Source organism: Drosophila tropicalis, unplaced genomic scaffold, assembly GCF_018151085.1.
Source record: "Drosophila tropicalis isolate 14030-0801.00 unplaced genomic scaffold, ASM1815108v1 contig_859, whole genome shotgun sequence".
In the NCBI taxonomy this organism is placed as follows: Eukaryota; Metazoa; Arthropoda; class Insecta; order Diptera; family Drosophilidae; genus Drosophila; species Drosophila tropicalis.
The window spans coordinates 2,964,721-3,532,257 of NW_027173353.1; the positions used below are offsets into that span (position 1 = coordinate 2,964,721).

Genomic DNA, 567,537 nt, shown 5'->3' on the forward strand with positions numbered 1-567,537 from the left:
CAATAAAAATCATCGTAGATATCAGGCATGTCCGAAAAATATAGCCAAGATTAATAGTTTGCCAATTGTCATGGTCCATTTGTATGCTGGCCAGGATTCGGTCCCCCTCCAGGAATTGGTCCTCTTGTTCTTTGAGCAAATTGCGCTTAAAAAATTTGCGGTCCATTGTCAGATTGATGCAATTTTAAAACCTCCACGCCCACTCGCCCTTTGCGGGAGACATCTGTTCAAATATTAGCTTATGAAATTGTTTAAAATGCTACGAAGCATTGACAACCCGTTGGTCACGCTCGACCAACAAGAGGCAAATGGGTGAAACATCATCACCGCCATTTGACAGTTGCCACAATTTATCATAATTCAATGCATGCCATGTCCATGTCAATCATTGGCAACGACATCGAAAGGGTGAACACACATTAGCCCCCTAAGGGCATTTTGCTGAAGAAAGGACCAAGGACTCACGACATTTTTACAAGTGACTTATGAATTATTCTTTGTACTTTGTTCGTGTCCGTGTCCATCTGTGGTCTCCACCTCTCAATACGTTCAATACCCAATCCCAATCCCGATTCCTTCATTCGTTTCGCCTCGTCGCACAGTCATCACCCTCATCCATTTCTTATGGTTTGGTTTTTGTGTGTGTGTGTGTGTGTTTTCCAATCAGATTAGCCCACTGCTTGAACTATGTACATGAAAGGGTCAATAAGCAGACCAACTGGGGACGTTTATCAAAAGGAATTTACAATGTAGAGAACAAACCATTAGGCAGCTCTCCCTCTTGATGGACAGCCAGAACGTGATCGTCGACAGAGAGGCTATATCTCAAGGGTCTAGTAAACGGGTTAATCGGCTATAGAATTTCACTAAATTAGCCGTACATTAAGCTAAAAGATGGATAGCAAAAGATTATAATCTCAACTTCTTTTGATATTTGCTTTTAGTAAGTCTCTTCAAGATAATTCTCTTCAACTCCTTAAAATGAAGTGAAACAAGTCAAGGTATTGACTATTGGTATTATTAGTAGATAGTCTTAGATTTCTTAGACCTGAAGGTCTTTGTTACATCGACTAGCACTCGTAATTGATTGATAAGATAAGAAAACAATTACATTCGGTTAACACACAAAATATTATTTCATATATAAGTTATTTATTCAAGTTTTGCAAGTTCTAATTGACAGAAAAATAGATATATATATATGTATATGTATGTCTTTATTTTATATTTAAGATGTTTATGATGAGGAGGAGTTTGTTTCTTTGTGTGTGTGTAGGTGTTTTGATGCGTATGCCCTCCTATAACTAAACGAAATCTCGAAATATTATATAATGTGCTCACGTCGGACAACATGCGATAACAAAACTTAACATATTGTAAATAAATCACATCGAATACAGTTTGTTTTCTAAATGTCATTTTTCTATATACACCACTGATAACTGATATTTGAAGCTACTTTGTATGAGATAAGAAACACCCGCAGCAAAACTCGGGAAGTTTGATAAGAAACAAAAACTCAAGGGTTTAACTGTGCTTCACAAATTTCCGAATCACAAAAATTTTGAATTATTTATTTTTTAAAGAGAGAAAGAGAGAGAAGTGGAGATTGACTGAAATTATTTTCCATTTTATATAGTTTAATGAACGGACTAAAGTGTAAAGGGGGGCGGATCTTAGCTAATAGATGACAGAAATACTAGATGAATTTTGGAATATGTTTGTTCAGTTAGTGTTTTTTTTTTTGTTTCGAAGAGCACAGATTAAAAGCTACAAATGAATGGCTGCTGGCTGAAGGGTTGTGGTGGGTGAGTTAGGACCACCTTACAAGTTCTTGTCGAACAGGAATTCGCCCAATTCGCCGTGAGTGGACATCATCTTCTTGAGAGTGGTCAACTTGCCGGCCAACTCGCGTTGTCCGTGCAATTGCTCCTCCAGATAAACACCAGTGAGATAGTCCACAAGATGGTAATGGTTGTAGGGCTTGCCCTCGCAGGTCTGGATCAGTTTGCGAATGGAGCGAGTAACCTTGGTCTCCAATTCAAGAGCATCTTCCAGAGCACTGGCGCCATCCTTCCATTCCTGCTTGGCCACAGTCTAAAAAAAGTAACCATAAATTATGTTAGTCATAAGTACGATAGAATTCTATGGAGCTCATGTGGATACTAACCGGCACGGTGATAAGGTTGCTGACATTATCGGTCAACTGACCACGCATGGACAGATATTCGACCAGTTTGGAGCCATGCTCACGCTCCTCCTTGGCTGACTTGAAGAAGTGTTCGGCAAAGCCACCACGGTTAACGGTATCGCGGGCGAAATAGGCACCCATGGCCAGGTATTGGTAGGAAGCATTGATCTCCTCCTGAATCTGATGGCGTACGCCAGCAATGCAGGCATCCTTCATGTCAATCCAGTTCTTGGGAATCTCAGGAACCTCCAGGGAGCCTGCCACACAAATATGGAAATGTTACATACAAATGTAATGCAATTTCTAATCTATTAAATCTTTTGGGGGGACCTACACCGACTTTGATTACGGTCTTGATATTCATCATCTTTTGATTTGCTCTCTTCTATATTCGTTCGCTTTTGCTTGCCCAGCTCATTTACAATGCTCAAACTTGATTCTTGATCTCCCTGTTTAACTATGGTAACGAGGAGTGGGGGAAGGGAAGGGGTTAAGCTTCGTTATATGCAAATTTCAAAGCCGTGTGCAAAATGCAGTTACAACATTATGAATTCTCTTTTCTATTACTCTCAATCTCTCTCTATTCTTGTGGTAACGTGCGCATACGAAGAGAGCGCTCATCAAGCGCCATAGCAACGGTTTTTGTTTTGATTTGGGGCCGTGTGCAAAAACATAATCGGACTCTCTCACTCTAGCACTACTCAAGCCGTGTGCAAAAAAATATGCGTAATGCTGGCTTAGGGTGGCGGAAGGGGGACCGTTATATGATCACAATGAAAGTAAAATTTTTACACAAACTGGTTTTCTATAACCGTAACGGAAGTGTGTATATAAAACATAATATTAATTTTAAAATTTCTGGTTTTTGTTTCTTTTTGGGTAAACCAAAGAGAGAGAGAGAAGAAATTTCTCTTAAGCCAGCGCATACTCATTTCAACGCTCTCCCTCGCTAACTCTCTCTGTCTTTGTGTTTTGCTCTCTGCTCTCATTTCAAATATTGCGTCGGAATTTATTTATTTAAACAATTTTTCCATTATTTTGAACAACATTGTGAAAATACTTACATTTAAAATCTCCATAGGCTTGTTGGGCCACAACGGCCAGAACCAGGAAACTTGCTAAGAATTTCATCATCGTTTCTCTTGTAAGTCTTTATACACAAAAATCACAGAAATTGAGAATTTGTCACAAATCAATGGTTATTATTGTTATTATTATTTTGCGATGCGCTTTTACGAAATGCACAAATGAGAATGAGGCACCTCGTTGAAGTTAGTCAAAGTTAAATAGGCAGACCGAAATCAAATTGTTTTTTTTTTTTTCGTTTTTGTATTTTATCAAATCTTTTGTTGCCTTTACACACACTGGCATAGAAGGCAAACGATTGCTTTAATTTCAATTGCTTTGATTTCACCGATTATGCCTTTTGATGGCTTCTAGTACCTTCTTGACAGAGTAAATCTACTCAAATAAAGCGCTTTTGTTAGTTAGTCGACGTCTCGTACGTTGTTGATTTGGAACGTGAATGTGTGCCCATGGTGAACAATTTCGTTTTAAATGCTCTCGCTCACCATCAGCCAGAAAGAGTATCAGTGAGTGTGTGCGTGAGAGAGTGTGTGTGTGTATTTGTGTGGTGGCTTATCAGCGTATTCAATATGTCGGAATTGCCATTGCTTTGTGCTTATGTATGAAGTTAGTTTAGTTAGTCTTTGTGATAATTGACCATACTCTAGTTGATAGGTCGTATTTAATTTAAATCACACGTCCTCTACACTAAATTACTCAGTAAATATGGCCGCTTCGATGGCCGCCCTGTTGCCGCCGCTCTTTTGAGTCAGCGTCAGCTGTTCTTTGTTTTTGTTTTGCTTTCTGAACTGAGAATGCACTGCGTCAGAGTTTGAAGAAATGGGTTGTCAAGACATTTCGGGGGGAATTCAATCAACGATGACCTGAAGTTGATAACTTAATGCCAAGAGATAGCAAAATGATAACAGAATAGTGATGGGGATCAATCAGTATTAACTAACTAGACCTAGCAACTATTGGCAGGTTGAAGGCTCTGGAATTTCCCAAAAGAAATGTTGAGATAAAAACCAATTGGTGGTCAGTGGAACAATGGAAAATAATTTCATACTTTGTGGTCACTTTTCTTTGTCCGTATGCTGGCAACCCTGTTCAGAGAGCTGAGTGCATAAACAAGATGGCATTTACATGTGTGAGTCACATAATTGCAGCCATGTTGACCAGAGCCATGTTTTTTGCATACCCTGTAGCCCCAAAAAGTTGATTTGGGTATATTGGAAGCTATAAAAAGTATGATTTAAAAGTAGTTTACAGTCTTTGTTGAGACGCTTTTACAATAATCTTACACAAATGGCTTTATTTTATGGCAAATAGTTAAAAAGAGAGGAGATCCATGCAGCTTAATCTATAAAAAACTCATTCTTTGTATATAACAGGGTATTTTGTAGTCTATTCTATGTTCGCGTGGAATATTTTTTGTTTTTAACTGACAACGAAATCCCCTCCACAAAAGAGAGGCACCGACGAGTGCAAAATCCACACTCTTCCCCACACACACACACACAGGCACACACAATCTCGGCCGCTCACTCACTCACACTCTCACACTTTACTCTCAAGCAAGGCGTTTATCGATCGCATAGAAACGAGGCAAACGCAACGGTATAAACAGCAGTTCACGAATCGCATTTGAACAAGCAACACACACGAAAAAGACACAGTTAAAAATTGAAATTAAAACCACTTAAAAAGTAAGTTTAATTCAATTATTTAGTTAGTTTAGTTTAGTGTGTATTATTAAAGAAAGTGAGTGAAATTCCTAACAAAAATTATGTTGAAATTGTTCTACCTGCTGCTGCTGGTGTTGTGAAAAACAAATGTTTCTGTGTTTCTTTATTGGTGGTGGAAAGAGAGGAAAACTCAAAGAGAGAGAGAGAATGAGAATATTGATGAAAAACTCTACGACGCAAAAAGGGAAATTCTCGAAACAAACTGTCGCCTTAGCCTTTTGTTTGAAAATATTGTGAAATTCGATTACTAAACAAATTCGTATTATTTTTGCTTTGCTTTCCAGTTAATCAAAGATGAAATCCTTCATTGCATTGGCGTTGATTGCCACCAGTCTCTTTGCTGGGGCTCTGGCTGATGAGGAATACTGCCAGAACAGTGTGATTACAGCGTGCTCTTCGTCGACCTTCTCTGGTAAGTAAGAGCAACAGAAATTAACTTAAAAGAGAGAGCGTTAAAGAGAGTTTAACTTATATTGAAATTGTATTTATATATATATTTTAAAAATAAACAAGCGCTCACGGGCTTTTTCACAGGCGAAAGTAAGCCCCCTCCTCTCTGCCCCCCTCTTATAACGAAATAACTTCTCCTAACTTTTCCTTCAAACTTCTTCGCCTCCCTCTCTGTTTAGCCAACTCAATTTGTAATGCTCGTTTCGCTGGCATTGACCAGATCGAACCCGAAGTTCAGGCCTACATCAACTCCCAGCTGACCAAATCATACGAATACCTGCTCTTGGCCACCCACTTCAACTCGTACCAGAAGAATCGTCCCGGTTTCCAGAAGCTCTACCAGGGTCTCTCCGATCGCTCGTTCGATGACACCATTGCCCTGATCAAACAGATCACCCGTCGTGGTGGCATTGTGGACTTCAACACGCGCCACGAATCCGCTGCCTCCGTCAGCACCCAGCGTCAAACCCTCGAAGTCGATGAACTGCAATCCTTGGCTCTGGCTTTGGACAATGAGAAGCAATTGGCCACCGGTGCCACTCATGTGCACACTCGCGCCTCTCACTCTCAGCAACACGACCCCGAGTTGGCCCACTACATCGAGGAGAACTTCTTGGGCAAACAGGCCGATACTGTGCGCAAGCTATCTGGCTATGCCAACGATCTGGCCAAGTTGATGAAGGTCCCAGATCCATCTCTGTCTGTCTATCTCTTTGACGAATATCTGCAGAAGCAGTAAGCAGTTTGTTAATCTAAAAACAACTACAAAATTTAACTCATTTATCTTCAGCAACCCTTAAAATTTAACGCAATGCGAAAGTATTTCATTCGATCTTTCTCTTTGGTTTGAATTTCAGTTTATTTCCCCTAAATGATTTGTTCAGTTAAAATAATAAATTTCGCATTGCAACAGCATTAATTTGATTTACAATCAATTATTTTTTTTTTTTTGTTTAAATTTGATTTATTTGCCACCCCCCGCCCGCCCCCTTTTCCATACACATATGATTGTGATAATGTTATCTATCATTCAAAATAAGTTAGCAGAATTCGCTTGCACACACACACAAACACATTGTATCTGTAAATTATGTATGTTAATCAAGTGAATTAATAAATAAAAATTAAAATTATATCTACATACTAGTAAAACAAAGATAACTTATTTATTTGCCATTCCAAAAAGTCCAGATAAACTGTCACTTACTTCCCCAATAGCTTTTGAGTTCGCTTTGTGGACCTCTGATAGCAGATTTGTACTTTGGCTATGGCTTTGTTTCCCACTTTGCGGGCGTATCACATGGCGAACAATGGAAAAACTTAAACAGAAATGTGTTTAGACATTTCGACGACAATTTCATGGAAAATGAGATAAGAAATTAAACTACATACTATATTACATATGAAGTATGTATTTTATTGCCCACCAACTAGCAATCTTTTTATAAAACAAGTCATTACCTTAAGGTAATGTGATAAGAATATACGAATGGGTTTGCAGGTTTGGCCAAAAGTGGAAAGTTAAAGCGTTAGCAAGGCTATTTACTGTTTGTTTATACCAAAAATAACACGGACTATATTAAATATATGTACTTTTAACAGGAATTATATATGTCTTTCTATTACAAGAATGTAAATTTAGTTTCCAGAAGTAGTCCGGCAATATCAAAGGCCCACAAAAAGCCCAGAGAATCTTGAATCATAGAATATATATTCAAGTGTTCTCCAGAAATTGTCGGCTGACATGGAAAAAGGCTTGAAATAATAAGCTAAATATTGCCTTTAATTCAAAACTAATGCAGTTGTACTCAATCTTACGCCATATAATATACAATATATAGATTAAAACTAAATAAAAAACTACTAAAGAACGATTAAACGATCAGGAGGACAACAAATATTTGTTAATAGATCTGTGCTCTATTCTACGACTACATATTAGAAGTATCCGCTGACAATCAACTTAAAATATCATTGAACTTTTAGAATTACTATTAATAAACACCTGAAATTGTTTGCTGTGAAAAAACTATGAAATTCGATAAACAAAAAGTTTTCATTTGCCTCCTTGTAGGTCTTGAAACGTAATCCCTGAGCTCATTTCTTGTTTAACACGGATCGTAGCACCTTTTTAAGCAAGGACCAGATGTACTTATACATATCTCCATTATCCTTATACAAGCAAATATAATATAAAACAAATCGAGGACTTATATGAAAGAGAAAAGTGAGGTCTGGACCTCAATGGAAGTTGGTTACTCTTAGGAAGTGTATAGTAAGTCTATCTTTCTATTAAGTAAGGCTCAAGTATGGATCATATGTCAATACTTAGTCTTAAGGACAAAAAACTATGAGAGGAAGAGAGAAAGGAAGCAATTTATTACTCCTTGTGCCAGTCTCTCGATAAATTTTCCCCATTTCAGTGACAGTTATGAGCCTTTAAAATACGCTCTTTACTTGTATCTTGACGTCAAAAGCCAATGTGGCTTAAACTAGATTGTCGATAAGTGAAATAGTTAAGAACAAATATTGCATATATTGATCGAGGCATATTTATGGATATGCTAACTCAAAGGGCAACTCTTTGAGTGCATTCCTTTGAATCCAGACCAAAGGACACTCAACTGAAGGCAGATTTCGACGTGATGAAAAAATAGCTCAACTCTTTAGTGGAAATATTTCTTGCCTTGCCAATGAAAACATAGTGCAAACAATGGGACTTTTCATTAAATATTTCACATGGCCAGAAAGGATAGTGAATGAATGTGGTGTGTGAGGGGTATTTCTCTTCGTTGGGAAGGGAGCTGGAATGAGTGAAAGTAGAGATTATTTATGGGAGAAAAGCCGGAACTGTCGGCGCAGCTGCCTTTTCAGTGGCTGCAAATGGCATTGCAATAAAACGAAATTAAATTGCTATTTTGCATACATATTATGGCATATCCTGGACACGCACACACACACACACACAAACACACACTCTCACACTCACACGATGGGTTATAAATTCATATGGAGCCATGCTTTGTCTGCATGCCAAACAACAACTGACGCTGGAGAAGGAACAGCAGGATGAGGCTGGAGCTGGAGCTGTAGCTGAAGCAATAACAGGGCAAAATCCTTTGACAACAGATGGCCGCCAAAAAAAAGTAGTTTCGGTCGCAACCTTTTTGGCAAAAGAATGTTTGTGTTGTAATTGCTTGGCGCGTTTATTAAAATGCATAAATTAATAGACCAAAAAATGCTTTTTTGGGGTTAAATACGCCGCACACCTTTACGATGTACCATGTGTGGCATTTATCCTTCCATCCCAAAAAGGATATGCCCATGCAATTAGAAAATACTCACATATACATATGTAGTTTGTGTGGAGTTTCAACCCTGACAAATTGTCTCGCAATGACCGCAATTATAATAAAGCCCCTGATTGTCCCTTGAACTTGAGGTTGGGTTGAGTTAGTTTTTGTATGTTTCTACCGCAAATCAGAGCAATTAATATTAAGTGGATTATTATTTAATGACCAGTGCACGCACCCAAAGACAATGATTCACATCTCCATAGATCCCATTCTCCCACTTACTCGGAACAGAGAGAGAGAGTTTCATATCATAATCGCACTTTCTTAACTGTTATGATGCCATTTTACTTTTATGGTTACAGTTTTTTTCTCTCTCTCTCTCTCTCTCTCTCTCGCCTTGTCATATTCTAATTACCATGGAGCACGCAGTTATTACATGGATTCACATTTGGATTCGGATTTGATGACCCAGCCATACTCACACTCACACTCATTAAAATTGCCAAATTGACGTGCATTTTACGTGCACATGGACCATATCAGTTACAACATGGACTGGAAACTTCTCCTCATTGAATGGGCGTCACTAATTGATAAATTGCTCTAATGCGTGGTTATGGTCCATACTATAAATCTATATATATATATGTTAGAACATCAAAAAGAACGTAGAACAACAACAATATTTTGATGTTAGAGTTACATATTTACAAGGCAATTGTATTTGTCATAGATTTCTCTTCCCTCTCCCTCTCCCACTATCATTTGGAAAGCCTACCCTTACCCCTTCTTAGGTGATAAGGAAACTGCGCTGTAGAGTGCACATCTTGCAATTGCAAACACGTCACATTTTAATTACTAAATGCAAATACACATGTTGCATAACAAATGACACATTTCCTTCTCAGAAAGTTAAGGGAGACGAGTAAGTTTCCCAATTCAAAATGGCTAGAATCGAAACATAACAACAAAATGGATACCACTCAACCGGAAAAGGCCGTGTGCAATTGACGATAATTCAGATTCAGAGAGCATTGTTCACTTCCATCTATCCAATGACGTGGCCTTCACACAGACAAGTGCAAAAAACGTGGCTGCAGTTATCATCAAAGTGTCTGATTGATTAGATAGTAAAAGTGGTCAACGAAATGCCAAAAATATACACGAGCTTAACATAATACTTATTGGTAAGGGGCAAAACTACAAAAAGTAGTAAGTAACTTTGAAATTTATAGTAAATAGACAAGGAAATACTTTCATTCAAATCTTATTTCAATCCGAAAGTGATTCAAAAATTAAGTATATCTTTCTATGTTAAGTTAAGATGTTTAGCTTATCTTGTTCCTTATTTAAGTATATGGCAAAAGTTACACAAAACTTAACTCAAAGGTCGAAGAGATTCATCTTAGAGTAAAATTTGTAAGTCCCCCTTGAGCAAAGTGTTTTACCTTGGGGACTTTTTTCTTTTTTTCCATATTTAGCTTGAGTTAAGTTTTAGCATTTATTATTCTTTCATCATCGTCGTCTTAATGGACTAATAGAGGCAATTGATTGAGAGTATAAGGGAATGCATATGCCCATAATAAAGACATTTGCATATTCTTTGTTTGTGAAATCGATAGCTTGGCCAAACAATGGTTAGAAATATACAAAACAATCCTCTGGGATTGAACGATTAGCAAAGGCAATCGAATCATCGAGCAGAATCCAAATGGATTTTCAACAAATTTTGCAAAACATTTCGCTGAGGTTTCGAGGGAAAGGTAATGGAGTGATTTGCTTTTGTGAAATGGCAACCTGATCCACCCCGTTGCTTTATCCTTGCATCTGCTCTATGCCAGTAGTCAATTTGGAATTTGAATTTACTTTTTCAAGGTCAGTGGGTAAAACAAGTTGCAAAAAAAAAAAAAAAAAACGATGCTAAAAAATTATTTGCCAACGCACCCCGAAAAACCAAAATATCTCTATCTAATGGAAAAACAACCCTAAGGATCATACTTGAAACGGGGGGTTGCTATTGTTTATTCATATTCTTGTTGTTGTTGTTGTTTAGCTTTAGAGAGTCCTGAAACGGAAATGGTCAAAAATGACATGTGGCCAGCAATTTGCATACGCATATTTGCGAAAAAGAAGCACACGCATATTTTGCCAAAATCCGGCTGCAACAAACCGTTGTTCAAATACCCTTTCTTGAAATATAAATGGATTCTTTTTGGAGCATAGAATAGGACTGAAGCTTTAAGATGTGGATTAGCTTTGGATAATATGATAATAAAGTGAATTATGAAAGATCATTAAGCTTCTAAACAAGTGTATTAGAATCACATGAGAAGATACATGATTTTTTGGCTGAATTTAAGGTAAAAGAGCCTAAAAACAGCTCCAAACTGTAAAATTTTCAACTATGTTTCAGTAAATCTGTTTAATACACATTTTTAGTAATTATTCTAAAGGAAAGAATGAAAAAAATTATTCACTTTTGATATCATATCTTGAAATTTACCGCCCCCCAACAGGCATTTGCTCAAACTGTTCCCCATTATGTAAGCCCTAGGATATAGATGTTTGATCTTAATAAAATTGAAGATATTAACAAGACTATGGGATGATTTGTTAGGGTTTTGAGTTATCTTTTAGATGATTATGACATAAAAGTTATTAAAGGAAATACCTTCCTAAGCGAAATCCTTTAATAATTATTAATATTACTTTGATTTTGTTTATGATCCTTTAATATTTATCTAAAAGTCGATAGTTTTTTGAAGAACTTTTTGACTGATTTGAAATTTTTTGTTTGCTGGGTCAAAGGAAAATGTATTCCTCAGAGAACGATATCCGAAGGACAAAAAAATCGTTATAAATAATTCTATTTTTATTCAATTTTGAGCCGACAAACAAAATGTTTAATAAATATATAATTTATATCACTTTGAAGCTGATTAGAAATATGTATTAACTTTTCATTGCTCGTCTAATCGATTAACCCCATTTTAGAGTAATTTTTGATAGAGCATTTTAAGTGAATCAAAATCATTTTTATTGCAATACGAGTCCTGGCAGCAGCTGCTGGTCATGCGTAAGCTTAGCACGCGTCGAGCTAAAAAGTTGAAAGGCAACTGTACCTACACATTCTTGTCCTTTGAGGGTTGCACACACAAAGACACACACACACATAGAGACACGCATACAATGTTGCAAATAACTTGCAATAAGCATAACTTCTGCTTCCTCTCGACTCGCTCAAATATTTATGGGAAATTTTTGGCTCTGGTAGTAAATTAAAATTCAATAAATCATAATTTGTTTTGATTTGTCTGCAAAAATTGCACTTGACTTGAACTGGCCCTCAACCCCCCTCAATATCTCCGTGTCTCTGTCTAGGTCTCGCATTACTATAACGTCGTCCATTGTTGCAGTTGACTGGATGGGCAAAAAAGTTTATCGAAATTTCATTAACGTCTGCGTTTTTGTTTAAGTTTTGGCTTTTTCAGTTTTTCGCAATTATCCCAGGCATCATCCAGGCACACACACACCCACACACACACCTACACACTTGCAACAACTCAGACACAGTCGAAAGTTTGTCTAACAAAGTTTTCCAATGTGCACAATTTTCCGGTGGAAAGTTTTCACTTCTTACCGTATGATTAGATTTCCCCCCGTTATCGGTGTGTGTAATTTGTAATGTTGCTTTAATTTAATGAAATTGTTTTTAGCAATTTTCTATGATTTCTATCATAATATTATATATCCCGTTGTTCGTTGTTGCATTTTATGGCTGCGCCTTTCATTCTAACCTCCAAAATTATCCTAACCTTAAAAATCTATTGGGAGTGCTAATTAATTTTTGCGTGTTGCCAACGACTTGACTTTTGCAGCTAATTGTTATTGTTTTAACTACCTCGAACGACGTTTCAGTCCCCTCCCCCCTACACCACCCAATCAATTTGGCCGGGGCATTTTGCGGTTTCAAAATTCAGTTTGCAACTGAATGTGTAGACGTGTGTGCAGCAAGGCGAAAATTTGCGCTATAAACATAAAAATTAACGACTGACAAAAGGTTATAAAAGACAAAGACGAAACTTAGCATGGGCCAGGAGCTTGGGTCCTGCACTCGAGCGTCGGCGGTCAACATTAAAATCAGTTTTTATGACCTGGCCACACCTACTCAAAATGGATGAACGTGCCGCCGTTGCTGCCGCTGCCGCCCTCTCAAACAGCTTCGAGCAGTTGATTAAAACTCTAACTGAAACTCAATGGAAAATCGCCTTAAGAAGCTGCCACTAAAATTCCATCTAAACATGTGGAAAAAGAAAGTTATTTTGACAAATTTTCCTATTTAGTTTATAAAACTTTAATATTTTGTCTAATTTTTTAAGCCATTCATTACTTTTAGAAAGATTGCTAGACTTAAAATTTGTTAGCCAAATCTTTGGACTTTCTTATTTCACTTCTAACTCTGACTTTACTATATACCAAAACTCTGAAAGGAGTGGAAAAGGATTAAAAAAAGAGATCATTTATAGATGCAGCTAGAAAATAGTTTTAGGATGGGTTCGATCAAAGAATCCAGATTTTCGGCTCAGTATTATTTCAAATTCCATGGAAGACTCTCATTTTGGGGATAAAAATAGTCAAAAATTAGTTGAAAAATTGAAATTTCAGGGGCTATCCAGACCCAAAAGCTCTTTTACGATTATCTTTATCAGAAAATTGAAAATATTTTAAAATGTTATGTTTGACTTCACTTTGATTTTTCTCTCTTGTCATGTCACAAATTCTAATGCCAATCCAGCCCAGTACAACTTTTCATTTTCATTTCTTCATTTAATAGCTAATACGATATTATAAATTCCACAAAATGATATCAATTTGGCGTTTTTTTATGGTAAACAAATGTACGTAATTATTTTGCTCAGTGGAAACAATTTTAATAATAAAATAAAAAAGCAAACTCTTTGCGAAACCCCAATAAATGTCTGTGAATAAATCCTTATGTACTTGGAGTATCTGTTGCCAATTGCAATTGCAATTGGTGAAAGCTTAAATGCTTTCTCCCCGCTTAAGCCGCTTACCCCAGAAAAGTATGCTTCAAAATTTATATGTACCTACACTTTTTTTTCCTCTTACAGAGGCACCAGCCACCATAAACTTGTCGTTGTCCTTGCCATTGCCGCCGGCAAAAGTAAACTTAAACTCCTAGAATGCCTCAAGAGAGAGAGAGGAAGGAAGGCAGAGAGCCAACAATGACAGTGCGATTAACTCGCTGTAAGCCATAAACGATTTTGTGAATGAAGAAGGCACACAGAGGCACAGAGAAGCGACTCCCGTCTGCACTAATTTCGTATGCATGAGTTGAAATGAAAAGCGATGCAGAAAAAATAAAAACCCAGTACTGGGACAGAGTAGACCGAAAAAAAATGAACCACACACACATACATATACATATATTGTAATCGTTTGGGCGTTGGAGTGAGGGGAACATGAGCAAACGCCTTAACGTTCATAATGCGACGAAGAGGCACTTAAAAAATCAAGTTAACGCAACAGCCACAGCCACATAGAGCCACACAGAGGATGCTTGGGCAACATTTTAATCCATATTTCCTGCAGCCGGTCGACAGCGATGCCTGGCAGACAATTTCAAAGATAATAGCAAATTTTTCTCTACTTTTTTTTGTTGTACTCTTGCCCAGGATGGCATTAATGGGCAACAACGAGACGCAACGCAATTGCAACATGGATTATCGCGAGCCACAAAGTTGACGCCCCCTGTCAGACCTCTCCAACATGCAAGGCAACCCCTTCCAGACACACACACACACAGACAAACTGTAGACGGGAAGGCATCTGGCATCTGGATGCAGCCATATCAGGAGGCCAGAGACCGTAACATCATGATGGTAATGGAGATGGGATCTCGAGAATTATTGCAACCAGAGACCCGACAACAGGAGTAACCGAGAAATCGAGCAATTCTCGCGCTCTGTGCGACGACATGGCCAAACGAAAAAATTAGCATTTGACCATAAATTGGCACATGCCACTTGGCCAGTAAAACCAACCAACTGACAACATGAACAGAAGCAGAAACAGAAACAGGAACAGGAAAAACAACTGAACACCAGATGCACTCAAAGGAAAATGAGAAACTTAATAGCAGATGCACTTAAAGTGGCAATTTAAGAGTTTTCTTTTTTTAAATTTCCGGCAGAAGATCTGCTCAATAGAAATAGAAATGAGACGAAGTAATGCTCTTGGCTAATAAGGGTAAATTGAATGAGGTTTTAGCCCAATCCATTTAGATATTTCACATAATCTTGTGAGTTATGTATTAGAGACAAAAAATACTTAAGAGATTCGTTCTTAAAGTTTTCCTTAACTATAAAATTTGGCGCCTACTAAGTCTGAGAAACTTTTCCATGAAAAACAAAGAAAAGCCTACATCAGTAACGGAAACAGGGAAAAGAAACTTAGGAATAGGTCCTCATCCAAAAGATTTGAAAATAAAGATAATGAAACAAACACTATATTGTTCTCTAAAAGATCTATTAAAATCCGTCCCTGGCATTAGTTTTATATCTATTATTCTTTTAATTGTAAGTTAAGGACTGAAACACAAAAGATCATAATGTTAGTCTCTGTTAAGTTATGATTAACGTGATAAGATTGTACGAACGTCTTGAACTAAGCCTATCATTAACTTGACTTGTAAACTTAAAAGGCTTGCCAAAAATTGTTCAATTGATTTCCATTCGATGGACAGAGTTTCCCCTGACTCGATTGGTTCACCTGGCAACTATTCGGACAGTTGAAATCAAAGTAAACAGAAATCTATTTGATTGACAAAATGAAAACCAACAAAAAAATAAAATGCGGACTCGTAGCTAATGCCAACTTTGACAAAATAGAAAAAAAAAAAACAGAAAACTTTGTCAACTTTATGATATCTGTACATTCAACTCAACTCGGTTCAACTTGACTTGAGTTATGGAAAAGGGTAAGGGGGGCGGGGCATGGGCTGGTAGCTAGTGATAGGAAGGAAGGGAGGCTAGTCACTGCCTGTTTGTGGGAGAGGCCTGGCAACAAAAGACCCGCAACGAAAACGCGACCATGACCAACGTCGAGACGGCGGCACGTAGCGAAACTTTTGCGAACAAGATAAGCAGATTTACTTAAAGTTTTTTCTTTTTCTTTTCAGCCAAAGTCAAGAATTCCCGACGTGAGACATTGTCCCTTTCTATTTGTATCCGACTGTCGCTTCTGACTGTGTCTGCTTCTAGCTAGGGGTATGGACTTGGTGGCGCTATCTTCAGATTTCAGTCAGAGATACCGAAACGTATATGACAATGGTCTATTGACTAGCTAGCTGAAAACTACAGTATGTGTAGCATTAGTTTGGCCAATAGTGGGGAATTAGCTTTGGAACTTATATAGATTCGTATATGCACTTTCTAACTTTCAAGATCAACCTTATAGAAGAAATTGATAGGAACCTTTATTTTGGGTATTATCATATCATCTTTACTCTAAATTTCTCTCTCTCAAAGGTATTTTCACCTTTCCTTTATCTAATCTTCTCAACCAATTTAATCTTCGATACCTAATACCTATTCATTGCATCTCTAATTGGAGTTTCCCTGACTCTAATGTATGACTATGTGGTTTTTAATTAGCGCAAACTTCAATTTCCCTTGCCAGTTGGAGGGTCGATGAGGTCGTTGGGGGTTCTGGGAGGCAAGTGAACCTTGAGCTGATTATCAATACTTGCGTGTGGTTGCCCTTGTCTGACATGCATTAATTTTGCATTAGTCGCTGTCGGCTGCATCAATGAGTGTGTGTAGGTGTCTACCTATGTACCTAGTCCCAATGTAGTCCCGTGTATCGTGATGCAATGTGTAAATGTAGCAAGTAAGGGATCTCCGAGAAACGACACGTAAATGCAATCAACGTGTGCTCACGTACCGATATCGTAGCCATTGCCATCCCCCACCTCCCTAAACAAAGAACACCTTTATCCAACTCATTGTCACAGTTTGAAAAACTTTGCCCACCGGGTGCCGGGTGCCTAGAGTCCAAACGGGAGACGGGATCGGGGGTGAGTAAGCATGAGGAGCTTGTGGCGTGGAGAGTGAAAGGTTGCCGAGCGAATGCCAACTTGGTGTGTTTGAAGTGGATTAATCAGGGCGTTTTACAATTGACATAGAGTGGCAGTCGGTAAGTGACGTTGTCCCCCATTTGTTCGTCTATTTGGCACGTATCTATCAGTTGAGGGAAATAGCATTCCTCGTGGTTTTTATAAGCAGTAATCGTAAATCAAATGAATGCACTTTTTTTTTTGTTAGTGTGAAATGCATTTCAAGAAATTTAATTTACAATTACTTTGAGTAAATAGTTTAAACATTTGAAGTTAAAAGAAAATTGTGACAAAAAAGAGACTTAAAATGGAACTTCGACTTGAATATTGAATCCAAAGTAAATTGAAGCTTTTAAGTTTCATCTTAGCATTTTCTTTTAGCCTTTGGGCTCTAAGGACACTAATTTAAATTTGATTATAAGCATGAAAAATCCCTCACACACACACACACATGCACACATGATGTGTGAGTCTTTGCCTTTGATGTGTGTGTAGTATAAGATTTCCTTTTCAAGCCATATCAAATGTGAAATAACTATCGATAAGTGATGTTAGTACATTTCCCACGAGCCAAAGCAATTAAAATCCCAACTTAATTAAAGAAGCTTTCCACCTTTCGAATTTGTCAATGGCAACGAAGCAGCAGCCGCAAAAGGCAAACAATCCATACTCATCCAACATCTTCGACTTCATCATCATCTTCTCATCCTCATCCTCATCCACATCCACATCGTCAACCCTTTTGTGATACCCTCAAGCTTAGGCCTGTTGCTGGTGACGTGGAACTATTTTAATGGGTTTTGGTGTTGCAATTAAATTAACATAAACTTCGAGACCAGCCGCAACCATTTTGAAGCCATAGACAATTTCCCTTGTTTTTAACCCAAAAAAAATAAGAAAAGTGAACTGAATTTGGCTGGCAGAGGGGTTTTCGGCATGCAAATCGCGCCCAAAATGCCCCAAAAGTTGATTGACACCCTCAACACGAAGCGTTAATAACTTTAGCAACGCCCTTGTCCTGCGGCGGCGTTCCACTTTGATGTGATGTGAATGACGCACTATCATCAGCAATCACTATGATTATATAGTTGGCATGTGTGTGTGTTTGCTTAAAATACTTTGCCTCTATTTGTTTAATATTTAGCCTAGCTCTATTTCTGGTTTTGGCCCTGAATCCTTATCCTTCTGTCACGCAACCCAATTATTTTCGTATAAACATGTAACTGTTAATTGGCAGAATGTCTCCTGGGTGTGCCACATAATAGTCGGGCCGATAGCGGGAGGGGGGGCCGATGTTCACGTGGAATCAGTCGACGACTGTCAAAATAGTTTTAACCCTGCAGCTCATTCAAACTGAGATTGGTTTTTCTTTCCAAAAGGATTATGGTTCTATTTGAATTGAACAACTGAAATAATAAAGACAAAGTTTAATAACAATAATAATCAAAATATTTCAATCCATCATAATTTTTGTGCCTTGATTGATCTACTAGGAGTTAACTGATTTTTCCTCTTTAAGACTTATTTTATTCTTATTATTTATTGTTTAATTATCTGAATTGATTTGGTATCTATCATCGCTTTCGTTTTCAATTAACTAGTTTTCAAAGCCTTCAATTACTCTTTTCCATTATTAAGTTTTCAAGGGATGTCTGTTAAAAAATTATTCAAAAATGACAAAAGCATTTGGACCAGGCTTTCTTTAAGTGTGGCAAGAAACGTGGCCATTATCCGAATATAGAGTAAGCCTATAAAAGCCATATACTTAGCAGCCAGCGTCTATAACATAAGTAACGATTAATTTTAGTTATCCCTTTCTTTAATTTAAATAAATAAATCATTTGACTTAATTTTTTGAATAGATTTTTATACAAATTTCTAATTAAAATGGCAAATAAAGCTTGATCTTTAACTGAATTGAAACAAATGAGTTATTAGAAAGTAAAATGTCTCCACATTTCATCGTACATGTAATGGACTCCTAAGAAGGTTGTCTGGAAGGGCAGAGGCACTCTTATGCCCATACTTAAGTCCTTAGTAGTATAGGCAGGAGTGTGGTATAGACATTTTCTCTTCATTATTATTATCATCAGTATATGATATAGTTGTGAGCAATCAACTAGACGAGAACTACATCCATACATTAGCCTAGGACTCGAACCCGGATCATTCTTGTTCATCTGTTCAATATAATAGACAGTTTATGCATCGAATTGCTTTTTTTTGAAATAGATTGGATTTGATCGTGTCACTAAATGTTGCCTATATGCAACACTAGTCCTCAAATGGCTAAGTCTGCTGCTTAAACATGAATTTTGGAGGCTAACTTGAAAATAACTAGGCAATTGCATTGAGACAAACAACTCTTTGGATGTAGTTTTGGTCTAAGCCGAAAGCCTTTCTTGCATGTAAAAAATAGTTAGATTGATAGTTGATAATTATAGTTGGGATAATAATAATAACGTGGCCTAGAAGCCAAATCAAAGTAAATGAAAGTCTATTACACTTATATTCACACAGTGTCTGAGTTAAATATATAAAATTGAACAAAAAAATCAATTTAATGCAATATTTTGTATTATTATTATTATAGCAAACTAAATTTAAGGGCTACCAATGCCTTCAAGTAGGATATATTAGGTTTATGAAGTTTGAAGTTTTCTTTTGCTGCAATTGCAATAAAGTTCATTCTTGCACCCAAGGAGCAGATAATATTATTAGACTTAAGTTCATTTTGCACTTTGATATATTTCACATTACACATGCAACAACAAATGCTCCCAACAGAGACGACAACGACACCGAGAACGAACCGTCAAAGCGTGAAAATGCTTAAATTTGCTTTGCTTTTTACTTATTTCTTGGTTATGCACAAACATCCAGTGAAGATACTTTGGCTGCATATGATTTATGATGCAGACAGTTGGGGGGAATGGGAATGGGGAAAGATTTACGACTCGTTTCACACATACCCAGAGAGAGAGAGAGAGACACTGAAGCAGCCAGGATACGTTCTAGCGAATGAGTATGCAAAACGCTTAAGCAAAAAAAAGGAGCCTGATAAAGTCCCTGTAAATAAGGCGGAAATAAGACTTTCACCACATTCTTCTGGGGGCTTCAACTTTAAAGCCAATTATTTACAAGGCATTTGTTCTTCTTGTTTTTGTTTAATCCTCCAGAGATTATCAGAGCAATTTGCAGAGCATTTAAGCTAGAACTGATAAGGCAAACACTCACATATCAATTTGGGACGGAATGGGCAGTCTAATTGCCATTTTATTTCGAACTTCACATTTAATTTTCGGCCATTAGCCTATCGGGGAAAGCTCAAATCATTGTAGATATCCTTTAAGCTGATGGCCATATCCTGACATGCCATCCTGTTGTCACAAGCCATAAAAATCATAAAACTATTCAACAAAACAGAGAAGCAGAATAGAAAAAGGCAAAGGCAAAGCGAAGCGAAGTAGATGGGTGGGGGATGGGATGGGGATGTTGAGATCCTTTGTCTGGCCCACTAATAGACTTTCGTTTGCGCGTTTTTGCCAATTTTGTTTTTCCTTTAGACGGAAATCATTTTTATTATATCGTTGCTTTGGCTGTTTCCGTTTTTCTGTGTGTTTGTGTGTGTGTGTCTGTCTTGAGTGTATCCTTAAGTGCAAAGAAAGCGACTTGTAGATACATTGTCAGGACATGGGTTGGAGAGACACTAACAGATTAGTATTCAATGAGTTTTTGATGGCTTGATTGTAAATGAAATCAACTTGAAAAGCATCAAGCTAAAATAATAATCAAATGACATGACCCTTGCCATTTTACCCCTCACTTTCTCTCTACCCCCGTTACCCTTAAAAAAGATGTCACAACAACAAACACAATATTATTGCCTCCTCCTCATCCTCCTCCTTCTCTAAAGTCCTTGTAATGAGAGAGCTCACTAATAACTCAAACCATAATAAATAGGAAAATCAAATAAAAACAAGTTGAAAAACTTCCGTAAAGGGAACCAAAAAAAAAAAAACAACAATGTTGCCAGCAACAACAACAAATTAAATAAGAAAAAACTCAAAAGACCCCCACAGAATTGCTGACCCTCGTCTCGTTTCATTCGGAAGGAATACTTAAGTAGAGGAGTAATTACACGTTTAATTGCACTGGGCCAAGCATCGACGACGCCAAAAAATATGCTACAAAAAAAAAAAACGGAAAAACGAACCCAACAGAGAAAAAAAATTACTTAAAATGCAGACATAATGAAAACTGTTGAGGAAATTATGCTAATTCTATAAAGAAACGACGCCAAAAGCAAAGTGCAAAGGGGTGCCCCTGCTCCTGCCTCGCCTCCCTTCCACACGTTACTTAATTCTTGGTCCAGGCTTCTCATTACGTGTGCTGCCTGGCAAGTGGCAGATGAATGGCAGTCGACAAAAAACCTGAAAAATAATAAAAATACAAAAAAGTTCTAAAGAAAAGTGAAAGTTCGATTTACACACACACACACACAATTCACTTAGCTATGCAGAGTGTCCTGCCAATACACCTTTTACTTTTCCTTTTTCTCCTTCCTTCTGTTTTGCCACGTTGATGTACGCACATTTTTGGTTCCATTTATTAGATTCTCTTCAATTTCCTCCCCTTTGGACATTTAGCTAAAATTATTCTATTATTTCTTATTTTTTTTGTTTTTCATTGTTGCCTGAATCTGTAATTAGCCAAGGGGGAGTTGTTGTCGTTGTTGTTGTTGATTTTAGGCTTAAATTCTGTAGGTTTTATGCATTTTGATGGACTTTACTTTAGGATATCAGATATATTCAATACTTTCAATACCCTATAAAAGAAGTTATTTATTTGGAACAAACACTGAACAATAACAATTTGTATAAGCTCACCATCGCCTGAACAAGAAGAAGAGATCCTGCACATTAAAGAGCAAGCAAGAGTCTGATTTAAGTAGTTAACTCCATTACACATTCTTTGGATTCGTATCTCATTCCTCTTCTATTGACTAATTAACAAAAACTTTTTCATACGCTCACTGCACTTGCTTCCTCCCTCTCGAAATGGAGGTTTTCTTTTCTCCTTCTCAAGGACTTGAGTTGATTTTTGTAAATATTTTTAATTATGAATGCGCTGCGTTGTAATGACTTTGTATCTTTTGGGCTAAGCCCTTAGGCTGCTGCTGCTTCTGCTCCTGTTCATTGAATTCTCTCGGACAGTCGTCGTCATCTTTTGAGAGGCAACATTTGGGCAGTTCCCACGTTTTGTTTTGGCTTATCCCGCAAGCAAGTCTTAAATGATTAATAAAAACGAAATTCTTATCATTGAATGCAGAAGCGAATCAAATTTGTTTGCGAAATAAAGTAACTCATTGTGAAAGCATTTTAATTTAAGTGACAAAGACGACGACGCATAGTCACGCCCCGAAATGGGCATCATTTTTGGGAATAGCCACTAAAAATTCAAATTGTGGCATAAAAGTGCAGTTGCCACATGACATTTTATGGCAAACCGAACGAACGCGTGTCTAAAAACATCAAATTGTATAATATTAATTTCTAATTGCATAAATTTTTGCCTTGTTATGCCAGAAGCCAGAGCGTGTCCTTTGCTTTACGATGCGTCTTTGTGTGTGTGTGGCTCAATCATAAAAATTAAAGCGCTTCAAGGTGTTTGCCCCAGGACTGGTGGGTCGGCTGGCTTACCTCTGGAGCCAGAGGTTGTCTCCTTTGGTTTTTGTTTTTATTTGTCGGTCGCAATGCCACAGATATAAAAACAACCATCAAATGTCGAGTTAAAATGTTTTATTATTTGACTTTATGCCCATCAAACGACGTGAGTTCTAACCAGAGAGAGAGACAATTGCCAAATGGCTGCTTTATTGTTTTTGTTTCTTCTCTGCATCTCTGACAATCCCTGATAACTTCCTGTTACATCGGCTTTAGATATGTTTGATGTCTTTGGCAATATAAACAACAACAACAACAACAGCGCAATATCTTTATTTATTTTCTCTTCGTTTTTGTTTTCTTTTTATTTTTTTGTGGTACACTTTCATCCCTTTGTGGAAATTTTTATTAAAATTGCAATGCCATCCAAAAAAACATATATTTGCTGCGTTTTTTTTTTTACTAACCATTTGTAATTATTTTTATTTGCTATGGCCGACTGGTATTGGGGAACGCAAAATAATTATTAACTTACCTAGTAGTCAGATAAATCAGCCACAGATATATTTAAAAGGGCCCCCGCAACTTAAAACGCCGACAAACGAAGGGGGCGGAGCAGCCCCTCAAATGATGCGCTCCGATCAGCTGCAGATTCTTTTATAGGCGCAGCGGCAGCGACACGCTCAACGCTCTAACTAGCTGCGCTCTCTGTAAGAAGAAGCATATGCGTGGGAGTGTGGGAGTTACAGCGGCAGAATGAGAGGTGATTGAATGAGTGACATTTAAGCAGTGGGAGATCATTTGTGTGTGTGTGTGTGTGTGTGTGCGTAATGCCGCGCTTTCTGATCGAACGAATGAGAGGTGGGCAGTGGGAGAACGTGTGCGTATGTGGGAGTGAGAGTGAGAGGGTTGCAGCGCTTCCATGTATGCAAGTAGCTTTTTTCATAAGCGCAGCGGCAGCGACGCGCTGCAGCAGTGAGAGCAGAAAGCATGAACTACGCTCAGCCGCTCAGTCGCTGCCGCTGCTCTCATGAAAAAGCTACATACATAGAAAGCTGTAACTCTCTCACTCCCACGCAGATGCTTCATCTCACATGCTAACTTTTAAGTGTCACTGAGCGGCTGAGCGAGAGAAAAAGTTCTTACCTTCTGCACTCACTGCTGCAGCGCGTCGCTGCCGCTGCCCTTATGATAAAAGCTACTTGCATACATGGAAGCTCTGCAACCCTCTCACTCTCACTCCCACACACGCACACGTTCTCATATTGATCAGAAAGCGCGGCATAACGCACACACACACACACACGATCTCCCACTGCTTACGTGTCACTCATTCACTCACCTCTCATTCTGCCGCTGTAACTCCCTCACTCCCACGCATATGCTTCTTCTTACAGAAAGCGCAGCTTTCGTGAGCGCGTCGCTGCCCCTGCGCCTATAAAAGAATCTGCAGCTGATCAGAGCGCATCAGTTGAGGGGCTGCTTCGCCCCCTTCGTCTGTCTTGAGTTGCGGGGCCCTAATATTAAATCTTTGACTGATTACTCTGACTACTGGGTAAGTTAATAATTATTATTTCATTATCATCATTATTATACATTTATTATTATTATTTATTTATTATTATTTTATCATTAATATTTTATTAATATTATTTTATTATTATTATTTATTTATTATTATTATATCATTATTATTTTATTATTGTTATTATTTTATCATTAATATTTTATTAATATTATTTTATTATTTTTTTATTTATTATTAATTATTTATTATTATTATTTTATCATTATTATTATTATTAATTTATTATTTTATTATTATAATTTATTCATTATTTTTATTTATTATTATTATTTTATCATTATTATTTTATTATTATTATTTCTTTATTAGTTTTTTGTTATTAATTAATTATTATTTTATTATTATTGCAGAATATTCTAGCGATGACTCCACTTCCGCAATAAGAGGAAAGGAAATAGAGTGGACCATAGCCCAATCTGTAATTGGTATTGGATCATTAACATTCAGATATGTCAATACATAAGTTTATTTTCACTTATTCCTAGATTAAGGAATACTTTGGGTAAGTAAGGAGATTAATCATTTTTGTTCTTTATTTTTATTTATTTCAGTTTTCGCTCATCTTTACGCTCTGATCTTCAGTGCTAAAATGTGAAACAGTGAAAATATATTAATTTTTTTAAACAAGTGCAAAATATTTAACATAATTACGAACAAAAGGTTTCCAGTGAATGTTGTTTTCATATCAAATACAAATCTTACGAGTTAAAGTGAATTTAATTAAATATATTGGTTAACTTAAAGAATTTATTTTGCAAGTATTTACTTTCAGTGTCAGTGTTCTTAGTATCTTTGTAATATCGTTTAATTTCTTTGGTAAATCAATTCCCTCTATCTGTCTTTGTTCAAATATTTGTACAATTTGTTTGGTCTCCCCCCTCTTCTGGTGGTCTCCTGTTGTCCTCCAAGTTTTGGAAGTATAATAACTGCACTTTCTTTTGGGCAAATGTTTATTTATGGGCGCGCAGTTTGTATTTATGGTCGAATCATGATGACAAATGTCAGATGTGGCAAACACTTGAAATATACACCCAAAAACCATATCCAACCCCCAACCCCTCCAGATTCTCTGCTGGACTCAACCCCTAGATAGATATATGTATTTGTTCTACCCTCATAGGAAAATGCTGGCCCAGTGTAGTGGAAACATTTTGCAAATATTTTGCCAAATATAAGAAATATTTATAGCCAGCTCAGCACATTACACACCTAATTTCTATATTAGTTTTTGTTTCTCTCCAGTCTCTAGATGATGACCAATGTGATGGGTGACAATGGAATACATATATGTATTTATACAACTTGATTGGTTTTTCGTCACGCCCGAAAAAAAAAGAATATAGAGAAACTCTGGCTCATCTTGATTCTTTTATTTTGTTTGCTGTTTGGTCATTTATCAAGAGATGAAAAATGCATACGATTTTTATGGTTAGTTTCTCCTTTTATAGCTGCCTCATTAGACCACAGTCAGTCTCAGTCTGAATTTTAGTCTGTCCAAAGGGTTTAAGCTTAACAAATGATGGCCATTTAGTAGCAACTAGAAAAGATGACGCAAAAAGCACAAAAACATCTTTGTTCTCTTTGTTCGAGAGGGTTGTGTGGCCAAACGATTTGGTGGAAAGGAGAATTATTTAATCGTGTGTAAGTAATAGTTATAAATTTTCCATCTATCCATTCATGATGGTCGATCTCTCTCTCTCTAATAAATATCTTTTCACAGTCTTTCATTAAAAAGTAATAATTTTGATTTACGCACATTTTTTATATTCAACGCTTAGGCAGGCAGCTGTTGAAATTTTTTTTTGTAAGCAACGCCTGAAAGTAGGCTAATAAATTCTCCTCGTAAACGGAAACAAGACACATTAACACCTCATTTTAAAGAATTAGAGGAGAAACCCGTGAAATAATATGTCCGTGTGTTGGAGTGGACACGGTTTTTAAAGTCCTTTTTGTTGCCTATTGTAAGAGGATATCCTTGAAGAAAGTTGAGCGTAGGAAAAGTCATATTGTTATTTCTTTGGGGTCGGCCTGTTAACATTTTTGATTTGCATTTTACAACTGTCAAAAAAATACTTGATTTATGTGCTTTGTCTTGCCTTGTGCCGTATTTGTGTTCCTCTAGGACCATTCTGACTTAAGTGTTCATGATCTAACGCATAATTTATGCCAATTTAATTGAATGCCCCGGCCTCTCGCGCTCACTCTCTGGCTGCTGTCTTTAACTTTACCTCCATGGAGTCCCCTGAGAGAGTGAAACTAAACAAACGCAATTGAAAACCATGAATTGCAAATGAATTAATTTCGGTCGTGGAACACACAAAACGAGTCAAAAGTTCAAATTGAATTTGCTGCTCATTAAAATGTGGAGCCACTTCAAAGTGGTTGCATATCATCAATTGTGGTGGCAAAATTTTGTGAACGTGAACCTGGAAAACCACTTAACCACATACGTTAACACATGGCCGTCAAGCTGCCGAGAATAACCACACTCACACATGTGTGTGCAATTTATGGTAGTTAAACGTCGCTCATGGTTAAAATTGGTTTTTAGGTGGGGGAATTATGAGCCATAATTAAGCAGAGGCGTTGTTCAAAAAAGGGGAAAGTTTTTATTGAAATGTTATGCAAAATGCTGTGAATAAGTCTTTGGGAAACCCAATATTTCTTTCAAATTGAGAGTTGAGTCCAACAATTCCACTCTTAATAGAAGCAAGTGGTAATAAATATTGAGTTTATGCTCTTCCTGCTGAAGACGTCTATGCAAATGGTTGTTAAACCCTTTGACTTTCCCCCCTCTAATATATTATAAGTATGTTCTTTCTGGGCCAGATGCCAAGGTTGGAACATTTTAATGGCCTTATTGCTTGCCATGTTCTCAAAACCGAAACTGAAAACTGCGTGATCATCTAATCTTTGGCAATGCCCCCATCACTCTCCCACCCCCACGACAACATGAATTTTAATTACTTTCAATGGCTGATATTTTAATTTCATACTGAACTGCTAGCAGTTAATTTCATTAATAAATATTTATGGTTGTGGGCGTATTTTAATGTTATTTATAGAGGGGGCTTAACCCCTTTTTTTCTACCACTTTTTATGTACTCGTTGCAGCATTTCAAGTTTGATGAGCGACACGTTTTTACCTTTTGCCTAGAGGCCATCGGTCATGGTCAACTGTCAATTCATTTGAGGATGCGAGAGCCAAAGAACCCAAAGGAGATCTAAGCGTAAATACATATAAAAAAAGGACATGTGGCTCGTTAGCTTGGCAATTGATTGATGGCTGAATTATGTGGAATGCCCGAATCCTCGACTCGTCTCCTAGGCAGACAGTGGCCAACAAAAGCCTTTATCGCACCTCCTTGAACTCTCAATGCACTTTCTCCAGCGTTCTCTTTTCGTTAGCTGACAGTTTAAATTAAATCAACTCCAAATGGGTTTCTATAGTCAACTTCAAGTGCGTGTGTGTGTGTACTTGGGTACAGTCTCGTTTACCGCCGCGAAAACTTTACATGGCATTTCATTGTCAGGTTTTCTCTTTCAAGTCCTTAAGCCCTGTGGAAACTTTCACAGATTAACTCAAATTTGTGGCTGCACAATAAATTTCACAAGGTGGCATTAAAAATTAAGCGCCACGACGACAAAAAAAAAGAAAGAAAAGGACGAACATGCAGTTGACTTTCTCACTGCCAGAGACACCCTGCCGCAACTAATTACACTGAACAACATGGTTTTTGGTATTTTAGATGACTTTTGTTGTAACATTGAGATGCTTTTTATCCTTTTTGAATCCTTTTGAAACTCTCTTCCAAGTCAAACATAACTCGTCTACAATTCTGCATAGTTTTCGAACTTGTTGCTGAAATTTTAAAACTTTTCTTTTTTTCCATTTAGATTTTTTATATTTTGTGTTCAAATTGTAATTAAAATAATTTCAAATTCGTAATGGGTAATGTTTTTGATTCCTGTTTTAACTCATGAAAAGTGTTCTACACTCTTTTGAACAAACATTTGACAATCAAATACTTCTTAAGCACTCTAATTTTCTGATTTCTTTAACAATATTATAAACAACAAAGTTACATATTTGGAATGGACATTGAGAATATTCCTGTAAGTGTCTAAAAAAAAACATATCCAAAAGTTATATTATATATATGTGTATTAACATTATAAATCGCTGATATTTAGCTAATCCTTAAGGATTATTGTTCATTTTTGAAGTTACTTAAAAAATCAAAGAATATTTTTAAAAATTGTAACGAAATTTCACAATTTGTTTTGATTTCATTCAAATAAGATGTATATCCCTGACATCCCTGAATATCCTTATAAATATAGACATATCTTAAAAAGGGGATGACATTTTCATAAATTTTTTCATACAGCCAAAAAAAACCTTGGAATTTTAATTATTTGTTTAACTTTCTTAACTTTAATGATATTTTATCAAACTATGTCATATAGACGACCCTTTCCCAGTGTGTATTATCCTTTTTGTCCTTTTTCTTTGATTTCTTCTATTCCTAATAATGTGGCTAAACTTTATCTCACAAGGGAAAATATGTTTTCTATAAAGAAAATATGGAATTTCCTACAAATAAATCGCCTAAAGGATAGTGTAACTATTTTTTAAGGGGTTTAACATTTTTTTTTTTGGCGTTTGCCTTTTTTACTTTGGAAGACAATAAATTTCACCTGAGTCTGTTCCTTGTCACGCCTTTGCATATGTCTCTGATTTTAGTTTTGCTTAATTTATAGATTAACTGCGTCGTAGCTAAAACTACGTGTAAATAGAAAGGAACTTCCTTCCTTAGTGTACAGTTGGAACCTTTTGTTTTCCATTCCCACGGCTCAATCAACCCCCTGAGCAAGAATGGTCGAAAATCTAATAAAAAATCCATTTTTAAACAAAAATGTGGCAATTTTTTCTCATATTTCACGTTTTTTTTTTTTGTATGGGATGAAAACAAATTACAAACACGTAATAAAAGACATATTTTCTCACTTTTATGTTAGAGATGGCCACGCCTACTAGAAGCAAATGTAATGGACAACCCGCTGATAAGTGTGACCTCCCCTTCACCCCTATTAGTAAAACATTTTGCTTCTGTTTTTCCACCGCCTTTTTTTCTATATATACATATATTTTTTTTTAAATTTTGTTGGTATAAATTTACATAATTTATGGGCAGCAACAAAAGTCACATACAGCAAGTGAAAACGAAAATTTTCCGTGTTTTTTTCATTAAAAATTTTGTTGATAATTTACGATTTTTTAAACTGCTCCCCCCATCTCTGACCTCTGCCCTCTTTGGACTCTGAGTCAGCTAACAACCAAGAAATGAGACGCAAATACTTTTTTGACTTTTGGTGACGCTTCATTAGGACCTCATTAAAAATCTTGCAGGATAACAAGTTTATTTTTATTTATATTCCATTTGAGCATTTTAACACGTTTTTAATTTTAATGCATTTTATGACTTCTTTAACGATGTCGCGCTTCGGTTTGCTTGTCAAGCCATCATCAACCGCAGGCTGACTGACATTTTACTTTCACTTGTTGAGTGAGTGAAACTACCTCGTTTCGACGCATCCTTCACCCATCCCCCACTCCTTTTACTGTCTCGTCGTCATCGTCATTGTCAACATCAATGTCAGACTTCATTAAGGGCAAAACCGGGCTGGAAGGGTGTGCATTGGATGGGTGGTAGGGAGGGTGAAAGGGCGCTTTCTCTCGCTGCGGTCTCAACGCTTATTGTTTTTATGACTTTCGCTAATTAGTTACGAAGTCATAGAATTTTACAGGAATTACTTTCAAGCACTTGCCAGCTTCAAGAAGTCAGAGTACTTTTGGGTGTTGAATACTATTGAGAGTGAGTACATTCTGAATAAATCAACTGGACCATTGACCACACTGATAATCTTACGGAAAATCAAGCTAATTTCCAAAATGGAAACTCATTAAGTTGTGGGTGTCTTGGGTCTATAAATTATTCAACTGGGTGGGGACGACAGCCCTAAGACTTGAGCATAATTATGCAGACTAGCAGAGGCAAAAAAGGGTTGAGACTTGAGCCTAGTCTTGCTGTGAGCCTCAGTAAATTAAAAAATCCTACGGTCCTGTCTTGGTTATAAATCAAAGTCACTGGAATTTGTAAAGATTTCATTCCATTTCCATACAGATCTCAGATCTTAGGTGGAGTTTGTGGCACTTTCTGTTGCTTCTTGGGACTTAAACTTGGTCCTTGTTTGCTGACATGTTTAAGACTTGTTGCGAGATTTATTGGCTAACCAACCAGGAGATGAACCAACCCCGAAAGCCAATTCAAAAATTGAATTTCTTCTTGAAAAGCTTTGCTCGTTAGTCCTAGGCTAATCATATCAGAGAGATTGTCTCCCGAATATAACAGGACCAATCCACACATGTGCTTTTATCTTTTCTTTTGCAAAACATTTTCACACATGTTGCCAAAGAATGCCCTAATACGATTATTTGTTTGGTTTTTTACCCCAAAAAAAAAAAAAGAAAAACTTTCAATGAAATTGAAAAATTCTCATAAATGTCGTGTTGACACCCCACAAAAACAAAAAAAACGTCCGATAGATAGACAAAAAATCAACTCATCAAAAGGTACAGCCAAAGCCGAAGGCTCTTTGTGCAAACTCAATTTGATTTATGGTCCAAATTGACAAACAAAAAAAAAAAAAAAAGAAGGAAGACAGATTCTTGCATGGTCACTTTAATTTTAGAATTATGGAACTTTAAACTAGGGGATGGACCGACCCACACACGCTTTGGCCGGAAGTGAATTATGTCATCATGTGAGGTTATGTAATGATGTGTTGTGGTACAGTTGTGTGTTAACATTCCATTCCATTTGATGGCGTTGCGTTGACTGTACCTTTTGACCGCGTGTGAAAACAGGAAACGGCACGCGTCGCTTGTTAGTCGCTGGGCGAAAGTTAAAGAGCAATTGAAATTGGTGAAAGAGCACAACCTATATACACCCCACGCCATCTCGACTAGATCGAAGCAAGCAACCCTCTTTGTCTCTTGGTCTAGTCCTTTTTTTGGGGGGTTGGCGTTTTGTGTTTGTTGTTTACCATTGAAGTGCCTCAATGGTTTTAGTGTCAGCTTATAGTTTTGACATTTGTCTCTCATCAGGCTGGATGAGGATGCTGTTGATTGTAGATGACTATCCCTATGCCATTTGGATGATGAATCGTTCGCTGAAGTGTAAAATATGCTGTGAACTATTTCATTAAACCCCAAAACAGATCAGATCTGGGCTCAAAAAATGTTTAAAATAACTTGAATTCCTTTTGTTCCTTCTACAATTTGATAATTTTGTTCATTTTTTTTTTCAAATGGCAAATTGGTTTTTAATTACACAAAAAAAAAAAAAAGGAGCAAAATCCCATCTGCCCGTGGCCACTTTCATGCTTAACTGCACCTGCTCTAGGACGAACAGGACAACAGAGTGTTGGGGACAAATTTTTCGTGTCCTATGAGAGAAAACGAGTTATATGTTTCATGGCTTTTCAATTGTAATTGAAATTTATGCGCATATTTCCTCCCCCTCCCACTCTCGATCGAAAGGATTCCAGAGCAGAGCAGAGCTCAGTTCTGGTGGTGGTCACGTGTTTGGCAAAAAAAAAAAAACAAGAATAAAGTGTTGCAAATTGTTGAAAATTTGAAAATTTACATGCACATTTGTCTGATGGCAGCAGCTATCAGGAGGAGGCGGAACATTGTCCATGTCCTTGTGATTTACAGACCCTCACTTTTTGGTTATTTATGAGCAGGGAAAAGTGCATGCGGAACAACATTTTATTGTAATTTCGGTTTGTTCATGTGTAAAATTTGGAAATTGTTGTAAATAATTACCCTAATGGCATAACATTTTCTTCTATCCGTCAGGGCCGCATTAGCCATACAGCAGGATGATCATCAAAAGTTTCATGATTCATGTTTCATTCATTTATTTATTAATGTGAAAACACTTTTCAAAGGTTTACAAATTCAGTTTTTAAAGTAATGTAAAATAACAGCAAATCGATTTAAAGGTTTAAGTCAATTCCTAGAGTATTTGAAAAATATATGTCCTTATTTTCAACTTATCAACTTATTATTCTAAATATAACTTATAGAAATCGGTAGATTGAACGTTGTTTAACAATTTCTCAAAAATCATTATCTTTGGAAATCTGTAACTTTGCCTGTTTTTGACCGACTTTCATTAATGTTCCAACTTTTAGATTAAAAAGTCAACTTTGAATTAGCATATTGGTGGTTCTTTTTTTAACCGGGCACTGGCCCAATCCGGCACTGCTTTTCGGTACAGTTTCGCATACGCTAGAGTTAATTTTTGTGAGACGGTGAGACGGCAAACGACGCCATTTGTAATTAAGCTTAAACCGTTAATATTTCAGCAAAGATAAGAGCGAAAGGGCCAATAAGAATTGGGGGTATGGGCAAGGAGCGAACAATAAATTGTGGAGCCAAAAAAGTTGGTCCTTTCGTTTGTCGAAGGGGGGGAGGGGAAGACAACTTACCACCACCCAACAACAATTTACGGCCCAATGAAAGCAACAAAAAAGAATTTCCACGTTTAGAGTGTTAATTTTCCAGCCAGATTTTCTTATTACATCTCCTTTCTTTTTCACTTCCAAGCGATAAAAGTGAAAATTCGCCTTTTCGGGGTTTTTGGTTACTGTTTTTGTTTTGTTTGTTTATTTGTAAATGGCTGGAATTTAATTAGCATACCAAATCGTTAACAAGATTTCAAAGGCCAATAAGTTATGCGGATTGCGAGTTGGTCAACTGAAATCAACATCTCGATGGCACAAGGTAATTACTTTTGGCCCAGACAGAAATCTTCGGCTATAAACAGAATTATTCGATTTCTCTCATTTTCAAATATTTATATGTAGGTACCTATTTGTATTTGTAGTCGTTTTATCGATTTAAAATCTTGTACTAAGTTTAAAAATCTATTTTTGGCGGAAAATCTCTTGCCAAAAGGATTAATATTTATAGCCAAATAAGCGTTTTGTATTGCCATTTTCCAAATGGTTCTAAATATTTTAGTTTCAGTCTGAAATCTTCACTTAATCTTACTTTTATCTGTATTAAAGAAGGAACTCGTTTTCTTAGTTTCTTATTTATTTTCACATTTACAATGTTAAATATAGTATTTATACTAGACCTAAACAAAAGTACTAGCAATAAATCAGTTTTCTTTTCATTCTTTAAAAATGTTTTAGAATTCTGAGTTCCAATTTCAGACAAAAGTTCATTGAATATCAAGATCTCTTGTCCATGTAGTTAACTTTTAAAAAGAAATCAAAACATCTTAAAGATCTTGTAAACTTATTTTCAGCGGCAATCCAAAAACATTTTAAAACTAACGCCCTTTTGTTAAAAATAATAAAAACAAAAGAATTTACCGATTTCGAAATAAATGCTTGTTTTAAGAAAACCTTTAGGACTGGCTCTACAATAGGGATTTGGTATTCGTTTCAATAAGACTCCATTTGTATTTTGAAATCGCAATTAATAGACTTTAGAGATTAGAGCTTTGCATATCCATTTAAGAAACTACAAAAAATTGAATCCTTTTGAAAACTTTCAGTCAAAATTTGAACGGAATACAGTTCAAATGCAGGGGAATCTAAAAATGAGCCAATATATAAACAATTTTCAACAAAATTTCCAAGTTTTTCCAATATCTATAAGATTGCTTTTAGTCTCAAAAACCAGTTTATAGAATAGAAACGACTTTTAATTATGTTTTGAGTGTGTTTTAAGTATATTAACTAACAATTGAAGATGTCAGAATCACAAGTATTAGTCCAAGTGTTGAGAATTTAGGTCTAAGTTTATTTTGTTTATAAATTCTTTTGGTTTTACCTACTTAATAATAAAGAATTCTTATTATCTAGTCATAAATAAATATAAGTAACTCTAACTCTAAGATAAAAGCAGTTAGCCAATATGAATATCTGCGAAATAGAAAATTCTTCTATTAATCAACAATTCATTTTTAATATTAGTAAGACTTACTATTATGGTGTATGTTAATTTTGATATTGGGTAATTTTGGCAATCGAAATCCTTTTGATTTCCGTTTGGGTGCTGCTTGAACATTGCCCAGGGATAATAAGAGGACAATCACAAGAAGCCACTCAATTTTAAGGAATTTCATTTTGGTTTGCTTGAAGAACGGCAGAGAACTAAGTAAAAGATTCAGCAAATAGCGAAAATTTATATTAAATACTAGTAAACAATGATGATCTCACAATCAGTGGGCTAGCCCAGCTGGTTATCTGCTGTGATGAGCTCTGCTGACAATGAGACGACTGAAAAGTGAATCCCCTGCTCCTCTCCGTTGAGATGTGAAATGCACAGAAACACACACACACACTCACACACACACACACACACAACCAGCCAGCTGTTTGGGAGATAAGAAAGTACATACACTTAACCCATTGTTGGCCCGCTGAGAGGAAAAAACATTCATAAATTGCATTATAAGCGACCTAAACAAAACATTTATAACTCTGCTCGACTCTCTTGTTCCCTTACCCTGTCTTTGCCCTTCCCTTGTCTTAAATAACCATAACTATTCATTATCGACACATAAACGAGCCTTTCGCACACACTCGCACACACACACACACACACACCCCAAAAAAACACTCATAACTTGAAATTTTTATTAAATAAACAGAACAAAGCAATGTGAATGTCACAGAGGACGAGGAGGGCACCGGGACATCCTTTTGACCCACAAAAATTGGATATGCGAAATGCATATGGAAGGGACTCAAAACCCTTTCGCTTCCCCTCCTCTTCCTACCCGCTGGTACATCCTGCGTAATTCAATATTTGACTATATGAGATTTATGGCCAACGGGGTCTAGCGACTTCCGCGCTGATGCCAACCAAGACTGAGAGAAGACACGTCCTCGTTTTCTATTTGTATAAAGTATAATTTTTGATTTAGTGCGATTTTGTGTCAACGGGTTAAGCAACAGGGAGCAACAGGGGGTGGTGGTGGCGAAGGCGGCTGAGGAGGCAGGGGTGGCAACTTGGTGGGGGGTTGACTAAGCGCAATAGTTTTGCAATATCCTCCTCAAAGTGAAAGTTTTCGATACTTATTCACTTTCCTAATATACTCTTGACTAAAGAGGAGTCTGTTCATTTGCATAAGAACTTTGGAAAAGTGAATTTTAATATACATATTTAAATAAGTAGTTAATAGTGTGAGGAAGTTCGTCCTCAGGGTTCAGAGCTTTCAATTTTGAGGACTTCGAGGAGTTTGGCCAACATTTTCCTTCTATATTATATTTGTAGAAAGATTATGGAAAGATTTCTATTCTTTTTTAAGTTATCACTTAAGTTAAGTTGGTCTATCTATTGTGGGTTTGGTTCTAAGAATACTTCTAGGAATAATTTCAAAAGTTCGATTGTGATGTGGGCTAATTCTTATTGTCTTTCAGCAAGGATACGATGGTTTCCTAAGACCTATATAGTTCTGTTTCATCTTCCCCTTCCCCAAATGCTATCCTATGTATTCTACACACTTCTTCTTTGCAATTCAAAGGGTATAAAAACGTCGGCATCAACAAGATTTGACCTATTCGATTGGTTTTTTCCCCTCTCTTTTTGTTTGCTTTGGTTGAATGGTTGGCGGATATGAGACCACATGCTGATTGTCATTTTGTTGGTTCAAGTGCCAGGGAATTCTTTGAAAATAAACTTTAATAAACCCCTTTCTATGTGCAGCTCCCACCCCCCCACCACACTTTCCCACTCTCTATTATGCAGTACGTCCTAGTATATTCCTGCAACTCGGTGAACGGAAACGGATGTCTTGCCAACGGAATTCGCATAAAACTTTATTTTTATTCTAATGCAAAGAATTCTGAAAAAAAAATAGCGAAAAGACTTTCCAAAAAACGCGCCTGGTTACAAATTGGATTGTTTGCACATATTCACGCGGGAATTAACAACGGGGGAGGGGGCGATGACTAGGTTTGGGTTGTCAGGTACAGGATGCAAAATGGCAATTCTACTGATAAGCCGCCAAAAAATCCAATTTGCCGTGCACCCAACACAAAGCTTAAAAACCAAAAAATTTACATAACTTATGTCTTTTTTTTTTGTTGTTGTGTTTTGTATGTGAAATCAGGAATCAAAGGGTTGGTTGATGGTGCCGCACGGCCGGAAGTTTCAGCCATGAAAATTTATTACAGGTTGCATAAAATTTAATTTTCAAAACTGAAACGTGCCCCGCGAAAATTTCCATTGAAAAAGGATGCTGCTTCTCATCAAAGTTTTTTTTAGAGTCTGAGAAAGGTGCAAAGAAATGGAACATTTTAGTGTCAAATATACTTGAAACTTTCGATTCCCTTACCTGATAATAGATGCTGCTTGGGATGGTCTAGTATGTCTTTGGATGGTCTACTTGGGTTTAGATTGGGATTGGATTTGGCGATAAGTTGAATTCTGTTGACTTGTGTCTTGCAGTTTGTGATCTGTATTTAGAAATATCGTTAAAAAGAAGCAGTTAATTTGAATTTGAGATGGTTTTGGGTCCCTGTTTCGAAAAGCGGTTTCCCCATCATTAATTTTAAGGATGAAAAAGAAAAATTTGTACCGATATTTAAAGAATGGAATGTAGTGGAGTTTGCCTTGACTTTGTACTTGGATTTTCTGCGGAATTAGTAGAAAACCAAACAAATTCTTCATTAGGCAAAGCTTATTAATGCTAATCATTCCTTTCCTGGACTCCATCAGAGTCAATCGGATGAGGTGCTGAGTGGCTTAATGAATGGAGAATGTTTGCCAGGTTCCATGGTAATGCCCAGCGGATTACCTGACTACCTGTGCAGTATCGCTATCCTCATGGAACTGGCAAGCGATTCCTTTTTCAAATTCAAAATAGTCACGCAAAAAGATTGCATTAGTTACATTATGTTCGATGCCTCCTTCTTAAGTACAAAGAAAAGATACTGAATGTCGTACAGGAGAATGGATGGGATAAAATCCTTCTTTCCATCGTCCGTATCATCAAATTCACTCGCAGATTATGAGCATTTGTTTGGTGGGCTTGAACACGATCGGAGGCTTTCCATTCAGGCAATTCTTTAAGTAAATCAAGATATCTTCATATAGCTTGCTCATATTGGATTCACCCTCGGCATTAGGTGTCAAAGGCATTCGGTGGGTGTTAGTCGCATGATGCATGGCCTTAAATGCGTGACCCAAACTAAAATCTTTCGGATTGATCAATGAGGTGAAGTGTATTTTATACCCGAATATAGGGCGAATTCACATTCCGAGGGGCTGACTGAATTTTCGCATTGCTTTGATTCAAAAAGTGGCTAAACGAAGCGTATACAAAATTGGTCCTCTGCAATTCCTGATTGTGACGAGCTACAAGCACCATTCGTTTAATTTGTGTCTCCGCAATAAGATTTTTCTTTTTCCTGTTTGCAGTTGCCTCCTCCAGCTTGGCAAGAGTGTCTTGACATTTGTGATGCTGCTCCATACTAAGGTGTGTGGTTTCCAGGACTTCAATTCTTGGCGATAATTAGGACTTTCCAAATCTGTACGATGTCTTGATTTTAGGAGTTTCTTCAATTAATTCTGAGTAAAGTGGTGAAAATTTAATGTATACATAAGTACTAAGATCTTTTAAATGGAGACTTGGTTTACTTTTTTTTACAATAAATAGAAAATATTAGCTTAAACGCTAAGCTATACAACTTATTGTTAGTCTTGTGTTAAAGTTAATTACAAAGTTTAGGCTACTGTCTATATTTGATCTAATTATCCTTCATTTAACGTCCCTTCATTTCTTCAATTTGTTTCAGGAGCAACTGCATGCGATCCTTCATCAGTGGCTGACCCTTTTGGGTGCGTTTGCTGATGGCTTTGGTTTTTTCCAAACGTTGCTTCTTGTACTCCTTTATGCGTGCATCCTTTTCTGCTTTTATTCTCTGACGTTCAGCTTCGGCTTTGGCCGCATTTTGTTGACGTATCATTTGACGAATTTGAGGTTTATTGGGTTTATCCTGCTGATGGAGTGTCACTTTCGATTAGTTGAAAACTCCACAAAACATTATAAACTCACCGATTTCTGCTGGTTTTGTTTGGGCTTGAATTTTTGCTTGAAATTCTGTTTATCGTTTTGTGTCCTATTTACATTCTTTTGTGGCGGTTTTCGAGGGGCATTTCCCTTTTGCGTATTTGGCTTCATTTTGTTGAAAATGTAAAGCGTAAACAAATAAAAATAATCTGCACGTGCGGTATCAGCTGTTTATATTAAAGTGACCGTACAATATATCGATAACATTTGGTGGTGGAACTGGTTCATTACATTTATTGGTTAGCGCATCACTAACAAGAAATTGTTATTGAATAAATTTTGTATAAAAATGTTGAAAATAAGCAAGTTGATAACACAAAACGGTAATCAGATGCAAATATAAATAAAGGAAACGCTTTATGACATATTTTCGAACAGTTACAGTTGCCAATTTGACCGGCAAGAGACATCTGCTCACCTCCACCCGCCGTTTGGCCGAAGTCGATTCCAGCTCAGTCCACAGCAATCCGGATGAACCAATTGACATAACAAATCCCTTTCAAAAGGATCCCCAACAGTGTATACTGTGCAAGCACAACATCCATCCTCATTACAAGAATGTGAAATTGCTATCACAGTTCCAATCGCCGTATACTGGACGCATTTATGGTCGCCACATTACCGGATTATGCAAGCAAAAGCAGGAGGATGTGGAGAAGGCGATTTTGCGTGCCCAACAGTTTCTACTTATGCCTGGTTACCACAAGGACTTGGACTTTTTGCAGGATCCCAAACTCTTTGACCCCGAGAAGCCTGTGCGGCCCCATAAATACTAGGAATATTCTTTTTCAATTGTTTTGTTTTATCGTTCAAGTGGTGTAAAATACATATTTGCCTACTTATATATAATTACGGTCAATCCTCCTCCAGGTATGAAAGCATGTCCAGAGAGATTCCTAGTTGGATCAGTAGAGATTTTTTGCTTTGTCGTGGCTCAATTGAAGCTTGTAGATCGTCCATAGCAGCCGCGAATCCAGTACGCCAAATCTCAATGTCTTTTTCCAGTTCAATTGTACGACTGTTCTTTGACGTGGATGGCGGCTCTGCATCTTTTTGTGTCTCCTGTGCAATGTTCTGTTCTGTTTTAACAAATTCCAATCGTTTTTTGGTCAACTCCTTGCGTGGAAGTCCCAAACCTGGACGCTTACAGCTGTTTGATTTGGTTTTTAGCGGCAGTGTCTTTGTGGCGCGAGGTGTTTCGGTTTCCTCTTTATTTTCTTTTCGATGCCTACGCAAGCCTGGCGTGGACAAACCTAAGCGGAGTCTTGGCCTTGTTGCGGGCTTTGGTGTTCCACCCGAGTTTTGCTCCATTTAAGTGAAAACAGTTGAATTCAGAGAAACTTTATTTTCAACAAAAATTTAAAGGCTGTCAAGGAGTTGCCATATTGCTTACAACAGTAAGCAGCTGGCGGGGTTGCCAGATAGCTCAAATAACTATTGAAAATAACCGCACAATTCAAAATAATTTACTTTATTTTGTATTTTTGCATTTGTTTTATTGATCTTTATTCTATATAATATACCATATGAATATATATATTATGTATATGTATAAATTTTGCGCTTAATATACTCTTGTCTTTTTTTTTCCAAGGGGATTGTATGTATATAAAGTTTCTACAAAATCTATGCGCGTTCCTCTATATGCTAATGCTAAGTTCTGTTCTATGACTAAGTGTTGTGACCTGATACTGATACATACTTAAATCGGTAGCGCCTGATGATGATCAAACCAACGAATTTACCAATCTGAGTGTATATGTATATATATATATATTTTGGCTTTAAATATTGACAATCAAAAATATCTCTGCACATCCCTAACATCGACTTTTTCACTGATATGAGCGGGGAGAACGAACTATAACATAGTGTTAGATTTTTGTGTTTAAGTAAAGCTTACGAAACAAAGAGACAAACATAATCGTATTGCAAAAATGGCGAAAAAAGACACAATGTATAAGAAGGGATGAGGTGGGGGCGATAATTGGCAACAAAATAATCCTTAGAATAAAGCACTAACTCAACGTACTAAAAATATACTTAGGGGCGATAGGATCCACGCAAACGAGGGCATTACGGCAGCTTGTGATAGCGCTCAATATCAGCGCCACGGAAACTAACCTTGCAGACGCACTGCTGACTGGATGTTAGCAGGACAAGGCACTCGCGACAGACCAGATGCCGACAGGTGCGTATCTCGTATGCATACTGACCACTTCGGCAATTAATGCAACAAGGTGGTGATGTCGGTGCGGATACGGCAACCTGTGTAAAACGTGTAATCTTCTGCAACGCTTGCTGGATATCCTGGTCAATGGAAGAAGACGACGTCGAGGTAGATGGCGGCGACTGACGATGAATACTGCTGGCCGTGACTGTGGCACAGGCCGTAGGGTGACTGCTGCTGCTGTGCCGGGCACGCTTGGCGGCCGGCGGTGAGGATGATCCTGAGAAGGCCACCGATGTCGATGACAATGTGGCCGTGGCAGTTACTGTGGATTTGGTCTTGCGTTGCTGATGCAGCTGCTGTTGTTTGTAGACAACTCCGCAGAGTGTCGAGTATGTCCCTGCGGCAGAGGATGACGGCAGCTGTCCAGGATGGCACATGCTGCTGGCAAACTGGGAAGCATGACGACGACGCATTCGCGAACTGCCCAACGAACGGGGTACCGACTTAAAGTGCTCCGAGTGCTCCATCAGGAACTTTTCAATGCGCGCTTTAAGCGCTAGATTCAATATTGCTTTGCGTTGTGAGGTATATTCGAGTCCAGTAAAAGGATCCGATGGCTGGCGTCCCCATTTGGCCTCCTCTTCAGAGTGCTTATCTATGGTGGACTGATCGACCACCTTTCCCGAAGGCAATACAGTGGGAAATATCTAAAAAGATAAAGAAAAAATGTTTTATTAATAATTTAAATGAGTTATTCCCCGAGGTGGGGTCTGGAGGGGATCACGAATGGTTAAGTATATCAATTAGTGATTTAATGTAAAATTTTTTTCTTCTTGGATAGCATTAAGGAACGGCTCAAAATGGATTACAATATTCACTCATTTATCGCCACCTCACGTAATCGTTGAGCACTTTGCAAATAGAGAAAATCAAACACAAAAGATAGAGAAGGAAAACAAGATTATTGCAGGTGTCATCCTTCGTCTTTCCTCCATTTTTCTACTTATTTGCAGTCGGTAGAAAACGAAGATAAAGGAAAGAAAGAGGGCAAAGGGGATTATGTATGCTCTATAGATAGATACACATTTTCTTATTTTCTTTTGTCAAGGTATTTGTGTGTACACATGGTGAATCATCCTAATCGCTTCCCCTACAGTAATCCGCACATAGTATCCCATAGCTCACCATTAATTCCCATGTGATGGAGTCTAGAAACTCCTCTGGTAATTCCAGTGATGACTGTTCCCGCAGTTCGGGTATATGACGTGAGGGTGAACGTTGTCCCTGCGGTTGTTGGGCCTGGTCCCTTTGACCATATGGATCGCTTATCTCACTCCAAATGGTCTTCATCAGTTCGCGATCGGCTTTGTCCAGCGAACGAGCCGGCAGACCCCATATCTGCACTTTACGCAACACTGGCGGACAACGCTCCGTTGCCCGAATCACAATTTTCACACTATTCGTTGTGGCCAATATCTTGTGGGCCGTCTTGAAGAAGAACACCTTCTCGCTCTGTTGCTGGGCAGCCGAGGTACTGCTACGTGAATTGTAGTCACTCTGATAGCAAAATGTTACCGAATCGACGCCCTTGGCCAAGTCACGTACATAAGCGACACGTTCCCAAATGCCATCATATTTTCCGTGCACCTCGAAGCCTGTCGAACGCAGAGATCCCGACGAGTGCCACAGCTTGATAACCTTCATGTCAATTGCCTTTGGGAAATCGAACACTATCTCCACGGGGGGCTTGCATACAGCGAAACACATGAACCCACGCTCCAGCTGCTCCGCATTATCTGCTATGAGATTGGCAGCTGTGTAGCCATCCTCGCAAACTGCATCGCATTCGACAGAAGGCTTTAGTTTTGGATTCAAAAAATTGATTAGGCTGCTCATTGCTTGGTCACGAGCCCCAACAGCCTTTATTATATTCGCACAGAAAATGGCGTCACTGTTGCTTGCTGCTGCTGCCTCCTTCCTGTATCTTACTCACACTCTCAAGCACCAGTGTTGCCAACTTGCAGCCGTGAAACTAGCTAAAAATAAAACAAAATGAAAACGCATTAATTCAAGAATTGCAGATGAAGTTTAATGAACATTAATATTTTCATTTGTCAAATATATATTTGCCTTTAATATATATACCAATTAACTGGAACATGCACTTTAATTACCAATTAATTTGCATATCTTATAAATGGCTAAATGACCAACACTCTTACGCACCACTCGTAATTGTTTTTGCCTATTGTGAATCGCACACAGAAGGTCTCCGTCTTTGTTTACTGCCCAAGGCAAAGCAAAATATTCGTCACTGATTATTGGCTGTTGGTATTGATCAATTGCATTTATTATTCATATTATTTCAACACCAACTTGTTTATTTAGCAGCCAATTTTGATTTTATATACTGCTCCTGCTTTGATTGCTTCACAATTAGAGGTGGAAGGTCTGAACAGTGTTGACAAATGGCTACACTCAAAATTGGCCAACACTGTATAAAATATTTATATCGGAAATAATCGATAGTTTTAGTTTGAAATAATCCGCCCAAGCCACAATAGTGCTGAGTGGGAAAGATTTACAAGTATTTTTTGATTGGGACCATTAATAACATTTTGATTCTGAATTATTTTTCAACCAATTGGTGTTACGAATTATTTCATAAATAATGAGTAACAATGAGTATTACACCTTCATTTTGACTATCTATGATTGAATTCCTGCATTTATAGCCAACTAGTTTTACGATCGTTAATAGCACTTTTATATTATGAAGCATAAAAATAGATTATAGATTAGCATTAATCAAAAACAAAAGCAGCGTGCGAACAGTATGCGATTTGCAGGTGTTAGTATTTAGTCCTTATCGCCAACTTTAGAATGGGCACTTGTCAATGAATGTTGCGGTTTAGTGAGCAGGTGATAAAGCCATTCGGAAGCTATAAAGTGGACCTCCAGCGGGTGCGGCCACTTTAGTTGCGTAGCAAGTGCTTCTAGGCATAGCCATGAGGATTCAGTGCTTTCTCTTCCTGCTTGGCGGGATTTTGGTCACTTCGGCAGTTCATCTGCCAGGAGTCCCAGTCGATTTTAATCTGAGCGACAGTGTATTATCAGCAATAGCCGACGATGTGGCCAAGCAGTTGGAGGAAGGATACATAACCTTGATTAAGACGGGCGTTGAGACTCCCGAATTCAAAAGGATCACCGCTCAATTGGCCCAGTCGCACAGCAAAAAGGATATATTCACCAAGAATATGGTTGATCTAGAGCCTCGTGACAATTTCCTCATGTGCACCGCCTGTCGTTCAACTATGCGTGTCTTCATCCGCACCATCCGTGAAGAGGATGGAGAACTGCATGGCGATGATGCTGGCGATTTGATGAAGTGGTTTGCCCTGGATGTGTGCGATCGCCTCAATCTCCAGACCAAGGAAGTGTGCGAGGGACTGCTTGAGTTCTTCATGCCCACTGTTGAGTATATAATGCGTAACTCGGAAATGGATTCGCAAAGTTTCTGCTCACTCTTTATGGAGTATAGCTTCTGCAATACGGTTAGCAATCCGGACTACAACTGGACCTTGCCTGTGGATACGAGTGGTGGAGCCACTGGACCCAAGTCGAACACACCACTTGAGAGTGCAACTGATTTTAAGATCTGCCAGCTGACTGATATCCATCACGATCCACTTTATGAGGCCGGAAGTCTGGCCTCCTGCGAAGAGCCAATGTGCTGCCAACGCAACAAGGAAACGGTTGAAGGCACCAGTGAGGCAGCTGGCGTTTGGGGTGATTATCGTGACTGCGATTTGCCCTGGAATGTCTTGGAGTCGGCTCTGAGTCATGTAGCTGAAACTCAAAAATGTGATTTTATCTATCAGACGGGCGATGTTGTGGATCATATGGTTTGGGCCACATCTGAGGAGAAGAACAAGGAGGTCCTGACGAAGGTCAGCAATCGCATCACTGAAGTATTCCCCGATGTCCCGGTCTATCCCTGCATTGGTAACCACGAGCCCCATCCACTTAATCTGTAAGTATATTACTTTCTTTGGATATCTTTTCATTTCCTGATCCTTGTTGTTTCTTATTTTATTCACCCAACAGCTTCAGTCCCGAAGGTGTGCCTACTGATGTGAGCACGACTTGGTTGTATGAACATCTCTATGGCATTTGGTCAAAGTGGTTGCCAGAAGAGACCAAAGAGACTATCCTGAAGGGCGGCTATTACACGGTGTCACCACGCAGTGGTTTCCGTATCATTGCTCTCAACAGCAATGACTGCTACACGGATAACTTCTGGCTGTATCACAGTGGAACGGATAAGATTCCCCAATTGCAATGGTTGCACGACACTTTACTAGCTGCCGAGGCAGCCGGCGAGAAGGTGCACATTCTCACCCATATTCCCGCTGGTGATGGCACCTGTTGGTCTGTGTGGGCCAGAGAATACAATCGCTGCATTACCCGTTTCCGTGACACCATCAGTGGCATTTTCAATGGCCATTCCCACAAGGACGAGTTCCTGGTACACTATTCCGACGATGGTTATCCTGTGGGCATTGCCTGGAATGGCGGAGCTTTGACGACATACAGTTACAAGAATCCCAACTATCGCGTTTATGCCGTCAACGAAGAAACCTATGATGTGACCAATCATTACACTTACATCTACAATCTCACTGAGGCCAATTTAAATCCTGATAGGGATCCAGAATGGTTTTTGGAATACGATTTCGTCAGTGCTTTCACCGATGATCTAAGCCCTGCTGGCATTGACAAATTGCTCGAAAACTTTGCCGATAATCCGGAATTAATGCGAAAGGTGAGTTGCCAAATTCCACAATTTCCAAGATTAGATACTTATATGTACATATTTCCGCTTTGGATTAGTATTGGCGCTATCGGGTGACATCGGCTGATCCTCAAGTGAATGGTGGCTGTGATCGCAATTGCCTAGCTGGTTCCCTCTGCCGTGCTGCTGTCAATATTAATGATCGTACTGAACGTTGCGTCGAGCTAAGGGAGCGGCTCTTTATAGCTGTAAGTGCATGAAATTCTTCTTAAATGGATTCGATTTTTTCAGTTTTGGCAAATTTATTTATTCAACAGCTGGACAATGAAGGCTCCGACACTCCAAGTCCCAGCACTCCTAGTCCCTCAACACCAGGTGACGATGATGATGATGACAATGATGGCGGTGGCTCTGCCTCCCTTACCGCTTTAAGCCTTACATCAATCATTGCTTTGGTACTGACCATGCGATTCAGTTTCTAAAAAAATCCAAAAAAAAGAAATGCTCATTACTTTTAAGTATTGTATAATCCATTTTTATGAAAGGGAAAAAGTTCAAAATAAAATATTTTCGCTTATCCCTATCGCCTGACGATAATCTAAATATGCATACATGTTTTGACCACTTATCATTTTAGTCATAGACTTTGCTACACCGACTATTTCAAATTGTTATCAGCTAAATGCCTTGATAGGCCAATATTAGTACAAATTAGTCAATTGGGGATCATAAATGGTAGCAGCTGTCATATATTTTCCTAATTTTCAATATCAATGTTTATGATCAAAGAAATGTTTATGGAATTCTTTTGCACGTGAATCTAAAGGTAAACTAAACGTGCTTGAAATAATCGATTAGATAACATCTGTTGATCCCCCTTTTGCATTTGGTTTTCTTCTTAATTGAGATTAAAATTTCTAATCTTCGAAAATGTAGTCGTAAATCTTTTGCGGTGTTCAGAAGTCCTTCCCACCCACTTTCACCTCTCAATGTCGGTTGTTAATAAAAATCTCTAAACTAATTGTATTAATTATAGGTATCGTAATAGCGCATAATAATAGGTACATATCGCAAAACGATAATGTTTTTTTTTTTTGTTTCTTGCCCAGATAAGCGGAATTTTGGTCTGATATCCCTCTATAAATATGACCCAGATGAACGTGCAACCTTTCAGTATCAGTTCAAGTGCGATTCCGTGATGAAGGTGTTCTGGAACCTCACTCTGGTGGCAGCCAGTTTCCTTGTCTTGAGCAGCGCTCTCATTATACCAGGCATACCGACCAGTCTAACCACCGATGAACGTCTTAATGCCATCATTTCAGGTTAGTTGGTATTATCACACCTCACTCGTTTTGGTGACAGGCTCAAGTGGAGAGCTCTTGAACTTGGGATTTCATTTAATGGTTTTCCTTTGTGTGCTCTCTTGAATAGCTGCCGTGGCCGAGGAGATAAGCCATGAGTACCTTAAGTACCTGAAGACTGGTGTCGAAACGCCGAGATTGCGTGAATTGGCTGACGAATTGGGGAGCACCAAAGATCGTAAGGATATATTCACTGAGTCTCTGGGTGATCTGAGTCGTGCCAATCAATTTCTTACCTGCACCATGTGCAGATCCGTGGTCAATGTAATAGCACGCACTTTTACCTCCCCCGATGGCGAACTGAATGGGCCCAATCGGGATGAGGAAGCCAAGAATGTCATACTGAGTATGGCTGCATATTTTAATATAATGACTGACGATGTTGTCGGTGGCCTATTTGACCTTAATTGGCCCATTTGGGATTACATTTTGAATGAGACCATAGCCGAATCGCGTTCATTTTGCGGCATGTTGCCCTATGAAATCTGTCAGATAGAACAGGGACAATACAATCTCAGTGTGACAATTGTGGGCGATACACCAGCAGAGTCCAACACAGAATTGGCCGAGCGTAGCGACAATGATGTGCTCATTCTTCAATTGACGGACATTCACTACGATCCGGATTACAAGGTTGGAGGTCAAGCCGTTTGCGAAGAACCCATGTGTTGTCGGAATGATCTGCCAGCGGGTGCCAACACAACTGGAGCTGGTGCCTGGGGTGATTATCGCAATTGTGATACACCCAGTTGGCTTATTAGGAATGCCTTTGGGCATATAAGTAGGACTCATAAGTTGGATTGGATCTATCACACGGGCGATGTGCCACCGCATAATATTTGGTCCACCACCAAGCAAGGAAACTTGGACATGCTAACAGAGATTGATGGACTGCTAACAGAAAACTTTCCAAATATCCCTGTCTACTCCTGCCTGGGTAACCATGAACCTCATCCCACAAATGTGTAGGTATATCTCTCTAGATAATAGAAATTGTTAAAGTCTTATGTTTTATTTGTATGCAGTTTCGTTAATGAGAATGATATACCAGCTGAATTGAATGTGGATTGGCTTTACTCACATGTCTGGAGTCTGTGGTCCAAGTGGCTGCCGGCTTCCGCAGAAGAAACTGTTCTCCGTGGCGGGTACTATACAGTCTTGCCTGCTACTGGTCCTCGTATTATTGCTCTAAATAGTATGGATTGCTATCTATTCAACTGGTGGCTCTACTACAATGGTTCACTGGTGCTGGAGCAATTGAATTGGTTCCACGACACATTGCTGGAGGCTGAAAGAAATGGTGAAAAGGTTCATGTCTTGACGCACATTCCCTCAGGCGACGGCGATTGCTGGAAGGTGTGGGCACGGGAATACAATCGCATTGTGGCTCGTTTCTGTAAGACCATAACAGGCATCTTTAACGGCCATACCCACAAGGATGAGATGAATGTCCATTATACGAGTGATAATCATGCTTTTGCTGTATCCTGGAATGGTGGCAGTTTGACCACTTACTCGTATATGAATCCCAATTACCGTCTCTACGAGCTGAGTGCCCAGACCTGGCAAGTGCTGGACCATCATACGTATATTGTTAATCTTACCGAGGCCAATCTCAATCCGGACTCGGATCCCGAATGGCTGGAAGAGTATTCATTCACTAAGGAATTCACCTCAGATACCAGCCCAGCGGGCATTGACAAATTACTAGTAGAGATGGCAGAGAAACCATCCCTCCTGCGGACATTCTGGAAACTCAAGGTGACCAGTGCTGATCCGAAATTGGAGGCTGGTTGTGATAATGCCTGCTTGAGTACAACTCTCTGCCGCATTGCCACAACTAACTATGGGGAGAAGACACGTTGTCGTGAACTGCAGGCCATTCTAGAGGAAAGTGTAAGTGAACCCCCCACCAATTCTCTCCGACAAACAGAACTCTGACAAGAAGTTTTCCATTTCTGTTACAGCTGGCCAATGAAGAAGACGATGATGATGACAATGGCAATGATGATGACAATGGCGGTGGAGCCTCGGCCATTATGGCTTATAGTTTCACCTGTCTTCTGACCATCTGGCTGTCTCTTAGTTTACTCATTTAAGTTTTTCTTCAACTCCTTGCATAACATTTCTAACTTATCGATGGAAATTTATTTATAGCCTTGTGTAGATGTTGTTTTTTCTTTTAATGCTTGTGTGTGCCACTTAATTAGTTCGATTAGCCGCTATCCCATAAAAAAAAATAATGCCATAATACACACATACATACTTATATATATATATATATCTCGACCCATAAAGATTCAACGGAAGGCCAAAAAAAATTCCCATGGCCATAAATATTAGCCCCCAACCAACCAGAGACCAACCATAGACCAACCGAAATAATAAATTCATAATTCTTATTTTCAACACACAGAAGTTTCGATATACATATAATTTCTTAAAATGGTTTATCATTTTCTTTTTTGTTTTCAAAGGGAGGGGGCATTTTTTGGTGAATACTTTTTATGGTTTATTTTGCATCGATTAAGATTAGAATTATGTTGATTTTTTTTTTGTTTTTTGTTTTAAGCGCTACCAATAATAGAGTGCAAGTTGTTAGTTTTATCCTTTTTTTTTTATGATTTTTTTGTTCTTTTGTTTGTTGCTGTGGGGGAAATACCGTTATTTGCTGCTTTTGTACATACATATACACACACATTTACAAGGGGATTGTAAATTTGTCCAATTTTTATTAGTTTTTTTTTTTTTTTGGTTGTTTTAGGTGTCCATCATTCCATCATGGAGTTTCCACACTTTAGAGTGCACACATGAGAGTGGCCACATCGATATCATGCTCATCGGCCTTCCGTATGACGACAGCGGCCTGATTCTGATAACGACCCGTGGACACAAGACGCACACTGGTTACACCACAAAAGATGGCCTGTTCGGGTCCCGGTTCATTGGTGGAGCCACAAACCGAACTGGATTGTTCCATGCCAAAGGCATCTAGGCCAGCAGAGCCACCGATTTCCAAACGATCGGGAAACATATTACACTAAATTGTGGGAAAAGAGTTGGACAATGAGGGTAAATCGCTTTCGGGGTTTCTTTTCACTTACATCATAGTTAACCTTCTGCTGGGCACGCACACTTTTGCCGCCAATTCGCAAATTGGCCAGAGAGACTACAGCCGGAAACAGGGCGGATAGGGTGCAATTGCGGGCTTGTCCGAAATTGGCCATCTTATAGACGGCAGCGGTGTCTTGTACGAGGATATTGCAGGCTAGCGATTAGATAATAGATTCAATATATCAATTAAGCGTGTTTCTCGGTTTAGTTATGGTAAATTTAATTGTTTTGTGGTTTTTCCCATTAGTTTTGGTAAGATAATTCGTTTCAAGTGCTTGGCAACTTCCTGATATTAGCCATAATGGTAATACCAATTGACGTGAGTAAGTTAGTCTTATCAACATAGAAAGTCAAAGACATCTAATTCATTGAGTATTTAAAACTTAGATAACTGAGACTATCGAAAACTACTGGAAATCCTGGCTAGAAAGAGTTGAGTGAGTTCCACTTACGTTGAGTAATCTTATGAAATCGCACATTGGCCACAAAGGAGCCGCGGGCGGGAATGCGATATTGCAATAGAGCTGCATTCTGGCTTGAACGAAAGAATTTCTTATTGCTGATCCGTGGCCTAAAAGTAGGCAATGAAAAAAGAAAATTTTATATTAAATAGTTAGGGAATAGAATTGCTTCTGTTCTACTTATATACCCACCATTGTTTGTAGTTATTGCAAAATTCATAGACACGCTCATCCAGGGCACGATGATGATCCTTAATGCCCGGAAAGTATTCACCATTCAGCTCCCAGCCATCAACAAACTAAGAGAAACCAGTCACCGGAAACACCGTTGTAGTAATGTCATTTAGGTTGAGTTTAATGCAATTAAAGGTCATCTCTTACTCACCGCCATTAGACCACCCGTTTCGCAATTAACATCATAGTGCTTCATTGTAATTTCCACAATTGTGTCTGGCTCACCAATCACATAGAGGCCACAGACTTCGGCGGATGTAGGAGCGACGACGCCGCCAGCAACTCCTGCTACCGCCTCCAATTCACCTGCCACAACTGCAGCTGCCTCAAGCTCGAGTAGTGCTGCCTCTCGATTCAGTGCCGTGCCCAATGGAGATGATGCAGCCGCTGGTGGTGGTGTTAGTTTCTTGAAGATGTAGTCGCCTGCCTCGGAGGCAACATGCATGCAATCTGCATAGATGATATACATAGAGAGAGAGAGAGAGAGAGAGAGAGAGAGGTGTAGTTAATGACCCCGGACCTTCAATACCCGCTGGTCATGCGAAACTGTAACGCAAAACCAATTTGTCTTGGGCAAATTTCAATAAATTGCACGTAGTCCAAGCCAATTGTAACTTGGTTATTGACTGGAGCCATTGTTGTTTGCTCTAACTGTTGGCTTGGGTTTTTCGGGTGGGCGTTAGTATAATAATTGAAAATCCATCCATTCACCATACACTCACTCACACACACACACAACCCACACTCACACACACATCTATCCCCTATATATATGTATGCTTGAACACGCGTTTATGGAGGGATTCATCTCGAGTTTGGAACAATTAATTTATCATGCGCATATTCACTTAATGCTTGACCATCGTTTGGCTGATTTATGGCTACCATTATTAGCTGGATTTCCCTTTCATGACCTTCCCTCCCCCCACCAGTCTGGACCGTTTGGCCACATTGGCATTTTATGAGCATTCCCTGATCCCCTGACCCAAAACAATTATACTAAAGTTTGACTTTTTTTGCTCTCTTTTGTTTTTGGGGTTTGCCTTTACGTTTTTTTTACGTATTCATGTCACATATTCATCATGAGTAGGAGGCTGTTCAGGTGGGAGGTGAGAGGGCAACAAAATGACCACATAAATCCCTTAAATATGGACCACAAGTCCCTCAATTGGATGGGCAAAAACTGTTAACAATTGGCGCCTAATTGTTTATTATGCTGACTAATTGCATTGAATTGCCATTTTTTTTTTGTAATATTAAAAATTAATTTCTATTTATGGAAATTGCTCTCCATAAATGAGGGCAACCAGAAATAACATTTGACCATTAAATGTCAACATTCAATTTTTCTATTTACTTGCCCAAAGGTTTTTACCTATTCTTTACACTTTACTTTTTTCCCCCTACTCTTTGTTCTATTTTTAACTCTATTATTGTGTGGTAACTAATATTACATTTCATTTCACAATGGAAACCATATTTGAGTTGCGTTTTCATGGCCAAGGGCAATAAAATGGCGAGAAAATAACAAAGCAAATAAAAAAAACTATAGCAACATTAATTGTAATTGAGTTTTATTATGAAATTTAAACTTAAAATCGAATGGAATAATTCTCTTTTGCAAAGCTCATAAACTAATTTGTGCAACCTTTTGAAAAAGTAAGTCATAATAGTCCATCTATCAAGGATTTGATTATGCCAATCGATGATGCTGGCCAGGGCTTCCTGACCCTTGATAACCACAATTGACCCCCCCTCCTAACAATCGCCTCTTTCTCCTACCAATTATATAATTGCCTAAAGTTTGCCTCTGTCAACTTTTTACTTTCCGTTGCTTTGGGCTATAAATAAAAGTAATTATAAATAAGCGCAGCTCACAGATCATCTTGTGTAACTTTTCGAATGGCCATGGTTCATCTCAAGTCGTGCGGTTACTCTTGGCAATAAATATTTCTTGTATATTTATCTTCAAGAGGGTCATAACTATGGTTAAATTTAATTTGAAAATCGAAAAGAAAAATATTTTACCAATTTTTCTTATGAATTTTTAATAAAGTTTCTATTCATTGGAATTTCAACATGAATACATTTATTTACTACTGTGTAGCCAAAATAACAAAAAAATACAAAAATACTTTATGCTTGTTGTTTTGGCTTGGCTTTTTGCTCAGTTGGCCAAGAGTCAAGTGCACTTTGCGTTTTACGATTGAATAATTTTGCAAAATCGTATTTGGCTAATAAATTTTACTGCTCCAATGAATCTTGGATTGATAGATAATAAGTAGTAAGTATTATCCTTTTTTTTGCTAAAAAGAACTTGAGAACTTTGAGAAGCAATCTCAAATACAATTTACTTTGACTAAGAGCGAGAGAGTGAGAGTCTGAGAAACGTTTTAAACTCTGTCACGAGGTCGCTAAAGTGCATCCGCATCCTCTGTCAACCAAAGAGCCAAAGGCACTTGACTCAAAACTTTTCGTTGCAGCTCAACGGAAACTTTGCGGTCATATGTAGAATGTGTGAGTGTGTGTATGCTGTGTGTGTGTGTGTACGAACTTACCTGAGATTGTGTGCACATTGTAGGGCATTGCCGGATTGTTTGGATACAGCTCAAAAGAACGCTTCACTGTGGGCCAGGCCTGCGAGAGAAATCCAAGAAGTGCAAACAAAAAGGTTATCGGCTTAGCATCAAGCAAACTCAATTCAATGACTTTTCGATCAATATTTAACCATTTTTTGATACTCAATCACTGAGATAGAGAACAAGAATAAAATATATATTTTTTTGATTTAGTTTATTCAAGACCCCGTAATAAACACATCTCGGAGTATTTTCGTCTAATAAAAACAGAAAAATCTCATCAGCCACAGGCCTATTCACTTTTTTGAATGGCATTTTAAGCGTTCAGCCACCATGTCCCAGTATTCAAGCCATACAAAAGATAAACATTTTGTAAAAAAAAAAAACAAAAATAAACAGAAGAGAACAAAAAACACACAGGCAACGCCAAACGACTGAGCGATAAAATCAGTGGGTTGTCCGTGGGGCTAATAACAGCTTTTTCTAACCGCAATGGTCAACACTTGTTTACAGCGGGCTATGGCGAGTATAGAATTCCATTTCATTCACTATATGTCTGGTTGTTTTTTTTTTCTTCTCTTCTTTTTTTTTTTTTAATTTGGGGTCAATGTATAGCATATACAATAGTTAATGTAGCACTTAAACGGACCACCATTGCAGAATAATTCTAGTTTTAATTAAACGACCCACACACAGAGAGACACACACACACGATTGGCCAATAATCCAAATGGTGGCAGATGACGCTTTGCTGTCGAACGCTATTGGAATTTTAAGTATGACAAATTGATTGTTCAAAAGTGCCCCTTAAAAGTTATCAAAAGAAAAGGCAAGAAAGAAAGAAGAAAGTGGAAAAAACCCCGAAAAAAACGAACTTTTTAAATCATCTCAAAAAGGGTTACATTTTTGTGTGAAGTTAACTTTTGACAGTCCCTTGTCCGAAATGGGGGGAGGAGATGTACCGTATAATCTATAAATAAATATATTCGAAATAGGCATCAAAATTAAAATTGATTTGGCATTTAGGCCATTTTAAATTTCACAATGTTTTATATTTAGTATTCCAGTCAATAGTCAATGGCTAAGTCAGTTGGTCAGTCAAAAATGAAAATTTTTAAAATTAATTAACTACTAAAAATAACTGTTGCAAAATATTTCATTTAAATTTAACATTAGCAAAACAATTTAATTGAAATTCATTTGCCTAAAAGTATTTTTAGGCTCTGGAAAGTATGCTACATTTTTTGCTTCTTAATTTTTTTTATTTGATGGACAGAATCTGAAAGGAAATTACATGACATTTAAAAGCAAGTGAATTAATTAGCACAACTTTGGAATTACATTTTTGTTTTTAAATGTTTCTCATTTAATTCATTTGATTGGAAAGTTAGGAACAGATTTTTCCTTTTACCCAAGCAGCAGACTTTTGCTTGGAAAGGGAAAGGAAGGTCTGTTTTGCCTCGAAAATACATTTGGAAAACTTACTAAATGGAAGGTTCTCAATACAATGACCAACTCAAAACTTAAAAAAACATATTAGAACTAGTCGTTAACATTCTGAACATCTCCTTAAGTCAGATTTAAAGTAAATGTTACGACTGAATATGACTCTAACATGATTCTTTTTATAGATCCCAATAAATGTTTTTTCAATAAAATCATAAAATACTTTAGGAATCAAAAGAGTCATTCACTTGTCTTTTAACATTTGTCAAGTAAACTTTAAATATTGTTTCATATAAAAAGGGTATCTTTAAAAACGACTTCCGTATTAGACTTAGCAATTTCTATGATTGATTAGAGGTAACTTTTCCCAGAATACGTTTCTCTGCCTGTCTCTCTCTCTTGTTTTCCTCGCCTGCTTTCAACATGTTAATTGAAATCGCCAGGGTGGAAAGCCGAGCCGCTTCTTACCGCATTCTATTAGAGATTGATAAATGGTGACACTGTTGGCCGTCAGCCAAAATAATTGTATTTGCGTATAAAATTTTTTGTTTTGCTTTGTGTTTTTCTTACTAACTTTTGGTCAATTGTTTACGCAACACTCTAAAAAAGCCCATCAAAGGCGATTTAGGTTCGGTTTTAACGAGCTGGAACCGGGGATACTAGCATTATGAAACTGTCAATTAGAGCCAGCTTTACTTACATGCTATACATATACTCAATACGGGCATAACTTTAAGGCCACAAAAAAAAAAAAAAAAAAAGGACTCATCCAGCCTTCAATATCCCCAAGTGACGTCATAAATCTTCAGTCAAACGCCTCCGCATTTTGAGGCATTGAGAAGTCGCAATGTTATCGGCGGCATTCGTCAAAAGTTTCATCGTCTTTGGGTAACTGTCAACAGCCAGTAAATAAATAATAAACATGATCCCTTTGAACACACTTGAGCCAAAGTTCATTTGCATAATAACATGGCCGATTCTTTGGTTTGGTTTGGTGTCGTTTGGTTTGGTTTCGGGATCTCGCAGCTGGCAATGGGCATTCAATGCTTTTGCTTTGTTAAACCAAATGAATTAGAAAGTTTTTCCTTAGCCCCAGCTGTGGCAGCTGGCTGCTTCATGGAGATTTATTGATAGAGATATAACTGCTAGCCCAAACAACAACATTTAAAATACTTTTACAAGGGTTTTTCTGACAACAATTTACATTTTTCTCATAAAAGTTGTCAAGGTAATCAGGGATAAACAGCAAGATGTATCCTTAGATAGAGTTTGTTTACAATATTCTCAAAATAATATAATTAAGAGAATTCTTGAGATTATTTTTCTATATTTCCTACACACGAGTGTAGAAATTTTCATGATGTTTCTTTAACTTTTTATTGTTTTGAGTAATTTTATTCACACTTTGTTGAATCGTTTGCATTGATTGATGAATTCTGTTGTAAATAAACAATTTTTAAATTGAATTTTTTGCTTTGTTTGGCTCCTGTGAAAATTATGAGTTTTCAAGGTCACATTGTAGGCGTGAAAGGTGGGGCTGCTTCTGGGTATTCTTTCAGTTCCTTGGATTGGCGATAATTAGCCAAAATATATGCATAACATGTCCCCCACATTCTGCCGGAGAGGTGCTTTAAATATTTTGTGACTTAATTAAAACGACACCGGGACATACAAAACACCTACACGGCGAAGGAAGCCCCTTCAAATATTGACTTTGGCTCAAGTCAAAAGATTTCTTGGCGTTAATCTGTGAGATTGGAGCAAATATTTGCCTGCTGGCATCCTCATCATCAAACAATGTGGATGAGTTATCTAACAATTGTGATTAAGAACTTAATCATTTAGTTATGTAAGAAGCAGGAAATGTGCTCTTAAAGTTTCATCATGAATAAATGATGGGTCATGCAATAAGCTGGCAGGCTGGCCAACGAAAAGTGACCATCAAAGCAACCAACAAACATTGTAAGAGCAACAGGCTGCAATCGAATTCGTATACAAATACAAATACAATTCTTGGCCATTTTGTGAAGGACCATTAAATATTTAGAAGCATTTATTGCCAGCGAAAATTGTTTGCTTTACTGCATAAATTTCTGGTTTGGTATTGAAAGGCTAAACCAATCTTTTTGAAAATATGCAGATATGAAATACTCATCGTTTGGCAAAAGGATTCCAGGCTAATGCCTCACAAAACTGATTGGCTTAAATATGCGCATAATGCCGTATATACTGATGGAATATTATGGCATAAGTATGTATGTATGTATGTATATAAAGTGCTGCTTGTCCCTATGTGGAGGGGAGATGAAAAAAGCTCTTAAGTAAGTCAAAATGAAAGACATTGAATTATACTGACATTGAGATTGAAAGGTTGAGTCTCAACTTGGTTTGTAAATTAAATACATCATTAATTATTTTTCAACAATTATTATTATGTCTGAAAAACCTTGCTTTAAAACCAAATCTGTTTGAATTCCTAAAATCAAAGCTCTGTTGTTCTAATTGAATCCATTTAATGTACAATTATCTAAATTTACACTTGCAATTTGTGTGCTCATTCTGCAGCTGTCAGCATGAATTCCCAATTGTAATTGAAAAAGTTTGAAATTTGTTTTAAGCGCATTATCTGAAATATTCAATTGTTGGCATTAATCTCGCCAAAATAATTTGATTATGCATACGCCTCATTGGTCTCATTGGGGTGGGGTAAGGGGTTTCCAGATATAGCTTTTATCCTTGCTTCAGGCTAAATAATATAACACATACATTTATATACAAAGTATTTAATTAATTTTGCCGAAAAGTTAAATGAACTGTAAAATGCAATTCAATTCATACATATACATACATACATATAAATCCAAAGCAGCCTCAAAGTAGGCAACAAAATTGCAACCGTGAAGAGACCACAAATTACAGTGAGAGTTCCCAATTTGAATGAGAATCTAAATGAAAAGCTAATTAACACTCCCACACACACACACACATACACACACACTTGTACTTGTATTTAAGATAGTTTGCGGAAATTTGTGGTTCATTTATTTTATGTCACGTTAACTTGAACAACCAATTGCAATTTGTTGAATGTTCATTTTCAATGCGAAACTTTATTACTAGATTGGAAATTACTCCCACCAACAACTGAGATTTTCTTAGCCATATACAAGAGGCATTTACATGCAAAGTAAAGTGCACACTCGTGACAGTGACACAAGGACATATTCACATATCCATCCTTATCTATCCCTTTTTTATATTGAATAAAATTTCAAGTAAAAGTATTGAACTTTCTACACATAAATTTGCATGCAAAATGATTGCAGCGTCTGCGATAACATGACACACGAGAAATATTTATTTTAGGAACACAGCTGATAAATTTAAAGGTAGATTAAAAGTTTTCTAATAAATAATTAACCCTTTTTTGTGTCATTAGTCTTAATTTGCCAAGTCAAGGGGGGAGATAATTAAAAAGAACTGAAAAGTTCAAACTTGAAGAACAAGTAGCAAAAACTGAACTTCAATTTCTCTTTTTTGGGTGTTTGACATCTTAAAATTTGTCAACTTTGGGCCGCAGTAATAAGACCAAGCTGTGGTCCGATAAGGAAAAGGTCATGTTCTTAAATTCTTATCCATAATCAAAGTGTTAGAGATCAAATGCTTAACTGTTATCTGCTATAAACAAAGACCTACTAAAATTTAACAAAACATCCCATCGTTTAACTATTTTTGACTGAAAATGTCAAACTCCTTCGTTAAGGTGTTGTGTCCTTGCTTTAAATGCGGGTGTCTTTGCTCCTTTTTTTTTTTTTTGTTACAAACTCTTTTCTTGTCTGACATCAGGTGAATTTATTGTCTAATGTTTAATTTATAAATTCTATATTTGTCCAATTAGAGTGTTGACATTTATCTTTTAATTGGATACTACATATAAATCTATGTATGTATGTGTATGGGAGAGAAGAACAAAGCTGTCACTGGCAGAGTCAAAGACTTATGGGTTGCGGGTTGGTTGGTTACTTTTAAGAAAAACGATGTGTCCCAGTGTCGTGGCTTAAATGGCTGCAAAGTGCCAAAGTGTTGATGTTAACATGCCGCATTAAGCACGCATCAAGTGCAGTGTGGGCGTAAGAGTGGGTGGGAGAGGTGGAGGGGTGACAGGCGGGCGGGTACAATCTTCTTTGAGTGAATGACTGACGAGAAAACTGGGACCAAACACAATGAATGGCCGTCATTTGCAGAGTGCAGCAGTTGCAGTTGCGGCTCTATTGGTGAGAAATTTTCCAGGTTTTCCTTCTCACACACACACACAGCCCGACACACAGCCTGCCAGGAATGAAAGGATACTCGGCCTGTTTGCTTTACACTTGAAATAGCTTTAGCTTTGTAAAATGGCAAGTGGGAAATTAGCATTTATCCTTGGCTCTCCCAAGTAGCAATAACAAGACAATATTTCACCTGAGCAAACACTTGGAGAATGTGATTGATAGTTTGTTGTGGATTGCAGTTAAGTTTCCATTGCAAAACTGACTTTAATTTGATAGTTATATTAATTCCGAGAAGACCCCCTTGGGCTATAAGTATAGTCCCTTAAATGATTATCAAATTATATGAAAGGATCTTCAAAAATATTCATATTCAATTACAATTAAATATTAAACATGTGTGTAGAAGGGGAGGGGAAATATAAAAAGGGGTGGTAGTTATAGTGTATATATATATATCAAACCAACTTTTCAAATTCAATTTATATTCTATTTTTAAACTGTTTCAGACCGCAATAAATTCCTCTTTATTTATTTATAAGTATATTTATTATCTATAGGTAATTAATTCAAGTAATTCTATTTCAGTCTGAGCTTAATCTGTAGATTTATCTATACTAAAAATATCATCCATAATCCACTTTTAATAGGAATCAAATTTCTCTTGTAGTTGGCCTTTGAAATGTTAACTGAATGACTAAAACTCATTACCTGATTGACATTTGAAATGTCGAAACTTTGAACCCACGTCTACAACTTGTACTCATTCCGGAAAACTAAAGTAAACAGACACATACACTACACACAGGAAGAAAGAAGAAGAAGAAGAAGAGGAGAAAAAAAACATAAATTGATTTCCAAACAAATTATAATCACTGTCCGAGTCCGATGCCATGTTCCCTGTAATCTCGTCCAGCATATGTAATTTGAGCCTAATGAATGCAATCTGTTCTCACACACACACACACACACAGACAGGCCCAAAAACTGGGTAAAATCCAAAGCCAAATAAAAATAACCCAACAAAAAAAGGAGAGAAAAACAAATTGCAAGAGAAATTTCTTCCCAAAAAACTTTGCTAATAAAAGCGACACACATTGGCCTCATCAATCGTTTGGAATCAGGCCAGAAGAGCCAGTATGGCTCGAAATTAAATCAAGCCATTAAAACATAAGTCGAAACAAAAGTTAACCCAACTTGTTGATCGAATTACAAGCGCGTGTCCCATAGACTCCAGGTCCCCCCATTCCCCGTCCGCAGTTACTCACCTGAACACCCAGCACAATCATGGACAAGTAGAGATAAACGACAAGCTTCATGCCGGCGGCTTCCGTGTAACTTTCGGGCGTGAAATTGCCAATTGCCAGTTAGAATAGAATTTGGGATTTAGGGTTTTTCAATTAGCCGACGGTCGGGCGAAAACTGTTTTTGTTCTTGTTGTTCTTTATTTTGCTGTTATGTGTGAGGGTCGCGTGTGGGTGGGCAGGCAAACCTTTTAAGAGTTCTGAACAGTGTCCGGTTTTTGCCTTTGGTTTTTTCGTCGATGGTTCTAATCTGATTTTCGAGATTAGCGTGGATATCACGCAGGCAATATTTCTATTAAAGCCCGAGAATTGACGACAAAGGCACGCGACTAGAGCGCACCACTTCTTCTACTTCTTCTGCTTCTTCTTCGGGCAAATCAAAACCGGAGGAAACAAAAAACCGTTACACCATCAACCACTAACGGAAAGGAAACAAACGAATCAACGACCACGGAGAAAGTCTAATGAAATGATGTGAACTTGGAATGCAATTGCGCGATATCCGTTTCGAAAAAGAGAACGAGACGTCAACTCTGCCGCACAACGACAGAATGTTGGCCCTTATCAGCGGCGCATTTCCTTTTATAGCCAGAACTCGGTCGGAGGGGGAGGACATTGAGTCCTCCACATTCGCTTTCAATTCTCCCTCGTACATACAGTGGGTTCGGTTGCATACAACTGAGCATAACTCTATTGTTTTGTGCTGTGAATTGGCCACAAAGTTGAAATGTGACTAAATGAGAGACTGAAATTTTTAAATTATTTCTCTAGCATCTGTGTGTTTTTTTTATTAGAATTTGAGTTAAACAGTTTAAAACAGTGCAAAACTCAACACGCTAAGCTTTCGGATTCGATTTGGGCGGGGGAAAAGTTCAGCTATAGCATTGCCAACATGGCGTATGAGAAATAGCTTTTCCTTAAAGCTTTTCACAACAACGTATTTTTCAAATCGCTTCCTATTTCAAGCCTATATCTAGAGATGGAGCCACTGCCACGGGTATTGGCACATTTCGTGGATGATTCATATCGTTGCGATCATAATAACCGGCCAGATGTTCACCAGGCACATGATATAGACCATAATGTAGGCCACTATTGGCCACCTGCAGGAAAAAAAAACAGAAGAGAGTTAAATTAAGTCCCTTTCGGCTCCAATTTCCAACTCACCCGCTTCAGACCATTGATGGAGGCCAAGAGCAAGGCCATTTTGGCCAACAACAAGGCCTTGCCACTCACAATGGATAGCATTTGAAAACCCATGGGCACCAGCACAGCACCCAAAGCAGTCACCCCGAACATCATGGTGATGATCATATTGAAACGATGTCGTCGTAGCCTTGCACTGCCCACCACATTGCTTGTGGGTGAATCGTTTTCTATTAATGAAACAATTTTGAATGGCGAAAGTCATTTGTCAATTGCGGGTGAGTGAAAGTAAGTATCTCCCCTCTTCTTACCACTTCTCAAGTAACGTTCAGTTAACTTGGCTAGATTGATTTGCAGCGTGTGAGTGGTTAGACCTTTGGCCAAACTCTTTGCCAATTGATCAAACCAAGTAAGATGTTTAAGTGATCTACTCGAATTCTCATCCTCAGGCACTTGCATCTTGAGGGCATTTGGCAGGGCTTTCAGCATTACTCCCTCATAGAGGGGTATCACATCGGCAGACATCACTTTGTCAAAGGTGCTCAAGGAACGCGTTCGAAAACAAGACCACAAACTAGAGGATGTTCGATAGCACTGGCCCATATCATGTCGCAGCTGCTTCAACTGGGCTATCCAAGAGATTTGAGTATCCGTTTCAGGTTGTGTAGAATTGCCTAGAGCCACATGCAATAGAAGGCTTACAAGCACTAGAAATAAACTCGTATTCACTTGCATTCTGAACGCTCCAAGGTCTAAAATGAAACTGCCTGGGCTCCGGCATTGAACTATAGCTTTTTATGCCCTAGCTCTGATCATTGAATGGTAACCGATATTGTCCAATGCATCTAGTTATTAGTGCGACTGGCGGGCAAACACCGCAGTGACTTGGTTTTCTGAGGGTCATGGTCAGTTGGCCCCTCGTCCTAGATAGCCAACTAGGCTGGCCGGGCCATAAAATTAACTTGTCAACATCGATTTGCAAATGGCAGAGAAGATTCTAATCAAATCTTGAATTTGCCTGTGTTAACAGTTTCTGTTGGGCATGCATTAGGCGCTTGATTGAGTTGGCTTTAACTTTCAACAATGATTCCAAAAGCAAACGAGGTGAGTGAAATGTTTTGGGGGCGGTTAGTCAGAGACTTGATAAACTAGTTTAGCTTTATATGGGAAAAGTATTTCATTGAGCTCGTGTAATCAATGAAACTTAAGATGCTATACCAAAATTAGGCACAAACTTTAACTAATTATTCTAAAATGAACAGATTAAACTGAAGATTTCAATTCAAAAGATTTGTTGTCTGAAAGATTGATCCATTTTTCATTAGTATATTGAATCTTGGACTTGGTCTTTTAAATAATTGTAGATAAATTTATAAAAATTGTTTAATTTAAATATATATATATATAGACTTTTATTCATTTATTTATTATAGCTAAGAGGTCATTCATTGCATATGTTTCTCCCATTTTATGTAATTGTTTTAAACAAATTCGTACTAATTATATTTTTGTGTGTTTTTAAATAGTTGATTGAGTGCAAAAAGTTGACATTCAGTGACTTGTTTCGCCTATTGGTTGATTACCTTTAACGTTTTTTGTTTTCTTGTTTTAACTAGTTAACAAAGTTTAAAAAAAAAAACCACTACAGTTTCTTCTTAATAGATTTCATTCTAGACTTGGTGGAAAATAAGGTTTACAAAAATTAATATGCCATCTAAAATGGTTTGTCAGTTACTTTGAAAAATGTTCACATTCTGGATGAATTCGCTTTTAGATCGGCCGCAGTGCAGTTATCTGTGTGTAAAATCCTTTCTAGCAAAAAAATATACATGCTCTGCTCTCAATTATCCTGTCCATCCTGTCCCCCTGTCTTCGGTACTGTACAACTTTAACACCTAGATGGCGCTGCAGTGCAGGCGATGGCGCCAATATAATCAGGAGCCAGTGGTTGTGCCTGGCGTTGCAGCGGCGGTGGCACCGCGTCCGAATCTCGGCAGATATAGACCAAACTTGGACTCCACACCAGCTAGCAGAGGAACAGCTGCCTTATAGCCGCCAATGTGATCGTCTGTCCCGCTCAATTTGCTATCCAACGGTGTGGCAAGCTTGTGAGCCTCCGAACCCTTGGGCTGAGAGCCACCAAAGTCCACATAGAACATACGTTGCAGCAGCTCATAGGTCACCAAAGTGACACCAAACTGTGGCGATGATCGGAAGACACGAGCTTAGGAAAAGGAATATAAACACAGATTAGAGATAAAACGCTGTGAATTAGCCCATTCATACTCACCAGCTGTGCCCTTCCAGAAGGCACGTGGCCCCTCTTCGGCCATAATCTTTTTGGTGGCATCCCAAACGCCCGTGTAAGTGGTCTGGCCAGAGCGTGCCACCACCTGCAGACGCGTCTTGATCACATCGGCGGGTGTTACAAGAGAAGCAGCCGGTACACCAGCAATGGCACCAGCGGCCAACAACGTCAATGGATGATTGTAGCCATCCTTGTCGGCCATCAGGGCCTTGGTATGGGCATAAGTCGGGAAGTAGATGGCCGAGAAGGGAACATCACGCAGAAGACACGCTCTTGCTCCCTTATACAGACCAAAGAGACCCAACTCTCTAACCACCGACAGGGCACTAATCTTAGATCCAGTGGCAATTTCACCGGCCACCTGCAAACGAATCTTAACAATCTCCAATGGATTGGTGAAGACCACCTGGGAAGCACCGGCACAGCCACCGGCCAGAACCTCGGCCCACGTGGGAATATTGCCGCGCTTGTCGGTAAATTTGTCGCGCACCAGATCATTGACAGTCAACTTGATGGCCTTTTCTGGTGCCACGCCCATCAATTGAGGCAGAAGACCACGGTACAGACCCAGGAAGCCTTCGTGACGAACAACCTGAAATTAAGATATAGAAAAGAATTAAAATTGAATATCAATCAATTAATTAGATTAGATACACTAACCTTCTTGAAACAATCCCAGGAATTTCTATATGCCACTTCACCAATGTAGGAGCCAGCTCTTTGATTTTGCATTCGCGTCTTGACCAGATCAATGGGATAGACCACCGTGGCGCCCACAGCTATGTGGCGAAAAGCGGTTATTAGCTTAGCGTTGAACGTTGAACCAGGACAGTTTACAGTTTCACTCACCGCCCGCAAAGGAACCCAGGGTAAAGCGATATGTGCTCTCTAGCACTTGAATAAAGGCTGATCGATCGGCAGGACTCGCCACTGCTTTAATCTCGGCCAATCGATGTGTGATATGCTTGGTATAATGCTCGGGAGCAATGTTACTCAGGTCACTGTAGTCGATGCGGCTATTTGTTAAAGAAAACACAATGAGAATCAAAACATAAACATAATTTCATATGGTTGGGGGGAACACTTATAGACACCGACAGGGTTATGCTTGGTTGGTTGGTTGTTTGGAGGGGATATATGCCATTTTGATGGTTTGTTTTTGTGAATATAGAGCAGTGTAAAAAACAACGATTGAGAACAATTCAAAAGGACAACAACACTTGCCTACTTGGAGCAATCTTTTTTTGCGTTTCCACCAGCTTTTGTGTAGAAATTAATGTATTTGAAATTGTTTTGTGCAATGCAGACAAAAGAAGAGAAGACACAAATGGGAAATTACAAATTAATTACGGAACAAACACAAAGTTAAATGTTTAAAACAGCAACAAATGTATTAACAAATCAACTATGTTGAACGATGTATATCTCATTAACTAAAGCCCAACCCGGCAGTGTCCGAAAACGCAATTCTTACCCAGTCTGTTGTACAGCTCCGGTTAATTGGAAGAGTATATCAATCTCCAATGGAGTGATTTGGCTCATTGTTTGTGCTGCATAAAGCAATTGATCCTTGGTGACCATCTCAGTGCGATTGCCCTGAGTGGCTTGCAAATAGATTTGCTTAATCAACTCCATGTTGTTAAGCAGCGAGGTAAATGCTATGAAATAGGGGAAGCTCACTTTGTGACCCTCAGTGACCTAGAAAAATGACCCAAAAAGTCGATTAGTAAATTGTAGATCAATGATTAAGCTATTGAGACTTACCGCTACCAAGTTATCCTTGACATCGGGCGTTAGTAAATGCCGTTTAACCTTAACGATAATATCCTGAAAATCTAATGGGGATATATATCCAGTACCAGCTGGATCTTTGCTACGGAATGCCTCCATGGCATGCTCCTCATGGAAATCATGCAAAAGTTGCGTAAATTCAGCATAGTTGATAAGGCGTTGTTTCTTCTGCAAATCAAAAATTGTAGAGTATTAATACAAATTCTACTTAATGTACTGTTAAGTAATTAACTTTCATATCTTGATTTAGGCCCAATTTTCTTGCTGTTTTGCCTTAGCCTACTGAGATTTTCATTTAACTTACATCGCCAAAGTAGCGTTTTATAAATGGACCATCTAAGCTAAAAGGTATCTTTGAGTGCAGTTCAGTTTTTTGTACGACATCAGCAAAATCAGCTAGAAATAATAGAATATAGGTTATTTAAGAGGTTTTTTAATAGTTTATAGTGAGATTACTTACCATATGATACAGTGCCATTACCCTGACGATCGAACAGCTGAAATGCTGTTCTGTATAGGGCATCTGGTGTGCAGAGCAAACCCTCAAAGGCTTGAAATTCCGAAAACGATATAAGTCCATCCTTACTAGTATCGGCTATGCCAGCCAATAGACGTACCGATTCCTATAAAACAAATGATAAACATTAGACTTTCTCACACTAGACCTTTTGCCAGGGTGTATTGCCGGTAGCAATGTTCATTGATTAATTATATAGACTTCGCCCAAAATAACACAAAGCACCTGAAAATCAGTTTCCACTTATGGCGGGGGCCATTAAAACAGCCAAACAATTGATAAGAGCGACTTGAGGCTGTGACGTAGCCAACTGGTTGAGCACGAGGCTTCTGAATGATTGTGTTTCATTATATTTTTGGCGGGGGGTTGTGTCAAGGGCGTAAGTTGAACCAGTTTTTAGATCAGATCTCTGAATTTCTCATAGCATTCGCGAACATCCATAGGGTATCCAGTGACGCGTTTGATAATGCTTGATTGATAAGATATTCACCGTCTGACACTGCCCACACGGTGGCTCTTATCAGCTGACGGGGCGCATTTATATATAACCTTGCAATGACCCGCATAAGAATACGGAAAACTGCACACACATACACTTACATCATTAAATGCGGTCTCTGTGAACAAGCCAAGAAACTTGCGGACAAAATCCTCACTGGTCATGTACTCCTCCCCATCCTTGTGAATCGAGGCATACTTGACGAAGACTTCACGCAGTTTATCGGTACCGGCGCGCTTCAAAAAAGACGGAGTCTGTGGAAAGAGACAAAAAAAACAAAAACAAATGTTTGTAAACGCGGATGATGAAATACACAATCTCTCTCTTTCTCTCTGTCTGCCTCGCGTGAAACAAACGCAACACGTGTCAGTGCAAAATATTGCAGAATGAACCTGATGACTTTCACTTTACTTACAGCCACTGGATTCTTGGTTAAAGGCATTTTCAAAAATGTTCTATTTGGTTGATTGTAAATTAATAATTTTTTTTTTGTTTTGTCGCCACTATATTTTAATTAGCTGATGGGAACCAAATAAAACCAGCTGCTTGGAGCTCCCCAAGAGAGTGAGTGAGTCGAGAACCACCACCGCAAATTACTTGAATCGAGAGAGCGGAGCTGAGCGCAACGGTTCTTGTGTTTTGTGTTTTATCTTTCTGTTCGTGTCCACAATAGATCGCTCACTCGTTCGCTCTCTCTCTTAGTTGGTAATCTTCTATCGCTTGCTCTCTCTCTCTCTATCTCTTATTTAATTCTCTTTTATTTGCTGTGTGTGAGTGCTCTTTCGTTTGATTATGTTTTTCTTTAACTTGCGAATTGGAAATTGCATTGTTCTAAATTTATATATAAAAAAAACACTTCCATTGACGTAATGCTCGATGATTATCATGCAATAAATTGTAATCAACCCTCCCCCCACTCCACAGTCCATTACCAATCCCCATGAAGCTGCAGATGAGCTGAAGATGAGCAGTTGCTGGGGGCATGGATTGCAAATGGGAATAAAAGTCAGTGGCATTTTTTGTTGTTTTCCTTTTTTGCGGTTTAACAAAACAGAAAAACAATAACATCAACAACAACAACAGCAACAAAATGCAATAATGAAATCAACAAATTGCGAAAAGAGAATATGACAAAATAATAATGGAAAAATATAATTGACTTTGAGTCCTGCTCGGGGCATCATTTGCTCTTGATTGAAATGAAATAAAATATTATACCCATTGATTTTCGTAAGGGAAAGTTGATTACGCTTATATTTAGTTAATGAATTGAACTTTTGTTGAATGAAATTTAGATTAAGCTTTTCACCAAAGACAATCCAATTATGTACTTATTATTTGGACCTAACTACTATTATGGGAACTATGTATATCATTTACATATGTAAATAGTTCTTGGGGAATCCCCCTAATAGGTTTATGGCTCTCCTCAGTATAGAACACTAAAATTTGTAATATAAATGTGTGTATCTATTGTGAAGAAATATTTATTATAAAAAATATAAAATAGATATAGATCTGCCTTTGAAATCAATTTATGATTCAAAGATTGTTATTATATAAAAGATCACTATAAGGATGAATGACTGATACATATATGTATGTACATATGTAGGTCCTTAAAATAACACTGTGTGGCAGCATTTTTCGAAAGTCGAAACATATATTTCCAAAACTACCGATTCGATTACTTTCCGACATTTTGAAGATAATTTCATATTTTATAACAGGGCATCATGAAAATCAATTTGAATGCCTTTGTTTTAATAACTACAATTAAAAATATATATTAATATTCCCCAATTTGTATAAATATAACTAGAGTATAGAACAATTCGATGTCTTTGTTTGCCTTTATTCTCATTATTTATTAACGAGTTTGCTGACTTAATTTATGGATGGGTAATAAAGTTCGATTTGTTTTTGGAATCATTTCATATAACTATTTGATTGATTTTTACCCTGCAAAGAGGAGAAAAAATTGATTGATTGAACAAAAACGCAAAGTTGATGCGGCTTAAAATAATATTTTTAGGGCCACGCGTGTCGCTTTCACTAAATATTTAATATTTACAGCTATGCCAAGGTCAAGGTCCTTGAAGTTCAACAGAATTGGCTGATAAATAGATTTAGTGCACACATGTATATAAAATATTTAAAATGTGGCTTAGAGAAAGGGTTGTGAGGTAACATATGTAACATATTTAATCCTGATCCCCCTGTGTCATCTATAATGCAAGCAATTTGAAACCATTTTACAAACCGTATTCACACAGCGTGTAATAATCCAATTTGCCGGAGTTTGTTGCCAAAAAGGACTCACTTCAATTTGTTGCGCTCAAGCACAGAAGTCCCCATTGAACTTGAAATTCGAGACAGAAATATTTCTCTGCTATTGCCAACAGGCGGAAAATGTTGCACATACGCCCCCCTGTACCGTCTGCTTGTTATGTATGTTTGAGTAACTTTGGTTGGATGCCTTTCAAGTTGGGTTCTCTTTTTCGTTTTTGTTGGATTTCATAATGAGGTGGGCCAAGTCAAAGGTCGTTTCGGGACAGGTCGCCTGTCAGTTGTTAGCCGAGTTGCCCGTTGCCTGTAGCAAGCGGCATGTGCTTGTCATTGTGACTGCAACTGCAATTGGAACTGAAAGTGATTTTGAGTCAGCCATGCAAATGTGTGGCACGACATACATAGTTCTCCAATGCCCTTACAAAAGAGGTTCCATGGAATTCTACTAAAAATAATGATGGAAGATTAACTCTAATGGAAAACTGAATAAGAATAAAGAACTATAAAATTTGATTGTGCTTTTTAAGATATTTACTTATTGCTGACTAAATTTGTGCCCAACATGTAAGGGTATACAAACTTTCGCCCACATGAACTTGACTCTAAAGGAAGGGTGGTTTTTTTTGTGTTTTCTGTTTATTTTGCCTTGCCCGACTCAAGGTCAGTCTGGGCTGTTCATTATCGGCCGGGAAAGTTCGTGCCGCCACCGACTAAAGTCACGAGAGGGAAACGAAAGTAAGAGAGACAAAAAAGAGAGAGAGAGATGGAAACTTGAAATCAAATCAAAGCAAATTTTCCGCAAATCAATCGTTAAACGAAATCGTATAAATTATGCTGACAATATCCTGAGGCTATATTAAAGATAAACTTTCTATAGACACTTTAATAATGTATATATGTTTGGCATATTACGTATACGCAGTGTTTGTCCAACAATTGTTTGCCAAATTGAAATACTCCTAGATGATAATTAAGAAATTAAGAGAGAGAGTGAAAAATGCCGTTAGACAGCCGCTTATGACTTTGAGCCTCAACAATAATCACGAGAATACAAAAACAAATGTAATTAGCATTAGAATTGCAAACAACAGTAAACATATATGTAGCTGACTGAGTCAGAGAGTTTCAGATAGCGTTGACTTTTCCAAAGTCATGAGAAACGCAAAAACAAAAACCAAAGAGAAAACAACATCAACATTCTACCTACTACGTATATATGTACATATATATATATATGATAGGTTCATATGTATGTTTGCATGTATGTAGAAGTATCTCATTTTTAGTTTTGAAGGTGATTATTTTGTTGCTTGACATTAAAACTGGAGAGAGCAGCAACAAATTGTAAAGCTTTTTTTCACTATTTTTTTGCAATTTTTATTTGAAAATTACTTTAATTAACATTATTTTTTTATATAACACTTAAATATCAAATGTCTTTGGTCTTTTTTTTATCAGTGAATATATTTAATTTATTTAGATAAAATGTTAAGAAAACTTATTTCCGCATTCTTTTATCTCCCCATGCTTTTTAATTATTTGATAATATTCAAATCAAAAAATATATTTTGAGTTACCTCTTCCTTATCTGGCATTTCGTATTTATATAATTTCTCGTTTTAAAATTTAATGAACACAATTAAAATTAAAGCTAATCTCTGAACACTTTTAACTTGAGAGCTAATTTATTTCAAAAAACCATTCAAAATCCACAAATGACTAATGTGAGAACTGAAGTCTTTTTGAACTGACAGCTGAGACTTCCAGCTCTCTGCCTCTATAGATAGATAGATATATCCTCTATAGTATATATGTATTTATTTTTCGAGAGTATTTTTCACTTTCCGCTTTTATAAAATAATTTTGTCGTTTTGTTTTTCTTTCGTTTTCTATGAAATAATTTTCTTCTTAATTATTTTGTTTGTATTTGTTTTTTGTTTTTGTGTAACGCGCGCGCTTTGTTTTTATTCACGGTCTTGGCATCCGTTTGCAACGCGTTGCTTTTCCGTTCTGAATGCTGATTCGGAATTGCTCAGCTCTGCTCAGCCCGACTGGGTAACATTGAAAAAAGCTTTTCCTCCCAGTAATAATATTTGTAGGCAGCAGCAGAAGCAACAGCAGCAGCTTCTCTATCGGCGGACGACTGGCTAATTGTATCGGGTGCGGGGGGGCGTCAAGAGCACTGGAGCACTGGATGCATTGTAATATTGCAATGGCAATTAGTTGGTTACGTATGAGACAAATAAGGATTGCATATGGTGTGATGTGGGTGAGAGATTCAATCAAATTGCAAGAGTTCAACTAGATTAAAGTTTTAGCATAAGAAAATTCATTTCCGCTATTGAAAATTTCATATCCGGTTGGCTTGCCATTCTTTGTAGTGTCTTAAAATTGGTTTACAAGTGTTTTAGTTGTTAAATTTCAAAAAAATTAAGAATATTTCAAGATTTTCATTCATTTTTGAAAACGTTTTTGTCCTTAGAGCTTAGATAAATGTTGACGAGACATTGTTTTCAATTCTAAAAGGTTTTATTTTCTATATTAAATTTGTTGTTTTCTTTTACTGCAATTAATCAATTTGTTTTGCTATTTTTAGCACAATATCAAAATGTTTTCTAGCGTAAACAAAATAATTGCTGATTTAAAAATTTTACTACAAAGTGTTTAGTGTAATTAACACAAGGCGCGGAAAAACCACCTGTTGAAAATTTCCTGTAGATATTGGCATTGACATTGCAACTTTTTTTACATTTACATCTCTGATCTAGAGGAAATATGAGCATGCGTATTTCTTGATGCTATAGTATACAGACATTATTATTAAATAGTTATGTATTTCAGGGTGTCAGGCGTTGTAGGCGTTGCCGCAAGGTTGACACATCATTTTTCTGCATGCCAAGTGGTTGAATGTTGGATGATATCCTGTAATCATTTGCTACTCGGGTAGACTAAGCAACAGACAAAGGTTGACAGGGCCAAGGGCCAGGCAAACCATTTGATAAGAAATACATACATATATGTATATCTCAACTGGATTATTTTGCCTTATCATAGACTAGATACCAATAGAGTTCAAAGAAAAAGTAGATAGTCTAGTCTATCATTAGATAGTTGGGTCTCGTGATTATGTCAATAATTTCATAACTTTGAACAGCCTTTTACAGGGTATTCCGCCAACGGTGTCATAGTTCTAACAAATGTAAATTCTCACAATGAATGGCAAACAGAGAGTGTATCAAATGAATATACATACATACATATGTATGTATGTATTCAATTTTAAGCTGTGGGGCCATGTTTATCATGTAAACACGTGCAAGTGCAAATGCGAAAAGAAAAATTGATCAAATGTATGTAGAGGTATGAGAGGAAGAAAGAGAGAGAGAGAGAGTAGGAAACACAAAGTGTTTCATAAATGTTCTATACACAATACGTCACACTGTCCGCTGGGGTGAAGCAGTGGGCGAGCAGATAGCACGTGAATAAAGCATGTTTTCATATACAAAAATAGAAGCAAATGGCAAAAGAAAATGCTCAGACGCAAATGCTCTCCCACATTTCTTTCTCTCTCTCTCTCTCTGAGACTAGATGAAATTTTGGGCTAACAAGGCTAAAAGAGAAAGCAATTTATTAAATTAAAAGAACAGAAATTGCGACAAATAAAAAGCCAAAAATCTGCACGAAATAGACATTCCTTATGAAGGTTAGCGAAATGTCAGCTTTCAGGCGATTGTCGTAAGGTGGTTGAGTTATCCTTGCAAGGCGCCAGGCACGAAACAGAACTAAATGGTGAGCAACCACTTGCCAGACATTTCCGTTTCCGTGTTTGGTGCTTCTTACAAAAAAAAGCTGGTAAGACAATAAAAAGCTTCCGTGGTAGGCTCCACGGCACGTACCATAAACACTTAAATGCAGCATATGTATTCGAAATGTATGTTGTTGTTGTTGATATTCTTGTTGCCTTGGCTGTTAACCAACACTGGGCAGCGATTAAATGGCGTGTTAAAAGGACATGAATATTGAAGCGTCCCCAATGGTTGATATAACAGAAAAAAGCGAAGGTATAATTATACAATGAAATACTTCGCACATTTAAAAATTTTTAGTACAGTAGAACAAATTTTCTTTCTTATAAAAGATTTATTTACTGTTAAGCTGCTTATCGAATTTTCTTCCTTAACTGGGATTAAAGTAAAGTGTAAATGATTTTCACTCTAAATTCCATTTCCCCCCTAAAAGCAGACAACACATTTTATAGCAGACATCAGGCATAATTTGCTAACAGCAATTGTTTTTAAATATCTTAAAATTTATATAAATATTGTGAAAACAACAAATCTATTACATTTTCCAATAAATATCAAATATAATAATTTAAAGGGAAAAACAGGGCAAAAAACCTTTCTCAGGTGAATCGCAAATACATTTGAGTCCTCATCACCCCATTCAATGACATGATAAATGAATGGATTTTCACTGTACTCTTATCAGTTGTTGTTATTGTTGTTCTGACCATTATGTTTTGCTCATTCATTTATATTGTTTGCCCCCTTTTGATTATTATCTACCACTTACTATTTACATTTGTGTCGACTAGTTTTTCTTTCGCACTATTTTTAGATGTGCCAAGTTCGTACATATAATTTTACCCCTTCCGCCACCGCCCCACCACATCCACAACTCACATCAAAGGTGGGTGGGTTCGAGTACCTAATCCGCTTTATGTTTGAGCGTTAGCTTTTTCGTTTGTGTACAAAGGAGCTGAAAGGGGTTTAGTTAGTGGGTGGGTGGGTGTTTGGTGTAAAGTGGGTTAGTGGTATGGGCTAATTAAAAACATCAACGGGCAAACAATTGAGGCACTTGCTGCAATTCACTTACTTCTTGACATTGAACGGTTTGCAGTGTTGGTATCCAATTAACTGGATACTGGTTAGGCATTATCTCTGAAAGTCGGACGAGGGTGGAACCGTTGCAAGAGCAAAGTCAACAAAGCAACAACAAGAATGTCCACAAGACTGTTTTTTTTTTTTGCTGTTGTTTTATTTTGGCAGCACTTTCTGTTTAATTGTGAATTTAATCAGCCTCAACACAGGAGCAGACCCAAAACAGTTTCCCCCGCCTTTTTCCCAGGACTGCTTTGCCTTTTGACTGCTTTATCGATTTTTAACGCACAATTATATATTCGTTACGCCGATATTTTTATATGTTAATTGTATTCTGAAATATTTTCAATTGCTTGATATTCTTATTTTATTTTCCAAATTTTTTCCGTATTTTGCAAAAACGCATGCGGCTGGAGGATTTCTGTTCTGTAATGGAGCGACCGTGCAGGACAAGAAATCGGGCAAAACTGAAGGGCAATCGGAGCCGTTTGTCACTAAGGGCGGGAAATGCGAAAAACAGGGAAATGCTTGTAGGGGAAAATGGAAAAGTGTAACAGCTGTCCCGTTAGTCGTTATTTAGCAATTTGAATTAAACGTATAACAAAAAGAGTTATCAGCTACGATTAATTACACATGCCGACATTTTTGAGGTCATGAAAAAGTGTTTGAAGTTCAATAGGTCTCCTATAGTAATTGGGGGCTGCTAATCACGGCCCTGTACTTAGTTTTTCTCCATCACGTCAGGATTTCGAAAAAAATGCGTTCAAATTATTCAAAATGACCTAATTTGCAATATATTATTCCATGATATAAGCATAATATTGTACTAAAAACATTATTATTTTATCTTATTAATATATTAGGCTTGATTGAAAATGAATTTACAAAATATCAAAGAGTTATTTCTTTGTTATAATGGATAATATCTTACACTCCGGATATAGTTCTATAATGAATAAAATTTGAACCAAGAAGTATGCTATAGGGATTCCAAGAATTGTCTGCTTTTAAATTTTAAACAATTGTGGGAATTTGCTGCGTCTTACAAATTGTATATTTGTTATATGTGCAAACAAGAACTAATTTCCTTACACAAAATATTCTAAAATCCGTAAAAAAAGTTGAAAATTTTTGTTTAAACTTTCTATAGTATACTTTTGGGTGCCTATTTTCCAACCCCAGATCTCCAGATTTCACAAAATCTAGACGTGATGGACAAAAACCAAGTATGCAGTTAGAATCAGCGTACCCGAATTAGTTAAGAACACCTCTCAAGTTAACGTCAGCAAAAATCATCTCGGCCTGTGTTATATTGTTGCTAACAAGTATTAAGTGCAATCTCCTTTATTTAACCATCATCTATGTAGATCTTTTCTTTCAAATTCTATATTTCACAAATGATTGGAAATAAATAAATCATAAATAGTTTATTCGCTTTAGTTGTTAAGCATATACATACATACATCATTTAAATTGCATTCTTTTAAAAGTTTCTTTGTTTTTTGTTTTCGTAATTCAACAACATATTATTGCAAATAGTTAGCAATAGTACATACATACATAGATAATAAATAGTATACTTTAGCTGTAAGTTTAGGTATGTGGATGGTGTATGTCTATGTGTGTGTGTGTGTGTTGGTGTTAAATGCTAAAAATATATTATTAAATACAAATAGTTTTTAACGAAATTCTAAGCCACAATTGTAAATCACATAAAGTCATCGAAATCAATGAAAATTGAAAGCCAAAATATCTCTGCGATAGGTGCTCTAAGATCCATGTATTGATAATTACCCTGCCTTGGGGGTGGAGTCAGGAAACTACGGTATGCAAAAATATATCTTGGTATATACGCAAAATATATATCTGTATATCTATATGTATATATTTATATATATGTGTGTATATGTATAGCAATTCTCAATTTCTGTATATAGACTCTGGTTGAACAGGTTTTGGTTTTTGTTGGAACACACAAGTCCTACTTCTTGGTTAATGGGTAATCAATTCATTTAATAAATTTGGTTAACGAAAAATTTGTTGGCTTCATTGCTTATTGTGTTATTGTATATATGAGTTTCCATGCTGCATCAGTTAAATTCGCATTCTTCGGTGTTAAATTAGCAATTCAGCATACTATCTGCGTAAATCGATCACTTTGATTTTGGTTTGGATATCCATTTTCATATGCTGAGCCTCCATAAACAATGGCGGATCGTTTGGATGAGGATGAAAGCCTGATTGCCGACATTGGGCTATATAATCCAGTCCATAGTGTGGTGTAAGTAAGAAGAAACCAGTGCTAAAAGGAACGCAAAATTGATTACTCATCAGTTAGATTGTAAACATGTGTTTAGGTGTATATGTTGTATGGCGATGACTCACGTATTGTACTTGGGTGCACACACGATGGCTAGAGCTTCGGGCATCATCATCTGATAGGAACAGTGTGTGTGCAGGTCAACAGATGATAGAAAAGCCGTCTGACTGGGATGCGTCTGAAAGAAGAGTAACAATAAATAGTGGTCCAATATATATTCTTAATATATATATATATTTTATATACATGTATCCAGCCCAACGTGATGAGTTGCATCTGATCCTGCACATCAAAGATCTGCTCCTCGTGCATGGTATTACAGCTATCTGGAGTACCCTGCTGCTGGGGTGTGATGATATGCGTAATGTAGAGCTCGTTCTGGGCCAGATGACCGGCTAGAACGCCACAAGTCTCGATGTTATTTGTTGTATTGGCTCGTGCTAATTGTAGGAACACATCCATGGTATCGCCAGGTACATGCACAATGCGCAAGGAGCCCGCCAGCAGTGAATCAGTTCGATTATATTGTGGCTTCTGATTTCTATCGAAGGCGGGCTTCGGATGCAAGCTGGCGAAGACGACAGATGAGCAATGTGTTTAGTTAATTTGCGATTAAGACTTACCTTGTGGACTTGTCGCTTGCAGGTGGATCCGCTGCCGCTGGCAAGAGGAGGCCAGAGTTGGGCAAGTTGGTGCTACGATTGGCTCCCGTGGGAAAGTCATTTGGATACACCACATGATCCAGCAATGAGAGATCCGGAGCTGTGGGCTGTAGTTTATCATCCATCTGGACATGGAGATTGGCGGGAATAATGGATGGAATGCCGCCAGAGCCACCCGCCTGCCGACTGGCCAGCTCTTTAAGTCTCTGGCGCTCCCGCTCCAATTCTCGAACTCTTTCCGCCTCCTTGCTGGCCAGGAATTGCTCGTATTCCCTCTGGTAATGGGATAGCAACTTTGCCCTTAACTTTTCCGTTGTAGGCATAATCTCATCTTTAATCTTTTTGTTGATGGCCTTCACTTCCGACTTGACACTGGCATAATCTGGATGCTGGCGTATCTTCTCAATGAACAGAGTCATGTACCGTAAATACAGGATGAAGGCGTTCTCATGGTTACCCTCGTTGAGGTATACATTGGCCATGCGCAGCATCTCGGTGCCAGAACGGTAGTAGCTATAATTGGCAAGGACACTCGGTAAGTTGGGTGGTGCCAAAGGGGTTGGACAGAGGGGGTGCAAAGACGTGTAATTTTGGATTTTGGCAAGGGCATAGTGCGGAGACTATCCTTGAACTCAAGGACTCGCCTAAGCCACAATTTTCCAGTTCGAGGACATTGACATAATCTTCGGCGACTTGTTGTATCGCATCTCAAATAGACTCACCGTGTCACTGGCAGGTTTTTGTCCACCTCGATGAGGTTTCCGTAATGCGAGAGATGCTTCATCCTTTCCTGTGGCTCCACAATGCCCATGTTCATATTATTCACCGCCTTTGACATTGTTTTGCTATGCGCCCCGCGTCCTTGGTAGTTACTTTTCTGATGCCCACTTGGTTTGTACTTGTCTTATTGTCTTCTTTCTTATTGGAGTCCAGTTGTGTTACTGGGCTGTGCGGCCAGTGTTGCCAGTTAATATATCAGATGCACTATGGCAACGCTACTCAATATTGTTGACATAGAGATGACACTTTAACAGTTACACAATCTATCTATCTCCAATAATAATAATATCGATTGTGCTAAGTATCGTCACTAATAACTTACAGAGCTGCCAACTTGGCCAAAAAACTATAAGAAGTCAACTTGGCGCGCGAATTCGAAATTGATGAGTGGTTTGGGAGGTTTGAAATTTCATTCATAAAGTTTTATTTATTCAGGCTCAATGCCCTAAAATTGACACTAATTTGCCTTAAACATTATAATTTTGGTTAGTTAATTTGGTTATTTTTCATGGTTAGCAGGTGGAAATTCCTTTAACTTTGACTATTTTATCAATTCGTTTTACAATTCTAATCCTTATCGTTGCAAATAAAACCTAAGCTAATCTACTCAAGAAACACTATTGGCATTATGACTAGCTATCAGTTTAGTTAATATTATTTTTAAAGAACCCCCACTTGGTGTTAATTCGAACATTTTAATAATCATTTCATTTAGTAAACGCATGTGCCTGAAGCCCAAAGGGTGTTTGGCTAGAGGTTTTTGTCGTTTTGGAGGCGGAAAATCAGCATAACTATTCAGTGGGTAAGTTTTGCCCAGTTAGCAAATAGAAAATACAATTTGTAGTTTAAATATTTATTCGGCATTTTTGCCGTTTTGCTTGTTTTTTTTCTCTCGTTCTCTGTGGGTCTAAATTTCAAGTGCAGACCAAAAAAATAACTTAGATCAATGGGAACTAGTAGAAGCGATATGATAAGCTATCACAGGGTATATTTATTTAAACCATGACAAGTGGATTAAATAGTATTGATAACACTTGATCTGGGAGTATTAGGCAAAGTTGTTTTTCGGGTACAATGGACCCGCAGCTAACGCATTGAATGAATGAATGACCAACTGAGCCATTGATAGCTTGAGGCACGTACGCCCACAAGAGCGTCGAACACCAGAGAGAGAGAGCGGAGCAATTGAGACCAAACCAGAGATTTGGGTTTGAGCTTCGAAATGGTCAGTCAGAGGTGGAATCGAAGAGTCAGTCGAGTGCCAGCTTGGGCGCATAGCGGGCGTCATTTAAACCACACACAAAACACAAATCACTAGCTCGATTCGGTCTCATCGTCGTCGTCGTCGTCGTAGTCGTGTTTGCCCATGGAACAATGTAAAGATAAATAAATCAAATAAAAAAGACCATCCGGGCACTATGCGGCATGTTTTGAAATCGCATCCCAAAAAACAACACAACATTTTGTGACACAACTGCACATGTTTCACCTCACGAAATCTTTTAAATAATAATAATTACCTGTGTCATGCAATGTGATAAATCTAATTCCAAATTAATAGTAACTATAAAGATAGAAAATAAAAAAAGAAAACACCTCATTCAGTGCTCGATTGTTGATTTGGCAAGGATTTCGTTGCATAATTTTCCAAAATAAAATTGAAACGACCCCAAAAATCAAGTGCAAGTAACCTCAAAAATATCCAGTAAAGTGTAGATACAAAAAAAAAAAAAAAAAAACCCTCATCATAAACGAAATCTTCTGTAATTTGCTCAATTGGATCAGCAGCGTTTTAGCATCAGTGTGCTGTGATTTTTTTTTTGTATCCAAGAGATACTTTTTTATCTGGCTTTTTTCTTTTGTAAGTGTATAACAAAGGAAATGAAATTCAATAGGGTTCCCTTTTTGCCCAGATAAATTTACCAATTAAAAATGAAATCATTTGCAAAAAACCCACAAAAAAAAGAAAGAGATTATCTTTTAGATAGCCAAAGCCAAAGGCCATGCAGCAGATTTTATATACATATGTTTAATTTTTTTTTTTTCAACTTTTTTCAATGTCAGACTTGGTGTGTAAATTATGCAAAGCATGTATGTATGTATGTAGATATGGTGGTGCGAGAGGGAAGTGCAGGTGGTTTTGACTCCAAACAATTACTCAGACAATTTTCCATTTAAAGCCCGATTTCATACAAAAGATAATGAAGTTCTAGGAGAAACGCCGCCCGCATAAGTAAATAGTTGCCACAGAATCGAATCAAATAAGTCGGCAAGAAAATTTATGAGACACTTTTTGGTAGGAACGTCAAGTTGTGAAGGGAAGACGTAAAAACCCCAATTTATAATAACTTTTGATTTCAAAAGTAATATTGGCCACTTGCCCAAACTGCAAAGACGGCTGAAGACGAAGAGGTTGAAGTAGTAGAAGAAGGCTGCGTATTTCGCAAGCTGATAAAAACCGGTTCAACTGATACTCGTGTAACTTCATACATAGATATGTATATATGTTTGTGGGTATATAGCATAAGGCCCGACTTGAAGCCGACTTACAGCGCTGATAACACAAGAGAGAGACATACAGACAAACAGAGGCAGAGATCAAGAGAAACAGAGAGAAACATGGAACTCAACTTGTTATTTGTTATTGTTATTGTTAGTGATTATTGTTGCTATTGTTATACGGTTAATACGCATTTCTTTCATATGCATTTACATATATACATATATAGATGTGTCGAGGTCGATTTCCAACACCTTTACGTTTGCCATATCTTTTGATTGATATTGATGTTGGCTGAACAGCTTTGGACGTCTTTTATTTTTGCCTTCGATTTCAATTGATTATACGATTTTGTAATATGTTTTTGCAAAATACTTACTAATGGATAGACATTGTATTTATATATTTGCCAATCTCGTTTTGGTATTAAGTAAGTGATAAGATAATGTCCGTAAGGCTTGAGAATGCAACCAATCAGTCTATATTAGAATATATACCTAAGGCTATATCGATTCTGTATTAAAGGATAACTTTGGCTATCAGTTATATATCTTCTTTAGAGAACAAACAAATTGAGGTTTTACTTGAGACCTGACAAAAAGGTTTCCTTATTTTGTTTCAAATAAAGTTGAGCATTCTATTTTGTTTCTGCAGATCAAAGTCCAGCCTGACCATGGCCAATGCAAATATCATCTTCCTCTCTTTGGTCATCCTCTGCAGTCTTTGTAGTCTGGCCAATGCCGTCTATAAAGTGGGCGTGGGGCGTGCCGATATAACCGGGCCACCAGTGGAAATCAATTTTGTAAGTCTTCAGACAATGATTTCAGAGTCCAATATTTCACAATTGTCCATCGATTCGATTTGACAGATGGGCTATGCTAATATCAAACAAGTGGGAGAGGGACTACATACTCGAGTGTTTGCCCGCGCTTTTGTGGTGGAGGATGAGAAGGGCAATCGTGTGGCATTTGTCAGTGCCGATTGCGGCATGATGGGCTATGGCCTGAAACGGGAGGTGATTAAGCGTCTACAGGCACGTTATGGCAACATTTATCACACGGACAATGTGGCCATTAGTGGCACACATACGCACGGAGCACCTGGAGGATTCCTGATGCATCTGCTTTACGATATTTCCATATTGGGATTCGTGCCACAAACCTTTGAGGTGATGGCCCAGGGCTTGTACTTGGTGAGTTCCAAAGGACATTAAAAACTTATGTTGAATACATTAAGACGTGTTTATTTTGACAGAGTATTAAACGTGCCACGGATAACATGGTGGATGGACGCATCTTCTTGGCCACGACCACAGTGCTGAATGCCAATATCAATCGTTCGCCCACATCGTATCTCCGCAATCCCGAGGAGGAACGTGCTCAGTATGAGCACGATGTGGACAAGACTCTGACCCAGCTTCGTTTCGTCGATACGCAGAATAATTTGCTGGGTGCCTTCAATTGGTTTGCCGTGCATGCCACATCCATGAATAACACCAATAAACTGGTGACCAGCGACAATGTGGGCTATGCTGCTCTTCTTCTGGAGAAGGAGTATAACCCAAATAAGATGCCTGGCAAGGGTAAATTCGTAGGTTCATTCTGCTCTTCCAATTTGGGTGATGTCTCGCCCAATATTATGGGCCCCAAGTGTTCCATTTCGGGCAATGAATGTGATTTACTGAGCTCAACTTGTCCCTCTGGCGAGGGTGAGTGCTTTGCCTCTGGTCCCGGTCGTGATATGGTAGAGAGCACCCAGATTATTGGTCAGCGTCTGGCCGAGGCAGCTCTCAATCTGCTGAATGAACAAAGTCAGGAAACGACGGCACGCGAAGTTACTGGTGATGTGCGATTCATACATCAGTTTGTGGATATGCCCAACTATAATGGCAGTGCCTATAATCCATTGAGTCGCAAACTGGACAAGATTCGTGGCTGTCAACCAGCTATGGGTTATAGTTTCGCTGCTGGCACTACAGACGGACCCGGTGCCTTTAGTTTTGAGCAGGGCACAACGACGGATAATGCCATGTGGAATTTCGTTAGGGACTTCATAGTTCCACCCACACAGGAGGATGTTAAATGCCATGAACCCAAGCCCATATTGCTGGCCACTGGACGGGTAGGAATCAATTGGCTTGAGATGAACTCAGAATTAACTCCATCTTCTTTTTATTACAGGCAACCTTCCCCTATGAATGGCAACCCAAAATTGTATCTGATCAACTGCTGAAGATTGGCGATGTTATCATAGCTGCGGTGCCCTGTGAATTCACCACCATGGCAGGACGACGACTGCGTAATCAGATTCGAGCAGCTGCCTCAGCTTCTGGTGGCATCGAACCAACAGTCATCATTGCCGGATTGACAAACATCTACACCAGCTACACAGTCACACCCGAGGAGTATCAGGCCCAGAGATACGAGGCTGCCTCTACCATCTTTGGCCCACATACTCACTCCATCTACATGGACGTTTTCGAGCGTTTAACCAAAGCCATGATGAGGAATGAAACTGTCGATGCTGGTCCCAGTCCGCCCTATATGAACGATGTGATGTTGTCTTTGAACACAGGCGTCCTTTTCGATGGCCATCCCATTGGCACAGATTTCGGTTATGTGAAGACACAGCCAAATAAGGAATATGGCATCAATGAGACTGTCCATGTCTCCTACATTTCGGGCAATCCACGCAACAATCTGTTCACAGAGAAAACTTACTTTACCATTGAACGCAAGATCAATGAAGATCGCTGGAAGGTCACCTACACAGATGCCAGCTGGGAGACAAAGTGAGTGGATCTGTGGTAAAAACTATATCGTCAATCTTTCAATTGTTTTTCTTTTCACAGAATGATCTGGCATCGTACAAATATTATCCTTGGATTCAGTGAGGTGTCAATCTATTGGAACATTAGTCCGCAGACCTTACCCGGAGAGTATCGCATACGACACTCAGGGGAATATAAATATATACTGGGTGGCAAATATCCCTATGAGGGGCTAACACAGTCGTTCATTGTCAAGGAGGACTAGGAGACGTATATAAAAGATTCCTAAACTAAATCATGAAAGAGACACCAAATTCATGTATTTATTTACCATTTATGAAGATGAAAAGCTTTATTTTTGCAAATACAAATTAAACTGATGCCAAATTTTGTTAAAATTAAATTAAATAATTATGAATTTTATTTTAAATTGGTTTTGAATTGATAAAACGGTTTGTATAATAGAAGATTGTTAAAACTTAAGGAACACGGTAATATTAGTCTGTCACAAATTTCAAAAAAACTTCCAAAAATATATTCTCAGAGGCCTAAAATCTTGCTTTGGCCAGGTTCATGTAAAGAAATACTAATAAGATTTACTATATTTAAAATTTGATATCCATTTATTTCTAGACTTAAACTTCCCACCTTAATATTGAACCCATTGTCAGATTAATCTTGATTTAATTGTTTTTTTTTATTGTAATTTTAATACTTTTAAAACATTTCTAAAACTTCTTTAAATGAATAACCAACTCATGTATCTGAATTCGTTCCAGGCATTTGAATTTTAAATTTTGGCGCTCAGTTGAAATCAGCTGATTGCTTCCATAAACGAGGGCGGATTGTCTGTGTGTTTCTCTCTGTCCCACTCTCTCTTTCTCTCTCTCTCTCTCCCTCTCTATCTACGATTTCCAGGCCCAAAATGAAATAAAATTCAAAACAAAAACCAGAAAAGATACTCTGCCTCTCTCAAGTACTCCCGCCGTCTACTCTCTCACTCTCTCTCTCTCTTTTTATACCATACACTCATAGAGTGAAATGGTATATTAAGTCGCCAAAATGTATGTAACAGGCAGAAGGAAGCTGCTCCGACCCCATAAAGTATATATATTCTTGATCAGGATCAACAGCCGAGTCGATCTAGCCTCGTCCGTCTTTCAGTCCGTCTGTCTGTCTGTCTGTATGAACCAGCAGATCTCGAAGACTATAAAAGCTAGAGCCACAAAATTTGGTATGTAGACTCGTGTAGTGTGTAAATAGGTCAAGTTTATTTCAAATTTTTGCCACGCCCATTTTCGCCCCAGTAATTTGAAAAAACTTGTAAAAAACATGTGAAAATGCATTTGTTTAATAAAATTGAAATACTTACTCTACTGGTGCATGGTATACCTAAGTCGGCGAGACGACTTACTTACTTCATTCTCACATGAGGTTACTGAACAAAAAGTATCTTTATCTACGCTTAGCTAAGGCGGCAACAACATCAGTTCCATTTGACGGTGCTCAGTGCGCGGACGCAGAAATCAAAGAAGCAATAATTAAGGATTGATTGAAAATAAAAATAACATAAACGCAACGATACGAAACGGCAAGAAAAGTGCAAGAAACTAAAGTGAACAAGAAAACACATCGTGTTTAGGTTAAGTGCAAATGAGGAATCCCAGGAATCTCATTTAATGTGGGTGGCGTGGGTGCAATGCAAATCGCAAGAGTCAGTGGCATCGGCAGGCGGTCTCTAGGTATCTGAATGAAACGGCATTACAAGTGTGTGTGAGAAAGAAACAGTAAACAAAAGGGAAGGCAAAAGGCAGACGTGACAAAAGTGCATCTTACATTCGATCGGAAAGAAGCCAAAGCAACAAGTTCCAAGGAATCATTTAAATCCTAAATAAACGGGTAAGATTTTTCAAACATTTTTGAATGACGTGTTCTGCATCTGCAGCGGCATCCGTTTGATAAGACCGCCGGGGGGGAAGTCTTGAATCTTGAAGTAAATATGGGTCACTTCATATGGAATTTGATGGTGATTAGGGGAAAATGTGATTGCGATTGTTGTCAGCCAGGCGAGATTCAAACATTTGTTTTACATATGTATGTGCATGAGGCGAAATGTTCAATTAAAATCATGCTTCCCCATTAAATTCTATATACTATATGCACATCTATCAAATATGTACATACATTCATACATAGTTCATTATTGTCGCCTCTGTCGGGGAGATAAGCAGCAAAAATAAATTATAAAAAAAAAACTATCGGCAATTGTACAAAAAAAATTATATATAGACATTTTTTTTTAGAGGAAGTTCGTCTTGGTCAGTCACGTAGTCAATTTTTTTGTGTTGCGTCTTTGTTTTGCTTTCGAATTTCTTCTCCACATGTTTGCTGGAAAACTGTTTTGGAAATTTCAACCCCTAAATACATACATATCTGGAAAGGAACTGGTTCTATAAGCTGAATCATTCCACATGAGTTTATATACTGAGCGCTCTCGTTTGAATGAGATTCTTATTGGTTTTATTTTAGCTCATTAGAAGACTTGTCTGAATTTGTTTAATTTATGAATTTCTTAATATTTTTTGAAAACTCAAAACAGCCTTCATATGGGTTACTTTTTTTCCCTCTCCTCCTCGAAATATATATAAATTTATTGAGTTTTCAAAAGTTCATTGTTCTTTAGAACACATTACTACAAATGTTCTAAGTAGGAATCATAAGAAATTAAAGTATTTAATTGAATAACAGGACTAATTACAGGACTTACTATCATGTCTTCCTATTAGAGTTGAGTTCTTTGCTTGATAAAACGTTTTAGAAAGATAATTTGAAAATTTTGTCAAGACTTACTGAATATTAGATAAACTAAGCACGAGGCAAAACCTTGTTGGAACGTGTAATTATTATGGGACTTCTACAATTATTTTTGTTTGATTTTTCAATATTTTTGTGCAAATTAAAAATGCGTGGAAGACCGGTTTGTTTGTAAATTGATTGTTAAGTACATAAATTGCTATTTCTGTTTGTTTGAAAATGAAAGTCACTTGGCCCCGAGAGAGTGTTGAGTAGATTAATATGGCACTGGAGTGATCCACATCCATTTCCGAACCTGTGGAGCATCTCTCTTCCTCCTCATGATTGTCTCATCCTCATGTGTGTGTGTGTGTGTGTGTCTGTATGTTTTATATCTGATGATTATTTTTGTGCAAAACCATTTTCAACCGGTTTTTTATGAGCTTTTCAACTAGTTACATGGGCTGTATGTTTACACTTTTCAAGGTGAATTGTTAAATTTATGTGTGCACACGCTTTCAAATGATGAGATCTGCCAATTGGAAGCCATTTTCATAACTAATTAACAAACTTGTTGGTTGCACTTCAGCAATTGTTGTAAACATTTTTTCCTTGGGCATCCTTCTCATACATTTTTCATAGATTCCAGTTAAAAAAGGGTTCAAGTGGGCAAAGGGCTTAAACAATTTAAAAGACTTGACCCATAAAAAGTTTTCGGGCATTTTTTGGGTGAAAAGTTTTTACATCCCATATGAATTTAATTGACATTTTCTTTAAGACTTTACTCAAGAAATTCTCTTTTTTCTTTTGGAATAAACTTGAAACTTGGTTTGCATAATTTACAGAAAAACTTGTCTCAAGTGCAAATAGCGAATGAAATACATTTTTTAGTATATAAGTAAATTTGTTGAAAATGAAATGCAAATTCATACCGTTTGAAAAAGGACAATGGTTGAAGGCTCAAAGGAATAGACATTTGGTCAAAAATATTTCAAAATATTATGAAATGCTAAAACTACACTGTACAAAGGTAAACAGAAACAATACTAAATGCATTACCCAATGCATATTTAACTACCTACGTAAGTGTCAATTAAGTACTTTTTGTGTGTGAATAATTTCGTAATGTATCTATTCGTTAAACTTCTGTTTTCAAGCCAATGCTAAATGAGCCATGGAAACATCTTAAATGTGTACCTAAAACGACTCAAATGCAAATGTCGAGGCGGGTCTAACAAGCCCATTAAATCAGCCGAAATGTTAAGGAAAAACTTGAAATCAAATTACAGCCTTAGCATCAGACGCAACAAGAAATCAGCGAAACTGCCGTCAATTTGCTTTTAATTATGCATACGATTTTGCCGAAACCATGCAAATTGGCCAGCCAAAGAAAACGGCAAACAAATGTAGAGACGAAACACGAATGAAACTTTTCGATTTTGCCAAATGGCTGTCGATACTACTACTGGCATCCCCATCGACAATGGCATCAGCATTCATTGCTGTAGGTCATTCGGATGGTGAGGTTGACATTTAATGCCCAACAGATGGCAGACAGTATCGTGCGACATTAGCGGTAAGCCGCTGGAAAAACAAAAGAACCCCCCAACAAAAAGCAAACAGTTTTCATTTCTGGCCAAAATGGCAAACCAGCGGGCCAAAAGCAACAAGCCCTGCCAGCTCGAAGTGTCAAATTGGATGCGGACGCATAGTTTTATGCTTACTGAGCTGTTTTTATGCGGTTTCTTTTTTGTTTTTGGCAGCTCATAAATGTCAGCTATTGACTTGGCTGAATTATAATTATGCCCCAGATGGCTTATAAAACTGATAGATGAGTTTGGTAGGTAGCCTTGCTATTTATTCAGTTACCTTTGTCTGTGCGGGGTTTCCATTTTCACCCACTGCTTAGAAGCGATATTTGCCACCTGCTGCAATCAGCAATAGCCACAGCAATAGTATGTAGTTTGTCCCTGTGACATTTGCACCTGAATAATGATGTCAGCCTTCATTTAAAATGTTATGTTTGCCATTTTGCTGACACTTTCATTTGAATTGGTTGCAACTGCCACAGATCAACAGGAGAATAAGAGAGAAGCTGCCAAGGACAAACAAAACAGACACACACACACACACACAGGGCAAAACCTAAATACAAACAGGACAAACAGGCTGGCAGACAGGAAATGGGGGAAATATACTGTTCACCATAAGTTTTCAGGCCATTGTCGTATCGTTTCAGTATCTCTGACTGTTTTCTGTGGGCGTTGGGTCTAAACGACTGGAACCCAATACAGTAAGAGGTCCTAGCAAGCAGGAAACCACGCAAACGAATTTTCCAGCAAAAATTTTAGTTTTTTACACTCTCTCTTTTACTCTTTCTTCTTACTACATCTTGTATTATGTAAAGTTCCAGCATTGTTCTTACTAACAAGTCTTCACTGTACATTGACAATTCAACTAGGATTCTCCAGGTATCCGGGTGTGACACTTTGAAACCAACGGCTCAACTGCAGAAACTAGTTGGTTACTAAGCAAAGGGGCAGGAATACATATATGGCATTTCAATCTTCAACCCAAAAAAAAAGGCAAGAAAATTGTTGCTGACTTTGCACAGAATATTTAACCCAAAGAGAAGTCTATACATACATATATGAAGGTAGTTTTTGTGTCAGTCAGTCGGGGAGTCAGTCATCCAGTCAGTCATTCACTTTCTGTGTTCGCTTTAGCTAATGAGCTTAGTCAGCATTTCACACAAAACATTTCATAATTTACTTAATTGCAAATTTTCATTGCATTTTCTTACCTTTCGGTGGATTGCAAGTGGTAAATGCCAAAGAAGGAAGAAAAAAAAAATGGGAGAAGCTACCGCAAATAAGTGAGCAAGATATAAGAAATTGCTTATTGCATAAACTAAAAAAAAGCAACAACAACAACAACAAAAAAAGTAATAAAGTGGCACGCAAGATACATTAAAGGCGTGGCAATAAATACATACATAAGAGGAAAATTTAATCAAACTTAATAATCAACATGGAAAATCAATAAAATTTAATGTTTACATGAAATAGTTTGCGTTACATTAAATTACTAATTGAATATTAGTTAATTAATAACTCACAAGCCAATGGAATTTGTGTAGTAACTAAAAATGCGATTAAGTTGCAATCAGTTTTTAACAATTTGATACGATTAGTTTAACTAATAATACTAAATGCGAGTTAAATGATTTTCATGGCAAGTTGATTAGGTATTAAGGCCATTAAAATTCATATTTAAATCAAAAACGAGAGCCGGCATTATAGTGGATGATCTTAATTTATTTTAGTCATTGAATTTAAATAAACATTCATTTATGTTTAAAGGATTAGACGTTTAAGTTTCCGGCAGCTTAAAGATTTCAAATTGATAGTTAAAGTCAGTAAACGATTTCAATGAACTGAAATTTTCACTTTTCATTACTAAAACTTAATAGATTCAACTATTTGTGAAATGAATCTGCCTTTTGGAATGCATTTCCTTTGGCAATTTTTCATCAATTATTCGTTGTGTCCATTTGTTGATTGATAAATTCTTCATGGACTGCATTTGCCACCCTTCAATTAGGCCTTGGCAATTTGCAATGCCCGGCAGTAATTAGTTACTGAACTGAATTGAGACTGAATTGTATTTCAATTTACTACTCGAACATTTTGGACATTTTGTTGTCAAACAAAAACCGAAATGTCTATATGATAATTCGTATTGGTTTTTGACATTTTAACTGCACAAAGCGATTGTGTGTGTGTGTGTGTGTATGAAAGAAGTGGCTAACAGACTGAACTGAATTTATTTGAATTTAATTTTTGATAATTTTTTTTTTTGCATATAAAAGGCGTTTAAATTTAATTGGTCAATTAATTTGATCGACCAGAAAGGCGAGTAATTGAAAAGAAACGAAAAGTGTTCCATATATAGACATTTTTGTGGTGTAAAATAGTAAAAAATAAAAGTGCCAACTAAACAACATTATTTAAAATGGACCAACTTTTAAGTTAACTACTTAACAGTTCGCTGAACTCATTAAATAAAAATGTTTTCATTGTTGACTCAGGCGAATTTTAGTGTTTTTTTGTTGATTCCCTCATATATTTGCAGATGTTGCAGAATAAAAAGTATTTATTTGCATTTCAATAAGTTTGATTGTGTAACGTGACTGGAGGAATGGTCAGAATACCGTTAAATGATCAATGTTTGACCGCGTCGAACAATGCGAGGTTTGTCTTTCGAGAGCTGCTACGTCAGCAGTCACGCGTATCTGTGAGATACATTTGCATATTTTACAGATACACAAGTTCTTTGAACTCCAATTAAAATGCTACAGAATTAGTAGATCATTGGAGGATTTAGTAGAAATTTTGAAAACCGTTGACCATCTATCTCATCAAAGTTTAAGTAATGTCTTGGTCCCCTTTCTAATCAGCTTCCAAAAGAGTTAACTAGAAATAGAACCAAGCCCAAACAGAACCGGTTTTTGTGGGCTATGAATTGTGAGTTTGCATTTTCATTGTTGATTTCGAAGTGGATTGAGTATCGAGGGGGACTGGGGGAGAGGGAGGAGCCAGAGGAAGCTATGGGGCAGTTTGTTTTTTCTTTAATATTTTGCTGACAGGTTGTGTCCCCGACCCATCCCCCTGAGAAACATATGTTAGCTGACATAAATTTCGAAGCATTTGGAACATTTCATGAGCAATAAAAAATAAAAAGCTACAAAAACCAAAAAAAAAAAAAAAAAACTTGGTCAAGTTTTTGCTGTTTACTGCATACTAATTATAGATTCATATCAGCAGTTATATAATATATATATATTTTCATATTCTTAACAGCTTTTTCTAATGTACTCAGCATGGGAGCGATTAAGATCTCGTCTAGTTCATTTTTTGTCTCATCCTTTGGCTGGCGAAAAATTCATTTGCCAACCAAAGTCAGAAAATTTGATTAATGTGAGCAATTACCATTCCAAGCATGAGTTTGAGTGTCAGTGTCTGTGTGTGAGTGTAACTTTGATGTGGTATACAGGTAAATTAATTATCGCTGATTAATTATACATTTCGCTTGACAAATATGCATCCAACCAACCAAGCCATCCTCTGTATATGCCTCTTTTGTCTGGAAGTAGGGGGGGGGGGACCACCCACCCGAAGACATGAAATCATCGATTTGGTTTTTTCTTCAATAAAATATGTTTAAAAGCGCATCTATCTTAAATATGCGAATTAACAACGAGTCACTAATTAATATCAATTAAAATTTATTTGCACGTTAACTAAGCCACAAGCTATGTATAAGATCCAAAGAAGAAGAAAAAGACTTGCATTGTTTATAAATAAATCAAATAAAAACCTGGTCAACAAACGGATATTATATACAAGTGTGAATTGACCACGATTGTTAGGGTACATTAGTGATAATGTTTTAATTGGTTAATATAAAAACAATTAACAAAAGGTGTTGCTCCGATTAACGCAAATTTGCAAGTGGTTTTTAACGCTCACTTAATGGCGGATTAAGAAATAAATTATAACAATTTAAAATACATTAAACTTGAGCAAATTCTTCGCAACTTTCTAATCAAATTAGGTAGAGTATTTCACAGTCTGGCAAACATTTCTTTTAATTCATTAATTTCTCTTACCCGTTTATACACATTATCAACGCCATAAAACAAACTTCACTCACATGGCAAATAAAATAAAATTAAAGACGTTCATTTAAATTAATTACCTAAAACTTCAAAACTGCTCCCAGTCGCTCACTTGGCCCCAAAATGAATCCCGGTTTCATTTGATCAGTGCGCTTTAAGAGATAAGCTGCTGTTGGTATGAAAATGACAATTAAATGGTAATTAATTCATTTGTTTTTTACAGGCTAAGCAAATAATTGGTCAAAATGTTGCCAATTTGGACAAATGTGGGACTTGTTGGCCTTTTGCTGTTATGCATTTCGGGCGTTCGGGGTGAGCTGTATACGGCTCTGGCGGAAATGGAGGAACTACTTGAGACTGAATCCGTATTAATAAATAATCTAGAAGGCTATATACGCGTCCAGGAAGACAAGCTGAGCTATTTGAAGAAGTGAGTATTTGAAAGATACATATGTCAAATCATAAGATAAGCGAATCGCATTTAATCAAACCGCAAAAACAAAACAAAAAAAGGCATGAGCTTAAATTATTTTAGCATAAATCCATATTCAAATGAGTAAATGGCATAAATAGCCAGAGAGGGGGCATATAAATTAGATTGAATGGCTTGGAAGTGTCTCAGGTAGCTCAGCTGCATGTTAATAATTATGTTCTTGCCACGTGCGAGTCTTGATGATGGTGCAACTAAACAGAGGGAGCAGCTGTTGCACGTAGCTAGATGTTACATGTGTGAGGCGGCGGCGCTTGCATCTATCATTATCTTTAGCTATATAAATGTATGGATTGTATATATAAGGACATATTTATATATAAGAAGAATTGATGTATTTAAACGAAAGGAAGTTCGTTTTGTTAGTGCGGATGTGGTGAGGCAACTCCTCTCTGCTTTTAATCAAAAACACACAAATGAGGATCTATGTATGTATCTTACCTACTACTCCCTTGTCACCGACAAGATCCTTGCAACAACAACAACAACACCAACAATGGCCTAACAGCTGACAGCTGTTTGGTCCTGTCTTTGCCTTATCCTTGTGAGCTGTCATTGCCCCCTTGCGGGAGACTCGTTCTCTGTTTTTTGATCTCTCGTTGTCTGTCTTCTGCCTCCTGCCTCTGTCTGTGGCTCGTGCCTGTCTTTTGTAAATGCGACTTTAATTTTCCAACTGACAGAAGGACCTTCTGCAGCTGTCCTATATGGCAGAGCAAATATTGTCGATATGCAAGTGAGTATGGACGGGCTAAGTCTATGATTTCTCTTTTGCTGTGTCTCTCTGTTGACCAAATGGTGGCCCAAATCCAATTAAATTGCTTTGCATGGACCACAGTGGCTCGAATAAATGCAATTCAAACAACCAACACAAACTGCGGGTGGTTCTCCCCCATTTATTTTCTTTTGGCTTACCAAATGTAACGGTCGCTGCTGCCTTAGGAACCTTCCTTCCCTCTACATACATACATATACTTTGAGCTCTATATAGTTATGAGTTGGTAAATACAATATTAAAACTGCTGATAAAGCAAACGCTGTTTGCGCCGGCTGCTCCTTTTTACGTGGTCGCAGCGCAATAACATTTCAACCCCTGAGTTGTTTCGGTTGTTGCAGGAGCAGATGTTTCTCTAGCGAAATGGAACGCGCCAAACATTTGCCCTATAACCATTGTACGGGTGTCTTGAGCACAATTATTATGTGTGTGTATATACATAGATATAAATATATACAGTTTGGTATATAGAGAATGTTGGTGGAGGGGAAGATTGCTTGGGCCGATCCACTCGACTGCGCGCCGGCGCAGGAAGTTGCAAGTCGAGGAGCGGTCGCTGGTGGAAGTTCAACATCAGTTGAGTCGCAGTTGTCGTGGAGAAAGGTTGTCTCGGTAGTCAGCCAAGTCTCAAGACTCTAGAATATTTCGCTATCAATTGTGATCTGAAGTACAGTGCGGCATAATGTCACAGCATAATTATACCAATCCGGCTTTCTGCCAGAACAGTGAGTTCTATCCAGTGCCAAGTGGCATCAGCAGTGGCAGTGGCAATGCCAGTCGTGTCGAGTCCATTTACAATCGCAGCCTGCAAGTGAATTTTAATGCGGTGGCTCGCTCACCCTGTCGTGATCCACGCGAGGGTCCGCTTCGTATGCAGCGTAGCATGTCAACGCGTTCGGTGACGCGGAAACAGCAGCAACACCAGCAGCAGCAGCAGCTGCACCCCCAATACCAGCAGCAGCAGGCTGCAGCGGCCTCTAGTGGTCGGTATGCCTTGGTTCCTCTAGAGGAATTGGCTGCAGCAAACGGATCCTTGGCAGCAAGTCGGTATGCCATTGTGCCAGGACAGGCTGCCCAACGTTTGGCTAAATCGCAAGATAATCTAGATAGATATGGCTCCCGGCATGGCCTGCAATCGGATGAGGAACCGCATTCATTCCACGAGGAACCGCATCAGGAGACACAATTTGCCAGCTTGCCGCCCATGTTGAATGCTGCTCCGTTGCCACCGAAACCCAAGATCAAGCATGCTTTCTCCAGTGACTTTGGCAGCAAAACATTTCTTATTGTGGATAAGAATAGCAATCAACGATATCAAATGGTGCCCACGGCCGAGGATGAGGAACTAGTTGATGAGAATCAGGAAATAATACAAATGCATAATGGTCGGGCACATAGATACGCGGTGATACCAACCGAGGCGGATGATGATGATATGGCGGAAGATTTGTCAATGCAGCAACAGGAAACTTGCCTGAGTACCACAGAGTTGAGTGTTTTCCAGCAGCAGCAGCAACAACAACAACAACAGCAGCATCAGCACCAACACTTTGCTATGAGGACATCGACGCCACAGCAGAGAAACGCAGCAGCTGCCACAAGAGCCTTGCACGAATTACTCTCGACGCCAAGAAAAATGCAACCACCCCCACGTCTGGCACATTCCACGCCACGTAATGCGGCCCATCAGGAGCAGCTGCAGCAAGAGCGTCGCCTTCAGCTGTATCAGAGTCAGCAACACATTAATCAAGCGGTGGCTCTGCCCACGCTACCCTCGCGGCAGGCACGACTTTCGCCCCAGCGTTTGCACTACGAGACGGTTAAGCCCGTGGTGCCAGTGCCGATGTCATCCCAACAGAGCACGGACCGCTCCATGGCAGTGATAAGTCCACGTGTCCAACAGCAGCAGCAACAACAACAGCAGCAAGAGCAGGATCTAAGCAGCATCCAGGGGAAATCACAGTTGAACAATAATTCGTATCCGCAAAAGTTGGCCAATGCCACCATCACTTTGGCCGTCGTATCGCTGATGTTGGTCCTGGGCAGCACCATGAATGCTGGCCTCATCATTTACATGATAGCCCATGTAAGTGCACTTTCTGCTTGCGTTGAATTATTCACCTGCAACTCTTAATTAATTACTTTCTCCTTCTCATTCTTCCTCCCACCAACAGTTTGGTAAATCATTCTACCTGCAGTTCGGTTTGATGGCATCCTTTTGTGGAATGGGATTGGGATTCCTCGGTTTTCGTTCACGCCAGTGTGAATGGCTGCCCAATCGAAGTTACACCTCGGGGTATATTCTGGTCACTGTATTTTGTTTAATCAAATGCTGCGGCCTCCTCGTGATTCTTGTGCTGGACCCCTTTCCGGGTCTGCCCTTGCATGACGTTACCACCGGAGTCATTCTGGGTCTCTCCACATTCACAATGTTCTTCATTGGACTCGGTGTGGTTGGTAGTCTGTGGTGCTATCGCCCGCCCCCGGATAACCGCGTAAATGTGGTCTAAGACTAACTTTTTAGTTTTACTTTTAATTTAGCAATTAGTTTAAGTAAAAATTTCCATCAAGCGGTACACCGAACGGCTAAAAGACCAAAAAGCAAATAAGAATACAAAATTCCATATACAGAATTTTTGTTTACAAACACAAGACTGTAAATACAATAAACGCATTAGTTAGTTAAGGTTACTAGTTAAGTGTATGGTAACCTTTTATCGATTGTAATTAGCCTAGTATTTAGTATTTAGTATAAATCTAAGTTATTTTTATTTATTTAACATTTAAGTTAACATAAGCATTGAATAAAGACGAATCTTAATCAAGTACTGATAACAGATTAAAATTAGATTAAAGTCTGAGTTAGCATGAGTTGATGATGTTGATTTTGGGTAACCAAACTAAACTAGTAAATTCTCTTAAAGTTGGAGCAACTTTTATTGAACACATTAAGGACATTAGGGAGGGAACTTTAAATTTCCATTATAATGAGTACAAGTGTAAGCTGAAAAGTTTATTATTCCGCTTGGAAAATAGTTTTTACTGGTAATGAAAAGCGTGTTCGTCTTGCTCTTGGGCAATAAGTCAATTTGCAGAAGCCATAAACAAAAGCACTTAGTCAACTGTCGTATAGGACTTATTAACTTGTTTTTAATACTTGCAGTAAGATGGATGAATACCAAAGGGAACACGCGGATGCGTCTAGTGATATAACAGCTTATGTATCTAATCCAATAAATGCATATTTGCTAACCAAACGTCTGACCACCGACTGGCGGCAAGTTGAGAATCTCATGGAGCACGATGTGGGCGGTGGTAAGTGACTTTCTTTTTTTTACATGGCAACTCAAGGTGATACCCCTTCACTTTAGCTTTTCTGCAAAATCTCACACAATACCGCAATGTGTTGAAATTTCCCTCGGACGAGGATCTTAATGGGGCAGCGGTGGCCTTGTTACGTCTACAGGATACCTACCAATTGGACACATCGAGTGTGGCACGTGGCAAGCTGAATGGCATCCAGTATAGGTGAGTGGCAACATGCTTCTGGCATGATTTGCGTTCGTTCACAAAACTGACAAAAGAATGTTCTTTGAAGTACGGCAATGTCTTCGGATGACTGCTTCGAGTTGGGCCGTCAGTCCTATGTGAACCATGACTATTATCACACAGTGCTCTGGATGAACGAGGCGATGTCCCGCATGCTGGAGGAGACGCACAACCAGACTCAAACCTTCACCCGGGCTGACATTCTAGAATATTTGGCCTTCTCCACCTACAAACAGGGTAAGTAAGTGCCTTCGAGTTGTGCGTTTGCTTTGCTAGCTGCGTTTTGCATGGCAGCTAAAGTCCATTTACGTCCAGCAGGAAATTGCATTTTGTTGGTCCATTAACCACCATCCATAGCCAGGTGTTGCAGGACATTTAAGTAGTAAGTGCAAAAATTCCTGGCTCATTCACAGGCTGAGACAATTCTACTCTGAGCTCTAAACTCTCTGCTCTGAGTGTGTTTTTAAGTGCAATAATGTAGCCAAAGAGGACTTTATTAACATGTTTCTTTGCTACCGTTGTCCTTACAACGTGAGTCACACAATTGCACGTATTCGCACATATATTTATGAACCATGTATTGTCTGCTCCCTTATGTTTAATATTCTGTAAGGGAGTGTGTGTGTGATGTGGGTGGTGTGGCTGGGGGCCATAGAATTTATGGTCGAAAGTGTTGCCATATTGTATTAAAGCTGCCAGAGGCACACAATGCGGCGGGCCTTAAGGCAGGTAACGTACATTTTGACATAATATAGCCCTTTTTTTGTAGCTTTTTACCTTTACACCTGCCTAGGCATACACACACACCTACATGAAACACAGAGAGCGGTTGGAGGAGATGTCACGCTGAAATTGCTGTGACATAAAATCCAAGAAAAAAAAACAGAAGAATTTAAATTCCTGTCGCTGGCAAGGTTTCTGCCTATAGAGTGACAGAAATTCCAACTCTCTGTTACACGTTTAAATCTAGGTCTTCCTGGCCCCTACAAGAGCTTGAAAATTCAATCAAATGAAATGTGGCTTCAACGTGGCAGGCAAACTAATTAGAGCAAAAAGTCACCTCCAGAATGTCCTGGCCACAATAAATAACCGTCTGGACACATAAATGAATAAATAAACAAATGCAAGACCAAGACCAAACTTTTTGCCATCAAACTAGGTAAAAACAAGACAAGTTTGTGGTGTTCTGTGTGATGGTGGGTGGGGATGAAAAAGTTCTTTTGAGGAAATTTTTACCACACTTTGTGTATGTGTGTGTGTGTGTGCTTTTGGGGGATGTCAGAAAAAAGTGTAGTCTACTTTTAGGCAGTCGAGAATATATATATTTTTGCATTCTAAAATGTAGAGGAAGAGAAAAATAACTTTTTGTTTTGGCAATTAATTTATGGCCTCCACTTGGAAACTCTAAACCAATTTGCTATTCTTCACTCTCATATATATTTGATTGGTATAATTGATTATTTTACTCCGATGTGCTTTTAGGCAATGTGGAGAGCGCCTTGCTCATGACAAACGAACTGCTTCAATTGCTGCCCTATCATGAACGAGCCAATGGCAATAAGAAATTCTACGAAAAGGAGATAGCCCACCTCAAGGAGATGAAACGCATGAAAGGTGATGATGGCTCTGATGAAATGCCGGTCTCCGATTTGGTAAGTGAAATTAGAGTTCTCTTGTCAAGTTGCTCCCATTTGAAGCAATTCTTAACCCTTTAGCCCGTGGCAAAAAGTGATCCTGGAGTTTACGATATAACCGAACGCAAGGCCTATGAAATGCTATGTCGGGGTGAACTGAAACCTTCTCCAGCCGATCTGCGTCCTCTGCGCTGTCGTTATGTAACCAACCATGTGCCCTTCTTGCGATTGGGTCCATTGAAACTGGAGGAGGCACACATGGATCCGTATATAGTGATTTATCACGATGCCATGTATGACAGTGAGATGGATTTAATAAAACGCATGGCTCGTCCACGTTTTCGTCGAGCCACTGTCCAGAATTCAGTTACTGGAGCCCTGGAAACGGCCAACTATCGTATTAGTAAGTCAGCCTGGCTAAAGACCGAAGAAGATCAAGTGATTGGCACAGTGGTTCAGCGTACAGCTGATATGACTGGCTTGGATATGGACTCGGCTGAGGAGCTGCAAGTGGTTAACTATGGCATAGGAGGACACTATGAGCCTCATTTCGATTTTGCCAGGGTAAGTGAAACCAAGCAAGTTCATGGCGTTTACCTAATTTTTGGTTATCTGTATTTCAGCGAGAGGAGAAACGAGCCTTTGAGGGCCTAAATTTAGGCAATCGCATTGCCACTGTATTGTTTTATGTAAGTGAAACAAAAATTTCATTGAATACAACAGAAATTAATGGTTACTTCTTTTAGATGAGCGACGTAGAGCAGGGTGGAGCAACAGTTTTCACCTCCCTTCATGCTGCCTTGTGGCCAAAGAAGGGAACAGCTGCTTTTTGGATGAATCTCCATCGCGATGGCGAGGGTGATGTGAGAACGCGACATGCGGCTTGCCCCGTACTTACAGGCACCAAATGGGGTAAGTTGCCCTAACGAATTCGAAATGAGAATTCCATTCATTTTGTCTTTGTTTTCTTTAGTGTCTAACAAATGGATACATGAACGAGGACAAGAGTTCCGCAGGTCCTGCGATTTGACTGAGGATCATGGCGATTTCGCCATTTAGTTCTAGTGGGACACTAGTTAGTTTAATACAACGAATCTATGAATCAAATCTATCAAGATGCTCATACAAGATGCTTCCACTTACGCATTTGTTACTCTACTTTTCGTGTTTAAGATGAATGAATTCCTATTGTAAATACCATGAAAATAATTCTCAAAAATTACTCAAACAATTATAATTCTTTTTTTCCCTCTCATTAGGTTATATATATAGCAATTTTTTATTGAATTTATCTACTTTTGTACATTGTCTAGTTTAAATAGTAGAACAAATTGCAATAAAATCAACTAAAATATGAACAAATGCATTAGTATGTAAGCCGTGCTGATATCTGATGCAGGACAAATCGGTTTATCGTTGTTGGTAAATCAATTTACGCATCAAAGTGCACATCTCTAGCTCTCCCCCTTGTTGTGGGAATACTGAATATTCTAGTGAAATACTATTCTCGATGGAATAATATGAGAGAATGCGTATGAGAATGGAGTGGAGTGGAGTGAAAGCGAAAGAGTGAACCACAGAATTGTTGTTGATTTAGCCGCACACTTGTCACTGCCCGGAGTTGTTTGCTCAGCGTTTTTTATTCAACTCTCTGGATACGTGACAATTTTTTGTTCTTCTTGTTTTTGGAAATGGAATATTTGGTAAACTGGCAACAGATGCTATGATACAATTACGAGGCATACGAAGTTAGAGTCAGTTGCTCCTCTCATTTCAAAATGTCACATCGTAGTCGTTGCATGTTTTCGTTTTGGCAGCTAGTCCTGCTATTTTTACGTGTTCTCCATTTACCCGGCGGTAGTAATGGTGAGTTCTACTCATCTGTGGACACCATGCAGGGTTTGGCATATGTCGAGAAGGAGATACTCGATGCCACACATGTCTATGTGAAGGCCCAGGAGGAGCAACTCAACTTATATCGCAAGTAATTGAATGTTGATTGATAACCCGTAACGAAAGCTGATTGATGTCCCTTCACGTTGTTGCTTTTTTTTCTGTTCCTTTTTGGCAGTTTTGTTGAGCAAGTGAAACGGGAACATGCCATGGCCATAGATGGAATGCAACTCGATGAATATGTGGGTCATCCGTTGCATGCATTTAGATTGCTAAAGCGTATGGTCACCGATTGGAATGGTCTGCATGAATTGATGGTTAACAATAAGGTCAGAGAAGGTGTGTGTCCATAGAATTGCAAATATGTATATAAGTATTCCTGACACTGTTTTTTCCATTAGACTATCGGCAAAAGATAGATCAGGTTGCCAAGGACTTCGGTTATCCAGACCAAACGGATATTCAGGGAGCTGTGAAGGCTTTCAATCGCTTGCAAGAGGTTTACAATTTAACTGCAAATCATTTGGCAGATGGTATAATTAATGGCAAATTAACTGAAACCGAATTGGAGTGGCGGGAATGCTTTGAAATTGGAGTTCAGCTGTTTGATCTAAAGCAATACGAGCGCTCTTTGGAATGGTTTAAAGTGGCTTTTAGAATATTGATTATCTCCTCGCGGAAGATTCTAAATAGGCGAAAGTTCGAGTTCGAGTTAATGGAATACATGGCTATTGCCAATTTTCAGTTGGGTAATGCCAAATCGGCTGGCATATTGTTAGATCAAATATTGAAAGAAGAGCCCACTCATTCGGCGCAACAGACGCGCAAATATTTGCTTCATCGCGAAATGCTGTCAACAGAAAAGGTGGAGGTGGCATCGGATCCCACGTGGCATGCTAACTATACGCGTTTGTGTCAGGGTCACAGATTGCCAGAGCCATTCACTGGCAAATCACTTCGCTGCTATTTAGATGCCAAACGCCACTTCTCATTCATATTGGCCCCACTTAAGGTGGAGCAAGTGCATCTGGATCCCGATATCAATGTCTATCATGGTGTTCTTAACGATGCTCAAATCGATAAAATCCTTCAGGAATCCGACGAAATGGAAATGAGGCGTTCGGCAGTTTCTGGAGATGATGGCGGAAGTACAATTGCTGATCTCAGAGTCAGTCAACAGACTTGGCTCAACTACAGTAGTCCCGTAATGAGATCGTTGAGTAATCTGATATCTGATATCTCTGGTTTCGACATGGGCGGAGCCGAGCATATGCAGGTGGCCAACTATGGAGTGGGTGGCCAGTATGAACCGCATCCAGATTATTTTGAAGTAAATCTGCCGAATGATTTCAAAGGCGATCGCATCTCAACGACCATGTTCTATGTGAGTTAGAGTCGAGAACGAAAGTCACAATTTTCCAATTGACTGTATACTTTTTCTAGTTGTCGGATGTGGAGCTGGGTGGCAATACGGTCTTTGTAAAACTGAATGTCTTTCTGCCGCCCATTAAAGGAGCTATGGTTATGTGGCATAATCTTCATTATTCCCTGGATGTTGATAGGCGCACCATCCACGCCGGTTGTCCCGTTCTCATTGGTTCTAAGCGAAGTTAGTTTTGATTTATTTATCTCAATTTTTGATCATTTATTTTAATTATTTTTCTCCTTCAGTTGGCAACGTTTGGATCCATTCGGGATATCAGGAATTCCGCAGACCCTGTCTTCTTACCTACGATGAGGAGAAGTCTTTGGGATACAGGGATTAAGGCCTGGCTATGTATAAATAGGTACATAAATGAGTTCAAAGGCAAGGTCTTTATCCCTGGACCTGATGAGACTTTGTGTTGTGCTTCCTTCTGAATTAGGACTAATATGAAATTAATTAAAAGGCTTGAATTATACCAAATTAGTTAATCATAAATAAGGAAGTAAATCCTCTATGAAAATAAAATAGTAATTTTTATGTGTTTTACTTACTAACTTATGAGAAAATAAAAGCTAGACATAAGAATAATGTTTGCTTAAAACATTTTTTGCTAATTTGAATTAATTTATTTAAATTTTCTAGCAATTATCAAATGGACAAGAGTTAAGAAGTCCTCGCCTTACAATATAAACTTATAAATAATTAAATGCTTTACCATATGAAGATAATACTATAGAGTTCATTGAAATTCCTTGAACGGCAAAGAGATTTCATTATCCCGCTGAAGACCGCAAGGACGTATTTGGTCCTGATTGCTTTGTCGTATCCAAACATTGGCAACTGTAAATGCAGTGAGTAAGTCTTTTAATGAAATTAATGAAACAGAGCTACTTACTCCATTTGCTCCCTTGAAGGACGGGACAGGCAGCATGCTTTGTCCGATAGTCTTGATCACCAGACCTATGCAGATTGTACCAAAAGAGAAGACTTCCCCGTTCGGGAGTGACTAGTAGGGGAAGGAATGGAAATGCTGTACCTCCGCCAGCTTCAACATCTGATAACTGAGAATAAGTCGGGTTAAAATATAATAAACTTGTTTATAGTGAACTGAACTTACATAGTAAATTCCAGTGGCTATGCGATTGCCATCTCGATCGTCGGGAAGGTATACATGATTGTCAGGAAAGCAATCCCAATGCGGTTCATAATGTCCGCCAATGCCATAGTTGGCTATCTGCAGCATCTCAGCAGAGTCCATGTCAAGTCCTGAAAGGTCTGCCACATGCCGACTCAGAAGCTCCATGGATCGGTGTATGCTGTACTCAAAGGTGGCTCCCTTACTGGTGCGATAGGCGGCAGCAACAGTCTCCTTGGCGTTGTGGTCCTGTGCATAGACCTGTGAACGTTGTATGTTTGGACGTGCAGTTTCCTGCAGATAATCCATATCCTTTTGACTGACTATATTATGAACTTGCACTACAAAAGGATCCCGATGCAGTTCTTCCAACTCCAGAACTTCATAGCTTAAACGACTTCTCTGCAGACGACAGCGCAGTTCTCGCTGAGATTTGGCAGATGGGCGGGTCTCTCCGCGACAGACCTGCTCGTATAGACGAAACTCATGTGAACTATGATAGTCGCCTGGAGCCCGCAAGGTCTCGTGGAGCAATCCCTGCTTAACGCCATCGGTTATGAGTTTTTCCAATTCAAAACGCATCTCCATTAGATGCAAACGCTCTGGCTGTACGGCGAGCACATAGTTGACCAAACTAAGGGCATTCTCATAATCGCCCATTTCCCGGTAATAGCTCATAACGGCTTCCATGAAATCGAGAGAGGCCGACTCCTCGGCATAGCTTTGTCGCACCAGAAGTTGCATAGACTGCTCCAGCCAAGGTACTGTGTGATTGTAGTCCCGTAAGGCATAAAGATGTTGTCCCAGCACAAAACAATCCTGCCACGACATGGCAGCTCTAAGAAATCAAAGTGTCGAATAGTTTTCAGTTTTAGCCATCACAATTATTTACCCATATTTAATGCCATTCAGCATGCCGCTGGCCAATTCTCCTGCATCCAATTGATAGGTTTTCTGCAAGCGCGTCAATGCAATCGCCGTGCCCACAAAATCATCTTGCGTGGGGAAACTCAGGTTCTGTCTGTGCCCGGCCATGGCCTCTAAATAGTCTATGTCACAAATGTCAAAAATGAGGATTAGATATCAGCAACTGTCACGTGATTAGACTGATACCAACTTGTGCGACTTGTATCGCCCTCAACGGTGCTCTCAAAGGTCTCCCAATCGCTGTGCAGACGCTTTATCAGACGGAAGGCGTTCACCGGATTGGTCAGATAGCTCTCGATGCCTTCGCCGGCACTAAGATGCTCCATTCGAATGGCATCGATTTCGCTGCAACAGAAATCCCATCATCAATCAGATTTATTAGGAAGCTTTGCTTGTTAAATATTTTATTTTTCATTTCAATTTCTTGTTAATTTTTGTTGGTTTCTTTATACTTTGCATAATCGCTTATAAAAGAGATTTGCATAATTTCAGTTCACTGGTCTTAAATATCAGACTAAAAAACCATTATGGCCATAGCTTTTCCGTTGTTTGGTCATCTTTTGTTTTACCCCGCCCTCATCATGAGGGCATCACAATGAACCAGTAATATATAAAAATGTTGATAATTAATTGGAACAGTGATTCGATTATTATGCAAAATCTACAACAAGTATGTATGTATAGTGGATTTTTAGTGTGTTTTAAATAATAAACAAATTTGTTTTCACGCTTGTCGCTTGCATTGTTTATCATTTGGTAGTGGCCCATTAAGATGGCTTCCAAGTCGAGCGGCCAGCTGCCACTTTTCTGTGAGATCGTTTTTGTTGGCAATTAAGTGGTAACACTTGTTTCATTTAAAACGCACCGCGGCTAATAAAAATATCTCTTTGTTCTTGTCTGTATTGTCTGTCAATGCATAGAAATACATTTTTCACTTTCTGTTCCATCACCTGACTAACAAAAAAAAAAAACCAAAGATGCCAATATTTAGAATGTTTTTAAATAATTCAATGTGTTTGTATGTATATGTACTCCATATTGATATGATTAAAAGGGGAAAGACTTGTTTTTATGGATACTTAGGTCATATAAATTATATACTTTACAATTTGTTAACGGTTTTTGCTAATATTCAATCCGGTTTGCAAAATGCGCACAAACATCTGAGTATATAGAATAATTTGTAAGCTATTCGCCGACTGTCTCCTATATATATGTATATTTCGAACTGCTGCCAAGTCGTTGACACTTATTGGCTGAACAACAAACTAAACTTTCAATTGATTGGAAGATTAAGAGCAGCTGCTGCTGGTAGCCATCGATTTGCCATAGATAATCGAATGCAAATTTCTATTTCATTTTTTATTTGCTGGAAACAAGTGCTGCCGAAAAGTCAAAGATAACTCCCGACACGTTTGTCTTCTCTTTTGTTTTTATATGAAATAAAAAGCTAGAAGAAATTAGCAGTTAATAAAACAAATATATAAATTTAAACATTTCGCTTTCATGACAAATCTCTGAAAGCCATAAAATTTATGAAGATCTTTCGTTAAACACCATTAAGATAACGCACTGCCCATCAACCGGTTGGATGAGAATGCAAATGCATTTCAAGTCCCACAAAGATTTAAACGGAATTACAGAAAGTTCTTACTTTCTTACATCTTCGTTTAGACGATGACGACTGTTTTGCCCACGACCAAAAGCCAAATTAAAACCCATTCAGCCCACATGCTGAGTTGACTAAAAATATGCAATTAATTTATAATCAATGTGGGCGCCAGAAACCAAAAATTATTGATTAACTTTGAAGCAAAAATATGGTTTTATAATCCAATGCAACCGACAGTCGACAGTAGCTAAATTTGTTAATAAACAGCAAGTTGAAAGATTGAATTTATATTTTCCATTTCACATCTCTTCTTTTTTTTTTTTTTCATTTGAATAAAATTAAATAGGCTCAGCAGAAAACCAGCTTGATTAAAAAACATTCCATCTAATGGAATAGAACTTTCAATTTTTAATTAATTCTTTAGATTGTTATAATAAATTGAATTTACTCAATGAGAACTTGATCTGAACTAGAGATCTTTTCATTATCTCAAAAGAACTTTAAGGAATTTACAAGTTTTTTTATCCCAAGTACATATATTTTTCAGTTCTTTGTAGAGTCTTCAACACTTTTTGTTACCTCTGCAAAGCCTCAACATGTTGGGTAATTTCATTTACATAGACTTGGAGCTCGTCCAGAAGAATCACTTCGGTTTTATATAGTTGCTCTAGGCCAGCAGTTGAACTATAGAACTCAGCCGAACTGGCCGCAATAAGTTGCCAGATAAATATGATAAATACTTTACAACATTTCACAAAACACTTCATTTCGATAAATGTAGGTATGTATATTTCTTTTCGAATTCAAAACCGGCGTTTAAAGCGCCAAACTCGATGTGTGTTGAGCTGCGATTCGTTGGGAACTGTTCGGCAGCATTTGAGAGATGGAGATGCGATCATTTTGCTGACTGAATTAAGCTCACAGTTCGGGGTTTATGGCTGCGGGTGCTGATCCAACTGTTTTGAGCATTGGCAAGCTTTCTAACTTTGGTCAAAGAACTGCCCTCGAGGTTTGATGAAACGCTTCAATAGAGCACAAAGTGCGTGTAATAATAAAGAATGGTCCTGGGGTCAATAGACCCATAAGAGAGTGGAACATGTTGGCGTGGCATACATTACTGCCATTACTTTGCATATTTGAAAAAGTTTCTGCCAATTATTCTGGTTGATGATAGCCTAAATAATTGATTTGCCAAGTTACCTTAGACTTATTGCCGAGTTTTATTTTGCTAATTACTTTCACTTGATAGACTGCCAGTTGTTGTTGTTGTTGTTGCTGCTGCTGCTCCTCTTAGCCTCTGTCACTTCACACAGCAAAATAATATTCAAATGAGCCTCTAAAACTTTGCCCGTGAACTTGTTTATGCAAATTAGCCGGCATTTGTCGTTTCTTGAATTGCTTTCTGAGCATTGAGTGAGTGAATGAAATGACATAAGATACACACTCAAAAGTTTGAGTGAGAAATCGTTAACCCATGTTGAGCAAAAGACTTGAATATTTCCGTAAAACATAAAAATATATTGTATAACAATTATTTATTTTATTATCTCGTATTCTAATGAAACTTCATGGTCCCGGAAAACATCACAGGGTCGGGCAAAGGTCTGTGTAACTTCGTGTATCCAAACGTTGCCAACTGAAAATAAACAAATCCATTTAGGTTAATGCCAAAAGGGTTAACAATAGTCATATAAAAATCTGTTTAAAATAAGTTTTCTCAAACATGCAAAATATTCTTAAGTTTATTTGTTTAATGGATTCAATTTGTACCTTTTAACAGCATCTAAGAAACTTAAAAACAATGTCTTTAAAAAATATATATATATATATTTCAATCTTATTGTCCGAAAACTTCATCCAGAATAGTAAGTTAATAACTTTTATTTTTATATACCTTATCTCAACTGAGTTGTCCTGCTTCTTAATAAAAACAAGTTCAAAAATAAATATGTAAATAGCTTAAAACGTGACAAATTGAAAATTACATTAACCATTTAAATGTAATTTCACGGGTTTTGGATCTTTGTATTCTTGCAGAATGGGCATATTATTTTTGTGTAGAATCAGATAAAAAACGAAAAAATTAGATAAAAGTAAGGAAGAGATTTCAATATATTTCTGGCTTATAAAACTCCATTTCAAATTTACAGGGTATTTATCTTTCGGTGTGCCGAAAAGTTTTTAATGGACCAAACCATAATAATTTACAGCCGATGTTTTCTTTAGTTTTAAATTATTCCAAAATGAAAACGGTTTGCGGTGTTCTCTTTATAATTTGCTTCATTTTCCCTATTGAAGGACAACAAAATGATCATATACAGGACAGTCGACCTCATTATTCCAGATCAGTCAGCGCAATGATTAACTTACTGGATTTGAGCGATACTTTGGCAGCTAATCTCGATCTATTTAGAAAGACTTTGGCCAACAAAATCGCTGTTATAAAACTGTATAAACAGATATCTTACAAGATCTTCAAAGTGTGAGTGTAATTATTATTACCTTTTAGGGGAATCGAGAACATGAAAGCTAGACATAAGAAGGCAGCCCAGAATACGAGTGATTACCTGGAAAATTCTTTGAATAGTTTCTCTCTTTTGCGTCATATGCAATCTGATTGGCTGTATTGGCAGCTTTATATGGAAAACGCTACTTCGTGTAAGTATGAATGGGATACTGTTGACGTTGGCTTGACTTTTGCTGCTTTTACACATAGTTCAACTGAGTTATATGGACGAGGTTAAGTCATATTTGCCCCAATCAAACGACTTCATCGATGCAGCGGAAGGCTTAAGACGCCTTCAAAAGGTCTACCAGATGTCATCCGTAGATATGGCGAATGGACTTCTTGATGGTGTGCAGTACAAGTAAGTTTGATTTGATCAGGACATCAAATTGGGAACATTTACCAACACATTGACATATGTGTTCAGTTCCACTTTCACTCCTTTAGACTGCTTCGCCTTGGCCAAGTATAATTCTAACCACAGCTATTGGCAAGCCGCTGAACAGTGGTTGAGTGCCACAATCTCGAGATTCGGTCAACCAAACCAGCGACCAGAACTTAGCAAACTTCACGGTCTCCGCTTGGATGCGGTCTATGACGAATTGGCTAAAGTGCTCCTTAATCAAAGTAAGTTGTGTTTAATCTTTAACCGAAACTGACTAATACTCTCTTCATAGATAAGTATGCGGAGGCTTTGCAGGCCCAAAGAAAAGCTCTCGATTTGGCTCCCAGAGATGCTAATTTATTGCATAAATTTCACTTACTGCAAACGCATATCCTTACGTTTCCCTCTTTTCTTGACACTTCCATTGAGAATACGGATAATACATTTGTGAAAAATGTCCTTCCACTGTGTTGTAACGGCAGATGCCAAATATCAAGGGAGTTTCAACTCTATTGCCTTTATAATACGAAAGATTCATACTTTCTTCGCATTGCACCGGTCAAGATGGAGGTTTTATCTCTCAATCCGCATATAGTGCTTTACCATGATTTTATATTACCTAAAGAACAGAGATCTCTTAAAACGCAAAGTATCAAATATTTATCGGCAGCTGAAACTATTTATCCAGATACAGGAGAATGGCAGGCCGACTTCTCCCGCACTGCAAAGGCAATGTGGTTCGAAGATTCCCCGTCTGAGGTTATCAGTCGGATTAGTCGGCGGATTGAAGACATTACAAATTTGGACCCAGAGAAGGGAGAACTCTATCAGATTATTAACTATGGTGTAGGCGGTCTATATGAGACCCATTATGATTATCTATACGAGAATGAGGTGAGCTAACAGAAATTGGATTTGAGTTCTATTGAATTTGGTATTTCTCCCTCTTCATAGGAGCGACACAAAATAATCTCTGATCGAATGGCAACATTCGTTTTCTATGTGAGTAAGCTTTCTATATAAATCGACGACTGTGGAATAATTTGACCTTCTTAGCTTCAAGATGTGCCTCAGGGTGGAGCTACACTTTTCAAAAATATTAGCCTCAGTGTATTTCCAAAAGCAGGTGCTGCTCTGTTTTGGTATAACATAAATAATGCAGGGGACACAGAGTGGAATGTTGCACATACTGCTTGCCCGGTTATAGTCGGCTCCAAGTGGAGTAAGTATACTCAAAATATATTCAATATGCATAGTTAATATTTAATTTTTCTAGTAATAACCAAATGGATACATGATATGGGACAAGAGCTCAGAAAGCCATGCCTTACAATCTAAAAGACCTTTTTGGGTTCTTATTTCATTCCTTTTATATATAAGATGAATTCAGCCACTCAGAAGTATTTTGGAAATAAAATATGAAGCTTTTTTGGCCATACCAACTTAGTTTTATGAAAAAGATGTCCTTCTTTCACATCCTTAACGAAGAATCCAAATATAAACCTTATATTCCTAGATTCGTCATGTCTTATCGTAACTGAGCTGTCCTTCTTCCTAATGTGGAAAGGTGGAAATAAATTCATAGCTTAAAACGTGACAAATTGAAAATTACATTAAGAATTTCACAGGTGTTTGACTTTTGTTCTCTCAGAGCATATTAGTTTTTTGAAAACTCTGTGACAAAAGTAATGCAAAAATTACAATTAGCTTGTCTTATTACAGAAAGTTAGAAAGGGTATGTATGTTTCGGTTTGTCAAAAAGTTTTTTATAAAAAAACCATAATGATGTTAAATTTCAGTTTAAGGTTTCAAATTATACAGTAAATGAGTTTCTTAGTTTAATTTTGAAACAGAATGAAAGCGGTTTGTTGTGTTCTCTTAATAATTTGCCCCTTTTTTGCCCTTCAAGCAGAACCGAATGATGAAAACCAGATCAGTCGACCTCATTATTCTAGATCAGTCAGCGCAATGATTAACTTACTGGATTTGAGTGATAGTTTGGCTTTCAATCTCGATCTATTCAAGCTGAACTTGGCTAATAAAATCGCTGTTATAAAAATGTATAAACAATTATTTAACAAGATCTTTGAAGTGTGAGTGTAATTATTATTATATTATACCTTATTTTTAGGGGAATCGAGAATATGAAAGCTAGACATAAGAAGGCAGCACAGAATACGAGTGACTACCTGGAAAATTCTTTGAATAGTTTCTCTCTTTTGCGTCATATGCAATCTGATTGGCTGTATTGGCAGCTTTATATGGAAAACGCTACTTCGTGTAAGTATGAATGGGATACTGTTGACGTTGGCTTGACTTTTGCTGCACTTACACATAGTTCAACTGAGTTATATGGAAGAAGTGAAGTCATATTTGCCCCAATCAAACGACTTCATCGATGCAGCGGAAGGCTTAAGACGCCTTCAAAAGGTCTACCAGATGTCATCCGTAGATATGGCGAATGGACTTCTTGATGGTGTGCAGTACAAGTAAGTTTGATTTTCTCAACAGGACAGCAAATTGGAAATATTTACCAATACCTTGACATATGTGTTCAGTTCCACTTTCACTCCTTTAGACTGTTTCGCTTTGGCCAAATATAATTCCGGCAATAGCTTTTGGCACACCGCTGAACAGTGGTTGAAAGCCACAATCTCGAGATTTGGTCAACCAAACCAGCGACCAGAACTTCACAAACTTCACGGTCTCCGATTGGATGCGGTCTATGATGAATTGGCTAGGGTGCTTCTTAATCAAAGTAAGTCGACTTTAATCTTTAACCGAAACTGACTAATACTCTCTTCATAGATAAGTATGCGGAGGCTTTGCAGGCCCAAAGAAAAGCTCTCGATTTGGCTCCTAGAGATGCTAATTTATTGCAAAAATTTCACTTACTGCAAACGCATATCCTTACGTTTCCTTCATTTCTTGACACTTCCATTGAGAATATGGTTAACGCATTTGATGCTGACTTCCTTCCGTTTTGTTGTAACGGCAAATGCCCAATATCAAGGGAGTTTCAACTCTATTGCTTCTATAATACGAAAGATTCCTACTTTCTTCGCATTGCCCCAGTCAAGATGGAGGTTTTATCTCTCAATCCGCATATAGTGCTTTACCATGATCTTATTTTACCTAGCGAGCAAGAATTTCTTAAGGCAGAAAGTATTGAAAGCTTATCAGTAGCGGAAACCATCGATACAGACACAGGTGAATGGTACACCGATTCGTCCCGTACTGCAAAAGCGATGTGGTATTATGATACCTCGTCAGTTGTAATCCGTCGGATTAATCAGCGGATTGAAGACATTACAAATTTGGATCCAGAGAGGGGAGAACTCTATCAGATCATTAACTATGGCGTAGGCGGTCTATTTCAGACACATTATGATTATCTCTACGAGAATGAGGTGAGCTAACAGAAATTGGATTTGAGTTCGGATAATTTTTTGGAATTTTTCTCCATAGGATCGACACAAAAAAATCCCTGATCGAATGGCAACATTCGTTTTCTATGTGAGTAAACTTTCTATATCTGATATCGACAGTTGTGGATTAATATTATCTTCTTAGCTTCAAGAAGTGCCTCAGGGTGGAGCTACACTTTTCAATAATATTAGCCTCAGTGTATTTCCAAAAGCAGGTGCTGGTCTGTTTTGGTATAACATAAATAATGCAGGCGACACAGAGTGGAATGTTGCACACACTGGTTGTCCGGTTATGGTCGGCTCAAAGTGGAGTAAGTATGCTCAAGATAATTTGAAATGCGTGCTAAATTTGATGAAATTTTCCTAGTAATGACCAAATGGATACATGATATGGGACAAGAGCTTAGAAAGCCCTGCCTTACAATCTAAATAATCTTTTTGGGTTCTTATTTCATTCCTTTTATATATAAGATGAATTCAGCCACTCAGAAGTATTTTGGAAATAAAATATTAAGCTTTTTTGGCCATACCGACTTAGTTTTATGAAAAACATGTCCTTTTTTCACATCCTTAACGAAGAATCCAAATATATACCTTATATTCCTTTATTGGTCATGTCTTATCGTAACTTAGCTGACCTTCTTCTTAATGTGGAAAGGTGGAAATAAATACATACCTTAAAACGTGACAAATTGTAAATTACATTAACAATTTAAATGCGTTTTCACAGGTGTTTGACTTTTGTTCTCTCAGTGATAGAGCATATTAGTTTTTTGAAAACTCTGTGACAAAAGTGTCAATGTTCAGTACTTCATTTACAGCATTACAGAAAGTTAGAAAGGGTATGTATATTTCGGTTTGTCAAAAAGTTTTTTATGAAAAAAAAAACATAATAATGCTAAATTTCAAGTGAATTTTTCAAATTATACAGTAAATAAGTTCCTTAGTTTAATTTTGAAACAGAATGAGAGCGGTTTGTTGTGTTCTCTTAATAATTTGCCTCAATTTTGCCCTTCAAGCAGAACCGAATGATGAAAACCAGATCAGTCGACCTTATTATTCTAGATCAATCAGCGCAATGATTAACTTACTGGATTTGAGCGATACTTTGGCAGCTAATCTCGATCTATTTAGAAAGACTTTGGCCAACAAAATCGCTGTTATAAAACTGTATAAACAGATATCTTACAAGATCTTCAAAGTGTGAGTGTAATTATTATTACCTTTTAGGGGAATCGAGAACATGAAAGCTAGACATAAGAAGGCAGCCCAGAATACGAGTGATTACCTGGAAAATTCTTTGAATAGTTTCTCTCTTTTGCGTCATATGCAATCTGATTGGCTGTATTGGCAGCTTTATATGGAAAACGCTACTTCGTGTAAGTATGAATGGGATACTGTTGACGTTGGCTTGACTTTTGCTGCTTTTACACATAGTTCAACTGAGTTATATGGACGAGGTTAAGTCATATTTGCCCCAATCAAACGACTTCATCGATGCAGCGGAAGGCTTAAGACGCCTCCAGAAAGTCTACCAGATGTCATCCTTAGATATGGCGAATGGAGTTCTTGATGGTGTGCAGTACAAGTAAGTTTGATTTGATCAGGACATCAAATTGGGAACATTTACCAACACATTGACATATGTGTTCAGTTCCACTTTCACTCCTTTAGACTGCTTTGCCTTGGCCAAGTATAATTCTAACCACAGCTATTGGCAAGCCGCTGAACAGTGGTTGAGTGCCACAATCTCGAGATTCGGTCAACCAAACCAGCGACCAGAACTTAGCAAACTTCACGGTCTCCGCTTGGATGCGGTCTATGATGAATTGGTTAGAGTGCTTCTTAATCAAAGTAAGTTGTTCTAAATTTTTAACTGAAACTGACTAATACTCTCTTTATAGATAAGTATGCGGAGGCTTTGCAGGCCCAAAGAAAAGCTCTCGATTTGGCTCCCAGAGATGCTAATTTATTGCATAAATTTCACTTACTGCAAACGCATATCCTTACGTTTCCCTCTTTTCTTGATACTTCCATTGAGAATATGGTTAATGCAGTTGATGCTGACTTCCTTCCGTTTTGTTGTAACGGCAAATGCCCAATATCAAGGGAGTTTCAACTCTATTGCCTCTATAATACGAAAGATTCATACTTTCTTCGCATTGCACCAGTCAAGATGGAGGTTTTATCCCTCAATCCGCATATAGTTCTTTACCATGATTTTATTTTACCTAGCGAGCAAGAATTTCTTAAGGCAGAAAGTATTGAAAGCTTATCAGTAGCGGAAACCATCGATTCAGACACAGGTGAATGGTACGCCGACTCGTTCCGTACTGCAAAAGTGATGTCGTTTTATAAAACCTCGTCAGTTGTAATCCGTCGGATTAATCAGCGGATTGAAGACATTACAAATTTGGATCCAGAGAGGGGAGAACTCTATCAGATCATTAACTATGGCGTAGGCGGTCTATTTCAGACACATTATGATTATGTATACGAGAATGAGGTGAGCTAATAGAATTTTGATTTGAGTTCGGTTGAATTCGGTATTTCTCCCTCTTCATAGGATCGACACACAAAAATCCCTGATCGAAAGGCAACATTCGTTTTCTATGTAAGTAAACTTTCTATATAAATCGACAATTGAATAATATTACCTTCTTAGCTTCAAGATGTGCCTCAGGGTGGAGCTACACTTTTCAATAATATTAGTCTCAGTGTATTTCCAAAAGCAGGTGCTGGTCTGTTTTGGTATAACATAAATAATGCAGGGAATACAGAGTGGAATGTTGCACACACTGGTTGTCCGGTTATGGTCGGCTCCAAGTGGAGTAAGTATGCTCAAGATAATTTGAAATGCGTGCTAAATTTGATGAAATTTTCCTAGTAATGACCAAATGGATACAGGACAAGGGACAAGAGTTTAGAAAGTCATGTGTTGCCAAATAAATGAACTTGTTGGCGTCTTATTTCTTTCGTTTGAAATTTGGAAAAGAAAATTTGCATGAACATAACTTTGGCCGTACCAAGTTCTATGTGAGAAATAATTTTGTAAACAAAATAATAACAAGAACATTCAATTTATATCCCAATGAGAAGAATTATAAGTAAAAACTTATGAATTTGTAACTATATCTGAGCAAGTAATTGACTTTGCTCAATAGAAACTGTTTTGTCATTTTATCTTGGGCAAAATGAAACCTCTTTCCTAGTAATTATTTCACAATTAAGTTAAAGAAAATGTTTTTCACATGAAATACTTACTCCACTTACTACCCTTCAGGACTGGACAGCCAGCATGCTTGGTGCGATAGTCCATGTCCGAAGAGCGATGCAAATTGTACCAAAACAATACGTTGCCTAGCTGCGGTCGAACGGCAAAGTTGAGAAATGGAAAGGCTGTGGCTCCTCCTTGCTCCACTTCGGAAAGCTAGTTAATGGAGAAAATCAACATCACCGGCCGAAAAGAATGATTAACTTCAAGAATGGACTTACATAATATATGGCGGTGGCAATCCGATTACCCTCCTCGACAGGATAATGGTCAGGATTACGGAAAAAGTCCCAATGCGGTTCGTAGTGGCCACCAACGCCATAATTGGCCACCTGTAATTGCTCACAGTAGGTCATATCCAAGCCGGTGGTGTCGCTCAGGTCACGCAACATTTTGCCCATGGTGGGATGCGTTTCGTAGGCCAACCAGGCGTTCTTGCTGACGCGAAACGATGACTTTTTCTTTTGGCCACCGGGCAGAGGATTTACAGTCGAACGCCTCATATGAGGGACAGCCATTTTCCGAATTTGTGCGATTTTATTCGGACTTAGCATGTCATGGTAGGTAACCACAAATGGATCCAGGCTGTGCTCCTCCATTTTGAGTGGAGCCAATTGCCGATATGGATGATTTCCCCCTGAGTAACGACAACGCAGGGGTCGCTGCTGTGCCGGGGGAGGGTCCAACCTCTCCCCGACACACTTTCTCATAGTGGGCAAACTCCTGCGTGAGCTAAGAACTAAATTTAGTTATAAATTGTGGGAGACACCCTGAAATTCAAACTTACACTATATGAATCCGAATGCTTTGGCAGCAAGGCATCCCCCTGTGGCTCCTCCTCAGTCACTGTGGCCCCCTTGTCACCCAAATGCCAATTCCGTATGCGACGCGGATCGAACTCCAGCACACGCTGACTCAACTCGTATGCCGTGTCAAAGTCGCCTGAAGAACAAACATGAAACAAACAGAAAAGAGAGAAAAACCGAGAGCGATGGCTTAGTGAATTTGTTTGCATGAAGTTTGGCCAATACTTTGCTCACCCATTTGGAACAAACTCTTTGCCACGAGCTCCATGCTGTTAAGCGTTTCCATCTGAGGCAGGGGCTTGGGCTTATTTTGTCGTCGCAAACGCTCCATGGACTCGCGTATCCACACTTTGGTGTTGTTGTAGTCCTCCATTTCAAAGAGTTGTTGACCCAGCACAAAGCAGTCCTGCCAGCTCATGTCGGTGCTAAAAATGAATATGATTAGTAACCATTTTTTTTATTTTACTTTCTCTCTTTTCAACGAACGAAATGTTTAAGGGGGAAAATATATATTTTAAGCCTGGCTGATTCTTGCTTACCCCTAGTTACCCATACTTACCCATACTTAATGCCATTCAGTATACCAGCGGCCACTTGTGCCACATCCAATTTATAGGTGCTTTGCAGGCGCACCAATGCCAAAGCTGCTCCCTCGACATCCTCCTGGCTGGGGAAACTTAAGCCATCATCATAACGTTGGCTAAGGTTAAAGGCTGTCACAACGAAATGGTGCAAATTTTATACATTATCATCCACACAGTTTGTTCGACATACCCAATTGATGGCTCATATCGACTATACGGCCCTCCACCTGCATCCAGTCGGTGTTGAGACGTTTCATCAATCGATAAACATTCACTGGATTGGTTAAATAGTTCTCTGTGTCCTTTAAAGCCAATTCCTGTTCAAACTCAATGGCCGATAATTCGCTGTTGAACAGGTTTTTTTTATCAAACTTTAATTACCAGTTTAGCCGATTTATGACTAGTCGCTTTTTATCTCTTGTCGTCATACACAGACAGACTTTAGCCTTAATTAATTCTAATTTATTTCTCTGACTCTACAAACATAAATATCTACACACATACCTACATACAAATATGTATATTTGGATCTATATGCATATAATAGTTGCAAAAAGATCTTCATGATAACGAAAGCGAAATGCGAAATATAAAAACCAGTGGAGAAACATGAAACTTTTAAAACAATAAGAACAACAATATGATATAAAAGTTGATCAGAAAAACTATCTCTACCCACTGAAGCGAAAAGGTGTTTATCACCAATAACTATTCCACATAAACAGAAACCAGTCCCATCAAATGTTTCCCAATTGATTCTGGCGTGAACCGCGAAAGATAACAAAAATCGAAAATAAAACTTTAATGTCTCGGTAATATTATTGACACTTAAAACAAAATGCATATAATCGATGGCAAATGTAGTTTGCATCTCTCAAACATTTGCCCTTCGTGCATTCCGTCAAAGTTTTATCTAAATTCGCTATAATAAATCTTTGAATGACAAAATAATAGCTAATCAATTTAATCGTTTAAATGTGTTGATATAAAAGTAGTTTTTTGATTGATCAATTCTCAACTTAAATAGATGATATTTCAAAGAGTTCATACTTAATTCTTAAATCGGCCAATTTAATTGTGGGATTATATATTTTATGCTAATTGAGTAAATCAAAAGAAACGATATCTAGTTTTGGTTTAGACTGTCTCTAAATCGAGTTAAGATTATGAAAACAAGAAACTTTCTTTGAATTTACTCTTAAACTTTGCACTTTTAGGCCATAACCAGTTTAAAGGTTTGATGTGCACTGCTTTAAAGGTTCTTCTTTTTTTAGATATTGAATTAGTAATTAACTAATTGCATAATCCGGATATTAAAATGCTGTTCAAGTACTTACCTCTCCAGCTGTTGCAATTGCACTTTAGTTGATTGCAATTTAGCATTTAAGTCCCGCATTAAAATGTTTTCCGTTTGCAATAATTGCTCCAATCCTGTGATGGATGAAAAGTAATCCGAGGCATGGCAACCATTGCACAGACTGACAATGGTCAGGAAGAGTAAAACCTTTTGCATTTTAACGAGTTATTTATTTCTTTTCTGGCGTTTTCCTTCTCTACCCTCGGTGATATCAAAGAAGAATAAAAACTTATCCTCGATATAATGTTCGAGCTGGTCACCATTAGTGTGGTCTGTAGCCCGACGCTTCTCACAGCGAACTAATCGCTTTGACAACGTGCTAAGTCCGAACATCCCCATGGAGATGATCAGATCATAAAACCAGAGATGACAAGTCGTTTTTTGCTTTTCGGACACACGCGTTTCGAGAGTTTTGAAGCGGGTACTTTGATTATGGGCAGAAGCAAACTAGTTGCCATTTCGACTTCAGACGGACTATAGAGAAAATTCAGTTTATTGTCTAGTTTAATGAAGAGCATACGGGTTTCGGGCATCAATTGTTAGTGGTTTATAGCCTGCTTTGAACTGATTTACTGATGTTTATCATGAGCTCGTTTTGGGTTCTTCTGGTCTTCTCTGTTCTGATGTTTGGCTCCCTGCATCGCCAAAATGTGGTTGATGGCTTATTAATTCAGGCTAATTAGCCTGGCCTGTTGTCTTATACTTTTTATAATGCAGTTTTCAGTCAGCCTTTTTCGCTCAGTGTTGCAAAGTGCTAACAAATAATAACTGCTTTGACTGCTTCGTTTTTGTTTTTATTCTGATTCTTTTGGCTTATTAACATTTTGAATATGGATGAATCAAATACATACATATATTCCATGTAGATATCCACTTGAGTTTGGTTTTATTTATGCGATCCCGACTTTTCATTGACTTGGCTCACTGTTCACCATGTTGCTAGTTAAACCTGCCAATTTAGAGCAATGAATTTATAATTAAGTACCAAGTAAAATTCATTAAAGCCGCTATTGTTTGTTTTGATTCTCATTCGCATTTTGATTTAAGGTTTGTTATGTTCAACATTTGTTTTATGACCACCTGGAAATGTTTGGTCTCACCACTAGAAAACATATAAAAAATCCTCCTCAGGCCCCTCCCCAACCATTCACCGTTCAACCACAAACGCGTTGAAAAGGCCAGCGAAAAAATAAAATTGACATCTCTGTGTTAATGACTATCGGCTCGGTGCAGAAATGTTAACGAAAAAATATCAAAGAAGTTAAATTCGGCTATGCCGAAGTTTATATACCCTTGCAGTCCTTGACAATAATAATTTCACATGTTCAAAATTTGTTTTCTGCAACTCAATTCATTAATATACAAACAAAACAATTTTACTCTTCATACTATGTACAATTTGTTCTTCTTCTTCCCTCATTCCCTAAGCAAAGCAACGCACGCATACACATACAGTTTATGTAGCGTTGCGTCTGTGTGTGTATGCATGTGCTCTGTTGATTTGATGATGACGTAGTAGGCAGCAAGCAGAGCTGCCGGCAGCGATTGAACCGATTTATATAGACTGTAACTTGTGTTCTATTTATCCGATCAGGGTCAAATTTTGGGATCTGAGATTTTATATCAAATTCTATTATATTGGTAAATTTCATGGGGATACTCCAATTTTTGCAAAAATTTTTGTTCCAGAGCTATATGATATAGTAGTCCGATCCCAAAGATTTTCATACTTTATCTCACCCGGGTAAAAAAAAAGCTCCCAAAAAAAATTTCATCCCGATAGCTCTTAAGATGGCTGAGTAAAACGCGTACGCACCGACGGACAGACGGACAGACGGACAGACGGACAGACGGACATGGCTATATCGACTTAGCTTCTCATGCTGATCAAGAATATATATACTTTATGGGGTCGGAAACGTCTCCTTCTGTGCGTTACAAACATCTGACCAATTTTATAATACCCTCTGCAAGGGTATAAAAAGACAAAAATTGTTTGCCCGACCATATTTACCCACCACAGATGCTTTTAATTGAAGACCAACCACTCCCCAGTTGTGGCAAACAATGAAGAAAAAAAATCGAACTAAAGGCAAATAAAATTTAATAAAATGTGGCAATGCAATCAACTGAAAACGTTGACTATTTTATTTACAATTTGAAAGTGACGCTGACATCTTTCTATCATGGGAAAATGATTCACATAACGATTTACTTTAATTTATCTCTATCCAGGCAGCTGTAAATATAGTAAAATATATATGTAAATAAGTGTGTTAATAGATTAACATTAATTTTGAGTTAAGAATTGTTTTGAAACTGTTTTCAGTACTCTTAAATCTCAATCTTAAACAATAGCTAATAAATAACCACTTTTTGCTAGATTTAGAGCCATCAAAGTTTTCCACACTGAATATTCTAGGGACTTAATTAGAGTTAACTGATTGTGAGCCTAAATCGTTGTATTAAATTATCACCAGTTTTTGCACTTTCGTTTACTCACACAATTGCTCGCCGAGCACAACGGGGCAGACAGCATGACGACTACGATAATCCGACGCGGAGTCCATTGAAAACTCGTTTCCATTGCACGTTCGCCAATAAAGCAGCGATCCATGTGGAACATTAATGCCGAGCTGTAGCTGGGGAAAGACCATAGCCCCACCCATTTGGGCCGGCTGTAGCTGTGGGGCCCAGAACGAGAATACCCAATTAGTGACATATTACTCAGTTAATTAGCATGGGCTATAGCATCATACGCACATTGAGCATCACACGTGCCGTCGAATGTGTGGAGCCTGTTGAAGATGGGCTCAGAGGTCTCACGGTCTCCATCACGTTGTGGTGACTATGGCGACGAGGCCGCCAGCGCATATTAACTGCGGCATCCTGACCAAGTTGTGGGTGAAGACTACGGCTCAGTTTCCTTTGTGCCAACATGGAGAACTGAAGTGACTTAAAAGCAGATTCATCTGAATTATTGTCCATTTCATCTTCGTCAATTAGCTCGATGAGCTGTTGAGTTTGCTTAATGGTCAGAACATCATGATGCAATGCTATATAGGGATCTGCTCTGAGAATCTCTAAGCGTAGAGGTGACAGAAAATATTGAGGTTTGCTCCTATCCAGTCGACAGTGACTCGATGTCACTCCTACGGTGGTGGGATGTATGACTTCCCGGCAAAGTTCCGCGATGAGTTGCTGCTCTGAAAACGTTTCTCTCTAAAATTATAAAACAATTCATTATTCTCCTTTTTCGTACCCTTCTAACAGATGTTTAAGTAGCAATGTTTTAATTTATACTTTCAAAAGTTGCTCATCTTACTTACTTTCGCGTTTCCATTTCGCTGCTTGCCTTGAGGCAGCTTCGACATAGCCCGCTCTATTTTTGTTTTGGCCTTTTGCACACTGCGACTGGTGGGAAGGAGCAAAAGCAACTCCTCCGCCATTGCCAATGCACGGGGAAATTTTCCTGTTCAGGTTGAGAATATTTTACGCAGAAATAGGTGAAATTGTTTCCACTGCATTGGAGATGAAACACAAACCCGCACGGTATTCCAGGTTCAGAGAGGCTTCTAAAATTTGAATTTTGCCTCGTCCCTGCTCGCCATTCAAGTGGTTGTAGGTGGTGTTGGGGGTGGTGGTGGCGTTGTTAAAGGAAGTTATCTTCTCCATTGCCGTCTCCAGCCAGTATTTGGCCACTGCATAGTTGGCATTATCCTGTTGGCCGGACTTGATTGCCATTTCAAGGCAATCGCTCCAGGACATGGCTGAGCTGTAAAAGAATATGCAACGTATTTTCTGATTGTTTTTTGTTTACTCATGCAAATTATTATCCTTGAGCAAGTTACCCAAACTTTTGGCCATTCACCAAGCCCACAGAGAGAGCGGCGGGTTGAAGGTCATACACCGACTGAAGATGTAGAAGATTGCCCAAGGCATCTTCATAGTCACTTTCGGTTGGCAGCTCTAGCTCCTCTGCATGGTATTTATCACTCCAGGTGATGTTGCCCATATCATTTGCTTGTTCTTCCAATCTGGGCCATAAACTCTCGAAACGCTTGAGTACGGTTAGGACATTAAGGGGATTGCCCATATGCTCTTCCACCTGCTCGCCCACCTGTCCGTGTATCTCCTCTATAACGGCAACATCTCTCTTTAAGTCAACGAGCTGTTGGTCCAGTCTATCTATATAATTGCGTAACTCATCAATGAGGAAATTTTCAGTGGCCAGCAAAGACTCTAAATGCTCTAAGCTGTGGATGGCTTTAATGGCTGTAGGCCAAAACAGCATCAACTGAAGAAAACATAGCCAAGACCGAGCTCTTGGCATTTGCATAATGAGTTGGCTTTGTTGTTCTCCTCTACGTTGCTTTGCTAGGGTCAATGGCTGTTCGTTTCGTTCTTTTGAGTTGTTTCTCCGACTGTTCGTTTTGAATGCTGTAGCTAAACTAAACTTAGGCCTAGAAGCGAAAGGTTCAACAAGTTATAGGTGTCATCATCATCTTCAGAAAGCAGTACAACAACTTTTTAAAGGCATTTCTTTTTGAGTTAGATAAATTCTAATACAAAGCTTTTATCTTTGCTTAAAGAGATGCAGAAAAACAGATGTTCAACCTTTTAACATAAAAACTTTAATTCCATGGTTGTAAAAAAGAAAACTTTAATGGCTTGAGTTTTATTTATATACTACATCAATTGGCTTGAAAGAAATCGACTTTTTACTGTCATTCATAAGGCCACAAGGTCGCCTGAATTCCTGGGCACCCTCATGAAACCATTCATTGCAAACTGTCAAAGAGCGAGAAAAAGAGAGACAGAGATGAAGATGGAGCAAGTTAGCCATATCAAACAATTGGCAAACAAAAACTTACCCCACTTTGAACCCATGAGAACTGGACAGCCAGCATGCTTAGTGCGAAAATCTGGGTCCAGAGAACGATGGAGATTATACCAAACTAGCAGGCTACCCTTGACGGGTGGCACTGCCAATTTCAGATACGGAAATGCGGTTGCTCCGCCTAGTGGCACCTCATTTAGCTGAAAGAAAATGATATTACCTTCCATTCGCCCATCCATGCGGTCAACTTACGTAGAGAAGAGCTGTCAGTAAACGATTACCCTTCCAGCCAAATGTCGTTTCCTTTTCCTACAATTATGACAAAAATGGAGAATAACCTTTATCAAGCGGTCAAGAGTAATAACTACCTTCACAAAGTCGTAATGGGGCTCATAGTGTCCACCTATGCCATAGTTAACCAACTGCAGAGGCTCTGCGCTTTCCATGCCGAGTCCTGTATTATCCTCCAAACGCAATTTAAGGTTCTTTAACCAAGGTTGTTGCTCGTACCACAACCAGGTGTTCTGACTGGTGCGAATTTCAGAAACAGTGGTATTGCCCAAACTTCCCACTGTCGAACGTTTGACTTGGCCCATGCCATGCTCAATGAGATCATCCGTTTCATCATCGGACATTACATTGTGGAAATAGGCTACATAGGGATCTAAATTAAGTTGTTCTATTTGGAAAGGACCCAGACGATAGAAGGCTACACCCCGATCACTGTAAAAGCAACGTAATTTCCGTTGCTGACGCGGACTTTGCCTCAATTCACCTCGACAGACGCGCTGATAGAGATCTTCACTTTTGGTTGACTAGAGAAATAAAGTTGTTAGTTGTTGACTGTATCTAAGCAGTTGCAAATTACTTTAATACCTCATCAACTTTTGCTGCCGCCACATTAAGCCGAGGATCTCGTTGCCATGCTAATTGCGTCTCATATATGGGTTTGTCCTTCAGAGCCATTTGGTGATTTGGATCTTTCTCCAGAATTTCGGCATTTAGCCTGTGGGCCAATTTGTTATTACCCATCTGATTCAGTGTTGGAGCCAATTGTTCGAGAATGCTGAGTTCGCTTACAAAGGGAAATGCTGAAGCTTCCCTAATTGACTTCGCTTTGGCCTCCAAGAGCCAATCCACAGCATAGGAATGTTGTTGGAGCTCATTAAGATAACAGCCAATGGCATAGCAATCACTAGCACTGAGAGTAACATTCAATTCATTCTTGTCGCCTGGCGTTAAAATTCCATTAGCCAGCTGAGATGTGGGCAACTTGTAGGTCTCCTGTAGGCGCCACAATCCTCGAGTAGCCCCCAACAAGTCGTCTTTTGTTGGGTTCTTAAAGTCGGCAGACTCCAGCCGCTTAGCTAGATTTTCTTTGTAGGCCACGAAGTCACCTAGATCGAAAACTGGCTCAAATACATTGTATCTCCAGTCGTGGACTAAGCGTTTAATTGTTATAAATGCGTTAATTGGATTTCCAAAATAATCCTCCAAATATTCAAGATCATCTGGTACTTTTTCTATATTTTCAAGAAATCTAAAGAGAAAATTTAGGTCAACTGGATTCGTTAAAAGAATATATAGTTTTATTTTACCTTTTGATATTTTCTTGCTGCTTTTCTGCTTTTTGCAGATATAATTCGATTTGTTGTACCAACAGGACTTCTACATCAACCAAGGCCTCCAGTTCACTGGTGGCCGAGTAATAATCACCCCTGACACTGGCCAGACAAAGGCTTACCCAAAATATGACGAAACCCGGCATGGAGATGGCTACTGACATTCACACTACACCTTCTCTAGTTGGTAACTGAAAGATAGGTACTCCAAGTGACAACCTGGAATAATGTGGAAGTAAAATTCGGAGCAGAACCCAAAACAGATACAGAAGGAGCACGCGAGACAAACATTGACACAGCTGGACCAATTTTTGAGTAAATGAAGTGAAGCAAAGACTCTAGACTTACTTTGGCTGTGCTGAAGTTGAAATACTCTTTAATCTTTAATTCTCAACTTCTATACCTTTTAAATTGAAAAAGATAAAAGAGGATATCGAGGTATGTAAATAAGGCTGATTCTTTCTAGTCAACCTAATCCTTAGCGTCCAACCAATCTTTATGCTTTCAACTTATACAATGAGTACTATGAAAAATAGTAGAGTATAGAAATGATAGCAATGTATTTGGCAAGTTGTCCGTGTGCTTGCCCCCTGAACGTGTGCGGGTGAATACATGCTCTAAATTCCGAGACAGGAATGAAAAGGGAATGTCTATTGATTGCGGTTTGATTGACGATTCGTTTGACAAACATATTTCAAATAGCACTTGTGCGTAACATTGTTAAATTGATGGCATTGATGGCAGCTAGATGCAAATACATATAATGGCAATATTAATCACGCATTGTTCGAAAAGAACAAAATTTATGCAAATTTCACATTCGATATATATTCTCAAAGATTTCACATTTTTTTTCATTGTAATTTGAAGCGTAGCTATTTTGTCCCATTAGAGAATCGACATCATTTAACGTATCGAATTTGCCATCACATTCATAACGTTAACTTTGATTTCACGGTTGGATTTGTTTTGCCTCTCAGAAATAGTATATTAACTTTGCTAAGAACAATAGCAAGCACTTATTTAAAAAAGAAATTAAATTTTAAGTAAATTCTCACTTTAGTTTTAATTTAATACAAAATGAAAGCGGTTTGTTGTTTTCCCTTAATAGTTTTCCTTATTTTTGCTTTTCAAGCCCTAGCAAATAAGGAAAAGGAAGACAATCGACCTTATTATTCTAGATCAATCAGCTCAATGATTAACTTACTGAACTTGAGTGATAGTTTGGCAGCTAATCTCGATCTATTTAGGCAGACTTTGGCCAATAAAATCGCTGTTATAAAACTGTATAAACAGATATCTTACAAGATCTTCAAAGTGTGAGTGTAATTATTATTACCTTTTAGGGGAATCGAGAACACGAAAGCTAGACATAAGAAGGCAGCACAGAATACGAGTGACTACTTGGAAAATTCTTTGAATAGTTTCTCTCTTTTGCGTCATATGCAATCTGATTGGCTGTATTGGCAGCTTTATATGGAAAACGCTACTTCGTGTAAGTATGAATGGGATACTGTTGACGTTGGCTTGACTTTTGCTGCACTTACACATAGTTCAACTGAGTTATATGGAAGAAGTGAAGTCATTTTTGCCACAATCAAACGACTTCATCGATGCAGCGGAAGGCTTAAGACGCCTCCAGAAAGTGTACCAGATGTCATCCGTAGATATGGCGAATGGACTTCTTGATGGCGTGCAGTACAAGTAAGTTTGCTTTGAACAGGACATCAAATTGGGAACATTTACCAACACATTGACATATGTGTTCAGTTCCACTTTCACCCCTTTAGACTGCTTCGCCTTGGCCAAGTATAACTCCAACCACAGCTATTGGCAAGCCGCTGAACAGTGGTTGAGTGCCACAATCTCGAGATTCGGTCAACCAAACCACCGACCAGAACTTCACAAACTTCACGGTCTCCGCTTGGATGCGGTCTATGACGAATTGGCTAGGGTGCTCCTTAATCAAAGTAAGTCGACTTTAATCTTTAATAGAAACTGCCTAATTCTCTCTTTATAGATAAGTATGCGGAGGCTTTGCAGGCCCAAAGAAAAGCTCTTGATTTGGCTCCCAGAGATGCAAATTTATTGCATAAATTTCACTCATTGCAAATGCATATCCTTACTTTTCCGTTCATTTCTAACACTTCCTTTGAGACTGAGAATCATGCTGCTGTTATTGATGCTCTTCCATTTTGTTGTAGTGGCAAGTGTGAAGTAGATAGGGAGTTTCAGCTCTTTTGTCTTTACAACACGAAAGATTCATACTTTCTTCGAATTGCACCAATCAAAATGGAGATTTTATCTCTCGATCCGTATATAGTGCTTTGCCATGATGTTCTCTTACCTAGCGAACAAGAATTCCTTAAAACACAAGCTAGTAAAAAATTAGAGGCAGCCAAAGCGGTTGATCAAGTCAAAAATGAAATAGTCTTGAACTTTATCCGTACTTCAAAGGCGACGTGGCTCGGGAAAAATTCGGATAACGTCACTCGTCGGATGAGTCTGTGGATTGAAGATGTATCGAATTTGGATTCCAATATTGGAGATCTCTATCAGGTTATGAATTATGGTGTAGGCGGACTTTTTGAAGCCCATTCGGATACTATGCGTAAAAATGAGGTGGGCTAATAAGAATTTTAGTTGAGTCTAAGTCTAAACTGTGCTATTTTTCATAGGATCGATGGAAAGGACTCTACGATCGAATCGCAACTTTTATTTTCTACGTAAGTTATTCTAGTTTATTTGAGTCAAATAATTTTAACCTTTTCGTTGTCCTTTTAGCTTCAAGATGTACCACAGGGTGGGGCTACCCTATTTAACAACTTAAATCTGACTGTTTTCCCAAAAGCAGGTGCTGCTTTATTCTGGTTTAATCAGGATAACTCAGGAGATATAGATTTGTATACTGTACACACTGGTTGTCCAGTTATAGTCGGCTCCAAGTGGAGTAAGTATGCCTAAATACATCTTTAGCTTATGTATATTGATTTACTTAACTTTTTCTAGTAATGACTAAATGGGTCTACGATCTGGGACAAGAGTTGAGAGTACCTTGCCTTCGAATATGATTTTTTTTGTGTCAAAAATACTTAAATGGCAATGATCCTAAGAAAGTTTGATTCAATTTTCTGAGTTGGACACCAATGGAATCTGTAAAAATTTTAGCTAAAACGAGAACTTGAGAAGGGTTTATCTAAATCAAAAGAAGCAAAATACATACAATACAATTGGTTTGGCTCCCCTTTCTCTATCAATCCGAATACACCGAATCCGTAAAATTAAGAGTTAGGAAATATAAATAATCCCTAATAAGCAAATCGGTTTATAATTAAGTTATCTAAGAAAACCAGTTACTATGGTTGCCAATGAACCCCAAAGCTTTCTACCTTTACTTTGACCCGAGAGAACAGGTTTCTGCTTAGAACTTCTTGAGTGTTACGTAAAGGCCAGCTTTTTATTGTTATATCGAAGAGCAGATTCAGTTTGAAATTTGCCGCTATCGCGATCGGAGATCCATAAAAAATGTTGCTCGCCGGTTTGTGGCTTCTTCTACCTGTGACTCTGGTGCTCTTCTTCTTCATGGGCATAAGTGCCGAGTTTTATTCTTCCATACATGAGATGACACGGGTCTATAGGTATGAGGAGCAAATGCTGCTGCACATGCAAAAATTCATAGCCGACAATCAGAGTAAATTGGATTTTCTGAAAGCGTGAGTTGGCCCACGGGTGGGCAGTTACATTGGGTCTAATCAAATTTGTCACAACTGAAATTAACTTTGGACTGACAGGCGGCTGAGCGAATTCGAGAGTGAACGCAACGAGGCACAGCAATGGGGCGTGACTTACTTCGATAGTCCGTTGAATAAATATTTGCTAACCAAACGCTTGACATTGGACTGGGAGCGAGTGGAAAATCTGGTGGCTACCGCAACGGGGGGAAAGTGAGTCGATCCCATCGATTTAATTTTGAAATTGCATTACTCATGGAAAGTTTATTGCAGAACCACTGAACCGCCTGCGGAAACTGCGAGGTCGAAAGTGTATGCCAGATGAAAAGGAACTGGAAGGGGCCCTAGATGGTCTGCTGAGATTGCAGTACGTCTACAGATTGGAGGCAAGACACATAGCAGCCGGTGTGCTAGATGGGGTCGACCATGGGATACAATTAAATTCACAGCATTGCTTTGATATAGCTCGCTTAGCTTTGAGGGATAAGCATCCACGTTTGGCACATTCTTGGCTTTTGGAGGCACAGAAACGAATTGATCATCACAAAGATCAGAATCAGGAACTCAGAGCACAAATATTGGCCTTACTGGTTAAGGCCAAAGTAGAGTTAAATGATTTTAGAGGTGTTAATAGCACTTACCAGCAACTCTTAAGCATTCAACCAGCCAGTGCGGAGTATGAACAGAATTATAACGATTTTATTTTGAAGCATTTAGATGAGAAAGAGTCCCAAGTAACACTGGAAGAATATGCGGTAAGTGAGATTTACTTTCTAATACGAATTTATTGAGAATTCACTTTCTTTTAGCCCATTCCTAGTGATCCATCTGCCATGAGTGATTTCGATTTATATCGTTTCACCTGCAGTGGCCATATCAAGAAAACGGCTAGGCAAGAGCGACATCTGCGTTGCGGTTATTTGACAGAAACTCATCCCTTTCTCAATTTGGCACCTCTAAAAGTGGAGGAATTAAATCACAATCCTTTGCTGGTTCTCTACCATGATGTTATCTACCAAAGCGAAATTGATACAATTAGAAATTTAACCAAGAATGAAATTTCCAGAGCCACAGTCATTGGCGCAGCAGGATCTGAGGTGTCGAATGCGCGTACTAGTCAGTTCACCTTTATACCTCGAACCCGTCACAAGATTCTGCAAACCATAGATCAGAGGGTGGCGGATATGACCAATTTGAACATGGACTATGCAGAATTTCATCAGTTTGCCAACTACGGCATAGGTGGACACTATGCACAGCACAATGATTGGTTTAGTCAAGAAGCAGTAAGTTAAAATATGCCCAGTTCATGAACCTGACAAACCATTCACTCTTCACAGTTTGATAAAAAGCTGGTATCATCACCCGAAATGGGCAATCGTATTGCCACAGTTCTTTTCTATGTAAGTGGGTGTAATTCTGCCTTAAATATGTTCTCATATATAATCGCTACCCTCTCGACAGCTCTCGGATGTGGCTCAAGGCGGCGGCACAGCCTTTCCCCATCTGAAACAATTACTGCAGCCAAAGAAATATGCGGGTATATGTCTTAACCATCCCCTTGCCAAAGCCCCCAACCACCAAACATCTTGCAAATCCACTCCAATTTACATTTACACTGTCGTAATATATAATTTATGATGTTTCCTATGTACTTATTTCACAGCCGCCTTTTGGCATAATTTGCATGCCTCGGGCGCGGGAGATTTGCGCACCTTGCACGGCGCCTGCCCCATCATTGCCGGCTCCAAGTGGGGTAAGAATGAAACATCTCCATGCCAGCAAAACTCATTGTGCTTAACTTATGTTCTCCTCACATCTCACCACCAGTTCAAAATCGTTGGATACGTGAATTCATCCAAGCAGATCGGCGTCCCTGTGAGTTGTGGGATGATGGGCGAATCGCTCTCAGGGATATCTTGGCTAAAATGCAGTGAAAGTTGCTTAAATAATTGATTCATGTAAATAAAAGACAAGTTAATATTTCAGTATAGGGATACCCCATCAAATAGTTTGATTTATTAATCAACATTTAGATTCATTCATATGTATATGTATGTTTGTTTGTTTGTTGGTTTGTGTAAGTAATTTCCATCATTTATTCAATTCAAATTGGCAAGAAAGTTTTGCCCTTGGCTTTCAGATACAATCCACATTTGTGTGTGTGTACTAATGTGTGTGTTTATATATATGTGTGAGTTGACTTCATCTTTTTGTCTTTTCAATCAGCTTTTTCAACCATAATAACTAGAATAATATGTGTGTATTTGCATAAATTCATTATTATGTCTTAAAACAAAGTGTATAAATATGTTTAATGTAATCTATGCCCATAGTTAATTGGTTTCACGTATATTTCAATAATAATGTACTATAATTATGTATGCATGGATTGCATTATAATGGATTCTTATTTGATCGCTCTTTGGCGTTAAAAACATCAATGCATCAAAACATTTATATGTAATTTTAAATCTCTTTTTTTTTTTTTACTTTGTTGTAAATATTTTTAAAACATTTTTGCGTATATTTTGCTTAGTTTTTTGTAAATAAAATAGTTTAGTGAATAGGTTTTGCATTGAAAAGGACACCAAGTGAGAGTTTAGTTTGGGTTTTGTTCGCTTTTTTGACTATGCAAGTTTCGCCTGTGTATAAAGTTGTTTTAAATTCGCTTCTTGGTTTTTTTTTCTTTTGATAGGATCTTTTGATTTTCATTTGATTAACCATTTTTTAGTTATTTTTGCTTTGTTCTTTCTTGTTTTTCGGTTTGTTTCCTACCTTTCTGGGTGGGTGTTGGTCTGATACGTAGATTCAGTTTCTTGTTTCAGGATGCGTTTTGTTTTTAGTGCACAGCTAAACACTTCCGAAGGGATTGTCTTATAGGGTCACACAGTACATTGATATACAGATACAAATACATGGTTTTACATAAATATATATATATATTTTCATTTGTCTATATGCTTTCTGACAACAAACAGGATAACATTGATATAGACACTCAGCATTAACTCGCCCGAAAGTGGGCAGACAATTTGACTAAATTTTTTCTTAAACTTTCTTAATTGCTCTTAATTATTATGCCGCTTACGCTAGTTTATTGAAATTACAGTTTCTTCTTTGACTTATAACCAGTTTTTTATGATTTTTTTTCTTTGTATACACACTTAAAAACATTTATATAATTCGCAACGCTTTATATAAGTTCACATCAATAATATATGTATGTATATATATAATATTTGTTTGGAATACTTTGATATAATTGTTGTTGTTGTTTTGTATGAGTAATGGTTTTAATTTGAAATTTCACATCAATATATTGATAAATATGCTTCTTTAATTTGGGGATAAAATCTCGTTTTCAATTTTCGCATACATCGATAGACATCATGTTCCGCCACACTTCATCCCCTTTCGGCCAATCGATCAATTTAGATCTCATAGTTACGGAATTTATTGGCCACATCGGTGTTGTCGGTACCCCATTCGGCCTTGCGGCTGCCATAATAGAGAGCTGCTCCTCCCTCCGAAGCACGACGATGGGCCGGATTGGGCGAGGCAGCGGTTAGGCCACCACCGCCAGTGCTGCAGCCAGCTCCGGCCGGACCAGTGGGCCCTGCCTCGGGCAACATGCGGTCCTTGGTCTTGGGCGTGGCCCAATGCATGGACTTTGATTGAATGGAAAATAATTGTGGTCATTAATATGGAAGAAATGGTTTGTTGATTTGCATCTGCTGGATGCGTGCTCAGGGAGCCAATGCATTTGATTTGTTTTGGTTGTGTAAGCTTAAAACATGCAATCCAATTTTCAGTTTTAGTTTTTGCTACAGATGCATTAGCTCTTAGGCCTATCACATGCACACATCGAATCCTTGGATGAAGAGGTACAAACATTGAAAAGAAATACAAGGTAAGTCAACTTTGGGTACTTTCTTTTATAGGTTTTTGGGCGATCAGGACCAGGACTAAATTGGTGCAGGTTTCACATAAGAGAAAAGAACTAATTATAATTTTTAAAAAAATGTATAAAGATTATATTTATTTGTTTAAATAATGGTGTTCGTGTCGATAAAATTATTAGTGGAATACTCAAAAAGATTTAGTTTCAGATTAATCCTCTTTTAATTACAGATAAATATGTTGAATTAGGCATAGTGCATATTTCTAATTAACGAAGGGAAATATTGAAAAAGAAAAACATAAATTCATAATTTTCCTAATTTTTTTAATATAAAAGGTATTCCTGAAACTCGGAAAGTTGTTGCCCATCCAAGTAAAAACTTGAAAAAAAAACAAATCTCTGATTATTGTCTTAACAATTCTTATCGTTTAGTCACTGGCAAATTCCTAGCTGGTCTGCCTCTCAGCCAACTGAGCATTGGGCGGAAACGCTGAGGTTCTGCTATCTGAGAGAGTCTGCTCAGTCATTTATGGCCGTCGTGGCCAATGTCATTTTCATATTGCACATTTGCGCCCAACATTGTGATGGATGCGCCACAATTTCCGCTTGGGTCAGCAGCGGAAATTAGCATAAACCACACAGCGCGATTTTGGGGCTCGGGGGAGTGGTGGAATTGGCTAGAATAATCTCATTAATTGTGCAACAATATAAACTGACTGGGGGAATGGATTACAAATTCCATTAGTTAAAGCATTTGCCAAAGTTTTCCCCATTTAATTAATTCGTTTTTGTGTTACTTTGTGCAAATTATACAAAAGTGGAGGAAATTTTCAGTTGGAGCTTAAAAACAAAATGGAACTACACGAACACCGGCTTTTGTATGTGTAGAAAATAAAGTGAAAGAGTGAGACAGAGAGATAGATAATAATTTAGTGGTACATTGAGCTACATTTTTGGAGTGGGTCATTTTTTACTTCTCTGCTTATATTTGTTTGTTTTACTGTTCCTGGCCCATAACGCATACCTCTTTATCCACTTTCTCGGCAATTGTGTATCTTCTCACCTGACCGACATGCTCCTTCATGCCCAGCCACTGCTTGTAGCTCATCGAGATGCCGCTATTGCGCCATTTGTCATATACGGCCCTCTTCTCTGGATCGCAAAGGGTCTCCTTGGCCTCCTGCAATCAAAATATATGTGTGTGTGTATGTTGGTTATATGTTGTTGTTTTCACTTTGCATATGGGGAGAGAGAGGGAAAAATACCATATAAGTCAAATTTGCTCAAGTGCAAAATCAACATCTGGCGAGGATACAGTTCAACCTTTTGCATGTTAATCGATTTCATAGATTTCGTAGCATACTTATTGGCATGCATGTGATTTACACAAGCCCACAAACACACTAATACAACCGCACACATGCTTACATTTTTACACGCTCAAGTGGCTCTGATAGTCATGTCCGGGCCATGAAATTATGCATGTAAATATATATATATTAACTTGCTTTACGGTTAGTCCTCAGACTAACTTATAGACACATGCCTACGGCTTGCCTTGCTCAACACACTCACACACACACACACTTCTATACAATTGAGCCGCTGAGATTTTATTGCTTGTCTTTCTCGGCGATTGTGCTTATTATTTGGGTAGATGTAAACAGGGCAACATGATAATCAATTATTTTACTACTCATTGATTATGTGGGTCAGCAAACATGCCTATCTAGCATCTAGCAGCTTACCTGTCCCCTTGTCCCCCAACCTCCTTTTGTCTGTGTACTTGCCTGCCTTTGGGTCTATTTATCTTTAATTAAAGAAAGCCGATATTTTCGTTTACAAAGTCGCATAAACATATAGAAATTGTATAGAGTAAAGACTTCATTAGAGCAAAAACTCAAATTTTCAACACTGATTGTGGCCTTTGGGGTAATAGGCCACAATGTCACTTTTTGCCACAACTAATATGTAGTTTTCCCAAGTTAAATTTCATATTCGAAACTTTTAACATTGTTGTCCCACATTCATTGCATATATATGAATAATGTGTGTGTGTGAGTGTGTGTCAGTATGTCCTTGTCTGGGTCTGTCAAGTCTCGAGGGAAACTCTTAGTTTATTTCATGTCTCTGAGGCGACATTTGACAATTGCAAATTGAGTTGAAAGTTGCTACATAATAAAAATGGTCCCAAGCATGTTTAACTTATCTTTGAATTGATACCTCTCACAAAATGTAAGCAAATTCAAGAGCATTTCGAATTCTTGAAGAATGATGAGCTTCATACTGAGTTGAATATTTCATGAAAAGCATTTCAAATTTCCTGCCCATTGTAAGTGCTTAAAAAAAATCTCTGAATTTCAATTTAAAGCGTTTTATGGCTGCCAGCTGGATTTATTTTATGTAATGTAATGGACTTTCTCGTCCTTTGCATTGCGTGTATACATCATCTATGTATATATGTATCTATATACCTACATAAATATACGGCGAATATGTGTATAGCCAGCCATAAAAACGAAGCTCTTCATCCTGGTCACGCGCATATGCAAACACATATTTCTACGCCTCCCGACATGCAGGCACGTACAATAAGTTTTACAAGCTGCAAATTGTAATGGAAAGCCCCATTCCCCGCCCACCTTTTTACCAATCCCCTATATGCCACACACCCACGCGGGATGCCCATAACTTGTGAGTTGGATATAAACCTAATCAGTTAGTAAGGGGGCCTAAGGCTTAGGGCCCCACTAACATCCCCAGGGCAAGAGGCGAGATATATGCTTTGATATATTCCTAATTTGATTGGACATAAAATCTGTTGTATTGGAAAATCAATAAAAACGTTTTCCAAAAATAAATATAAATAAACTGTTATACCAACAACTAAGTACGTATGTATATAGTAGATATAAGGATGTATCTGGTATATAGTGGTAATTTATTTTATCTCGTTCTGTTGCCTTGTTTTTCTTTTGTCGTTTCGAAAATTTAATTTGAGGCTGACGTTGTGTGCGTGTTTGTGAGCTGCCTCTGTGTGTGGGTGTGTGAGTTATTGAATGGCTTGTATGTAAGTGGGTTAAGTGGATGTATGTCTGAGTGTGTGTGTTCGTTTGTATAAAGCATTGTTTAATGCAGCTTCAAAAAGTTTTGGGGAAAAAACAAACTGTCAGGCGCCATTTTGTATACGCCACTCAGTTTAACTTTGTTTCGCTGTTAATTACTCTACACGAAGGCACAGTTAGGTAGATGTAGATGTAGGTTTGTCTGTATGTGTAAGTGTTTTCATTTTTCAACTTTGTTTTGTACCCAACACGGTCCCCCCCCTCTGGCTTGTTGTTTTCATTATATAAACTTCACACAGGTCGGCAGGGTGTACCTCTCCTTATAAACATCATTTAATTTCAGTGTTCATAGACGTCTTTCATCTCGAACATATTGCCCCACAGGCTGTCAAATTGTACAATATCTTTCCATCCGCTCTCCCCTCGTCTCTTGCCGCTCTGTGCCTGGTAATTCATTAAATATGCAAAATGCTCAGCGATTGCCATTTTTCTTTTTACATCGCCGCCATCTCCCATCTCTCAATTTTGTCTTGTTTATGCTTACCTTCAGTTGTTGAAATTTGGCCTCTGCATCTTTGTCTCCGCTGTTCTTATCGGGATGATATTGAAGGGCCAGCACCTTATATTCGGCCTGTATCTGCTCGAGCTGCACAGAAAGAGAGAAAAAAGAGAACAAACAAAGGAAAATTCCTCAACTTAAGTGAATTGAAATGTGAAATTCTCGTTTACTTTAAATTAACTAAGCACTTTTTTGCGGCATAAATTTTTAAAATGGTTTCAAGGCAAACACATAATATGTACACAGGTATAAATGCAAGTATATCGTGACTTATACACACACATACATACACATATGTTGGTATACAGATTCCTATCCGCGGCATGGGAATAAACTAAAACTGTCAAGAGAAAATGCAGAGAACGCTCGAATTTCGATTGAAGCATTGAGAAGGAAGAAAAAAAAAACCACAAAACAAAAACATAAAAGAAACATAAGACCGTTTTTTTTTTTTTGTTTTTCTCAAATAATGGTATAAAGGTAAGCTGAGGTAGATATGGGTTTTGGGTAATGGAAAACTTTGACATCATCTCCAGGGCAACATTTTCAAGGTGAAACGAAAAACACTTTGGAAAATAGAAATTTACTAATGTGTTATATGCATATGGCGTTAGATGATAATTATTGATAACTTAAAAGAGGATTTTACAAGTTGAAAACTAAAAGATTTAGTTCAATGAACTTCCAACTTTAAGTTATATTTGTATACTTATCAATAGTTAGTTGACTAAAACTTATCAAGCTTCTTTTATATCAATCTAGTCTCTTGTGATGACTTTTAAACTATTTCAATTCTTTTGAAAGTTATTTAATTGTTTTTCATTTAAGGATTTTAACAACGAACAAGTTTTTATAACAAAATCTCAAGAATGTCAAATCTTATTTATTAATCCAATTGGTTAATATTAAGGGAGAAAAAACTTTTACTTTAGTGAAAAGTTTTTAACAAATTTTAGCAGATTTAAATCCAAAGTTGGCTGATTTGGTTCAAATTCAAAATGTCATAAATTCATCATGGCAAACTATTCATTTGTAATTTCATCTATTTGAGCTGCCAAACTAAGGAAAAAGCACGAAAAACTTTTGCCAAGGCCAAAGGACTTAATAAAAAAGAAAGAAAACAGAAATAAAGTTTCACTTGGCGACATGCTGCAAATTAATTTCCACCCACTCTAAGCCCTGTCGCTGACACTAAACACGAAACTTTAAGGAACAATTGAAATTAATTAAGCGTCTTTAGCACAAAAGTGAAAAATGTGTGTGTGTGTGTGTGTGCAACAAGTTGCAAACTGCCAACTGGGAGCTGACAACTGACAGTTGGTATCACAGTTGATGGCTGATGCCTGACCAAGCCAACTCTCAACTGCCACAGCTATAGATACTGCTCTGGCATTATCCTTTGACGTACCAAGTTGCGGCACTTTCGACATCACAAAAGTCCCTTGTTTATTGTGTGTATGTGTGTGTGTGTGTCTTGTAAATGAAAATAGCTTTTCGCGCACAATATAAATGTACGTATACAGGGAATGGTGAATGGGTAAATACGAGGGGTGGGACTGATGGCAACTACGCCAGCTGGCCACACACAAAAGCCCAGCTTGTGAGCTTCGGTTTTCTTGTTTCCCGACCACGTATTCCATTTGCATTAGAATTTTTCCTTTCTTTTTTGTTTTCGCCTTTGTGTGTGTGTGTGTGTCGCTATTGTTCGCTCTAAAGTGAAATGTCAAATAGCGGGGAACTGGACAGACAGACGAAAAATTATATAGGTCAAATATGTAACTTGACTCGACACAATTTCAATTAACTGGACGCCAAATTCTCAAAGAGAAATATTCAATTTAAAAGCAAAGCAAAAGACCTTGCAGGAAATTTCAAGATGTTCAAAGGAGTTTGAATACTTAAATGGCAAATAACGAAGTCAGATTTGGCTCAAAAGCTCAACACTAAAACCAAACACTAAACTAATTGATGCTCGGGAAAATTGATACTGCTTAAGAAGATTGGTCTATAAATTAAACTCTGTTAATATTGGCTTTCGATATTCATTTGCATTTAATATGTAAAGCTTTTACGTATGCCTAATTTATTGCGTTCTGTTGACCAAATTGCAACGGGGCGTATAATTAATTTCAAAGCAATTAATATTGCTCATACGAACAGCTCTGATGACGACTCGGGTAACTAATGGTGTTGACATGAGATACCAGCCCGCAGACAAGGACCCACCTGAAGTACTCATGTTCGACACTTACAAACCCACACGCACATCCACACACACCCACACACACACACAAATATTCACATCTATAATTAGCCCAAGAAGACTTTGGCTTCTGTTTGCATTGTGGCTTTGTGTCTATATACTATTTAAGCTCCTTACATTTCCTTTCAGTATTCCTATTCGCATGTGTAGTTAATTAGGAAAACATTCTGCATTCATTTAATTCAAGTCTATTTGCTGCAGCTAATTCGTTATCTACAACATGAAATTCAAATACGCTTGAGAAATTGCATTAATTAAAATCTCGTCAGCTCATAAATTGGTATCTAAGTGAATATGCATTTGATTATTGCAAGTTTGATTCATGTCACAGATAGATTTTCAACTGAAAATCCTACAATTCTCATGTCTATCTGTCTGTCTGATGCTAAACATCTCCACTCGTATGCTAAATTCTGGCATTTGTTTGGCCGAACAATGGAAATCTAATCTGCATAAGAATGAACTTGTGAAGTGTGGATTCGGACGGGCATTTTCGGAAAGGAAATGAGAAATCAGATTATCTGAAAGCACAGTTAAAGCCGAGATAATTAATATTGTTGACCAGAAAGTGAGACAATTTCCATGTTTTGGTGAAAATTCCTAATTTTACTTTGTCTGTGTTTGTCAGGATGCGATGCAAAACAAACTGTTCCTTTGGTTTGGGATAGCTACGTGCTGATAGCCTTGTGAAAATGCTTACACATCGAAAGGTAAAAATGTTTTTTTTTTCTCCAAAGTAGACGCTTTTCATTTTTAGTGGATAAAAGTAAGATGAATTAATTAAGAAATTCAACTTTTTTGGGTCTTAAAATTAATGAATTTTTATATACAAATGCTTTGTTTAATCAACGATGAATTACTTGTAAAAGTTGTAACGAGTAAAGTGAATTTTGTTTTAATTGGAATTAAATTTTGACTGCCAAAGGGCTACAACCACACACTCCCCCTCTCTGTCTCTCTATGGCTCTCGATATATCTACTTTAAGCCCTTAAAAACCAACATTAGAGCCCTCTAGCTGGTTTCTGGCATAATTCAATTGAATTTTTAACATGATGCAATCGACAGCTTTGAAAATTGCCAACATCCACAGCACAAAATATTTGCAGGTGGAAAATTGCCAGAGCCTCAAAACATTTTCCATGTCAATAAATTTGATTATATTGCAGAAGGATTCTCACTCCAGACGTGTGTGTGTGTATCTGAGTGTGTGTATGTGATGTAGCTATTGAAATTTACTCAACTTGAAAATGAATGATAACCCTGTTGCTGGTTGTCGATCAAAGGACTTAGAGTTCTCCTTCAGAAATTTTCACAAATCTCAGCTGGATGAGGGTCATTAATTCTATTCAAACTGCTTTGACTTGGCTCTCTAATACCAAAATCCAAATCAAACGAACTTGGCTAGTTAGTTAGGGCCATCTTGAGTAAAGTTAAAGTAATAAATAATTGCCCAGCTTTTCTCGCAAGTCACCTCGTTAGAAGAGCAAAAAGTTCTTGGACAAAAGTTACGAGTTAATTAATGGGCTTTCTGCTGCAAAGAGAAAATAAAAGTCTGTCTTACTTTTCCACATGTTGATGACAACATTTTATTTCTTCTCAGGCATTTTTGCAGCTCAATTGATACAGTACTTGTCAACGTACATACATACATATACATTGATGATGAGATACAATCAACTGCAACTTGACTGATGCAGATCAACACGACAATTTTGCCAGTCGACTCTGACTTGTAATTGAAACTAATTCTCAAAGCAAACGCCTCGATTCAAAGCCAAAGCCAACACTCAGGGCGGCAGCCAAACGAGCATACAACCGACTTGTGTTTGATTTCATTTGCTATTTTTTGTACCCTGTATCCATTTACCAAAGAGGTATACCCAGTTTAACGAAATGGATGATGTATGGCAAATATAATGTTTACTTTCCGAACTTTATTTACTTAAGACCTATTATTGGCTTAATCAACAAAAAGAGAGTATATTATGGGTGTCATAAAGAAATCCCACAAGGCTTTAAAAGTCACAGTAAGGCGAAAGCAATTTAATTGATACAGTAAATCCAAATCGACATCTCGTTTTCATTCTTGAGTGCGTTTCTTTTTTCTTCATGTCAAGTTTGAGCAATCTTTTCTTTGCTTAAATTCTATCATCAAAGATTATCTTGTATCGAAGGCATTGTCTTGACTTTTGCTTTTTATTCCTTATTTGTTTGGAAAGTTGTTAACTGCTGGGCCTAAAATCGATTAGACCGAAATTAAATTTTAAAACAAAACGGGCAGCAAGCTGTAAAATTAGCTAAATGCTCGTTTTATGGCGTCAAATACAATAAAAGCAATTTGTTGGTAGGAAACCAATTAAATCCATAAGCTTTAATAGCAAATTCTATTTAAACTCTTATATAAGATACCTTTTTTCTTCCTTTAGAAAAGTTTCTTTAACTCAAAACGAACATTATTGACACATTAAGATAAGTTTACTCGTTTTAAATGCAAAACTTAAAAGAAACTTTTATATGTATGTACCATTTTGATAAGGGTTCAAATTTTATGATTAAACAAAACTTTTTCATCCCAAAAAACTCGAATTACCACTTTTAATCAAGTGAGCCCTTTTGGTAAAACCAATTTAAATGCTTTCATTTAAAAGTGAAGCTAAAAGTTGACATGCAAAGGGTCAGCCTTTTATTAACCTTTTTGATGGTAACCAAAAAATGACATAAAATTGAATATCTGCAAAAGGAAAGGGATTCGACGAGTTCTGGTTCTATATTAATTTTTATATTAAAATATTAAATATTATAATTAAACTTACCGATGAGTTTTCATCGCAATGGAGCAAACCATAAAAATCCTCGTTGGGATTGCGTTTATAATTAATTATGGCATCGACAGCGCTCATGTTTTTTTGTCTTTTTGTGAATAGTTTATCAAATTAGTTTTTATACTTTTAATTTTTCTATAACGAAACCCTTGAATATAACTAAAAATGAATGAAATTCAATGAAATTTTTGATTTATTTGTTTTCTTTTCATTTGGAAAATCAAATTACATTTGCATGTAGTTAAATTTGAATAAATAAGTAATAGGCAAAAGTTAATCAAGCAAAATAAAAGAGAACAACCAAAATAATGAAATGAAATGTTTATTGTATTGAAAAAACTATTTATTTATTTATTTAGATGTTCAGTTGAATATGGATAATAAAAGCAGTTCTGGTTTATCTTTAATTCACATATTATATAAAGAATTAATCTCGCATTAAATTACTTTATAACATTAAAATCTAATTGTCACTAAACTATTTAGAATGTTAACAAATATTGAAGAAATAAAATCACATTAATTGATATTAATTGTTAAAATTCATAGCACAATTCTTGACTAGTTATCAAAAAGTACTTTAGATATAGTTTGTATGAAGTAATGATCATTATTCTAAAGATTATTCTTCTGAGTGTTCAAAAATTATGTATATTCTTAACCAAAGTCGGATAGAATTTGATTAAAATGTCGTATTTAATCATCAAAAATGAAATAAAATAAAATTAACTCAAACAGAGAGCATTGCAGCAAACATTTAAATATAAATTTGGTACAGTAGAGTAATTGGTCAATATTTATTGGTAATGATAAACGGTTCTTTGACTAAACGTTTTTATTTATATGGATTTGGCTAATTGCGAGATGAAAGGCTAATACTATAGGTAAATAATATTCTTTTAGAGGCTCAAACAACCATGAAAGCAATTAAAAAAGCGAAAGTCATAATATTGACCTTCTCTGTTGGAAAAATATTAGAAACAATTACAAATACAACACATAAATGTATAGGTATTAATGTGGTTTGTTTGTATAAATGTATATATACATAGTATATATGTTAAGTAGAAGTGATTCAGTAATCAAATGAAAAGATCTGGTTTATTTCGAATCCGCGTTTTGGGGTTTTTTTTTGTTTCTCTGTGATTCACTTGTATGTTTCTCTTTCATTCTGGTTGTGGCACTTTCACTGAACTTTGTTAATGCAACAAACTCAACACTCCACAGAGAAACACTTGTTAGTTCACACTTGAAATATAAACAACATTGAACACAACACAAAACATTCGTTTCACTGATAAAGCCAGAGTTTTATACTCTTTCACTCAGGTTCTCCGTTTCTCTCTTTTAAATCTAGACTCTAGAGATATGTGTGAGAGTGTGTGTGTGTGAGTGTGAATATGTGTTTCTATATAGAAGTAATTCTTATTACTTTGGAGCCAAAAACGAGCGTTTCACGATGTTACTGGCAACACGTCAAAATTTAAACTGCCAACGAGACTCTTTCGATTCGATTGGTTTTGGGGGGAACTTACGCTCTGCTGGAGCTTACCTCTGATTGACTGAGAGACTGACTGACGCACATGGAAACTTGCGCTCCCAAAAAGCCGTTAATGCAGCTTCCAAGACTTGGCCGAAGCATTGGAGCTTTCAATGAAAAGAACTTTCGAGGCATTTTTTGAACATTTCTATTTTGGACACACAATTCTTTTAGAGCGCGAAAATTTAAATTTGACTCATTTTAGTCATTTGAATGACCAGCCACCAATTCGAATTAAGTACCTTAACAGCTAAATACAAGTTTAAGGAAAATCTTGGGCAGAAAATGAATAATTATTCATATAAATTCAAAGAAAGAATCATTTGGTAGAGTGCTTAAACTTAAAGGATTTCATTTGCTGCAATTTATTAAATATTTCTAGGTTTTCCCCATTTTCCAAATTAATTTGCCATTTTGCAGAAGTTTTGATAACATTTGGACTTCAGAAATAAGTATTACCAGTAATTGTTGTTGATTTATAAATACTTCTACTGAAAGCAATAACCGAAAAGTACTTTATTAAGTGCCTTATAGTTGAAAACAGTCATCAAATTGAAAACATTTGTAAAGAATACTTGTAATTGTGTTACAAACTTAGACAGATGTTCGTATAAGATAATTATCTTGTACTGCCAATATTGCATTTGGTAATTGCATTTAAAAAGCTTTTATTTTGCCTTAATTCAGTTTGGAGTTTAATAGCTTTTATGCGGCAAGCTTTTGCTATAAACCTGTCTATATTACAGAGCTTACTCAATGCTTTTATGAAGCTTTTTATGGCACAATTCAGAGGTAGTTCACCTTCCATTTCAATCACTTGTTGCTTTAATGAATGAAAATTGTGCATAGTAAATAGGCAAAATATAGTCGAATTTGTGTTTTTTTTTTGAAGTTGCCACCCCCGTGGAGGAAAAGTTTTCAAATTCATCCGGGATGCCCATCTACCCACTTCTCCTGTGTCTTGCTTACAGATAGCACAAGATTATCAGTTTTCAAATTAAAATAGTCAGTCAACTGTGAAAGCATAAGTTGGCTCTGCCAACTGCCGAATGGAAGCGAAATTGTAAACTGTTGCATACTACTGGCCAGACCACAAGATGGCCGAAAAATGATTTCCAGCTATAAATCATCATAATGGGCACATGGCCAAGGCCAACCCAAAAAACGAAGCGAGAGAAGAACACAGAAAACTAAAATGAAGACGAAACAGTTTGACCACAAACAGGAAGACCGGGCATGGCCAATCGCAAATGAAGCTGCCTAAAGTTGGTCAGCAGTGAGTCCTGTTTGAAAGGACTCTTGGCGTGCGCCCGTGCGTTTCTCTGTCACGCACACACGCCAGCCTAAGAATGTGATGGGGAGGGGCGGAGTGGTGGAGTGGTGGTGTTTTCTGCTGGTTGTGCGTGTGACGTCAACAAATTGAGCTGCTCCAGTGTAACGAAACGAAATGAAACGTTTTAATTAGACAAAAGAGCAGAGCAACTATTTATTTCCATTTCTATTTGTTGGCCAGTGGGCAATAGCCAACAAAACACACAGCGCTATCGGGCACAGAACAGCAGCAAAGCAGATACTAAAAACGAAAACATACGCCGGACTACAAACTAAACTAAAGTACAGAAATACAGTAAGAGAGACTGGCCAAATCAATTCCATCCTATGGCACATGGGTTTGTCCTGTGTACTGTGATAAAACCAATTGAAAACCACATTGCTTATTTTGTGCGTCGTTAGTGTGTGTGTGTGTATGGGTGTGGGTGTGTCAGTGATGCGGCATCTAGTTTCGATTAAGTTGAGTATTTCTCATTGAAAAGTGTTGCGTTTCCATCCAACTACTGCCAAAGTCTTCCCACAAACCCCATCACAGAAATGCTCCCTTTTTTCTTCTTGGCATCGTAATATAGCTTTTCCACATCACTGTCACAGTATGTTTTCCATCTCTGGGTATTTGAGTGTGCTTGCATTGCTGCCTTACTGTTGCATTTCCCTTCAGTTAAAAGGAAAATCGCAAGTCAAACAAATTGAGTGACCAGTTGCAAAAAAAAGAAACGACCAAACAACTCAATTTTTCCAAGGACTAGCAGTCTGAACTTGTGAATGTAGTAGGTAGTGACCACACCCCCTCCTACGCTGCCGCCCACAGTCGTCTCTGTTATAGACATCAATTCAATGTGATAAATTTTCCATAAGTCGACAGAAATATGTTTTGCTTCTGTTTTCCATCGCCTTGTCAATTGATGGCAAAAAGAAAACTTTTTCTTTTCTGCGAATTATCTTTGCATATGAAAAGTCCTCTTACTTTTCCTCCTCCTCCTTTACATCCCGCCCTCTATCACTGCCTCTCGCTTTCAGCGTTCCCCTAGGTCAGCTCGAGTCAACGACACTTGGCCAACGACGCATTCAGCTGCTAGCCGTGGGGCAAGCGAATCGCAAGCTGCTACTGCTGGTTTATAATAAAAAGCACTTAATTTACTTTGTGCAATTTACAACTGTGAAATAAATAGAAGATGCCAAGGCCAGGACCAGGCTAGGCAGCTAGCCAAAAGGAAGTGCGTTCATGCCTCGCTGAATCTCCCCCACCATATGGAAAGTGTAATACATGCACATATATGGTGGTGGCTGTCGTCGCTTTGTTTTATTACCCGTTCATTTCCATTCCGAAATTCGTCCACCCTCTCTCCCACTCCCACTGTCTGCCATTCCTTTGGAAAAGTCACTTTCTTCTCGCTTTTCTTTCCTATAATTTATTTATGCCTGTGTATTTTTATTAAAGATTTTCCTCTACGTTCTCGTTGTCGTTGTCGTTGTCGCTGACGTTGGCTTTCTTGTTGCGGCTTTCTTTGCTGGCGTCATGCCGAACCAGTTTGTTGACAAAGAAATTACTTATTAATCATATTTGAGCGTTGATTTTTCGATGTCACAAGGATACACACACACACAGTGTATACATATACATACATACATATTTGCATTAAATGGGCGTGTGCTTTTATCACATTTTATCCTTTGACGCTTGCGGCTGCTTGCCTGTAATTTGTTTGCCATTACATGGTAAGCCAAATCTTATTGGGGCAGGACAGACATGTCAGAACTTTAATAGAATTTAACTACGACAAGTAAATATAATTTCAAGAGTGAGTGTAATACCAAAGTTTTCTGTTAATCCTGGCCATCAGTAGCTTCAATTTCAAGCATACGAATGAATATCGTTTGTAGGTTGAAGATTGAATATAATAGCAAAAACAAGGATGCATAAAGGAAGAAAATAATTACTATAAATATTAACAGCCAACAAATAAAACACATCTCATAATTTGCAGTGTATTTGCTTTATCCATTTGGCTGGCTAAATTTCCTAATTGCATCTGTTCATCTGCTGCAACATATCCATTCATCCATCCATCCATCCATCTGTCCATCTTCTATCTACTTTTCTATCTACATACACACATACATATGTATAGAGGCATTTTGTCCCATCCCATGTGTCGTCTCTTGCCCTACCGAAAGACATTTTCGAAAATTAATTTTAGATCATTTTGTCTTGCGTAGTATATCTTGGCGTTTTGTTTACAAAGAGGAGCGGACAAGACTCGCACTTGTCTCTCACATCTGCACGTATACAGGAAGTCCGCCCATGAAAGTCCATGATGAAGCTATAGCTTTTGAATGAAAGCAATCAAATGCATCAAGTCAATAAAGAAAATTTGACTATATATAAGCACAAACATTGACTTCCATCGATGGTGAAGGTACTAAAAGGCACCCTGTATGTAGCTGGGACAAATGTTGCCCGGCCAATATAACTTAGAGTGCCACGGGTATATGTATTTTGTGCACATGTCAAAAGAGTAAATCCATTTTAGGGTATTTTCTCAGTCGAATAGATTCTGGTTTGTTCTCTTGTTCTCACACACACTCGAAGTAGCCCCACGCACTGGCTTGAGACGTATCTGTTTCTCATTTCAATCTCTGGCAAGTGGAATGGGGGATAGGAAATATTTCAAATTTGACATGCATCCGACTGCAAACAGGCGGCAGATTTACTAATTGCAAGCAGTTGGTTATACCAGAGCAGCTAGCAGCTAGCAGCTAACAGCATTCAGCTTTTAGCCAATGTACAAATAGGCTATACTGGCCAACATCAACATCCATACGGACTGAACAATTAGCGAGCGAGCCAAGCCAAAATATTGAAATGAAAGAAACAACATTTTGAATAAAAACTGAGCAAAGCAGAGCACATTGCAGACGTCATCAGGCGAGCGTGGAGAGCAGAAGAAAAATTAAAAAAATAGAAATATATATATATATATTTGTATATGTATTGCGGGTATATGCACATATATATATGCCTAACTATGCCTGACTCGCTTGCTCTTTCTATCTAAGCTATTTATGGCTATATAGGCCATCTTGCTCACCAACAAGCAACTATTCCTATGGCTCTCCGGCGGAGATGGCAACCAGCAACAGAATCAGAAGCAGAAACAGCAACAGCAACAGAGACAGAGACTTCTTTATGTACATATGTATGTATGTAGATTCGGTTCCGGTGGCAGAGGCTAGAGCCTTACGCAGACGACGTTGATCGCCTCAGACAGAAGAAGACTCGAGATCGTGTAATTTGCCTCGTGCGTTCTTTTTTGTCTCTAGCTAATTAATTATTAATAATAATAATAATTATTGTATCTGTTTTTGTCGAAATTCATTTATTGAAACAAACTGAAATTATGCAAACATTGTTATTGTGAGATTTCATTTTGTTTCATTTTTATGAACGCGTTTTGTCCGTTGTGTTCCCTTGTTTCGCCTGTCGTTCGTTGTTCGCGGTTGTCATTGTTTTTCGTTGTTCGTTGTTCGTTGTTGTAGGCACTTTCGTTGTCGCTGATCAATCCATACGTTCTCACAGTGTCAAACACAACCAGTTGCAGTGCGATCACATCATAAGAAATATCTCAAAATACCCATAAAGTTATTCAAAAGGAAAATCTTGAAAGAAAATAAAACAACAACAAGTCAATTAGTGTGCTTAATCGTAATCGCTAGTGAGCAAAAAAAATTTTTCCATTCAAAACGAGAAACGCACGCACGGAAAACAAAATTTTTTGTAGTTGTTGTTTATATAATAATCATACACATACAACATACATAGAGCGCCAGAAAAGCAGCAAGAAAAATAAAAAATATATATTCAAATTTGGTTTAATTTTTTTCGCAGGCAAAATATAGAGAAATATCAAACAAGCATATTTGAAAATAAAAGAAAAGAAAAGAAAATTCTCAGCCATTGTGTGTTTCATAGCCAAATTTGTAGTGAGCAAAGTGAAAGTGTCTTGAAAATACAGGACGAGAAGCAATCAAAAATCAATCGAATTCAGTTAAATCAAAGTTAAAGGAAAGAGCAATAACCATGTCGGACATTGAGGATGTTTTCGGTGGCGGTGAAGAGGAGCAGGAGCAGGAGCAGACCAAAGTCGAAAAAGAACCCGAACCAGATGCTGAGAGCAAGAGCAGCGTGGTAACTGAACGCATGGAGGAGGTAATACCCGGCGAAACGGAAAAAATGGTTACCGAAACCATCGATGAAGATGGCGACGTTGTCGAGGAGACCACGGAAGTAACTCGCAAGACTGTCAAAAGAACCATGAAAATTACTGAGGTGAGTGAAGAAATCAGCTTACATCAAGTTGCAATATTTAATGGTCCATCGACTGCAATTGAACTTAAAGTTGAACAGTTTATAGAAACAAGTTCATATTAACTTAAAGCTAACAGTTTCGGTTGAAACTTCTTTGGCCAATGAGACCAAATATCTCATCATTAAATAGATTCAGGCACGTTTTCTCTTAAAGTAAATACAAAATTTGTAGATTCTATTTACCAAGTACAAGTTTCTAGTAGCAATCAATTATTTGAAATAAATATTTAAAACCATTTCATGTTAATTGATTTAATTTTCGTCTCGATTGAACACAAATTATCAGCTAAGCGTAACATTTTTGCTTTCTTTCACTTGTGAAATTGACCAAAAAAGAAAACATAGAAAATAAAACCACAGAAATTTGTATATAGGTTTTTTCTTTTCTTTTCAAAATGCCATTTCATTGTGTGCGTCTTAACAAATTGTTTATATACGAGTAGTCACAAAAATATTATAAATTTCGGCATACATTATACATCAGAGATATGTATGAAGGAACGTACATAATACATCTCTTGTCTATATGTGTTTGGGTTTATTGTACATATACATATAGAATCTCGTTCAGCCACACTTTCTATAGGCGATGTCAAATAACAAATTTTGCAGCTGTTTGATTTCGGCGCAAATTATCATCAAAAAAAATAGAATAAAAAAAAAAGGATTGTTAAAGCTTAATTCACTTAAATACGTTGAGCAAATGCTGCCAAGTTTTTTCTTCTTGTTTTTTGATTTTTTTGCTGAAATAAAAAATTGCAAAAATTAAATGCAATAAATTCTGTGCCGCCAACGATGAAAAACTGCGAGAAAGGCATATGAGGAGAGTGAAGGGGGAAGGAGGGGCAATGTTGGTGGAAAAATAAGCGGCAACCTATTGGGGTTTCCGTGTCTTGCGGTCTGGCGCGCACAGACGAGGAAGAAACAGGAGTCGGAGACGCAGCCAGGCGCATTGCAATTAATTGCCACAAATCGTAGCACAAATTGCAAATTGCATTTCCGGCTTGGCGGGACCAGCAGCCACCCCAAAAGCAAAATTATGACAACTGGCAGAGCGAATTCTATCCACATCTTCGATTTTAGCCTATTTGTTTTTCCCCTTCCTCTCCGTGTCTCCCTCCCTGTCTGTCTCTCGTGTCTTTCGTCTGTCTCTCATTGATCATCACGTTGTTGCTCTTTTTGCTCTGTTTTATGGCCGTCTGCGTATATTTCGTGAAATTTTATGACTCCCAAATTAAATTTGCATTGCAATTTACTTGGGGTCGGCCCCCATTTTTTCTGGGTTGTTTTTTTCTTTTGCTTTTGTGGGCCAATTTTATGTGCCCAAAATGAAAATGAAAATGAAATGAAAATGTATGTGAGCCAATGCTTAGCACTGGCAAAGGTCCTGGATATGAATGGGAATATGTTTTAATAGAGATGACAACGTGAAACTGTATAATTCAATTCGAATAATTCTTGATCTACTTTACGCAAGCATTTTTCAAGGATATATGTATATTCATTACCTGTTGATTAGAGATTCCTTTTAATTGTTAGTTTTTTGAGCTCCTCGCTAATGATATATATATATTGGTACGTTTATTTTTATATTCGCCTGAGGCTTAACGTACTAATTACATTGTCCATTTTGACTTTGCCCCATCATACGAATTACACACCAAACTCATCCTTCCTGCGACTTCAATTTCCATGCCAATCCCCCAGAATCTTAAATGATTCAACTTTTGCCCTGACTCCGTAAATGAGTCACGTAGCATTTTTGTCATTTTTATGCGTTTAACAGGTCGAAAGTTTTACTTTTCCTTTAACCAAACCCTAAACCACCCTCAAACCACAATGCTACGTGACTATTGCAGAGTTCAAATTGAAAATGCAAAAATTAGTGATATACATGTACAATGGAGAGAGGGCGGGGTGGAAAGATGGAGGATACGTTTCACTTCCCATTCCAACATCTCCATTTACATCCAGTCATAAATTTCACAGTTGATTTAGCACAATGAAATCCGTTTGTTGATTCTTCTAATTTCCTAATGTATTTATGCAGTTAGAAAATAGATTAGGAAGTGTTGGTCGGGTTAATGAGGCCGGCTAATATGTGCAACAAGGCGTTAAAAGCAACCCATAACCAGACACAGAAACATACACAGACCCGCATACAGGGCGAAAGGTTGGACACAACACCAACCACATTAATGGAATTCCGGTGGTCAACACATGGACACACGATGTGACCACAGAAACAATTTGTGTTTACGGTCAAGCTTTGGTGGGAAGGGCAAAGGAATCAGTAAAGGGAAATCATTGTTCTGGTTCATGTTCTTGTTATCCCGTTGCTGTCATGATTAGGCGTCATATTATTGAGCCTGGGATTAATTAGTAACATATATGCACACACACACACACACACACAGAGAGAACACACACACACACACATTTATAGTAAATATTTATTCCTTTGGGAGTCATGATATTCAATTAAAACTTGCAATTTTATATGCCCATGCCAAAATGAAATATTCGTATTCAATTTCGAAGCTGATTACATTTTTAATATGTATTTCTATTTAAAATTCAGGTAGTTTCTGGTAATGGAAATATTTTCTATACATATATACTCGTAAATACATATGTATATATATTGTATTTCGTGATTAAGTTTACCTAATAGAATTCATGTGGGCTTCATTAATTGCAGAAATGTAAATCTCATTATTTCGATTTTTGCAAATTTATAATGGTATTGACTGTGATTATAAATTATTTACAATTTCGCAGTTAATAGTTTAAAGAGATTTACTTTAGGGGGTTTCAAAATCGATTCTCGATTATTTTTTCTTGTTTAAACAAATGGAAATAACTGCAAATTGATTTTACACCTAGCTGGAGGTCGATCATTAGTTGAGTCCAAATTATTTTAGCCCTGACCCAGCTCTTGCTTTGAATCACATTGACAGCTGTCAGCGGTTGCCCCCCGGCCCACCCTCTTTTCGTTAGAACTGATGTGGAGAAGACAAAATATTTAATTTTTCTATATGCTTCGGTTGTGACAAAATAAGACAATTCAATGTCATATATTTTACCTTTACCGCCCGCTTGGTTTTCATTCATTTGTTGCATTTGTTGTCCTCAGTCTTGGCCGCTAGGATCCTCCACCCCTCTGCGCCCTCGTCGGCCCCTTTCTATTAAGAATTCCAAATTTATCTTGATTTCTCGATGTTTTATTTACAAACATTTTTATATATGTATCTCTTCAACATTTTAATGCACACAATCGAAATACTTATGTTTATATAATTGAGAAAGCAGAGAAACATAAGAATCGAAAGTATGCCAGAACAAGGGAGAGAGATCTCTGGCTATATAGTATAGTATTTTGTATATATCTGATATGAGAATATGTCTATGTATGCGTGTGACTATACTATATAGACATGTGGATATATACTAGCTCATACTTGTGTGTACAATGTGTGTGATGCGGCGGTATATAAATAAAGCTGCCAAATTGTGCGGCGCACTGGGCGTATGATAAACGTGCCATTTATTTTGCCTGATTTCTGAGCTGAGCGATTTGTTCGGCTCTTTCTTATTCGCTTGTTGTTGTTCTTGCTGATGGGATTGTTGTTTTGTCGGTCTTTTTGGCAATACCCAACGAACGTGAGCATAATTTTGGGATAAATCAGCTTTATGACTGGCATATTTCATGTAATTTACAAAATAAACTCCTGATACATATTTATGTAGATGGATATTTATTTGTTTAAATGTGCTTTTATAGATCCGACTTTGACCTGCCACAATAAGGGGCTCTTCAAAGAGTTTACTCATCTTTTTACAATAATAACAAATGGATAATAATAATTTTTGTAACGTCCTTAGTGTAATATTTTGTTTTTCTTTGTTTTTTGGTGGTTTTGCCTGCCATAAACTTCCGCTCTTTGTTGCCTAGGCCGGATATTCAATTGAAAATTTATTTCAATTACATTTGTGCGAACCACAAAAATCTTGAGAATAAATTCAATTTACAAAATGTTTTGCGTAGTTTTGCGTACAACAAGGGGTTGCCAACAACAACAACAAGGAATAAACCCAACAACAATGTTGTAAACGTCGACGTCGTTATTTTCCCTTGTCTGTTGGCAAATCAATGAGGAAATTTGCAAATTCAGTTAATTCAACGCTTTGTGGGGCCACTTTTTCAGCTGAGAATGTTGGAATGTTTTTGTCTAAGGGCTGCAAATCGGCCAAGTTGACCCAGGAGATAACTAAATGCAAATGAAATGAAAGTTAACTTGGCATGGGTTAGCCTAAAGTCAAAGCAATTAAAGGCATTGCAAAGGGGAAGAAGTTCTTAAAAAGTTAAAGTTCTACGACCTAGACCTAAGATTTAAGATAACAAAAGATTCATAAATTTTGAGCTCTTTAAGATTTTCCTTCTTACAATTAGTTGTAAAAGTAACTCATACGACATGTTGGCCACAAAAGTGATGAGAAACCATCATCTGCCTTTAAAACTTAAGAACTCTTAAGTGGAGAAAAACTTTCCTCAGTCAACTTGTTCTGTTCGTTCTCTCAAAGAAACTCTTAATGAATTTTAATTTAATAAGAGCAGTCTTCATTTTAAACAAGGTTAACAAGAGATTTTTCTTACTTTTTGCTTTGATTGGGTTATAGAGCACTTCTTTTTCATAACCCAATTTTAAATTTAATTGACGTCTGTTTATTTACTTAAAAAGAATCATTTGTGGCTATTGCAAAAGTAAAATAAATAAATCAACATTTTTGTTTAATATTCATTTCGGTTTCGTTAAGCCAACAAGGACAACATTTTTGTGTGTTATTCTTGTTACTGTTTGGGCTTACAGCTGTACAATTGGCAGTTTGGTTTTTGGCAGTTGACAGTTGACAAAAACAACAAGAACAAGAACAAGAACGAAAAAACCGTGTCGATGTTTCATATATTTATTTATGAATATTTAACAATTGTTTAATTACAATCACACAACTGTTTCACGATGATTCGTTGTATTTTTGTATCGGTTTTCTTTTTCTCCCACTTTTTTTGTTTTGTTTTTTTGTAATGAATGTAATTATTTACCCTCTGTTGCCTATTCTTTTTTTTTTTTTTGTTTTTTGTTCAGTTAATTTCGTTATTAATATTCCAATTAATGGAGATTTAATTAATGTGTTGGTGGTCATAAATATTTATTATCTTTAAATTAAATGACATAAATAGATAGATAGGGCAAACGAAGAGTGACAGATTTTGTCATCTTTTCAGATTTGTGGCAATTTCTGTATTCATTCTGTCCCTTTTTGTCGTGAAAATATTAGCAAATATGCCAACAATTTGTCAACATAGAAAAACAAAGGCGAAGAAATCGAAAGTTAATCCCTGGCCCCCCACCACCAATCTTCTCTCCTTCCCACCTTATACTCTTGTATAGAATATATACATTATTTGATTTTGGCTACATTCGAGCAAAATAAAAGCCACTTGACTGAGACAAGCATCAATTGCATTGCTTTGCCACATTGATTGCTGCCTTCTGCTTCGATTTCAGTTGCATTGCACAAGTCAAAAACAATAGAACAAATATTGTTCGAGTAATCGAAATTTAGAGCGCGCGCGGAGGCATCAAAAACTATTGATTTATTGCTGGAATGGCAAATGGAGCAAAACGTCGGGCCAAGTCAGCTAAATAAATAGATTAGTTTTTATGCGATTATTTCAATTTTTTTCCCGTTTTCGTTTCTCATCTGCCTCTGGTCTCGTTTATGGTGTTGGCCTGTTTTCCCATTTCGATTCGGTTTTTGCGTAGTTTGTGACGTGCGGCAGTCAGTGTGACTGTGTGTGTGTGTGCGTGTGTGTGCATAGTGTGTGGGTGTATCTATAATTTTGTAAAAATTACAATTTACATATAAAATTGTTATTTGGAAATCCTGCGCAATATTGCCAAAGTGCGCAACTCAACGGATCAACGTAGACCAACATAAGAAAAAAAACCTGCTAGCATTCAAATTATCTTTAGCAAAGCGGATTAAATAGACCAACTTCCTCAAGGCAAGCCGTAGCCATGGCCATAGATCAGGTAAGTCTCAATACATGACCAGGGTCGGAATATGCTGTCAGCTGAAAAAGAAAAATTAATTTGAATTCCATACAATAAGGTGTATCTAAAGGAGTTATATTTGGTTTGATATTATCCAAATAAAAGTATAAACTAGTTCGAAGGTTGCAATTCAACTTTCTTTGGTAATACTTTTGTTAATACCTTGATTAACGATCGTGGCAAAAGCTTAGATAAGGTCAAAGTAATCTTTATGTGGCGCCTTTTAGGCATTATTCCTCTCCTGTAGTAAAGAACCCTTTTTTTTCTTCCTTTAAGCCAGTTAGCAATCTTATTAACAAATTAAACTGCTGATATAAGGAGCTGGGAGGGGCAGCCAGTGGGGGAAACAGAGAACGTAAAGGATTGAGAGCCATGTACCAAGAACTAAGCTGCTTCAATAGCCCATCAGAATGTTCCCCTCAAGCAAAACACTTTTTTTGTGCCTTCACTTCCATAGGAGCAAGAAAAGAGAAAAAAAAACACGAAAAACCGAAACACCTGAAAAGTTTACCTTGCTGTTGTTGTTGTTGTTGTTGCTTTTTGTTTGCTGCTGCTGTTGTGTTTTCCTGCGCTTGCCACTTAGGTGTGAAAATCACTTGTCAATCTTTTATGTAAAGAAGTGTTGCCTCGCCTCGATGCCATCGTCGTCGTCTCTGTCGTTGTTGTTGCTGTTGCTGTTGTTGTCGCCGCCGTTGCCATCGTCATCAACATCGTCACCTGGTCGTAAAATTTTGTCGTCTGCTTCCGTTTTTTCTTTGGACTTAATTGTGTCTGCCTTTGCAGGTGAGACGCCGAGTTGAGTTGAGTTAAATTGGGTTGGGGTGGGTTGGGTTGGTCGGTCGCTCGGTCGATCTGAACGGGTTGCTTGTGGTTCAAGGTGAGTCGACTTCGACTTCGGTTTGACGCATCTTTCAATCAGTTGGGCATCCCCCCAAAGATTCGTTCCCCTGTCAAATCTACTATACTACCCGGGCAACCCGTTGAGAGCAGCAGCAGCAGCAACAGCAACAACTTTTGCCACTGCCAAGGACTTTCGTGTTGCCTTTGCCTTTACTTTTGGCTTCGGTCTTGTTTATTTTGGCTGTGGGTTATTTTCTGCTCTCGTATTTTTCACTTAATAAAATTGTTTTCATTCGCTGCGCTTGCTTTTTAGCTGCTTTTCTGCTTTTCAATATGTTTAAAAATAAATGTTGACTGCTCCTCACCTCAGTCTGCCTCTAGAATCCATTGGCAGTTCCCTCGTCTCTGATGGGTTTCTTCTTTATTATAGTATGCTGCTATCGACACACTTTTCATTCTTCATTCTTCATTTTCTTTATTCTTATCATCGCTGGCTATTGTTGTTACATTATTGCGAACATTGTTTGTGGGTTATTAACAGTTTTTAGACTGCCATTACATATACACACACACATACACATACATATACATATATAAATATCCTTTGTATATACATAAACTATATCTTTTAAGGAGCTCAACCTCGTCCTTAGACTTCCGCTGCTCCTTCAATTTGCTGATGGAGCAATTTCCATCTTCTGGCATCTGCAAATTTTGCTTGCCAACACACAAAATGGTTTTCTAGTTAAGCATCTTTTGGCCCATACTTAGTTTAGCTGCGGTTGTTCAATTAATTCTCCAGGATGATGCTTCCACTACCTATTACTCATACTTTGAAGAAATTATTACTTATTTATGACTGAGTGAGACAAAAAGTGAGATTTAATTGTCAAGATGTGTAAGAGTTATAATCGTTTATTATTTTCTCAGCTTTAATATCAATTCACAATGGATGGATTAATATTTTTATGTTTTTCTCAAATGCACGTCTGGTCGCTGTAAGCTTTTCAGATAGGAAGAACGTATCAGCGTTGTCTTCTTTTAAGGTCATCGATATCACAACATTGATATCGATATAACTTAATCGCTACATAATACAGGTTATCGCTTATACAATAGGGTTCTTTTATATATGTATTGGATTAGCGTTATTATTGAAGTAAGTAAATAAGTATTATATACATACTTAGACCAGGGGATTTATATGTAGCCTACTACAACTCGGCCATTCTGACATTTGGATCTCCTGATCACGTAATCTTAAGTTATTTCTATACATTGATACATATGGATATTTTCTTATTATAAAGTAACATAGTAATACATTTAATATTTTTATATTTTTCTTCACATCTTAAATTTGATCTTTATTTTTTGATCCAGTGTCTTATATTCTGAATGCTCCACACGCCCTGATATGGGTTACGAGATACTTGAAAACCTTCCACATCTTTAAGTAAAAATCTATCATTTTTTAAAACTTTTTCTATTCGGTAAGGTCCTTTATTCTTTGGAATTAGTTTCTTTGACGTACCAACTGTGCTATCAAAATTTTTTACCATAACATAGTCTCCTTGCTTAAATTCTTTTGGCTTTTGTTTGCTTTTATCATAATAAGTTTTGTTGTAGGACTGAGCATTATTTTGAGCCTCAATTGCCTCATTCCTGATTTCTGTTAAACTCTTCTGCTTGGTGTCTTGATTTATCATTTCTAGTTTCTCTTTTAATTCATCTACTATTCGCCCCCTTTGTGACGTTCCAAACAACATAACACTTGGCAATTGTTTTACACTTCGATGCTGTGTATTGTTCATTGCATACTCCACCTGTTCTACCACTAAATCCCAATGCAATCCTTTCTCAGGTTCAACTAATTTTGCAATCATCGGGCCTAGACTTCTGTTAATTCTTTCTACCTGTCCGTTTGCTTGGGGAGATCCGGTCGCGATTTTAATATGTTTAATGTTATAGTTTTCTATAAACTCCTCGAACTCACTTGAAGTAAAACAACTACCTCTATCAGAAATAATACACTTTGGTTTACTGTATGTTCTAAAATAATCTTTAAGACTTGACAAAACTTCTTTAGTACTGGTTGTTTTCGTCGTATATAATCGTACGAATTTCGTAAACCCATCTACAACCACGAATATATGCTTTTTTGCTCTACCAGCACTCACTGGCCCATAATGATCAATGTGAATCAATTCAAATGGTCCATTGCCTTTAGGTATACAATGCAAGAAACCTTGTTCTTTTCCAGATCTTGGAGAATAGGCAACACATTTAAGACAGTTTTCAATATGACTAGTACATTTGTCTTTGAGGTTTGCGAACCAGTAACTTTTATTAATTAAATTAATCATTTTGTCTCTCCCTATATGTCCTATTTCATTGTGATACCTATACAACACATGATCTTCCATATTTTCTGGAACATAAAAGAGAAGTCTACCATCATTTGCTTTTCTATAAATCACTCCATTTCTCATCTCATACAATTTGTGTTCAGCCTTCTCTAATAATTTCCTTAAGTTTTGAATTTTAGGATCCTTTGATTGGCAAATTATTAGATTATCTTCAAAACTTGTTGTTTCAACTACCATAACATTTGTACATCTGCTCAAAGCATCTACATGCTGCATTTTGTTTCCGGGCCTATAAATCAATTCATAATCATAGTTTTGAAGCTCTAACGCCCATCTAGCAATTCTAGGGTTAAGTTCAACTTTGTTTAATGTCAGTGTTAAAGAATTACAATCTGTCATAATCTTAAAGCGTTTACCTTGAAGGTAAATACGAAATCTGCGTAAAGCATAAATGATTGCAAGAGTTTCTAACTCAAAGCTATGATACTTTTCTTCTGCTCCGGTTGTTCGTTTTGAAAAATAGGATATAGGATGCAACAATTTGTCTGATTTTTTCTGAAGTAACACTGCTCCGAATCCTAAAGCACTGGCATCGCAATGCAATTCAACCTCATCCTTGTAATCGTAAATTGCTAACACCGGTGCATTTATAAGTTTTTCTTTGAGCAGTAAAAAACAATTTAATTCTTTTTCTTGAAACACAAATTCATTTTCTTTTTTCAAAAGATCATATAACGGTTTCGCTAAAATAGAAAAATCTTTAATAAATCTACGAAAGTACGAGCATAACCCAAGAAAACTTTGAACAGCCTGTGCCTTTTCAGGTATTGGAAAATTTTTTATCGCTTCCATTCCTTTATCATCTGTTTTTATACCTTCACCTGATATTTGATAACCTAAATATTTGACACAGGACTTCATAAATTCACATTTGTCCAAACGTAGCTCTAATTTATTCTTAGCTAATCTTATAAAAACATCCTTTAGAGTTTCTAAGTGTTCATTTATATCCTTGCTGGCGACCATGATATCGTCCATATACACAACTAACTTGTTGTCTTTAATCATATCACAAAATATCTTATTTATAAAGCGTTGAAACACAGCTGGCGAATTTTTTTAATCCCATGGGCATTCTTAAAAATTCGTATTGCCCTAATGGAGTGACAAACGAGGTGTACTTAATAGATTCCTCATTTACATGCACATGAAAGTATCCATTTTTAAGATCCAATTTTGTGAACACCGTTTTATTTACTAATTTGTCAAGTAGGTCATCTATCAGTGGTAATGGATAATTATCTTTAATTAAAACTTTATTTAGTTTTCTAAAGTCGATACACAAACGAATATCTCCTGTTTTCTTTTTTACTAACACGATTGGTGACGCGTACTCCGACTCACTCGGCTGTATAATTCCTTTTTTTAAATAATCATCTAATAATATTTGCAATTGATCTTTTTCTGTATATGAAAGGCGTCTGGGAGAACAACTAAAGGGTTTCGATTTTTCTAAATTTAATTTGATTTCACATCTAGTCATTGGCTCTTCTGGGATTGTCGCATTTAAAGAATAAATTTTAATTATTTGTCTTAGTTTACATTTGGTATCATAATTCAGTTTTTCGTCCCAATTAAAATCTTCAATTGTGTCTTCAGTGTAATTAATATTTGATAAGTCATTGACGACTTTTTCTAATTCTTCCTCAATAAATTTGTTATTTGATTGAATAGTAAGTATTTCGTGTCTCTGTTCATTTAACGTCCTATCAGACTGTATCCTATCTTTTTCCTTTAACTCTGTGTTATCTGTTTTATTTAATTCTATACTAACTGTTTCATCTAACTGTTTACTTACTATTTTATCTACTTGTTTACTAACTGTTTCATCTAACTGTTTACTTACTATTTTATCTACTTGTTTACTAACTGTTTCATCTAACTGTTTACTATATTTTAAGTTAGAATTATTTGTATCTTCTCTGTTTTCAATCTCCATTTTTTGTACTGTAACCAATTTCAGTGCGCTTAGATTAAATTTCAAATTACATGCCGCTAAAAAGTCTCTTCCAAGAACTACATCGTGACTCATAGACTCATTCGGTACTACATTTAAATAAAAATAACATTTTATTGATCCTTTCAATACATAACATAAGGTTTTTCCAAATATGTTTAATTGGCTTTGATTTAAACCGAAATATTCTTTCAATACTGGCTCCAGTGTTAGGTGATTTGATATATGACGTTTTTTAACAAAAGAAATAGAGCTTCCAGAGTCTAGGAGGCACGCTGCAATTAATGGAGATCTAGATTTTTGACAAAAATATATATTGAATATTCTTACATATTGGTTGCCAGTCGCACTCTTCCTCTCCGGACATTGGGCAACAAAATGGCCAAAAACACCACAAGCGTAGCAAGATCCTCGCTCCCTTTTCGGTTTATGACAATCAATTGCTAGATGACCCTTGGAATTGCAATTCACGCAACGCACATCCTTATAGACGCTGTTATAAGACTCTCTGCCCGATTGTGTTGGAATAGGATGTTTCTTTAACTCCGGTAGACGCACTGATGAAAACGCCTGAAGGATTTGCCTTGGATCCGAAAAACACTGGATACGTGCTTGATCGCGCAAACTTTTTGATGATATCCCGTCAATGATGCACTCCAACAGCTCCTCCATATCTATGTTGATGTCATCAGCCAGCCTCATCTTTTCATCGAAATAGGAACCAAAATTCTCGCTGGCTAGCCACTTGCGATTCTGAAATTTGCTTCTAGCCTCAGCTTTCGATGTTTTATTTCCAAATGCCAAGTAAAGTTGATCAAACAGCTGATCGACCGGCTCGAGAATACGTGTCGCACTGTTGTGCAGCCACTGTTGTGCTTTACCCTTTAGCTTAGCGATAAACAGCATCCGCATGCATACAACATCCAAGTTATATATTTGCGAAATATTTTGCATCTGAGAAATCCAAGCGCGAGCACAAGTGTCCCCATTATAATCCATAGCAACTTCCTTTGCTAGCGACAGAGCTGCTGCTGGTGAATCCAATAACTTGTTTATCATTTGGTTGGATCGCTGTTCAACACTACCATATTTGGCGGTGCCAATGTGGTCGTTGATATTTCCAGCGTTGCCACTGCAGTTGGTGTCTTTTAGAGCGTTGCCACTGTGGATGTTGACGTCATTAATGCTGTCAAGGCAATCGACTGTAAGATTGCCATGTGCTCGATCTGAAACCTCGAGACACAACTTCTGTAGCATGGCTCTGGTAGCATTGAGTTCTCCACGTAACTGTATCAATGTTACAGCTTCATCGTTTAATGCTTCCATTTGCTCTGGCTGAGCGCTGATTTGTTGTTCGACAGCTTCAATCTCCTCATCATGCGGTAGCTCAGCATCCACATGTTGAGCTAGGGGCTGATCACGGTTTCCTTGCTGCTCAATGTTTTCAGCTTGCTGAGACTCCGGTGGACTTCCACGCTGCTCTGGTGGAATTTCAAGCAGACGGGCCATAATTTCGGCTCTAGAGCCCGTTGTAGGCAGACCGAGACTCTGTAACCACTGTTTTAAAAACACTACGGAACACAAATTAAAGTTAACTTCGTTCATGGCGAGTAAGAACCACTTCTGAGATTGTAAGAGTTATAATCGTTTATTATTTTCTCAGCTTTAATATCAATTCACAATGGATGGATTAATATTTTTATGTTTTTCTCAAATGCACGTCTGGTCGCTGTAAGCTTTTCAGATAGGAAGAACGTATCAGCGTTGTCTTCTTTTAAGGTCATCGATATCACAACATTGATATCGATATAACTTAATCGCTACATAATACAGGTTATCGCTTATACAATAGGGTTCTTTTATATATGTATTGGATTAGCGTTATTATTGAAGTAAGTAAATAAGTATTATATACATACTTAGACCAGGGGATTTATATGTAGCCTACTACAGATGTAAGAGCATTTGATTGAATTGCGTTTGGCACTTGAGCGATTAGTTGAGGTGTTAATTGAAATTGGATGACAGTCAGCTAAAACCAGAATGCATTAGATTGATTGAAAATGTAGTCAGTGGTCAAATGAGAGATTTCCCCCTGGCCATTGGCCGTCTGTATGCTTGTCAAGGGATGGGGTGCGCGGCAATGATTGCGGCAACAATGTGGCAAACAACCGCCCGACCGCCTGCCCGCCCACTCGCACCACCCGAACAGCTGCCTGTGCAGCTGTCATGCATATTCTTTTAGCATTATTTTGAGTTTATTTCGAAAAGCAATCGAAAGAAGGCAAAAGAAAACGATAGGAAAAGAAAACATACATACACACATACACACACACAGAGACTTTCCTGCGCCATTTCCCCATTGTCTTGCACTCGCGTAATCAATCAAAATGGGAAAACCCACACCAAAAGGTATAAGAATTACAAATACTACCAGAAACTAAATTTTTGCATACTCTTCTCGTGATATTTATCAGTTTTCTCCTTAATAAATAATTCCTTTGGCTTTTTAATAAGTTATAAAGGGAAAGTTAGCCTCTATATACAATCACGAGCTTTTGGTAAACAAAATAAATTATTCCTCTATGGCAAATCTATTGTGAAAGCTTGATCTAAAAGTGATTAGGGTCAATGATTGTAGAGTATAACTCAGAACGACGTCAACAAATGCTGCAGATATGCATAGAAATCAGAGCAAATGGCAACAGGCAAATCCAAACACACACACACACAGATACATAAGCACCAGCACAAGTACAAACACAAATACCATTTCAGACACAGACTTGACTTTACACAGACATCCCACATGCACAGACAAACACACTAACACACACACACACGCTTGAATTTTGTTGCTTGCAATACATCAAAACATGTTCCAAAAGATTTTCAATTTATTTTCACTAAAACGTTTCTCGCCCCCTCTGTCCCAACAAACATAAATAGATGCTGGGATTGTTCAGTCAGAATAGTCAGTCGGTCCATGGATCTGCAGTTGGTTGGTTAGTTGGCTGGTTGGTTAGTTTGGTTGATTGGTTGGTTGCTTCCTCCTGATTGTTTCGTTTTGCAACATTTAACAGAAAGAAAGATGTTCTCTGGCGACATGGCGTATGGGTAACATAAAATCAATGAAATGCTTGACCAACTGCAAGACAAAACAAACACAAAAAAAAGCAACCAAAGAGAAATCAAAAAAATTGATCACCACATGCGCGCCTCTCTAATTAGTTTTTTTTGGCCTGTCGCTGGGATTAGCCGAAGAAGCAACAGACAGGCCAGATACATAGAAATATGCCGGCGATGTCGTCGTCGTTTTGAACACAAAACCAACAACGCAACGCATTAACTTTAACAAACTGATCCCGGAAGTGGGCGCCGACATTTAAAACGAAATGAAATGCGTACGCCTGCAGCTTGATAGCTAAAACGGTTTGTCTGTATCTATTCTCGGGTCACCTCGAAGCATTTAACAGTGCGTATGATTAATATATGAAACTGAGGATAGCAGCCCACCTCCATTACCAAGCATCTACCAACACCTTCGGCCTAATCAAAAATGCATATAAATTGAGAGACATTCATAAAAATGTCAAGTGGGCAAGTAAGGGGCCGTAAATCAACTGGCCATTAGCAAGAACTGAATGTTGAATGTGATATTTATTTATTTATCTCAATGGGTGATGCAGCAGCACAAAACAACATGAAACAACAACTATAACAGCTCGTTAAATACAAATTGATTCTCTACATAAATACTTAAGTCAAGAATGGGATAATGTTATCCAAGTAACAAGTGCGTCGGGTCAGTCGGGAAGTTTTATATGTTTCTCCTTATAGAATCAACAAAATTATATATTAATGAATAGAGTGTTGAATTGACCCCTTGTCTTAGCCTCTCCCTCTCCATCTCTCTGCTGCTAGCCTATGCCAAAAGTTAATAGTTTATGTATTTCATGCAGAAAGAAAACAACATATTCTATTTACATTTCGGAGAATAAATGAAATAAACTATCTATTTCTGATTGAATCGAATTCGATTTCATTGAATTTGTGAGTTCATAAGCACTAACTAGCCTACCATACGATTGCCCTTAACTCATTTGCTTGTTTGTTTGGTTGTTTTTCCCACCCCTCTTCCTACCCCCTCTACACATATTCTATAAATATTTTATATATTTTCATCTTTATACATATTTTGTGTGATGTACGTACACACACACATACATACATTCATACGGCGACCCCAGGCAAGGCGAAATTCTTTAGAAACATTTCTTTTTGAGTGTTTTTCGGTTATTTAAATTATAACCTACATAATTTCAATGGCTTAGAAAAATAAAAAAAAGAAATAAATAAGAGATACAAAAAATTAAATAATATTTATGGGGCGTAGACAGGCACATGGTCAGGCGAGACACATAGAATAGAGAAATACCATTCTTTAGTTTAATTAGCATGATGAATTTCAGATACCTTGCAGTCAATCAAAGTCTCTTCATTTTATAATAAGGACATGAATTGTTAAGTTAATTCTATAACATAAATATATTTTATGGTGTTTTGATTCGGAGCATTGACTCTTTCCAATGTATCCTCTCACTTTATCTATCAAAGGGTATTTAATCAGGCATTCCTTTTGTAAACCACAAAATGTAGATTCTAGAGAGAAAAAAGTCAAAGAATTAAAATTTATAGTTTACTAGTCTGCAGCACACGTGAAAAAGGGAAAAGGGAAAATCTTTGTAACTTGAATGCCAAATGCAGCCATTCAACCAAAAAGCAAAACCAAAACTGTATGTAAGAACCATCCGAAATTTCAAATGCCAAATTGCAGGCCACAGATAAAGGGAGAGAAACAGAGAGAGAGAGAGACAGACACGTACATAACTAGAGAGAGAGCGAGGGAGAGAAAGGAAAAGCGCTAAATGAAAACAACAAAATGACCAAGAGTTTGCCATTTTCACGGAGCAGCAGGTGTGTTCTGTCTCTGTGTGTGTGTGTGTGAGTGTGGCCAAAGAGCTAATTAGCGCAATTTGAAGAGCAAAATTGCTCTTAGTTGTCCCACCTGTCTGAGTAAGAGCATGTGTATGTGTGTGTGTGTGTGTGTGTGCAAAACACCTTCAGCACGACAATGTCAATGATCATTTCAGACATAAATGCGTGGGTGTGGCACACCCACAGTCTCTGTCACCGTCTGTGTGTGTGTGACAATGTGGGACTGCTCGAAAACTAAGAAGAAAATACTTGGATAGAAAAGTAATTCACCTCACTATCTACCATCAGGCAATGACTCTCAAACTGTGACGTACGAGCCATATAAAAAATAAACATTCCGCTTTACTCTAAATCTGTTTATACTGAAAACAGTGGGAATAAGGAGTAAGAGGGCGGTGGGTGTTAAAGATTAAAACCCTCTCATATTGATAAACAAAGGTATTAACATTTCATTTTGCACTTTGCTTTCAACACTTGTGCATTTTAACAATTCAATTTTTGCATCGAAAATCGGGTTTTCGCCATTTATCTAGCCTGGTTTTCTTCTTTTTTTGTGGAGTTTTTGCCTATGCACATTTCGATACAAATGCAAATTCTGTTACAGATACAAAAAAACCAAAAACAACTACAGATTCATTTCAATGCATATTGATTTTGTGTTTGTGTATTTTGTAGTGTCTGTGTGTGTGTGTGTGTTTGGCCTGGCCTGCCTTGGAGCCTATAAATAATATTTTTATTTTCTCGCCAGCCCCAGCTGGAGCAACGTGCACACCCAGAGGGGCGGTGGTTTGGAGGGGGGTGGCATGTCGCATCACAACTTTGTTGCCCGAACTGAACAAACTTTTTGTTTTCTCCTCTCCCTCGATGTCTGAGTGGGAGGTCGAAAAGTATAAAAGAATAACACAAAGGGAAGAAACGATTAATTATATGCCCAAAAAGGACAACTGAGACTTGGGATAAAGCCTTTGGAATGAGCTTAGCCCCCCAACGCCAAAAAGAAACAATGAAACTAACCCATAACGGGCAATGTCAATGCAATTTAAATTTAATTTTCTTTTTATCTAATTAAAAATAAACAACTCATTAGAAAAGATTTTGGGACAAAAGTCAGTAAAGCAATCAATAATTTATCCAAAGTCAAAGCTTGTAAAGGGCTTAGTCGCCAAATTGTTTCAACTCAAAATTATCCTTCGAGCTCTCTTGCCATGCATATAAACACAAGTTAGCACTTAGAGAAACAAAGAAAGACCATTCTGATTCGCATATGGTTCATTTACAAGAGAATCCACACGTAACTAATTGGACACAAGTTCGAGAAATGCGATTAGACATTTGTGCAGAAAGTGCAACGCAATTTGTCAGCCATTTATGAAGAATTTAAAATGAAAGACGCAACAAGCGAACGATTTACAGCTTCAGCAAATTGGCAATAAATGATTATAATGACAGTCAAGTTGCTTATATTTCCCTGCCGTGTCTCCTTCTTGCTCTCCTCTGTTGTTTGGCTACGTCTCTCAAATGATTTGTCTAAAAATAAGTTTTTCTTTTGAGTGACACATAACAGAGCAAAGCTCAAAACGCAATAAAAACGAACACGCGACAAGGTTGATTGGAGCGGAATGGTTCAGTAGATTGGCCGATGGGGCTGGCTGGTGGGGTGGCTGGGGATTTCGGGTGAGCTGACTAATTTACATTTAACACATATCTCAGAACAAAAGGTGAGAGAAAAATCACTCACACACAAAGGCCAAAAGCAACAAAGAAAGCGGAACCACGACCAATACTCAGGAGCTTCTCCATCTCTCTTTTTGGATTGGATTCAATTCGATTCGGTTCAGATCAGTTTAAAGATACACGCAGAACGGACTAGACAAATAAAACAAAAAATATTTTTATTGTTATTATAATAAAAATGAAACTTTCTTAATTTGTTTTTCATGTTTCTTGTGTGTGGAATTCTTTAAGAATTTTCTACAGTGATACATATTTGTTAGTTTTTTCGTTCATTCGTCGGTTTGGTGGGTTGGTTTGCTTTGCTTTGGTCACCTGTTTTGTTGAAAGCTGAATACAAAATGCTCACATTACGCATACGACGCGTTGACGGGCCGCAAAACTGAAAAAAAAATATGTAAAACAACCAACAACAAAAAAAATAAAATATTTGCACAGACATTTTCACACAAAAAAAAAATAAAATAAAAATTGAATATATGTTTATGCAAATGCGTGTGTGTGTGTGTCTGAAGAAGCATTTCATTTTTAAGATTATGAGCAAATTTTCGCGCTGTTCCCCGCGGCAACATTAAGTGTTGATTGTGTGTGCCGCTCTATTAGCCAACGTCTCTCCTCTATCAACCACTCTCTCTCTCTCTTTCTCTTACTCACTCTCTATCAAGTGCCTAGTTGCCTGATGCCTTGGCCTGGCCAACAAAATTCAGGCAAACTCAGTTCGTTGCGAGCGCGAGCGCGTCTGAGGCTGAGGCTGAAAAACCCCCAAAGAAAAATGTTGCTGAATATTTTTCTGCGTTTGAAAATTTGCATGCAAATTTACACTCATCACACAACAAAGAAACGAAAAAGAACAACAACAAAACACAAATATTATACCAACAATAATAATACTATAGTACTCTATAAAAAAAGAACAACAACAAAAAAACCTACACCCACGACATATCACACACCCAATCAAAAACAAAAAAAAAAAGTGCAACAAACCTAAAGCAAATACACATACAAGCAAACGATAGAATAAACAATACTTCAACAGTGCCACAAAAACAACAACAACAACAACTACAACAACAACACAAATTCAAACACAAAATTAAATTGACATAAATGTTCTCTGGAAAATTCATTTAAATGCATTTAATTTAATGAAAAAACTGACAAAATTGTTGGCTAAATTTAGGAAACTTTCATATTATATAGAAATATAGTTCCATTTTTTTTTTTTTTTTTTGTCATTTGGTTTTGGTTAGTTTCTATTTTGGCAAAGTCTTTGCCATCAAACAAAAATAAGTTTTTATTTTCAATTTTCTTTCTATGGCAATAAACTTGCGTGAGTCACATTCAATAACTAGAAAAGAAAATGTGCAAATTTTACACACTTTGACTTTTATTTTGGCCATCCAAAAAACAAGGAAAGAAATCTAATTTGCGGTGGCTTTGATTTGGTCAGCAAAGAACCAGAAACCAGAAACCACACACTTTCAACTAGAAAACTTAAATTTTATGTCAAATTGAGGAAACCGCTGTCCAAATATATATTCTAAATGAAAAAGTAAATTAAAATTTACAGTATTTTTTTGTAAATCGATATTTAAAAGTTCAATTTTTAGTTTGGAGTTTAATTTGCAGCAATTTTGTTTAACTTTTCGACTCGTTGAGAAGAAATGATTTATATGTGTGAATCTTGGCCAACTTTAGCCAACTTTTTATCCTTCGCCTCACTAATTCTCGACTGTAGAACCTTTTAAAATTAGAGTCTATATTGAAAATTGAAATTCTATTTGTAATAATTGTTTTTCATAAACTCTTTTGATTAATCTATCAATCGACATTTATGAATATGTACTCTTAGAGTTTTAAGACCAAGTCGAGATCCCAAAGCTATTGCTGGAAGGGGATATAAGGGAGAAATGATTGTGGTTTAAGGAATAATTTGTTTCATAGAGATTAAAGACCATTTGAAGCCCTCTTTATTTCAATCTTTGCTGCTTTTCATAGCTCCAAGTTATAAGATTAGACCCACTTACCTAAAAGAAGTGTTTGCAGACCTTTTTGAGAGATTTTCTTATTCCTGGGAAAAGCCATTATTGAATTTTCCAACCTCCATTTGGAAGAGAAAGTGTCAGAAATGATTTTGTTTTGAATTTGTTGAAGCAAAAGAAATGGGCGCTTTTAATTTACAATTAATTTACAACAACCATTCATTTGCTGCTCGCCCACGATGGCAGCGGCTTTAATTCGCCTTTAATTTTTCTTTCAATTCTTTGCTAATTAATTGTATACAACGAAATTTGCCGCTTTTTCACTTTCAACACACAAAAACGCAAAGTGGCGCGGCGTGGCATTAATTTTTGTTCTTTTGGCCAAAATACGTTTTCAAGGCAGCTGCAATAATAAATTTGAAGAGTTTTAAAAACAAGCTATATTTTATTTATACCTATGTGTGTATATGTATATAAATATATATCTATGGATATGTGTTTATATATAATTCAGTGTCTGTGGAAGTTGTGTGCAAAAATAATATCGCATCTAATAAAAATCATAATGCGTTTCCAGTTAAATCAAAATGAGTGAAAGAGCAATTTAAAATTTATTTATGTTAAAAAAACGAAGAAGAAGAAGAAGAAAAGAAAAAGTGTAAAAAAAAAAAGAGAAAATTTCACATACATGCGAATGCCATGATATAGAAAGTCAAACGTAAAAAATAAATTACAAGTTCAGAAAAAGTTCTCGTATTAAGAATTCAAGCGTCGAGTACTTGATAAAATGGCAGACACTGCTGCTGCTGCTGCTGCTGCTGCTGCCAATGACAAGGACAATGACGTCATCGAGGAAGAGGAGGAGACAACAACAACAACGACTACAACAACCAAAAAAACCTCAGAATGGCGCAAGACGCGTTCTACCAAGGTGCGTAAATGATGTAGGACCCTAATCTAGGGGAAGTCGACTCATTCCAAGTAGTCGCATGACCAAACGAACGCCCACTCGCCAAATTCTTTCCATCATCGTTTCTTTATTGTTTTTTTTTTTTTTTTTCTTGGGTAATTTGACAAATGTTCATGGATTTAAAGTTGCCAAAATGCCATCTCTGTGATTTCAACCTTGGCCAAGACGGGTAAACAAAAGATACACAAACAAAAAAAAAGAAAAAAAAAAACAACAGACATGTCAACATTTTTCAAGAATCGAATTGGTGAAAATCTATATAAACATATATATAAAAGAATCTGTTTTTTTTTTATTCGTGTTCCCACGATGAGTTGTCAACTATAGAAAATATCGAGTCGAAAAGGTTCATTGAATTGCTAGAACAATTGAATTCAGAGTTGAGTCAACATTTTGAGGATCTTTTCATCTATTTTTACCTTGACATGGAAATTAGAGAATCTTTTTCATTATCTATTCAAACTATTTCAAGTCTCCCTTACCTGTTAGAAAACTGTCTCTCTCTTTCTCGTCCTCTTTCATTTTGCTAATTAACGGAACCTTTTAGTTGAGCTTTGCACTTGATTAACCTTTTAATATGGGCAAAAAATACATACAATGAATGGTGTTGGAGCTGGAACGTTTTACAGACATTAATCAAATCGCTATCCCTAATAAATGAATGTAGCTACGTATGTCCATATACATTGATGGCCAACACCAGCCGATACGCGGATAGCTGACGCTAAAGAAAAGGGTTCTCTACATTAAAGTTTCAACCTACAAAAGGGCTGACACACCCTTCAAGTGAAAACCAACGATGAGAAATGGGCGGATGGGATGTAAGGTAAGAGTTGAGATGCCTTGGCCGGCACAGAATGTTTCCAGGTCAGTGAGTTTTGCACTGCAAATAGAGGAGTATAAGAGTATAGAGTGTATAGAGGAACTCAGAGGGATAAACATAAGCACAATGGACGTTGGTTGGGCGCAAAATGCTACCGCCCACAATTGCCACTTTGATTATATATTTTTTGCCACATGGGACCCAATCTGTGGCTTGTGGTTTTAGCCCTGCCGGGGTCTGGGCCAGAGCACTTCCTTGAGCGCATAAATTATATTGGTTGCTTTAACAAAAAGCAGCAGCAGCATTAAAACCAGAAGGAGCAGGAGCAACAGCATCACATCACCATCAGCTACTTAAAGATGGTTAAGCCGCACTCACCTGTCGCTCGCAAGCGGGTCGGCAATCAATCAAGCTGTAAAGTATTTATTAAACGATATTATGAGGTTTACCCACCTGCATACAGACAGTTCTCCTGCCACTCCAGGGTGCCCAAATAACAACATCATACATATTTTTTTTAATAGCTTCATTGTTTTCCTTAACAGGATTTCATTTCACTTAATACACCAACATATACATAGCTCCCACTCCATACATAAACACATATACATTAGTGTGAGGGAGTGCGAGAGAGTGGGTGGTTGGGTGGTCGAGTGGTTAGGGGCAGCCATTAGACATTATCGCACCGCAGTGGCTTAGTTCAAAATACAATGGAAAGTTTCTTGTTAGCTAAATGAAAATGTAAGATATGAAGACTTGATAGGATATCTAAAGCAAAGTTACTAGTTTATTCTATTATCTTATTAAAATAAGGCACAAGTGTTACTTTGTCTCCTTGTCAACGCAATCAATCAATAATCTAATCGATCATCTTGTAATTTTCTTAGTTGATCCCTTTCTGGTGGCTTCTCTCTACGTCCCTGTTCTTTTTGTTATGTCTCTCCATTATACTCCCTTTCACCCACTAACCTTTTATTGTTTTGCTTGGGTGCTTGTTAACCCTGCGCATTTTGCTTTTGGCCCACGGCATTTTGTCGCTGCCGTTCTCAAATCAACCCAAAACAAAAACAAAAATGAAGCTAAGAAAATAATAATATAAAAAATAAAAATGAAAACGTTTGCTGGCTGAGTTCCTGACTGCCTCAACTGTTGGCACAATAGTTGACTTTCCACAGGATTTTCAAAGCAGCAATCAAGGTGCTTCCCCAAAGCATTTTTCTGTACCCTGTAAAAGGGAATATTAGTTTTTACACAAAGCCTGAGAAGAAGTTGCAACTGTAAACCTTATGTTTCCTTCTTTTTGTCTTAGATAATTTAATTTTCAATGAATTTTTTGCGAATCTTTTGAAGACATTTCTCAACTGAAATCATTTGTCATTATGCGAATTCTTTCTAAGTTGAAGTATGCTTTAGAGGCTCTTCTTCTTCACTTGGATTTTTTATTGCATTTACATATATATTTTATTATGTTGTTATTACATTTATAATGTTTGTTGTTGTGTTTTTTTTTATTTTTGCGTGAGTTTGCGTTTTATGCGTTTTGACGCGTCTGACATCCTTACGACTCGCTGCCTTCCTCTCTCTCTCTTTTTCTCTAGAGGAATGGGCAATTTTATCATTTAATTAAAACTGATGCCCGTGCTCCAGTTCTTCTCTTGGTTCTTCTTTCATAGGTGCATTAATTAAGAATTTTATTATATCACATGTGCCAGGGCCAGCAAAAAAATATAAAAGTTAAGGTCTCAGCATTTGTTTTATTTGTTTTGACTAACTAAAAAAACAACAAAACCTACAAAATAAGGAAGAGGAGAACAGAAACAAAATAAAATAAAATACTTTTATATATATAAATTTCATTCTTTTTTTTTTTGGCTTTATTCGGTTTTTCCTTTTTGCGGGCATTTCAAGTGGCTGAAGTGTTGCGGGCATTGTGGCAGCTGCTTTTCAGTAATTTTGCGCAATTAAGTTGAGTGGTAAATGAGAGGAGGGCGGGTTAGCTGTTTTATGGGGGTGTGTGTGTGTGTTGAGGGGGGAGACAGGAAGATTAAGGTTCAGCAAAATGGCTAATTGACTTTAAGCTTGTTGGCTCTGATGTGAAACAGAATGAATTTATACAAAAAAAAAAAAAAATATTGCTGAATCGATGGGAATAATGCCTGATTAGCCATAACAATTTATTTGCCTCTCTTTACCCAATTAATACACAAATACATATTAAATATAACTTTCTTTCTTTTGTCTTTGTAGGTAAGCATAAAATGGCTAATGACTTGTACGAGATATAAGTGAAATTTCCTCAAAATATTCAAAGAGAAATATTTGGTAAGCAAGTGAAATGAAAATAAAAACAAAACCCAAAAGCTTATACATTCATATATGTACATACATATGTATGTAGGTACTTATATCTATATTCCTATGGATGTATGTATGTTTGTATGTGTGGTCTATATGTACGCTTATATATACATACATATATGAACAAGCAGTTATAAATAATTTCTGGCAAAAAATCAGCAAAGTTTTTCCGTTGATCTCCAAGTATAGAGCGTTGGCTGTATGCCAAAGGCGTATTGCGCATACGCCATGGGGTACAATTGGACATATGTTTATGTGTATGATTAGATGGGTATTCATCTCTCTCGATCGGGTCTGTTTCTCTGGAGTCGAGAACATATCTCTTAAGAAATCTCTTTATTTATTTTTGAGTTGGTTCTCTTTTTTTTGCTTCTCGACCTGACCAAATCATATGGGCGATCAATTGTTGTTGTTGTGTTGGTGTTGCTACTGCTGTCCAAGATGCCAAATTGTTTGTCAGTTTCGTTTCTTTGCACAATTTGCACATCACATTTTCATCACATTTGTGGCTGGTTGCCTATTCTCATGTCTCCTGCTGGTAGCTTTTGCTACCATATTGCTTTTGTTGTTGCTTTCGGTATGGCTCATTAATTCATGTCTAATTAGTTTTGATTTTTTTTTTTGGTCTTTTTGTTCTTTTTGTTGTTTCAATTGTGCGCAAAATATTGTCGCTTTGTGGCAAGGACATGACTTTGGCAAAGAACTTGCCTTTGCTGCTGTTCCTCACTCTCCTCTCTCTCCAAGAGATCAAAGTGGGCAAGAAATGTCACCATAGAAATAATATTAAATAAATATTGAAAATTAGTTTCAGCTGTCTTGGCCACTGAATAATTGTCTGTCAGGCATTTTAAGCGTTTTTCAATTCTCTCGTCTTCCTTCCTCTTCTTTTCTCCATTCTCCCGCCCGCCGGCCGCCATAGTCAGCCTGAAAGTATTTCTTGACCATATTTGGCAAAAAGTTCATCTTAATGCAATCAACAAGAGCACAAGCACAATAACAAAAAGCCATTTTTAGAACATTTTCCCTTCTTACAACAACGATTGTCGTCGTTGTTGTTGTTCTTGGTGTTGCTTGGGTGATTGTTGATGTTATTTTTCTTGTTGTTTATGTTGTTGTTATTTTTGCTCTTGTCAAGTCGTTGTACTTTTTAAAGCTCAGACATTTGGCTGGCATGCAATAAAAACAAAACCCCAAACGAGATGCAGTCCTTCCCGTCGTTCAGAGAAGCAAGGGAAAAGTAATATAAATCAGAGAGAAGAGTAAAGTGGTCTGGGGCAAAGAGAGGAAGGAAGAGACTCTGGGCCAGCTTGTTGCATTGGCCTGAGAATTTTGGCCCATTGCCAAAAGTTTTTTCTTTGCTGAGGACAACCGACTGAATGGTGCTGACATGACAGTCTGCCCCCTGCTCCTCCTCCAACAAGAGCATCAACGAGAACTGCAACAGTCATGAAAGAATTTCAAGATACTTACGTTAAATGGAAAATTTATTCAACTCTTGTTAATGGTTAAGCATCGCTTGTCCAAGCATTTAACACTTTCCATATTTCATTATTTAATATGCAATCGAATTGACCGACAAATATGATTGGCAAGGTGAAATGAAACCGCAATTCCAATTCGCATGGAATGTTGCCCTAAAAATTCCATTTAAAGGTTGAATGCCACAGGGGATTTTCTTTTCTGCAAAGCCGTTTCAATCACATAACTGGCCTAAAGGCATTTTTTTTAAGGGAATATGACTTTGGAGTAAAAAATGTATAAAAATTCTGTTAATCCTTTTTAAAATCGGTAACGAGTTAATAAATAAATGTAAAATAGATTAAATTTCATTATTTTGATTGTTTTAAAACATTCAATTTTATTCGTTTGATATCAATTTCGTTTATTTGATTTCATTTTCATTTCATTGTTGAGATCTAACTACACGTACAATAATTTTCCATTGCCTTTCTCTCCTAAAATCTTAAGTAGCATATTAGATAGAGTTAATCTCTATTTTATTTTTCTTGTTTGTTTGTTTAGATGCTAAGCATTAAATGTATTTCATTCAATTGATAACTAAAACTATTATTGTTCGAATGTATTCATACAAATATTTATGTAAGTTCGTTTATATGTATGTATATATATCAATATAGAATCCGTAAAATGTTCCTTTATCTTTTTCTTGGTTAATACATTTTGATTTTGTCGATTAGTTGCAATGCGATATGAGTGTGCATGTGTGTGTTTGTGTGTGTGTGTGTACATATGTGTCTCACATCAGTAAGAATAAGTGAATTGTGAACAACTTTGAAAACTTTTGTCTAAAACAATTTGCAATTCCAGCAAACTTTGCCCAGATGTCAAAACAATGTTATTTGTTAACTCGTTAAATGGAATTTTGCTACATTTACCAAGCTCTGTTCACACAAAAAAATTCTTAAATACTTGCCCGGCCCATTCCCAGTCGAGCCAGCCTATTGTAAAGTTTCAATGCTCAACGCTCTCTCAACGAATGGGGTCAAGTGTGTATACAAATACATACATATATATATAATACTGCTGCTCAAGTGTTCGGCAGACTCGGCTCAGTCGAAGGAAAACAATAAACTGTGAGGCGTGCCCAACAAAAAAAAACAACAAAAAATACACAAAAAAACTCAACACAACACAAACCAAAAATGTGGAATGTGAAAATTTTAAAAGCGGTTAAAACACTGCCTCAAGTGCGGCTAGAAATCAATAAAAACTAAAACCATTTGCCACGCCCCAACGCCCACATAACACTAGGCTCTTTGTGCTGGCCCATTGCCACTGCACTTAAAAGTATGGCGTGGAGAACAAAGTGCCGCACAGCATCTTTTTTATGTATGTCCCAAAAGTGCCGCCCCCAAAAAGTAGGCAATGATTTTTTTTCAACCAGCCTTTCCTGCTCATTGAGGCCTGAACAAAAGATTGTCCGCTTGCTCCATTATTAAATTAATTACAGAGTTATCCTACATGTATGTGTGTGTGTTTTTTTTACTCGTTTCCTTTTTTTAATCCACCGCAAAGTGCCCTCTGTGTAATTGAACTCTTTTATGTTTAAATGTGCGAAAAGTGCAGCCGCGAAATTGTTTAATACTCATGAAATTAAAAACCAACTGAACAGAACTCAGAGATGGCAAATTAAGAAAGTCGCTCGGAGCAAATATATTCAAAGAATTGAAATAATCTATTCTAATTGTTTTGTGTCTTAAATTGACATGGAATCAACAGGATTTAAGTAAATAATATTAAAATGTTAACACTTAAGATATTTATAAATCTTAAGGAAGTTGTCACTTTTCTGTCTGTCATCCCTTGTCTGTGGTGTTTTATGTTTTAATGCGAACATTGTATTAAGTTACTTTACATGGAATTTATTTCGTTAGTCATTGCTCGTACCGTGTCACGTCTTGCACCTTTAAGCATAACTTTCGAGTTGCAACTTTTTGTGGCTCTTTCAAGTCGATTTTTTGCGCTCGTAATTTTTACTGCGGCTGAGCTCAAATGAACTTTTTCCATGGCGGTTTATTGTTCAACCAACTTTTATTGTAAGAGGATGAGACCAAATGAATGTGAGTGTGAATGGGTGTGTGAGTGTATGCGTGTGTGTGTGTGTGTGCATTCGCAACAGCACTCCCAAGACTACCGTAACTAATTAGTGCGCAACCTAGTTTACCAGTTCTTAGCGGGTTTATCTCGACTCGCCAGTCAACATTTCATTTATGTGTGAGTTTCGTTTTTTGCCGCGTTTTTTCTCGACTTTTTCCTGGGATTTCTTTGATTTTTCGTTTCAAGTTAAAGAGAAACCACCAGAGCGGCTTGACTTTTTGCCCTGGGCCGCTGTATTTGCCTTTGTTCGGCCACAGCCACAACTGCCGCACCACTGCCGCCAACCCGCCCGCCCCACCGACGGCGCCTAGACAAATATAATTTCATTGCGTTCTGCCTTCTGGGCGGCAGTCGGTTGGCGTTGGAAAGCGTAAACGTTGACGATTAACTGTGCCATGAAAATAAAGCAAAATAAAACGATTAGAACTAAATATAGAAAGATATCGCGCAACATGACGGGCCCTGAAGCTCAAAGCTTGCTTGGCCTTTGGTATCCTCCTTGTTGATTTTGTCTCTCTTTCTCTGTGTGTATGTGTGTCACTCTACTTCTCTGACGTTTTCCTTCTCGCTGGTCTTCGCCCTTTCTCTGTATTTGTGTGTCTTTCAGTCTGGCTGTCTGATTGCCAAGAGTTCCTTATGCGACTATATGGCACATGGGCCAAGACTGTAGCACTTGAGATTGCATGCCACCGCTGCTTTGCGGTCTTGGTTAGTCTTCAGTGTGGTAGTTGTTGTCTCGTAGCTCATGGGTCCTTGTCTCATTGCCCCATCACAGCCGTGCGCTGTGGTCGATGTCGTCTTTGACTTGGCAGCAGCTGCAACAAAAAGCAGAAGGGAAAATATGTAAGAAGTGCTTCAAATAAGTCAGAGTTTATTCTACTTCTAAGTAGTACAACAATGTGGAACCTGCATTGTGAGAATTCCAAACGAACTTTGCCCAACATTGCAGAATAGCTGGAATAACCTAATTACTCGTAGAGATGCGGGCGTTTCTATGACAATGAAATAATTTTATAACAAGTGAATAATACATTGGCAGTAAGAGTATATAATTTCTTTCTATTCAGCAATTTTCATACTTGGCATTAGAATTATGACTCTCATATGCCAAGAGTTTGTCACGCAATCATCTCTTGGTTTTTTATCGCATCCGATTGCCTCATGTAGCAAGATGAAAAGTTTTGCTTGGATTCCCCAGACAAGGGAAGCAAAAGTACTACGCATACGCCGCGTTATCTCTCAACATGGAATTTTGTTCGCTCTACTGAGAATGGCATGAACAGGGAAGAACCGCCAACAGCAAGCAACCAAGAGATTCATCATCAGTATCATCATCATCATCAGCATGCTCATCTTCGTGGTCTTCCATATGATGATGATGATGAAACAGATTCCGATTCCCATTCAGAGCAAAAGTCTGAACACATGTTGCATAATTGCGTTGCGTTGCGTTTTATGTTTTCAGCTGCTTTGGCATTTCACTTGCATTCCGTAGACATGCTTGCATGTTGCTCCATATGTTTCTCCATTTCATTCCCTGGCACCAAAAGGAAACAACATAAAAATAATAAAATTTGTGCATAACAAAGGATATACGAAAGAAAAAGAAACTGAGTGTGGGAGTCGCAGGCAGATACAGAGGGATAGAGGTAAATGGCTCGAAACATGTGCCCAGAGATGAAAACTGGCAAAGGAAATTAAACAAATGAAATTTTAAATGCTTTTATCATGTAAGAGAGGGGCGAGAAAAACAATAACAACATAAAAATGTGCCACAACAAAAGAAATGCACATGAAGGGTATGAAAACAAATACGTTAGCAAATTAAAAAACAAAAACTGGAATGAAAATGTGTAGATAACAATCTAAGTACGCACAGGACAGACAACTCTTGAAGGGGAAATTGAGAACAAAATGGGAATTTGCTATTAAATGCTGAAGGACTTTAAATTATTTATATAGCAACTAGGGAGAAAGCGAGAGAAAACTTAATTTGAAAAGCACAAAAAAGATGAATAAAAACTGCAAATTTTCAACAGGAGATTAATCCAAAATGATAAGAAAAGAAACATGAAATAAGTTTAAGATAAAGAAACTTAATTGCAATTCAAAAAACTATTCTAAGACTAAGTCAAAGTAGTCAGTCTTTTAGACATTAAATTAATGGTCGTGTATATAAAATGCTTTAATTAGGACTTTAATATGTGCAATCCTTTTACTCCCTCTCTATTTCTTTCGACAACAATAAATGGCTTGGTCATATTTAATTTCAATTAAAATTGAAATTTAATTCGTTTTCATTAGTCGACTAACCAAATTAAGCCATTAACTTTGACGCAATCAGTCTGGGAGTCTCTCGAACTACTTAATCAAATGCAAACCTACAATACTCACAAGTGTTCCTCTTCACCAAGAGAAGGACCCTTCAGTACGGCATCCGGTCCAGTTGGTATTCAAATATGCCTCAATTACTGGATCGTATGCATAGTTTAAAGTAAATTCAACAGCAAAATTCAATTTCAAGGTACTCGTAATTAAGAGTGAGAGACAGAGATGGGGGGAACAGAGTGGGGTAAAAGCAGTCAGGTGTGGGTTAAACTGTTTGCAATCAAATGGCAAAGGTAAGTCCTTCAACAACCCCTTTAGCAAACATATACGTTCAGGTCAGAGAACTGCATGGAGGACCAGGTCACCATTCATAAATTCACAAAAACTAAATGGTGAATGCGAATAAAGTCAACGTCATGCATGAACATTTGGTTTGAAGGGCTCGAAAGGCATTCGGCTTACAGGCCTGCACACATGCATATCTGCGATTGGAGACCACAGACCTAAAACCCCACAACCTAACACATACACACACACATACTGCCAATCGCCACACACACTCGAGAGATTTGTGTCAGCGGTTATTTGTATAGAAATTCAATCATAGGCTCGACTGAGCAGCTTTCAATTAAACGCTTATCGCGCGCACTGCATTCGCATTCGCTTTGAGTTTGACTTTGAATAAAATTCCCAGAATCTTACCCTTTCCTCTGTCCTCTGCCAAGGAGTTGAGGGACCTCTGGCATCTGCAACAATTTAGAAAGGCCAGCAATCGACATTCCTTTGCAGAGGCCAACCAGCTAGCTAGCTAGCTGCCAGCCAGTTTGCACATCATTAGACCAAAATGGGCGATGGTCGAGAATGTGGAATATAATTCTAAAGCCAAGGCGCATCAAAGATTATGAAACTCATTAAAAAAGTTTGGCTAACAAATTTTACAAGTTTGGTGGAATGCTGAACGTTTCTAGGCCGATGTGGGGAAAGGGAATGCCGAGCCTGTAACAAACTTTGCCGCTCAAGCGTTCAAATTGCAATGGAAAACAAGCACAGTCAGAGGCAAAGGGCAAGACAAACAATGCGTAGAGCCCAAAAACATATTCCTGCAGCCGATGGCTAGCGAATTATGCGTAGATGTTTGGGGTTTGGGTTCCTCTTGCTGGTGGCGATGTTCGTGGTGGTGGTGGTGTGAGAGTGTCGGGATTTGTGAGGGTAACATACACGCACAGCCTTCCCTTCTGGCATTTTTGACAGTGACTGTATTAGTTGCCACATGCTGTAAAAAAAAATGCTTTATTAAAATGGTTACCACATGAGCGGGCCAAAACATGTTGCTTAACAAAGGACAACACGGACGAGTCAAATGGAGCGAGAAACCACCAAGAGAAGAGATTCGAACTGTTAATACTTGGTAGATTTACTCAATAAACACATATTTGATTTAGAAAGTTAATGAATTCAACACAAATTAATATAACTTCATTCCAGTTTCCATTTTCTAAAGATAGTATCAAACATTGGAAAAGTTTTTGGAAAAATGATGACTTTTGCCAAATTAATTTTCAAAATCGGTCAAATTAAAACATTCTAGATCCAAAAACTTCTAATTGAAATGAGAAGAGTTTGAAAATATTCTTGTTGTCCTAGTCAAAGGGGAATCATGAAAAGATTTTTGGCACAAAGTTGCTCCCGGTTGACTGACATTTCTTTTGAGCCTTTTGTAGGATTACAGTTGCGCTTATTCGTTTTTTATGGCTAAAGAGTAAAATTTAGCTCCCAAATTAAGTGCTCACACTTTGTGAGATACATTTTTACTATGCCTGTTGCATAGTTGGCCACATTCGTAGCATGCCCTTTGTTTGCTCGCAACAAAAATAAAATAATAATAAAAAAAAGAATCAACAGTAAGACTTGTGTCTGGGTCAGCTCAAAACACATTCATAAATTAGACGTCAAAGCCCCCAAGCTTTGACAGCAAAACAACAAAGCCGCCGTACACACACACACTGACATACACACACCCACACCTACACCCGGACACACATGCTCTGGGAAAAAAAGGGTCAAAAAACACTAAAGGATTGCAGCTTGGCTTTGGTAAAACAAGGAAAAAAATAAGCAAAACTTTCACCCGCTCAGCAAAACTTATTAAAGTGAGTTCAGTTCGAAGTAAAACAAATTGCCATGTGGCATAAAACGAACCAAAAAAAAAAAAAAAGAAGGCAGAAAAACAACATTTTTGGAAACCTCAGGAAGAAACTTGTCGAAGGAATTGTGGCCATTAGTTGCGAAAATGCAAATGAAACTTTAGTTTTTTAGGGCAAGGGATAAAGGAATTCCATTTCTCAACAAAAGTCAATGAAGTGTTAAATATCCTGTGGCTAGACAAAAGAGGTATACGATATTATCCTTTCATGTCCGTTGCGGGCATTTCATTTGCATTTTCTGCGTGCTTTGTTTGCATAATGCGCCACACACACACGCACACTGGCACTGTGTGAGCACACACATAAACATAAAATAAAATAAACAATGTGAAATGGTTTTTGGAGCTATATAATTAAAGCAACAATGCCAAACAAAACTCGCGGCATAAATCACTGACAGCAACAAACGGTGGCGGCACCACCCCTTTAGACATATTCCCTCTACCCCTTCTCCCCTCTCTCCCCATTTGCCATTTCTATCCCCCCCTCCGTGATAGCGATTTGACTTGGGGCAAAGCTACTTCATTCATGGCAAGAATTTCATTCATTTCATTCATACGCACCATTGTACAAAGTCGACACATGTTGGACGCTGGATGCCTCTATGTTTGATGGTTAACGCTTGATGCTTTTGGGCCAAATAACCTAAAGGCAGGCACTTTTATAGCATATGCGTGTCCTTATCCTCCTTTGTCGGTGTCCTGGTGTGTGCGTGTGTGTGGGTTATCTTTTCGCAGTCCAAATATTCAGATGAAACTCGTAAAAACTGGCCAAAGCAACAGGAAAGAGAGAGGCACAGAAATTCCACTAACAAGCCGCACAGAGAAACGCGAAAACTCTTTATTTTCCTTGTCCTTTTGCTAGGATTTTTCTTGCCATACGTTGAATTTTTCGTTTCGTTTCGAACTTTTTGCGGCACAACACCAAAAACCGAAAATATTTTCCTATCTTTGGATTCCGTGTTGCGTTTGCTTCGACGCTGCTGACGCGACTCCGCTCGTGCGATGAATGTTGCCGCATCTTATAGTCCTGCCACCGGCTCAGTCGGCTATCCTTCGGCTCTCCATTGGTATTACAGTTCGTTTCGCTTTCCATGCGTTTCGTGCAGGAAATTGTTGTTCAGACCGAAATGCAAAAGAGTTTTCAAGCTGCCAAACTGGCAACAGGCAACCAGAACGAACAACAAGCAAAAAAAAAAGGATGACTTGGAAATGTAATGAAGCGACTTATATACCAACTAATTTAGTTAAATCTATGGAGATAGTAATTAAATGCTTAAAGGAGAATTTGTTTCCATTCGAAATCTGTTAATTTACAAAAGACACAGATTTTCAAGCTCAAAACTAATGTAATTGAAAAATGTCGGAAAAGCCTCTAAATTGAAATTACAAAACAAGAAATAGGAATGAAAATAAGGAAACAATTATATGAAAATAACTTTCTAATAGACAGTCAGAAGATTTAAATTCCAAATGGCTTTGTAATTAACTAATTCACATAGTTATAGAGTCTCTAAGATCTGTTGTCATTCATACTCCTTTGGTAATCTATTTCGATCAGTTCTCGACAATCATAAAATAATTTAAATTTTATTCAATTATTTAAACTACATAATTTCCCCATTTTATGCTTTAACTTTTGCATATGTATTTCTGTCTTCAAATTCGGTTTCAGTTGAATTTCAACTTTTATTCTATTTTAGGTTTCTTGTCTTGTCCTTAAATTGCTCTTGGCTAAAATAAGAACTCTCCAACATTTCAATGACAAATTGTTTTGCAATCTTAAAGCATCTCAGCCCAACAAACAAAAGAATACAATGCGACAAGGAAAGAGATTTTTGAAGTCTTACCAATCATTTATATACAATGGTATTATCTGTCAGTTGAAAAGAAAACATTTGTTTTTTTCTTTCTTTCATTTTACTTGCAACAGTTTGCTAGGATTGTCTGGTGTCCTGCTACTGTTCTTGGCCACATCATAAGGCAAACATTTTAATTTGTCCAGTCAGGCGCAAAAAAATTGACACTCAACTAAGCCGCTAGACAAACGCGTTAACATTTTTCCACCCGTTGAAGATTTCCCTCCCGCCAAAAGATGACCAAAAATCATCGTCTTTGACACTTTTTCTCGTTTTCATTCCATCCAACGGAAAAGGGGGGGGAAGTGGGCGGCGATTTGATGATGCCAATCGAGTGTCGAGTATGCCCTGGATCCAATCAAGATGGCGTCATCTGTGGTTGTTGCGTGGGTTGTGGGTGATGTGGGTGACATGGGTGGCAGTTCGAATTGGAGGTGCCATTGGGACGGAACTCGAAAGGACGTCAGTTGGTGTGACAAGCAAGACTTTAGATTTTGCAAGCAGGCAGCAGAAGCAGCAGCAGGCTGGCAGTTAGGCAGTCTGGCAGGCTGTTTGTTATTATTTAAATCAGGAAGTTGAAGAAATTTCCGCTCTGTACGGGCAACAAATTGGCAGCTGACTTCCGTTTCGTGTTGCGATGCCGTTTCCTACCTGCACTGCCTACTACTATGGCGGCAGTTGGAAGAGTCGTCGCCCAAGTCAATTAAATTTTCTCTTTAAGTGATTTCTGTCGCCATAAAAATATCTAAAGCAAAGCTATCGTCATAGGCATAGGCATGGGCATAGTCACAGGGAGCCAAGTCGCGACGAGTCCTGTCGTAATGAGAAATCGATGTGTTGTAATTTGTTCAAATCCAATTTGTAGTACGATGAGTCCAAGGAGATGGCACCTGCTACCTGGCCACCTGGCCACCACTCCAACAATCGGCATCCCGTTGTTGCTTCTGGACGTGCGCTTTTTAATGAGTTTTTATTGCGCTTCAGGTGTTTTGATTGCTGCGATTTTTAACTTGATTTACGCGAGAATTTAGCCCACTATTGATTTTTCAATTAAGCCACCCCACCATCCAACCATCCATCCATCCATCCACCGGCTGGTGAGTCTGTGGGCGAGAGGCTCTGGCAAAGGGGAAAAACGAGAAAAGATGGGTAAGAGGAAAGACACTTACACAATGCATTTTGCATGTATTCGCGCATTTGTTTGTAAACTGATGTTGTTCCTTTTTTCACGAGTCGACTCTGAGTGTGTCTTTGCTGGCTCATATCCTGTGTACAAGGATAACAGTGGCGATGTATTTTTGTGTGTGTAGTTTGAAAGAAACCAGCTCGGGCTGTAGCGCAATTTATGCGGTAATTGCTTTTTTAAGCGCTTCGCATTTATCTTTTCGACACAAAGTGAAATGAGTTTTTTGCGCCTGCCTGCCTGGTATCCTTTGCGTGTCTTTGGCGAATAAAAAGAGTGGCAACAGCAGCAACAACAGCAACAGGATAACAACCGTGGCAGAAGTCGCTCTAACAATGACTACAAAAAGCCAAACTCAACTACTTACAATGGCATTTTTATGACATCTTCTATTTGTTTGTTGCTCCTTTCCCTCCCCTCTCTCCCTCTCTCTCTCTTTCTGACTTTCAGGCATTTTCATGTTTATGGAAATGCCAAGCGATTTTCCGACATTTTCTTCCAGATGTCTGATTGTCTGACTCTCTCACTCGCTGTCGTTTGGTCTGGTTCTACCCTAATTAATTTTCTTGCAAAAAAAAACCAAAAAATTATACAATTACTTACGTCTGATAACAAATTATGGAAAATAATGAAAATTTCTTTTCTTGATTTATTTGAGAAGAATACGTGTGTGTGTGTGTGTGTGTCATAGGCATAATTTGAATTTTATGTGGTCATAAAAATTTTCTAAAAAAATGGCAACAAAACATTTTATTAATTGCATTGAGAACAATTTAAGTATCATTACAGGTACTTACCTTTAATATGTAAATAATAATTTCATATGCAGGGAGCAGAAGTATTTAGATAGATTTCTAGACTTCTAAATCATGAAAGATTAGTTTTTAAAATTATCAAAAAATTAAAAACTAAAAACAAAATTTACTTCAATTTTTATAAATTTAAAAGAAAATGCATTCTTTGATTTACAAATATTTAAAAATTTCCAATTGTTTGCAAATGTAATAAGCAATTCAGTGCTTCACAAACTGTACCTGTAACTGAGCGAATGTGCAATGACCGTCAAACTATAAATTTTCACTCAACCTTCTCCGTTTAACTCATAATAAAAGAAACAATAACAAAGCCCGCACTCGATGTACCATGGGTCAAATCATAAAATTATCAAACACTTACCAACAATTTTGTATGCATTTATTTATGTTGGTAGGATGAATAGATAATTTTTGTAATTTCTACCAAATAAAATCGAAATATAAACATTATATTTGTTATGTTTATTAAAGACCAAAGCCACTAATGAAAATTATTATTATGACCGCAAAAATTGTTATTTTAACCATGGTCGAAAGAAATATACCAAAAAAATACCAAAACTTGTTGGCAATCATCAAATGTTAATATATCAAAGTAAAGACAAATAATAAAGTTAAATTGTACGTTATTGTTAAATTATTAAAGTTACATTATTAATAATAAATGATTTTTCATTCATGCAAAGAAATTTTTACTAATTCCGGTTTACTATCGAACTATCGATAACATGGAACAATAACAAATTTTGAGCGATAATTTGAGTAGCTGCTCAGTTGCTCTCTGAGCTTGGTTTGAGTCAGTTGTGTTTTCGTGTGTGTGAATATACATATATATATCTCCGAAGAAAGAAAAAAAACATATAGTTCATTAATAAATTAATATAAATTAAACAATTGCTCTGGCAGCATATTGTCACTTGATTTCGATTAATTAAACTAAGTAACGTGTTGACTTTTGGGTCAACAATAGAACAAAATAAAAAGAGTCGGAGATTTTTATGATTTAGTTTTTAATGTGTCACGCCCAAACATAAAACCAGAAAAAAATAACAACAACGGTAAAAAACTAAACGATTCGTGCGTGTCAAAAAACAATTGTTTGCATTAAAAGTTGTAATAAAAGTAATAAAAAAGAAAAACAACAGCTATAAACTACAAGCAACAATAACAACAAGCGAATCTGAGAAGGCCATGGAGGTTAGTAGAGTCGACGATTGTAGTTGTGTTTTTTGTTGCTGTTTTGTGAATGGCATTCAATTCAAGGCTCAAAAGTATCTTGGAGATTGTTTTTTTCATTGCTTTATATCACTTTTTCCTTGAATGATTTCATTTCATTTCATTTGATTTAGTTCAATTGATGTTTGAGTTTTTCTCCCTCTTTCTTCCCCATCTTCCACCCTTTTCCCCATGAATGAGTGAGTGAGTGCGATTACGTCAGTTTTGTTTGCACTCTCCCATAGTCACTGACTCGCTCTCGCTATCTCTCTCTCTCTGTGGCTGGTACTCTCAATTTTGAGTTCTGGAGTTTGCGCTCTACTCAACCGGCGCGTCATCCAACAATAACAAAAACAATTTTGAATTTCAAAATACCCTGTAATTGAGGATTAAATGATTATATCTAGACGGGAAGAAGCTACGGGAAGAAGCTACGTCATCAACAGATTTGGCATTATCAGAAAGGTCATGGGGTCATATAGATATGGTATTAGCATACAATGTTTTTAACTTTTGTCTAGTTACACTTGGTCTAATGGAAATTCTCATATCCCTATCTATTGTCTCTCTTTCTCTCTCTTTGACATTCAACTTCAACCCTATTAATTATTGATTTCGACTATAAATTAAGTCATGTTTATTATATCATCAAGTCGCTTTCTTTTTGCCTTTTGTTTTGCCCATTTTGCATATTTTTATATAACTCAAAAGCCAAACCCCTTGATCTTCATTGCCGCTAGCTTTAACATATTTCCGTTTACATATTTATTTATTTATGTCAATTTTATCGACCCAGAAACAGCTGTTTAAGTATTTTTGCGTTATCAATTGATATCAGTTGGCCGTATTGCTCACCCTAATGACGTTCATTCGAACCATTTAGCCTGTTAATCTATAAATAACTTTGCTCAATTAAATTTGATCAGACCTCTTTGTTTAATTTTTGAGGTTCTTAGCCTTAAGTACATCTTTGTCCAGCAATTAGACCCTCTGCCTGTTGATCATCGGACCACAATAAGCGTCAAAAGCGCAATTTAGCATTGTTGTCTGTGAACTGAGTAATTAATCGCATTTGCTTTAACCACTCGATGTTGGTGATGATGATGATGATAATGATGATGATGATGATGATGGCCATCAAAGCAAAGACACGAAAAGTGTTTCTGAATGAAATTGTTGTGGCATGAATCGAACTACCTCAAAACTAAAACAACCAACAAGCGAATGGAAGAACGACCAACATGAAAATTGGTCATTTCCGTCATTTAATTGATGACTCGGAATAGAGATGAAAATTGTCGACAAAAACAAAAATGTCAAACTGTTCAGACTAGTTTTTTGTTGTTGAGTTCTATTTATCTAAATTCCTCGACTAGACTATATAATACTACATAGACATTTGGTTGTATAGAATGGGCTTTATTTTGAAAGGTTTATCTTTTCTGTAGAGTATTTTTTATAATCTTTTTAGATTTAACGACTTAAAAACTCGATACCAAAGAGGCTGAATGTATTACCAAGAACCAACAAAAAACTATTAAACTATTGATTTTCAGTTTAATATAATCTATAAACATAGAAGGTCTAATACCTAAATTAATAGACTAAAAAGCTTTCTCTCTCCCTGACAAACCCGAAATTAAATCAGGTTTTCTATATAATTCATATAATATTGATACCTATCTATGCATATCGCTTTCGTAGCTGCCCATTTTTCGTTTTCTTTTCTATTTATATTTCGTTTCTGTAATTATTATAAATTAATTCATGTGTAAAAATCCTCCTTAATTCACATTTGGCCGACTTTGTGGCCTCGTATACTACCGTTAGCAACAGAAATGTGTTAAACGAATCCAGTAAGAGCTGAAACTCGAAGTAAAACTGCCAAATCACCGCCTAATGTAATGTCGACACGATTTAAGCTTTTAAAATTCTGTTTCACTTGCCTTAAACTGTCAGAGAGCTCACCGAATGAAATGAAAAAAAGTTGCCAAAAACAAAACAACAAAAAGTTGTTGGCCACTTTAGATTTAGCTGTTAACAACATTTACACAAGAAAAAATAAGAAGAAAATGAGCACTTGCAATGGATTCTCGTTGATGGCAGGCTTAAGACTTCTTTAGGGAGTTATTGGTGTGAGCTTTTTGGGGCCTGGAGGAGGCGACGGCGGAAGAGGAGGAAATGCACGGAAGTAAAAGCTGGCAGCTGGTTAGTCCACCGCCTTTTCCCCATATTTATTACTTACTTTTCATAAATTTCCACTCACTCATTTTCATCTCTTTCGGGAGATCTGTGGGGAAACTGTGTTCTGTGTGTGTGCACTGGGATTTCGGTGTCTTATAACACGCTCCGTTAACCGTTTTCTGCCTTGGATGCGTATATTACTTCATCATTTGGCTCAAAACTTTGCATAATTTTCATTTATTACCGCAACCATTTTAACAATTTTTTTGTTGTCGTTGCTTTTGCTGTTTTTTTTTGTTTCTTTATTTTATGTATATCTCCCAGACATCAAAATCTGCCCCAACAGACAACTCTGTGATGTTGTTGTTGTCTTGTAGATTTTGTTTTCTTTCCTCTTTTTTTTTTTTTTTTGTTTTTTTATTTGTTGCCATTTATGATTCCTGGGAAAGACTTGTGGTCCCTGCTGGTTCCGGCCACCTCGACATGCTCCACTCCAATTTATCTTACAAATTTAATCTTTTCACATAATTTTGCTCTGTGGCTTTCATGTAATTACCTGCCCCATCCCTCCACACCGACCCCCTAGCCTTTCTTTCCTTCTTTCTCCTTGCCACACGGTTGAGAAAGTATTCAGATCTCTGCTGTAATCGTTGCGTCCTGTCCTGCCATTAATTTATATTGAACAATAGGTATTACATATAAGTACATAAAATTTTTTACTCATTATTTTAATTTTATATTCGTCTTTTCTCTTTTTTATTTTCAGGTGAGTTATCGTTCTTCACGTGGAGCAATCGGAGAAAAAATACCATCTGAAGAAGAAGGAAAAAGGTTTTACGTTAAATAGTGAAAAATATAATTGATTTAAAAGAATTTCCATATACAATTATTGGCAAAGATTCCACATATCTTTTCAACTAAGACAGATTTCTTAACTAGATAGGACTAGGCTTAACTATTCACTCATTCTAACTAGCTAAGGCAACGCCGTGTGCATTAAGTTGGCTTTTTTAGGTGTTGAAAATTGCATGTTTTGGGCAAATTGAATCATGAGAACTGATTTGAGTTGCATGCAACTGTTGCAATTATATGCTTAGCTGCTTACATATATATAAATATGTATAGGTACAGCTTATTGCACAACATTTGCGGCTTTAACATCAGCTTCTGCGTCTCTTGCCACAGTTTTGCGGTCAAATCTATGTGGGTTGTCATCAGGTGGGTCTCGAAATGCATTCTAATTGCCTGCTGCCAGATGCCAAAGACTGTTGGCTCTGAGTTAGTTGTTAGTTCATTGGCCCCACTCGGCCCACCACTCAAATGTTTAAACTACAATATTCCCGTGCAGTAGTCAGACGTTGGCTGATTGTGAGTGTAAACAAAAACGCATAATTATGGCCTTTTGCGTAAACAACGTTCAAGTCAAAGACCCCAACAGGAAAAAAAGAGGCAACTGAAAAAAACCAAATGCATTTTCAGAAAAAAGAAAATTAACATATTTCTCTTTATTCAATTAATTTTCCTCAAGACAACAATTTGTCTAACGATGAACTTTCACTTGATGTTTAGGCTAGGGCGCTGCTCTGACGAGTGGTGCTGGGTGGTGCTCTAGACCAACTACCTTTCCCACTATTGTTTAAGGCTGTCGCCTCGTTTGGCATTCCTGCTGCCGTCTGTGTGCGACGTGACCTAAAGCAAAAATGAATGCAAGACTCAAAATTAAACTACATAAATTTGCGTACACTCATGACGTATGAACATGGCAGAGAAGATGGTGCAAGGGGAGTGGGTCTGCGGGGTAACATTATTTATTTTTGTTAGCTTATTTGACATTTCATTGATGATGATGGTGTTGCTGGCCAAAAAAAGTAGATGAAAAATTCCCAGCACGTTTCTCATTTTAAACTAAATCGAGAGCAATGCAAAGAAAATATCTCCAAAGATGTCTCTTCTCAAATTTCACTCTTTTCTTTCCATTTGTCGTTTGGTTTTGCTTTGTGACAGCTGTGCAAATGTTAAATGTTTTTATTTTTTTTCTGTTTCTAACCATTTTCTTGTATATATCGAGGAAAGTTAAAGCTGCTCTGCAACTCTCTAATGTGTGAGTTTATTTTCCTTTCCTTTTCTTTTCTCTTCTGTTTTGGCCTTTATTTTCTACACTTTTTTTGTTTTCGTTTTTCTTTTAATTTGTCATCATTTTCCTAACGCGCTCTCGTTTTGGCCATTTTGCTAGCCAAGATTTGTCGATCTGCAGTGAAGCGGCAAACCAATTGCAACCGAAATGCATTGAAACGAAACAAACGAAGTGACGCCTCTCGAACGAACCAACGAACGACCTAAGGAAGGGATTCAATTACTTTAGTCGACTGACTGACCCAACTTAGGTTGGGTCTCAGTTTCCCCAGCATATCTTTAGCACATGGAGGCAAAGTTTTTTACGTTCTCTATTCTCTACTTCTTCTATTCTACTGCTGTCTTTGTCAGTTTATTGCATAAAATATTGCTTTATAAAAAGCATATTGGTGTTCACTGAATATGCAATTGATTGAGTGACAAAGTGCGGTGGAGTGCAATGTTTGCAGAGGGCGGGGCAAGGCGGGGCGTTACGGCATTTGGTTTAGAAAATCTCGTTGAGAATTTCTTTACAAGCTTCGTTTTTTCCCCTTTCTTTCTTTCATTCTTTTGCTCCTTTCTCCTATCCAAAGTCTCAAAAGTGCCTTTGCATATTTCAAATTTATGCACTAAATGGATTTCATGTCGGTTTAGTTGCAGAGAGAACGAAGTTTTATCTAGCAAAATGTGTGCAGATTGAGTGCATAACATAAATTTAGTTCTTGTCCAGGCCATACAAAGAAAAAAAAGGTTAACAAAAGGAGAGGGAAAAGGAGTTGAAGTAAATATCTAATACACTTTAAAAGACTTTATGGAAACTGTCTACTTTACTTCCTATAAACTCGTTCATTGAAATGTTTTTAAAGATTTACGTAAATGTCTAAGAATTCAACATAAATACAAATTTCTTAACTAATTAACATATCATTTGACGGATTTCCGCAAATGCTGAGCAAAGTCTTTGAAAAAAATAAGAAGCACAAAATGATTTATAATTTCTCTCATTATTTGGCTCAACTTTTCACCTTCAATGCAATTTTCCTGCTTTTGTTTGTCGGCTAATTGTGAGATCTTTCAAATCTCATTCCGACCATAAAAGTAAACTTGACCAAAACCCACACCGAGGCAGGCACAGAGACATAATTCATATACAGCGTTGTTGTTGTTGCTTTTTCGAAATTTCCTGCCGTGATTTCCTTAAGTGTTACAATTTCCTGGTAACCGGTAGTAGCATCTGCCACAGCGACATGAGTCTCGGTTCCTACTTTGGGTCGCGCACATTTCCACTCATTAGTCATTAGGAGAAGGCGAGAGTTGAAAACTCAAATTTTTTTTCTACCTGTGACGACGTGCCTGTCCAACTTTTCATGACCAGGTGTAAGTGTGTGTGTGTTGTGGGGTGTATCTGTGATTTTCCACCAGTTATTCCGCTTCGGTGTGCAACATGAAATTTTTTTCGCAAAATACGTGACCGCTGCTGCGATTGCTACTAACTACAACTGGCTAAGACGTCAGAAAAATTGTTGTGCCGCTTAATTAAATCGCCTAAGCACCTTGACCGATTTACTACAAGCTACAAGCGACTGGTTGGTCACTATTCCACAATCTGCTAGCCCATGGCCCGCCCATATATATCAAGAGATACTTATATTTTGTGCAAATCACCCGAAACACTTGTTTTTTGGGTCAACAAACAGACAGCAGCGGCAGCAACAGCATGACACCAGAATGTCTGGTTTTTTGGTTATTTCATTTACTTTTTTTTTGCCTTTTCTTCTTCTATCTAAATGGAATCTATCGATGTTGTCGTTGTCTGCTCCCGTTCTAAATGCTCTCTATGTACATGGTGGAAAGCCAAACCGTTGCAATTAATGAGCCCAACCACACATATTCCCCTTCATCCCCCTCCCCCTTCATCTTCCCTCTAGTTTTATGATCAGCGCACAACATTTCTGGCGCAAATTGGTACAACTTAGCGGTTTCAAAGTGTTGACAACACTTGACTCGTATCTGGTGGATACATTTCGTACATTTCGGTTTCTGTGGCACCTTGTTTACGGTGCATTTGCATGGTGGGCTGACTCTGAAGTCCGTTTTATGCCGAAACTAGTTGGAGTTCATTAAACGATACATGTATGATAGTCTTTTTGGAATACTAAATATATGTATTTATAATGAAAGTTAGAATGAGCGAAGATAGAAAGGTTTTTATAACCATCATGAACAATCAGATCAGGTTCGAGGGGCTTTGAAATATGACATAAGCTTGGACATAAACTTGAAGTACAATAGGCCCGAAATGCACAAAATGTTCCCAATTTTTATCAATTCTTTTTAACTACTTAATTGAAAATTATTATGATTATTCAAGTAGACAACAAAAAAACAATATGTTTACACCCTGGCTTAAGTTAGTTGTTTTTATTCCTATTGGTTAAGAGTATTTACATGTTTACTTTGACTTTCTGGCACTTTTGCCTACTTTGTTGGCCATGTTATTATTATTTCGCATTCTACCTCATGTTGGTTTTCAATTTATTTGCACATCTCTCAAAGACTGTTTCTCTCTGGAGTGCCATGAACTCAATTATTTTTGCAATTACTTTTTACGATCTTACGGTTTTGTGTGTGGTTTGGTTTGGTTTCAGTTTTCTTTTTTGTTTTGTCAGGCTTTGCCGAATGCTTTTTAACTTCAATTGTGTTTTAAACTTGAAGCTAGAATCATAGGCATACGAGTTGGCCTTGTTATTAAGTCTTGGCCTGGCTTCGATTGGATTACAACAATGCAAATGTCAATAGTTAGATGTTGACATAATCTTTTCCGGGCCCCTCCTGTTGCTGCTGCTGCTGCTGTTGGTTTTGGTTTTGCTTTTGCTCAGTGTTCTACTGTTTAAAGTGGGTCAATTGTTAGCATTTAGCTGTATCTTTAAGGCATCTGCCAACTCGATTTGGCATTTCAGTTGTTTGCCATTTGTGGGTTTTATTTATATGATTTATACATATGATTCTTGCACTATGTGCCCCGATGATTGTGTGTGGTAGTAGTACTTCAGGTCTTTGTTAGCTGTACTTTTTGTGGCCAACTAACCGGTTTGCCTGCCAGGAGCTGCTGAAACTAAAGTCTTTTATATATATTATGTCCAAGTCTTTTGTCTGTCGGCTGGGGAGTGGAGAGAGGGGAGAGCGGAGGGGTCCCTCCAGAAGAAACCTGTTTTCTGTGTTCCCCTCTTTCAATCGTCTTTTGATTTGCGCTCTCTGCATTAATTTAGTAGCCCAAGTATGGAACTTAAATGGATAGATTGAACGGAGGGGGCGCCTTTGCTATAAGACCTTTCGTTTTGGTTCGTTTTGGTTTTGGTTTCAGTTGAGTTGGTTTTTGTTTGCTTAGGTCACGCTTTGATAGAACTTTGAGAGGGTTCCCAACAAAACAACTCGCCTACAATTATCTTATGTAAATTGTATGCTTTCTTTTTAACGTGTTGGATTTTTATTTTCTGTTGGATATTATTGTCTTTGGCTTTCCTGACTTCCTGTTTGGAATTCAATTTACATAATTGTTCGGAATTGGTTGTAGCTCTTGTTGGCCCTCATAAAATGTTATAGGACAAAAATAAATCTTGTCTTTTCTGAGGTTGCACAATTCTTCTTCGTCTTTTCCCATTGTCGTGGAATCAATTGTTGACTTTTGCTCAACATTTTTCCCCATCCATCCACCCTCACAGTTACAAACAGCCAACCCACAATGATTTGATGGCTCCCTTTACAATAAAATGGAAGTCATTTAAGTGCAGACACCATCAAAGAGTCATGCCATAGTCCCCACCTCCTCCCCCTTAACCCATGTTTGCCACAAATTTTAATGTATGCTCGCCTAATTTACATTGCCAACTCTGTAGCGCAACTGGCTGACTCACTGACTGACTGACTTGACTTGGCTTACTGTCTGACTGTCTGCGGCTTGAGCGATTGCAGCAGAAACGGCAACAGAAAGAGCTTTAGCACGTCAAGCAAATGTTGCACGACTGTCGCTCTGCTGCTGCTGATGCCGCTCTGCCTCTGCCTGGTGTGTCTCTGGCTTAATTTGGTGGTCTTGGCTTTTGGTGTGTGCCTCTTTGAAATCAGTTGCCATTCGGGCCCAGTCGCAGACACAGTCACAGTTGGCTACCACCGTTTGAGCCGCCACAAGTTGCCATCAACTAACCAACCGTGTTTACCGCGCAGCGCGTTGCATTCATAATTGGATTTGGCGAAAATATTGTTATTGTTGTTATTGATTTGGTGTAGTGTTCATAATAAGCTCACACACAACACCTTTAGCCGGCATGGAAAGTGTTGTGCCAGTGGCCGAGTTCCAACAGATCAAGCTGAGACCGGTGCCAAAGGTTAAAAGGCGTGCCCCACAGCCGCCAATCAGTCTCAGGCTGAAGCATAAAAATGTATGGAAAGTGAATTTTAACTTTCATTAATGATAAGTGAAATGATTGTGACCAAGTCGAATCCTGTTGCAAGTTGTGTTTACATCTTTCTCAAGCATGAAACTCATCTAATTTGATGCTTCATCTTTAATTTTTTTTATAGACTTCTGCCACCACAAAGACAACAACGCTTACCACACCTGCCAAATTATATGGCAAGGATCTAAGCGAATACGATGATGTGGATGTGGAGAGCTTGTTGGCTCAACTCTCGCCCGAAGAGATAACGATTTTGGCCAAAGAAGTGGATCCTGATGTAAGTTAAAGTCATTCGAAAAAGTAGGTTGAAATGTGTTTCATAATAAATTTTCTATTTATAGGACAACTTTCTGCCGCCAGATCAGCGTTGCAGCTATGAGTGCACCAAAGATGCCACTGGGCCGCTGAACCGCAAGCAATTGATTGAGCACATTAATAAGCAGGCAATTGAGACACCCGACCAGCCAGAATTTGAGCCATATGTTCAGGGCAAAGTGCGCGGCAAGAAGTGGGTGCCTCCACCCAGAGATGCTCGCGAAATTGAAGCCGAGGAACAGATTGCCATCGATATGGGCGAGGAGTATGAGCATGCATTGAATGATGCCACACAGGAGGAGATTATCGATTTGGCTGCCATTCTTGGTTTCCATTCGATGATGAATCAGGATCAATATCATGCCTCACTCCTTAACAAAGGTCAACCAGTGGGTTTGGGTTGGGATGGTGTCACCAAATCGACGCAGCAGAAACTCTTCCCCATGGATCCGCCCAATGCCACAGATGTGGAGGAATCAATCAAACGCGTCAAGGACGATGACTCCAAGCTGATTGATCTGAACTTAAATAACATTAAGGTAAGTCTCTTGGAAAAATTCGAAAAGTCCTTTATAAAAATACTGTTTCTTTGTACTTCCATAGAATATCTCTGATGAGAAACTCGAACAACTCTTTGCCGCACTGCCTCAGAACGAACATCTGGAAGTTCTATCGCTGACAAATGTCGGCCTGACCGATAAGACAGCTCTCCTGCTCGCCGAGGCGATCGAGAAAAGCAAAACCCTGAGAGTATTAAATGTTGAGACCAACTTCATCAGTCCACCCGTGATTGTTAAGCTGGTGCAAGCCCTGCTCAAGTGTCACACCATTGAAGAGTTCCGGGCCACCAACCAGGTAAGCGAAATGAAAATTCATCCTAATTGATGGCTTAATTAAAGTTTTTCCATTCCATTCCACAGCGATCAGGGGTGCTGGGCAACAAGATTGAAATGGAGATTACCGATTTAGTGGAGAAGAACTCTTCGCTGCTGAGACTTGGCTTGCATCTGGAATTCAATGATGCCCGTCATCGTGTGGCCGCCCATCTGCAGCGCAACATCGACAGAAGTAAGTTGTGGACGTTCGAATATGGCAGGGACCCATTTCCTTCTACTTTGACAGGTGGTTATCCATCGTTGGTTCTCTTCACTCTTTCTCTCTTGCGTATCAGGATAGATTCCTTAAGGTGATCTGTGTTTTTTTTAGTTGATATTGATCCATTGTTGCCTCACTCGCGTTTAGGTGAATTGCAACAAGGTACGTTAGATTCTCAAGCCGCTGCCGCTGTCACTATCCCAACATCGTCATGGTCATCGTCATCATCATCATCAGCATCATTGCAATCTTCATTAGCTGACATTTCACCCAGAAGGGCCAAAAGCTTGGCTGCCTTTGAGCAGTTTATCAAAGCACGCACAGCCACTGATCATGTTTCGCCATCAGGTCGTCGGACGCGCAATCTGCAAGCATCTACATCGGCAGCAGCAACCAGATCTGGAGTTGGAGCTGCCACCTCGACATCGTTGGGCCTCTTGCGTGCTGATAATGAAAAGGAAATCTGATTTCAGATGATGAGATTCAGAGATTTCCTTTTTGGTAAACTTGTTGAGTTCTCGTTTCACGTTCTTGTTTTACTACTCCCCTCCAAGTTTTCTCTTTCTATTCTATATACATATATTTCTTGTGGTAAGATCAGGTAAAATTGTTCTTGCGTTTCCCCTGCGTCTGTTGGCCATTATAATCACAAATTCATTCCAGTTCGTTGCGTTTAACCTCATTACAACATCATTGCCCACGTTGCGTTCTCGTTATCGTTCATCATTCGTTCTCGTTCACGTTCTCGTTCTCGTTCTCGTTACTCTTTGCAGCAGTCTAGTGAATTTCTTTTAGAAGGCTTATTAGCTGTTAGATCTCATCAACATTATCTAAACTATAATTTAGTTAAACATTAAGTTCAGTTTATGGAAAAAAAAAAAGAAAACGAATATCATTCTTTCAGCTAACAGTCTCACTTGTCTCACCTTTTTTCTAGTCTCCTTTGTAATTTTCTCGTCCTATTGTTTACCCCATACTCTCCTCCCCCCTTTAGTTGTTTATTGTCTCTTGTAATTATCATAGATATTTTGTCTCTGGATAAAGCCAAGCATTAACCAATTATCTGTTATATTTATATAAAAAAAAAAAAAAACAATACTCAACCACAATTTGAACCAAACTTCAAAAAAATGCAATTCGATAACACCACACACCACCAAATTGAACTTCAGTCTTCCGTGTGCAAAAACTTAAGCCCAATTTACCCAAATTGATACTACCTGGCAATATGGAGATTGAACGCGAGCTAAACTATAATCGATCGGCCACGCCCACACCTTCACCGTCGCCCTCGCCATCACCACAACCGCCGGCTGACTATGATGTGGAAGTTGATCCCGATAACATGGTCATACGTGGTGGTGGCGATGCCTTTGATCCCGAAATCGATCCCGATAACATGGTAGTGCCGGGCAGTCGCTCGGTAACGCCCAACTATGACGATGAGGGTGTCTATCAAGCGCACACGTGAGTGAAGACCATCAAAACCGAAACGAAACACCAAACCAAAACCAACCAAGTCAACCAGCCAACCGTCCATGCCAAGAACGGGGAGCCACCACAAGAATAAACCACAAACCACCAAATGTACAGACAGTCACTTGATCAGTTCTCTCGCCTCATTGGTTGTTGTCGTTGCCTGTAGCCCAACATAATTTTACTTTTGATTTTTGTCCATGGTGTAAATTAAAACTTTGTCCCAACCAATTGATCCCCGTCCACAAGAACACCAACAACAACATCAACAACAACTTGCCGACCAAGATTGTGTGTACATATAAAAAATATCCGAATACTGATACTGAATCCCCTTACATGTCGTCGTTGTCAATCAGCTTTGCCACCTTCATATTCATTTTGTATATAATACCGAGAAACAAGTCCATTCACAATCTGTGCTAACCAAATCGCAGCCGCCCCGTTTCTCTCAGCGGTCAAATCCACTCGCTCACCCCACACACACACACACACACACATGCATACATGCACCACAGAAAAAGAAGAGTACCCAAACCACACTCTATATACACCACCAGTCAACGGATTTTTCCTCTCAGTCTTATATTTTTTGTTGTTTTGCACAGAGACAGACAGTTCCACAGATTGTTGATATTAGATATTGAATTGTCAATGCGATATATCCAAGATATGTTACCAAGGATTGGTTCCTCTTAACTAGAAATTGAATCCTTTTGTTTTGTAAATATTAAAAAAAGGAAAGAAATTAGAGTAGAGTAAACTATTCCTATCTAACTTCTTCTATATAGATATCTCAATATTTTCCAATGATAACTTCAAAAACCAATTGAAATTATTAAAAACTTTTCTTTTCGGGATGTTTTCCTTCTTTGCCATCTCAAAAATATCGTATGTCTGTGATATATCGTATTATAATATCAACAATCCAAATTCAAAAATATTCTATTTTGTGTTATCCTCATATTATTTTGTTTTATGTGTACTATTCTCTCTCTCTCTCTCTCTCTCTCTTTCCGTTTTTGTTTCTCATTTGCAGTAAGAAAAGATCTTGAGTTACGCCTGCAGTTCAGATTTTTCAATAATCTGCATAGAAAATCAACAAGAATTCAATAAACAAGAAATCGAATAATCAAAAACCAAAAAAACAAAAAACTAAGAAAAACAATTTAATATAATTTTATAAAGAAAAGAAAATTTTGTAATCCACCTAAAAAAACAAACAAACCAAAAACAAAAAAGAAATGAACAAAATTAAGAGAAAATGTGTATAATTTATAACAAAACTAAGAAAATGAAGCAGCAGCAGACAAAAAAGCAAAGAAATAATCAAATGTTATATAAACGAAACACTGATATATAAATATATATATATATATAGAGATATATTTAAAACTGATTTACAACACAAAAACACAGAGAAAGAAACAAAAGGCAAGGCATCTAACACCAGCAGAAAATCGTTTTTAGGCCTCATTTTTCTCTTAATACTTAACACAGGTATCTATGAACAATTAGTTGCACCTTAAACGACGATTTTGCCTAACCCAAAGACAAGCAACTAGCTTATTTTGCAGATTAGTGAAAGTATTTAAAGAAAACTGCATTTTACGGAATGAGCAATTAAAAAAAAAAACAGAAAAACAAACAGAATTCGGAATTGATCTTTCGGCATGCCGAAATTGTTATACCCTTGCAGTCGGATTCGAATACTTAAATATGTTTGATCTGATTAAAAAAGGAATATATGTATATTATATTCTAATGGTAATACAATTAACTCTGCAAGGGTTTAAAATGAATAAATCAATTAGCTGCCTTTAAACAAAATACTGTATACTTAACTCTGCGATCTTTTTTCGTGCTAGGAACCTTTTTAATTCGGATTTTGAATGTGCATGAAGCTTCTTTGATCATTTATTGTTTTGCATGTTTGTATCCTTAATCCTTTGAAGCATCAAAATTCATTTGCCTGCCGATACCAACCACTACTACACACCCACACACACACACACACAGACATCAACACCGACTTTTTTAATGTTATTTTCTTCGTATAGGAATTAAACTGCGATGTAAAATTTTAAGTAAAACTCTACAAGAAACATAATACTCAATAACAACAGCAACATAATTAATCAAACCTTCAACTACAACGAAAACAACTTTAATTGAAATGTTTAGCAAATTCTTTTATAATTCAATAAGCGAGGAAGAGTATTTACATGTATTCTTCGAACACAGAACCAGAACAGCAGTACAACAGCAACAGTACCCCCAAGCAAAACGAATAGTGTGTACCCTTTCTTTCTTAGATCATAAGCTAATAGTTTTTGTTGTCACCGACTAACTAACCAAGAAATATGACCAAAAATCAACTAATCGCCTTCTACTAAACACTTTGAAAAGCAACCAATGAAAGTTGCAAAGAGATTCTTAGTTACCCACAGCCTATTGCCGCCTATATTAAATGTTATACCTTTCTTTTGATTGAATTGACTGACTGATTAATTGATTGAATGTTGTGTCAATTGTCAGTGATTAACCATTAAACATAAATCCCACATATAATGTTGCTACACAAAAACTTGACTAATGCCTGTTTATATTTATATCTTTTTCTTCCCCGAAACCCTTTCTCTTCTCTCTCTTTTTCTTTGTGTTTTTGCAGTACGTGTGAAACGCCTAAATCAGCGTAAATAAACAAACAAAAAAGACAAAGCAAAACCAACAACAACAACAACAACTAGAACAGCATACAACCATTTTATGTTTGTGTGTGTGTATGAGTGTGTTTTGTTTTTTGGTTGTTCAATCTTTATATTTTTCATTACTAATTCAACAATCTACAACACCATCAACAAAAACCAACAACTACACCACCAGCAACAAGAACCACCTGAACAACTACAACAACAACAACAAATGCCCCAGCAGATCAACAACTACAGCAAGAGCAATATGATTGTCTATCTGAATGTTAAAACACAATCTATATCCCCGTGTATATCCCCAAATATTTGTTTGCCCTCCTGAACCAACCACAACCAACCAAACAACCAGCTGCAAAACTAACAACGAAGAATGATGTTAACATCCAGTACGTAAATGTTTTCAATATATTTATTTGAAATATTAGAATAGAATTTAAGTTGAAACTAGATAAGATTTATGTAAAGTTTAACTATTAAGATTAAATCTTTTTGGAGCTGATTACAAGAGTGTTTCCCAATTCACGATCAAGTTCAAGCCGAGAATTCAAGCACTTGTTGTATATTCTCTTAATAATCTTTTGCCTTTAAGTTTACTTAAAAAATATTTAAAAAGAAGAAAAATTGTAGCCTAAGTATTTACGTCAAACCAAGCAAAAAGTGCCATCACTTTTAACGCTCTTTAGAAACATGCGCCGAAAATAATTCCTAACTGGGTTAGCAAATATTTATAGAAGTGATAATCGACCAGATTGTATATTTAGTATATATATTAAGCTAACAGATTGTCTAGAACAGATTGTCCAAATTCTGACACTTGGAATCTTCTCCAAGAGTTTGTTGTTTATGCTAGGAATTGTAACCACATTATTTGGCTCTGTTATTTGTACTCACCTTGAATGAATGAATTAATATAATTTCAAAAACATAAACTATTTCAGTTGGACGTCAACGTCGCATGGGTCATCTGAGCAGGAATTACACCATTGGCGTTTGGCAGTAAAGAGGGGATTGAGGAGGGATCAGCAATGGATGTTTGGAGAGAGAGAGGATGGAATAGAAATACTACTACCTACTGGCCTTCATGTGCTAACTGCTATCTTTAAACAATATATGCATATATATATATTGTTGTAAATGATGTTGTTGTTGTTAGTTTAAAAGAATTGTTTCTGGTTATGCAAAATGTTTTTGCTTCAATGTTTGTTGCGTTCATCAAATAATTTTGATTTTGTGTTCGGTTGATCCAAAATTTGTTTTGTTCAGATTTAAATATTATCATTTTTTTTTTCGAGTGAGTTATACAAATGTTTATTGTCACACACACAGACACTGAAACACTCAACCACACACACACACATCTACACCAATTGTTTTCAATTTGTCAATATTGGCAGCTTTTAAATGTATCTTGTATGAAAAAATTCTTTCCTTAAGTAATTGTCAATTGTTCGCGAGTTTTTATGCTGCGGCCGAATTCACACGCACTTTTATATTATTTTTACTTATTATACATATTTGTTTCTCTCTATTGGTTAATTTCATGGAAATTTTATGTTAATTTTCTTTTAGTTTTTAACAAGCACTTTTATATACATACATATATACAAATGTACGAAATAATTTCAAGTGCTACACACATACATACATAAAATATATACACATATATGATACATATATATATGATAAATATATAGCCATGGTCTCTGAAAAAACAATTTACTGCTATTGAATTATATAAAATTGCTTAAACATAATATTAAACTTATGGTTAAACTACAAAGAAAACAAAAAAAACAAAAACAAATCAACAATTGTATAATGTAAAATGATATATCTTACTTTATATGATATAATGCAATGCTTTTAAAATACAATTTTTAAAAATCATGTAAAAAAAAAACATTAAAATTAAATAAAAATCTAAAAAATAAATCTCATTGTTTTTTGGTTGGGAAACAACGCAAAACTCGTGTCTAAATGCATTTGATAATCTTATCTTAGCTAATTATTCTTCAGAACATGATAAGAAAAGACTTTGAGCTCTTCCTCCCACAGACGACAGCTTCCTTGTGGCTTTTAATAGAATATTCTGTTTGTTATGATAGACACTAAATAAACCGGAAACCAATGTAAAATGTTATATATAAAATTGAGTTTGAATTTCTACATTTTGAGTGAGTGTTTTACTAGAATGGCTTTAACTTAAATCTTTGAAAAACATAAACTCTAAAACTAATTTCTCTTTCACATTTGATAGTTACGAATAGTTTTTGTAGTCTTCATTTATTTCAAAGCCTCGGAAAAGCATATTTTTCCAGTTTTTCTGATCTTTTCCCCAACACTTTCGATTTTTTTGTTTGTAACTATTTCAACAAAGATGTTTAAACAGCAGTCAGCCAGTGGCCAGTGGCCAGATGGATGGAGGGATGAATGAATGAATGAATGTGAATAATTGTTAACATCAATATTTATCCCTTCCATTATGTGTGTGTGTGTATAATCAACACGTTCGATTGATTGATGGAAAATTTGGATCATTGGTGACAGTTGTGCCAGTTGTTGAGAATGACAAGTCAAGTTAAACAAGTTTACCTGTTGCTGGTTGGTCATTGTCAAGTGCGCTACTGTGGCGCTACTGGCTTGTTTATGGCCATCTCTGTGAAGATAACTGAAACATACAACCTTTATCCCGTTCCCACACACAAACGGCGATGTTGGCAAACAGACTCCGGCACAGAGATAAGAGCTCGTGACGCAGCTTCCCATCATCAGGTTGAGTTCGCATGTCCGACCGCATCCATCGCATAGCCCAGTGTGTATTATCAGTCGGCCCGTGGCGCACCTAGACGAGGAAAAACGAGACCAAGATGTCCACTCTGGAGAACGAGGTGACCTTCCGTAAGCAAACGGAGGTGAGTCAGAACTTGGAGGCGCAATTCCATAGTTCCTCTACGGATTTCATTCTGATGACCGATCATCGGACGTCGAAGTACAAGAGTATGGAACAGCTGGAGGCCATCAAGCAGGAGAAAGAGGCTTCTTCATCGTCCTGTTGTACGCGCTATGTCAAGAGTATCTGCCGCAAGAAGACGCTAAAGAAACGTTTGCCATTTTTGACCTGGTTGCCGCATTACAATAGAAAAGATTGTATTGGCGATATAATGGCAGGATTCACTGTAGGTCTCACAGTTATACCCCAGGGTTTGGCTTATTCCGGTGTAGTGGGGCTGCCGCCGGAGGTAAGTAAAGAACGATCTGGAAATGGCAATCCCTCTCTACATCTTCCCCTTCTTCAGTATGGTCTCTATGGCGCCTTTATGGGCTGCTTTGTCTATGTCCTCCTCGGAACCTGCAAGGATAGCACAATTGGCAGCACTGCTGTCGCCTCGCTGATGACCTTTCAATTTGCTCAGGGCTCGTGGCAGCGTTCTGTTCTGCTGACTTTCCTAACGGGCATCATCGAGATCATTATGGCCATCTTCAAGTTGGGTTGTCTGGTGGAATTTGTGTCCGGTCCCGTGAGTGCTGGATTCACCAGTGCTGTGGCCTTAATTGTGTCCACATCTCAGATGCGCTCAATGCTGGGAGTGAAGAGTGAGGGTGACTCATTTCTACAGACTTGGATTAGCATGTTCCGCGATATAGAGAATGTACGAGTGGCCGACACTTGCTTGGGATTCGGCTGCGTGTTCCTCCTCCTGTCTATGCGCAGCCTTAGCAGAATAAAGATCGGACCCGAAGACAATGCCCGACGTAGCCGCTGCCAGAGGATAGTAAATGCTTTCATCAAGTTTCTGGGCACTTCCCGGAATGCTTCTGTAGTGATTATCTTCACATTGATTACCATGTACTTGGATGCCAATGGAATGAATCCATTCCGTCTGACTGGACACATACCCAAGGGTATGCCATCACCTTCCCTGCCACCGTTTTCAATTGAGCCCCAGCCTGGCAACATCACGGCGGGAATACCGCCAGTGGAGGGTCAAAACTTCCTGGAGATGGTCCAGAGCATGGGCTATGGACTCATTATCATACCCATTATGGCGCTGCTGGAGACAATGTCGGTGTGCAAAGCCTTCTCCAAGGGCAAACAAATCGATATTACCCAAGAGATGATTGCCTGCGGGGTTGGCAACATTGCCACATCCTTATTCTCCGGTTATCGCTGCAACGGTGGACTGGCTCGTTCAGCTGTTAACAATGCCAGCGGATGTCGCACAAATATGTCCAATTTCTACATTGGCATCATTGTGGTGCTGGCCCTGAATTTCCTCACCGAATACTTTGCCTTTATACCCAAGGCTGTGCTGGCTGCTATTATCATATCGGCAGTCATTTTCCAAGTTCAGTATCAGATCGTCACGCCCATGTGGCGTAGTAAACGTAAGTTCCGTACTCCAAAGAACTGAATTCGAGTGAGTTGACCTTTGACCTTTATTTTTAGGATCCGATTTAGTGCCTGGCATATTTGCTTTCATCTGCTGTCTGGTAATGCCCTTGGAAATTGGCATCACTGTGGCCATTGGAGTCAACCTGCTCTTCATACTATATCACTCGGCAAGGCCAAAGATCACCTTGGAACAACTGGAGACAGTGCAGGGCATCAAATTCGTCAAAATCACACCCGATCGCTGTTTAATCTTCCCCTCCGTTGAGTTTGTCCGCAACATGATCCTGAAATCGGGCAGCAAGTCAACTCTTCCAGTTGTAATTGATTGCACCTACATCTATGCCGCTGACTTTACGGCTGCCAAGGTAATTTCATCGATTGTCGATGACTTCCGCCGACGGAATCAGAAGATCATATTCTTCAATCTGAAGCCAAGTGTGGTCAGCATTTTCGAGGGTCTGAATACCAGGCTTGTTCTCTGCTACAACACACACGCTCTGAATCAAGAGCTCCAGGATGAGAGTATCACATGTTCGGTGGACTCTCTGAATCGAGCTGAAGGAGGCACCAGCGAGTGTGTCAGCATGGCCAGCACACTCTCATTGGCCAAGAGTTGAACGTAATCTATAATATTTACCTATATTTATTCAATAAAGTAAAGTGAGCAAATTTTAATATAAATTACAAGAGGAATCTGTATCTTTAGCTTGTATATCGAAAAGGACTATCACATTTTAAATATTTCCATCATGAAATGTTAATAAATTTTCTCTTTAATATTTAGCACTGATTTGTGCTGTTCAATATAGAATACAGTTTCAATATAATAATTAAGAAAGGTTAACGAAATTGGTTAGTTACAAGCGAAATTTCCTTTCCTTTTCCATTTTCAGGAAAAATGATTATTTGCTCGATAGATTTTAAACCGAAAGTCTACCGATTTTCTTAACCCAAACTCTAAAGTCTAGACTGTTATATAATTTGTTAAATTTTAAACCTGCTGAAGATTCAAAGTTTCCGCTTATTTCCTTAATTAAAATATTAAACTTATCTCACTCAAATTTATGGACTTAATGTTAGACATTGCTCTTAATATGCCAAAATGCTTATGAGAAGGTTAAATCGACTTAACTTCTTTCCCAACCAATTAAAACTGATTTGAAAGCTTGCAGAGCTTTTATTTGGCCAATTTGAAGCTTGAGTGCGTGTGAAACGGTTGTTGCCAATTAACGGTAAAAAAAACGTTGAATGACATTTGTGTTGCCAGATTGATCGAGTAAGGTGAATTAAGATATTTGAATTTGTCGATTGGCCAAATGCTTACCGTTAATAAAAGGCAGTTCTAAAACTCTTAACTTTGTAAAGTTACTTAGCCATACTTTAACCGATTTTCGACGGTGAAATACCTTTTAAATGTTTTTAAATTCAAATTTTAACTTATTTTTTCAAGCAAGAACAAGAAATGCCAAAGGATAGCAAAGGAAGTATTCCAATAAACCTTAACTTCAAAAGGCTCTAATTTAATTTATATTTAATTTTTTAAGTATTTGAAAAATTATCTTCATATTTAAGGTAGAATAATATCGAGAACTCAATTGTTTGCCAATTTTCGCCAAAATTTTATGTTTTTTATGAAAAATTGTTAGGAAATTTTCTAGCATTTAATTGTTTGATGTCATTATTAAATTAAAATTTAAACTTAATTGGTTTATAATATTATTAAATTGGTTAAAATATAGTCTAAAAGAAAAATTTAAATTAAATTTGTATTCAATTCCTAAAGTTATATTTTAGTTTTTTGATTGCTTCGCCCCTTTTAACTTATCACTGCCAACTTTATAAGGAAATCATGCAAATTTAGCATATTAGTTTAGTTAGTTAGTTAGTTTAATGGTTTATTTGTTTCATGGAAATATGTTTTAATACTCATGACACATCATCAAGAGAAATGGTTCATCAAGAAAAGAATCAGATCATCAGTTGTAAGAGTTGAAAGTAAAGCCCTTTGACTTGGCCAATTCTTCCTTATTATATACATAAGCAAAGAATGGATCCTTCTTGTCTAGAAAATTTCTCTCCGTGTCTGTTTCTTTTTCAAAATAAATCATTTTCATTTGCGTCGGCCATCTAATCATATTGATATTGATTTGATCCAGTTTGGGTCATAAATTTCCATCAGAAACCAAAAGCAAATTGGCAATCTCGTGCTAGTAGCTGGAAAAGCATTAAATCTCAGCCAAATTGATTAGATATTGCTGCAATTGAGTGTCCCAATGAATGATTGGGCGAAAGTTGCCAAAAATAACACTTGGTAACTCATGGTTAGATTAACCTTGAAGCAAAATATATATATATTACATCATTCGTTGGCTGGATGAAGCTCTTCTTGGAATTACTTAATTCGTGTCTTTATTTATATTTAAGTACCTATAACTAATACTCAATTGTTGTCTGGTTTTTGGATTTGTTTAATACAATACTAATACTATGCACAGCAGATACAACAAATAAAAAAAAAAAAAATGAAAAAAATCCATGAGTCGCAACAAAAAAGAAGTGAATTTCGTTCAACAAAATTCACAACATTTTGCCAAAAATCAAATTCACAAAACAAATAAATATAGTATATATAATAGTAAAAGATTGCTTAAAGTTAAATGCTAATTAAGATAATCAAATAATTTTGGACTATTTTGCGTGGGTTGCCGTCTCTGGCCATCTACAAAACTACCACAAGCCGCTGGCCTCGCCCAAAAGGCATTGGAAGATTGAGTCTAGAGAAAACTAACAATAAGACTACTTTATATCGTATAACGAGGTTGCATTGGTTGACCATCATCTTCAGCTGGCGTCTAAAGCGCCGTCTTCTCGGCCAGTTTGGCATGCAGAGTGTTAATATCATAGATCACAACCAGATCCTTGTTGAGTCCTTCGAATACCTGAGCCACTCGCGGCTGCAGGTTGTAGAAGAAGAGCGGCTGCTCCCGCAGGGCAAAGTCTGTGACCATGGTGGAAATAACCTTAGCCGCCGTGAAATCGGCTCCATAAATGTGGGTGCAGTCGATGACCACGGGCAGAGTAGACTTGACACCCTGTTTGTTGATCACTTTACGTACAAACTCCATGGATGGAAAGATAAGGCACCGATCCGGTGTTAGCATAAGATATCTCAGCCCACTTGTAGTCTGTGAAGAGCAAAATATGATGACTTCACGAGAAAGTCCAGAAGAGAATGAGAGAGAGAGAACTCACCGCCAGCGTCTCAATGCGCAGCTTGGGTCGAGCTGCCTGATATAGAATGAAGACCACATTGATGCCAATGCCCACCAGAATGCCCAATTGCAAGGGTAGAACCAGACAGGCAAAGAATGCCCCCAGTCCGGGTATGAGATCAGTTTCTGAATGCACAATTTTAATGTCATCAATGTCATTTATGATTTCCAGATTTACTCACTTTTACTATGCCACATGGGCTTAATGACCCGGAATTGGACCATAAAGATTACAGCGGCAATGATAATGGCCGCCAGTGCGGCTTTGGGTATATAATAAAAGCATGGAGTAAGGTAGAGCAGAGCAATGATGACAATCACACTGGTATACAGATTAGACAGCTGAGTGCGCACTCCACTGGCATTTAAGATGGCTCCACGAGCCACTCCACCATTGCTGCGCAGGCCTTGGACAAAAGAGTTGGCCACATTGCAAACTCCAGAGGCAATTAGCTCCTGGGTGGCATCTGTGGGTTTGCCATCAGCTGCAAACGACAGAAGAATAAGTATCTCTAAGCTAGAATTTAAGCTTTTCGGGGCTCACCAAAAGCCTGGACGACCGCCATTGTCTCAAGCAGAGCAATTAGAGGCACCACAATGAGACCAGAACCCAGAGTGCTGACCATATCCCAAAAGCTTTGAGCGTCCTGCAATATCTCGCCCGTTGTTTCATTCACCACAGCGTCCATGTGGAATGGTGGTGGCTGGAATGTGGGCATTCCTTTGGGCACAAAGCCCACAGTACGTACGAGATCCTCTTTGCCACTAATCGACAGCCAGTAACCCAAACCGGCTGTGCTACAGACTAACAGAGCATTTCTGGCAGTTCCAATGGTCCACATGATGCCCGTTAGAAGTTGCTGACCCGATGACTTGCCCTCCTTGGGTCCGACACTGCAACTGGCCAGAGCACGCAAACTGAGGAGCACTGTGATGCATATGAGCCCCAGGACGAAATCGGGCCAACTGATGTTGTGAATGTCATTGATAATGCTGATCCACACTTGGAGAAACGTATTGCCACTCGTTTGTATGCCCAGGAAATCCTTCATTTGTGAACTGAAGATGATCAGGGAGACGGCACTGGTGAAGCCCGCTCCCACAGGCCCGGAGACGAAATCTATGAGGAAGCCAAGTCGAAATACGCCCATCAAGATCTCAATTATGCCAGTGAGAAAGGTCAGCAATGTGGCCATTTGCCAACTGCCGCCGGCGATTTGAAACGAGAGCAAAGCCGAAATAGCAGTCGGTCCAATGGGCACATCCTTGCTGGATCCAATGAAGATGTAGATGAAACAACCCAGAAAACAGGCATACAATCCATATTGCAAATCCAAGCCAGCAATTCCAGCATACGCCAGAGCTTGTGGTATAACAGTCAGGGCCACCGAGATGCCCGCCACAATGTCGCCAAAGATGTAATCCTTTTTGTACTGCGGCAGCCAGACCAGAATAGGGAAGCGCTTGTAGAGCGTCTTCTTGCGGAAAATATTGGAGCAAGTGCTCCTTAGGCAGTCGAGGCAACCACCACTTGACTTGGCTGGCTCCTCCTCGCCCTCGATTATGCAGTCGCGGGATGTGTGATACAATGTATTAGTGGGTATATCCAATGACACCTCCGAGCCTGTGTAGGCGCCATTGCTGTGACCTGTGTCCTTGTTGCTCATTGTTTTCCAATATGGATTCACTTTTGTCTATTTTTATATTATCCTTTTTTGTATTTTTGGCCTCTTCTAAGGCTTCATCACTTTGCACTATTCTCACTTGTTGCACTTGTTAAGGGACACTTGGTTTTTCCCGCCGATGCGAACTATTCGCGACCGCCTCAATCGAGGGAATGAAATGAAATTGAAATTCGAATCGAGATCGAGTCAAAAGACGCTAAAGCAGCAACAGGCAAAGCCACCAGCAGCAGCAGCAGTCTCTGTCGTTTGCTACGCCGAGCGTTTGGGAACTGATTATAAATAGGCCCGAGAGACGCGAGCAGCTGCCAGACAGCTCGTTCGAGACTATCCGCCGGCTTTCGTTAGGTGGACAAGAGCCCCCTCTTCCCATTCCCCGTCATCCATGCCACCTCTCGATGGGCCATCAAACCGGCTCTCAGTCTCGGGACTTTTCATCTTGCGTTGGCGTTGAGCATCGTGTAACCGCCCAAAGAATTATAGATGACAGATGAGCAGTAAACTATAACTTCTACCAAGTGGCGGGGGTGGAGGGCACTACCGATGTCTCTGGCAGACACCGTGACTTTGGTATACCCTGTGGATAACTACGCATATATAACTAAGAAGCAAAATGCATACCGGAAATTCATTCATTGAAACCTATAAAAAATTTAATTGTTATCTCTCTGGGAAGTTTATAGTGCATAATAAAATGATTCAATAAATAAATTTAGCAAATATTTCTCGTATGATTAAGTGAATAATATTAAAATGATGAAAAAGATTTTGAAACTTCCATAGAGATCCTATTAATCATGTCCCAGTTGGGCTTACTTATCAAGTTAGTTTTGCTGGATATTCCCACGTCGACTTGTTTATCTAATCAAAGTTTTCACTTTTTACTGCTTGTAAGGAAAACAATAAAATAAAAATGGCTTGATTCTATATAATATTTATTTCGATGATAATTATAAAGAATTTCACACTGATGATTTCTCGTTTTCTCGATTTTTAATGAGCTCAAGCCCTTCAATTATTGCCAAGCAATTCTCATACTTAAAAATGCAGTATTCTTTTTATGGTTTTCGCACTTTTAATGAAAAAAAGAAACAAACAATAGATCCAAAGTACTTGTTTGTTGAGGCTGGTTTGACAAGTGCCTGAATATGTTATACTTTATTTACTCGTTTCTCTACAAATCTTTACAACTTTGGCCAATTAATCGCGTGCTTGGTAGCCGTTTTCCCTATCGGCCAGCCAAATCAATCAACAGTCATAGCCGATTCTCGAACAATGCGAAATCGCATATAAATCAGTTTGAAGTGCGCCATCTATAAATCAAGTAAATACTTATTATATAGCATGTGCTTGGTCGGTCTACAGGGCAGATAAACCTCTATACTTTTTGGGCTAATTGTTAACTAGATGAATTGTATAAGAATTGAAACAAAAACTAATAATTTAATCTCACTACAACTTGTTATAATATACAATTACAACTATTAATTATAAAACAATTGAATGCTGACATAACAAGACTACAACAAAAAATTAAGTTAGTTATTTTAATAAGGTTTATCTTTTGCATCAGAAATTGTCATTCGAACAAAAATTCTGCAGAACTGGCTTCAATGCGGGGATTTTTTCTTTTTCTTGAAGTTTGGCTTTTTCCTCTTGGGTTTTTCTCAATCGAACAGCACGTGTATAATGCATGATCTTGTCTCTCTCTCTCTCTGTCTTGTGGTCTGCCTTTGTGTCTCTTGAACATGAAATATCGTTCAGGTTTACAGAGGTAAAGTCTGAGCTCGGACAGATGCCGCTGCCACTGCTGGACATGATGAACAGGCTTTAATCATGCCATTTCCTAATTTCAACTCATTAAGCTGTCTTTAAAGTTAATCATATACTTATACATAAGCAGGGAGTGGAAAATATTATACGTTGAAAATTGTAACCCACATGACACAGCCCCGAGCTAGTAATTAATCATAAAATATACAAAAATGGGAGAAAAAAAAATTGATTCCATTTGATTGAGAGATGCCAGTGAAGTGGCAAAGTCTTCTTGAAACTTTCAAAACACGCTACAGGTCGCTGATCAAGCGAATTTGTTGTATTAATAGAGTTGAATAATAAACGAATTGTGAAAACAATTAAAAAAAAAGAAGATCTAATGGAAGGGAGAATAAACTACTTAATGAATATAATTTGGGGAACTTAGAAAAGTGCAAAATATTTAACTTTAACTACTAAACTATTCTTATTTGTTTCTATAGACTCTTAAGCCTCTATCTAGATAGATATCTTATGCATTGCTGTGATTCAATTCGAGTTTTAAGTGTGATTCCAATTTAAAACAAATGACCCCATTTCGGGGGGTTTTTCATTACTAATTTTTCTATTTCGTGACTAGAGTAAGCTAGTTTTAAGATACCCTAAAGAATCTAAATATAAGATGGGATAATTGTTACGACTTTCTCAGTTTACTTTCAAGTATCCTAAAATTGTTATAATTTAATTCAGGCATTCACAATTTCATTTAGTTAATGGACAATCACACAAGTAATTGTAGATAAATAAGTACTTTTTATAAATATTTATGATATCCACTTATGTGCATTCAATTAAATATGTAACACTCTCTCGTTGGTTAATTTGCATTACTCATACGCAGCGTAAACCCCCCCCAATTACATATATGTATGTATGCAGTAATTAAATGTGCATAATTGCGCTGAGAGACTTGTTAATTATATTTTTTGTTGTATAAAGTAAATGTGATTTTAATTTGTTTGGCGTGTTGTTAATTTTGTTTGCGGTTGTCGGTCATAATGCAGTGACAGACATAGGAAGATGCAAACCTGTTACGGATTTTCTCACATTTCATATTCATTCTGATTTACGACAAAACGGAAAGGGGCACAAAAACTACAAAACATTTTGCGTAGGTGGCCTAATTTTTAGTTTGTTTTGACTGTCTCCCGGCATTGAGGTTGATTTGTGGTCTCTGGCAGGGTGTTCGCCCTTGAATTTCAGCAGATTTGGGCGGTTGAAACAGATAAGAGTGTGATGAATGAGTAACTTGTGATAAGGTAGTATGTAACTAAGTCAGTCACATGAGAGCAAAAGGCTTGCCACTTTGTATGCAAACCCATTTTGGGGACATGCCAGGCACGTAGTGTGCCCACTGGACAAAGTAACTGTAAACAATCCCTTCTTTCGAATAACATGAACAGCGTAAATATGCGGCAATTGTTTAAACAGAAGGCGAACATTATACGATGCGATAAATGATAAACTACAACAATTGTCAGTCAAATAAAACTGTTAATTGTGCAGTCGATTAATTTTACAACAATAGCAACAACAACAATATGAATTCGAATTACCTAAGACCCCAGAGGAGCGTGTTTAGTGGAATGCATTGAGGCATGTAAATAACACCACAAAAAACCTGAATGTAAGGCTTCACGTGACTCACTGGCCCACAGAATATCACTGCCAGACAAATGAATGCGTATACTCGATATGCTCGATACTCGTAATACTTCTTATAATACATATATACCTATATATATAAAATCTGTATATAAAATCAATATTTTAGTGGCATATACGACACTCGGAGGTCAGGCTTGAGGAAGTTTTGCTGTTTTCTTTTTTGCATTTTACATTATTTAAGACCCATGGAAAGCATGTCAGGGCCTACATGATATTCGGGGTCCAACAACCAACCAAGTTCAATGTCAATTTCTGAATATCAACGGGTCATATTGATTGCATTACTCTTAGAGAGTTATGTGTATATATACATATATACCTTTTTCCGGGGTTTTTGGAAACTTGTCCAGAAACTGAATCAATAATGAGGCTAACGATGACGATGATGATGATGATGATCTTTCACGTGATCTGCTACGCTTTGTTTATATCACCGGCAATAACCGCAACAACAAAATGGCAACAAAAACAAAAGAGAAAAAATACTGATTTCATTTGGTCACATGACTGGACTTCATTCCACACATCTCCAGCTACATATATAAACAAGCACCTGGCACCATTTACCATTAAACATTAGGGGCAGTCAAGAGAGAAGGGGCATCAATTTAATAATCAAACTATAAACAGAATTCTGTCCAACTTTCACCCATTATAGACTCAAGTCCTAAGCTTCCTATATAACTTCTGAATGTTAAAATAATTCATTGAATGGAATATTTTCTCAAACTCACTTTGAAATACATATTTATACTTCTGAATACCCTCGATGAGCTTATTTAAAATGTAAAACAAATTCAACATATTCAAAAAGAAAAAACAACTAAATTATAGCAAATGACAATCGTCTATGATCATGATGATAAAGATGATGATCAAAATAATGATGGGGTGTCGGTTTTTTCAAACCTTTGATGGCTATGATTAAACAAATTAGTTGATGGCACTTCTCTAATTATGATCGAGAAATTCGCCAAATTCTAATTGGCCAACTCGAGCTGCTAACTGATGCTAAAATGCCTCTCATTCATACAATTTATGGCCGTGCTAATGAATTGTTAACAAGCAACGTGAATTAACAAATCAATTTTCGAATGATAACAAAAAGAATGTTGTCCAAAAATTTATAAAAAGTGATAAATGATAATTTACCGTTTTTGAAATGATTGAAATGTGTGTGGACCACTTGACGGAAGTCCCAATTGAAATTCAAAGCAAGTTCAATGCACGAGGCGGCAAATGCTTTGATTACATGTTGTAGCTCTATCAAAGTTTAATATATGTTTGTAGGTATGTACGATATGCAATATATATCATTATCATGGTGTCTGACGCCTCTGTCACTTCACGTGACTGCACTACTACGACATGGCTTTGAATAGCTGCGGGTTTTTTTTTTTTTTGCTATTTCATCTATGAAATTTATGCATCATGTTTGCATTTGCACTTGACAAATGGCACTCGACACTCGTTGCGGTCAGCCCCCCACCCAGAGGGGCTGGAGGGTGGAAGTCCCCTCCACCTGCAATTAGCATTAAGCCAGCGCGTGCCACAGGTTTTGCTGTGGCTTTAGCCAAGCAAATATTTAGAAATCCCTGCAAAGAGAATAGAAGGAATGAGATTTTACAATGTTTTTCTTTTTTACCACTTGACTGTTTGTCTCAACAAAGACCAGATGGCCTAAACTCGAGCAGTCAAGTAGTTCTTTCTATACACTTGCAAATGGGGAATTTGTAGGTTCTTAGTAGACTAGAAAGACACGTATACAAGCTCTATTTCTGTAAGGGTGTATATAATCTTTAATGTGGAGTAGGAGGAAGCAGAGTAAATGACATATTAATGGAGCTTCTCTCGTTTGTAGATTTGGTTTTGTTTATGTTTGTCATATCGCGGACAGAAAGTAAACTTTGGCTAGAGTTTATCGCACTTGGCCTAGGCTGCGGCATTTGACTGTTTAAATATTTTGCATTTGATGGCCATGATAAATTTTTATACAAGAAGCAAACTCGTTATACAATATTGAAATACTAAAGAGCCTTAAGTCAATTGTAATTGTATTTAATAAAACATTCTCCAAAGCAAACTAAGACGTATTAACCATCTTAATCTAAGTCTAACATCCAAGACAACTCTTTGTATTTTTCCCAGAATACATTTCTTTAGATTTTCCATATCAATTGGCATTTCCAATTGGCAGATAAATGAATCCAACAGTTTAGCATTTCTCGTTTTTGTTTTATGCAAAATAAGTTCAATATTATAATGAACTTAAGCGGTAATAAACCATTTGCTAAAATCTATCCATTGGAAATTAAATTGATGTTTAATTTATGAACAATTTGATTTATAATTCACACAAGATTTATAATGCATTCCCAACTGATCTTTGTCTGATACAAGTTAGACATTGGCTTGCATCATCTTTATGCAGTTGCATTCTTTTGCCAAGAGATTTGTTTTTTAGCCAGTTGGAAGTTTGCTATCTTATCTCTCGTATGCATGGACCCGTTTTCACAACAACAACAACAGAAAAACTGAAAATATTTACTTGAACATCTGTCACAGTGTAAATTTGCTTATATGGTAATAAGAATGATATAAAATTTACGATAGCCTCACAAAATTATGCCACATTAATAATTTATAATAATAAAATTAAACAATTAAATAGAAAATAATATGTGTGTACATATGTATTTATGGGCAATAAAAGGTATTAACAAGTGACCAGCCATAAATTGAGACGATTAGAAATCTTGCACGTTTTGTGGTTGTTCATAAATAATGTAGAATTGCTTTTTGATAACTAATCGAATGCAATGGCATACCAAAAAACTAATCTATGGAAATGAATAGAATTTTTATTTAATGAGCGGAAATTGTCGCTTATATATTAATTCTTGCTCTGTTAATAATTTCTATTTGGTTTTTTCATAATTTTTTTCTTTTCTTTATTTGAGCATAAGCACGCTAGGCGCACATTAAAATATTTATGAATTATTAAATTAATAGAGAAAATAAAACAAACAAAATAAAGCGCAACTTGAGATCCAGTTGCCATGAAACTTTTTCTTCATAGTTCTCTTCGGTTTTCTTTCTTTTGTGACTTCATACAATAAACTAAACATGTAATGTGTACGAGTGTGTGTGTGTGTGTGTTTGTATATCCATCTTGGATATATGGATAACATATTATTTCCCTAATCCTCCAGAGTAACATTGCGGAATAAATATGACATGGACTCCTTGTTGTGTATGCGACGTATGGCTTCAGCAATCAGAATGGATATATCAATTGTTTTAATCTTATGACACTGCAACTTCTGTATCTCATGTGGAATGGTATTGGTGACAACAATCTGCATAATAACATACACAAGAATTCAAATCAATAGAGTAATTTAACATATGTATGTACGTATAGAATTCTCTAGTACCTCATCAATCAGGGATTCATCAAGCTGGTGTGGAGCATCCGAACTGAGGAGACCATGTGTGGCTAAAACATAAACTTTGCATGCTCCATTATCCTTAAGCATCTCTGCAGCAGCCACAAATGCTTGAACATCATCAATTAGATCGTCCTAAAGCAAAGACAATACATTATTAGGCACAGATATTGGAAAATAATTGAATTTAGGCTCAGCACTTACCACCATGATGGCAATCTTTCCACTAACATCACCCACAATGGTGAGTGGCGGCTTCACCTTGATGGGATGCTCCGGCACACCCACCGATACCGAGGTAGTGCGCGTACGGCTACTGCTAGGGGCATGTTGTGGAGTAGAGTTTCTTGTGGTTAGTGTGGACAAAGTATGATAAGTTTATTTGTTTTGATTTTTATTATTTAATATTTTGTTTTTGCATAGTGCACGGTGCAGACGTTATCGATGGCAAAGTGTAGAGTGCAGTGGTGTAGTTGAGTGGTTGTTGTGGTTGAGTGGTTTGTTGTCGCATTCGTAACCAAAAAAAGATAAACGAATATTGGTTTTTTTTTGGTTGGGGGATAAAGGGAAAGAAAATGAAAATAGATAAATGCATTTAATTAAATATAAAGAAAATATAAATACCAATTGAGAAGTACTCTTAATATATATGTATATATATTAATACAAACCTAGGTGTCGTTGGTAAGCACATTTCAACAGAATTTCCTAATAAATTGCTATACGCACTGAATAACACGAAATAAAGAAAGAATATTTGGAATATTTTTTTTGGAATTTTTCTTCTCGTTGTTGCAAATTTTGCTGCAAATCGTATCGAGATTTTTGCATGGCAATTTCGAAATAAAAAACAAAACGTTTCAAGCATGAATAATCAAAGAATGTGAAACAAAAACGGAAATCGAAGCCAACAAGACACAAGATAGATATAAACTGGCCATTTGTCGGTTGCCGTAGGAAGTAGGAAACAACAACAACAACAGTAGATGGTTTAGGTTTAGAGGAGCAACAGCACATACAGACAGCAATCGATTCTATCGACACAGATTCTGTAGAACAAATCTATTAAAAGTAGAAAAACAATAAAAGCTTGGCTACTTTGTGCTTAGAGTAGCTAATTGTGGTCTAAACTAGTGCAAAAGAGGTTCTTGTAGTCGTTTTAGGCATTGGGCGAGATGAGTACTTAATTAAATCATATTTATAGTCTGTACAAGATTTTTGGTAATAAATATGATTGCTACATGCTTAAGTGCTTCTGATAATTTAATAGAACTAAAGTGTGAGTATAATAAATGATACAAAACGAAAGGCGATCTAACGAGCAACGACCACAGATGCTTTTGGCTTACTAAGGACACAAACCAATCGATAATTCACAGGTCAGCAACTCACCTGGTTGGTGGTGGCGAATATCTGCCATCGACTTCATCGCTTTCCGCTTCCTTCTGTTCGCCATGAATGACAGCCAGACCGAGACGTAAACGTTCTGCATATGAATTAGCCTTCTTGGCCACACCCGGATTACGGGCCACAATGACGGAATTTCTATAATCAGGTATCTATCGACAAAGAAGAGGAAATAGCTAATGAAATTTCGCAGTGGAATTCATATGATTTCACTCACGCTCTCCTGAATGTACTGCAACAGGAAGGGAGATGCCCTCAAATTATCAACTGGTATGTCGAAGAAGCCTTGTATCTCCTTCTGGTGCAGATCCATTGTGATTATATGTGTTAGTCCCGAAGTGCACATCATTTTGGCCAACAGTTTGGAGACAATGCAGCCACGCTTGCGCATTTTACATTGCTTGGAGTAAGGCAAATAGGGTATGACTCCAACAATGGAGCGAGCCGAAGATGTCTTACAGGCATAGGCCATAATTAGTAGTTCCATAATGTTGTTATTGGCATCCCTGGAACAAAGAAGACGTTAGAAGATCCTTTATAAAGAGAAACATTCACTTACTTGGTGCCAGTTTGTATGATGTAGATATCCTTGCCTCTGACCGAATCGCTTATCTCGACAATTGTCTCACGATTCGATTTATGGAACACCGAACAGCCGCCATTTTTTAGGCCCATACGTTCAGCCACCATATTGGCCAAATCAGGATGCGAATTGCCATTAATAATGACAATATCCGATGTGGAGGTAGTGTCCATGTCGCTTCTGCAACGTTTCGGTGGGCGCACACTGCCTAATCTGCAAAATTACATAATGCTGGATTAGTTGGGTTTAATGTCCAGAAAGGTTACACTTTCAAACACTTAAAAGCAATAATCTGCAGCAGGAAGGACTAAGAGGACTTGGAAGCTAGGTGGTGATGGGCTTAGATGGCTACCTGCGTTTCAACATGCTAATATTTGGGAAAGATAGGATTTCGGTTTCGGTTCATTCACTTTCCGTTGTGACCTCCTGTTAACTGCTGGCATGTCCATTAACATTAAACCATTAAAATCACGCATACGCGGCGTTGCCGTTGTCGTTACCGTTCCCACGTTACAAGCGCCAGGTAGTTTGTAAATTTTTTATTGATTAGCCCCGGTGAACTACTTTAAGCGCGAATGGAAGCGATGGCGGAGTGAGAGAGCTTAACGCAACCTGGAGGCAATAAGGTCTACGAGTATGTTGCCCAGTTTTCGAAAAAACAGAAAAGACAGCGCGTGCCGCAATTGTCGAGGAAACTGAGACGAAAACCGCAATGCTAAAACTGCTGCGCGTTTCATTATCGACCAAACAATGGTTTCTTACACATGTGAGTCCGCCGCTTCCATCTGAGACCTTCCGGGAGCCGTTGGCAACGCGTCAAAAGTGCCAACATGCGAAACTTTAGTCGGCTTCGCCAGTCAGACAGTCAGTTGGTTAGTTAGTTAGTCAGTCAGTCACTCAATCACCAGTAAGGTGGTGTACCGCGGCAATCCCGAGATTTGCGCAGCCAGATAAACTGTGGGCGACGAAGACGCATAGTCTGCTCCTGCTGCTGATTGAAATCTATAATCGTAAGTAAATTCCTGCCAAGACTTTCACACGCGACTTTAGCCACTTGAGAAAGTGAAAGGATTTTGGACCTAATTCTAGCCAAGAAATTTGCAGTGTTTGTTAATTGAATTTCTATTTTTAAAGAGGTCAATGTGCCTGTGAGAGGATACGCCTTGTCAGTTGGCAGTGCATGGTCTAAGGCATGGGCGATTCAGGTGAGTGCAAATAATCATAAATGTGAAGAAGGCAGCAATAAAAATCACAGAAAAAGAAAGAGTATCTCCGCAAGCCGAAGTTTCTACATCCTATAAAGCAGTAGATTCACTTGTTAGAAGGCAAAGCCTTTGATTGTCATTGATTTACAAGCTCATTCTTTATAATTTTAGTCATATCTTATGAGAATAAATCTCACATAAGAGCGAATACAGAAATATTTTAGACTCAAAAACCTATTGTTGCATATTAAGTGATTCTTACAGTTTATTCAATTCCAAGATATGTGAGTTTTAAATGGGCTTTTAGTTAGCTGGTTCGCTGTCGCTTTAGGGTATAAATAAAGGCAATTGCCAAGACTTTTCGCCTCTTAGTCAAGGAGAAACGCAACCGCGACTATTCAATTTCACACTTTGACGTTTCGCGAGTTAGAGGCGGGTAACAATGGCAAGTTGCAATGAGGTGCAACGAAAGTTATCCACACGCATACGTGTGGCTGAGAGATGGGGGGTCTAGATTGTTAGACGTTGAGGGTTTAAAGATAGCTAACGGCTTGGCTTGGGCCAGGATTAAGAAGGCGGCGTCAAATTGGCGTTTAACCTTTTCAATGGGTTTCGGAGCTAAAGAAAAGTTATGACAGCCAAGCTGAGAATAGGCGGTTTTGGAGCCAATATATTGCATTAGATGCATATTCAACGTTGCCTGAACTAGACGCATAGCGGAAACAAGTTAATCAAAATGCTTGGAATAGCCTGTGATCCTCTACAGCATACGAGCATGTACGAGAGAGGATCGGATGGTATTGCTACGCGATCTCTCTAAGGCGATCTCATCTCATTTCATCTCTTTGCTTTGCTTTTCTTTGTGCATTTCCAGACAGCGAAGATAGCGATGGTGAGGGAGGATTGGGAAATGTCTCAAGGGTTATTATACGACCGCCTGGACAGAGTGGCAAAGCGAAACGTGGACATTTGTGCTTCGATGCGGCCTTTGAGACGGGTAATTTGGGCAAGGCGGAACTGGTGGGGGAATTTGAATATGACTTATTCCTGCGACCAGACACCTGCAATCCGCGTTTTCGTTTCTGGTTCAATTTTACGGTGGATAATGTGAAACAGGATCAGCGGGTGCTCTTTAACATTGTCAACATAAGCAAAAGTCGCAATCTGTTCAATGCTGGACTGACGCCCTTGGTGAAATCCTCCAGTCGCCCCAAATGGCAGCGTCTGCCCAAGCGTCAGGTTTTCTTCTATCGATCGGCCATGCACCAGGGTCACTATGTGCTGAGCTTTGCCTTTATCTTTGACAAAGAGGACGATGTCTATCAGTTTTGCCTGGCCTGGCCATACAGTTACTCCAGACTGCAGTCCTATCTCAACGTGATAGACGCCAGGCAAGGAGCAGAGAAACGATTCACACGTTGCGTATTGGTTAAGACATTGGTAAATCGTATTCATGAGAGTTCTATGCCCGTTCATAATGCAGTTCTTTTCTCATTTCCAGCAAAATCGCAATGTAGATCTGCTAACCATCGATCATGTGACACAAAAGCAACGTACTACAAATCGCTTGGAGCGAAGTTTTATCCGTGTCATTGTGATCCTCTGCAGAACGCATTCAAGTGAGGCTCCTGCCTCACATGTGTGTCAGGGTCTCATTGAGTTTCTGGTGGGCAATCATCCCATTGCCCATGTTCTGCGGGAGAATTTTGTCTTTAAAATTGTGCCAATGGTGAATCCGGATGGAGTTTTCCTCGGCAATAATCGTTGCAATCTTATGGGCCAGGATATGAATCGTAATTGGCATCTGGGCTCAGAGTTCACTCAACCGGAATTGCATGCCGTCAAGAATATGCTGAAAGAGTTGGATAATTCGGATGTAAGTAAAATGAACCTCTTGGAGTGTTCGGTGTTTTCGAAAACTTACCCTGGATCTCTACTTGCAGACATATCAGATAGACTTTGTGATCGATTTGCATGCCAACAATAGCATGCACGGGTGCTTCATTTACGGCAATACATACGAGGATGTCTATCGATATGAGCGTCATTTGGTCTTCCCGCGTCTCTTTGCCAACAATGCTCCAGACTATGTGGCGGAGCATACCATGTTTAATGCAGACGAACGTAAAATTGGCAGCATTAGAAGATTCAGTTGTGAGCGACTCAGTGATACAGTGAACGCCTATACTCTGGAGGTTTCCATGGCTGGTCATTACTTGCGGGATGGCAAAACGATTGCCCTCTATAACGAAGATGGTTGTAAGTAGAGTATGTCACTTCCCACGCTGATTTTAGAAGTTTTTTCTTTGACAGACTATCGTGTTGGTCGAAATCTGGCTCGCACATTGCTGCAATATTATCGTTTCATCAATGTCCTGCCCCTGCCCATTGTACCCGAGATGCGTGGCAATCGACGAGGACGACCGCGTACTCATCATTCCCGTTCCCGCTCCAAGACTCGCTATGAGGTCAAACCTCGTCCCAAGACTACGCGTTGCCATGCTCCCATTTCATATACAAATCTTAGCATATGCTATGATTCTGGGGGTGGTGGTGGCGGTGGTTCCTCTGACGAAGGTGGCTTCTCTCCATCGCGACCCATTGCTCCGGGCAGCAGTACGTTCAGTGGTTATCGTAATTATAGGCGTGCAGCCACTGCCACTTGTGTGAATCCTGCCCATGATCAGTATTCATTGAGTGCGCTGAAAACATCCAGTGAATATGGTCCGAGCGGTGGTGGAGCAGGTGCTAGGAGCAAGAAGCAAGCAACTATTACCATAGAAGTGCCCTTGACTGTGAATGTCCCGCCCAAGCCATATCTATCGATCATCGATTTGAATCAATTGACCAGGGGCAGCTTAAAACTCAAATCAAATAGTTTTGATGCAGCAGATAGGCGATAGAGGAAGAGACTTTTATCCCAACAAAGGATCCCCTATGCTTGATTTTTTTTTATAAGAAACCCATGTATGTATATAAATATTTCAGTACTGTAACTTTTTTAAGCTTCTAATGCTTCTTTTGGTAATAAACAATCAATTTTAGTTAAAATAACTCAAGAAAGAAGTTTCTAAATACGGATGTACATAAATCAAGCAGTTATCATTTGATAAAGTGTTCCGAACCTAAATTTTGACAATACAGCCAAATCAGCCGATCTTGCTTTATATAGAAACGAGCAGATATCAGTGTTTCGAATTTGAGTTCAAAATTGATTTACACATGATTAATTTCACTCAAAAAGACAACAAGTCGTTGAGTTAAAATTTTCAACGTGAGTTTATTTTGTTGGTTGACACTTGCTGGGGCTGGCTTATCTGGCTTTGGGGCACATTCATTGAAAGACCATTGTTGCGCATTATTTGGTTTGGCTCCATGCCAGGCCCGGCCATGCCGCTAGCCACCCAGCCTCTGATCCAAATCCGGCCGCACCCGATTCCTATCACACCTTCTTTTCCACCACCACCACATGTGGAGCGGTATAGTAATTTGAGTGACAAAGCGTAGTTACAGATATATACATATATCAGTAGATGGAGAGGGAGAAGAACTGATACTGACACTCACTAATTAATTGCCCGCCCCCTCGCTACGCACACACATCTCTCACTGTTCTGCTCCCACAGGTTTAGCACGTGAGTCTGATTGGGAACTGCTTGTATATGTGTCATGTAATTAATCCATTTCTATTGGGCATTATTATCTTATCAGACAGATATATAATATAATGCAAATTGTCAACCGTTTTATCTATTTTTTTACCTGACAGAAGCCTGTTTCACTCAAAAAATATAAGCGAGAAGAAAAAAACGAACAAAAACAAAATACGCGCGAAATCCCAATGATAAGAGCGCCAGTGAAGGAGCGACAGAGACAGCTACAGCGAACGGTGAACCGACTGTCTGACAGAATGCGAGCTTGTTGACTGATTAGCGTTTTCAATTAACGGATTCGTAGACACGATATTTCTCTGTTGGAATATATATACACGTATATACATATCACATTCATACACAGATACATATGTATGCATATAAATAAAAACGAATGGTAATAACAAAATGTGGAGCGCAAAACTGAGTGGGAGCGCCAAGGAGTTGCCAGACTGTTAAGATGGGGAAAAAGCTAAATACAGAGTGCTTTTAGAGTTATAAATTTAAATTAACTACAATACACAAAATAAAAACAAACGAACTTTACATCCACATTCATAAAAGGAAAATATACTGGATCTTTTCAATCCAACAAGTATAAACTAGCATTTTGTTTTATAGTGACTTAGGGGAAAAAATTATAACTAAATCACGAAATTCGAGGTTCTATCTGGTTAGGTACAAGTTTGTATTTTCAAAATTCTACAACAGGTTAGTAGCACACAATTTCGAAGGCCAAAATTTAGCTTTTTTCTTCTTATCTTATGACAACACTGATGCGGTAAAAGTGGGCGGGGGATGTTAGGAGAGGGCAAGGTAGAATAAACATACAAAGGTGGAGAAGGAGAACTAGTTAGATATACAAGCAACACACACAGACACAAAAACAAGACACTAATTAAATTGTACAAAAGCCGCTTTTACTTGTTCCTTTGCAGTAGCATTTTGCAGATGAATTGTTCCCTTTGTTGTTTCTATGTATCGATTCTGAAGAAATCACAATAAGGAAAGTGCCCAGATGCGAGATGCTTATATCTTACTTATTGGCAGATACTTTAACAAACACCGAGGGAATCTATTATTATGAATATTATTTAATAAATGAATAATAAATAATACACAATTTAAAAATAGTTCCGTCTTTTCTTTTCAGCAATTTCCCATTCGTGATAGAGATGGCACTGGGGCTGCAAAACAATCGATGGTCCGCCCAAATTGATATCATATCAAAAAGACATCGTTCGATGCAACTTGCGCGGCAAAAAGAAAATCGATATACTATCGATATAAGTCAGAATACGATGATATACTAAACAAAATCGATGTTTGTGTCATCGATGGGCGGACTATCGATTGTTTGGTAGCCCCATCTCTATATTTAAAAAAAATGCTAAGGGTGCGAGTAAAAGTCCTAAGGGTGCGAGTAATAGTGCTAAGGGTGCGAGTAATAAAATATTTCTTGTTGGAAGGTGGAAAAATTGGCTAACGCTATTTTTAATGAATTATAGCGTTGCCAGGCGCTTGGTTTTTTGTGCGTTGTTTGAACTGTGTTTGTTTTGCCGTTTAAGTTTAAAGAAATTGAAGTTAAATATTTACTAAAGTTGAGATGAAAATCTTTAAAATACATTTAAAAAATTTATTAAATCTAGTGAACGCACACATTTGCATAAAAATGAATGTTTTAAATCTATAATCAACTTCGTTAAAGTTTAAAGAAATTGAAGTTAAAAATTTACTAAAGTTGAGATGAAAATCTTTAAAATACCTTTAACAAATTTGTTAAATCTAGTGCATAAATATGAATGTTTTAAATCTATAACAAACTTCAAATCAAATTAAAAAAGCGAGTTGAATGGAATTTGTCATGCCTTAAATTAAAATGTTCAAGCTCTCAGTCCGGTGCAGTCGATTTCTAAACAGTTTTACCGTTGCTTTAAGTTGCCTTCCACGTCATGTTCTGCCCGTTTTATTTGATACTGGGTGCCATCTCCATCCAAGCAGCCAGCTTAAAGAATTTAAAGAATCTGATTGGAATAGAGAATGAGCTGTTGCAAAACTTTCGGGGTTATGCCAAAGAGTTGGAAGAGAAAATTAATAATATCGATGCGTAAGTTAACTAATTAAAAGTATGTACATATAATTTACATTAGAATCTTTTACTTAGAGCTCTTGTGGACTATAAAAAAGATATGGTGGAAGCTACGAGTGATCCCGAATTGTTTTTATCAAATCCATTAAATGCCTTTAGACTAATGCGTCATATGCATCACGATTGGACCAATTGGCAAATATATCTGAAAGAACAAGTGGGCACCGAACAAGTGAGGAATATACAAAGACTACTCTCAAAGGCTCCTGCTGGCAAAGCTTTTAATAAGGCAGTGAAAACCCTACAAAACATAACAAAGTATTACGATTATGAGCCAAGTTTCTTGGTCAACCAGAAAGAATTTCACAGGTTAACTTGATTTATGTTTAATTGAAATTTAAAGTAATCCTTTTATTATGAATCTAGTGAATTGTATCTTTCTCCCTTGGACTGCTATCACATTGGAATTGAATTGTACCAGCAACATAAGTACTTTGAGGCAGCCAAATGGTTAACGGCTGCAGCGGATAACTACACGTCATCCGAATATAGTGATCTATATAGTACGATAGGAGTTCCTCGTTGGAAGGTTTACCAAATGCAGTCAAAAGTATTTCAGAACTTATGTGGGTATTCCTTTAAAATATTGTCACCTGTGAGAAGCAAATAATAGATAATTGTTCTAGATTGGCATGAGAAGGCATTAGAGGCATTGAATTCAGCTATTAATTTGGATCCATACAATGTGGACTTGCTACAGCAACAAAGAGAACTGGAACTACATGGACTGTACGATCCACAGAAGCCTCTGCCAGTACCTAAGGCAAAGGTCAGCCCATTTCAGAGGCAATGTCGAGAAAATTTTCCTCTCAGCAGCGACCTATCCTGTCAATATACAACCATGGTATCTCCCTTTCTGGAATTGGCTCCCCTGAAGCTTGAAGAAGTTATTGAAGAGCCCTATACAATGCTGTACCACGATATCATCTCCTCCCACGAGATTCTTCACATCAAAGCTGCCTTCAACAAGTGTCCCTCGAATGCTAAATTTAAAATGAATAATGGTCTCCTTAAAGGATGTTCCATTTCAGATCGTTTTAGTATGGTGACAAAACGCATTAATGAGCTTACCAAGGATATGACAGGGCTAACTAAGGATATGAAGAATCTACATGTTTTAAGATATGATCAGCTTTATAATGCAGTCAGGCTTTTTGAGTTATTTAAGACATCTCCAAAGGTTTGTGTTTTTTTTTTTTTTAATTTTTTGTTTATATACCACATAATTTTATTTATTTTGCAGTTTGCCAAACTAGATTTTGAAGATATTGAGGCCACTGTGATTATTTTCGTAAGTAGTCAAATAAATGAATATTTCTTTGATGAAGTTTCTTCGGTTTCTAGCTCAATGATGTCAAAGTGGGTGGAGCTCTTACCATACCCAATGAAGATATAACGATCTATCCGCGTTCAAGAGATGCGTTGGTAATCTTTAATGAGGGATATTTCGAACACATTATCTGTCCAAATGTAGTTGGCTCGGGACTAGGTGATTATCTCATTATTCGCTTTACTAAAAAGATTTTCATAAATTTCTCATATCTCTTGCCCGCAGTGATCGTAAAGTTTTTCCACATTGAGGAAGACGAGTATTGAATTCAAATTGTTGAATTGATATCTGAGTGCGTTTAAATTTAAACACATAAATTTAATAAATACACTTACTTTTCTATAGCAAACATTTTCCTATCGCATTACCCATTCTATAATGGATTCCTTCCGTAAATAATTGACTTTTTCACACTCCAATTAGTTTTAAAAACTCCATAGTTTTTTGAAAATTTGCATCAGTTAAGATTCGGTTCTCCTACCACGATGTTGCCACTTAAGAGTTTTCTAATAATCCTCATTATCTTTAAAACGAGTCTAAGTCATTCGGAAATAAATTATATGACTTTGCCAATACACAAACAAAAACTGCTGGAAATTGATTTAGAACTAATTGGGAATCTCGAACGATATGCAAACAAATTACAGGAGAAAATTGATACGCTACAAAGGTATATTAAGGAGAATTCGATTCAAAATTTTGAAATAATTATTGTTCTGATTACAAAAGGTTAGCCGATGAGATACGCCAACCACTGATTGAAGCCGAGGGCAGGCAGGAGGAGTATCTTGGCAATCCTTTGAATAGTTTCCCACTTGTACGTCATCTTTACTCAGACTGGGATCTCGTGGAGGAGTTTATGGCAAATCGAGTTGGTCAAGGTTTGTTTTATGGTTGTATTTTTAGATCCATTAACTATACTGTTGAAATTTCCAGAACAAATTGATTTTCTGAAAGAGAAGCTATCGGAATTACCACTACCAAAGGATCTGTCAGCTGCTACAGAAGCTATCTACCGCATTGAACTTGCTTATGGAGTAAAACCATCTGATTTGGCCAAGGGTCTGATAGATGGCGTACATTATGAGTGAGTTTTTATCACAGAAAACAATTGAAAATGTCTCTTATAAACTGGCATCATTGACTAGTTCAAAGCTCTCATCATTAGACTGTTATGTCATGGCCACACATCATTTTGGTCTTGGAGATTACTCAAAAGCCAGCCAATGGCTGACTGTGGCCTTGGCCTTGATGAATTCCTCCGATATGAAGATAAACAGTGTATTTAAATACAAGCGATCTGATGTTAGTTTAATGCTTGCCCGATGCTTTCTAGAAATGAGTTAGTACAAGTATCTGATCATTATTCCATTGTCTAAAGATTAATATTTAATTTCCAGGTAGTGAAACGGAAGCTCGCTACGTTTTAAGCAAAGAGGTTAATATGACTACTAAAGAAATAGATATTAAAATTAAGCAACTCCAACTGGTAGGTGACAATAGTTATCTTCAACAAAAATATGGCCCAGACCATTTATTACCAGAAGGATTTAACGCGATTTGTCAATCTTCACACAAACCAAAACCAACAAGACTTCATTGTCGATATAATACCACAACGACGCCATTTTTACGTCTGGCTCCTTTCCGTATGGAAGAATTATCCCTAGATCCTTACATAGTGGCATATCATAATGTTCTGTCCGATGAGACACTTGCACAAGTGGACCGCTTGAGTGCCCCTTTGCTTAAAAAGACAGTCCGCCTGCTTCCTGACGATATCGATTACGATGTCCGAACTGTCGATAGTGCGTGGTTTCCGAATGATGAGACTCCGCCCACCAAAGAAAATGATGCACTTATCAAACGCATCATTAACTTTGTGTCTGATTTGACAGGTCTCAATGCGGATTTGTCTTCTAGCTTTCAGGCCGTAAGATATGGCTTTGGCGGACACTACTCACCACATCATGATTATTTCAATGAGTCCATACATCAAACACAAGTTAATGGTGATCGTCTTGCCACAGTATTGTTCTATGTAAGTTCTGCAAATTACGATATTTTCTCTTGTAGGCAATTCCTAATCAATTATTTGCAGCTCAACACTGTAAAACATGGCGGAGCCACTGTATTTCCTTCACTCAATTTAAAAGTTCCAGCCGAAAAGGGCAAGGTACTCTTTTGGTACAATCTCGATGGAGAGTCATTTGATTTCGATGAAAACACTGAGCATGGAGTGTGCCCGGTGGTAGATGGCATAAAACTAAGTTCGTAATTAACATAGTCTTCAATTTGTTTACTATACTTGATCTTTTTTTTAGTTCTCGCATCTTGGATAAACGAGTGGGACCAAATGTTCATTAAGCCCAACTATCGTCAAAGAAAACAAATTTACTAAAAAAAACTATTGTTTACCTTAATCAAACCAAGCCTAATGTAGAAAGACGTGCTATTTGAAATAATTTGAATAATTCAGCAACTGTATAACTATTTGGACTATGGACTGCTCTTCATTAAATGGAAGAAGTAGTAATAGAAAGAGTTACTTTTCTACAGGAAAGATTTTGTTTTCGCATTACATATTAAATAATTGATTCTCTTCGTAAACGATTATTATTTTCACACTGTAATTAGTTTAAAATATTCCATGTTTGTTGGAAAATTGCATCAGTTAAGATTACATTCTCCTACGACGATGTTGCAATTTAGAACGTTTCTGATAATCCTAATTATCATTAAAATAACTTCAAGTCAATGGGAAATAAACTATATGAGTGTGACAACCCACAAAGAAAAATTGCTGGAGATTGATTTAGAACTAATTGGGAATCTCGAACGATATGCAAACAAATTACAGGAGAAAATTGATACGCTACAAAGGTATATTAAGGGGTGTTTGATTCAAAATTTTGAAATAATTATTGTTCTGATTACAAAAGGTTAGCCGATGAGATGCGCCAACCACTGATAGAAGCCGAGGGCAGGCAGGAGGAGTATCTTGGCAATCCTTTGAATAGTTTCCCACTTGTACGTCATCTTTACTCAGACTGGGGTCTCGTGGAGGAGTTTATGGCAAATCGAGTTGGTCAAGGTTTGTTTTATGGTTGTATTTTTTAGTTCCATTAACTATACTTTTGAAATTTCCAGAACAAATTGATTTTCTGAAAGAGAAGTTATCGGAATTACCTCTACCAAAGGATCTGTCAGCTGCTACAGAAGCTATCTACCGCATTGAACTTGCTTACGGAGTAAAACCTTCCGATTTGGCGAAGGGTCTGGTAGATGGCGTACAGTATGAGTGAGTTTCTATCACAGAAAACAATTAAGAAGGTCTCTTATAAACTGGCATCATTGACTAGTGCAAAGCTCTCATCATTGGACTGTTATGTCATGGCCACGCATCATTTTGGTCTGGGAGATTACTCAAAAGCCAGCCAATGGCTGACTGTGGCCTTGGCCTTGATGAATTCCTCCGATATGAAGATAAACAGTGTATTTAAATACAAGCGATCTGATGTTAGTTTAATGCTTGCCCGATGCTTTCTAGAAATGGGTTAGTACAAGTATCTGATCATTATTCCATTGTCTGAAGATTAATATTTAATTTCCAGGTAGTGAAACGGAAGCTCGCTACGTTTTAAGCAAAGAGGTTAATATGACTACTAAAGAAATAGATATTAAAATTGAGCAACTCCAACTGGTGGGTGACGATAGTTATCAGCAACAAACGTTTGGTCCAGAGATTTTATTACCAGAAGAATTCAACGCGATTTGTCAATCTTCACACAAACCAAAACCAACGAGACTTCATTGTCGATATAATACCACAACGACGCCATTTTTACGTTTGGCTCCTTTCCGTATGGAAGAATTATCCCTAGATCCTTATATAGTGGCATTTCACAATGTTTTGTCCGATGAGGAGATTGCGCAGTTGGATCGCCTGATTGCGCCTTTGCTTAAGAAGACATTCGCCATAGGCCCTGACGATGATTATGACGACACTGCCCGTACTGCCGATGGTGCCTGGTTCCCTAATAATGCGTCTCCGCCCACCAAAGAAAACATTCAACTTATCGATCGCATCATTAACCTTGTATCTGATCTAACAGGTCTCAAAGGAGATGAAGCTGATAGCTTTCAGGCGGTCAGATATGGCTTTGGTGGGCACTACACACCACATTATGACTATTTAAATATGTCAATAGATCAAACGGCATTATATGGTGATCGCCTTGCCTCGGTTTTCTTCTATGTGAGTTCTGCAAACGATGAAATTCCCTTTTCTAATCAATTATTTGCAGCTCAACACTGTAAAGCATGGCGGAGCCACTGTATTTCCTTCGCTCAATTTAAAAGTTCCAGCCGAAAAGGGCAAGGTACTCTTTTGGTACAATCTCGATGGAGAGTCACTTGATTTCGATGAAAACACTGAGCATGGAGCATGCCCGGTGGTAGATGGCATAAAACTGGGTTCGTAATGAACATAATATTCAAGTGTATTCTATTTTGCTTGATTAAATTATTGGCTTGTTTTTTAAGGTCTGGCATCTTGGATAAACGAGTACGATCAAATGTTCATCAAGCCCAATTATCGTCCCAGAAAGTAAACTTACAATTAGTGGAAGACTGTTGTTTCCTTTAATCAAACCGGTAAGTGTTATGTTATCTTTGTTTTACTCTAAAGGATAAATAAGCTAAATTTTGAGAAATAGTATCCATCAATCCATCAATGAGGGATACAAATCTTATATCGACTTTTTGAATTAAGTGTAAACTTTGATTTTTAATTCTCTTTATCTATCACCAATTACAAATTGGCTCTGTTTTATTAAAACAGAATTATTTAATTCTTTGCATTCCATTGTCTGTGATTGCTTTTTCATGTTACCAAATTTATCTCCTAAATAAGCCCTTCTCGAGTTATCTATGGACTTAAAATTTCATTTTCACTTTGATTGTGCAATTTTCTTCTAAGATTGATTGCTGTCGGGCAATTTGTCTTGATTTCACCTATTCAAATGAAGTGCCCGCCGAAGAAAGGTAACAGCGGTAATATATCAAAATGTATAAACAAAATGAAGATAAGTGAGCGGATGGAGATAGAATTCTGCGAATGAGGAGCAATTCGCATACGTGTGCCTCTGCCTGATTGCATGTCCTTTGCCTATATGTGAGTAGGTGTGAGTGTGTGTTTGAGTGTCTTTGTGGGTGTACGTTGCGTGTCCTTCTGTACTTGACTTAAATTGCTTTTTTCAATGCCAACGGCTGCTGTTGCCCTGTCACATGCGGAGCCAAATGTCATTTCTGCAAAATCCCTCAAGTCGTTCGTCTCCTGCTATTGTTGTTGTTGTTGTTGTCTGTCTGTCTGTGTCTTTTCGTGTTTGGGAAAGAAAACATTGTGCAAAATATACACATATACATAGATGTATGATTATATATTGTATAGATCTACATACATAGTTATATGTTCTTGTTGTTGTCGTTGGGCAACATTTTTTAGCGGCTCCTTAAATTGCATTGGGAAATATGGTTGGGCGATTTTGCAGACTGCCTTGGCAAGACAATGAACAATGATTCCTGCTCCCACAGGAAGAACGGTAGCTTCCGAATGAGTTTTGGGCTAAATGAACATTTTCCTTGCACCTTTCAACTTGTGCATTTCGAAAAGGGGTTAAAAGAAGCTCAGATTTTAGGCCCAATAAATAAATTTACAAATTCTATTATATGATTCGATCTTTTCACCGTTTAAGAACATTTAAGACGAATGTAAGCCAGGCAGATATCGAATTAGCTGAAGTATAAACCAAATTCCTATATTGTAGAGTAATACCATCATTTTCTCTGCTTTCCACATTCATCTCGGAATTAGTCAATCGTTTCATTCACCATTTGGCCATCCTACGGAAATCAAATTTATTATTAAGTATCTGTAGGTATATTCCGTTTCATGTTCACATTCCGTATTTGCGGAGATTTCAACATTTTTCTAATAAAATTAAAATGCCAACCATTTTCACTTAAGTCGCTGTGAAATGCGATATAGCCTGGGATGAATCTGGTAAAAAATTAGCAACAATTTTTCAGCATCGCATCAAAACGCGCAAAACGAAGACTGTCAACTGTCAACCGCATCGTAAGCGTAAGCGTCCCGCATCCTACGCAGCCCAATCCCATTCATCCTTAATGTTCCATCATCCCACATACCACTGAGCCCCCTTGAAAAGGCAGGCACTTATCAACAAGCTGACTTACTTTGCCGCTGCTTATGCTACACCTTGTTACACTCCACCTACCACCGCCCACCCCTGCCATCGGCCTGCCTGCACCACACGGCACTTTGTCATCTCGACGTGCCCCGCCTGGATGTGGATGTGAATGTGGGAGTGGATGCGTGTGCGGGCGCTGAGCCCTAGTCTGGCCTCACTTGGCTTGGGTAATTTGATATGCTGTTGGCTTACATTTTTTATTCACCACAAACGATTTACTTCCGCGCAGCAATTTGCTTTAAATTTTTATTTAAACAACAATATGCAGAAGCAGATTGAGATTGAGATTGAGATTTCCGCAGATTTCGGTAAACAAATGGTTTGTTTGCTCGATTCGGAGTGGTAATATGAACACTTGAGCATAATCAGCATCTATCTCTCTTCACTCTGTGGTTGTCAACAGCCACAACTTGAGTTTCACCTTCATCCAGGATGTGCGTAGCAGCACTGCAGCATTCCTTGAGTCTCAAGGACTTGGCCATGTCCGCGGGCTGTTGCAGAAGACACTCGAGAAATTAATTTGCCGCAGTTTCCAAGAACAAGCTAAAGCAGATGGGTGTGGCTGTTTTCTTTGCCTTGGACTTTTCAGACATGGCTACCTTTTTTTTTTTTTTTCTACTATTTTTTATTTCCAGTTTAAATTGGTTTCGTGTTCGCTATCTACTCATCTCTCCCACTTGCAGATGGACAGGAACAGACTAAGAATGAATCAGTTGCCAAATCTTTAACTTGAAATTAAATGCGGTTAATATTATTATCATTCCACTCCTGATTTGAGTTTTTAGTTAATTATTAACAATTTTTTTTTTTGTTTTTGTTCATTTATATAGCAATTAGTTAGATATTCTTAAATCTGAAATCGATTAATAAAGATCTGTAGCTTTGCTCTTAATCATATACTTATTATAGTTAATACAGTTCTATTTTAAATTAAAAATCGAATACTATTCAGTGAATGTCAACTACAACTCGCTTTTTTAGAATCCTATGTCCTTTAAGTTGTAAGACGCCATTTAATCACAATTCACAGAATCCAAAAACGTTCGATTTTCGAATAGTTTTCTAAGAACTCAAAGCATTCGAAACCCGAATGACTTTTGAATCTAATCTAATAATTCATGTCATGGGAATTATTAAAAACATAAAAACTGAAAAGCAAACATTTTGAGTAACTTGCCACAATCTATTAAAAATTATTGTTTTATTTAATAATCTCATTAAGAATCATATTTTGCTCTAAGAAATCGAATACAACTTTCTTCTAAGGAATCTCAAAAAAGACCAAATTAGTGTTAAGGATTTTAGCAAGCCTTCATTTCCTTTTGCCATCGACTTCATTTGAATCCTTGTACCTTGACAAATTGCCACTGAATCTGTCAACTAAAGAATTTGTCTTTTCGAATTTAAACACTTTAAAAATTGTTTTTAGAAACAAAAAAGAATGTAAGCTTAAAAACCAGTTTCGACTCCTGGCGTTAATGGCTGTTTTATGGCCACTGGCTGTGGTCCCTTTTTGGTGTGGCAGCTGCTGTTGCCGTTGCCAGAGCAAATATTTTGCCCATGCAATCGAGTCGCGGTCATGGCAGGAAGACGGGGGCTACGACTAAAAATCTAATCTATGCAAGCAGCAGGACACACACACACACACGTTCACGCACTCTGAAAGAACTATATTTTTGTTTTGTTTTTCTCCCCGTTGGCCACATTTTTTATTGTTTTTTGTTTTTCTCTTACTTGTTGTTGTTGTTTTGCATTGGAAGCTTAGCAGTTAATTGCCCCTTGAAGAATACCTATATGGACACAAAAGCACTTTCAGCGGGTCAGGACAATTAAGCTGGCATCCATAGAGTGTGAATGTGTGTGAGTGTGCGTGCGTGTGCGTGTGTGTGTGTGAATGTTTGCGTTTTAATCGGTTTGACTTTGCTTCTGACCTGCGGGGCAGGCAATAACAACAACACCAAGAACAGCATCAGCAGCATCAGAAGCAGGAACAAGGACAAACAACGTTGCGAGTAGCCCCGCAGCAGATTGAATCCTAATCGAGGTTTTGACTTTGGTTACGTTGCGTAAACACGCAACAACCGTAGTACATGGACAGAAACTCACATTCTCACCCACACTCACCCCTCTTCTACAGTAAAACCTAGCTATGTGCAGTTTACTGTCTCTTTTCATCTTTTGAAATGTTAGAGCTAAGATATACAACTACTTTTTAAGTGAATATTTTTATTTTAATTCAGATTATTTAAAAAGAGTTGTTACTTTTTCAAAGAGGACCATTTTCCTTTGCATAGTTAACACTGTACACACAGGCTGCAGTTTATTGTAGCATACTTGCAGGGGCATCTGTTGTTTGCTTGTCATTTCGACATTTCGGGGAGGCAATTTGTGACCGAACTGCCTACACACACACACACACACACGCATGGACTGAACACATAGGTAGACCTCTACAAAATGGGGCAACTGTGTATTGTCTGCTGCAACTGCAACTGCAGCTTGCGGTTTTTGCCCCTTTTCGGGATATCATTGAGCTGCAATTCCCTTACAACTCGACATCATGGCTCTTTTGACTCATTTCCGGGCATACATATGTTGTCTTGGCTTTAAATGGCGCTTTTAATCATCAAGTTGTTGGTGGCAAGACGGAGATTGACTAAAAAGTTGTTTCAATATTGAACTAAGGCGTGTGCCACAAGGCAGACCAAGCTGGTGGCAGCATCAGCAGCAGCAGCTGTTGACTTGACGACAACTGTGTTCAGCTCACGTAGATTGGGCGCAGACAAGATACTGCAGAAACAAGAAACGAGTGAGGGGGAAAGGTTGGCAACTTTTGACAGTTTAAAGTTTGACACTCCGATTGCGGTTGTTGGCAACTCCTGTCTGTGTGTGTGTGTGACTGTGACACAAAAGGCGCCATGTCTTCAGTTCAGTTTCTCCCTTCTTTGCGTATGCAACAATGCGCTGACTTGACTTGACTTGTCTGTGTTTCTACCCCCCACCCGCCCCATCACCCCATCGACCTTCACATGTCTTGGCAAAAAACTTGAACATCACGTAAGCATTTCACTTTGGGTTCGTTTGGTCATCATCCCTTTTACAGACTGACTTCCTATGCAATGTTCTTACTCTTGCCACCTCCTTCTCCTCCTCCACCCACCACTCTATTGGGCACATTTGTATTTGCTACATACTCACACACACACATATGTACATACATACATCAATTTTAGTTATTTCTTCTATATATTGTTTAAATTTGCTTTTACTTTTCGTTGCCCGTTGCCCGTTGCGTTGTTCTTGGTTTGCTGAAAAGGTCAGACATTGTCAGTTAAGTGTCCATGTTCATGTCCAAAATGTGCTTCTTTTTCTTCTTCATTTTTTTTTTTTTTTTTTTGTCTTGTGTTTCGAGTGCTTTTTATAATTTTTCTTTTTACTGTTACTCAGCTCTTTGGAACCCAAACCAATTTGTTCTTCTTTTTTTTCTTAGCACTTGTCTTTGAACTTCTTATTGAACGACTTTTGGTTAGGTGTCAATGTGCAAAGTAGAATTATGGTAAATGGTATTGGAAAAGTTTCAATCAGTTTTTCCTCTTCTTCTTGTTGTTAGCACTAAATGGATATTACAATTTTAACTTGGACAGCTTAGAGTAGGCAATCAGAGGATTGTAAGAGAAAATGTATATCAAAACATTGGAATATCATTCCAAGTGAACTTCAAAAGAGTTAAATCACAAAAAAAGAGGAGATTACTTAAAAATCTCGCATCGCATTTCGATAAATACCAAAATAGATCCAATTTTGATGATATTTCCTCTATAAATCTTTGATTGGCAAATTACCTTCTAATAAATGGAAATTAAGAATTAATACCAGCAAAACACAATCGTAAGTAGAATAATAATTTGTTCACTTAAATGTACATTAGAATTCAACATATATCTATGTATGTATGTATTTTTTGTTTCCGTTTAGCATCTTCTTCCCTCTTTGCCCATCTTTGCTTGTATATTTACTGCTCTATCTCTCTGTGTAGCACACCGTGACATAAATTACAAAATCAACAACTAACACAAAAATGGGATAAAAATCAAGTTTTGATTTATTGGCAAAATGCTTCTTTTTCTCCAAGTCCTCCCCCCTCGTGGCTTCTAGACCCAGACTCCTAAGTAGACAGCTCAAAGGCCTAAATGTAGGAAAAACAACAGGAACAAGTAAACCAAACAATGACAGGCATTTTGATTTGTGACTTGCGACTTTTCACGTAGCAAGGGGCACGCCCTCACACGCACATACAAAAATCAACATAAACAAAAACACAAGAAAAAGCAAAAATATGAAAATAAAAATCACGCAACAGGATATTGAAACGTCACACATATGCCACAAGTGCGAGAAGCACAGGAGCGAAACAGGACTTCATTCGGCATTAAAACTGTCAGTGGCGCAGATTGCCTGCGGTGGCTAAGGACACCTTCACACATGATTTATTTGCAATTGCAATGCAATGGTATGGTTTGTGCCATGGCTTGGAATGGCAATGCAGGGGAAAGTGAACCATTTGTATTTTTTTTGTGTATGTTGTTGGTGGCAAAAAACTGCGTCAAAAAATTTGTAAACAGTTGCAGTTGGAGCACGTCGCGCTTGCCGTTTGCCTGCGGGGTTGCGAGAGTCGCGTCATGGCCAATTGTCAGCCCAGACACAGAGCAGAGGTCGACTGATTGGAACCGGGTTTTCCTTTTTCTTCATGGCATTTCGGTGGCTGCAGCTTCTGTGCTGGCGAACGTGCAGCGAAAGTTTAAATAAACACAAGTCTCTCTTTGGGTTTTCTTGTTTTCTTTTTTTTCGGTAGGAAAAAGTTTATGGAGGCGGGAGACATGCGGATGTCTTCACATCAAGCTAAAGTTAAAGTTCTCATCAGAAAAAATTCTAGCGAAATTGAAGAGTAACCAGAATAGGCCAAGACTATGTATGTATGTTTGTGTGTGTGTGTGCGTAGCCTGAAAGCATATCCATTTCACGCACAAGTGCCATAGAGAAGCAACTACATAGATGGAGGAGGAGGCATGAGGAGGCTGTGCCTGAACCGTGTGTCAAATCCATTAACCTTCTGTTTACTTTTCTACGTCCGAGACCAAGTCGAAGTGAAAGTGAGAGTAAAAGTGTGTGTTCTCTGTGCGTGTGTGTGAAGAAATTTGATATTTTCTCTAAATTGCGTTGCACACTTGAGGCCCTTACTTGACCATTTCAACGAAATAGTAGATGGCAAACTCCTTGCTCACTCCCTCCAGCCATGTTAACCTCCACAGCCCATTCACATAAATCTTACCTAGGCAGCTCCATTTGCGGGAAGGCATTGAGCTGGACGGGGTAAGAAATGGAGCAGCAAATGAACAGAACACAATCAAGTAACCTCCAAAAACAAAATGAACATTAAGTTGACGTAAATTGTGTTCCATTATATTAACACATAAGCTAGGAACGAAGGGGACCCTGATATGTAGCTGTTAGGTTTGGGTGAAAAGCTCTACCCAATTAACCTTCAGTTAGTACTAATTACTTTGTTATTGGTTGTGTTTTTTCCCTGTTTAGCCAAAACAAAGCATTCTTTTTAATTGACGAATAGAAATATATATATGAAATCTTGCAAGAAGGGAACTAAACAATTAAAACTATTGCTTAATATTTTTACTTTAGAAGCTTAACTTTCATGGACTTCATGAGTCTTAAATGAAATTAAAATCATAAATCTTTAGATAAACCGAATCTGAGCGCCAGCAATAAGTAAATTAAAAGTTTGATGAATAACAATAAAAAATAAAAGAACAGAAAAAGTGAGAAAAAACCTTAAATGATTTAAGCACTTTATCAGACATCAAGACGACAAAAACCATGAATTAAAAAAAAAGAAACAAAAACAAGGTGCCAAGAAGACACTGGCCAGGAGCTTAACTGTAACGCTTCTTGGTGATTATGCAGCATAATTTATGCAAGTAGCAGCAACAACAACAAACCAAGGGGGGAAAAAATTCAACCAGCAAGAAGCAGCACAATGGCTTTTGGCCAAAATAGAATGGGTCAGAGTCCAGCAGGACAGGTCTAGGCAACGGCGACTGGCGCGAAACTGAAACTGATTTAATTAAGCAGGTGATTAAAGTTGATGCCGGTTATTTGTAGCAACAAGGATTCCACTTCCTGTTGCTCGTCCAGTTCGTGAGCATGAAAAAGTGAACGAAAAGTTTTGGCGCCAGGGTAAGCTGCAAACATTTTCCCCCATTGGCAATGCAAATTTGCTGGTTTTAGTGTGTAACAACGTGGCGTATGCGCAACTTTTTGTTTCCTTTCAGCTGTTAATTGAATATTGTTGTTGCTATTGCTGTTTTTTTTTTTTTTTTTTTTTGTTGGTTTTTGCTGTTGTTTGTTTATTTTAGAGCCAAAGGTCGAAAAGTAAAATCAACGATAATTAAAATTCAATTAGAAGAAAAGGCCAATGGCAAAAGATTTCACAATTATAAAAGAATGAAAAACAAAAACCAAAGAAAAAAACACTTTAATCAAACATAAATTAATATTTCGGTTATTACATCAATTTGATTTTGATCTAATTCGTTTTTGGAGATAAAAAGTGAGACAAATTCACTAATTAGTCAGCTTCTTTTTCCTTTTGATTTGTAAGATTGATTATTGAGAGTTGTCCTTTTTCAGGTGGTTAACTTTAAAATCAATAAACTGCAAGAAACTTTTTTAGAATATAATCATTAAATACCACGAACTAAATTCAACAATTTGCTATTAACGAGTCCTTAGTCTACTTTATAATAAGGCTCAAGGACTTCATTAGATCTTCTAGAAAAACTTTATAAAGCTCACGTACATAATATTTAAGTGTATTTAAATACTTATGTGTGCAAACAAAAGGTATATAACATATTCATAAAACAATCTATTGTTAAAAACAATCTAAATTTTTAAAATATATATTTTATCGGTGGGTCCTTGAATTCCCTTCCTTTTAGTGGCGTTGAACAGCCCCTAAAGACCAAAAAATGTTATACAAAATCTGAATTTCAATTAGCCCAATCGAAAGTTGGGTAGTTTTTGGTATCTTAGCTAGATCTACAGCCTTTTCAAAGAATTTATACTTCCATCTGCATTATCAAAGGCAATAATTTGCGGTATTTAGTTGCTGAGATGATAAAATTTAGGGTTCATATTTCGAATACTTATCATATTCAACAAATTTGAAACAAACGTTATTTCTTTAAATTGCTTATTGTGAATTCTTTGACTTTCAATGCCTCAACCTTGAACAAAATTAAAATTTACGATTGTTTTTAACAGCTTTTTTATCTTTTCAATAATCTAATGTTTATTATGGTCTTCATTTGAGGTTAATCCTTAAGAAACGATCACTTTCACATATATTTTTGGCCTTCATCATGATTATTGAACAAATTAACCTTAGTGTTAACGTTTAAGGAACCTGCTTTTAAAGTTTAAAAACCTTTTAGAGTCTTGACCTAACTAGTTTTTAGCAAGTTCTGCACAAAAACAAAATTAATTTCTTCGACTGCTTTGTCATCGCTTTTTACTTTTTGCTAAAATCGATTCTGACGCCCAGCCACAAAACAAGTGAGAGAGGGGAACTGAAGGCAAACACAAAACGCATTCAACAATAAAACGCAAGAATCAACAATTATGTTAATTCATTTTATAGGTCAATGTCTCGCATATACCATACATTCATTCAGACATATACGAACCTATTATATGGCTAGAGCCAGAGCGACCAACACTTAAATACATGTTAGTCCTCCTCTTATTTTATGACTACATCTTTGTGGGTCTGTCATCACTTGGCTTTAGACTACTACTACTAATCTTTTGTGTGTGTGTGTGTGTGTGTCTATTTGTGTATGTAGACGGCAGCTGCATTTTCTAAATAAATTAACATTATTTATGAATTTTGTTTTCGACTCTTCAGTCGGGCAGATGAGCCAACAAATATATTTTGGCTTAACAGATAAATTTCCCCTACTGCAGATTAACAGATGAAGGGGAGCTGACGGATGTTAAATAACAGTTTTGGCTCTTTCTGTTACCACGGAAAGAAAATCTCACTCTCTGTTAGGATCTAGTGCGCATGTGCTGGTCCCACACCTCCATCTCTGTCAATGTGTTCCACGTGTCTGTGTATATAATATACCTTACGCATCCACCAATCTACCTGCGCCACCCACCCCACAACCAGGAACCCCCAAAATACAGAGCAGAGCATATACATTTCGTCTTGCCATCTGAGTCTCTGTATCTGTGTATATGTGTGTATGTGAGTACCTGCTCTAGGTGTTGGGTCTGAGAGGGGGGGGTCTACGTCTTCGTCCAATGTCGTTAGAAGCATCGTACCGAGAGATAGAGAGAGAGCATTATGGTCTTGTAGGTGCCATTCTCTCGTTTTATCTCACTCTCTTCTCTCTCTTTCTGTCACTCACTCTCTCTCTCTCTCTCGCTTTCTTTCATTCGCACTGCAAGTACCTGTGGTGCAAAGGTAGCCATGCTCCTCCTGAAAGTCTGCTTCAAATCCGTCAGCCTTGGTTTCCGTCTCCTAGAAAGCTGTTTCCCCCATACATATACATGGTATATACTATACACGGTATATATACAAGTCCCTAATGGTACCTACTACCTAATTCCTAACCACAAGTAGCAGTTGTTTTGTATTTATTTTGCACCCGTTGGTCTTGGGGTCGTGGGTCTTGGGGGCTTTGAGTCTCCTCCACCGTTTCATTCGTCGTGCGTTTTTCGTTGGCACTCGGTTTTGCTCTCACCGCACACACACACACGCACACACTGGGGCACACAGATAGCTTCACACACAGGTTGTTGCTTGCTGGCTCACTCACTCGCACGTTCTACCTATGGTTTGTTAAGGTGTGCAGAGAAATTGTTGGCAGCCAACCAAAGCAAAGCACCTTCTTTCACTTGTGCTCACGGATATAGCAGGAGCAGAAGCAGCAGCAGAAGGAGGAGGAAACTGGAGTGAGAGACCTGAGAAGTGATAGGGGCGTTTGAGTTCTTAGGTATGCCAAGTCCTTTTTTTTTACCGACGGCAAAATGTTGGAATATAAAAAACATCATGATTTATAGTAAGCCATTAAAAACGAAGAAATAATATGAAAAACCTCATGACATTTGGACACTGGATGACGTCCCATCTGGCAATAGTTTGCGCAGTTGCTCTCCTCCCTGCAGTTGATATGGACTTGGAATTGGGATTTCGTCAACGTCACCAGGCAAAAAGGCGAAAAATCATCGTATGCGCGTCAATGTCTCGTCGTTGGCAGTTTTTGGTTCGGCATACACCTTAATGTGGCTCTATGTGAGGAACTCTCATCGTCTCGACTTTTTGGAGCGCAGCTTTCGTTTCGCTCGTTAGTTTTTGTATGTATATATTCCATATGTACATACCTATGTACGTTCCACGTTTCTTTCTTTCTTTTATTCCCCTTTTTTACAGCTCTGCCTGCTGCTGCTGCTGCTGGTGCTGCTGCATGTCTTAGGTAAATACAAATGAGATCCGTGCTACCAAGTGGCTCCACCTCAGTGCTTTGAGCAGAGAAGCAGCAAGTAAAGCTGCAGAGAGCTTCGGAGAGCAGCTGTGTCAGGTGCGCGCCTCACATAGCAAACTAAACCAGCCATTGGATGGCATGGAAGGTGTGGATCTGTATGTATTCCTTTACTCTCAGCGTTTCGGTAGGTGCGTGATTTATGCCAGCCAATGGTGGCGTCTCTTCTAACGGCGCCCCACCGGTAGGTAGGTGTGACATTACGTTAGTTGTTGGCTCTCTGGTTAACGCTTTTGCTGCGCACTCCACCTTCAGGCCACGTGCGCTAAAAAATGGCGTTCTTGACGACGAACAGGACGACGAGGACGAGACTAAGGACGAGGACGACAGCACAGTGAAGGGTGCGCGCACCTATGAGCGTTCAGCTTCTGGTACATAGAGGCAGGGGGTAAACTTTTCTAATTAGCCATTGCAACAAAGCCAAGCCCAGCGCATAAAAATATAAAAAATAAAAAGGAAACCAAGAAAAATGATCAAAATGACAAAGTTGAATGTAGCAGAGGGAACAGAAACTTTTTCAGGCCGCTCAGGCCGCCTCTTTATGGATTTTCTGAATGCCGTCCATTTTTTTTTGTTTCTTTCTCTTCCTTTGGTCTCCTCGCTGCTCCTCGGGTCGCCTCCTTTGTTTATGCTCATGTCTCTTATGTTATTGTTGTTTTTGTTGTGTTGGTGTGGTGTCAGTGTCCTCGTTAGGACTTGGTTGAATTTCTTGCTTGTGCGCAGCGATTTTCTTGCTTCTTTTGTTGCAAATAAAATCGATAAAATTTTATAGCAATTTAATATGACCTTCGTGGCTTACATATTTCAGCATTTTTCTTACTAGGCGGTTTTATCTTGGTCCTTATTTTCATCTTTGCCAAGTCCTTTTGCCAGCCGGCTGCAAATTTCGCATTGTCGTTTGTTGTTGTTCTTTTTATTTCGCTCAGTCTGTTGATTTCTTCAACTTTTTTTTTTTGTATTTTACTTTTCCCCGCTTCTTTGTAGGCGTTTTTTGTTGATTTTTTTGTGTATAATTTTGTTTGGCTGCGCTTTTTGTTTCTAGTTGCATTCGATTCGACGACTTTGCGGTAGCAGAAAATAAAGAAGAAAAAAGAACTTGGAAAATTTTCAACAGGTCACACAACAGATGGCCCCATTTTTGCAATAATTGTGTGCTATCCGAAAGTAAAAGGTCAGCCATTTGACATTGAACTTGACATTGAATGCCATTGAACTTTGATTATACAAGCTAGTCAACTTTTTTTCGAGCTGCAAAAAGTTCAATAAATTAAAAACCAACTTGGAGAATAATTGATTTATGAATTACAAAATGAACAAGCATTAATACAGTGACATTGAAAATCAATTTGAAATGTATAAAATGATTTATGTTAATTCAATCTAAACTAAATTTCGTCTACTTGTTGATTACAATCTGGTTTTCAGTTTTATTTTTTTAATTTCTTCTTGTCTAGTATTTTGAAATTGAATATAACTCGATTAATATTACAATTTTGAAGCCTTTTGGCTTTGCTATTGTCTTGAAGTTAATCAGAGGACATGGGAAAATTTATATATTTTTTGGAGGACGATGGGAATAAAGATGCTTGAGTTGAGATTACCTAATTTTATTACGATTTTGATGAAAATATATTATTCGACGGGAAATTCAATTCGATTAGTTCAAGAGAATTAACACATCAGAACGCTTAGTTAACAAATCGGCCTCAAATTGTCTTTTGACTTTAATTTTTTTAGTTTACCACTTTTAGACATTTCTTTTCAAATTTTGAATCAAAATCACCCAAACTTACTGCAAATAATCTCAATAGAATGACCAATTGAAATATAAATCTATTAACTAAAAGTTAACACATTTAAACTGTTCACAAAAATTAGAATTAAGTAACGCAAAATTGCCTCTAATTTTTAGACGTCCCTTTAACACTAGAACAAGATGATACATTTTCTTCAAAATGATGTTTATTTTGTTTGAAAGGATATTTAGTTTAAAAGACAGAAATCTTACTTAAGTAGGCTTAAGCTGAATTTTCTTAACTGTCTTTAAAAAGCAGCAAATTTTTATTAAGAATTGTAATTAACTAAAGATTTATTTTGGTTGCATGTAAATCTACCTTACTTCTGTATAAGAAGTAAATACATACTATAACCGAATAGTATAAACTTCTAAAGTTTATTTTAAAGTAAAGGATTTTAGCCAGTTACTTCGTTCGTTTAGCAAGTGTAGTAGGTAGATACTTATGTAACCCATTGTACCTCTTTCTTTGCAAACATTTTCAACAATAACTCAGAGCATTAGTCGCTTGAGAAATTGTCTGTTTACCTTGTTGGGCAGCCGCAGTTGCCGTTTGCCAAATGGCACTCAACACGCTTCAAAATATGAAAAATGAGAAGCAGGATGCGAAATTACAAACTCACTGACCGAAGCGGAACATCCTGGAATATCCTGCCTGGTGCACCTCCAGACAGAGCACAGCACAGAAAAACCAAAATGAAAAGTTGAAGTAATAATTGTACTGGCGACGCGACGCGAGGCTCCGGGGCAGCTTTACACATTTTCATTTGGTCATGTCCGGTCGACGGTTATGTTTGTCCAGACGACCCCAAGTAGCACAACACACACACACACACACAACCAACACACAAGCTGGTGGGGTCTTATCTTTTATTCTTCTTTTTTTTGTATACTACATCTTCTTCATCATAATCATGATTATCATCATCATCTTCGTCGTTTTCTTTGCCTTGCACTCTGTCAACGACAAATGTTGCCAAAGCTTGGCTGACCGCTGTCCAGGGGACCAGGGACACCTCGTCGTGGTCATTGTCGTTGTTGTCGTCTAAGTGAGCTTCATCAGTTGCGCTTCGCTGGACTGGACTGGACTGCCAACGGGCAGCAGTTTCATAATAATCTTCTTCGTTGTGCTACTATTTCTGCTTTTGCCATTTGCGGTTTACCCGTTTTTGGGTTCAAAGTTCAGGCATTCCCGCTATTCCATTTCCACTTTGAATGATTTTTCCCTCTTCTATTCTTTTTTTTTTATTTATCTTTAAGATTTTCAGCTCACTGCACAGGTTTTTCCCCTAGCAAGGCTATTCAGCACTCGCTGAGTTATGGCCACAACAATGCGTCAGTCTGACTTCTTGGCTGCTAAGAGAGAGAAAAACACACTGAAAGAAACTAACAATTAAATTGGATGAAAACAAATCGCAAGCTAAATTCAAACAGTTGTCTCTATTATTCAGATATAGTTTTATTTTTGTTAGTTAATTAAATAGAAATTACCCAGACTTATTTACAAATTTTTCTCAGTGTTTGGTAGCTTTGTATGTCCCTGATCCATTTTGGTTTTTTGCTTTATTCCGCTCTTTTTTTTTGTTTTGTCACTGTCCACTCGTTGTTGCCATTTGCAGAGAGGCAAAGTGCCTTCTGCCCGCATGTGTGCGCACGGTGCGTATGTGTTATGTGGTGGTCGTTCGGTTGGTCGCTTCACTTGACTTTCCTTTGCCTTAAGTGGAAACTGTAGTTTTTCTTACTTAGCCAGTTGTGGCAATGCTGGCACCAACACGCAGACAGATCATAAAGATTTGTGTCTGCGTTTTAATGTCATAAGTCAAGTGTTCAGTTCGCAGTTCAAGAACTCACGTGGCCAGTGAAATTCTGAGTGGGTCAAACATATTTTTGGTCTAATCAAGAAACAGAGAGAAACAGGGAGAGAGTAAATGCTGAGAGGGTATTAAACAATTAGTAACAACTCTACCTCAGAGTGGTTGACTACTTTTATCATTAATTTAATTTGTCACACTTTACGAGTCCAGACAACTTTACACTTTTAGCCACAAAAAGTAGCACAGCTGTTCTCCTCATGTCCTGTTTCCATCCCAAAGGCAAGTGCCATCTATGCCATTTTCAATTTGACTATGCCGGAAGTTACCTGCTGGCGCCAACATCTTACACACATACACACACACACACACACCCCTACTTAGAGAGAGTGAGAGAGAAAGAGAGCCAGTGGCACTGAAGTCATTTCCTGTGGCACAGTCTGCTGCTGTTGCTACTGCTCGCCAGTGGTAAGTGTCCCATGTGGCCAACAGGGACTAGATTAAATTGGCATCTTTTGTTGTGGAGTGCCCATAGTGACTTTGTTTTCACAAATGAGAGTGCCAGCAAATTAAAACTTGCTCCATGTGTGAGTGTCTATGACTGTATACATATGTGAGTCTCACTGGGCCCTCAGTTTTGCTTTCTGTGAACTTTGATAAACACACAAGCTGACCAGAATCAGGACCAAGACCAGCAAAGCTAGGTAATGTTTTGATCATAGTTCTAATTGTTCTCAACTTACATTACATTGCTCTATTATGCTATAAAGTACTTTAAACTCAAATGAAAATGTTCATTTTGACTTAAAAGAGAAACTTTAACTAGAAAGGCAAAGTAGAGAGTAATAAGATTACTTGTCTTCTTCGAGGTCAATTCTAATAACTCATTTTACTTTCGTTTCCAAAATTTTACTTCTTTAAGCTGCTTTGATTTATATATGCTTTAAGATTAAAGCCATTTCAGTGTGGCAGTTCTTTAAGAAGTTGAGTTACTCCAACCCAAGTTTTCGCTGAAAATCCATGCCATCCATCAAAAAAGCTGTTATTGATTGCCTTCGTTTGGATTGGAATTGTTCTTACACGAACCTTGCACAAATCGTCGATTAATTAAATATTTACAAGCTCAATTGAGCGGACAATGAATGCTAATTAATTTGTTGATACTTTAAGTTAGACCATCCGAATGCCTGTCTTATCTTTACGCTTGAAGTGAATTGAGTAACAAATTGATTAGAAGATGAACAATTTTTGAAATGAAACCAACCCTTTTTGGTGTGTATTTTGTTTTTGTATTGCTTTGAAGCAGCTTCCGCCTTCATCTTCTACATCTTCGACTTGGACTTGGTCTTGCTATTGCTCTTGGTCCTTGGTATGTCTAATTGAAAAACTTTGTTGGCAAAAATGTTTGAGCGACAAGCACACAAAGTGTAGAACTAAGCAAAAGTGCAAATTGCCAAAACTCAAACAGATTCACAGCAGAGCACAGTATAGAGAAAACAACACAAATAGTTATCAAACACACATGAAACAATACAATAAATGTAACCAGATATCTCCGAACATAAAAGATACTTTCGGTTGTTGCATTCGAAATGCGGTTAATTTGTAACATAAAGTTTTCTACCAAGCAAAACTTGTAAGAAACATTTTGCCTCAATCCATTGTTAATGCAATTTTGCTCAATCTTTTAGTTTCAATAAACATATCTGTGACAAGTTTTGCATACATACAACACCAATTAACCGAAAGAGCAGTTCTCTCTCTGCTCTTTGTGAGGAAAAGAGCAAAACACTTTCAATTTCCTTTGCCCATTTTTAATTGCTCGCCACGTTACGCATATGAATTGTGCCCAAAAAAAAAGGAAACAAAAAAAAAATGTCAGACGAAACAAAAACAAGTTAATTAAACATTTCCGCTAGGCCAAAAAGCAAAAGTTTTTGCATCTTATCATGGCCCTGGCATCGGTCAAGGCATTTAATTACGGAGATTTGTATGCCGTTACGAACTTTCACTTTGCGGCAAGCCATTTGACTTGTATTACATGCTTCCAGCTCGATTTTATATATGTAAATTTATTATTTATTAACATTAATTATGGGTGTGTGTGGTCAGTATGCGTGTGTGTGTGTCTCTCTCTCTTTATATGTTGTAATTGAAGAAACTGGAGTTGGGTTTGTCATCAAATTTCATGTGCCGTTTGCTTCTTGCTGATGTCAGCGGCCTAATTAACTGCCTATTTGTTTGCCGCAATGCCAAAGATACTTTGTATCTAATAGAAGGATACAAATACATACATACATATATATAAATTGAATGGGTGCTTCCCTCTTGGATATTTCTTCTAATAATTTATAAATTTTAATCAAGCTAGGTCTAAAAACTGATTTTAGGATATCAGGTGTCATTAATTTAATAAATTTCACAGATTAAAGTTATCAATGGACACGTTCTGAAGCTCCTGCAAAAATAGTAAGCAAATAAAAGTTTCTACTGGGTTTATTTCTCTAACTGGGTTCATTTATAGCCATTTTTCAGTTTTTCATCAAAAAGGCGCCAAAAAGTAGGCAACTATTTGCGCTTAAGTTAATCATTTAATAGTTTTACATTCAATTAACACTTAAAGCTCACACACAGAGTTCTCCCTGTGTGTGTGTGTGAGTGTATTTACTTCACACTTGTTGTCAATGTCGTGGTTGTCGTACGTGTTAATAAAACTAATTTTATTAGCTAACTAGTGTAAGTAGCGGTTTCCACATGTTGTTTGTCTACACAGTTCACTCTTTCCCTCTCTGTCTGTCTCTTTGTCTCCTCTGTGTGTTTGGTGATACCTAAAACAACAACACGTCCTATGGCAGGAGCAGAAGCTACACACGTTTGGCATTAATTTAATCCTTTCCCAAAAATAAAGTGATATCGCTCTCAAAAGGCAGCCACTAACAAGGCAAACACATTAAATATTTATGCATACATCAGAGCGCCGCACTCCCACACACAAACACACAACGAGTCCTTTTTTAAAGGGAGATTTCCATTCAAGTCTCTGTATATGTGTGTGTGTGAGTGTGTCTATTGCTTTTAATTGCTGTCGTCGAAAGCTGAGGTAAGAATAATTACAAGATTGGGAATAATGTGTCAAGCTGAAGCTGAGAGAGCTTCTGTCGAGCTGATTACATCAAAAGATATAAAAGACGCGCTCACACATATATAGAAAAAGATATACCACACACATAGGCACAGACATACATATACATTCGCACTTTGAAGTGTCGGCAGACGGCAAACGAAGGATGTTGAAATAAAACAACGTTATCCATCATGGCATCTTTCACTTTTGTCAGCGATATAACAATGGCCTCTTAATTACACATGTGTGTGTGTGTTTGTCTCTGTGTGTGTCACTATGATGTCTGTATCTGCATGCGTTTGTGTGTGTGTGTGTGTTTGTGAGTGTTTGCTTGACACTTTTGCCCAACATGCCACTTGTTGGCAAGTTTTTCGTAAAAAAAAATATCCTTTAAATTTTTTCTTTTTCTTGCCTTTGACTTGACTCTTGGCAAAAGGATAATTAGTATACAGTATTGCAGCAGTTTGCTCCTTTAGGCCATGCCATATGAGTATGGTCGAGAACAGGATGTTAATTTCAATTTAAATGCTCAACATCTTTGTGCAGTTTTGCCTTTTACTTTTTGCTTCTTCATTTTGCTACTCAATTGTCACACACGACAACATCCTTAGCTCTAAGCGTTTCTTTCCTTTGTGTCTTGCTGACTTTGCCTTCATCTTTGAGATGAAAATGAGTTTCAGTATGAAGATGAGGACAATAATGTTGCAGACACACATACACACACACACAGAGAGAGAGAGAGAGAAGAAAACTCTATGAACTTCCTTAGGTCACTTTTGGCCATTTTATTTTGACCTTTGCAAGTGAGTTTTGATGCCTCTGGCAGGGACTTTAATTAGATTCTTTGGAAAAAGTTTATTATGACCATTTTGCCAAAAGATGGCCCCAGAATGAATTCAATTACTATATGGCATATAGTTTCAATTGCTTGTACCCCACGAATAAGGCTAACACCTCACTTACTCACCCATATTCAAAGCAAAATGAGTTTCAAATCTATATGCTTAGTTTTTACTTCTAATCTCATGTTTTTTCACTTGGCTAATCACATAAGAAACTTTTGCCAAAACGCTCAAAAAGAAAATAATTTCTCGCATGAGTTTATTAAATGAAGTGCACATGAAAATGGGCATTCGAATTTTCATGACTAGAATAAACATAATCAAAGTAATAACTTGAGCAGTCCTCCCCTCCCTTCCAAATCCACCAATTCTTCTCCCCTCTCACCATATAGACTGGTTTCTCCTTTTGAAAACATGTGAAATTAATCTTGTTTATGTTTGTGGGTAGAGCTGCTGCCGCTGCTGCTGCTCGTGTCGAAAGTTTTGCTCTAACTTTTCAGTTGCCTTTTTGTGCCACAAGTTTCTTGGATGAAAAGTTTTTGCCCAAGTAAAAATAAATAAAATCGAATGATTTCACTTTTTGGTTAGGTACACACACCCACACACACACTCATTTACACACAACCCGAGTACAAATAGTTTGCCATTGAACTGGAAATCTAGAATTTAATTAAAAAATTTTTTGAAGGAATTTAAGCAGCGCCTCATGCAAATTCTCTTATCTAAAACGTATGCAAATGTAAGGAATAGGGGGTAACTTCTCGTGGGGATTAACTAGATTTTAGATGGAGGGTATCATGTATGGTGTAGGTGTTCCAATTGACAACCCTTGGAGGGCTTATCCTATGCATAATCTGCTTATTTCGCAACATAAGTGAAAAGTTCTGTCAACAAAATCAAATTCTGCATCGTCGGGTGGGGAAGAAAATAAAAAATGTTCAAATTTGTTTGCCGTTTAAATTCGATTTTGATCCTATTTATCCTGCAAATTGCAGCAATTGAAAGGATTTGCTGAAAGAAAATATTCTGGCTCAATTTTTTGTTTGCTTTTCTGTTTTTCGTTTCGGTGAGTGTTTGATTTTTAAATTACCTTTTATTGAGCGCACACAGGCACAGGGAATGGCACTTGGAAGTGGGGAGATGTGTGACTGATGTGTGTGCCTGGGTGTGTGTGTGTGTGTTCTTGGGGTTAGGTGTAAACATTTGTTAAAGTCTTATGCCAGGCTTTAAGTCCTGGTACTGGCCCTGGCCCCAAGGACAAGATATTGAATTTCAATAGCTGCAGCTGCAAAAAATCACTTCCTGCCAAATCGTAGACGAAGACGCCAACGACAAAGTAGCAAAAAAAAAAAAACTGAGACAGAAAGCAAAGGAGGTGGAGAGGGAAGGGAAGACTGAGGCAAGGAATGGCTGTGGAATAGAAATGGAAATCAGCATTCGGACGACAAAGAAATCCCCAAGTGCGGGTCAAAGAAAATAAAACTTTATGCAAATGCGCCACTTTGGCCGTAAAATGAAATAGTCTCCGGCCAAATTATACCTTGATGCCTGATGAGCTCCACTCCACTCCGCTCCACTCAGAAGTCCAAGGGCAATTGCCGTGAATTGAAACAATTGAAAGGGACTCTACCTCTTGATTGGTAGTGCGGGAACCAAAACAGGTGACTTTAACTGTTCAAAAAAAAAAAAAAAAAATCTATAAAGAGGAAAAAACTTTTCGCATTTTACCTAAAAACCAGGGCAAGTTTTATTTTCAACATAGCGCACCAATGTGTCCATCCACTTGATGGCGGAAGTTGTTACGGACATGTTTTTGCCGTTGCGGATGTTGCAGACTTTTTGCATATTTTTGGCCACTCGCTTATTATTATTATTATTTCTCATAATTTGCATGACGGTGCTCACTGTGTGTATGTATGAGTGAGAGCATTTTCGGAAACGGAAGATGTTATTAATTTGCGAGTCCGGCGTGGATTTCGTTTGGATAATATGCCATGTCAGGTATCATGCTCTTTGAGTTCTTGGTTAAAATTTTCTTTTGCTTATTTCTAATTAAATTTGCCACTTTATTTACTTCTCTTTTCTTCGCTTCTCATTCTCAGCTAACCGCCATCCTGTCTCATTCCTTATGCTCTTTCTGTGTTGTCTTAATTGTGTTTGTGCTACTCTATTTCACCCAGGCACCAAGAGTGGAGTAGAGCAAAGCCATTTTTCCTTTACTCAAGTCTTGAAATAATACCAACTCATTTATGCCCCAGACTTTCTCTGTCTCAATGACTCTATGTGTGTGTATGTGTGTGTGTGTGTGTGTGTGTGTGGGAGTGTGTATGTCTTCTTAGGTGCCTCTGCTTCTGTTTGCGCTAAAATAATTGAATTAATAATTGCTGCGTGTGGTTTTCATGCTTTTCCAGCTAAGAAAAACCTCGAGTGCTTAAGCCTTAGCCTGAAGCAGCAATCCAGCCAACTCAACTCAACTGAGTCAGTCGTCTTGGTGCCAGTGTGTGCAACTTTTATCTTTGCTAAAAGTTGCTGGCATGCCTTTACTTACACACTGATTTAATAAATTAACGTTAATTAGCTGTTGTGGTCTTTCGCAGGGCGGTGTGTGGCATAGAAACCAGAAGGAGGAAGAGGATGGGGACGAACGATGTCTTAGCTTAAAAGACAATAAGGCTAAAATCCAACACGCAACGTGGCAACTTTTGCTCTCGTACGTGATTTCCGTAGCTCCTTCAAGATTTAACCCAGTAGAATGTTCGATTTATGAATTATGAGCTATCAGTGGGTAGAAGCTGCAAGGGAGAACCACTCAAAAGGATGCCATCCGGATGACGGTGTGGTATTCCAATTTTTTTTCCTCTCAAAACAATAATTTATAAATGGAAAAATGGATATCTATATATATTTCCTGTTGTTTGTTTATACCATATTAATTAGCCAAATGAGTAGACTAAATTTAAGGATTTATTTTGCAAAGAAAATGAAAGAAATGAAGCAAAAGGAAAAAGCTCAGTTGCGTTGCGAGATTAGATTAGATTTATCACTTTACCTATTCTGTTTTCTTAAATGGCTTACGTACTAAATTCTTTTAGTTCCCAACACTAATTCCAAATAATTAGACGAATAAAGTCATGCAGAACAGAGTATTTTGAATTTAGCGATTCTATCTGCCAATTGCAGCATGAAAATTGGCAATGATCCAATATGACATATAGCTGGTGGATCAACTCCTTCACCCAGACTCCACCAATGTATCTTTTCGATCTATCTCTCTGTGCCGGTCTTAAGTGCATTTAATTATGTCCACTTAAAACTCAATATCGCAAGTTTTCGAAGTACGCAAATCACACAAGAGTCGCAATGGCAATGGCAGGGAAAGCCACACGCATCGTTTCTGCAATTAACGGTATATCGCACAGAGATCTAAATAAAGCATAACAATTTATGAAATTTTAATTTTTTACACTTAATAACACGCCAAGTTATGGGCGCGACAAGTGAAACGGACCCAAGCCAAAATGTACAGTGAAATAGAGAGAGAGAAAGAAAAATCAGAAGATAGAGATGTGCCACAAATGTTTGTGAGACGCCAGGGCAGGTGGTGGTGGTGGAGCAGCAAAAGAGATGACAACTTGTGTGGCAATGGCAGAAGACATAACGTTGGGCATAATTAGAGTTGCTTGGCTATATTTGGCGACACAGTGAGACATTTTCGATTACACGGCCAGAGCAACAAGTTTATGGCACAAGCTGAGTTGATCTTTATTTAAGTTTTGTAAGCAGGTAAGGACAGGACAAGTGTTTGTCAGTGCTTATTTTCGGAACCTTCTTCCCCCTCAGTCGTTTCTTCGTTTGGCATGCCTAATGAGTTGAAATCATTCAGAATTCGATCCCTTAGTGCCTGCTGTTGCATCTCAAATTCGTCCTGCAGGCGCTTCTGTTCATTAGCCTGTTTGGCAACTAATGATTGAAAACGTTGACGTTGTTGGCGCTCCATTTCGAGGAGCTTATCCTTAACTTCGTCTGCTTTAATTTCATTTAGTGGTAGAGAGAGTTCTAACTTAGGTCCAGTATTTGCATCATTCTCAGAGGACTTTTCCGCTCTCTTTAACGGAGCACTGCGCTTGAGTGAGGCACGTGGATCATAATTGAAGCGCCTCTGAACACTGGTCATGGGTCCATGGTTATTCTGCTGGGCATGAGAGCATTGGTGAGCCGCCTGGAATTGGGAAGCCGCTACCCTCTGAGAGTTGGAATTTGAGTTTGAATTTGAATTCAAAATCAAATTCTTACTTGCAGAAGGTTTCGGCTTCCTAAACCTCTGTGGTTGTTCCTTGGTCATGCGTTGTTTCACCATGATTTTCCTCGCTTGCATAGAGTCCTGATCGTGCTCCTGTTCCTGTATTGTCAAATCGTTATTACTAGTTGAAGCAACAGAAGAAGGCAAGGAAGTCTCTATGGCACTAGCGATCGAAGGCGATATGGGAATTGGACAATTTTTAGTTGATTCACGCTGCCAGAGTCGAGGATGAAGTTTGTCAACGCGATCCGTTGATTTGGTGCGGTTGACAGAGTGAATTCTATTTAAATTCGACGCAATTTTAAGTATTGGACTTGTATTGGAACGGTGCAGAAATTCATTGTTTAGTATATTCAAAGGAATATGCAAAGGCATTTCCTTGGCCACATTAAGCAAATCCAAAATGCTGCCACCTTTCTGTCCTTTGTCAGCTTTAGATCCCTGCTCTGAATTGACTTTCTGACATGATAGTCTTGGATTTTTCAAAGATTTGGGTGAGACTCTCTGAGTGTTCGGAGGCGGCGGCAGGCACAACGTTTTCATTATGGAAAATTGTGGTGGATAATATTGTACGGTAGCCATTTGAGCTAAAGCCATCGGTTGCTCTTCCATAACTAGCTGTGAGGGGATTGTCCTATTTGCAGAAGATTTCACCTCACGCCTCACTTTCAATGGCTTGACAATGGCATTGCATCTGTTGTCGTAGATCAAAGTTTCAGACTGTTGCAGTTTTTGACGGAAACGACCCATAACCACAAGAGGTTGAAGATCTGTATTTGTGCTAACATCCCTAGATCCTTTTTTTAGACCATCATCTGAATTCGGCATGGAAAGCGGCAGACTTGATGTCTCACCCAATAGATAGTTCTCAATGCCCAAAGCCGCAAGGCGGTGATGATTCATCTCCATCCGTCTATCTGGTGTCATCTAAAACGGCAAATGTTAATTACACTTTTCAAGGATCAATTTCACACTCACCAGAGGAGGCAATATGGGTAGACCTTCGACTTTATAAATGGATGTATAAGTGCTCAATTTCTTAGGGGCTGCTAGTTCTGGTTTCGCACTTGCTTCTTCGGCTAATTTAATTAACAATTCCATTTTGAGATCAAATTTAACTTAACCAAAAAAAAAAAACAATAAATAACTATTTTTTTCTTTTTTTTTGGTTTAGAAAAGTTTTATTTTTCTCGATATCGGAATATGTAAGACTAAATTTTAATTTTTCTTTTGAGTTTTTTAGTTGTCAAATGTAAAATGACTTTGAATTGTCACAACAGGGTTGATTTTGTTTCACCTTTTTTTAGTATGCTGGGCACACACAAACGTCATGACACGACAGGGAAGGGAAGGGAAGGAAAGAGAGGAATCAGCCAAGCATTGCAATTGAAACAACATGAACTTCATATATATACAGAGTCCACTCCATTACCGGCATTTCGAGTGTCCCAGCCGGACAAGGAGTTTTGTGTGCACTTCCGACCCGTCTGCAAAACAATGCCGGAAATTTGTCTTGCGGGTTACGTGTATAAAGGAGGATGATGGGGTGTTGGAGGGGGCTAACATACGACTTGTAGTCGTGTGTAGGTGTGATTTGTTTTTTAAAATTTCCTCAAGAAAAACATTTTTTGCTGGTTACTGCTGTTGTTGTTGTTAAAGGAGGCAAACAAATGTTGTAAGACGGCCAATTTGTCGCCGTGTCCGCCCTTTAGGACTTTTGACTTTTTATTTGCAATGAAGTCACGTATTATTTTTGCTTGCATATTTGTCCAATGAAATGCGACAATTTTCCACTAAATTTGGCTTGTCAAACATATTTTCTCAACCGAATTTTACTCCATCTCTCTCTCCCTCTCTTTCTCTCTGTCTGGATTGACAGAGAACTAACCTTCTTGGCTCATAAAAAATTCAAATTAATACATTAACAACTTGAAAGATAAGCGAAAGCAATGATTATATGATGAAATGGTGAGGGAGAAGAGGGAGAAATGTTTCAGGTAATAAACGTAGATAACAGCCCATTGTCGTTAAGTCTGACGGTGCGGCGTGCCAAAGTCGCCAAAGTTTTGCCCTCCACAGCAATTTGCTTCAAGTGGCAATTGGGGAGCGTGCCAAGTGCCATGGTAAACGCTAACTGAACTTGGGATTACAGGAAACGGGCATTAAAGTCTCAGTCTCAGTCAGTTCGACAGAAAGTAAGACAGGTGGGGTTGCCACAAAAGGTATTTATCTCATTGTACGTAGATTAAGTGTTGCTCTCAAATTAGGTGAGTGGCATTGCGTGATACATACAAGAAGAAGATGTTAATAATAATGAAGACGATGTTAATCATGAGGAGATGGGAGAATCTATGTAACTTAAAAGTGTTTCCTTTAGTTGTAACTTCACTGAATTATCTTTAAGTAATCCACGGCTAACCCGTTTATTTTGCACTGGATTCGTTTTTTCTGAGTTGGCAGTGAGTAAACGGAAACATCTGCCAAAGTGCCCACACCTCCCAAAAACATTTCCATGACAAAACTAACAAGGAAAAGGAGAGAAGTTTACAGTTAAGCAAACTTGAAAACAGAAACTCAATTTTTCGCACAACAATGCGCTCATAATTACTCCAGACGGTAGCAAAAAGTGACAGAGAGTTAGAGAGAGTTCCACATCAAATCAAATCACAAAGTTTAAATCTTAGGGCTAAGCTCTGAGAGCAAGGACAGCAGCAGCTGCAACTAAGGACACTTGAAATGACCTCCAACCAGTTACAAATACAAAAACAGATACAAATACAATTGGAGATGGAGATACAGATACATAGATTGTACACGGGCTCATTCAATCGTCAGCTCCAGCAATTACACGCATTTTGCGCAATTTAAACCAAATGCTAACGACAGCCAACAAGCAGCCGGCAACCGACAACCGACAACCGAGAACCAACAAACGACAACCTTTACTGCACCTTCAAACAAAACGAGGGGCAGTGAGGATGGAGAAGGATGGCGGACGACAGATAGGGCGGACGGGCAGGCAGGCAGGGGGCTGGGGTCAGAAGCTAGTCATCCAGGCGTTTGATGAACAAAAAGTAGCATACTGTAAATCAAAAAGTAACTTGCTTGCCATACGGATGTCATTCGTTGCAGATCGTTCGAGCGCAAAATTTAACAATGACACAAACACAAACTTTGGCCAAAGCTGCGTAGGACATTGGACATTGGATGACGCACACAGGACACAGAATGAGGACAACGCGACACACACACACATACACACACAGGCATACAAGATAATACCTTACACACCTAAAAACCTACAGCCAAGTTCGAGTTTGGATTGAGCTTAGAGCTCTTTGGCTTTATGGCAACATGTTTCGGGCATAGGGGCAGCAAAAGTTGCTCATGCAGAAGCTGTCATGTCCAGCACTCAGAAAATATCTAATGCAGGCTGTGCGGGTGTGTGTGTATGTGTGTGTATGTTTGTTGTGCGTATGTCCTTGTGATAGGGGGAGGCAACACTTAAAAGTCACACGGGCGTGGCAAGTTAAATGAAATGCACAATTGATGTGGCCATTGTGTAGGTGATGTGGATGACCCTTTTGCTGAACAGAATGTGCGTGTATTTAGTTTTTAGATAGAATAGAGTGGAGTGGAGTGAAGTGAAGAAGACAAGAGAGTTTACAAAAGAAGAAACACTCACTCTAATATCCTAATGGCAGGTAGCTCTAAAGTGAGATAAATGCAAGTCAAACAATTCGACAACAAATGGCAGCAGCTGTCGCCCTAACTCCACCCTCTCAGACACAAATTCGCAGTGGCAAACAAGCTACCGTAAAAATTTCAATCAATAACCGTAACGATAACATTGTCAGTAAGTGAAATACAAGAAGTGAAAAGTGCAGACCTATATCGAAAACCTTTATTTGTATACTCTTTACTTTTATTTGACTCTTGGAAAGATGAAATTAAAAAGTTTATACTAGTAAATATGGGTGTCTGACAGTTCAATTAGGTATTTGATTAACAAAGTGCTTTAAAAAGTGCTTAAAAAGATAGTTTATAATTGCAGCAAGCATCAGCAAAAGATTTATCCAAATATCCACTGAACCATTAGTGATGAACTTTCATCAACAATCAAGTAACAAGTAAATAAAATCTGTAAATAAAATAAGTAAACCATAATTAATATAAAGAAGTTATAATAAATATTTAAAAACAATTTAATATCGTAGGATTACCAACAAAAATATATGGTAAATGGAAATAAAAATATAATATAAATAAAATAATAAATATTTACTCGCCCAAAATCTCCATGATCAGCGATTGAATAATTTTACATCCCTTCTACTAGACACCACGAGATTCGAACGGGAGGAAGTAGTTTCGACAACTGAAGCGATCCCCTCAACTGCAGCTTCTTTTATACTCTCATCTCGGCTGCAGCTGAGCGGGAGACGCCCCTCTCTTTCACTCATTTTAACTCTGGCCTTTTCTCTCTCTTTCTCCCACTCACAGTTTCATCTGCTGAGGTTATAAACAAAGCTGCAACTGCGGGGGAGGATCGCATCAGGTTCTCGGCTTACCTAGTGAGAGTCGCGGATAATAATTAATTAATTATATTTAATATTAACTTTATGAAATCGATTATACTTGGTGAATAAACAGTTTACTGTTTTAGATTTACTTTTTATTTTTATTAGGTTGGTGTCATTTATTATTTAAATCTTTGGGAATACTTTGAAAAAGTAAAAGTCTGTTTGCACGTACTACTATCACTCTCAAAATTTTTATTAGTTCATTCAGTATTCTAAATATATTTTAGATTCCCAGCTGATAACAAGTTAACACAGAAAGCTTAAAAAGCAGATAAACATGGCCAACTGGGCTTTCAAAATCTGAATAAATACATTCTTTACATATAGAAATCCTTATTCGTATATACTCTTATTCCATCAGATAGCCAACTAACCCGTTCTATTACACTTTTATGAATTTAACCCTAAGAAGTGTCTGCAACTCTTTGGCGTACATTTTCAATAAATTTCGTTGCCTGTTGACAAGCCGCAAAGTATGCTTTAAAATAGCTAAGCTTCTGTCTCTTCTGTGTGTGTGAATGCCTTTCTCGCTCTCTCTGCCATATTTTTCATATGGTTGTGTGCTTCAGCATGTCTTTGTGTGTGTGTGGCAGACCAAGGACAATGGAAACGCAGGCAAACGCGATTTTTATCGCAATTCAATAGAGTTTCCGTTACATTACGCCAAGGTTTCTCTTTATTTTTTTTTTTTTTTTGTCTAGCTGCGGAACTAACAGCGCCACATTTGTATCCGTTCGACGTGTCAACTTGTATTGCTTCCGTTTTGCTCTGTGTTTTGTTATTGCTTTTTATCCTGTACGCGCACCTTGTGGCCTCAATAACCAGAAAAAAAGGAATACAAATAAAAACCACGAGAAGGAGAAGATGTAGAAGGAGAAGGAGAAGAAACAAAAAATGAGACAAGAAATGTTATTGAAATTTTATGTTGTCTGCGATTTGGGAAGCTCAGGATATATGTGTATTTATCCAACTGATTTATGGCCGTTAGATTTGTCTTTAAGAAATAGACTTTAAGCATTTTTGAGCAGAGTTAATTACCAACCACAAATGTTGGTGAGGTACACACATACATCCATACATATTTCTTTAACTGTTTGTTTTTTTTTTGCTGCCTCAGAAATCAACCCTCAAAGGATTGGACTTATCTGTACTTGGCCTGGCATTAAGAAACTTTTTCTTTCCTTGCTTTTATTTTTCTTTGAGCTTTGACTGTGGAAATTGAATTAACGTACTTTTCTGTTTTTTTTTTTTGTTTTATCCACCGTATACTCTTAAGACTTAGTCGGTGAAATGTCAATTTACTGGGAAGTCACCTTGAGTCGTTTGCTCATTAGAATTCTGTTTTTGGCTGGCAAGTTGTTCGTGGCGTTTGTTTACCTACAAATTAAAAATGCAAAAATTTTACTTAAACTCAGCTAGAGATGGCAACTGAAAGAAGAGGTAGTAGATTCTGTGAAGCAGATGCTTCTCAAAAATGCAACATAGCTGAATTATTTATGGCTCGGCGAAAACAGATTACAAGATTAAATTATTGTAACCAGAGCATTACGTAACTACTTTGCATAATTTACCACAAATTTCAAAGTAGGAGAAAAGGGCACAAAGGAGAAGACCAAAAAAAAAAAAAAAAAAAAAAAAATGTACAAAATAAAAACATTCATCTTACTTCTAAGACCCAAGACTTGTGAAAGACTACTTTTGGGAAAAGTCAAGAGGGAAACTACCCGAAGGTAAGGACTTTTCCTCTATGTAGGTGACAGTCAAGAACCTGAACCATCTTCCCTCCCAAGAGGCGGTGGCGTATACGCAATGTAACTTGCAGTGTTTACAACAATTTGTCACTTTTCTCGCTTGACAAGGAGTAGAGCAGTGTAGACACACATACCTACATAGATGGGGCAGATGGGCCCGATTGGGGCATAGAGTAGAGGTGGCAGACTTGCAGTCAGACAACCACCGCTACCTAATTTGCATTTTAATTTAATTTTTTCCATGCCGCAAAATGTCAACAGACAACACCAAGCAGCAGGCAGAAGTAGTCGAGTCACTTGCAGACATTTTCCTTAAGTTTACTTCCAGTTTCCTTCAAGAATCAAATAAAAAAAGGGCTGAAAATACCTCGCGACTTGTGCTCCTGTCATTTGTTGGTTTGTTTGTTTGTTCTTGTGTTCCTTCGTTTGTTTGTTTGTTTGTTTGTCTCTTGCCTCGTTTTTCTTGGCGCACTTTTAATTGAGTCTTGCATATGCATGAAGTTCAGGCAACTCAATTAAAGCGATTGCCTGTTTGAACTTCAACTTCAATGCCAGTAGCCAGCCAAGTCAGCCAAGAGTTTGAACTTCCGCCAATTGCAGAATCGTAAAACTTACCATCATCGATTGTTTTTCAGTCATAAAACCTCTGATATTGTATGGGGTATAAAATTTCGATTTTGTCATAAAATATTAAACCGAATACATAACATTTAAGCAAATACCAAGGCAATATTTATGACGGCAACTTGTTGTGGTACCGCACATTGCCCTCAGGCTGTAATAATATTGCAAGGAAAATCGGTCTCTTAGTCTTCTTCAACTGTGAATTTAAAGCATAGGAAAAAAAACGAACGAACAAGTGGAATACAGAAAAATGTCAGAGCAACCAATCGTGCAACCATTATTACCTGTTGGCTGAAAATCGACAATGGCCATGGCCACTTGGGTTTGTGGTTGCATTTCGCTCTCGTCTACGTCACGGCTCATAATTCTTTAAATTTATGAAGTGTAACTGGGACGGACGCGTCTCGTCTGGCCTGACAATGTGCGGGAACAAGCAGACAAGTTAATAATGGTTTTTCACTTGGCAAAAAAAAAAAACATGGCAAGAAATGATTTTAAAGCAAAATATTTCAACCAACGGAAACAATGCATCTGAAACTCTTAGTCAAAGCTAAGAAAGAATATTTAAAATGTTCTTAAAGCCAACAATCGAAAATATTTATCTCACCTCGTTGGCTTAACCTTGCATTGTCACACATCTTTTTGTGGCATTTCGTTTCACGCTCAAGTAGAGCCAATTAAATATATTCTCACTCTTGCTCGTTTTGGTACATTTCCATTTTACATTGCACAATGTCTGTTATTGTTGCTGTTGATAAAAGATTGCACACACATATGGACACCCACACAATGGTGGCCACATCTCACAATTCCACATTTATGCAGGCGTTCCCCATCGACACATTGCAACATTTTTCGCAGTGTGTAATGCAAATTGCGGCCAATGCGGTAATTGCCGCTCATTATGGTCAGGCAAATGTGGCCGCCCATTTGCAGCAGGGCCATAGACCCAATTCAGACACGGAGCAGGGACCAAACTGATAAGACAAATGCACGGCAAAGTTGCCACCTGCCACGCCCTTGCGCCCTAACGCCCCCGAAACGCAATGCTTTTAATGCAATTTTTACATTTTGCCCCTCTTCCGAGTCCAATATTCAGTTGCAATTGCAATTGCCATTCCAATCGCAGTCCAAGCAAGTACCCGACCCCAGAACGAACAGGATCGTAGCCAGAAATCGGGATGCATAAGTCACTTTAATGGGCTTTCAATGAGGTGCGGTGTGGCGTGGTGCGGTGGGTGGGTCAAAAAATATTACACACAACATTACGTAAATGCATTAATGGCATTTTAATGTTAAGGTACAACAACATCCCAGCCAGCCAGGACCCCATCAGATAGCTTCGTTTCAGGTACAATGGGTTAAAGGTTCGGTTGCTGGGTGCGTGTCCTTTGGCATTTAAACTATGCAAATTAAAAAAAGGAACCCCAAAGTGATAAAAAACTTTAAATTACTATAAAACAGTTGACAAAACTTTAAACCACAGGCGCCAGTAAAAAGGTATAGCAAATGTGATGAAAACCCCCCCCGCCTCTGAAACGAAGGCAACAAAGGGAACTAACTGAGTTTACACCCACACAGACACACACACACACACACACACACATATACATGCTTTGGGAAATTCAAAAGTGAAAATGATAAATTATTTTTGGGAAAATGCCGCAAGTATTTGGTGCTTCATGCCAAGGATGTCTCTCTGTCTCCCTCACATGGACTTTTTCTTCTAAGATGGCTGGCAGATGTGTGAGTTTTTTTTGGAAAAATTTTAAATCGTTTTTCGTGAGATTTATTGTGGCTCTGGTTAACCGCTCTGTTGGGATAGAAGAGAATTATGCGACTGCGTTTGTCATCTCAGCCAAAGGCATTTCAACAATTTACACCTTAAAGTCCTTTACACACACACACACACGAACACAACACATCAAACTTAATTTGCTGGAAAATTTTAAACAATTAAAACTGGTCAGGACATTTGGAATTAATTTCAAGCCACGAAATGAACTTTGACACCTCATGCAACAATTTTGCGGTTGACAATGACCAAGTGAGGAAGAGAAAGGAAGAGACCCAGGGCCCAATCCTTTTTTTTTTTTTTGGAAGATTTTCATTTGTGTGTGTGCGTTTTTTTTTTTTAATGAGCCCAGACCGATGTCGGCAGCAACATTATTATTTCAAATAAAAGCGCATTATGCTGGATTATCAACTGGAGAAGCAAGAAGAGTTCACCAGAAAATAATGAAAAAACGCAGAGAAAAAAGGTAGGAAATTGCGAAAACTTAATTTCCAGCTGGTATGCCATGTATGTATGAATGTTCCCCCCTCAAAAATCCCACATACCACACACACACAAACACACACAGACAGTGGACAAGGGACGGAAGACTTGGGGCACTGGACACGGGACACTTGACCATTCCTCACCCCCAAAAAATGAACAGTTGTCCAACCTCATCCAACCATGAGTTTTTGGGCTTAATGAATGAACATTGGTTGAGGGGAATATATTTCGTATGGTTTCGTCCTCTCTCTTTGCAATTAAATGTGAAATGTTGAAAATAATTTACATTACGTATGCGCCCCGTCTAACGGCTTATCTCAAGCAATTAAGGTAGTTTTTCCTACCCATCAGAAGCAAGAGAAAAAGGATTTTATTTACCAGCAGCATTTGCATAGATCCTTGTTTTTTTTGTTTTTGGAAATTTAATTAGTGCAAGGATTTAATTATGTCATCGTCAAGTTGGTCACCAAAAAAGGGTGCTCAATGGATGGACTGCTTTTGGTGTGAGCCAAAAAGCATTCACAGATTTTGCTGATGGAGGTGGCCCGTAAAGGTTGACTCCATGGCCAAATTGCTCAATGGAACATACAATTTTTATTTGCATTGGCCATCAATTTGTTGGATTTGCAGTAGCTCAACAAAAGGATCTGTGGACTATAGTCTGCAGCAGTCAATTTACCTGCATTGTCCTGAGTGCATTACCAAATTTTTTTTTGAATGTTTGCATTTTCTCTCTTCTCATTGTTGTTGCATTGTCAGTGGCGTCAGTTACTTTTGTTTTTATTTCATACATATTTTTCACACTTGAGATTCTTTTGGGGGTTTTTGTGTTATTTTAAATGCACAAAAAGCGGCGCTGACAATGAGCGGAAATGAATTATGTTTGGTGGGTTTTTGAGCTCCACAGCTCCAGTTCCAGCTGCAGCTCCGGCTTCAGTTTCAGCTCCATCTCACTCACTGGCTGACTTGGGCCTGGCATCAGGAGCCTGGGCCCACCGCTGAGGTGGCCATTGTGCATTGTGCGAGTGCATTTCGTTCTTGCACAGTTTATTGTTGCTACGCAGCAGACAGATAAATCAATGACAGCGCGACTTTATTGTTTTGGTCACAAAAATATTGCTTTTATATTATAAAATAGCACACAGCCACCCATCCGAACCCCTCCACACAGCATTTCCCATGCTCTGCATTTACAGTGCGTTGCACTTTTCGGGCCTATTGGGCCCCCGATCGCGTGCGGTTGATAAATAATAAAAATACCTATAGGGAATGGTTGTCAGTTAATACACAGCAAAGACCAAGGAGATGCCGCACCGAAGGGATGTCGGTTCAATGCTGTGTTGATAGGAGACGAAAGCCACATCGAATGGGGCTTTTATATTTTACAATATTAAATGTGCTGCGGTCTGGTCAATCTATTGACAAATTTTTGAATGATGATTGCCGCTTGCCAGTTGCGGTGCGAAATGTAATAAAAATCCATAAATAATCCAATTTAACAACTGAAATTGCTCTTCATGGGCATAGAGGTTTGACTTAAAACTAAAATAGAAACTGTCTCAAAGCTCTACTATGAAAATTTCATCAGTATTATTCTAATATCTATTTCATATTTTACTTTTTCAATGAGAAAAGTCCTCAGACTCATATATACACAATTCAGTTTCATTTCCATTTTTGTATTTTCCTCAACCATCTTCTAAGAATTCAAACCACAAGTAGCTTTGCCTTAATCCAGTTAAAACGCTTCAATTTAAATACCGCTAAATCAACAACTGCCACTTTCCATTTGAGCAAAAAAAAAAAAAGAAAGAAAAAAGCACAAAATTAAATAAACTGTGAGTAAAATTAAAAGTAGCAAATGGATGAGGAAACAGGAATACACCTACAGGATACCAGTCTTCCACATCGCATTCATCTTCCATTTGAGCGAGTTTCGGCAACACATTTTTACGCTTCTTTTACTTCATTTTCAATGCATTTAACTTGAGTGACTCTTTAATCCTTGTAAGTATCTTAGCCAGAAGTGTGCGTGTGGTAGTTGAATCAGGCAGGGGAAGGGAATGGTAGACTCTCTCAAGTTGCTCGGGCATCTTTGTCGTCGTCTTCGTGTCGTCTTCTTGTGCTACAGTATTTATTTACCTTGCGCCTTTTGTGCCCACGTGCAGTTGCCATCGTCTAGAAGGACTTTGTACTTCAACTTCCACTACCAATTCCTTGGCTGTCGTCGCCGGAGCTACGTGTTCTGGCCCACTCCCTCGAGCTGACTCGAAAATGTCTGCCACTTGGCATATTTTAAATACATTTCATGCGCTCCTGAATTTGGTTTCTTGCTGCTCAAGGATATTTGCTTCTTGAAAATATGTTTACTCGTGTTGTGCATATTTTAATCGTTTACTTTACCAAAAAGACTTTCCGGGGATTTCTTTTACTCTCCCCTCTGACAGTCGTTCTCTCTTTATATATATGTATATAGAGGTCTGTGTATGTGTATGTTTGAATGCCTATGTGTGAGTCTATCTGTGGCCCTGTTTGAGTTACGTTTAAGTTTAATAAGCCATGCAAGTCCTTGCTTCCTGTTTGGGAATTTAAGTCACTCGACCAGACCATAATATCCAAGCCACTAATTGCAAACCAAGCTGCGACATAAATTAGCCATTGCAGAACATGGAAGCATAAATAATAAAAGCGAACAAGCTAATAGAAATATACGCGGCAATTATCTCACGTAGCCAGCATCCTGGACATTAATACACTGCACCAAATTTGGCTTGTAATTGAATGCTATGGAAGATTCTCAATCGATTCAAGACTTTACTTACTTATAATAAGGGTTCATGTTTTGTGTACAGATCAAGCTGATTTCACTTAAACTCAGAGAAAGAATTGGTTCCAGTTTCATATATTTTCAAAACTAAAATCAAGTTAAATTTTGCCAAGTGTGTATTCTCTTTGGATAGAAGAAACATAACCAAGCGACATTGAACAGGTGTTGATTATTTATCTGTCTGTTCCCTAGACTAGTCGTCTGGTTGTTTGGGATTCTTTTTAATGAATTCTAATGAGCTGCAGATACTCGAATACTTTGAAAAGAGCCCGCGGTTATTCGTTAGCTCACACGATTCGCCTCAACGCGCTGCTGTGGCGGGTAAGCTTCAAAATGTGAATGAAAGTGGTTGGAGGAGTCAAATGAGTGTGTGTATGAGTGTGAGAGTGTTTGGCGGTGGTGGGTGGCGAAGTTTAGCTCTCCAAATAGCCAACGGGCACAAAAAGTTTTCAATGAAATGTTTTGCTATACTCAGCATATATGGATGGGAGGTAAATGGGTGGGGTAAGCTTTACTTACGTTTGCTTTAAGATGCCGAAACTCTTTTTATTCGTCATTAATTTACATATGAATATGAGCAGACGAAAGGTAGATTGTTTTCTCATAAACAACTCCAACCCTACTCAATCCTGGAAGCCAGAAGCCCCCTCCCCCACAGTTCTTAGTCGTCTAAGCCTAATTTCACTCTTTGATTGCGCAGTTCGTAGTCAAAGTTTTTTGGACCACCCTTCCACCCATGGCGAACGAACGACGTCCAAAATTATTTCAATTAAGTTTTCTTACAAACAGCTTGAACTTCCTGCTACTCCACCCCATTGCCCCCCATGCCCACTTGTCTCTTGGCCATGCTCTTCTGCCTGCGGCTGGGACTTACTTTCATTAGTTGCGCTTGTTTTTGTGTTGCCGGCGTTGGAAAATTTATTGTCAGGTTCGATGGCTGGCAAAGTTTTTATTGCACGCGGACTGGTGTATTTGGCTCTTTTGTTTTTTGGCTGTTTGTTGGCTTTTGATTATTCAAATTAAGCTTAATTGTTAAGGTGGCCATAACGGTCGTAAAACATTTCGAAGTTTAAGTTGAAGTTTTTTCGTTAAAGGGTTTTGAGAGTTAAATTCCAAGTTAAAAGATAGTGTTAATTTATTGTATTACAATATTATAGATTTGCGGCGAATCATCATTTGAGTGGACTTGATGGTTTTAAATTTCCGCCATGTATGCCAAGTGAGACCAAAGTCTTCTACATAGGGACCGTTCAGGTTGCTGAAAGTGATGAAAAGATTGAAAATCAGTCACCTATGTAAGTCTTGAGAACAATATGATTGAAAGTGCGTCACCTCTTGCCACAATTCGAGTACCACCAGCCACCTCCCATTTCTCGAGCACAGTTATAGCCCAGCCAATTGTCATTATCACGATCCCATGTGGTAAACATATGACCCACATTTTCCGACATAGAATCACCAGCTAATCCCGAATAGGCACCCAAAGATTTCAGCACATAGCCCGTCTCCTCGCCACCAATGGCAAAGTTATCGTATCGGACGTATGCCGTCTCATCGTCATGATCTTCCAAATGTATATAGAGTTCATGCGGCTCAGATGTTGTTATTTTGTGTATGGCTTCCAATCCAAGAAAAAATTCATCAGACAGATAACCAAAACCATCCCTATATAAAGACCAAGTGACATTGAAATCAACTTGTCCATTGAAACGTTTCTGGATAAGAGTCCAGCCTTCAGGAAGGCAAACAAGCTGAGTCGGTCTCCAATTGGGTACCCTTATGGTTTGAACTGCATATGAATTGGCGTAGACTGAACACGAGGTGGGTACTTGTTTTAATTCAGATTGAAGCGATTCTATCTTAGCATACAATACATCAATCTCTTGTTGCTTGCTTGGAGTCCTTCGTCTAAAGTCTTCGTAGGAATTGGCACATTGCAAGAGTAGAAAACCGATCAAAATTGGAAACAATCTATTTGCCATATTTGCAGCAGCTTTTCTCAACGACTTGAACACAACTAACTAGAGAGAAATATAATTTTAAAACTCGGAATTTTAATCTTCATACTCTTAGGAATAACAGTTCTTTAATTTGTTTAGACAGTTTAATAAGAAAAAAAAAGAAAGTATCTTCAGATTATTAGTGTTATTTCATTAATTTATATTTCTAGCGTTTTTGACATTAACATATTAAAATAATCGTTCAATTGTGAAAAAGTCATATGTGGTTAATGTGAGATAGTGTATTGAAACATCAATATAATAAATATTATTAAAATATGTATGACTCAGAATGTTTATCAGCAGAAGCTGTGCTCTCTACAAAAACAGGGGATAGAAATTTTCTTATCAGTTATACTTTTGACTTACGTGATTCTTCTGAAACCATTTCACTATCTGTTAACAGAAATAAATCTAGGACGTAGCTAACTAACAATTGCTCTATTTTAAAGTTAATTCATATATTTTATCTAACCTCTGTAAGCAGTTTACATGCTCCTTCAAAACGGAAACGTTTCTACAGCCAAATTTTGTTTTTCTATAAAACCATTTTGCGGTGTATTTTTTTTTTTTTTTTTTTTTGAATTCACTGCCCCATCATGGTCACTACAAAAGGCTTTTCCACTTCAAAACAGTGAAAAGCCTCAAAAAAAAAATAATAGAGAGAGAGGCAAATTTTCCTTCCCTTCTCGTAGATAAAGTTGTTGACCAACGAAAATGGCGCGAAATTCGTACATTAAATGGACTGAACTTCCGGTTTGTTGAAAGCGGCCAGTAACATTCACATCGAGTGGCCAAATGGCAACCAAAAACAAAAAAATGGTGAGGGGGAAAAAAGGCGACAACAACTGCAAAATTTATGCCCATCGGAATAATCCATTTTTAGCGCCATCAACCAAAAATATTGGGGTCGTCCATTGTTTCCGTGCTAATTGTTTGAATTTGATTTTGTTCTCAATTTTTTTTTTGTTTTTTGATTTTACGCTCAACCTATTTGGGATTGTGCAAAAGTGAAGAGCAAAATCTACTATGCTCAGAGGGAGAGAGATATTTCAACTAATACTCAATGGAATATTTACTCCACACACACCTTAAGCCACAAAATATTCTACCCCCGAAAAAAAAGAACGAGAAGAAAAATGTTAAAATGGGACACAGCTGTTGGAAAGGTTTGCAATTATTTTGCAAACAATGAAATTGTTGCTGCGTGTGCAAACATAAAATCAAATTGTATGTACATACATACATTCGTACATATATCTCTATGTAGGTAGATATGCAGCAGCAGCAACAGATACAGATACAAATACATTTGCCATTCACAGTCTCACTGAGGTAGGACGCAGATGGCTAGCGAGCATTTGCCTTGATTTGATTTCATTCGGTTTTACCTATTGAACCCAGAAGAGAGAGAAAGATAGACCAAGTGGAACGTGTCTATGGATATGCAATTGAAGGGGAGTGAAGCCCATCCAGACAACAGGTGATGGGCACATAAAAACATTTGTCAAAATTGAAAATCAATATACTATATACGAAATAATAAAAAGATACTGTAAGAGAGAGAGAGAGAACGAAGAGGTAATCCTGTATTTTTATATTTAAACAGTGCCTCATGCCAGCTAAATAATAAAGTGCAAATTGACAAAAATAAATCAAAGCACTTGCTCCACGAAAAACTAAATAAATTAATCACTTGGCCGTTTATCAAAGTAAACAGATCATGACAAATGCTTCATGTAAATCGTGCAAAACTTACCAACTCCTCGAGTTCAGATGCAACAAAACATTACAACACACACCTCTTTTACATTGTTTCTCTTATCTAAACACTTGCTATGGCATTTAAATACTCTTTAAAATAATGTATAAGTATGTATTTAACTTTCTTCTATTTGAATTGAAATCTAAAAAGAAAATGTACGACCAGAACTTAAAGAGTTTAAAGAAGACCAGAAAACATTTCTGGAAAAGCTTCGTCAAAATATGTATCTTTACCACTTAATTTGCAAGTGTATTTAAAGATTCGCCTAAAAATATGAAAAGCTTGTTGCTTTTTATGCCGTTTTCCATGGCATGGCTCTGCTTTATTTTAATTAAAATAAAATCTTTGCCTCGTTTGTCGGCTGCACTTTTTCCACGTGAAATTCCGCAAAAGTTGGCCAGACGACGAACGACAAAAACATAGCCGCTGTCATGTTCGCTTGTCTAGCAATGTGTAGCCAAAGTCCGTTGGCCAGGTTCGCGCATCTGTATCTCCATCTCTGAAATCTTCTTCACTGAATTCGATCCCAGTACGTCTGGGCTAAGGCATAAATTATGCTTCGTTGTTGTCGCAGAGTTTGAGGTGCCAAAGGTATGCACTTACACACACAGAAAGACACTTGCATACATTTGTAAATTTGTAAGAGAGAAGATCTCAGGAAGACAATTTCTTGGCAAACAAATGCTTTTCTTTGCCTGCTTGACTTCATTGTCAGCCCAATGGACTTTTAATTGTCCAACATGGCATATATAAATTTTATTTTTTTGTGTAGACTTGCGCGATTTAAGATTTTCTAAAGCATTAGATGTTAATTTTCCGCAGACTCTTAATGGTCAGCCCAGCATCGAGAGAGAGATACAGGTGGCTAGACAAATTGTATTACGTATAACCACAAATGTCTAATGTTTTGTCGTCCCTTATGGACGTTTATCCATTTAACCAAAAGACAAAAACCAAAAACCAAAAATTGTTTAAAACTCGGCAAAAAGTTGCTGCCTCTTCTTGTTGTTGTTGTTATTTTTGGCATGCAGCCAGGCTAGACACTGTCTCCTCTCGTTCCTTTTAAAATACAGTCCAAAAAGTTTCTCCTACTCCATCGATGCCAAAACTCACTCATACACACTCACACAGAAATGTTTTGCATTTGAAATTGCATTTTAATCGCATTTCAACCTGAAATGCCATTAGACATAATTCGTTTAGCTGCATTTGTTGTCTGTCGTCGTCATTGTTGGCTGCAAATCATTTCGATATGATTCCGACATTGAGAGATGGAGTCCGAGTCAGAGTGTTTCATGTCCAACTTCATGTTACATTTACATTTTGGGGGCCTTCGCATGAATACAATTGCCAGCCGCACGTAAATCAACTTTGTCATTGATTTCCACTGACTGGCAAATGTTGATTTCGATTTTCTATGCAACTGCGACGAACTGTCCAGATTATGCACCCCCCACACTCCCCTTTTCCCATCATTTCACTCATTCAACTCCTTTCCAGTGGATAAATAGATATGCATATGTAGGTATGTATGTCCTGACATTACGATGCCAGAGCCAAACTCACATGTCAAATTTGTCATTTTGTAATTGATTGTGAGCCAATGGCTCATCAAGTTGACATTTAATCAATTTACACTCAAAGAAACTGTATTTTGCAAGCAGAGATAACATATTTCTTTATTCTTAATGCTCCCAGTGTATCTGTTCGTTTATTTCCTAGCCAAGCAAATCTAAAAGTGAACATTTTGCACCTTTTAACGCTTCTCTCTGTTTCACATTTTCTTAATTTGAAAAAAAAGAATACTTTGTTGCATTCACTACAATGGATTATAATTAGAACACAAGGTAAGTGGAATGACAAAGCTGTTGAAAGGCGGGTCGGTCATTCGCACATTTCACGAAAATTTAAATTGCTTAAATTCGTCACATTATCGATTTTCTCAAGAAAAGAGAAGAATCAAAGGAGAGAAAACCAAATTACAAATTGACCCTGAGAGCCTAAAAGAATAAAAAAAAAACACGAAACTTTTCCCCAATTCGCTTGACTGCTTACGTTTTACGTTGAGCTATTATTTAGATTCATATATATCTAGATATTTTTTGTAGAAACATTTGAACAGCTGCTTGAAAAACTCAATTTCCTGAGCATAGACATGCCCATCAAATGCTTTATGATATTCCACCAAAAGACCACAAGTTGAAATTTAACACACGTTGGACTTACACACACACTCAGTTGACCCCTTTGGTCTGTCTGTCTGGGGCTGGCTGCTACTTTTTCATTTTTCGCATGTAATGTGTGTAATCAAAGTAACAAAATCCAAATCATATTTCCTTCATTGACCACAAAATGTGGGCGGTTGCTTCCACCACCACCACAGCCACCAAGCATCCAGGCCATAAGAGCGACCAAGCGACCACGTGCAACCCTTTTTTTTCATCCTCCCTCCATTTCCATGGCGCATATAAAACATTTTACTAGATTTATACAATCAATGTTGCCTTACAACCGTTTCTTAACCTTGTTAGATACTTTTTCTTCTCCTTTTCTGCCGAGCAAAATTATTGGTCTGCGCATATGTAATCATCTCTGCGGTGGCTGAGATATAGAACTGGGGGGACTAGCCCAGCTACTGCAGGACACACCATAAAGTGCACACAATCAAAATGAAATACGTTTTAGTTAGGTATATATTGTAAGTATATAAATCGTTTTTCTGATCTGGCATTGTCGACTTGTCAGATGTGATTAAACTACATAAAAAAGATTTAAATTTAAGAGCTTGCCATAAACAAATGTAAGGGGTGAGAGAATATTTGTATTGTTACCCTTTTATAGTCACAAATTAACTCTTACTTGTAGTGTATTCAAAAGTTGTTCATGGCCCAAACACAAACTCAGTCGCTCATCCGTAGTCTGTGGAAATATTTTTTTCGCATATGTTGGCAATTTTTTATTTATTGACATTTTGCTATATTAAGAGGTGTTGGATGTCTGGGGACAAACCCTTGAAAATGATTTCTCAAGCATTTTCTTTGTTTTACTTTAATATCAACTTTTGTATGCTTAATTTATGCGATGAACTTAATTAAATGTACGGTGATCAGGTTTAGGGATAACTTTTAACATAATGAATAGTAAAATTCACACAAAAGGTGCGTCGAGTGGATGATAAACAAATTAAGAGAAAGTGCCGACTCATAGAATTTGTCTATCATGCTCACACGGACACGAACACGAACACGAACAAATATATAGATATGTATGTCTATTGCTATGGATGAAGAAGACACGTTCTCGAGCGGTTAACAGGAGTTCATTATTAAAAGTTTTTAAAAGCAGATAAGTGCACAGACTGATATGGAGATGGCCAACTCCCGTCCAAACGGCAAGCGATAACGATAAACCTAAGCCCCATGCACACAGTCCCAGTCACCGTGGGCGCCAGCCACTTCACCTCTAATTGAAACATTAAGTTGCACATCACGTACCCGGTGTCAGACACTAGACGCCAGCAGGAGGATGCCCTAGGAGTATGCTAAAATGTGGCTGCGGTTGCTCGCTTGGGTTTACCTAGTCCTCAAGCATCAACTCGCATCTCTGTGCCACTCAGCACTTAATTTTTTTCGTGTTGGCATTTTAAAAGGGCATTTAATTTGCGTATAGAGTTAGTGCACGAAATGTTTACAGGGGGCACTGTATTGGTATTTGTTTGTCCATGAATGTTCCAAACACACATTTCCACAAAATAGGGGATCAAAAAATATTGGAATGAAATCGAATTATAAACTTTAAGCCCAATTAATTGGTATTAACAATAAGCCAAAACAAGTATTTGTCTATGTATTTTAGAAGTAAACATTTTCATTTGATGAATTATAATAAATTATTTTCTGAACAGGCAAGGCCGTTTGAAGATCTGCTCACGTTCCCGTATCCATTTGTTGCAAACTATAAACCGTGTTAAAATTGTCAGTTATAGATGGAAATGTGATTTGAAACTTACCCCATTTCGAGCCAACTATCACGGGGCAAGCTGCATGCAATGTGGCTCGGTTGCCTTCGCCATCGTCTTTTAGATTATACCACATAATGGCGGTTCCTTGTTTGGGGAAAACTGCCTTTTTGATTTCTGGAAAGACTGTGGCACCACCCTGTTCCACGTCATTTAACTAAGCGAAGATAATAGTTAATTCCTTAGTCTATATACATATTTTTCAATAATATAAAATCCACTCACATAAAAGAGAACCGTTGCAATTCTATCACCATTTATTTGGCCTGTTTGCGGATTCTGGAATCGATAGTTCATTAGGGGTTTTAGTTTGTCTTCTGGAAAGTTAAAAACATACCGTCGTCGTATTGAAGTAATCAAAATGCTTAATATAGAATCCACCCAGTCCATAGTTCATAACCTGCAGCATTTCCGAGCCATTTAATACGAAATTAGTCATATCCTTAATACGTTGATTTAGACGTTCTGTCAGTTGATTAAAGGTATCCAGGAACCAAGCCACCTTCGCTGTCCGCGTCTTAACAAATTGATTAGTGTTTCCGGTTGCATTATAGACTGTTGCTCTCTTTAGTTGCGGTTTGGCCATTTCTTGCAGTTGAGCTATCTCATTGGGCGATATAACGTCGTGATAGAGTACCATGTAGGGATCCAGGCCAATTAGCTCCATTTTTAATGGCGCCAGTCGTAGGAATGGAGAGTTTGTCGCATTATAGATACAATACAATCTCGAATCGGTTAAGGCAGGAAACTGACCACGACATCCTCGTTCGTAGTCGCCCACAATTCTGTTGAACTGGTTAAAAATTGTTAAAATCTAATTGGAAACATTTTGCATGATATTTCTTACTGGCTTCGGTATAATGTTGGGTTCAGTTCTTATCAGTGTTTCGATTTCCGAACGCCTACGTATGAGTTTAGCATCAAATTTTTTATCTTTAAGTGCTATATTTATAACTTGTACAGCATCTTTATAGCGATCTGTTAGTGAATAATGAAAATTGCTTAAAGTATTAAATTATACTTCAGAATGTGGGAGACTTACTCAATTTAACAAGGACCTCAGCATAGAGTAGCAAGACGTCCGAAAAATCAATCTGCAATGGAATACCCACAGGACTTTCTTTATGATTTTCAATAGTCAGATACAGCCAAGCACTAGCTGCTCCATAATTCTGTTGATCGTAGTGATATTGGCCAAGTGCATACATATCCAGAACACTTAATCTTGCACTGAAGATTACAATATTTTTTGAGTTTATAGTATCCATTATAATTTTGTATTTACTCACTCATATTGTCTGCCATTGAGCAGACCTTTGCTCATATCTGTTGAATTCAGTCCATAAGTACTTTGTATACGATCAAACCCGGCAGATGCCTCTTCAAGATCTGTTGAGGTTGGTAAAAATTCTTTGTGTTCTTGTATAAAATCAATTTCCCTTATGCCAATCGGTTCGTCCATGTACAATTCCCAGTTAATCCAGTCGCGATTCATGCGACGAATTAAGGAAAATGAAATTAATGGATTGCTTAAATACTCTTCTATTGAAAGTGCTGCTTTAGCGTTTTCCAAACTCATTTTAGCTATTCCACTGAGTTTTAAAGGAAATTAATTTGATTATTTTAATCACAAAGTCTTTGAAAGTCTTTTGCGTTTACCTGCGCACTATTTTTAGTTTTGATTCCAGTTTGTCAGCATATCTATTTAGATTGTCAATCAATTGCGTTTCCAGCTCTATAAGTTCGACCATTCCAGCCACCGATGTGGAATGACTTTTCTCAACGGCATCTTGTGCTTGAACAAGAGCAAGAAAATATAGGAAGAGCCAGGTGAAAATGAATTTTCGCGAATAGTTCTTCATAATTTCTTCTGTTTCTTGCGGTCTTGTTAATGCGTCTACGTGACGACTAGAACTGCCAACCAACTGTGTGGCCAATTTACGAAAAGAAGGTTGAAAAATCGTCAAGATAAATTATTATTAAAATAACCATGCCGTGATTCTTGATGGTTTTTTATACCCTTTCAAAAAAGTATATTAATTTTGGTCAGAAGTGTGCAACGCATAGAAGCAAGCATAAAGTATAGATATTCTTGATCAGCACGACCAGATGAGTTCATATAGCCAGTTACGTGCTGCCGTCTGGATAAACGTAAACTCCTCCTAGAGGAGTGCACGGGTTTTATATCTCGGATTCAGCCGTATCAGAATACTATATCATTTGTCAATAACTTCGTTATTTTAAAAGCTTTTGTTTGTTTAATACATCTCTTAGTGACTGTGCCAAATTTGATCAAAATTGGAACATTTTATTATGTAGCTGTCATATAAAATGTCAATAAAATGGCATTCTATATGCGCCAGACTAAAATTGCAGGCCGCTCTTTTGCGGACATAAGAATTTTAATATAAAACGTTTTTCCATTTTGACAGAACAGTAGAAAAAACTTTGCAAGGGTGTACAATCTTCGGCGCGGTCTAAGTAAGCCCTGGATCTCTGCTTTTTGCTTTCGTTCTCACCTACCCGAGAATTGATAAGCTCTACACTTTCGATAGCAAGTGCCACAATTTTAATTAAAACAAAGAGCATTGCCCAATTGCACTATTCAAAAAGATTGCTACTCACCTACAGAGAAATGTAACCAAATAGATAAAAGAACTTTTGATCCACAAAAAGGAAAAAAACCCAATCTGTGTCTAGTATCTGATACAAAAATGATTGTTGTTCTTTGCATGGCTAACCTAATTTGGAATACATTTTAATCTTTTTTTCTTTGAGTGTAGCTGCCAAACATTCTGTTCGCTACGTAGTGTGATTCAGCGCCTAAAGTGAAGCTCAATGAACGTGCTGCAGACGAACAGTTTAGTTGACCATGATCGTGACATCTTATCAACAAAAAATTGTTGGTTTTTCTATTTTGTTTATACTTATAAATATATGTATATACATATTTATATAGTATTCTCAATTGGCGTGTGAATTTTTCGTTTAGTTATGGAAATACCTATCACTAGCTGTCACTGTTAAAATGATGATTATTGATGAGCCTTTTTGAAGTATTTGAATAGTTCAAAGTAGGCCTGTTGGCTTGAGTAGATTAGTAGATTAGTTGATTCTCGTTTGATCTATTCGGTTTAGTCTATTATTTGTAAATATCCAAAATCATGAAGTATCCGCCACCAACACCACCAATTGTTCAGGAATCTGAACCAGAACGTATTCCAGAAGGAACTGGTGCAATGCGTCCATTTCTCTTTGTGTTTTATACCCTGGAGACAATATTTAATATGTTCTGCATGGCATTTCATATAACTGGATTCCATTCGGTGGACCTAAGCATGTTGGGATGGGAAAAACAAGCCATTCACTATTTCTATTTGGTTGCATTTTATGTCTTCATGGTGCTGACTCTCTTCCAAAGTATTAACATTTGTACGGGTCACACGCCCACCATTCTCATGGAGATCATAAAAGCTTCCGCCGCATCATGTGCGTTCACAGTGATCTCACTAATGACCATGTATGATGCCGAAAAGGATTTTCATTTATTGTACTTGGGCGATGAGGAATCGGATGATGTTTACATTAAAGATGAACCAGTTCATCCATTTTTCCAATTCATGCGTAATCAATCGATATCATCGTTGACCTGTGGAGTTCTTTACATGCTACATGCTACCATTCTGATCGATGTGAAGATCACTTCCATCACGGAGGGGAAGATTTATCGTGATGAAGAGAGCGACTATATGCCTATACCGCTATATGTCTTTGGACAATATGTGCAGGCCAAGTTGGATTCCTATGAATGGTTTCAGGAATTTCGTGACAATGATCGTGTCAATTTATAAGTTGGGATATAGTATATTCAAATAAAGAAGAAAAACAATATTCGGTCATCGTTTTCAGCTTTAAAATAAACAATTACCAAACTGTTTCAGCTCTGCGTTGGCCATTTCAACAATTTTGTTATCTACTTTAACCATGAATGATTTCATTGAAATGAATTTTGTGCAAAACCTAAAAACCATTCTGTACTATATACATATACATACATATAGACGCTCACACCCAGCCACTTGTTGTACAAAGGTAGGAAAAAAAGGGCTTTAAATTTTACACTTTTATGGAGACGCAGTCTGTGTATACATATGTATGTATGTGTATAGGGTCATGTGTCCTGCCGTTGATATCGGCTTAACTTTGCCATAAAACTGTCAGCGTCATGCGTATAGTGGCTAAGGGGGCGAGAACAAATGAAATAAATTTTACAGCCAAATGGACAAAAAGTCCGAAAAGCACACATACAGAATGAGAGATTTCTATATACATATGTATATGTATATGTATGTGTGAGTCTAATGCGGACAACAAAAGCACCTGTGACCTGGAAAATCAAACCGAAACCGGGAACGAGACCCAAGACTCTGCCACTTGCCTTTAAGCTTCCTCAGTTGACCACTTTAAGCCAGACATAAGCAAATATTAAACAAGAAACGCATTTTGTTAAGCATTATAGTCTGTTGGGTCCTTTACCCCGCCGCTTCCACACTACCCCAAATGATGTTCATCAATTAAGTGTCATCAATCATCTCTGAGCAAAAAATAATAAAATAGAATGGATCAAAATCATCGACAACGACGACAAGCAAACATGTCACGGTACAAAATATCGTTTAACCTAAAATGCCAAAACCACAAAAACCTATTTACTTTATAGCCAACAGTATGCGATTGGAAAGTAACTAACAGAAAATGTTCCCAAAATGAAAAACATTTACCAATTCTTTGGAGAATAGAAATTCTTTTGACAAAAGAGAGAGAAAATCTTTTCAAATTTCTGTGATATGGTTTCGCAGAACAACCCCCTAAAATCGAAATCATGATACCGGAGAACATGTCAACCTAAATCTCTACAAAAACTGTACCACCTAAATACACAAAAAAATATTGTTTGGTGCACAGCACTTAATGCTTCTCCACATGCGAGAATATCAGCCGATTTAATAGCACCTCTGGATGGCATATCAATTTCAATTCCAAGTTAGATGACCCACTGAGACCGAGCATTGTCGTCAATTTCCATAAAACTTAAAGCATCAAACTTTCAGTTGGCACTTTGAAAAGTTTTTGATGCTTTATGTGGGCATCGATTCTGAAAGTCAAATCAAGCGGAAACTTGACTAGGACACAGGATTCGGACTAGCATTTGATAACGACTTGTAAAACAATGCCACATTAATGGCTTGGAGACGGCGGTGCGGTGTTTGTGTCCATAGAAATCTTTCCCTTCAAATCAATGTCATGGCGTTGCAGTTATGATTATTGCAGTTGAGGAAAGTTTTCACTTGGATTTAGATGGAGGTGGAGTTAGAAAATGATTTGCTCACCATAATGGGGTAAAACACACAGAGAGGGGAGAGGGGGTATTGTCGTGCTATGTCGTGGTTGCCAAAGGTTTATGCAAATGCCAAAGCTTTTATACACTGGCAAACATGGACATTGAGGACAAGAGATGGCTCGCTAAAAAATGCTTATGACTTGTGTAAACATTCTACTCCTTCTCCTTGGCCCTGCTGGCTGGCTGGCTAGCTCCTTGGTCCATTTACGTGTAGGTATGCCATGCCTCCACACAATGCTCAAGTATGTATCTCGGATCAGGGGTATATAAAAACGAAATATTTTATAGTCTTTCCGGGCGAAAAGGAGAAAAAAAAGTAACTTTTCTGCTTGCCACGAACGATAAGCATAGCGAAGTTTGCGTATGTGACTTCCGTTTGTCCTTGCATGTCCTTTTCTCACACATACAAACATGTATGTTTGCCCAAGCTCACAATTTTTTATGCATTTTCTTAGCGGCCATTTTTATGCCGGCACACGTTTTCCATTAGACATCAAAAACGTTTTGCCGTCATTTCCTCTCGATGCCAGTTTGATTTTGAAGTCCAAGCGATTGAAAAAGGACGACTAACAGTAAGCGACAACGCAGACAAAACGGACAGACGAATAGAGAATTAACTGAAATTGTGAAACCTGCCTAACAATTCTGTAATTGAAAACTGGGTCAGCTTAGAGCCTTTAGGGCATTAATCAACATTGACAGTTTTTGCATTCGTCATTAAAACAATTATCATGTTCAGACAATTATTCTTTGTTAGATAACTTTTTCAGGGCACTGTGCGGGTGGCCCTTTAATTGAAACTGCTAACTAGGAGAGGCAAACTGCTAGCTGCGAACTTGTGAAAGGTGGCATTAATCTTCATAAGAATGACAAGTTCATTAGAAAAGCAAACACGGCATTGATTTCGATTTCCATAAAGCAGCTCGGTATCCCGGGACCACCCATCCACCATTATGTCCTTACACCCTCGCAACCTTCACGACGAGCGGCTAATTAAAAATGTATCACGCATCTTAAACCGCTTGCTATGTTTGGTTGCAATTTATCAAAGGCTCACAGAAACCTACGCGTTCTGCCATTAAAAATTTAATTTTTTTTTGCTCCAAAAAAATTCTTAATAGAGAGTATGTAGCCATTTGTAAACAGTTTGTAAGCCTTAACTTTTGATTTGAAAGCTGTGCTTGTTCTTGAATGTAAAATGGATAAATATAATGATTACGATCCAAATATAGAGATATAAATGGAGAGTGGTAAACAAATACTAAATGATTTCAGTGAGATCTCAGAGCTCTTTAGTTAATGTTTCTTAATTGAAGGATATCCACTAGTCGTTGATATTAAGATGAAAGGAAATCCCTTTGGCTGATATTATAATGTCCGCGGATATAATTTTTTAGCGAGGCGCTGAAGCGCAACGCGTATAATGCGCATAATTTCTATGCCACGTTGGTCACCCGAAAAGTAAATGTAGACACACTGTGTAGTCAGACACTAGCCCAGCCCAGCTCAGGCCAGGCCATGCCAAGGCCTTACACAGAGGACGACCTTTGTGCCGTCAGTGGAAACGAACAACCAACAAGAGAAACAACAGGAACAAATATGGCGTCAGTTTTTGGCAATGGTTTGTGTGGGGTTTTGGTTCCGCGAACAAAAGAGGTATACTACGCGAAAATAAAACCTATTACCGGAATCATAATTATCTTTTATGGCCGCGTCTGTCATGACGACATTATGGCCACCATAGAGCGTGGTCTGGTGTCTCTTTACTCTTGCTACTGCCACTGGTACTGCTCCTGGACCAGGGACAAGCCAACACGTAGCAATAAAAAACCACGAAATGCGGCCAAGTAGGAAAAAACATAAATTATACAAACACAAAGTGTGGTGAAAAGGATCCTTAGTGCGGGGGGAATAGTGGAGAAAGAAGCCGACATAAAATTATGTAGTCGGCATAATATTTTCATTACGAATCGGTGGAGCATTTCAATACCAGGCAGCTGCCGTCGTCGTTTCGTCGCCAAAACAGGTGTTTCCTAATTTATTGGTATAACCCCGGACAAATCCCCATTTCCCTTTCTTTTGTTAAATATATGTATATGCTCCCCTGTCATTTTGTTTGAGTTATTAAAAGTAGGAAGTACGAAGGACAATGTCTGCGCCTGGCAGACAAATCAAAGTTTCAGGCGGTTTTTTTTTTGTTGTTGCTTGTCATATGCTTTTTAATTTCTAATATTTCACGCGTATTTCCGTATTTTCCCTTGCCAACTAATGCCTAATGCTTGCCAGTGACAGGCAGGCGACAAAGGGCGTTGCCATTGTTGTGCACTTTACTGCAAATTATGCAAGACACGTCGACGCTCCACAATTCTCTTCTGCAGATTGTCTCATCTTCTCATTGAGCACGCGAGGTGTGCGCCTGAGGTGCATTTGACTGCGACGTACTGTAATTCTGTTCTCAATCTTGGAATGGTGGCAAAAGACAAGGCAAAGGCCAGCAGCATATGGCTTAGTCTTGCTAAATAAGACACTGGACTACGTGTGAAATACTCTGAAGGGCCACAAAAGTTTCTTTAACAACTGCCAAGGACATATTGAATAGTTAATTCGACTAGGAGATACCCAATGGACAAAGAATTTTATAATTTTGAATCGGTCTATCAATCAAAGACGATGAAGATAAAGATTTTATATATTTACATATATCCATTAACTTATTTCAACTCTCTAGTCATTCTATTACTTTACTTTCAAGTACAGGTCCTATATACCTCTTTCTTACCTCTCACAATTGGCGTGTCAGGATACTTTGCCCAAGGCCAACTGTGTGGCATTCTCTCCCTTGTTTAAAAAGCGCAATGCACGTGCTGCCTTTTGTGGAATTGTTGTTGCCGTGTTGTTGTAATTGCTAGCCGACGCCTGTTGACAGGATACTTCAACTATTGTTGTTTAACTCCACCTCCTACAACACTCATACTCTTACTCAAACTCTGCTTAATTCAGCATGAAATTGGTTTGTATTATATATATTTTGCAATCGTTGGTCTCGCGTCTCAATGCGCCTTTGGCGTTTTGGAGCAACACCTTATTGAAAGTGGCCCTAGTCAGCTTAAAGTGCTTTAAATCGTGGCATACAACACACGAAAATATAAAATAAAAACCCTAAAAGGGAAAACCAATGGGAAAGCGAAAAAGAAAAATGTACCACAAAGTTTGCTTTGAAGCTTGGCTTTAATTAAAAACTGCGAGTTTCGCGTAACTAGCACTTGATTAATTTTTTGGTTCTCCGCAAAAGTAACGCGAAAAAACACGGAGAGAGAAAGGGAAGAGAGGCAGACCAGTGGGAGTAATGTGTGGAATAGCAGCAGGAAAAAATGGCATTCAAATTAATTATGTCCATGCTGTGCTCGCACTGCTCTCCGATGACTCGGACTTGGTATCTGGCCCTGGCCTTGTACTTTACGTTATCAGTGCGTGCTTTAGATACGTGGGTAACACAAAAATGTATGTACGACTAGTGCTACATGCATGTCGTTGAGGAGGCGGTCAATTCATGCTGAGAGATCGGGTGTAGTTTGTGCGCTTATGGGCGGCAAACGCTTTGATATTGAATTTTTCGCGAAATGATATATGAGAACTTGCCATACACACATTTTGTTGCAGTTGAATTGGGTTTATGGGCGGGTTAGATGACTCAAAAGCGATATATGAATGTTGATAGAGATTCATATATTAAGAAAAATATTTAATTTCTTTCAGGAGTTAAAGCTCTTTGAGCTAGACTTGCAATTTGCGTTTAATGATTGTTATTAGACTCAAGGCAAAAACCTTTTACAAGATTCTTTGCCACATTGTGGTAATGCCTAGTGTCACTTTGAATAAATGCTCATATTTCTCAATGATTCTAGCCCCCACCTCTGCGGCACAATAGTCATTAAACCTGCGCATACAGACTGAACAACAGACAGAGAGACAGACAGAAAGAAAATAGAAATAGACATTGGTAGACGACGCACTCTTCATTTGGCATCAGAAACAAAAGCAAATGTTGGATATTAAATACAATATTAATAATCTCGCATGGCATTGTCGTATACATATAAAAGTGTGGATGTGTGTGTAAGTGCGTGTGTGTAGGCGAAAGGCGAAATCATGCTGAAGTCGACAGCAGCCGCCAAGAGTCATCACTCATTCACTAGCAGACACACAGATACAAAAGACACACGCACACGCATACATATCATAGATTTTTACCTAGCATACTTTGCGGCGTTGAGCGCCAGACTGGCGCCAGGCCAAACAGAATACCAAACAAAAGCAAGACACACACTCCACACTCGTACTCAATCACATCACATTACAGTTCAACTTTAAGTACAGTAGCTAACCCAATCTCTCTCTAACTCTCATTCTCTTTCATCGAAAACTCACCGCCAATCGCTAATGTAAATGTTTGTCTGCTATTTGAATTTTAATTACTTTTTGCATGTTTGCTGAAAAAAACTATTTTGGCCCACCTAAAGTTTTTAATAGAATCATGCCAAACCATAAAAGTTTTCACCACCACCAACAAGGTAGAAATCTGGAGGGAGGAGAGAATACTGTAATGCTCCTTAATTGAAATAAGTCCCAGAACCAATTGTTAACCAAGGAGCCACTTAAGCTTGTCCATAAGGTAGAAGAGCAAGACTCCCAATTGCACAATCAAAAATCAGCAGCCATTCCTTCTGACGTTGGGTGGCATAAATTTTCGAATTCTCAGAGCCGGGGACCACTTGTAAGGGAAATGGCTAATTCCAAACTGCTATTGCTCTATGGTTCTGCTCCCTGCTTCTCTCTTCTAACCATTGTCGTCTGGCATCTGTTTCACAGAGGCGCAGACAAGACGCTGCCTCTTTGGCCGTACCAAAAATTTATTTTGGCCTCCACCTTTTATGCCCCACCCACAGCATTGCAATGCTTTTTATCGGATTCAGACTCAAGTCGTCGGCCACAGCCGCCCAACTGTGGTGAAAACTTCGCGCTGGAGTAGAAAGAAATTCAATCAAAGGTACAAGTTAATCCCGCGTGAGTTCATAAAGTTCACAAGGCAATTTATTTTCCCCAAAAAACGTAAAGTTTAGTTTGTTGAGTTGAGTATAAAAAGAAAACAAAATAAATGCTAAAATAGAGTGGATGTCAATTTGTATTAAAGGTGAGATTCTTATTTAAAATGTCAAGAGACTCTGGCTCCAAGGGATGTTAACTTTAGCTTATCTCTACTAGATAGTTTAACTTTGTAAGCCAAAGAGGCCAATGGATCTAAAAGTCGTTGATTAAAACGTAGTCAAGCTCTTAATACTTATAGAACATTTGCTATTTTTCAATCGAATATATTCAAAGTACAACTGCAGCCAACTAAATGTAACGTTAACTTCCTGTATGTATTTTACGAAAATTGTTTGATTTCTCAATGGTATGGCATATTAAACTGATTTATCAAAAAGCACGCAAACAAGATATTTCAGCATAAATCACGCTCCTTTGAAGTCAAAGTCAAAATCGTTGTTATCTGGCTACAAAAGAGTTGGCTGCAGCGATTGTGTCTTCAATTAGTGTTGAGAGCTTGTCAAACAAGCAGCGAGATTAAAGCAAAAGTCAATTTTCTTTGCACTCCCTTGGCCAACCGCCCCTGGCTCCTTTGGCTCACTAACATGCAACTAACCATGGCAAACACGTTTCGATGGAGGGCGTAACGGGCACGAGAATCGATTACCAATATCAAGTCAACTAGCTGGCTGTGAGCTCATTTTACCTCGATAAACGAAGCAGACAGAGGCAAACATCTAATTGCCTGGACTGAGCAAATAGACCAAGACACTGGGGACTACTTAGAATGGATGGTCCTGCTTGGCCATGTTACAACAATAAAAAGGTGAAGGATTAATAGCAAATAAATTGATGTTGAAAAGGCGATTAGACTGAGTGAGTGAGTGAGTGGGTGAATGAATAAATACAGAAGCTTGTGGCAAACTTTTCTTCTGCATCATTTTGTTAACCACTTAAAGCCACTAAAAGCATTGCTGGCATCTCCATTCGATTCGCCTCATAAATCACCAAAGAGAATTTACCTATGAAAGGGAAATGTCAACGCTTTGACAGGGGCAAAACAGAAAAAATAAGAAAAGAAATAGAGAAAACAAAATCTGAATGTCGCATTATCATATGAATTTCCCGTCCACAAAAAGCAAAAAACAACAAAAAGTCAAATGTTGTATAAATTTCAAGCGGTCACTTCATATGTTCTGATTCACCCTGGTTTGTTTCTGCTTCAACAAAAGGTAAGGTCCAATCCGAGAGGGTGACCACCAGAGGCCAGGTCCGAGCATGTTGTGGGCGGAGCATAACGAATGGCAATGCTTGCATAAATTTGTGAATATTTTTTTTTTTTTTGTCCTTTTTTGTTTTGCCAGAAACTTTGATTTATATCATATTTGGTTTTGTATTAGTTTTTTACTTTTTCTCTTTGAGGTTGATGGGGTATCGATCCAATATTTAACAAAGTTCAACTTAAAGCTAGGAGCAATTCTTTTGCTTTTCAGAATTGTGGAATTGCACATTGGAAATCGAAGAGCAACAATTTGTTTGCATGTTCCAACAGAAACAATCAAATCGCAATTTACTGGCTCATGGAAAACCGATTTATCGTTGGGGAAGTTAGTCGGTCATAAAACATCCATTAACTTCATGTCAATGTTGCATATATGTGTGTATGTTCGTACAGGCGCCAATACCCCCTGACTTTTCCACCTCGATTTCGGTCCAGTCCAGTTCAGCTCAGTCTGACGAATGGACGAACATTCGTTCATTTGCGGTATTTTGGTTTAAGGAAGCCAGAGTCAGAGATGGCTTCTGGTATTGGGTATTCCATCATGTGGCCATGTGAGCACGAGGGCGATGCAAGCCGCCGTGTTGTGTTCAGTGTAAATTGCTCGACTTTTGGTCTATGCAACATGTCAGCATTTTGTTATAGACGTTTCTCAATGGGCCAAATGAGGCATATTCGGCGTATGAGCGAAGTGAAAAAGACTTCTTAAATTATGTTTCCCTTGCGAAAAGTGATCTTATTTAAAGAGTTTTATGTATTAAAAGTTATCAATTGTAACTTTAGTTTCTTAATAAATATATTAATGGGCTTTCAACTAGTCGAACCCTTCTGGAATTAGCTGTCATGTACCACTGCCCAATGACACGTGTTAAAAAATGGCAGGCATAAAAAAATTCTTGTTAGAAAAAAAAAAATAAAGAAACTAAACAATTGCACACATAGGCAAAAGCAATTTTCCAATTGCCGCAAAAAGAAAATGTCGCAAATTTTCTTGCATTTCTATGTGCTTCGTTTTTTTCACCCAAGAAATGGAATTTTGGCACCCACTTTTCATTCCACCAACGATAATAACAGAAACAGGAACCGCAGTCAGTTAATTGTTGGAGTCTGAAGTGAATACTTCTTGCTGTCATTCGCAAGGTCCTGGGGTCTGGAGAGATACCTCTGTGGTTAAAGGGGAAGGAGAACAAGAAGCAGAGGCACTTAATGTGAGCCGCCTTGGCAAAACTTTTGAATTACCTCAGTTACGTATCAGGCTGAGGATGAGGGGACTTGTGTACTGGGAATTGCTACCGTTACATTCTCAAGGCTCGACGCCAACGCCATTTTCATTTATGCCGTTTCAAGTTGCTCAACGAAGCAGTCAACGAAGTTCTTCCTCTTATCCCCCATTCCATTTGCTCCATCTGGTTGCTCTGGCAATGTTTGTCTTTCATTTATGTACATCCCCCCGTTTGGTGTCGTGCCTTATACAAATTCTCTACGATTATTACCTGCTGTTAAAAATTTCATAATCTTTACAGATAATAATTTAATGTTCCCTTTTAGTGGTTCACATTAAAAAGTTTTGCCAAGAATTTTTTTTTTTGGCTACACAAATTGTATGAGTAAGAGAAATTGAGAGATTGGGAGATTGAGAGTGTGAAAAGGTTTTGTCTGTCTGGCTTTTAATATTGTTGTAAACAGGTAATTTCTTTGCCGATTCATTGTGGTTTGAGTGATATGCCATCTGGCTTGGATCCAACAAAATAAGAACACTCTCCTAAATCATAACCCAGTCCAATACTTGTTAACCTGTCATAAGTTGTTGCTTCCCATTCCCGTCCCCGTCTATTTTGCCCATCGTTTGGGTATTTTGCAAAATGTGCGAACATCGACTAAGCAGCTGGCTTATCTATGACTCCGAAAGGAAGTCACAGATATACACTCTCTCCAGCTGTGAAAGTATCGGTGTCCTTAGTCCTGTCCCTGTTCGTGTCTATGCCCAGCATGTGAACTTTTCAAAGTTATGCGAAATTCTGCTGACCATTGGCATTTTGCAGCTTTTGTTTTTGCCCACGGCACAGGCTGAGAGCTATGGGCACGGTAAAATCGCAGGCATTGGCACTCTGGCTGGCACACGGGCAGACAAAGGTCGAGGGCGACAGCTGTTGCCCAATCGTTTTGTCTGCCCAGCGCATCCCTGTGTCTACTACAACACTCCTGGCAAACGATTTTGGGATTAATACTTTGGTTGCGTTTCTACTCCTTTTTCTTTTCCTTCTCTTTTTTTTTTTGTTATTGGTTCGTTTGGCGCAGTTTATTGAAAAGGTGACGTTGACACTGCAGCCATGGTCGAAGTTTTGTAAAAGTTTTTCATATTCTTTTTCTGCTCTCTTTTCCTTTTTTTTTTTTTGTTGGTGCCTGTCGATATTATCGATGGGAAACATATGTGAACATGTCGTTTGACACATTTGTCAGTTGGCTTAAAGTTTACGCAGGAGTATGAGAAATTACACACATTGTTATAGATGGCAACGGCATGATATAAAGATGGGAAAAAAACGAAAGAAATTAGACAAATTAGGTACAATCATTACTACAAGATGAGTAGAATACATTGTTTTAGTTTCAGATTATTTTATAGATTTGGCCAGTCTATTGAATATAAGGTTAATTCTTAAATACTTTTATATTGATTTGAAATTGAATTTGAGTCCCTTATGCACATTCTTAAGCTTCAAACAATTCTCAATGTGTTTGAAACGAGTACAAGTAAAATAGGCTGCTTGGTTTAATTTCAATTTAAGCTTATGCACAGGCATGTCAAGGGCAAATTGTAAGCCACTTCACAGCCAATTAGATGCTTTCAACAGTCTCACACTTTCACACACTCGCACACTCGCTCACACTCACACACATACACACACATGAATTTCACATCTGTTGACAAATGACTGGCTCTGTTCAACGGTGTTTGGCAGCACTTGTGCGCCTCATTATGTGGCATTTTGGGCTAACCGCTTTAATTAGCTTTGCTCACACACATACACAGACATACACGAGCTAAAAGTGCAGGCTGCAATGTAGATTTTGGCCTGGTCCAAGCCCACAAAAGCCACTTGAGTGTTGAGTGCAGTGACAAAATGTTGCTAATACAGTGAGGGCAGACTACCGTTGACTTTAATTGAGTCACAAATCAACCAAAATATATTTTACACCGCAAATTGTGCGGTAATTACAGTCACACACATACACACACACACACGTTCCGGGGGGAGAGTGAGAGAGAGAGAGAGAGAGAGAGACATTAAGAGAGTTGGAGGTAGTCTGGTGCTGTCTCGCTAATTTATGACACAAACTGTAGCATACTTTCCAGCACCTGCACAAGACAACGACAAAATGGGCGTCGGCATTGGCGTTAATTTGCCTGCTAATGAGTCTTAAAAACTAGTCAAGCTCCTGCTGCTGAGGGAGAAACTCTTTGCCTTAATTATATCAATATTTGTCCAGAATGATGCAAGCATTTTGCTTGCATTTTTAAGCAAACAAATTTTACTGCTCATTTCTTAGAAATTTTTATCAACTCAACAAAATTGTTGGCGCCAGTCGAACCACAGGGAAAAAAAAAAAAAAAAAATGAAAATCAAATGGCTAAAAAAGAACAAAAAAATGTATTTGCAACCGCACAAAAGAATGAAAACAACCAGCTCCATGGTGGTTGGTTAGGGGGAAAGCCATGTAAACTACGCTTTTGCTTTCATATTTTGAATACAAATTGCTTTATTTGCTTTCGCTGCAGCATCAATTTCATCTTCAACAAAATTTTTTCACATAGATATAAACAAGTGACTTTGCCCATTCATACCTTATTTCTTTTTTTTTTCCGTTTTGTCCTTCTCTTTACACAGTTATTCCCCTCTTGCGAGGGTTGTTACGCCGGTGAGTTTTGAATTTTGTTTAAAAAAAAAAAGAGGACAACAACAACAAATTGCTCCCCAATGTACGTTTGACAAAGTTATTTGCATTTTGCTGTCTCCTTGCGTTGTTTTCCCTTTATTTTTTGCCATACATAATAATTTAATAATATCTCAGCTGAAGTTAATATGACAATGAGTGACAGGAGCAAAACAGTGAAAAGCAAACCAAAAAACGAAAAGAAATATATGTACATAAATAACTGAATGAATCAAGGTAATATGACTACATTGTTGACGAATGACAAATTTAAAACTTGCCCAGTTTTATATGCGGATTAATGTCATCTCATTTTATGAGTCATGTACATGGCAACATACATTTCTTAATTGCAGGAGAGGATTTTCAATTAAAGTGCATGGGCTTTAGTAAAAGCTTTAGAAGCTTTAATAACTTGAAACTTGATAAATGCTAGAAGTAAATAAGTGAGATATTTGCAAAACATCTGAAATGAATTTCAAATAAGTTTACTATTTGTTAGATCTATAATTTGGCTATAAGACTTGCTACAATCAAATACAAAGTGCAATTCTTAAAATAGATTATTAGCTAGTGGCACATCGCTTTTCATATTGCTATAGTCCGCTCCTGATTAATCGAATGCATGTGGCAACTTTGTTGTTGGTCCAAGACCATAAAAGATGAGAACCAGAGTCAAATTAGCCCGAGCAGCAGCTAAGCAAAGCAGTGCAAGACTATTACTACTTTTTTATGACTCCTGTATATGCAATAGCAACTAGAACTAGTGGAAGCATCATCAGCGAATTCGTTGCCGTGGAAGTTATGCCTAGAAAATATGAAATTTGTTTTAATTAGCTGCTGACAACAAAAACAACGACTACTCGATGTGGGTTAGCATTCAACTTTGTAGCGTCAAAACATCCGCTAGCCTATCTATATTTAGAACTCAATGATGAGTCCGAAGATTGAAAATGCGCAAAAAATACGCAATATGCATATGTCTCCCGACCTTTGGGGCACGTCTCGTGTGTGAACGTGCTGCATTATGTTTTGATTTGCCTGGCATCTTGTTTATACAAATATTTACAATAGTGAGTCCAAGACAAGAAGAGGTGCCCGTCGCCGTTGCCGTTGCCAGCAGGTGCAGACGACAATAACCGACTAACTCACGATTCGATCAGACAGTTTTATGTCAAGTTGCCTTTACGGTCTATTTTTTTGTGTTTTGTTTTGTTTGCTTGCCACAAAAGAGGACAAAACATTTTTATGGCCTACCACAGTTCTAGGCCGTATAATTTTATGACAAATTAATACAATTGCCAGTACTCTGAGCCACCTCCACCGCCCTCCCCCACAACAAACCACCGCCCCATTAGTGTTCAGCGCCTCCTTTTGAGCGTCGACGAACGTATGGCGATTTAGGCAATTTATTCAAACATTTATCATTTTTTTTCGCTCATAGCTAATATTGAAATGAAACATATTAGTATTATTATTATATTTTTGCACATTGCGCCTCATAAATGTATATAAAAATGTTTACGCTAAAACCAATGAAAATGATTCATACAATTACCAAAAATATCATTGTTCTTCTATGGGCTCTTTGTTTATAATCTAATAGAAAGCGACATAAATATTGAAAGAGAATGAAAAACAGACAAAGGTTAACAACATTAAATGGGCAAAACCATAAATAAATAAATAATTTAGTGTCAATAATTCATTATTTTCGAGGAAAAAAAAAAACTGTAACAAAAACAAAAGCTTTTACAATAAATCCCATTTAACATATGAAAGGGAATCGCTATATCAGCCAGACTTCTATGATGACTTTCCTTCTACATGGTAAATATTATATCATAACGTGAAGTTAAAGTTTTAAATCCTTATAAAATTAGATTCATAAAATCAAGAAGTCCATTCCAATTTGTTTGTTTTCTTGTTATGTGATTATCTTATTGTTAATAGATAATAAACAATATCAACCAACATTTCCTTATCAAATTCTTGCTTATCAATTTGCCAAATTTTCAAGTCAACTTTAAGTAAATTAAAAAGTCAGTTCAACTTTTCTTGTTTTTCAACTCTTTTTGAACTCAAAATTATGCTGAAAAACTTCTAAGTTCAATTGTTTCGTTACGTGTTTTTTGGTTAAATATTCGCAAATATCGTAAGGGGAAATGCTGTGTCACAATCTGGCAATTTTCCCCAATGTTAGAGCTCTGTTAAAGCGATGAGAGCTCCCCCATTTGGGGCCAAAATGAAACAAAACTGTAGGCCTTCAGTCGCCAGGCGGCCGTTGGGCTGGCAGCAGCACACGCCAAAAAAATAAAACTAGAAAACAAATATAAAACATAACCCAAACCTCTCACAAACGACGGTGAAATAGCGCAAAATTTGAGGCAATTGAATGGAAGTGCATGCGAAGGCAATCATTCAATACATGTCTTGGCATTTATCGTTGTCCTGGAGGGACAGGAGACAGCGGGCCCAACTCGCTCATTTGTCGCTACACATCACATTCAAGTATATGGCAAAAGTTTTGCTATTAAACAGCAACCAATTGTTGTGATTCATATGCTGTCAGAAGCTGACAAGTTTTTTTTTTTTTTTATGACAAACGGAAGACACTTGAGCAAAAGTTCGAGAAGTTCTTCGCTCGAGATGGCGCAATAAAAATTGCTTTTCAAGAACCTGGATGAAATCATTTTCGGCGACTGAAAATGGCATCTGGGGCCCCCTATTAATGTGGACAGCCTTTGAACTATTGATGAGCCATTTGAGGGACAATTAAGCCCTGACGAGTGCTTTCTATGGATCTTTAATGTCCAAGTGTTGTACTTTCTTTTGGTCCAGAACCCTTAACCCACTCTCTCACTCTTTATGCTCCACTCTTGGTCATTATTAATGTTCTTCGGTCCATGGAAGGGGTCTTTTTCATTTCGTTTTGCTAATATTTGAAAAATTGCCACTTTTCGCGCACCTTTGGTCCCTTTTTTATTTTAGACTGTAATGAGTTTGTTCCCTCAGCTGTTTTTTTTTTCCCCCCTTTTTTTGGTCGCATTTCAAAATGCTAGGCACGTTGCGGGGTTGGAAGTTGCAGCAGCAACTTGACAGCAATGTGGATGATTGAACGCGTGTCCATCAAAAAGTGCGTCTAATTGCTTTTTGCCGCTTTGCAGCAACAGCAAAAGCAACAACAACAACAGAAAAAGGGGTAAAAAGAATGAGGTAAAAGGTACTTTTTTTTTGTACTCTTCTAATTTTTGTAATTTTGTTGGTTGTATTTTTAGCCATTCCATACCCTTGAAAATGGATGGAGTTCACTGGTTTGTTAGTCCAAATATTTTTTGTGTTGACAGCTTTAAGAGCCACCGTCTTTAAGCCAGATTTAGATGGCCAATTCTATGAATATGCCTCGAATGTAATAAACCAACCAGAAAATGGTCTAAGGCTATCAACAGCTGCGTTTCATTGGCTCCGATTCCCTAGGTCCTGGTCTCGTGTTAATGTAATGTAAGTAATTTACCTCAGAAACAAGGGGAAAATCTTAATTTACTGCTACTCCTGCTCCTTGGCATTTGCTTGCTTTTTGCCCGTTTCGTTTATCTGCTCTCTGGAAAACACATTTACGTGTTATTCAATTTTGCAAACTAAACGTAAAAATATCATGTTTCCTGCGGCTCCACAAAACCAAAAACAACAACCGGAAATGTATCAAGGAAGTGGGGATGGCTATTCCTTTCAGCAACAAAAACAACAACAACAGGAAAAACCAATTCAGCCAGGCATTTCTCGTTAACAGCAAAAACACTTTCACTTTTCCTTGGCAAATAAGTTTATGTGTATATGTATGTCGTGCACATACATACATATATGTATATGTGTGTGTAGAAAAGTAAATATCAGGTTAATGGTTTTTGACGCCGCGGCATGGAAAAGTGTTCACTTTCACTTTGCCCTTATGCAACATTTTCCACTCAATAAACTTATTTTCTTAGCTGCTGCAAGTATTTTCCCACCGATAAGCAATTTCCACACCGATTTTCTCAGTTTGCTTCATTTGCTCGACTTATTTTTTCTTATTTTCCCCTGGTTCACTTGTTTTTGCCTATTTCAGCTAAATGGCATACACACCTTACAACCTTACAAGGGCATCTTTGGTGACAATCTTGAAAATTGTCTAATGAACCACAAGCAATTGGTTTGCCCAAAGCAGATGGATAAAAAATGGTTTTAAATTTAAAGTGTTAGGCCTGAAAAAATATTTCACTTAATGTGATTTTAGAAGTTTGTATAACGTTTATTTGTATTCTAATGTTAAATCTAAGAAATCACTGATCACATTCAATTGAGTTTAATGAACATTTTTTGATATTTTGAAGATAGAATTAGAATTAACGTTAGTAAAATATTGGCTTGTTTTGAATTGATTGAACAAATGCTTAAAGGAACTTTAAATTATTGCCGATTACTAGTTTACTATTTCAACATTAAGTACTATGAAGTTTAATAAAACTGATTTGCCTCTTATTTCATTCTTGTGGATAGAACTTGTAAGTTATTGTTACAAATAATATAATCACAGACCATATACTACTGATTGAATTGGATTTGAACGTGTGAGTTTTAGCATGGCAATCAAACACACAAAAGTGAAATAGAATTTTTGGGGTTTATATCAATAGATTTTTATATATATTTATGGGCATCGAAAAACTCTTTGCCTGCTTCTTATCTAATGCGAATTGGTAACACATACCAAAGAGGCCTTGCCCTAACATCGCCCTCTGCCATCTTAATCCAATCGTAAACACTGCTTATATGTCCAAACAAACACACACACACACACACACACACATGCACACCATAAATTCGCACACTTTGATTCTCATATGCAAAATTGTTGTAGCAAGGTATATACAAATCACACACGATCTCATCATTTGGAGTCCGCCAAGTCGCTAAGTCGTTTTAATGGCCAATAAAAGCAAAGCTGGAAGCCAAAGGGTTGCTTCTGCTTCTCCTTCTCTTATTGTTGTTGTTTACGATGTAAAAAGTAATTCTATCTTCGTTTTTTTCACAACTTATCGCGTGCAGCAACAACAGCTTTCTCTCACTCACTGTATATGTTGACTTTTCTTTGCATTTGTCGCTGTTTTTTTTATAAGCTTTGGCCTGCCTTGGTTGCCTTTGGCTTTGCCTGACTTTGATTTAGTTCACAACAGAATCAATTTGTGTGCTCGAAAATAAATAAAAATAAAACGCAAATCGGCATCAGAAGCCAATTTGATCGGTTTAGCAAATTTTTACGACTCGCTTGTGGTGAGATTTGTTTGCATTATGCCCATTTGATTATAATTTATTATTATCATCATCAATACTTAAATATTTTGCTTTCGCGGGGGATTGTGTAAAACCCCACCAAACTAAACCGCTAAACGATGGTTAAAGCTTTACATTTGCAATTAATTGAAGCGTTCATACAAATATGTATGCAATTTACCTTTAAATACTTTTTATGAAAAACCAATGTCTAAATTACACATAAAACTCTCCTGCCGTAAAAGAAACAACCAATTTTACCTTGTAATGAAAACCGGCTGCCTTATACCGGTAAAATCTAATCAAATTTTGCATAATTTTCATATTATTTCACCTTAGGGCTAAATCTTTTGCGCCAAAGACAAAGTTTATTGATGTAATAAATTTATATTTGACTTTGTTGCTCTGGGTTTTCTTTTCCTTTGTTCTTCCACATGGCCTGAGCACGACTTTTCCTACATCCTTGTGTGTATATAAAATAATGCATATGATTTTATGCTGATTTAATAGATAGATCAAACATGGGCCAAGGTTCTTTTGTGGAGGAGGTATATAAGCAAAACCAAGAAATTGAAGCTACATTAAATGAGCTAAACATTTTTTGCTGAAAAATTGCTTGGCCTCGATCCAATACGAAAAAAAAAAGACCACATATCATGAAGCAAGGCTAGGCAACGCCTTTAAGATATTCTGTAGTCTAAAGCTTCTTATGTGAAACGATAGAAGAAAGATGCAGGATAAATATTGCATATCTATAGCATACATTTTGGCGTTTTCTTTCATTGCTGTTTAAAGGGTATACATGAATTCTAGTCCTGCTCTAAACTCATTATGCCATATCAGACATGAATGCATTTTTGAGTATATAGATTTATAAATTTTGCCAAACGTTCAATGTGTTTGGGCATTTTTTTAAATTGATTTAATAGGCACTGTTCGGCATATGTTGTTCATTTCTTTTATCAATTAATGCGTTGCATTTTATTGTTAAGCACATTAACGCAGTCACGCGCGTAGATCCTCTCGTTGTTGTCCCCACCTCCCAAATATTACCCACTCCTATCTCACATCCTCTGCATTTGAGCCCTTTTCTGATGATGCTGCTGCTGCTGCTCTTTGGGCCATAACGCGGCCAACACAGATAATTGCGTGTGGTCGGTCTTCTCTCAGGCAGGATTGTGTGTAAATTTTAATCCAATTGTGTGCAGCTTGCCACGCCCACAAATGCGAGTATGTGTATTTATTTTTTGTTACCAGCTTTTCCAGTTGAATGCATTTGATTGTATTTTTCCGCCCACACATCCAATCATACACACACACACGCACACATTTGTATATGGATGCCTGCACCTCTTTCAACGTGTCGCTGTTCATTTCATTTGCCACCGAAAATGTTGTTTTTTTTCGGGGGTTTCCCAACGAGTTGTGCATTTTATGCTCAAAGGTAAAACACACAAAACATCAACAACATTGGTCGAGTAATGTAAATTTACCAAAATGCCCATGGGGTTTTCCCCATTTCAATGAAGGAAATGCAAGTGAAGTGATGCAAGAGAAGGAAACGCGATATGTGCTTTAATTTAATAAACTAATTTTCTAAAAAAAAGTAATCAAAATGTTTCACAAAACCTCGTTATTTAACTACCAAAAAGAAAAAGCATACACATTTATCATTTAGTCTTCAAATAGTTTAGTCCATTTGATTGTTTTTATGGCTTTAATTGTTATTGAATCAGATTAATTCAGTTCGTTTACTATGATTAATCAAGTTACGTATATGCTTAACCTATTTTATGTTTGTACTTAAGTTAGGTTTCCCTTACCTTGACAATCTAGTTATTTTTTAACTTTCTGAGATAAATCTATTATTACTTCACAGTTGAAAGCTAAATACTAATTTTTCTATCTCAATTATATACAGTTAGAAGTTATTTTTTGTTTTATTTTGGTTAAGTAAAAGCAGAAGAGGTATAGAAGAAGATTCATTAATCTTTAATATAGTAGAATATTTCTGACAGCTTCACCATACAATTATATGTCTTTTTTATAGTCTTCATGTTAGCTTTTCTTTCTAAATAACTTCCACCCACCACTCATTCACATAATAAGACAAAGTTAACTAAACTCCTCCTTAATCACAAACACACTGAAGCCTTAACACCTCAACTGCATGCTGTTAGTATGTGTGTTGGCAGCGTCACACAGTTTCCTCATTTTCTCATTAATAATTCCGCTTAAATGCTTTCTAATAATTTCCGCATAATTCATAACGTTGAACGTTTTATGCGTCACTCACGATAAGGGCAATGCCGTTGTTTGTCCTTTGTCGACCTGCGGCGTCGTCGTCGTCGTTGTGTTTGCTAGCCAAACAAACAACACGTATGCGGGGCACACACACATACATACGTATATACCTCTATATACCTATTCATAGTCGATTGATAACCTTAATAAAATGCTTCACATTATGCCAATCGATTGCACACCATGAATGTGTTTATCCTTTTCGTCGTTGCTTCGTTTAAGTCTACATCCACCTCTTGGCCTAATACAGCAGCCCATCTCTGGGTTCTCCACCAAAAAGTGGGGGCGTGGCACACATCAAAACCGGCTGTTGCCAAAGCGCAACAATGGGAACAACGACGACGACGTCGACGATGCTGATGATGATGATGACTATGATGATGAGAAGGAGGAGCCGCAGGAGCAACAGAAGAAACTCCTTGTGTATACCTTGTTGGCCTACCGAGGCAAGCTTTGCCACGCTCATTTACTGCTGCTGGAGATGGAGATGGAGGTTGAGGTGGGATGTGGCTGATGTGGAGGTGGGCTTCAATTGTGCAAAAAGTGCCAATAAAGCACATTCTTTGTTCGGCTCGCAAAGTGCTCAACAAAGCGGACAGGACAGCGGCCGGATAACGTGTTACGCAAGCTTATGTCTGTGTCTGTGTGTGTGTGTGTGTGTGCCTGAGTGTGCAAGGATAATAATAATAACGTATGAATAGGTAACAAGTAAAAATACTAAAAGGTTAAAGAGACGAAGCTAAAGTTACTCAGTAGTTACACTGAAAGAAAAGGCCAAAGGAACAGATTAAGCGAGGAAATAGCTTTACAGGACCCTTAGGAGACAATTTTGTTTATATAAATCACAAATATCTGTATTTTATAATTGCCCCCTATCGGTAACTCCATCGAGTCGAACTCCATATATTAATTAATTACAGGGTAGCCTAAACTGTGGCAACGAGATTCTAACGCTCTGCAGTGAATGGGCACCAAGCCTAACCCCCGAGAACGGATGAAATGGAAGGAATGGTAGAGATAGAGGTCGCTTGGCGTCTCAGTCTCATCGTTGATTGCATTGTAGGTGGCTGCTGCTGCGCTTGATTGTTTAGCTGTTGTCTGTCGGATTGTCTGTTTGACTGGATGTGGATGTGGATGACGATGTGAATGAGGATGAGGATGTGGATGGGTGTATCCATCAGATACCCGATTGTTTGCCTCCGGTTGTGGACTGTGATGAGGTGCAGCTAGAAAGGGGAGCAGAAGCGAGCGAAGCGCTCGTCAGATACAGACACACCTCATTGATTTTATTGTGTTTTTTGCCTTCTCACATAGCATAGAAAATGCTCATAAAAATGCCCACACAATAAAAATGTGATGATGTGGCCGTTGTAAGGTGGAGGACCTGGCTTAGCTCTTTGACCGGACAATGGACATAATGTGAGTGTGTGTGTGTGTGTGTGAGAGAAAAGAATAACGAGTAAAAGAGATTTTTAGCCACAACCTGATAATGTCTATTTTTGGTTGCCTTTTGCAATGAAAATAGTTGCCATGCGCTGCTTGAATTTCACGTTTCACACACATCCGTCAGTCAGTCAGTCAGCCGTTGCTTCATTTTCGGTTTCTCCTTGTTTCGTTTTTTGGTTTTTTTTTTGTTTTTTTGGAGAGACTGTCTAATGAGCTGGCATAGCAAATGACTTTTTGTAACTCATACGTTTTGGCATAAAATGAAAAATGCATTTTCAAAATATCGCAATTGCATTTTACAATTTTCTTGGGTTTTGTTGTTTCTCTTGTTGCTGTTCTTGTTGTTGTTGTTGTTGTTGTTGTTATTGCATGAATGCTTCTTTCCTGGTAGAAATGAGTTTTGAAGTCATCTAGAGTCTGGTGGTACAATGTTGCCGTGTTTTGTTGCATACGCAAACCCCACCCCGCCCACTTCTGGCCAAACCCCTCCACCTCAGTAGTGTTAATTTGTTAGCACGTTGCACTCGAAGGCAGACAGTGATTAATTACAAAAGGCCAAATGCCAAAAATAGTCAGGCTAAAGGAATTCTTTGGCTTCTATTGCTTTAAAGTTAATTAGTGGCCATGTTTAAAATATATCCTAAAAAAAACCAAAAAACAAGAAAACAAAACATGTGTGGCATATTTTCCCAAATAAATGACAGATATTTGTGTGATATTCTCTCTCTTCTGTTCGATTTCAGTCTCTTACACCTGGCATATAAATTTAAATTCTGTCCTGACCACAATTTCCGCCTTAAATCATTTCCAGGCCATTTCACAGCATTTGGCGCCGGCTACCGCAATACATTCGCATATTCATTCATTCATTCATTCAGTCAGCCATTCCATTCGTTTCGATTTGCAGGTGAGAGCAGTCACGTGGAATGTTGGCTGCGCCATGGTTGTTGGCTTTCGAAATATGCAAAAATTACACAGGCGAATGCATCAAGAAGCAAATGCAGAGAGACGAAAAAAGGTGGAGCAGGCAGATGGACCATTGCCTATAGTCTATACATCCCCATCTCCATTTGCTGTGCCCCTTTTCGAGGCCACTTCAAATATATCACGCATGCAGTGGTCTCCTGTCTGCCGCTTGATTGACAAACGTTCCAAGGCTGGAGGTGCATCGCGTCGCGGCATCGTTTTAGAAAAGATAAATTTAAGTAATTGTCAATATTTCAAGCGGCGTAATTGCTATAGAGTTGAGGGACGATGCAAAAAAATGCTGAAATAAAATAAATCCTGTGCCCGAAGTACACACACACACGCACACACACTTAACAGAGTCCTGCTGCTCCTCCATTTGTTTCCTTTCCATCAACATTGTTTCACCAGCTGCGGCTTTATGCAGTTCTATGCCATTTTGCACTTGACGTTTCACCAATTCCTGTATTTTGTCTATGAGTTTTTTGTTTCATACTCTTCTAACAACGGGCATATGGGTACTTTGATAAGATACAATGCAATATTGGCAAGGAAATAGTTCTAAAAATGAATAATCCTAGATTCGAACTCATTTATTAGCAAACAGCTTACAACCTTAACAACTAACAAAAGCAGATTTCTTTTAAATTTTCTTTTACTTTAACTATTTTACTTTTTAAAATAAATATCGAAGCTGTAAACCTAATGTTGAATAAAAGGTATTCCTTTTGTCGTTAAGCAATTGCATTGATTTATCACTTGCTATTTATTTCTTGTTCTTTTTTTTGAGACAATTTTTGGATTGTTGTTTTTGAAGTTTTTTGTTTTTTGATTTTTTAGCTGCAGTGCAGCAGACAATTTTGTTGCGTGTTAACAACTGCAACAATTTAGGTTTAATTGATGCGAACTGCAGCGGCGAGTTGAAGTGCCCAGGACCCTCAGTTCTTCATGGCTTTTGTGCAACTTTTCGAGGTTTTTGCCACTAGTGTTTCTGTGGTGTGTGTGTGTGTGTGTGTGTGTATGGCGCTTCCGCTGTGACGAGTTGTTAGATAAAAGCTATTTACATGATGTTATTTATGATTTTGCAGTTAAAATGCTGCTTGACAAAAAAACACAAGTACCTCTATACGAGACGAGTAGTTTATTGTAACTAAAATGGTTGTAATTTTATTTGATAGTTTTTTTTCTGCGCACCTTCGAAATAGGCAACAGCTGGTTGAGTGGTCAGGCAGAAAGCAAAAGGAAAAGAAGGCAAAAACAACAGCTTAGAAGGCAAACAAGAAATTTTGCCCTAAGCATTATCGAACACTAATCCATGCATGTATGAGCATATTATGTACATTCAAGGATAATAGCTACTCCACCTTCTCCATAGTTGCCCAGTTTGTATGCCATGACAGGCCGCGCCAACTTTATTACTTTCCGCTGACTCATGTGAGACAAGAAGAACAAGAAGAAGATGATGGGAAAGGGGAAGGGCAACGGAAAATAGAAAAGAAAGTGAAACTCATGCAAAAGGTTGACTTGATTTATAGCCAACACAGGACGCGCTCTTCACATGTGCTCTCACTCGACTCGCCTCGGCTCGACTGGATTCTCTACTTGTTTCCCTCTTTTATGGCATGCTGGGCGTATGATGAATATGTAATGCCAATGTTATCCACTGGGTTGAAACTTTGATTTACTAACTGCGAAATAAATATTAAATTTTCAATTACCCCACACACACATAAACACGGGCATACACATGCAGAGCCACACATCTACACACACTTTCTCACATCGACAAGCTGCATTACAACTTTGACTTTTTCCATGCAATTACCTTCGCCCGAATGTCCTTGCACGTGGCCAAAGCAGGACTTCGACAGCAGTAGTCAGGTTCCTTCTAGTTTCGCCTTTACCCATGACCATTAAAGGAAATTGTCTGTAAAAATGTGGCCGTATTTCTTTTTGCAAGGTACTTAAAATTAAATTATTGGACACATTAACGTCTTGACTTCGACTTTGACTCTGGTCTTTGACTACGACATTGACTTTGACTGCAGACAGCAAATAATATGTATTTAGAGAGCGAGAGAGAGAGAGAGAGAGACAAGGCAGACAACACAAGGCAAGTAAATGCCACGTAATGACGTCATTAAAACAAGTGAAATGTGCTTTTATTGTAACGTTTGTCGTTGTCTGGACGACATAGCAGGGAACTTTTCAATTTTCTATATACCCCAGCCAAATAGAAAGAAATCTCATGCACCATTTTCTCATTAATCTTCATAAAGTTAGCAATGCGACAAGTTTATTAAAGGAATTTTTGACGTCAAGGTGTTTGATTTGCCCCGAAAATCTGGCGCCAGAACTTAAATTGGCCCAGTCACCATGAGTTTGTAGTTTAAAATAAGTCATGTAGAAAGAAACGACCAAGTATTATCGAGAACAAGAAATGCTCATTAGCATAAGTCAGCTAAATGGATAAGAAATTTCATTAGCACTTCCCAATCGCATGTCACGAAATCGAAACGTCAACAGGTTTTTATTCCCCAATGCAAAAAAAAAAGACACAAAAAGGTGGAGGCAGGGATTGGCGTCAATTGTGTGAATCAATTGGAAATTCGCAAAATACCAAAACGAATAAAGCAATTGAAAGAAGCAGCAGCAGGATCTAACTGAGCGCACGGCTGACAGGCAACAAATGAGGCGTAAATGAAATTAAACGCAAGCGCGAAAATTTCTGCGCTTTTATTGGATTATTGCCACGTTACGTGTGATGGGTTTTAGTAGTGGGCGGTGGGTTATATAGAAAGCTGGGCGTGGCATTACATATATGTACATACAATGTGCAAAATTATTAGCTGATTTACTGAATTAGCCCTAATCGAATTAAGTCACACAAAAAAAGGGCATAAAAACTTGTTCCATTTATGGAGAAAAGAATCAATTGATGGGCAAATTGATCAACGAATTGTTTAGAAAGAATTTAAACTAAATTGATGTGAATATTCTAAAGGAATTCGCTTGGAAAATGAAAAGAAATTTAGCTAGAAGTTTTCTAGAAAATATTACCTAAAAGTATGCAATAAACTTACATGAAATGTTGAAAATTTTTAAACTGCTTTTGCCCGCAGCAGCGTATTAACTTTTTCATACATTCCTGTTTGGGACAGTGCATGTCACTTGCACACACACACACCCGTACACACACATGCACAGGACCAGAAACTAAGCAAAAATGTCTGCAACTGTTTATTGTTGATAAATTGCTGCTAAGGAATTAGTGCGAGGACTACAACTACGACGAGGACGACGACGACGATGATGGAAGACCATGCGCCGGAGCTCAACTATTGCTTCAACTCCATCTCCAACTACACCTCAGGCTCAGCATACGCCTCCACCTACGACTCGGACTCAATCTCACTTCCATCCCAACTCTCAGACTTGGCCGCAAAACGTTTTTTGGAAAATGCTAATTTTTGACTGCCCCTCCATGTCCGGTCCAGCTTGGACCGGCTTGGATCAGGATCATGAGTATGGAGGCCCGCAAATCTTTATGCCTGCTGGACTGCAGAGTGACACATGTCGGCAGCATAGAATCAGAATCAGTGCGCTTTAGTTTTTCTGAGCGATGGCCGACCACAGATAGCCACTTCACACTAGCCGACCCCCCAAAAAAAAACCAGCAAGCAGCAAAAGTCCAGCTTCATTCTACTTCCTCACACACACCAACTCTCATCGCCAGTCAGTAGTGAATCTCATAATAAAGTTAGGGCCCGGCTTGGGGGTAAGTTTTCAGCTTGTTTGGCATTTATTTAGTTTTAGTTTTTCGGACACAAACAGAAATGATATGCAAATTTAAATAACTGCAAAATGCAATTGAGGTGGAGCGCCTGCATGATAATTAAGTTTCCAACTATTTGTTGATACTCCAAACGGACTTCTTAAAGCCAGCAACCAGGCCTTTAACAACTGGCCAAACAAACTGGCAGCCACTTAACCTTAAACGACCAGGTATTAACCAAGTGACTTTTACTATTATCGTGTCGCAAGCTCAAACAATTGCCTTGCCCCATAAATTTCCGGCAAAGTCGTTGTGCGAGCATCACATCCAATAAATCTTTCTATGTCCATTTTTGTCAAACCCGGAAATGTCCAATAAATTGTAATTTTTCCTAAGCTTTTCTCTTACTCTCACCCTGGCTCAATCATCGTTTAATATTTATGTGCTAGTCGATTGTGAAGTTTATTGGATTTTCTCAAAGAAGGACTTTGGACTTTTCCGTGGCTCGTTGATAATTGCAGCTCTTTGACTTGGCTAGTTGCAGGTGTGTGCCTGGAATTCTAGAATTGTGTTCGGACATGGACAAAATTGAGTAGAGAAAAATGAGTCGATTTCTGTTCAATTGGCTTGTTTAGTGGTTATTTATGACCTTCACTTATGGAAAGGCACATACCAGACCGTGAAGGGAATTACACAGATAATTGCTTGACAACTTAAGGGTTGCAAAGTTTTAGTTAAGAAAATGTTGTATACGATAAAGTTTGAGCTTTGTTAAATTGAAAAGGTAATAAAGAGTTGCTATTTCTAGCATCGTTTATAAAATATCTAATGATTGGTTATGGATTACTAGATGGAGACCTCTTTTTTTGATAGTCTTGAACTTTTGATCGTTGGAAATCTAAACAAATAGCTGCATGAAATCCTTAATATATATAACTTCGTTTATTTTTGCTTTAATGGATGAAAATATCTGCACATTCTAGGCAAATAGGAGTTTTAAGAGGTCTATATTATTGGAAATATACTAAGATATTCAAGTGGAATACAAAATCATATTCTTTAGCAAATTTCATCACTTTTACTTAGTTTGCGAACCTTTCTAAGATTTCCTTTTATTTCATATCAATAGCATCCATCGTTCAATATGCAAAGTAATCAAATTTTATTGTAATTTTATATAATTTTGATTAAAATCACAGAAATTGATTTTCTTAAAGTCACACAAAAGAAAATCTACTTGTGAGTTTTCCACAAAAGAAACACATACATTGAAAAAAATACTCTCAATTAGACAATTGTTCAAACGTCAATGTAAACTAGGTCAAAGTGAAACATCCTCACAGGATTCAGCATCCCTGACAAAGAATATCAAGTCAAGTCAATAATGGCATACCCCCCATAATGCACTGAAATTTCAATTGCCTTTTGACGAAAATGGCAAAAAAGAACATATGCCAAATAAATGAAATTTGAGAAAATTATGAACAATAATGCGTATAATGAAGCACTCGTTAGCCATATACTCGTAATAAGTCTTACAGCTTAGGTTCAATGGTTGTTTGGCTGTATGCCATTGTACCTTCATTAAAAGCGGCAAGTGCCGCATTCTCTGCATATGTTGCAGATCCTTTTTTCAATTCGAATTTTTCTTTTTCCTTTTTTGTTTTGGTTTGTTTGTATGTTGGATGGATGGCACATAAAAACGTGTCACATCAAAAGAAATTGATTAAAATCTAAAATGAAATAGTGGCTGCTTGGCCACAAGGCGTTGTTATTGTCGCCTGGCCACGGCACGTACACCACATTGATTGGCCCTAAAATATATGCAACACACAAACACACACACACACACACATACAGACAGACAAGTGTGAGAATCCTTTTTCGGTTGCAATTCAAATTTCAATCAAACAAGACTACCAAAGCCAATACCTTTTGGGCACACATGCTGACCACAAAAGTATTGTATCATTTGTGCTTTAGCTTCGCAGAGATATCCTTAAGGGGTGTATGTATGTGTGTGTGTGTGTATGAAATCAAATCAAAGGCTACCAACAAAACCAAAAATAAAAAAAGGGTGTGTGCAACTATGGGCAAAAAAAAAGTAGAAGAATCGAGAGACAGAGTGGACCATAAAATCAGATAAAATTTTCATTACCTTATGGCCGCACATTATCGGCATACGGCCATCGTCTTCAGCTTAAACACAATGTGCTGCTGATGACATTGAGTGTTCACTGTAGTTGCTACAGTTGCCGAGGCTACTTGCTGCTGCTACTGTTGTTGTTGTTGTTGATGATGATGCTTATTGTGCGAGCCATAAAAAAAGAAAGGAGTAACAACAGCAGAAAGACAGAGACAGCGAGCAGAGTATAGAGATAGAGAAAGAAATCAGCCAACAAGCAACAACGGCGACTTTTTATACAACATACAACAAACGACAAACGGAAAAGTGTCCAACAGGAAATAAGCAGCGACAGAAGACTCGAATGGGGACTTGAAATTGGACTACGGACTGTGTGTGTGTATTTGTGTGTGTGGACAGGACAAATCCCAGCAAGAAGCAGCAGAAACGAGAATAAAAAGGGTAATAATTTTATCTAGCATTCAGATCAGACACACGTCTATCCATTCATTCACCCGTTCTTGGATTTTACGGTATTTTTTATCCTTTTTTCTTGTTTTTTTTTTTTTTTTTTTGCCAGTTTGTTGCAAAACTTTTGCCAAACATTCACTTGAAATTTGCATGACCAACGCTTATGAATGTATTCAGTCTCTTGCTCTCTGTCTCTCCCTCCACTTTTCTATGCCTTTCCCGATTGTCCTGACAAATGTTGGGATTCAATTACAACAAGTACCTTAAAAGTCCAAGAGTAGCGGTAAGCTTCCAACTGCCAACTGTGACAAAGTGGCCAAAGCCCGACTAAATGTGACCAAAAACATCGAAACCTTCCCCCAGTTGAACTACTTCCGCCTTTTGGCTGTACGTGGCTGGCGTGCTTTTGCCTTTTGGTCGATCTATCAACATAATTGATGACTTCGATTAGTTACGAATTTTGTCGCTTTTGAAACAAAAGCTCAGTGCACAAATCGCCGATTAATTAAATATCTACTTCAAAAGAACAGCTCCTTCTGTTTGGCAATTAATCCGATGCCAAGGAGTTGGTCGGTATTAGTTCTAGATCTTTGTGTTCGACTAATGAACTGAAGCGGTCGCGATAAATGGTAACTTTAAAAAAGGATTCCTCCTTGCGCTTCTTACATAAATCATATTTGTCATGCAATTCGTGTTTAACTGCACGGAAAAAACGTAAGACCAAGAAACAATGGGAAACAGAAAAAAACGTCCAACTTCAAGTTGAGGGCTCTCAACAGCGTTCACATTATAAATTATAATTTACGTGCTCTCTATTATTATTAGGAATGGGTTATACTACGTATTACGGCCAGGCCAGAAAGTGCGTTTTGTCGCCAGGGCAGACCGTAAGTTAGTCCTAGACCCCCCCAGTCCCAGACTGCTCATCATCAACGCCCCGTGAGGTTGGTAAAGCTATAAACACACCAGGGGCACTGTCGCCGCATAATTTTGCAATAACATTTTGGCTTGAACTCCGACACCGACTCCGAGCTCCGGCTCCAACTGGCTCTACCTTGGAGATTGAAGGAAATAGCTGCTGCTGCATTGCTGCCGTCATTGTCCGACCGTCTCGACCGTGAGTACCTTGGTGTCATAAAAAAAGGAAAACAGGGCCAAACAACTGCATTGGGTTTTGTGTCTGAGTTAGTTTTCATGTTCATGTATTGTCATTGCCATTTTATCCTGTTGGCTGCCTGACAAAATGTACAAAATTGTATAAAAAAAATATCCTGCTGCTTGCATTACCGAGAGTTCAAAGTCAATTGTAATTTTTATGACAAACTGCTACGCAATATAAATTGTCATTTTTCTAATACTCTACCCTGTAGTTGAGACTTAATGCGCATTTCTACAAATTGTCTGTCATTCTGAGAAATGAATTGGTAATTATGTTAACTTTAGTAACTATTTAACCAATTTTAATGACACTCCTTATCACAAAGCTCTTTTCGTTTAAGACCTTTTATTCTATATCTATTCAAAATATTGCCTAGAAAAGAAGATCCGTATTTCTATTAATAATCAGCGACGTTTTAATAACCAAATGAATTTACAATATAGATTAGGTTTCTTAAAAACCCTTGACTATTCTGTATTGAGTTTATTTTCATTAGAGATAAAAATTAAAATAGTTTTTCTATGAGATAATGTCATCTAAAAGCTTTTCATGATTTATTATAAGTTTCTAAACATGGCTTTTAAACACTTTAGTTTAAGCTATTAAATAAAATGGGAAACTAGGTATTGCATAATCAATCTAAGGAAGAGTATTTAAAGTTCAAGTTATTGCAAGAATATTCCAAATTTTTCGATTCTTTCCTCTTTTTTTTTTTGCGTCTCATAAAAATTACAATTGCAGTGTATGTGAATTTATTGTTAGTACATGCAACTTAGAGGTCCAGGCTAAAAAATTAAAAGAAATGAGAATAAATGCCGTAATTCTATCTACGGTATTTCTTACTTTAGATTTGCTTAAAAATGCCATAAAGTTCGTTAGTTAGAGAAGAAGAAAAAAATCAAAATTTCTTATCTATCATTGTCAATTAAAAACCCTTTGACACACACTTTTGAATGGCAGCTCAGGCCCCCTTTTTTTCTACTCTCCTTTGTCCTTGTGCTTATCAGTCAAAACAGTCAGCGAATGAAATTAAAAAATCCTTTTAGAGAGAGAAAAGAATCATTAAAAACTAAACAGCCAAGGTAAACCACCCTGGAATGGAATTCACTTAAAATCCTTTAAAAAAATCATGACTTACGCCACGCCCCCCACAACCAGAGCAAGCAATGCGTTGCTCAGTCCGTTTTAATCCTTTTAAACGGCTTAAGCAGAAAAATGCCCGAAAAATTGTTGAAAAGAATTTAAAAAGAAATCTGTACCTTCATTATGTTGATGGTTGATTTAACCTGATGAAGCAGTCGGTCTGGGCCCTTTATCAGGCCATTGCGAACTCGAAAAAGGATTTCTTCAAAAATGGAACACGTTGTTTTCATTGCTCATTAGCGGAAGACAGCGCGAGTTTAATTAGCATTGACATGGACTCAGTTCTCCAAATGGGGCACAAAACCCATTTTCAGCTGGATCAGGCCAGATTGCTGTTGGCAGTTGCAAAAAAAAAAGTCTAAAATTCTGAATTGAGGGCGGATTCCGGTAACAACACCTTGGCCACAACTGGCCAAGAGAAATTGAACAACACTTTGATTCAATGAGTGAGCAGCAGCAGCAAAAAGTTCAAGCAATTCTCAAAAAGGGGCTAAATTGGGTTGCTTGGTGGTTGGACGAGCAGAAACTAATTGCCTTTTCGACATGCATTTAATCTCTATTAGAGTAGACGAAATTGATAGAAAACTTTTTGCAAAGGACACCACATGTGTGTGTTTGTGTGTGAGTGTGTGGGTGAATGTGTATGTGGGTTTGTACTCCCTGGAGTAACATGTCCTGGCACCTTTTGCTCTTTGCCGTTTCATAAATTATTAAGGGGTTTGATTTCCACACAACTTCTCGGACACAATACAAATTGTTGTTATACGTTAGTTCGATTATTTGCCAGAAGGTCGTCGGTGTAGAGAGCAAACTTTTTGAAGGGCGGGGGGCCCACTGATAATGACGGAAGTCATCACGTGTGAGTGGACCTTGTCCGTCCAACTGATAGATTGTGGAAGGTGTGAGCATGCCTCTTACATATCAATAACGTTTTAGGTATCCCTATCTCCTTTCTCTCCTCAAACTCACTTGTGCAGCAGCTGTGACGACTGCTGATGACCTTTTAATTGAAGTGCCAGAAATCGAAGTTTTGTTTCTGTAGATTCCCTTGAACGTTTACAGAGACGGGAAATGCCAGGCTATTAATAGCCATCAGGGAAATGAAGTTTTACAGCTTCAGGAATTCCATTTGATGGCAAAAATCTCTACTGGCAAGAAAATTCAACCATGCACACAGAAATTTAAATAAACGCGTGCGGCATTCAATAAAACAATTTACAATTTTGAAATATAAAATTTTATGATAAAGCAAAAAGCCACGAGGAATGCTTTAATAAACAAAATACAGCGAATCTTAAGCCAAGTAAAAAATTCCAGCAAAAAACCAAACCAAAAACCTAGCAGAGTCGCGTCGCTAATGAAACTCCCTCTCTTTCTATGAAAGGGCGGGGGGCAGTTGGAAGGTTTGATGGTGGCCTGAAAATCCTTTTGGCCAACCATGAGCAAAGTTTTTCCATTAAAGAGAAACTCACTGGCCGCAGGCAAACGAAATCAAAAAGTAAAAATTTATGAAGCGTTTAATTGAATTAATTAAAAGCAATAATACCTTGAAATAATTGCGCCTAATAGAAAAACTTTTCACTCTTGCCCAGAGATATCCATTGAGGGTGAGAAATTTGAGAGAGTGAGAGATGGGCCCTTATCTAAGGGGGAAACGTTTTTTCTTGTGCAGAAGAAAAGAATCCTAGCATGCATGGCTCCTCCTTTGACAGGACAAGACCAACGAGTTATGTGACAAATCCTGTGCACGCAAACTCAAGCCATAAGTCAAAATTATCAACAACAACACCAACACCAACATGACGACCGTGTTTGGTGGGCTCGGCGACTCGACTTTACTCCGTAGCTGGTCCTGATACTGAGTCCTGGTGCTGTTGCTGGTGCTGGTCCTGGTCCTGGTCTCAGTCTGGGCAACTGTCACGCACGTAGGCCACGCAACATTGCGAAAAATATGTCTTTGATGTCATAAATCAATTAGGATTGCCTCCTGCAAACGGGAACAAGTGCCCCAAGCTGGATCTGCGCCTTAACAGCAAACAACTTGTTAGGCCAACCTCTTTCTCCCCCACTCAATGCGTTTTTTCTTTTTACTTTGCTACTCTGCACTCTTTATTTTTCAAATTTCAAGTTTAAAACGTGACCAAAACTGGAAGTGGCATAAAAGTTGCAAATGTTTGATTTGAGTAAGTGAAGTAAATGAAGCGCATGAAGAGAAAGAGACTCCTTTTGTGCCCCTTTGCTCAGGATTTCGCAAAACTCCTTTGGGCCTTTTGTTTCCCTCTGAGTATGTGTGTGTAATTATGTCACACACATGGCTTTCGTTTGGGGACAAACTCGGAAATTCATCAACAGAAAAGCCGTGTGTGTCCCTGTGACATGTGCTCGTACGTTTTGTGTTAGTTTATCAAATATAATTACGAACTTTTCCCCTCATATTTCTCTGACTTTCTTTCATTCGCTGACTTCTTGAGTATAAACAGAAGTTTAATTATATTTTGTGAGGCAAGTGATTAAGCCCAGGGCTCACCTTTTGACTTATGATGTATTGCCAAATTTATGACAGCTGACAGTCAACCAGTCAGCTAGTCAGCCAGTCTGACATTTACCAGAAAAGGATGAACAATGAAACTTTAAGGAGCTAAATAAATTCTCTTAAAGCATCAGTCAAGTGCACAATATACGAGTATGTGTATAAAAGTAGTCAAATGTTTTTCACACATTTGCATAAATCAAACAATTAGTCATGCCGTCTGTGTTATTAGACCCAACCTTATACCTCAGGCCCATGTTCACGCCCAGAAACTATGCTCAAACTTTGCAGCATCATTCCTTTCTGGCCAACCCCCTGGATAAACTACTCGTATTGTCCACTTTTGGGGCAACAAGATTTTCTTTTGACTTTCGTTTGGTTGTTAATGTCTCCCCGCGGTGTTGTTTGTGCCTCTTCTTACACAGTCTAAAGAAGGTGTCCTGCTGGATTCTTAATTTATGCGACAATTTTCTTAGTTTGCCATTTGGCCATAATAACTTCTAATTCACCTAACCGAAAAGGCGACCCTTTTTATATGGGAGGGTTGCGTCTACAACTTGCCACTCGGCGCCTTAATTTATTAGTTTGGGCACTAAAATTTATGTACTATACAAAAATAATACAAAGTATTTGCTTTAAAATAAAACACAAAAGGTGCAGATGAGATGAGTAATAAAGAATTTATTTTAAAACGAATTGGTATACTCTCAAAAACTATAAGCATATTTGATATAAAAATTATTTTAACTGTGTTAATTTTTAGACAATGTTACAAGTCATTCAAAAACCGCGTCTGCCTTGTGGCCAAATGCGGAACTTGTCAAATAAATTACATAACAAAAATCTTGTCTTGTCGTCTTTCCTGAATCTCTTTGTTGGAGTTCTCTGTAAAGTTCGCTGCACTGTCTGAGCCTCTCCCCCAATTACCTTGATTTCCTCCTCTTTGTCTCTCTCTCTCTCTCTTGTTGGCCAAAAGTGCAACAATTGTGCAACTTTTATTCTAAATGAGAGGGGAAAAACTTGTTTTGTAAGCCAACAAACAAATGAAAAACTCTGAAGTAAGCGGTATCTAAATTTAGCATTTTATTAGCAGTATTCAAACAGTGGCTCACACCTGGTACTCATCGGCGATTGTCGGGCTCTGGCTGCTTGTTGCTTATGGCTGGTTCTGGTTGCGGCCGCTTTCGCCCGCTAAACCGTATTTGGTAATCACGACGGCCAAGTTCAGTGGCCTCGAATTGTGTTGCGATGGATTTGGTTGTTTCGGCTACTGGATTGGTTTTTTTTCTTTCTTGGTTTTGTTCTTTCCACTCCATTTGCATAGAAACTGGGTTAAGCGTGGCCAGGTAAGGCACTAAGAACATCTAGTTGCGAAATCAATGCCAGTGAGGCAATTACACTAGTTTGCTCAATCCAAAAATTTGTAGGCTTTGTTTAACTTAAATGATTGCCCCACTAAATCCACCAAACATTGACAAGAAAATGCAATTAACGCGACACGAAAATCACTGAAAAATCAAATGTCAATCACGTAGCCCATTTGTGGAAACCTGTTGGCTCTCTAACATTTCAATGACTTTGAACTCTGGCAATGTTTGGTGTGTGTGTGTGTGTGTGTGTATTTACATATTGATTATTGGCTTGACCCATTTTCGTTGGTTGTTGTTTTGATTTGAATATTTGAGGTGCTCGAGAGCAACCCACGCCACTTCCACTTTCATTGAAGCGCAACTTTCTTTGGCAATTGATTGACAAACACCGCAGATCGAGCTACAAAACTTGGCTTAAGGCTTCCCTTGCCTCTTCCTCTGCCTCACCCACACTCCACTCTAAGCACCGCTGGAGATTTGTAACCAGTTTAACATTGACGTCGCTGTTGCCGCTGCTTAATTCTCGTCTCTGATTCTTGTTTGGCTTTCATCATAAAAGTCTTTGGTCAACTTTCTTGAGCTTCATTCGCGTTTCAAACGCGATCGTAAACGTCTCGCTGCTTCAGTTCTAGCAAAATGAAAGTCGTTGTGTGCCTTTTGCCGCTCCTGCTCTTACTTTCCAGTTGGGTATCTTCATTGCCCACTGCGGAAAAGGAAGCTCTTCCGAATACGTTTACCAGTGATGCCTCGCAGCTGTTAAGCATTCAATTGCTAAAACACAACAAAGATATCGATGCAAATCAGGTGCATTCTCCACTGGGAGTGGCCACCATCTTAGCTGTTCTAGCGGAAGCCTCAGAAGGATCCACCTATGATGAGTTTAATTCTGTTTTTGGCTTCCCCAAGGATCGCAGTGCTTTGCGTGAGACTTACAAGCGTATTTTGGGCAATTATCGGAATCGTGATGCGGCAGTGGCTTTGCCTTCCTTCCAGACCTGGCTCTATATCTATCGCAATAACAGTGCTCGCGAAGAGTATAAGCAGCTGCTCGAACAGAACTACTATGTCGAGGTCAAGGACATCAACAGGCAGGACTATGACTGGAGTGAGCCAAACACTTCACTTCAGCTAGAGGAAGCTGGAGCCGATACTGACATTAGAACCGAGCCCAGCAATAGCAAAGATGTCATCGGTTTTGAGACCCTCAAACGCATCAACGTGGATGATGATGTTCCCCTGGTAACCACCGATACATATGGCGTGGAAATTGTGAACAAGGAAGCTTCCAAATTTGATCGTGAAGTGGATGATAAGCAGTATGTGGAAAAACCAGTTGCCCTGGCTGAGGCTGTCCAGATGCTCAAGGAGCAAACGTTCACCACAGAATCCGCTGAAGCTGCCGCTACCACCGATGCCGCCGCTGACATGGAAAAACTTGAAAAACCTGCTGAACCCGCCATGGCTGGTGAGGAAAATCTAGCCGATAAGCAGCAGAACAAACGTGAAGAGAACCTTCAGGCCAATGTGGAGGAGAACGAGACGGTGCAAGAGGATGAGAAGCTAAACAAGCAACCGATGGCCAATGAACAGGTTACCGCTGGTGAACCCGAAAAGGTGCGTCTGCCGTTGCAGAAACTGGAAAATGCCGTCAAGACAGCCGTTAAAGACAGTGCCGATGAGATAATGCTGGCTCTCGAATCACATCTAAGTGCAGTTAGTCGGGTAAGCCAAGACAGCAATTCCTAAAAATTCTCACTAAGCTCTTGTCTACTCTTATCTAGGTTTATGGTGCCCGTAGCCTATTCCGTCGCGATGATATTGCCTCGGCACTGAGTGCAAACTCCATTACCGGGCGCTCGGCTGGCTCCAAGTCCAAGATGTTGCTCTTCAATGGTCTTTACTACCGCGGCAGCTGGGCTCAACCCTTCTATCAGCTGCGCGATGGCAGCGATGAGTTCTTCTTTATGACTAACGAAGATGCCATGCAAGCTCCGATGATGCACACCAAGGGAAAATTCTATGTGGCCGATTTGCCACAGTTGAAGGCTCGCGTTCTATCCCTGCCCTACGAGAATGAAAAGTACGGTCTAAGCATCGTTCTACCCAACGAGACTGAAGGACTGAGTGAGGTCATTGCCCAGATGCAGCCAAGCGACTTCAAATATGCTCGTGATCATAGTGAACTGAAGCAGATGCATGTATCGCTACCCAAATTCCAGGTAGAGGAAACTTCACGCTCCGAATCGGTGCTGAAGCAACTGGGTCTCCAGCGTCTTTTCTCCCGCACCGAAGCCGAGTTGAGCCTTCTGTCCGATGACAAGGATGTCCACGTGGACGAGATTGTCCAGTTTGTTAATGTGCGCGTGGATGAGGGCGGCAGCAGTGCGAATGCCTTATCTGCCGCCAATATGCAGGCACGTTCACCTCTCGCCAGTGCCACCGAATTACCTGTACCGGAACCAGAACCCGAGCCAGGTGTTGAGCGATTCGAGGTGAACCGTCCATTTGCCTATTTCATCATGGACTGCGAGAATCAGTTGGTGCTGGCCTCTGGCAAGGTGTACACCCCAGAATTTAAAGATGATCTGCCACCCGTCTCCGTTGAAATTGAGTTAGAGCAATCATAAGTCGCATAAGTCTCTCCTACTCCTTCTTCCTCTCTCATATGTAGTTAGTGCGTAAGTTTCGTAACGAATTTTCACCGATCCATAAGCAATAAACGTAAACGTAAACTTCATTTTCCCAACCCGCTGGCCGATTGTGATTTTCCCAGCCCACTTGAGCCAGCAAACGTTCATTTGCTGTGCAATCAAAACAACAATTAATTCGCTTACTTCCAACCCTTGGGATTCAATTGTCTGTCCAGTAATCGTAATGTGAAATGTATCTGGCGGCGGGCATCGCTAATTTCCGTGCTGCAAATTTGTCATTTATGCATTTATATGATCGGAGGGTTGTCATTGCCGTGTGTCTGTTTCATCATTTCTCAGACAACTGAAGCGTAAGGCACATCCGCCACGTGCCCCCCGGTTTTCTTTCAGCCGGAACCAAAGCTGGCGGAACTTTTTCGAGTGGTCAATGGGCTACAATTAAAAATCTCATTAGAATGCATGATGTCTTAGTCAACTAACTGTATAAATGTCTGTATGGCCAGCACTCAGAGGTGAGCCAAGGTCTGGGTCTTGAACAGGAAGCACAAACTCCTCTATACTTTTACTGTACAGTCCCATCCTGTCCAATTCGCACAAGAAGGCGAATGCGAAAAGTAAAACAACACACACACATACACACACACACTAGACTGAGAAAATGTGTCTGGAGACGAAGATGCGTGGCCCGGCGCCGGCCTGGCGGGCGCCAAAAAGCAGAGGTAAAAACAGGAGTAAATGCGTGCCATGATTATAGTGATGACGACTTCCAACCCCGGGGAACTAGAGGCGACGCCAGCAACGTAGACGGCCACGCAGACGATGATGTTTCATCTTTTCCACATGAAAACTCACGTAACAAAAATTATGATAATCATAACTTTTTTCTCGGGCTTTTTTTTTTTATTTGCTACTTCTCCCACTCGTTTTTGGTGCTCCCAAGTCTTTGTTTTGTTAGCCACTGGACAAAGGAGTCATCGTGGTTGTTGTTGTTGGCTGCTGGATAAGGTAGACATTTCGGACCAGAATGGCGTCTAGTTTCGTCTTTTTTGTTATTCTTTCTTGCATATAAATCAATGTTGCCCGATATGCAGAAGAGCAGAAAAAGGTATAAAAGATTTATGGCATTTATCTCCCACACTCTTCCTTTGTATCTTGGTACGCTTAAATTGTGTTTAACATAATTTCGCAAAAGAAAACTCTTTCGAGAGCAACTACCAACACACAGACTCTCACACATACACATACAGGGAGGACGCCCACTTTCTAGATAGATATAATGAAATAAATAAACAAAGTGGCCATAAATCCATCCAATTGCATCAAAGACAAACATGAATCTCCTCCTTGTGTTGATTTCGACAAGAGACATTGCTACACGAAGTTGTCTAGATTTATGGCATGATTTCAAGTATAATTACTAGTTAAGTTCATCGAATTAAATTTCGAGGCTAGGCAAAAGCAACAAGTGTAAGAAATATTTCACATACAATTCAATTGTATGCAGCAAAACAGAAGACGCATCAGTGGCAACATCAGCAGCTGTTTTCCCAAGAAAATCGAGAAAACCGAAACAAGAAAATGCTTCCTCCACCCTCTCTCTCTCACGCTCCTTGTTGTTCTTCTCCCCACGGTGACGTTGACATTTGGGGCATGAAATGTAAAGCGGGGATATCACATATGTATATGTACATACATCGGATGGGGCACAGATGGATGTTGCGTGTTGTTGAAATCAAAGCAAAGCGACAACCAGCCGTCGCCCATCCAGATTCACAACGATTCAAGTGCGATTAGAAATCATCAGTTTATGCCACCGAAATCAAGTACCCAGCACCATGAAAGACAACAAAAAAATAAATATAACGACTCTTTAAAAATCCGCAAAAATCTCCTCATGCCGCATGGTCTTGGCCTTGGTTTTCTGTTTGCCTTCGGAGATCTTATCGAAGTGTGAAATGTCCTCGGGATTGGTAATGTTTGGTATATAGGGAGGACTAATACTTTGATTCAGCAGCGGTATCCAATCAACTTCCTTAAACCACTCATGATCTTTGATATCCTTATTACCATTAATCAAATTGCCATATCTAAAGAATAGAAAGTCAATGTCACCAAGAATTCTTGTTAATCTAAATCTAATTTTAGCCTTGCCGTTTAGAAAGATCCACCTGTAACAAATGATCGACCAGATGACGCAACGAACCACTGAAATAGGAAGGCATCTTATAATCACATTCGCATATCTTATTATACATGCTCATCATATCCCGATTGTGCGAGGAAAAAGGCGAGTGTCCGGCCACAAATTCAAAGACCAATACACCAAAAGCCCACCAATCCACGCTAGTGCCATAAGGTTTCGATTGAATAATCTCGGGTGGCAAATATTCTGGTGTACCACACAAAGTCATGGTACGCGTTTCCACTTTCTTGGCAAAACCAAAATCGGTAACCTTTAAATAACCATTCTTGTCGATCATAATGTTCTCTGGTTTCAAATCACGATAAAGTAAACTACAATGATGCAGATACTCCAAGGCCAGAAATACTTGAGCCGCATAGAAACGTGCTTGTTTCTCACTAAATTTACGAACTCTGTAAAATAAATCAACTATATTCATATTTATATCTACACCATTTGCTTTAGACCTACTTGCGGTGATAGGTAAATAGTTCACCTCCCGGCACAATAGGCAAAATTAGATAGAGACTGTCATTATCCTTGAACGAAGCCACCAAATAGACAGTGAATGGAAAAAGTATTGAGCGTAATACACGCTTTTCGCTCATCACATGTGCCACTTGCTTGGTCTTCATTATCTGATCCTTGCTAAGTTGCTTAGAGGCATAATAAATGCCCGAGGACTTCTCCTTAACCATCTGCACTTTCCCAAATGAACCAGCTCCCAGCGTGGCCTTGATTTCATAGTTATCAAGACCAATGGCCATGGATGGGGTATTTTGGCTAAATTTCTTATTAAACTCCTCTCTCAGCTTATCTAATATCAATTTATATTCAACTTTCGAACTGAAAGTCTGCTGCTCATAGTGACCCATTGCGGATTCAATGGTTTGGCAAAGATATACAAAAAATTTGGAATTTTCTTAGAAAATTTTGTTGGCTTAGCACATTATTAAAAAAAAATTACAGAAATTTGTAGTTTGATTGTTTAAGCCACAGCTACACGATGGAAAACAAAAAATAACAACTAAATTAAATTGGGGGATTAACATTTAAAAATTATTAAACAACTCGGGGTGACGATTTATTTTGGATTTCACTTTTGATTTGGATTCGTAATGATCAAAGTTCGATAAATCTTCAGTATTCGATACAATTGGTATATAGGGCGGATTGACTTCCTGATTGAGCACAGCAAACCAATCGACACCCTGGAACCAAGGATGATTCTTAATTTCAATTGCACCTTCATTTGAATTGCCTAAACTGAAGATGAATTTGGGGGAGATGGCTTAGGAGAAAAACATAAAATCTAATACTATTTACCGCTTTGAGGTATCAACCTGCATAAGACCCTCGATTAAATTCTTCATTTGGGGCGTAAAATAGGTCGGCACCCTGTACTCTCCCAAACAGATCTTCGAATACATTAGAATAACATCACGATTATGGGCTGCAAATGGCGAACGTCCGGCCACAAACTCAAATAGCAATATGCCAAAAGCCCACCAATCTACCGATTTGTTATACGGCTTCAATTGTATGATTTCCGGAGCCAAATATTCAGGAGTGCCACATAGAGTAGAGGTACGGCTATCAACTCGCTTGAGAGACAACAGATTAGATAGACAACTATGAGTAAAGAGAGACTCTCGACTCACCTTGGTGAAACCAAAATCTGTAAGCTTTAAATAACCTTTGCAATCGATCAGGATATTCTCGGGTTTAAGGTCTCGGTACATTAGGTTCATGCGGTGCATATATTCCAAAGCTAGTAGCACTTGGGTGCCATAGAAACGCGACTGCTTCTCATTGAATTTGCGCACTCTTGGGCATAAAAGAATATGATGATATGTACGATATTTGTCACTCAATTATTGATCATGCTAAGGTTTTAGATTTCACTACTCACTTTCGATGGTAACTAAAAAGTTCGCCGCCATTGATGAACGGCAGAATGAGATATAAATAATCAAAATCCTTTGACGAGTCTACCAGATATACAAGGAATGGAAAACGTGCCGCACTTAGCACAGTCTTCTCGTTATGCACATGCGCCACCTGTTTAAGACGCACCAAATCCTCTTTGCTCATCATTTTGGCAGCATAATAATTCTTGCCACTCTTTTCTTTGACCAACATCTAATCAACAGTGAAAAATATATGAGTGTTCACTAAAGGGTGGACTGTCAAAACTTACCACAGTACCAAAACTGCCATAGCCAAGGACTGCACGTTGTATATAGTTTTCCAAATTGTTATATGGGGATGGTGCTTGATGAGTCCAACGCTCATCGAATTCTTTGCTTAGGCCGTCGAGTATGGCGCCGTAATCGTCCTTCGAGTTGAAATAGTGCTGCGACTGCAGTTGGCTCATAATCAGCAGAGAGACAATTCTTTCATTTTCTTTCCACAGTTTACAATTCACCTAGACGAATCACAGATACAGCACAATAACAACAACAAGAATATGGAATTGGTAACGCAAAAAAAGTTTGATTATAACTCAATTGAATTGAAAATTTTGAATTTCATAATTTATTGTGTGATTGAGCGAAGGAATGCTAACAAGAAAATCAAAACCTACAAGATTTGAAGCATTCTGCAGCATTCAATTAGCTGGGCGCGGTCGAAAGGTATGATGACAAATTTCCTTAGGCCAAATGAAATGGCAATTTCCTGTGGCACACACACACACTACCCTTAATACACACACAAACAGAACATGTAGACTTCTTGACATGTCCCGGGCCTGGCCGCAAAAGTAAGAAAAATTACAAAACGTCCACTTGATAAATGATGCTAACCAAGATTACATAAGTTGGTAATTTTCTAGTACATTTATTTCTACATGTCAGCTAGTCAGTTGGAGCCAAACCACACAGACTTGACTTGGCTCTCATGTTGATGGACAAGTGTTCTGCGATAGTCAGTCTATCCTCTCTCTCTCTTTCTCTCTTTGTTTGTGTGTCCTTAAATGCTTATAGTTTTGAATGAGAGGGAGTAAGAGAGAGATACAGAGAGAGAGATATCCCAATTTCTGGATCTGGATGCTCCAGTTGTTGCATGCTTTTAAGGTAACTGTCGACCGAAACGTTTATTGGCCATTTTCGGTCATATGTCCAGGCTGTTGTTGTACGTAAATTGACAATTAATCATTATCTTTCAACATTTGCACAGGCATTTACCACCCAGCATTTCATCTGGCTCTGTGGAAATGTCATTCTAAATATGTTTAAGGGTTTTTGTGGGCCCTAATGTGATGGCATTTATTTCTGTGAGAGAACTTCATTATTGATTAGGCCAACTTGAGAGTAGAAAATGAAGGGGTTTAACACTTTAGCAAGCAATTCAATTTAAGAAGAGTGGAAGAATCGATTTTAATCAAAATTTATGTGCCAAATTCATTTGTTATGCATGCAGGAAGAATAAGTAGTAACTCGGTTGACTCTGGCCACATTTCAATTAAGTTAAAACAATGCAAATTGTCACGTACTTAGCATAAGACATGTGTCCTTCTTGGAGGATATTACAAAATTTTAGTTTTCACTCTCGGTTTCTATTCAGTCATCTCATCAGTAAATTAGAAATCGTGCAAAAACTAAACAATTTCATTGAGAACTTAAGTATCCACCCAGACCCCAAAAGAAGCAGGACAAAGCTTGGCTCATTTAACTTATAGAAGAAGACTCAGCCTGCTCAGAATCCTGTCTGTCTGTCTCTTTTAGCATTGCCACAAACGAAAGATAAACTCCAGTTGGCTAAGATATGTTAACGACTGCAATAAATAAGCGGATAATATCTAAAGCAAGCCACCATATATGTTCATACGAACATATATGTATGTATAGGCCCACCATAAAAAGCCTCTTCACATAGAGATGCGTTTGCGCTAAGCGGGCCAAGAGCAGATTAAGTCATACGCACACGTTTCTTGGCCGTTTCTTTTGGCAACACTTAAAATTCATTTGTTGTGTTGGAAGATTCTGTCCTCCCCCACCGTCTCTCTCTCTCTCTTCCTCTCCCCACATTGTGAAACTTATGCAAAGTAATTGACGCCTAGATGAACTGTTGACACACATGGCATTTGTCTTGGCCAATATTTGGTTTAGTTATCAAAGCAATTTCTTCTTTTTTTGCTTCTGTTTCTCTCGGTTTCTCGGTTTTTGTTGATGGTAGGCTTAAGTAGGTGAAAGCCCTCTCACAATTTTTGGCCAACAACAAATTCAATTATGCTGAAAGGTTTTCCCAGTTTCGCCATCGTGCCATTAGCACTAATCTCTGCACAATCGCGTGAATAAATCATGGCACGCTTTGGCCTTTGCACACTGACCGGAAAATGCATTCAATGTGCACAGTTCAATGGTTGGCAACAATGTCGCCGCCGTGTTGTGTGCAAAAGGTGTAACTAATCCGCTGCCGGGCCATGTGACTTTTGTCATGCGCCGATGTCAGACTCTACCTACCCAACCCCTCTACCCCGCGGCCAATCTACGAAAGAAACCCTTTGCAAATGCCAACGGTTTTTCACTCAATTCCACCCCAAAAAAGGGAATAAAATCAAAAGGGGGAAATGTTGCTAGATTGGAAGTTTTCCACCTTCAATCAACGACCAACCGACCAAAGAGCCGAACAACTGACAGACCGAACACCCGATCGCCCGCCTGCCGCCCGTCATTGTTGTATATTGTCGTTTGTAATCCGTTGATTTGGCCATAGTCGTCATCGTCATCATCATTATCATCATCTCCGCGGGAGGCTATGCTGACATTTCGCAGTTGGTTGCCTTCACCAAGGCTATTCTCTTTTAGTTGATTGTCCAACTAAATTGAAATGTATCTAAGAATTTACATTTCTTTTTTGTTATCAACAAATATATAATTTCCATGTGTAATGGAAAATTTTCATCTATTTCTGTTATTTTCACGTGGTTTCCAATACCTTTTGGATTTTAGATGTGCATAAATCAGTCTAATACTTTCGGCATATAGCAATTTGGTTATAAATCAAATGACATCAGATGCCATCAGGTTACATGTTACAATCACGTTCTATAGCGCCAAACAGTATGCAACGGATTTTTGTCTATAGTCTATGGCAGGAAAATGCTTGGGCAAATAATACATACAAAATATAACAATGGATATAGAGACAGCAGAGATGGAGATACGACGGTGTGTGTGTGTGCGTGTGTGTAGGAAAAACAATTGCCACAAATTTTAAACATTCCGCTCATAAATAAACATGAACCGGTCCGCTCTTATTCGATCCGCTCTACTCCGGTTACCAGTTTTTGGATAGGAAATGCAAAATGCTAAACATTTTTATTGAAATTCAATTAAAGTCGTATTTCAATAATTGGTCACGCATGGTGCGCATTTCCGTGCTCCGGACGATCTCTCTAAATGCTTCACTTCGAAATATTTATTTATGTGTTTTCCAATTTTCCTCCTTTTTTTTTTTTTTCATTTTATTTGGTTCGAATTGAAAATGTTGCCACTTGGCCGCTTGGTCGATTGTTCAATTGGAAATTTGGTGCAGAAAATTCAGTAAGAGCATGCATTAAGTTTGCAAAATTCTTATCAGTTTAGTTTGGTTATCGTTTTTGGCTCACCCTTACCCCCTGGACAACCCCTGTGTTACCCTCTATGAAGATTCAACTGGCAGCAGCACCCTTAACGAGTGTGTGCCTCACGTTAAGTGTGCAAAATTTTTGCGTGATTTGTGCGAAAAATTTCTCTTCGTTGATGCTGATAAAAACTTGCCTAGGGTTGGGTTGGGTGAACGGAAGAAGGAAAACAAGATGTAACAGAAGCGAGAGGAGGGTGGTTAGTTTTTGGGTAGCTAATGCCAATGTTGTTGTCATTGTTATTTTTGTGTTGTTTAGTGCCATAAATTCTTTTTTGTACTTGTCATATCTCTAGGCAGAGAGTCTCTTTGCCTTGCTTTCACTCTATTTAGACACAGATCATTAAGTTTTGCACTGCTCGTCGGCCCGGCATCTGATTTAAAGACTTAAAGTGAGGATGTGAGAATGGAGGAGGGAGTATGAGAATGGGGAGAGAGCATGTGTAGCCAGCAAGCAATATTTATCAAAATGTCAATTGCTGTTGCAGGCGACTGTCATGGATCTTTAATTTTAGTTGGCAAATGCATCCTCTTCAATTAACGAGGCGTTGATGGAATATAAGCAAAAATTAACAAAAAAAAAACCCAAAATCTTAATTGGTAGTGCGAAATGAAAATTCTTAATTCCTTAGGTTAAGAATACCTAAGTGTTAATCTTCATTGTTTAGTGGTTAAAAATTCTTTCATATTCCCATGCGAAAAATGATCTTTGTGTAAAACAAATAATTAACCTGACGTCCAATGATCAAAGCAGAAAGAAAAGATGAACAAGATGATCATCATGTTTTAGATAATGATTATGATCCAAATGGCGAGAATGCGACAACTGTTGGTCCTCAGATCTTCGCTAGATGCCAGCATATTTTTACATCCCCAAGCATTCTATTTTGACAGGCATGCGATTTGCACGCTTAATTGAGACAGGTGCAATGAGAGAGGGAACCAGGAGGAAAAGAAAGTGGGAGAAGGAGATGTACACTTGCACGGGAAGTGCGGCCAAAGTGCTACACATGTTTGCTGCTGTTGCACAAACCGAGAGATTTATCATCATGCCACGTGTGTCTGCAAGCTATGTGTGTCGCCCTCGGTTGCATTTTTTTCACGGGAAAAGCCCGCGACGCACGCCAAATGCAAAATTAACAACCTAATTAATACCTAGGCGGATCCACACCACCCACCCATCTACCTTTCAAAACGTTTTATGGCCCAGGCAGCTGTTCCACAAAAACCAAAAGGAAACTTTCCTTTAAGAGCTAAAGATACTTTTAAATCATGCCAATACGAGGGCTCTAAGATCAGCAAGAGAACAGGAATACATACATATTTGCTTAATCATGTTTAATATACATAAAACTGTTTCGGTTACCCTCGCACCTCGCCATAGCTATTGGGCAACTATCTATTTTGGCCTTCTCCTCTTGAAATTGCTGTAAAGTGAGTGCAGCTAGCTGGCTGGCGATTGTGTGTTTTGTTTTAATTGGGATCCTATGAATGCTTCTTTCTTTTGTTTTTTTGTCTAACGAAAATATGCGAGAAAACTGGGGAACCGCAAACTAGGAGTAACTAACGACCAGCGGGCGGCCGCTGTCAAAGTCAGCTGCTGCTGCTGCTGCTGCTTTTGCTGTTGCTGCTCTTGGCTAAAAATGCCAAATTGACTGCCAATCCCCCCAATAGATTCGAAACTCGAATATTGAAGGCGCTTGCGGTTGGGGCAGCACTTCAATTTTAGCATTTTCACTGGACGTTTATTGAACATTTTTACTTGTGGTTAGCAAACTGGCTGGTTGTCTGGCTAGATGAGTAGAGAGAAAATGATGGTGGCTAGCAGCCACTTTTTATTAATTTTTTTTTGGTCTTTACATTGTGTCAGTCAAGGCGAGGCGAGCTCATCTCAATTTCACGGATGGCATTAAATGCAAATCGCTGCAAATGGGATTTATTCAAGGAGGCCAAAGAAATTGGCCAAAAATGCGTTAAATGCAAATTGGATAAGATGTCGTGTCGTTGGTTGAATGTTGCATGTGGTTGCCAAAAGAACCAAAAACAAAAACCGAAAAAAAACCAACGAATGGAATAGAAAGAAAAAAGAAGAAAGGACACAGATATCCTTGAGGATATCCTTTGCCTCGCCTATCACATGGCTGCGTTTCGTGTTCATTTCGAAATGAAAGCAGCGGCGGCGTCGGCGACAAACTTTAAAGTGGATTACGTTTGCCAAGCATATCAAGCAGGAGAATGCCGCCTTTCCATCTCAGCCCAGGCCAGCCCAGTTCAAGCTCAGAGTCAGTTTCAGTTTGCTGTACTTCTGCTATCTCCTGCCTTATGTCCTTCACGTCGTGCGTTTTCAGCCAACATAAATCCGTGAGTTTTTGCTAGCAAAATTTATGGCGCTCGCGACACTCTGGCAACTTTGGTGGCAAAGCATGAGGCATCAGAGGCATTGTTGTATTTATGACCGCGACATGACCTGCTCACATAAATGGCCAAATCCTCCACTTGGTTCTGATCCCTGTCCCTGGTTCTTCGGTTACATGAGTGGGAGCCGCATGTAGATAGCTAAAAGTGTTGCCCGTACGTGAGCCGCAAACCTCAAAAGAAAGTCTGCTGCGGAAATTGGATTTACTTGGGAAAATGTTGAAATCAGAATCAAGTCTTAAATCTGCACGCCCGTCAATTTGTTTTTAATCGAAATTTATGTGACCTCTTCTAATGAGGGAAACGCGAGCTAAGAAAAAAACAAGACAAACAGAAGCCTGTGATCTCTCCATTGGCAGTTTGCCCCAAATTTCAATGGAAATTAATTAGGCGTAACGGTTACAGTTGCGATTTACGAATCCAAAAAAAAAGTAAAGAAGGAAAACTACTCTTTGGCCTCTTTTGAGGAAAATGAATTCAACCGGATGCATAACGTCTCTTCTCTGTCCAGGATGTCAATTGTGAGTGGGTTTCGGCATTCTGCTTATGACTGCAGAATCTTCCATGAGCCATTGTTTGCCCAATATCTTAAATGGCCAAATAAGCGGACAACGTAGCCATAATTGTTATGTTAATAGAGAGTATACAGAGGGAGATATGAATTCTATTTTTGGGGGTTGATTGCCTCTTGACCATAAAGCCATCGGCCATGTAGTTTAGCCATTGATTTTTTCATATGTTCTGCCATTCATTGTATATATGTTTGCTCTGCGACTTTGCATAAAAATGGATAAGTGTACCAATGAGATGGGTATATATTGGCCAAGCACATTTCTTAGACACTGTTCCGGCCTACAAATACGCCATAGAATCTTTTAGCTAAGAAGTCAATTTCTAGGCCTGTCAAAAATTATATGATTTCCATATGCAAATGATAAGCAGAACAACCCAAATGTAGTGTCTTATATAAACGTGTATGACTTTCAGCTTAATGCCCGCAAGTATGCTACAGATTTCAATGGCCAGCCATTAACCACACACCCCACACACACACACAAATAAACCAAAACAGTGAAGACAAGGAGAGGCGTGGCAATCGCACTCCTTTTTTAACAATTTGCCACACTTTTAGATTTTTTTTATTTGGCTTTCTAACTATCTGCATTCGAGCCAAGCGTCAACGCCCACTGATAGGTGTGACATATCGTGTGATTGATGAAATGTTTGAAAAAACCCCTCCCTTCACACCATCTTCAAACCCCAGCAACGGAAAGAAGGAGGAGTTTGGGTTGGTTTGCTGAATGGTTGGTTGGTTGGAGGACCGCCAACTAATTTCCACATTTTTCACATTTACGAAGACAAATTGAGGTGCGAACTTGGGTCGAGGCAATAAAATTGTCGAATATCAAAACAACAAAATCTTTGCAGCAAACCGGCCGGCCATAAAAAAAAAACTAGAAAGAACACCAGTGTGGAAGAGTTAAGAGGAAGGGTAAGGCTAAGGCTCACAATGTGAGGGTGAGAGGTTGGAGGAGAGAGAGAGTAAGGGTTGACATGGAAGCTTCAACTCAACTCTGACAGTGGCAGGCATGCCAATTGTTTTTCGATTTCGATGCTTAAAAATTTCACAACAAATCCGTGAGTGGCCAAAAATAAAAAAAAGGAAGGAAAGGCGTCACATTATGCGCAGGAGGCGGCTGCGGGAGATTGGAGGTAGAATGGCTTGAAGACCCCCCTTACTATAAAACTCAATATCTACAACAATAAATTTCCAGCACACACACACTCACACAAGGCGGCTTTCGATACAGTTAAAGAATGTGGCGAATTGGTTTCTTTTTAGTTTAGTTTTCCATTTCATTTCGTTTTATGCGAGGCTCGCCAAAAGTTGTCAACGACAAAAACGCCAGCTATAAACTCTACCCCCCAAAAAACACAACAAACACTTCCATGCAACGACTTTTCAATAAAAAGCAACAACAATGGGAACCCAAAGGGGTTGGGGGTTGGGGGGGATAGACTCTAAACACCAGCCGCAGACATCTCGTTTCTATTAGCATAATGTTTCCCGGCGACTGATCTGATTTTTGCAGGCCCAACAAGCCATTTCAACTTACTTTCGATTTGCCATGATTTTATTTATTATCAACGATTTCGTGTTACTGGACACAAAGGAAAAGTTTAACATTTTGCCAGAGACGCTCGTAAAAAATCGTAAAATCGAAATTACATTTTAAAAAGTTTTGTTTTATTTGTTTATATATTATATATATGTATCGTTTGCAACAATTTTTATTGCTAATTTATGCGCATGGTATATTGAATGGCATTGTTTGAATGGCATGTGGAGGAGCTGGTGACCACAATAACTCATTAATCAGATTCGATGATGCCTGACCTTGAGATTGAGTTGCTTTTCATTTTAAAGGACACTTCAATGAACCTTGAGGCGAAATAAATTAATTGATTCTCATAATTAAGTTGCAATAATGCTTCATCACTTACCAATACCATACATATATTCCAAAAAATCTACTTTCTCTCTCTCCTTATTAATTGACCTTGAGGCAATGTGCGAAAAGTATCTAAACGAATCCATTATTAATTTTGTTACTTTTGGTGCACAAAAGAAGAAAATGAATGTGGTTCAAGTGCAAATATGGAACAGTCCATGAATATCCAAAAAGTATGAGAGCCAGCTGAGAAGAATCAGTCTATATATGTTAATATGCTCGTCGTCCCTTTGCAAAATTTGTTCGAAACTTCTGCATAAAAATAGATTTTCTCAACGATCAGACATCTGTTTCATATGAAAATAATGAAAAAAGCTATGGCGAAGGCAAGACTGAAAATTGTTAAATGGAAATCAAAATCACTCGAAAGACACTTATAGACATAGCTCAAGGTCGTCGGCTTATTTAACGAAATTTACTGAACAAGTCACGAAGGGCACAGTGATCATTGGGGTCCACATCGTTAACGCTCACCTCGTATATTAAGGCCTGCATAATGAAGGGCATTCGCTGGCATCTCTTCATGCAGGCCCATTGTCGTCGTATTTCTGCTCGCAATGTATGCTTGCTACTACATGGAGTGCTTTGAATGAAATCCTTTTTGTAGCTTTGACTGAAATTCTCGAATGGAGTCGGTTGCAATTCCTCGCCGGTATAGGCAGACCAATAGAAACGCAATTGATGGGCGGGCGACAATGATTCCCAAAAAATTCCCGAAGTAACCTGTTGTTGTGCCTGGTTGCAGCGAACCCAATTTTGATATAACACTTTGGCCTGTTGCTGCAGCTTAAGGAAAAAATTTTCATTTGGAGGAGCGTCATCGCTACAATCTTGACCCGCAGATTTTCGGTCACTTGATGACTTTGGTTTGGTAAGATTGTTGATAAAATTTATCAAATCAAACTTGACTTCAGCTTGGGACTGCTCCTTTTGGCATTCAACTTCTTCCTCTTCTTCTTCTTCTTCATCGCATTCATCATCTTCTTCATTATCTTCGTCATTTTCATCCTGTTCATCTTCATCTTCACATTCATCTACATCAGCGTCATCTTGCTTTGTGTCCATTTTTCCAGAATGTCCACACCGATAAGAACACTTTTTGTTCTCTTTTTTTCCCCTGACTACGTTCTCTTTTGCACTGACCTTTGAAAGCAGCTATATCACTTTTGGTCAGATCTGAAAAACGTATCAGACGCCGTTCACAATTCGCTTCCCCATCGTAGGTGACCAGACGTTTTGGATACTTATGTCTTATGGTATAACTGGGATGTTTGACTCTTATAGACCCACCTTTGCATGTTGCCTTTTTCTTGCCCAAACGTTCGTAACAAATTTTGATCAAGGAATTGATTAAGTCTATGAAAAAACGCCCGATATCGTAACTAAGGATTTGACACAAACGTTCCATAATAGCACAAGGAAAAAAATAATATATATAATTTAGAGAGCACGAATTTGTGTTACTGCTAGTGTACGTATATATTTCTTTATGATTGTCTTTGTCAAATATTTGTATTAGAGTAGAACGAAATGTCGGGCGCCTACTCCACCTCCATTTTTATCTCCACCTCACACACAAACACACACACACACGCATAGCATAATTTAGTGTTCATGAAAATATATGGTCCCTTATATTATAAATGCGAAAAATACTTGCTCGCAGTACCAATAAAAATCCGTTGGTTTTTGGTTGAAATATGACAGCAAACTTTGCTATATTAAAAATGCTGCTGCTCGTGCAAAAAAAAAAAAAACGAGAAAAGAAGAAAAGACACAAACATTTAGATTTGCACATTTATTTTTTTGGCTTTGGTTGGTTTTTGCCTGCTCAGCCCATCAAGCAACACACACCCAATCCACCCAATCTATCCATCGTTTCCCGTATGTATTTATGTTTTCTGCTTATTATCTAGCTATAGCATTCTTATATTCATATTCTCATATTCATTTTCATTCTTCCGATTAAGCAGTTTTCATGGTCATCATTAAATATTTTCATTCATGTTGCCATCCATGCCAGTGCAAAAACGCAAAAAGGAAAAAGAATGGAAAAGAAAAACAGGGCAAATAAAATAAGTGGCCTAAATAAAAATTGAGTTTTCCTTTCATTCCCGTTTCATTTTTACGAGTAATGAGACTCGTCGTAGCAATGAAAATCGCAGCAATTATTGAAATTAATTTCATTTATTACATCATGAAAATATATGTATGTATATTTTCAACATACCGCAGAGAATCGAAAACGTAGACCAAAAATATATGTACATACATTTCGACACTGTCTGTCGCAGCAATTAAGAAGGCCAAAAGAGCCAACTGGAACTGGAAGAAGGTCATATATGTATGACTCTGTATGTGGTTGCTGCCTTTGTGCTTCTGTATGTGTGTGTGTGTGTGTGTGTGTGTGTGTATTGGTAATTTGAAGTTAATAACGTAGAAATATGGTACTATAATGCTCATTCGATTCATATCGCACACATTCATGGCTAGCAATTGTGAATTTGTTAGCCATTTAGGAATATTTGCCAATTGTCTAAAAATGGTCAGCTACAAGGGAATCGAAATGGAATTTGTCAGACTGTGATTACCTCTATAAAATCTCCGTTTAATTGCAGCCAAAATGACTACGATCTAAACATATATTCAAGTTACTTGGAAACAGAAAATTTGCCACAGGCAGGCAAAGAGAAGAGCTAAAAGAACAAACAGATCTAATGGCCAGAACCAAAAACAGAGATGAAAAAGTTACTCAATAGATTGAACCGATTACATTAGGATAAATTGTGAAAATAAAGTGAAAGTTTACCTATAATACCAGTCTATCATTCATATTTATCTTTATAGAGGTAAGTTCATCGATATCTTATGATATATACGCCTATCTAGTAGCAGAGCAAAATGATTGCCCCAAATTCCCTGGACAAAATCAAGGCAGATGATGAAAAACAAAAATCGTTTTTGCGTCTTTTACGATGGGCTGCATCTTTTACCTAGGAGAGACGAATTTCGTGTTATGGCTAATGGCTGTGTGTCGGCCACATCTCCCAGAACAATAAAATTCCCATTTAGATATGGCGCGAATCATCTACTTTATCCAACCCAGGAGCCCACCAGCCCACCAGCCCACCTCTGCCCACCGTTGTATTCCCTTTCTCTCTCAGAAGCAAATGTGTGGCAGCAGCAGTTTTCGATGTCTGTGTGTTTACGTGAAAACAATTTTTATGGCATGTCAAAAACCTATTTTAATGCTTTTAATGAAAGCGAATTTTATTGCATTACTTTTCGATTTTACTGCCCCCAGCCGCCAGGGGGCGCCCTCTTGTATATACCAAGGCGTAAAAATGCACTCAACTCAAAATGTTGACAAGCTCGTAAAAAGTATTTTCTTTTTCGTTTTTGGCTTAATGCGGAAGCAATGGAGAAGCCAAAAACAGGTGACAAAGCAAAAAGTAAAGAAATCAACAACAACAACAAGAGCCTGAGAGATGGCGGTGAAGATTTTCCATAACAAAAGCCACTTAAACTGCCAATTTGTGGTATGTGGCGGCATCTTGGCCTTAACGCTTTTGCCCACAAAAACAAGATTTCCGTTAGTGGAAATTTTGCATAAATTCTGTTGGCTTGCGACTCCCAAATGTATGCTACCTTTGCCAAATTCATTTGACCAGAAACTTAAGTTATATTTTGGATTAGAGCCAAAATAGCGAGCGACAGCGCGAGTCTTCGACAGAGACATGTTTAGTGGCACGGCAGCGACAAAAGCTTTCAGCCATAAAAGAGCCAAAAACCCAAACGATTCGAGGACGACAACCAAGATCCTTACGACACAGACACACACACACATATGGACCACTCAATGTCAGTTGGAGGGGTTTGTGAATGTGAATGTGAATGCAGGTCCCCAAGTTTTGCAGTTTTGTTGCTGCGTCCGCTGCTGCTGCTGCTGACATGGCCTGACATTACATTTTGGACGCACTTTTGCGTGTGCCAGCAGTAGTACTGCCTAGTGGCTAGGACCTTTTCCTCCTTTTGTCCCCACAGCCCCCATCAATGCATATTCCATGCATTAAATATTGCATATGAACTAAATGGATTTCGGTTTGAGAATATTGACAGGGTCAGTCATGCATTGTTGGCTAGCCAAAAACTGTCGAAATGCCCACAAGACAATAGAGAAAGAGAGGCGCAACATTTGCTTCTACTTAAACTTTAAATCTGGGTAGAGAGAGCAAATTTTGCAAAGCAATTTGGCCAAATTTAAATTACAGTTATTAAACGTGCAAACTTTAGGGGTAAGTCTGCCTTGAGGGTGAATTTCTCTATCTCTCTCTTAAACAAAGGCAACTTCTTTTCTTCTCGACGAAACTGTGACGAATTTTTTTTGTTTTTTTTTTTTTTTTTGGCCTGACAATAAAGTGTCATTAGGCAATATTCCATCGTAAAAACCAATGGCAATGCCGCAAGTGGCAAAGTTACAACAAATTCGTTTCATTAGAACATAAAAAAAGGAGACAAGAAGAAAAAAAAAACACACAACAAAATGCAAATTAGCCGCAACGATATGATATGCCCCACGGATGTAACAAAAAGGTGGAGCAGGCCAAACAAATTTTGCAAGGCAAAAGGACTCACCCTATGCTTATCACTAGCTCCTTTTTTCCCTCACACTCCATCACTTTCTGGCATATAATTACAGTTATTTGTGTAGCTAATTAATTGCTAATCAATCATAGCACCCAACAAAAAAACCAACGAAAGGAACCCAGAGATGTACAGTGGCAAAAAAGGACTCCAGCATGTTGTTTGCCTGTCACTCGTGAATGTATCTCAATCTCCTCATTGAGCTGGGGGCCCAGACATTTCCACTTCTAAGGCATCTCATTGTCGAGTTCGGGTTTGGACCCACCGACCGGCGGACCAACCGCCTTGCCTTTTTGTCCATAAACAAAAACCCAGTGAAAACAAAAGCTTAGCAAAGATTGATCACAAAACGACGACACTGGACTCTGCACCTGTTCGCTTACTCACGGTTATTAGCTAGAAACTTGGGTGGCTCTGTCTTAGCGCTATTTGGGAACTGGTTGATGGGTGATGGGTTCGCCATGCAAATGGCCAAAAAGTGTCAAATGAAAGCTTTTTTACACCTTGCCGCCAAGGATTGTCAAGTGCTTGAGGGAGTCCTTAGCCGGGCCGGTTCTGATGTCGTCTTTATGTCCAGGGGACAAGCGTTTCACTTGTCACTGCTGTCAGTCAGGGCTGACGTCATTGTCCTTTTGCGTTTATCCTTTTCTTGTCGAGTTGTCTTTTTTGTTTGGCGCTCTTTTTCTCTTTCTGTGTGTTGGGCTCACATTTTATTTTACATAATTTGAACATTTAAGTCGTGCCTGAGCATAGCCATGAGGCTTTAGTTTTAGTTTATGCAGCCAGGGCGTAGTTTGCTTCGTTCCTCGGTTCTTTTTTTTTTTTTTGTGTCTTTTATTAAAAGGCATTTCGCATCCTTTACGCCCGAGTGAATTTTATGGTCTATATATACCCCACCTCCCTTTTATCCATAACTGTCAATCTGCGAATGGGAGTATGTCTTCATTCACATTTGTATTTGCTAAAACTTGCACGTTTGCCTCTTTGCTTGGAAATTTACAGTTAACCCAAATTGTCGGCAATTTGGTCAAGATGCTGTTTCTTGGCCCAAAATACGCATTTTACGATCATCATCTTTTCAATTCAATTGTTTTCAATTGGAATGTTTGGCGTCGCCAAGTGTAAGTGAAAGTAAAAGACGATTATCAACGAAAGTTTCTTTCAAACATTTTGTTTTATATCCATAATACATATGACATATTTGAAAAACAAATGAAACATTTCGATTTAATGTTTACATAAGGTTCCCCATCTTAGAAAGTCATCTGTTAGTTTGTACACTAAAGATAGATATATTCTGATATACAACTCTTACTTGAATGGTTGAGAATTGAAATTCCTTATAGGAGAATATTGGCGACGTTAGTTACACCCGAGAAGAGAAAGTCAAATTGTGTCTAAAGTCTAAATTATTTAAGCACCTTCACATTTAATTACCTGATTAGGAATAGAATCGGGAATATCTCATAGCCTCGGTGGCGCAGTTGGCAGCGCGTAAGTCTCATAATCTTAAGGTCGTGAGTTCGAGCCTCACCCGGGGCATGTACTTTTTTTCACATTTTTATTTCTATAATTTTTTTTTTCGTTGCAGTTGATAGACGAGGGAAAAAGCTGCGATTGCTAAGCCAATATCAAAATTGTTAGAATGTCTTATTGCTATTACTAAAGAAGGCATGTTAATTTAACTCAGCTCTGCATTTTGAGACTAAAGAAATCAATCAATCAATTAATCAGTAATTTGGCTTGAAAAATATTTAACATAGTCTTAGCTCCAAGTTTAAGTTACTTGATTTTGACTAAACGCGTTAATAGAGAGTTCATTGTATGTCATTTCATGGATTTTTTTATGTCTGGCTTTATTTATATATGTATGTATATGGTGAACTATGGCTTCGCTAGTATCAGTTGGCAAAAAGTTACGAGGTCACGTGACCCCGTCACAACTTGTCTGCGCCATGTTTTGTTTTCGCACTTTCTCTCGGGGTTGGGAACTGGGAACTTGTTGGGTGAAGGGAGAGTATTCCTCCTCCATCTCTAGACCTGAATTTCCATTGTATTGAATGATTGGTAATTCGATACAGTTGTTCGATTGTTGTGCGCTTTGTTTTGGCTCATTTGAAGCGCATCGCCAATTGTCAATAGTTCTCCCTCATCCCAAGGATTGGCTCTTGCCCTTGTGCATGGACCATGCCCATACCATCCCTTGCCTCTCTCTGTGTGCGTGTGTGTGTCTTCGTTTCGCACTAATTTTCCTGCTTGTCGCGCCGTGCGAAACGTATAAATAATTTTATTTTATTTTTATTTTCATTCCATATCCATACTATTTATGGACTAATGGATTTATGGCCGCTCATTCGCCTTCATCCGGCCACGTTCGATGGTATATCAATATCTATTTTCATATCAACATTGTCATCGGCACGTGTGATGTCCTAGTTTCCGCCAAGTCTTCTGGGAGAAACGACAACTTCAGATCAGCTAACCCCTCCCCTTTATCTCTATCTGTTTTCACCATAATGTCCATGCAATTATGAATTTTTGTGAATTTTGTGTGGGAATGGGAACTATGATTTCTTTTTATATTCTAGAATTTTTTTTTCTATTGCAAAAGTCTATGGTGGTTTTCTTAATATTATTCTTTCATTTTGCCAAATTGTTTTCATTTTATTAAATTTCTTTTCACTTGAAATTTGTGTTGCTTTTTTTTTGTTTTGTCTCTTCCTTTTGTTTTTGTTGTTGGTGTGTTATTATTTCTACGATTGGCCAAAACAACAACGAGCAAAAGGTTTCCATTTCCCTGGACAGGCGCTCTTCGCCGCTTCTCCGTTTGCCTTTTAATAAATGTCCAAAAAAGCAGAAGCTACAACAAGAGCAGCTCCAGAGATTCGTATTTCGTCTGGTGGCCATGCTCCAAGCTCTAAGAAATATGCACAAATTAATTTTGTTTTATTCGAGCAAAGGCAAAATTTAAATCAGCCAACTTTCGCATAGGAAAGGGAGGCTGGCCAAAAGGAATACGTCATGTCCAACTGAGTCAGAGCCAAAAAGGGAAAAGGAAAAGAAAAAAAAAACAACAACATGCAGGAAAAGGGTTTTTCAACATCCTTCGCTGCCAGCTGCCTCCTGTTGTTGTTGTTTGGTCTGCAGCCTCGTCATCGTTTTCATCGTCTTGGTCTTAGCCTTAGTCTTTGTTTTCCCCTCATTCCCCCCTTCACTTGAGTGAAAGACTCTGGCCTGTTATGAATGCAAATTAAAAGTATACAAATCTAATAAGTTCCATTTAAGTCGCTTTAATTTCACTCATTTCAGCATTTCCATTTGCATTTCAAAAATTGTTGCTAATTGTTCAGCTTTTAGACAGCGAATTTTTAATGCAAAGTGCACAATTTTTTTCTACTCCTTTTCGGTTCCCCCTCTCCAACAAGCCGAGGCTTGTTATAAATGCATTTTTATTAAAATGCACTTTGATTTGTTTGCCCTGATGTTCATGATGATGATGATGATATATTTTTTCTCTTTAAAATGTAATAGCATTAGATTTGCCAGAAACAACTCAGAACAAATGCTGAAAACATTCATCTTATGAGATAATTAAAAGTGGCTGCATCTATCTCAGTGAGTTTTAGTAATCAAGTTAGTTAGTATTCATTTAAAGAATTACAGCAGGCATTGAGTTTTAAATTCGTTGTAAAGAAAATTATCAAAATTTTGTGCCTATTTTTTCTAATTTTGCTCATCATCGTAACTTTAACATATCTCTTGGCGGAATTTAGCGATCAAATTATTTCCTATATCAAAGTGTGAAACATTTCTTTTTACTGTTTTGACATTCAATACTTTCTTTTGAATTAATTTCTTCATTGAAGTTGTTCTCGCATTTGTGTCTGTCTGCCACATTTGAGGGGTTTATAATAAGATGCGATCCCCCCCAAAGTATTCTTTGATTGACTAATAAAATGCTACGTGAGTTGATTTGAAAAGGTTGGCAATTTAACACGTCGCTAGGTAATTTTGTATCTCGCTCTTATTTAGCCACTTTCTCTTTTTTTTTTGTCTCTAAAGGTAATTTTGCTTGGACTTGGTTAGCAGCTCTCAGGCCGAGCAAGGGAAGCGTATGTGACGCACATATTTAAGCAACACTTGGACGCCCTGGGGTATGCAACGCAACGGCAGATGTCACTCGAGAATTTGCTCGGCCAGGAACGATGATGTTGATGATGATGATGAGAAGGAGGAGAATGATGTTGGATAAAGAGTAGAAGTTGGACAGGAGTCAAACCGAAAACGAATGTGAAATAAAGTTTGAAAAACGTTGCGAATAGCATAAACAAAGTGAAGATGGACGGACAGACGGGGCATGGTGTGTCCAACCCTCAGCAAATGCTTTTCTTATTCTTCTTCTACTTCGTTCTCGTCGTCGTCTACTTTTGACCATATGTTGCCGCCTTGGGCTTTGCGTAGGTGTAACTATATGCCATAAAGTGTAGTAATAGACTGGCTATCCCAAAAAGGGACAACGATACACACACACATACACACACACACACTGAGTCTGAAGTCCGAAACACCTTAAAGGCTCTCGTAGAACACCTCAGGGCACATTTTGCTGAAATGTGCACAAATTTTCATCGCAGACCCCAAAAACCAAATCACCGTCAATGTCGTCACATTGTCCTCTATGATTGTATATGTGAGTGTGTATCCGAAGGAGGAGGGTGTGAGAGTGTTGTACAGGGCGGTTGGGTGTCCTTTATAGTTTTGTTCATTTCATAAATATGCGTTTTGTCCTTTTTACGGGCTGAAGGCAGCCTGCGGCTTTCATAACTTGAAGATGGAGATGCCCGGGCACACCTTTTTGTATATGTATATTGTCCGTATGTATGTCCTTGTCGTGGCTGTTGTTGTTATTGTTGTTGGTCCCTTTCCCTTTTAGCCATAAGCAGATTCATAATTTGATCCTGGGGTAAATACATTTTATTATGATTTTTATGCGTATGTGGAAGTCTGCAGTTTATACCAAACAAGCCGCCTGTCCAATCCTTGGCACAGGTTGTCCTTGTCCTTTAAGTGTAGAATTATGAATTGCCCAGAGTCATGTGTGTCTGTGTGTTAGGTGGGTTCATATCATAGTCTGCACGACCTTCTTCTTCATGTTTGTCTTTAATATTTTTGCCTATAAACATATTTTTATTTATTTAGGTCGAGCCAGAAAACTGTTTGTTAGGCAAGAAATTTATTAAAATATTGACTTTTACTTTCAATACACAGATGTCTGTTATGGGTTAAAGTTGGCAATACTTTTCCACCTTCTAAGTAGAGTGTATATATACATATACACATACATACATATGTACATACGAAACGAATCACATAACACTTTCTTTTCAACGCTAAATTAATTAAAATTTATAATACAATGCCTTGGCATAGTACAGCAACAAATAAATTAAGTAGGCGTTAAAACAGTTCATATTTCATTTCATTTCGTTGCCTTGCCTTTTTGCCGTTTTTATGTGGAAAAGTCCAAAAGGCCCAGACCGAACAATTGGCATAGTGTTGACAGCTAAGCGACCTCGCCTTCGGCACACGCACACACAATGTATCCACAAAGTCGCCAAAGTGAGCAGAATAGAATAGAATAGAATAGAAAAGAGTTCTTCTACAAATACCTAGAAGAACTTTTGTTTACGCCTCGACTGATGCATTTCCTCAGTATATGGCAACCAAATTTGTCGTTTTCATCTCTTTCTTTCTTTTGGTTTTGTGATTAATTTCTGGCAGACAGCGACAATAAGCGAAATGAGGTAGAAGGGAATGATCATCAATTAGGAGTAAGTCGCAGGCAAATCTTGGCTAACTAATTGGCTAGTGGCAACACCTACTGCAAGTGAGCCATAAACATAAGGAAGTCAATTCAGTTTTCAGTTTCCACTTTCACTCCTCACGGCATCTCACGTATGTATTGGACTCAAATATATTTTGCACTTATTATTCAGTTTCAGTTTCGTGGGTATTTATTCGATTTTCCTGCCTTTCATGCTTTTTATGTCACTCCTGGGAGCTTGTTAGCTCCAAAAAAAAAAAAACGTGAGACGACCCGCAATCCAATGAGTTGAGAACTCTCAAAAGAAATGATGTGTGTTTGCATTTTAAATTGCTTCGAGTTTTGTATCGTGTTGCGTAAATCTATAAAAATTTCATATTTATTGACCATTAGCACCTACAGTGCAGCTGCGATTGCCATTTGCCACTGTTGCCACCCCATCATCAGCAAATCTACGCCCCAAAGTCGCAAGCAACCAACGAAAAAAATAAAACACAATCCCCTTTCGTTGGGGGATTTCGAAGACATTTTCTGTTTAGTTGGGCGCCCGCGACAATGCAAACAATTCGCGTCGACATGTTGTCTGCATAATTGCAACACATAGTCGACTCTCGGACTCGGACTCACATGCCAAAATAGACACGAGACTGACGCAGACGCCAGCATGTCGGACCCAAATCCCTCTGGCCCTGTCCCTCATCAAGTGGCGAGGTGTTAAAACTCCTCCGAATAGGTAACCTTTGTGAAACGAAATACTTAGGTGGCGTCAACCTATTTGAGGCTTGAGGCATACAGGGAAAAGCCCCTAAAAATGAACAAGAGACCACCAAAACAAAACCTATTTAAGCAGAGGTTAACAGGAACTAATGATTCTACAAAGCTTTCTCAGGTATTTTATCATGAATTAAAAGTCTCTCTATACACAGAAACAAGCCACTATTAACATAAATAGATTCTATAACATTCAAAGATGATAAAATCTTTTAAAATGAAACTTTTGAGAAGCAAAAACTCTCAAAGTGATCCCTGATCGGCAATTATTACTGTACCTAAGAATGCCCAATGCCTTTCATCGAAAATAGATGGCAACACGACCTACAAATTATTGTCACTATGCGTGACCGGCATTGTTGCACCTTTTGGGCGGCGCTGGCGCTGAAATTCAGACATTATATATGCAGATAAAGTCCCTACTATGGGGCAGAGAGAAAAAGGTGCAACCACTTAATGTAAGATGTATTTGGCACATTTCTTAAACTGCACAGGCATTTTTTTTCTTTTTGGCTTCTTAGGTGCAAAATATCGAAGGCATTTGTTTTGGTCGTGTTGTTGTTGTTGTTGTTTTTGTTGCTGTTGACGTTGATGATGTTTCTTGTTGGGGTTTTTTTGGCGTCGCAACGTCGGCCAAATAAATGAAAAATCATTTCGTTTCAATTCAATTTTCACTTAAAAATACGCCACACCGTTTTTCGTATTTCGAATGGCAGGCAGGCAATAAATTAAATTTTTTTTTCTACTTATTCTCTCTCTCTCTGTGAAAAACTAATTTCAAATTGAACGCACATTTCCTGAGAAAACGTGAAAATGCAGGCATACATTTAATCGAAGGCGATACATTGACTGGCTGGCTGGTGCTTATGGGTGGAGATCCCTCCCCCCGTTGCCTCGAACCGATCATCGTTTACAAATCAAGCGCGCCGTGTGCCACACTTTTCTGCCACAAAACACACACACTGGCACACACACACACAGAGACCAGAACGCTACAACGCCAATGCGTTTCCAGTTTATTTTCAAATTCAATTTCAATAATTTTTTTAATGGCCAAAAACGCACGCGCTTCTGTCTCGATGTTTGGGCCCAGAGAGACAGAAAAAGAGAGCAAGAGGGCCTACATGTCTACGGCTACGGTGCGATACTAGGTCTCCGGTCTCCGGTCCTATGTCTAGATCTATGGTGTCTATATAGAGCAAACGAATCGTTTGGCTAATTAGTCGAAATACTTGCACAAATGGCAAATGAGTGAAGTCCGGCGGGCATATAAAATTTCAAGCTCATCGTCGGATGATGGGCGCCATTATAAAAAAACAATTAGACTATGTCTATATCTATGTATGTATGTATGTATGTATGTACTTACCATACATACTATGTATACATATATATGTATGAACGATCAGAAAGCGTATGCTTGTTGCCATTATACTGTTTGTTTACAGAGTTGTGAGGCATCAAAGAGACGTAACAACATTTATATTGGGCTTTTTGATTTTTCATCGTTTGCTTTGACAAAAAATTGTTCAAAGCAACAACATACTATAAAATAGATGAGAAAACATTTTTGAATGAAAACACCTTTGTCTTGCTCTGTTGCCTGACTTCCACCTATAAAAGTCTGTACTGGGCCACATTTACGATCGATGAGACAGAGAATTGCATCTTGTGAGAGCAAAAGAGAAATGCCAACACAATTTTTATGCTTCAGCGTCTACTTCCACGAATTCCACGCCGGAAATTATGACCGCCGACCTCCAATGCATCTTCGGTGGGGGCATTTTACAGTGCTTTGCTTTGGTTTGCTTTACTTTTGAGGCGACAACAATGTTGCCAAACATTAAAATATGAAAATTCACTTAAAAACGTAAACAAGCAAAACGAATGCTTGAATGCTCCCATTCCCCAATCCCCAATGCTGATGCTGCAATCCCCCATACACACCCCTACCCCGCTCCCCACCCATCCCATACCACATTCTCCACAGTCCCCCCACAGTCACTTGTTTGTATATTTCGTAAAAACACTCGCATGCATGTAAAAACAGAGACAAAACCCAAATTGAAAAGCAAGAGTCCAAGACGACCATGGAAATGAAGGCGACGCAGCGCACTTTACGATCGATCGTTAAATAAATTGGCAAATAAATGTAAATGAGGCATGGTCAAAACTAAACAACTTGCCCCCAGCCAGCCCAAAGAGACAGCCAACCAGCCAACAATTGCACTGCATTTTCATTCATACTCATCCCGCCATAGCCACATGGACAAAGTTTGGGGCGGGTCTAGAGATATTCAAATGCATATGCAATATTTCTGCGCATTAAAAATATATATCAATTGTTTTTTTTTTCTTCCATATTCTCAAGAATTTCAAACCTGATAATTTATTTCAACAAATTCACATTATTCTTGGAAATTGTTTAACTCAGCTTAAGATTAGCCACTTCGTGGAAAAATATATTTATTCTATTGAACACTCGTATCATAATATGAAGATCGTTTTAATTATGGCAATAATGTAAACTCCCCAAGTAGGCAAATTTCTCTAGATTAATTCAGAATTCTCTCTTTTCTCATGACTGAAAATGAATCATAAGTTATAAGCCTCTGATTGTATTCAGTAAAAACTTTGAAACAATGAAATCAAACAAAATCGTTATCTATTTCCTATCATCCTGGAAACCTATTCTAGATTAACATAACAATAAACTGGAGGTTAATATATGGCAAACAGTTGGACATAAATAGTTTTTCTTCGAGTGCACATCACTTCGATGCGTATATTTCGTTTTATAGAGTTGAATAAATATTCGTATTTTATTGAAAATCATTCGAATGCAATATACATATGAGTGTATGGGGGATATCTGTATGTAGTTGAATATTAATGAACATGATTTTTACTAGGCACTTTGGCATGCTTTTATCACTCAACAAAAACACGGCGCTAAATCTAAGACAGGCGCCTTGATACTAAAAATCTCTCTGGAGGAAGGAGAAACGAAAAATCCAACCGAAAATCACTGCAGCAATTAAAATGAATTTATGAATCCTCCGAATGACAGATAACTAGAAGAGGGCCATCTTACCCCCCTCCCTCTACCAGTCAATGTGATAGCATTGCGGCAGCAATAAGGGCCAAAAGCGAACCGCCAATATTGTATTGAAGAAACCTCCATACAATTTTCCTTCTTTTTGCCATCATAAAGATTATTATTTTATGGCATGCCCCAGAGTAGCCCCCCAACCCCTCGTTCCTTACGTATGTATGTGTGTACTTACATATGGCCACGCGTCGCAGGCAAATTCTAATAAATTTTTAATGCACTCGTTGGACTGCGAAACAACAAGGAAAATGATTCCTTTACAGCTTACTTTTATTATTGATATTTACAGCTCCTCACATATCGATGATATATAATTCAATAGAGAACGAAAGACAGAGAGAGAGAGAGAGAGAGAGACAGTGAAGGAGATGCTGTGACATGTGGCCAGAAAGGCTGACGTCAAGGATTGAGTGGCTAGCGTGCTAGTGCTTAGTGCTTTGCTCTGTTTGGTAATTAATGAAGCCATAAAAACTACAGTCAATTAATTAAAAATGCACATACAGCACTCCACAGAAAGAGACAGGACGATTAAGTGTGTGTGAGAGAGGGAGAAATACATATATAGAGAAAGCAAACCAATCGCACGTTGTGTTGTGCCTGTAACTGTAAAATGTCTTTTTACGACCGATCTGCACTTGATGGCCATTTACCCATTACCCATTCATTAACCCCCTACCAAAGTTCCCACTTTCCCTTCCATCTAACTATAACCCCTCCTACATCGCGCCATTTCGCTCTTTACTCTTTCACTCCGCCTAGTTCTCTTCTTTTTTTTTGGGTTGTAAAGTACTACTCTTGTAAAATGGCGTCGGTCATTGTAAAAATTTTTATTAGATACTCGTAAATGTCACATGTAATTTAAGTCCATACACATGTGTAAATGGCTATACGTATATATGTATATACATATATATCTGTATCACAAACAATTCTCAAGTCTGTCCATAGTTAGCTAAATTTTGATTGAGTTGTTGCCACATTGCCAGCCCCTCTCCTTTCCGCCCGCACAACAACCAATGCGCCGCAACTTTAGGCCATAATCAGCAGTTTGTCAGCCAAATGCAACATGTTTCAAATGACAGACCGTAGAAATTACAAATTAAGTGAAATTAAGCAAACACATGCAACAAACTACCATATGATGATGATGATGATGCTGCAAAAACAATTTACAAGAAGAACTAATCAAAATATTTAGAGACGCTGCCGCCGCCGCTGCTGCTGCCGTTTGCACTGAAAGGTGCCAGAAGACTTTCACATTTTGCACATGAAACTTGGCAGCTGTCGGCGAGTAGATTTAAAACAAAACAGAAAACAATAAAGACCGACACACGCATACACTGAGAAACATATCATTTAATAGAGTTACCTTTGGTTACTCCTTTTAAAAACTAATCAAAGATAGAAGAAAACGTGAAAGTAACAAAATTCATTCTAGTTTGAAAACGCAAAGTAATAAATAGATTAAGAGAAAGAAAGAAGATTGTCCATTGAACTATCACAAAATAATTAAACAGTAATACCTATATTGATATTAGCCAAAACATTTTCAATTAAAGATAGTTCTGATATAATTGTAATCCAATTTTTAATAACGAGTTTCGGGTTCCAAGAAGTTCACAGGACAGTATTTTAACAAATTTCTTTCAGTGTCTGATGCAAAAATATATACTCCCATAGCATGTCCATTTATATAGTAGCAGGTTAGATCCAATTCATAAACAAAGATATATACATGTATACATGTACGATATTTCCATATGTAAAGTTAATAGAAAGAGTTCAACCATTTGTTTTCTCACGCTCAATGGTTTGTCGATTGTTGGCCTGCATATTTAAACATTAATTAAATTAAACTACTAACAACAAAAACATGTAAACATCATGCCCGAGGGACCAAAGAAAATGGAACTGACGACACCTTTTGAGAAATAAATGTGTAGTAAGTACCAAGAGGGATGTGAATGCTGCTCATGTGGCACGTGTCCTAGGCCAAGCGAGATGCCCAAATTAAGCAGATCTCTCAGCATGTTAGGCCAAAGTCGCGTGTTGATGAGCAAAGCAAACTGTAAATTGTCACAATCACACTCCACCTACAAAAACAAAATCAACCCCCAACCCTTAATAATCGAATAGTGGTGAGCAAGAAATATAAATGGTACGACTAAAAGGTACCTTTTAAAGTCCATTCAAGATGAGATTAGCATTACATTCTTAGCAAACTAAACGGTTGCTTATCACTTGGACTAACTTACTCATATTTGTTTTTTAAAAAATATCAACAAACAACTTTTTACGCAATTCATGCGTCATGCGTTTCAAATTGGATGACAAATTATATGATAATGTACAGATATACCATCCAGTATACCCATTGTTTTTTTTTTTTTTTTGTTTTGTTTAGAACAAATATACAAAAACATGGCATAGATTTCAGTGAACGTGTGACACTTGGCATGTGACTTGAGGCAAGACCCAAGGATCCACTCAGCAGGAGTTCACTCAAGTCTCTGGAGAGATCTCTGGACCACTGATGACAACTATCATCCACTTCCCATACATATCTGCACCTGCAGCAATTACTTTGCCATAATCAACCAACCCAAAACAAAATAGGAAAATAATATTTTTGGGGAAATTTATCAACTTTTTTGCACGTGTTCTCCGAAAAGAGTGAGTGAGAGAGAGAGAAAGCAACTTTTTCACCCTTCATGAGTTTTTGGGAATGGAAATTTTCAAGTGCCTGGCAAATGGTAATGAGACCTATGAAAAATAACCACTCTTTTTCGGCTGGCCAACTGTCGCTATGACGGATATACATTGACATAGCAAATTAATATTAATTTCTGACACACGCGCCAGTGACACTTTCGGTTACATTCGTAGGTCGCTCCCGTTCTTTTGGACGTTCTCAAGGCTTAGGAAAAAATAACACGAAATTATTTTCAAAACATTTATTTTTGTCTGCGTTTCTCAGACTCAGAGTCAGTCACTCAGTCGATGATGATGCTGATGAGTTTGTCTCTCCGTCTGTCTGTCTGTCTGTCTTTTTGGATTCTGGGTTTGGGTTTGGTTTGGTTTGGGACTGGGTACCAGCATCCTGTGACAGGATATCAAGTGAAATGATGCGCGCGTCCGACGGGCGAGCGGCTTGAGTAATTAGTTTGGATTTTGTGGCATTATAAAATCTCTCATTTTTCGGTAGCTGCTGCTCTGATACTCGACGGACGCACACAAATATTTATTCAAGTGTTAAAGTGTCTGCAGCGCAAAAAGTGTTTTCTTTTGCCCAAACCCAATTCATTTTTTTTTTTTTTTTTGTGTTTTTTGTTATTTTTTTTTTTTTTTCTGTTTTCTCCCATCGTTTTATATTTAAAAATTTCATTGCCCTCGACAAAAAGCCGTCAATCTTTGCCTCTGTCTGTGCCAGCCTCAGAGACATGAAAAATTAGACACCTTATGCATTGAGAGAAAGACAGAGAGAGAGAGAGAGAGAGAGAGAGATAGAGAGAATAAGAACCAACTTTTGCATTGAAAACTTTGGAAACTTTTCCCCGAAAAACATTTTCATACACAATCAATCCTTGTAATTGGCCGTTACGCGATTTTTTCTAGTTTTTCCCATGAAAAACGTAGCGCTAAATGAAAAGCACATAGAAGCATAAGAAGACGCTGACTTGAGAGGTGAGGTGGGTCGAGTTGAAGCAAACGGATGGCAAAAGAAGTGCCGCCATTTTTTGTTTCGCCAGCCGCGCACAGAAATCAAAAGGCAAAAAGCAAAACTCACGCATAGCAAAAGGAAATGCAAAAGAAAAGTTTAATTTTACTAATCACAGCAGAGTAATTACGTGGAAAATGAATTTTTTTCTTTCCTTTTTTCCTTTTTCTTACTCCATTTTGCTTGGCTTTTGCCATTGACTTGGACTTTGAGTGCAAAGAAGTCGTCTCCGCCCTCAGCCAATGCTTGGCTTTGGGTATTGGGTTTGGGTTTTCCTTCGGTTCGGGTTTGATGAAAAGGTGCCTTTTGGTGGCGCCGCTGCCTTGAGTCTTGAGGAAACAAATAACTGGCAATTTGTACAATTTAATTTTTGTGTATTTCTTCTTTAGTTCGACAAAAAAATAAGGGGGGGGAGGGAAAGAGAATGAAACAAAAAATTTCTCAATTTCACTTTGGTTATTAATCAAATGCGCCCAGTGAACAGGCAAAAGTTAAATAAAGCAGCTAGGGGGTCAAAGATATAACCCATAGAATGCTAGGTCAAAGGAAATAGATATAAAGATAGACTCAAGTGCAACAGGAATTGCAATTGGTATTCGTTATCCTACAAAATCATATTTGTTTGTTTTGTTCATAGCATTGTTTTATGTGTGTGTACGAAGACTACCCACTCATCTGTTAAGGATCACAAATCATTCAACAATAAACAAACATATAATAAACAGAGACAAAGAATTTAAAGACATTTTAACTTGACATTATGGCCAGACCCTGCGTAATGCAAGGGAAGTTCCTACCAGGAGTGCAGGCAGCCGCGATCAGATGAGGATCACAATGGGGATATGTGTCTGTGTGCGTGTGTGTGGATGAGAATGGGGATAATGATGATGATGATGTCACCTTATGTGCCAGTGGCAAAAGACTTTCGGAGGGCATAGTAAACACAAGCATAATAAAAACCATTAACATCTGGTGCGATTAACTCTTAAAACGACAAGTCGGAGGTCTGTTGCTGGGCTCTAAGCAGTTCCCCAGTTTCCCCTCATTCACACGGCAGTTGCCACAGGGCCGCAGTGCCACGAAATGAGAGAGACAAAGATATAAAGTCGCCATCCAAATTGGAGTTGGAGAGTCATCAGAGTTGCATTGTCAGCTTCTCGTTTTGTCGCCATCGTTGTTCGACGTCGCCGTACGCTTTTGAAAATTTATGAGTTTCGCTTGAAAAGTATTTTATTGCATTTATAATTGTGTGAGTGCCAGTGCCGAGGCATGGGAAATGAGCAGCCTTCCTATCTGCACCCCTACCCCCCTAACACCCATCTGGCTACCTCGACACTCTGTAAATGCTGCACATAAACTCTTTAACACTTTGCCTCTCGTTGCAATTAAAACAAGGGAAAAAAATGAAGAGAAATGAAAGAAAAAGTCTACTTATTGGTTGGAAAATGTTGCCATTGCATTTGTATCTGTATCTGTTGTACACATAAGGCAAGCGGTGAAGAGGGGTTAGGGAAGTAGGAGTGGGAACCACTCCCTCTCTCTCTTCCTATCCATTCCGTTTGCTCCACTTCGGTGTTTTGGGGCACCGCATCATTTGTTTGCGTAACTTTATTAGGCACTTGAATTGCGTGTTTAGTTTTTGAACAATTTTATGTTTTTGGATGTAACATCTCCGGGATTGTGACGAAAATGTGGGAAACTTGTTGGTTTCAAAGCCATGTGTGCCAGATATTCACAGAAGAAACTCACATGAGCCCACTAACAAGTGTGCTACGATATGATATCACAAGAGAGGGGAAAACCCTAACAAAATTGTAAAGATCATTATAAAGAATTGAGAATTGAGCAAAAGTTTTTAAGATTTCCGTATTATTCTTTTAAGAGTTGGAATTGGAATTGAAGTCCATGAGATCTAGCTTCTTAGGGTTTGTCTCTTTAAAGGTAAAGAGCAGGTCCTTGAAGTGATCAAAAGTTATATCTTATCTGAAGATGGTCCAAAAACTTCATAGCTTACCTAATTTATTTTACTTCTCTAACTAATCTTGCCATCTAAAGTGATTACCTCTCATATATAGTCATAGCCTTACTAATTCAATTTGTAAGTAGAGCCATTAATTATTGCCCACAATTATGTACCATATAAGTATGTCTGTATGTATGTATGTATGTACTTGCAGATTGCAGATGATGCCTGAGAATGCCTTGCCACCATCATTATGTTATGTGCCTAAAAATAAACAAATGCCAAGCGAGGCAAGATGAAAGCGGAACTGTCCATACCATAACCGAAACAGATCATTTTTGGGGACTCTGCTGACTGCTGGCTGCTTCTGGCTGTTGTCTGACTGTCGCCTTACATATGGGAAATGAATTGCCAAACAAATATCAACATGACAAATTGATTAATTCATGTTATTATTCGGCGTAGTTTTTAGTTTTTGTCTGCCCAGCCGTTTCACACATTAACCAAATGAAAATTCGGTGTTGACGCATTTGTTATACTCATTTTCCTGTTTGCTCCCCCGCCCAACCACTTATTTCCAACAGAGTCCCGTCTCTGCCATTGCGACAAATGAGCCAGACAGACGTTTGAGCAGCTGACGACCAAAACTAAACTAAAAAGAGTATATATTCCAAGCAATCACAGAGCAATAGATAGATGGAATGGAATTGAAACGAAGACATTGAGCACGTTGCGGCATTTGTCAACGATTTCCATATGGCCTAGCCCGCAGTATTCCCTCTAACGTCTATATATTCATCTTACTGTTGGAATTTTAATGATGCGCGAAATGTTAATTTTTCATCTTGATCGCCAACTGAATGGTTCAGAATGGGACAAACCTACAGACGGCAGCTGAGTCAACTCGGTTGGCTTTTAATTAACGTTGATCACCTCAATTGAAGCACGTCGTCGTCGTCGGCATAGTCATCATCATCATCAAGGCAGACCCTCGCTTCTTTGCCAATTAAGGAGCTGTAGCTCCTACCCTCCAAGCAGTTGGCATTACATGTGGGCACATTCCTCATTCTGCTGCTGATGGTGCTGGTGCATTATGCCCCGACTTGGCCATATAATTCCTATTAATTGAGCTAAATGTATAGAGTAAATATTAAGTTACAGCCGCATCAAATGATGAGGTGGTAGTGGAGAGCAATTCAACCTCCTACCGCCTTCCGCCCCCTCCATTTGAAGTGTCGCGTGTTTAATAATAATAATTTCTTTTGGAATATGCTTACCAAGGTCTAATTAAAATCAATTGACTTAATTGAAAGTACAACACAAAAACTGAAAGACAACAACAACAACAACATCAGCAATAACAAAGGCAAAGAAAGAGTCGAACATGAAGGTAGCAATTTGATCATACGCATATAATTTATAGCCTCATCTTTGGAATAGAAGAGTTTTGCCAAGCGTGGACAAGCCATAAATCAGCATCAGCATCGGCATGAGTATAGCGGCATTTGGGCTCTTTAAATCGGCATAAATCTTTGATTTCTATATATGCCATATACCACATATCTTCCTCTATGTACTTGTACTGTGTTTGCTGGCTGCTTGCAATATTAATTTTTCAAAATCTCGCGACAGTTTTTCAGTTTTGTAATTGCAAAACTTGGCCTGGACCCTTAACAAGTGCCATATATTATATTATTTGCTTGCCTGACTGCCTGACTGCCCGCCTGCCACTTGCCTGCCTGATATATGGCTTTGAAAATGATAAATCTTAGACATAAGTCTAATTTGGCCAATACACAATAGAATTGCCTGAGTCTCTCTCTCTTTATCTATTGTTTGAGTGTGGGCACTCTCTGTTTCTGTCGCCAAGTTCTGTTTTGGCTTATCGCCTGCCATTGCAGGGCACAAATCATAAAGAACCGAAACAACAACAAAATATCATTCCATTTTGTATGCAATTTTTGTTTATTGGCCAAACCAAAAAGGGCATTTTAAGCGTGGGCCATCTCAAGATTGTGCATCGTAAATTATGTAAATTGTTCATAAAATGCGTTTTGCTGGCAGTTTAATTATGTACGAAGCCAAAAATGACAGCAATTGGCGGGAATGTGCCAAATTTATAGTAATACATTTCCTTCAAATGACATTCAAGATGCAAAATTTATAATTAAGTTGTAGTTTCTTTGTATATTACTCATTGTTTGCTTTAACTTTAGCCATTATTTAAATTCATAAGTACTTCAACATTTTTTCAGAATGTTATAATAGAAAAAGTGTTTACAATTATGAGTTCGTATTCCTACTAACTCTCTTTAACTCACTCATAACTCTCCAAGTAAAAATGTGTTAAAAGAACATGCATTTGATTAAATTTAAAATATTTAAATCATTAAATCACCAAAAGATCTAAAAAAAATATAAAAAAAACCTCCCCCAGTTTTTTTTGCAAACTGTAAACGTAGGCAATTTCATTTTTGCTTTTTTTTTTTGGTTTCATTCTGGTAAGCGTTAAGGAACATAGTACATACCTCAATGTTTTTAGGTCTGGTTGTTGTTTTTTAATGGTTCAACGCACTTACGGGTATGAATAACGAAATGTGCACATAACATTAAATGGGTTCATACACAAAAACCCGCATCATATGTGAAAAATGTATGACAACCGACATGAACAACAACAAGAACAACTAACAACCAACAATGGCAGCAGAAACAGAAGCCAAACTAAAGGCCAAAGAGATGGAAACGAAGACACAAGGCCGGAGCCGGGGCCAATGGCAAACAAAACAAATTTGAATTTAGCTTAAAGATTTTGCACATAAAATTTGTAACACTCAATTAGTTTAAACGACAACGAAAAATGTTGCCAGCTCAACAAGACCAACAACAACAACAACTACCCTCAATGTTTAGAGTAAAATCGCATAAATGCGGCGACGTATGAATTTCATTTAATATGATTAGTGTGGACTTGCTTTCACTTTCTTTCTCTGTCTCTCTCCCTATCTCTCTCTCTATTTCACCCATTTCTCCAAGTACTTGGAGGTATAAACTGTTGAAAGACAAGTGCAATAGGTTAAGGGATGTGAGAGTGGTTAGGGGGGTTCATCATATATTGGATCATAAAAATATTTACGTTGCATACTTGCGGGCGCATTGCAGCATAAATCAAGACAAAATAGACATCATTATGATTCGAGTAAATGGAGTCGAGTAGGTGGTGTATAGTTCTTGTATTGGTGGTGAAAAAAATCAAGCACAGGGTTGAAAGAAGTGCACAAACTGTTGGAAAAGAAAAAAATATTGGGAAATCTAATTTAATTTCGCTAATGTAGTGTAATGCACGGGCAGTTTACGGTTTTGTTGTACATACATACATACAAACATCCTTCAAGTGGCATAACCCAGCACCCTCACTTTCTCTGCCACACAAGGCGATTAGCAACAAATGTTCGAGTTGTACATTTGAATCTGCTTAGGGGGCGAGTCTAAAACAAAATCTTCATTAATTCTGATCGATGAGCATAAATCCTTTTCGGTGTTTCAGATGTCTTTATTCGCTTTAGTTTTATTTTTTGCTGTTTGAATATTTTGCATTGTTGCAGTCATCAAATGATTGAGCACTTACAACAAAAGTTCACTCACGAGATGGCAAGACAGGAGCTTGTATGCTCATACAAATTCGACAGCTGAAAGCGTTTCCGTTTCCGTTTTCTTGGCCTTTGTTTGCCCACACTTCTTGTTGTCTCTCTCTCTATCTCTATCGACTTTATCCATGGCTGCCCATGGAGACCCGTTTATTTGTTGCTCGTAATTTATTTACTGCTCGCTTTCGAATCCTTTCTGCATTCGGCAGCTGGTCATTCAAATGTTCTTCCATGTTCCACTTACTTCTCAATGCTCAACTTGTTTGTTAAATATTGCCAGTAGCCAAGCAAACTCCCCCTCACTCTCCTTTCCATCTCGGCTCCAATTTGCCCTTATTCCACTTCATTCTGCCATCGAGCGAGTGATAAATTAATCGCTACATCAGTTTTTAATTCCGTGTTGCTGACGATTTATCTTTGGTCCATGCGTTGGCGTGTGCCGAATCCCACCGAATCCAAACAAAAATCTTCAAATACTACTTTCAATGTGAAATTGCAGCCTGTGGGGCGAAATTTCACAATGATAGTTGAGCTAATATTAAATAAATACCTAAACAAAGACACTTTTCGATAGGAGTATGGCATGATAGAAATCTATTTAGATGTTGAAACTAAAGACTTTTTAAGCCTATTTTTAAAAAACAAGTTCTCAATTGAAATTACATACATATATAGTCTTATAATGCATCTAAGGCTTTCAGTAACTGTTCTAATCAATCAGACAGTTATGGTTAAGAGAACTTTCAGCTACTAAGATCTAGTATAGATTTTTCTACACAATCTTTTAGAGTGGTAGAAAACAAAGCTGAAAAATAAACAAGGGAATCTAGAATAGATTTTTTAACAAAATTTAGGCAAATAAAAACAAATTCGTTAAATGAAAACGTTCCTTTTGCAATAGAAAAGTTTCTGCTCATTTCCTGTTCAAGTCTTACGATCTGTTAACGAAATGTACTCAAACCACTGTGCGTTTGCAGTTTTAAGTTCTTAATTCTGTGACTGGCATCAGTGTATATACATATGTATGTATACATAGTGTATCTTCTGTCCTCAACCTTTGCTCTAAACTTCTTTCATTCACTCCCTTCATTCTGCCCAGTCCTGTGATGCCTTCAGTCGTGTGTTCACTGTTTAAAATGATGTATGGCAACAATTTTGACAAATGTACAAAAATGAGTCATGAGTTCGTAGTCGTTCAAACAAAACGCGGTAGTCGTTCTCGTTCTCGTTGATGCTTTTGCTTCTGGTCGTAGTTGTATTTGCTGTTGACTTTAACATGTACTCGCCTTTTATTTTTGAGGGCGGGGGGGGAAATTCATCCTTAATACAAATAAGCAAGAGAAGCGAAGATGAAGCTGTTTACACATGTTTCGTCAAATCGAGGGGAAAGACATTACAGTCATTTATCTTATGTCAAATGACTTACCTTAGCTTTGGTTAGGTTTAATCAAAACTATAGAATTCATCGATACAAAATGTGGAAAAAAATCTAGTAGTTATTTGGCTTGTGTCAGGAAAATATCACTAAATTTTCTATTTATTCCTAGGTCTCACGTAGGCCTGTTTAAAGCGTCTGGAATAACGAGAACCAGACTTTCTCTCACAAAAAAATAAACAAAAAAAAAAAAAAAAAAAAAGGTTTGAGGATAAACGTAACGTGAAGAGTTCAGTTGATAGTGGTAGGGCGGTGCTAACAAAATTATGGCAAGTCGCTTTAACTTTGATGACGGCAAAAACCAGCAACGAGATCGCAATTATACCCATGATAATGGACGTGATGGACGAGATGGCCGGGATAACTATCGTGATAGCCGTGATAATAACAGAGAGAGCCGAGACAATCGGGATCGTGGCAATTGCGATCAGCGAGACCAACGAGAGTTCAGGGACTTTCGTAATCGCGATTGCCAGCGCCAGGTGCCCACTGATCCTCCCTTTATTGCCTATGTCGGCAATCTCCCCAAGGGCCTTGTCCAGGGCGATGTAATGAAAATCTTCTCGGACTTTGAAGTCAAGAATGTCCGTTTGATCAAAGATCGGGAGACAGATGAGTTTAAGGGTTATGGTTATGTAGAATTTGAGACTTTGGCCCAGCTAAAGCGGGCCCTGTCGTGCAATGGTCGCATTAAGTTGGACAATTATTCGGCGCCATTGCGCATTGATATAGCCGATCATCGTCGGCAGACGGGTGCAGGACCAAATGGGGCAGGTGCATCTGGCGGTGGCTCAACTAATGGTGCCAGTGGTTATTACCAGAGACGTAATTATCGTCGCGATGATAGTGTCGGCTCGCATCAGTATCGTCGCAGAGACAATGAGCCCATACGCAATTCGAATGGTCAGCCATTGTCGAATAGTAGCCCCACCCATAGCAGCATGTCCCTGGGCAGTACTGGACATTCTCGTGGCAATTACAATGGCAATCGTAGAGATGGCAGTCAAAATCGCAATTACAACAATGGCGATGGTTATCAACCCAATGGAGGTCACCGCATGCGCAACCAGAGCGTCAACGGCTCAGGGACGTCACTGGAGCCTGCATCCAATCACGGCCTGGTGGGTAGCTCTTCCAATAGCAACTTTCAACGTCATCGCAATTTCAATTTCAATTGGTAAGAGTAAAATTCATTAGTGATTTCCTCTACAATCTATTAACTTTGTAGGTACAATAACAACCACAACAACAACTCTGGATCCGATGGCCGACGTAATTACAATCAGAACAATAATAATAATGCCAACTATTCAAATTTCGTACAAAATCGCAATCGTGATCGTCGCGGACATTACAATCCCAACTCGGGCTATGGCAGCGGCAGTTGCGAAAAGAGCGCCAATCCATCATCAAAACACAAGTTGGGTCAACCTGATGATGATGATCGACCCAAACTAGTCCTAAAGCCACGTACAGTAACCGATCCCATCAATGCCATAGCCGATACCAAGCAAGCAGCCAGCATTTTTGGCAAGGCCAAGCCTCGCGATGAACGCGAAATATCGCCCCTATCCTCGCCCCACGGGGAAAAGGAACAAATTGCTGTAGCTCAGGTACCAGATGTCAAAAGCAGTGATTAAAGCTACCGCCACCGAAACCATCGTTTAACCATGCCGTTATGACAGCACGCCGTTTTAGAAGAATATTATTACAAAGAGAACACAGAGAGAGAGACGCGAATTCTTTTCCAAAAAACACATACATCAAAAATGCGAAAGTTACTTAGGCGTCATTACCATTCGATCATACAGGGGGGGGACACTCAACGACCAAACAAAAGGAAAAGGCTTTTCATTTATTATAAAGAAATTTCGGCATGAATTATTGACAAAAAAAAACTTGGGGAAACTCTAATTTCAATTGTGTGAGCTATTTCAGAAAATAGTGAATTTACTTAATAAATACAAAAACAAGCGTACAACTATTTGGATTTTTGTGAAAAAAGGAATTGGAACAAATAATCATTGCAGAAACGAGTTAGATTTGTCTATTTCCCTAACAATCCGCATCTTTTACAAAGTATCCTCTACATATCCTTACAAAGTTTCTACATATCTGAGTTTTCTTGAAAAAGTTTTTGGATCGTCCACCTGATCCTATTTTAGACTAAAATGAATAATCTATAATTTATTGGCCACCAGATCCTATCCTTATTAAAACATTATGCGTAAAAAATACATTTCATTTCGCTAATGAATTCCTTCAAGCTCTTCCTTTTCCTTTAAATGAATTATTAAGTTCCTGACTATTAACCTAATATTAAAAACATTTCGAACTTGCTATAACTAATTTATGGTTAACATTACTTATACCCGAGCCATCTGGTAAATTAGAAGTTAATAAATTTTTATTGAGCAACAAAGAAGAATAAAGGAATTTATTTATAAGCAATTTCGTTGATGTCCTTAGAATAGGTACATAATTTTTTCAACTTCTCTGGCTAATTAGCCAGACTTTGTTCCCAGGCACAACCTATTTCAAAATTCGGTTTAAAGTCTTTGGTCTTTTGGTCATAAATCTGCAAAAGTTAATGCGCAGTGACAAGAGAGAGAGAAAGAGAAAAAACAAAAATTGATCTCACAACAGACGCAAGGATGATGATGGCACACCTCTGAAAGGACATTCGCGGCATTAACTAGTCAACTCGAACTAATTGAATTGAATGCGATTAAAGAATTTCACGCCGAAATAAAGATGTTGCTAGCCAACATCTAGGCGGTAGGACACGACAAGGCACTTGTCCTGCTATTTATGGGCCAAAGATTTACGAGCCACAACAAGGCACTTGGCGTTGGCGTTGGGTTCGTTTCTGGTTTGGGTTTTGCTTCTTCACCAAATTGGCTTAATTTCTTTTTAATTTGCTTCCGCTGTTTTGGGTACCAACACAGGAAAAAAAAAAAAGAAAAAGTGGAAGAAAAATTCAATTTGAAAAAGTGGCCACCCCGCGACTCTGACCCGGACATGGACACGTATACATGAGGTGGGCATGGGGATTCTCTTTCCATAAATGGGAAATCTCTATGCCCATACTCTGTTCGGCAGAGCCAATTTACGCACGAACATTTTTTCAATTTACGTCGCACAAACCGCAGTTGACCCCCACCACCTTTTGTCCCCTCCCCACTCACTCTCGCTCGTTGGGCAGTTGCACTTTATAGAAATCCCGCGTAAAATTCACGGCATTAAAGGACTTTTCTTTGCCTTTTCTTTCATTTTCTTTTTATTTCTTTTGAAGTTCGCCCACTGATGCTAAGTTTTATTTGCCTTTTTTTTTTGCCTTTCCTCGTCTTTTTTTTTTTTTTGTTGTCCTTCTTCTCTATTTTTCCCGTTAATGTGTCACACGCACTTTATAAGCAATTGTTGTTGGCGGATGGCGTCTGGAAAAGTTGACGGCAATGTCGACGCCCATGGCGCAATTATTATGATTATTAGGTACAGCTGCACTTTGGCCAGAAAACCGGACTCAGATCCGGATCCGTACCCTCCTGGAGGGCGGTTACCACTTCTAAGCAAAATTGTAATTTACCTCAGACGCGGAGGAAACTCGACAAAGTCTCGGCATCTCAAGTGTTTGTTGTTGTTCATTAGGGTGGACTCTCTCTCGCTCTCTCTTGTCCTGGACGCTGTGCAGCGCCTTGGGGGTCACGCGTTAATAATCGCGCTGAATGACTTCATAATGAAAATATTAAAGGTGTTTTTTGTTGTGCGGCACTTAGCCGGCGGCCAGGATACATTACTTTGGCCGGCAGGAGTCGACAATGTTGTTGGCACAAAAGCGCAAAGTTTATGTTTATGTCATGGCTAAAAGGAGTGGAATGGGTGATGGCAAGTGGGCGAAGTTCGACGAGGTTGGAGAAAGCTCGAGGTAAAATATAATTTAATAATAATGCTCGTTTTTTTCATTTTTTCCTTCTTGTGTTCATTTTTTCATTAAATATAAGTGCAAGGGCAAATGACGAGGCCAGTGGCAAGTTGAAATGAGCTAAGTGAAGTATTGGAAATAGAAGAAGAAAGAGCAGAAAGAGAATGGCAAAATCAAAATATACAATATGTGGGTCAAAAATATTAACTCAAGGGTTTACAATGTTAATTGAGTTAATTTAAAATGGTATCAAAATACAAAACAATTGCAATTTATTTAAACAAGGACTAACTGTTGACTTAGAAACGAGCTGTGTAAGATCCCAAATATACATATACCCATCTTGAGAGCACCTGCCATTTTGTCTTAATATCTTCATAATGTGAGTAAAAAGTCTTAAAAAAGTTACATTGAATTTGATATCAAAAACAATAAGCAATGCATTTAAAGCTGAATCTGTCTGTAAAGGACTTATTCTTGGAAGAAAGCTAGGAAACCATTTTCTAGGAGGAGATAGAAATTTACCCAAGGGGATAGAGAAGTCCATAACGATACAAACAACCAAAATAAGCAATTAAACATATTTTTTCTTTTCTAAAACAATAATACTAATCAATAGCGAATAGGTTTTGATGTAGTTTGTTCAATAAATGTCTTAAACGACTTATTTCTATCCTGTTTCCTTTGGAAGGAGGAACGTATCAAGAGGTGCAAGTGTATGTGAATCGCATTCAAAGGCATTACAAATACTTTAATTAAATGCACCTATTCATATTCCACATTTAATAATAATTCCCCATTTGCCTTGCTTATTGGAAAGAAGGAAAGTAAGCTAAGGATCGATTCCACGTTAATCGGAATTCCTATTATGACTATAGTAGAGTTTAGTATAGTAAGTACATACTAAACTATTAAGTATTTTGTTACCTACTTTCATTTATTGGTATGTTGAATATAACTTATATATTTAGTTATCGTTCAGACCCATCCAAACCATTATCTCCATTTTCTTTTCGCATATCAATAATATCTTTAGTTATTGTTGTTGTTTTTAATAAGTTCACCCTATGCTCGATTCAGTTAAAGTCTTCGACGGGCGTACTCAACATATGCGGCAACAATTTTATGTCAAGCTCATAAATAAAATCGTTTGCCTCTTCATGTACATATATTTGTTAGTCAAAACGTTCTGGTGCGGTGACATTATTAAGAGTCCGTTTCTTTATGAGTTGTTGGTACGACATACATACACTCAGGCACTGGCACTCGAGTTATTGACAAGTTTATGTGCTTAATCCTTCCATAAAGCGAACCATTAAAATGCCAACAAAAGGTACTTTATATGAAAATTGTTTCCCGGCTCTGCTCTATGCCATGGAGCAGAGTTTTATCGCCAAACTCATCGTTCATATTTCAATGAACGCACCGAAATTTGAATTCTCCTCTTAAACTCATTTCACGATGAGTGTGAGTAAATGAGTACGGGTATGAGTGTTTAAGACAATCAAGCATTGTGGGCGTGTCGAATGGCACACGATACACCACGAAAGGCAGCTGCCAGTCTCCGGCTCCATCTTATTGTCAGGAAATCATTTGAACATCTTTCATGTTTCGTGTGAGGGGCCAGTTTTTGGTATGCTCGGGTATTTTTATTACCATTACCCCTCGTGTGCCATTTCATGCATAATATTGAAAAACTAGTCTCTATCTCTCTCGCTTTCTCACTTTGTCCTATTTAGCTCCCTCATCTGGATACTTATGGCCATCAAAACAAGAGTTAGCGAGTCGTGGAGCTGTTATTTACAGCAAAACTCACGAATTTGTAATAAAAATGTTTTGCACTGCCAAACGTGTGGCAAGTGCAAATAAGTGTGAGAGAGAGAAGAAGACAAAGCCATTGAATTGAAATGATGGGCATTCATTTATTTTTAAGAATTTTTTTTTATACCTTGCAACCGATGAAATGGTGGCAAGGGTGCATAGCTTCATTTTAATATTTGAAGCTTGGTAAAAATAGGTAAATTGAAATTTAGAGAACACAATCAGGCAAGAGCAGGGGAAAGGAACAACAAATTTGCTCAAGTTAAGCTGGAAACGGCAGCAGAATCAATCCCATATCTTCTTTATATAATCAATTGAGACTTAGAGTGACTACTTACAAACCAGAGGACAAATATGAGCTATTAGAATAACATTCACAAGGTATTCCACAGTCGAGTAGATAAGTTCAAGTTAATAATCAGAGAACTTCAACAAATATTACTTGATTTTTGCCATGTGACTTGGCCCCCATCTGAAGTTTTCACATGTGTTTTCAACTCTTCGGCGCCGAAACAAAAGCTAAGTTTACACAGAATTGCCCCTTTTTTTGTTTTTGAAACCCCAAAATCTTTAAAGATTCGGCAACGGCCATATTTAAGCGATTTCACATTTCTTAATGATTTTGACAGCTGAATGATGTTGCATTTTGGTTTTGAGCGGGGGCTGTATTCGGTTGTGGCACATTTTTGGGGAAATAATTTTTACACAATTTGCGTCAAGTGGCGGTCTTTAGTTAATGTCAGTCAACAGACAGGCCGAGAAAATGTACAACCAGCAGATGTTGCCAAGCCAAGCCATCGTCTGATGCGTTCTCTTTCTGGCTCGATGGGATTAATTAGGTCTGGAATGGCAAACTATGTATAACAAAGACTTCATTAATGGCAACCTGATCTCAGGGTTGACGAGAGCAAAAGCAAGAGCAAGAGGGGGAGAGCAGTGCTTTTAATTTTCATCCTAATACATCATAATGCGTCAGAGCTGAGACTGAAGTCAACACCCTGTAGTAGCCAAAAGGTGATGCGGTCGTGCGTGTGTGTGATAAGTCCTGGAAAACACAAAAATACACGTACTAAATTTTCACAACAGTTGGCTTGGTGTACCTTCAGTCCACCACCCTCTCTAGTGCTAAAATCAAGCCGACTGAATGTCGGATGGTGGTGGTGGTGGCGGTGGTGCGTCAAGGTGAAAGCCGCTTAAGGTACACCAATGCAACCCCGTCCTATCGAGAGGAAGAAGGCATTGTTAGAGCTCAACATGTGCGCGATTGGATTAAGTGGCGAACGTCGACAATTCAAGGACAATCAATGGCACAGCATGCAGAAGCATGGACACGACGTCACCTTCTGTCCAATTTGAAGTTAGACCGCGTAAGAGAAATCCATTAAGGTGACCGTTTTATTTGCCACATTAGCAACAATGAGGGTTAAATGCCAGTATTTAGACATCTGCCTGAATTTTCCTCTACACTTTCATTCATTCATTCGATGATAGTTTAGAATGTTGCATTTTTATGGCTTACTTAACAGAAGTGTTAATTGATTTGGCCAAATGGGGTTTTAAATTTATAAATCCTAACCAGTGAAGCGTAAACTTCAAATGGCCATTTACATACGTTACAATATCTACTTGTATACATAGATACTCGTGTGTATGCTAATCTTGGCAAAGGATATTAACATCTGCCATACGACAACAAGCAAACGCCCACGTGCTGCCAGGAATTTCAGGAATTTTCCAATCAATTTTAATTGGCACGCTGAACATCAATAAGACGCCAAGACACAAGAACCAAAAAGGAAAGGAAACGAACAAGAAAAAGAAAAAATCAAACATTCCAAAATATTTGTGCATAATTTTAATTAGAACATTTTTCTATTTTGCGCAATTTATCTTGTGTGTTAGGCTAAGTGTGCCAAGTGTGTGTGTGCGAGTGTGTGTGGATATTTATTTTTAAATGCGTGTGGCAAGTGTCACACATCCTAACTCTAACTGGCAATGAGTGTCAAGTCATTGCAATAAATTATTTTCAACGAGCATATCGAAGACGCTCTTGTCTTCTCTTACCCCTCCTAACCTTCCCTCACTCTTGCTCAATCTCATTGCTGGGTGCGGGTGTTTTTGTTGCATTTCTGGTATTTGAAACATTTTTACGAGCATCATTCGGGGATTTGCCCTATCTCGTTGAGCTATGACTCCTATGTATGTATGTAGGTATTGGGATTTATGTTCAGCTGTCAGATAAATCTTTTGCCTAGCCAGTGAAGCGGCTAGCCAATCAAACTTGCTGCAGCAGCAGCTCATTTAAATGGCTCTCAGGACTTTGAGTCCGCAGACAACAAACTCATTTAAGTTTTTCGTTAGCCTAGCGAGCGCAAGAGATAGGTAAAAAGGATAAGGTCGAAAGTTCTAACAAAAATTTGCGCTAAGGGATTCTGTGTGCGGACAGTGCCAACTTTCTGTGGGCTTAATTGCCAAGTGTCCTTGGACAAAAGTGCAAAGGGAGCCTTAATTGCTGCCCACCACACGGACACGGACACAAGGACGTACAGTGGGATGGAAATAGACGCCCCCTTCCTATCTACCTACCACGTTGTGCCATTCTACTTGTGTCTTCTACTGCCCAAGCTCAAATGTTTAATTGCCATTTAGTCCTTTTTAATGGACTCCAACTGTAAGGTCCTGGACATTGTCAATTGGTATGGTTGGAACTAGGGAGGCAAAAATGGACAGTAGTGACATTGGTCCCGTTCATTAATGGCCATGTCTAGATTTCCGTTTACCTCCTTTTCGCTCTCTGCCTGTCAATACATTATCTCTCCGGACTCTCCAACTATGTACATCCGAGTCTCAAAATAAACTTGCAAATGCTAGCATTTTAATAGTCCAAGAGTGTGTAAGTCTGTATGTGTGTGTGTGTGTGTGTGTGTGTGATTGTGTGGCAACAACATTTTTGACTTAATATGCTCTGGCTTGGACTACGTTATCTGGCCATCGTGTGTACGGCCTTTGGGGGCATTCTCAGCTCGTTTATGTGTTGCATAAATTTTTGGGCCAAATTGTTTTGTTGTTGTTTCATCCGATAAGACGTTGTCGATAGCATGACAATTAGCCAGAACTACATTTAATAAATTACTTTTCCATCTGCCAGGGGTAACATTAATTGTTTCTTTTTGGGTTTTGTGTTGAAAATCAAAAGTACACTATTCGATTGCAGATATGAGACAATCTTTCTTCATTATAGTTTCATTTATATGAAAAAGAAAAACCTTTTCGATTCATAACCAACAAGTTTAGAAAGACATACATATAGAGGGGTGTGTGGAAGGGAGGGAGGGAAGCGGGGAAATTGTAAGCAGTAGGAAATGGAAATTGCATGCTCCCCAAAGAAGATTACATGCCCCGCGGCAATTATTTTACGATGCACAAAGGTATTGTTAAAAGGCACCAACGAAGAGAGGAAGCAAAAGAAAAGGCAAAACATGAGCCAGAGATGGAGATGGAGATGGAGCTGAAGCTGGCACTGTACAAACATCGCCAGAGACCCAGCAAACTGAGTCGATCCGTCGAGATGTAGCCAAAACAGAGGCAAAGCCAAATATGTTGAAATGCGGCCAGGATAGGGCGAAGGATGCTTGCCACAGTTCAATATGCAGCGGCAGGCAATATTAAAATATCTTAAGGATATTATGTTATTACGCACACATTACACAGACACACAGCAACCAGGAGAGCAGAGGAGGCGAAGGGGAAGGGCAACTTCACTCAAATGAGATAATTCCCTGTAAAATAATAATAAAATAAGCAACCTTCCCTTTTCTCCTTCTCATCCACCTTCTCCTCTTCAGAGTAAACGTTCGGTTTTTATGATTTTCATATTTTTGCAACCCCGCCATACACCCCTCGCAGACTCCTTCCTCCATCCATGTTTCGTGCCCATTTAAGTGCTTTTCAATATGAGTAAAATGCATTAAAGGTATCTTTCCCTATCTTTTCGACTTTCGTCCACATTGTTTTGCCCGCTGGCTAGGACACACACAGCTAAACAGTGGAGAATTGGTAACCACCTCCCCCACACACCACACCACACCGCACCACCAAACATGGTCTTCTCAGCACACAATTTAAGGGATTTTCATCTTAAAAAACGAAAGCAACAAAACACAATCAGCTTCGGGTATAGCAAGTAACAAATTTGTTGAATCAGCAAAGCACAAAAAAGGCAAAGGCAAAGAATATCTTAAACAGAAATTTGCCGCGCAAATGGAAGACAATTTTTAGTTTTGATCTAAATGCGTCAATAAATTTTAACACTTTCAGTCGACCAAAGTAGCAGGACAGGCGACAGAAACAAAAGTCATTTGGGATTTGTAATAAAATAAAACAAAGAACAAGGCAAACGTTCTCAAATACCCATTCAATTGAGTATCAATTGGGTATATTAGCACTACACTTGATTAGTTTACTGAACTATTAGATTACTAATTATTAGATATTTATATAAATAAATGAGATATATCTGTTTAGATTTCGACCTTTATATGAGAAATTTATTATTTGGATACCTAAAGAAACTAATTTTTAAGTTTTTCTGGACTTAAAACAGAAGAATATATATCTACTTATATTTAAATATTTAACATATCTAATTTAAGTTTAAATAAATGTATTAACTTTAAAAAAGGATATACTAAGCACTGTATTTCATTGCTCGACAAACTAATGGGTAACTGCAAGTCGTTTTCTGTTTCTTTTTACTTGATTTTGCCACCTCAGCGTTTTTTTTTTCTTCTATGATTTTTTGTGTGTTCTTTGCTTTTCTTAGCCTTATCAATGGGTTCATTTTAAAATCAACGCCTAGTCCTAGTCAATGACTTGGTTTTGCCTTGGTTCCCTTAACCAAAGTTTTTCATTTCATTTATGGCTGAGAATGAGGGCCGAAAACTTATCGCCTGATGTGCATCTGAAAGGCCATTTCCACAAAACAAAGCAAAAAAAAAACGACAGAGAAAATCCAACACTCGATGTGGTGAGGGTTTCTGTTTTTTTTTTTGGATGTTTCATATGTACTTTCTGCTAAGTAAAGCATCAGTGAAGAGTTCACAGATTGCCATAGGCAAACACATTTTGCACTGTCCTTCTTGCTCCTGAAACTCGAACTCTCCCTCAGTTGCTTTCGGTCGGCAGCACAAAATTTATCGCTCCTGATAAAGGTTAATAAATTAATTAGAATTATTGAAATGCGTTATTCGAGTTGCATCCGGCTCACTCGATGTGTGGTGTCTGTTACGTCGTCCAAAATGCAAACACAGTCCATGGACATGTGGACCATGGGCCATGGACTATGGCCATTGTGCGCTGATTTGTGTTGCATACTTTGTGGCATGCACAGGACCGCACAGGACACGAACGACAACCAACAATAGGACAGTAGTCAGGACACTCTGGTCACTTTTGAATTAGTTTGTTTGAACCTCTCTCTCTCTCTCTCTCTCTCTCTCTCTCTCGCTCTCAACTCGCTCTTTCCCTATATCTCTGTTATCTCAAGTTGTAGATTTTCGAAATTTTGTAGTCATTTTTGGGGCACGCCTCGCAATTTGCATTTGCATTTTGTGCGACACTTTTATCAATTAAATTTACGTACGCACCACGCATAAACTGACGCAGTAAAAATATTGTGAAAATTGATTTATGAACGCTGTCTACAAATTTTGCTTTAAACTTACATTACTAGGTCCTTTTTTTTAAGAATTGAATTTTCCTTTGAAGCTTTTCTTTTCCACCTTTTTTTCTAGACACGAAAACTTTTAGCGTCTTTCGTTTTTTTTAATTTTTTTCTTCTTTTTAATGGTATTAAAAAGTTTTTGCTCGCTTTTAGCACAAAAAAAAAAAACGGACAAAGTTCTCATACTCTAAATGGCGGTAAGGTGCCTTTTTTATTGGCCGCCAGTGTCCAGACGTGTTTGGCCCGCAGGAATTTTTGGCTCAAGGTGCCATGAAAGAAGCAGAATACAAGAGACAGAGAAGAAAAAAAAAAAATTAAATAAAACTTTTTTTTAGCACACAAATGTTTTGCTGCTAATTGAAAATATCTGTTGGGTTCAATTAGACGACGGCGACTCTTTGTTGCACCGGGCGGCGGCTTAAGCGGCTGACTGACCACGCCTCCAAATCAATTTGGCCAACTTTTGGTTGAAAACTTTGCAAGACGGCTACATAAAAAAAAATCGCTGATTTTAGCACGTTTTTTTCGCTGTGTGTGTGTGAAGGACTTTTCAGCTTGTTGAGGTTTTTGGCTCGAGGAAGAGAACTTGTAAATCCAATAGCTGAGATCGATGTCGATTGTTAGCGAAAATTAAAAGTTTTCACTGCATATAAATGAAGTTAAACTTCACCTGCAGCTACAAAAACGCATCTCAATCGAATTGTGGGTAAGACAGATAAAGTCGATAAGAAGAAGAAAAAAATCACAAGTTTTAAATTGAAGAACTTTCAGTGAACTAATTTCAACAATAATACGAAAATAAGTTTAACATTCTTTAATGCATAAAATTAAACTTTGTTGTCTATTTTAAGTCAACAGGTGAGAAAGAAAAAGAAAAATAAAAAATAATATTGAATAAATATATATTTAATATATCAAAAAGTAGTCAAAACATAAAGTCAGGGATCAAAGCCTAGTTAAGACTTAGCCGTGTTAATAAGCTGATAATTATCAGTTATATTGCGATCTGTGATTTATATCCTTAAGGGGCTAAACCATCGGCGGGTACACGAGGCGTATGGATAATCGCAGAGTGGGAGCCTCGAAATATCCAAATTTTCTTAGACACAAGCCCCCAACGAAAATTCTTAACTTTTCTAAACTGATATCGAAACTTTTATTGATCGAAAACCTTTCGAAAAAAAGTGTCTGGAGGGGGAAATGAGGGATTAATGAGGGATATTCAAAAAGGATTTCATTCTAACTTTCTTAAGGTTTTAAGATGAAGAAGATTGGTTTTATAAGCTTTTAAAATCTTTCTTAAGAGTGCAGGATTAAACTTTGTGCCTATTAAACTTTATTTTATACCTATACTAATTAGGCAAATTAACCTTTTCTTAAAGAATACTAACGAATTTGCTACAATTAAAGAGATTTTGTCTCAAATAATGTTGAAATGAATTAATATTGTTTATTGTTTCGCTTTGCCAAGCGAGAGACTCTAAATTCCTGCATCCAAAATCATTAAGAATCGGAGGACCACACACACACAAGTCTGAACAAATTTGATCTCAATTAAAGTTGAATGAGTTGCCAAATAACAAATTGGCGAAGCCCACAATATCCTGATAGTAAGTCCATGTGTACAATAAATAAACAATATCAGGCATCAAATGCCAAACACAAATTGTCAATTAAAAGGTATTTAAACTTAATACCCAGGTCACATGGGCCATGGGCTAAAGCGCTTAATCCACGTAAATTAGTGCAAAAATCAAGTGGATACCTTTTTCCATGGCATGGCATGTTTCGATGGGGGGTGGTGGAGGACAAATACACGCATGGCTATAACCTGTGGACACCCTCTACGCCTCACACACGCACACACACACAGAGAGAGAGCAAACACGGCGGCAACCGACACCAATAAAGCCAACAAAGCGTTTTTAGGGTTAAGACCATGTCAAAGTGTCAGTTTAGTATCGGTATCATGTCATGTTGCTGCTGTTCTGTGTGGCAGAGGAAAGAGATGGCTCATGATGACGACGACGACGGTGATGATGATGATGGTGGTGGGGTCATGTTGTTTGGCATGGGGTTTTAATTTCGTGTGCTGTGGCAACATCAGGGCAAACAGACATGTGCCTATTTACCCCACCATGACCTCCATTCTCATTCCCCGTTTTTGCCATTTCGCTGAAGGTGCAACAACAAATTTACTAATGAATTTAACAAGGATATACAGATAGGAGCCTTGCCAGATGTGAGGGACAGGGAAAAGTATTTTCCAGGTTTTGCACGCTTGCATGCTCATTAAAATGTCAGAGCAACTGAAGTTGAGTGTCTGGAATTCACAAGTCCTGCAGTCCTCTTCGAGTCTTTATGCAGTCCTGGCCATCGTTTGGGGCATCAGCTGCACTTTGTTGCCATTCTGTTTATCCTGCCAACATATTTTTTCAAATGTTCCGTTTGCATAAGTGAAAAGGCCAAAAAAGGAAAGATAACGATGCTGCCCAACACATGTAGAAACGGGGGGGAACAGTGGATTGGGGATTGGTCCAGCTTGCAACATTGGCGTCAACAACACACATAGACAGACACAACCTCACAGACAATGGCGCGTAAATTTACGGCTCACCTACGCGACTAGACACTGCTGGCTGGAACTGGAAGATCGGAGTCGACACATATGTGTGCGGCATATTTAAATTTGTTTGCCTTCCCCCACACCAGCCACACCAGCTACCTACCCATTTGGCTCGTCCATTGACCAGGTTGTGCATGTTAATCCAATAAAATTGCGTAATTAAATTTGTGCTTCATTTGGCGTTTGTCATGTGTTGTTTTCCTCCTGTTTGGCTTTTTTTTTTCTCTGTTGCGTGGTGACAAATTTTTAAGCCCCTCAACAAATCGCAGTCATTCGAAAAAAACGTAACAAAATCAAAGGGTGAACTGGTAGAAAAGTGGAAAAAATTGTTGTACACGTAGTAATTTTTCAATTGCTGCATAATTGTAGGCACAAACAAAAAACAAACGAGAGCAGAAAAAATTGACAAAAAATATTGGCAGGCAAAAATGGCAAATTGTCGGCATTCAGAATTCGTTGAGGTGTGGATGCCACCTCATTCTGCTTGTTGGTTGTTGATTTGTGGTTGCGTATATTGTTTCCCCATTTTCCTATCACTTTACTCCAAAATGACTGTTGATAAAAACAGGGTTTTTAATTGTTGATTGTTTTGTGGTTTCTCATTGTTCATTTACTGATAAACTCTTTGCAATTGTGAAATTGATAACAATTTGGATTCTCAACACGTAAGTATACGTTTCATTTCATGTTACTTGCTTACTTCCGCCCTCACATAACGGAAATGCAACAAGATAAGCGGCATACTACATACAAGAACTTTGTGATAAACCAAAAACGACCACTAAGGGTCGTCCAGCTAATGTAAGTACATACATATGTAAGTCAGACGATCTTTGTAACTGCCTCGTCGCCACGCTGACTGCAAGTAACACAGACTGTACTGCCGGGGCGATAGCAAAAGAGATGATGAGTCGGTAAACTTTAAAGAGCACAATTGAAGTGCGCAATATGCATAGACCAATCTCGGCTAGATGCCAAACGGAATAGCAGCCTACAAGTCACTGGATGGATGAGCGGTGCCATGCACTGCCCGTTACTTTACACAAATTTCACTTATCGAAATAAGCTCCAGCTCGGCGGAGACATGCCCCCTTAAAAATCCAAACTCAAGCAAAGTACCTATTGGGGTATATATGACGAAATTCTTAGACATACATAAATGGGAGGTCTTATTTAATCTGGCTATAAAAAGTGTTTTCGTTCTAGAGAAATAACTAAATTTTGAAGTCTTACATAATTCTGAGTACATATTTCTTTGCACGGCAAAGCTTACAACATTAATTAGTTCCTGAAATTTACAGGTTTTCTTTATACAGGGTATATTTTAATAACCTTTTAAACTTTTAAAGTAACTACTCCTTAAACATTAAATTAATGAAAAAACTGACTTGAATTTGACATGGAAAGGTTCATTGTAATGCAAGTTATAAAGAAAACTTAATAGAAACTTAAATTTCTTTTAAAAATTTCACTCTGAAATTGAACAAATTTCAATTGCCTTTAACTAACAGTATTCTAAATTTAGTAAAGAAAAACTTTGGAGAAAATTAAAGTCCATTTATTCAATTAGTTGAAAATATCAAACCATTTAAAAACACTATTCGACCTTTTCAACAATAAGTTTTTCATGTTTTAATATAAATGCTATATTATATTTGATGAAATTTCTATCAATTAGAAATTCACTTATGGTTAGTTTGATTTCTTAAGTTTTAAAACAAAATCCCATTAATATATAAATCAACAATTTTTATAGCCCAATTCAAAATAAGTAAGTAAAGATGCAAAGAAACGATGAAAATTGTGAAAACCTTTAAAGAGGTAACTTCAATTCTAGGCTCAAGGCTTCTTTAAGTTATAGCACTAACCATAGAACACATAGATGGGACAAACTCATGTTTTTTTGATTGCAAACGCTAGCCTAGTCATGGAACCCCAGAGAACTTCGGGAAAACCCGAACGCTCGTACTCTCAATGAGAGCGTAAAATGGGGAGAGGGCCAAGCAGCTACGAAAATAATTTAGTGTAGCACAGACTACAGAATGATGAAGGCAGGCCTATGTCGCTTGTGATTTCGTTCTGTCTATGTATGTGTACACTCGTCGGTACATGCTCAGGCTTCGTAGTGTGTGTGTGACGTGAAGTTGTACAACATCGCATTTCAATAGCTTGCTCGACCAAAATTTTTAATTTTCGACAAAACAGCGACAATGCGAATAGGATATGCCCCTGTCGAAAGAATATCAAGAAATATTGGCCTCAGCTTCGTATGTATCCCGGTGGCTGTGCCGATAAAGTGCTCGCTTGGCGATCGGAATGTCCCTGGTTCGAATCCCAACTCGTACTCGTTAAAAAGGTTTTTCTTTGCCTATTTTTTTATTTATATAAAAATAAAAAAATAAAAATAAACAAAAGGGAAAAAACAAAATAGAAATAAACTCTCGATTATCGTTGACGAAGGTTTTTTTGTCTATTTTTTTTTTTATTTTGTTTTTTTTTTTTTTTTTTAAATATTTTTATATAAATAAAAAAATAGGCAAAGAAAAACCTTTTTAATGAGTACGAGTTGGGATTCGAACCAGGGACATTCCGATCGCCAAGCGAGCACTTTATCGGCACAGCCACCGGGATACATACGAAGCTGAGGCCAATATTTCTTGATATTCTTTCGACAGGGGCATATCCTATTCGCATTGTCGCTGTTTTGTCGAAAATTAAAAATTTTGGTCGAGCAAGCTATTGAAATGCGATGTTGTACAACTTCACGTCACACACACACTACGAAGCCTGAGCATGTACCGACGAGTGTACACATACATAGACAGAACGAAATCACAAGCGACATAGGCCTGCCTTCATCGTTCTGTAGTCTGTGCTACACTAAATTATTTTCGTAGCTGCTTGGCCCTCTCCCCCATTTTACGCTCTCATTGAGAGTACGAGCGTTCGGGTTTTCCCGAAGTTCTCTGGGGTTCCATGACTAGGCTAGCGTTTGCAATCAAAAAAACATGAGTTTGTCCCATCTATGTGTTCTATGGTTAGTGGTTATAGTTTCATATAATTTCTTGTAATTTTTTTATATAATTAGCCTGAGTATCTTCTAGTCTATGCAGAAATTTTCTTCTTCTAGTTGAAGCTGCTAAAGCTGAATGAAACGGTCGCTCTTCTCCTATCATGTGAATATGTGTGCTCGTTTTCTCCTCATCGCTGTTGCTCACTCAATCAGCGCCTCTGTTTGCCTGTCCATCAGTCGCGTAGTTTTTCACAGAGTAACAGAGAAAAACCGCAAAAGCTCAAAATGTTTTCGTTGTTGTTGTTGTTTTTTGCCTCGTTTTTTTCTTGTGATAAGCAGGAAAAAAAAGAACCCGCGAGGAAGAGGGAAAACTGCGTCAGACTTTGGTGGCGTTGATGGCATGTGCCACATTTTTGGCGATTAAAGAAAAAAAAATTTGAAAAAAATATGTATGAAACGAAATCAAAAAAAAAAAAAAGGATTCGTATGTGAATACTGTGTTGACCATAAAGATGAAATGTAATTTAGCATATTTCTGTAGAAGTCTGAGGAGAAACAACAAGATGATGGGCTGCCTGCCGGCTGATGTCGTTTCGCTTTTGCCATTGCTTTGACTTTAATTAAAAAAGTTACGCTTTGTGGCCAAAGAAAAAAGTACAGAGAGAAAAGTCCACAGCCAAAAGCATTCACATTCATCCAACCACATATACTCCACAATTCCAATTTATGTTATCGAAAGGAAAAAAAATGAAAGAACCCAGAGTGTCCAGTTTTAAAGATGGTTTGAAGAGAACAGCGGCAGCTGTACGACCTCACTAAACCCAAATGCAAATGCACTAAGCAATATTAGTATGGGCAAGATATTAACAGCATATTTGACATAACAATATGCGGCAAAGTCTTTGGCAAGTAACAACACACAGCACAGCACAGCACAGCAACAGGAAACAATTTTTCATATTATGTTAGTTTTTATTAGCCACCCACCCAAGGAACAGCCAAGAGCCACTAGCAATAAGTATACATGGCCAAGTCAAGGCATTTCTCCTTACCCGCCCACTCAGCTCGTGAAACATTGCTTGCATTTTTGCTTAAGTCAGTTCAGACCCAAACCCAAACCCAAAACCCCTTGGCCAATGAAAGGCAAGACAAGACAAGGCAAGGCAAAACAGCTCATAAGACAATATAAAGTATGACAGCCATTTGGCAACACTTTGCAGGCCGTTAGCAATAGTGCCCCATGATCCCCTACCCCTTTTCCATTGCCCCTTTCCTTAGCTAAGCAAGTTTTTGGTTTTTTCTTCTTCCTATTTTACTTTGAAATTCAGATGCTAAGACAAAAGAGCTGTCATAATTCGCTGCAAAATATTGTCACCCAAAAATTGCACTCATATGAGGCCAATTTGCCTTGGCCAAAACGAACCATTATGGCCCTCTTTCTCTCTCTCTCTCTCTTAGTTAGCCATTGGCAAATGCTTTAGCTTTAGCTCCGGATGTATGCGCCATTTTCTAATATTGTAACGGAAGTAATTAATATGCGCAATAAATGTGAATCTTCCGACAAAAAGAATTGCTCTAATGGTAATGCTTTTCCTTGTAAATAAAATCTTCAAGCAACTCAAACAAAAGTGCCGAAAATAAGTTGCCATAAAATATATCACAGGAGGACAGGAGGGAGACCAAAAACTTTTCACTTTATGCATAGGAAAACATCGACTTAGCAATACCCTAAATCAAAAGTTAATCCAGTGCACAATAATTCATAAATTTTTTAACTGAAAAATCTTCCTCATTGGATATACTTTTTATATTTCATTTAATTCTATTTGCTTACAATTTCAAAATTCATCAAAAATCCTAGCTATAGCTTTCAAATACGTATTCAATAGTATCTGAAAAATACTTATATATTTTGTATACATTTGTTCAATCAATTGGCTATAAGAAGTGTTAAATTCATCAGCCATTATGTCCTTTTCAACCAAATTCGACAAGTTGCCATTGGTGCAATTTGGCGCTGCATTTATGTTCTACGTGGAAAAGCACAAATTGATGGAGTTGATGAGTCGCTTGCTGGCTGAGATCTCTATCGAACCAGTAGATGATATACGACGCTGGTTGGGTGAGAATGTGCGACGCATAAGCCATGATATCTATACCAAATCATTGGATGCTTTTCATCGTGGTGTATCGGGTGATTTCTATCAGTTGCCCAGGAGTTTCTTTCATCGCATAGTTTTGCATGGACGTCCAGGTTCAGGTCGTCGTTCACTTGCCCATGTTCTGGGCCGTCGTTGGGATTTACTTATTATCGATGCTGATGCATTAGCCTATCACTCTATCAATGGAGAGGATCAGGAGAATGAACATGTCAAGCAATTGCAAAGGGCAATCGAAATGGATTGCGTCTATGGCCGGTCGCAGGCCATTGGAAATCTTATACAGCGTAGATTGCTTCAAGAAGATGCATTACACAGGGGCTGGATACTCTACAATTATCCAAATAATAGTTGTGAGGCTCGCGAACTCTTCGATGGCTTCAGTGTGCCACCTAATCGATTGATTTACCTGCAAATCGATGAACGCATGGCCAGAATGCGCATTATATCCAATTCCTATACACCAAGTCCTCAGTCTGATATAACCTATATCGATCATCAGATGGAACAGTATTGCAAAAGTGAGCCAGCCCTGGATTCCTATCTCAGCCATCGTCGTGAAGTGATCTACATTGATGCCAAACGTTGTTTCGAGGAGGTCAAGTGTGAAATAATGTCCGAATTGAATAAAACTCCGTATGTATTGGGTTACAAGTATGGCCAGCCCCCAGCTCAAATCTAATAAATTGATGGACTTGGAAAAATATGTTCAATAATTCTTTTTGTTTATTGTTATTTACTCAAGTGGGTTCTTTTTTCTCTTCCATCGGTTTCGTTTTGGTTTGGGTTGGGCTTATCAGCTTTCAGGCCCCAGAAAAGGGAACCGTAAACATTTTTTCGTTTAGGTAAACAGAAAAAGAAAAAGTGATTTAAAATTATTGCTATTTGAATTTTCCACCACCGAGAAAAAAAACAATAAAAAGAATGAAAAGAGAGAAAAAAAACAAATGATTTTATGACCACAAACTTAAGTGCTCAATTTTTAATTGTTTGACGACGCTGATAAGTACGACGGAAAAAAGCGGAGGAGGTGGTTGGAGAATGGAGAGGAGCGACATTTTTAATGGCACCCAAAAGTTCAATCAAAGTTTAGTTTTTTTTTTTTATTATTATTTTCTGTTTTTCACCCTGAGGCGGTCTTTGGGCCAATACAAATTAGCCAAATACACAAAAAATACGAGGAAAAACAAAGCAGGTTGATGACTATTTGGTCTTCTCTCTTTCCATTTCCCCAGTGGGCCATAAGTTTAATTTAGAATAATGAAGAAAACCACGCACAATATTGTTAACAGAAATATAATTTTATTGCTTGATTCGCATAGAGGGACATCGACACTCGTCGCCATAAGTTAGCGTACCACCTTGATGTCAATGGTAAAGCAGCAGCGCTTCTGGCTCACTGGATCCTTGAGAGCCCAACGAATGGTATACGAGCTGAGAGGAAATTTAGCCTCGATTGGTACATCAATTGTATAGGTATTCTTTACACCATTCCTCACTGGACAGGTGGCAGATTTGCAGCCATCTCGTTCCAAGGTGACTAGAGGCAGTTCAATTGTCTCGCTCTTAACCCATCCCAAAGTGGCTACCAAATTGTCGGCATCGAATTTGGGTGTGAAATCGAAACTCATCTGGGCCGGACGACGACGATGTATGTGACATGCAGCCCTTTGAGCTGCCTCTGGACAAGGAGTCACACGCACTTCATCAATACTACAGACATCAGCACTATCCGCACAAACATGGTAATTAATCACCTCCGATGAGACGGTGGCCACCACAATCGAGAGAACTAATAGCGAGCCACAGAAACGAAACATGATGATGAGTTGAGCTCTTTAGGCGGAATACTAAGATGCTGATGAAAAAATGTTCAACCAAGTTGGGATTAAATTTGAAAAGCGATTCTTATCACACTGTTGGTCGCTTAGGTGAACCATTGTGAACTGTGATCACTGATAGGCAAACGAAATACACGACACGTTGAAGCGATAAGACAGACATAAGACAATCGTGTGATTAGACAGACATTTGACTCTTGTCATAGGCTCGGTTTTATGTGAAATCTGACGACTACACATTATCACCAAGGTAAGGAACTAATTGCCACCAACTGGAGCTATTAATTAGAAAACTAGACCAAACTGAAAATTTGTTGACAGGCAAAACTGGCATTTGGGTAGGACATAACACTATCTAACATAATTTTAAAATCAGAGCGCGAGGTTAGAGTTTCTACTCCCCAACCTAGATGAATAGTGTAATTTGCCATATGCCATATAGTTCGACACACTTATCAGCAAATAGAGTCAAGAGAATGACATACGAAAAAGGCACACAAAGACAGAATAGGACACACACAGGGACAGACACGACAGTTGTCAGTCAGTCACAGGCTATGAGAGCGCGCACGTTCGAAATTTGAGACGATTCCCGCGACAAGTTCTCCATTTGGCCGTGTGGATGTGTCTCTAGCATTCCGTATGCTGCACTTCTTGACTATTGACTTGCTGTCAATACCGACAATTGCATGGCTCATTTGTGGGCATGCATGTCAACAATCAACAAAATAAGAAAAAAAAACAACATCTACATACAATAAATTTGACAAAACAGAGTCAACCAAGTACAACAACAAACAGAATATACTCTTGATTTAAAAGGACTCACCATTTGATACCCTACAATAAGTAAAAAATGATCAATAAGTAGCTATTATTCATCCCAAGTACAGCTTGACGACTAACAAGTCAAGCCTTTATTTCAATCAAAACTAAAGTTCTGATTTTCATTCCAGATCTCCTGCTTTTGTATCTGTTCAGACTAAAATGGAAAAACTATAAGATTTAGCTTAGAAAAATATTAATTAATATATACAAAGTCGAGCAAACTCTTACAAATATTTCCCTATATCCAATATATACTGTTATTCTGACAATACACGGTATAAAAACCTCTGTTCTTCCTGTATCGTTCCCTCCTTGTCTTTCTGCCTTTTCCAATCGCGACACTTTAGACTTGCTGCTATTTGATGCTGAGTTTTCCTTTCCTTTTTTTTATCATACCCAAAGGACGCAATTAAAAATTTGTGAAAAATAATATAGAATTTTCATATGCAAAACATGTTTTCCAGCTTTTTTCGTACAACAACAAAAAGAAACCACAACTGATTAGCTGCAACTGAAAACCGCTTCATAAAAATTTTCTCGAAATTGATAGAAAAGTTTTGCAGCTAGCGCATAATTAACATTCGCTCAATAATAACATTGATAGACGGTCGGGTGAGAGGTAGAGAAGGGCCACGTTTGCTGCTTTCCACACAAATGTTTTCATAATGTTTTTCGCATAAATTATAATTAATATACACATACATATATATGTATATATTTGCCTCTTTTTTTCCATCATCGTCAACGACTTTGTGTCTTTATGAAAGTCCAGTGAACGGTGAATCAACAGAAAAGAACCAAAACAGAATTAATTCATTAAAGAAATATGCAAAGTACAAAAAAATGAAAAGAACTTGATGATGATGGGGTGATGGTGGCCCAAAGATACAAAAAAAAAAGAATGAAATTTATGTTTTATTACTTAATGAACTTACCGCAAATTAAACCAAGGCAAGGGTGCCGGAACTGGATGAGGACAAGGAAAAGCCGAAAAAAAAAAAAACAAAGCACTGAACCAACCAAAAAGGACAAGGCCTTGTCTTCAATTAATATGCAAAAAATGTCAACGGCTGTTGGCTAGCCAGCTGGCTGGCATATCAGAAATACAAGGAAATGACCATCCATGAGTTGGGTTGGGCGTTGGATGCAAATTGGTTAGCAATTAATGACAAGTTTTTAAAATTCGTTTTAATTGAACATCCTGTTAAAAAGAAGTGCTGGCAATTGGAGACAAAGAAGCCAAGTTAAAGGTAGAATTTGGCAAGAATTTGATGGCTTAAATAGAACTTGGTCGATCATTATTAAATTTCTATCCTAATCAGCCACACCAAAGTTTACCTCAAAGATCAAAAAATGTTTACCAGTGATCACGGATAGAGTGAGATTTCTCCATATTCAATCTCTCTTTCAACTTAAGTACAAAAATTCCAAAACGCAAATGATAAGCAGCTCTAAAAATAAACCTTTATTTCAACCGAAACGTACAACAATATTTCATTAAATGTCGCACCCTGAGATAGATAGAGGCAATTGTTCAAATTCTTATTCAAAATTTCAGTCTTATATTAGAGGGCCATGGTAATGGAATTCTATAACGCTTTAGTTCTTATCGGTTTTGTTCCATTGCTGGGAATTGTGCGGGCTCAGGGTATGTTGGAATCAAAGTCTACGTCATACATGATAAGCCACAGATTGTTCTTTAGAATCATATGAGTTGCCCACTTGGCCAACATGTGGACAACTAAATGAAGACAACTTTTTGAATTCAACTCATATATCTGGAATCAATGAGCATCCCTGGATGGGACGTTTGGGCTATGAGAGTAAGAAAAAAGGCGAAAACCCCTAAAAGCCAATGAAGATAAAAAAGCAAAATCATTGTTTTAGCCTATCATGGTTTAAGCTACAAGTGTCTTGCTGTATTGATAACTAATCAGCACTTGTTAGCTCCTGCCCACTGTTTTGATGACAACGAAAAGATGCCAGCGAGCTATGTACTACTTGGTGATTGGAATCCAACTAATTCGTATATTGACACGGACTGCGATGATCAGCATGTGTGTAATCGTTTGCCCAAACTATTGGAAATCGATGAAATAATCATAAATCCAGACTACAACTCTGAGGATTTGACTAACGACATCAGTGTCTTGAAACTAAGTCAACCAATTTTGCACTTTTCTTCAACCATTCGACCCATTTGCATGCCTAGCATTAATAGTCAGAGTAATCAGCATATAGGTGAGATTTTTTACTCTTCTGGATTTGCTCTTGTTGCCAGTTTGCCCTACAAGCTCAAGGACTTGGTGCAAATTGTTGGTGCCAGGCAATGTCGTCGAACACTTGCCAATTTGAAGCATCTCTCTGCAGCCATTCCCTATGAAATGAATCATATATGCGGTGTTAGTAGTAACTCGCGTTTGCCATTGCTAAAAGGATCAGCCTTGATGGCAGTTCATACCGAGGGCCAGGAACTGCAGAATTACTATCTCACTGGCTTGCTGGTGGATGGTGAAGGAACTATGAAAGTTCCTTCCATATTCATAAGAGTAGATTTATATGGCCGATGGATAAGACGCACAATACAAAGTACTGTAAGTTTTTCCTCCACAACAACAACAACAACAACCACAGCAAGATCTACCACAATACCGCCAACAAGAACTACAATAACAACAACAACTGCTAAAATAACTAGATCCACAGCAACAACTAAAGCTACAACAACAACAGCGAAAACTACAACGGCAACAGAGAAACCTAAAACAATTCGTCCTTCCTTTGAGATATTCCCAGCCATTGATATGAATGATGATGAGCCCAGGTGGCAATAATTCAAATATAATTAATATTTGGCATAAGCAAAGATCAATTAAAATCAAATTTAAGACATTTTATTTTCCATTCTCCCCCCTGATGATGTTTATAAATATATTTAAGTGGGTCGAATAAATTTTTATATGTTTGCAGTTAAAAATTTATCAGTAAAAAGTAAATCTTTGCAGGATATAAAAAAGCATTGCCTAATTTTACTCTTTTCCCCAATGAACTTTTATAAATTTTCTAGTAATTACAAAGAAAATAACATGGATCGAGGACTTACCAAATTTCATTGTATCATTATTAGTTATGACATTCAACCTAAGACAAAAAAGAAATATATAGTTAATGATAATAATAATTATTAACAATTTATGATGAAAAGTTTAATTTTTCTTAGATTTAACTTTGTTTTATGATCGATTTATGATTGATTTTAAAGTAAAAATAAAAAGAGAGTGAGTTACTTTTGTATTTTTGGATTATTAAGTAATTAAATGGTCTATCAGAAACCATTAAAGTGAATGCTTACTTGATTACACCGCTCCAAGTAAAGATGATAGAGAAATTTGTTAATTTTCAGGTTTATACCTTGATCTACAGATATATCTGAAAAGATTGCATAAAGTAATTAACTTTATTTAATCATAGACTGCAAGAGTGTTGAACTTTTGTATGGCTTTTGAGTCTTTGTTAAAAGTTGATTCATATCTTAAGAAGGAGACAGACAGAGCATTAAGAACTAATGAATGAAATCGTGTAGACAGAGATAGATAGTGAGCACTTATTCGTAAAGATATAAACATATATATATTTGGTATAGTAGGTATAAAAGTTTAGATATTCGTATGAATGTAGTAGTATAAGTGTGAATACTTAATCAGCTTTCAACCACATTAGCCAGAACGAGAGAGAATTAGTAAGATAGTGCGAGGGAGATGGAAAATACGCTCATAAATTAGCTAGAGCTCAAATGTTTAGCCCCAGATGCCTATAAAACTAAATCAGCTAGAATTTTTTTGTCTTGCAACTTGTTTCTTTGTTGTTTTTGTTGCCATCTCAGCTTATGTTTTTTTTTTCCACATATGCTCGGCTGGTGGCGCCAATTAATTTGTGTTCTTAATTCGCCTAATTATTCCAAGCAATAAAATTTTCAATAGATTCGTAACTGCAGAGGGGGTAAGAGATATAACCCATACTGTTTGCCACCTACCAAAGAGCATGGACACGTTTAATTCAATTCTTCATCTCCATCCAACAGGGCCGTCGCCTTTTTTGCTGCTTATTCCTTTTTTTTTTTTACTCAGCTTAAAAGACCAAATAAAAATGAAGGAATAAAAGAAGGAGAAGGAAAAAAAAACACGCAAGACGACATTTAAATTCAAATTGTTGAAGACGCTGACAAAGATGCCGGCGCCACACGTCGGATTAATTTTATATACCAGCACCCCAGCACAACCACTCGGAGACAAAGACACTGGAACCAGGACCATTGCTTGCCCCCTTGGTTCAATTAGAGGGCAGATAGTATGTGTTTTGCGGGGCGGGGCGGGGTGGGCTGGTGGATGGGTGGCTCTCTGCCATTTGCCATTGGTTGAGTGGGTCTTGTGCCATGCAATTGTTAAAATCGAATTAAGCCACGGTGTCGCATACTTTTGATCTCCTTGACGCCAGCGTCAGAGCCAATGAAACGTTGCAATGTCTGGTAAAATGTCCTTACATTGTCCTTGCCAGTCCATTGCCTTATGGCCCTCAGTTAACAGCAGCAGCATGAGCATCAGCATGAGCATCAGCATCAGAACAAGCGGTAGCGGTGGCAAAAGGACCCACTCTGATTTCAATGAGATTTCGGTTTCAATTTCAGTTTCAGTTTGGCTGCTTGGCGCAAATGAAATTAAATGAAGATTAGTCGTGTGCTCGCTAGATTATTCCAAGAAATAAAAATCTTCAAGATACTTCGCATAGCTCCATCTCACTCTATCGCACAATTTATCTAGCTCGCTCATTATTTTTTCGCTTTTCTCTCTGTCTGTGGCGGCTTTTGCTTTTATTTTTATTTGCCTTTTTTATGGAGCTTGAAGGTGATTTGAACCAAATTCGCTGCTGCTGCTGCTGCTTTGCCCCGCCTTCATTTAGGTTTCTTTTGGCATTAGTCGGCAAAAGAAACAGAAAAAGAAATGAAGATATAGATTGAGATACAGATAGCAATGAAGAGGTAGGAGAGGGAACAAATCTCTGCAAATCACAAGCTACATTTAACCTACAAATGATGGCCAGCTTTGAAATTGCTTTGAAATTTATGAAAGAGTTCTTTCCTTCTCTTCAAATTAAAACAAAGTATTTACTCAAATAGGTGGTTTAAGCATAGCTTATTTAGTTATCCATCAATGGTGACTAATTCTGTTTTATTTGCAATGAAATGTATTAAAAATATATTGCAAAATAGTTAATTTCAAGACTTTTTGTGCTCGTTAGACTCGTTATTAGTTTTTTTCCTTTACTTCCATTAGTCTTTTAAAAAATATACTTCGAAACTTTCAGCAATTGAAGAAGTAGACACTTTTTGTTAAGCCAATCAATTCTATGTTATTGTAATGGAATTGAAATTGGAAAGATGATCCTTTGACTTTGGTTTGGACTAAAGTGAAACAAGAATACATTAAGTACAGGTATTAGATATAGGAATTGACTAGACGAGACTACATACCAAATCTATTAGTAACAATATTTCACATAAATCTAGAAAAAATTTAATCCTATGTCTAATCTATTGATAATTTCATTTAAGAACTTTAAGGATATCAAATGATGTCTTCTACATGCTACACATATGAAGCCTTATGGATTACAGGAACGGGAATGCATTAATTTTCCACTTACATATAATGTTTTACCTTTAAGCAAATATCAACCTGCAACTGCAATTACCTAAATGTGCCCTGATTATGTTGCATAGGGGTTTCAATTATAGATACATATATTTTCAATAGTTTAACTTTCGAATAAAGGTATATTCCTATAATAGAAAGATTTTACCCACATGTACATAAGTCCCTTAATGATGTCAAATCACTTTTCTTTACATAGAATTTCTATAGCTCAACCCCTGGAAACAAAAAAAAATACAAAATAACATATGCATCATGCTGCAAAAGTAACAAAAACATTTCATGCAAAAAAGGTTTTTAATTTAAATTTCTTGGCTTGACGTGTGGCATGTGCCGACATTGTCGTTGTAGTCGACGTCTTTGTCCCTTGACGTCGCAACGTCGGCGTTTGCAACAAATGTGGGCTATGTGGCCATGTACTGCACGAGTCTCCTCATAGGATGGAGCAGGGCCCAAAGAAACTACCCATATATGTATGTATGTATGTAAGTACCCACACTCAAAACTCATTGGCCATGCACAATTGACGCTTACATTGTTCTCAAGAATTATTATGTGGTTTCCACAAGAAGCACATGTGTGTGTGTGTGAGTGTGTATGAGTGAGTTTACCTCCCTCAATCTTACCCAAAACCACATCCCTTTTTGCGCTTATCAGTGTAGGTACAGGAGGAATGCCCGAACAACAATTTAAGTTACAATCTCTCCCAAAACGAAAGGGAAAAAAAAAACGGAAAACAGGAAAATTTTATCTAGCTTGAGGAAAATGGCACACACATGTGTTTTCAGCCGCCAACCTTTCGCCTTGCCTTGCCTTGCCTTGCCTTGTGGTCGTCTTATTTTGTGGAGTAAGACAAATCTATGGCCAAAAGCCTTCAAAGACGACCACAAGAACTGCTGCCTTGGGTAATTAATAAACCTTGAAGTTAGCTCTATATATAGGCCATGTGCGTGTGTGTGTGTGTGGAGGCGCCATAAATTTCAATTTTATTGTTCAAAGGTATATTACGTCTTTCTTGGCTTAATTGTTATTAATTTGGAATATTTTTCAAGACACACGGCGGGTGGTCTGTGCCCTCCATATTGTGGACTTAGAAGGGGCAGAGGGGGCGGAGGCCAGCATATTTCAAGTGCTGCCAAAGTAAACACCGCATACGGTGGCTATTTTTGCCAGCATATCGGTGAGAGACAGAGCAGAAAAAAAATACATTGAATTGCAGTGGCAGCATTTTGTGGCATAGTTCCGATCTGCCTAAACCAAACTGCGAACGCGTTTCTTTTTCTTTATTTTTTGTTTCTTGCTTTATTTTTTTGTTTTTTTGACTGACGTTCTGTTTGTTTTGCAAAAAGCCAGGCGCAATGGGTGGCCATTTAGTAGAGATCGCTACTGAGACCGATTCGCTTGGTGTCTGTGTTTGGTCATGGCTTGTCTAAGTTCTCATTTGGCCGTGAGGCTTGTGCCAGGTGCAAATATTCGTTGTTGATTTTGGCACTGCCAAACCATGAACTTGAGGCAAGAATTTTCTGCTTACAATGTAGTTACAATGTACTCAAAGACGACATCTAAACATTAACATGAGGGACATGACAAAAATCCATAAACTATTGAAAATAAATTCTTAGACTCAATGAAGAGGATCTGTATGAGAAAGATGTTGTCAAGGTCAAAGCAGGAATAAATTTCTCAGAAATAGAATAAACCATTTTGAATGTAGAAATGATATTTGAATACATCAGAATTTTCCGAATTATTCCCAAATCAATTTAAGATAATCGTAAATACCTTAACACAATCAAATCCATCTCTTAGTAGGGAGTATATTGAAAGTTTGGTCATAAAGTAGTAACTGAGACTTGATTGTTGCCTCTTTATACCTACTTTCGAAGAGTTTCCCTTCAATTCTTAACCCTCTTTAACCAACTATCTTTCATTTTCCATAATGTATGTGTATATGTAAATGACTTGCACGAAAATGTTTTTGCTGTCTCTGGGCATCTTTATCATGTGAAACAACTCTCAACAAAAGTTGTCTAATAAGTTTGCATATCCCGCAGGATATAAAAGAAACAACTCACAAGCAAATAACCAAGGATTATGTCTTTCTGCGTGTGTGTGTGTGTGTGTGTCTGTGTGCGTGCCGTGTGTTGGGCTTTAAGACTTGTCCAAAAATCTAACATTCAGCTGGGGACAAGCACGACTAAAGGGAGCAAAAGACAAATATCTTGGGCTTAAAGGTGACCCCTTAGATGGGGTAACTAATTTATAAAATTTAACTGGCCGACTTTCAAGCTCATTTAGAGGCACACTGACACACGTTAAGGCAAATCGCCTATGTAGTTTCAGTCGTTAAACTATTAAAACTAATGAGGGTTGAGTCTCTATCTCTATGAGTTGCCCATTCCTGGGTAGTTTCTGTTCCCTTTTCGAGTTATTTCAATGCAAATTTATTAGCAACCAAGTGAATGATTTCATTGCCAAGCAGCAGCTGAGACGGTGACGTTGGTGCTGACTTTGACTTTGGCACAAGTCACGTAAGAAATGTCTCCATGTGGGCGGGTTCTGTCATCACAAGGTACCGCCAAGCCATTTGGCCATTTGTCCACTTGGTTGTCCCTGAAGTTGACGATTCTGGAAGTTGGAAGCTGAAAGCTGAATACTTAAGCTCATGTGCAGAGCTGGCAAATTTTAGCACGTTTCACATTTCGAACGAGTGGATGAGTGAGAGAGAGAGAGAGAGAGAGAGAGAGAGAGAGAGAGAGTGAGAGACCTCTGTGTGTTTGTCTTGTGCTTTCCGCGAAATACTTTTTGGGTGGTCGAAATCTGAAAGAGAACAACTTCAAAATACTTCCACGAAAACAAAACAAATGTGAAAAGAATAAACGAATTTATTTAGGGTATCGTCGCAAATGAAAGGCAAGCTCAAAATATTTACCAGAAATCACTTCCATCAAAGGCATTTTTATCGATTTATATACACATGTAGGTATATATACAATTTCTCTGTTTATTTGATCTTTTGTTATTATCAATATCCTTGTTGGAAATCACCTTATGTAAGCCATCTACCTCTTAACCGCAAAGTGTTAAACTTTCTATATGAATACACCTTAAACTAACTCCCCCTCACACTCTCATATACAGAATCCCTAGTCGAGAACTCACTTCGAAAAGACCCAAAAGCAATTTGCGGACGTGCATGAAAACTTTTACTGGCAGCAAATTGAAATTAATGTGAAGTTTCAGTAAAAGTGGCTTAAATGCACACACGGGCCGCATTTTGGGAATTGCACGACGACGGAAAACTTTCTCCTTCGCCATCATCTTGGGCAAAAAGATACTTATGTTATTTTGAAATACTTAACCACACACACACAAGCACACACAAAGACCTTTTCATATATGGGGAATAGTTTTTGCCTTTTGCCGATTTGCTGAGAGTTTTAAGCCTCCAAAAGCTGTTGATTATAAGTTTTCTTACTCTATAGATGATTGTGGGCGGTTGTAGTAAGGACACCTTATCCTTATTGAGGCACGCGACTGGTAAGCGATACCATTCGCCCTCCTCCACAACAGAAACTCTTCGTGGCTTTTCCTATCGTCTTCGATTTACGTCTTGGTTTTTAGAGCTAACGATTTGTGAATTGCACTTCCTGTCGGTAAATAAGAGAAAACTATAAATTCTTAAAATGTTTTTTCTTTACTCGTTCTTGACTTGAGAGCAATTTGCATGCGTGCTGCCTGTCTTGAAGGAAGGTGGTCCCTGGGATACATAACAAAATCGGAATGTGAATCCGTAGATGCTTGGCGTCGACTTGGAGTGTGTGTCTCTTCTGTGAATATTTGTCTTGACTTTTTGTTTGCTTAACAGCAAAAGTTTGCCATTCAAATCGAAAAACTAGAAAAACGTTGCATTTTATAATGTTCACTTGTGAAAGTTTTTACTCGTTGCAGCAACAGGAAGAGTTGAAATATCTTGAAGGACTTTAAAGGCAATTTTCCCATGACTTGTCTTCAAGTATTTAATGGTTAATAAGAACCCAAAGACATACACAATTAGAATATGATCTTTTTAGAGAGGCAAACAAAACAAACATTCAATATTCGACACTTGGCTAAAGATGAAATTCGATCAGTTATGAATTTACTTTCTCATAAATTAGTCAAAAGGTTGAGCATTTATCCTAAGATGTTGCGCGGCACAGTCCTTCTGTCGACCTAAAATATACCTCTCTACTTGTATTAAAATATGAAAGAGTGTTTGTTTCCTGAATCGCAAGGGAACCATCTTATTTCATGGCATTTTGTAACATTTTAAATATGCTGGTGGATCAAATGCCTCAGTCATAGATCAATCAACATCAATCTATTGAATGTTCTTTCAAAGTTTCATGGCTTTAATTTGTTATACCAGCGTATCAAAATGACAAATTAGGCTGATCGATTCACTTCTGGCCATCAAGCTTGAATGGAAACTGTTGGCCAATAATTTTCTGGAAATATTTAGGACTTTCAGTTTATAATTTTGTACATTCCTTAACCAAACGAAACGAATGGCACTTTGATTTAAGGTGCCATCCTTTTAGCCTGTTGGTTGGCTGTTTGCTCACAGTCGAAGGCTCCTGTAAATATTACTCGCTATTTGCCATCGATGCAAGCTGATTCGCCTGATCCTGCTCAATACTGGCAATTTTCTTACGCATTTATTTGCATTAAATATTTGTTTGTTTGTTTGTTTAAGAGCAAGAAAGAAAAAACTGTGGAAAAAGTAAAGAAACGAAAAGCAGTTTTTGCACAGGAAAAGGCAAAAGGACCTCCGATTTTGTTGGAGCATCGTGCGTGTTTGTTTTAAGTGAATAATGCAAATTTTATGCTCTTATATAAGCGCAAAACTTTTGCACATGAACATCAACTGATATATATGTGTAGAGATATATAAAAAGACAGAGACAGAAAGAGAGAGAGTAGATATATATTTTGTAGCATCGCACACGCCATTGAAGAATGCAAACTTTTATTGTGGGTTAAAATGAACTTCCGCTGCTTCGAAGCTCTGCAGCGAAACGGAAGTTCATAATTTCAGCTGATTTGGAAAAGTTTTTGGCCATTCTTCTCCCCCTCAATAAGGTTTTTTGTTTTTTTGTTTTTGGCAATTTGCTTGGCGCTTGCTAGACATTGACAAAGACATTTGCTTGGCCAATTTTTGTGAGCACCAAATACCAAGTCCTTGCTACTCGAAAGAACAAACAAATATGAACATTTCATTTGTTTACACAAAAGGACAGAGAGCACCATGAACAGCAGTGACCAAAAGGCGTAGGTACACACACACACACACACATTCGGACAAACACACACACAATCAAACGCATCTTTTAGATACACAAAACCCAAAAACCCGAATATCAGTGTTAATAGTCCATACATACATAGGTCTGGTTCAGGGGGCACCTCCTGTGTACAGTCAGTTCTCGTTCTGTTTTCTTTTTGCTGCACATGTGTTTGCCAAATGTTTGCCACGGCATGTGAAAAATCTACGGATGCTTCGGTTTGTTCTCTGAGGTGTGAATGGTTGGCTTATTTGGGTGAGGCGAAGGCACGGAAATCAAATGCAGACATTCTGCCCTCATGTCTGTATATCCTTTTTTTTCAACATTTTTATTTTAGGTACAAATTTCACACTTTGTTTATGCTGAGACCTTAGAGACCGCCCGCTTGCCATACGGCGTTTAGAGGCGCACCGGCGCTATGATATGGAAACAAAGAACCAGAGAGGCGTACCAGTCTCTGAGTTATGAATGAATTAAGAACCTTTTGCAAAAAGGTAAGCACTTTAAAACAAATATTCAAAAGCATTTTCCAGCAGCAGCAATCATATAAGTTAAGAACTTTCTATTAAAGAAAGATTAGATTCAAAGACTCACAGCCTAGAATCATAGCCACTTTCCCCTCTCATTAGAGTACTAAAACCATTAAATAAGAATAGTTTAAAATGTTCAAAGATCTTTTATTTTGATTTTCTAAATCATTCCATCATCTTTCTATTGATAAGCATTGCTTGTTACTGTTCAACTGAACCATTCGACATTTAAGTGTCTGCAAGTAAAACTTTGATGAGTCAACGATCTTTGTCATCAGTCCAGAGAATCGCTATGACCCGGTCTGAGCAGCATTTTGTACGTTCACTTCCCCATTTGGAGTCCAAAGTCTAAGCGTAGCTTTGGTATTTTTCCTCATTAATTAGATATGTATGAATTTAACCAAGCCAATCATTTGTCTTCATCAAAGATGTGTTTGATAATGTCATTTGGAAGTTGCATTTCACTCGCTGGCTGTCATTCCGTTTCGGTTTTTTGGCGCCAACAAATGCATTAAGCAAAATGTGCAACTAAACTGGCGCCTATTTAGATATATATATAAAAGTTAAACAATTAAAATTATGGCAAATGTGACAAGTGGTTGTCGCATACCTCAATTAACATCTGACGCTCCTTCTAATTATAAGAGTAGAGCAAAAAAAAAAAAAATAATAATACAAAACAAAACCCAAGCCAAATGCAACTACAAAGTCTAACCAGAGTTATGTTCTTGTCTATTTTTAGAAGCAAAATGACGTCGTCGGACAGCCCAAAGTGTCAAAGTGGTGTGCGAGTTGTATGTTTAATTAAAGCCAATCCGCCATTGTCGCCGGGAACGGCAGGACATTGACTTCTGCCACGGTGGGGCATATGAGTGTGAAGTGCAACATCCATACTTAAAACCCGGACGCTGTCGAAGTGTTGCCTTTGCCGTTGAATGCTCGAATGCTGGATGGTGGAATGTGTCCGAAGAGCGACAACATTACACAACAGTCAATTAAAATTAATAACTTTTGCAAATACAACACACAAAAATAAAAAAAATTAAAAAAAAAACAGTTGCCAACCGTTTCACATGTGTCACACACCGCCGAGTTGGCGAGACCAACAAAAATGCATCCGACAGATCCGACATTCTATAAGTATTGCCTGAGCCGCGCTTGAGGCACGCACACGCGCTTTTCGTTTAAAAGATATTTTTTGAGTTTTATTTTTATTAATTTTGACGGGTTCTTTTCTCTTTTCCTTTTTCCGCCCCACCAGCCATTTATTTGTCTTATTTTTCGGCAAAAAAAAATACCAAGTATGAGTCAAAGGCAAACAGCATGTGGCAGCTTATTGACTTTGAGAACTTTATTAAGTTCATGTTGAAATGAATAATAAATCAAATTGTATAATATAAACAATTCAATGAATTTAAGGTAAAACAGAAATTAATGTTTTGTGTTAAAAAGAAACGTTTGCACCACTTTATAAAGTTTAAGCCATTTATAAACTAATCTAAGGTACACATTTATGATCCTACAGAAGAATTCAACGTATATATATGTAGTATAAATATTATGCTAATCAACAAATTTCTTATTATTTTTGACCTATCAAAGCAATTACAATGCCTTTGTCTCTTGCATTTCAATAATCCAAACAAATCCATTTAGTAACAATTCTTTTTATTTTTCTTTTTAGCATCCTAAGGATGACTTTCGCTTCATTAAACCCAAGCCGTATTATTTACACCTCTGACAACATAGACACGAGCTATAAGACCATTATGTCAGCCAGGCTTGAAAAAAAGAAGGCAAAAACACGTTTAGAACATGGCAGACAAGCAACAACTGTGACAAAATTCAACCCACTGCAGGACACTCTTCATCCTGTCGCGCATTTCAATCAATTAATCTAATTTAAATTTTTCTTTTGTGGTGCTTCTGCTTTAGCTTTAGCCACCACCATATTAAACAAGTTTGGCATTCACTTTTTTCGTTTCTCCTTTTTGCATTATCATGCACTGTTGCGATTTGAATCGGTTTGGAGTGTCATTAGCAAAGCTAAAGTTAGAGGGTTGCAGTTGGTTTACCTTGCCAGAAGGACAACCCCTTGGGTGAAGAAAACCAAACCAAAATAAATACAGAATCCAGACCAAAAATTTCAATTGTATTATGCGGCTCATCGCTAAAAACAAAATCTCTTCAACGGTAGCTAACAAAAAACACACACACATCAGGCAAAAGCCTCAAAGGCAAAGCGGAAATGCGCTTTAAATGCCTTTCAGTGTAGCCAAAGTGCAATGAGCCATTTCCTTAGTACCAACAGCAACAGACAAAAACAAAAATGCAAAAAAAAGATACCAAAACTATAGCATAAATGTTGAGCAAAACCACAGACATACCATACTACTATAAAAAAGTGCAGACAAAACCAATCTGCTAGCCGCCCCCTCAACTGACAAGAGACACGCCCCATCTACCTAAAACGAAAACTGCAAAAAAGCAACAAATTTCAGCCAACAGAAAAAAGGTGAACAAAAAGTGTAACGTGTGCCAAGAGCAGAGGAGCAAAGGATGCAGCCAGTCGATGCGTATCCACACACATATCCATGACCAGGCTGCGGGATATGCCATCTGCCATCTCATCGCACTCTGGTGATGTGTCGGGGGCCAGTAGATCCAGACGAAGGGTTACCCAGAGAGCAATATGATATGAGATTTTGAATATCACAAGTTATCCTTTAAAAGGAGACAATGCATTTTGTTTCTCTTTTGAAAAGTATCGAGTTCAGCAATTGAGACTGTCAACCCGGCATAGTGTTTCGCTCACTTGGACAGCAGATTTGCTCTATATTTTGTACATATTTATAAGTTTTGTAAGGACCAGGTGTTAATAAAGGAAGAGCTGATCAGAACGCGCTTTAAATAGTTGAAATTTACAAAGAACTTGCCATTTTACAACATTTTTAAAATAAGTAGTTCAAATATACGTTTTGTTATGTTCCATTTTTTTTTATCTGTTTGCTAAATACTTGACTTCTGTCGGCTTATAAATCCTACCCACACACGCACACAAACACACCTTAAAGCAAGTTAAACTCATAATTCATAAGCAAAACATATTCGTACATCTATTTCGCATCCGGCCCAGGGCAATCAAAATCAATCAAAATTGGAAAATCTGGTAGCAAAATATATGTATGTACATATGTATAGATACATATGTATATGTGTGTGCATTAATGGACGACTGCCTACCTTGATCGTTGTCGATATGCACAACACTGGATTCACAACCCCTGAACAGAAATTTGTTGAGTTCTCAAAGGCATGAACAATTGAACAATTGCGAAAAACCGAGAGTAACAGAAGGATTAATGCTGGTCCATTGCATGCGCCAGGCATGTGGCCTGGCTTGTGCCCCTGTATACACCGTTTCCCTTACCCTCCTCCCCAATCCACGGCTCTGTTCCCAAATACCCTCTAGACGAAAGGTGTCGCGGATAAAACCCCCGTGTCACTAGCTATCGTATCGCTTTGCAACCCTAAATTGCATTTTATGCCCATGGCCCAGATGCGGCGGCCTTAACAGTCATCAGCAACTTTTCATTATGCTAAACCGTAAATGAAGAGGGTTGCTGGCACATAGCTCCCTGCTTGGGCAGGACAGGGCTGAACAGAGGGCAGGGAGCGGGGGGTTAGGTGTGTGAGCGCAGGTAAAGTCGTATCAAAATCCAAGGTGGAACAAAAGGCAACAGCAGCAGGAGCTATACAGGCGCAGTCCTGGGCCAGGGAGTGGGATGGACAGGGAGAGTCGAAACACTGAGCGTGACAGATTAGCGCATTGCAAAATGCTGACATACGGGCTGCAAGCCGAAGAGAAGAAGCATTAGCTCAAGCACACAAAAACACACAGAGACACACACACACAAGCTGAATAAATGCGGGGCGCATTTTTGGCAATCGAATTTCATATAGGCAAACTAGTATCATTAACCGTTCCCCGATATTCTCAGTTCCCATTTCCCAGTTCTCACATCCATCTACCCACTGACACAATGGGCAATTCTCGACAAGCAAAAAGTCATTGCATACTTTGCGGCAACTTCCGGCACTTTGGTTGGCATCCGTCGCTGTCAATGTTTTGTGTGTGTTGCTTCAGCTGGCCCTCTTCTTCTTCTTTTGGCTCGTGTTGCATACTACAACAATGCGAACACACACTCACACACATACACCAACACGCACACATGCATACAAATGAGATAGCCAACGTCCAGTCGAATCTGGCTATTTATTTACCTTTTGATATCTGTCAGTCTGCAAAAGGCCCTTTATATGAAAATTATGTTTATTCCATTTGGATGCCTTTTTCACAGGGGATTAATTTGACTTTAAGCGGGGAATGCAAACGTTTGAGATCTAGATAAGTATAATATCCAAGATCCTTGTAGCTTGTTGATTTACTCCTTTGAGAGTAAACTGCCTAGAACTTTGTCTGTTCTCGTTTTGTAATTGAAAATTAATTATTTCTAACTAAATTTTAAACGATTTAAAAAACGCATTCTACGTTTTATCGACAAAATATTTAATTTGCTGGCAAAGAACCAATTCTGAGTAAAGATTGATAGTTATAAGATGATTGGAAATGGATTTTAGAGTCTATTCTTGTTTAAATGTCATGAGCATAGACCGAGATAGAAGATTATGATTATGAGAAAGGTTTTACTTGACCATTGGCTGCTGTTTAGTATCTTTAAACCCTTAAGAGAATGGCAAACTGGACAAAGGGAAGATGACCAAAAATCGTATCAAGCAGGAGCATTCGCAAGCAGCGTTAATCATTAAATCTCAGCACGCACACACAGACCATAAAGGTACACAAAGTCATTCAAATATTTTGTGGCTGACTCAACTAACGCTATCAACATCCACAGACAGACACACACACAGCTCACACACGCACTGCCATTATATTATATGGCCATCAACTGGGAAGGTGTAACGTTAAAAGCTACCCCCGATTATTTCGGTATATATACTTGGCTGATTCCACACCGACTTCCCACGCAACATCCAAGCAAATATTTCGCAAAATGTGAAGAAAAACCTAATGAGTAAACGTGGCGGCTGCAATGACGCACATGTTGTCGCCAGTTGTCCTTGACGCTGTATTGCCCCCGTTGATGATATTGTGCCACTCCACCTATTTCTGTTGCTGATGATGATGATGACGGTGATTACTTACAACAAACTGAGGTAGCTGAGCAGCCGTCAGTAGCTGCTGCAGGCGTTTGTTAGTATTCGGGCTATATCCAAGCCAGAAATGAGGGCTGTTGCCTCGTTTTTGGGCATAAAACTACCCCACTGATGATGTCAACAATGCGATCTCGATTCCAGATTTGCCAGCCTCTTTCTCCCCCTCGCTCTCTCAGTTTTTCTTTTCGACTGCAATTGAGGTGAAAAAAATCTCCGATGAGCAATTGCCAAAGGTGCCTCATGTGGCTCATGTGCGCACATGTGACTGACTTTTCTCTGACTGTCGAAACCAACCACCAACGACAACAAAAACAACAAAAAAAAAAACGTAATAATAACAAAAAAGGTGAATGAAACTTGATTTTTTTCGCTTGGCAAGGCACATTGGCTAAAAAACAAATTGTAAATTGTTTTTAATCAATTTGAAAGATTTGTAATAGAGTTACTAATATATTGCTTAAGGATCTTGAATTTAATCTTTTAAAAATTAAGAATTTTGAATTAAAATTTCCATTTTTATACAATTTTAATTTTGTATTTAAAAAAATAGGAGAAAATCTGATAATGTCTATAAAAAAGTATGTGTAAATTATCAAAGCAGCTTAATTTTAATCAAACGATAAACAATAGATTGAAAAAATTCATTAAAAATAAATCTGACCAAATATTTCGTTAAAAAATTGTACAATTTATTTGTAAATCTTGCAACAAAAAGTTTCTTAACTGACATCTGTTAATAGTTTGCCTCTTTTGCCCCACTGTACTGTGTATTGTGCTGTGTGCATTTGCTTTGATTTTGCTGCTCGATTGCTTGGTTTGCGTCCTGAGCCAGAGCCGGTTTTCGTCCTGTCGGGTAGGTCGGGTGACGCGTGCCGCAATCTCGTTTTTTATTTTTATTGTGCTTTTTCGGCGCGCGTTCATTTGCTTATTTGTTTGTTCACTTTGTCCTCTGATGCGGCCGCATCAAGGTAAACTTACTGGACCCCTGCCCTGGACTCCTGTTCCAGCTACAGCATGCTACATCCTTGGCTCCTGCCGTTGCTGCTGGTTCTGTGCATGTTTTTGTTTTCGTTGTGCATGCCGCCGGCGAAATGGGATTTATTATTATTTTTATACTTTAAATATTGTTTCAATAACAGTACACAATCTCATCGCTTCTTTGGTCGTCTCGTTCTCTACTCCTTTATTTTTTATCTGCTCCTTTTTGGTATTGCTCTGCTATCATTAAATTCAAGGCGTGTCTGCAATTGGCTTTGATTTGCCCCTTTTTTACCGCTTAATTCGTTGCACAACCTTTTAGCAGCTAATGTTACACACAGAAAACAAGAACTCTGAAGGACTAAAGTCTATATCACTCAAGTATTTGCACAGCTGCCACCGGGCAGTTTCCCTGTTGAAGTGACGTGTGCTCTTCATTTTTAGTATCTGTTTCAATTTCGATATAATTTCCTTCGAATGCTAAGTAAACATTTTTGCGTAAAACAAACAAAGGCAATAAAATATTAAATTACTACGCCTACAAAATATATTTTCTTGTGGGAGAGAGGTGAGTGGGGCCCAATATAAGCAGAAGCATTTGAAATGCATTAGAAAATCGAAAAGTACAAATTCTGAATGAAAGACACAGAGAGAGAAAGAGAAAGCAAGCATGTAAGGGTAGCGAGAGAGAGTCCTTACGGTCGATCAGGTAGACCGTTATTTAGAAAGAACAATGGAAACCACCAAATCAACTCGACATAATGCACACGTGCCTTTTATTTCCTTTTCTACCTCTCTTTCTCTCTGCTGGTCCTTTTTCCAGCTGGTTTTTGTGAATGGAAAATCAAAGAGGCTGCTGCAAAAGGATAAACCGGTTGGCCTTGTCTTCTGTCAAATTTTTTTTTAGAATCGATAACCCAAGAGTCAACAATTGACAGTTATAAAAACAGATAATAATGATCATAATGATGAGGATGAGGATAACGAATAACCCTGTTGTCCTTTATGGCACACTTTAGGATCATTGACATTACAACTATATGAAAATTTGTAACACATTTCAGGGTAGAACTTGTGCTTTGTTGTAATTACTATTAAGATAAACTAACGAGTAAGTTTTGCTCCTTTGAAGTGAGTTTTTGAGTTTTGAAAAACTTCTCATGACTTTAAGAGCATCTGTTTTGGTTTTGGGGTCACTTGTCACATTCTTTTCGGTTGCCGTAACTAAGTGAGACTTTGAAGACCATAAATTAATTGATTTGAGTTAAAAAAATATCTCTTATTATGAAAAAGATCAAACATTTATACACAAATTGAAGTTTAGATGGAGATATCATTTTGTCTAGCCAAAATCAATCAACGTCAGCATTACATTTGTAATACCATTTTAAGCAGCTGAAAGTAAGTCTTAAATACACTTATTAGTTATGAAACTAATTTTCCATATGTAGAAAGAGTGCTCCGATTCACACCACAGAAAGTTGAAATTGAAAATCTTCCCACACTTTGCTAGGCTATAAAACACTTGACTAGGCCCACCCTTTAAGTCAACCCATTCTCAACCTCAATCGAAATGCCACCCCAACCTCAGATGGTAGGGTAGGGTCTATCCCCCATTCCCCCCCACCAATTTCTCTGCTCCTTCGTATAGAAAACCGCTCTACATGCATTTAGAAACGAAAAATTTGACATTTTCGTGCACTTAACTGTCACATAAAGTGTTAAATGAAATGAGCAGAAGCAGCCACAAAAACGAGCCGCGACGACGATGATGACGACGCCGACGACTGTGCAGCATACTTGAGATTGAATCGAATCGACCCCAATGTGCATCAATCCACACCATCACACCACAATACTGTGTGTGTACCACACTCCAGACCATTTAGAATGGACAAGTATTTATGCTGTCATTACTTTTGGTTCGGTTCGGTTTCGGGTTTTTAGGGGGAAAAAAACAAAATGTAGCGCAAAGTTTACTGCTAATTAAAAATTGTGGAAAACGAGAAACATGCATGCAATATAATACCCAAAGATACCCAAAACGATCTTAGTCAAAGATGGAGTCCGGCTGCAGGACAGGACAGGACCCGCTGGTTCGAGAGATTGTTGTGTGAAAAACTCTTTACTATGTTTATTTGTGTATGGGCCCTTATGCTGGACTGTGTGTGATCCTTCTCCCTTACGAAAAGGATTGCTCGTGTGTTTTTCCCACCAAAATCGTGGAAAAGTGGGGTCTATACTTGCTCACTTTTAGGTTATCCGTAATTATAAAGTGAAATAAATTGATTTCTTAACGGCAAAGTTAATGACAGCCCGTTGTTGTCGGCTTTCTTTTTCATTCCATTCCTTTCCTTTCCTTTCCGTTTCGATGACGTCAATGCCGATAACCATATATAAATGGAAGTACAAGTCTGTTCACCCGATGTATGTAGTTATCAGAGTTTTATGTGGGTACCCGCAGCAGACTCACAAGCAGGAGCAAAGTCGAAACAGACGGAGAGAGAGAGAGAGTCAGGGTCACAGGGTAAATGCAACTGAATTGCCAAACATGATCGACAAATCCAATTTAAATTAAGAATACGAATGCTTTATTTCGTGGGATGTATGTAGGTACTCTTGAAGTACTTTTGCAAATGAAGTCATATTCTCACGCATGAATGGCCTAGCGGTGTATCGACTCCCATCAGTGGGTGAGCTCTCAGAGCCTGGGAAGCAATATTATTGAAAGGCAAATGCGGGATTGGGTAAAGAAGGAAATTCTACATTAAGTAAGAAAGACTTTAATTAATTTCTATATTTTTATGGATTGGAAAATTTATATGAAAATAATAAAGTGTTTTGGGAGAACTTCTGATATGAAAGTAGATAAACTAGAGTTAAATCGACTTAAATTAAATATTAATTTCATAAATATAAAAGACCTCTCTTTATGTTCTTAGCATTCATACAAAGAAAAAAATGCAAAAGTTCTTTGAAAATCAAGCAAATGTTAGCAGATTTAGCAGAATTTTGGAAATGCCAGAATAAATTCAGTTAGCCAAGTTTATTACCTTTATTGTGTATTTTGTTCATAAACAATTAAATCAAATAATGTTTGTTTATGAGATTTATTTCATCTCTAACTTCTTTTTGAGCCATTATATGTAAATAGAACTAACTGAAACTATAAATTCTGAATACATTCGATCCCTAAAGAAACCCAAAAAAGTTCAATTTCTTAGCCTCACTTGCATTTGTAAGACCAGACGAAAGAAAGAGTGTTAGTCAACTGAGAATCTTAATGTTTTTATCTGTAAGTAGTTTGAATACATTCCTTCTCAGTTTTGTTAGCAATATTTTTTAATGGCTGCCTGCGTATCACCGCTCTTCCGTCTCTCTCGCTCACCATGTTTCTTTTTATGCGGTTAAAGTCGTATCAACCAATGGGGGAAAAGCAACAGGTGCAAACGACAGCCAATGCGCATCAATGTTCACACCTATGAGTCGTCAGGCCTCGTCATACATGGCACCTCGCTCATTAGTACTCACCCACGCAAATGGGCGCACACACATGCTCGCACTCACACTCATATCTTACACTCACTCTCTCACACACACACAGTCGCAACTAATTAACATACAAAATGAATGCGACAGCAAAAATAAAACAAACAACAACCAAAAATTTAACATTCGCTTGCCGCTTTATGTTCTCTCTTTCGCTCTGCTGCTGGCTAGTGAGAAAATTTTTTGAAGCTCCACCTTTTTCCACACACACATGCACACAAAGCTGAGTGTATGAGTATGTGTGTATGGGGGAACACATGTTAACCGCATTAAAAATTAATGTACAAATTGTTTATTATGTTGTTGAGTTGGTTTTTTCTTTATGCCGTCGGCCCTCACACTTAAACACACACACACACACAACTACAACTAACTATATGCGTGCGTGTGAGTTTTGCAAGAGTTTCAGGATTGTTTTTTTGTTTCTCCCCATTTGATTTGCCCCTTTTTTCTTTGGGCCCCACCAACTTGTTGATTGAGAACTGCCCAAGCAGCAAGTGATTCGCTTTTTATTTTTCAAAATTTCATTTGAATTTTGTGGTTTGTTTTTATCGCCAACGACGTGTATATGATTGACATTCTCAAGAACTTTTGCCACATACCGAATCCCCCAGTGAAATGCAATTATTTTGCCAAAATGCCGAAGTTTCTACACCCTTAACAATAGAATACGCTAATCTGTCTAATTTAACTAAATCATTGGAAAATACATTACAGAGAAGCTTAAATATAAAGGAGAAAGGAGCCACACCTCCTTTATATGGACAAATGAATACATAATTACGGTTTTCCATCTAAAGGTTATTAGGACATGAATTGGCATCACTTCAGACAATTTATCCTTAAACTCTTTTTAAAATAACCATACCCTATAAGAGAGGGCATAAAATAAGCTCATTTCTGATGCAATTTCACTTGAAAATCTTCTTTGAAAATTGCTGAATACTCAAACTTTGAAATACACAAAAAATTATTGTTCAGAGATAGAGAGAATAAAAAAGCCCACCCATTTGATTATTTCTGCCAAAGTGAGAAATTAATAATTTCCAAACATTTACAATTAAAGTTTCCCAGGAATAATATTATCAAAATTCAGAGAATTATAAATGCAGATAAGCAAAAATGCTTTTAATTGTTTGTTAACTATTGTTTATATTGATTGGGAATAGAAAACCGTGTGAAATGTTAAAGGGGACTTCCACGAAATGTTTTAGTCTAAAATTTAAAGTTTTTTTTTTATATATTTTTAATTCCACAACAACCGAATTTATATATTAATCTGATTTATGGTAGATTTTCAGGTTTAAAGCCAATTTTTGTTAACCAAAATAAACTTATGGAAGAAAAGGTGTCGATTCTACATCAAGGATTATAGTTTGAGGGTTTCTTAGATCGTATGGCATTCATTTTACTACTATGAAAGATCTTCCCTCTAACAGGGACTTAAAACTAATTTTAAACAGACGTTTTATTCTATCCTAATTTGAGTTTTTAGACTAAAAGTCGTTTCCTAGCTAAAGTCGCTTCAAAGAACTTCCCCTTCGTTCAACCCTTACGTCATTTGGTCGCATTTGAACGTAAGAGAAGCAATAACAGTGGGTTAACATTTTACGATATTCATTTAACAGAGTTCTGCATGGGGAGGCAGCGACAGAGCGAACAGTGGACGCTCTCTCCAATCACACCTCGGCAGCGGCGGTCTCTCACACATACTCACACCCCCATCTTCATTTACTTGCAGGCGGCAGGCAGTCAACAAACGGTGAACCGTTACACCGTTATATTTTGATGGTGGTGGCAAAGTCACACACATACAGAGAAACAAGCTCTCATAGGCAGCAGCATACACTCTCACATAACAGCAGCACCCTCGCATAGATACAAAAATTGCTCTCAGTGGTGCTGCTCGCTCTTACTTTTACTCTAACTCGGCAAATACGACGAGAACGACAACCACGACGGCAGACGAGGGCAGCGTCAGATTGAGATTCAGATGCTGCCTGAGCCTTCTGCCCTCTGCCGCCTGCTAGCCATCCCAACATCATCATCATCGAGAACACAAGGAAAGCCAAAAAATTTAGTTTAGTTGCATTCTAGACGTCGCGTCGTCAGCACACGCGTTGCTCCTCCACATAGGAAGAAACAATAGGAACAATAATAATAAGAACAACGCAAAGAAATCAGAAAAGAAAAACCGCGACACTTGAATCAAAAAATAAAGCAATTTTTAATAATTTATATCTGTAAGATATTCATTTAGTATCTACAAGATAGAATTCTGTGTATATGCGTAGTGCAAAGAAATCGAGTGAACTCAAAACAAATGGCCGACTCAAAAGGCCATCGTCAACACGTGTGTGATTACTTAAAACTCCTTTCAACATAAAACTTTCTAAAAAAAAACAACTCAAAACAATAAAATCAAAGAAAAATCCCACAAAAAAAACATTGTGAAATCAAAAAAAAACGATCATCAGCAACAACAACAAGCAACTAAAAAGCATTCCAATGTTGTCCTGTTTGGCGCCGTCGTCTTCACGTTTTGGCCAAGAGGATAACATTATACAGCAAAGCATGCCATCATCCACAGCCTTCACCATGCAGTGTAAGTGAGATGGAGATGATGACAAAGATGAGTCACATCACATCGGAAAAAAAACAAATGAAAAAAATTATTGTCTAGAGCATCAGCAACATTTTCATTATCAGCATTGTCAAATGCAATTGAACTTTGTGTGTGTATGCGTGTGTGTGTGTGTGTGTCAATTCATTCAACTTTTGCGCGCCAAAGCCATAAACTGATCTCAAGACCCAAGCTCCAATTCTCTCTCTTGCTCATTCTCTGTCTCACACACTTTCAATCTCTGTCTTTCTCTATCCATCTTCCTCCATCTATATACATATATCTCTCTGTATATGCAAAGCATTTAAGTGGAAAAGCCGCCATTTTCAAGATTCTTCTGTGTGGTCTGAAATTCACCTTAAGCCCATATGCTGATGTTGTTGCTTATAAACGCAACACACAGCAAAAAGGAACTTCAGCAAAATATAAATAATAATAATAATAACAATAAAAGCGAAACGAAAATAAGCAGAAAACAAGAATGAAATATGAACAAAACACGAAGGATCGTTGGATCCGCCTCGGGCATCGGATTACCCATTCAACTCCTACGCCCAGCCCAAACTTCAACCAGTTGAGCCAGTTTGTATTCTCTTATTTCCCTTTGAATTGTGCGCCCACGATCAAAATCATCATCAGCATCAGCAACAGCAGCAATACCAATAATAACAACAACAACAACAACCACAACTAAGACAACAACCATTTGCTCTACCCTGAGCAAGTTTAATCACCTCAGTGGCTTGAAAGTAAACACCTCACACATCAAGGGATCTTGTATATAGCAGAAGAATAAAGAAAAATATTCTTATAAAGATTCAAATTGCTAGTGGTAGTTAGTTAGTTACTAAAAGAAAAGAATAAAGCTCAAGCCTGAGGATAATTATCACTTGAAATACTTAAGAGAAGTTATTTATTTAGAAACCGAAATAGAAGACATTAATATCATAAAAGTTTAAAAGGATTCAAGAGATCAGTAGAAAAAGTTTGGAATAATAAGTAAAGTGCTTTAAAAATGCATTTTAAGTATATTTTAGCCACAGACAGAAAAGCAATTTATTTGCCACAAAGTAATGGCAAATTTATATGTATTTAAGGCACATTTTTTCTTCTTTTCGTTTTTTTGAATTGAATTGAATTGAATATCAGCCAATTGCAAAAGCATGTGAATTTGATTTGTTGGCTCCGAGAGATGGTCGGTCTGACGGTCGTCATGAATGAGCCGTTTTTGTTTTGATTTTGGCAATCTCCACCCACATACAGGTAGCTGCTACCCCTAAGAAAATAAACCCGAAAATGTCAAAGTGAAAGTCCGCCCCTGACGGCCGCCACCGTTTATTTATTCACTCCCTCTGACTGTCTTTCTCTCTTACTCTCACTTACCCACTCTCTGACTATCCCTACACAAATAAGACAAGTCATCAGAATGTAACCACCATGATAAATATGCGCATGCGAACAGGTAGTAAGCAGTAGTAGTAGTAGTAGAAAGACAGGTAAGAAATCCAAATACCCGATTCACTCGCACTCGAGGATTACTCGTTCTCTGTCTCACTCACTGCCATTCACCATTACTGTGTTTTGTGTGTGGTTTCTTGCCACTTGTGCCACAATCTATAAAATCAGAAAGTATAAACAAAACATTAAACTGTCAGTGGGCAGAGCTCATCAACGAAAGCCTCTAAAGTGAAGGTGTGAACAAATGAAGCCTAATACACAGAGAAAAATAAATGAAAATAAGAAAATGCGGCAAGCAGCAGCAAATTAATTGAAAAATGTTGAGAAAATCTCAACAAAAAGAAAAAAAGAGATTGAAAATTGTAAACGAGGCAGAAATTTATGGCGCAACATTCAGACATTGTCAACGCCCACACTTTCATTCACCGAAACCGAAACGAACTGAACAAAATCACCTCATAGCTTTTGACAACTGATAAGCATGCTAAACAGACGGATTAATTGCACATGTTCGAGACGCCACCAAACGAGCAGCAAGAACAAGAACCGCATAGAGTGGCTTTGCAGCATTTCTGAAATATGTACATATATACATATACACAGATACTTATAGAGCCTAAGACAACGATAAATTATAATTTATGGGTATTTAAGTAGCCCCATGTCGTAGCAGCAGTAGCCAAACGCATTGTAAAGTGGGTGGATCTTGGCTAAAAGCTCTAGGGCTGCTAATCGATCAGACCAGGCTATGCACTATACAGGTTGCCCCACCAAAATACATCTACATTTCAAATCGAGAACAGATATGTATATGTATCTATAATATACATATGTATTTGCTATAACAACGTGTGCTCTGCCTTTTGCTCTTCTTTCCGGTTGTACGTTTATTTTCTGGTTGATGTCACTGGGCAGCTGCTCAAGCGATGTGTATTAATCGTTTTGGATGGGAAAAACTTACTTGTACTAATTTTCCTCAGCGACTACCTCTAGCAGCAGCAGCATCAGCAGCAGCAGCGCTTTCTCGGACTTGTGTGTTGTGTCGCATTTCGAAATTGCTCCAAAATTTCATAAATCAAAATTTGTTCAGTCTAGTCTCGAAAATAAAACCTGTCGCTATATTATCACCTAGACAAACGCATACAGACAAAGCGACAGACAGATAGACAAACAGACACAGAGACAATTTGGTAACCGCCCACTTTGGCAAGAGAACAAAAATTAAGACTGAAAGCTGTGCTAATTTTCTTTTAGTTTTTTTGTTCATATCAAAAACCATTTACCTTAACTAAAAATCAGTTTAAACATTTAATTTATAGCCCAAATGATTATAAATCAATTTTGAAGTAAGCCAAATATTCACTTTTAATTTGAAATCTAAAAAAATTTACTTAGATACCTATTGTATTTGTTTAGTCTTTGTTTAAGAAGAATCTTAAATAGTTTTGGGCTTCAATTTGCTTGGCTTTTTGTATTTTCGTTTTTGATTAACCCAACAAATCCTTAGAGCATTCTACCATACTCTATCATCTATTATCTGTGAGACCAGCTCAAGTATATAGATTTCTACCCCTAACTAATTAATCATTTTGTATGCCATGTCAGTGAATGTCAGTTTTATATGCTGGTGCTGTCGGTGCTGCCATTTATATCTCATCCTGCTGATAGTCCTGCCTCTGCTCCTTAAGTTGACACACACACACACACACAAAATGTAAAAGACAGGAGTGTTAGCCCATCGAAATTAAGCAAACTTTCCGTTTAACTATTTGGCAACTGGCAAGCAAAAATGATTAATTTTTCTTAGACTAAGTAAACTGAGAGAGAAAGAGCGAGGGGGAGAGAGTGAGGTAGAAAAAATGGTTTCACCTTTTTTGGGGTAGAAAGATTTTTCCTTTTAAATGCTTATTTTCAATTGCAAAAAGGCATCTTCTGGCCCCACGACGAACAGAAACGGCCAGAGACAATAAATCAATGGCAACTCCAATGGCAAGAGGACAGAATCTCTTTGATATTCACGTTTCAACCTGACGCAGTAGAAGCAACCGTAGGAATCAGCATCAGCTTTGGGCAAATAATTTTTTGTTCTCTTCTTTTTTTTTTGCCGCATTTTTACTTTTACTTCGCGTTTTGCTTAAAAAGTAAATTGTTTGCCAATATTTTTTGCTGCTCTCTTTTGGCCATACACACACACTCACACACAATTGTAACAAAGATAACTTTGAAACAGTTGTAAAGTGAAAATTGCATGGAATGTGGCGCAATCCTCCACTCCTGGAGGCCGCCAAAAACAACAACAACAACAAAAAAGATGGCTTCTGTTATACAATTTTTTGCATGGTTTTTATTTGTTCTTATTTATTTAATGCCGGCCACACAACAAGACAACCAAAAAAATAAAACAAAAAAAAAAGTGCCAAAAAATCGGCACAAACAAAGGAGAGGACCCAGCTACCTCCCAATTTACTCCACATACCAAAAACAAGGTGTAGCCAAAGGGCAGACGAAATTGCAACTGGCACATAGAATGGGCAACGCTACCTCCCCAAACACCCCTCCACCATCTTGCCACACCTTTAACACACAGGGTGGAGCACACAATTTAACATGTAAACGATTTTTTGTTAACTGGTTTGGGATGGTAGTGGAAAGAGGGGAAACAGGGGGGGGAACTTCCCTTCTGATTGCCGTTCAATTGCAATAAATTTCGCACAATTGCACAATAATTGTTAAAAGTTTTAAATAAACAAAAATAGGCAAGTGCAGATAGATAGAGAAGGAGAGAGAGAGAGAGAGAGGAGGAGGAGGAGAAACCATTGTATTCGCAATGTTGCAGAAAAAGTTTCGATTGAGTTCGTGTTGAGTTTTATTTTTTAAAGTCTCTTTCTGGAATATTTATGCTGGTGAATATCAATTAGCCCGGTTAAGCTGAACTTTGGTTATATTTCGTTTTAAATGAAGGGTTAAAAACCATTTTTTTTTTTTTGTTTTTTTTGGAACAGGAATGATAGGGAGTCTCTATGGGTTAAAGTGCTTTACGCATTTCTTTATTTAAACATATAACAAATGACTCAACTAATTGTAAGATATAATATGAATCACATTTGACATATTTTATGGAGATTATTTGGTTTCTGGACAATGTCCATAGTTAGTCAAAAATGACTCAAACAAAGCGAAAATTTAGTTTAGAGTAGTCATCAGAAAAGGAAGTACAAACCAGAATATTGATAAAGAAATGACATCTTTCATCTGCAAGTTCTCCTACTAAGCGGTAAAATTTGACTAATTGCTGCATTTGTCCCTAGAAAACGCCCACGATAAAAAGATATATGCCTGCAATCTGCTCAATTTAAAAACTGCAGTTTGCTTTTTCAAGGTAAATCACAAAAATAGTTGAACAACAATTCACATATGCTTTACACTCTGAGGACACAACAGACACCAACAATATGCCTAGGTTAGACGCGGCAGGAGACGACTTCGACGACTACATCGAAGACAACGATGATGACGACGGACATGGGACTACGGTGTGGCGGGCGGGCGAACTGGCATGCATATATGGTGCACGGCTCGGTGGGCTATTAAAATTTCACACTCAGCAAAGCAAAATGCTACAAATAAAATAAACGTGTGGAACATAGGCCACAGCCTTTGGTTTAGCACAGCGCTTCTACATACATACGTTTGCCTGTACAAATAAATAAAACTAAAGGGCAAAAGCAGAAAGCAAAGAATGAAGAAAACCGATGCTCAACGAAAGAGAGCTCCCTTTTCTTGAATTTTTACTTCTTTTTTGCCTGCTTGGCTGCCTGGCTGCCTGGCTGACTGTTTGCCTGGCCTCGACAGCCTTTTCAGTGTATTTATAGATTGAGTCTGGCTGCACCTTTGGCATCGACATAGCCACTTGAGAGGGCAGCATCGGGAAAAAAAGGCACCTTGGCGTCCATTTACTTAAGTTTCATCCTCTGCCAATGCCACATCAAGGTGCAATGTGTAGGGTAGAGATCCCTTTTAAGTATAGCAGGGACAGATATATGCATATAGAGAGCAGAAGAGAGCATTTTTAACCATCTAGAGATGATTGCGTGAGTCAAGACAATATATACCTAATAAATTTTAACCAACTTTGCCATGAATTGTAAACAGTTTTTCCAAAATGTTTATTGAAAGATGAAGTATTGATTTTAAGATGGATTTCCATTATCTTAAAGAACCTCACGCACGATTTTCCCATAGAAGAGACTATAATTTGGCCATCCCAAAGACAAAAATTTTCGAGCGATGAACGATTATTATTAACATTCCATATGTTTTTCACATGCTTCTCTCTATCTCTCTCCTCCTTCTGGTATGCCTCCCCCGCTAAGTGCCACTTGAGATGGTCTCAGAATCACGGACAACAAAACAAAAAAACGCATAGGGAATGGTAATCAGAGAGAACATAAAAACAAAGAATAATACCAATTGCGTTCAATATAAACTTTCGCACGTACGAAATTCGAGGCGATTTGTTCAGATATATACATACATATATATTAAATATTTCACACCTAAACACCAAATGATTGGCCTTCCCACAGGTTTTCATTTACATGCATAGACACTGAAATATTCTGCATTTATGTATACATATATACAAATAATATTATTCAAGCGCACATATTGAGAGTGTCATTTTTCATGGCAATTAGCTAACATTGTACGTACTCGATTCATTTGCAGCTAATTTTATGAAAATTTATTTAATAAATATGCTAAAAACGCGTCACTAACTGCACAGCAAGTTGACTCGTCTGTTTATAATTAAGTGCTAAAAATTTATGTTCATTCGCACACACACACACACACACACACACTTGCAAAAGCCTCCCACAGCTGAAGTTGAGGCGCCGCCACCTGTCCGCCATTTGTCTGCCTCAGCATCAAGTTTGACTACGTCAGCAATTTTGAAACAATTAGACTTGAAAATATTCAATATATCTTTAACGATTTTCACCTGTCCCAATCTCAGGCACCGCAAAAACAAGAAAAATCTTAAGGAAAAAATTGTCAGGGGTTTACATTTCGTTTCGTTTTTCTTATTCTGTTTTGTTTGACAAGCTGCTGTCATTGAAATATTAAAAACACTTTAAAATTTGACATTTAAATGAGATGAAAAATGTAGCAGAAAAGTTTCGCTCTCTCTTTATTTGTTTTTCCCAGGTAAAATTTAAAATATAAACTGCCACTAGGCCTCATAAATTAAGCCAAAGAAAATTATTTTTAAAAAATAAAGGAAAAACAAAAACAGAAAAGAAAATCAAATGAAAGAAAATAAATAAATTTGCATTAACCGAGCTTAGCTAAAAAATGTCTGGCAATAAAAAGGCACATAAAATTAGTGGGCGCAGAAGCCAACACACACACACACACAAGTATTTTCTTTATTGATTCCCTCTATGATATTATTTATAATAAGTAAATATATATATATATCTATATAGCTGCCTGCCCCTCCCCTCAGTTGGCTATTTTTGGCTGCGCGTGTTGCACAGGTGAACCAAAGCATTGACATCAATTCGCCTGCTCCAAGAAAGTTGGGAAATAAACTCATTGTTAATTTTATTGTTTTTAATTTCATGGCATTTTGGCAAACGTGTGGCTAGCCATAAATTGTCCAAGATGGCACAGATATACATATACATATGTTATATAGATATACAGATTTGTCTTTAGTGATATTTGGTATATATAAAAAAGTATTTTCATTTTTTGTTGCCGCCCTTAAATTTTAGTCAAATTTTTTACTGTGGTTTTTTATAAGCCAATTAGAAATGACATTTTTATGGGATATTGAAATTATTTCCATAGATTTACATATTAGACTTAAAGATGTGGTCAAGTTCTTTGCTAAATTTCTATTTTCTATACTATCAATCAACTTCAATTGGTCGGCGTTAAGCGCCAAATAGTTGAACAACATTTATCAGTAGACTATCAAAAACCAAAAAGAAGAAAAACAAAAACATCAAACAAAAAATTCCTTTCCATTTTGTTGGCTACGCATAAATTGATATTAATTTGCGGTACACTTTCAATATTTCAATACCCTTTAGCTTACGTTTAAAAGTGTTAAAAAAAAATATGCTGAATGAAATATCAAGCATATTGTAGTATACCCAAATGATTCGGTTGCTATATTATTTCTTTGGCCCACCGATTGCGTTAATAATTTCTGTTATGAAAAATTGATTGAACTAAATGAGCTGGTGACACACTTGTTGAGTGTCGAGTGTCTGAAATACTCACTCAGTCAGTCAGTCAGTTAGTCAGTCATTCACTCATTCACCACGGGACAATCGGCCATTGGATCCAACGTTGGCCATTATGCTACACGATGACATTATGCTGATGAAAAAACCCATAAAAAAATGGTGTTGTTTTTTTTTGGATCTGTTTTTACAACTTGCATATATTTTATTAAGAGATGATTAAGATGAGCCAATGGTGGCCAAGAGATTCGTTTAATAAAAAATGTCATTAAAAAGCCAACAAGATATAAATTTATACGAAATGAGATATGAAGTGAGAATTGTATATGGAAAGTTTGATAGGTTTGTCAGCTGTTCAGTTTTTATGATTAATTTTAATGGGTTTTTAAATGAAGCGAAAGAAAGTATCTAATTGGAACTATTAGCCAGTGGGTGGAATCTATCTTTAACCTAACCATATGTGTGTACATATGTACATATCTATGACCCGCATCCTAGAGGCAAGCAAATCAAAATGTATCAAAATCAATTAACAATTGTCGTATCAATAAAAATCGAAAGTGAAAAGAAAAAACAATATCAAATTGCAAATGAAACGTGCAACGAACTTTGTGTAAATTGTGCTTGATTGCCAGCACTGGCACACCTCATCTCCTCAGTCCTCCCCGTAGCATTCCCTAGATACTTCTTCTTCTTCTTTTTGTGGCAAAAAATAATAAAGTAGAAGGTACATTAATTGAGGAGTCGTCATTGTCTGCCCGTAATGCCCGCTGCCCGTATATGTGCGTCTGTTGCTCCCGCGGCGGTTAATTGGCTTAAATTAAGGTAGCGATCAAATAGCCCAGACCAACAGCAGCAACAGCAACAACAACAAAGACTGTGCATTGTACTGCGTTACGAGTGGAGAACTCCATTTTGTAAAGACAAGAAAACTTGTCTACCTTACAGGCAAGCCTATTCCCACTTCCATTCCAATTCCAATTCCCATTGCCATTGCCCCTTTGCCCATTACCGTTGATACAAAGTTGTCTTGCTTATTTATTTACCAAGTGACTCTGCCACACACTCATCGAGTTATTTACTTATAACTGAGACACTGTATCTGTGTGTGTGTGTGTGTGTGTATATAAGCAATTGGCTGACCCTCGGCATCGCCATCATTGAACAAAGCAATCTTCAAGATACTTTTTTTCGTGGTTCGCTCACTCACATGTTCTCCCTTTTGGCATGCTTGAACGCTTTTTAAAACTGATTAAGTCCCGACCGACTCTTCAACCGTTCGGTCGCTGCCTTCTACTCTTGAGTATGTTCCTCATACTGGGTGTGTGTGTGTGAAAACCAGTTCTTCACTCTTTTAGGTTTTTTTTTTTTGTTCTCTGTTTCTGTTTTTGATTGGCGCATGAGATCATCGTCTTTTACGTGGAACTGTTGCGTGAAGGCCTGCAGAAGTTGATTTGCCACGAAATTAAGTTGATCTTCCAGTTCCTTCATCTTCGTCTTCCTATTGTGTGTGTGTTTCTTATCGACTTTGACGATCTGGCAGTTAATTTTACCAATTTCCTCTCTCTCTCTTTCTCATTTTCAGTTCCCTCTCTGGCCTCCAGTTTGCATCATCACCAGACACACAATAAATCCAATAATGCCGTCAGCAACACAGAGCATGTCCAGCATGGAGCAGGAGCTGTTGATGACTATTTGGTCAACTGTACACAGTGCCATAAGCGTTTCAGAGAGTTTCAGGTGAGTTGACAAGGCATTTCCATGTTAAGTATTCTTTCGGTACATACGTATTCTCCACATGTTTTTGTTGAATGTCTGTTTGTTTTTCCATCTTATTAAAATAATATGTTTCTTAATTGCACTGACATCATTCATCGTTTCGTTGCTACTTTCAGTCACTCAGTGAACACATTGCCAGTGAGCATCCCCATGACAAGCTTAATTTTGAGCCAAATCGTGGCACTGGCGCCGCTCAACCCGAAAGCGATGCTGAAGATGAGCAGAGTAGCAATTTAAGTAGCAGCAGTCGTCGCTATGCCAAATCCCCGGTTGCCACTACAAACAATAATAACAACAACAACAACAATAGCGAGTTGATTAAGAATCATAATAATAACAACAACAACAATAGTGAGAAACACTCGCCCATGTGCTCACCAGGATCGGCTTCAGGTCCACCAAGTGATCTATTTGCCCATCTGACACATGCTTCGCCACAATTGCCACCAAATCTGCATGCACGTTTCATGGCAGCGGCTGCATTGGCCATGCAATCGGCCCAATCGGCCAGCACTTCAAGCTCACCAAATCTACACCATCATCAGCAGCAACATCTACACCAGCAACAGCAACAGCAGCACCAACAACAACAACAACAACAGTTGCTGCCACCACAATTGCCTGGCAGTAATAGCAGTGTTGGCAGCAATTCGGCCTACGATTTGGATCTAAGTGCACCAAGATCAACATCCAGTCCGGGATCAACCACAGGCGATTTGAATGCTGCTTATCCTTGCATGCAATGCACTGCTGCATTTCCCACACGCGAACAATTGGAGCAACACGAATTGATGCATTCGCCAAGTGGTCAGCCAGTTACACAAAATGTGACTCAGGTGAGTTGAATTTCTATTTGAATTCCAAAGGGCTCCTCTACATTATCTCAACAAGTTGTTCACCCTGAGTGTGTGTGTGTGTGTGTGTGTGTGTGAGTGGTTATTAATAACCATTCCATTACAGTCCATTCCTGTAGTAGCTGATAAAATACCACAAAATATATGTAAATACATACATTATCCTCCCCTCCTACCGCCCCCTTGGTCGTTTCGTGTTAAAGTTCAAGCCACGCATTACTCATACGCATAGGCAATCAAAGAACAACTCTAAAAACTCCGTGGCAATAAACGATCAAGAAACAAAGTGAGAATAAAAACTTTTTGATCTTTGAACACTCACTCACAAATGCATACAATGGTGAGGCTTTGTTTTCTGGATTTAGCGGGAAGCGAGCAACGATAATGGGATAAGACCCAAGATGCCAAAGTGCCAAGAGCACAAATCTTCCATACATACATACATACATACATTCTTATGTGTAAATACATTCTCATATGTACATACTAATATGGACACGTTTCCTGTTGACAAATCGTGAAACAAAACCTTATAAACAATATTTAAACAAAAAATAATAATAATAAATGAGAAAATAATTGAGGCAAACGATAACGAAATATATGAAAAATTTACCCCATTCCGCCTACCTCATGCCCACACGAACATAAAGAATATAAATACATACTTGAAAAAGGTCTCAAAGGCTTTGATTTCTAAGTAGTACAAATATTATCTGAAAACTCTTGAGGTTTCTGTTTTTACTTCGTTAGATACCCTGCATAGCCAGAGGGTTTAATTATAGTATATTAGCTCTGAGGTCAATGTAGTTTTTGGTCTTTTATCACAAGTATTTCCAAAGAATATTTCCCATTAAAGGGAATTCCATTTGATTTTTCTTAACTAAAACTGGGTATTTCAAATTTACATCAGCAATTTAGTACACAAAAATGTTTCTTCTTCTCTTTTTTAGAAAAATAACTTAAAGACTTAGTTGCTGTTGTTATTTACTTTTGTTTATCAGCAACAACAACAACAACAAAAGGCAATATACATTGATAAGCAACACCGTCATAATAAAACAAAACAGAGGAAAAAAAAAACCCCGAAACAAAGAAATAAGAAATGGGCATAAAATAAAATGTAGGCGTTTACCCAAAACTAAGAAAAATAGTAAAAAAAAATAATAATACATAGAAAAATATTCCCGCATGGCCTCTGATGACGCGACACACACAAATACACACACACACTTATGTATGTATATACTGTATATTATCTGGGGAGAACGAGGTCTAACCAACGACGACCTATCATAAAATATGAGAGTCCGGGTATATAGAAGACCAAAGTGCCTGTGTGTGTGTGTGTGTGTGCGTCTGTCAGTCACACACTCATAACTCCCAATTGTGCAGTTGTTGTTGTTGTTGCTCTTGTTCTTCGTCTTCATCTTAACGACTATGTGTAGGCCTAGTACTAGACCAGGCATGCCAATGTGATAAGGCATTAAAATAAATGTTGCTACAGGCGGAGCGAACTGATAAGACTTCTGTACCCTCTCCACTACATTCCCTTTTCCCCCTCTATTCCACACTTTGTTTCTGCCTTTCATTGGGCAAAAGTTTTTTCCTTGAACAATCCATAAAAAAAAGAACAAGAAACAAGTGAAAAAAGAAAACTGGTCTGCCTTCAGACTCTAGGCGATAAGCACAACACAACCATACACCTATGTTGTGTATGTGTGTGTGTGTGGCACCCAACGGCTATTAAAGCCACATAAATTATAATTTTGTTGCATTTTTGGGGGTGGGCGGCGGCCCCCCCTTTTCCTTCAAACATTGGTCATAAATTCATATGGCTAGTTTTTTTTTTCATGATATGGGCATTTTCTTACTTTTTTTTTACCTTTATATGAGCACACGCACACACACACACACATGCATACCCATAAACATGTATGTAAAGCCTAAGCAGAGTCAGACGAAATGAAAATGCTGCAAAAAACTCATAAAGTTACAGTGAATGCTGACTAAATGTGACAACATGAGCATGAGGGATGCTAGTATGAAAACACGTTTTACTTTCCTTTAGTAGAGTTTAGAGTCTGCACCAATTAAGTTAGATATCAACTAATATAAAAATACATATTTTCTTTGATATTTTGACTTTAGTAGGAACTAAAAGTTCTTTCTTAAGTTTTTTATTCATTCTTCCGAGTTCAAAGAGTTCGCTCCATTTGTTATTCACTGTACTAAGTTTGCCTCTTTTTTTGGTCTTTGCTTTTTTCTGGCATTTTCACGTTATTAATATTTACCTAAGCTGTCATGAAGGGGCCCAAAATGCTTGGCAAAAGTTAATAAAGTTGGTCCAACTCTGTTTTGGCAGGTTTTGTGACTGACCTCATTGCATCTGCACCCACAACATTTCGTTGCCATTGCCGTTGCCATTGCTGCTGCAGCTCTGATTCATTGCAACTTTTGTTGCAATGGTCCCATTTGGTGGGCAAAATGCACGGACATATAATTTACGGCTTTGTTAATGACATTTAAACAAAATGGCAACTGCCACCCAAACATACATACATACATACATGCATATGAGATCGGTGCTCCCTTTCTCTCTCTTTCTCTCTGAGCCGTGTGGCACTACCAATTATAATTGATGTGGCACATTGCATTTATTTAATATTGTTGGCCATTGGGTTTACACGTGTACACGGGGCCATATTAAATTATTATGTGTGAAAACAATTAATTATGCTACAAACAACAACAACAAGAAGAAGAACAACAATAATAACAAAATATGCGAACAAATTGCTCATTATGGAAATCAAGAGAAGCCAAAACGCATAAAAGTAGGCAATACTTTTTTTTGTTGCTGTTGTTGCATGCTCTTGTGATATTATTATTGAAATGGCATTAAAATTGGCCGCAGGACGTTGACAGGATTCGGAATTGAAAATCAACATTGGTTGATTTAACATTTAACATTTTTTGTCGTTAAGGTCAACATCATTAACAGACAGCAGCACGGCCCAAAGGGAGGGAAAAGAGGGAGAGAGAGAGCGAGCAAGTTGGACTGTAATTGCTGGGCAAATGGCTGGACATAAATTATTGGTCAAACTCAAATGTTGAGCCGAGGCCAGGATATGGGGTCGAATGGTTTGAGCCCGAAGGAGGGGCATAAAAACCCTGGCAAACTTTCAACAATAACAACAGAGTGCCAGAAAAAGTGCAGCAATTAAATATTTGCTTAACTGCACACACACACACACGTACACACTCACACATGCTCGCAACTTTTGCGGCCACAATTCATTTGGGGAATGGCTGAAAGAACCGTGGTACGGGCAGCGGTCAACATCAAAAAGTTGCCACCTTTTTCGGGCCACCACAAAATGTTACCATGTCTGGGGCGTGGACAATTCAAATTGAAAAATTATATGCACTTTAGGTGTACTATACTCTCTCGGCCAGTCCAATACGTGGTTCTCCTGTCTACCCTCCCTCCTCGTCCCACCAATTGTCGCCGTCATCTCGTCTCGGCGCCACTTGACGAGCTTGCAGTGAAAAATTAATAGCAATTTATTTACTCCACTCGCTGCCATTGCTCCTGCCGTTGAGTCCTTTTTTTCGTGTTTTTTTTTGTTCTTTTTGTCTTTCCCATTCTCCGTGTCTCTGCTCTGACTCACACTCCTTTACCACTTTTAAATGTATTTTTATGTATTTCTGCGGACATTCGGTTGTAAGGTCAAACCCTTTTGCTGCTGACCCCGGCTCATACAAAAGTTTCAAAATTATATGCAATTAAAGCAAACAAATTAAATAAACGGAAACTTTATTTCACATAAATTATTAAAGGGTAAAAATATATTGAAATTGTTTTGTACTTTTTCCCATGAACAATGCATATTTATTAGATTAAGTTTTGAGACAAACAAAAGTTATGATAAATAGAGTTAATTGTTTAAACATATATCCCTGACTATCTGGCTTATATGCATAAATCTTTGTTTTGTCACATTTATAGCCTTTGCATTTTATTATTAACATCATTAGCAGTTCCTGTTGCTGCAACACATCCTCTTCTAACATCCTAGAATTCTAAAAAAAGGACACACCTGCAGGAAAACACACATGTCAAGAGAGGCTAGTGCCTCCTAGATATTTCCTCTTTAATTTAAACGTATATTCTTTATTTTTTTTCTTGCCGTTTTTTGAATAATTTTAAGTTACTCCTGAGATTTATATCAACTTTCACCGTGCCACCATAAATTATGTGTGTGTGCTCTCTCTCTCTTTCAAACCTTAGACAGTTTTTCACATGGAAATTCCACAAGATATTTCCCTAGACTCTGGGGGCATCTCTCTGTGTGTGTGTGACTTGAGCTGAGCTGCAAGTCCCGTGGGTTTTTTTACTTTTGACGTTTATTGTGCGGTTGTTACATGATATGTTTAATGAGAAATTTGGATACTTTCTTTCTTTTATATATGTATATGGTTAAATCTCAATATACAAGTATATATACTTTAGTTCTGTATATATATCTGACAAAAATCTTTGCCACAGCTGTTATTCTAAATTGAGAGCATATCATAATTTTGTTCACCGTCCGGCGACACGTTTCGTTTATTTCCCCAAAATTTTGCTTTTATCAAAAGTGATAAATTTAATTTATTTTGCGGCAGCGTCTTTTCTTATTTATGTTTTCCTAATACGCAACTAATTTTGCATGGCAGAAAAAAAAAAAGAAAAACCAAATGAAAATGAAAGAAAAACGTTTCAGCGCCCCCCCCACCACCCTGCTTCACACCTCACATGGCATGGGCATGATTGGGCAAAACGTTTTATTTATAAACAATTAAGTTTGATTTGTCGTACGTTGGCAGGCTGGGAGGCAGGAAAATGAATTTCCCATTTTCATTTTGGTTTTTGTATGTGAAAATCTTTGGAAATAAAATATTGAAAAATGCCGGCAGTCATAAATGCCGAGAAACCGCACAAGACTTAAAAGTATTTCCCTGTTTTAAAATGTTAATCAATTCCTTTTTGAATGTTAAGAAATCTCTTGTTATATATGTCCAATACACATACACATACATATATATATTATACTATATAGACAAGTGCGCAAATGTCTTGGGGCCCTGGAGACTTGTCATAAATAATAGAGACACTTCATTTCGAATGTTATTGAACTTTTTAATAGCGCAAAAAGCAAATCGTTTCGAATAATCAAAGTTCAAGTGAATTTCTCACTAAAATTTAGTTTTCCTTTTATTTTTTATAGTCTTTACACAATAAAAAATAAAGAACTATTTCATTTTTAATAGTTTGAAGTTTATAGAAAGATAAAATAACTCAAATTTAATTGAAAACTCTTTAGTCTAACTTTATTTATTCGCGTTTCCAACGAAAGTGTGGAAAACCTTATCAGCTTCAGGGGGTTCAGAAACCCTGGATTCCATGAACAACTTTCTATGTTGACTTACTTTAACTATATTAGAGATAACCCCAACTGATCTCAGTCCAAACGTGTGCTGATTTCGTAGGTAGTACAATTAGTTTTTTCTTCTTTTCGCTAGTAGGTAGTCAGTCACTACGTCAATTCATTCATTGCTTTTAGATTGGAAATATATATACTAGATTTGTGTTTGTATATATATAGAATATAGATGTGAGATAAGCTAGAAATTGGGTCGCAGTTGCTATAAAGCAGTTAGACATTATTTTATTTAATTTTTTCATATTTTTTTTCTCTCAACGTTTTTCTTGCATTGGTTTTTTTTGCTTGAATCTTTGTTGTTGCTTTTAAACATTTCTTTGTGGCGTCGTTAATAATTTTTTTTTTTTTTTTTGTGTTTAGCTGACCTCAAAAAAGTAGGTGAGAGAATGGAAGGGGGGTGGGTGGTGTGGAACGGCAAAAGCATGTCGTTTGTTGTTATTTCTGTTTACGCATTTCATAAGGCGACAGGTGCGTTTTTTATATGTATGTAGCAAAAATATATACCCTATAGATAGTAGCTGGCAGTCGACATCGGTATTTTGTCACAATAACAACAATGTCAAACTTAAAAGCCCAAATCTCCCTTTACAGCCAATTATGTGAGAGCTATTATGGCCAAATTCCCATGTCAGTCAATGCATAAAGCAAATGTGAAAATGAACAAACAAAAACAAAATAGAGAGGGAGAGAAACGAAAAAAACATAAAATAATAATGAAATACGTTCACAAATTAGCCAGACTCTATGTCAAGATGCTTATATGTGTGTGTGTGTGTGTGTGTGAATGCATGTTTTGTGCTTTTTCATTTGATTTGTCTATTAGTGGGCCTTGTCGAGTCTTTGCCTAGTGGCGCCCACCTACGTTGCGTTATAATTATAGCCAAAAAGGCTTGTCGCCTGCAATTAACTACGGACGGACTTGTCTTTTGGCTGGACCACAATGTTCCGCCCCTCCTTCCCTTTCTCTCTCACTCTCTCTCTGGGTGTCAGCAACATTTAGCTTGATTTACGCTTTGAAGAAGAACCTGTCCCACATGATGATGATGATGTTTGTAGAATATAGAACTTTTTTTGCATTTATCTGTGTGGTCTAGTGCATCTTAACACTATCATCCGATTCGAATTTCCGGCTTAATTTGTGGCTTTTTTTGTTTTGTGTTTTGTTTGTGTTCGTTTTTGTTTTTACACGGTACAAGATAAGAATACTAGTTGATAAGGTACGCCCCGCTGGGCACTTTCACCTCAGTCAGGGGCGGATTTGGTCCATGGGGAAACTAAAAATGTGCTCTTTAACCATATTGAGCTTATCATTGTTAGTTTTTGTTTATGCTAAAATTGAAAATTATTTACTTATGTTGTTTAGGAAACAAATTTTGATTTCTAAGCGAGTCTTAAAGGTTTTTTGTTTATGAATTTCGCTCCTGTTCTGGCAAATAAATTCCCATTTTGTTTACTAGCCCACACGCGCTACCTCTATTATGGATTAAAACAATGTCCATCTTATCAGTGACATCATTGTAAATATTCCAAAATTTATTCCACTTAGAATGCGATGATGATGATGATGATGACCTGAAGGGGTAGGAGGAGGGAACGAGGAAGACGAGCACACGTGTTTCGATTCAACCTAAGAGATTTTCAACTGTACCTTGTGCAGAAAATGAACTTTAATCAGTTCCACTTTAATTTAGACATATGTCTGGGGATTTAATGAAATTTCATTTTGTGAAATCAATCAATGTGGCATGAGTATATGAGTTTCTCTCTCTCTCTCTCTCTCTAGCTGTGTGTGTTTTTGTGTGCATTCAGGTTTTAGTCAAGTGCCAGTGCCCCCACTTGAGTCATGGCCCCCGCTACCGTTTGGCAGTAGTCTGTCATTCAGTCCATCAGTCCATGTCAGTGCCAACCCCTGGATCTCTCTCACTCTCCTTCTCTGTGTGCGTGTGTGTGTGTGTGTATAAAAAGCATCTTCATGGCGCACATTATTATTAAAGGTAGCTTCAATTGGCATTTCCGTTCACTCGCTCAACGCAGCAACAACAAAAAAAAAAAAAAAAAACATAATAATAAAATAATCATAAAAACGCATAAGAATCCACAAAGCTGACGCATCAAAATTTATTTATAACCGACAATATTTCGACTTGAAGGTACCCAGTAACGAATAGGCCTGAAATCGAAGCTGACAAATACATATCTCTAAATTGCCTTTTTGACTACCTTTAAATACCCTTAGGCCATGCGATTACAGGGTATAGAAGTGCCACGTCAGAGGAGAGGTCTGGATTACCTTTGTGTAAGCGGCTGCCATTTTTGCTTTTTACATTTAATTGATAACGAGACGTCGACGACGACGGCGATGACAACAGGGGACAACAAAGCATTTTCATTGTATTACTTGTTGTATTTGCTGCGTTTACTTAGCGCTTGGAGGTAGGCGTATCACTTGCGGTTTACAAACGACCCAGCAAACGTCCAACAACCTTATTAAGCAGAACGGAGCTATCTAGAGTGAACGAGAAGGGTGAAGCAAGTGCGATAAGCACTGAATGACTGCGCGTGCGAGCGAATACGCAATAGTCATGGCGATAACCAGTTTAACAATATGGCAAAGCAACAGGTAGCCATGTTGTTTTTGTTTCATTTCTCTTGACAAGACCAAACTCGTTTTGTCAGGTGCTAATGGCCATTCGGCCATGACATCAGATTTAGACATTTTCATTTTCCTTCAAACAGGTAAAATAACAACCAAACGGAAACCGGAAATACGTCAAAATGTCTGCAGGCGGCGGCTGCGGCGCTCTCTCACTCATTTCCACTCTAATAAAAATTCAAATAAGAAGAAAACCAAGCAAACAAAATGTGAAAAACCAATTGTATTTGGAAAAACAACATTTTCCCGTTGTAGTATGCCTAAATTTGCTACAAAATAAACAAATTAAGGGAGCTTCCCGTGTCCCAATCGTATTAAAAAGATGGGGGCGGTTTTGGTTTTTTCTGTTTCTACACTTGCTAAATAAATAAACACAATGTCACGTTAATGTTGTACAAGCTAATTAGATGGAATTGAAGGCAATAGTTTTTCAAAATTTTTTAGGCTTTTTGTCGAGAGCTCTCTGGCCATGATCAAGATGAAGATGATGATGATGATTCGACATTCGTCAACTGATTGTGATCTCATAGAGTGTAAATTGGTTTCGGTGTTGAAATAAATGACTAATAACTGAAACATTAATTGAAATTCATGCAAAGTAAATGAGTAAGCTCAGCTCGAATACAAATTCGAGTCCAAAAGTTCAATTTGTTATTGCAAGCACACTCACAGGGGGAGTAAATAATAGAATGTTGGTGACAAGAACACTTAAAGAAGAAAGAGTATAGATAGTTCGTTGCTGGGATATTAACTTTAGCTATTTACCTGCTCCCTAAGAATATCATCATTCATTCACAATGTCATGAACTTTTTATTACAATTGAAATAAACAAAAATCGTTGCGGATCTTAAAAATGTCTTACAAAAAGCTTGAGGTAAGCGATGGGAAGAAAGACCGAGAACAGGGGAAAGTAAAAGTTCAACGTCTGCAAGTAAACAATTACTATGGTGGGTGGGGGGGAAAGTGGGGCTGCAGATGAGACGAACACGTGTTGCCATATGTCCGCCAAAGTGCCGCAAATCTTTCAACGTACCGGCTAAGTGGAGAAGCAGATCTCCTCCATTCCATGTCCCCCTGCTTTCCTTATACTAGCTGGCGTCAGACAGCTTTTCCTTTCATTTCAAAGTTCACCTTTCTTTCCAGTTGCATTCTTATTTCTCTTTGCCCCGCATCTTCTCTTCTTTTTTTTTTTTTTTGATGCGTTCAATTTTGTGGGCAAACACAAACAACAATTTTGTGATTAGCATCAGCTGTTGAAACATTTTGATTTGATTTGATTTCAGTTTTTGTATTTGTTTATTTCTTTAGTCTTGACGGTGAGCGTTAGCAAGGGAAAGGTCTTATGGGGGTAGGGGGCAAGTAGGAAGGGCGGCCCATATTTGTTGATATTTTCATTTGATTTTTATAGGCGCTTTGTCGCAATTTTCCCAATTGAAGTTAAAAATTCGTAATTTATTTACAGCTGAGCGCAGCTTGCATTTCCCTCCCATTTATACCCTCTACAAATAGATTATTGAAAGGTATATGCTAGCTAATAAAATGTTTAACATTCCTTAAGAATTCTTTTCACTACTTACGGTAACATGAAGTCGGTGTCTCACTTTTAATTTCACTATCTGTTTCGTTTTGTTCTTCTTATTATCTTCACGCCTTTACCTTGTGTCTATGCGTGCGTGTGTGTGTGTGTGTGTGTGTGTGTGTGTTTGTGGTTGTTATTGTTTTCGGGTTTACTCCACCCTTTTTTCATTACCTTTTTTCGTTGGTTTTTGTTTTTACCACCAGCCGAGATAACGGTTATATGTCCATCTCAGTCGCACTTGCTCTTTTGGGGGGCATTGGCGTGAATTGCTTTTGATCGCTTCTTCGCGTGTCACTTTTCATTTTCGCTTCGTCTTCGTTTCGGTCATCGTCGTCGCGCTGTGCGCGGATTTGTTCTCGATTGAAGTTTTGTTTTTTTAAATTGTTAATAAAAAAGACAACACAAGCAAAAAAAAAAAAAAAAAAAAAAATAGCACATCTTTTTTACGACTCTGCAGAAACTTAAGAAATATACAATCACACAAACACACACACCGACGGACACTAAAACACACACACACACACAGGAAAAAATGAAACGCTGGCCGTTGCGGTCTGGTTATTTGGCTTTGCCTTGAAACAAATTAAAAAGACATTAAATTTAAAACAAATAAATACATTTGTTGTTTTAAACAATTTTTATTACCTGTGCGTTGGTTGTGGCCCCAAAAATTAATCGAAATACGCATATCTACACACGCAATCCAGAAACAACAACAATAATGTCAGCTAGTGCAGTCGCCGTCTCTGCCGCTACGGCTGCTAAACTGTTATTAGCAGCGTCGCAGTTGAAAGAGGTGATTAAAGAGCAAGTAACACACCACGAAGGGTGGTCAATTAGTTCGTCTCTCTTTCCCTCTCACTCTGACTCTATCTGAATTTTAATAACCGTTTTTCTTCTTCTTATTTATTTGCAGACATGCAAAATCTGCCACAAGGCCTTCGCAAATGTTTACCGCCTGCAACGTCACATGATCAGTCATGATGAATCCGCTCTATTGCGTAAATTCAAGTGCAGTCAATGCGAGAAGGCATTCAAATTTAAGCATCATTTGAAGGAACATGTACGCATCCATTCCGGCGAGAAGCCCTTCGGCTGTGATAATTGCGGTAAACGTTTCTCGCACTCGGGCAGTTTCTCCTCGCACATGACATCGAAGAAGTGCATTAGCATGGGCCTGAAACTGAATAATAATCGTGCCATGCTCAAGTCCCTGGAAAAGAGTCCGGGATCGGGACGCGGTGGCGGTGGCTCCGGTGATCAGCAGTCGGGCAAGCGTTCAAAGTTAACAGAACAGGCAGCTATGCCCACATTACCGCCTGCCTTACCAAATCCTATGATCTATTTCGCTGGCGATGCACCGAATCAGGTTGCAGGTGCCAACGCGGGACCAGCGGCTCCCTTCTATCCTAATTATGGAGCAATGAATGCGGCTCTTTTGGCATTTCCATTCCTCGATCCTCGTGTCCATCCCTATAGCATACAGAGACTGCTGGAATTATCTGCAGCTGGTCAGCAGCAACAACAACAGCAGCAACATCAGTTGGAAGAAAGAGAAGATCAAATTGAGGAGCAAGAGGATCACGAACAATTGGAAATCTATGAAGCAGCCAAAGATGACGAAGAGACACCGGACGAACCAAAATTAGTTATGGACTTGGAGGAGAATTCCACTGTCAAGGAACAAGATGAACCTTTGGCGGAACCTGCCATCGAGAAAGTGCAGGAAGAAGAGGAAATCCTTGACGTAAAGCAAGAGGCGAATCGCGAACCAACGCCAATGTCAGAAAGCAATCCCACTTCTCCCACCAAAGCCATAAAGCAAGAGCAGGAAGAACTTCGTTCAGTGGAAGACGAGGAAGAGCCCGCTCTGGAAGTGGTTGGTGGTAATGAACCTGCCACTCTTCCCATTGAAGAACCAACTTCTGAGTTGCGTTGCAGTCGCTGTAACAAGCAATTCAATCATCCCACAGAGCTGGTACAGCATGAGAAGGTTCTCTGTGGCCTGATCAAGGAGGAGTTGGAGCAACACTTTCAACAGCAGCAACAACAACAGGCAGCAGCTAATGCCTTTGCCATGCCCTCGGCCAGCGAAGATGAGGATGAACGTGATGCCGATGAAGATGATGAACGACAAGATCAGGATGCTGGCGCTCGTCAGGACTTTAATGGCAGTGAAAATGGTGAAGCCGGTCGGAAAGTTCGCGTCCGCACTGCGATCAATGAGGAGCAACAGCAACAGCTTAAGCAACATTATGCCCACAATGCGCGACCAAGTCGTGATGAGTTCCGTCTCATTGCCGCTCGTCTGCAATTGGATCCTCGTGTGGTTCAAGTTTGGTTCCAAAATAATCGCTCCAGAGAGCGTAAAATGCAAAGCTACAACTCGAACAGCAACGCGGCAAATGCCGAGAATGCAAGTGTTTCAACTGGTCGTCCCGCTGGCGAGGATCAGCCATTGGATTTGTCAGTAAAACGTGATTCCCTCTCACCAAAAGGCCAACACTCGCCGCTTTATGGCCTGGCGCCACAACAGGCTGCAGGCCAGTCAGTTCCTCTCGATTTCCAGGAAGCCATCAATCTTAGCCGCAAATTTGCCAGCTCGGCATCCATGTCGCCGGCCTCGTTGTCCCCCCTATCAGGAGCATCGTTACAGCAGCAGCAACAACATCACCAATCCTCGGCCCAGGCAGCTGCAGCCGCTGCGGCACTCTACTTTGGTGGTCCACCACCATCGCCGCCTACCATGCTTGAGGCCACACCCACCACGCCTTTGCAACTGCCACCCCAGAATTGCTCGAGAGGCCGTCAAGGTGGACAAGCTTTCCCCGGACTACCGCCATACATGATGCCCATGCAGCGATTGCCCATGGAGGCGCTCTTCCAAATGCGTCCCGGAGAATATGCCTCGAATCCGCTAATGAACAGTATTAAGATGCCAGATTATCGTGGCACTAGCCTCAGTCCGGGCGGTTCCGAGAAGCGTTCTTGGCGCGATGATGATTCGCGCATCTCCCATGAAGATGACTATGGTGGCCTATTGCCACCAAAGCCAAAGCGAGTCAAGGCCGAGACGCATGGACATGCTGGCGATGCCGATTTGCCTTTCCTATGCGATCAATGCGACAAGGCCTTTGCCAAGCAGAGTTCTCTGGCCCGGCACAAGTACGAGCATTCCGGTAAGTGTGAATCTCTCACAAGGTCAAGGATTGAATAGAATTGTTAACAATTGTTTTCCCCTTCTGCAGGTCAACGACCCTACCAGTGTATGGACTGTCCCAAGGCCTTCAAGCACAAGCATCATTTGACGGAGCACAAGCGTCTGCATAGTGGAGAGAAGCCATTTCAATGCTCCAAGTGCCTGAAACGTTTCTCGCATTCGGGCAGCTATAGCCAGCACATGAACCACCGTTACTCCTATTGCAAGCCCTACAGGGAATAGGTAAGCGACACCTCAGTGTCGAACACCTGCGCTTCATCATCATCATCTGGCATGTCCAAGCCGCCTACGACGATGACAACAACGCCACGTGGACGTCGTGGTCAGGCAGCGAATAGAAATCATCCGCATCCGCCACCGCCGCCGCATCCTCATGCCTTGGCCGCAATGGCTGCCTATCAACAACAACAACAACAGCAACAACAGCGAATGCCTCGTCTACCATGGCCACCGTCCGTGCCTGGTGCTGGTGTGATGCTGCCACCGCCGCCCAATCACAACAGCAACACCAACAATCTCCTCCAGCAGCAGCAGCGTGCAACGGCACCGCCCCCTCCACTTTTACCAGGTGCATATGGCCAGTCTCCAGCATCATATTTCCATCATGCCGGAGTACTGGCTCCACCTCCACCGCCGCGCTTCGCTGCCCCATTAACGCCACCCACGGGCGTTCCGTCCTCCTCGTTTGACTTCTTCAATGCCAAAATGTTGCTCAACTAGTGGGCAGCAGCCACATAACAGAAACGGTTCGTGGTTGGCTTTAACAGCAAAATTAGCAGGGAAAGCAACCACAACGGTTATCTATATTCAAATTTTTATGTGTTAACGGTTGCTTTTCCCTCCTCCACCCCACTTCGCCCCCTCCACTCTAATCATAAGTCTAACAGTGCACTTACAAGCTGTACTTAAAATTTCAATTTGTGCGTTAAAAGAAAACTCAAAAATCTCAAAAAAGAAAAACAAGCAGGAAAATCCCCTCCCGACAGAGAGAGAGAAAGAGAAAAAAAGAAAGCGAGAGCAGATAAAGATCGAAAAACAAAACTAAAAGAGAAAAACCTTTCGTTTGAGCGAATTTATTATTTTTTATGATTTTATATTTTAAACAAAACGTTTATATTTTAGTATTCTGAATTTGTATCTTAAGTTTACCAACTTCTTGGGCAATAGGCAAAGAGTTTATATATGTATCAAGATATATATATACCTAAGAGCTGGATCCAGTACCAAGTGCTGTATAATACTCAAAGATATCGTATATTTTAGTTGTGGCCAGATCCACATGTTCTTTTTTATACAGATATATATATATATATATACGTATACATATATGTATATAGATTTATAACTTTAATTGTATATTTTTTATAAGATTATTAATATTTTAATATTAGAATTAGAATTATATTTATAATTTGTAAGCCAATTGCTGGCAGGCCTTGGGTTTTATTTTTTGTTCTTTGTCAAAATGGAAATGCTCAAACAAAATAGTTTTTTTTTTTTTTTTTTAATTTTTGGACCAAAACAAACCAAATTATATACTGAAACAGACAATACAAGTTCCACGATACCCAACAAGAAAAAAAAAAAAAAAACAAGAAAGAAATACCAAGCAAAAGTATTAAACAAATACCATCAGCTAAACTGTATTAAACAAAACAAAATAGTTTCTCACAACAACAACAACAACAACCCAAAATATTCAATATATTTCTAATATATATACATAAATATACATATATATATTATATATGTTTTATGTGAAAACCCACCGCTTGCTGCGCGTTTCAAGCTCTCTTACTTAAAATCTACCATCTATATGGGATATACCCTATATATAAATATATATATATAGATATATAAAAACGAAATTTCTCTAAAACAAAACGGAAAACCTATACGATCATTCCATATTTTGCTAAAGTTGCTATAAACAAAATGAAGGTGCCAACTATCCTCCTCCTCCTCGTCTTTCCCCCTCTTCCCATAATCCTTTGCTGCTCCTTCAGCATTTAAACCTTTGGCTACTTCGGCACTTTAAACTATAACTAAAATGTTTGTAAATGTAAAGCTTAACTACTTAGTGCACAAAACTAAACAAACGAAACACAAAAAAAAAAAAAAGAAATTAAAATTAAAAATTCAAATATTAATTTAATATACATACAACATAAAGTTAAAGTAAAATACATAAAAACAAAAACTTGATTTGGCCTTATTAAAAATTATTTAACATTTAACTGTGTGTAGTTTTAGGCAAACAAAACAAAAACAAAAAGAAAAACAAGATTTAACAATTTAAACAAATATTAATTAAACAATTAAGTAAAAAAGAAAATGAGAAAAACAAAAAAAAAAGGTTAAAAAACTTACAACTTTTGGAAAAGTCTTGCATAAACGTAAATTAAAAAAACTCAAAACAAAAAAAGAAGAAGAAATTTATTAGCAAAATTCAATAAGCAAATTAATCCCGACACACAATTAATAACTAACGACAATAAATTTATAAATATATATACATATAATATTCAATTCAATTTCTGCATTAAAAAAAATCATAATTTCATTTAATTCACAACGAATGAAAAGTTTAAACAAAATCAAACAGAGAAAAAAGGTTTCCCGTACAACGAAAATTGATTTCAATATTTTTCTTCCCCCCTTAACAAAACGAAAATTATCTTGCTTTTCCAACAAAAAACAACAACAACAAAAAAAAAGAGAAAAATGCATTTATTACTTAACTAATTTTTATATTTGTACCCGATATTGTATATGTGTTTACACATACTTACATACACATATACATATGTGTATATTTTTCTGTAAATTATTTTCGAAAGGAAAAAAAAAAGCTAGAGAATCCAAAAAAAATTGCGCAAATTTGTTAAATTACAATTAAATAATGCGAGAAACGAATTAAAGCCAGCACACACACACACACACAAGTTTAGCATAAATTTAATATTTAAATACTTAGCCTAGTTAATACACACACACCCCTTAAATACACACACACACATAAGCAAACAGAAAATGTTAACTTAAATACTATAAAGATACAACTTATTTTTAAGGGCAAATATTTTTGATTGTGATGAAGATGATGAATGATGTATGCTGAATGATGTAACAATGATGATGATGATGATGTTGCCAGCATGAATATTTGCACTCTAGGGCCTTATATGAGATACACACACACACACTCACACACACCTACACTTGTTAGTTATTTAGCTTAAAAAATTAGTTGTAACTACGTTTTTTTATGTTATAAATTTACGTTTCCCCCTCGCCATAATCCTTGCCACGCCCACCAAAAACCCTCTGTTAAAGTTATTCACCTCACCTTTTCAAAAAAAAACAAACAAAATGTAAATAAGTGTGAGAAAATTGTGTACAAAACTTTTCCCCTTGATTTTTTATCCTCTTTTTTCTCTATGTGTATTATTTGTTTTTTAATTTCGTTTTTTATTTTAAGTTGCGTGTTTAAGTTGAAAATAAAATGAAAAACGGCATCAAATGTTATTTGCTATTACACAGTACAGTTACATCCAGAAATAAAACAATTCAGTAAAACAAACAAGCGAAAAAAAAAAAAATAAGTAACTTATATATTTCAAATACTATGCATAAATGTATTTTAATCAAAAAACCAAAAAAAAAAAAAGGGAAAAAGAAAAAAACAAAAAAAAAAAAAAAAAACAAACGAAGCAAAAAGATAAACAATTTTGTCTTGATAAATTTACAACAAATTATTATAATTATTAAATTTACAAAGTGAAAATAATAAAAAAACAAAAAACAAATTATTAAAATTTAATTAAATGTCAGTGAGTTTTTCTTTTGGGTTGGAATTTTGGTTATAATTTACTTGGATTGAAAATGCAATTTTAAATTGGAAATCGATTAAAGTTTTCATTGATTTTGCAGCAAGGATATATGTTAATACAAGGATCAGTTAAAGGATCAAGATTTTCATCTTGGATTTTGTAAGTTTCATTCTACTTTAATTGAGTTTGGTTTATCATATGAACAAGGTTTTCTTTCAGTTAAAGGATCAAGAAATATAAAAAAGCTTTTGAGTGTCCTGTAGCAATCAGGAAATTAAAATATAAGTTTTCGGGGTTTTAATGTGAATGAAAATCAGTCGAAAACTAGCATAATGAAAGGTTTTTGCGAATTTTGTTTATCATTTTCCTTTTTCAGAACGTACTATTGCCAATCACAACATTAAAGTGGTTTCGAGAATTTTAAAACTTATTTCTCAGTTCAATCGGAATTTAGCATATTTTAAAATCACATCAAAGATTCGAATAAAATGTAAAAAGATTTAGCTTACAAGATTTGAATACTAATTGAAAGAAATCATTCTAATTTACAGATATAGATGCAGATATTGTCTACATCAAATAATCCAAGAATTATATAAATTAGAACTTAATGAATCTAAAATTTATTTAAATACTTTGATAGCCATTTGCATTTTTTGTTTGGCTTTTGAAAGAAAAACTTGATTAGTTAGCTTGACTAACAATCCTTTTTAAAAATGAATTTAAGTCCAATGGAAAATTTTACTACATATAAAAACAGTTAACGCCTTTGCAAATCGTTTGGAATTTTAGTTTTAAGATATTTTAAAGAATTTTTTTACTTAAATTTTTGTTAATATTGGTTTTTTGCTTCAACTACACAACTTAATGCTAATCGTGTCTGTCTACTGACACAGGATTGACGAACTTTTTAATAATTTAGGTATAAATTGAATATATTAATATACAGTCAAGTCTCGATAAGGTAAGCAACTGTTGGTCACTTGAAAAACTTCGTCAATAATAAGTATAACGCGGTAAATCGAAAACCACTAAAATATATATAAAACGCTGTTTCCTTACCAATTAGAACTATCGAGACTCGACCGTATTTAGTTTTAGTTTCAAGTGCAACCCCTGACAAGAATAATGATTCTAGTCCTGGCAACTGACATAAATTTTTACATAAATTGCGACATATATTTAAAATCTAATAGATTCCATTTCTGATGCTACTTTATGTTTAATAAGTTAACAACAATCGAGTACACATTATTTTAGCCATATTTATTGTTGTCAATATGTAGAAGAATAAAAGAAAAATCTATTATTCAAATGCAAAGGATTGACAATTACTAATGATTGACTAAAAGGTAAACGATTTGAATCCAAGAAATTTGTCTTCAAAGCGAGACTCAAAGAGACTTAAATCAGAAGACGACAAAATTTGAAAGAGATAACAGGCCAGTAAGAAAAGTTGTAATGAAATACCTTTGTTACCTATGATATGGTGAGATGTGATAACTATTCGACAAAATTGGGCTTAGTTAGTTTTAACATAGTTAAGCCTAAACCTAGGAAAATGTTCTCTTGTAGCTCTAAAAGCGTTGGACTAAGTCACACATAATCTCTTTATAAATTAAGTTAAGCTTATTCTGAAAATTTTTTTTGAAATATTCCAATTCAATTTTTTCAGAAACATTTGAGCACTATGTATGGTTAGTGTATTGAGGTAGTCTATCATGAATCAAGAAAGAAGGCAAAATTTTAAAAGTACTAACAAGATCAACTCAGCTAAATTCAAATTTAAACTTTATAAAATTTCTGTCTAATGATTTGTAATTGAATAAAATAAATATTTATGTTTACTCCAAAAAAAATATAAACTTTTGTTTAAATATATCTTTTTCATTTATTAATTTGTTATAGTAAATTAATTGGCAAAGGCACACATAGGGTTTTGTTGCTGTTGTTGTTGCTATTGTTTAAATTAGCTTTTCATTTGCTCTCGATTACACGCACACAAAAAAACGAAACTCAAACGCTAATTGAATTTGAATACAAAAAAAAAATATAATAATAATAATAATAAACTAACGTACATTAGTTTTTACTTTCTTTTCTTTTTTTTTTTTTTTTAGCAATTTCCAACGAACTTACAGTTAAACAAATTTGATATAGTTCATATACATTAAAAATTAAACTAAACTATGGTTAGCAGTTTATAAACTAAAAAACATTCTTAAAATTTAACACTTTAGCATATAAATAATAAAAAATTGTATTGCATACATATATCTTGCATATTATATGTGTACATTTATATATATATATATATAGATAATGTATAAAATTATATTTAATTAAATTATAGAACTTGATTTATAATAATCATTTCGTTTTCTGTTTTTTTGTTTTGTGTTTTTCTTTAGAGAATTTATGTTGAATTCTTTTTTTACTTTTTTATAAAAACAATTTCATTTGGCATTCAACAAGTTTTATCTAACATTGCTTAGATAGTTACACATTAAAATTATGTAAATACAGATATCTATAATATGTATGTTTAGGTCTATACATATATATTTAGTAGGTATCTCTTAGTTTGTTCTTGCTTGGGAGGCGCGCACAAGAATGTTTAGTGCCATGAGCAGTTAGAGGATCATAATGGTTCATCTGCTAGTGCGCCCGCGGGCTTTAACATTTAGTATAGGGACAAAGATGGGGTGCGAAGGAGGGAGGGTTGTGGTTGTTTTCATTCTAAATAGAGTAGGCTTATAAGACCCGCTTATATCGCTAACTTGGTGCGATCAAAGTGCAATCTATAGTTTGAATCCTGCACAAATTCATTATTTATCAGATATCAAGCAAACGTGTGTAAAACGTTTCATATTGAATCAAAAGAAGTTAAAAATGTAAATGGTGGTGGGTGGGTGGTGTTTGTGTGAATGTGGGCGGGCTATAATGAACCAACTATCCAGCCTGCTGATATAGTTGTCCATCAGCCAAATCTAGGACTTGGTCAAATTGGTCCAGTTGGTGTGTGAAAATATATAAATCTTTAGGCTTAGTTAAATTCGCTTCTCTTCTTCTTATTGTTGTTGTTTTTGCTTGTTTTGTTTGTTTGTAGTCTAGTCCTAGTAATCTAGCATAGTGTTCTTTTGATTTCGTGTTTAAGGCATTTAGGTATAGCATATTTCATTTTGTTTTCGTTGAGCACCAGAAATTGGTTCAATTGGTTACACAAGTTCTTATACAATACAGATAGAACATTACATGATATACATATACATATAGATATATATATATGATTTTGCAATTTATCAAATATTACTATTTTGTATTTAGTATGTTGTATAATATGCAATATTATAGTGCATCAAAAAATATGACTCATTTGTTTAGTTTGCTTTAAATTTATTCAGTTCATGCACTGAGGCATTTTATTATATATATATATATATATATCTATATTTTTATAGTTCTTTCATTTCTTTATATTCCTGTTATAATTTTGTTAATAGTAAAAATATCTATAAAGGGCTTCTGGGATATTTTCGATAACCCGAAAACCCTAAATTTAGTTTAAAAAAATTTCCGATTTTCAAACATAATAAAAAAATTCTGCTAATTTGCAAAATTTCGTAGCTTTAACAGTTGCCCCTTTTCTAAAAATTTTGCAGTTTCATAGTTGTTTTTTGTTGTTTTGTGACTATTTGACTAACAAATTATTAATTCAATGAGATGACGGCTTAACTCAGACGTAGACCGGCGCCTGATCGTCCGTCATGTCCGGATGATGTCTATCATCGAAAAATCTTCTAAATGTAAATTCGAAAAATCCATGGAATTGCCTATCATTCAGATCGAAATCATCGCCGCTGCTCACATTGGAATCATTGGAGCGTAGTTTATCTGGATCCACAGGATCAAAATTGGATGTATCGGTGGGATGTTTAATTTCTGGTATATACGGTGCCTTCTGTTTGCGCATGTCGGCGAAATCGATGCCTCTAAAGAAATCATGGGCCTTGACCTCTTCGACACTCTTGCCCAGACGTTTATCAGAAGCGGCACACAGTCGTCTTATCAGATCGGTGGCCTCCGGGGAAAGTTGAGCTTGCGGCGGTATGTGTAACGTTTTCTCCCATTCAATGACCTACAATAAAATCATTAGTGAATCTAATCTTCAAATCTTAATCATTTCAATTATGTAACCTTCTGTTGCGTTTCCAATGGACTATTGGCCAAAAATGGCGGTTGACCCACAAGCATTTCGTAGAGAATAACACCAACACTCCAGTAGTCACACAATTGTGTATAACCGCTACGCTCTAGAACCTCGGGGGCTATATAGTTAGGTGTACCGACCAGTGAGTGGGCCAGAACTCTTTGATGATCACGCATACGTCGTCTGGACAAAAGAAGGAATTAATTGAATTGCTTGCCATTTAAATTTTTATAATTTCATCATACCTTTCTAATACAGTTGGCCTTGAACCATTTTCAGAGAAATCCTCCCAAGGTTCCATGGAATCCTGGCGGGAATGATTACCTATTCAAAGAAGCAACAAAACAGTCTAAATAGTGTTTAGGAGCAAATTTAACTATACATTTACCATTTTCCTGATAGTATTTGGAGTTATGTGTCCATCGAAATCCTGTACATAGACCAAAATCGGTGAGTTTTATATGTCCGTCCCTATCGATGAGTATATTATCAGGCTTGATGTCTCTGTTGGTAATCAATAAGAATTGAAGTAACTTTAATGGTGACTGGAATCATTGCGAATCATTTTACCTGTGAATGAAGCCCATTTTGTGCACACTGTCCACAGCACAGGTGACTTCGGCTATGTAGAAACGTGCCAGCGGTTCCTCAAAGATGCCCAATTTGATTAGCAGTGACATCAGATCGCCACCTAAAGCAAGAGAGATAAAGAGTGAGTTCGCTTTGAGATTTGGAAATCAATTGTCCACTTACCGGGTATGTAGTCCATCACAAAATATAAATTATCCTTATCCTGAAAACTATAATAGAGCTTGACGACCCAATTATTGTCGGCCTCAGCCAAGATATCACGTTCGGCTTTAACATGCGCCACCTGATTGCGTTTGAGGACATCGGCCTTGCGCAGCGTCTTCATGGCATACAAATGATTGGAGGTGTCGATTTTCTTAACCAGCGTCACCTCACCGAAGGCACCGACACCAATCGGTTTGATTTTATCAAACATACTCTTATCCATTTTGGCCCGCTTCAAACGGATGTAGTTGCTCTCCTTTTGATTCAACATTTTACGCATTTCGATTTGTGTCGCATCGGATAGTCCCACCTTGCTCATCTCCTTCTCCAGTTGATTTTTGCGATAGGTTCGCTGGCGATATGACTTGATGACATTCTCAATGTGCTGTTCCATAAAGAATTTAAATGCCTGTGGTGAATATTGACGTATGCGTATCTCTTTGCGTTCCTCCTCCTTCTCCTTGGAGATCTGTTTGCGTTCAGGGATGGGAGAGGCATGTTTGATTTTTTTTACAAGCAGCCGCTGATGTGGCTTTGGCTCCGCCGGATGATGATGCTATGGAGGAGCCGTTACTGCCGCCTGAGCTGTTGCCATTGCCATTGCCAGTGTTTGTGTATTTGGCAGGTGGTATTGGCGGTGTTGTGGCCAAATTGCTATTTGTGATCTGTATGTTGTTGTTATTGTTGCTGGGCTTGATCTCTGGTGCTCCTATATTATTGTTGTTGTTGTTATTGTTAGAGGATATATCCGGAGTAGTCACCCGACTACTTTGATACGGCGGTGGCGGTGGTAATTGTCTCACAGAGTTACCATTGCTTGCCTTCTGATGCTGCTGCTGCTGTTGTTGTTGTTGCTGCTGCTGCTGCTGCTGTTGTTGTTGCTGTTGATGTTGCTGCTGTGCCTGAGCTTGAAGCGCTCGCAGCGCCTGCAACTGTTGTTGTTGCTGCTGCTGGTGTTGCACCTGTCGAAAAAAATATTATGAAGTGATTAAATATTTCCCCTCTGACATTCCTTTAATGTTCGTGCTAACCTGTTGCAGCTGTTGTTGTTGTTGCTGTACCTGCTGCTGCTGTGCAGTTGCTGCCTTGGCCTGCATACTCTTGGCATATGAGGGCGGTTCCATGCATGCCGGTTTACTGACCACCGTACCATTGAGAGCACTGGCTATCAGAGGCGGAGTGGTGGGTGTCGGCGGCTTAACCGCTGTAACCACCACACCAACAACACCACCCACTGATGCAGTGGGTCCGAGGAGTGGTGAATGCTGCTGGGCGGCGGCCGCCGCTTGTTGCTGCTGCTGGACCACAGCCGGTGATTTCTGCGGATAGGAGGGTGGAGCTGCGAGCACATGTACCGGAGAATTGCTAGCCGAGGCACTCACAGGCGATTGGGGAGCCACAGCTGTTTGCAGCACCGGCTTCTGCACCTGCGTGCTCTTCACGCTCTGCATGATGATCGGCTGTTGGGTGCGTGCTTGATAGACTCGTGGTTGCGGTCTGGTCACCGATGCCACTCCCGTGGCTGGCAATATTCCGCTGCTATTGCTGACCGTTATGGGACTGGGTGAGCCCGCCGATGTGGCCGAATAGATGCCACTGCTGGGTGACTTGCGATAATCCGATTGCTGGGATTGTGTGGGCGATTGTCGCGATTGCATGGAGGCGGTGTAACTGGGTGGTGGAGGTGCTGCTGCCACCCCACCCACCGTATTGATGAGATATGGTGGTGGGGGCTCGACAACAGCTCCGCTTCCACCACCTGGATACAAATTGAGAGCCTTCATCTGATGGGCCAGTTGCTGTTGCTGCTGCTGCTGTTGTTGTTGTTGCTGCTGCTGCTGTTGGGTCTTGAGGCCAGGCCCTTGACCATTTTGAGGAATCACCGGTGACGTGCCTCGTGTACCACCGCTTGGCGTCAACGCTGGCGGTCTTGTCAGTGCCGGTGAGCGTCTCTTGTATGCCTGACTGCTGGGCGGTGGGGGCGTTGCCGAGTTGCCAGCCGTCGGATTCCGTGGCGGTGGAGCTGGCGGGGTGGCATCACTGAAACTGCTGGGCGAGGGCGAGTATTGGCCGGTGCTGGCCCTACTGCCAACCGGCTGATGGGAGTGCGAATGGGGGCTATCCGAACGCGAACTTCCGGCCCCAGAGTCCAGGGCTGGGCTGCAGCGTAGGTAATGGGTCGTAGTGTCGCGCTCTATGCTCGGCTTGCGTATTAGCTTGGGCGGTATCAGAGCGTTTATCATCTTTGGCACATGTCCGTTGGTTGGCAGAGCCACTCCCACTCCCACCCCTACGCCTACGCCCACGCCAACCACTGGCTGAATGCCTACAATGTTGGGCGGTGGCGGAACACTAACATCTGGCGATGGAGAGGCCGATGGTGGTGGTTCCATCGGCGGTTTCGCATGATGATATTCTGGAGCAAGTGCATCATTGCGTCCATTGGTGGCGGTGTATCGCAGAGGTGTGTAATTCTGCAAAGAATAGAAAGAGAGAAGACGATGTTAATATGACAATGCAATATCCAAAAAACCTCCGATCCCTCACCCCACGATCTTGTGATCCGCTCTACGCCTCTGGCCGGGACAACATTCTTGCGTTCTATGAAAAATTCTCATCGTATATATGTGTGTGCCTCTCTCACTATCTCTGCGTGTGTGTGTGTGTGTGTATGTATATTAAAAACTAAACAAAAGATACGCGCATACAAAATAAAAACAACAACAACAAAAAAGAGGCGAACCACAGGCTAAAACAAAAGCCCAAAAGAAACGCGCCGGCCAAAAAGCAATGGGCAATAAAATTCTTTGGCCATCAATCGTGAAATTCCTTAGAGAGCGGGAGAGGGAGAGCGGAAGAGAGAGCTCCCAAAAGGAAGACGATCTGCCCCCTTCCAGCACTCCTACTCCTTGGCCAGATGTGCTGCCTGCTGCTGCACTCACTATCAAAGAGAGTGTCAGAGAGAGAGAGAGAGAGAGAGTGGGGAGAGGAGAGACAAATAATAGTGAGCAAATAAGCAAGTGAGCAGAGTCAGTGAGTGAGAGTGAGGATGATGGGGAGCATTTAAGCAAGGGTAACCTTCGTCATGTTTTTTTTTTTTCTTGTTTTTGTTGTGGATATTTGTGTCGCTTTATTCTTGTTCTTGCTCTTCTTCTTGCACATGCTGTGCGGCTGGTGCTACCCGTTTTACGCGTTCTTTTGATGCTGCACATTCGTTCAATCTATAGCCGCAGCCGCCGCTGTCTTTGCCACTGTTTGTTTGCCTCTTTTGTGACTGATCCTCCCAATGACTTCTCTCCCTCCCTCTCTCTCTCTGTCCACTTCCTCCCCTTTTCCATCACGACTGGGCTCTTGACTGACATTGAGTTGCCTCTAAGCATAGAATAGACTGAATCTGCCCTTTAAATACTCTTTATTTCTCTTTGTAAATACGAGAAGTTTTAAAAAAATATTGAAATTTTGTATTTTCTCAATTATTAAAAGTTAAAAAAAAAAAAAATTTGTCAGAAGTGGGATTCGAACCCACGCCTACAGAGTAGACTGCGACCTGAACGCAGCGCCTTAGACCACTCGGCCATCCTGACTGTATCTACGCAGACAATTTTGAAAAATTTAAACAATTGTCTGAAAATTTAAATACAGTGAGACCTCGTAATAAACAATCTATGAAGACTCAATAATTTCTTTGTTATATTTATTGATAAAGGGGAATTCATTATATTTAGTTTTTGTTGTTAATTGGTTTAACTATAATTTAATTGAATAAATTATATATTTTCTATTTCTCTGCTTGGTTATTAATGCATTTGCAATCTGTATATAATCCTGATCAAATAAAAGAAAAGTTCTTCTCGAAAAGCGATATAATAATATAAACACTCCTGAAAAGACTAACTTAATTTACTTGTATCTAACAGAATTGCTTAAGAATCTGGTGAATCTTAATGTAAAGTCGCTCAAGCTAAGTTCATCAATGGAACCTGCCCCCCACCACCACCTGCATCATCATCCAAGAATCAGTCAGGCGGCAGTTGGTCTGTCTTTCGTTTCGTTTTTTGTTGTTCTTTCGCTTGTCTTACAAGCAAACCAATTTACGCCAAATTAGCAAAAGCCGATGGATGCACTAAATTAGCAGAGAAGCAGACAGACAGACGTAACCCCAGAAGCATCATGGCCAAACCAAACCAAACTAGCCTGACCCCCCGAAGTCAATTTGCATTGCTAAATTTGCGAATAAAAGTAAATTGGATTTACACAACAGAGAAACAAAAGAGGTTGGCTTAGTTGTTGGTGGCTTATCCCAATCATTCAGACACTTTCGTTAATCCATTTAAGCGAAAATTGACAATTAAACAGGGGCAAAGTCAACCCACACGAAGACATTACATTGACCAATATATTTTGCTATTGAACCTGAACTAATTTGTTTGTCAATAGAGTGTAGAGTCAGGAGGTGGTGAGAGGTAAGGAGAAGGTGTTGCAAAAGGTGGTGGCAAGGCATAATCATAATTTTCTTGGTATTTATTAACGCTTGCAATTTTTTGTTGCTTTTTGTCTATTTGCTAACGACAAAAAAATACATCAAAATTCTTGGCAACTGGCAAATATCTGTGTAAATATCTAAAGATACATATTGGGTAAAATAACTTGGGCCAAACATTCCATATTTTTGTTGTTGCTGGCAATATTTGGTGTGTGTGTGCATAAAACAATCTTTTTTCGGTGCTGCTGAAAAATGATATATGTTTGTATTGGTTGAGGGGGGTCTTGCTGACCAAATGCCTACAAATACAATTATATACACATATAGATAGATATATATACATACATATATCGATATATAAATTCATATATGAACATATCTATATGTATTTATTTAGGTGAAAATTCCTATGAAAATAGCTTTACACACGTCCAATACAAGCGAAGGCGACAGGTTCAAAAATATTTCGCACGAAAAATTGCCAAGACGCGAGCGTTTTGTATTTTTTTTGAACTCAACGCGAAAATTAGTTGAAAATTGCACCCCAGGGAGGGAATATTTCTTTGCCATTTTCTTTGCTTGAGTTTAATTTTTTTGTTCAACAATAAAATGTGCCATAAATATTTCGTAATACAATAGATATGAAAAGTATGCATACAAATAAAAAATAAAACCGAATTTTCAATAAAATTATATTTAATATTCAGCAAATTGTCTAAATAATATGACCCAATTTAACGAAATGTTTAAACGATAAAGATATCTTTTGGCTTTTTAAAAACATATTAAATTTGTTGATTGGAATATTTTGAAGGAACCATCTTCTAAAAGAGACCTCAGGGAACGTTCCCTGTATATCCAAAATAAATTTTTAAATAAATAGTCAATTAAATAAACTTACTACAAAGTTTTTTATGGCGTTAACTACAGAAGTATTTCGTGTTAAAAGGTTGGAGATAAATTAAGATTAATTTAAGACGTTTTTTTTTTAACTCTTTCATAAAACTTTTATTAGTTATCAATTATTTTGTTTCCAGGATCTTACGGAAGCAGATTTGAAAGTTATTCGGACTGAGAATTGCAATAAAATAGCTTAAGGACTATTTTAGTTTTTAATCAATAGGGAAACTAATAAGATTTTGAAGTGATATAATAAATTGATTGAAATTTAAAACAAAAACCTTCATAGTTCGCCTTTTTTTTTATTAAGAACCAATTTTAATTCAATGAAAATTGCATGCAAAGGTTTTTGACTTTAAATAAATCTTGCATCTCGACTCGAGGTCTCTCCAGAAAAGATTAGTTCTAGACCATTTTGGAATTTCTTTCTAATGAACTGTTGAAAATTGACCAAGGATCAAAGTATATATAACTAACTGGCAGAATACTTTTTGCTACCACTGTTTGCACACTTATTTGAAAAGGTTTTCCCACTGCGAATTACATACGAATGTACGTCATTCATTGGTCTACGTGTTTCTATTTATGTATGAATGAATTAATGAATGGAAGGGGGCATTGTTTCGTTAACTAATTTATTTGAGATTTGCTGTTTTTATTTCAGATATATTTATTTAATTTATTTTATATTTTTAATTCCACTTAACCCACTCCTTCACACAGTTCCCTCCTGCGAGCCTTCTCATGGGTCCAACAAGCATTTTGTTGGCGTTTGTCGGCTGTCTGCGTTGGCGTTGTGGTATTGTAAATTTATTTATTATAATATCGTTTGTTATTTTAATGAATTCTTTTTAGCATATTTTTGCCTTGATTTGGTTACCTACAGAAGTTGATGCCGTTGCCCCAGGGCAGAAGGTTTGTGTCTTGGCTCTGGTTAATAATTTAAACATTGTCAAATGACTGGTCGTTCAGTCAGTCAGTCAGCCAGTCTTTTTGTTTGTTACTTAATGGTTAGCCGGCAAAATGAGACGACCAAGTGGGCGTGAATATGATCGCTGAAAAGTGTTGAATCTGGCTTCATGCATAAATTTATATTTATTTATCTAGCTATCGTTTATCGCTTTCGACATGGGCCTCCTCTCTGCTCCATCACATATTCAAACATACATACATATTTGGCTTGTACTCTATGGTGTGACTCCTATATATGAACAGATTATGACCGCTTGGTATTTAGTGCGCAGCATGACCAATTAGCCAGGCCAACACCAAGGAGACAGACAGACAGTGACAGGGGGAGAGAGGGGGTTGCAGGAAATCGGCATCTGGCGAAAGTTTGCCAATGGCATTGGGAAGATCATAGAAAATGGTTTAGTCATAACAATTAGTCGCAACTATTACAACATGAGAACATGTCAATACATCGAATCTGTATTCCCTCCCAAAGATCTAAGCTAAAAATAACTAAAATCAGATACTTATAGGGTATTCTCAAGACTCGGCACTCAGCAAATGAAACCACAACACATCTAAGGAACGCCCAAAGAAATGAAACTTAAGAGCTTAACTTAAGGATTGTGCAGCGACAGCGGCCTCGGGCTTATCCTCCTTCGGTCGATTTGACTTTGGAATGCTGCTGATCATAATTTACAATCGCCCAGAAAACAGTAGCCCGTTTGGACCGTAAAAATTTTAAATTAATGGACCCGTCAGAACATATTTAAAAGTTTTTATGATGCGGTCTCGTGAATTGCAGTTTCTTTTCTTTTTTGTTTTTCTTGCTGCTGCTGCTGCTGCTGTTGGTGTTTCTTCTTTCATTCTTGCTTCTTTTGGCCAATTGTCGTTAATAAATGATTCTGGCTAGCAGTGGAGCTTTTGGCTAATTGTATAGTGATGGTGCTGAAATTTTGCTTAACCAATTTGCTCGATCGAGCCATTAGTCATTGAAAGAATGTTTAAATTTTTCTTTAGTGTTTCTGTGACGTCAATGGTGAGGAAGGCAAAATTAAAAAAGAAAAGCTACGCACAGGAACGGATCTATGATGATTATTTGTTTGTTTTGGGTGTTTCTTCTGCCATTGTACATATTTATAACAAAGGTCTATTACGAAATAATTAAAAATGCTTTCAAATACCACTGCAAAAAGCTTATAAACTCAATTTAAATGTATTTATACTCAGTGGGTAAACGAGATCATAAGTTTGGTAAGGAAAATTGGATCCTAGGATCTAAAAATCGAGTATTTTTGAGGAAAAGTCGGTCTTGGATATCGAAATTTGACCAGAATCATAGACAAATTCCTTTCTTTTCCACACCACTAAATATTTAAATTATTAAGAAGGCTTTTTGTTTTTAAAAGAAGGTAAAATATATTTAAATTAAACTCTTCTTGCCATTAAATGATTTTAACATTAAAGGTAATCAAAGTTTAATTCTTCGTTATAAAGTTTTGGATTTTCATTACTAAACCTACAGAAAAGCAGGTAAAAACGATATTTTGAAGCCCCATTAACTGCAAACATATGAATTCGCTACTGATTGAAGCATATTTACACTCAAATACTCAGATACAGACACATTGTCTAAATATGTGCAACACCACCCCGAAATCAGCGAAACACCCACGTACGTTCCACATACGTTCCACATTGCTCATACGCCACCTCCACCACCGCAGGCTCCTCCTTAGTAGTAGCAACAACAACAAGAGAAGGTCAATTGCATTTCATTTGGCAGTTCATTAATTTTATTTCAAGCTCGCGTTTATTTTTTGTGGATGTAAATTTCAAATTTAGCACAAACATCAGTTCGTTGTTTTTTCTCTCTGTTGTTTTTTTTGTTTTGTTTAAACAAAACACACACACCACGCACACATTGATTGTGAGTTGTGAGACAATGGGGAAAATGCGGCAAAATACGTCTTTATTGTGGCTCGTGCCAAGTGTTGAGGGACAGGATCCACCCACATAAATTGACAGACAACAAATAATCGACCACAAATAGGCAGAAGGTAGCCGATATCTATAGCGGCTTTTTTTTGTGTTTGTTGTTAGTGTTGTTGCTGCTTTTTCTACCCATTTGTTAAGTGGTAAATTTTTTTATTGCCTGTCGCTCTTTTATGTTTTTCTGTTTTTGGTTTTGGTCATTTGTATAAACCATAAAAAAAAAAAACGGTGATAAGTTTTTTTTTAATGGTCAAAAAGCCAAAATTCTTGCTTAGAAAAGATTTGTTCTGATGCATTTTATACTCTCATGAGTCAGCTGAATATTATTTGTTTTTTTTAGTTTTCAAGTTATGGAATTTATGGTTTCCCTGATAAAAAGTGAAATTGATTCTTGATTGGAAATAAAATATTTAAAAAATAGAACAAGAAATGTCTGAAGCAATGTTGAGCTCGCAAAATATAGAGAAGAAAAAATTTGAAGTCTCAGAACAATTTTCAGTTAAATTTTTTAACAAACTTGTTACTTTTTCTTTACTTATTTCTTTTTTTGAAAGCAGAATTTAAATGTATGTATTTAAATATATCCTCTTAATGTCATAGAAACAAATACTATAGCTATATATGAACTAAATGGGAAAGGATATAAGTATAGTAATAGAAGTCACTGAGCAGATTACAGGAAATATAAGGTTGTAATCAGAGCAGAGGACCCTAAAAGATTCATGCATGGTATAGTTAGAAGAACAAGGGAACGACTAAGGGTTAAAGGTACAATAGGAAGTCCGTCTACATTTCCTATTCCATATTCGTTTTCCTAATCCTTATGACTTTTTATGGACAAAATGACAGAATCCTGCCCATTTAAACCCTACTCCTTTGCTCCATTTTGCCACTGTCGTAGTTTTCTCTACGGTCCCAAAGACTCAAGTGCTTATCCTTCAAAGTATCAAAAGCATTTACTAAAGATCCTTCAATTAGGTGCCAATTGGTAAGTAAGGCAAGTACAAGTCCTTAAACACAAGGAGCTTTCAAAACTTTATATTCCTTATAGAATCACAAATATAATTGAAGTCTTTGCCATGAATAGAATTCTCAAGTATTATTTAAAACCATTTTGAAAAGTTTCTATAATTACTTTCAAATTAAACTGTCGCCCTAATTGGTTTAGCTTTGCAGTTTAAGCATTTAAGATTTGAAATCGAATAAAACACGAGGATAATTAATGTTTAAATAGTTTTTTGTGAAACTCACCTGATTATTTCTATGATTATTTTGTACTTCGAAACGGGTTAGATCCTGTTTAATGCTCTCAAGAGCTTCCGCTGTGTATTTATCATTGGGGCGACCGCCCCTTTTTTCGCCCGCTGGATGCATGATGCTGATGCTGCTGCTGTTGCTGCTGTTGTTGATGTTGCTGTTGCCGCCTCTGCACACTCATATCACCACACAATACATACAAAAAAATATAATGAATAGATATATATGTATATATCCAAAGAACGCACACACTCGCACAACAAGACGGTACACACACACAACAGCAACAACAACGCACACACAGAGAGGAAGATTGATAAGCAACGCCGATGGAAAAACAGCAGCAAACGATTTAATTTAAATAAATATATATTCTCTCTCTCTCTCTCTCTCACACACTCTTTTGGTGGTTGTCACTTTTTCTGCCACATTTTCTGCATTTGCATTTGTATTATGATCTATATAGTATACATTTGTTTATTTATTTATTTATATAAATATATTTTGTAGGTTTTTTCTCTCTCTCTCTCTGTTGTTGGATTTTATAATGAACTACTTAAGTCTTGTGGGTTATGTGAAGGTTTACGATGTTTTATTGTTGCTGTTGCTGATATTCTTCTTATTGTTGCTTTCAATAAAGATAAATGTGTTTGCATTGCTCCAGCCAGCCATCGTGTGTGTATGTGTGTGTGTGTGTGCGGGGTGTGTGTAGGCTCCAACGACGACGACGACAACGAGCAGCTTTTGTTTGGATTTTTGATTCTTTTGTTGTTGTTATCTTTGTTATTGTTGTTGTTGTAGGCTTTTATCACTCGCGAAAAGAAACAGATTCTTTACTTAAGGCACATATCATTTGCATTATTTGGAATTCATTTCTGTTTTCGATTTTTCTTTTCTTTCCTCTTGCTTAAGCACAAAATAGTTCGCAGAACTCGATGAATGAATTTGAATATTTGAATATAAATATTGGGTTTTTGGATTTTGATTTTTTAGTGACCATGCGACTTGACGGAATTTCAATTGATATATACATATGTATGTATATACATATACACACACGATCTACGACTCGGTCGCCAACTTGCTGAAAACAGACGAAAAAAAAGAAATAGACAAAAATAGAAAGAAAGAAAAAATATAAACTCAAATTTATACTAAAGCCCAAAAAATAAACACACACACACAAACGCACAAAAAAAAACCCCCCCAGAACCAGACGACTCGTCTATAATTTACTGCAACGAAGTTTTAATACTCTTACCATATCTCATTTTGATAAAGCAACAAAAATAGCAAACAGTTTAGTTATTAATCATTAAGATATTTGTGAAACACTTTCGATTTGGCATAGAATAGGGCTATCCTTTAAAGGTCCAGGTCAACTTATGAATCGTTGGCGGTTTTATACAGAAAACAACTCCAGAGAGGTAAAAGAGATCCCATCCTCATTTACAGGTCCCTGTCCCAGCAGTCGAATGGCATTCATTCTCTTAAGTACTTCAGATCGGATCTCCTACTAATACTACAAATGAGCAAAGATTAAGATAGAACTCCTAATGCCAGAGTATTTTCACAAATTGTCACACGCTACAGTAGCGTTTTTTTTTTTGGTGCGTTTTCAACCACCTCCACCCCTTCTCCGTCCCAAATACACTCACACCACAGAAAACAGACTCATTTACACAAAACATTAATGTTGATCGGTCTCCTCATTTACATACCAGGAACGTGAGTCACTGGCAAACGGATGGTTAACATTTTTACTGTTTCATGGCGGAAAATGAAAACTCATTGTTCGTAATGAGGCAAAAGATAGATAGCAAGCAAAAAGAAGAAGAGCCACACACCTGGAATCAGGAATATGGCATGATTTTCAAATGTGGTAGACAAATACAGATGTAAAAGCAAAATTCACGTTGCACGTTGACCGTGTTCATTTTGAAATTTAGCGAATATCACCAGAAAATTATTTCCCCAAAACAAAAGGAGAGGAGAGAAAACAGATTCCTCATCTCCAAAAGATGTCTATATATTAATCTCTCTCAATATTCTCACTCAAATAAGTCCAATAAATTAGTTCAGTTACAGATTTACAATATAAGGAATCAATTTCAAGTTAAATTTTTATTAGTTTTGGCCCAATCAAGTTGAATTCAACTGTTAAAAAACAAATAGATTTGCAATAAGGATTGGGTCAAGGAGTCTAAAAAGATGGGATATTCAATAAGACTACCTCTTTCCCTCTGAAATAGTAACCTCAATGAGATTTAGACAATCAAGATTATGACATTTGAGTCTATAAGCAAGTATGAATTCTGAAACACTAATGACTTCGTTTGAAAAGTATAGAAATATTTTATAAAATAAATTAAAATTGAAATTAAATAATTAAATACACGACAGGATTGGAATATTAATGTCCTTTACACTACTTTTCATACTCTGTATATGGTTCTAGGGTATCAAATGTATCACCTCACATACTATTTTTATGACGAACCATCAAAGGTATATCAAAAGGTGTGGAAGGGGGTTGGGCGAGAGGGTACAGACATTTGGCGTGCGCACCTGACTATGAAATAACCAACGCGATGGATACAAAGATTTTTGTATGTAAACAAATTATATATCGACAAAATGGCTAAACACAAAATTTCGCAAAAACTGTGCCAAGTGCAAATGAGGAAGGAAACTTGAAAATTCAAAGCACATGTACATATAGGAAGTCATGTAGCAAAACTCAATATATCATCAGTTGGGAATGAACATCATTTTGTTTTCAACTCGAAACCCATTTTAATTAAGGCATTCTAATTCGTTGAAAAATATGTGATCTTATATTGTATATTTTGACTTTAAGATTTCTTTGCTTAATGATAACCGAATTTAAGCTCTAATTGCAGTTATAAAATATCTTTTAATTAATGCTAAATGCAAGAATTCTCCTTAAACAACAATAAACGAAACTTTATGGCGAGAGTAAGTTGAAGAATTTTTCGTATATAAACAAAGCCAAGTTAAATACAAGTATTTCGCAATTTAAACTTTTGAGCTTAACCTCGACCAAATGTCGGCAGACTGTCTTTCAAGTCTCAGGCAAAACTAAAAAACTTTTATATACGCAATTGAACAATTAAAAATTCGCCTAGCGTCGTCTCTCATGCTAAACTCATCGAAATCAAAATATTTCAACGTCTTCCCCCGCACCAAAACAACTTGGCACTGCCGCTGTCTCTGTGCCGTTGCACTGTGTATTCAGTTTTTCGTTTTATTTGTATTGTTAATTAGTTATTATACAATATGGTTTTCTTTTTCTGTTTTGCGCAAAAATACCGCAAAATATGTGAGGAATTTGAAAAATTTCCTAACAAGGTGCGAGGGCGGCGATGGCAGGAACGGAAGCGGGGTGGGCGGTACGGGTACATCAGGGCCATTCTCTGTGTTGACATTCAGATTTGGCGCGTGGAGCTTGTGTTTACCGACGACCAGATCTACTATACATACATATATGCCCCCAATCTTGGGTTATCTATATATAGTATATAGTATATATAGCTAATGTTGGCATACCGACAATAACAACAAGATACATAAACTCAACTTTTGTCAACAGAATAATTAGAGGCTGCTTTATGCAAAAGTCCCATAAAAAAAATGTGCCTAACAAAATATATTTTTTTCAAAGCAATAAACAAAAAAGGGAATTCATTCATTTTAGAGGTTTAACCAACATTTAGTTTCAATTGAAATGGTTCTTAACTGATTGTAAAAGAAGTTTAACTATTATTTGTATAAAACATATATGTATAAAAATCAACAAATAACATAAAGTCATTTTAGCAGATTCCAATCAAAACTTCGCAAATCTTTTATCAAGGCATGGACCGATCCTGGAAAGGAGTCCGAGGGGGTCTGGGTACTCAATATTTCAAACAGTTTTTGATTCTTTTCATTTTTTATACCACAAACAAGTGAGTCTTCAAAATGGTCATGGAGATCGGACCCTTTCCGAAAACATTTTCTAGATCCGGCAATGCATCGAGACGATTTTAAGTTCAAATTTATATACAGAAATATGATTTTAATCATTAAAGCGTTCAAAAGACTATCGTTATTTAAATTATTTCAGATTTATTCTTGATTGATGAGCTAAATATTCTTCTTTGCGGTCCTAGGACTATTGAAGGTCTCAAAAATGATAGGAAAAGCTGCGTTTGGGGTTCAATTTTTGTGTGGATCCTAAGAACAATCTGCCCCAAAAACTTAGCTATTAACAACTACTATTACCAACTGTATAATTGTTAAATAATAGCCAACAAAACCCTTTAGTTTAGATTACCCAAACTAAAAGGAAAGGGTATTTTAAGCAACGGGCTGGCTAGCTTGCTGACTAGTTGGCTGGTTGGCTAGTTGGTCCAAAGACCAGAAGGCAATTATGTGGTCAGAGAGAACAAACGAATGAGCGAGTGAGTGAATGAATGAGTGAGTGACTGGCTGGCTGACTGAGTGAGTGAACTAAACACGCTGCAGGGGGGCAAACACTCGCATGGCGACACACACACACACACACACACAATCACTATCTGTATGTATATGTATAGCTGGGCAGAAGATAAAAATAGTATTAGTTGCTGATTATTATTGCAAAAATGCGCATTCCTCGGCGACTTATTCGCAAAAGCAAAGCGAGAGGCGGCTGCTGCTGCTGTTGCTTTTGCTCTTGCTCTACTCCACTCTCTGCATTTTCGTTTCGTTTTCCCTTTTTTCAATGCAAGCACACACATACACACTCACACAGAGATACACGCACATATACAATCATATATAGTCAAGGCAGCGGCAAAAGGAGGTGAAGGAGAGGTCGGGCTAGTGGGGTGGTGCTGCGACTGATGGTGGTGGTAGGTTTGGGAGGCTTGAAAGGGGTACAGCAAGAAAAACGAGCTAAATTGCATTTTTCGTACGTTGCAGCATTGAAAAGACAGTGGCGCAAGGCAATTGGAAGGGGGAGGGCCACTCCATAAGAAGCAGGCTTAAACTTGCCTTGCCTTTGCTTTGGCTCGGTTCGGTTTTTAGTTCGGTTTTCCATTGCATCGCTTTGCTTTTTGGCCGGCCTAAGCCACTTTGGCTTGAATACCCTAAACGAAAGCCAAGAGGATTAGCTATTGCACACATTCAGTAGTGGATTTTGATCCGTTGACCCCTGAAAAAGGGCATAATCGATGTGCTATCAATTTGTTGTAAGTCCTGAATACTTTCTAAGCTATTGCATACTTTAAGGGGCAAAGTTCAACCACTTCATTATATATTCAAGCCGAATAATCAACGTTTCCATTTTTGATACAAAATATCAAGTAAAATATCATAATAAAAAGAAAGAAATTTCCTTTATACAATATTTAATTGTAGAAAACTAAATTCTCTACCCCCGAATCGGAAGGAAGAAAGGGTATTTACTGGTTCAAATAGATTTTGCCATAAATATTTCCTTTTTCTTGCTTTTATCGTTCATTTACTTTTTAATGCAGCAGCAGCAGCAACAACAACAACAACTGCCCTGCTGTGTGTGTGTGTATTTTGGAATGCACACGATCAACGCCATGATCATCGCCTCACCTGTTCCATGCTGCCTTTCGGCTGCGCTGCTGTAGCAACAGCAGCAACAACAACACCACCACCACCACCGCCAATAACACTACGATCACTACAACAACAACAATATGAAATCCACTACGAATTGCATGCTGGAATGTGAATGGAATCTCAACAATTTTCAACGTTGCCTGACGATGACGCCGTCGCGCCATTTGCCGTTGTCGTCGTCAATGTTGTTTGTCGTCAGCAGCAGCAGCCGCAGTAGACACAGCCAGGCAAAAGCAAAATTTTGCACGTTCATGTTTTTAGGACCAGGAGTTGGACGAGCGGAAAGGGTAGAGGGGAAACGGCGTTGGCTTTATTACAAGTTGGTCAAGCATTTTCAATTTTTTTGAGGGGGGATTTTTTTTTTGGCAACCAATTGCAACATTTACGAGGGTCATTCATATTAATTTTACTCGGTTCAAAGCCTTTCGAACAATTAAACAGTTCTTCTAACTGCTCACGGATTTTGAAACATTTATTTTACCCACAAACAAAATGTAAGATATGATAACATTAGGACGAAACAGCAACAAAGTCTGTGATTGTTTTGAATATCCCAATGAAAAACTAAAAACGGCATTAAGTATGTTTGATCATCCCTTCAGAGATTAATATACTTTTGCTTACGAAGTTTGGTATAAGGATACTCAGATAATGATGAGTGATAACTTCTCTCAGAAATATGTTTTAAGAAAAGGTAGCAAAAGTTAGATTTAAGAGGCTGAAATTGATCTCAAATGTGAACATTTTATCAAGGAGGTTCTATTTTGGTGGGACGCCCCTTGCTAGACAATTTTTATCTCAAGGGCAATAGAGAGACCTTCTAAAGCAATGTTCACAGGGTGAATAAATTCAGAAAAATAAAAAGGATGTAAAGAACAAAATGCCTAATGTACTTCCATATGAATAAAGGTAAGAAACTCAGATGTGTATAGATTCCACCAACTAGAATCTAGTACATAAAATATAATGTACATATGTATGTACATAGATTGTATAATGTTTGCATGTATTTGTACGGGAGACCTCCATAAATAAAACTTGCCTGAGAAATTATTGTCGCACTGACATTGAAGTGCACTGAACGACAAAATGACGATGACGGCGGCGCTGCCTCTAATTACAAATGAACAGGCAGGCAACAAGCAACAACAAAGGCAAGAAAACGCTCTTATTTTGCAGTTACTTGTGCCACATTTTGCATCTTTTCATATTTACATTTGCATTTACTTTGTGTTTGTCTTTCGATTCATATGTATGTAAATCACATTTGCTGCTGCTGCTGCTGCCCACAGTTGCATCAACGACAAAAACAACAACAGACAACTTAGAGATATACATTGTTGCTTCATTCTTACAGTGAACATTGACTAAATAGTTTTAATGGAATTGTATTAACTTGTTTAGTTGAATTAAAATTGGCTGAGAATAACGATTTGACAACGAATTTAAAGTGGATATAAGAGCAGGCAGAGATTTCATTTCATTCTACACTAAAAAACTTAGAGATTTCTAAATTATTACCAGGATGTGAATTTCAATGAATATTTACAAGGATAAATCTGTTCAAAACTCAAACTATTTCAATTTTTGTCAATAATGGAATTCAAATCTATATATAAATCCGTAGTAATTTATCCCAAAAGTCAACAAATCAAACTAACTTACTATTTACTTTCTTTTAAGATAAATATGGAAGTTTTTAAAACATACAAAACAGTCGAACGGTGGCCCACAAAGGGTTAAGATATTAATTTTTTATAGTGTAACATAATTATCATCTGAATATTGTTTTTGAATATTTCTAATGAGTATAACTTAGCCAGAGCAAAGAAATTAAGTTTTATCGTATTTGTTTATAATTATATATCCACAAAAAACGGAACAACAAGACTGATTATATGAGTGCACAATATATTTCTTATTAGCAGGAGAAAATAAATCGCAACATAATTAAAATTTTAATCCATTTAAAAATCAAATAGAATAATTAGAATTACTGCACATTTTTGTATGATTAATTGAGTTGAAGCAATTAGCAAGTGTAGCGAGTGATTACTGTAATTTATTGTTTAACACATAGTTTTCGTTAGGTTCTTGATGCCATTCCGCATGTGAATTGTATGTAGAGGAAAAACGCCCACGAGACAAGTTTTGACACCTGAATTATTACCGCCAATTAGCTGCAGTTGGCATTTGCCTAGAAAAAATTGGAATTGGTCACAGGAATTTAGTAGAAGGAAGGGAAGTGTAAGATGGGGAAAAGTGAAGCCAAAAGTTAGACTTGACCTTGGGGAAAATGTAATTAAATTAGAAGAAACAAGAACACTCTTAGTTATCCGCAAAAGATCCGCGCATCCGCAGCAGCTGAAGAATTTAATCCGATTTTTGTATGAAAACACGAGCGATCTTCTTTCTCGCTCTCTCTCTCTCTATTTTTCACTCACTCACATACACAGGCACTATCCTCTTGCTCTCACACGCTCTCGCACACACACACACACGCACACAAACAAACACACTTAAATAGTTTGAGGGAGAAGCAAAAAGAATGCACAGCACTAGAAAACACAGTCCGTGAGAGGGGGTGGGTCGGGGTGAACGCAATTGGAGGTTGCAAATTTCTTTGCTTTGGTATTTTCTATGCACCATTTTCCATTTTCTTGTTGTATTTTATTGCTTTTTGGCAATTTTGAAAATCTAACAATATTTGCCATTTCTTGTCTCACTTGCACAGACACATACTCATACGCACACAAACACACACACACAGAAACACACTGACAGGCAGCCAGATGTGCATACACATACCAGCACACAAAACAAAGGCAATTTTCGCAGATTTGCTGCGCTTTTTTCATTTTATTATTCACTTATTCTTCGCACATTTCTTTTAGCACTTATTTGGCTTGTGGTTGAATTTTATTCAATTAGATTTTTGCCTATTTGAACTCTTTTTTTTAGTTTTCTTTCCACGACCGAGCGAACGAAACAATAATTTTTTTTTGGTGAGTTATTCGATACATTTTGGTGAGTTTTCCCGATACAGAAGACTCAAGTATTTCGATCACTTTGCTTGAACACGTTTCGCTGCACTCACAATAACATTGAACAATTTTCACTTATTCTTGGGGAATTTACCAATTTACCTTGGGGCGTTGGGTTCCGTTAATAAAATTGTAATAATTGTTGATCCGCTGATATTTGCTTTTTCGTTCGATTGTTGACAAAAATCACAGAGTTGCCAAGCGAGTGCACTATGGCCTTATCGATCTAGTGATGGCCATTAAATCACAACTATCGTATTCACCAATCGCTATTACGGCTCCACTATTTATTATTATTACACAAACTTTATTTAATTACACATATTTTAATTAAAATTCAATAAATGAGAAAATTTTTTCTCTCGCAACGCGGTACTTCTTCGAGGCGGCAACTCAGAATGAGCACTTTGCTTAAATACTGGGTTTCGATCAGGCCACACACTGTTAATTAACAGTCTGTCTCTACATTGCGTTAACAGACTCATTTTGAGTCAATTGCGTTGATAGGCTCATTTTGAGTTTGCGTCCGCGCAGCTCATTTTGAGTTTGCGTCACCGCAGCTCATTTTGAGTTTGTTATTTAAAAATTAGCGCGGTGCTGATGTTGTAAATCTTATTATTTTAACTTTATTTTTAAAGCACATAATTATATAAATGTTATTTATTCCGATCAGTTTCTAATACTTTAAATTGGAGTTTGTAAAGAGTACGACATTTTGAATTTTGAAGTTGTTAGCAATGTTTGTCCAAATTTAGCAACACTGCAATTGCCTAAGCGAATTTGAAATGGCTGCGCAATTTGCCGGCTGGCTCAGCGAATTCATCGATGTTGCATCCAATGTTCGCATCAACTGCTCGATGTTGCCATCATCGGTTCGAAGCGAATATTCCGGTGGTCGGGCGAATATTAAATTTTTAAAGGCGAATGTTCAAATTTTTACTGCGAATGTTAACTTCTTACGGCGAATGTTAACTGTTTACAGCGAATGTTCACATTTATGAGGCGAATATTCACAAATCTAAGGCGAATGTTAAATTTTTTTACTACTTCGGCGAATTCATTTCGCGGTATTGTTGTTTTTGTTTTCTTCGTGCGCGGGTGTGTGTTGCTGCCGCGCGGTATTTTCGCTGTTTACTAACAAAAAAAAAGTGGTTTTCGGACATTATTTTATACGCAAACGCCGGCAAATGGAATTCCAAACGTAAAGTGAAACAACTAAATCCGTTTAAATCAATAAACAACAAAAAAGTAGCATCAAAGTGAAAACAAGAAAAGTGCATGCGAAAACGGTATAAAGCGGAAAGAGGAAGAAGCAGCGAGAACATTGCAAGTGAAAGAGAGATAAAAGGCAAGAAAGGGAGAGAGAGAACGAGAGAGCCAAGTTAACAAAATAAAATAAAGGAAGAATAAATGCATCCCGCCAACAACGACAACAACTACTACGACGTGATGTGAATTAATTAAATGCCCCTCTCGTGCGTTCTCTCTCACACTCGTATGCTTTTTGTATGTGTGCTTTCTATCTTATTCTTGCACTGCGTCTTTGTTGAATTTGAATTTCACTTCTCTCCTTAAACGGCGAATAAGATCAAAATAAAATAAGAAAATACATATGAGTGGTTGTGTGGTGTGTATGTGATTCTAGGTAAATTGTTGTTGTTGTTTTTTTTTGCGGTTAAGAAGTGCGTGATTCATCGTCACCGTGAACCCGTCTGTCCCGCTCCCAGTCATCCTCACCGTCACCGTCGTCGTCGTCCATTGAACCTGGAAATCTGGAACCTGGTGCGGCGGTGCGACAGAGCAACAAAAAAACCAACGACTGACTGCCTGTCTGTTTGTCTCTCTGTTTCCTGCTAAAAACATTGTCAAACGGCCAACAGCAACAACAACAACAATAACGACTACATTAACAACAATAGCAACATGGACAATAGTAAGTTTTGGCTCCACTGTACTTGCCTCCCCCCTTCCTTCCTCGACACTTAGGATTGGATTTTCGGGTGAAAAATTGTAAAATGAATCGACGTCGTCGCGGTCGTCGTGTTTTGCTGCAGTTTTTCTTTTTCTCCTGCTTCTTCTTTCTCTTATTTTCCTCATATTATATTTTAGGGTGGGTCCATGTTTTGCGCCTTTTGCTTTTGCCTTTCAATTCGCATTTTTATCTGTCGAACGCGGGGCGGAAAGGCGTAAGCAGGGTGAAGCGGGGCGGGTGGTTGATTTTCATAGTTGTTGTTGTCTTTTTGGGTGGGTGTGGCAGGCGCTCCCAAGGACGATTGGATTTTATTTAGGCCAGGCCCAAAACGTGATGCCAACAACAACAAAAATCAAACCCTAACGGCAAATTAATCCACCCAGCAAAGCAAACAAACCAAAAAGTGTTAAAACAAAAAAATAAAGTGGGAAAAAAATCATCACAAAAAAAACCGGTTACAACAACAAAAACAATAAAATCTTTTTTCGAAATGAGAATTTTGGCCTGATGATTTCATTTTAAGCCATAAATAAATTAGCCTACAACTGAAAATCTTCTACGCTTTGCTTTTTTCCAACACCTTGTGGGAATCTTTTCATTTTTGGTTCTTAGATTAAAATATACTTAGAAGAATTAGACACGAAAATTGTCTTTAAGTAACTTTTGGCTAAAAGAGAATTGTTAATTATCTAACAGGACTTTAAGTCATTTAACATTAAGATTTAAGATAAACAAGATTTCAAATTATTACTCATATTAAAAAATTTATAAACCATTTTACAAACATTTTAAGAAATAGATTTAGTGAATATTTTAAAGAATTGTTGCATACTTTGAAATAAGTAGAAAAAAACGATTTCGAATTGAATATTAAGTGAGCTTAAACTTAAAAAATAATGGAATCCTTTACAGAATATTCTATAACTTAATTTGATGCAGAAATTTCTTACATAGTTTTAATATAATAAACAAAATATCGTCCAGTACTTCATTTTTTTTTTTCAATCAGTATATGAGAAAACTTTTTGAATTTGTTTTGATTTTGAAGCGTTTAACATAACATTAAATTGTCGTTTCAAATCTGTATTTCAGTTTAATACATACATATTATCATTTGGGTTTTATCTATTTAAAATTATTCTCATGTTTATGATTTGAAATGAACCCTCGATAAGATTGTCTGCATTAAAGAAAAATGCTTATCTTGAATTTAGCCTTACGATGCTTATAAAACTCCAATGTATTGATTATTTTTATGATTATAGAGAAATCTATAGGTCATTCCGAGTAAAGATTGTTAATTATATGAAAGATATCAATGTACATACATATATTTCTGTAGAAAGCTTTGTTTTGGCCTTCTTTTTAGAGCTCGACTTCTCCTTTAAGAGATTTGCTTTAATCAAAGAATTAAGAAAAATAATTTCCTGTTTGTATATATTATTTTATTTTATTTTCCTACATATTTGATAAAAAATTCCCTTTTTGTTTGTCTAAATTTAATTGCGGAACTGCAAAAATGAATCACAATTATTTATAAAGCAGCGAACGCAATGCTAGAAGTTGACTTCTATCGTGATTCAGTTTATTTGTGTTTCACTAAGAGGAAAAAATAAACTTTTCCATGGCCCGCCCATCCCATAATCCTCGACCTTTCGTCATCATAATAATGACCATCGTCTGAGGATGATAACATAGAACAACATTTAATAAATCTTTATGTGTGCATCATTGAATTGAATTTCTTTATGGTTTCTTTGTCATATGGCAAGGCTTTTGTATTTCAATAAGAAAGAGAGATGTTGCCCGTAGATAAAGAGAAACTGACCTCTCCTTTCGCTACATCTCCCAACAACCCAACAAATAATACCCTTTAGGAATACAATTTTTAAAGAAGTAAATTGGCTTCATATTTTTTAGGCTGAATAAAGTAATGTATGTGGGACAGAAAGGATGAAGGAGCAATGGATGAATGAAAAAAACTTACTCCATCTGGTGCAGGGTATAAGCAAAGTCGACTTTTCTGTTGCCTCTTGATGACAATAGGCGATCATAATGCATTTGCATCTTCCCTAAACTCTCCCACAAACAAACATACAAAAGAAATGTCTGTGACAAATTTTTGTCTTCTTCCGCTAAGTTTTTTTCCCCCACACATTTTGTTTATGTAAACTTGGCTAGAAAATGGCAAACAACAATAGAAAGCAATCAATAAAAAAAAAAAAAAATGCCATGAAATGGAAAGGGAAACGTTTTGTATTTAAATATTATTAATATTTTCGCTTTAATTTGTGCAAACTATTAAAATTTGTGCCTTTTTTTATTATCTTATCAAAGGGAAACTGAAATGTTTGACAATTTAATAAATTACCTGGGCCACACCCAAGGAAAGATATTAACCTTTAACTTTAATTATATCCTCTTCTTCTTGATAATTGTAATTTTTTGATCAATCTCTTGGGCATTGCGTGGGTTTCTTATGCCATTGGAGGGCACACCTTGGCCAGGAAGAAAGAGAGAGAGAGAAGGAGAGAAAGAAGTGAATCAGCTCAAAACATTCGCTATTCGTTGAATTTGTCATTCACTTTTCAGTCATGCATTCAGTTTATGCAAAAATATTAAAATAAACTGCAAAAAAAAGAAGAGAAGAAGCGAACAGTTTTTTCCCCTCTCTATGGCGATTCGATATGACTCACCTGTTGAAATATTTTTCGCAGCTTTAACTAGTATTAAATTTGGAGAGACAGAGGGAGAGAGAGAAGTGTATTTGAACTGACACAGTTGACTCGGGGCTTATCTTATCGTCATTCTCGCTCGATTTCCTTCTCTAGAGTTTTTATCAGTAACAAATACATACATTTAGAAAGAACAAGAAAAAGGTTCTCTCTCTCTCTCTCTCCCTATCTAGTTATGTTTCTATCTCTTAGGCTAACAATCAAAAATGTTTGACACTGAAAGAAAAACAATAAATATAAAGTTAGTTTAATATTTACTCTCTGGCTATTTGCCACTTGCCTTGGGTTACTTTACTTTATCAGCCAGTCAGTTGGCTATTCAGTCAGCCAGCGGATGCGTCATTAATTCTTGATTGCAAGCCAAAGAAATGCGGGTTCAGGGGCAATTTAAAGTAAACGACTAGGATCATACCCTGTAGTAATAGAATTCATTAAGGAACGATATCCCAGAAACATTTTTCATCGGCAGGATTTTATTCTGATAATTCCAGGAGGGGAATTTTTGCGGAGTACTACTAGTATTAACAATAAGGAAACGATCAGTTAAGGCATACCCTTTATGTACAGGGTACTCAATAAAAAACCATTTCATTGAACTGATAAGACAACCGATCCAAACGGAATTCAAGGCTTCTCTATTTGAATTCTATATGTGTGTTTAGATTGCATAATTGTAGCCTTTAGACAGAAATAGAGAGAAATAAAGAGTGTGTGTAAGAGAGAGAGAGAGAGAGAGAGAGAGAGGGATGGAAAGTCAAACATATTGTTTATGCAATTAAATTCTTAGAATTGTTTTTATCTTTTACTTTTTTCAAACTCAATTGGTTTATGTCTTGTGTTGAATTTTTAAGATAGACTTTTATTGGTCCATTTGCCATTCAATTGATAAGTTAAGGATGACAAATCTAATCAGAATTTAAAATCTTGTATGCATTTCGGGAAAGGTTTTAATATTTCATTATGATTGAGAATGATAACATAAAACCAGTTTTTGTTGCTTTAGGTTTCTTCTTTTAAGATCCTTGTTGAATTAGTATTAAACATCAGTTTAAGTATTCAATTTGTTTAAACAATTTGTAGTCTTTTAAGTAATAAATACCTGACTAAACTATAGATATAAAGAGAAGCAACTTGCTATCATTTGTTAGGCTAGGTTTTTCATATTTTTATGGCGCACAACAGACAAAATCTAAACATTTGGGATTATCCTCCATTTCAATAGGGGATAATAAGATAAATAATAATGAAAAGTCTGAAAATTTGATAATACTTTGGTAGCTTAATCAAAATCTAATTAAATTTCTTCAAGTCAATATAAAAACGAAAGCCTCACCTTCGGTAACCTCCACTAACTAACTAACTAGATGTCTTGCCAGTTCATTTGGCTAATGCACAACCCATCTTCACTTAATCAACATCATCATGAACACATACACACCCACTTTCCATCGTAAACTCTTTCAAATTGAGCAACATTGTCACATAAATCAAGCGAATACAAGCACATCAACAGGTTTTCCAATTAAAATATGAATTTGCCTTGACAATGGAAATGGAAATGCAACTTGAGACCATCAGCTGATGGACATTGCATAGATCAAGGTCAGGTCAGAGTTGCATGTTGAATTGGGGAGGGAGGGGTCTATGACAAATCATGCGTGTCGTGGCGTTGGCCGTGACTTAATTAACTCACTCGCTGGTCTATAAATGTTAATGCATTTGTTTATCTTACAAAATGATAAACAGTAAAAAGGCCAACCAGCAAATTATCAGTAGGAGATAATTATGTATAAATAAAAACGATTGTCAAACTGTGAATCACATATATTTTGTCTAACAATTTCTTTTATGCTCTTATGGCAAATACAATTTATTACATGCAATGACAAAGTTAATTAGCTGCCTGAACTCGACTCCATTTCACTCCAATAAATTGGCCTTGAACTTACAAAGGGGAGTTGAGAAAATGTGGGTAAGAGTGGTGAGGTGTAAATCAAATGGCAAATGTCAAGGCCAACAAAAGGTTCTCAATTATGAACAGGATAAATGCGGTAACATGATTCGTGTTCATTGCCTTGGCAATACATAGTTTTCCTTCCCTTGGGCCCTCTCCCATTACAGCTTTCTCGTCATTCGTTTGCAAAGAGTAGAGGTCTAGGTCAGGTCAGTTTGAGGCCGAAACTTTATGTATGTGCAGATGGATTAATTTCCAAATAAATTGTGTCGTGTTACAAGAATAAGAAATAATGTAATTGGCCCATTCCAATTTTGGTCTAGAGAGAGATGCTTTGACTTTGGACTTGAAATCAGCCCATTTCACTACCTAAATCTCATCTTCTTCTTCTAATCTATAAGTTAGGTTAAATAATGTCTAATTGTTTTACCTTAGAAAAATTCTTTGTAATGATTGTTTTTCAACTTAAATGACATCTAACATTTACAATTATGGATTTTCCATCTTTAGCTTCTTTTACAAGTTCCTTCTTCAAAGTCTCTTGAAGTTCTTGGCTCTTTCCAATCTAAGGTGTGCAAAGATTTATTGTTTATAGCTTACTTTTATATTGAATTCTGAGTAAACCTTTGAAAATTAATCATATTTTATTTAAATATAAATGTTTAAGTGTCACAGAGAGATTCATTGTTTGCGATATCGGGTGGGGATTGCAAATGAAACATTCTTTCAACTTATTGTGGGCAAATATATAGATAAGAGGACTGATATATATACATACGTGTATGGGTGTAAAATGTATTTAAAAATTCAATTCCATAAGGGGTAAAATGTTGGTGCTAATTACAGCAGCTGTAATTCCTTCTTCCCCCTTTTGGTTGGTGACCCAATTCCCTGAACTCCTCCATTCCATTCCATTCGACTCGACTCCTTATGTTGATGGTGCATCAAGGTAAATGCAAGTTAAATATTAACCAGGTCATCCAACTAACCAATTCTACGCCCACTACAACACAACACACACTCACACACAGGTCAGACAGAGTAAATTACATGTACACAGTCATGTGGCCTCCTCCTCTCTCACCAGTTGGATATTGTAATAAATATAAGACTCACGCAAACGTAATTTAACATTTACGGTTCATGGCATCCAAAAGAAGGTGGATGAAGAGGTGTATGGGGAATGCGAAGAACCAAAAACTGATTGTTAAACCAATTAGAATGTTCTTGTTTGCTTTGTTTCGATTTTAGGCTATATAGTTGGGGGCAAAATAGACATGCTATATGCAGAGAAAGAACAAACTGAGAATCTTCTTCCTCCTTTTCATTTTCTCACCCACGCAACTTTTGGTGTTTGGGTTTGGAAACTGCAGAGCACCTTTTGTATTTGATTGCGCCAAAACCGGCAGCGGCAACAACTGTGGCAGATGTTTTTCTGTTTGACCCAACCGGTTGGTTGGTTGCTTGACCATTTTGAGTCTTACTTCTACTTCAACAAGAAATAGTCTTTTTGCATTCTTCCTTCAAGGTACTTTTCAGTCGACTGTCGTTTAATATTCTAAGCAGATGGTTTTTATTTTAGTTTATTCACAATCGACTAACTAATTTGCATATCTTTATGACGTTGTTGTAGATACATTATCGAACACGAGTTTTCCTAGTTTAAAAACGTTTTTATGTAAGGACTAAGTGTAAGCAAAAGTCACACCAGTCAAGTCAGATCATCTTGATCTTGTCCTCATCGATCCCAAAAGTTTTTCACGATCTATTCTCAATATTCAATTTATTAATGTAACTATCAATGTTTTAGCCATTTAAGATATGATTTCCCTAGTTTGCTCATCCGACGATCCGCCACTGCTGTATTATGTCTGTCTGTTTGACGGGAAAAGTGCCTGTCATAATTGCAAGCAAACAACTCACCCACTCAGTGGTTAAGACATGCATAAGTACGCCCTATTGGAAATGATATGAAATCTTTTTTAAACATATTTTCTTTGGCCTGTCTGACTCTTGGGCAATTTTCTCGCATTTTTGACACATTTACACGTTTTCCCACTTGGCATTCAGCGGGAGTTTTTCACACGACACCGACCACTGATCACTGCCGCTGCTGCTGCTGTTGCTACTCTTCATGGTCGTACGTCAATGTGGTTTGCCTCTAGTTGTTGTTGTTGCCTTTTCACCACTTTTAGTGCTGCAACATTTCACCAACATTTTTCGTTGCCGTCGACGCCGGTTGCCGCCTCATTTCACTGCTTCCCATTCTAGGTAAAGCTATCTCTGTGTCTGCTCTTTCGATTCCATTGTGTTGAAGCTTTGTGGTTGGGTTATTAAATACATTCATAGACATGTATATAGAAACATATATACATATATATAGTATACATGTTTATATATAAGCGAAAAACAAAAGAAAAAGTTTTTGAAAACAAAAACCACATTAAAGGTTCATTTGGCTGTCGCTTTGTTTTGCCATTTGGCTGTCGCATAGAGGTTAAACTGTAACTGGAAATACTACGACGGTCGATGGGTCGTTCGGTGGGTCGGTGGTTCAGTCGGTGGGCTGCTTTGTCTGTTGACCTAAATAGAAATTGGCAGCGCTTTAAAAGATGTACACACACATACGTGATCAGCAGGGGATTCTTGAAAAGTGTTTCTTCTTTTTCAATTTGTAATACAAAACTCACACCTCAAACGTGTCGCCTTCTCACTCTCTTGGAGTTGGCGTTGGTTGCAACAGTTTTTATGCCACTTCATTGCTGATGATGTTTGGCTTCACTTCTTGCTCTTGATATAAAGTGAAATCATTATGAACGCTTTTTTTAAAGCAGCTTTAAACTCAATTGCCCAGACGTCACTTCACTTCATCTCACTTTTCTCGTCAAGTCATTTTGCCTTGCCGGCGTATTAAAAGAAATTGTTTAATAATAGTAAAATGTTTAAGAAAAATCCAAGTGAGCGTTAAATGAAAATCGTTTTGAATCGCATTAACAGATTGATGTAGGATTTTTTATTTTAGTTACATTTATCACACATCATTTATTAACTTGGCTTATTATTATTATATTTTGGGTAGATACGTAAACTGAATTTCAATTTGTTGACCCAAATAAACGAAACACTCGTCACGTAGATCAAGAACTTGATATATTCATTTAATAGTTTATTGTTTGTCTTTCTTTCTTTTGGCAACATTATTATTTTTTTTTTATAAGTGTTATAAAAAAAATGACTCATGGATGAATAAAATAGTTCCGTATTTAAATACTTGGGTAGCCCAACATTCAGATACCCTAACCATAATTTCAATTTTGATTTATTTAACTTACAATTCTTAAACTTCAAAGCTTTTTCATTTTCAATACAAATATGTGAGCTTAGGATAGATCGCTGGACTTTCAATTAAACGATCCACATAGATTCTTTCGTTTTGTTTCAATGTAGACTGTCCTTTTCGACCACTTTTTGCAGTCAAGTCTAAAAGTTGGGTGCTCAGGTACCTATGGAGAAGAATCTTTGGGAGGGCTCTTATCCTGGTATTAGTTTCTAACTTTGATTTTTATGAGAGAATTCCCCAGATAGTTCCGCTGCAGATAATGGAATGTCAAAGAAGATTCTCCTGGATTGATCGATGACCGCCTCAGTATTCAATAGTGGTAGCTTAGGCCAGGACAGTTCTGAAAGAAAGGTTCGTCGAATGGTAAGACTATATATCAGTAGGTTATCTAGGTTCGCAATTGTTGTTGCCAATTTTCCATGCCAAATTCTGATAAGAAGGCCAATGAATAATTTGTAACAAAATTCTCTATTGCTATCAATCAATAATCGTATCTACTTTGCCACTCATAAGGGTATTTCTTTTTTTAAACTATTTAAAACCCGTTTTCAAGGCATTTCCAAACTCTCATATAAATAACCCATCAAAAATAACCGAGTTTTGTTGTTGTTGCTTTTTTTTTGCGGGGGCAGCAACCTCAAATGCCAAATAAGTTCAACTGCTTTGCTGCTGGCCGTTGGCGTGTTAATGTACATATTGTGCATAATGTGTAGTATAATATTTAGTTGTTGTAGTTGTTATTTAAATTTTTTGTTTTTGTGTTGTGTGTTTGAAGGCAATCCAGAGATAGAGATAGAAACAGAGATAAAAAAAGCCATAGCAAGTCGTATGTCTATGCATTCGAAACGCTTATACAATTGCCATTATGGTTATTGTTATTTGTTGCATATGTTGATTTCGAAATGGTTTCACCCCCATTCCCACTTTTTGACCCACTCTTTGACATGGTTTTTGCGTCATCCATACATATACATATATGTATATTTTGGGGAATGAATGTAAAATGAACTAGGGCAAAGTATTCAATAGAATTCATGACCAACATTTAAAAAGAAGACGTCACTTAAGATTATCAAGACTTAAGAGACACAGTTTTATTTAAGCTAGATAAACTAACTATTTTATCCAATTTAACCAAAATAAGCTAAAAGGATTAACTTTTTATGGTTAGTTAGTGATTTCTTAACTGAAATTATAGCTAAAATCTTCTTAAATTAATTTAAAGTGAAACAAAGTAATGTAGAGGTTCCAATCAAAGTATTGGAAACGCCATTCATGCTAAAAGAAATTGATTATATAGAAATATATATGTACATTCCTTTTGAAACCTTTTTATGCACTTCTTTATTATTTAATGACTTTGCGTATTGATAAAATCTAATCAAATCTGATTAGACACCAAGTAATCCAGAATGAATATAAAATGTATGATAATCTTATCTTAGTGTAAGGTGAAAATAGAAATTAAATTGAATAATTCTTCAATTAGATAGAACAAAGGATATATCAGAAAGATAATACTGTCACACCCAACACTCATTAATATTCTATAAACAATGATTATTGTCAATGCAATTTATATATTTTTTAAATGCTTTACTTCCTTTTTAACTTTTATTAACAATTCCAATTAAATCATCATAATTTTCTGTCATTAGTCATCAACCATTAGCCATTTTCACTTTTGACTGATAAGAAATGACATCATTATAAGTGTAGAAGAACAGTTTTTTGCCACTTCAAATAGGTTGGAATCTATAATCCCACAGATATGCCCCTTAAATAGTAACCCACTTTTTTTTTAGAGCCCATCTCGAATAATTTGTCATCGTTTAAGCAAAAATTATTATTCCCGTTTCGTACAGAAAAAAACTGTTAAAAAAACGCGTCATGTAACTTTTACTTTTTGGTTATTATTATTTTTGTGTGTGTGTGTTTGTTTGTTTATTGGAAAAAAAACAAGTGTCACGTTTGGTGGCAATGTGGCAGAGGTAGCCAGCCCCCACGTATTTAAGCGATAGACAATAGAGAAGGTGTTGGTGTTAGGGTTGGTGTTGGGGCTGGGGGGGATTGCGCAATCTGAGACGAGCCAATTGTAAATATTTGCACTGCCAGTCGCAACAATTGCCAACCATAAAAGGTTTTTTTTTCTTTCTTTTCTTTGCTTTACTAATCGAATGTATCTTGATTCTCTTTGCAGTCCGTGCGATAGTTGAGTACGAGTATGCGGCCAAAGAGCCAGATGAATTGGATCTACATAAAGGTGCCATCATTCATCGTATCAAACAAATGCCAGGCGGTTGGTGGCAGGGCACATTGAAGGCCAATGGCAAAACGGGCATGTTCCCGGATAATTTTGTGCGCGTGCTGGACTCCAACAACACGACCAACAGCAACGGCAATCACAGTGGCGATGACAGTGCAGCAGCAGTCCAATTGAGGTATGCGCATTCATTTTGAGTCGTGATAGTGATGAGAAGAACTACACAAAGAAATACTTGCAAATATTTGCAAAGACTGAAATCTAATCTAACCAATTACTAGGATATATGTACATACATACATACATACATGTATTATATACACATAAGGAGTACATATGATATATTAAGATATTTAAACAATCTAATTATGCTCAATGATTACTTTCAAGTCAAAGAAGTCTCAAACACTCACTTAAAATACATAAGGGATTGTTAAAGATCATTTTAATGTTTTATGAAGATTTAGAATTTAATATTTATCATATTTTAATGATTTGGTATAATCTTTCTTAATCAAAACATAGCTGAATTGAAAATCTGATTAACACTCGATTTATAAACAGAAGAAAAAACATTGGTTTGTCTCTTTATAGATTATATATATAGAGACCTGATCTTATTTCAAATTAAATCTGTATATTGTGTCTAATGAAAACGAATTAAGAGGAATAAGGGTAATGCAAATTTTATAGGAAACCAAAGCGTTCAATCAATTTTGATCTTGACATACTTATATTAGGAACATTCTTTTTGAATGTTTTTTTTACTTACTTAAACTTGACAAAATTTCAAGTCCTTTTTATTCCAAAGGATTTATTTCCATTAGTTTACTGATATTTTTGAGCAAATGGCATCCATTATTTCCAAACATTTCTATAACAATTAGTGAACTTTATCACTTTATCTAAATATAATGAAAAAAAAAGGTTTTCTAGTTAGAGTATTTGTTAGATTAAAACGGAATCTAATAAGTTATAGAATAGATCATAATATGAAAGCTAAAATTTTGTTGTCATCACTAGTTAATACATATATTTTTAGTAGGAAGATGAGCTTGAATTGAGAGTGACGCAACGATTCAATATGCTTACAAATTTACATTCTTTTTACTCTCTTTTTTGCCGGTTTCTCTGTCTCTCTTTCGGAAAATTCAGGGACAAATCAACGACATCGAATCGCCGCTGCAAAGTCATCTATAGTTACACACAAGTCAACGACGACGAGTTGACGCTGGCCGTGGGTGATGTCATTGAATTCCTTGGGGAGGTATGTATACACACACTCACACAGACACTCTTACATATATGATAAACCATACTACCATATAACTTGGTCGAAGGCTAAGGGAAAGAGAGACCACTAAGGGCTCACAACCCCCGTTTAACCTCTTTACAAATAATTTTGTTGTCGCCGTCGCCGTCACTGCTGCCGTCGCCGCCCCATTACAATAAAAGCAACAACAAACAAACAACAGCGGCAGAGAATGAACTAAACTAAACGTACAAAAATTGAAATTTTTCTCTGTTCTCTGTTCTATTTATTTTCATTTAGGTCGAGGAAGGCTGGTGGCGTGGACGTTTGCGCAGCAAAGTTGGCGTCTTCCCTTCAAATTTTGTGCAACATATCGAACCATCACCGATTCTGGCATCGAAACGACCGCCAACAATTGGTGCAACAGTGACGACATCAGCTCTAACAGCGAAGGCCGCATCGGCAGCACCACCAACATCATCTTCAGTTACACCACCAGCCGCACCAGCAAAGGCCTCGGCGAAACAAGTAAAAAATAGACTCAACGCTTCTAATAACATTGCGGCAACAACAGCAGCACCAGCTACAGCAGCAGCAGCAGCTGATACACCTGAAGTTCCAATGTTGCCTCCAAAACCTCAACGCGAATTTTGTCGCGTTGAGTTTCCCTATGCCCCACAAAATGAGGATGAACTGGAGCTCAAAGTGGATGAGATTATCACCATTATTACGACAGAATTGCCCGATAAGGGCTGGTGGAAGGGCGAAATTCGTGGCAAAGTTGGTGTATTTCCCGATAATTTTGTCAAATTGTTGCCACCCACAGAAGGTAAGTTTTGTGTGGAAAAAACCGTTTCTCCTCTCCTCATTATATTCATGAATTTTGATTTTGGTCTGTCTGTCAACTGCATTGTCATTGTCATCATCATTATCATTGTCACAATCATCTTTCCATCTCTTGGCCTCCCTCCCTCCGATGTCACTGTGTTGTCCCCTTGGCTGGTTTAATTGAAAGCAATTTTCGAAAAAAAAAACGCATCGGTAATAAAACTCAGACGATCGTCGAAAAAAACAAAACAAGAAACATGAAAACAAATATACATTGATGTTGTGACGCACCGTTTGGGGCAAAAAAAGTCAATAAACGTTTGCTTTTGCTTTTGCTAATTGAATTAATTAAAAGCAAACCTCTTTGCCATATGAATGTAGCCTCCCGAAAGCAAAAAAAAAAAAACATTAATCGGTGCGTGAAGTTTTTTAATAGCTTTATAGTTATGCTCATTCCATCAAGTAATCTCATAATCTCAACTCGTCAAGTTAGTTAAGAAATTATCTTAAACTTTAAAAGATAGTTACTAATACTTTTAGCAAGAGTAAGGTGTAATGATAATTACTATTTTATGGCAGTGGCTTGAATCAAAAGTGTATAATTTAGGTAGTGAAATCTGGGCTCAGAAATCGATCTTGAGTATTGAAGTTTAACATAAAGATCTGCCCTTTAATATAGGTATAGGTTTAATAGATTTAGATTTTAAGTTTAAATATGTACATAGATGGATTATATTTTCCTATTCTGCCTTTTCAAGCTTTGCTTAAGGAAAACGTTTTTACTTATGACAAGTATGGCTTCAGCTTATTTTTAGTTCGGCTTATGTTTAGTTAGTTTAGTTAGGAAATGTGTCTTTAGATAGAAATTGCGTCATGTCTTAGACCCTACTTAAAGCCGTTTTTGAAATATAATAGAAATTATTTCAATGCCAATGCCATCGTTAGATCATAATATTAATACTCTGCCATTTGTTGTTAAATAAGTTCATAAATTCTCTGATATAGACTCAAATTACTATAATCAAGCTTTATAAGTTTTTGGAGTTCTAAATTTTAAATTACTTTGACAACCTAAAATAGGTAATGAAGTTTTGATAAACATAATGGGGCAATGACAGATTTAGCTCATTTTCAGGAAAAGTCGTTTGGGATATGAAAGTTTGAGTTGATTTAGTGAAAAAATCTCAGTTTTGGGGGTGAAAATTTTCCTCATTTAGTGCTGGAATTGCAGAGTATTTGTCGATGGTTTAGAAATTTATAGTGCCAAATTATAAATAATCGAAAATTTGTTTGATTTTAGGAGCCCTTCTTTAAATGATTCAAGAATCTTACACTGTTACAATGTCCGATATAAAGCAGAATAGTTTACTGGGACTTTGCAGATTCTTGAATTTTGTTTTAAATATTTAATAAATATTGAATTTTTGTCCTTTAGTTTAGGATCTGACCAACACACCACATTAAAAACATTACCCGAAAACCACATACACATTAAACATTTACTTAACAATATTTTGGTTTCTGTTTCTTTTCGTTAGATTTATCTATTTTATGGTCATGTCATTTACATAGTTTTTCGTTTAGTTTTAATCTCTTTGCATTTGAGTTGAGGAGAGTTTTTATGGATAATGTTTTTTTTATTATTATTATTATTATTATTTACTTTTCACTATCGCTCTTTAATGTCTAACAACAACTACAACAACATTTTGTATGTATGACTTTATGTCTTGTTTGTTGGTTGGTTTGTTGGCCTCTTTGTGTAATTTTCCCTCAATACTTTTCTCTCTCTTTCTCTCTCTCTCTCTCTCTCCTTCTTCTTTTTTCTCGTTCTACTACTTGTTCTTCTTCTTTATTTTTCGACAATTTTTCGACAACAAACACAACGTATTCCTCCACTTCACTTGAACACTTGAAACAACAACTAAATACACACACGAATGCACACACCCAACCGATCCAAACACATTTGAAAACCAACATTATGTGTGTGTGTGTATGTGTGTCTTTGGCCTGATGCATCTGTTTGTATATGTATCTATATGCATTCATGTATGTATGTGTGTATTTAGCTCCACCGCCAATACCTCCGCCACGTCCTCGAGCAAGAGCGGGAGCTCGTGCAGCAGCAGCAGCTCCGGGACCGCAGCGTGGCGGCTCATTCGAGTTCTTGGGCGCGCGTATGGCCAGCTTTATCACCACGATTTGTATGTAAACGAGTTTTTCCAGTGTAGGCAAGCCCCAAAAACGATTGGCGGCTGCTACGGCTGCGGCGTCATCGTTGTTTTTCTTTTTCTTTTTTTTTAACCATTTTCATTTTCCTTTCTCTCTGCCCCCTTTGCCGCTTTTTGGTGCTGTTTGCCTTGAGGCGTTTTCTTCTTGATACGAAATGGAAAATTGCTTACTTGGCTCATAATTTCTATGATTTATATTTTTTGTTTTGACTTTTCCCTGGCTTTTCATTTTTATTTTATTTTATTTAGCGTAGCATTTAAAGTGCCAGCAGCGTTTGGTATTTCTTTTTTTTTTTGCCACTAAAATAAAACATTGTCCAGAGCCGGTCAAACGGCCTGTTGTAGTCCCCCTGGTCCCGGTCCATGGACTGGGACTGCGACTAGGCGGTGACATCTTTAAAGCATGTCTATTTGCTTATTTTCATTTCAATTTGCTTGTTGGTTTGTTGTCTTAGGTTAAAATGGCAAACATATCCAATATTTCTCATAAATTCTCATAAACTTTATGTAAATTTGCAAACTCAAAAAACATATTGATTAGTAAGTAGATAGAAGATTTTTAAGCCATTTTTTGGAAATGTCAGAAATAATGCTGAAAAACAGTATAATCTTATGTTAATTCAGTTTAAAAAAAGTCTATAATTTTTCAAAAGTTGCACAAATGAATCATGTTGCCTTATTTTAAAATGATTTTCCTAGTTTAGGCACAACCTAGGGAATAAAGATATATCCATATCACATCCCATACATTGCCATTCATTTCATTTATTGTATTTTACGGTTTTTTCATATATATATGTATGTATATATAATTAAATATTCATTAATTTTAATAAGTCAAGTTGAAGAATTGGCAAAAGTTCTTTGATTTCCATTGCCAAAAATACAAAATTTGATTGCATACTTTGCGGTAGCATGCAAAATTAAGTAGTAGTTTTTAAACTTTTTTGTTTGTTTATTTTATTTTGTTGTTGCTTTTGCTTTGCGTTTTTGCTAAAGTTTATTTGCCTGGCATTTTTGCTTTGCCTTTTCGGTTTGTTTTGCTTCTTTTTGTCAACGTCGCATTTTCTCAGCCACCAAGCGGCCACCTTCGACACTTAAGCAACAACAACAACAATCGTCATTAAAATAAACAACAATTGTTGTAACTGGTTTTTTTGTTCGTGCTTTATTTTTGTTTCAAGTTGTGTGTTTTGTTTTTGTTTTAAACTCTCTTTAGCCGACTCTTTCAGTCGCGCTCTTAGCTCCGAGGCAACAGAAATATCATTATTATCTTCAGTCATGTTGGTGGTGAGCAAGGGGCATGACTGAGGCATGATCATTAGCATGTTCATGATTATCATCATCAGAAAGATGATGATCATTATCATTGTGAAGCCTGAAAACATTAGCGGCGATTATCAGAAGACCCACATTAACAACAAAAACGCGCGCTTCACTTGTTTCTCTCGCTCTCTCTCTTGCTCGCTCACTCTAATAATAGAGGGAAGCTTACCTAACTCTCTTTTTTATTAAGTCAAGCCCCTCTTTTGTTTTTACACCCAATTTGTAGGGTAATGGAAAAGTTGTTACAAATTTTTTGAGGTCTCAGAAACTATTTTTTTCAAAATTCAACTATAGTTTTCCTTTTTAACCAACAGCTTTTAAGACTTCATTTAAGTACCTACTATTTTCCAACTACTAATATCAACCAATTGTTCTCAAACTTTCTTACTTTTCTTGATATATTTCTTCTTAAATCTAAATATTATTAATTTCTGACTGACAATCGTGTTTAATTTACCTCAATCTCGTCTTAAGTTCTTTTATTATTGTCGTTGAGATATTACAATTTAGTCTTACCAATTTTTACAGACCACAAACTGAAGAAGAAGAGTATAAACACTTCGTTGCATCAAAGTTAGTTTTGCCATTTTATTTAATTTATACACTAAGTTTGCCAGAGAGAAAGAGAGTCTAGAAAAGCAAGAGCCCTCATTAGGTCTCTCTCCCTCTCTCTCTGGTTTTTTTCTCGCTTATTTTTCTCTGAGTGCCTGTGGCCTGGTATTTTGTCTGGCTGTCTCAGCATTTTGTACCTTTGCCAGCATTTTTGTTTACCTTTTTGTTTCAGTACGATTTGATTTCTTGACCATTTACGTTATTGAAATACATTTTTGTTGCGGCAAAACTAAAACGACGACCACCGACTCTTTGGTTCCACCGTGCTGTCTGTCGGCTTGCTCTTGTACTTGATTTTTCATTGCTGGTGCGTGTGCTACAATTACCGTTCTTTCATTTGGCTTTCTTTTTCTGCAATTGCTGCAACTGCCACATGGCAAAAATACAACAACAGCAACAACAAAAAACTATGAATTTAGCTCTGTCTCAGTGTTAATTGTGTATTATGTGTCTGCTATGTAATTAATAATTTGTTTTAATTTGTGGTTCGCGTTTAAGTTAAATGAATCGTCGCCTCGTCGGATTTTGCGTTGTCATCATTAAATCAAACCAAACGAAATATATATACATACATATATCTGTACTCAAGTGCCGCAAGTTCGTTGCCTAAGTCTTTCGTTTTTTGGATATGTCAGCCGCTGGCAAGAAGAAGAAGCGACCACAACAACAACAGAAAAAGTCACTCAGTATACAATTACTTAATATTTAAAAATATCAATTTGATATTGGTTTTTGCTTATTTTTCTTCTTCTTTGTAATAATAATAATTTATTTTTCTGGTTTCTGTTGTCGTTGTTGTTGTTGCTGCTGCTGCTGCTTGTCATTGCCAGAGCAGTGAAAGTCGACTGAGCGCATTTCTTTTGCAATTTTATACATTTTTTTTCATTTGCTTTTAACGATTAGTGAGCCAACACAATGGCCTTAACAATGGCCAAATGTGATTCTTTGAATACTCTCTCTCTCTCTCTCTTTAGAGCAAAGTGTATATAATACACTTGACCACAAAGTTTGAAATGCAAAAAGCGAAAAATATGCAAATCCTCTGGTCGTTATTGGCGACTTAGTTTGAATGTTAATTGAAAGTGACTGTTATATTCATATTGATGAATTGATAGGTAATAAACTATAAATACAGCAACTTATTGTTAGTTTAGTTTATACTAAACTTGGCTATAAATGACAGTTTTTGTTTTGACATTTATACAGACAGTGTGACGAAATCGATGCAAGTGAAATTCAAAAATGTTTATATAATATAAAGGAACATGACATCAGACAAATGAATTGAAGGAGAACCCAATGAATAATTGATTTAAATTTAGAATTTGCCAACGACTAAAATGTTAAAGACTCTGACTTTATAATTAGCTACAATTTTTATTCTTGATAAATAAGACTTAAAACTTTGGAGTTTGTATATTCCAAGGACTAAAAAGATGAAGACTTCTGAACTTATTAGGTTATAACTATTGAACATGACAACTAAGTCTATCAATTTTCCTTTAAAAACAAAGAATAGATATTTTAAAAGTATGATTTTTATTAATCAAGATCCATTTACCTAATCAAAAGCAATTTGCGGCAGTCAATTTGACTTATTGGGAGACATTTTTTTAGGTTTGACTTCTTAATTCTTAAAGTAAGATCTTAATCTGTTCTTACTAGTACAAAGAAAAGAAAAACAAATTAAACCAAAATTAACAAATGATCTCAACAATTAATTAAAAGCTTTGTTTAAAATAAAATAGTTGAGATTTGTTTAAATTTCAATTCATTTCTAGCTGACATCAGCTAAAATATATTTAATTTACAGCAATAAACTGATAAGTTGTTAATCATTTTAAATTTTCACATTATATAGTAAATACAAATGTAAATTTTCCTATACAAAGAGTATTTCACGTTTGCCATGGCTGATATTTGTTTTCTTTTGATATTTTCTTTCTATTTCTTTTATTTGTTGGTGTTGTTGTTGTTGTTGCCAATTTTATGGCCTGACCTTTACACATTTTAAGCTGTTACTCAATAGTCGCATTTTATTTGCTGTTTGGGTTTTCAGTTTGAAATGTTTTTTCCTATTGCTATCGCAATTTATTGGCGTTTATTTATGCTTGTCATTTTGTTTAGTAGTTTGTTGTTATTATTATAATCATTGTTGTTGTTTGTATTTGTTTAAGTTTACTTTGCTTTTGCATTTGCCTCGATCTATGCTCCTACGCTTTTGAGCTTGAGTTTGAATTTTTGTGTATTTCTATCTTTGTATTTGTAATTAATTTTATTGACATTTGGCAACACAAGTTGAGACTGAGGCTGAGAAGTGAAACCAGTTTCTTGTTGACTCTTTATATACATATGTATATATATATATATAAGTAGATTTATGCCCTGCTCAGCTGTTCTAACTTGATGTTAGTCATGGCAGATGATTTAATAATGATTTGCATGGCAATTTTGCAGGAGGCAACCAAAAACCAAACGCCCACACGCCCCCAAAAATAGAGAAATAACTCCAAAATATTTCATTTTGAATCAAATTGACTGATACTTGTCATATCTTTATGTTCATCTAACCATTATAGTTGCCCCCATCAACGAGCCGACAACAACGACGACGGCAACGGCAGCAGCAGCAGCAACAACAACAACGCAATCCCAGAAGAAGATTACCAACACCATTGCCAACGCCACCAGCCACATGACCACAACGAACTCTAGTAATTCCAACACCACAACGGTGACCCAGCAGCAGCAGCAGCAGCAACAGAGCACAACGGGCAGCTCATCCACCACATCGAAAGTATATATCAAAAAGACAGGCAGCAGCAGCAATTCCTCGTCCTCGGCCTCTGGCCGCAAGGAGAGTTTTGGTTCACGTGACTCTCTTAACGATATTCTTAGCGAAACAGGATTGCCCAGCGGCAATGTGGCCGCTCAGCGTAAATCGCTGGAAAACAAAAATCTGGATCTGACCAAACAGCCAGGTAGCAGCCAAGTAGCCAAGGGCAGTTCCACAATTACCACAATTACGGCCAGCAGCAACAGTAGCAGCAGTTCCAGTACAACAGCGGCAACATCAACATCAACATCCTATACCGAATTACGTAAAAGTCTCGATAATATGGATGAGAAGATTAAATCACCGCCGCCGCCAGTTCTTAGCAAGAAGCCCAATGTGCCGTTAAAGAAGACACCCACAGGTGGAGTCCCAGTCGGTGGTAAATGCAACAAAGTTCATTCTGTACGACACATAACTAATTATCTCTCTATTATGTCCACAGGTCCTCTAATGGCGAGCAATTTGAAGAAAAAGAATCCAGAGGGCAAACTAACCAGTGCTGTATCCCATGATCTGGCTGATGGATTGAGTGCTAGCAAATTGGTGTCCGGGCATTTGCCCGATTCAGGTGCTCCTGGAAGTATAGTGATGCGACGAGCGGCCACCATAGCCGTAGAGGATACTGATTTCGATCGGGTGGAACGTGCCTCCATACTGACAGATATGCGCGCGGGTCGCGTTAAGGCACCCAAGAGAAGGCCACCATCGGCGGCCATCAATGTACTGGGCGAGAGTAATAACAATTCGGTTTATGTATCATTGAACGGGGCCAGTGAGCCAAGTGAAGATGCTGGAATTGGTGGCAAGACTGCTCAAGCCACTGGCTCATCCGATGATAATTCAACGGGTGAAGAGCAATTGGCTAAACCCAAACCACGAGAATGGCAACAGAAAAAGGCACCCTGGATGGAGGAGCTGAAGGCCTCGCAAGTAACACGAAAGAAGCCAACGCCTAGCACAGAACCTAGAGGAGCATCAGTGGCCGAGAGAACCTCCAAATTGTTTGCCACCGAGCAGGCGGCTACCTCCAGTGTGGTTACAACAACTGCCAGCAGTAGTACAACCAATAGCAGCAGTTCCACCACAACAAAAGTGCAATCCTCAGCGATAACTTCTTCCAATCTGATGCAGCAGTCCACGTTTGTGGACAGTAGCAATAAAAAAGAGGTGACAGCAAGTGTCGTGACCACCACCAGCAGCAGCAGCACCAACAGCAATAGCAACATCAACAACACCAGCACCACTAATGATGCCATCATGTCCAAGAGCATGTCCAAATCGGCGTTAGCCACGGCCAGCAGTGATGAGGAAACACGAGTCACTCGACCCAATAGTCTCTCCATACGCAATCGTAGTGTCTCACCATTGGTTAAGTCAGCAAATGCCAGCAGCAGCAGTAGCAGCATAGCCGAGGAGAAGAACAACCAAGCCAGTACAGTGCCAGAGCCAACAGTAGCCGCACCAGCAGCACCAGCAACAGCAGCGCCAGCAAAGATCCAGCTTAACAATCATCATCAGGATACATCTGCGCCACTTGTCTATCAGTTGGAGCAACGAGTCGATAAACTGGAGGCCACCGTACAGAGTCAACAGCGAACAATTGAGGAACTTATACGCACGCTGCGGGAGGAAACGGAACGTGTGAAACTATTGCGAGGGGAGCTGGATAAATATGCTCAGTGCGTGACGCAAGTTTGATGAGATAAAGTTATAGTTAACTAGTTGCATAGTTATGAACGCATTGCAATATATAGTATTGGTTGGGTACCAAACTGGCAAGAAGTACATAAATCTTGTACCATCTTTGCCACATTACAAATGAACTGTTGTTAACGGTACCCGGCAATTCGAAACAATGCCAAAATGCGAATGCGCTGCCTTTCATGTGCTATGTCTATAACTTTCGCTCTTTAGTAATTGTTGTTTTTGTTGTGGCCCGCTTAGCTTTCATCCCTTCCATATCTATCCCTAGAGATTTATGTAGTTAAAAACCAATTTTTTTAGCTAGCTTTAATCTATGATGTCAATTTCGTTATACAAAAATTCTTTCATACATTCCAAGAAACAAACAAACATTTGTGAAACTTCAATAACGTAACGAATTCCTAAGACAATCCCAAAAGCAAAAACCCAATTTTATCAGTAATCCTGAAAACCCACAAGAGAATTGTACTTATCTATCTAACTATCTACATACATATAAACGAAACAAAAAGAAAACAGTCTACCATTTACTATAGCCAGTTTCATTCTAATTTATAATTTATATATATATATAGATGTATGTACTATTGTACAATGTGTGCTAATTCATCATTTTTACCATTCGGCGTAAATTTGCATGCAAAAAAGAAGACACAAGTTTTAATTATTTTCATTTACACTACATTTATATACATATACATATTTTGTTTGGTTCTATAAGTATTTTCACATTCTTTTTTTTATACTTTATACATTCGAAAATTGATACTTGAATGGGCATTGCGTGTGATTTCTTCTTTTAAATGGCATTATTCAATTACAATTTGTTTTGTTTATACGATTATATGATTATTTTTTAATGATGTATTAAAGTTATAAAAAAATATGTACTATATATATACGAAAGAAATGAAGAAAAAAAGAGAGAGAAGTTTTGATGAAGATGCCTAAAATGTAAGCAATATAAAATAAATAATAAAAACGAAATATTTAAAAACAATATTCTTTTAGTTTCTTGTTCCGTTTTTTAGTTCTTCTTAATTATTGTTTTTATAATAGTTTCTCTTCATATCAACAAAACAAATTAATGCAGAAACAATAACAATTCATATCATTAACTTTAGATGTGTAGAAAAATCTGTAGTATTCAATATCCATTTTGGCCAACTAACTTATTGCTCATTAATTTCTTTATATATCCAAAACAGAAAGAAAACGCATCGTGGGAAGCTTGATAATTGGATGTTTTAAATGCTAACCATAACAAAACTTGGCTAGAACTATACTACTATAATAAATAAACTGAATTAGTGATTAGTTAAATGTATAGAGATTCCTTTTTTTATTTTGTGATAATCATAACAAAATGTTCTTTAATAAGTTAAACAAGTTAATGTCAATCAATTAGATAGCCGAGGCTCATGTCATATATGAATATTCCAATAAAATTTGATATAAAATGCTTTTGATATTGCTTGTATATACATAGATACATATGATATATATTGTACATTAATATGGCTTAAATAATAAATATATTTAATTAACATAAACTAATACCTAGTCATGTACTAAAGTGTATTTATAGCCTTTTTGTTTGTGTGGAGCTTTGTAAACAAAAGGCTATTCTAAGACTGTCTGTATTAGGCTATAGTATTTAATAATTTCCTTTAAGTAGTTATTTAAGCGCAGCTTCGAGAAACAATTTAATTTTGTTGTTCTGTGTAATATTTCCAAAGTTCTAGGCCTAATTTTAAAACATTGTATTATTTTTCACTTAATTTGATATGTGTATATTGGAACTTCGACCTACCATGCACCGCATTAGTCCAAAAATTTTAAACTGTTTCCACTAGCTCTCTCTTGGTTGGTGTATTTGCTAACGTAAAAGCTATTCCCACTGGTTCGTAACTCGGCTAAATATTAGTTAGACAAGAGAAGACAAAAAAAGTCTGGATAAAAAACCTTTCATAAGAATTTATTAATTTTAGTTACTTGTATATATATATATATCTTCGATCCATGATGATCGTGATATGATATTTCAAATTTCTATTTAATATATCGAGGGTAAGTAATTGAAAAGCATCAGCAAAGGATAAATTTGTAGTCTTTGTAGTCAAGTTGAATTAAAATTAAGCAATTTCATATACATAAGATACAGATATACCTCCGATCTATCTATATAAATTATAAGTACTAGAACAGGATAGACTTTGAGCCAGCAAGCAATCAAAAAGGTGGCCAAATAATAAGCAGCGATTGAATAAATCTCTATTAGAACATGTTTTGAGATATTTAAATGTTAAATTCTCCTCATTTAAGATTGATTTGAAAGTGAAGTAATGATCCATTTTTTGTTTTAGAGGGCATACAAATTTCGGTGTTTTGAATGTTAGGCTTGGACCACTGATTTGATATGTTTTTACAAACACGAAGCCTTAACCGAGTCTTTATATTTTTTGATAGTGGAACGAACTCTAAGCCTGTTGTTTTGTGGGTTTGGGTTTGTTTTGGCTCTTTCGATTGCAGCTGTTTGTTGTTGTCGTGTCTATGTTCATGTGTTTGTTCTGTGGCCCGAAACTAAGAAAAATCGAGTCGAAGCCTGTTTGTTGGTACTTGTGCTTTTGCCTTTCTTATGGGGGTCTGGTATGGTTGTTGGTTTTGGTTGTTGCCTTGGCACTTGGCTGCGTTCTGTGAATGTGACGGCGGCTGCGACTGGGCTGAGACTCTCTGAGCCGAAGTCGGAGTCTGAGTCGGAGTCTCAGAGCTTTTGCCTGCTTCTTTTGGGCCGCGGCTAGCCAGGCGGCAGTAAGAGCCAACACTTATCAGTTTCTGATCGCTGTGGGAATTCAGTTAATTGTGGACGCTGTAGCCAAACGGACGCAAACGGACGGGCTAACAGCTAAAAGAGAGAGGGCGATCGAGCGAGAGAAGAAAAGAAATTACTTATTTTATAGTTCATATAGAAAAAACAAGAAAATATATATCTACTTAGATCGTTTGTCGCGAAAGTCAAAGAGAACGAAAAAACACAGCTGAAAACTTATTTAAGGACCGTTCAAAAAAAAAGATTAAAAATTACGTTAAAAAATTTTCGAATCTAGTGAAGGAAATACTTTCCTCCTCCTCCTCCCCCCCACATCAATTTTATTTCGACAAAGTCAGTTAAATTGAAAGTTTTCAGAGTGTGTTTAAAAGCTAATTAAAACTACATTTGCGAAATATAAATTAATAAAAAGTAAAAAAAAAAAAAAACCATACCAACAACAACAACAACAAAATAATGAATACCAATAAAAACAATTTAAAAACCTATAAAGAAATCAGCTAAAGCTCTCGCGCCAATATTGCTCCAATTTGTACAACAACAACAACAAGTACAACAATAAAAACGGCTTAGCAACAATTGCACTGAGCAGCAACAACAACAACAATAATAATAATAGCAACAACAACAACAACATCAACAAACGAAAACGACAATACGATTATATAGAAAGCTTAACAATCAAATACAAAAATCAACTTGAACGCCAACAACAACTACAACGGGATTAGCAGCAGCAACAACAACAACAACAACAAATGTGGTGGGTGCATTGGTAAGCTCAGCGGGTTAAAAAAAAAGTAACGGTTAATAATATGCCAGACACAAGCTAAAATTGGCCAAAAGACCAAAAAAAGAAACCACAGGGCCGGGCTAATATCCAACAAGCCATACTTTCTACACTCTACCCTTTAAGGAAATAAATATTTCAGATGATTGTTCCTATGAGGAATATATATATATATATTTATATGGGTAAACTATCTGCATAAACTCATATGGAAAGTGAAAGGTTACATAGGTAATTCCAATTGGAAATCACTTGCTCAAAAAAAAAAAAAAATGATTATAGTAATGATATAAATTATTTCATATATACATATATGTACATATATCAACGGCAGATCCTCGGGGAAGGACATGAGGAATAAGTTCTCTCTTAAAAACAATATTTTTCCTTCATTAACCAAGACTGATGTTGAGTCTATGCAGGATTTGATACATATTTAGATATATGTATAACTATATAAGCCAGAAATATAGATCACATAGTTAGCCGATTTCAAATACAAGAGTTGAAGTTTGTTTGAGTCAACAAGGGTCTTGTTATAATATAAAAGATTTTAAGTCAGTTATTGAAAATGAATTAGAATTGAATCAGAAATTGTTTGAAAAATGTTTTACTTTGTTTTTAAATACCAGAAATACAAAAGAAGAGGAGAGAAATCACAAAACTTTATCCTGTTGCAGCAAAGCTATGTATTAATAAGACATTATCCTGCCTGATAAAAGTTTCTTAGAATTCTTGGTAGAATGAAAATCTTAAGGTTACACTTTGTATATATTTTGCCTATTTAACTTTTAAAAAATGATTTAAAAAACTTATTAAAAATAAAGATTTCTGTTTTAAATAGGACTTTGACAGTTTCCCATAAAGTGTGTTTCTTTCAAACATATTAAACATAGAATCCATGGGAATTTTCTACTCAAATATTTGAAAATAATAAAAAGTGATATATAAATAATGTGCCATTTATAGCCTTTGATATCTATTCCATTTAAGTGATTTAGAATGTAATCAATTTTCATAGTTTTCTGCCATGGGAAAATCAATTTACAATTAGTTATTTGTCTTAGACTAAATCGTTAATACTATTTTATTATGCACTTCAATTAGTTTTATTTTAATGACTTTAAAGTAATTGTATAATCCGTTTAAGCCGATTAACCAAATGCTATAAATAAGTTACTATCAAATTAATGGTATTTAATTCAAATATTTGACTTTAACAATTATTTGAATATTATTTTCAGTTACATTGGCATATATGTACATATACCCCTTGAGGAGAGGGTATAAATAGCAAACGCGTTTTTATGCTTAGCATTTTTTCACATTTTTTTTGCTTGTTACTCAAAAGTTTTGTTTTTGTTTTGTATTTTGTTTTTTTTTTTTGCTGTTGCTGTTTAATTTTTGCTACCTTGCTCAATTTGGTTTTTTTATTTCGTGCTGTTGCTGTTGTTTTTGTTGCACCTTCTTACAGCCGCTATAAAATGCGGATTTGTCTTCAATTGTAAAAATCTAAGGCACTTCGAAGGGGTGGCGGGAACGGGGGGGCGGGCGTAGCTAAGGGAGGGGGCGGTATGGTTACTGAAGGCTAAGCCTCAAAGATTGTTGGCTGCAGTTGCTCAAAAAAAAAAAGGAACAAAACCAACATTGAAAGAAAATGAGAAAAAAAAAACCATTAAAGAAAAAAAAATACCAGAGACTTGCCTCAAGGTCATGGATGAAAGTGTATATGTGACTCAGTGTATGACTAGATCTGTGTGTGTGTGTGTGTGCTGATTTACATTTACAGTTAAGCCAGCCATTGGAGCCTTTTTATGGCCTTTTTCTGCTTTGGTCGGCTTGGAATGGATTCCCAATGGTGATTGACAGGCGTGTAGAAAACTTTAGTTATTTTTTGTTTTTCTCTCTCTCTTTTGATGGATTGGCGGACTGAACGCTTGGCTTTTGATTGAGGAGATGTTTATCTCATGGCAGCAGATTGCTGCAATGTCTTGATGGACAAATTTGACTTGAACTCAACTGTGTATTGTAATTGAATTTGGCCTGCATTAGGGGGCTATAATTTTGACGCCCTTCTTATTAGTAATAGTAATTTTATTGATGAATTATTAACGCTTAAGTGTAATTGAGAGTTGCCCCCTCAAAAGGGCTTTTAAGTGGATTTTAGACACGAAAAATTGATTGAAAAACGGATGTGGCTAGCAACTAATGGTTGGCTTAAATTAATTTTTTTTTTATTTCTATGCTAATTGCATATGCATTTTCAGAAGCTCTTAGAGGGTTCGTAGTGTGATGTAAATTTTTAATATGGAAATTATATATTTTTTGAGATAGTTTTGCAAATCAATTGTGGTTGGCCATGAAATCTACCTCTCTCCATATCATACGAAAAAAGAAAAGTCTTCTTGTCCAGATTAGACTAAAGCTAATTGGTAATTCCCCTCGTAGATGGCTGAGAAGGTTTACTTAAAGTTTTCAACGACCTTTCAGAATTGTCTCTTGATTTTCATCTCTAACTAGTAATTCAAGATTTTAAAGTTTCACCTAAAAGTCTTGACAAGAACAAACATACAACTTTTGGAGTCTGTAAAATCGAAGACTCTATCACTTCTTTGTACTAAAACATTTGCCTATGGATATTATATATTCAAGTAAATCGTTTACATAACAAACTCATAAGTTAAAAGATTATTTACTTTATGTTAGATCAAACACAACCATAAAAAGTTTATTACCTTAAATATATTTCTATGGTTTGTTTATAGTTTTATCCTTTCCAAAAGTAATAAATAAGTTTTATTGCCACTAACATTCTAAAAAAAAAAAACGATTGCTCAAACACGACTCGTTGCAATATTATGGATCAAACATTTAATAAAATGTTTTGTTTTTTTTTCTTAAGCAAAGATTGCTTAGCTTTTGGCCAAAACAATTAACTAACTGCAAAACGTAAATTAACAAATTGCTGCTGACAAAACGTTTTGTTTGGAACTTGGACAAAAAAGTTTTAAAAAAATTTGTCAAACTGGTTGCGAATGCACTTTAGTATCTATTGCTATGTCTTAATATACATCAGCAGCAGCAGCAGCAACAATAACAAACAGACATGATGATAATGGTAACAAAAAAAAACCACAAAAAAAAGTGCAATAAACTTTTAACAAATTCCATGGATATACAAACAACTTAAAAACGCCCCAATTAGTGTGTGTGTTTTTTTTTCTTGCTGTTGCCTTTTGCCAAATATATAACGCATACGCCATGTGGCGGCCTTTTCCAATGATGGTGACTCTGGCTCTGGCTTTGAGCCTGTCCGTCCCTCAACCGAGACTGTTAATGAATTGCAATAGTCGCGCGACATTTGCCGTTTCCATTTTTTTTACCATTTTCTTATTATTTTTATCTCTTTTGGTTATATTGTTGTTGGGACTTTTTGTATGAAAATGTTTGACAATTTGTCACTTGCCTCGTCCAATTGTGTCCATTCGACGATATCGAATTGCGGGTGCGGAGCGCGTTTAACCCATTTGTTACACATTTTATTCGCACCTAATGTCAATTTATTTATTGACGTTTTGCCTTCTTGCCTTTACCTTTTAGCTGGTTCACTTCTGGTTTTAAATCAAGTTTATTACCGGAATTGATATTGATTGTAAGGTGTATTTCTTTATTTTGTTGTAATCATTGCATTTTATTGCCATTTTTCTTTTCCTCTTATTTTTTTTTTTAGGGCGTATCCCCATTAACTGTCGATTAGCATTCTAATTTATATACTAAACGATCCAAGTGATTATTGTATTGACACAAATTTTTGTTCTATTATATAGCCAATGGGCATGCACGAGTTCAACCAATTCAATTTCAAGAACAAATCGTTCACAAAATTCGATGTAGAGAGGTTCTATAAAACAAGTCACTAGCTAATGCAGTGATCTATCCAACTAACCTAATAACTTGTCTAAGAAGTTACTGCAAACATTCTATTATTACAGACGGGATTGAATTCGTAAAATAATTAAACATTTTAATGTTATTAAAGTTCTTTAAGATTACTAGATTCTTCTAAATTCTGTATATCTCTCAGCTTTATGTTGTTTCAAGTATAAATGAGCCAATTGGACGGATATTTCATATAGTATCAAAGATAAAGGTCATTCCCAGCAAGAAAAAAGTATTCGTCTCTTCAACTTTGGTAATCAATTTGTTAAAGAAAAATTTAAGGCGTAGAAAACGTTGCTTAATAAGCAGAACAATCAATCACCCATGGACGGGTTCTGGAGAAATCAAATAAACTTAAATGAATTAATAACTATAATAAATGGCAGACATAAATATAGTTAAAATTTAGCTTATCTAAAAGATCTATAGAGAAAATTTTAATGCTTCATCTAATCAATATGAAAATCTATCTATCTGGGTTTAAAGTGTATACAAATGAATTAGTATAGGAATATCATCTATGTTTGGTCGATTGTTGTCTTTTTGGCCTTAACCCAAGTTGGATTCTAGTCAGCATCAGGTAACTTTGATTTCGATTTATGGGTGCAGCAGCAGCAACAGCAATAGCAGCTTTAATAACTACCTAGTCTTGCAGTAAATTAGAGACGTTTAGCTTGGCATATGTCTACATACCAAGATATATGTATGTGTACATACTAGACGTATACTTAATGAATGTGTGAACCAATGTGTAAGTCTAAGCCGGTTTTCGACCTAACATCAAACACATCACAATGAACCTTAGTAGACGTGGCTAACCGTATAGAACTTTTACTTTCCGTTTATGAAACTTACATAGGAAAAGAAATTGAACTGCGTCAGAGAATGAAATATGAGAAGGTGGTTAGACCAAAAATGGTTAAATAGTATATAATGCCGGTTAGAATTGTTATTTCCATATTTTTTGTTGGCTAATTAATGAGCCGCGTTTAGCACCAAGAAACTTTCGTTTTTAATGAGATGCCTTTTCGGTTTTGCTTTTTTGGTTGTTCTTTTATAGACATAAACTTGTGTAGTTTTTGTTTTCCTCCTCCTCTCGATGGCATATACATATATATATTTTTTTTGTTTTAACCCATAGACAAAACAAATTCCTTGATAATTAAAAGCCATTGAACGTGAGAGAGAGAGGAAGAGAGAGAGGGAGAAAGAGAGACAGAGACTATGAGTAATTATATGGACTGTGAAGAAACGCTTGATAAGAATTAGAACTGGTTTCATTCACTATTCTTTTTGGCCAACCAACTATTTATAATTTGATTCTTTCATACCTACCCTACCATATGACTTTGGCTTGATGTTTACGACTTAATTACATATTTCGTTATGGCGGAAATGCTTGAGACTCATCGAAATGGAGGATTTTAATGAAATAAAACTCTACGATTCAAGCAAAAAGAAGACACTAAATTTGACCAACATTGAGTGTCGATTGCAGCAAAGAAAAAGCAACAGCAAACGAAATACGAGAAACAAAAATACCTATCAAAATTGTTTGCCATTAATTATAAATATGTTGAAATTGCAACAGACAATTGAGCATCTGCCTGGGCTTGGCCAAAAACGGCATAACTTCATCCAACCAAAAATCCCAAATAAATGTCTGCAAACTTGTTGCTGGCTGCCAATACAAGTTCAATGATTCTATCGAAGCATAGACGTAGGCAAAAGAGGTTTGGCCAAAGAGTTGATTCGGTATCAATAGTATGATATTAATATAGTCATCATATATATAGATGGATAGGGTCATAAAGTCTTTTCAAGACCATCATCATAATGATATCAAATCGAGGAAATTAAGTCTAAAACGTTTAAGCCATAATTCTTTGAAATGACTTCTACAAATTGTTAGTTCAAATGTTTTTAAAGTTATAAATGGAACTCTAGTCATATATTTTTCTAGATAGTTGGCTTACCCTACGTATACGTAATATGCACTTACCACTTTCAATTTCAAACAAATTTTTTTTATTTAACAAATTACTATAAATTTTAAGCATTCATTCTGGGCTTAATTGAATTCCATCTGCCAAAGCTTCCCCCTCACCCCTGCCATGGACACATAAACCACAAGCAAACATGCCGTGACTCTATCAAATTTTTTGGTGAATCTTAAAAATTAGTTGCAAGTAACAAATAAATAAAATAAAATTACTTGCTGTGAAATGCACCTTGACATTTAAAATGGAATTTTCATATTGATTATTGATTGCAATGAATTTGTTTCCGTTTTTGTTTTGCTCTTTTTTTGGCTTCATTTTTGGGATTTGTAAAATATTTTTCGTATCATTTTGCAATTTATATGATCTGACAATGACTTTGATGTTTTCTGCTGTTTTTGGTTCACGCGTCGACAATTCGCAAATGAATTTTGTGAATTTATGGCTTGTATGGGAGGGAAGCTTCTTTGGCATTTAAAAAACAAATTTCTATGCACTCATTTTTGTCTTTTCTTTAATTGCAGTCATTAAACAAAACTCAACCGGCGAACAAGCAGCAACACTCTGTGGATTGGGATTTGGGTCTTTTGAGCCAATGCTTTGCCACTATAATCAGGATGATTCAACAACAACAATTCAACGGGGTGGCCAAATGAATCACATTTTAGCTAAAAGAAAGTGAGCTTCATTAAGAATCCAAGGTTTTTGTCAGAACAAAAGGCAGCAAATAAAACGCTTGATTAACTCCACAATATCCCCAACAAAAGTTCGAAGAAGAGCTGCTCCAAAAGGAAGGGAAGCAGCAGCAGGAGTGAGAACGAAACGCAACATCGAGTGAAGTGAAGTGAAGTGAAGTGAAGTAGTCAAGAGTGGTTAAGGTATTGACCATTAAACCCACATCAACGGCATGGCACACTTTTGTTGGCAACTCAAATTGCTGATTTTGCTGTTGGTAAGTTTAAAATTGTGTTTCAGTTTCAGATTTTTTTCTGGCTTCTTTTGTTTAACTTACCTGTAAGTAATTTGTGTCAATCAGGAACACGAATGCTGGGAAAATCCAAATGTATGAATCTTTACACACTCAAGGTGAAAGGATTCTTAATAGGATACGATTTCTATTCCTCTTATTGAATAAGCAATGTCTTGAGTGCTTGTTATGAAAAGTAGTTAGATCATTTAAGCCAAGTATTCAAAATACGTTCTCTGATTAGCTGATAAGTTTCAATATTATTATGAGCTTCAATATCATTAACTAATGATGCTTTCAATTGTAAATTAAAACCCATTTTCAACAGCTAGTAGAACCTTATATGACGTATGGTAGTTATTCATTTTAGTATGTGGTCAAAAGTAGACTTTAATTAGTTGCAAACCTTTAATTAGGAATTCAAATTAAATTGAAAAAACAAAAGAAATGTACCGTTCTTTTTGCGTTAACTATTATTTAAACTCTTGTATATTTCCATATATTTCGTGTATATCAAAAACTTATGAGGCTGGAAACTTGTTTTATGTATTATTGACTGACTTTTGCCAATGAACTTCAAAATTGAAAAGTTCACGTTCACCTGCTTACCTCATGCATATTTCATTCATTCATATTATTTTTTCTCGATTATTTCTATTTCATACGTTTTCGTTTTCTCTCACTCCGCCTCTTTTTGCTTTTGTTTCTCTTAAGTAGTTTTCGATTGTTATAACCTTTACAGATAATAAATCTGGCTCACTTTTATTCTTCGTTACGCTGGTCAATATATATATATATATACGTATGGTTGGTTTATTGTAATTGTCTTGAGATTTATATATGTATGTGGTGGCTTGGCAATTGCAAATGCATTTCACATGCAGCAAATTGCCTACTTGGCCAATGCGTTTGGAAAATGGGTTTTTATTGATGTTTGTTGTTGTTTGTGTTACATTTTATTAGGCCAAATCATCCATAGTTAATAATGGCGGGTGAATGCATTTATTTTCTAGCATTGTTGTTGTTGTTGTTTATTAATTTTACCACACAATTGGTTAATGTCTGTTGTGGCTGCTTCGTCTGGACTGTGTGTATTGGAGTATATATATATACATATATTGACTGCTCATTAGACACAAAACAAAGCTCGAGTTGATTGTGAGTAATGTGGAGTAGAGTAACGTAGAGTAGGTAAAGTAAGGCAAAACTGAAGCTAAATAATTGCACGCGATTTGAGTGCGGTTATGCGCAACTGGAAACTAGTGATGGCGATTCGATGACGACGACGACTGCGACGACGACTGCGACGTCAGAGACGGCAGCGGCAGCAATTTGCAAATTATGCACAATAAAGGGATGGTGTGCGGGGTAAGGTGCGCTGCGGTGCCGTACAAAGCGTTGTTGTGGTGCAACAACATTCTAAAGTTTGATTTTCTTTCAATTATATATATATGTATATATAAATAAAATGTTAACCCATTGTGACACACAACATATAGAAATTTCGTAAATTTTCAAAACAATTAAGTTTTTGAGAATATTTTGGCATTACTTATTCAAAAAGTTTTCTCAATTTTTAGTTAAAAGAACAACCGCATTCTCAATTAAAAGAAGTTTCCAAAAAAAAACCCAAGCAGAGTCTTATAAAATCTACGATCATTTAATTATCGTTTTGAATTCCTTTTTCAAATTCAAGTCTTAAACGAGCTTTTTATTGTATCATGTCGGAAGAAAATGGTATCCTAATGATCTTTCACGACTTGAGATGCTTATGATTCTTTTCTTTAAATAATGTTGACTCCTTCATTTAACTTTGTACTTCCAACGCCTCTCTCCTTTTCACTGCCCAATTCAGCTTATATTTAATCATATACTTTAATATCCTTATATTTTTTTGTTACTTCATATAAATCAGATTATGGGTACACACCTGAGTAGCTTTTGAGTCATCCGTGAATCAATCAATCAACAAGAGGGCTTAAAAAATGACTGATCAAAGTGGTTTCTGTTTAAAAAATCTTTTTAATGCTGGTTTTCACTTAATTCGTATTCCCTTTTTTGGTGTTTTTCTAGTACAAAGGATAATTTAAGGCCTTCATTTGTGGTTTGGGAGGTTTATTTTGACTTCAATTTGGTAAATATAAAATTTGGTTTCCAAAAATTTCATTTGAAAACCCAATTAACAACTGATTTGACCCCTTGACCTTTTTAACACTTTGACTTTTCATGGTCGTACAAAAACAAATTATATAGAAAATTGCTTGCCATAAATCAAATTTTGAATAGATAATTTTTTGTTCTTTCGATAGTTTTTTTGCCAGTTGGGGGCAGAAAGGTGTTAACTATATGCAGAATAGATCTGTGTGCAGTTTTTATGTCTCTGTCTGTGCTTTGTAATTAATAAATGTATGTTATTATATGCCTCAGCTTGGTGATATGATAGTTGCAATTTTTGAGATCACTTTTGGATGGTGGCATTGAGCATTTCGCGCCCTAATGTGGGCTGCCCGTGTGGGGCAGTGGGCTTGAAGATCAAATCGATCGAACAAATAATGTTTTAAGAAAAAAAAAATAAACTTTTAGTTGCACAGTTGCAACACAGCAGCTGACGACAGCGGGTGGTGACTGGACCCAGAGATTGGGGCATGAAGTTTTCGAATGGCGACCGCTGACACATTCACTTGGCTCCTTTCAACGCCCACCACCACCATCACCACCACCGACCATTACCACTCCCATTACACAAGAAATGCCTTTCGGGCCAACAAACCAACAAACAGCAAAATATGCAAGTGCATTCAATTCTTCCCAGTTTGATAAAAGACAACAACAAAAAAACAATAAACTTATTTTGTTATTTTATGTATTACATGACTTTTACCCAGAAATTTGATCTAAAATATACAAAAGCTTTGTGTGTGGCAAGTTTGTGTCTTGAGTCATTCGTTTAGGACTTGAATCCTGTTTTGGCATATCAATCACAAAAGAGAAATAAAACTTCCGAAATTTGCATAGAAATGATATTGTTACACATACTAAAAAATTGAATTCGACTATGAAAAGCAATTTAATTGTTCAAAAATTTTTCAACAATGAATTTTAAACTGGATTTTTTCATTCCCCACGCCGCTCTCTTCTCCACCTGGGCATACGACTTGGATGCTTATTGGCTAATTAAAATAAAGTTTCAGTTTCAGTTTCGATTTCAGTTTGAATTTGATTATATAGTTTCTTTTTTAAGTTTCGTTTTGCGGGCACTTGAAAGTCAATTGATTTCGTTTGACCAAACAAAGAGAGTGTTCATTAAGGCATGATTATTGCTTAATTGTTCTGATGTCCATTCGATTTGAGATTCAATTAGACGGATATAGCATTATATTGTGGCAAATGTTGAGAGTTTCTTATATATACGCTTGACACTTCCGCTAAGTTGACAGCCGTGAAAATTGTCACTGCTGTTGTTGTGAATGTTGCAACAATCGAATGATAAATTGATGTTAAATACGAAGCAAAGTGCAAAAGAATGTCTAACAGGATTAACAGCAAAAATGATTGAGGAAAGGAAAAAAAAAAACTGACAACATGCTCCCCAAAAACTGATAAATCAATCAAGATTAATAATTGCCTATCATGGTTGGCTACCAAACAGTAGGAATAACAACAACAACAACAACAACAACACCGACAAGTGGCCTAAAAGTATTTCATTCATTAAACTAGAGCACGTCACTGACTTTGCTCAGCCGGTTCAAGTAACTTAGCCTCCCTCTCACACACACACACACACATAATGGCCAAAAAGGAATGCTTTTGTGTTGGTCAATCCTATAATACAATTGATGTATGTATGTATATTTTTAGAACGTTTTGTTTTAAGCATTAACCAAATGGTAACCAAATATATTTAACACTCTTTTTTTTCCTTTTCTTTTCTTCTGTTGGGCCCTTTTGTCTTTGACTTTTCAATCATTTTTAGTGTCAATGTTAAATGGGCCTGGGCGTTGCTTTAAGCTGTGTTCCTATTCCTATTACTGAACGCTCACTCCACTCAGTGAACGCCCCTGGTCAGTCCGGTTACTTCTGCAATTTTATACATAAAAGGCAAGGCAATCCGTTGATTTGATACCAAACGACTGACGATGACTAAGAAAAACAAATGCTGATGGTGGCCAGTTACTGCCTGATTTACTTACTATGTAATTTTAGCATATATGCGAAGGTGTTTTGGCTGCCAACAATTGTTAGATTGAATCGCTTTAAATATGATCTAGAAAAAGTTGACTAAAAAACAACAACAACAACGGCGAGAACGACGAATGGCGACAACAACCGCTCGCCCACAATAACAATTGCATTTGTTGCTATTGTATTTAATATGTTTTTGTTGTTGTTGTTGTTGCACATCGCAGTTCGCTGCTCTCAAAAAGCTGCCGGATGTTGTTAATGTTTGCATTTTAGTTTTTGTTGTTGTAATCTTATTTTTATACATATAGATAGATTTACAAATTATGTGATTATTTGAGCATTGTTTCAATTGCCTTTCGTTTCGCATAAATTTCGATTGCCCATAAAACTGTTACAAATTGAATGTTTTAGTTGTTTTTATTATTATTTCTTTTTTTTTTGTTTATATTGCAATTAGGAATGCTAATTTTTTCTTTAAAAGATAATAATGCTTTATTGATCTATAGATAAATCTTTTGTTTGAGTTATTAATATTACTTATTATGGGCCAAGGGTGTGGATGTGATAAGAATTTATTGCTAATCTCTTGCCACTCGATGGCCGTGAATGAATAAATATATAAAGTGAATATTTAATTTATTGAGATTGAATATGGAAGGAAAGTATTTTAAGAATTTCAAAGCCTTCATTTTTCAACTATTTTCATGCAAGTTATTGCCAAATATAGTTTCAGACAAGTTTTCACCAAAAAAATACCAACTAAACAATGACAAAAATCATTTTTAGCTTCAGTATGTAATTAATTTCTTATAAATTTCTTTAAGTTGTTTTGGTTAAAGTTTAAAAACTGTTCTAGTCAATAATATTGAATCATTCTGATTGTTTATAAAATAAGATTCCATTATGTCATTAGTTAATAATGATATCTTCTGTTTCTCTCCTTTAAGTTGAGATCAGGAGAATGGAAGTGGCCACTCTATAAAGTTAATGTTTATATTTTTAGTCCAGCTAGCCCAAATTAAAATTCATAAAATTAACAACTTTTTATTGAAGGTAGTTTGGTCCATTACTTTTTAAAGAATGATGCTAAAAAAATTATTATTAAAAATCGCATATTAAAAAAATGTTATTTAGATATTCTTTATTTTTCAAACGTTTAGCAATATTTTAGCAAAATTATTAGTAGCATTTGAGCAAGAATTTAAGAGATTGTAGTTTGTATTTGACATTGAACTTTCAGAATTTAAAATAAGTAAATAAAAAGGCTTACAGAAAGTCTTTTGTTCATATAAGTGTGCATTAAAAAAACTTTGATAATAATAATAGATAATAATAATCTAATAATAATTAGATAATAATCCCACATTACATGTATAGAGGACTGTGTCCTGTTGTCATTGGGCTGGGGTTCGTTTCATCCATAGAAATGATTGATCGGATGGACCCTAGGCCAAAGATGGATCGGAGTATGTCATTGGATAGATAGAATCATTACTCAAATCGGTAGATGAGTTGTCTAAGTGACCCAGTCATTTGGGCAACTGAACAACGAGGACTCGGGTTCGAATGGATGTAGTTTTCGTCTAAGCCGAAGTCCTTAGTTGAGAGTGCTTGTAAAATATAGTTAGGTTCTTAGTTTAAACTATATCCTATACTTTAATAATAATAATAATAATTAGATTGATTTTAACAATATAGCAATAATTATAACTCATTTAGTAAGGACACTCTTTTTGTTATGTCAAAATCAAAAGGTCATGAAAGTGTTCCCTTCGAAGGATACCTGAAACTAAAGCATTTCCCGTTTATATGTAGGATAAAAAGTTAAACAAGCTTTCTAGCAGCCGATAAAAGTTACCAAAAAGAGAATAGCTTTGAAATTTGAATAGTATTTCGATGTATGTAAGTGTAAAACTTTTCAAGTTGGTTTTGCTAACGGTATTTTCATACACATTTTATCGATTAATTGAAGTGGTTCTTGTTACAATTTGTTTTTGCTCCACCACCCACCCACTTGTTGGGGCTCTTAAGCTCGTGTTTAATTACTCGGAAGCAAGGGGCACCACAAGTCACACACTTCAAGCACTTCAAACAGCACCGCTGCATTCCAATGATGTCTTAATAGAGACCCATGTTACACACTACACACTCATACATACATACATACATACATAGATAGTTCGTTATTATTCGAAATGCCAATGCTTGGTCCCCTGCATGACATATGCATATTCGACTCGGACATGAAGAGTTATTTCCCCATACATAAACCAAATGATATTTTAATTACGCAAATTTATAAATAGATCACTTAGATAAGCTCATGGCACTGCAATTGCAACTGCAGTGCGCTCATTTGCATGAAAAAAGCATTAAACAAATTCGTTGTCATTTTTTGCAGATGTTGTGTCGCTGCCAGTCGCGACCTCGTCCCGCACCCGTTCCCTCACCGATGGGTCGACATAGTGAGCTCATTGCTGGCAATGAGTTCCTCAAGCTATTTCTCGATCATGATGAACAGCAGCGTAGTCTGCACAGCAGCGAGGATTTCGAGGGCAGAGGTGAGGCCATCAGTTCCTCCAGTTCATTACCACTTACAAGTAGCATAAGGACAAACAATGCCAGGAGTTTGGAGCACAAGACACGCTATCGCAATGCGAATAGCCAGCATGAGGCAGACGATGAGAGCAAACAGCAGGTTAAGTTGGTGACCACAGGCAGTAAGATTGTCTTTCTGGAGGATCCTCCAAATCACAAGCAGTCGAAAACAAAACTCAAAGACGAGGTGAAAGTGGTGGCAGTCAGTGTTAGCTCCTCCAGCAAACGAGGCCCACCATCAAGGGGGCGGATTCCAATTAGTCCAGTTAGCCCAGTGAGTGCCTCGGGCTCGGGCTCAGATTTCGTCAATCGTTCACATAAAAGTGAATTGTCCATTGAGGAAACAGAGCCTAGACTAGCGGCCGATGCCATGGATGGCGAGACTGGCGATTCCTTGAATAGTGCATCGAATATACAGAATGTATTGGCAGCTCCATTGGTGGCGGCCAGCCATGCGGCATTTGCCAGAAATCATAGTGGGACGGAAAACGAGGAAGAAGACAAATTGCTGCCCTTCCAGACGGTTATCTACCACGACACCAAGCCGGGCAGTAGTCATGGGCCACAGTCTAGATCAATTTCATATAGTTCCATATCCCAGAATGTTGAGGATCTGCAGGGTTGGCAACAATCGGCCGGCATTTTGGCCGAGGCTCAGCGTAATGTCAGTGAGAGTTTACAGCAGGGTCAGGGATCACATGCCTCCGAGCCATCAAAATTCTATTCAATACCATCAAAAATGTACAGTGTTCCTTCGAAATTCTATTCTGAGCCAGCTAAAGTTTACTCTGAACCAGCAAAAATGTATGGCCAGCCGGAGAAGGTTTATTCCGAGCCAGCTAAGGTATATGGCCAGCCATCGAAATTCTATTCAGAGCCGGCGAAAGTTTATTCACAGCCTGCGAAAGTGTATGGGGAACCGGCTAAGACCTATTGGCCGCAAAGCAGTCCGGCAACCACAACATCAACTACGTCTGGTAGCCAATCGTCCAGTGTGGAAACTCCTGTGGCTACCACAACTTCATTACCGCCCATAACTGTGCCACCGGGTCCAGCTCCAACCACCTTTGTGCCCTCACGTTTGCGTCGACCAGCAATTGTCTCGCGCATTGCTTTTGGTGAGGCTCAGACCACGACGACGACAACAACAACGACGCCGCCGACGACCACAAAAACAACAACCACAAGACCAACAACAACCACAGCAAAGCCAGTAACAACAACTGCAACTGCAACTGGAACGTCTGCCATAGTTAGGCCAACCACTTGGCAGCAACATTATCACAGTCATCATCATCATCATCTGCTCCAACAGCAGCAGCAACAGCAGCAAAGGCAATCGCCGTCTATAACTGCGTCACAGCCGCCGCGTCGTGTACTCTTCAATTTGGATAAATTACCTTATGATTTATTGAATGCACCGCAACCACAGTCGCACCACCAACAACAGCAGCAGCAGCAGCATCTATTGGAGCCAATTGTATCGAAGAGCGACTACCAGCAACAACAACATCATCATCATCAGCAACCTCATAATCATCATCGTCCATGTTGGGAGCAACGTCAGCATTCATCACTGTCGCTCCAACATTCTAATCAAAATGCCAAAGGATTGCCCAATAGAGGTGAGTCCAAGTCTCTCTCCCTCTCTCTCTCTCTCTTGAGTCTCTGTTTAACCAAATTACACTAGTCTCCATAATTTTTTGGTCTATTGAAGTGAGGTCAAGCATTTTGCATAAATTGAAAAGAAATTATCATAACTTAGTTGGTTTTTGAGAAAATGTGTGGTTGATCAAAGGATAAATAAAAGTGGGAACGAAGAGAATAAAATATGCCAAATATGAATAAAATTTTATAATTTTCATTAACATTTCTCACAAAGTAAAACCTTCATATAATAGTCTAACTTTCTAACTTTAGTTTTGGCAAAAGTTTTTACCTTCAAAAGACAGAGAGAGATTAACATTTATTACAAAATAAACCTTTATTTCTCCGAGAAGAGTTGAAATTCCCACAGTAGAGTGTAATTATGATGTGCACAGATAGACGGAAAAAAATGTTGAGAAGACAACTTTTGGCCAAGACAACCAAAGAAAAAAGAAGACGAAAAATTTGAGAGACAGCGACATAGGCATAGACAACGCATGGTTGTTACCCTACCTCTGGAAACTAATCTTGAACTTATCAGAAATCATCTTTTCTTGTTTTATCTTTTCGTTTTCTTGATATCTCCTCTTGCAGATCTAGTCAAGTGTGTTTCTACAAAATTTGCACAGCAACATCCACAATCAGTGTCGGCGTATTCGTATAGCTCTAGCTCCACCAGCTCATCCTCATCGTCGTCTTCGGCGGGCAGAGTTCGGGACCCTGTCATGCCACAACACTTTACCACCGAACGGCCTGAGCTCTATACACCGACCCCAGAGCAAAATTACGAAATTGAAGAGTCCGTAAGTGTTATGACAAACGGACGAGCCCATGGGCTGCAGGGTGGTGTAGCCGCTGGGATTGGGGGTCTAAGCTCAGCATTGGCCATTGCCACAACACCAGCCGGACCAGTAACTACTTTGGCTTCAACGACAAGCATTCGGAATCGTGGCATAGACAGAGGACGTGGTTCGGTAGTGTACAACGCCAACGCAAATGCCAACGATTACAACGATGATGGCGGTGGCGAAAACGACAACAACAACAACAACGACGATGATGACGGCGATGTGAGAGAGGGCGACGATGGTAATGGAAATGGAAATGGAGACGAATCGGATGAAGACAAAGTGGCCTATGTGGTGGAGGGACGAAACTATCGCAAATATCGCGTAGAGGAGAAGACCGACGATGGTTTCATTGTCGGCGAGTATGGTGTGGTGGACCACAACGATGGTAATTTGCGCGGTGTGCGTTATACCGCCGATTCGACCATTAATCGCAGTCTGATACAAAAGGCGTTGTTGACATTTCTGAAGTTGAAGTAGTATGTTGAAGTTTAGAGTCATGTAGAGTCGCCCATAGAGCACAGCTGGGCAGGCAGCCGAAGAATCCCAGCAGCTGCAACAGAAGAATGGCCTTCCAATTTCATACACATGTGATCCAAGTCGTATTGTAGTTAGCTCTAACTTAAATTAATATTAGCCTTACAGTTTTATTCGGCCACGAACTATGTAGTCGTTAGTTAGTTAGTTAGTGTAGTTAGTTGGACCCACAATTGAGAGCCAGTAGGAGAGCAATAGAATCAGAATCGGAATCATCCATATGTTTCTTTCTTTATTTTTTTTTGTACTTCCTATATAAAGCAAAACGCGTGTGTGTGTGTGTCTGTGTGTGTATGTGCATGTAAGTGTGTGTGTGTGTTTGTTTGTGTCTCACTGTAAACGAATTTGTTTAATGTTTAGTTAATGTTTTAATTAATTTATTGTAGTTGTTGGTATTGTAATTTAATTTATTCCAAGTAACACCCAAGAAGCAACGAAATTTTCGGACCTAGCAACTTGCCATAATTTACATGTCCTACACACCCAAAAAAAAAAAAAAAAGGAAAAAACAACACCTACACTTACACCTACACCTACAACTAAACCTTAAACAGGCATAGAAACGAATATCCTAATTAGAGTTTAAGTAATATGCATATTAGTGAAATAAAAACATAAATTACAAAATAAATAAGTGCAAGTCGGATGTAGCATATGCTTGATCTTTTTCTTTTATCTCTCGAAAAGTGAATCTCAGTTGTCATCCCAGCTGGCGAAAACAAAAAACAACAACAAAACTGGTTGTTTTTTTTTGTCCAGAAAGGATAGCGTAATGTAAATAACCATTTAAAATTGATTAAAAACATGCAAGCCGGCGGCCAGAAAATCGACAATCGTCAATGCACTTCGCCTGTCGGTGGACTGGACTGGACTGGTGCTGAGACGTTGGGACAATATCATTAAAATTTAATTGATATGAACAAGTGACAAACCAGCTGGAAAGGCAGACGCCAACAGGAGTCCAAGTATGTTAAGCGGCTAAACTAAAGCAAGATCGACCTAAATAATACCCTCAAACTATAAATAGCCAGTGGTATAGAGAAAATGAGAGTATCACTTACATAAATGGCTTCTTTGAATAATATAAAGAAAAGGATATGGTTTTCCCTTGTTCAACAACATGCAAAAGCAACTTTAAATCTCGAAACTTCCTTAATAGTTTCTTAATTTCAAATTTAGTTCTTTTAACAATCATAGGGACAATGAAATACTCGTTTTCTTTAAGTCTTCCATGGCCATAAAATATTATAATAACTACTTACAAAAGGACTCTTTCCATAGAGCCTTAAGGGGCTTTAAAATTGAGAAATCGTTCTGAGAGCAATAACTAAATCGATTCAGTTAGTCATGATTATAGGAATAGTGAATGGCGACCGAGTAATAAATAAATTCGGTTTCCTGCTGTTACCTATGTAGGTATTCAATATTCTGATAGCCTTTGCTATCTAATATACCCTTTGTGTCTTTATGGATAAAGAGCTTATGCGGAAACATGTTGAGTCGCAGAGAGAGAGAGAACTTGAACTGAAATTGGCAGATAAGTAGCCCTGTCAGTTACCCTTTCCCTCTTGCTCGCTGTGTCTCGTTTTAACTGGTTGACAAAGTCAAGGCAGAGAGTTGAGAGTTTTATAGATGCATTTGGCCAATTAAGAGCTGAAGTCAACGACAGTAGGTAGAATCATAAAGAAGCCAAGCAGGGACTTGTTTACTGATCTACCTCAATATATAGAAAACGAGTGCACGACGGGCCCCATAAATGCCAAACAGGACTTGCCGTTGAAACAGAGTCTGCGACTGGCGTTGAGGACGGGGGTGTGGGGATGATGATGGTGATGGAGGTGATGCTGGAACGGATCTGAAGGTCGCTGAACGACCTTGCTTGCGGTCGACTTGCACCGTAAATGGGGGATATATGTTTGGCGTCTGCGTGTCGTCATTTGGTTTTTATTGCCCCGAAGAGGGAGTGATTGTAGAGTATCTTGAAAATTTCCACTGATTGCATGCGCCAGCAAAGCGTCGATTGCCTGAGCTATTTATAAATGTAAGACAATCGGGTGAGTGTACACAAGTTCAAGCTTTGGTATGTTGTCTTATCGTAAACCAGCAATCAGGCTCTGACACTGACTTTAGGCTGGAACCCAGCATCGTGGACGCGATCTGTGTGAAATACTATGCATGGTCATAAAAAAAAAGAGAATGTGATTGTGCTGGCGCAGATTTAAGGCGAAAAATATGCCACAGAATAACAACGGCAACTCTCTTGTTGGTTGCTGGTCGATGACGACGATGCCGACACCGATGCCGTGCCCTTTCTGCGGTCAGCTGCCCAGCTATTGATGGACAGATCCGATGTATGGAATCCAGGAAACTGGTTATACCGTTGCAGGCTCTCGAACTGAACTTAAGTGAGGCAATTATGGGATTTGTTCTGAAAAGAATTCCAAGTGAAAGAGCACACTGCGAGAGTGTCTGCAGAATGATGAACGTCAACTAAACACGTTCCCCAAAGGGCCTCAGCTCAGCCCCATCAGCTCCTCCCGAGTTGTGTTCCTTTTCTTTTCAAGTTCGGGGGCGTTGCATGTTGTGCGTGTTGGCAATAAATTTGAAAACTACACGATTGCCGCTGCCTGACAGGTTGAACGACGCAGGCTGAACGCCCTCACGTCCTGTTAGTTGCTTTTTAATATGGTGGGCGTGCCGGCTGGATTGCCATTCTGACAGCTTTGTAAAAGCCAGCTCTAGCAGCAGGTTGGCTTCATTAAATGGTTTCCAACTTCCTTTTACTTTTACATACATAGATACAAGGAATTGCCACAACAAGAACTGGAGAGAGAGAGAGTTAATTATTTCCCATATAAGGTCCATGGATGGCCAGTTTTATGACTCAAGTTGCAGTTGCGGTCGCTTAATGAAGTTGCCCCCAACTTTATGTAGTTTTCATAATTTATGATCACTTTTATTCAATATTCCAGTATTTTGCCATGATCGATCGTGCATTGGAAATTTATGACATGGCATTATAATTGACCGATTTGTCATTATAATTAGCATACCACAACAGCCTAAAGAGAAACTTCAATTTATGATCATGTGTATTATAACGCAGAGTATTTTTAGAAAGGACTCGCGGAAACAATGTTAAGCAAGGAAAATTCTATAATTAACTTTACGAGCCTTGAGATTTTATGGGATAAATATTCATAATATATTCTTTAACAAAGTTTTGCATTCCATTTTTCTGTTGTTTCTTTTGATTGCCGGCTTAAGAATCTGAAGATGCGGAAGTCTTAAAAGAAAGAATTTTAATTAAATGAAATTTTGCTTTTGCTTTTGCTTTGTCAGTCCTTTTTTTTGTCCTTTTTTTAACGTAATAGTATATAGAATTTAATTTCCAAGCTTAGTTCTCGTCTCATTTGTCCTACACTTTTTTATTTATATTAGTTTATTTTATATTTATTATTTACCAATTTTTTTTTTTAAAGTCAATTTTGTAATTCAATGTAATTTAAATTTGTCAGTTTATTTTAATAGTGCCTAAAAGTGTGCTATAAAAATATAATAATCATACTTTAGACCCATTTAATAAAAATAAAAATTATGTGCATACTTTTAGGCTTTCGGTTAGGTTGCAATCGAACCACAACGCATAGCACAAGTTTGAACATTCAACATTTTGAATCTAATTGGAATTTTTTTTTGAGGGGATTTTTCCTAAAAGGGTTATTTGTAAACAAATCCAACCGCAGTCATTTTGTATCCTTATGGAAAATCTTTGCGGTTGGTGAGCCCTTAAATATTTAATAGATTTATTGGCAAAATTTTTATACCTTAAAAAACGAAATATCGATTGTTTGACTAAGTTGGAATTCAAAAAGGATGTCGCAAGCAAAGGAGTGTCCTCCGAACTGACCAATATATATTGATATTGGCAAAATATTTATACAAAAAGAACAACTGTAACCGCAAAACTTTTCTTTGGGAAAATTTTAACTTGCTCCATGCATTATTTCGACTATAAAAGCATCCTGGAGCGATGGCTTGCAAATAGTTACCAGGAGACCAATAAATACTCGTAATGGCTTCGATTTTAAAGCACCTTAAGGATCGTTTCCTGCAGTCGAAATTGAATAAGTTGCATGTGGATTTCAATGACTTTATGTGGATGCCTTTATTCTTTTATCGCACTATTGGGATAAAACCGTTTCATTCGTCAACCTCTAATGAGAAGACCAGCATTTGGTTTACTCTATATTTTGTGCTACATTTCGTGAATCTCAATTTCGTACTTATTTGCGAGATAACGTTTGTCTGGTTGGCATTTCGTAATAGTGAGAATTTTCTGGATGCCTGTATGACAATGAGTTACATTGGTTTTGTGGTTGTGGCCGGTCTGAAAATTATTGCCGTCAGTGCACAGAAGAAAAAGCTACAGAATCTGGTACTACAAATTGAGGCCGCATTTCCACCATCGGACCAAGTGCATCAGGAGAAATACGACGTGGTCACCTATTTGCGTCAGTGTCGCTGGGTATCTCAAGGATTCGGGGGATTATATGTGCTCCTGATTGTTACCTACAATCTGTATGCCATTCTGCAGTATGTAGTTCCGCATTATGTGTTCCACTCGCCAGACGCCCAACAGATAATGCCCTATGTGCCAACAGCCCCCTGGAATTGGCATAATAACTGGAAATATTATATAACTTATGTTATGCAGGGAACTGCTGGTTATACGGCCACATGTGGACATATATCCGCCGATTTAATGATTTTTGCATTTGTCATTCAAGTGATTATGCATTTCAATTATTTGGCCAAGTGTCTTAAAGAAATTGAAATAAAAAATGGTTCAACTGTGGAAGGATCAGCTGGGGATATGCGCAAATTACAGCAATTGATCGCATATCACAATAATATACTAGGGTAAGTTGGAAGTCAAATTGATTTTGGAGTAGTTTGAGTGCATCAATAACCATTTCAGCCTTACTGATGTCATGAATGATGTATTCGGCGTTCCTTTGCTACTAAATTTCATGGCCTCTTCGATGGTTGTTTGCTTCGTTGGCTTTCAGATGACCGTAGGCTTAAGCCCGGAGCAAACTAGTAAACTTGCCCTACTCCTCATATCGGCCACCTCAGAAATTTATCTCATATGCTACTTTAGTCAAGCCTTAATTGATGCGGTATTTAGTTAACTTTTTCATATCACAATCATTTCTATATACACTAAACGTCCTTTGCAGAGCTTTAGCATTAGCTTTGCAGTCTACGATATGAATTGGACGCCAGCAGATGGTCGTTTTCGCAAGATGTTAGTTCTAGTGGCCATGAGAGCCCAGAAACCAGTTTGCCTTAGTGCCACCGTATTTTTAGATGTCTCAATGGAAACTATGAGTATGGTGAGTACGAAATCTAATTAAACTCCTCATCAATTTAATTTTGCCTCCAATTTTGTTGCAGTTCTTGAAGATGTCTTATCAATTCTTTTGCGTTATTCGAACAATGTATCAGTAAGACTTAAAATGGATACAAGCTTAAAGCTTACAATTAGTACTTGGCAAAAAGGATTAGTTTTCACGCTTAGACAGAATTTTTTAAATAAAATGAAATAAAATTCTTTAGAATGCTTTAAGACATGTTTAATAATATTTATTTAATTGATTGTCTTAGTAATTAATAATAAATAAGGCAAAGAAGGCAGCTCAATGCCCGGTGAGTTAAAATTTGGCAAAAGGACATCAAAGAATTCAGCATTCTGAAATGGCTGATTTCTATTTATTTTGCTACCAAGAAATCATAGACCGGAAAGGCAGATTTAAATTACCAAAAGTCATGAATCAACCTGAAAAGTTAATTCAGAAAAGAGAAGGAAAAAAAGGATGGATAAGAAATAAAGTACCTTGAAACACAGGACACATGTGCAAACAAACAAAAAAATAATGCAAATCATTGCACATTCATACAAACATATGAATATAGACTCAAGGATCAGTCAGTGAATGCAGTTTGCGCCCATCAATATGGAGCAAGACTAATTGTCTGAGCAGCAATTAGCAAGAAAAATACTCGATCAGACATATCAGAGAAAAAACTCAACACTTTTACTAATCTGCAAGTGTCAAGCGGTCGGACGATAGCTAGGGAGAGCACAACCTGGAACGGACAATGACAAAAGGAGTTGACAGGCAAGGGCACGGGCAGGGTTGAAGTGTGCGTTCCAAGTAAAAAAGGAAAAAACCAAAAGGGAGAAGGAGAAAAAACGAGGCACCGGCAGGATTCAAAATTCGCTTGAAGTAGCAGAGTAAACGGGACAAGGGGTTGCTTTCAACTGACTCAGACGGTGATGATGACGAGGACGAGGACGACGACGACGACAGGTCTGTGTCCTTTTTCGCATAATGAAATATAAGTACCACACGGTGCTTCTTTAACGTTTTGATATCAAAGGACATTCGATCAGGCGATGGGCATGCAACATGCGTTCATTGTCATTTTCTTAAACGTTCTTTCTTTCGCCTTTTTCCTTTTCGATGGGGATGGGCATGGGAATGGGGTTTCTTATTTATGCCAAAGATTACATGTTGATCTCGCATATCTTTCATCTTGACGTGAAATGTGAATTGGTTGGAATTGAGATCGGGATAGCAAAATCGGGTCCTGTGTGCGTGCTTCCCACGTCGTTGTCATTCGATATGAGCTGAAAATTCAAACTGAAAATCAAAATGCCGTCAGTCAGTTGGCTGCACAGACATGACGTTGCATTAATTAAGAGAGAATAATTACAACACAAATACTTGTAAATATGTACTGATAAATGAAAAATATTAATTCACTGAATGAAATATCATGAAACTTTCTATGGAAATCTTCAACGTTGACAGTTTGCCCGCTTCTTTGGTAGCCTTAACTAGAATTTCAGTTGGTTTGATGCAAAAATATTGATAAGCCACGCTCACAAATTTGCCCATTATCTTTGGTCTACCTATTGTTGATGAGGGTTTTTGTATATAGATCATTCCATAATTCAATTGATTGCCCACTTGCTTGATTGAAATCCTTTTCACATATTTTGCTACCCTTTTTTTTTACCCATTTCGTGGAAGTTAATTCATTACATTTTGCTATTTATTCAAACTCAAATTCTGTCTAGTTTCTCTATTATGCCATCATTTTTTGTTTTTTTTTTGTTCATTTTTTGTGTAGAAAAGAGTGAAAAATTCCCGCATGATTAAATTTTTATGCGCAATTCTTATTCTTCTTGGGAATCAATTGTACCATGAGAAGTTAGAGGAGCATCAGGTGCCGTCACATTATGATGGATAAATGTGCCTTCAATTGCTTTGAGGGGCATTGTTTTCTATGGATTCTCTATAATGTCTGTATTCAATTTCAATCAGCCATGTATCCTCGAGTGGAGCTTACATGGACCTTCCCACGGCAATGGCAAGAAGTGGCTATAGAATAAAGGTTAAGGTTAATGATCTCTCTTTTTAAGCCACAGTCAGAGAGCACTGAACTCAATCGAAAGGCAATTGAATTGATCATTAGACGAGATATGACTATAAGTACTAACAATATAAAAACTTTCTCCAGAGAGAGAGTTTTGCTTTAATAAAATTACATAAAACTAAGCAAAATATTTTGCTTTATGATGAAGATGTTGCTGATGTTGAAGATTTTTAGTACTACTATTACTTTACTCTAACCTTGTATACTTTTTGAAATGAAAGTTGATCGTTCTTTTTGCTTCCACTTTTCTTCCTTTTTAAAATTTAAACTAATCAAAGAAAGTTGCCGCTGCTGAGGCAGAGAGATATACTTATTTTGCGACACTTTTAGCCGGAAAGGTGACAATTGAGATGAGTATCACTGGCAGGAGAAGTGAAAATATAAACACATTTTACACAAGGATATTAGCAGGAAATGTGTAAAATTTCGTCTATCATGTCTTGAAATCGGAAACTTCTTTTTCATTTCAGGCGTGAAAAATGTAACGCCATGGATTCGCTTTTACTTACCTTATATCCATTTGCTCATATCGGCAATGGTAAATCAAATAATCTACTAGGCATGACATAATCTCAAGGCTTAAAATGCAAACGAGACACGCTTGGCACAAGTAGAAACAAAACAAAAGCGAAGACTCTCTCTCTCTCGAGAGAGAAAGAAAATGAAAAGGACATCCCAAAACAGGACATCCTACTTAATGCTGCAAGCGAAATATTCAATTCCACATAAAAGGCAAACAAAAAGTCCTTAAGTTATGTTGTGCGTCATTTTTTTTGTTTTCTTTCCTGATGAAGGGCAAAACAATGAGCTCGAAAACACACAAAAAGAACCTGGCACTTATGCAAGTTCTCTCCATCATTGGCAAAGGCAAGCAGAGCGAGGATCAGGCCCAGAGCCAGGATACAACAATCAACAATCAAATTTGAAATGAAAGCAGCGACTTCATCACTTGTTTCCTCTCGGGCTGTGGCTGTTGCTCCTCTCCTGTTGCATAAATTTGGTTTGGTCCTCGAAAGAGGAGACGCTGGACTCTTTTTGGGTATCAGGTTAACAGCAGGAGCACTACCACGATCTTGGAGGTGTGTCCCATTGTTCGAATCGGTTCAATTCGGTTGCCATTTCCGTGTGCAGCCACGAATATGAAACTTATCTTTGCACGTGCATGGCTGGGAACCAAACAGGGCCGAAAGAAACCGACAAAAGTTGCTCAACTTTATGCTGCTGTGTCTCCTACATTTACGCAATCTTCCAGCGACGACGACATTTGAGCACTTTAATTTGATGTTTTGAATTGTGTTCACATGATTTCTAAAGATCAGATTGCTTATCTTCTGCCTTAGGTACGGAGTTCGTCTCTGATTCAATTTGCCTTGCCGTGTAATTATGGCGCTTTTTCCATTGTCCTTTTTACGTTTATATATATTTTTTATACTTTTTTTCTGTATATATATATATTTTTTTTTTGTTGAGGGTTCTCTAATAGTTCATTTCCTGGACCTCATTTGCACTTCATTCTGACATGATTTCTGAGTCGCTTCCTGTTAATGTTGTCTTCCTTTCTTGACTGTTCTTCTCGTCTTTTTTCCCGCCGTAGTTGTTGTTGTCTGTTTGCACTTTTGGGTTGACATAGTCTTTTGCTTTTATGAACTTTGCTTTTGATTTCTTGTTCCAAACGGAAGTTGGCTGATAGAATGGGGAATTCTCATTTCCGCACAGCCGAAACTATTTGCATAAATTTATTTAAAGGGTTATTTTTGGCGCCAAAATTGAAACACAAGACGTTACTATTATTTCCACAGATTCAATTTCGTTGTCCCTGGGTTTAAGGTACCAATGAAAATGCGGGAAAACTTATATGATATATTGCAAATTTGAGTCTGATTGATCTTCTCTTGCCTCTTGCCTCTACGAATCTTTAAAGTTCAGTTCAAAATCGATTCAACAGAACTCAAAGAGTCTTTAAAAAGGACTAGACTCTTTGATTTTTTAAGTAAAAAACTAAAATAAATTGTATTATTCATAATTTGTGTCTTATTTAAGTCCTAGTTTTGGTGCAAAATGCTTGATTTTGAATAATATTCGAAGGTTTTAAAATTGGAAATATATGTGGCTTAATGGATGATAAATTTAAGGAGGTCATACAGGTTTTTGTCTGCAATGAGAACCTATCGTTTAATTTAAATTTAATATTAACTGAATATGTAATCTAGAGATGATTTTTGATTAGAAATTTATTAACCAGATGAAATATCTCTATATACGCTGGCATTATATGACATGTCGTAAACTCAAACCGAACAAAGAGACTCGCCTAATGACATTTCGGGGTTTTCCCACCAAAAGTCTGGCACAATTCATAATGATCACATGTAGAGCAGCCGTCAGGCCGGGCAGGTCAACAAAACAGATACTCAATGGACCGGCCAGGAGGAAAAGCGTAGGCACCTTTGGTGTCATAAAATTGAAATTATTACTTGTAGAAAACCTATGAAATTTTCCACTACTACTATACCATACAAATGAAGTGAATTTCCCAAATATTTAACCCTTTACTTTTATTTTGCTCTGCTGTTTCCATGAAGTGCCATTAGGCCTGTGGCGTCGTCGGCGGCGACGTCATTGTGTGTGAGTGTGAGTGTGTGTGCTTTTATGAGTCCTTTAACCCTTTACTCACTTGAGCCATGGCGATTCATAAAAATCTAGCGAAAGTGCCAAAAGAAGGGTCATAAAAATTGCTACCTGATTCTGCCATTCTTTGCATTCTTTGAAGACAAAAAGGTGCTAACTGCAGTTTTTCAACAACATCATTAAGTGGACGACCACGGCATCTAATTGTAAGACTGACTACCTGATTAAAATAATTCGCCTTTTTACAGGCAAAAAGATCTTTGCTAAAAAGTCAGATGCTTAATAGGTTTCGGGGAATTTTTTATTCAGTTTTTTGTATTGAGGCCTGACTAGGCATATGCAAATACAAGGTAGAAATATATACATATATTTTATGATCTACCCTTTACCTGAGGCCAGCCTCGTGACTGATGTTTCAATTCTTGTGGTGGATTTAGCGTTAATCCGCTGGGATTAGCAGCTTTCCGGCGTTACGATTTCATTAAGTAAGGGAGCTAGACTTAACTTGAATGAAAGTAAAGAATTTTCCCCGAAAAATATATGGAAATGCAAATATAAGAATCAGTGGGGCAGTCTATGACCAATTTTTGAAACTTTTACTAACTTATCTATTGAAGTTCATGGTCTTGTCAGTAGTTAGTTTGGACAGCTTCATCTGCATGAAATTGTTAGCCAGCTGCAGTTGAAATATTTACCCACAGACTCCCATAGAATGTTTTGCATATTCATGAGTTCCCACAATTAACTGATATGACCATTGACCAGGGTTCAGTCAGTTCATTCAACTGGTCAATGATAGAAAAAATTGATATGTCATCGTCATCTGGTTTACTAGAGCATCATCATCAACCATCACCAGCTAATGATCAGTCAAACATAGCATCACACGCAAACGAATTCCCATGCAGCACACCTGAGTTGAAGTCCCAAATGTCCATTCCACCCCCACACAGAACAAACAAAACAGCATCATGGAAAAGTTCTAATCGAGGGGTTGCTATTCCAATTAGACCCTTAACTTCCCTTCTCTTGCCTTGCCTTGTTGCTGGTAATATCATGTCAAGCATTTTATTGATCAAGTTACGCATCCGTAATATGAATCGAAATATAATTGCTCTTTTTAAGTGTCTATCATATATCACATGAATTGCATTTCCATTTTCATTTGCATTTCCAAATTGCTTCTCCCTGTAATGTTGCTATTCCCACGTAGTCAAATAATTTCAGTTTGCGGCTGAGGATGAGGATTGTCCTGTCTGACATACCCTTCGTTGAGGATCCGCATACATATGTGCCTTTTGTGCCTTAGGCGTTCGGTTTTTAATCGCACCAGACTTACGGGATCTTACTTAACATTTATTAAGTACTCGTGCAACATTTTTCGTTTGAATTTCTTGATCCTATTGTGCGCCTCTGCGAAAAGCTTGCTTTAAATTTATTTGCCTTTGGATGATCTTGGACAAAAGATCCTAGACAAGCTGCCGCTGCCCCTATCCTGCCTTTTCTTGCTCTTACGCTGCTTAATCTGCTTAAGCGTCTGGCGATTAGATTCTGGATCTGGGACTAAGGTGGACTAGTGACCGATTAAATGGCCAATAGCCACTTGAGTTTAATTTTAAGCAGAGATTTTCAGAAGGCTGACCCCATGTATAAGAAATTCAGTTGATTTAATTTAATTTCCATAAATTTATAACTCTCCCGCTATTTATTAAATTAATAAGCAATCAATAAAATGTCTTACAACCCCTCGTTTGATGGGAGTTTCATGTTATGGCTACAGGTACAGGGACACTTCACACAAATCACAAAGCGGCAATAATGGCCACGCCATAAAGGAACAACCATAGTTGTCGTCGTCGTCGTCTTCATTAACAACTGTCACATACCACAAAGAACCATAGAGAGCGCCTGTTCGAAAGAGAGAGAGAGCGAGTTGAGAGAGGACACAGGTAACAACATCAACGGAAAAAGGCCATAAAAACCCATATGAAGACAGAAATTGAGAATGAGCCATGAGCTGGTCCAGTCGAACTCAATGAATTTTCGCAATGGCAGCCGTTTGCCTGCCTGCCTGCCTGGGGATCAGAATCACAGAGAGCGAGAGCGAGAGCGAGTAGGCAGGAGCTTGCAACCCTCTCTAACGCAGTGGCACAATCGACCAATAAACGTAACGTGGCCATCTACCTAAGGGTGATCGACTGGTGCTGCTGTTCGATGAATGGCAAACGGCAGGATTTGTGTGCCGCAGGACTATTAAAACGGTAGCAGGGTGGTGAACAGACAACACAATCATTCCTGATCTCAGTGAGTTCACATCGCTCGATATACGTACAATTTTACATTTTTTCGTAACGGAAACGGATTCGGAGTGAAGACAACAAAAATATAAAACATTTTGTGAATAATCTAAGAGAATACTCAAATCTCAAGCATTAGAAAGCAATTACATAACGAAATTGCCAAGTGAAATATATTAATTTTTTAAACCACACCAGTGCCTAAAACAATCGTCAAAATTACGCCCCACATCGGTATGCAAATGTCGGAGGGTTCGCCAGATATGATGGATCAAAAATACAACAGCGTTCGGCTGTCTCCAGCAGCATCGAGTAAGTAGACCAGAAAAATGAAAAAGAAACCAAAAAAAAAATTGAGGAGAAATTATTATTTTACGTCCAAGACTAACCAAAATTTAAATTTTCTCTCTCTGTCATTATTAGGTCGCATATTGTATCATGTGCCCTGCAAAGTTTGCCGGGATCATAGTTCCGGTAAACATTATGGCATCTATGCCTGTGATGGTTGTGCTGGGTTCTTCAAGCGCAGCATACGCCGCTCCCGCCAATATGTCTGCAAATCTCAGAAGCAAGGACTCTGCGTGGTGGACAAAACCCATCGGAATCAATGCCGTGCCTGCCGTTTGCGCAAATGCTTTGACGTGGGCATGAACAAGGATGCAGTCCAGCATGAGCGTGGACCACGCAATTCAACATTGAGACGCCACATGGCCATGTATAAGGATGCCATGATGGGTGCCGGTGAAATGCCTCAGATTCCCACAGAGATTTTGATGAATACGGCTGCTTTGACTGGTTTTCCGGGTGTACCCATGCCCATACCGGGTGTACAGCGTCCTCATCCCACACATCCAGCCCTGAATGGTGGCTTTCAATCGCCTGCCGCCGCTGCTGCTGCTGCCGCTGCTGCTGTGTTGGATCTATCTGTGCCACGAGTGCCCCATCATCCAGTGCATCAGGGACATCATGGTTTCTTCTCTCCCACTGCTGCCTACATGAATGCTCTGGCCACAAGGGCTCTGCCTCCCACTCCGCCGCTAATGGCTGCCGAGCATATCAAGGAAACGGCCGCTGAGCATCTGTTCAAGAACGTTAACTGGATTAAGAGTGTGCGAGCCTTCACCGAATTGCCCATGCCCGATCAATTGATGCTGCTGGAGGAATCGTGGAAAGAGTTCTTCATCCTGGCCATGGCTCAATATCTTATGCCCATGAACTTTTCCCAGCTGCTGTTTGTCTACGAGTCGGAGAACTCGAACCGTGAGATTGTTAGCATTGTGGCCAGAGAAGTCCATGCCTTCCAGGATGTGCTCAATCAGTTGTGCCATTTCAATATCGATAGCACCGAATACGAATGTCTTCGGGCCATCTCTCTGTTCCGCAAATCGCCACCAGCTGCCAGCTCAACAGAAGATCTGGCCAATAGTTCCATTCTCACCGGCAGTGGCAGCCCCAATTCGTCGGCTTCGGCAGAATCCCGTGGTCTCCTGGAGTCCAGCAAAGTGGCCGCCATGCACAACGATGCTCGCAATGCCCTGCACAATTACATTTCGCGCACTCATCCCAATCAGCCGCTGCGCTTCCAGACGCTCCTTGGCGTCGTCTCGCAAATGCATAAGGTGTCCAGTTTCACCATCGAGGAGCTCTTCTTCCGCAAGACCATTGGTGACATAACCATTGTTCGTCTCATCTCCGACATGTACAGTCAGCGCAAGATCTAAAACAGGAAATGGAAAAGAAGGCGACAAATTTGCCGTCGGCCAAACAAATGTGTATATGAAAAATCCGCGCACTTGAAGTGCCTTTGTAGTGCTGGGAACTGTGATAAATCTTCACAGATATACGGATATATATCTTTATGTGGAGGAGCTGGAGGCAAGCACAGCTTTGGACAATATTCAACAGTGAAAGCTTACATAGATAATCTCAAGGAGTTCAGCCTTAAATATTAATTCCATTAAGTCTTAAAATCTAATAATAATATTAAGCCACGAGGTGATTCAAATTGCATTCGTCAAAGTTTCAACTTTGTTTTCGTTAAAACTTAGTCGCTTAGCTCATAATGTACAGTTAAAAACAAATTAATATTAAGTTCTTTATCCTTATCCATTATACAAAAAGATAAAAAAAACTAAAAGATATTAAAATATACCTTAAAAATTTATTATCAAATACAAAACAAAATATTCCAAATTCTCAATTTTTTCTTCAAGTTGATCATTCTACAAACAATTTGCTTCCTAAAAATTGGTTTCAAAAACAGTTTGAATACTTTTGGTATACAATTTGTGATTATTGCTTAGAGAGCTATATAATATTTTCTGGAGATCTGAGGAAAATTTTGATAAAAACTTGGGAAAAAGAACAACAAAAGTTATTTACCTAATGTTATGTCTTTGAACAATCGTTGAAGTTTCAATCTTTTGGTTGAGAGATTTCAAATTTCACTTCTTATCAAATAAATGTTATAGGGTTTATTTGGCATTGTTCAAACAATGTTAATTTATAGGCGAGAAAATCCTAATCCTGTTTTCCACATAAGTGAAAACGAATGAACTCCCCGTAAAAGTTCTTGTCTATAAAAAAAGCTGATTTGTTTCTTAAGAGAAGCTAGATATGAAAGTTTCAAAAGATCATAATGAGATTTTTATAGAAGCATACGTATGTATTTTATAATATTATTAAAGGTATATGAATAAAGTGGGAAAGAGTTTCTTGTGTTTACAAAGTTTTAAAGGAATATTTCACTCTTTAAAGTTAGATTTATTTATCAATCAAAAAAAACTTGAATCCTTAAATTCTTCATCCAAGTGCCAAGTGTCTTTAATTTGTATCATAAGATAATATTACGTGTTAATATCTTTTAAATCTTTTCGATCTACAAACATTTATTTGAAGGAACAACCGCATGGCCCCGCCCTGTTAATTGAAATTGAATTATGCAAATACTTGAACAAAAGAAAATGAAATACTTGGCCATTGAAAGAGGAAATCAAATAAATTAGCATAGTTTTTCCACATCAGTTAACCAAAGTCGGGATTAATTTTGGAACCTTGACGGATTGTGATGCTCGCCCCAGTTCTCTGACTCTCTCTCTCTTTTTCTCTCCCTCAACTGGGCACAGAACAGAATTCAAAAAGTTAAAAAGTAAAATAGAAATGGGAATTCACTTTAGTGACTTTGTCGAGCAGCATTGGATCGCCGCAGTTGCTGTTGTTGGATCGTTGTCATGTTCTCGTTTTTAACAATGAATCCTTTCAACACAAAGAGCGGGAAAGGAACCCAAAACTCACAGAGGACAACAGAGAACCCAGCTCGAGCGGCATAAAATGAATTTTTCGTTGCTAAAGGCTGAACAAACAAAATGCGAGGAAAACAGTTGCAAATTGTTGAAATTGCGTTGGCCAAGGTAAATACAATCAACAGAGAGAGAGAGAGAGAGAGCTGAGGCCATCTCTTTCTGTTGCACTACATACATATGTATATCTGAATAAGATGTACACCACTGACACACATCTATGAGGATGACTGGATAGCTTGACGGATGGGTGCAAAAACCTACCCTAACCTAACCTATGGACCCAATGCCCTGCGGGGATTTGGAATTAAATATGCTTCGTTGATGCTGCCATTTCGACTTTGGCAAGGTCCATGGTACTGCTTGGGATGCTGTTGAACCCGGGGTAACAAATTTGTTCTGTCTATTTCTGCTGCTGCTGCTGTTGTTGTTCGACTGTTGAGCCCTTTTAAGTCCTAATGGCCCTTTATTATCTGCCTTTAGACTTTTAATAGACTCAGAGACCAGGCTGCCTCAACAGACTGAGTGTGTGTGTGTGTGTGTGCGGTGTGTCTCTGTGTTGGTTTAATCCTCATCATTCTGTCATCAGTGACGTTTTTCTGCACATTGTTGGCTTTGGCCCATTGTTTAGGTCTTAATTTGTAGTTTTTCTTTATCGCTGAGTTTTCCAAGTGCAAAAACCTTCATGAAATTGATTTTAGAAGAGAAAAAAAAAACGGTAAAATAACGTCCAAGTGACATTGACCAAGTTAGGAATTTGTGACTCCCCTTGAACTGGTTTAAATCTGGGAGCTTGGTGCGGATCTTGCAAAGATTGAGTGGGTTGGGTGGTTCGAGTGGGTCGAGTGGGTGTGTGCCTACCTAAGCCAGGTCAAGCTAAGCTCTGCTCAGCTCAAGTGGACTTTCTACGAAAATGCATCCAAGGTACAACTGAGATAGGGAGAGAGAGGATAAGAGAGAGAACCTGGCGGATTTTCAGTAACACTTTTAATTCATAGATTTTCGTTGATTAAGTAATCCTTGGCCATGGCAAGCTCAATGAAGGCAATCCACACGACAAGGACAATCACGTCCGATTAACGCAATTTGCCTGTTTTATCCCAGACAGGTTCTTGGGACTTGGACTGGACTGGGCTGGGCAGGTGTCGCAAGCTTAACCCATACGTATGTACGTATGCGGTGATCATGATCCTTATCCTTGAGCAATTACCTAGCGTAACAAAAATATGAGTATGCAAATAGATTTTAATGGACAGGATTACCCTTTTGCTAAATGCCCAAATCCTGACCGGGCGGTCTCTCTACAACTACTAATATATGTACATACATACATATATGATATATACATACTTACTTGTGGTCCTACTGGCCACTGTCGCTGCCTTTGTTTTCAAAAATATAATGAAAATGTCTGTAAGCCAAAATATTATACATCCGTTTGATCCGTTTTGGTCAGTTTTGTTCACAAATCCGGCTTCCGATTGTCTCTGTTGTACCTGAAGTCATGACCAGGAATCTCATCTCCGTTTCTCTCCTCATCTCAGCTATCTTGGACTCGCTCTATCTCTCTCAGAGTCTTTCGTTTTCGCAAAAGTCAAAGCAGTAGCCATCCTAAGGCGGCGTTGTTTTTGTAAATTGAGTAGCTCGATTTATCGCTAGATCAATTTTCTATATCTGCCGCTAAGATAAGCGCGACAGGGCAAAAAAAAAAAAACATAAGGAAAGAGAGATATAGAGAGAGAGAGGGCAAGGAATTTGTCTTATAATTGTTTTTGTGGCTTATGCATGGTCAACCTAAGCCTAGTCCTGGTTCTGCTCCTGCTTCTGTTCCTGCTGCTGCTTCTCTTCCAGCTTAACTTACTTTAGTGGGCAAATGGCAGCATTTTCTTTGGAAATTTGCATACACAGCCATGTTGGCATTGTTTTCTAGCATTTAGCTAGATAATTTGTCATTTTGGCCATAAACAATAGACCAGAGGAGATCAGATGATAGGGCAAAAAGTAGAGAGTAGAGAGGAGCGCATGAAGAAGATGCCAAAGCGATTAGTATTTGAGGTGACAATAAGGAGCCAAGGACATAAAATCATTGAAGCGTTACTTAATTAAAGGTACATCCCTTCAATTTTTTATTCTACTTGATGCTTAAGTCTAAGACCCACTTCTACATTTTTGATTGTTACAATTTCCAAGCCAGGGACACAATAGACTCCAGACTGCGGATGAGTGGACCTCCTGGAGGTGAGAAAAATATTAAGGGCAAATCTGCTCTGATCCTTGAAAACTGAACTCAAGAGCAACTTGCGTTTAACCTCAAGAAAGTTGCAATTGCCCGCATCTTTTTTTTTTTTGGAGGATTACATTTGATGCCTTTTGTCTTGTCCGCAGTTCATTGGAAATTTCATTTTATATTGTATTTTAGGGAATCTATATATTGACAGGCCAACAAGTGTTATACGATCTGCGACATTCTTAAGTTTTTGTAATTTCAAAAATAAGAAATCCAAAGACCACCAAGTTTGTTAGCTTCTTGTGTGTTCTATAGGGGCTGCCAGAGTATGGGAAACTTTAATGCAATGCCCAGAGAGATTGAGAGAGAGAGAGAGTGGATTTGAGAGTTGAGAGGTTGAGTGGATAAGGTCGGAAGTGGTGGCTTGTCGGGAGGAAGGAAGCTGCATCTGCGCAGACTACATTAAGATGCCTCAAGGGCAGCTCAGTTCATGACATTGCGGCATAATTGAATTAGTTGCCTTCACATTTGATGTTTGGTTTTTGCTGCTATCTCTCTTCATTTTTTTTAGTTTAGCATAACAAAGACGCATGTTTAATTGTCCTGGGGGCCAGAGTTTCTCTACTCACCCGGAGTTTAAAAAAAAAAAAAAATGGCGTTTTCAAACTTGAACTCTATAATCAAGCATTTCATTTAATTAAGCTGTCACACGATATATCAGATGGTTTTGGTGTGGGTGTAAGTGCGGGGGGGCACCACAACTACCCAAAAGTTTGAAACTTTTCAACTTCCGGTCAAAAGGGCAGGTGGTTCCCATCATCAGGTGCATCCGTGGAATGAAGCCATTACTATTACATATACTAGCAAGTACATATGTTCATCACGCAATCGGTAAATATGCCTGGGAACTAAGTTAGTACTATTAAAAATGTATCTACAGAATTGACCCAAAACGGTGAAAAGTGAAAAAAGCAGTCGCGTCATCATAGGGCCGAAAGACTAGCTCATGTCCCATCAATCGAGGCCATATGTCAAAATAACAAGGCTCTGATCAACCCTAAATCTACAACAGTTGCAACCCCGCTGCATGTGGAAAGAAATTCCACAACATTTGACGACCGAGTGCAGAGCAAATATTGAAGGCGAGTGAGCGAGTGCAGCCACTTGAATGAAATGTAACAAATCGACTTTGACAAAGCTCAAAATCTCAACCTGGGAAATTCGTTCGTAAATCCACAAAGTTTGCCACTCCAATCATGCGCTTTTCAAGTACCCACTTAGCACTACGAAATACCGCACTACGCTCCCAGGATATGGGCTATGGGCAGCGCCTACTAAGAGAAACAAAAGGGGTAGTTACATACATATATTGGTATTGGTATACATATATTGGCAAACCAATTTTTCGAGAGCTTTTGTTTCGCTGAACGGAGCGAGTAAGCCACAAAGGATCAACAATGCTTGAAAATTATTTTCTAGTGCCTCTCGAGTTCTTGGGTCCTGGCTATTCAAAATTAATATTGCCCAGAAGCAACTTTGTTTCAACTGGCGACAACGATCTCAAATATTGGTCGATAATGAGACGAAACCTCAACAGAAAACTAAAAAAAAAAGGTTATTTAAAAGTAAAAAAAAAAAAAAAATAATGCCAGCTGTCATGAAGCCGCAAAAACAAAATCAACTTCAATTGCAGGATTCTATCGCAACTCTCTCTCTTTCCCTCACACACACACTTTTTATTGAAGCCATTTTGTCAAATAAAAGGGATTTAGGCAATAATCCCTAAATGGGACTGAAACAGGCGACAAAAGTGCCACGAGAAGTCTGTCCAACTAACGAGACAGCAGCAACCAATTGGTGACAATTCGATACGAAACAAAGATACAAGACAGTACGGTCAGAGGGTGGAGCGAGGCGCCTGATTTCTGACATCACAATTGACAACAAGCTAGAAACAACAGCTGCTTTTCCAAATAAAAAAAAAAAAAACCAAAACCCAAAATGGAAAAAAAAACGCTTTCAATTTGCTGTTAGAGATTAAAGCGCCGCATTGCACATCACAATTTAAGCGCTTACATGGGAACTAATTTCTGAAGTGCCCTCAAACACTTCATAATGTATGTATGTATGTATATAGCACTATATTTGCATCAGTTTGCGGCAAGCGGCATGCGGCATGCGACAACCCGCCGAGGGGATTAGCAGTTAAACAAACATGGCGGCAGTCAAACTCAAACCCGAAACGCAGATCTAACGGATCGCGTTAGGCCGCACTGACTCGACATGGCTTGTCAGCTTCATTGTGGGCTGGGCTAGATGCCCCTTTCCCAAGCACAGTGTCACCAAATCGTTGCTCTAGCTGTCTGGTTAAGGCTAACTGGAGTAATTTATAATAGATAGTTAATGTAAGTTGGATATTTTGGATGGAACATCGATCATGGATATCATAAATTGGATAGCTTAAGATACGAAAAGCCTCTTAATTTCGGATGTTAGTCGAAATTTCTTTCTGTACTGTAAGTTTATGTATCATTATAGTTAGTTTTCTTTAACCAATCTTAAACTTATTTCATTTAAGGTTATTTTTTTAAACATTAATCCATGATGTAAAAGATAAATCAACAATTAAACACTTAAACAATATTACTTTAGTACTTAATTACGTCTGACAATATTTAGATAGTAATTAACTATTCGTATTACTAGTATTACTATTCATGATACTTTGAAATCATGGAAACTGGCATAAACAGACCCTTTTATGTTCCAAAATACATTGAATATCTTAAAATTCTTTGGGTTGTTAAACTATTTCTATAGATAAAGTCCTTCTTCAAGATATCGCGATAGTCTTAGATAGTCTAACTGTTAGTTATAACTCTCTTTGGATATATTTTTTGGACACCTGGAACAAAGTTTTGAACACATTCCCCTTTTTTTCAACACAAAAAGTTAAAATATTGAATATTATTAGAATCGGATAACCAAAGGCTATATTAATATGGAAGACACAATAAGATTAAAGAGTATATTGTTTATAAGAGTGTAGAAGAGGCAATTCTACATATATAGCTCAAATCGGTTTAAATTCTAGACATTTATATAACAAATATGATTATTTTTTAGACCATAATTTGTATTGTTATTCGTATCATTTATCATTGGTGTTTAAGCGAGCTCTTGCCCACTGTGCTTGGGTTGACAACGCGTGTGAGCTGCTTTAAAAAAGGATGCCCCCGGTTCTGTTTACCATACGGATCACACTTGAGAGCCGGTGACAAAACGGTTAAGCCCACATAACGAAAGCGCCGGCCCATGACAAGAGCAAGAGCAAGAGCATTGGCAATCCAAAGGGCGGGGGCTGGCAATTATAATGTGGCAATGTCACGTGAACAGCGGCAACATCCTGATGCTCTAACCGAGGGTATGCAACAGCAGGGTATAGACACGGTCTTCAATTTTAGTAGATCCAAACCAATATGCATATAGAAGGTATATAGGGAAGGATGTATTGTGCGCTGGCTTGTTTAATTTTAATGAGAATGAGTCGATGAGTGCCCGAGTGACTGTCTGGTGCAACTGTTTCAACTGGTTTTTCGCTTCGGCTTAAGGGTGGGACTATTCACCCATTTTTTTTTTTTTTTTTTTTTTACTATTCTCTAGAAGTATTTCGTGAACCCTGCGATTTGTTGTTGCCCTATGTAAATTGTCACATTATTGTCATAATTCAAAGCCTGGGAATGACAGGGAAAACGCATCATCATGAATATGCTTATGACATAATTTCCGTTTTGTTGTGGTTAATTTGTCATCTTTTTTGTTTATATTCCACTTTTATGGGGCGTGAGATCTATGAAGTTTTCTATTTAAATTGTGTTTCACTGCATCGAGATGTCAAAACATCCAAGTAACCATTCCAAGCCAATTAACTTGACTCCATTGAGCTGTAAAATCGCGCAATCCAGAAGCCGCCAAGCAACGCCAACATGAAAGTATCTTACAGATACAGATACAAGATCTCCTTCTGGGTCTCTCCTCTTGGCTCTCTGTCGGTCTTTGCTTAAGACCTGAAATAATTGAAACCAATTAGTTTCGAAAAACCTTTTAATTGTGTGTGTTTTCAATACATATTCATGGATAAAGATAAATATTTTCATAGGCCAGCTAAAACCGAAAGCCGAAACAATGAGAGGCTGACGGCCAAACACAAAACCAGGAAACAGGCAAGATGTGAGAACATGGCAATGACCAAAGTAATCTCTGCTCATGTAAAGAATGCACAAAATACATATGGGTAGAGGAGAAAACTAGCTGGAAGAGAATAAAAGAAGAAATTGCCAAATAATTGAAAAGCGAAATAAAGAATAAGAAATCAACCGCAGTCATTGTTTTGGCAATGAAAAGGAGACCAAAAAGAATGCCCAAAAAGTTGTTGAGAGTTGTTGCCAACTGTCGATGGCTGTCAAAACTGAACTTCTTATTTCTATTGACTGACTGACTGACTGACTACCCGGATTGTTGCCAAATGTTACGCAGGAAATATTAACTTGCCCACAACAAGAACAGAAAACAGAGCCCATTTGTGCAGTTAATTGGGCCAGTTGTTGTGTTCTTATTGTGTCTATCAGGCTCAAGGATCAGCGTTAAAATAAACAAATTTTCATTGCGACAGTTTCATGTAATAAGGAAATGATTACCAAAAAAAAAAAATAAAATTTACTTTTCTGTATTATTTTTCCCATGCCAAGCGAAATTCCATTGGTCATAAATTAGCTAACAATTTCAAATGCTCGAGCATTTCAAAATGGTTTTGCTTTTTTGGCTAATTCTACTTTAAATGAAATCAATGAGCTGCCGCGCTCTACATGCTACTTAATTTCTGATTGGCATATCATTATTGGCATGCCAACAATTTTTGAAGCTTGCTTTCAGTACACAGAGAGAAAAATCTGGGCATTAAATTATAAGAAGGACTTCGAGAACTGGTTGGATGTGATTAATAGAAATGTTAATAGATTGTCTTTCTAAACTAAACTTTCTAAACTTCTTCTAAACTTTTCTTAATGAACATATATAAAGTAAGAAATATTAAGGAATTGTTTACCAAATTCCATGAGAAACTTTCATCTTAGGTTGTTAAGTGCATAAAAGGAACTTTGGGAACTTCAATTTATAATTCATAATGATAACAATTACACAGGACAATCAAATCCCATGGGGCACTAGGAGTCGTTCTCTGATAACAATATACAATATAGGATATAGACATTATATTTATAAGAAACTAAAGCTTCCGAATTCATACCCTCTCCTATAAGCTAATAGAGAACATTGAGTAACTCATTTAACCATCTCAAGTGCCTTATCGACATCTCAATGCTGAAGACATCTTCTTTAGAAATTCTTCGAGTGTATGCCCCTGTTTGAGTTTGAGTCTACGGTAGGCTAATTAACCACTTTTGAATTGCTGCCGCCTTGCAACTGCCACCACCACCGCCATCGCCATCCAAATTGTAGGTAGACAAACTAATCACCTGTGAAAATATGGCAAGACACAAAACAAAAAGCAACAACAAAGAGTTCGAAACCGAAATAAACACTTGAGGTGAGGTCTAAATATCAAATCGATTACAAGTGAGCCCGTCAAGTGGGGCAACAGCAGCCGGGGTAAGGGCAGAGTGGGGGCGTGTGGCAGTCTCTTGGTATTTTGTTGTGTTTTCTTTCCGATAATATAATATTTATTTGTAATTTATTGCCATGTCATGAGCTCATGAACGGAACTTGAGCCGCCTGTTTCATATGGCCTGTCAAATTCTTGCACTTTGACGTTTGACATTGTCGCTGTCAGAGTCTTTGGTTATTTTGGATCCGGCATCACAATGGTATACAATTACCCGCAATGATCGGTTTGATCATTTACATGCAATTGTTTGACTGAACGGACACAATTTGATTCGATTTGATTTTGATTTGTCGCCACTGACGGGGACGGTGACGGTGACGGTGACACTGTCAAAGCAATTAATCGCTCACTTGTTCAACAGAAACAGAGAAGCAAAAAAAAAAAACAATTCGCTGACATTGAAATATAAATTTGTTAATGGGATTTTGTCAACTTGGTTAATTACACTTTATAATTATGCCGCATAATTCTTTTATCTAAACTCAATATTTTTATGTTTCACGTTTGTGGCAAATGATCGTTAATTGAGAGTATTGGACTTTGGATCAGGTCAAGATGTCTTGAATTGCGGGAATGCCAGATGATTATAAAGTAAACCATCATTATAAAGTCTATCCCGGTTATAACCTTTAAGGAGACTTTGAAACTCTCACAAAATCTGCTTCTATCTTAGGTATAAATGATTTTGTCACAAAATCTTTCAATCTATAGTTTCATTAGCCATGATATTCTTTTCAATAAAGTCTAAAAACGTGAGTTTTAGTTTCGTTTGTTTAATTTATCCTTTAAAGGTTAGTAAAGGCATGTAAGGAAACAGATTAAGCAAATTAAGTTTAGTAAGGAAACATGAGAACCACGGACAACCAAAATGTGCTAAATGTACAAAAGTCAATGTACTTTCTGTACTACACAAGGTCAACATTTTGGAAACAACTTTCGAAAACAACTGAAAACATGACAACTTGGGCAGCCCAAGGTCAAGGAGACAGTTATTTCAGGGTATCAGTACTAGGGCACAGGCAAATAACTCTATTCATGGATTACAATTTTATAGATTTGATGCTCGAAATGTATTAGGTACATACTCATAAAATAGTTTCAATAAATCACAGAAATTACATTTTACAAACTCCATGACTCATGCAATTGGAGTCCGGACATTTTCTAGTCTAATGCAGTCAGCACTTGACGTCATTTTTGCAACAAATTTTACATCCATTCACAGACAACGCCCCATGCGGAAGTCAAAAAACCGCTACGCATGCGCCGCGTAAACTTGTTTGCCCCGCTTCCTTTTAGCACGCAATGCATTTGCAATTTTCATTTTAGCCTCCAACTCAGGTTCCAGCCACTGCGAATTGACCTTGATTCGGCGACTGCGTGTGTGTGTGTGTGTGAGTGAGTGCGTGAATGTGTGTGGAAACTGGTCCAGTGACACTATTGTAGTAGGCTACATATAAATCCCCTGGTCTAAGTATGTATATAATACTTATTTACTTACTTCAATAATAACGCTAATCCAATACATATATAAAAGAACCCTATTGTATAAGCGATAACCTGTATTATGTAGCGATTAAGTTATATCGATATCAATGTTGTGATATCGATGACCTTAAAAGAAGACAACGCTGATACGTTCTTCCTATCTGAAAAGCTTACAGCGACCAGACGTGCATTTGAGAAAAACATAAAAATATTAATCCATCCATTGTGAATTGATATTAAAGCTGAGAAAATAATAAACGATTATAACTCTTACAATCTCAGAAGTGGTTCTTACTCGCCATGAACGAAGTTAACTTTAATTTGTGTTCCGTAGTGTTTTTAAAACAGTGGTTACAGAGTCTCGGTCTGCCTACAACGGGCTCTAGAGCCGAAATTATGGCCCGTCTGCTTGAAATTCCACCAGAGCAGCGTGGAAGTCCACCGGAGTCTCAGCAAGCTGAAAACATTGAGCAGCAAGGAAACCGTGATCAGCCCCTAGCTCAACATGTGGATGCTGAGCTACCGCATGATGAGGAGATTGAAGCTGTCGAACAACAAATCAGCGCTCAGCCAGAGCAAATGGAAGCATTAAACGATGAAGCTGTAACATTGATACAGTTACGTGGAGAACTCAATGCTACCAGAGCCATGCTACAGAAGTTGTGTCTCGAGGTTTCAGATCGAGCACATGGCAATCTTACAGTCGATTGCCTTGACAGCATTAATGACGTCAACATCCACAGTGGCAACGCTCTAAAAGACACCAACTGCAGTGGCAACGCTGGAAATATCAACGACCACATTGGCACCGCCAAATATGGTAGTGTTGAACAGCGATCCAACCAAATGATAAACAAGTTATTGGATTCACCAGCAGCAGCTCTGTCGCTAGCAAAGGAAGTTGCTATGGATTATAATGGGGACACTTGTGCTCGCGCTTGGATTTCTCAGATGCAAAATATTTCGCAAATATATAACTTGGATGTTGTATGCATGCGGATGCTGTTTATCGCTAAGCTAAAGGGTAAAGCACAACAGTGGCTGCACAACAGTGCGACACGTATTCTCGAGCCGGTCGATCAGCTGTTTGATCAACTTTACTTGGCATTTGGAAATAAAACATCGAAAGCTGAGGCTAGAAGCAAATTTCAGAATCGCAAGTGGCTAGCCAGCGAGAATTTTGGTTCCTATTTCGATGAAAAGATGAGGCTGGCTGATGACATCAACATAGATATGGAGGAGCTGTTGGAGTGCATCATTGACGGGATATCATCAAAAAGTTTGCGCGATCAAGCACGTATCCAGTGTTTTTCGGATCCAAGGCAAATCCTTCAGGCGTTTTCATCAGTGCGTCTACCGGAGTTAAAGAAACATCCTATTCCAACACAATCGGGCAGAGAGTCTTATAACAGCGTCTATAAGGATGTGCGTTGCGTGAATTGCAATTCCAAGGGTCATCTAGCAATTGATTGTCATAAACCGAAAAGGGAGCGAGGATCTTGCTACGCTTGTGGTGTTTTTGGCCATTTTGTTGCCCAATGTCCGGAGAGGAAGAGTGCGACTGGCAACCAATATGTAAGAATATTCAATATATATTTTTGTCAAAAATCTAGATCTCCATTAATTGCAGCGTGCCTCCTAGACTCTGGAAGCTCTATTTCTTTTGTTAAAAAACGTCATATATCAAATCACCTAACACTGGAGCCAGTATTGAAAGAATATTTCGGTTTAAATCAAAGCCAATTAAACATATTTGGAAAAACCTTATGTTATGTATTGAAAGGATCAATAAAATGTTATTTTTATTTAAATGTAGTACCGAATGAGTCTATGAGTCACGATGTAGTTCTTGGAAGAGACTTTTTAGCGGCATGTAATTTGAAATTTAATCTAAGCGCACTGAAATTGGTTACAGTACAAAAAATGGAGATTGAAAACAGAGAAGATACAAATAATTCTAACTTAAAATATAGTAAACAGTTAGATGAAACAGTTAGTAAACAAGTAGATAAAATAGTAAGTAAACAGTTAGATGAAACAGTTAGTAAACAAGTAGATAAAATAGTAAGTAAACAGTTAGATGAAACAGTTAGTATAGAATTAAATAAAACAGATAACACAGAGTTAAAGGAAAAAGATAGGATACAGTCTGATAGGACGTTAAATGAACAGAGACACGAAATACTTACTATTCAATCAAATAACAAATTTATTGAGGAAGAATTAGAAAAAGTCGTCAATGACTTATCAAATATTAATTACACTGAAGACACAATTGAAGATTTTAATTGGGACGAAAAACTGAATTATGATACCAAATGTAAACTAAGACAAATAATTAAAATTTATTCTTTAAATGCGACAATCCCAGAAGAGCCAATGACTAGATGTGAAATCAAATTAAATTTAGAAAAATCGAAACCCTTTAGTTGTTCTCCCAGACGCCTTTCATATACAGAAAAAGATCAATTGCAAATATTATTAGATGATTATTTAAAAAAAGGAATTATACAGCCGAGTGAGTCGGAGTACGCGTCACCAATCGTGTTAGTAAAAAAGAAAACAGGAGATATTCGTTTGTGTATCGACTTTAGAAAACTAAATAAAGTTTTAATTAAAGATAATTATCCATTACCACTGATAGATGACCTACTTGACAAATTAGTAAATAAAACGGTGTTCACAAAATTGGATCTTAAAAATGGATACTTTCATGTGCATGTAAATGAGGAATCTATTAAGTACACCTCGTTTGTCACTCCATTAGGGCAATACGAATTTTTAAGAATGCCCATGGGATTAAAAAAATTCGCCAGCTGTGTTTCAACGCTTTATAAATAAGATATTTTGTGATATGATTAAAGACAACAAGTTAGTTGTGTATATGGACGATATCATGGTCGCCAGCAAGGATATAAATGAACACTTAGAAACTCTAAAGGATGTTTTTATAAGATTAGCTAAGAATAAATTAGAGCTACGTTTGGACAAATGTGAATTTATGAAGTCCTGTGTCAAATATTTAGGTTATCAAATATCAGGTGAAGGTATAAAAACAGATGATAAAGGAATGGAAGCGATAAAAAATTTTCCAATACCTGAAAAGGCACAGGCTGTTCAAAGTTTTCTTGGGTTATGCTCGTACTTTCGTAGATTTATTAAAGATTTTTCTATTTTAGCGAAACCGTTATATGATCTTTTGAAAAAGAAAATGAATTTGTGTTTCAAGAAAAAGAATTAAATTGTTTTTTACTGCTCAAAGAAAAACTTATAAATGCACCGGTGTTAGCAATTTACGATTACAAGGATGAGGTTGAATTGCATTGCGATGCCAGTGCTTTAGGATTCGGAGCAGTGTTACTTCAGAAAAAATCAGACAAATTGTTGCATCCTATATCCTATTTTTCAAAACGAACAACCGGAGCAGAAGAAAAGTATCATAGCTTTGAGTTAGAAACTCTTGCAATCATTTATGCTTTACGCAGATTTCGTATTTACCTTCAAGGTAAACGCTTTAAGATTATGACAGATTGTAATTCTTTAACACTGACATTAAACAAAGTTGAACTTAACCCTAGAATTGCTAGATGGGCGTTAGAGCTTCAAAACTATGATTATGAATTGATTTATAGGCCCGGAAACAAAATGCAGCATGTAGATGCTTTGAGCAGATGTACAAATGTTATGGTAGTTGAAACAACAAGTTTTGAAGATAATCTAATAATTTGCCAATCAAAGGATCCTAAAATTCAAAACTTAAGGAAATTATTAGAGAAGGCTGAACACAAATTGTATGAGATGAGAAATGGAGTGATTTATAGAAAAGCAAATGATGGTAGACTTCTCTTTTATGTTCCAGAAAATATGGAAGATCATGTGTTGTATAGGTATCACAATGAAATAGGACATATAGGGAGAGACAAAATGATTAATTTAATTAATAAAAGTTACTGGTTCGCAAACCTCAAAGACAAATGTACTAGTCATATTGAAAACTGTCTTAAATGTGTTGCCTATTCTCCAAGATCTGGAAAAGAACAAGGTTTCTTGCATTGTATACCTAAAGGCAATGGACCATTTGAATTGATTCACATTGATCATTATGGGCCAGTGAGTGCTGGTAGAGCAAAAAAGCATATATTCGTGGTTGTAGATGGGTTTACGAAATTCGTACGATTATATACGACGAAAACAACCAGTACTAAAGAAGTTTTGTCAAGTCTTAAAGATTATTTTAGAACATACAGTAAACCAAAGTGTATTATTTCTGATAGAGGTAGTTGTTTTACTTCAAGTGAGTTCGAGGAGTTTATAGAAAACTATAACATTAAACATATTAAAATCGCGACCGGATCTCCCCAAGCAAACGGACAGGTAGAAAGAATTAACAGAAGTCTAGGCCCGATGATTGCAAAATTAGTTGAACCTGAGAAAGGATTGCATTGGGATTTAGTGGTAGAACAGGTGGAGTATGCAATGAACAATACACAGCATCGAAGTGTAAAACAATTGCCAAGTGTTATGTTGTTTGGAACGTCACAAAGGGGGCGAATAGTAGATGAATTAAAAGAGAAACTAGAAATGATAAATCAAGACACCAAGCAGAAGAGTTTAACAGAAATCAGGAATGAGGCAATTGAGGCTCAAAATAATGCTCAGTCCTACAACAAAACTTATTATGATAAAAGCAAACAAAAGCCAAAAGAATTTAAGCAAGGAGACTATGTTATGGTAAAAAATTTTGATAGCACAGTTGGTACGTCAAAGAAACTAATTCCAAAGAATAAAGGACCTTACCGAATAGAAAAAGTTTTAAAAAATGATAGATTTTTACTTAAAGATGTGGAAGGTTTTCAAGTATCTCGTAACCCATATCAGGGCGTGTGGAGCATTCAGAATATAAGACACTGGATCAAAAAATAAAGATCAAATTTAAGATGTGAAGAAAAATATAAAAATATTAAATGTATTACTATGTTACTTTATAATAAGAAAATATCCATATGTATCAATGTATAGAAATAACTTAAGATTACGTGATCAGGAGATCCAAATGTCAGAATGGCCGAGTTGTAGTAGGCTACATATAAATCCCCTGGTCTAAGTATGTATATAATACTTATTTACTTACTTCAATAATAACGCTAATCCAATACATATATAAAAGAACCCTATTGTATAAGCGATAACCTGTATTATGTAGCGATTAAGTTATATCGATATCAATGTTGTGATATCGATGACCTTAAAAGAAGACAACGCTGATACGTTCTTCCTATCTGAAAAGCTTACAGCGACCAGACGTGCATTTGAGAAAAACATAAAAATATTAATCCATCCATTGTGAATTGATATTAAAGCTGAGAAAATAATAAACGATTATAACTCTTACACTATAAACCAAGTTAGTTATGCGGCAATTAAAAGCACTGACAAGTGCGGACAAGGCTTAGCCGTTCGAGACAAAGTCAAACTGTAACTGAGATCGAAGGGTATTATAGTAGCAAATAGCTGAAATTTCAGCAGATGTGCAATTAAAAGGCACTTACATGGTTTAGCCTAGCTCTCTCTCTGTCTCTCTGTCTGTCTCTAGCATATATCAGGTTTCAAAAATGTAGAAAAATTTATTATGGAAAATTGTCTGCCTGACTTTTGACGAAATCACAGAACTCTATGAATGAATTCAGTAGGGGTCAGCCTATCAAATCACCATCTTCCTTTCATCATTTTCCTTACTCCAATCGAGGGATTATCTATGAGGATCTATGCCGAGTTCGTATCGTGTTTCTCAACAAGTTTAGCGAGTTTCAGTTTGACTTCTGGACTATATGAAGATGGCATATCCACGATAAGCATTTAGCATTAAATTTTTCCATATACATACATACGGACTGATTTTTTTTTTTAGTCGACACTGAAATTGACTTGGCTCGCATTTGAAAAGAAACGCTCGACTGCATCTTAAATTACAAATAATCGCAATTGTTTGGCATGGCCCTTTTTCCTATTCTATTATATTGTATTGGTCGCATTTTTGGTGGTGGTGGTGCTAGAATGGTAGTGGTGGGTAGGACGACTCTAGACAGCAGCTGAAATAATTGAGAGACAACGCAAAAATTAAGAGAGATGATACGCAATGGTACATGGGTACAGTGAATACACGAAAAAAGGTATGCTCTTGAGAATTTGTTAGACTCAAAGTTATGGAGGACTTTGCTTCAAGTTCTGACTAAAAAGATCATCTTTTTCTTAAACATCTATCCGTTTTATGGATGCTCTACTGTTACTCCTCGGTTGTTGTCATAGTTTTGCATGCAACCCTCAACCCTCATTATCATTTTCTATGATTGTGATTAACTCGACGAGAGTGAAAGCATGAAAATAAAGGTCTCCATACGTTGCTCACACAATCGAGTTGAGCTGTGCCCTTGGGTGGCAGTATCGTCGCATCAGTACATCAGGCAAACGCCTCGAAATCAAAAAGGCAGCCCAAAGAAACTTTTTTGTTCTAAGCGAGCAACAGCAACCCCTCTAGCTCTCCTGCCACCCCTCCCTACCGACAACCCCTCATCCTTTTGGCCAGCAGCATCGGCAGCAGCACTCTCAGTATGCACCCTCAAGCTAATCCCAGGCCGAGGTAGACGCCATTTGCTGCTGTTTTCTGGTGGTTCTTGTTTGTCAACTGATTTAATTTCCCTCCTCCTTTTCCATGGCTCGGCTGCTGACACTTTCCTTCTCCCGCTGTGAGAGGGCGTTCTCTGTTTTTGGTCACACAAAATAATAGTAATAATAATGCCGCTGATGGTGTTGTTATTGTTGGTGATGATGATGATGATGATGGCGACTTGCAAAAGGGCAAATGGTGTAAATGAAAATGAGTCTTTCAGACAGACCACATGCGGCTGCTTTGTGCCACACAAATGATTTCGATTGTTTTGCCCTGTTTGTGCTGCATGTGTGGAAATTGCTCATTAAAATATCGAAAAACCGCTTTACATAAGTGGGCAAATGCTTAAACTTGTTATTCTTTGGCCATAATTACTCACTCATATACATACACGTGTCATGGTGTTTTGCGGCATTCCATCTAGCCATCCAATCCGTATGAACGCAACTCCATTTTGTTGTGGGTGGGCAGTTCGATTCACGAGCAATGCTCGCCAAAAGCTCCAGATGTTGCCCATAAACAAGTCCAAACAATGATTTCCATTCTCTGACAACTTTTCCATCGCAAAATAATAAATAATTGAAGCCCAAACAAAGTCAACAAGTCAAAGACATTGCAGCAACTTTTTTTGTCTTACCACGTCTATTTATACTTACATATAACCCATGTAGATGCCGATGTGTTGTTACCAAGAGAACCAAGACCACACCACAAAATACGATCTAGATAAATCAGCATTTAAATGCATATGCAGAATGCAAATCAAAATGCATTTAATGATAGTTAATAAAACAGACCTTCTACTCGGTATATACCAATTTCCACCCCTCTCCGCTAATCTCTTGTCTATTTATACAAAATTTCTTAATCACAAGCGGATTTATTACAGCGACGTTTATCAAATTTTCAAGAGTTTCTGCTCATGAGTGTAGGTCAAAGGGTGTTCAATCAAGACTTTGATCGATTTTAATTTGATTGAAGCTTAAAACAAGTCAAAATATGTACTTCTTGGTTTATAAAGTACCTTTAAATACTAATCTATTTACATATTTTTTCACATTTTTTCTGCTCTTAACTCTTTCTCTATTACCTAATGACCAAAAATATGTTTTCTACCTCAAATTAAGCATTAATCTATAACATATTCAACTTTCTGAACTTTCCATTGTTAGCTATGAAATATAATTTGGAAATTGTTTGTCATTTTTTTTTTTTTTTGGCTAACATTGCAAGGATACTTGGAAAGTCTTTTTAAATCACTCAAATACAAAAATATAACCTAAAAATATGTAAATCTAAACAAAAACTTCTTTTCCCTTAAAAGGGGGTTAGAATTTCATCTTAGACACCTTGTTTTTTGGTAAAAGCTTCTTAAAATAGTTTACAGAATTCATTGTTGGCTTAAAAATTGGCAAATCAATAAATTATTATTATTATTTAGTTGTAAACTATCAACATAACTATATTTTACAAGCACTGCTAACTATGACCTTTAGCTTGGACGAAAACTGTAGCCATATAATAGCCTGGGATTCGTGTCAGGATCCTTGTTGTTCAGTTGCCCAAATGACAACTCATCTACCAAGGACTGCAAATTGTTAAATATTCTTTTCTAAATTAATAAATATTTTTAATATTCGTTTAAGAATATAATATATAGCTAATCCTTGATTTGGCTTTGGCTACGCCTCTGATTCAAAGTTAACTTTAATTATTTTATTTTAAAGAAAAATCGCAAAGTTTTATGAAAATATAGATTCAATTGTTAGTTCTTGCATTTAGTTGCATTTGACTTGCTAATTGATGATGTTGTTGTTGTTGTCTTTGCATTGTTTTAGAGGGTATCTGGTTTACAGTTATACCTCACCTTATTTTATGCTCTATTGTTGTTGTTGTTTCTTTTTGTCTGATCGTTTGCAGTTTTGATTTGTTTTTTTTTTTTTTTTTTTTGGGATTGGTCATGTGCAACGCTCTGGGCTTTATGTGCAACTTGTTTATTGGTCAAAATTAAATGATTGCCAAGAAAAATTGCATCATGCTGGGAGCAGAACTAATTGTTAATATTTTATACAATTTATTTGAGATATGCTGCTGCTGCTGCTGGATGAAGTGGAGGAAAGCATTAAACTTGTAAAAAATTGAAATGTACAAATAATTAAAAAATAGTTTTACTCACGGGGATATTAAGTACAATAAGAGTAGATAAGTAGACTTTAATACTTACTTATAGAAAGCAAAAGTAGATACTGATGTGAGACATAAAAGCGAAAGAGCACAAAACTGGTAAAACTACTTGCCAACACCAGCAGCAGCAGCAGCAACAGCAACAACAACAGCAAAAAAGTTGACTTATTGGAGCACTTAGCTCAATTCTTGTTATTGTTACTGGTTAATACAACAACAACAACAACAGGAGAAACAAGAGCAACTGCTGCGGATAGAGCTAAGCGGGCGGGCCAAGAGTCTCGCCACAATGAAACAGTTCCAAGGTTTTCCCAACTACTCGAGCTGACGGCAAGCCACTATAAAAAGCTTGGGCGGCGCCGTTGCGGAAGGCAGTTTATTGAAAAAATCCGTGGACGTCGGTCGGCAAAAGAAGGCAGAGATTTTCCTAAAAACAAAAAAGAAGAAGAGGAAAAACTCCTTCTCCTTGAATAAACGGACTAAGAACGTAAAGGCGCGAGTGATTCCTACCCCTCCCACCCCACACTATAAGAGTGCAGTTTACGTAGTAGCTTATCAAGGATATCCAAAAAATAAACACAAAATGTTTCGCTTTGTGAGTTCACTAATTGTGTGTAGATCGAGTCAATTGAAATTGAATTGATTTATGATGTGATCTTTATACTATTGAATTGAATGAAACATTTCTCGTTAGATTGCATTGACCTGCACTTTGGTGGCCCTGGCTGCCAGTCAAAGTTATCATCAGGATCCAAAGACAGCGGCCATCATCAGTGAGCAGCGTTATCTGTCGGGAGATGGCAAATTCGGTGCTGCCTACGAGCAGGAAGATGGCATTAATTTCAAAGAGGAAACAGATGCCGATGGCACACGTCATGGCAGCTACAGTTATGTAGATCCTTCTGGCCAAAGACGCAGCATCTCCTATACGGCTGGCAAGAATGGGTAAGAAGCGCTAGACCAATCTTTCTCAGAGTGTCTCCCAATAATGGACTTTCCTTTCTGTGTCAATTAAGTTTCCAAGCATCTGGTGATCATTTGCCACAAGCACCACCAGCTCCACCACAGCCTGTGCCCACATCTGGCTATCAGCCACAGCCTCAGTATCAGCCACAGCAGTATCAGGCACCAGCTCCCCAGCATCAGCCATCTTACCGCAACAACGATGATGGTGATGATGGTTCCTACGATCCTCGCTACAACGATCCATCTTTTAGCCAGCAACAGCAATCGTATCATCAACCTGCCCCCCAACCTCAGTACCGTCCAGCTCCAGCTCCACAGCCTGCCTACCAGCCAGCTCCTCAGCCTGCCTACCATCAGCCAGCTGCTCCTCAGTATCAGCCCCAGCAGGCTTACTATCCCACAACCACACCCAATCCTCATCGTTTCTCGCCACCCGGAAAACTCTCCCTTAACCGTACGCCCGATGGCTTCACCTACTCCTTTAACAAAGTCTAAGCCAACAGAGAGAGAGAGAGATAATTATAGATTGATTTAAACAAAAAAACACAACACAAACAACAACAACAACAACTATAATTTTGCATATCTTTCATACTCTAACATACTTCTTTTCGTTTTCTTTTCTCTTCTACACTCTCCTAAACTCGTGTCCTTTTCTAAAAACAAAAACTTTGTCATCAAAACTCTTTTGTGATACAATATTATATACATACGAGTACTTCCTATATCTACGTATATTTAGGAGTTTTTATTCTTCAAATCGAAAACCCAATTCTAATACAATAATAAACTTTTAAGTGATTGTGCGGTTCGAAGATGTTAATCGAAAATGTTCTGTGAATCCACTACAATGGGGGCCTTTGGGACTTGAAAAGCAATCTGTAAGATATCATTTTTTGATTAAGATTCTTGATAATAATATGCACACGTGCTTTTATGTAAATGAATTTGCATTTTTTTCGATGGATTTAATTTAATTTTTGAACAAATCTAGCTAAACACCTCTTAAGGGAGGCGGACACCTCCCAGTAACGCCCCCAACGATTGACTCTGGGGATTACATAAGCTGGAGCTGCAGTTGTTTCTGTTGCTGTTGGCATGCAAACAAGTTTGCATTTTGTTTTAGTTGTTGTATTTTTGGACTCCCAGTTTGATTCTAGTAACAACAGACAGGGAAAGGCTAGAAAACTGGTTTGCCATTGCCTCTGCAAAAAATTCCAATGAAAATGAAAATGAAAACGAAAAATCAAGTTAACAACGCCCAAAAAGCAAAAAAAAAGAACCGGCAATAAGGTGGCTATCCTAAGCCAAAGATTTTGTGGGGGAGTAGCAAACTAAATCAAAATCAATGATCGAGCAAAGCTAGAGGGAGACTATGACTGAGCTGTAATGACTTGTATTTCATTTAATTTATTACAACTTAATAACACGCAAATATTTTTTCAAATAACATAGTTTTACACAATTTCATGCCCCATCGATTATTGGTGCACCCCCCTTCCCAACCCCCCCCATACTTTTCTTCAAACCCTTCTTCTTCTTCTCTGTATACCATTCAAGACCTGTTGCAATCCAAATTCGAACTCAGCCTTTAGCTTGTACTTTCCACATCAATTGTGTTTGGCATTCTTTTTTCACCCAACACTTTGTTCAGCTTTCAAGGTCATTTGTTGGCTACATAGTCCGGCTTAGCTGCTGTTGAAATTGTTCAGTCAATTAAGAAAATCAATTTTGTTTTGTCTTTTTTTTTTATTATTATTATTATTTATATTGTTGTAGTTGTTGTTGGTTTTTTTCTTTCTGGTTGTTGCTGCTGCTTGTTTTTTACTTTTTTTTTTTTTATTTGTAGCATTCGCAATCGAATCGCGTGGCTTGCTCAATTGCGGATTTTCGAAAGAGGTAAAAGCTAAGAATGTCTAGAGTGGGATTAATTGTATATGAGATACGAAATCAGGCGTAGAGACAGGTGTGTTCTGTAATTCGAAAAATGGGAGGGGTCTGTATTAAATTATTTAATTGTCATTTATTTAAATTCAATATCACATCACAGGTTGAGCTAAAAAAAAGAAATAAATCATTGGCAGAATACATCATCTTTGTCTAAGACAAAATGAGACAAGTATTCTTACAAAATTGTATGTCTCTTTCCATCTCAAGTAAAATATTTGAATATTCTGCCAATTATAAATATTCTATTACTATTAGATAATATTAATATTAGATGATTAAATCATTTTGATTTTTTAAAAGTTTAATTTTTTAAATTCAAATTTAGCGCCCTGATTCGCTTGCACTGTGGCGCCATCTTTTTTTGAGGTTCGACGTTGGCAGCCCTATAGCAAGGTGGCGCTAGCTATTCCCGTGTGTGGCGTTGCCACTTTGCTTGAAAGAAAAAACAGTTGGTTGAAAATGTTCGAAAAAAACATAATATCAAACAAATTTCTAAAATTTTGTCTTGAGTTCTCAACTGTTTTCTGTTATTCCTTGCCCCATGGAAAAGTTAATTAAATTTATAAAATAGTTCTTTAATATATACAGGCACTAAGTACTATGAACAAGGAATAGCAATATTTAAATTAATATATATATTAGCGACTAACTCTTTGAACTCTTTTTTATGTAGTTACACATTGATGACCAACGCTGTGGATCGATATTTGCGTTTGGGTTTGATTATGTGCTTCGGTATGGATGGCCTTTTCAGATCTGCGCCTGGAGGTGGACGCCGACGAGTACGTCGTCCTTTGGGCGGATGGGGCGGTGGGCCATTGTCATCATTGTATTTACTACGCAACGGACCGGGACCAGAGAAATTCGGTGGATACGATTCAAAGTCCTCAATATCAAGATCGGGTCTGGCATCATGAGCTTCCTGGGCTTGCTCCTTTAAGAACTTTTTCAATTTCGGATTATTTAGCAATTGCAATTTGATGGCGTCGTCGAGAAGTTTCTGCTGATCCTCCAAATAGGCTTCGATTTGCTTTTTGGAGGCCACACTTTTATAGCGATCGTGGGTTTTGGGACGCTGCAATGGCACCACATCGTAATCATCGTTATCCGGTTCGAATACACTGTAGGAATTGCTACTGGAGGCCACCGTAGCCCTCGGCGGCGGAACCAAGTGGAAGGGATCGGCTTCTGATTCGTACTGCACAGGAGTCCATTTGGTACGCTTGGGTGGTGAGAGCTCTTCCCCCGAACCGATATGCACATCGGACACATATCCACTTCCTCCTCCTCCTCCGCCTCCACTGCTGATGCTCTTGTAAGGAACAGGTGTTACATATTTATGTAGCTTGCCATATGAGGCACTGGAACTGGCCTTTTTGGGTATCGTAATGGGATGTTGGACTCGTATCTGGGTTCCAATTGTATACTCTCGACTATCCTGCACTGATGACTCTCCAGAGTATTCGGCTGAGTTGTAACGCTCACCAGAATAAGTATCCTCTTCCTAATGTAAGGATATTTTCGATTAGATTAAGTTTGTAGAATTTTTCAGCTCCAGAACTTACTGATTCATAGGGTCGGTAATGGGTTTTCTTGGGATACTTTTTGGTTACATCCCGACGCTTACTCTCATTGGTTTGGAGATCAGCACGCGGATAGCTGGGAGGTCCTTGACGTACTAATCTCAAAGTAGATCCTGGAGGAGGACCCACAGCAGCTGCACTATAATAGCTCCGGCGATAATACGATCTGGGTGATCTTAGGCCAGAGACCGTTGACCCAAGCAGCAGTACGGTCGATAAGAGCTACAAGTTGAATACTTTTTAACTTTAGTTTATTCCTCAACTGATCAAGGGATCAGATTAGATGGTCAAATCTTACGTTCCAATTTAGTCGCATTTCAAGTATAAAGATTCACTTTTAGCACACTTAAAAACGTTGCACGTTGATGGTATCAACCAGCTGTGTGGCCTCAACGAAACTGAAAGTTTGGCCAATGATCGCAACAGTTTTATGCCAGCTTCCTCCTCAGAGGCTAAGACAACGACGACGACGACGTCGACAACGACGATGACTCCTCTAACCTGGCTTGGCGTAACATGTTTTGAAATTGAAACCTGCCGGACCAACTACAGCTACAGCTACAGCAACGTGGCCAAGAGATTGAAATCTTCGTCTGCATTGGCGACTGCGTTTTGCCTTCACGCATTTGGACGGAGGAAACAACCAACTACCAACTACTACCCAACTTAGCCAAGAAATCATTTGCATTTCCAGTAGGAAATAGAGCGCAAGCGCAGAGGCATAAATAAAATGTTGTTTATGAACGTAATTACAAAAAAGAAAGAAGAAAGAGAGAAAGAAACGTTTGTGATTTGTAAATGCTAAACTAATTGTAAGAAAAAAGCTACAAGCTACACATAACAATTGTTAAACTCTTAGCCAAAAGTGATATAAACAGCCCTCCAAGCACTCCTCGCTGAAGATGTTGTATTTTATCACATTAGTGAATCAACAAACTGGTTGTCTATTCGAAACGCTTACTCGTTACCCGTGGCCTGAAGTTCAGGTTCAGGCAGCAGGCAACCAGGCAGGAAGCTTCATCCATCGACTGTATTGGCATTTGGCATTTTTACCATTTCTTTTGGCATGCTTGGACTACTTTCTATGTGGCCAGGATGCAGCATCCGTAATGCGGAAGATGTGGTTATTGGTGGTAGGTGGAAGTGGAAATGGACATGTGAAATTGCATAACATTTCATCACGCGCCAATTGCACAATTATTTTCCACTATTCACCTGTTTTAATTTAGCCTGCCAAAAACAAATCAAAACGTACAAAAAACCAGATATCGTTTGCACTCGCTTTTTCGTTGTCGTTTTGGAAATTTCGGTTATACACAAACAAAATTATAGTTAAATATCATCTAATTAAATTGATACAAGCCTGATTGATGGCTTGGCTTGGCTTGGCTATGTCTCTCTGCATATGTAATTGTGGCAATTTCAATATAATTGCAGCACTTGCTGGATGGGTGCCACTTCCACTCAAGGTCAAGCTCAAGTTCAAGTAACAACAACAACAACTCGACAAGATATCTGGTCATAATTTCCGTTTTCCTACGACATTGTGCGAGCCTTGTCAGAAACTCAAAAGCTGGTTAAATTTCCGTTACCATTTAACAATGCAGCAAACACAACAAAAAACCAACCAAAAGAGTTTAAATTTTTTCTTGATTTTGGTGAAATGGTGGAGAAAAAAATATACGAAAATTTTGTGAAAGGAGTTTGGGCAGGGTTTAAACCGGCAAATGGACAGGTGACTAGCCAATGGCAATGACAATGGGAGCCTTGTTTGATTGCCCAAAGACATATTAATAACATTAAACATTCAATTGGAATACTTTTAGTGTACTCCATTTTAACAAATGCAATTTATTACCATTAATTTTCATAAAACTTTGAAACTTATTTCCTTAACCTTTTTTCTGTCTCAAAGCAAAAACCTGTCCACTTTAATGTAAAGACCATAAATAAGTAATGGATTGCAATGAAAGAAATGTGCACATAATTTATCATATCGATTGTCTTACCTGATTTGCATTAAAACAAAACTCTATTTCCATGTTAAATATAATAAATGCTTGATAAAGAAAAAAAAAGGTTACAATTTTAGGTCCCTGAACTTGAACGAAAAAAGGGATATCTCTTTGGACAGAAGGTTTTCCATAGACCAAGCCAAGCTAATCTAAGCATCCAAGGCAAGTCGTTGCACTGAAGTTTTAGAAGCAAAAGGTGGAAAAACTAAATATTAAGTTAACTATAACTATAAAACAAAGCCTTGAGCAAAAGGGATGAACTCCTTGTTGTTTACATACATATAAAGAGATTTAACTTAATATTTTTAATACTCGAAGATTATTTAACAAAAAACTTATACTAGCAAAATTGGCTATATAATAAGTATGATTAGCAAACTCTTAAGGTCCCGAGCTTTTAAGGGCCCCGCGATTTTCGCTCACTAATAGCTTGATTTATTGTTCACTCAATTACCAAAATAGAGACTAGAAAAATGGGTATATTGATCAAAGATTACAAAAGTTCATATAAGCTCTTTTTAAATTCAGTTTTAAACTGAAAAGTTAGACACTATAACTACCAAGTTAACAAAGAACAGTAAAGTATTATAATAAATCTTAAATTTATGAACCTTTTATATTGTTAATTCTTGGAGTATTCGAAAAATTCAAGTCTTTATTTTCAATGATTTCGTTACATCTGCTTTAAAATCTTGTAAAGTAAAATTTAAGCTAAGTGATAAGGGATTTTTGCTTGTGTTTGTTTCATATTAAATTATTTAGAATTGTGACTTAATTGAGATAAAATTTATTTAAAATTGGTTAGAAATTATTAAAATCAGAGTCTGAAAAAGCTATAGTCTCTCCAAATCTGTATATATACTTGTTGTTGAACGACTTTCATTTATATTGTATTAAGACCTCGAAGTCTTAGATTTGTTTTTGTGTTTTTAATTGCTACAGAACCCGAACTAGCTTAATCCGGCACTGAATGCTTAACTCTATAATGATTTCTTCCAGCTCATTTCATTCCCAAGTAAATAAAATCTGAGAGATACGATGTCTTATAACAGTCTGATTGATTAATCAGTATATTTTAGTCATATTTTACTAACTTGTCTCATTAAAAATCCAAACAAAACTTATTTTATTTGATTTTTTAACATTTTTATTAGCAGATTTTCATTACTTCATTACTTATCTCTCGCTGTGATCTCTTAAAAACTAAATTAATACATTGCGGACTGAATAACAAAATAAGAAAAGAAAAAGAAACAAAAAGAACAACAAAAAGTTAAGCTGCTCACAAATTAGGCAATATCATTAGCTCTAGACATAAATTAGATTCAAAAGCCAAAATGTTGATATTTAATTTGCCATACCGAATTGGAGTGATGTGGGTGCCAGAGAGTCGTTGTCGTCATCGTCGTCAGCCGTTGACTGTTTTTCTTTTCAGTTAACAATGCAGCGACTGCGACTGCAGGCCAAGTCGCATTGCAATCAAAACAAACGACACAAATATTGAATAACTTATACATAGATAGAGGGGTAAATATGTAGACAGAGAGAGTAAATATAGTAAGCCAAGAGCTTTCAATCGGGCAAACCCACGCTAATGCGCTGTCCGGCCGAGCTGTGCCGTGCCAGAGAAGTTGCCGTAGTTGATGTCGCTGCTTGGCCGCCCACAACCAGGGCATCGCCATTGAAGCAGAGGCTGCTGCGCAGGTGTTTGCGTGGATCAGAGGGGGGAGAAGCTGCTTCCACTTCAAGTGTTGGTGTTGTTACTTGTGTGTCATCAGAATATCGTGTTCTTGGCTCTGTCTCTGGCAATTTTGGCAAGATTTTCCTTGTATTATTGTTGTTATTGTAATGATTATAGTGTAGATTTTTATTATTATTTAATGATTGTATTTCTCTGGCACTGCCACGACTAGTTTCCCCATATGGTGGTCGCTGTGATGAACGACTTCCTGTCGACATATTTGGCGTCGATGAATATTGTTGCTGCTGCTGCTCTCGATGGAACGATGGCTGATGATCATACCGATCGTCGGCCAACCCTTCTCCATCCTTAAAGTAGGCATATTCGTCTGCCTCTTCATTGTAGGTCACATGTTTCTTTTGGGGTGCCGGACTGCGTAGACGTAACTTACGCATCTCATTGTCCATTGTATTGTAGTCCACATAGTCGGAGCCCCGTTTTGGCTCCTGATGCTTCAGGATTTTCTTGGGTAACAGGAGGACAGGACGTCGTCGCTCCGTGACCAATTGATCATTTAATGGTTTCTTAGTAATGATTGGCGGTGATTCTGATTCCATTTCCATGCTCAAACTGCGCACATTCCGTTTCACTTGCAATTTGGGGCTATTCTTGGAATTAAGCTCCATTTCACGTTTGTCGTTCATATCCATTTTTGGTCTCCTGGCATTATTTTGCGTGGCCTCATTTACATAATCGTAGAACTGAATCTTTGAGCTATATGCCTGTTGGCGTCTGTCTTGCTTATCCAAGGGGGCTAGCTCGCTGGACTTCTCTTCCATGTAGGGCTTAACTTCGGTCAGCTTGGGTGTCACCTCACGGCGTAGACCCCTCAGCAGTCTGGGTCTGGCATTTGTTTCGGGCGTCTGTTGTAAATTATCATAAAAATTGATGGAGGACTTGGCAAACTCCTTGTGAAACATTTGACGAGTATCCACCGTGTTGCCATCCACTTGAACTGACGATGATCTATCCAATTGCCTGGGTTTCTCCAACTGCAGACTATTGCGTCGCTTGACACGCGTCTCCACGGCACTATCCATCTGTGTGTCATCTGGCCAAAAGAAGTGCGACTCCTGGCGATTACAACTTCTCGAGTTGGCTCCCTGGCGTTCCACCATTTTTGGTGGCAAACCAGTATAGAATTTGCCATTCAACATTGTCGAAGTGTGTTAGTTCGATTGGTCAGCCAACTGTTAGGTGTCTGCTCCGAAAACCGACTGACACAAAGAACCCAACTCAACTGAGCAACAGCAACTCGCAACTGGCAACTGTCATCTCGTAGTCGGCGGCGGGCATCGTCATCTCATCGTAGGCGTCGAACATTGAGTTCGAGTTTGTTCAGGTGATCAGCTGCGGGCCCAGTCAGTTCAACTAATTTGCAATTCTTGCGAAAACAAAAAACCGACAACAAAAACAACAGCATAAAACAACTAAATTAACAACAACAAAACCAAACCTCAACATTTGAAGTAGAAATTTATTTGCTGCGACTGCGACAAGTTTCCATTTAAGGTCAAATTGCCAACATTTTTCAATTTGGTTTTTCGTTAAACTCGCTTTTCGCTTTTCGTGTGTGTCTCTCTTACTTGGCGCTGACCAAAAGAACATATAATATTTTTCTTTTTTGGCAGCTTGATTTTGAGATCTAAGAACAGTCTTAAAAGAAGGCCTACATAGAAATATTTAAACACATGGTTGGCGTTAAGAGGGATCTATCAAAACCCAGTTTCAAAGTTGATCTTGATCTAGAAAACAAACTATAGTAGGATCAACGAAAACCTTAATAATTTATTACTAAATTTTCCTTTTAGAATGTTTTTTGTTTTTGTTAAATCAATGCAATTAACTTTTGCTTTACAATTTAATTGCTTAATTGGCTTTAGACTCAATGAAATATTGAGAAAAATGTTCGCAAATCATAAAATCATCATCTTTGTATGAATAATTTGATGAGTAAGGTTCGTGGATTAAGTTATAGCTGGAAAGTTCGGCTTATATTCTCAAAGGGGAAATGTTTTTTAAGTGACTTGCTACTTGATAAACATTATCTTGGGGTATTTTTAGCGTTTAGTGCTTATCAAATGAAAACATTTCGTTTTGAAATTGAATCTTTTCCTCATTCGTTGACATTTTTTGGCTGCATTATAAGAAATTCTTTCAATAAGAAGAGACTGATGCATAGTTTGTCAATATTTCGCATTATTTGTTTATTTTAGCTTAATATGTCCATATCTAAATTGAATGGTCTGAATATATGTATGAATCGTATAAAAATCATAAATATTGGAGTCTATATCTACAGATATTGACATAATCATGTACATAGCTTAACTGTGCAAAACTCAAAAGCGTTTTAAAATCGTCTATGGATAAGACACACGATTCTACACCTTTTTTAAATATTTTTCGCCAATATATTTCCATTCTTTTTCGATGCATGGGAATTTCGACACATCCAATTGCAAATTGGCTAGTTTTGAGATAGTCAAAGAAGAATAATTTGTATTACATAATAGAAAATAACTTAGTTATTATAGTTATAAAAATCATCAAGTAGTCAAACTTTTTATGAAATATTCCAAATCTATAAATACTTTTTGGACTGAGCTATCGTGAAACCTTTCTAAATTGAGTTTGAACTACTTTAGTTGTGGATTTGCCTTTCAAAATTTTGGAGATATACTTTTTTATATTTAAAAATCTTGAAAAATGCGAAAGATACAAAATTTTGTTTAGTAAAAGTTAAAACGAAATATAAGTTGGTTGTAAAAAGAATTTGGAGATCATGTTGGGATTCGGCGCCTCATAATCTTTAAGAAAAGTGCTCCCTGGTCTTTGGGTCTGACTTTTATCGGTCTGTATGATTCGAAATCTTTTTGAATAACAGAGAAATTACTTGTTGAAAGTTATAACAAAACAAGCCTTTAGCCTTAAAAATAATGGACAATCTCAAGGCATTTTGTTTTCCCCTTTTTTGCTGGTGTTTTGATTGAGTGTTTATGTCTATATAATGCCTATAATAGTGATGATGTTATGATAAATTTAAGAGATAAATTTAAATTTTTGAACAATTTCTATGACAGCTATATCATATATTGGTCCGGTCCAGTTCAAGTCGTTATAGAAGTACCAACATAAGTATTTAAGCACTGATAATGATCTTAAATTGTCTAGAAGGATCTGGCGTTGACTCCCACAAACAACCAGAAAAACAGATATGGCTAGTCGGTGGCTCAATGGAGACTTACTTAAACTACAATTCTCTTGTGCCCGAATTCGAACCCCGACGTAGGTGGAGTTTCCTCCCGATGAAGCAATACTGAATGGTAGTCCCCGTCGGGGATAATGGAAACGATTGTGGATAACAATGCTATATGATGCGTCTTCTTATGTTGATCAAGAATATAATACTTATTTTAGAACTTATATAGTCAGAGACTTTTTAGAACTTTTTGTACCTAATATATACATTAGACATCTGCATGAATGCATCCAAAAGGGCAAATGAATCATTCATTTATGCAGACCTTTAATATACATATTTATTTCAGGACTAAAAAGGTTTTCTATATTTTCGAATTGTTTTTAAGTTAAACAAAAACGCCTTCTGTTGGCTAAGCCCATGCTTGTCGTCTACACAAGTTGTTGTTGCTGTTGTTGTTGTTGTCTTAAGTGAACGACAACAGTTGCCAATTAATGTCCACCATGAATGGATTTTTGTGACTTGTGAATTGAAAGAGTAACAATGTTTTGTTTTATTCTTTTTTTTTATTTTTAAGATTTTTTTTTGTTTTATTTAATTATGTTTCATTTCGCTTGTTGCTGTTTAGAAGTTCTATTTCTTTTGGTTTTCTGCATAGGGAATTTGTTGTTGTTGTTGTTTGAAGGACACTACTTAACTACTTGGTAATATTTTGTTGCTGTTGTTGTTGATGTTGGGTAATTAGAAGACAAAAGTATTTGGATTACAATTAGCGTAATTTACAAACAATCATTAGAAAAACACATACAATGATTTCTTTTTTATACACATACATAATGGTAAATGGCATACCGAATCGAATCCGGATACGATTTATTGGGCTCTTATTTTGTTGGTAGTTCTAGTTTAGGTGAAGATTATTAAATTTGCTGTGCAAATCAAGAGAAAAAACTGCATCAAAATTATATCTCAGTTTAATGGCTGTCCTATTTCATGGTGTTTCCATATCTCTTTTTTCTATGTTGTGTTTTCGATTTTTTGTTTTTTGGTTTTAGTGGATATGTAAAATTGCTTGGACTTAGACTAGTTAGTTGTTGCTGTTTACAGTTTTTGGTTTTTTATTTGACATGAGATTAGTTTGGAAACATTTACAAACTGTGCTGCTCTTTTGTATATAGGGAAATAGTTTATGTTTATGTGAAAATTATTACTGGCCTTGCTATGGATCTGCTATGGAAATATGGTTAAACGTATAATTAGGTTTGGTTTTTGCTTTTGCTTTATGTTGGTTTTCTTCCCTTTTTTTTTGGGTGTTTTTGTTTTTGCTTTTAGTGTTTTTTAAAAACTTTATTTACAATTTGTATTTTTTTTGGTTTTTTTGCTGCTTGCAGTAAAACTTTGATGAGGCTTGATCGTTTTTCACCTGCGGCTGCGGGCAATTTGCGGCCTTTCTTTGGCCTTTCACCGGCCGGACTTTAAGTGCCAGCTATGATTGGTCATCAATGTAGCCCTGAGCCTGGCCCAATCATCCTCACCCTCGCCTCATTGTGTGACTTACTGTAGCAATTGCTGTTGGTGTGGTGGCTGCTGTTGCTGCTGCAGTTGTTGCTGGTGCTGTTGTTGATGCTGCTGCTGCTGTGATGGCAGCAATTGCATGGGCGACATGACTATTATGTTGGTTGTCGCTGTGGCGACTGGAGGATTGTTGGCCTGGCCATAGTCCAGAGGCTTCTGGATATCCACATCGACGGCATCGGGTGCTCGTGTTATAACACAATATTGATTGCCATTGTAAGTGACAATGGGCATGTTGCTGGCGTCATTTAGCTGGGCCTGCATGTAGGTGGCCGCTGTCGGTGAGTTCGCAATGATGTGGGAGACGGGCACCGACACCTGGGCAGGGTAGAAAAGTTATGGAAAGGGGATAACAGACGAAACAGACATAGAGAGAAAGATACAAAAAGAGGTTTTTGCAAAATGTGTTGTTGTTGTTGTTGTTTTTGGGCTGTAGGTGTTGTTGTTTTTAGATGTTCTTGTTGTTGATTTGGTTAATAGGTAGTTACTTCTTGGCCCTGCTGAGTGCCGTTGTTGCCGCTGTTGATGTTGTTGTTGTTGTTGTTCTGGTGGCTATTGTTGTAGATTGTTTGCTGTTGTTGCTGTTGCTGGTGATGATGTTGTTGCTGCTGCTGCTGTTGCTGCTTGCGGGCTTTCTTGCTAACAGACACATGTTGCTGCGGTGCCTGTTGCAGCTGCTGTTGGTGGTGTTGTTGTTGTTGCTGGCTATTGAGTATCATCTGATTTTGTATGATTATCTTCTGTTTGCGTGTGTGAGCATCCATTTGTATTTGATTTTGATTTGCATCGATTTGATATAGGCGACTATTGCTGCTGTTGACCTTAGCAATTGCTGCCGCTGCTGCTGCTGGTGTTGCAACTGTTACTACTGCTGCTGCTGCTGATGTTGCTGTTGGTTTTGTTGACTCTACGACTAGCCGTTCCTGTTGTCAATACTAAAAAGTAAGAATGGCCGATTAATTCAATTCCTAACCCTTCGCCCATGTAATATCCATCCATTTGACTAGCAAATAATTTCGTTCAACCGACTTCTTTTTCTCACCTCCAGATGGCTCTTGGCGTGAATCGACCATTCATCCCGGCTCGAGAACATTCGCCCACACAACTCACAAGTCCAGGACAACTGTTGCTGATGATGTGGTATGATGATGCCAGGTATGGCCGCCGGCGTACCTTGGGCCGATTGCACTATAATATTTTGAGCGGCCACCTGGACGGCCTGTTGTTGTAACTGCAATTCCAGACTCTGTTTGTTGTCCTCTGGCGGCGGATCCGGTTGCTCTTTCTTCTTCACCATATTGTTCAGCCGCTTGCCAAGCGGTGCTATATTTGTCGGTGTCACATGCTTGAATTTATTCATGTGGATCACAAGTTTATCGCGGCGTGCAAAAGCCTTATTGCACACCTGCATTAAAATTAACGAGAAACAGAACGTGAGACACAGAGAAAGAGAGAGAGAGAGAGGGAGAGAGAGAGTGGTTAGTAAGTGCCATTCTTGGGTGAAAGATCAGGGCTCTGGGTTAGTTTATACTTCACAAATATAGGGCTTCTCGCCAGTATGAATGCGCATGTGAATGGTTAGTTTATCCTTGCGGGCCAAGCCCTTTCCGCAGACAGTGCACTCAAATGCCTTATTGGTGGCTAAAAAGACAGAGAGAACAGTTAGAGAAACGAAGCCAATGGTTACTACTTCGTCGTCTTTGCTCACATTTTGAGGGATTCGTTTTGCGTATGCCGGAGGATGCCTGCTGAACCTGTTGTAGGGCCTTGAGGCGACTGGCCGGATGCATTGATCCACCCTCCACATATGGCTCTGTGAATGGTATCAGGTTCGGTTTGGGTATATTATACGATAACTGCTCTGCCGCCGACCAAGTCCCAAGGCTCTGTAGTACCCGTACTCCACCTTCGAAGCCCATGCCATCGTCGGGCACGGTGAAGGTGCTTTCACCTGATGCTGCAACAGCAGCTCCAGCTGAACTCGAGGAACTTATCTGTGGCACCTTAATGGTGGCATAGTGTTGTTGTTGCTGCTGCTGCTGTTGTTGTTGCTGCTGCTGTTGCTGTTGTTGCTGCTGCTGCTGCTGTTGCATGCCGTTTTGGTTATTATTGGTCGTAGGTGAGTTCTGCTGCTGCTGTGAAGCCTGCTGTTTGAATTGTATGGCCGCCTGTGCCATCTGCTGCTGAACAGCCATGTGAGCCTCCAGATATGCATTCTTTTGGGCCACCGTCATCTTATCCATGTTAACGGTGCCGTCCTACAGGGAAAAAATAACACAACCAAAAACCGAAACACAGTGAAACATTGCGGAATGAAACAGTATTGAGTGGTCACTGAGTGTTTCCACCCCTAATAATACGAAGGGTGTTCGCGAGTGTTGCGAAATTTAACGTCAACCCCTCGCTTGCCAACTGAATTATTGTACTTTAATCACTGGAAAGGGAAGGGACGACGAGACGTATGTATTGTAGCATGCCCACAAAGCACTCAACTCGTCAGTTACTGCCTGCCCTTGCGCAAAAATTTGTGACTTGAGCTTTTTTTTTGCTTGGATCGACGGTTATGTGTGTATGCCGGCCGCTCTTGGTTCCCTTTTCCTTGTGTTTTTTTTTTTCCTCCTCTGACTTTGGCGGTATGAGGGTTTTCCGTGTCTGCTTGGATTTTATTTTAGGCGCGGGTCCAACAACAATTTCTGTTTTTTTTGCACCATACACTTTAATCAAAACACTTTTAAATCTGCCAACTTTGAAGTCCATTTTGCCATTAACACATTTTAATAGCCCCCCGTGCTTCCCGCATATATCTTGTTGGCTTTTACTATTGACACTTTTCACTGCCAGTTTTCGTTTTTCCTTTGCTTTTTCTCGGTTTTATTTTTCGACTTTTGCTTTTGCTTTTGCTTACCACAATTGAAAATCAATAAGAAACGGACCGCTTTTAATTTGCAGCCGTTCGATTTGAGAATTTTTTCGTCTAATATTCGCGGCAAATTTAATAATTCACTTCCGTATGATTAATTTTATATTTTTGTGCTTTTCTTCTATTTTCCTTGTTGCAGGAAATTAATGTAGCAAAAATTCAGCAAAAATTCGTTTTGCCGTCTACTTCCTTTTGAGCCAGAGCCCAGCACCTTTTGTTTGTGTATGTATTGCGAAACTGATTTGGAGTCGACGTCGACGCGCAGTCGAGTAATATTTGAGTAATTATTTGTTATTTTTTTTTTTGTACTTTTTTTTCTCTGTTTCTACGGAAAACAGGACGAAGACTGTTTGGACTACGTACAGAAACGTCGGCAACGACGATGGCAGCAACGGCCGACAGATACTGAACTCTGGCACTGGGCACCAGCTTGGCCTGAGCGAAGGCGGAAGCGAAAAAAGCATTGCATACCATACGGCGCCACAGCGTCGTAGCATTGAGATTCGTTGTGAGAGCTTTTTTTGGCTTTTATTTGGTTCTCTCGCTCTTCTCTCCGCATAAGATTGTTTATTGTTGGGGGTGGTGGTGGATATTGTGGTGCTGGATAATGGTGGTTGTTTTGGAACGACAGAAACCAACGGAACGGCTTTGAATTGAAACACCCAAAATCCCCCACATTTCAAATTTGCGAGCCTAACAATGAGAATCTGTTGTTGGCGTTATCAAACTAGTTTCTACTCAAGATCTTTGGTCATAGCCGATGAGCGAAGAGTGAAATAGAACCTTCATGGGGTAGATTTTAGTATAAGTTTCATTAAAAGAAACTAATTATTTGTTTATTTACAATTCGTTTGAAAAACGAGTCTGCCAAGTATTGTATTCTTTCTCTTGAATCCACTTTTATAAATAATAGCATTAATTACCCATTGCCACTGCCAATCGCCAAATGGCTAAGCCATTTGTTTACCTATTTTCATTTGACTCACCTGAAAATCTATGGTGGCCCTCACCGTTTGCATGGAGACAGCATAATTTCTGAGCATGCTTTCGTTTCGCATGCAAATTTGGCGCCAATCGTCGAGCCGTTCCAATTTGCCCAGACACGGCTCACATATATACTTGGGCAGGTAGTCATCCTTGCTAACCTGCCAAGCAGTCAGTCTAATAAACATGCAACACATACAAAGTTCTTGACGTTTATTTGCTGTCTACTCACATTCAACTGCAGCAGAGTTCGCAACTTGTAAAGGACTTGATGTTGTCCGGCTTCTGATTCGAATATATGAATTTTGGGCGGACCATCATGGATGGCACAGAGGCGGCATAGCTCCGAGTATGTGGTAAAATTCAGATCGGTACTCAAATTCTCATACGAATTGTCCACAATGATTTGGCTGACATTTGTTGCATTTATATGCAACAGTTGCTGTTGCTGTTGATGTGTTGCCGCTGTTGGTGTGTACTGCAGGTGAGTGTTGTGTTCTTGTTGTTGGTTGTTTATTTGCAGCATTTTTCTTTTATCTAATTTTGGTTCTTTGTGTTTGACAGCAAATATCAACATATCAACTGGAAATTTTCTTGGGATGGCTGAACTTTGAAGAAAAAGAAAACAAACATAAAAACTTTCATCCACTTGTATACACACAAATTATTTGTATGTATGCGAAGTTCATTTAGGTAATGCAATCTACTGACCAACTATTCATTGACTCATTCCTCTTCTTCTGCTTTCGTTCTATTTGTACTTTAAAGTTTTGAAAAATGAAAAATCGATGCAAAAAAATATTTTGCCTATTTGATTTATTTGTAAATTTTTAATTGGGTTAATTAGACAAATTGATGTCCTTCAATTTTAAAGCGCGGAAAAGTATGCTAATATTTGTATCCTTTGCACAGGCACATGCAGCGACAGTTAGCCCATAAATTATATTTGACACTACTTTATGGATTCCGTCCAAAAGCGAAAGCGTAAAAAAATGCGGGGAATATTTCTTACTGCGCTTCTGCTGCATTCCTGGCGGGAACTCGAATTCACTCTGACCAAAAAGAGCTTCCGCTATCCCCCACTTTCATGAGTGAAAAACTGGTTTCTGGTTTCGGGTGAGTGCAAAAATTGCAAGGGCGCCTCCACCGCCCCGTGCGAGTGCGCATTGCTGGCGATGGAGGAGGTGTAGGAGGCGTGGGTGTAGGTGTAGATGGGTGAGAAATAAACAAAAACGAGCGCATTTTTTTCGTGCAGTTGCCATTTTTTCTATACATAAATTTTTTTTGCCAGGCAAGATTTGGGCCAAAACATAAACGTAAATTCAACAGGTGTTAATCAGCCTCTTCGAGAGGGGATTCCCCAACAACCTCATCCTCGCCGTCGGCAGCCACAATTGGAGCCTCTTCCTCAATTGGAGCCGCTGCTTCTGCTTCTACTTCTATGGGAGTTGGCTCAGGCTCCACTGGAGCGGGTTCTGGCTCAGGTTCCGGAACTGTTTCCACTACAACTTCTGGTGGTGGTTCGATTTCTACCTTTGTCTCCTGTTCAGGCTGAGGTTCAGGCTCTGCTTCCGGTTCAGAATGTCCCATGGGTGAACCACCAATACTATGAACTGATTCTGTTTCCGATGGCTGGCCAGAATCTTTATCAGCTTCTCCCTCAACCTCATCCTCATCGAATACGGCTAAAAATTCACGTGGCTCGGGCTCTTCCTCCTCAGGCAGTTCTTCCTCATAGACCACAATCTCTTTCCATATGATTTCATCTTCGGTGCATATTTTTTCAACAGTCTGCGGCTCCAAGCGCTTGTTTAGATCCAACTCAGAGATGCAGGGTTCGGTATGATCAAAACCGCTGCAGGTCACACAGGATGACGTGGTCAGCAACATGGAGGAATGTGGCGATGTGGTGGACATATCCGAACTGCTATCCGTTTTCTGTTCCTTCGGCTTGGCCCCTGCCGCAGTAGAGGCATAGGTCATTTTAGTTTGCTGTGCCTTATCCTGTATCATGGCATTGGGACGCACTTGACACTGGTTGCTTATCTGGGGCAATGTTGGATTACTGCGAGCCAAATATTCCGCTACACGGGATTTCCAATTCTCCTGACTGCAATCGGCATTCTGCAGGATGTCATAGATTTCAGCAATTAGTGGTTTAAGCATTGGACGATTACAGAATTCATTGCGATCAAAGAGTGTCGTCGGCTCATGGATATCTGCGAGTATTTGTAATATATCACAAAATGTTTAAAATTTCACTTAGTTAACTTACAATTGGGAAAAATGAAATTAATTTCACGAGCCACACTCCTGCCATGTTTGGTTACATGTATATTCCGCTCCAACTCCGAGGCAGTGCCACTGCAGAAGATTTCCATTTAGCCCATATTGCCTGGGAATGAAATAATTCTAAAACTTACAAATAACAAATCATAGTATTAAGTAGATCCTGGACTCCATTCTCTTTGGTTAATATAAATGCCTCAGAGACCCCTTTCGAGAGCAATATGACTTCCAGCATAAAACCTTTCTCATCTTCAAAATCGGAATAGAACTCGGCTGCCGATTCAGGGGAAAAATTCAGTTTGCGACTTCCCTGTATAAGGAATCCTTCGGCCAATAGTTTTAAAAGCACTGGACGACGCTTGTGCATATAATCTGGCTTGATAATAAGCAGCGAGTTCTCAAACATTTTTCAAAAAGAATTATATTTTATGTTTATTTTGTTGTTTCAAGTTTTATTTCTCTTTTAAGGTTTTTTAATATTTTACACATTTTGACATCTTAAACTTAATTCACACACTTTTCAGTTGATTTCTTAGATGGATGGTTGCAAATACATACATAGATGGAGAATTGAGTAATTTTGCAAATTTTTTGTGGTTTTCTATAAGATGCCAGCTTAGATTTAATTTCATCCTATTTCATGTGACTTTTTTTTTTTTGGTTTTAGTTTAGTTTTTGCTATGAGAAATCATCTAAATTATCACCACGTAATTCCATTTCGTTTAAAAAATAAAATTTATAGGAGAGAAAATGAATCAAAAAAATGTTAAACTGCAGAAATTGTAAGTAATTGTCGTATAAACAGATATATTTATAGTTAGGTATGTATATATATATAAAGCCTGGATCTTCTTCCCGACACATCACAACGCGGTTTCCGCGAATCACACTCACACACAAATCGTTTGAAGCCTTAAGCTATAAGTAGATAATGAATATTAGAAGGCTATTTAACTATAACTAATTGATAGGTAAGAACACAAACCTGTAATTCTGGCAAAGGCAAGCGAAGACTTCTCATTGTCGAAACACTTTCCAATCTCAGAGCACACATGGGACTGATCCATGTAAGGTTTGTCGGCCAAATGTTTGATGCTGATGCCATAAATCGAGATCATTTCAGAGCACTGTAAAAAATGAGAGTTAATTTATCGAACTATTTCTCTTCTTCAAGAATAAATTACTCACAATGCTATAGTACTTGGCTGGCAAATCACCGCAAGCCACCTCAGTCATATCCAAAGTGGTCAGCTCAACATCTTTGCCTTTTTGTGAGCGGAAGTGTGGCAACAAAGCTTGTGAAGCTCCATGGCAAACGCCACACTCGATCACCTCATCGGTAACGGCTTGATTCATGCAGAGCATTAGTTTCTGGCAGACTTCTTTGGGTGGCACTTTGCTAAGCAGGTCAATGACGGCAGCTGCATAGCCATTGACAAAACTATCGCATTGTTTGCGGACTGTGCCTGGCAAATGATCGCAGACTTCAAGCAAGACACGCTTTATCTCCTCTTGGTCGGATTTGTTTTTCAATTTGGATTCCACTTTGGTCATAACAAATTCACAGAGCACACAGGTTGGTGTATCCTTGATCGTTGAAGTTTCCTGGGGTAAGGCAACCACATCGTACTTCAAAGCCTCATCGACTTCAACTGAATAATGCAAAGAGGAATATGACAATTAGCTGGTTATTGTGGTAATTTTAAAAAAATGAATACTTACGATCTTCTTCATCGCTCCACAGACAGAAACCTATCTCAATGCATATATATTTGGGATCTTCTGCTGCAATCAGGAGATCAGCAATCTTATCACCATATTTATCAACTATTTTGTGACATTGATGGGACGCAGCTTTCTTTAACTTATCACAGACTTGACTTAGTTCCTTTTCGATAGCTGCCTTGTTGGGTTTTGGTCCCAATTTCTTTTCCAACTCCTTGATTAACTCCTTGCAGAGCAGGCAATTGGGTGCACCACTAACATCTTTTTTGAACGAAACCTCAATGGGGAATTCGTCACTGGAGCCAATTTCATTGAAGGAGATTTCCTCGCTGCTTGACTTGTCTTCCTCCTCGAGGCTAATACCCAAGTCACCTAATGTGTCCTTAGACTTGGGGCAAAGTTTCAGTTGCACGCATATTTCCTGAGGCTTGAAATCCGTAATCAGCATATCGATAAGTTCGTTTGTATAGGTGTCAATGAAATCAACGCATTCACTCTTTAGCTTTGTGGGCAGATGAGAGCACAGGCCATCGAGAACCTTCTTGATGTTTTCCTTTGAAAGAGAAATTTCGTATTAATTCGCTTTCTAAGGAATAAATTTAATGATAATTCCGTTTCTTACCTTGGATTTGTTGTCGCGAATTTTAATCTGGGCCTGCTCGACGGCAAATAGACACAATGGACAAGTGGGTTGATCCTGTTGATCGCTTGGCAACGGAGCCGGGTGGAACACCTCGATATCCTCGGCCTTTTCAATGTTGCGTGGACACATTTGCATCATTGGGCAAACGCTGCGTGGATTCAAGCCTTGGATAAGCAAAGCAATCACAGCATCGCCATACATCTCAACGAAGTTGCGACATTGGCCGGCAACACCTTGTGGCAGCTTGCCGCAAATGTTTTCCACAGTGTGTTTAATCTCGTCATCTGTGGCCGGGGTGGCCAGCGATTCTTGAATAAAGTGCAGCAAGTACTCACAGATGGTGCAGAGTTCACCACCCTCCACAAGCTGACTGGGATTGGCGGCACCCATCAGATGGTCAATCGGCAATTGCATGTTCAGAATCTGATCCTGAGTAAATTTGGGTTCATTGGCACCAAGCTTCTTGATTGTCACCTGAACGTGGGCGGGTTCCACAATTGGCAGCAATGGCATAATAGGAGCAGCATCATTGGATATTTTCTGATTCTTGGGGCAAATGCCGATAAGGAAGCACGCTCCATTGGCATCCAAATTGTTCACTAATGTGCTGTAGATCACATGATAGTACTCATCCACAATGCTAATGCATTCAGCCTTGAAACCGCGAGATTGCTTGCAGAATCCTTCCAAAACTTGCTTGAATTCGGTCTCTGTGGTATTAGCGACAAGGACATCACGAAGATGTTTGACCAACTGTTCGCACAGCTCACAGGGAATATCATCGCCGGCATCTAATGACACCAGAGGTTCGGGCTCTGGCTCATCGTCTTCATGCTGATGATATTTGGCCGCACACACTCCCGACAAATGACACACGGCCTTGCTGTTCAGGTGCTCCTTGACATGATCATAGATATCATTGAAGTAGGTCAACACAATGTTGGCACAGGCATCCGAGAAACTGGACAGACTACCGCAAACATGGAGCAATTGCTCAACCATATCATCTCGATTGGTCGTTTTAAATTTATGATCGATCATGCTCGACAACAGATTGCAATTTCCGCAGGATAATAGATTGGGCTTAACTTGAAGACTTGTCACCTCTTCCTCGTCGTCGTCATCTGTCAGGGTGCCATCCAAAACCGATTGATAGCTCTTCTTCATCAGCTCATCGATCTTGGCGCTATTACAAAGACCAGCCACAGAGCACACTTGCTGTTAAAATTAAGAAAAAAATACACAAATTAGCATATATAAAATGTAACCATGACTACTTCACTTACATCGGGATTCATTTCCGACGACAAAGCTTCCACCAGCTCGGGAATAAAATTATCAGCCACAATTATGCATTCCTTCTGGACAGGCTTAATGGGAATCAATTTGCAAGATCCCTCAAAAACTTCCTTAATCTCCTCCTCGGTCTCATTGCTGCGCAGTTGGTCACGAGCCTGTGTCACCATATCCTTGCATATCTGACAAATCGAATCCGTGTCGACTGGAACCTCACGGTGCTGCCACACAGTCTGGACACAGTGACGTGTTGCTTGACATTCCTTTGAATTGCTGCGGGCGGAAATAAAGAATTCATTACGATTAGCCCTCATCCGCCACAATGAGTTATTATTGTTTTTAAATCCGTTGAACCCGCACGATAAATTAAATCGCTAACCATGCAAAAAATCTTTTAATTCAAATGGATCAAATGACCCGCATTCATAATCGGTCGACGAAACTCGTAAACGTCGAGTCAGCAAAGATCAGAGTCCACTTGGGACTAGGGACTAGGAAGGAGGGAAAGAGCCAACAATATGCTGTTCCATGTGACAGATGAATGCACCCGCCACTCTACTGCAGGGAACAGAAAACTTTAATTTGATATATGTATGTAAATATAGTCTTTCATTCCGCAGAGCATTACCACCGAATATGACTCAAAATATCAGATTATCAATGGGCTGTGGGGAAAAGCTGGCAGGGGGGATTCGGCATAGTCAAGTGTTGACTTTATTTATTAACAACACAAAATGCTCACAAAAAGAGCTAATAAGAGAGAAGAAAATATAGCAAAGCGATAAGAGTTGCTATATCTTTACATGTATGTATAGTATACACACACACTCACACACATACATATGTCTAAATTGTTGTTGTGCGTACGTGGTTGTTGTGAATACAATCATATATCTAGTAGTCATTCGATAAGCTGAACAGAAACATTTGAAATCTATTGAAAAGGTAGTTTTGTACAACCTAAGAGTATTAGAAATAGTTAGCAAATGGAACCTCTTAAAATAAACAATATTTATTAGAGTTCATTTAATATTCTGTCTTTCGAAAATAAAGAAAAACTTAAATCTAAATATTGACAAATAGTTTAAATTTAATAAAAAACATGAGTCAAAAAGTCTTTAAGAAGTTAAATACTAAAATTGAAATAGATTACTATTTTGTATAATAGAACTTCCCCTAACTAGGAAATATGTTCTTTTAATTAATAGTAAATGTAAATAGCTTTTAAGTTGAAGTCTCTTTATCGCCGGTATTACAGTTACTTGTAATTTGTAATTACAACAATAAATAAATACAATTTCCTTTGTTTAGTTGCATTCTATAAATAGGAGCGGATTATTCCCTACCAATGTCATTTTGAAGCATAGTTTTCAAAAGCTCTTCAAATACAATTTGTTGTTCGCTGTAACGAGTCTTCACAGTATCTGTTTATAAGTAAACATACATTTTATATACACTGAATTTGTTTTTTTAAATGGCGACGTCCTTTTTTTTTTTTATTATTGTTTTTCATTTTGCCAAACAAAGAAAGAGTTAATGTACAAGAAATTTTTGCGTTTCCCGGCACTCTAAGAGTATAAAAATAAATCAATCAATAAACACAAAAGACTCTATGTCTGCGATAAGTTGATATGGGGCAAATGCGCGGTTAACAAAGGTTTTTTTGTTGTTTTATTGAAATTGCAATGGGAAATACAATACGAAAACTAATCGGATATCAAAGAAAGCTGATCTGGGCTGGTGGTATGCTGATTTCTAAGCTTGTTAAGAGTCCAATATGTTTGGACTTTCATAAGTAGGTTTACACAATGATAAGGCTATGACTCACGTTTTAAGTGAGACTTAAATGAGTCAGAGATGATGGGGATTCTCTGTATCTTTATGTTTGTCTAATTCAATTTCCTACTCCTCGCGAAGGGGTCTTAGTCACTAATATCAACTAGTGTCACCTCATAAATTTAGTTTCCAAACTATTCAATTTTGCATTGGAAATGTCAATGCGAATAACAGAAATAGAATGAGGAATTAGAGCAACTGGAAATGGTTGGTCATAACAAAGGTTATCAATAACTGTTGGGTGCTTTGCTTTTCGGTCTGATTATAGTTGGATTCTTATCATCACCTCTCAGTCAGTCGACTTATTGGCAAATGGTGGAGAAGTCTTCTTCCAAAGCAGAGAACAATGAACACTCAAAGGAAGGGGGAATGGCTGAACATTTGCGTAGCGGCCATTGTTTTTTTTTTTTCTTCTTTTACTCTACCCACCCACTTGCATTCGTAGGCAGGCGGGAGGAAGTAAAGAGACGATAAACTGTTCGAGAACATTTACTCAGTCGATGACAAAGCAATTTTCCGCAATTTGTTTCCAATTTTTCTCAAGACTCACCTCAGATTGTCACACCAGTATGAAGGTCCCCAGGTGCATTTCTGGCTACCGAGGGGCGTTGCACTGATAATGCCTAAAACACATTGCACAATGCACAAACAAACAAAAAACCAAGAAAAATCAGATGATTAATTTGTTAACAAAGTCAGAGAAAGAGAGATAGAGAGGGGATGGAAATAAATAGAAAAAAACAACATAAAATACGCAGTAAATAACTTACCACAAACGCATAATGCCAAAATGGCCAAAAGGCCAGCTCTAATCATTGTGATGCTGTATAAATTAACACTAATACAAATTGTTAAATGGTATTAATTGATGTTTAATGTTTCTGCTCAAAGCACTTTTTTCTTGGACTTTTCAACTGCGACTGCAACAATTTTTTTCCGTTCTCTTGAAAAAACAACAACAATAACAAAAGAAAAAGCCTGAAAATGCTAAAAATAAAGTTACGCTGGCCACACCAATATGCAGAGGGCGCCACTAGAAACTATCATTGACACTATCGATAAGTCGATAATATCGCAAGTTGCCAACTGGTCTCACTATGACAGCAAGGTTGCCGTACCTACTGTAAATTGTGACTACACTTGGCGGGAGAAATCAAATTAATAAATATAATAACATTTGTATTTTACTTTCAAATAAAAAACTGTAAGTAAGAAATTATCTTAAGTCTAAGTTGAAATAGATTAAAATGACCGAAGTTGAATCAATTTGATGATTTTTATTATATCTCGATCACTGCTATGCTTCATTTTCAAATGACAAACATTTTTAATTTGATATTAGTTTTTGACTTTTGTTTTTAAAATAACTTTTTAATATGCAATAAGCAAAATGTAATTTTAATCGATTTCCAACATTTAATTACAACTCACGCCAAGTAATTGTTGTAATTTTATTTTCTTCTGCTTATTGCAACAAACTATGACAATAACCATCAGTTGGTGTTCTTGAACTTTTGCTTGCTTATGAAACTCCCATAAATGTTTAGCCAAACACTTAAGCAAGTGGCCAAATGCTTGAATACATACCTTCCTCTGCATACCCCTTCCCCTGCCTTCACCTACCTAGGCTAGGCCACATCTCAATTCTAGCTTGTAAGCATATTAAAAAATAAAGAAAAAAAGATTACAACAAATTCTATTGTAATTAATGCCTACAGCTAAAATTGATTGATGTCAGCGCATAGATACTTTTGTATCTATGAGAACCAGACACACAAAATACCCACAAAGATAAATAAAAGTTCTCATCTTTCATCGTTTTGAGAAAATGCATTAACATAAATTAAGTGATTGAAACTAAGCAAAAGTTTTTAATGCTTCGCCTGATGCGAAGTATCGCAAAAATAACAAAATCAAATTGAATTGAGAATTCGTCTAGGCAAAAGGCATTCTTGACTAGTCGCTTCAATTGAGGCGGATTCGAGCCGAGAGTCGTCTATTGAAAGTCGAGGTCAGCCAGTGGCTGCAACCAAAATGCCAAATGCAGCCCCCCGATCTAACCAATATGGCCATAATCTGTGTCAAAACCAAACATTTTAGAAGGAAACTTGAAACCGGTGGCAGTTGGCCCTGGTGGCTTAAATGCTTGCATTCAATATTTGGGTTCTTTGGCATCGATTTAATTGCGTATACTTGTTTAAGCAAGCAAATTAAAAATGCACTTGACCATTGACAATGAAGTCTGACGTCGGAGTGATAATTGGTGGGCAGATCTTAAGAACTTGGCAATCGCCATTTAGTCAATGTCAAAACAATGGAATTTCTCTCTCTCTCTCTCTCTCTCTAACTCTCTATCTGTGTGCTGCTCTTTGTATAAATTAGGTTCACACGACTAGCAAGTGAAGCATAGAGGGGGTGGGCGGTAAGGAGAAGGGAATTGCGTGACCTAACGGAGAGATCGTAACTCTAATTGCCAAGGTAATTACCAAAAAAAAAAGAAGGAAAACCAAAAAAACAGAAAGAAAAGTGCGTCACATAAAGTTCATTTAATGAATAAAATTGTTTTGTACACATTGTAAGCTAGATAAACTGACCTCTCTCTTGTGCAACTTCCTTGGACATGAACACTACTGCAACACAGCAACAACAAAAAAGAAAGAAAGAAACACTACCAAGCCAAAATAAACGTTAGCCATCATGTGTGTGATAGTCTTAGTCCCCCAGCTTATGCGGAAATGAACTTGACCTTATCGAGAGTTCCAAACAAAAAGTCGAGTTAATCAATTCAGAAATCAACTCCGAACAGCAACAACAACAACAACACAGCAACTAGTCACAAATATCCACGTTTTGCTCTGTGTCTATAATTTGTGAGTCAAATTGTTGCTAATGATAATAAACAAACGGAACACAGCATCGCACCAATACCAACAACAACCAAAAACAGTTAACATACAAAAACAACAACAAAATGAAGAAACCAAAACATTTATTACCCTGCAAAAATCTTCTTCCGCACGTATTCCAATCTTTATGGCTAGATTTTGCATCAAGATCAAGTTCAAGTACAAGAAAGAAGTCCAAACTAGAAGCCAACGTTAAACAAAGGCGACCTACTGAAACAAACCTTATACATATATGGCTTTGACCCAATGAGCCAGCATACTAGCAAGTTAGTAAGATCTACTAACTGGTTTGTATGTATGGGGGGGTCAATCGAAGAGGTCACAAGTGCTTGAGCCTCGCCTCTAAAGATTGACTAGCTAATTTTAGTTATCATTCTGAGTATCTAAGATTTTCATAAGGATAAATGCAACCTGGATTGACTTATTGTTCTATTCCTTTAGTCTTCTTTAGCTGATGTTGTTGGTCATAAGTTGAGATAGATTGTAAGTGGCTTTGTCTTGGTAACGAATCTCATACTCAATCATGCTCGAGTACCTTCGATTCTTAGTAGGGTTATAAAAACTGTAAAATTGACTATAATTTTTCTTTGTCTTCTTAGGCCTAACTCTTGTATATTTACATGAATGAATATCTGCCTAAAGATTTAATGTTCTTGAACTTGAATATCTATGTCATTGTGTGAGTGTTCTGCTCAAAACCTGTCCACACGTAGACACAATTTAACATAAACGGAGATCAAATACAAAACAAGACGTCTAAAGTTCAACTTTGGCCCGTGTTGTCCATCGCTTTATATAAGAGATTTATCCCCTTTTGAAGTACATACTACGCAAAAAATTAACTAAACAGATGATAAAATGGTAAATGAAAATTTAAGTGCATGACTTGGCAATTTCTTGGCAATCCGCTTTTACCTTACGAGAAGCTGTTAATTCTTCTATAATTAAAGAACAAGTCTGTCTTGATGTCTGTCTGTGGTCAGTTGAGTTACTTCCTAGACCTAGACAACGGCATTGTTATTGAAGCCTAACAATGTGGTTCTACCTCTTTTTGGTAGACGTGATGGAAATGATTACGTTGATACAATCAAAAACTGATGGTACAGCTAAATATATTCATTTATGTATATACATATAACTGAAAATTTACAGAAAACATACGAAACAAGAAGTGAAGGTAACATTGAAAGTACACATTCAATTATGCTCTGATCTAGTTTGTATTTAAGACATATATAATTTGCCATTCTGAGTGAGAGAGAGGTTTCATATACTTTAGCCTTAATCAAGGTTTCTTTTGTATTTTAGATACATTCTCGCTCGAAGCATTGGAATCTCTTTGGAAAGTTAAGTCCGGTTTTATAATTTATTTTAATCTATTAACAAAAAAACACACATTTCACACACACACACACACACACAATAAAAACAGTATTTATGTGATGCAAATTTGGGATATCTGTTTTTTATATGTCTTATGTCACAGGTTCTGTTGAACCCGCGGGCTAGTCGGGAGTCATCATTTACAATAATTCCAACTTTTTGTGGCCATATCCCAAGGTTTGTGTTTGCCAAAGGTTGGCACATGTTCTTGAAGACTTAAGAACTGGTTCTGCCACACAACAACGAAACCCAAAACCCCCCGAAAAAAAAAAGAATAATGAATATAATTTGATTAACTAAGAACATTGAAAAACAAGTTGTTCTGGTTTCACTTGGACCAAAAGTTTCAAGAGATTGAAATGTTTTGATATGAAGTTGAAGTTCTTTTTGAAGCGAAACCAGTAATATACCTACCAATACATAGATACATATATATGCACTTGTGATGTAGGGCAGGAAGCTGAAAAGGAAACATCATGACCTTGGGCCGCAGCCTGTTTAGCACTTGAGTGCAAATTACTTTAAGTTGGTTCTAATTAAAAATTGTTTGTCACTTGCAAATTAATTCAGAATTTTATGGTCCACAACAATCAAAATGACAAAGGCAACAAAGTTGGCAACAGAGTTGGTCTTATGAAATTCTGACCACTTGAATTAAATGCTCCCATTTCCTAAGAGTACCTCTACCCATACTAGCGGACATGACGATGCGTTTCAAATGTTGTTTTAATTGCACTCATATAATGAAATGTGTACCTAAAATACACTCCGGTTTATGACCTGGCAAATTGTTTCCATTATTATTATTATTATTGTTTATAGAATTTTAGCGAATTCATCTTAAGCTCACTTGCTAATTGCATACAAAAGGCCATGAAATCCAAAAAAAATCAAATCTGCAAACTGTCATACACGATTGTGACATTGGATAAACAACTCACAGCCCACACAAAAGCTAAGAAGAACTTTCAGTTACAAGGGCACATAATCATACAAATTAAACTAGATGATCGACTAATGCAAATAGCTACCACAAAGTTTCCATGCACTAATTCTACACTAAACTCGGTTGGGTTAACCATAGGTAAATGGAAAACAATTAAACACTCACAGTAGTTAAACGATTGCTTAGTTGATTACTTTGCGGAACGCAGTAGCGGATTTGAGGGGTGGCCAAAGATTAACCTTTACTTGACTTGTTTTAACCCTCGAATCAAACTTCTTTGTCATGTGTACTTCGGACCAGGTTAGGTCATGCTGATCAAGACGTTCATCATACTAGGTGTTATTAGTATCCATATATGGGCATGGGTAGTGGATGGTTACGCTCTCGTAGCTCTGATGAGGGGAGGGTTCTTATCCTACGACCTATCCTAGGAAAATCTTAGACAAAGATATTATTGATTTGCCCATTGTAAAGTATATTAACAACTCCGAAAGTTAGAGTTTGATTTAGAAATAATAAGTATGAGTACTTGTCCTATTTTCAGTCGTTGTTCGACAGTTAAAAGAGCGGATTTAGAAGACTTTTGAATTACTTGAAAAGAAAAAAAAAATAAAAAGAAGTATTATCGTTTAACAATCAATTCCCGAAATATAATTAGAGTGAAGTAATATTGTATAAAATATTGTAATATCTTTAAAAAGTTGTTATAATTCTATGATCATAGCTGAGAATAAGCCAAGAACTACAACTAAAACTTAAGTACTAAAATATCTTTAGTTCATTTTAGCATGTGCATACTTTTGGCCAACTTTAGTATGCCTAGTTGTTTAGCAAGGGCATAGAAATCGAAAATGATCAAAACGTCATAATTAAAGGCAGCTTTTAAATGCATCTATATGCAGCACAGATACTTTGTAGGTCTCATGAATAACGAATCGGATAAAGAAAAGCATCGAGTCATCTTAAATACAAAGAAAATGACTGACAAAATAGCAAATTGGTAGTAGATTTTCTACTACTATTTAACACAAATAGACGCTTAGCCGGCTAAAACTCACACACACACAGAGTCAAACACCAAGCGGCTCACACACACACACACACACACATAGATAGAGCCCAGGCGGCTGGCATAGACAAAGCCGAGCTCCATACACACGAGAGCTCCGTATTCCGAAACGCTGAACCGAAAAACATTTTTAGCACTTCTTTTTAAATTTTGATGCATTCACGGATTTTTGATCAGTCGAGTAATCGAGTTCGCGGAGTTTAAATCGTCGTGTTTGTTTATCAATTGGAATCGTCGTGACAGTGGTTATGTTTATTGTTTTCCCAGAGTCTAGACTGTGCCATTAAAAGACAGAAAAATGTCCTCCAAAGTGATTGGCTCATTGATGGCCGAAAGCGTTTTGCTTACGAAAACGGCCAAAGTGATTTCGGGCTATTCGCCGGTAACAGTTTTCCTTGTGGCCGCCATAACCCTCTTTCTAGTGATCTATAACAAAAGGAGAGCGCGTTTGGTTAAACATATCGAGAAGATTCCGGGACCAGCTGCAATGCCATTTTTGGGCAATGCCATTGAAATGAATGTGGATCACGATGGTGAGTAGAAATACATAGTAGAAGTTCTATTTCAAAAAAGTGATCTACATTCCAAATATGTATGTATACATTGTTGATATTGACCCTGATTCAACTTGGGATCTGATTGATTGTGCAAACATAAATAAAAAACATAAATAAACCTCACAGATACTTTCTGTGGGTGCTAATTTTAATGTTCAACCATTCAGTCTATTGGATTACATTCGACGTGACTTAATCTACAAACTCACTAAAAGTTAATGAACTTTATTTTGCTCTTACTTTCGTTTCACTAAAATTGAGAAAAATTGTTGAAATTTTTAGATTTTTTTAAACAAATTTATCGAATAGTTTGCTTTTGTGTGAGCGTGAGTTAAAAACTTAATTCAATTAACAACATTCAGATCTGTTTGTTTTACACAAATAAATGGAAATAAACAAAACATAATAATTAATAAGAAGACGCACAATTTGGCTTGATTCAAGCAACACGATTTCAATTAGTATACAGAGAAGAAATATTTTAAATGATCGATATTTAAATTTAAATGATCAATTTTAACAATTTAAACTATTAAAGGCAATGGCAGGATCTTAAGGATTTAGATTTCTTGTGCTTCCATAAAAATGAAGACAGTTTGATTAATTTTTAATATAACTTAACATATTTCATTCATTAAATACAAATAATTCCTTAATAAAAATAAATATAAATGTTACTTTTAAATAATCAAAAAGGTTAAACAAATTTTGAATATCTGTTCTAATTAACTACTTTTACTTTTATTTTTTCATTTTTTAAGTAGATTTTTAAAGACTTTTTATAGTTATTCATTTAATTCTTAACTTAATACTAAAGAAACCTTAAAGTCCAATATATATATATATAAATTTCAAAGCTTTGTGATAATTTCAAAAAGAAGACACTTGCAATTATAAAAAACCACTCACACGAGAAAATATATACATAATAAGTGGCCACATTGCCAAGTAGAAATTTTAATTTGCAATTATTAAAAAAAAAAAAACTTTCACCCTTTCATAAGGGCGGAAATATTTAAATTGTATTAAGCAATTAGTTTAAAATTGATAAACAAAGTAAATTGTTGCACAGAACCAAAAAAAATAGAAATCAAATCAGCAGCAGCCACAGCAGCAGATCATAAATCATTAAATAACAAGCATAACAAATACTCGAATAGTTATAAAAATAGTCATAAAGTAGTTTTTTTTTCTTCTTTTTCTTCTGTTTTCTTAAAACTAGAGAGAGAGAGAGATAAAAAAGGTCTCGAGCCAGACAAAAGATCTCAAGACTTTGTGGCCAGCGGCAACAATTTTTGAGGCGGACATGTCTTTTGCTCTTGGACTTGATCTTGACACTGAAATGACGACGAGTTGGCTAATTCGAGGTGGGGAGCGGGGGGTGGGCGGACCCCATAGAATAGACTAATTTGAACTAAATTGCAATTCTGCTAAAGTCTTTGATTAATCTGAATGCTTTAAATCCGTTGTCCGCTTTGAGAGATTTTGCAAGAAATATTCCATAAAACAAAAGCTACAAAAAAACCAAACCAAAAGCTACAAAAACAAATTAGCATATATTTAAATGCGGAAATAAACTTGCAGATACTTTTATATCAAAACATTGGCTATTGCATTTGATTTCGCATTGTCCGGCTGGCTTTTGGCTTTTGGCCGATCTTCAGCTGATGAAAAATCGTTACTCATTATGCTGGATTAAATATACATACTTCCAATTTATCGATTGGCTTTTGTATTTCCGTTTCGTTCTTTGTCTTTGAAGCAAATTTTTTTTTTTTTTTTTGTTGATTAAAGTGGTTTTTCTGGCTAGATTGGTTTCTTTGTAAGTTCTTTTGTCTGCCGGAAGTAAATTTCCAATTGATTTGATCTATTGTATAACATGTTGGATGAGAGATGAGTTAAATGAAACTTTATTACTTACCAACTTCTATAATTTTATAGCTTAATGACTTTATACATGTTCTAAGACTACATAATTTTATTAAAATGTTAGAATATGTTGTTAAAGTTATTTGATGATTCAGTTCAAGGCAATCTAGGAGCCCGTGAGTTGGTCAAAAAATTAAGCGAATAGCTTAAAGTATAAACTACATTGAGGAAAAAAAAAGCATGACTAATTATTAAAAGTCTTAGAACTATAATTTTATACTTTTGCTAAATGGTTATTGAGGTGTTAAAGTCTTTGAAGTGTAAATAATACTATGAATCATCATAATCTTATGTTTAGTCCATGGAATCACTATACATTAGAAGAAGCTGAAAGTAAGTGCCTTTTTTCTTACTGTGTAACATTTTTGAAGTGTTAAATCAGAAAAACTAAAGAGGTTTTTATGCAATTATATTCTGGCATTGCAGATAGCAAATCAGATTTGTTTAATCATTTAGTTATTGTAAAATGTAAATGATGGTGCAACAATTTTCATTTGGCCAAGGTCAGCAAATCTTAAATTGTTAATGCTTTTGCTATTGGAATATGTGAAGTGGTTTATAAGCCATGGCCAAAACTGGTTTTGAATTTTGAAGTTCTTAAGAACATTCAATGATGCCTGCTGATGATGGCTTGCTAGTTGGCCGTTGGCATTGAGGAGAGTCATGAGTCGGTGGACGGCTGCTTGGTAACTACATTTTAATGTGCAACAATTTATGACACCGCCAATGTCACATGGAGGAGACCTAATTGCTGGGAGAAAGACATAGTCAGTGGCAGTGGCAGCAAGAGAGGCATGAAAATTATGCGAAACATAAATTATTTCAAATTGTTAACGCAATTTTTGAGTAAAAAGAAACTTACGCAAAAAGAGAGGCAAAAAAAAGAAACACACACACATCTTATATCTGTCACCATCAAAGGCTGAAAATGATAATGAAGAGCCCGCCCGGTATGCGATGTTTTGTTTTGGAAGTGTATGAAATTTGCTACCCAATTTGATTGTTGTCTTTTCTACTGCCCTGCAGCAATAGCAATAGCAACAACAACAACAACAATAAGAGCAGCAATAGCAACAACAATATGCAAACTTCCGATGAAATGGACAACTCATGTGTGGCTTCAAGTCAACATCGTCATCATCATCAACCAACAACCAACAACCATGCGGTGTTTTTTTTCTTTTGGGTGCTGCTTTTTGGTGTTACATAAAACCGTTATTAGACATCGTTCACTGTGACGAAGAGGGAGGGGATCTTCACACACACACACACACCTCCATGATAGAGATTTTAATTAATGCAACAGCATCGAATGTTACCTCTATCTAGGGCCAAATGAGTGAGCAACGTGAGCGAGCTCAGGTGAGTCGCGATTGAATGTGTGAAAAGCCCGGCACCGGCATTCATTTAGTCAAGTGCACACAGACAGGTGGAAATATAAAGAAAATTAAAGCGACCTTGATTTTATTTTAAATTTGTTGCCTTTTTTTTTTTGTTTGAAAGAAAATTTTGTTCATAGTTTTAATTGGTGTCGTAAATTATACATACATACAATGCTGGTCATTGGCTTAGACACATTTCTATATAGTTTGCCATTTCATTTCAATTCATTTTGTTTCAAAAAAATATTGAAAAGTAATTGATATTGGATAATATTGATCATTTAATTACACTTTATTAATAGTATTTTATAAAGCAAAATCAAGTTTTTAGCTACTTAAATAGGGCACAATTTTCTAGGTCATTGAACTTCACGTTTCTTAGCCTTGTTTTGATAATTGGAGTTTTCCTGATTAAACAAAAGCTTAAAGAATCAATTGCTATATGCTATATATATATGTATCTATATCGAAAAAGCGACTGGCAAGAGATCTCTCTGACTTACAAGGATTTTCTTATCGAAATAATGCCAAAACAGCTTCAGAACTGTTAACAGACATTTAAATGATCCGGATCCATATGAAAATCCTTCAAATGCTGAAAAAATGCAACAAAGTCTCAAGCAGACCGAAAATTTGATCAAATTGCTTTCAATTTAACTAAGTCGTGAGCTAAAATTAAACAATTAGTTGGTGTAAGCGCAAGCCTTTCCACGTACGTCTAACCTATTGACCAGCAGTGTACTTCTCACACTTAGCACTCGCTGGGATCACAACATAGACCACTTTTTTTTCGTGATTTGTGTTTATTAATTGTTTAACACTTTAGTGTCTGGGCAAAAAAGGCGAGACAATTGCCAATTGACAACTGGTTTTTTTTTTTGTTAATAACCAATTTGTTTTCGGTTTTGTCTTGCAGAGTTGTTCAATCGTGTTATTGGCATGCAGAAGCTATGGGGCACGCGTATTGGCATCAATCGTGTCTGGCAGGGGACTTCCCCACGCGTCCTGCTCTTTGAGCCTGAGACCGTTGAGGTGAGTTTCCACGTTTGCGAATTACCCTAAATATGAAAATGTAAGTAATGATGATTGATATTGCAGCCCATACTGAGTAGCCAGAAGTTTGTGAACAAGAGTCATGACTATGATTATTTGCATCCTTGGTTGGGTACAGGATTGCTGACCAGCACTGACCGTAAATGGCATTCCCGGAGAAAGGTAATGATTAATATTTAATGCTTTAGTATAATTCCAGTTTAAAAGGCTTTCAATTTAATCAATGAATCCCATATTTCATTCAGTTCGTGATATCAATCTAACCGGTTTCGATTGCTTACACAAAATCAAATATTTTAAAAGGCTAACAGAGTTTTAGTCTTTCAAATAAGATTGCTTTAGTTGTTTGTATGTCATTAAGAAAGTATTATATTAATACTCTACCCAAAATATAAGGGCTTAACCACATATACTTCTTAATTCCCATTCGAAATATGACCTAGTTTTGTCTAAAACTATGCCAAATTACTAAATAATCTCTCGATTTAACCCTTTTTCATTTGCAGATTCTAACACCTGCCTTCCATTTCAAAATCTTGGACGATTTCATTGATGTCTTCAATGAGCAGGCGGCTGTTTTGGTTCGCAAGCTGTCCGTTGAGTTGGGCAGTGAGGCATTCAATATCTTCCCCTACGTCACACTGTGCACCTTGGACATTGTCTGTGGTGAGTGTCAATGCTATAAACATACTGACTGACATATCATATAACCATAACCCGTTGCTAATTGCGTCACTCTACAGAAACCGCCATGGGTCGCAGAATCTATGCCCAAAGCAACAGCGAATCGGAGTATGTGAAGGCAGTCTATGGGTAAGATGAAGATGATGATGATTGAAATAAATAAATATACATACATATATGTTATAAGAGAATTCAATTGCAAAGAAAAAGTTATCAACATTCTGGCAGAAGTTGTAATATTGAGAGCTGTCAGTGCAACTGTCAGGCATTCTCACATATTCCACTCTCACATCCTACCCATCACATATCCACCCCAGCCATGAGCAGCCAAGCGAAAAATATGCCAGATTAAGATGTCAATGCGTTGCTTGAAGTGCTGCTGATAACACACAGTGCCACGCCTCATAAAACACACCCATAGACGGACATACACACACATACATACATACACTTGGCAACACTTGACTAACTTTCAATTTAACGCAATCCTCCCCTCTGTGGGCCCCATCGTCTATTTCCTTTCCTTCCTTTAGGATTGGTTCAATTGTACAGAGTCGTCAGGCCAAGATTTGGTTGCAAAGCGATTTCCTTTTCCGCCTGACCGATGACTATAAACTGCATCAGAGCTATATCAATACGCTCCATGGCTTCTCCAATATGGTGATTAGGGAACGCAAAACGGAGCTGGCTTTGGCCAATGATAATAACAACAACAATAATATGCCCGATGCCTACGATGATCTGGGTAAAAAGAAGCGTCTGGCCTTCCTTGATCTACTCATCGATGCTTCCAAAGAAGGAACCGTTCTATCAAATGTAAGTACAAAGTTCACAATGATTGATTGTACACAGTGAACTGATTTGTTGCTCTGCATTAACAGGAGGACATTCGCGAGGAAGTGGATACATTTATGTTTGAGGGTCATGATACCACATCGGCAGCAATTTCCTGGACTTTATTCCTTTTGGCCTCACATCCAGAGTATCAAGAAAGAGTTGTGGAGGAAATGGAATCCATATTTGGTGATGATAAAGAAACGCCAGCAACTATGAAAAATCTATTGGATATGCGTTACCTGGAGTGCTGCATCAAGGACTCCTTGAGACTGTTTCCCAGTGTTCCCATGATGGCACGCATGGTGGGCGAAGATGTTACAATTGGTGAGTTGGCTCTATCTCATTTCAATTTTATATCTTAACTAATTTTGTTTGGTGATCGCTTCGGTAGGCGGCAAACTGGTTCCCGCCGGCACTCAGGCCATCATTATGACATATGCCCTGCATCGTAATCCACGTGTATTCCCCAAACCCGAGCAATTTAATCCAGACAATTTCTTGCCCGAAAATTGTGCCGGCCGTCATCCCTATGCTTACATTCCCTTCAGTGCTGGGCCACGTAATTGCATTGGTCAAAAGTTTGCCATTCTCGAGGAGAAGGCGGTTATCTCATCGGTTATACGGAAATACAAAATCGAAGCTGTCGATCGTCGTGAGGATTTGACATTGCTGGGCGAGCTTATCCTGCGGCCCAAGGACGGTCTGAGAGTAAAGATCACTCCGCGTGTTTAGATAGGAAAAACATTGATGACGCAATCAAACCATAATCCAAAGTATTTAACGTGTAAATAAATTAGTTTTAAGTTAATGCACTATAAATTAGTTTATGTTAAACTAGTTAATAGACGGCTAATATAAGTTTCTGGGCTGCAAAACTGAAAATGATATAGAATATATCAAAAAGTTTCAAAATGATTGAATTAATCGATATACTAAAACTAAGATAAACTTTTAAACTCAGTGATTAAATGTGTTTTTTTCTACTTTTATAATGATAACTTTGATATTTTATTTATTTGATCAGTTCCACAGAAATGAATATCAGATTTCTAATGAGAAACACTAACTCCAGAATCAGAATATTACCAAGATCGAAATTAATTCAACGATAATGCTAAAACTAAGACTCTTGCCCCCAGAAACATAAATTGGTGATTTTTTTGGCTTAGCATAGACACAAACCTGTATGAACCGCGATCAGCAAGCACATGATACTTATGTTGCTCAACATTATACGTTGTGTCAACATGTTGCCGACAACAACATGTTGCATCTTAAGTATTAACTATTTGAATATTTGTAAGAGATCTAGATGAGATGAGAACGATTATGTTTAGAGGCGTAAAAAGAGATTTCTTGGCCAACTCCTTCTCATTATTGACGTCTCTAATAATGACAATATAACAAAATGGCCAACGCCAACCATTAACCATCAACAAATGGCGCCATTTGGCTTGGCTCCCTCTGTCCAAAGTGTACCCATTTCTATATTTTTTCTAGTTTTCCTTTACCATTTTTTCATTTTTTTTGCAAAATGGAGCGGCGCCAGAGCTTAAAAGCAACTTAAGTGAGCTTACAAATTGTAATGCACAAATAAATGCGCCAGGCAAACAAATGGGTAAGTATATATCGAAAGGGGGGGGATGAAAAAAGGGCACTGGGTACTGGTTCGGTCATTGGTTATACATATATCTAAATGGATATTATGCGCATATTTCCAGAGGCAAGCAAAACTATGATAACTCAAATCGGAGCAAAAATAGATAGCTAGATCGATAACCATTCGATGATAAGCGAAATGTAAGAGACAGAGAGTGTGAGACAGAGAGAGAGAGCCGCAAACGGGTGTAGGTAAAAGGGGGTAAATTCAATGGGTTACGACGCCAAACGGAATGGGGCAAACAATCAATTAGAATGGCAAAATCTTGGTAAATGCAATAAAAATCCGCAAAACGCAAAAAAGGCTTAAAAAGTAATTCCCCCTAGCGAGACCCAGACAAGATATCTATAGGAGAAAATAAAAACAGAAAAGTCAACTATTCAATTGAAAAAATGGCGAACAATTTGGCCCGGCCATCCACTTTCAGCACGTAGATAGTTTAGGTACATATGAACATATACTCGCAACTATTGGGATGATGAGTACAAACCGATGTGGCCATGAAATCAATCATTAGTCGATATCTACCACTCAATTCAACACTCAGTCAATACGTTTGTGTGTGGCTAGTTAGAAATTGTGGCAATAAATCGATTGCTAAGGCAATTGCAATTGGAATTGCAGTTGCAGTTGCGTTGCTGCTAGTTTCAAGCGTTTATTAATTTATGAATTTACAATAGCAACGATTATTATTTATTTTACTTTATTGATAGACTTAAAAACCAATCGATCAAATAACAAAAGGGAAAAAAACGAAACCGGAAAGCCCCCAAGTGTTGAATAATACAACCCAGATATTAAATTCTTAAAAAGTTATTTCTGACCTTCATCTGGGGGTGGAAACTGAGCTTTATGGTTACCTAACTCTTTGCTCATTCAATTTCTTTTCTACCAAGTTTCTGCTAATATTCTCTTAAAATCAAATCTTTGATTGCTATCTTCTCTCTTGTTACCCAACATATGCTTGCCCCCTCCACTTTAGACATACGTTACTAACAAAACACTTGAGTAATTATGCGAACTGGTGACTCCACTCTTCTCAAACCCAAAACTCGAATGTCATTTAAACGGATTGTGCGAGTGGCACATCAAAACAAATTTGAACTCCCTTGTGGATAGCTCAAACTGAAATCTGATTAGAAAAACATTTACAAACGCAAATCGCAAGTTAGTGTTGACGTTAAGCGGGAGTGTGAGGCCCAAACAGGGGAGGATGCAATGAGGTGAGGAAAGCGTGTACAGGGTGGCCAGCGCTGCCAATCCACCACCTCGGGCATAATTTGATGTGTGAACTTTCTTTTCGTTCTGTTTGTAATTTGATTGACGGCATCAACAGAAAACAGGACAGACGAACACAGAGAGAGGAAGCCAAAGGAAGTTGTTGTGGGAACAAGACAAACGGAAGAGGAAAACCGAGCCAAGCAAGTGAAAGTGGCTTTGACAGTGGCTTTTGGGTCAGGTAGCAGGTTTGCTCTTTTGTGCCCAGCCATGTCGAAATTCTTTGGTTTGCCTCGAAAATGGAAATGATATCCAAACAAACTCAATTTGGTTTGCTGCCAACGCTTGTGATAGATTAGCAGGCAAAGGAGGCGCGACTGGGCCACGTGACCAGACGCAGCAGCCGCCACATTGGCAGAACATGTCAGAGGAGCACATCCAAGGCGTGCACAATGTCACAATTCGTGTTCCATTTGGGAGAGCATACAAAATTGATTTGCTAGCAAAATATTTGCCATAGGCAGCATCCATTAAACAGCTGGTGATGTCTGCTCGCTCCTCCGACTCCTGTTTGCCCCGGACACGTGCCGCATTCTGCACTTGCCGATGCTGCTGTCACGTGGCAGTCAGGCAAATTAAGCAAGACGCAACAAGAGATGGGAAAAGTTTAACAATGCAGAAAATTGGAAAACAATCAAAAATGCAACCACAGCAGCAGCCGAGCAAGAACTAAAGCAACAGAAAAGGATATGAAAAGGGAAAGTTAAGTGTTGGTATGCAATGAAAAGATGCCCAACTCTCAATAGAGAAAATATATAGAGAGAAAATGTTGCTATTTGTTTGGTGCACGCGTTTCATTTCGTTTCACTTTATTTGGCCATAATTAGCTTAATGCGCACAACAAACAACCAGAGAGAGGAACTGACACCGTGGCAGGAGCTGATATCCTCCACAAAAGTCGTCCTTGCTGGCACTCTGTCTGGGCAAAAGCAAAGCAAACAAATTTGACAGAAAAAAGAATGGCCACACCAACACGAGACCAAGCCATGAATGATTTTTCCCATTTTTTCATTGATACTGAACATGAATACCCTTCAAGAGAGTCCAAGCAAAAGAATGGTTAATGTGAAATACATTTTTTCAATCTCTTGTCAAATGAAAAAGCTTTTAGTCTGATGGACTTTAGACGAGGTGAGTGACATAGCTAATATAGCCACTTGAAGAAACTTTGTATAAAAACAAAAGCAGACAACACAATGCACGGTGAAAAAAATTAAAACCATTAATCCCTTTAAAAGGTTCTTAATCTGTGGCTGCTGTTGCTGAATTTTGTTGGTTCATTTAATGGCCGAGTCAAAATACACTTCGCCCCATTACTCATACGCCATGTGGTCGCCCAGTCTAAGGTGCGTATTCTTTGCTTCATTCTTTTGATTATTTTCTGTTCTGTTCTTTTTTTTTTTGTTTTTGCAAGAACTGAAACTGTCAATTAAGTGTCGTGTGCTATCATCATATGACTATGACTCAGTTCAAGTCGAACAATCAGCCTGTCAATACCTGATTTGTGATGGGGAAACTGTTGGTTTAATTAATGGTCAGGTTTTCTCGGGGGGGAAGTTTCTGGTTCCGAGTTCAAATCTGTTAGAAAAACTGCTGACCCTGACTGACTAACCAAAGGCAACAAAAAATCAACAGTTGTTACCTTCTCCATCAGCGCTCTAAGGGCCATAAAGTGAGCAAACATTTCATGTTGTTGTTGTCGTCGTCGTCGTCGTCGGTGGATTCAATGTTCTCGTTAACTTTCACGTTGTGGTTGTCGCTGTCAATTGCGTGCAATGCAATGCAAGTTTTATGACACTCTCCAGCTCTGCCAGCCAATTGATGATAGCAGCCCAAGCAAACAGTT

General features: G+C 37.8%; 58 protein-coding genes, 4 long non-coding RNA genes and 2 other non-coding genes across 99 annotated transcripts; 33 read left to right on the forward strand and 31 right to left on the reverse strand.

Annotated features, from left to right (window-relative positions):
- Window positions 1–1,112: 1,112 nt before the first annotated feature.
- Fer1HCH (Ferritin 1 heavy chain homologue) lies at window positions 1,113–3,725 on the reverse strand. Of its 2 annotated transcripts, XM_068298180.1 has the most exons (5): window positions 3,635–3,725; window positions 3,256–3,341; window positions 2,526–2,648; window positions 2,171–2,448; window positions 1,113–2,097 (listed from the first exon to the last, which is right to left on the reverse strand). In XM_068298180.1, the coding sequence occupies exons 2-5, from the start codon at window positions 3,323–3,325 to the stop codon at window positions 1,825–1,827; spliced, it is 744 nt and encodes a 247-aa protein (XP_068154281.1). In that variant the 5' UTR covers window positions 3,326–3,341; window positions 3,635–3,725; the 3' UTR covers window positions 1,113–1,824. The 2 variants fall into 2 exon arrangements, with proteins under 2 accessions (XP_068154281.1, XP_068154282.1); XM_068298181.1 differs by lacking the exon at window positions 2,526–2,648 and having other exon boundaries at window positions 3,635–3,711.
- Window positions 3,726–4,834: 1,109 nt separating this feature from the next.
- On the forward strand, window positions 4,835–6,593 carry Fer2LCH (Ferritin 2 light chain homologue). 2 transcript variants are annotated; one of them, XM_068298182.1, is made up of 4 exons: window positions 4,835–4,965; window positions 5,289–5,416; window positions 5,518–5,544; window positions 5,634–6,593. In XM_068298182.1, the coding sequence occupies exons 2-4, from the start codon at window positions 5,299–5,301 to the stop codon at window positions 6,191–6,193; spliced, it is 705 nt and encodes a 234-aa protein (XP_068154283.1). In that variant the 5' UTR covers window positions 4,835–4,965; window positions 5,289–5,298; the 3' UTR covers window positions 6,194–6,593. The 2 variants fall into 2 exon arrangements, with proteins under 2 accessions (XP_068154283.1, XP_068154284.1); XM_068298183.1 differs by lacking the exon at window positions 5,518–5,544.
- Window positions 6,594–34,009: 27,416 nt separating this feature from the next.
- On the reverse strand, window positions 34,010–34,451 carry LOC137583107 (uncharacterized). Its single transcript, XR_011033359.1, has 2 exons — window positions 34,214–34,451; window positions 34,010–34,152 (listed from the first exon to the last, which is right to left on the reverse strand). It is a non-coding gene; the product is annotated as an uncharacterized lncRNA (long non-coding RNA).
- Window positions 34,452–37,853: 3,402 nt separating this feature from the next.
- Window positions 37,854–38,485, reverse strand: LOC137582170 (thyroid transcription factor 1-associated protein 26). 2 transcript variants are annotated; one of them, XM_068296620.1, is made up of 2 exons: window positions 38,295–38,485; window positions 37,854–38,235 (listed from the first exon to the last, which is right to left on the reverse strand). In XM_068296620.1, exons 1-2 carry the CDS (start codon window positions 38,418–38,420, stop codon window positions 38,002–38,004), a joined length of 360 nt encoding a protein of 119 aa, XP_068152721.1. In that variant the 5' UTR covers window positions 38,421–38,485; the 3' UTR covers window positions 37,854–38,001. The 2 variants fall into 2 exon arrangements, with proteins under 2 accessions (XP_068152721.1, XP_068152720.1); XM_068296619.1 differs by having other exon boundaries at window positions 37,854–38,238; window positions 38,295–38,482.
- Window positions 38,486–38,500: 15 nt separating this feature from the next.
- mRpS18C (mitochondrial ribosomal protein S18C) lies at window positions 38,501–39,158 on the forward strand. Its single transcript, XM_068296618.1, has 2 exons — window positions 38,501–38,632; window positions 38,688–39,158. The coding sequence occupies exons 1-2, from the start codon at window positions 38,599–38,601 to the stop codon at window positions 39,083–39,085; spliced, it is 432 nt and encodes a 143-aa protein (XP_068152719.1). The 5' UTR covers window positions 38,501–38,598; the 3' UTR covers window positions 39,086–39,158.
- Window positions 39,159–39,164: 6 nt separating this feature from the next.
- LOC137582057 (uncharacterized) lies at window positions 39,165–39,620 on the reverse strand. The gene has a single exon (XM_068296486.1). The coding sequence runs from the start codon at window positions 39,618–39,620 to the stop codon at window positions 39,165–39,167; it is 456 nt and encodes a 151-aa protein (XP_068152587.1).
- A 429-nt stretch (window positions 39,621–40,049) lies between these two features.
- LOC137582772 (RING finger protein 37) lies at window positions 40,050–42,941 on the reverse strand. The gene is made up of 3 exons (XM_068297448.1): window positions 42,709–42,941; window positions 41,668–42,518; window positions 40,050–41,189 (listed from the first exon to the last, which is right to left on the reverse strand). Exons 2-3 carry the CDS (start codon window positions 42,376–42,378, stop codon window positions 40,386–40,388), a joined length of 1,515 nt encoding a protein of 504 aa, XP_068153549.1. The 5' UTR covers window positions 42,379–42,518; window positions 42,709–42,941; the 3' UTR covers window positions 40,050–40,385.
- A 502-nt stretch (window positions 42,942–43,443) lies between these two features.
- LOC137582133 (sphingomyelin phosphodiesterase 1) lies at window positions 43,444–45,888 on the forward strand. Its single transcript, XM_068296577.1, has 4 exons — window positions 43,444–44,515; window positions 44,590–45,307; window positions 45,376–45,525; window positions 45,595–45,888. Exons 1-4 carry the CDS (start codon window positions 43,491–43,493, stop codon window positions 45,757–45,759), a joined length of 2,058 nt encoding a protein of 685 aa, XP_068152678.1. The 5' UTR covers window positions 43,444–43,490; the 3' UTR covers window positions 45,760–45,888.
- Window positions 45,889–46,475: 587 nt separating this feature from the next.
- On the forward strand, window positions 46,476–49,056 carry LOC137582058 (sphingomyelin phosphodiesterase 1). The gene is made up of 4 exons (XM_068296487.1): window positions 46,476–46,599; window positions 46,709–47,603; window positions 47,664–48,534; window positions 48,606–49,056. Exons 1-4 carry the CDS (start codon window positions 46,476–46,478, stop codon window positions 48,735–48,737), a joined length of 2,022 nt encoding a protein of 673 aa, XP_068152588.1. The 3' UTR covers window positions 48,738–49,056.
- Window positions 49,021–60,584, reverse strand: LOC137582323 (corticotropin-releasing factor-binding protein). The gene is made up of 7 exons (XM_068296810.1): window positions 60,009–60,584; window positions 53,006–53,084; window positions 50,599–50,897; window positions 50,406–50,512; window positions 50,205–50,323; window positions 49,743–49,906; window positions 49,021–49,678 (listed from the first exon to the last, which is right to left on the reverse strand). Exons 1-7 carry the CDS (start codon window positions 60,057–60,059, stop codon window positions 49,436–49,438), a joined length of 1,062 nt encoding a protein of 353 aa, XP_068152911.1. The 5' UTR covers window positions 60,060–60,584; the 3' UTR covers window positions 49,021–49,435.
- Window positions 60,585–61,000: 416 nt separating this feature from the next.
- On the reverse strand, window positions 61,001–61,925 carry Osi23 (DUF1676 domain-containing protein Osi23). Its single transcript, XM_068296490.1, has 3 exons — window positions 61,502–61,925; window positions 61,212–61,420; window positions 61,001–61,147 (listed from the first exon to the last, which is right to left on the reverse strand). Exons 1-3 carry the CDS (start codon window positions 61,923–61,925, stop codon window positions 61,001–61,003), a joined length of 780 nt encoding a protein of 259 aa, XP_068152591.1.
- A 644-nt stretch (window positions 61,926–62,569) lies between these two features.
- Window positions 62,570–73,547, reverse strand: aralar1 (calcium-binding mitochondrial carrier protein aralar1). Of its 3 annotated transcripts, none has more exons than XM_068296008.1 (10): window positions 73,473–73,547; window positions 66,407–66,559; window positions 65,750–65,912; window positions 65,594–65,685; window positions 65,263–65,457; window positions 64,973–65,196; window positions 64,348–64,514; window positions 64,159–64,277; window positions 63,481–64,090; window positions 62,570–63,414 (listed from the first exon to the last, which is right to left on the reverse strand). In XM_068296008.1, exons 1-10 carry the CDS (start codon window positions 73,530–73,532, stop codon window positions 63,125–63,127), a joined length of 2,073 nt encoding a protein of 690 aa, XP_068152109.1. In that variant the 5' UTR covers window positions 73,533–73,547; the 3' UTR covers window positions 62,570–63,124. The 3 variants fall into 3 exon arrangements, with proteins under 3 accessions (XP_068152109.1, XP_068152111.1, XP_068152110.1); XM_068296010.1 differs by lacking the exon at window positions 73,473–73,547 and adding an exon at window positions 70,172–70,612; XM_068296009.1 differs by lacking the exon at window positions 73,473–73,547 and adding an exon at window positions 66,721–66,905.
- Window positions 73,548–74,878: 1,331 nt separating this feature from the next.
- Window positions 74,879–77,435, reverse strand: LOC137581755 (STAM-binding protein-like A). Its single transcript, XM_068296011.1, has 5 exons — window positions 77,182–77,435; window positions 76,421–76,972; window positions 76,044–76,365; window positions 75,863–75,975; window positions 74,879–75,779 (listed from the first exon to the last, which is right to left on the reverse strand). The coding sequence occupies exons 1-5, from the start codon at window positions 77,295–77,297 to the stop codon at window positions 75,614–75,616; spliced, it is 1,269 nt and encodes a 422-aa protein (XP_068152112.1). The 5' UTR covers window positions 77,298–77,435; the 3' UTR covers window positions 74,879–75,613.
- Window positions 77,436–77,903: 468 nt separating this feature from the next.
- Window positions 77,904–82,920, forward strand: CDase (neutral ceramidase). 2 transcript variants are annotated; one of them, XM_068296006.1, is made up of 6 exons: window positions 77,904–78,041; window positions 80,394–80,541; window positions 80,608–80,931; window positions 80,994–81,860; window positions 81,920–82,530; window positions 82,591–82,920. In XM_068296006.1, the coding sequence occupies exons 2-6, from the start codon at window positions 80,413–80,415 to the stop codon at window positions 82,772–82,774; spliced, it is 2,115 nt and encodes a 704-aa protein (XP_068152107.1). In that variant the 5' UTR covers window positions 77,904–78,041; window positions 80,394–80,412; the 3' UTR covers window positions 82,775–82,920. The 2 variants fall into 2 exon arrangements, with proteins under 2 accessions (XP_068152107.1, XP_068152108.1); XM_068296007.1 differs by lacking the exon at window positions 77,904–78,041 and adding an exon at window positions 78,509–79,100.
- Window positions 82,921–83,996: 1,076 nt separating this feature from the next.
- PH4alphaEFB (prolyl 4-hydroxylase subunit alpha-1) lies at window positions 83,997–98,789 on the forward strand. The gene is made up of 10 exons (XM_068296277.1): window positions 83,997–84,408; window positions 91,206–91,412; window positions 95,408–95,559; window positions 95,616–95,772; window positions 95,843–96,030; window positions 97,276–97,445; window positions 97,509–97,991; window positions 98,051–98,116; window positions 98,174–98,339; window positions 98,401–98,789. Exons 2-10 carry the CDS (start codon window positions 91,228–91,230, stop codon window positions 98,484–98,486), a joined length of 1,653 nt encoding a protein of 550 aa, XP_068152378.1. The 5' UTR covers window positions 83,997–84,408; window positions 91,206–91,227; the 3' UTR covers window positions 98,487–98,789.
- spdo (sanpodo) lies at window positions 92,787–94,885 on the forward strand. Its single transcript, XM_068296276.1, has 2 exons — window positions 92,787–94,330; window positions 94,419–94,885. The coding sequence occupies exons 1-2, from the start codon at window positions 92,927–92,929 to the stop codon at window positions 94,752–94,754; spliced, it is 1,740 nt and encodes a 579-aa protein (XP_068152377.1). The 5' UTR covers window positions 92,787–92,926; the 3' UTR covers window positions 94,755–94,885.
- A 416-nt stretch (window positions 98,790–99,205) lies between the features above and the next one.
- On the forward strand, window positions 99,206–101,167 carry PH4alphaSG2 (prolyl-4-hydroxylase-alpha SG2). The gene is made up of 5 exons (XM_068296493.1): window positions 99,206–99,411; window positions 99,499–99,659; window positions 99,722–100,704; window positions 100,764–100,929; window positions 100,992–101,167. Exons 1-5 carry the CDS (start codon window positions 99,206–99,208, stop codon window positions 101,084–101,086), a joined length of 1,611 nt encoding a protein of 536 aa, XP_068152594.1. The 3' UTR covers window positions 101,087–101,167.
- A 318-nt stretch (window positions 101,168–101,485) lies between these two features.
- On the reverse strand, window positions 101,486–105,187 carry PH4alphaMP (prolyl-4-hydroxylase-alpha MP). The gene is made up of 6 exons (XM_068296495.1): window positions 105,000–105,187; window positions 102,999–103,153; window positions 102,774–102,930; window positions 101,864–102,719; window positions 101,642–101,807; window positions 101,486–101,586 (listed from the first exon to the last, which is right to left on the reverse strand). Exons 1-6 carry the CDS (start codon window positions 105,185–105,187, stop codon window positions 101,486–101,488), a joined length of 1,623 nt encoding a protein of 540 aa, XP_068152596.1.
- A 768-nt stretch (window positions 105,188–105,955) lies between these two features.
- PH4alphaNE1 (prolyl-4-hydroxylase-alpha NE1) lies at window positions 105,956–116,916 on the reverse strand. Its single transcript, XM_068296497.1, is given in 9 exon segments — window positions 105,956–106,056; window positions 114,004–114,169; window positions 114,235–114,690; window positions 114,692–114,745; window positions 114,801–114,955; window positions 115,054–115,244; window positions 115,379–115,532; window positions 115,594–115,748; window positions 116,741–116,916. Coding segments are annotated over 9 exon segments (1,608 nt in total).
- On the forward strand, window positions 106,728–107,919 carry LOC137581968 (prolyl 4-hydroxylase subunit alpha-1-like). The gene is made up of 6 exons (XM_068296385.1): window positions 106,728–106,869; window positions 106,930–107,078; window positions 107,137–107,287; window positions 107,354–107,553; window positions 107,604–107,783; window positions 107,876–107,919. Exons 1-6 carry the CDS (start codon window positions 106,778–106,780, stop codon window positions 107,917–107,919), a joined length of 816 nt encoding a protein of 271 aa, XP_068152486.1. The 5' UTR covers window positions 106,728–106,777.
- LOC137583111 (uncharacterized) lies at window positions 107,974–108,757 on the forward strand. Its single transcript, XR_011033360.1, has 4 exons — window positions 107,974–108,205; window positions 108,266–108,313; window positions 108,368–108,533; window positions 108,588–108,757. It is a non-coding gene; the product is annotated as an uncharacterized lncRNA (long non-coding RNA).
- Window positions 109,168–113,871, forward strand: LOC137581969 (uncharacterized). Its single transcript, XM_068296386.1, has 15 exons — window positions 109,168–109,371; window positions 109,443–109,591; window positions 109,650–109,800; window positions 109,870–110,069; window positions 110,120–110,721; window positions 110,780–110,827; window positions 110,885–111,045; window positions 111,703–111,909; window positions 111,970–112,118; window positions 112,177–112,327; window positions 112,394–112,593; window positions 112,644–113,245; window positions 113,306–113,353; window positions 113,405–113,570; window positions 113,627–113,871. Exons 1-15 carry the CDS (start codon window positions 109,280–109,282, stop codon window positions 113,686–113,688), a joined length of 2,988 nt encoding a protein of 995 aa, XP_068152487.1. The 5' UTR covers window positions 109,168–109,279; the 3' UTR covers window positions 113,689–113,871.
- A 2,339-nt stretch (window positions 116,917–119,255) lies between the features above and the next one.
- LOC137582070 (prolyl 4-hydroxylase subunit alpha-3) lies at window positions 119,256–121,054 on the reverse strand. The gene is made up of 5 exons (XM_068296499.1): window positions 120,612–121,054; window positions 120,306–120,535; window positions 120,090–120,232; window positions 119,524–119,982; window positions 119,256–119,444 (listed from the first exon to the last, which is right to left on the reverse strand). Exons 1-5 carry the CDS (start codon window positions 121,052–121,054, stop codon window positions 119,256–119,258), a joined length of 1,464 nt encoding a protein of 487 aa, XP_068152600.1.
- Window positions 121,055–121,438: 384 nt separating this feature from the next.
- On the reverse strand, window positions 121,439–123,386 carry PH4alphaSG1 (prolyl-4-hydroxylase-alpha SG1). Its single transcript, XM_068296500.1, has 6 exons — window positions 123,199–123,386; window positions 122,477–123,140; window positions 121,966–122,415; window positions 121,853–121,909; window positions 121,635–121,800; window positions 121,439–121,551 (listed from the first exon to the last, which is right to left on the reverse strand). The coding sequence occupies exons 1-6, from the start codon at window positions 123,384–123,386 to the stop codon at window positions 121,439–121,441; spliced, it is 1,638 nt and encodes a 545-aa protein (XP_068152601.1).
- Window positions 123,387–124,612: 1,226 nt separating this feature from the next.
- Window positions 124,613–125,853, forward strand: LOC137582072 (prolyl 4-hydroxylase subunit alpha-2-like). Its single transcript, XM_068296501.1, has 5 exons — window positions 124,613–124,717; window positions 124,776–124,926; window positions 124,993–125,192; window positions 125,243–125,439; window positions 125,680–125,853. The coding sequence occupies exons 1-5, from the start codon at window positions 124,666–124,668 to the stop codon at window positions 125,851–125,853; spliced, it is 774 nt and encodes a 257-aa protein (XP_068152602.1). The 5' UTR covers window positions 124,613–124,665.
- Window positions 125,854–126,747: 894 nt separating this feature from the next.
- LOC137582073 (prolyl 4-hydroxylase subunit alpha-2) lies at window positions 126,748–128,925 on the forward strand. The gene is given in 8 exon segments (XM_068296502.1): window positions 126,748–126,935; window positions 127,014–127,170; window positions 127,217–127,708; window positions 127,763–128,239; window positions 128,294–128,356; window positions 128,418–128,493; window positions 128,620–128,709; window positions 128,784–128,925. Coding segments are annotated over 8 exon segments (1,650 nt in total). The 3' UTR covers window positions 128,891–128,925.
- An 11-nt stretch (window positions 128,926–128,936) lies between these two features.
- On the reverse strand, window positions 128,937–141,121 carry jdp (DnaJ domain-containing protein). 3 transcript variants are annotated; one of them, XM_068297602.1, is made up of 5 exons: window positions 141,000–141,121; window positions 139,559–139,726; window positions 134,467–134,568; window positions 131,921–132,037; window positions 128,937–130,624 (listed from the first exon to the last, which is right to left on the reverse strand). In XM_068297602.1, the coding sequence occupies exons 2-5, from the start codon at window positions 139,643–139,645 to the stop codon at window positions 130,388–130,390; spliced, it is 543 nt and encodes a 180-aa protein (XP_068153703.1). In that variant the 5' UTR covers window positions 139,646–139,726; window positions 141,000–141,121; the 3' UTR covers window positions 128,937–130,387. The 3 variants fall into 3 exon arrangements, with proteins under 3 accessions (XP_068153703.1, XP_068153701.1, XP_068153702.1); XM_068297600.1 differs by having other exon boundaries at window positions 131,882–132,037; XM_068297601.1 differs by having other exon boundaries at window positions 131,882–132,037; window positions 139,559–139,715; window positions 141,000–141,033.
- A 4,924-nt stretch (window positions 141,122–146,045) lies between these two features.
- tmod (tropomodulin) lies at window positions 146,046–200,304 on the forward strand. Of its 12 annotated transcripts, XM_068296132.1 has the most exons (9): window positions 146,050–146,769; window positions 193,114–193,266; window positions 193,331–193,843; window positions 193,908–194,159; window positions 194,225–194,372; window positions 195,572–195,866; window positions 196,915–197,375; window positions 197,936–198,168; window positions 198,547–198,953. In XM_068296132.1, exons 1-7 carry the CDS (start codon window positions 146,521–146,523, stop codon window positions 196,928–196,930), a joined length of 1,626 nt encoding a protein of 541 aa, XP_068152233.1. In that variant the 5' UTR covers window positions 146,050–146,520; the 3' UTR covers window positions 196,931–197,375; window positions 197,936–198,168; window positions 198,547–198,953. The 12 variants fall into 12 exon arrangements, with proteins under 12 accessions (XP_068152243.1, XP_068152231.1, XP_068152233.1 ...); XM_068296131.1 differs by lacking the exon at window positions 197,936–198,168; XM_068296133.1 differs by lacking the exon at window positions 196,915–197,375.
- On the forward strand, window positions 150,485–150,698 carry LOC137582553 (uncharacterized). Its single transcript, XR_011033298.1, has 2 exons — window positions 150,485–150,519; window positions 150,593–150,698. It is a non-coding gene; the product is annotated as an uncharacterized lncRNA (long non-coding RNA).
- On the reverse strand, window positions 158,244–160,085 carry LOC137582767 (uncharacterized). The gene is made up of 3 exons (XM_068297441.1): window positions 160,073–160,085; window positions 158,484–159,724; window positions 158,244–158,428 (listed from the first exon to the last, which is right to left on the reverse strand). Coding segments are annotated over exons 1-3 (1,254 nt in total). The 5' UTR covers window positions 160,074–160,085; the 3' UTR covers window positions 158,244–158,416.
- LOC137582486 (uncharacterized) lies at window positions 174,605–180,142 on the reverse strand. The gene is made up of 2 exons (XM_068297053.1): window positions 179,732–180,142; window positions 174,605–175,451 (listed from the first exon to the last, which is right to left on the reverse strand). Exon 2 carries the CDS (start codon window positions 175,088–175,090, stop codon window positions 174,944–174,946), a length of 147 nt encoding a protein of 48 aa, XP_068153154.1. The 5' UTR covers window positions 175,091–175,451; window positions 179,732–180,142; the 3' UTR covers window positions 174,605–174,943.
- Window positions 200,305–201,340: 1,036 nt separating the features above from the next.
- LOC137582567 (sodium-independent sulfate anion transporter) lies at window positions 201,341–203,793 on the forward strand. The gene is made up of 3 exons (XM_068297156.1): window positions 201,341–201,828; window positions 201,886–202,975; window positions 203,037–203,793. Exons 1-3 carry the CDS (start codon window positions 201,457–201,459, stop codon window positions 203,597–203,599), a joined length of 2,025 nt encoding a protein of 674 aa, XP_068153257.1. The 5' UTR covers window positions 201,341–201,456; the 3' UTR covers window positions 203,600–203,793.
- A 1,555-nt stretch (window positions 203,794–205,348) lies between these two features.
- Window positions 205,349–208,212, reverse strand: LOC137582099 (sodium-independent sulfate anion transporter). The gene is made up of 4 exons (XM_068296536.1): window positions 206,799–208,212; window positions 206,437–206,739; window positions 206,235–206,380; window positions 205,349–206,167 (listed from the first exon to the last, which is right to left on the reverse strand). Exons 1-4 carry the CDS (start codon window positions 207,919–207,921, stop codon window positions 205,835–205,837), a joined length of 1,905 nt encoding a protein of 634 aa, XP_068152637.1. The 5' UTR covers window positions 207,922–208,212; the 3' UTR covers window positions 205,349–205,834.
- A 6,239-nt stretch (window positions 208,213–214,451) lies between these two features.
- On the reverse strand, window positions 214,452–222,894 carry LOC137582455 (phosphoribosyl pyrophosphate synthase-associated protein 2). 7 transcript variants are annotated; one of them, XM_068296999.1, is made up of 9 exons: window positions 222,757–222,817; window positions 222,641–222,703; window positions 216,835–217,071; window positions 216,493–216,781; window positions 216,261–216,427; window positions 215,540–215,596; window positions 215,073–215,187; window positions 214,857–215,003; window positions 214,452–214,778 (listed from the first exon to the last, which is right to left on the reverse strand). In XM_068296999.1, exons 2-9 carry the CDS (start codon window positions 222,658–222,660, stop codon window positions 214,620–214,622), a joined length of 1,191 nt encoding a protein of 396 aa, XP_068153100.1. In that variant the 5' UTR covers window positions 222,661–222,703; window positions 222,757–222,817; the 3' UTR covers window positions 214,452–214,619. The 7 variants fall into 7 exon arrangements, with proteins under 7 accessions (XP_068153100.1, XP_068153099.1, XP_068153106.1 ...); XM_068296998.1 differs by having other exon boundaries at window positions 222,641–222,894; XM_068297005.1 differs by lacking the exons at window positions 222,641–222,703; window positions 222,757–222,817 and adding an exon at window positions 221,826–222,030.
- LOC137582457 (cytosolic carboxypeptidase 6) lies at window positions 218,800–220,966 on the forward strand. Its single transcript, XM_068297006.1, has 5 exons — window positions 218,800–218,860; window positions 218,938–219,503; window positions 219,565–219,939; window positions 220,007–220,322; window positions 220,377–220,966. Exons 1-5 carry the CDS (start codon window positions 218,800–218,802, stop codon window positions 220,964–220,966), a joined length of 1,908 nt encoding a protein of 635 aa, XP_068153107.1.
- Window positions 222,895–223,552: 658 nt separating the features above from the next.
- Window positions 223,553–227,805, forward strand: LOC137582074 (uncharacterized). Its single transcript, XM_068296503.1, has 13 exons — window positions 223,553–223,823; window positions 223,881–224,174; window positions 224,232–224,431; window positions 224,492–225,045; window positions 225,109–225,156; window positions 225,210–225,335; window positions 225,657–225,865; window positions 225,925–226,076; window positions 226,132–226,282; window positions 226,344–226,537; window positions 226,596–227,236; window positions 227,297–227,465; window positions 227,520–227,805. The coding sequence occupies exons 1-13, from the start codon at window positions 223,669–223,671 to the stop codon at window positions 227,594–227,596; spliced, it is 2,970 nt and encodes a 989-aa protein (XP_068152604.1). The 5' UTR covers window positions 223,553–223,668; the 3' UTR covers window positions 227,597–227,805.
- Window positions 227,806–227,837: 32 nt separating this feature from the next.
- Window positions 227,838–231,687, forward strand: LOC137583161 (prolyl 4-hydroxylase subunit alpha-2-like). The gene is made up of 8 exons (XM_068298075.1): window positions 227,838–228,078; window positions 228,138–228,289; window positions 228,346–228,496; window positions 228,558–228,751; window positions 228,810–229,453; window positions 229,503–229,671; window positions 229,741–229,851; window positions 231,286–231,687. Exons 1-7 carry the CDS (start codon window positions 227,969–227,971, stop codon window positions 229,806–229,808), a joined length of 1,488 nt encoding a protein of 495 aa, XP_068154176.1. The 5' UTR covers window positions 227,838–227,968; the 3' UTR covers window positions 229,809–229,851; window positions 231,286–231,687.
- A 20,715-nt stretch (window positions 231,688–252,402) lies between these two features.
- Window positions 252,403–254,201, reverse strand: LOC137582784 (uncharacterized). The gene is made up of 2 exons (XM_068297474.1): window positions 253,944–254,201; window positions 252,403–253,892 (listed from the first exon to the last, which is right to left on the reverse strand). The coding sequence occupies exons 1-2, from the start codon at window positions 254,064–254,066 to the stop codon at window positions 252,471–252,473; spliced, it is 1,545 nt and encodes a 514-aa protein (XP_068153575.1). The 5' UTR covers window positions 254,067–254,201; the 3' UTR covers window positions 252,403–252,470.
- Window positions 254,202–256,905: 2,704 nt separating this feature from the next.
- Window positions 256,906–418,356, reverse strand: PH4alphaPV (prolyl-4-hydroxylase-alpha PV). 3 transcript variants are annotated; one of them, XR_011033374.1, is made up of 12 exons: window positions 418,221–418,356; window positions 417,574–418,147; window positions 376,653–376,690; window positions 274,474–274,739; window positions 274,104–274,406; window positions 273,857–274,044; window positions 273,662–273,792; window positions 273,152–273,607; window positions 273,040–273,093; window positions 272,806–272,971; window positions 257,255–257,536; window positions 256,929–257,106 (listed from the first exon to the last, which is right to left on the reverse strand). XR_011033374.1 is itself a non-coding variant. In XM_068298070.1 (11 exons), the coding sequence occupies exons 4-11, from the start codon at window positions 274,674–274,676 to the stop codon at window positions 257,078–257,080; spliced, it is 1,530 nt and encodes a 509-aa protein (XP_068154171.1). In that variant the 5' UTR covers window positions 274,677–274,739; window positions 376,653–376,690; window positions 417,574–418,147; window positions 418,221–418,356; the 3' UTR covers window positions 256,906–257,077. The 3 variants fall into 3 exon arrangements, 2 of the variants coding, with proteins under 2 accessions (XP_068154171.1, XP_068154168.1); XM_068298070.1 differs by lacking the exon at window positions 257,255–257,536 and having other exon boundaries at window positions 256,906–257,106; XM_068298067.1 differs by lacking the exons at window positions 256,929–257,106; window positions 257,255–257,536 and adding an exon at window positions 272,605–272,750.
- LOC137582863 (uncharacterized) lies at window positions 275,856–276,705 on the forward strand. The gene has a single exon (XM_068297591.1). It carries the CDS (start codon window positions 275,979–275,981, stop codon window positions 276,663–276,665), a length of 687 nt encoding a protein of 228 aa, XP_068153692.1. The 5' UTR covers window positions 275,856–275,978; the 3' UTR covers window positions 276,666–276,705.
- On the forward strand, window positions 311,746–313,752 carry Spn100A (Serpin 100A). The gene is made up of 2 exons (XM_068296494.1): window positions 311,746–312,836; window positions 312,896–313,752. Exons 1-2 carry the CDS (start codon window positions 311,751–311,753, stop codon window positions 313,739–313,741), a joined length of 1,932 nt encoding a protein of 643 aa, XP_068152595.1. The 5' UTR covers window positions 311,746–311,750; the 3' UTR covers window positions 313,742–313,752.
- On the reverse strand, window positions 315,147–316,973 carry LOC137583160 (cAMP-dependent protein kinase catalytic subunit 2). Its single transcript, XM_068298074.1, has 3 exons — window positions 316,419–316,973; window positions 315,917–316,360; window positions 315,147–315,852 (listed from the first exon to the last, which is right to left on the reverse strand). The coding sequence occupies exons 1-3, from the start codon at window positions 316,820–316,822 to the stop codon at window positions 315,636–315,638; spliced, it is 1,065 nt and encodes a 354-aa protein (XP_068154175.1). The 5' UTR covers window positions 316,823–316,973; the 3' UTR covers window positions 315,147–315,635.
- On the reverse strand, window positions 316,999–318,510 carry Pka-C2 (Protein kinase, cAMP-dependent, catalytic subunit 2). Of its 3 annotated transcripts, none has more exons than XM_068298072.1 (5): window positions 318,148–318,510; window positions 317,860–318,089; window positions 317,609–317,774; window positions 317,274–317,551; window positions 316,999–317,208 (listed from the first exon to the last, which is right to left on the reverse strand). In XM_068298072.1, the coding sequence occupies exons 1-5, from the start codon at window positions 318,322–318,324 to the stop codon at window positions 317,196–317,198; spliced, it is 864 nt and encodes a 287-aa protein (XP_068154173.1). In that variant the 5' UTR covers window positions 318,325–318,510; the 3' UTR covers window positions 316,999–317,195. The 3 variants fall into 3 exon arrangements, with proteins under 3 accessions (XP_068154173.1, XP_068154172.1, XP_068154174.1); XM_068298071.1 differs by having other exon boundaries at window positions 316,999–317,213; XM_068298073.1 differs by lacking the exon at window positions 318,148–318,510 and having other exon boundaries at window positions 316,999–317,213; window positions 317,609–317,772; window positions 317,860–318,031.
- Window positions 326,217–328,010, reverse strand: LOC137582630 (uncharacterized). The gene is made up of 3 exons (XM_068297242.1): window positions 327,647–328,010; window positions 326,496–327,537; window positions 326,217–326,433 (listed from the first exon to the last, which is right to left on the reverse strand). Exons 1-2 carry the CDS (start codon window positions 327,909–327,911, stop codon window positions 326,909–326,911), a joined length of 894 nt encoding a protein of 297 aa, XP_068153343.1. The 5' UTR covers window positions 327,912–328,010; the 3' UTR covers window positions 326,217–326,433; window positions 326,496–326,908.
- On the forward strand, window positions 332,617–332,689 carry TRNAM-CAU (transfer RNA methionine (anticodon CAU)). The gene has a single exon. It is a non-coding gene; the product is annotated as a tRNA-Met (tRNA).
- Window positions 334,810–335,479, forward strand: LOC137583056 (uncharacterized). The gene is made up of 2 exons (XR_011033347.1): window positions 334,810–335,128; window positions 335,210–335,479. It is a non-coding gene; the product is annotated as an uncharacterized lncRNA (long non-coding RNA).
- eIF4H2 (eukaryotic translation initiation factor 4H2) lies at window positions 351,660–353,598 on the forward strand. Its single transcript, XM_068296945.1, has 2 exons — window positions 351,660–352,794; window positions 352,846–353,598. Exons 1-2 carry the CDS (start codon window positions 351,884–351,886, stop codon window positions 353,255–353,257), a joined length of 1,323 nt encoding a protein of 440 aa, XP_068153046.1. The 5' UTR covers window positions 351,660–351,883; the 3' UTR covers window positions 353,258–353,598.
- LOC137582853 (adenylate kinase 2) lies at window positions 370,581–371,598 on the forward strand. Its single transcript, XM_068297579.1, has one exon. It carries the CDS (start codon window positions 370,690–370,692, stop codon window positions 371,560–371,562), a length of 873 nt encoding a protein of 290 aa, XP_068153680.1. The 5' UTR covers window positions 370,581–370,689; the 3' UTR covers window positions 371,563–371,598.
- On the reverse strand, window positions 372,163–372,735 carry Npc2h (Niemann-Pick type C-2h). Its single transcript, XM_068297162.1, has one exon. It carries the CDS (start codon window positions 372,698–372,700, stop codon window positions 372,230–372,232), a length of 471 nt encoding a protein of 156 aa, XP_068153263.1. The 5' UTR covers window positions 372,701–372,735; the 3' UTR covers window positions 372,163–372,229.
- Window positions 397,107–421,296, forward strand: zfh1 (Zn finger homeodomain 1). 2 transcript variants are annotated; one of them, XM_068298065.1, is made up of 5 exons: window positions 397,107–397,487; window positions 406,806–406,960; window positions 407,116–407,835; window positions 418,492–420,754; window positions 420,824–421,296. In XM_068298065.1, the coding sequence occupies exons 1-5, from the start codon at window positions 397,391–397,393 to the stop codon at window positions 421,015–421,017; spliced, it is 3,429 nt and encodes a 1,142-aa protein (XP_068154166.1). In that variant the 5' UTR covers window positions 397,107–397,390; the 3' UTR covers window positions 421,018–421,296. The 2 variants fall into 2 exon arrangements, with proteins under 2 accessions (XP_068154166.1, XP_068154167.1); XM_068298066.1 differs by lacking the exons at window positions 397,107–397,487; window positions 406,806–406,960; window positions 407,116–407,835 and adding an exon at window positions 417,850–418,371.
- Window positions 421,297–426,494: 5,198 nt separating this feature from the next.
- wts (serine/threonine-protein kinase warts) lies at window positions 426,495–447,862 on the reverse strand. The gene is given in 10 exon segments (XM_068296259.1): window positions 426,495–428,766; window positions 428,826–429,021; window positions 429,084–429,162; window positions 429,227–429,342; window positions 429,409–429,529; window positions 429,592–430,144; window positions 430,146–430,595; window positions 430,665–432,107; window positions 439,214–440,303; window positions 447,668–447,862. Coding segments are annotated over 9 exon segments (3,483 nt in total). The 5' UTR covers window positions 439,337–440,303; window positions 447,668–447,862; the 3' UTR covers window positions 426,495–428,364.
- Window positions 433,135–433,217, reverse strand: TRNAL-CAG (transfer RNA leucine (anticodon CAG)). Its single transcript has one exon. It is a non-coding gene; the product is annotated as a tRNA-Leu (tRNA).
- Window positions 447,863–448,989: 1,127 nt separating the features above from the next.
- On the forward strand, window positions 448,990–472,512 carry cindr (CIN85 and CD2AP related). 4 transcript variants are annotated; one of them, XM_068296336.1, is made up of 8 exons: window positions 448,990–449,836; window positions 460,105–460,345; window positions 461,323–461,434; window positions 461,720–462,248; window positions 464,320–464,454; window positions 468,999–469,634; window positions 469,698–470,934; window positions 472,168–472,512. In XM_068296336.1, exons 1-8 carry the CDS (start codon window positions 449,827–449,829, stop codon window positions 472,208–472,210), a joined length of 2,943 nt encoding a protein of 980 aa, XP_068152437.1. In that variant the 5' UTR covers window positions 448,990–449,826; the 3' UTR covers window positions 472,211–472,512. The 4 variants fall into 4 exon arrangements, with proteins under 4 accessions (XP_068152437.1, XP_068152438.1, XP_068152440.1 ...); XM_068296337.1 differs by lacking the exon at window positions 464,320–464,454 and having other exon boundaries at window positions 448,993–449,836; XM_068296339.1 differs by lacking the exons at window positions 464,320–464,454; window positions 472,168–472,512 and having other exon boundaries at window positions 448,993–449,836; window positions 469,698–471,959.
- A 1,395-nt stretch (window positions 472,513–473,907) lies between these two features.
- On the forward strand, window positions 473,908–491,953 carry LOC137582450 (uncharacterized). Of its 2 annotated transcripts, none has more exons than XM_068296994.1 (4): window positions 473,908–474,564; window positions 481,043–481,470; window positions 488,072–489,893; window positions 490,510–491,953. In XM_068296994.1, the coding sequence occupies exons 2-4, from the start codon at window positions 481,426–481,428 to the stop codon at window positions 491,241–491,243; spliced, it is 2,601 nt and encodes an 866-aa protein (XP_068153095.1). In that variant the 5' UTR covers window positions 473,908–474,564; window positions 481,043–481,425; the 3' UTR covers window positions 491,244–491,953. The 2 variants fall into 2 exon arrangements, with proteins under 2 accessions (XP_068153095.1, XP_068153094.1); XM_068296993.1 differs by having other exon boundaries at window positions 473,908–474,552.
- Window positions 491,954–495,375: 3,422 nt separating this feature from the next.
- Or67a (Odorant receptor 67a) lies at window positions 495,376–496,884 on the forward strand. The gene is made up of 4 exons (XM_068296507.1): window positions 495,376–496,223; window positions 496,282–496,483; window positions 496,544–496,699; window positions 496,761–496,884. Exons 1-4 carry the CDS (start codon window positions 495,376–495,378, stop codon window positions 496,812–496,814), a joined length of 1,260 nt encoding a protein of 419 aa, XP_068152608.1. The 3' UTR covers window positions 496,815–496,884.
- Window positions 496,885–503,970: 7,086 nt separating this feature from the next.
- tll (nuclear receptor subfamily 2 group E member tailless) lies at window positions 503,971–505,455 on the forward strand. Its single transcript, XM_068297484.1, has 2 exons — window positions 503,971–504,046; window positions 504,158–505,455. Exons 1-2 carry the CDS (start codon window positions 503,971–503,973, stop codon window positions 505,453–505,455), a joined length of 1,374 nt encoding a protein of 457 aa, XP_068153585.1.
- A 10,949-nt stretch (window positions 505,456–516,404) lies between these two features.
- On the forward strand, window positions 516,405–518,246 carry LOC137582769 (uncharacterized). Its single transcript, XM_068297443.1, has 3 exons — window positions 516,405–516,417; window positions 516,766–518,006; window positions 518,062–518,246. Coding segments are annotated over exons 1-3 (1,254 nt in total). The 5' UTR covers window positions 516,405–516,416; the 3' UTR covers window positions 518,074–518,246.
- Window positions 518,247–525,655: 7,409 nt separating this feature from the next.
- Cpr100A (Cuticular protein 100A) lies at window positions 525,656–527,078 on the forward strand. The gene is made up of 3 exons (XM_068296857.1): window positions 525,656–525,877; window positions 525,977–526,227; window positions 526,299–527,078. The coding sequence occupies exons 1-3, from the start codon at window positions 525,866–525,868 to the stop codon at window positions 526,741–526,743; spliced, it is 708 nt and encodes a 235-aa protein (XP_068152958.1). The 5' UTR covers window positions 525,656–525,865; the 3' UTR covers window positions 526,744–527,078.
- Window positions 527,079–528,871: 1,793 nt separating this feature from the next.
- LOC137582080 (uncharacterized) lies at window positions 528,872–530,821 on the reverse strand. The gene is made up of 3 exons (XM_068296508.1): window positions 530,750–530,821; window positions 529,764–530,003; window positions 528,872–529,702 (listed from the first exon to the last, which is right to left on the reverse strand). The coding sequence occupies exons 1-3, from the start codon at window positions 530,819–530,821 to the stop codon at window positions 528,872–528,874; spliced, it is 1,143 nt and encodes a 380-aa protein (XP_068152609.1).
- Window positions 530,822–532,716: 1,895 nt separating this feature from the next.
- LOC137582663 (uncharacterized) lies at window positions 532,717–534,762 on the reverse strand. Its single transcript, XM_068297283.1, has 2 exons — window positions 533,158–534,762; window positions 532,717–533,019 (listed from the first exon to the last, which is right to left on the reverse strand). Exon 1 carries the CDS (start codon window positions 534,692–534,694, stop codon window positions 533,369–533,371), a length of 1,326 nt encoding a protein of 441 aa, XP_068153384.1. The 5' UTR covers window positions 534,695–534,762; the 3' UTR covers window positions 532,717–533,019; window positions 533,158–533,368.
- Window positions 534,763–537,623: 2,861 nt separating this feature from the next.
- On the reverse strand, window positions 537,624–543,245 carry LOC137583231 (zinc finger protein squeeze). Its single transcript, XM_068298188.1, is given in 8 exon segments — window positions 537,624–538,632; window positions 538,803–539,249; window positions 539,357–539,719; window positions 539,846–539,955; window positions 540,023–540,572; window positions 542,221–542,379; window positions 542,451–542,826; window positions 543,231–543,245. Coding segments are annotated over 7 exon segments (2,313 nt in total). The 5' UTR covers window positions 542,796–542,826; window positions 543,231–543,245; the 3' UTR covers window positions 537,624–538,293.
- On the reverse strand, window positions 543,020–545,138 carry LOC137583232 (uncharacterized). Its single transcript, XM_068298189.1, has 3 exons — window positions 544,642–545,138; window positions 544,494–544,582; window positions 543,020–544,437 (listed from the first exon to the last, which is right to left on the reverse strand). Exons 1-3 carry the CDS (start codon window positions 544,911–544,913, stop codon window positions 543,551–543,553), a joined length of 1,248 nt encoding a protein of 415 aa, XP_068154290.1. The 5' UTR covers window positions 544,914–545,138; the 3' UTR covers window positions 543,020–543,550.
- Window positions 545,139–545,287: 149 nt separating this feature from the next.
- On the reverse strand, window positions 545,288–550,942 carry Sap-r (Saposin-related). Its single transcript, XM_068298186.1, has 8 exons — window positions 550,778–550,942; window positions 550,558–550,630; window positions 548,162–548,444; window positions 546,855–548,093; window positions 546,230–546,785; window positions 545,696–546,159; window positions 545,493–545,634; window positions 545,288–545,425 (listed from the first exon to the last, which is right to left on the reverse strand). The coding sequence occupies exons 1-8, from the start codon at window positions 550,821–550,823 to the stop codon at window positions 545,421–545,423; spliced, it is 2,808 nt and encodes a 935-aa protein (XP_068154287.1). The 5' UTR covers window positions 550,824–550,942; the 3' UTR covers window positions 545,288–545,420.
- A 5,643-nt stretch (window positions 550,943–556,585) lies between these two features.
- On the forward strand, window positions 556,586–563,617 carry Cyp4c3 (Cytochrome P450 4c3). 2 transcript variants are annotated; one of them, XM_068296214.1, is made up of 8 exons: window positions 556,586–556,844; window positions 561,096–561,211; window positions 561,278–561,394; window positions 561,739–561,898; window positions 561,976–562,045; window positions 562,450–562,732; window positions 562,798–563,077; window positions 563,145–563,617. In XM_068296214.1, the coding sequence occupies exons 1-8, from the start codon at window positions 556,610–556,612 to the stop codon at window positions 563,483–563,485; spliced, it is 1,602 nt and encodes a 533-aa protein (XP_068152315.1). In that variant the 5' UTR covers window positions 556,586–556,609; the 3' UTR covers window positions 563,486–563,617. The 2 variants fall into 2 exon arrangements, with proteins under 2 accessions (XP_068152315.1, XP_068152316.1); XM_068296215.1 differs by lacking the exon at window positions 556,586–556,844 and adding an exon at window positions 560,109–560,159.
- The last annotated feature ends 3,920 nt before the right edge of the window (window positions 563,618–567,537 follow it).

Bases quoted from the DNA above. Each gene is read 5' to 3' on its own strand.
- Fer1HCH (XM_068298180.1), bottom strand. From the start codon at position 3,325: ATGATGAAATTCTTAGCAAGTTTCCTGGTTCTGGCCGTTGTGGCCCAA. The intron at 2,649-3,255 runs GTAAGTATTTTC...TCGTTACCATAG, and splicing joins AGCCTATGGAGATTTTAAAT to TTAAACAGGGAGATCAAGAA. The intron at 2,449-2,525 runs GTAGGTCCCCCC...TTTGTGTGGCAG, and splicing joins AGACCGTAATCAAAGTCGGT to GCTCCCTGGAGGTTCCTGAG.
- Fer2LCH (XM_068298182.1), top strand. From the start codon at position 5,299: ATGAAATCCTTCATTGCATTGGCGTTGATTGCCACCAGTCTCTTTGCT. The intron at 5,417-5,517 runs GTAAGTAAGAGC...AAAATAAACAAG, and splicing joins CTCTTCGTCGACCTTCTCTG to CGCTCACGGGCTTTTTCACA. The intron at 5,545-5,633 runs GTAAGCCCCCTC...CTCTCTGTTTAG, and splicing joins GGGCTTTTTCACAGGCGAAA to CCAACTCAATTTGTAATGCT.
- LOC137582170 (XM_068296619.1), bottom strand. From the start codon at position 38,420: ATGAAGCCAAATACGCAAAAGGGAAATGCCCCTCGAAAACCGCCACAA. The intron at 38,239-38,294 runs GTGAGTTTATAA...ACACTCCATCAG, and splicing joins AACAAAACCAGCAGAAATCG to CAGGATAAACCCAATAAACC.
- mRpS18C (XM_068296618.1), top strand. From the start codon at position 38,599: ATGTTGAAAATAAGCAAGTTGATAACACAAAACG. The intron at 38,633-38,687 runs GTAATCAGATGC...ATTTTCGAACAG, and splicing joins CAAGTTGATAACACAAAACG to TTACAGTTGCCAATTTGACC.
- LOC137582057 (XM_068296486.1), bottom strand. From the start codon at position 39,620: ATGGAGCAAAACTCGGGTGGAACACCAAAGCCCGCAACAAGGCCAAGA.
- LOC137582772 (XM_068297448.1), bottom strand. From the start codon at position 42,378: ATGAGCAGCCTAATCAATTTTTTGAATCCAAAACTAAAGCCTTCTGTC. The intron at 41,190-41,667 runs GTGAGCTATGGG...TTATCTTTTTAG, and splicing joins CCATCACATGGGAATTAATG to ATATTTCCCACTGTATTGCC.
- LOC137582133 (XM_068296577.1), top strand. From the start codon at position 43,491: ATGAGGATTCAGTGCTTTCTCTTCCTGCTTGGCGGGATTTTGGTCACT. The intron at 44,516-44,589 runs GTAAGTATATTA...TTCACCCAACAG, and splicing joins GAGCCCCATCCACTTAATCT to CTTCAGTCCCGAAGGTGTGC. The intron at 45,526-45,594 runs GTAAGTGCATGA...TTTATTCAACAG, and splicing joins GGGAGCGGCTCTTTATAGCT to CTGGACAATGAAGGCTCCGA.
- LOC137582058 (XM_068296487.1), top strand. From the start codon at position 46,476: ATGAAGGTGTTCTGGAACCTCACTCTGGTGGCAGCCAGTTTCCTTGTC. The intron at 46,600-46,708 runs GTTAGTTGGTAT...TCTCTTGAATAG, and splicing joins TCTTAATGCCATCATTTCAG to CTGCCGTGGCCGAGGAGATA. The intron at 47,604-47,663 runs GTAGGTATATCT...ATTTGTATGCAG, and splicing joins GAACCTCATCCCACAAATGT to TTTCGTTAATGAGAATGATA.
- LOC137582323 (XM_068296810.1), bottom strand. From the start codon at position 60,059: ATGAAGCTTGTCGTTTATCTCTACTTGTCCATGATTGTGCTGGGTGTT. The intron at 50,898-53,005 runs GTAAGTTCGTAC...TCATCTATGCAG, and splicing joins CAATGTGCACACAATCTCAG to ATTGCATGCATGTTGCCTCC. The intron at 50,513-50,598 runs GTGAGTAAGAGA...GGTTTCTCTTAG, and splicing joins AAACGGGTGGTCTAATGGCG to TTTGTTGATGGCTGGGAGCT.
- Osi23 (XM_068296490.1), bottom strand. From the start codon at position 61,925: ATGCAAGTGAATACGAGTTTATTTCTAGTGCTTGTAAGCCTTCTATTG. The intron at 61,421-61,501 runs GTAAGAAGAGGG...TTTCATTAATAG, and splicing joins TGAACGTTACTTGAGAAGTG to AAAACGATTCACCCACAAGC. The intron at 61,148-61,211 runs GTGAGTTGGAAA...TTTTTCCTGCAG, and splicing joins CCATCAATGGTCTGAAGCGG to GTGGCCAATAGTGGCCTACA.
- aralar1 (XM_068296008.1), bottom strand. From the start codon at position 73,532: ATGCCTAACCAGTATCCAGTTAATTGGATACCAACACTGCAAACCGTT. The intron at 65,197-65,262 runs GTAAGTCTCAAT...TCATTTTTCTAG, and splicing joins TCAAGGATAACTTGGTAGCG to GTCACTGAGGGTCACAAAGT. The intron at 63,415-63,480 runs GTGAGTATGAAT...CCTTTTCCTAAG, and splicing joins CTTCTGGAAGGGCACAGCTG to CTCGTGTCTTCCGATCATCG.
- LOC137581755 (XM_068296011.1), bottom strand. From the start codon at position 77,297: ATGTCAAAGGCGGTGAATAATATGAACATGGGCATTGTGGAGCCACAG. The intron at 75,976-76,043 runs GTATATAAAATA...CTCTTCTTTCAG, and splicing joins TCACGTTGGGCTGGATACAT to ACGCATCCCAGTCAGACGGC. The intron at 75,780-75,862 runs GTGAGTCATCGC...CGTTCCTTTTAG, and splicing joins TGTGCACCCAAGTACAATAC to CACTGGTTTCTTCTTACTTA.
- CDase (XM_068296006.1), top strand. From the start codon at position 80,413: ATGGCCAATGCAAATATCATCTTCCTCTCTTTGGTCATCCTCTGCAGT. The intron at 81,861-81,919 runs GTAGGAATCAAT...TTTTTATTACAG, and splicing joins TATTGCTGGCCACTGGACGG to GCAACCTTCCCCTATGAATG. The intron at 82,531-82,590 runs GTGAGTGGATCT...TTCTTTTCACAG, and splicing joins GATGCCAGCTGGGAGACAAA to AATGATCTGGCATCGTACAA.
- PH4alphaEFB (XM_068296277.1), top strand. From the start codon at position 91,228: ATGTTGCCAATTTGGACAAATGTGGGACTTGTTGGCCTTTTGCTGTTA. The intron at 95,560-95,615 runs GTAAGTGACTTT...CCTTCACTTTAG, and splicing joins GGAGCACGATGTGGGCGGTG to CTTTTCTGCAAAATCTCACA. The intron at 97,446-97,508 runs GTAAGTGAAATT...TTAACCCTTTAG, and splicing joins AAATGCCGGTCTCCGATTTG to CCCGTGGCAAAAAGTGATCC.
- spdo (XM_068296276.1), top strand. From the start codon at position 92,927: ATGTCACAGCATAATTATACCAATCCGGCTTTCTGCCAGAACAGTGAG. The intron at 94,331-94,418 runs GTAAGTGCACTT...TCCCACCAACAG, and splicing joins TCATTTACATGATAGCCCAT to TTTGGTAAATCATTCTACCT.
- PH4alphaSG2 (XM_068296493.1), top strand. From the start codon at position 99,206: ATGTCACATCGTAGTCGTTGCATGTTTTCGTTTTGGCAGCTAGTCCTG. The intron at 99,412-99,498 runs GTAATTGAATGT...CCTTTTTGGCAG, and splicing joins CAACTCAACTTATATCGCAA to TTTTGTTGAGCAAGTGAAAC. The intron at 99,660-99,721 runs GTGTGTGTCCAT...TTTTTCCATTAG, and splicing joins TAACAATAAGGTCAGAGAAG to ACTATCGGCAAAAGATAGAT.
- PH4alphaMP (XM_068296495.1), bottom strand. From the start codon at position 105,187: ATGAAGTGTTTTGTGAAATGTTGTAAAGTATTTATCATATTTATCTGG. The intron at 103,154-104,999 runs GTAACAAAAAGT...TTTCTGTTGCAG, and splicing joins CATGTTGAGGCTTTGCAGAG to CGAAATCGATGCCATTCGAA. The intron at 102,931-102,998 runs GTTGGTATCAGT...TTTGTGACATAG, and splicing joins GGGCGATACAAGTCGCACAA to ACTATTTAGAGGCCATGGCC.
- LOC137581968 (XM_068296385.1), top strand. From the start codon at position 106,778: ATGATTAACTTACTGGATTTGAGCGATACTTTGGCAGCTAATCTCGAT. The intron at 107,288-107,353 runs GTAAGTTTGATT...ATATGTGTTCAG, and splicing joins CTTGATGGTGTGCAGTACAA to TTCCACTTTCACTCCTTTAG. The intron at 107,554-107,603 runs GTAAGTTGTGTT...CTCTCTTCATAG, and splicing joins TAAAGTGCTCCTTAATCAAA to ATAAGTATGCGGAGGCTTTG.
- LOC137581969 (XM_068296386.1), top strand. From the start codon at position 109,280: ATGATTAACTTACTGGATTTGAGTGATAGTTTGGCTTTCAATCTCGAT. The intron at 109,801-109,869 runs GTAAGTTTGATT...ATATGTGTTCAG, and splicing joins CTTGATGGTGTGCAGTACAA to TTCCACTTTCACTCCTTTAG. The intron at 111,046-111,702 runs GTGGAGTAAGTA...ATTTTGAAACAG, and splicing joins CCGGTTATGGTCGGCTCAAA to AATGAGAGCGGTTTGTTGTG.
- LOC137582070 (XM_068296499.1), bottom strand. From the start codon at position 121,054: ATGCTGTTTTGGCCTACAGCCATTAAAGCCATCCACAGCTTAGAGCAT. The intron at 120,233-120,305 runs GTTTGTGTTTCA...CAACCTGAACAG, and splicing joins GAACCTGGAATACCGTGCGG to GAAAATTTCCCCGTGCATTG. The intron at 119,445-119,523 runs GTGCGTATGATG...TGGGCCCCACAG, and splicing joins CGGCACGTGTGATGCTCAAT to CTACAGCCGGCCCAAATGGG.
- PH4alphaSG1 (XM_068296500.1), bottom strand. From the start codon at position 123,386: ATGTCAGTAGCCATCTCCATGCCGGGTTTCGTCATATTTTGGGTAAGC. The intron at 123,141-123,198 runs GTAAAATAAAAC...TTTTCTCTTTAG, and splicing joins CAGCAAGAAAATATCAAAAG to ATTTCTTGAAAATATAGAAA. The intron at 122,416-122,476 runs GTATTAAAGTAA...TTATTTCTCTAG, and splicing joins CGGCAGCAAAAGTTGATGAG to TCAACCAAAAGTGAAGATCT.
- LOC137582072 (XM_068296501.1), top strand. From the start codon at position 124,666: ATGCAATCTGATTGGCTGTATTGGCAGCTTTATATGGAAAACGCTACT. The intron at 124,718-124,775 runs GTAAGTATGAAT...ACTTACACATAG, and splicing joins TATGGAAAACGCTACTTCGT to TTCAACTGAGTTATATGGAA. The intron at 124,927-124,992 runs GTAAGTTTGCTT...ATATGTGTTCAG, and splicing joins CTTGATGGCGTGCAGTACAA to TTCCACTTTCACCCCTTTAG.
- jdp (XM_068297600.1), bottom strand. From the start codon at position 139,645: ATGAGCGCTGTCGATGCCATAATTAATTATAAACGCAATCCCAACGAG. The intron at 134,569-139,558 runs GTAAGTTTAATT...CTTTCTGTGCAG, and splicing joins ATTGCGATGAAAACTCATCG to CTCGAGCAGATACAGGCCGA. The intron at 132,038-134,466 runs GTAAGCATAAAC...TTTTGATTGCAG, and splicing joins CCAAATTTCAACAACTGAAG to GAGGCCAAGGAGACCCTTTG.
- tmod (XM_068296142.1), top strand. From the start codon at position 146,521: ATGTCGGACATTGAGGATGTTTTCGGTGGCGGTGAAGAGGAGCAGGAG. The intron at 194,373-195,571 runs GTAAGTTGTGGA...ATTGAACTTCAG, and splicing joins GCAGCGCAACATCGACAGAA to TCTTCCGTGTGCAAAAACTT. The intron at 195,867-199,527 runs GTGAGTGAAGAC...AAACTATTTCAG, and splicing joins GGTGTCTATCAAGCGCACAC to TTGGACGTCAACGTCGCATG.
- LOC137582486 (XM_068297053.1), bottom strand. From the start codon at position 175,090: ATGTTGCGCGATATCTTTCTATATTTAGTTCTAATCGTTTTATTTTGC.
- LOC137582567 (XM_068297156.1), top strand. From the start codon at position 201,457: ATGTCCACTCTGGAGAACGAGGTGACCTTCCGTAAGCAAACGGAGGTG. The intron at 201,829-201,885 runs GTAAGTAAAGAA...CCCCTTCTTCAG, and splicing joins TAGTGGGGCTGCCGCCGGAG to TATGGTCTCTATGGCGCCTT. The intron at 202,976-203,036 runs GTAAGTTCCGTA...CTTTATTTTTAG, and splicing joins GCCCATGTGGCGTAGTAAAC to GATCCGATTTAGTGCCTGGC.
- LOC137582099 (XM_068296536.1), bottom strand. From the start codon at position 207,921: ATGAGCAACAAGGACACAGGTCACAGCAATGGCGCCTACACAGGCTCG. The intron at 206,381-206,436 runs GTGAGTAAATCT...TTGTGCATTCAG, and splicing joins GCCCATGTGGCATAGTAAAA to AAACTGATCTCATACCCGGA. The intron at 206,168-206,234 runs GTGAGTTCTCTC...TGCTCTTCACAG, and splicing joins TGCGCATTGAGACGCTGGCG to ACTACAAGTGGGCTGAGATA.
- LOC137582457 (XM_068297006.1), top strand. From the start codon at position 218,800: ATGCTTGGAATAGCCTGTGATCCTCTACAGCATACGAGCATGTACGAG. The intron at 218,861-218,937 runs GTATTGCTACGC...GTGCATTTCCAG, and splicing joins GTACGAGAGAGGATCGGATG to ACAGCGAAGATAGCGATGGT. The intron at 220,323-220,376 runs GTAAGTAGAGTA...TTTCTTTGACAG, and splicing joins CCTCTATAACGAAGATGGTT to ACTATCGTGTTGGTCGAAAT.
- LOC137582455 (XM_068296998.1), bottom strand. From the start codon at position 222,660: ATGCTACTGCAAAGGAACAA. The intron at 215,188-215,539 runs GTTTGTATTAAT...ACATGCCCCTAG, and splicing joins TGCTTACCAACGACACCTAG to CAGTAGCCGTACGCGCACTA. The intron at 214,779-214,856 runs GTACTAGAGAAT...GTTATTATGCAG, and splicing joins ATGAATCCCTGATTGATGAG to ATTGTTGTCACCAATACCAT.
- LOC137582074 (XM_068296503.1), top strand. From the start codon at position 223,669: ATGTTCTGCCCGTTTTATTTGATACTGGGTGCCATCTCCATCCAAGCA. The intron at 226,077-226,131 runs GTTTGTTTTATG...TGAAATTTCCAG, and splicing joins GGCAAATCGAGTTGGTCAAG to AACAAATTGATTTTCTGAAA. The intron at 227,466-227,519 runs GTTCGTAATTAA...TCTTTTTTTTAG, and splicing joins GGTAGATGGCATAAAACTAA to TTCTCGCATCTTGGATAAAC.
- LOC137583161 (XM_068298075.1), top strand. From the start codon at position 227,969: ATGAGTGTGACAACCCACAAAGAAAAATTGCTGGAGATTGATTTAGAA. The intron at 229,454-229,502 runs GTGAGTTCTGCA...AATTATTTGCAG, and splicing joins TTGCCTCGGTTTTCTTCTAT to CTCAACACTGTAAAGCATGG. The intron at 229,672-229,740 runs GTTCGTAATGAA...TTGTTTTTTAAG, and splicing joins GGTAGATGGCATAAAACTGG to GTCTGGCATCTTGGATAAAC.
- LOC137582784 (XM_068297474.1), bottom strand. From the start codon at position 254,066: ATGGAATTGTTAATTAAATTAGCCGAAGAAGCAAGTGCGAAACCAGAA. The intron at 253,893-253,943 runs GTGAGTGTGAAA...TTGCCGTTTTAG, and splicing joins TACCCATATTGCCTCCTCTG to ATGACACCAGATAGACGGAT.
- PH4alphaPV (XM_068298067.1), bottom strand. From the start codon at position 274,676: ATGAAGAACTATTCGCGAAAATTCATTTTCACCTGGCTCTTCCTATAT. The intron at 273,793-273,856 runs GTAAGTCTCCCA...ATTCACTAACAG, and splicing joins TGAGGTCCTTGTTAAATTGA to ATCGCTATAAAGATGCTGTA. The intron at 273,608-273,661 runs GTAAGAAATATC...ATTTTTAACCAG, and splicing joins CCAACATTATACCGAAGCCA to TTCAACAGAATTGTGGGCGA.
- LOC137582863 (XM_068297591.1), top strand. From the start codon at position 275,979: ATGAAGTATCCGCCACCAACACCACCAATTGTTCAGGAATCTGAACCA.
- Spn100A (XM_068296494.1), top strand. From the start codon at position 311,751: ATGAAAGTCGTTGTGTGCCTTTTGCCGCTCCTGCTCTTACTTTCCAGT. The intron at 312,837-312,895 runs GTAAGCCAAGAC...ACTCTTATCTAG, and splicing joins ATCTAAGTGCAGTTAGTCGG to GTTTATGGTGCCCGTAGCCT.
- LOC137583160 (XM_068298074.1), bottom strand. From the start codon at position 316,822: ATGGGTCACTATGAGCAGCAGACTTTCAGTTCGAAAGTTGAATATAAA. The intron at 316,361-316,418 runs GTAGGTCTAAAG...TTTATTTTACAG, and splicing joins CTATTTACCTATCACCGCAA to AGTTCGTAAATTTAGTGAGA. The intron at 315,853-315,916 runs GCAAGGCTAAAA...TCTATTCTTTAG, and splicing joins CAGGTGGATCTTTCTAAACG to ATATGGCAATTTGATTAATG.
- Pka-C2 (XM_068298071.1), bottom strand. From the start codon at position 318,324: ATGAGCCAACTGCAGTCGCAGCACTATTTCAACTCGAAGGACGATTAC. The intron at 317,552-317,608 runs GTGAGTCGAGAG...TTGTCTCTCAAG, and splicing joins CAGATTTTGGTTTCACCAAG to CGAGTTGATAGCCGTACCTC. The intron at 317,214-317,273 runs GTAAATAGTATT...ATTCATCTTCAG, and splicing joins CAGGTTGATACCTCAAAGCG to TTTAGGCAATTCAAATGAAG.
- LOC137582630 (XM_068297242.1), bottom strand. From the start codon at position 327,911: ATGGAACGTTTGTGTCAAATCCTTAGTTACGATATCGGGCGTTTTTTC. The intron at 327,538-327,646 runs GTCAGTGCAAAA...ACGCTGATGTAG, and splicing joins TGATATAGCTGCTTTCAAAG to ATGAATGTGAAGATGAAGAT.
- eIF4H2 (XM_068296945.1), top strand. From the start codon at position 351,884: ATGGCAAGTCGCTTTAACTTTGATGACGGCAAAAACCAGCAACGAGAT. The intron at 352,795-352,845 runs GTAAGAGTAAAA...TTAACTTTGTAG, and splicing joins CGCAATTTCAATTTCAATTG to GTACAATAACAACCACAACA.
- LOC137582853 (XM_068297579.1), top strand. From the start codon at position 370,690: ATGTCCTTTTCAACCAAATTCGACAAGTTGCCATTGGTGCAATTTGGC.
- Npc2h (XM_068297162.1), bottom strand. From the start codon at position 372,700: ATGTTTCGTTTCTGTGGCTCGCTATTAGTTCTCTCGATTGTGGTGGCC.
- zfh1 (XM_068298065.1), top strand. From the start codon at position 397,391: ATGTTGTCCTGTTTGGCGCCGTCGTCTTCACGTTTTGGCCAAGAGGAT. The intron at 397,488-406,805 runs GTAAGTGAGATG...TCTCATTTTCAG, and splicing joins CACAGCCTTCACCATGCAGT to TTCCCTCTCTGGCCTCCAGT. The intron at 406,961-407,115 runs GTGAGTTGACAA...TGCTACTTTCAG, and splicing joins AGCGTTTCAGAGAGTTTCAG to TCACTCAGTGAACACATTGC.
- cindr (XM_068296336.1), top strand. The intron at 460,346-461,322 runs GTATGCGCATTC...CGGAAAATTCAG, and splicing joins GCAGCAGCAGTCCAATTGAG to GGACAAATCAACGACATCGA. The intron at 464,455-468,998 runs GTATGTAAACGA...TAACCATTATAG, and splicing joins CAGCTTTATCACCACGATTT to TTGCCCCCATCAACGAGCCG.
- LOC137582450 (XM_068296994.1), top strand. From the start codon at position 481,426: ATGGCACACTTTTGTTGGCAACTCAAATTGCTGATTTTGCTGTTG. The intron at 481,471-488,071 runs GTAAGTTTAAAA...CATTTTTTGCAG, and splicing joins AATTGCTGATTTTGCTGTTG to ATGTTGTGTCGCTGCCAGTC. The intron at 489,894-490,509 runs GTGAGTCCAAGT...CTCCTCTTGCAG, and splicing joins CAAAGGATTGCCCAATAGAG to ATCTAGTCAAGTGTGTTTCT.
- Or67a (XM_068296507.1), top strand. From the start codon at position 495,376: ATGGCTTCGATTTTAAAGCACCTTAAGGATCGTTTCCTGCAGTCGAAA. The intron at 496,224-496,281 runs GTAAGTTGGAAG...TAACCATTTCAG, and splicing joins TATCACAATAATATACTAGG to CCTTACTGATGTCATGAATG. The intron at 496,484-496,543 runs GTATTTAGTTAA...CGTCCTTTGCAG, and splicing joins GTCAAGCCTTAATTGATGCG to AGCTTTAGCATTAGCTTTGC.
- tll (XM_068297484.1), top strand. From the start codon at position 503,971: ATGCAAATGTCGGAGGGTTCGCCAGATATGATGGATCAAAAATACAAC. The intron at 504,047-504,157 runs GTAAGTAGACCA...TGTCATTATTAG, and splicing joins GCTGTCTCCAGCAGCATCGA to GTCGCATATTGTATCATGTG.
- Cpr100A (XM_068296857.1), top strand. The intron at 526,228-526,298 runs GTAAGAAGCGCT...GTGTCAATTAAG, and splicing joins TATACGGCTGGCAAGAATGG to TTTCCAAGCATCTGGTGATC.
- LOC137582080 (XM_068296508.1), bottom strand. From the start codon at position 530,821: ATGCCAATACAGTCGATGGATGAAGCTTCCTGCCTGGTTGCCTGCTGC. The intron at 530,004-530,749 runs GTAACGAGTAAG...TTCAACTTGTAG, and splicing joins ACCTGAACTTCAGGCCACGG to CTCTTATCGACCGTACTGCT. The intron at 529,703-529,763 runs GTAAGTTCTGGA...TCCTTACATTAG, and splicing joins ATTACCGACCCTATGAATCA to GAAGAGGATACTTATTCTGG.
- LOC137582663 (XM_068297283.1), bottom strand. From the start codon at position 534,694: ATGTTGAATGGCAAATTCTATACTGGTTTGCCACCAAAAATGGTGGAA.
- LOC137583232 (XM_068298189.1), bottom strand. From the start codon at position 544,913: ATGTTTGAGAACTCGCTGCTTATTATCAAGCCAGATTATATGCACAAG. The intron at 544,583-544,641 runs GTAAGTTTTAGA...AATCTTCTGCAG, and splicing joins AATACTATGATTTGTTATTT to TGGCACTGCCTCGGAGTTGG. The intron at 544,438-544,493 runs GTAAGTTAACTA...AAATACTCGCAG, and splicing joins TAATTTCATTTTTCCCAATT to ATATCCATGAGCCGACGACA.
- Sap-r (XM_068298186.1), bottom strand. From the start codon at position 550,823: ATGATTAGAGCTGGCCTTTTGGCCATTTTGGCATTATGCGTTTGTG. The intron at 548,445-550,557 runs GTGAGTCTTGAG...TTCCGCCCGCAG, and splicing joins TACTGGTGTGACAATCTGAG to CAATTCAAAGGAATGTCAAG. The intron at 545,635-545,695 runs GTGAGTAATTTA...CATTTTTTACAG, and splicing joins CAGCCAAGTACTATAGCATT to TGCTCTGAAATGATCTCGAT.
- Cyp4c3 (XM_068296214.1), top strand. From the start codon at position 556,610: ATGTCCTCCAAAGTGATTGGCTCATTGATGGCCGAAAGCGTTTTGCTT. The intron at 561,212-561,277 runs GTGAGTTTCCAC...TTGATATTGCAG, and splicing joins TTGAGCCTGAGACCGTTGAG to CCCATACTGAGTAGCCAGAA. The intron at 562,046-562,449 runs GTAAGATGAAGA...TCCTTCCTTTAG, and splicing joins TATGTGAAGGCAGTCTATGG to GATTGGTTCAATTGTACAGA.